Below are 560,603 nucleotides of genomic sequence, written 5' to 3' on the forward strand. Positions count from 1 at the left end.
CGTCGAGTTCCCACTGGTTGCTTTTCTTCTTCCGTGAGGGAAGCTAACAGAACGCGTGAGAGAGTACAGAAGAAAGAAGGTGTAAGAAGTCTATAATCTAATATTTTATTTGTATTGCGCTCATACACAAGTGTTTCAGAGCGCGGCAAGGGAGGGGAACAGGGGAGAACACAACAACGATCTTACTAAGCCCAGTGACATTGAGAACGTCTAGGTTCCTTCTACTCCAAGAGGGAAGGAAGGGTGGGCGCATGTGAATCCACGCAGATACAATCATCAGAAATACAATTACGGTGGGTAATGTAGGTCTTCTGATGCTTGTGAATCTGCGTAGAATCAGATGCTGTGCAGGGACTAGCGAGCAAGAGATGGTGTTGGGATGTGTGAAGGAACACTAGCAAAGATTGCAGCAGACAACAAAGCGTTTCCACTTATTAGAGTAACAATATTTGGTGTTGGGTTTTCGTACTTCCCCGAGTGTGTCCATGCACCTCAGAGGGAGTTGGAGGTGTCCAATCTATAACTTCAGGCTGCTAAGTTGAGTTTTTGGGGGCACAGATGCAGTGCTCCCCCCCGGGGCTGCAACAGTATGTTTTACGGGCATGGCAGTTTCCTGGGGAGACTAAAATTCCCATGAGATGAAAGAACCATGGATGTCAAGCCCACATTGGTGCCACTAGGATCATTGCGGCTGGTTCCTGGTGCATCTTGTGCACTATCCTGCTGAGAAGGGGAATCGAGGGGGGGCTGGGGTGGGGCATAGGCAAACCTCTCGGACCGTTTATCCAGAGACTGTTCCCTTTTGAGCGTTTTTGGGTACCCGGACGTGTAATCTGGGCATTGGGCATTCTCCAGAGTCGTGAAAAAGTCGATGTCCGGAAAACATCACTCTGCAAAGACGTTGAGTAGAATATGCTCTTGCAAGCGCCACTTGTGCTCACTGGGTAGATCAAAGTCTCTTCTGATTATCCAAAGTATATTAATACAAGTAGGACAACCTTGCTCCAGGAAGCAGCACAAGTCACCACCCCAGACTTGGACAGCAATGGTCTGAGGTGTGTGTGTTCTAGGGAACAACCACCTTTTAGGACCTGTTCCACACCATAATTGCCCAATGTTCAGTTAAGTAATCTATCCCAATGTTGCAATGCATTCAGAGAGTCTTTCCCCTATCTTCTCGGGGGGAAACCCCTTAAATCCCTCCTGTTTCTAACAATACAGTTGCACATGAATGCAGGGAACAGTACTTCTATTGCTATATCTCCTGTATTAACCTTCAACCTTCACCAGCATTCTGTCAGGGTGGACTGCTGCACCATCCACCATGTTTAGAATACGGACGTCCGGCACAGCTAGAATGTTCACGTCCTATTCATCACCTGCACCAATCACTTGGCCAAACTGGCTTTATTAGCTGAATATCTTCAGCAGCACTAATATAATTGTACTTTTACAAAATGCATTTGCAGTGGTGCAAATTTACAGTGAAGTGACTGAGTACTTCAGGCCTTAACTACTTCATATGAAGCCAAATTACTCAATAGAAAGGTATCCACATTCTGTTACAACATGTACTCACTAAAGACTCATTTTATAGTTCCCTTACCTGTATTTGCAGATTACATCTGTCATAATTATGACTATTAGTGCTGCTGGCAGTACAGAATGTGCATTTCCTCATGCCTCTGGGTAATTTTGCACACCACAACCTGCAAATAAGAGTTCTTGTGACAAAGTGCCATTGAGGAAAGCGCCTTTAGTGCTCAGAGGTGCTCTGAAGACCACAGAAGCCCACCCACCGTGTGAACTGCAACCCTTAGGAGTTATAGGTGTGGGGGGGAATTTCAGAGCCCCTCCTTGTGACCTAGATCATTATACCATTATACCTCCTAATAACTGTGCAGCCTGTACTTCACAAATGGAGTTCGGAAAAGTAATGAGAGCCCTGGCCATTCACCACACAGGCATTCCTCCCCAGATATGGCAACCCTTCACCTACCAAGCTTTCAGATTAGATATCGATGCCTCCCCAAGTATAATGCACAGCAGTAACAGTAAAAGGGATTGCAGCACGCAGAAGAGTTATTGCAACAGGGCTATATGGGCCATACCGACACTTGCAAGCCAGCATAACGTGCATCCTCTCCTGCCTCTTCACTAATGGGAGCTGTACTCAATGGTAACCTCCAAGAGCATTCCACGACCAGCTCACACACGCCGACAACCCCTGGCTCCCAACAGAGAGCCACGCACAAGCACCATTACTTCTGTCGGGCTTCAAAATGAAGGTAGCCGTTAACAGGGACAGTTATAACTAGGAGGACAGGAATTGGACACAAAGGAGATTGCTTAAGGCATATAGGGAAACACCCATTTGGGGGCGATTGGGAAGACGGAATAACCCATCATCTCAGGAGCTTCAGAGAGAAGGGAAATAACTCAATCTGATTACCCAAACTGATCTCTTAAAGAGCACTATGCTCTTGTTGGATTCTCACCAGTGTGCCTCATACTACACTTTTTATTTAGGCTTTGTAGAGGTGAGCAGCAAGAAAATTGCATGCTAAGACCTTGATGTGAAGATATCTTTGCTTCACAAAGTTGGTCAACCATCAACATTCACCTAGTCTTCCCAGTTTTGGCAAAGCGCTCCTCTTGTGGTCCTGCACACCACCCTGGCCTCATTCTTCCAACAGACCCTCTTGACTCGTTGAAGACAACCCACCCCAGAGCACTAAAACTGTCAGCAGCAAGATCGTTTTTTGGGGCTCAACTCTTGGTTGCTGGGACTGTGCCGTTTGTTCACTGCAGATTAATGACTTCGTCTCTCAGACTTCACAGGGATTTTTGACCTTCTGCAGAGCCTCAGATTGCATCTCAGGCCATCATGAGAAGAATCATGAACAGCAGCTTAATCGGGCAGCGTCTAATCAGATTCCATTGCTCATGAAGCAAAATGGCTGTGAAAAGCTAGGGTACATTATACATTAGATGCTGAAGAACTAACCACAGCATTTCGACACATCCATAAACAAGGCATTTCTAGATAAATGAACAAGTAGATAGAAACAGCATGACTTTAAAGTTTAATGTTAGACATTACAAATGAAGGAGGTGTGTTCTAACAGGTTAATGTGTATACATATATATCACTGTGCAAAATAAGGCTAATCGTAGAATAGATCAGTGACAATGGAAGCACAGACAGTTTAACTGTTGGTCATGTGATCTAGCCCTACTGTTTAAACATTTCACCAGGTAAATGCATCCAAACGTGAAGGACAAATATTAAAACACCAGTTATTTACAGTGCTTGGAAAATGAGATTTTTCGAATCCAAAAACGCTTGAGTGGGAAATAAAAGTACTTTTTGGTGTTCATGAAAGATCTAAACTGAAAGCTGTAGATGCAATTCGAAAATAAGCAAGGATATTTACCCAGAGGTTTCCCTGAATAAGCCACTGCTTGACACAGACCAGTTAGCGTTAGAATTTCACCAAATGCCATTATATTATTAAACATTGAAGATTAGTGCACTGTGTGATTTTGCTGCCTCACAAGCTATTTTCTTCGTTTGCATTCAGAGCTTATTGCAATAGTCTTATAATCGTCTTGTAAATGTTGCAGGTTAAACAGTATAAAGTAGACACACAAGTGCAATTTTCACTCGCAACGGTAATGCAAATAGCTAAGGAAAGTGCAAAATACTTTTGAGCCCGATGGCTGTAGCTTTAACAGAAAGTTTTCAACATAAAAAAAAAAGGCACGTAACGATAGCATAAAGAAGACCCAACAGAAAGTCAGTGGTCTTGTTAATATTTGGAGATCCTCTAAACAAGGTACGGGTGCAGGAGATAGATCGATGGGAGATAGATTGGCTACTCAAAGAATGTAGTGCAACTCAAAACTTTTTGCCTTTGTCAGTACAGAAATTATTTTCTAGTTCAGAGAAAACATTAAAACCAAATAATTTAGAAATATAAGTATTGTGCACAATTGAGAAGTGAGTGGTCCCAGGAATAATTTTCCTGCAACATCGCTTCATGTGCACAAACACTACCCAACTATTCTAGAGAAAACTTGAACAAAATGTCACTGCAAACCATATTTCCCCCTTAACATCAAGCAATCACTAACAATTGTTTAACTGTCAAAAAGCTGTGCTTTTTAAGAAGAACTGATAACTGTAACTGGGTTTGCACCTTTTAAGCATTTAAAGTTAAACAAGGTTTCCGTACTAGTGGAATCGAATGGCTGGTCCCAAAATACTCTCAACATGTCTAGAGGATCAATAGAGGCAGGTTAACCAGACCAAAAGGTCAACCAGATTCTAGAACACACTCTTATTTCCTGAAATCAATGCATCTAGAAAGATGCAGTTTGCTTCAAATGCTTTTACTTCTCAGCAGAGTTAGTATTGTATTGAAATGCTATTTTTTGCAGCATTGATAAACAACGTTCGAACCAATGAGTAAGACACAGATATATACAACAAAAGGAGGTGAAATAGAAAATGTTCCTTATCTGCCAGCCCAAGTTAATGCTGCCTAGCCTACGTGTACGCCTCATTAGGAAGCCAAATCCAAGCAATAGTACCTGGTAACCTACTCAGTATGCTGTAGTTGCCCTGAAGATCTCATCCAATTAAGTTGCCAAGGACAAAACGGTTCGTGCCTTGCCTCTTCCTTTCCTGGGTGTGTATTACACATTTCAGGCAGTGCCATATTTCTTAACTGGTATCACTTGCTAATCCACAAATGGACATCCCCATTTTCCAACAGCCTAATCCTGCAAAACGAGTCAAAAATCACTGTTGTTGCACACTTCAAATGTCTTTGGTACCTCAAGAATCATGCATTTGATTTATGCAAAGAACAATCTGCTGGTAGCCTGTGAAACAAAAAAGGATGATAGAGGGACTGATAAATTAATGTTAAATTCAGAAATTACTTTGGTCTGAAAGGTGTGATAAATGCATTACCATATTTCCGTGGAACAGTGAAGGCTCGCTCACACAAAGAGGACTATAATGAGTGCTCCTTGCTAGAGAAGAAACCTAATACTACACCTACCTTTGGCTCAAAAGCAGACAAATATGCTTAGGGATTGCAACATTTAGGCCACAAGGAGAGTGGGACTGTCAACATTCCATTATCAGAACAAGTTAGCAGAGCAGTACACCGAGGAGTTTGCTTTCAGTTAAAGCATGTGCATTAAGCCAGTACAGACAAGCATCTAATGTTGATAGGTTTTTTTTGTGCAACACTGACAAGATGTTGCAATCCTCATATGCAGTGTGAGGCACTGATCCAAAGTAGGATGGTGAACAGGTACAGGTCCTACTGTTTCATATTGATGATGCTGACCGCATCAACATGTGGCATGTTATGCCACAACTGTAGAAAACACACAGTCCTATAAAGCCATTTTTTCATGTTACGAATTACAAGAGTGGGCCTGTTCCCCTCAGCGCGTTGAAGTGTGTCTACCCTGACTAAGAAGTAATTCACTAAGAAGAGCTGATCACCAGGTTTACCTCACCAATGCGACGTTCATACTTGATTCCATCAAACATGCAGGGAAGATAGCTACTTGACTTAAAGTTGATCTTTAACAGCCACTTTTTGCTTTTCTTGAAGGCAGAACCTTAATTTCTAAAACCCCCAGTTTCGCGAGATCAGGCGAGGATATTCTTCAGGGTATGAAAACTGTACTGTGATGAATGCAGTTCCTTAACATGTGTCCTCAATGAAGGAGACCACAGATGCAAGTTACAACCTTTCCCATCTAGGCTTCGCTGGCAACCCGGGCATTGCTATGGACTTCAAGGTTTTCAGTTTGAATTGCTGACAAAATACTTGTCGAGTGCTCCCTTTCTGCCTGCCATCTTCATGCAACTAATACGGCTCTGAAGAGAATCTGGAGTGCTCCAATCCAAATCTGAGAGTTAAACAAGTAAAAAACCTGTACGATCAGCAAAGAAGGCAACAGTGCCAAAAAGAAGCCCAGAGCTAACTGCATTGCAATCCTGATAATGTTAAAATTCTTCATGAGTATGCCAAAATTACGACCTATACAAGGTTTGCAGATCAATTGTGATAGAGGAAATGGAGTGCCTATGATTCTGGAATTCTTGTCAATGTCACCAGGGTATATACCTAACTTTATACAGAAGCTCCCTTCTAAAGAATCACACAGGTTACAAAAATAATAATGCTCTAATTAAAAACGATCAGGAGCACATAACGCATTTGAATCTAAAGACAGGCATAATGCCAAAATAAGCATTTAAAAACAAGAGTACATGTCAAGTGGAAGAAAAAGCCAAATTTGTCTTTAACTTCATGTAACTATTATCTTTGCCAAGAAATACAAAACTGGCTTTGCAAAATATGATTTTACTTTATCGTCTACAGGGAACCTCCTGCTATTTGTACATAAAGAACTGCTGGAAATCTACATTGGATAACTACGAGTGTGTGCATTGTAATCCACATTACAATCCCCGTTTCAGAAAGAGCTGTATAAGACACTGATTTGATCAGTTTTTCACAAGCCAAATCCTATTACATGAAGCTACAATCGTGTTCAATTATCCATCAAGGAACGCATTAGAGCATCATTCATCATGGCATCTTCATCTGCTTCATAGTCCTAAAAAGAAAAAAAACATATTTAGAACAGTGTGCAATATTGGCATGCAATATGGAGTTCCACCCTTTGTACAGCCACAGAGGAGAAATAATACTTTAGACACGCTTTAGGTCTGGATATTTACCTTTAAATGACACAGTGAACCTAATATCAAATTATGGTAACTGCCACCATCAAGCAGTCTGCCATAAATCGGCTTTATATGCTGTAAACCATGATAACCAAAGGTGCACAGTCAAAAAGAACCCAAGTATATACTAATGCATGTAATGGATCCACCACAATTTCTCATTAATCAGTCAGTTGGACGTACACAGCCCATGATGAGATCAGCTGGAATGTGGGTACAGTTAACAAGAAAGAATGCACGGGGCTAAGAGTCCAGGAGATAAAATAAAAGGTAACCTTATACTGCAGCCAAACGTCTAGGAAACGAGAAAATAATTAGACATGCAGGCTTTGGGAAGTCATGTCCCAGAAGACAACCCAACCACACGTCGCATTGTTATAGCTAGTATAATTAAGACAGAAATTGTTACTCACCTGCAGAAATAGTTTGGCAGTTTCATATAGGTTGTAATAGATACTCGTGTATGCATAATTCTTTTGTGTATCTGGGTACAGAAATGGCATCTTGAATTTGTAAAAGTTATTTGTGGGAATTGACTAAGGGTTAATGATGGAATAAATGTTTTTGGTGCAATTAGTACACACTGCTCTATGTTTTGCACTGCACACCAGAGAATTCTTAACTCAATCATTTTTCTCCTAGGTGATGCAAGGGTGGTGGGCGAAGGAGCAGTTGGAAGGGATAGGTGGCAGGAATGAGGAAACTGATAATGCGCTGCATAATAGCCAGAGTGACTGAAAACGTCTAAAAAGCAAAGCATCCTAGCCAAGCAAGCTGCAGAGCCTGGTGGTGCATCAATTAGTCAAAATGGTTCTGTGCATTATAGTTTTCTGGAAAGCAATGATCTCTTTGATTGGGAGTAATGGTGAAAAATGGGATGGGTGTTTTGAATGTTTCACATCAACAAGGTTCCCTCAAAGACGCAGTCGACCACAGATTTTGTCAGTACCTCTTTGAATGAGATCACATGTCCATTACACATAAGAGGATGGGGAAATATGTTGCCCAAGGGGGGCACCTGCTCCTTGAGGGCTTGCTAGATCTCCTACATCCTTTCCTTATTGCTACCAGGGCTACAGGTATTGCCCAACCTGGTGAAGTATGCCCAAGAAAATAAATTCGAGGTTTGCTTCAGGGTGGGGCAGAATGATGCTGTTTCCACAACTGTAAGACCTAACCCTGGGCTCAAAGTTAGAAAAGCCAAGAGAATATGCCCCAGAGCAAGACTTTCTCGACTGCCCCATTTGCAAGCAATTTTACAAGGTCTGTGAGCCCTGATAGATGGTACATGGACAAAAGCAGGAGCGTGGAGTCAGCACACATTGGGTGCGTAAGCTCAGGTATCGGCTCTAGACTGTTACTCACTAGAAATCCTTTGTTTGCCGCTCGAATCCTATGACGAATACTCCCTCTCCACACATTGATTTTGGTGAGGAACAGAGGCTTACACAGACGGAGGTGGTCACATCGGGTCTATGGGCCGCCATAATTGTTTTGCCCAATTCCAACATGGCAGATTAGTTTTGTAACTTTGAGTCTTGGGAGCCTCACTAACACCTGTTTGGGATCACCATCACAGCCATATTAATATTGGAGGAGGGGGATCTATTAAGCCTAGGCCAATCCCGAGACATGAAACCAATAGGGAAGGAGACCCACGAGTGAGCACTATGCTGCTTCAAGCGCACAGCAGACCAACCTTAGTTGTGAGTGGAATCGGTTATCGGCTGTCCTACAGAAACTGAAGTGGAGGCTTATGGAAAAACTTCAGAAGTTCAGTGAAGTTGGTCATTTACTAGGAACCTGCATATTTGTGGGCTCTGCGGGACATTCAGATTCCAGCATCTGCGAATTTTGTCCTAAACAATGTGCACTTAGCAACTGCTGTGGTAGGTCAAAAGGAGACAGACCAATATTTTGAATTATTATGGATTTTTAAACAATAGAGGACATGCCTAACTTTGCCTATTCTAAGGGCTTCCCTACCTAACACAACTAAACTATGGTGTGCTCGCCTTCTGGTAATGTTCAAAGTAAGTCCACATCCAAAAACAAATCCTTATTGACCCTACCACTTAGACTAAATAACTAAAGACCAGGAGAATGAATCCCTTGTCTTGGGGTTGCTTTGCCACCAAGTACTTCTCAGTATAGAATTTTCAAATAGCTTCTTGTGATTTCCTGTACCAGTTTGTTCAGTTCTCTCAAGGGATTTCTCCACGTCTCTTGAGTTCAGTTTGAACTCTCAAGTTCCTCGCTCTAGGTGTGCAGGCCTCTCAATGCTTATTTACTCTGTTCCTCTCACTTATTGTTGGAAACTTATTTTCCTGACACCACTTCCTCCAATTTCGAGGCTCCTTGATTATTACTTGTTATCCCTTGTAATATCCCTGTCTTCACACTGGGATCTGTGTAATGTACCCAGTAACACGTTTAACTTCCTTTGTAGGCTTTTCATTCACTGGGACGAGTAGGCCAAGCCCCTTCATGATTCCCACTCTTAAAGTATTCAGATTCAGTGGGACGAGCAGGCCGAATCCCTTTGTGATTCTCACTCTTCTTAATGTATTTAGATTCACTGAGACGAGTAGGCTGACTCAATTCCTTACATTCACTCCCGTTATTAAGAGGGCTATTATTTTGCCTCTAATTATATGGGTCTACCTATAAGGTCTACTTATAAGGTGACCTGCACTGTAATAGGGCTGAATCACCGGGTCGGCACTCGCATTTGGTATTCCTCCGTAGTTCAGCAGAATGGCTGCTGCACTTGCGTCGTCTCCTCGTTCTGACATACTTTGGTGTCTTTCTCTCCCGTGTTGTCTCGGCATGGAAAGGTGCTGTCATTTCTTTTCATTCCCAGCCACCACCAGTTAAGTACTCTGTGCCCACTTGTGGCTCAGGCGCTTTCCAGCCATGGCTTTTCCCCTCCATCTTTGTTTCTGCAGTGTCCCTCCAGGTACCGTTACTTCTTTGGCAAGCATCTACAGAACTGCCCCTCGCACAATGCAGCTCGGGCACTGCTCGGTTCCAGCTACTTGCTCACATTGAGAACAGTGGTCTCTCCCGGTTACCAGCTTCCCCCCAGCGGATTTCAAACTCCCAGGTCTCTCTCTGGCTCCTCCCACTTATGCTTCCCCAGTTTCCAGAAGCAGTCCTTTTTTTGTGTTCCAATGAAGCTCTTAAATCCTTTGGGTTACTTTGCCCCAGTATCTGGAAATTCTATATTTTTGCTTACTCCTAAGTCTTTACTCGTCTCGGTGTCAGATGAATATTTTTCTTCTGCAGAGATGTTGCAATAATGGATATAGAAGGATTCTGGTTTTCGGGTGACTGATATAGCCTACTGTTATCAAGCGTAATGGAAAGGGAGTTCCTCATCGGAACAGGAGTCCTTGTCCCCAGAAGGGGTGTGTCTCTCTCTCTCTGTGAGGTCCCGCTTGCCGCCACCCCTAAGGGGAATGTTGCGCAGTGGGCTCACCTACCTAAACTCACAAAGAAAGGCTCCCTCCGGGGAAGAAGTGACTGAATCCCTCGATTCATCACACCACCCAATATATCTCTTTTTTAATTGACAATTCAGGTGTAGGTTCAATGTAAATAAAATGATCCCTGCAGATTGTAGTGAAGCATGTACGATCGAGGCTGCAATGTGTGGGCTTATAAAATATGGGCTTATGACAGAGCTTGACCTAGCCATCAAATCAATTGATTTAATGGCTAGGTCAAGCTCTGTCATAATCCCACATTTTATGAATAAGGGTGACTGGGTTAGCAGACGGAGTACATGGTAGCCAAGGAGACTGAGCCAGAACATCCAACTGCGGTTTGCGGACAGGAATGCATTATCGCAAAAAAAAAAAAAAAACTATACCTACACTAATTGAAGTATATGGAATACGTTTATCTGCTGAGTTTGCCAGATGTAACACAAAGGTATCCCATCACTCTGAACAATGTGAAGTAGGTGTTTTTGGTCAACTTGCAATTAACCAAACTATGTTAATTCCGACAGCCACCCACCCACCTACACATCATTGGAACCATTTTAGCAGTCCTGGAGCTAAATGGGTAGTGCGGGGTGAAAAGTTCACCCGGTACGAGATGAAAAGGTTAATTTTGGGATGTCAGTTTGTAAAAATTGGATTCAAAAGAAATGGCACCTGGCTAGGCCCTGATAAACCCAGGTAGGCGTATACTTTTAAGTAATCCAAAATAATCAGGGTGAGAGATCACATCCAAAATCCTCTGATGCACTCCTACATAGAAACAACATGCACATTTGACTTTCTTTTGGGTCAAAGTTTTTGACCATGATTTTTTTTTACCACGGCACACAACAGCTACCTAATTTACATATTGCGCCTTATGAAATTAGCCGATGCGGTTTTGCATTGGTGGATTTGCGAATATGGCACCGTTTAGTGTTAGCATACTGGTATGTGCTGCCTTGTGGCACATTCGTGTATAGCCTCACTACTGAAGTTGGGTTATAATTATAACTATGGCTCGTGCCCAGTGGCTATTTAAATGTTGCTTGCTTACATCCTTTAGGGACTTTGGTTTCTGCGCTCTGCAGCAGTGTGCGAATACACTCCAGTACGGTTCGATCTTCCTGAATAGCCTTTCTTGTGGACTGAAAGGTTGGTAGCATTCCCTTTACTTTTAGACACTTAGTGGAGTACCCACTCTGAGTTATTAGTAACTATTTTCCGTAATTCTTTAGGTCTTCACATTTTGAATATGTTCAACAGTTGGAACCAGTAGCAATCCTAGCCCTGAACATGGATGGATTTAGATGATGGGAAATAGAAAACACGATCATCTGCGAGAAGGAGATGACGAATAATGTAAACACTAGACTTTGCTTACAAATGCCGTAAATCCATCACGTGACCTTTTACGCACATACACCTGGAATCGGGTGACCTTTAAAAGGGTTAATGCCATTCACACACTGGTGAGCGTATGGAAGACTCCTCCGTTTGCCATTAGCAGTGAGCGGGAGTAAAGTATCAGCAACAGGTAAGCGTTTGTAAACAAATACTATGGAAATCTCGTGTTTTAAATTGCTGCTGCCACGGGCATACAACAAGCCACGCAGCATTTAAGTTAGAACAAGAATTGTCTCAAATGTATTGCTGCCTGCCGTTAGAAAATGAGGTGAAATACAAATGGTCACTTTATAAATCCAATCTGCATTAAATTGAAAAAGTTGGGGGCGTACCCTCTGCTAAAATAGAAACACTTGTGCCTGTGAACAATTGTTGGGGCCGTACCAACTGTTGCTGCCACGGGCATACAACAAGCCACGCAGCATTTAAGTTAGAATAAGAAATGTTTCAAATTTATAGCTGTCTGCCGTTAGAAAATGAGGTGAAATACAGTCTTTTCTAAAATCCAATTTGTATTAAATAAATGAATATGTTGGGGCCGTACCCTTTGCTAAAATAGAAAGGCAAACTGAATAATATTGCAACATGTTTATCTCATGTGTAGTAACCAAAATTCAGTGCGAGGTAACAACTAACTCTGTTCTTTTGAGATGAGCTAGACGAATTACGGCATTCAAACTCCTTTAACTGCAAAAGGAGCAGTGAACGCTATGTATTAGTGTATTTACAACTCCCAGCTAACAGGACTTCACCTGTCATTTGTTAATAGGCAGGAGAATAGCCACAAACAGTGGACCAAGCCTAAACCAGGGAAGCTGTCCATCACGCGCTGTCACTACAAACATTGTGTGACCGGGAAGATACATCTACAAAGAGGTGCCTTCCGTAAGTTCTACAGTTATCAGGAAACTTCCTTCTTTTTATATAAGTAATCAATAGGCAACTAAGTAGGTCCAAACATTTGTGTGTTCCCTCTAATGTAGGGTTCCGGACACTGGATAAATTACACACCCAGCAGTTCCAGCTCAGTGGTCCTAACTAGATGGTGCATATCATAGGTGTGTACAGTGACTTTGTCTAGAATAAAATAAACTAGCTATCACCTTCAAAAAATCAACCTGGGAAAACTTTATTCAGATTGTTATATATGTGTAATTTTTGTTTTAGATTTGGCACTTTATGTGAATGGGGAACGAAATTAATCTTCTAAGAAAATATGATTGTCCTGAAGATGACCCAACAGTTGTTTTTCTGACCACCGCAGACAACGGTGGTACTCCATCAAGGGCCGAAACATATGTCGACCTAAAAGGGAAACGAAATGTCTTTTCCTATGTCATGCATATCAAAAACAACCAATATGTTGGAAGAAAATTCAAATTGTAGAACCCCGTTTTTGTAAAAAGTATGAGTGGAATGAAAGGTATGATTGGTTCGAGTAGAAGTTAACGTGTTTTAAAATGTTTGGATAAATCAACATTAAAGAGATAAATGATTTTGCTAAATTGCATTCAGTCAAAATAGTTTTTTCCCTACAAGGTGTTTCAGCCTGTATAAAAAGTATGCAGTCTCTCTGTACCTAAACCTGTGTTTGCACAGGATCTCTAGAGAGGGGTAGTCAGTCTGTTATGCACTTTTTTTGTCTCAAGAGTGGAGGAGCCATGAAAGTGAATGTTGTTTTGTGAAGGAGGAGAGAGCGAGGGAAGGCAGGAAATGTCAATAAACCTAGAGCATACAATGTTTCGAATGTAGTCTGAAGTTTCATATGTTTGTTTTCCCAGGCTGGAAAGTTTTTTTATCCTCATTATTTTACTACAAGAAGAATTAATTACGATTACCCACTCGACCATGGCCCACAAAGGTCAGGATAAACAGCCCCTCACTCAGCGCTGCTCATTCAAAACCTTCCTGGTGAATGAACTACAAGCAAACTTCACAGACCTCCCCACTTCAGGGAATGCCTCGGTCCTCGTAGAATTGTCAACAGCTATGAATTTGGTTAAAACGCCTGCCTCCCTAAAAACCACCCGAGCTTAAACCAAACAATCTGCCCTTTGGTACACTCCAGAGCACACTTTGAACAAACGCACAATCAAAGCCCTAAAGAAACGGTGGCAAAAAAACAACCTGGAGATTTCACGAACCTTAAACTTCTCCGCGCCAAATTTAGGCGTCCGATTACCAAGGCAAAAGCTGCTTTCTACTCCACCTCCACTGAGGGCCTACAAAGCCCTTTTTGAAGTAGTAAAGCAGTGTACCAAATCCTCCACCGACCCTGAGGTGAAAGCAACTCAGGAAAAATAAAAATGAATCAAAAACTATTTTATTGAAACAAATAGACAAAATAAGACAGATAATTGAACCAACCTTCCACAGCACTAGCCTCTCCTGCATCCCAGCGCAGACACTACTGTCCCTCTGGAATGAATTTCTCTCCTCAGTCTGCCGCAGACGTCCTAAAAACGATTGTCTCCCTCAAACCTTCTTTCTATTCTGATGATATCAACCGATTCTCCTTCATTAAACCATTGATGGGCCTGGCGCTCAATGCACTAATGAGCCTCATTAATACTTCCATCACAGAAGGATCATTCCCAGAAGACTGGTCTCGTACAACCTCTTGGGAATAAAAACGATCATAGACCCAGACGACCTGGCCAAATACAGGTCCATTACGAAACTCCAGTTTATTGGCAAAATCTAGGAAAAAAGTCGCTACACAACTATTCGCCAGAATTGATCAACTACACCTCCTAAATGACCATCAGTTGGGCTTCTGTCCCAACTGATAGTCATTTAGGTGGATGATGCACTCCAAATCATGGAGAAGGGAGACGCGCGCTTCCTCGACCTCTCGGCGGCATTTGACACAGTAGACCACAGTATCCTCCTCACGGACAGAATGGGATTGTCTGGTACTGTCCGGAATTGGTTTACCCATTACCTCTCAGGCCGTCCAGATGAACACATTGCGTTCTAACTGACTTCGTTTCCTGTGGAGTCCCCCACCCAAGGCTCCATCCTCTCACCAATCCTTTTTAACCTTTACATGAAGTCTCGGGGTACACTGGGTACACTCCTCAAAGACCCAGATATATCCATCCACCAATACACACATGATACTCAGTTGTACATGGGAATAAAAAGCCCACAAGACATCAGTCACTGTGATCACCTAGCCATCATCCAGTCCTGGATGTCGGCTGCCTACTTAAAACTTAAGAAACAAGAATCAATACAGACTTTAATGTCACCTACATCAAAGAAAAACCGGTGGAAAACAATGTCCTGGCTATGCCTAGTCGAAGAACACCCTGACCCTGCCAGGATTGCCTTGCCCTAGGTTGTAGGTGGTGTGCCGCCTATCTAATAGGAATAGTTGGCGGTTTTAATAAGGATAGTTTTCACGCTCTGAAACACTTGTGTACGAGCGCAATATAAATAAAATATCAATTCAGTAGTGGGAGAGGAAACTTTCCCTGATCTCTACTAATTTGATAAGTTATGTCAAAACCTTATTGAGTATAAAAAAACAGAACCACCCATCAGCTACTATGTAGGAAGGACTGAGGTGCTCACCGGAACAAACGATAGCCAGGACATTGTTTTCCACCTGTTTTTCTTTGACGTATGTGACAGTAAAATCTGTATTGATTCTTTCTTCTAAAGAACCACTCTTCTTGTGTTAAGAGACTGTTTTGCGGCTAGGGAATGCAATTATATTCCCTTTAAGGTTTAAAACCTCACCCTGTTGTAATACTTGCCTCAAACTTAACCCATCCAAGATTGAATTATCCCTCATCGGCCCCCCCGCTAAACAACAACTTGTCCAACAATGGCTAAATGATATGCACCTAGAAGGATTTACACCACAACTCTCTGATTCAGTAAAATCCTTAGGCTTCACTATTGAGAGCAGCCTGCCCTTCCAGAAACACATAGCCAAAAAGGCCCAAACAGCTGGACTCTAAAGCTTCACTGTGCGCAAAATCAAGCCCTTCATCTTGCCGCTGGACTTCGGCCGTAGTGCAGGCCCTTGTGGTCTCGCACATTGATGGGAGAAATGCACTCTGGACAGGGCACTCAGCCGGTCACTTGGCTCCCCTGAAAGCAGTCCACACCGCCTTATTGCGGCTGAAAGAAAAAAGATCTAAAGGACCCAATGTGCTTAATCTTCAGGTATTGATTTAGAACAGAAACTTTTTAAATTCTGGTATTCAGTGATAGTAAAAAAAAAAGAAAGAAATAAACATTTTTACCGAAAATCACAGATTTTTTTTTTATAAAAAAAAAATATATGGGGCGTCGGGTAAGGGATTAAAAATGCTTGGGAGTCGGTTGCGGTGGGGTTATTGCGAAACCAGGGGATTAGGAGGACCCCACCAAGTGAAAATTGTTTTTAAAAATAGAGTATTTTTCTGTACTTTTTTTCAGTCCAACATTTTTCGTTATCACATGGAACCCAATTTCTTGGTACGTAGTCTTTTTACTGGTATACCTCCAACAGGTGTTTCAACCTACACATAAAGGTCTTCTTCAGGGAGTTTAGGATGTTCCAACAGCGGACCCAGATGGTGTCTCACTTCCAATTGTATTCAAGTACTCAAACTCCTTATGAGCTCATATAATTGTGGAAGCATACTGTTGCTCCGGATTAAGGAGCTGGATAGTTCACTAAGAAGTTCAACCATCATTTGCGATGAGCGCATAGTTTTAGAGATTCCTGTGATTTTCTGGATTTTTTGAGAAAAGGATATACATCCCTATGTCTAATTCATTGTTTAAAGAAGGTTAAGGAGTTTGGATTGAAGAGAATAAGGAATCCCAGCTCATGAGGAGTTGGAGTACATGAATACAATTTAGAAGCAAGGCGCCATCTTGGTCCACTGTTGGAACATGCTAAGCGCCCTGAAGACCTTCACGTGTAAGCGGCTGTTAGGACCGATTTTCTATACTCTGGCATGGTGGACAGATGTATAGAAGGCCAACTTATATTGTGACCAACCCATATTGTGACAGGGACAACTCTGGAGAACTGTAGCCAAACCAGTTCAAGGTAGCTAGGCGAGTGGTATAGGCCAAGTCTCAAGCGGTGGTGATCTTGTAACGGGTCCACAATGAGTACACAGTGCAGCAGTCAGTCAAAGACTACACTTTGACTATCGGGTATTAACATATTTCTTTACTTATGGCCAAAACACAGTGTAAAATGATTAGACAATACTAAAAATTAGATACAAATATTCAATTACTGGTGTAGGGCAAAATACATATCAACCCCCTGGAAAGAAAGGTACATGTAGGTATTTGCACTACAAGTCCACACAGAATCAACCCTAACTTCAGAAGTCCAACCCTAAGTTGCCTGCGGCCTTGTGCCCAAAGGTTCATCAAGGTGTCCACAGTTTTGAAGCTTGAAAAAATTAAGGTAGAGTCTCTGGTGTCCAGTGAACAGTTCCAAGTGTCAGGGGACAAATTAATCTAACTAATAAACGTGCTCCCAACAGTGAGAGTGCTAGTGTGAAAAAGCTATGGCAAAGCCAAAGTATTCGAAAAGTTTTGTAAAAGTTAGCAAACTTTAAAGGGGAGTTTAGGGGGCAGGTAAGTATCTCTATAGTTCACCCCTTGTACTCTGATTCTTCATGAGACTTGGCAAGTCGTTTGAAGAAGGTCTGATGTCGCTTTTCCCACCGTCAGCCTCAGCCCTTGATCCCCAGGGGTTGCAGGTTCAAGCAGCTCTCTGGTCGGTGTCCGATGCTGGTGCAAACACTCACAGTGGAAGAATGCAGTAAAACTTGATGCAGGGCCCCGATCAGAACAGGAATGGACGCAGTTAAGCAATTTCAGACGATGGCCACAAATGCACAGCGACACAAAGGGTCTCGCTTATCTCGTGTACCCTTGGCACTAGGACCACAAAATGTCGCAGAGGTAAGATTTGCAGCACAAGCAGAGGATCCCTCAAGTTCCAGGCCTCAACTCGGAACGGCAGCCCAAACTCAGAGCCGGTCAGCCACAGGGCGGTCCCGGGACACTTCCGAAAGGCTCTTTGCAGGATTCCGAGCGGACGTCGAGAATGGATGTTCCCTACACTCCAAGGGTCGCAGCACCTTCACAAGAATGTTGGAGATCTTTTACAGGACAGGGCTCTTTCACGGCAGCAGCAGAAGTTAATCGCCAAGCCTTCTTGCAAAGGATCCACAGTCTCCTTGCAAGTCTTGTAGATGGACAGGAATCTTGGTTTCTTCCAGGATCTCTCCAAAGTTGGTGCAGAGGTCCTCTTAGCCAAGAAGCCAGCTAAGAGCAGCAGCCCCCACTAGCCAATGACAGATCTGCCCCTCACACACACACCATCAGTGGTACAATCAGGACCACTGGCGGCAAAACTCATTCATTCCACCCAGACACACTGGCACCAGTATGTGGATTGGGACCAGACAGTCTTAGCTCACTTCCTGGCAGCAAATACACAGCCCTCCAGTAGCCCGCAAAAAGCCTCTGCTTTCCCAGGTACTGGAAGTCCATATAAGGATTTTTCTGGCCTCCCAAAAAGAAGGAAAAAGTAACTGCAGCCACCAACTTGTCCATTTAGCACACCTAAAGTAACCAAGAATCCACTGAGTGTTCGTCTAGGGCAAAAGAAAAAGTGCACCCCATTGTACTGAATTGTAAGATGAATTGTAAAATGATAAAAAGTTACAAGTGATTAAGTTACTAAAAGTAGTAACAAAGTAACTAGACTAAGAAAAACACAGTTTCCCAGTACAGGACATGCCAGTTTCCCCATAACATAAGCAAAAACCAGTGTAGTGAAGCTTAAGGCTTTATTGCACTGTAAAAAACACGGCAGATCCAAAAATAAAAGCAAAGAGTTTGAGGGTCCATAAAAAATGTAAGGAAAGGTGCAGTAAAGAAGATTCTTTCCTAACAGCAGCATACCAGTAAAACGACAACGTACCAAGACATTAGAGCTTCTGTGCTTTTTATTAAAGATTACATTAACTAATTGGTTTGCAACACCTGAGGGTTAAGCGCATTAGCTCCTTAGATCTTTTATTTTGGCTTATTTTGTGGCCCAGGGCTAGTGTAATTTTCTAGTGATCATTGCTTGCTGATTACCCAACTATTAGATATTTCATAAATGTATTACTAATATAGGTACATAGCTCGATGAGGGAATAGCTCAGTCTTCCTTCCTTATTACGGCTGTGCGGACATTTGACCTAATTGCCCTGTGCTACACAAACTACATTTGCTTCTTCTCCAGGCCAATATACTGTTCAAGACTGCATGTTTAATCTACAAAACAGACAAGCAGCACATCAGTGGCTAAGCTCCACATATCTGGTGGCACATGCTCCTTGCGCAGCAACATCGACCAACCGGCTAAAATCGCAACTAGTCTGCATAGGGACGACCCACAAATAATCCTCCTTTTGTCACACACCCATCTTCTGAAACTTTATCCCCGTTTAAACTCTGAATGCTCCTATAATTCTCCAATTTTGCAAATCTCTCAAATGTGACTTTTTCAACAGCACCGGACCATGGACTAATCCCAATGGACGCACAGAACACTACTGTTGAAAGATGCCAGCCAAACACTCGTTACCCAAACCTTGCACAGCGCTCTGATGCTCTCGAGCAAGGTCCGCACTTTAAACAAATTGGATGGTAATGCAGATTTTAGTATCATTGAATACATGCCAGTTCCAAAGCTAGGTAACAGAGTAAATGATGGAAGGAAGGCTCTTTTGGTATAGCCAGTTAAAATATTTGTTCAGTTTAGGATGGGTTTCAGCATTCCAATACTTATCAAAGAATAGAGCACACTGTTCTGTGAGACCTGAATATATGTTTTGATGTTACTTCACATTAACTGTGATATGCAAAGTGTTGACTATTTTCAAAATCAGCCCCTTGGATAAATCCCAAGAGGCCACTCTATTCAGATGAGCAGGGAAAACACCAATATCTAGCCAAACACTTCTCTGGGTAGTGTGACTGAAGAGCAAGGCTTCGACTAAGGAGGGAGTGGTGAAGTGTTTAGTTACACACAAACAAAGCACTCTTGAACAAAAATACAGTTATTTATGTAGGCTTTAGACAACTCAAGTAAAAACCACAAGTATTTAATACACACTCACTAATAATGTAAACTTTGACCTTTGGGTGGTCTGCTATGAGCACTAATACTTTACTTTTAACCACAGAAATACTTTTCAAGGTACTGTCGAGTAGTAAACTAAGAAATAAAACCAGGTAGGTAGTCAAGAGTTTTAGAAATAACAGGTGGTCAAGAAAGACATGACCAAACCTCAGTACAAAGGTTCCAACCTTAAACGTCCTTCCCTAGCTACAAAATAAGGGGCCTAGTGCTATAATACTCATAGGTCCCAATCAAGGTATTTTTCAGGAGGCTAGCAGCCTCTTACGAAGTTTAACAAGTGTCAAAAATGAGATCCAGGTCTTCAGCTGACTGCTCTCCTTCGAAGGGGGCTTGGCTCCAACAATTACCTGAAGTGTGGCTGCAGAAGTCCTTTAATCCAGGATCTAGACTGTAGTTGGCCCCAGGCCACCAATTACAAGAATCTGCAACATTGAAACTGGAAGGAGCTGTCCAATAATGCAAAGCTTCTGGTCACTGCATCTGCCCAGCAACAGAGACGTGGCAGTGTTGTGGCATTGGTGCAGACAGGCCCAGCGCCAAAAACCGACCACACACAGTCTCTTTGCCCACAAACACATTAGCTTTCCCCAGGAAAGGACTTCCAATAGATGGAAAATACAGCCTCTCCATGGCAGGTAGAAGGTCAAAAGACAAGATGACCAAAGGACAGGCAAATACCTTATGGCATGGCCATTTTAGGGTATATGGCACTCTATATCTCATTAAGTGGTAAAATGAAAAATTGCACGAGAGTTCAAAAAAGAAAACACTATACAAGTATCACATCAGTTCCGCCAGCCGGTCCTGGACACATTATGAACGCAACCAAAAGCTAAGCTAAAGCTAAGTTACAGGGACACAATGTGTCCCAATCGCACGTCACTGAAATTTACAATGGAGGATACAGCTATCCTGCGCTGATAGCTATAGGGACTGATCAGTGCCCCCAAAACAAAGGGTTTACCATGTTATGTGGAGCAGAAAGACTTCACTTGCCTCAAGTGAGGAAAGTTTCAAAACAATTGCAAAAAGAATAGAGTCCCAGATGTCTTACGGAAGGAAAGCAGCACTAAGTAAAACCTTTCCTAACATGAAGGTTGTCCTAGATCTTCATTATATTACTTTTCGGAATCCAATGGAACAAGTGGCCAACACTTCTTGTATATGCCATCTTGTACACTGCCACCATGAAACTTGAAAAGGAGTTAAACTCAGACATCTCCCACAACACAGTTTGGTTAACAGTACTATGTATATGCAGGTTAAATATTTAGCAGATCAAGCTTAGGTTGCTAATGATAAAGAATGATGAATAAACCTAAATGTGTCCTATAGCCAATTATAAGGAATAGTTCTACCAGTTAAAGAAACCAAGCTGAAAACTGGAGTTTTCATTTTAGAGTTACCCCTAAACAATCTATGCATGTATGGGTGATAGGCAGGCGATAACAGCAAAAGACAGACCTAGTCCATAGTGCTACATAATGTGCCAGTGCGTAGAGGCTCTAACATACCAATATGCATCAAATGTTCTACCTGACCAATCAACAACGCAAACTATGTTACTAGTGTCCCTCAAAGTAGAGTGAAATCAATAAATAAATAAACCCAAGAGCAGCAAAGTGAGACTTCAGATCCTTTCAAGAATCAATGAAATGAGAAACCATCTGGTAAAAAATTATTAGCTCAGCTCTTACAACAAATGAGTCCAAATTAAAATGTAACTATTGCACTTAGGCAGCAATACCACACAAAGATAGATGAGCATATAAGGTGATTCAGAATTCTCATTCAAATTAACCAAAGCACTTTTCTAAGAGGTTGTCTAGTATAGTACTTGAGTCGCTGTAGTTCTATGTGCGAAACGTCTGGTAGTTCTGAATGAATCAACTAGCTCTATGTGTTTTTGGCTGAACATAGAATGGTAAATGTACAGGCTCACTTAGATGTTTGAGGCCAAGACTAAGTTTTACAGCCAACAGGCACTTTATATGGTTTACTGGGTCAATAAGGGGAAGTTACAATTTGATGGCCTTTTTAAAGGCTAATGGCTCAGACAAATCTCATGTTACAGGAGTGAGTTCTGGGAGCAAGTGTAGAGTATGCTGCTCCCCCATGCCTCTAACAAAAAGCAGGTACTGAAAGGGTGGTATGCAAAGAGAATCCCAAGGTCCTTGTTGCAATATAAGCATTTTATTCTCCAAGAAGGCCCATGCGGATTCCATTGGAAGTGGTTATGGATGGAATCTCTGCAAGTTACCCATAGTGGCAACAGTAAAGACAGAAAAGTAATCACTCTTCAAGGGTGTTTATTGAACAATGTTTGCAGGGTGGAAAAACACCTAAACTAAACCTAAATCTATGATGGGAGCAAGCATCGACCATCAAACAAAAATAAGGCAGTCCTAGTGGCGTTGTGTCAAAATAAAAGGGCCTGTCCTAAGAAACCAATTGCCAAACCGCACAGCTAATACAAAAAGGGGTGCAGGATAGTTTAAGAAAAGAAAGAAGTGTTCTCAAATAATAGGTCAGGATGCGGCAGCTCAGGTCTCCCTTCCCCACATTTTAAGCACAGAGTAAGGTGGGACCTTGGAGCACAGCACACACTTGAGCTATCTCTGCACGAGTCAACGATTCTGTTTCAGCTTATCAGGCGCCTCGATGGCCAAGTCTCGTTTCCCTAGAAAGTCTCTTGCCTTCAAGGGTCTGACGTGTTCAACAAAACAAAAAGGTCCTTCATCGAAATGAAAAATTGTTTCTTGATTTCACTTAAGGTGAGGATTCTTCACCCTCCTGCGGGCATATATCAATTTTTCACAAATCTTAATGTCATTTTAAACAGTTCCAGTGGACATCCCTCAGCCGGGTTCACTCCTGTCAACACACTGTTTTTTGGGACTTTAGAGTTGCCCCCTTCTCGTCAGCATTTCTTGGTCGGGTTTACTCTTATCAACTTCACATTCACAAATGGTTACAGGATTCACTTCCCTTGCTTTCTTTATAGTTCGTAGATCCAAGACTTGACTGTATGGGGATTTTGCTTGACCTCCTGTATGACCACTTGGACCTATCTTGGCGGCTCTCCTACGGCCTTCTGGTTTCTGTAGTTTATTCACACGGGAGTCTCTCAAGGTAGCACCCATGTGGTGCCAATTTCCCTCTGCAGCTGGTCTCCCCTTAACACTTTTCACAGTTCATTAAACTTGGTTCAAACTTGCCACTTTGCGATTCTCATTCAACACAGCCCTGTTCTTATCAGCTCTCCCCTCGACTGACCAGCTGTGATGAACCACTTGGCTTTCTCCATAACTGGAGTCAAGGCTGGTACCACGGTAGCAGGAGTTTGCCCTTGCTCCCACTGATCAGCGTCAACATGCACTGTGTACCAATGACATCTGTTACAGCACACTTGGGCCATCTTCCCCGGTCTTACGATTCCCTCTGCTGAGGTTTTGTGGGTCTGCGTTGGAAAGGGCAAAGTCGTGTCTCTCCATGTCAGCCTCTCGATATTCGCTGCCCTTCTCCTCCTCTTGAACTGCCGGACCTGGATAGCTGTCTCGTCGTGCGGTCCGCCTTGCGCGTACTATGCTCTCTTGCTCCACCTTTTATCTCTTTGGGGAAGGGATAGGGCTGTCAGGTGTGTGTAATTCTGATCAATTGCCTGACTTTACCTGATTCTTGGATTGGGACAGGTCAGGTAAACGGCTCTGGTGTTACCACATTTTCTAGTGTGTCGTGCAAAAATGTTTGTGTCGGAAAAAGGGGTGCAGGGTAGTGGTTTTGAAGTGTCCTACATGGTAGGATGGGGAAAGGGTGTTAAAAGAAGGGGTATACCGCATCTCACCCGTCAGTGTCCCACTCCCCAAGTACCACCATCCAGGTGATCCTCCCTCACTGGTCCAGCCCCAGGAACTGGATCCAATAGCGATGGCTGAGTCCTGGCCACCTGGATGACAGATCCCAGGGGACTAGCCAGGGAGACACCTTCAGGTTTCTCACAGGTGAGATTGATGGCATTGGCGGTCTCTGAATTATGGCTCCTACAATATGAAAAGGGATGTTGAAGGGTTAATCCAATTAATTGCAGGTGTGCGCGTCAGGAACGCCATCCAAAATGCTGGTTGATCCTAGTGAATTGTGTTTGATGGAAGACCAATTGGAAAAACAAGTGCTGATTTGAGGAAAACTAGATGCATTAGTGGATCCAATGACGACATAGATCACCATATGCCCTAGCCTTGTGTTAGTGTGTAGTGGAATAAGGCTTGATTCACAAGTTCATGTAAAAATATAACAGCGTTATTCCAAGGAGGAACAACAATTTCCCTAAAAGTACTATTTTCTGTAAAAGAAGGAATGTTGTGTACGACATTAAAGACTCTTTTCTTGCATGACCCTGCTTTATGGCCTGACAATGGTTCTAGTGAAACAGTCAGTAATGCAGGGTAGGCACTGCCAGGGCATTCTCCTTGCTGATCCCTACGTTTGCATTTAATAAAACAAGTTTAAAATAAAGCACCTGTGAGGTGTTAACATACACTGTGCACATTTTTTCTTGCACAAGTTGGGAATTTCACAGAAATACTGAGTTTATTTACAGTACATTTGTATGGCACCTATACACTGGTGTTTCCAGGCGCCACAAGGGGTTAGAGGGAAAGACATGGGAATCAAAGAACAAAAACTGTTATATCAGTTAATTTCTGCTCTTTCCTCCCATAGACTTCAATGGCACACCCTTGCTTTTTGCCCATTTTGAATCCAGTCCTGACTTTTTGGAGTTCAGTAAAGGCTTCTGCTTTACTTCCCTTGCCGGTTTGCTCATTCTTATGCAGAAAATGATCAGTCCCTAGGTCTATCAGCACTGAGACACTATGAGCATCATAAGTTTGGTGGTATCCCAGCGATAAATCCACTGTGATACCACCAAATGTAATTACTGTTACCGCCACTTGGTCCAGCAGTATTACTGCCGGATTACAAGTGGCAGTGTTAGTCCATTTATTTGGAGTCGAGGGGTCATTTAGGTGGAATTACCACATCAGAAAATTTTGCCGAAATCGGTTGGAAAGTTGGTAGATCTACCACCAGCTCATAGCTGGCGGTGAATCCTAGAACTTTCCGCACAACTCATAGTTGGGTGGTGCAGTAATGCAGCAATATACAGTAATACTGCTGCATTTAACCTGCACCGTCCAACTCGTAATAAGGCACTATGTGTCTCCCTTTGTAAATTTCTTGTATTTTTACAATTACACTCAGCACCTTATGTGAAGTGCAGTTAGGATACGTTGTATCCACATAACTTTATGTAATGGCTTTTGGGTTACTTTTACAATGTTATGTTAAAAATTCTTATACCGTGCACTGTTGCCACCTGCGTGGTTTTGTGGCAATCCAGCGATCTGTTAATCAAGGGGGTAGGTTAGTAGAACTCAGCGGGAGAAAAGAGCAAGAGAGTTGTGATGTGCTGTTGGCAGCTTCAGTTTGGTTTAAATGGTTTGCTGAGCATAGGTGCGTTTTTAGGTTGGTAGCCACCATGTTCTGTTGGGCAAGGCTACGTGCAGTTTGTTCTGTCGCTGTGGTTTATTGGAGTGCGTTTTATTGTGCTGTAGAAGTATGGTTGTGTTTGGTTCAGAGTTTGAGAGGTGTATGCAGAAGGATGAGTGTTTAGTAGGGTTGGTTAGTGGCAGTACTCTATCCTACCCTCTCTGCTTTGACTGGCTGTGCCCTATATCCCTTCCCCTGTCGTACATTCTGGTGTGCTACAATTAACACTCTGTGTGCAGAAGTGTGGGTCCTCAATAGGGTTATTCAGTGGGAGTACCTTTTCTCTCCCCAAGTGTTCAGACTAAGTGGCACCCATGTCCTTTCCCCTTTAGTATAGTTGGTGTCCAGCAATTAAAGCACCCCACGGGTTCCTTCAGGGAGGAGGAGTTCCCTTTGTCTTTGTGCCATAGACAAACTGGTAGCAGCAGTGATATTCGTAAAGATTGTGAAACATTTTAGGAAAATATGGAGTGGGTGAATCAACATAGCAGCGCCAACTTACTTATGAAGTTTTAGTAATTATTTGAGTTTAGAGACCAATAGCTTTGATTCCTTGCTGCATGTACCTTATTGTGGTTACCTTCAACTGGTAACGTTCTTATTATCCTTTATTTGACCCTTAAGGCAACTATGCTCAGAGGAAATTCAAGAATTATCATATCTTATTTTGCTGGATTTAGATCGAAGTTCATCAAAAAATTGTATGCGAGATAGTGGCTCTTAGAATGTGTTTTTATTGTGCAGACATAATTCATGTACTAAACCAGCACCTTTGCACGTCGCCAATCATGTGGCTTTCTCAAGGTCAATATGCAACAAAAGTGGACCACAACTAATGATGTGTCCTGGCATTACAAATTAATACCTAAAAAGCCGTGCTAAGGCAATCAACTCATATGTGGAATCCATAGAGTAAATGTGAGCAAGTCCACTGACGAACTCAAAACTAATACAAATCAAAACAAATAGCTTCGAGCATTGCCAATTCATGCATTTGAAGAAATTAGATCTCAATCACATACAATTGGCAATAACATACAATACCATGTCAAAAGGTCAAGGAAGAGAGTAGCCAGGAAAAGAAACAACAAGAAAGACTAAAATCTGTATTAATTTATTTGAATGTCACACTGCTTGAGCATGGTAAAGGGAGTCAGCGTAAAAATAACTCCAAGAGAAAAGCAAGAGCTTTCAAATCATTACAGTTGCATCTTGTCTTGGACAGATTTTATTGCTAGTGTATTTTGTATCAATATGTATCATAAATGCAGCAGGGAGTGGCTATGTTAGAATACAAATCATTCTTATGTCAGCATGATGAGTTGTATAGATAACTTACTCATGTAAATTATGAAGTCCAAATGATGGCTGTAATTGATATCTATATTAGATTATTGGTTCTATATTAGATTATTGGATCTATAAATGTTAGGAGTTGAAAGTGATAAGAAGTTTTTTTTAAAAAAATGGATGTTAATATCAACATGAACGTAGCACATCCATGTAGGTCTCACTTGTCCATATTACTTGGGTGAATGTGATATGATGTTGGGCTCATGCGGATTAGAAAGGTGGGATTTCCTGTGCCAAAACTTGATGGCTGGACAGCCTGTATAAGAGGACATTTTGATAGATTGTTGAAAATGATCTCACAAGTAGACCTTGGGGAATGGGTTCTAATGCCATCTCATCTAGCTTACCCTACTTTTCCACAGATGGACTAGTCCATGCATTTCATTCTCTGCTGCCTTCCGCGTGTAAGCATGGGTGTCGCCATCTTGTACTACTAAAAACCTTTGTTTTGTTGAACTGATCTTTATTCAAAAGCTGGTTTGAATGCGCTAGCTAGATCTATAACTAATGTGCGTTATATATTATACAATACTAGCAGAGATTGGGGTAACCAATAAACAAGAGTGCGCAATCATATCTATTGTATATTGGAGTTGGATACCATTATGTTGTAAAGATCATAAATGAACCACGTTTATACACAACTCCTTCCATGCCCATTTATGGTGCATAATGAGACGTTCAGATGAAGACTACATCGGTTAACCGATAATAAATTGGTGATTGATGCGCATGGTATTTGCTTTGATCTCAAATGACTTGATGGTCTTTTCCACAGACATTTTAGATTGTGAATTGATTTGACGCTAAAAATAAATCCAAGTCTCACACAAATAATGCCTAAACTGTCATGTAAAACCTGTGAAGTTCAGTGTTTGCATTAACATCAGTTAGCAGATTGTTGTAGTTCTAACACAAATAATCCTTAATCTACGATAAGTACTATTGTTTCACAGAAACAAGTTCATCTCATGGTCATTGTTAAAACCAAATTTAATAGTTCAGCGTATGCAAATGGTTTGTTCTTCCATTTTCTTTTCAGTTTAAACTTCCCAATTGCCTCCCCTTGGATCTGCTTGAATGTACTTGATGCCCACAAATCGTATTTCAACATTGTAGTTTAGTTGATTATCTTCTTACCAGTATCAGGCCAAGGGAAGTCTGCAATCTTGTGCACCGATCGAGCAGATATATTCTCAAATCCTTGTACAAAGTTAATTTTACTTGTGCACTTTTTTGCCATTACCGCAAAGGGCTACTGAAGGTGGCTAGCGCCTTAAAATGGCTGTGCCACAAGGTTATCCGCTTGTTCTTTGGCATTCCTAGGTCAAAACATGCCTCATATGAAAGGCCCTTTCCTGAGAAAGCTGTGGCTTTCACAGGCTAAGGGTGGTTTGTGTGTGTGCAGTCAGACAAAGGGGCTGGGATGGTCTAGTCCAAATCCACATCCCTGGTGTCCGAATGTCTGTTGCTGGGCAGATGCGGCCAGTGGCTATCCATGATCGGATAACCACTGCCTGTTTGAATGGTGCAGCTCCTTTTCAATGGCGGGCTTGGGCACGGTCACAACCCAAATCCTGAATAAACAGGCTCTGGCAGCCATTCAAGAGATCATTGGAACCAGGGCCTCTTCAAAGTTGTCCCTGAAGCTGGCCAGTGCTCCACTGCTGTCCCGGTGAAGCCCTGCTCCTCTCACCCTGATCTTAAGAACCTCCTCATTGGTGGTTCGACACTTGGACTGGTGGGGACTAGTCTTGACCCATGCTTCAGGCTCCATGCCTTCTGCGCCTTCGGAAGATTCCCTGGAACAACCCAGTAGACTAACAAGCCCTCTCCTGGGCTACCTCGTTGCAGCCGTTGCAGTTTGAAGGTCATCTCTGGAACTTGGAGGATTGTGTGTGACAAGACGCCTGCGCCTGCATTTTCAGCCTTCTGGGCCTGCTCCTTTTTTCGTCCATTGAAGATTGCCTGTCGCCGCCTGACCATGGAGACTCCTGTTGCACCAATCCTTCTATCCCTGGAGGTGTCATGAGGTGGCCTGCTCAGCATAAATCGTCATATTTCTTTGTTTGGGTGTTCTACTGGAAGCTGTCTGAGATGGATTCCGAAGCACTGCAACTGACACAAACTAAATCGTGTATCCGAAAGGAAGCTCTGCACCACCCCAATGCCTGGGCCTTCCTCAACGGTATCAAGCACAGACGAGTGCGTGTCTCCAAATGGATTCTGCAACAGCAGCAGGGGTCAATGGAGAAAATCAGAGTCAGGGGGTAAGTGAACCTAACTTTCTGTCCACCCTGCTCCATGGGATTATAGGAGCGTAAAGTTGTGCCCCTAAATCACTCTTTCCTGATTTTTCTAGGCACAGGCCTACTAAAGGATCCCTTTCCTAGGACTATCCCAAGGACTGGGATTGAGGGAATTTACTTACCTGAACTTAATAATCATAACAGTAAATAGGGATATAGTGCCATAAAAATTAAAGCTGCGTAAAACAGTGAATATTTAACGAAAAACTTAAATATCAAAAAATAATTTCACAGACAATGTAATGCAATATGTATACAACATCCGATATTGTCCTTATACTAATTTATTTATTATTTAAATGTCTTGTAGTTCATTATTTTCACCACTGGATGCGGCTGTTCAAGTTCAATACAATGTAGTTCCCTTTTTGTCCCCTAGAGGCTTTCTCATTAGTTTGTGGTTTCCCGTGCCCACCACTTTCATTCTTCAGTGTTTCCAGCGATGGCTCCAGGTGAAGACGTTCCCGCCTTCATCGTGGCCTTTGATTTTTATTTTTTTTTTAAACTTTTTTTTCTCCACTTTTTGGATGCCTTTTTTTCCTGGAATCTTGACTTTTTTCAAATTTTTTTGGCTAATCCCTTTTTGGATCGATTATTTCTGGATTACTTTTTGGAATTTATTTTTTCACCTTTGACGTTTATTTTCTTGGTTACTTGGTTTTTTGATTTGATTTGTTTATCTGTACACTGTTTGGATCGTGGGATTAATTTTGGGAACTTGGATTTCTTCACATTTTTTTATGGATTTTTACTTGGAATCTTTGGCTTTTGGAATGCTTTCTTTGGACACTTTGGTTTGATTTCTTTTAGGAACTAGAATTTTTTCACGTTTTGGGGTGGCTTTTCTTGTAATCTTTGAATTTGCTTTCTTTGGACAATGTTTGGATCACTGGATTACTTTTGGGAAGTTGGATTACACTACGTTTTCGGATGTCCATTTATTCTAGATTTTGGATCGATTTTGCAGGATATGGTTCTTGGATTTGTGGATTTCTGCTCGGAAATGGGAAAAAAATGTAACTTTCTAAACGATGCACATTTGGACAGATATGTACAATGTGAGGTTTGTTAAGTTTAATATTTTAACTTTGTATTCCTTAACAACTGTGCATTTGTATACACAATCCAGGTTTCTGATGGCAACAGTATTTATTTTTTCAACAATGTAATTTCCCACTCCAGTGTTTGCATAGGGATGCACTGACAATTATACCTCTATTTCACCACTATTTTTTGTTTTCAGTATTTGAGGAACAATAAAATTACATATAACCATCATAAGCACTAGCATCACCAACCCACCTGCAAAGTATCAATTTTCAAAATGGTGACACTTGGTCACTAGGCCGCAAACAGATATGATTGAACTTCCTAAAAGCTAGGACAGCTGTTCTATGGTTATCCTGAAGAGTTTTGATTTGTAATGCATCAGAGTACTACATTTTGTTTCACTTGTCACTGAATCAAATGTTATTCTGTTTCTCATAGGGTGAATCTACATATCTGTTTTTATTAGTGTTGGAGTTACCACATTTGACTAAAAAGGTTATTTTCGTAGTCTGTATTTTAAAGGCCTAATAAACAATTGTATATTTGTATACTTACCTGTCTACACCTGTCTAACTAGAATTGTTGTGGTTGCTCTGTGTGAATTCATAGCCCTAGACCACTCTCGCACCCTTTCTAAGACTAAGTCTTGCCGCTCAGCTACCTACCTTGATTGGGTGCAGCTAAACTCTGTCTTCCCGTTCACCATAAGTGTGGCCTTCAAGGGCACATTTTGGAAACCCATCTCAACAGTCGTTTAAACACACATTCGTAAATCAGAAAAGTGGCAGATTTGTGAGAAACCCTGCAGTACCAGGTGCACTAATTGCCTCCACAACAATAGACTTTAGCAGCTTCGTTTCTTGCTAATGTTTACCCAACTGGTGTTCTTTTAAAGTGAAGAACCCATTGTACGGTTGTGTGAATTTTGGTTTCATCACATGGTTGTGCACTTGTGAGGTATGCAGTAAACTTACATTCTTTCTACACGTATTGGGAAAGGGTATTATTCTGCTGGAATAAGATGCAGAATTAGCTAGTGTGACAACACAGCTTTGGTGTTGATAATAATGGTCAAGTATGGTCAGGTGTTGAGGAAGCGAATGTTGGTAAGCGGGGGCGATCGTCTCAGACCCCCCCCCCCCCAATAGGTTTCAAATGCAACAGAGGCCTAACAACGCATTGAATGGGCTCAGGAAGTTTGCAGGGGGTGCCCATAGAAGTTATATTGTCTTACTTTACTAGGTAACTGGGAGTAGATTGGATTAGAAAATGAATTTTGAAATAGCAGCCTGGTGTGCGCTGAAGCCAGGACAGTAGACTCAAGCGCAAAACATAGAAATGTGTGTGTGAATACAGGAGTTGGTCGCAGTGTTGGTGAGGCCAAATTTGGGGGATTCATACTCATTATTCCATACCAACATGCAACTCAGAAGAAATGTGCCCTGCAAGGCCATGAGGGAGCCGAGAGCTAGTTGTGAGCAGCTATTGCCATGAGAAGGAAGGCACAAGCATCTGACCTACCCCAGCCCAAATTATTAGTGTCCATAGGCCCCTGTCCCAAGACCCTGACATTCCAAAGTACAGGACAGACCCAGACCACCGACCATAAAGCTGTTGGATTGTCAATCCATCTAAAAAGAACATAGCAGAAGACCCTAAGCCTCTGATTTGTGCTGCAAGGTGCCACAGTGGGAAAGTAACCCATTTAGATCTGGGGTGGGAAGATCTGGAATGGCACCGACGTGTCTGGAATCGAGCTGGGGTTTGTAAAATACTGTGACCTCGAAAGTAGCCTATGTCTGCAGCAACAGGTGCACATTAGGCCAACAGATGGGGCATGTTAGGATTTGTAGCTTTTAATTGCTCATTAAAAATGGTGGACCCGATGACGTACAACGAAGAACCCCACGTGGAAGACAACAGACAGGAGGAACTGGGACCAATGCCCTGGCATTCCTTATGGAGCAGGCCACCTTTGTATAGCGTCACACCAACCAGCTACACGGATTTGTACCTTATGCGATGTACGTCAATTGCGACACGTTTCACCTTCAAAAAGCCATGCATGTACTAATTTTGTCAGAGCGCTATGTGGCAGAAGAGTTCTTTGCTATCGCATATCTGTTTAAATGAGAATAAACCAGTTGAAGGAGTGTGCATGTCTCTTTTTCTATGAGTGTGCAGGGGGAGCACAAGGGATGGTCCTTGAATAGGTTTAGCCCATGGTTTAGGTAGGACCTCTCCCTAAAGGTGTAGGATGGGTGTTATTGTCGTTCTCTATATGTGTTAAAGGAATGTTTTGGTCAGAAATATTATTGTCCCTATGGTTCGGCCATGTGTTTTTAACCATAAATTGATCGATCGTACAAACATTTCCTATGGACCTTACCAGAGTTTTCGTCTTTTGAACACAAATGAAATCAGGCAGCAGAGCGCGGCCATCTTGTGATAATCTAATCAGTTGACGCATCGCTCTGGGTGAACTGCCTTTGCGGCACTAAATCATATCCCCCGCCCCTGAGCCGACAACAGTAGACGCGTACCACCTATTTCACAACGCCAAAGCACGTCTCCTGTCAACATTCTCTGCACTTCAGCTAATGACGTGTCGCCTGGAAATGGCAGGACGCCTCTTTCCTCAATAAGTATAAACAGACAGTTTCACAACACACAACAGCAGATTTTCTTTTCCATTCCTCTCACTGTATTTCTTTGACTATTCCGTGACTCGTTTCTGTGCTCTGTTCAGCTACCCTCGTTGCTTGTAGGCTGTGTGAACACATATGTACCATCGCTATAAATTATTTTCGTTTGTTTACCACACAATGACAACAATAATGCCCTACCAGTACGAGCCCGAGTAGTCTGAGGTGGAATTACTGGAAAGAAAAAGATGCGGAAACGATGGGGCTTCGGACGACAGTTGGGAGGACGATTCAACAGATGAAGAGCCTGGGCCTGGTCGCATGGACTGTGTTTCCACCTGGTGTACCTGCAATCGCTGCGCGCTAATGCCAACCAAGGAGGAGAACTGCTGCTGCCGAGAAAACTCTGAATGCTTGTCCTACATATCGCAAGGCGAGCCACGGCCGCAATGCGTTACTGAGCTGCCAGACTTCAGGGCAGCCTGCCTCACACGGTCTGTGTTGACGATTTTGATGGTGCTTATGCACGAACTTCACGCAACAGTTCGCCCTCGTAATCCGAGTAAGTATACTTTGGTTGTGATGTCAGTTAGGCCACTACTATTTCATGGTCGCCTCCTATATTCTCTTAACTTCAATATATAATGGTCATATCAATTTAGCCTTGCAATTCTCTAGTAATAGTCGTATAAAAGTAGTTCAATATTGAGCAGTGTCTAGTTAGCATTTTACCTGGCAAAAATGCCATTGGATACAAGATTTGTCATTGACAACTAAGGTTTAATACACCTATATTGGTCATTTAAAAACAGTTTGCATCTTTCTCTTTCACAGGTGGTACCGGCTGGTGGCCTATCGTTCTTTTACATGGTGGCTTCATGGGAGGCTTGGACACCGCATTCGACGAGTAATAACCGCCTGTGTCGTTGGTGCCATTAGAGAAACTTTCCCCAGTGACAACTGTCTGTACAGGGGATTTTCCCTCGCTGTGCTGCAACCAGACCTTTACAACGTGTAGTAGTTTTGTGCCATCAAAATACGAAATAAAATAAAACACCATATTTTTTATCAATGGTTGTTTCAGTTTGAGTGAATCAAGTGTGTCTACATTCAGCAGTGTTCCGGTGCCTTGTCTGCACGCCCCAAGCCCATCCATCCATCCATCCTCCCTCCACTATCAAAGGCAGTTTACACCAGTGGATGGCGCTGCCAAGGGGTGCTGTCAGGGGCGCAAATGGCCAAGGTGCCAAAGACCATGTACACTTCAAAGCTATTTTTCGCGCAGGGGTCATTGTTCACATGGCCCTCTCAGACCCCGTGTCTCCAGGTAGGCTCCCCTTGAAGCAGGCCGCGCCCCTGCACACCACATAAGTGGTGTCTCCATTCAGCAGTGTTCCGGTGCCTTGTCTGCACGCCCCAAGCCCATATATCCTCCCTCCACTATCAAAGGCAGTTTACACCAGTGGATGGCGCTGCCAGTGGGTGCTGTCAGGGGCGCGAATGGCCAAGGTGCCAAACACCATGTACACTTCAAAGCTCTCTTTCGCGCAGGGGTCATTGTTCACATGGCCCCCTCAGACCCGGTGTCTCCAGGCAGGCTCCCCTTGAAGCAGGCTGCGCCCCTGCAATCCACATAATACCACGACATATACAAGTCAATTCGTGAACGTGCTACCTGAGAACCCCGGTGACCGATGCTAATCTGCTCATTGTCGTGCTATCTGTGAAATTCTGTGACTGCTGCGAGTCAACTCGTCAGTGTGCTACCTGTGAACATCTCCCTGTTCTCCTGCCACTAACTACTCTGCTTGCTGAATCTAACTGTTTGTTGGTCAAGGTAAGGGCATGTATCCTAATCATATCTCCTTCATCTGTAAATTTCTATCTATTTCGAAGTAACGTACTCAGTAGTGCTATGTTCATTGGTCTCATTGCTATTGACTTGAGCTTCATTTGTTAGGTTATCGATATATCAATTTTCATCAGTGTCAATCGGCATCGAATTGCATCCTTCGCGGACCGTGTCTATAATATAAGCATGTTTCCTTTTCATGCACTATAGTACATTCAAGGGACGAGTAACATGTTCTGATTTTCGTCACATCAATGAATTGCTTATGAAAGAAATACAGCCGCCCACACTGCACTGGTTTTGCTGTGGTTTTCAAAACATAGCTTGCATTGAAGAATGTATGGTCCAATTCCTTATTTCTCACATTTTTATGCAAAGTAAAATTCGAATAATGCCTGCATGTTCGATTTTCGGTTGCCCTTCGAAGACCCAAGACAAATCTGAAGGCACTACAATGCATGTATTCCCTAAAACTGTAGATCGAATTAGAGAATGGGTCAGATACTGCGGATACGCACCAGCAGAGCTTGAAAGTCGAGGAAAAAAAAAAAACTCTTGGAGGACAAGAGGGGTGATCGATACTGCAAATCTAGCCTGCACTATACCGCGGATATGTAAGACACATCCTTGTACACATAGAAGAATCAACTGAGAGCGACTCGAAAATTGCTCCCAAACGCTATTCCGACTTTATTCGTTCACAAGCTTCCACAGGTGAGTCACGCTTCCGGATTTAGCTTTAGGCCTTGCGGTAGTGTGCAAGTAACCAAATGGATTGATTGGTATTTTAGGTGCAAGTGTCACTAATAACTATGCTATATTGTCCTTTGAAATAGCATAATGTTTTCGTAATCTGTCTACACATGCCAATTTTTAAGATTAGCATTTGTAAATCAAATAATATTTTCCCTTTACAACTCCATGACTATGCACTGAATATGAAGGAGCAAGCTTCAGCATCCATGTCTTGCCTGGAGTCAAAAACCACCACGGGCGCGTATCAGGCAGTCTTACTTAGCTATTCAGTTCCGGAATTGTTTTATGCATGGAATTTGAGATAATCTGATCATATTTACATACCGTGTCATTCGTTTACACATGATTTCATTCGTGGTTTGCTATTGATCTCTAACTTTGTCGTCGTCCAAATGTGTGTGTTCAATTTACAATATTTTCCTCCATACTAATGCAAGTACTCTGTTTCAGGGAGATGCTGGAGTATCCTCTACAATTACAACATCCCTTGTAGTTGTTCCAGATGTACGGTTACTGACAGTTCCATCAAATGAGATAATCTGATCATATTTACGTAATTGTCATTCGTTTACAGAATGTTTCATTCATAGTTTGCTATTGATGTGTACCTGTGTCGCCCCAATGTGTGTGTTCAATTTACAATATTTTCATCCTTACTAATGCAAGTACTGTGTTTCATGGAGATGCTGAAGCGTCCAATACAATTAGATCATCCCTTGTAGTTGATCCAGAGCCAGGAGGTATGCGTACTGACAGTACCCTCTAATGAAAGAAAGTCGGTCTACTTTTATGTGTAATGCAAATTACTTATTTTAAATGGATACTCTATTCTATGGATGTATACAAGATCCGTATATATTGAATGGGAGGCATGCGGATCCGAGTCGGTGCACCAGCTTGCTGATGGTGATGAGTAAAGAAGGTTTCAAAGAAAAAGAAAAATAAGGTTATTTATAAACAGTTAATATTTTTAGCAATTGTTTTGTGCTGAGGCCTTCATTATATGCTTTTATTTAATGTAAACTGTAAGATACTGTATGTTGGATTTACACTGAACATCTTTTTTCCCCCCATCTGTCCTGTAGTTGCCCGATGGAGTACGGACAATGCAGACACAGACAGCGATACAAATGAGAGCTGCTGCTTGCCAAACTGTTTCCACCATGGAGGAACTATTAATTGAGGCGCGGTGTGTTCAGACTCGATATGCTTTTGTCCAATGGCCAGAAAATGAATTTAATGTGACCAGCGAATCCAGCAAAGTGTTTTTGGACCATTGCTACAATACGACTGCTCCGCCAGATGAACATGAAACTGAATGTATAGAAGATAGTTTTATATTAGTCGCAGAGCACTTGATCCAATCGACACCCGCCAAATAAATGCCACCCAAAAAGCAGTCGACACTGATGTTTTCTCCTACCCACGGTGAACTAACAGATGTTGAAATGACAGACTGAAGCATCAACAATATTGACAGACGAACTAGACAAAGATCTCAACTTTAGTATGTCCAGTTTGGCTGATATGTCCACACCGGTTCAGTCCGAAACAACAGTGATGCAGGATGACAGTCGAATACAGGAGGCCAAATACATAGTATTCGACAGCAGCTTGATGGAGATTATAAAGATGCTGAAATGTGTGCATTCAGTGAGAGGGGAAGTATGTGGGCAGCCATTGGTGAATGTGACTCGTCTAATACAAGGCAGTAACCTCAAAATACATGCCACCTGTCAAAAGTTACATAAAACATTTTCATGATCCGCTCAACCGATGCTGGGGAAACTGCCAGCTGGCAAGCTGCTGTGTGCAGCAGCTTTACTTTTCAGTGGTTCTAGTTTCAGGAAGTTATCCAGTTTGTCAGTTTGTGGGACTCCATTTCATTTCTAAAACGCAGTACTACCAATATCAACATGATTATCTATTCCCTGCCATTAGTGAAGCTTGGAAAATTGAACAATTGTCTATTCAAAGTACATTCTCAGACAAACTGTTCAGGCTAGCCGGCGATGGACAGTGCGACAGCCCCGGATTTTCTGCTAAGTACTGTACATACCACTTTCAGGACATGGAAAGTAAGAAAATTGTAAGTTCGGTGGTCGTGCAGGTTTCCGAATGTAAATCCTCAGTGGCCATGGAGAAACTTGGTTTTATAAAATCACTGATAGATCTACAATCGAGGGGAAAACAAATCGACCTCATAGCCACGGACAGAAACGTTTCAATAGCCAGGACAATGAGAGAGCAGTTTCCAAATATTAAACATCAATTTGATGTATGGCATGTTGCCAAATCAATCAAATAAGTATCTGCTGCAGGGGGGAAAAAAAAGGTTTGGAAAGTATTTCACACTGGTCCCAGTCTTTCAGCAACCATCTTTGGTGGAACTCCAAAACATGTGACGGGTCTGTGGAAATTCTACTGGAAAAAAGGCGGTCACTAATGCACCACCTTTCACCACTGGACAGAAAACCAACATTTCCACCAATGTGAACATGGCCCATTGTCCCCGCAGCAGGCACGGAAGAAGTGGTCGATTCCATCTTCACCTCCACACAAAGCCCTTGAGAAGATTGTGTTTGATAAAACTATCAAGCGATCTGAAGGGACTCACAGAATTCTGTCACAGGAGATTTGGAGGTGTTCCACAATATGTGCCTAAAGTACAGGCCAAAGAGATTGCATTTCGGCATCGGAGGGATGAAATATAGGACATTACTAGCGGTATTAGCGCATAACGAGAATGTAGGCCGTGAACAATCTAGGACTGCAGGAAACTTAGGGATGCTTCGCTACACTATGGCCTTTACTAAAAGAAGCAAAAAATGGGTTGTCAAACCAGTATATGATGAAATGGAATTAGATTTTGTTAAATATCATATTAATGTCGTAGAGATTCATACTCATGGAATTGCACGCAAATCTGTTCAGGGCACACATTGCCAAAAAACATTGCCAACAGTTCAAATCCCAGTACAAATGATTACCATCTGTTTTTATTTTTGCCAAAAATGTTTTTATAAAGTGTCCAAATAAAGTATGCATTTTTTTATTTCAAATCTATCCTCTTATTTAAAAAATAGTACAATTATTAAGATTGACATATAATGTAACACTGCCTTCACATTTCACAGTTTAGTCGAGCTACTGTGGGACCTTTATTTATCGTGTTAGTGCCCGATGGATAACGGTGTGTAAGAATCTTTGGGTTTTGGCAGTTGCCTTGCCATACAGTTCCCCCAAACAGCTGAATATCTGCCCATCACACACAATGGATGAGACCTAGGCTACATAAGATACTAGGCACGCAAGAAGTACCAACCGTGAAAACATGCCATGGGGTAGGAGGCCGTGAGATAAGGAGAGGTGGGGCTATTACTAGACACACTGGCTCAGTTTTTGTGTTTCATCGACTACAATTTTGGAGTAGGGCGCATTCTGTCATTGGCAAGTTTCCCCTACCCCTCAGCAGTGCCACGGACAGCGAGCAGTGACAGCCCCCAATTTCTTTCCTCCAGTGCCCGTGCTTCAAAATTCCAGTTCTCATGGATGCGTGTACACGGGATGTTGCAAACTAAGAATGTATGTTCATTGTGAGTGAAGGTCACCAGCTTTGAATTTTTGCTTGGGAGCTGGGGAGGCCCACGTGTCGCACACAGAGCATAAGGTTCTATTGTTTTTTGACCTTGAGAGACAGGGACCATTCCGAAAGGGATTGAATTGAAGGAGGGGTGTAATAACGTAAGATATGATAAGGTTGTCCATTCAGAAACTGAACCTAGTTACATGTAAGTTTAGTTTATAAAATAATCGTTGACACAAACGAAGTCTGCGTTACGGTCTGCATTACGCCAAGAGAATGGAAATGCTGAATATAATGTAAGTTTCTATCTAAACAATTTTATACCAGAACTAGTCCAAATACGAATAGCTGACCGTTATTGCTGGGTTACATTGTACTCGTTCGTTCTGTGTGGCATATTGCAATGAAGTGCAAGTACAACCTTTGTGTGCTGGTCTTTCTACTGGGCACATGTGCAGTCCAGCATTGACATGCATGTAGACCACCACTCGTTTCCCCTTGTTTCAACGCTAATAAATCATTATATTGTACACCTCGATTTGTCGTCTCATTTTATGCATTACTTTTAGAGCTGAACATACTCCATTGCAATATCCTCGGAAGCAAATAGCGGAGTACTTTGATATTCCACGTTGTGTTCTCTCGGTTCACATTGCGTCAGCTCTGCGCTAATAAAATGATTAAGTGTAATAAAGATCGGCTACTGAGAGACATTTCTATTTTTATGTTTTGCGAACAGGTACATCCTGCCATTCTGCCATTGTCATTTATTCCAGATCCCAACCGACGTTTTCTTCAACCGCCAGCTGCAGCTACATGTCAATCACTGGATTTGACTATTTTTTGGGACGATCGCCAAGGTCCAATATGCCTTTACGCTGCACCATTGATTAGGAGCAACATAACCTTTACGGTGGTCTAGTGACAAGTTGATGCACCAGCCTTGCAATTCACTGTGCGACCAAAGTGCTCCATTTACCCAAAACGAACACCCAGTGTACCAAAAAGGAGCAGCGCGTGACTCACGATAAACATTTGCGGATCGAGAGCAAAGAAAAATAGTTCCATTTTGATTGAGTATGTCAATTGCCAAATGTTCTCGAAACATTTAATGTGAAATAAATGTACTTTACCAATTGTAGTGTCTTGCTGTTTACTTTTAAAGTACTGTTTCATATTCCGATTTGTGACGCGTTGTGTTGTGAGATGATGTGTTGTTTTCCGGGTTTTGCGTCAAGTTGCAGAGGTGACTGGGCACGTTTGGCTGCGCTACCCAATGACATCACGAAGAGGCGGAGAATATCAATGATTTGGTGATGTCAGGCTCAGGGGCGGGGGCTATGATTTAGTGCTGCAAAGGCAGTTCAACCAGGGCGATGCATCATCTGGTAAGATCATCACAAGATGGCCACCCCCTGCTGCCCGATTTCGCTTGTGTTCAAAAGACGAAAACTCTAGTAAGGTCCATAGGAAATGTTTGTACGATCGATCATTTTATGGTTAAAAAGACATGGCCGAACATATAGGGACAATAATATTTCTGACCGCATCATTCCTTTAAGTTTGATACTGCCTGTGCAGTTATTTTATTAGGTATCTTTGTCTAGAATCTTTATAAAGTGTAGTTGAAAAAGTGAGACTGTGTCTGATAATATCCAGTTTGTTGGAGAGCCAGTTATGCAGGTAGTAGTGAAAGCAGGAGTAGCTGATAGAGGCCCACATGTTTGTACGGTTTAGTAATCTTTAGGTAAATAAAAGTTGTTTGGTATGATTTCAGATCTGCCAGTCATGGGAAAGAGGATGCAGAGAGTGTGGCTAGCTGTGTGAAGCCAATGAAAATCTGAGGCAAAAGAAAATCTACATTGGTAATGTAACAATGCCAGTACCGTTGCCTTTGCCAAGAGGGGATGGATCCCACCCCAAACCCCTCAACTGGGGATGGGAGGCCTAACAGGGAGAAATCTAGAGCATGTCCAAACCTCAAGGATGACAGTAGAGCGGGCCCCAATTTCTGTCTCCCACCCTCTGCTTGTGCCAGTCTGTATCTGGGCAGAACCCGTGCCTCACACCATGCCTGCAAACCAAAATGCTTGCCAGTGTTTTTCCTTTTCTTCTAGAAGCAACTATTTAAACCTGGCCCTCCAGTGCCATCCGCAATGACAGATCAGAGACCAGATCACTTGAAAACAACCTTTCAGTGTCCCACGCTCCGCCGCTGGAGACGGACAACCAGCAGAGAAAGAGGGGACCAGAAACAAACCCTACACCTCTGCAAGAGAAGCCGCGCCAAACACCTGCAGCCAGCACCCTAGATCACCAGTGACTGAACAACTGGCAACTGACCACCACAAAAACTGCACTTAGCTTAGGGGAGCCCAGAACAAGGTCCCCCAACATGGATAGTCTGTTCCAAAAGCCCCCATCACTGCCCTGTGGCAAACCAGCGGAGAAAGGGAAGGGGGGGGGGCATAACACACTATTTGAGGAAGGCAGAATCAGATTGACCAGGGCAAGTAAACCAATCACAGGAGGGGGTAGGAAAGGAAAGGAAAGAAAAGGAAAGGAAAGGAAGAGCACAGTGTAGGAGTGATTTATGGAGGAGGAGAGGTATTGGTTAGTAAGTGAAAGTAAGGTTTTTGAGCAGGAGGCAGGGCAGTTGAAGTGGGGAAGGGGGATTTAGAGTACAGCGGTGGTGCAGAGGACGACGTAAGAGTATCAGGAAAGCACTAGTAACATTCAGGGGTGAAAGGGAGGTTTAGAGAGAAGGGGAGACATTGGAGGGACAGTGGAGTAGAATGCAGGGATAAGGAGACAAGGTGGGTGGAGTTGGGTGCAAAAGAGTACAGAGGAGAACACCAGGAGGAGAGAAGTGGGAGGAGCGTAAGACAGTGGCAGAAGAGCAAAATGAAACCGGCCAAGCATTTGCAAGGCACAATCCCATGTCCTATTCAAGCACTGTAGATACAGTTAGAAGTCCCTAAGGGAGTATAGATAGGGGCGTGGCCTGGCGCTCATGCTGTAAGGCTGCGTTTACATCAAGCTCCGGCATTCATCCTGTGTTGATCCTGTAAACGGCACTTATTAGCCTGTTTTCCTGCACCCAGCTTGTCTGGATAACTGTCCGGCAATCTCCACTGATCAGATAGAGTGAACTTGGACATACTTGAGGCAGTGGAGATGCTGCCAAGCCGATTGAGCCGGACGTGCGCCTAAAAAAATTGGAGGCAAGATGGCAACATACGAGCGAAGCACCACTCTGTTGAAGCAGTGCTGAAGAGGATCCGAGTAGCAAGTCAACGGTACCTGCGGTCGTTAAACACAACAGTGCACCGAAGCAACAAGAACACTCCCAGGTGCCGGTGGGGCGGTGCCTTGAACATGGACACACGCCTCAGTGCGCTGCCCAGTGACTCCCCCGAGAGGTTGCCTGATTTTTCTCCTTCGATCCTCTGCACGTCTGGAGCCCTCGTTTTTTGCTTTAGAAGACCTCCTGCTGCTTTACAAAGAACTCCAGCAAATGCAGCACCTCTCAATGGGTAAGCGCTCCATTTTTGGTGTGTTTTGCGTCTGATGCCGAACGCTCAGCATGTTGTGCTTTAAATTGGAAAAATACCATGCTGGCAAAGCACCAACTACCTGGAGAGCCCTCGCCTGGCTCATTTATTCAAAAAACCCTGTTTTCCACTCTATTTTTGCCTCTCGCCCATTGTTTCTTTCCTGCCTCCAAGATGGCTGCTCCTTTTCCCTTTGCCTAAGCTCCACTGGGCCTGCACTGGTCTCCCCCTCCCATTGGTTGCAGAGGTCGCCATAGACCAATAGCAGAAACCCAGAGGCGGGAGCCGGGCCAATACACCAAGGCCCACACAAAGGCTCCTGTCAGCTTCCCTGTCTGCTTTACAGGCTGCAACATGATTTTTCTGCCACAGCCAAACCTTCCCTGAGGCTGCTACCCCTGGACTATTGGACTACCATGACTCTTACAACACATTCTGCTGTGGTTGGTCCCTCCTTTCTGACTTCCGTTGTACTACCTACTCTGCTGGTACTTGTTGTGAAGTGCTTGTTGGTGAATGTCGTGTGGTTGTGCATCATTGGAAAGGAAGGACATGTGTTGTGAAGTGCTTCCTTGTGAAAGAGAGACCCTTTGATGTCATGTGGAATGTTGATGTGTGAATGCTGAATGAGTGTTCTACCTGAGGTCAGTTAAGCCTGGGTGATGGGACCCAGTGGTTATCCTTATATGTAGCTTAATGTAACTATGTAATAAAGTATATGTAAGAAGCCCAAGACGACCCATGAAGTCACATTATTACAATACTCCTTCAGCTCTCCTTGTTATGTTCTCAAATTGTAGTTGTGTCTGTACTCACCCTTACCATCTGACTCCCTCTTGTCTCCTTAACTACAGGACCTATATCTATCCTTAAAGTCAAACCTGGGTGTAATTCTGCATTTAACTTGAAAGTCAAACTTGGGTGTATTTTGCATTTAACTTGATAGTCAAACTTCGGTGTATTTTGCATTTAACTTGAGAGTCAAACCTGGGTGTAATTCTGCATTTAACTTGAAAGTCAAACTTGGGTGTATTTTGCATTTAACTTGATAGTCAAACTTCGGTGTATTTTGCATTTAACTTGAGAGTCAAACTTGGGTGTAATTCTGCATTTAACTTGAAAGTCAAACTTGGGTGTATTTTGCATTTAACTTGAAAGTCAAACTTGGGTGAATTTTGCATTTAACTTTGCCCATTGATTGTAATCCTGCTAGCCCAGTGACTGTTCCATACCGCTGCACCTGCTTTCTCCTCCCCCTGCCTCCTCTCTTCATACTCATGGCGCTGTCTGTTTCTCCCATCTTTTCCAACTGCTTCTCTATCAACTATCCTTCCCTTCTCACTAAATCTGGAAAGAAGAAGTTTAAAAAGGATATCTTGGCCTTCAACCCTGGTCTCCCTATTGCTGATAGCTATACCAGCGCCTCTTCAAGACAGACCGTCACAGACATCCTCTTTGTTGTTCCTTCGTCTGATCTATGGACCCCCCATATGATCTCTGTGCTCTGTCCTGTCTCCTCCTCTCCCATAAATGATGGCACTCCCTGGGAAATCCTCATGGCTTCTTTTGACTCCTCCAGAGTCATGCTTAACGTCTACCTAAATGGCACTGTCATGGTCCAAGGTCCCCAGGCAAATGTCCTCCTCTTCGATAGGCGTTTCCCTCGCCTCATCAACTTCCTTTCTTCTCCGGCTATCCCCTCCTCTCATTCCTTGGCTACCTTGCCCACTCTTCCCTCCTCTGCTCATCTTCTGGCTAACTCCACAACTCCGCAAGGCATACCTCCGATTTTTACCCCTCCCCGGAAGGTTTTTAAGGCCGGCAACCTTTTTCATCTTGGCACTCAACTCTCGCTTTGCTGACCTTGACGTTCTTGGTCTTAGAGACATGGTTCACGGCCAGCTCTGTCACGAGATTTGACACTCTCCTCCCTGATGGCTACAAGATCCTCTCCGCACCCAGATCCACCCCCCCTGGAGGGGGTGTAGCCTTGATCTTTCCTGAATGGATTCCTGCCACTATAATTCCCACTCAGATCTACTCCTCTTTCGAATGCCTCGTCTGCAGGCTCTCAATCTCTCCTAGCCACTCTCTTAATGTTGCCACTCTCGACCGGCCCCCTGGTCAAATCACCCCTTTTCTCTCTGAGTGGGCTGACCTCTCCTCCTCTCTCCTGGCCTCAACCACTCAACTCCTCCTCCTTGGTGACCTCAACATTCACCTTGATTCTCCCTGTCCCTCAACATTGCTCTTTCGCGACCTCTGCTATTCCCTCTCTATCCTCCCATCTGGGCCAACGCACTCTGCAGGGCACACACTTGATGTCTTGATCTCCTCGAGCCTCCCCCCATCTATCCCTCTGTCCACTCCCCTCTCCTGGAGTGACCCATAGGAATATATATATATATTCTTCCTCTTCCTCTTCCTCTTCCTCCTCCTTCTCTGAGTGGGCGGATCTCTGCTCTTCCCTCTTGGTCTCAACCACTCAACTCCTCCTTTGTGGAGACTTCAACATCCACCTGGATGCTTTCTGTCCTTCCACTGGACTCTTTTGTGACCTCTGCAACTCTATCACTCTCTATTCTCCCCTCTGGCCCGACTCACTATGCAGGGCACACTCTGGATGTTCTGATCTCTTCAGACCTTCCCCTTTACATCCTTCTCACCACTCCTCTCTTCTGGAGTGATCACTTTCTCCTTTCCTCCCATCTCACACTCTCTACCCCTCAGGCCAAGCCAACTCCAGCACTGCCACCTACCTTCTCGGTTATCCGACCCATGAAGCATGTGTCAGTTGAAGCTTTTGCCACCACTTTCTCACCCCCCTTCACCCTTGGCTGACTCACACCCTGACACAGCCCTTTCCATGCTCCACTCGGCTATATCTGATACTCTCGATGTTCTTGCCGCTGTCACGAGGATCCGCTTGAAGCACAAAGCCAAATGCAACACTTGGTACGACTCCGACCTCGTCACCCAAAAACTCAAGTGCTGGGTGGCTGAGAGGAAATGGCGTGCTTCCGGTACATCCTCTGACAAACTGGGCTGCCGCCTGCTCCAAAGTGAATACCAGCTGTCTCTGTCCTCACCAATAAAAGAGCCCACATCCAAGCCCGTGTCTGTGCGGCATATCTCTCTCTCTCTCTCTCTCTCCTCTGTCTCCTCCCCCCCAAGCCTACCCCAACACTGCCACCTACCTTCCTGGACATCCGGCCCATGAAGCGTGTGTCAGTCAAGGCTTTTGCTTCCACCTTCTCCCCACCCCCTCTTCCTCTGGCTGACCCACACCCTGACACAGCCCTGTCTTCTCTCTATTCTTCTATTTCTGATATTCTTGATGTTCTTGCCCCTGTCATGAGGATCCGCCTGAAGTTCAAAGCCAAGTGCAATTCCTGGTAGGACTCCAACCTAGCTAAACAAACGTAGATGTAGGGCGGCTGAGAGAAAATGGAGGGATTCCTGCTCATCCTCTGAATAACTGGCCTGTCGCCTTCTCCAAAGGCAATACCGTCTCTCTGTCTGTACCAAGAAGAGAGTCCACATTCAAGCCAGTGTCTCTGCGGCATCTAACAGCTCGGCCGAACTCTTTAAAATTTCTAAGGTGCTGGCCAACCATGCTGCAGTCTCTACCCATCCCCTTGCCTCTCAGGCTCCTTGCAATGCCCTGGCCTCACACTTTATCTCAAAAACCCAGGACATCCTGTTTGCTGACCCTCCTCCAGTCACCCCCCCACCCTCCTCCTCTTCCTTTCCTCTCTTCTCTTCTCCCCTTATGAGGTCGCTAGACAAGTCTGATCTATGAAAGCCTAGTCAAAACAGGTTCATTCCCTGTTCCTCTAAAACTCTCAAGGACCATATTGATACCCTCACTCTGGCCCTTGCCGACTTCTGCAACCACTCCTTTGCCTCAGGATCCTTCCCCCACCCCACTTAAGCACTCCCTTGTGCATCCTCTCCTCAAGAAACTCACAGAGAATCCCTCTTGTCCAGCCAACTATCGCCCAATTTCCATTACCCCCTTCTTAGGCAAACTCCTTGAAAAGCTGGCCATCTCTCAGCTAAACCTTCATTCTGATTCTGTTGGCTGTCTCCATGACCATCAGTCTGGCTTCAGAACTGGCAGAAGCACGGAAACTGCTCTCCTGAACATCCGTGAAGATCTGCTTTCCAACCTTGACTCTAGCATTCCCTCTGTTCTCATCTTACTTGATCTCTCCTCTGCCTTCGACACGGTCAACCATACCATCCTGCTCAACCGTCTCCGGGTTAACTTGGGCATCACCGATCAGGCTCTGGCCTGGCTGACCTCTTTCCTCTCTGATCGACCCTCCCAGGTCCAACTTGGGTCCTTCCTATCATCCGTCTTCCTCTCCACCGGTGGTGTTCCCCAGGGGTCTAACCTCTCGTCCTGGCTTTTCAAACAATGCCTGGCAACTCTTGATCGCTGTATTGCCATTTTCTGCTCAAACTTCCAGTGCTATGCAGACAACTCATTTTCAGGCTGCCCTCGGCCACCTCCTCCACCTCTCTCATCACTGATTGCCTAACTGCCATCCAAGATTGGTGTGCCGCCAACAATCTTTGTCTTAATGCCAGCAAGACAGAGATCCTCCTCATTGGCACACCATCACCTTCCTTTCCCCTCACTCTCTGGTCGGCCTCCCTTGGCCCTCCTCCTATCCCCACCTACTAGGCCAAAAACCTTGGTGTCACCTTTGATTCCACACTCTCCTTCTCTGCCCACATCGCTGATGTATCCAAAAAGTCAAACCTCCTACTGCACCTCCTCAGAGGTATTCTTCCTTTCCTCTCATTCCTCCAGAAGCTCACTGTCTCCCAAGCTCTGGTTCTCTCTAAACTGGACTACTGCAACAGCCTCTTTCTTAATCTACCTGCCTCTACTCTCCGCCCTTTACAATTTATCCAGAACAGGACTGCGAGTCTTGTCCTTGGCCTCAAGCCCTGGGATCGTATCTCTCCAGCTCTGAAATCTCTCCATTGGCTCCCAGTGGATGCAATGATTAAATTCAAAACCCTCTGCATTGTCCACAAGGCTTTCTGGGGCCTGGGTCCAACATACCTTCAGCTATCCCTCCGCAAATACCTGCCATCTACCTCCCATCTCGAGCACTTCACTCCTCTACCTCTAACTCCCTCAGGGTCAGTCGTTTCTCAAACAAACGAGCTGGGGGTAGATCTGTCTTCAGCTGAGGCCTCCCTCTGGAACAGCCTCTCTGCCACTCTAAAACTTAAGAACCATCTCCGGTTCCGGAAGCACCTCAAAACCTTCCTCTTTGCTTCTGCCTTCTCCTCCCCTCTCCCCTGTTGATTCTACTCTCCCTCAGCACCATGCACCTGGCCAACCTCTGTCCTCTGGGCCCAGGTACCTGCTCATCTTGCCCCCCTCATGCACTGCCTCCGGGCCACCCCCTGCACTGGGGTATCTGTACCCATACAGCCCTCTTTTCTTCCTGCACTTTTAGACCTACACGGCGTGCTGCCATAAACCCAGCACTTGCCACTTGCTGGCTGCACTCCCATTGTTTGTTGCCTTTTTATTTATTATTTTATTATTATTTTTGTTTTTTTTCCTTCTCGCTCCGCACTCTCCTTTTGTTCCCCCTTCCATGCACTTCTCCCCCTTCTCCCTCTACTCTGCACTTGCACGTTCTCAATGTCACTGGGCCTAGTAAGATCGTTTTTGTTCTCCCCTGTTCCCTTTCCTGCCTGGTCGTGCTCTGAAACACTGGTGTATGAGCGCGATAGAAATAAAATAATCAATCAATCAACCTGGGCGTTACAACAGAGCGTGGAGGACCCAATTACTTGGGGAGCATGCCAAGGACGCCATGGAGGCTGTAGATCAGCGACCATGCAGGTATGAAAAGATAGGAGGAGAGGGATCACGCCCAGCCCCCATAACAAAGTCCATAATTTAACAAGCTAAAGAGGGCGACAAACAGCAGGCACCTACCGTACAGCAGATAGCTGAATGCGCCAGGGCCCTACGAATACTTGAGCTGCCTCAAAGTCCAACTGGAGGATGCACACATGAGCAGCCAGACCCGCACCTTAGAGTTGGCAGGCGCATGCCAGAAGTGAAGGGGAACCCGCCAGGCGAACGGGCGACCTGAGCAACAGACCGAGCTCTACAGCAGGACTCGCCTGCTAGTTGCAGGTGCTGGGCCTGGGCGGCCTCTGTTGGAATTTGCAGCCCAACTGGAAAGCGGAAACAATAGATGGCAAACCCTCCACAGAACGCACCTGCAAAGGAAATAAAAGCAACCGCATCCGCAGTACCGAGCCCTCTCTCCCTCGCCCTACCGTGCAGACCCCAACACATAAGACAGACCTCTGAAGCCCCCACAGCTGGAAAATGCCTAACAAGTGATGCTTACAGACTACTGAAAGCAAAGGTGCTACGCTCCAGCTGGTCAGTGATCGTGCCAGCACCCCTTAAATAGACATTTGGTTGGAAGTGGGGTGCTACCGATAAGCATACCAGAATTTACTGCACTACAAAGTGAGCCTATTGCACAGGTAAGCAGTGTCCCCTGGCAGGACCAGACAAGTTTACTGCAGATCGCTGGCGCAAGCACTGCCTATATAAAAAGCCCAAGTACTGATAGAATTCTTTAGGCCACAGACCCCGAAATGCAACCCACTCTGGAGATATACCCCCATCTTAACGCACAGGGATTGTGAGAATTGCTCAAGCAATGGTATTGCAAGGCTACAGTTGAGGGACACAAGTACTGAGCAAATCGTTGTTGCGGACAACTAAGCCACGCCACGCTTGCACAGACCAGCGGTCTTAACAGAAAGCCAGGCGGCCATAAAGAAGTGATCCTCTGAGTGCACCACTGAGGCACACCAACGTTAAGACTAGCAGTAACGGCCCAGGCAGGCGATATGCCTGCTACAAAGAATAAACAGAAAGGCAGTATAATGGACTTGCCGGGCATGGGAAGATGCAGGTACCAACCACAACAGAAAGTGGTCCAGTAATAACGAACACAGAAGCCTGCTAAGATCCACAAGAAAACAAGGTCCTTGCGGAGATTGTAGCCCCAAGAACCTTGCTGGAACATAAAATAGATTAGGCTAAAATAGATGTGCAACTACTACGCCATGATGTGCGAACTCTGGCAGTGCGAGTCTCAAACACAGAGGAACAGCTAAAAGAAACTACTGCCACTACTACTGACCTAGCTGCCAGGCTGAAAATGCTAGAAACTAAAAATCGCTTCCTTGAGCAAACGGCTGAGGACGTGGAGGGCTGCTCCCACAGAAATAATGTCTGGGCTCTTGGCATACCAGAGGATAGAGAGGTCAGGGACCCCAAGACCTATATTGAAAGCCTGTTCCTACAAGAAGTTGGCCTGAGCAAACTGTCACAAGGAGTTGCAGTAGAGAGCGTGCACAGATCTCTCCACTGGGTCACACCCCTGCCAGATTATAGCCAAAATACGGAACTTTCGTGACAGAGAAGTACTGCTGCAGTTCTCCAGAGATGGTGGAGAGATTGAGCATGGTGGTTCAAAAGGTAGCCATATATCCGGATTACAACCCCCTAGTGCAGCAACAACAAAACCGATTCGTTACAGTGATAGCCAGGCTACGAAGGAAAGGAATAAGATGCATGCTCACGTATTCCGCAACACTCAAGGCGATATATGATGGCAGATCAAGGTTCTTCGAAACCCCCCGAGGCAGTAACAATGTGGCTAAAACACAACAACCTGGACACGTATGAAGATCCCACACAACAGGGGACAAAGGCCACAGCTATTTAGACACTATGGTCGACGAATACCACTACACCCCGATCACTATGAATATCCAGACATTGAGAACAGAACTATTATAACTGCATTCCAAACTGCAACAAGATAAGAACAAAGCCATTGCAGTAGCAGCTAACACGCCGAAGGCGTAGCGCACTGAGTTCGAAGGAGTGTCCCCTACACCCCCGATACATATGGACACTTGGCAGGTTACCCCTGTTGAACCTCCTGGCCGGTGCCTGCTCAGGAACGCAAGCACCGGAAGACCAGAGCAGACAGTCTCGCTTGGGCACAGTTGGAACCCCACGTTCTGGGGTTGGTTAATTAATTTAGTTTGAATTACCCAACCAAGGAGAAGTTTGATGCCTCTTGTTCTCTATACTGCATAAATGTGAGAGTAAGCAAAAAAGTTTGTTTGTATCATGTATTGCACCGCTTGCAATTCCACATTCAAGTATGCCATGGAATACAGAGCGGTAATGCCTGCCATTCAGTAAAACATGTACGGAAAGATGAGAGATTAAAATGATCACATGGAATGTGAGCGACCTTGGCACATACATACGCAGAAACAGGGTTAAGTCATATCTTCAACGCAAGAAGATTTCGATAGCCATCCTACAAGAGACCCACCCAACAGGCAATCAGCAAGAGAACGTAGTAAAATATTGGGGAGGCGCAGCATATGGGGCCCCATACTCCAGATATACAAATGCCGTCCTCACATGGGTTAATGGCTCGCTACCCTTTCAGTTTGAGTTGTGATAAAGACACCAAGAGCAGATACGTCATCCTTAAGAGGTATATAGGCAACCTGGAGGTAGTTATCTTATTTCCCAATCCATGCTATATCAGCATGCATACAAACACTGGCAGCCCATATAATCCCCCACAGGGAGGACTTCTTTATATGGGCCAGTGATTTTAATTGTGTGTGTGACATAACACAAGACCGGTCCATACCGCTCAGGTCTCAAACCTCCCCAGCGACAACGCCCCTCAATACTGCACTAACAGAATTTGCCTTAGCAGATTTATGGTGAGAGATACACCCAGACCTGAGAGAATACTCCTACTACTCCTCCCCACATGACCTTAATACGAGCTAGATTACATCTTTGGGAGCACTGAACATCTACAGAACTTAGCTAGCATAGAATAGATGGCCCTTGTAATATCATACCACTCTCCCCTTATTGTGATGTGGAACTGCGAGGCGCCACATATTCCGGTCCTGACATGGCGCACGCATACTGATGCACCGTTAGACCTGGCCTTTAGAGAACAACTTAGAGAAACACTGGAACTTTTACTCAAGGAAAACATTGGCAGCGTAGAATGATGGGGGACAGTCTGGGCAACCCTAAAAGTGGTTACTAGAGGAGAAGTTATAACGGGGGATGGAGGTGTTCGGAGACAACTGAAAGTGGAGCTCGAGGATATAGAAAGTAAAGTAAGAGAATTGGAAACAATACAATCTACTTGGGAGTGATTATCCAAGTTTGACTACACTGCCAGCACCAAGCGCACACATACTGAAGGGGACAAGTCAGGGAGGCTTCTTGCCTGGCTATGCCGCAGGGAACACCCCCAAAACAGTGATCACTATTGAAATATGAATGTGTTACTTTACTTAAGCCAACCACACCACAACCTCCTCCTGGTACTTGAAATATTAGACAACTTTGCAAAGTTCTCTGGGATCACATTCAATAAACAAAAATCATGTCTTTTCCAGCTAGCAAGGTTAAATGACACCAAACTAACCCCAACATTGGGATTGAAGTGGGACCACGAGCCTGGGCATAAGGGTTGCACATACTCCAGAACAAACGCACGCTCTAAACACAGAGCAGTGGAGGGAGTTAAAAATCAATGGTATTTTGGTCCAGACTACCTCTCTCACTTATGGGTAGGGTGAGCATTACAATGATGATCATATTACCACATTTGTTATAAAGATTTACAAATGTTAATTAGATTACAGCTCCCTTCTTTCGGGAATTGGAAACCACACAAAGAACCTTTTTTATGGAGCCCCAGGAGACAGACTGTCTACAACAATATTGATCCTCCCCTTTGAACTAGGTGTAATACAGCTACAAAAAGTAGAATACTATCTGCCGGCACAACTTAGCTTCACTGCCAAATGGTTAGATGAGCCCAACACAGAACATACTTTGCTAGAAGCCCTGATCCGTCCTGTGCGATTACGAGACGCTCTTTGGCCTCCTCTGAGCAAGCAGACACTCCACCCGCTACTACTGACATTAGGCAGACAAGTCTGGCGGTGGTCCATGAGAATTCTGAAGCTCTCACATCCATATTCCCCACACAGATCTATAGTGGTCAACACACAATGGGACCCTCAGAGGTTGAAAGTAGCACAGTTCTGGGAAGAAGTTGGCATTGTAATGTGAGGCGATCTGTATGAGAGTGGCTTTTATACAGAGTTCCCAGACCACACTCAAAGGGAAGGTCCCCCGAAAGGGCAGTTTCTAAGGTATATGCAGATAACTAAATTAGCTAAACGCGTTTGGCCTGATTGGCCAGCAGAACCATAACCAAATACACCCCTTACACTTATGTACGAATTAGAAGACAGATGGAGACCGGTGTCTTGAGTATACAAGGCCCTAGTTGACAGCACGATCACGACCAAGCAAAGCTTGGGGCCAAATGGGAGGCAGACCTGGGAGAAGATTTCACAGATAAACAGTTGCTGTGGGCGCTAAGCCATGGTAAACACGTCTCACGCAATGGAAGGTTCTGACTTCTTCAGGTCAATGTCCTTCATCGCACACATTTGACCCCAGCTAGGGTCGCCAAATTTAATAAGGATGCAGCTTCCACCTGTCCTAGATGCAGCCAGGCTGTTGCCCATATAATGCACATGTTCTGGGAATGTGACTCTGTACACAAGTTTTGGACCAGATTTAAAACGCACCTGCGAAAGTGCACGGACCACTAGATACAAATGGACACCACAAGAATGCATACTGGATATGTACACTAGAACTAGTAAACACAAACATCTCCAGGTTCATGGACTTAGCCTGTATACTGGGTAAGAGGTGCATAGCCATGACTTTGAAATCTAGCAGGGGTCCACAGTATGAAATATGGCTAAAAGAAATGCAGCACTGGAGCACGGCTGAGACATCAGCAAGGGGACACGCTATAAATGTGCATGGAGGGGGAGGTGGGGCTCCTTTTTGAAGCATGGAAGGCACTGGTTAACACTGTTCTCTACCCGTCAGATGACAAACCACCGTGAACTGCCTTAAAGGAGAATGGAACTTGTGCTAGCCCTTAATGTAAAGCTCATCAACCGTAAAGCATACCATCATCCTCCCTTCCCATGCAGACTGCAACATTTAAATATTGATGCCCTACATGTAATGAGAAGCAAAACTGATAGTATGGTGCTTATTTCTGCTGTTCTCTAACACAATTGGTTGGTTCACTTCCTTTAATTACCTTTCTCCCCTTCCTTAACATTGGTTACCACCCACCCCCCACTTGTTCTTTTCTTTTTCTTCTCTTTTTTACTGTTCAAGCTTATTGGCCTGTCGTACTATAACATATGAACATACAATTGGATGTATGAATGTCGTTTAATCTCTGTATCTGAAAAATACCAATCAACACATTTTTTTTAAAAAGTGAGTATAGATAGATAATGGGTTCTGCTTTAGGTCTTTACACATAGTGTTAAGAACTCAGATAGTAGGGTAAACTCTGCTCTATATGATAGCCTGGGAGGGTGGCTGGGTTAGGGAGGAAGTGCGATGCCAGATGAGAGATTAGGGATTGACACCCATAGGATCCATTGAAAAATTCTCCCTAAGCCGTCTGCAAGTTATGGAGTGTTTTTGTGGCATCTGTGACAGTATTTTCAGTCCACTGGTATGGCAGGTTTCCAAAGCTCAGTTTGGTCTTGTGGCAATGTGCCGATCCTTGAAGACCAGCGACTCGGGTTCATATACCAGTCAGTGCAGTTACATTTTTAAATAAATGCTAGGATTATGCAACCATTTGACTGGCACTGATTGATCCCTGCTCCCAACAGGGTGCACCAACAGGGGATCTGCACCAAAATGGACAGTGCCAAAGGAGCTGTGCCAAAATATCCTGCTTCGCATATTGACATTACCCCTGGTGCCTGGGGTCTTCGAGACTGGGAGCAGGCATTTACTTGGAAGATATTTTGTAGCCTTGCAGAAGGTCCTGGGTTTCTGTGTTTAACTCCTTAACAGGCCGTCTAGGAGCTCCATGGGTACTATTCTTTCCACCAGGTTTAGGTCCGGTCTAGCGACTAGGGCCTCAACCAGCCTTCTCTCGCCTTTCCTCTTTGGTCACCTCCTTCGCCCTCTGCTCTACCATCTGCTTCCTCATCTAACTTTCACCACCTCCTTCTCCTGTCTGCCCTGGTCTCAGTCTCCTCCTTTCATCGACTGTCCTCAACAATATTCTTTTCCTCAACATCATCTCTCTCTCTCTCTACACCTGGTTCCTCCTCCACGTTCTCTTTCATTCCCGACACTCAATTTCCACTTCCTCCACAACCCTTCTACTGTTGGCTCATTCCTCACCATCTTTCAGCTCCACTCCTCTCTACCAATGGTCTCCCCTCCTCCTATTGCTGACTGCTCTTCCCGGTCCCAACCACCATCAAACCCACAGCCGGCCATTCTTGCCCAGTTAACTATCACCGAATCTCCATCACTCCCTTTCTGGGAAAAATCCTAGAAACGCTGTCCTTCTCACACCTTAACCTTCACACTGATTCTGTTGGTTGTCACCACCATCAATCTGGCTATGGAGCTGCCAGGAGCAGAGAAACTGCTCTCCTGAACATCTGTGAAGATCTGCTCTCCAAACTTGACTCTATCCCCTCTCTCCTCATCTGACGATCTCTCTTCTGCCTTCAACACTGTCAACCATACCATCCTGCTCAACCGTCTCCGTGACAACCTGGGTATCACCGATAAGGCTCTGGCCTGAATTACCTCTTTCCTTTCTGATCGACCCTCCCAGGTCCAACTTGGGTCCTTCCTTTCTTCTATCTCCTTCTCTACCTGTGGTGTTCCCCAGGGGTCTAACCTCTCTCCCTGGCTTTTCAACCAATACCTGGCAACTCTTTCTCATCACATTGCCATTTTCTTCTCCCATTTTCAGTGCTATGCTGATGACAACTCATTTTCAGGCTTCCCTCGACCACCTCCTCTCCCATCTCCGATTGCCTATCGGCCATTAGATTGGTGTGCTGCCAACGATCTCTGCCTGAATGGCAGCAAGACAGAGATCCTCATTGGCACACCTTCACCCTCCTTTCCTCTCACTCTCTGGCCTGTCTCCCTTGGCCCTCCTCCTACCCCTACCTGCGAGTCTAAGAACCTCGGGTCATCTTTGACACCACGCATTCCTTCTCTGCCCACATCTCGACTGTTTCTAAAAAATCAAACTTCCTACTGCACCTCCTCAGAGGTATTCGGCCTTTCCACTCCTTACCCCAGAAGCTCAATGTCTCTCAAACCCTGGTTCTCTCTAGGTTGGACTATTGTAACAGCCTCTTCCTAAATCTATCCACTTCTACTCTGCACCCTTTGCAACTAATCCAGAACAGAACTGCGAGACTTGTTCTTGGCCTCAAGCCGTGGGATCATATCTCTCCAGCCCCGAAAACTCCAGTGGCAGCAAGGATTACATTAAAAATCCTTTGCATTGTCCACAAGGCTTCCTGGGTCCAATATACCTTCACCTGTCTCTTCATAAATACCTTCCCTCTCGAGCTCTTCGCTCCTCTACCTCTAACTCCCTCAGGGTCAGTCGTTTTTCAAAGAAACAAGCTGGGGGTAGATCTGTCTTCGGCTGTGGTCTCCCTCTGGAACAGCCTCTGTCACTCTGAAACTTGAGGAAACCATCTCCGGAAGCACCTCAAGACTTTCCTCTTTGCTTCTGCCTTTGCCTCTTCTCTCGCCTGCTGATCGCTCTTGACACCGTGCACCTGGCCTACCTTCTGACTGCTGGCCCAGGTACCTGCTCACCTTGCCACCCACCCGCACTGACTCCTGGCAATCCCCTGCACTGCAGCCTGTATCTGTAACCATACAGTCTCCCCCCCCTCTGCACTTACCAGACTCGCCCTGTTTGTTGCCCTAAACCTAGCACTTGCCCATTGCTGGCTGCACTTCCACTGTTTGTGGTGTATTTATTTATTATTATCCATCTGTTTTTCCTTTTTCTCTGCACTCTCCACTCCCCGCCCCCCCTCCAAGCACTTCTCCCCTTTTCCCTCTCCCATGCACTTGCGCATTCTCAAGGTCACTGGGCCTTGTAAGATCGTTGTTTTGTTCTCCCTCCCTTGCCTCGTCGCACTCTGAAACATGTGTATGAGCGCGATATAAATTATCTATTAAATTAAATTCTCCCGGTCTCGGATTAGCTCCTAACCTTCAGTTCTGCTCCTTTCCTTCACAGTAGGACTTTCCTCCACACCGCTGTGCCACACACTGCAGTTCACTTGCTGTCTTCAACTCTTGACTCCTACTTTATTTACCCTTTATGTACTCTTGTATCAGCCCACATAGAAACCTGGAGACTGCTCAAGTGAATAATGATGGTCATTTTGCTGAAGCTTGTGAGAAGGGGCTATGATTGGCAATCTTCCTGAGGGAGGGACTGCAAACCTTTCAGTTGGTCCGGATTGGACAACAGGGTCAGTGGAATTCTAAACAGGTCAGTTAGGACTGAAGTGGATAATAAAGGGGCAGGGAAAAAGGCTCATCAGGATCTCTCAGGGAGCACAGGAATCACAGGAGGGGTGGAATCAAAATGTATGGACTCACAGGAACTGAGTTATGACAGGAAGGGAGTTACCACCAGAAGAAGACAGGAGCTTCAGTTAGCACGCTAGAAAGGCAATTGAGAAGCATGGTTATGGAGGCAAGACATGCTTTTCTAGGAAGAAGGCATTAACCATGTGTGTGGTTCTGCACATCTGCACTTAAAAGCTGCACGTAGCTGAGAGGTGTAAGAAACAAGCAGGGTGGGAAGACTGTTCTCCAAGATCTGTGCCATTTGACATTATGGCTGTCATGTTGGGAAATGGGGAGAGGATGTCTATATCAGCAGTAATGACAGAAAAGACCAGATGGGGAAACTGGCAGGGGAACTACTTAAAGGGAAAGCCAGATCCCAAATGGGAGTGCCCAGAGGAGCCTGGCTTTGGGGTGGAAGCCCGGGGAAACCGTAGCACATGTATGGGTAATCTGTGATCATGGCTAGGCACGAGTCAGCTCGTCAAGGTTTCATTAAACCTGGGTGCCTTCTTGAACTCAGATGTCTTGCAGCTATGTCTGACAGCACTCTGCATTGCTCCACTTGACGTTAGTTTCTACATTGGTAAATGTCATTTCTCCAGTCTTCATCAGTTTCTACGTGGGTAAGCCCGGCTGTTAGAGTTCACGAGAGGGAGCGTGAAGGACAACTGCTGCTTTCTGGTTCAAACCATGTCTCTGTTACAGTCCAGAGCGCCACAAACACCTGCAGTAGCGAGTCTGCAGCCAGCCAAGGTCAAAACATTACATCTTTGCTGTGAATTGCAGTGTGAGCATCAGACAATTTCACATGATTTCTCTTGGAAATCCACAACATCCACTTTCATGAACTCCCTGGGGATCACTGGTCTATGGTGGAGTATAGAACCTGGGAGTTAAGCTAGAGGGATTTGTGGGTTTCCCTTCTCCCTGCAAGTTAGCCCCCTTTAGTCAAGAGTCCTGGTTTTTAGGAGAGTCATGTATCAAAGAATCCATCTTTAGCTTCTCAGGCATACCAGTCAAGAGATGTCAAAGTATGGAAAAGAAGAGGGGATAGTGATTGATTGGGGTGAACTATTGAATGATCTGGCCTCTTCCCCACATTCGAAGCCACATTTGAAGCCACCATGAAGGAGGGAGAACTCCAGTAGAGAACACTAAAGAGTCCTAGGCAGTCAACAGAGACATGGGGAGGTGGGAGCGGGTAAATTGAGGGGGTTAGATAGTTCATCTCTGAGAACAACAGGGGTGATGGCAGCATAGGGATTCAGAGTTTTAAGACTGCCCGATGTAAACATCGGTTTAATGAATTCTCCCAGTGTGGCACCAACATCAGGCATTGTTCTGTTGGATGGACTGCAGTCCGGATATTGCCATGATGGTTTTGTGGACATGAAGGTGGCAGTACTGGAGGACCCAGTTTAGAGGCTCCAACAGCCATCCCTGAACCTCGAATAACGAGCCTGGCGAGCTGCTTAGCAGTCTTAGTTACTTACCTGTAACCGTATTTCTCCAGCATTGGTATCTTTCATTGATTCACATGCTTGAATATACCCAGTCAGACTGGGAATCCATTGTAATTTTAAAAATAAATATACATTTTTCCCCTAGGAAAAAGCAATGCTGTTTGGCCGTTATGCCTTTACAGGCAATCACTTATGTAGTCCCTGTGCCTCATTTGGGTCCCTTTTGACCCTAACCAATAAGGTAGCAGGGCTTAAGCACCACTCAAGGCGTACATCTTCAGATTTTGAGCCCCGATTGTGACTGCTATGATGACTGTCTGCATAAGGAGCAGCCTCACCGGGGAGGTGGCTAGGCGCATGTGAATCCATGAAAGATACCTAATATCTTTATTTCTCCAGCATTGGTAAGTATCTAAGACTTCTCCAGCATTGTATCTTTCATTTATTTACATGTTTGAATAGAATACCAAGCAGTGGAAGCATGGCACGTACTTCACTGAAGCACACATAGGTCAGACATAGTACCCTGAACCTGCTATGCATGAAACTTGAAGGGAAGGAGGGCAAGAACAATAGCTGCTCCTACCCAACGCAACCAGATATCGTAGGACTGCTTGTCTTGCAGCTGGCTCCCCTTTCAGCATTTTCTTCAATATAGTGTACTTGGCACACGTATGGAGCGTGGTCCCGTTAGCTGCCCTGCATATGTCCTTCATGGCCACTCCCGCCTAGAAAGCCATTGCAGATGCCCTCCCTCTGGTGCAATACGCAGTAGCTCAACGGGTAAACTGTTTGCCTTTGATGTTTGGGCAATGGATAATTAAATCTACCACCCATTTGGCATGGCCCAATTCGGATGTGCGCTGAAAGAAACAATCTAGGAGATGCTATAAGAACACTAGTGCGCTGTAAGTAGAAGTTCAGTACTCGGGATAGACCTAGCGAGTGGAAGGCGTGCCCCGAAATTTAGGTAGGATAGACAAAGACCATTGGAAGTACAATGTGTTCATACCTAGTCCTTTAAGACTACTGTAAACTGAGGACTGTAGATAAAATTTGCAGTACTCCGATTCATCCGTTGACATGATGGCTTCTAAGACAGCAACCTTATCAGAGAGGAAAAAAGATTGCCTTTGTGGATGGGCTCATAGGGAGGAGCCCTTGATGTCGTGAAAACTGTTGAGACTCCAGCTTGGAGTCTGTGCTGGCACTGGTGGGAAGGCCGTCAGCAAACCCCTCCTGAAGATTTCAAATGCAGGATTGGAGGCAGAGGATTTAACTCCGGGACCTCTGGAGTAAGGCGTGATGTCCCAGAGTTGAACCATGAAAGAATCCTATGACCGGACCGCTGTAGCCAAGTGAACCAGGTCAGGCAACAATTTGCTTACTGTGGCCAACCATGGGTCGAGCTGTTGTGTGCCACCCCAGGTTATAAAACGTTTTAATTTTCTTTGCATGCAGGGGCCCCCTGGATGCTTGAATAATATCCCCATATTCAACTGGCAACATTAGGATGGTGTGTCTTTGTAGTTCAACAAGCAATCCCTGAGAGAGAGAACAATGCAGGGTGGGGCGAATGATTTGCTTATTCTGTTGGAAAAGTAACGCTTGGTGTGTTCCGATATGCATGGGCATGGAGCTTGTCACATGTAGGAGAATTGGATACCAGACAATGTGCCCATGACCATGTTATTAAAATTATCCTGCAGGGTTTTCTTATTCACCTCAGTATCCTGGCTAACCAGGAAGGCGCCTGGGGACTCGCTTGTCCATGCTAGGGAGAAGGAAACCCCCAGTGAGTCCTATTCCGGGACCTGGATCCGAAGCGGGCCATTCGCGGTTGTGTCTGGTGGCAAAGAGATCGATGTGGGGGCGACCCCATCCTTTGAAAATGAATTGGGCCTCGACCCTTACCAGTTCCCATTTGCGGGACATGGAGAAAGTCCCAGCTCCGTTGATCTGCCAGAATGTTGCAGTGTCTCTACAGACCACATTGAGGATCTGTTGCCTTCTTGCTGGTTGGTGTCATGCATAGAGGTGGTTTTGTCCATCTGTACAGTGACCACCTTCCCAATGAGAACTAGTTGAAAGGGTTTCAGCACCCATTGAATGATTCAGAGTTTGAGGATATTTATGTGCAATTCCGACTCTTGCGCGGCCCATGTGCCCTTGGCCCGCAAGTGTCCGAGATGAGCTCCCCATCCTGTCAGGGACCCATCCATCTTGGGAAGAAGTGTGGAAGTGGGGGCCTGAAAAAAGGCATGACTTACTCTAGGCTGTTTGTCCACCCACTACCAGGGTAGAGCTCGGTGGAAAGGATGTGATCAGTGCACAAAGTCTTCCCACAAGCCTGATGCTTAATTCCATTGTCGGTTGATTTCTTCCTGGATTGTTCCCATTCTCAACCTGCAATTAGGAACCAGCAATATATATGATAACCTGTAGTGATGTACCATGCTCATCTTATTACCACGATCGCGTCTCCCCCGTCTGGGTCCTGCATCTCGTTGTGCTCTGGGGAACTACAGGACTTTGTCCTGGGCCCCTGCCCTCCGCCAGCGCGAGACTGCCCATCTGTCTTCTGCTCGTCAATGCAGGGTGTCGGCCGCCATCTTGCCTATCACCACACAGCACTTTGCATCTTCCCCTGTTCACTGTATATTCGTTGTAAACCTCTGGTTCTCTTTTTTTTAGTTTTTATTTGCTTTTCAAGGTTAAATCACAAAAGGTTTCCCCCCCTCCCTTTACCCCATAACCCCCCCCTCCACGCTTCCCTCACCTGAATGCTGCAGAGTTCAATGTGGTGATAATTACATATTACAACATAAGACTGGTTTGGCATATCGAGCAATACCGAACAGGCACATTTTTTGAGGGCAATACTGAATGTTAGTCTGTATATAAAAATGTTAGCCCAACGTTCCAGTCTTCAGTAAACATAGAAAGGTTCCCCTGTGGAGAGTATGTCATCCATTCTAGTTATGAAAAATTCCATACCATGGCAAACTGTGCAGATGTTTGGGGTGGATCTTTACAGCTCCAATTCTGGGCAATTACAAGCAAAGCAGCAAGTTGCAAACTCACAAATGCTTTCTGGACAGCTTTCAGTCGACGTCTAAAATCATAGTCGATCATAAAAAACAAATATTTGTGAAATCTTCTCTATTCAAACTCCTCTCTCTTTACACAGCCGAGTTCACCTCTCCCCAATATTGTGCTAACCTCGGACAGCTCAGACAAATGTGTTCCCAGTTCCCAATATGATCACATTTCCTCCAGCATTTGGCAGATATGGAAGGTTTCATTTGAGCAAGGCGGGCTGGTGTGCAGTGCCATTGCGCCATGAGTTTGAGCCAGAATTATTTTATTTGAATCGATCTGGTTAGTTTGTTCACCGTAGTGTCCCAATCCTGATCAGATATCTCTTTCCCCCAATTGTGACATGCCAGTGTGTTTTGCAGCTTATTTTTGTTTTGGGCGACCCTTCCCCTAGTATTCTGTATTGGTTAGATAGCAGGGCCTTGTTCCCCGGGTTGGATGACAATATTCAAATGATGTCAATTCCCTGATGGCCGCCGCCTTAATCGGGGGAGCTAAAATCCAGTGCTGAAACTGTAAATATTGAAACCTGGCTTTTTCATGAAGTCCCGATTTCTGTTTGCATAGTTTAAATGGTTTTACTGTATCTTCCACAAACCTATCCCTCAACTTCACTCACCCAGCTACCTTAGAGTCCCTCAATGCATTTGGTTCCAGGCCAGGGGTAAATTGGGAGTTATAAAAGAGATGTGTGAAAGGTGAGGTGAAATTTGTTATGCCGTGTTTTTTAACAGCATCGTTCGAGGTGCTTTCAACTGTATGCATGATTTTGCTCAGGTGTATGTTGGTAACCATAGAGCTTCCCTTAGTCGAGAGCTCCCCACAGCTAATTCCTTCCGGACCCAGCGCTTTTCAGTTGTATCTGAAGACCATTCTTTAATAACCCTCATCTGCACTGCTCGAAAATATGCCAAGAAATTAGGAAGACACATCCCTCCTTTATCTGGTGGTAGCATCAGTGTGGTTCGAGCTATCCGCCGGGGTCTTGTTTTGCCACATAAAAGCAGAGTCTGCCTTATGTACTGCTACTATTTGTAGCAGGATCAGGCCAGCTTCCCTCATCAAAATTCTATGCTGCCTGCTATTCAAGGTGAATGCAAGGCCAAAAGGAAAGGTCCATCTGTATCTTATGCCCTTACTTTGAAGGGCGCGCACCATGTCCTGTAGCTCACATCGTTTTTGGAGGGTTATCCTAGATAGGTCTTGATATAATTGAATTTCGGTGCCGTTATGAGATTGTCACTGAGGCCCTTGCCTCTTTAAGTATGAGCTCTTTTTGAAGATCTGATGTGCCAGCGGTGAAGACATCACAGGGACGAATGCCGGGTTCAATTCTTTTTGGACCAACCCCATTTACCCTGTGAAGAGGTATAACGGGTTCTTCTCCTTGTAAGAGGTTTGCAAACATCTCAGTCGTGGCTTCTTTCAGATTGGAGTCCAAGATTGTCTCCGGAAGGTTCCTAATCTGGATGTTGGATCGGCGTGACCTATTTTCTAGATCTTCATATTGAAGCTCTAACTCATGGGTTATTGAAACTCTTAATTAATGGTAATTCTAGTTAGATCTTCTAATGCGACATCAGTTTGCTTACAGTCCGCATCCAGAGTTTGGACGGCCTGTTCATTCAAGTTGACACGTTCTGCTAAGGATGTTATTTCTTTGCTAACTTTGAAAAATGAGTTCCTTATAACAGCGTTAAAAGTGGTAAATTGCGAATGAAAGGTTGAAGTGAATAGCGTGAAAATTCCTCAAAGCACTTTGTAAAGTTTTTCCTAGGAGCCGCCATGTCTGGGGGTGTTTGTTGCTGTGTAGAAGAGGAAAAGTGTTTTGGCATACTGATGGATATAGAGGGGTTTTGTTACCAGCCCACAGTTTTTCTAGCATTTTTTGAGATTTTTGGTGGGGCTGAGGTTATCTAGTTTGGCTCAGTTTGTCTCTGCACCCGAAATGCGTCAGCCGATGTGCAATCTTCAAAGGATACATCCTTGTACTAACTTGTAGATACGTTGCTATGTGGTGCCCTCCGAACTTATGGTGATGGTGTGTGCTAGCAGAGCCGGGATCCTCTGTGGAACCCCCGATATCTGAGGTGTTTCGTTGACATGCACTTTTTTCACATATGTGTACGGCCTTGATTGGCTGTAAGCAGAGAATTGCACCCAGAAGGCACGTTTCTTGTGCCGTGACTAAAGCTGTGCAGACCACAGGTCCCACATGTCCAAACTGTGTCGCCGTACCGTTAGTAAACAGAAGCAGTCCGCAGTATATTTACCTCTTCTTACCTTTGATATTTCAATAAGAAACCTAAAGGAGAGGTCTGTTGGCACATCGAGTGGACTCTGATATTTTGTCAGTTGGGCTGTTCCCCTTCTGCTACTAGCCCCTGGTGTCCCAAGTTACCAAGGGAGCTTCAATGTTCAGTGGGGAAAAGCTATCATGCCTGAGGCTGCAGTTTTACAGGGCTCAGGAGGCCGTTATTGAATACTATCTGCGTTGCTGAAAAGTGCCGGCTCAGGAGTGTTGCAGATTTGTTGTCCACATTATATGAGGTGTGCCTCTCCTTGACAAAGCACGAGGTGCAGCCACCGCTATGCAATCTGAAAGTGTTGTAGTTTCCATGCGTGGGTGTGGTCTGACCACAATTCCACCATACAAGCGGTCCCAACGTAGTTTGACACCGTTCTGTCATCGTGTTGAGTGGGGGGATAAACGATCACTGCAATGTCTTGACAAAAGTTGGGGAATCCCTTGAGAGCGATCTCCGGATGGATGTATCAGTCTTACCTGGTGGCTGTTTGGAATCCAACATCATCCTGGTCCTCTCCTTTTAAGCCTCCTGCGGCACCGTAATCCTGGGCACCCAAACTGCTTCTTTACGCCTGAATGTTTACGTGGCCCAGCTCAAGCTGAGTCGGACGAATTTCTATAAAAGGCCACTATAAAGGTTGTTCTTCACAATGAAGGAGGGAAAGGATTCTGTTTACGTCTTATTTATAGTTCTAAAAAAGGACCGACAGCGGCACCCACTCCTATACATATGCATTTTCATCTTAAAAGGTAAGGCACATAAGGTTCAAAAGGAACGCACCCCAACAGGGCCTCCCTTGGCTCCAGAAGGGCCGTCTTCTAGCTACAATCCACCTAGAGGTGTATTTTTCACATACCTGCTTTATCATTTACCTGTTCTCCCAACTTACTAGCCCTACCTCGGGTTTACAGAAGGGGGCAAGCATTATCAGTTCCGGGTGCTTTCGCATATGATCAGGCACGAGGCTCTTCCACAAATGTCTTGCGCGGTCGCATCCCACCTAACAAGAGCAGGTGCACAAGTCTTTCCATACCTTCACAACTGGCTCGTCACAGCAAACTCGAAGGTACGGACAACCCGAGTGGTCCATCAGACGAAATAGACCATCACAAATCTATTTTTTCTCCACTAATCAAGAAAGGTCAGTAGTTATGCTGGCGTAGAAAGCCCTCATCCTAAGGGCAGAACCCACAATCTGGCAAAGTCAAACCTTCATCCAAGAGAATAACCGCTTTACCAACTGGTCAAGGGGATTGACGGGGGCGGCCTTTCAATAAACAGTGCCAGATCAGGAGCACCCAATCCGGAAAAGGAATCGAGGAGCCGAAGTTGGCATTCCCGATCCCTACACACCTCCACACCTCCCGCATGCGGGCAGTGGCTGGCTGAGGAAGAAGGTGCTTGGACAGGGATCGAGTGAGCACCAGAGGCATTGGAGCCCAGAGGGGGCAAGAAAGGAGGGATAAACCTCCTCCAAGCACCGCTAAGGCAAACAGGTCACCAGAGTGGAACCACCACCCTAGAAAAGACACTGGACAAGGGGGTGGGAAACACGTTGGAAACCAAAGGGGACAAATGAGAAAGAGAAAAAAGAGAAAGAAAGAGTGAGAGAAACAAAGAAAGAAAGAGCAGAACCCCAGAGAGCCTAACAGGGGGTAATAGACAGATCGGAGTGGGGACACAGGCGACTGCACCTAAAATAACAGGACATCAGATAAGACCAAGATAGCGAACGAAAAAGGAGAAGAAAGGACCCTGCAAGTGTAAGAGGTGGGGCTGACAGCTAACACTTCCTTGGATTGTGACAATACAAAATGGCCCAGGGGGATAGGATGGGGAATACAACCCTGAAGAACATATCCTGGAAGGTTAACGGGCTGCTAGACTGAATTAAGCGGGACTTGGTGGCAAAGCATCTGGCGCAATTACAGCCCGATGTGGTGATGCTACAGGAAATGCACTTCATAGGGACAGAATGCAGGTGGTGAGGTACCGGGGGGGTGGGGGATAATGGTTAGCGATCTCCTAAAGGGGGAGACTGTGTGTATGCCTCCCCCCAGGCCCCCAGCTCTACAGGGGGACACACTGCACCTGGTCCAGACTTGGCTAGCACAACATGAGGGAGACATCACAGTGGTAGGAGGGGATTTTAACAATATCACAGCCGGAGGTAGACCGGTTGCCGCACTGGGGAGGACAGGAGCCCCCGCACTAAACTTAGCACCTTTATGGAGGCAGCAGGACTGCGACCTCCACCCAGTGGAAAAGCAGTTCTCCGACTCAAACTCACATGCCACACTGTCACAGATTGACTATTGCTTCCTCCTGGGGGATATGATAAACAGGTTAGTTTCGGCATAGCACCTTCCGAGAGGGATATCTGACCATTTCCCCCTTGCTGGTGCGGTTTTGAGGCAAGGGTAACCAAACCGGTTGGGGGGGGGGGTCGATTCGATGCTTTCTACAAAAGAGGGTGGAGTGGTGGAGGAGCTAAGGCAGGCTACAGCAGAATATTTCAGGTTTAACCAGGGCATTGTGGAGAAGACCAGCACCTTATGGGAGACATACAAAACAGTGATTAGGGGGAAGGCAATGCAACTGGTCCGGGAACAACACTGTGGAAGAAAGGAGAAAGTGAGGCAACTGAAGGGGGAGGTGGGTGGAACAGGCAGAGGAGGAACATGCACGACTCCAGTTGGCAGAAAGTGGGAGGACACTGGCAAGGGTGATAGGGCAGCTGGGAATGGTGGAGCGCGATGGGGCTACAAACTTGTGGGAAAAGAGGGCACAGTTATTTGATGAGGAGGACAAATGTGGGCACCTTTTGGCATGGTTAGACAAGAGGGATGAGGAGGCGTGGTGGGTTCAAGAAATCAGTATACCGGATGGGGGTGGTGACGAAGGAGGAGGGAATAGCTGAGGCCTTTGAAAGTTCCTATCAAAACTATACGGGGAGATAATGCAGAGACAGGGGGTATATCAAGCAGTATGTAAGGGACACTCCCTTGCCCAAGTTAAACCAGATGCAGAAGGGAGTGCTGGAGGTAGACCCCACCCTGGAAGAAATCCAAGAGGCGGTGGTACAGCTGCAGACGGGAAAGGCTCTGGGGCCAAATTGATTCCCAGCAGAATTATGGAAGCTGATGGCACAGAAAACAGTAGCGGTAATGCGGAAAATGTTCTTAGTGTGTAGATGAGGGGAGATTACCAAAGGATCTGTGTCAAACTACGGTAGTGGTTATAAACAAAAAGGGAAACTTCTGAATGAATGTAGTGCGTACTGTCCAATATCACCGATTAATGGGGAAATAAAAGGTGTTGGCCAATGTTCTGGCCAACCAACTATTACCACTCATAAGTGAGTTGGTAAATCCCGATCAGTGCGTGTTTGTCCCGGGTAGGGCAACCAGGAGGAATTTACAAAGCTTTCTTTACGCTCTGGATGTGGCCACATTTCTGGGGGGACCTCACGCAGTGATGTCGATCTATGCAGAGAAAGCGTTCGATCGGTGGATTGGGAATATCGCAGTTCTAGAGGAATTTGGGTTTGGTCCTAGGTACATAGCCCTGGGTTAAACTGCTGTACAAAGACCCGGAAGCAAGAGTAAAAGTGAATGGCTGGACCTCTGGGAATTTTATGCTCCAGAGGGGGACAAGGCAGGGCTGTCCATTGTTGTTGCTGCTCTTCCTGTTAGAAATGGAACCAGTGTCGGTGCACATCCGGGCAGAACGGGAGATACAAGGGTTCGAGAGAGTTGGCAGGGAGGGGAAGGATCATATCTATACGCTGATGACGTCGTCCTCTATATGAGGGACCCAAAGCGGCCAGGGCTCAGGGCTTTTGAGATCATACGAGAGTTTGGGGAGGTCAGCAGCCGCAGAATAAATTGGTTCAAATCAGTCCTCATGCCCATTACAGGGGGCGACGAGTTGATTCCGGATGACTGTCCGCTGGTGGCAGAACGTGCTGCCATGAAATACCTGGGTGTAAAAGTGGGGACAGACACCACACAATACCTGAAGAAGAATTTGGACCCGGTTATAGACGGTCTGTGGCAGGATGCAACACAATGGAAATCCCTCCCATTGACCCTAGTGGGCAGAGCAAATCCGTTTAAGATGACGGCCCTGCCAAGACTATTGTACGTACTACAGAATGCTCCAAGATGGGTCCCTAATAGCACCTTTAGGACCATCGAGGGGCTCCAAAGAGATTATATGGTGAGGGAAGGTACCCAGAATAGCGTTGGCAACTCTGTGGGTCAGAACGGGAAAGAGGGCTGGGTTCTCACAACATGCAGCACTACTGCTGGGCATCTCAACTATTTGTGATTAACGAGTGGGTGCTCGGCAGAGAGAACAAGCCGCATATAGCGGGAGAACTGGCGGCGATGGGGGGCTCCGCTCTCATACAGCTACTTTACAGAGACATTAAGAAACTGGGGTCACTTAAAGCTGGGTCTAGCGTGTTAAGTTAGGAAAGCTGTGTTAAAGGCAATGGGTTTGAGGGGGTGGTAACGGCGGAAGCATCAGTTTGGGGTAATGAGGATCTGTCCAAAGTCAGAAAGCTGGGCCCGCAGAAAAGGTGGCGAGAGAAGCTCATTCATAGAGTGTCAGATATTATAGAGCAGAAACAGATCTCATTTCATCAACTGCAGGAGAGAGAGGGTCTGACGGATGCAGGAAGATGCACGTATTTACGGCTGCAGCATGTGGTAGCCCGGGAAGGGAGAGGGTCGTGGGACATACCGGAGGGGTCGCCACTGGAGGCGAACCTTCTGGTGGGGTAAATCAAGACGAACAGAATTACCATTTTATACCAGATGCTTAACAGTTTTACGGCCATTCCCTTGACAAAATTGAATACTGCATGGGAAGACTACTTGGGAAAGATGGGAGGAGGCAGCCTGAGTGGAGGCCTTGGGGTCGCCTAAAGAAGTGAGCATCGCAATCAAACTCAGACATTCAATTCAAGGTGCTGCATAGAGTATATTATAGTAGGGAGCCTCTATAGAATGGGGAGAGCAGAATCCTCCCCTCCATCCCCCAAGAGTGTTTGAAATGTGGGGGGGACAATGGGATCTTTGAAGAACCTAAGATATTGTTGCTGAATGTATGGGGGACACAGGGTTTGAATCAAGGAGAAAACTTTACTTGGGACAGCGTTTGTTCTGGGGAAGAAGCGACTGGCAATGGAATGGGGCACTCCCAATAGTCCCAGCCTCCCAAGATGGGTGGAGGAGATGGGTGCAGAACTGGAAAAGAGTGTACAAGGGAAGGGGATGCCCCCACAAATCGCATAAGATATGGTCAAAATTGCTGGAGCTGGAATGAACCAAGGAATGGTAGGGAGGTTTAGGAGAAAAAAAGGAAGGGGGAAGCACAAGGAGAAAGGTGGAGTCGGCCAAGGGGTTTTGGGGGAAGGGAGGACTGAGGGGAGTAAGGGCTGGGGAGGGGGATCATAGGGGAATGACAGTTTGGATATCCTGTTTATCGTTGAACAAATGGTTGTATCTGTAAAAAGAAATTCAATTTTTTTTTTAAAACAATACCTGCCATTGCTCTGAAATGGCAGAAGTTCTAAATGTTGAGGATACACCAATTCTTAGTTCTTTACCGTTGGTTGACCAAAGCTTTTTTTTATTGAACGGGTGATTCCCCACCCTACTACTACAAGTCAAAGTGTACTGCCGGTGGCCGAGGACCTGCTGACTGAGCGGGCAGAGGGAGTCGAAGTGGTCATAGATATAACTGGAGGGGGGAGTTGCCAATTTTCCAACAGAGAAAACACAAATAAGAAAAGAAGGGGAGGCAGCCTTTGAGAACAAAAAGTCAAAAACTAAAAATATAGTTATAATTCATGGGGCTCTCGTGCATTTTTTAGAACATTATTCCTCCCCCAGGCTCATTCCCCCTTCCTTTGGGATGCTCCATCTCCCCATCATGGCTCTACCCAAACAAATGAAGTGGGGGTGGAAGGTGGAGAGAACCAAACTTCCGGTTCAACCCTCCCTGACCTTGGTGTGAATGAGATGATATCATCAGTAACCTCACGAGAGGCCATGGAAGGTTTGGGGCGAAGGCAAAAGGTGGCAGTGGGAGCGGACAGTGTACCTCTTTATGCCGGCCCGCTGTTGTGTCCCAGAGTCCTGGCTGCTACTGACCCTACGGCAGTTCAATTTAGACCAGTATTCTCCTCACAGGTGGGGATAGGGATGAGAGCTTCCACGGTAAGGGTCATTCAGTAAGAGGGGGGGGGGGGGGGAGAAGTTTCAACTCCAGGTGAATTGGCCTTGTCCCAGCTCGGTCTAGGTGTGGCCCTGTGGCTTCAATCTTGTGCACATTGGAGGAGAGAAGCTGCATGCTAAGCAGTCAATTAACCAATTATTGCTGGAAAAACACATACCGGATCAAGAGACTATGGGTCCTCAATAGAGCCAATGTTCTTAGTTTGAGGAGTGTTCATCTAGTCTCACACATTAGTACTGGAGACATAATCCTAGTTGACTTCTGGAACGATCGACGACTAGATAAGGTTATACTCCATCTGCATTCATGTTTGGCCTTAAACCAAATTATTGCTGCCTCTGATTATATTAGAACATGGGGGCATGTTAGTCTTCTTGACTTTAAACCGCTACCCCAACCCAAACACCTGTTTCTATGGGTAGAAAGGGGGGCCAAAATTTAGCTATTCAGCCCGCCTTTCAAATTAAATGTTTTTTGGGTAATGTTAGGCAGAGGGAAGTATTTACTTCAGATGTTGGTTTGGCTAATGCAAGCAAAAATTAGCGGCTTCTTTGGTCCCAAGGCCAGGTCTTTAGGGGTTGCAGTCTCAGAATTTCCCTGGTATAGATTTTAAAGTGACATCTAGCAATATCAGGGGATTTACCCATATATTTCAAGATTGTAGACTAGACTTAACAGAGGCCAATGTCTTTTGTTTACAAGAAACATGGCTTCTGGAACCCTGCCCCCATTAGACAGGCATACACGTAGACTAAATCCTGCTTACAAGGGGAATCTTTAATGGAATTTAAAAAAAAATAAAAAATAAAAAGCTCAAGAAGAGTTGTTTGATGCAATCAAAGAGGTTTGGTTTGTAATTCTATTGTTATCTGTGGTGTTTTCAACATCTTGTGCATCCATTGGCCAACCAGTAATCATGATTGTAGGGCAGATTCTGTTGTTGGAAAATTAGGGGTGGCATTCTTGTCCCTGATTGATAAATGAGATCAAAGTATCATTAATAGTAATGTGTTGGGAGACAAGCCGTCACATTGTATCTCGGAAAGATTCTCAGAGAAATGTAGTAGACTACTTCTTGGTCTCCGAAGGCATATTTACATCCGTTACATCCTTCAACATTAAGCCCACTACTATGAGCGATCACTTTCCTCTGTATTTGAATTGGAGAGTACTGGATAGGGGCCTTGAACCATTCTGTTTCCCACTGGTCTTACAGGTAAATTCCAAGGTAAACTGCCTGGCGTGGAATGATTACAACATGAGGATTTTTAACAATATCCTAGTGAGTTTATTGGGTGACAAAGAGTTGTATGATCTATTAAGGAGTGTATCATATGTGGTACTGTTGAATTCTGTTAGTCAGATGCAGCCTCGTAGGAACGCTCTGGTAGTCCATAAGCACGTCTACGATCATGTGATACAAGAAAATAAAAAGGCTCTACGCAGAACTTTGATTTGTATTCATTTAACGGATTTAACCCAGCGCAGACGTCAAACTTGTTTACAGGAATTGGCTTCGAAATTATAGGCACACCCAGTTATTGAAGGATTCTCAAAGAATGCTCAGGGTAATGATCTCCAAGCACACACAAACCTTTTGGAGTATAATTAATTCTGATTTGCAAACTAAGTATCAGGTCAATCCTATCCCTGAATTTAAATGCTAGCATCACTGCAGTGAGTATAAGGGGGTTTGTGTGAAGATCGGTTCCCTACAGAGACCACCCTTGGTGTTTGAATATAGATCAGGAAGACCCGATTGGGTTTATCACCTGCAGTTCTAATTCTAGGGCACTGGGACTGGATGGCCTGTCCGTGACGATATTGAAATGAAATCTGTCATTTTGGGCTGATTTCCTAATAAAAATCTTTAGGAAGATCATGTTGAGAAATAAGCTACCAGTCTCATGGCGGACCTCTGTTCTGGTCCCTATTCATAAAAAATGCCCATGGGCCAACCCAGTTAACTATCGCCCGATTGCATTACTGGATGTGCCATCAAAAAGTTTTGCCTCTATTTTGCTATGTGATTTGCTTTCATGGGTAAAGGGGCCTGGGAGGTTAAATGCATCATCAAACAGGTTTCACAAACTGAACTGGGACGAATGCAAATGGTTTTGCCCTGAACCTTTTCAAATGCGAAGCTAGGGTAAAGTCGAAGCCTGTGTATTTAATTTCTAGATTTATCGATGGCTTTCGACAGTGTTGATCGGGAACTTTTGTGGCAGAAGCTTTCTAACTTGGGGTGCCCAAAAGGGCTTTCGAGTATGACCATCGCTCTACAAACTAATACATCTGTCAGGGTAAGATTGAATACCAATGCCTCGTTGACAAGCATGATTCAGAGTAGTCGCAGCCTTAAACAAGACTGTTTTATCTCTGACATTTCCGATGCTTTTAAAGATAACGTTGCTTCCCCCCTTATTTTGCAGCCAGCAGGACTTACCTTCTGTAGGCAGATTATCTTGCTCTGTTCTTTACTCTGCTTGATCTGCAAATTGTCTTTGCAGATCTGTTGCGGTATACAAGACGCAATAAATTGTCAAATATCAGTAAGTATAAGGTTTTCCAATTTAGAGTTGGTCACAAAAGACATTAAACATAGGTGGTCTTTGTAAAACTATCATAGAACAGGTGCCTAATTTTATGTACTTGGGATTGCATCTGTTTGAGTGTCACAGTCATAATGAATCCATTCTCCAACAAAAGACCAAGATTACATCTCTGGCTGTTAAGGCCTGCCTTCTCAACAAAAAATGTAGTCATTTTTCAAACGCCCCGGTGGTTGAGTTTTCTAACCAAAAAGTTCTCCCAGTTATTGTACACGGGGCGGAAACCCTACTTTTCTATCCGATAGTAAATTGGGGTAAACTTAAAGTCCAATTTTGGAGAAAGGTGTTGTCACTGCCTCCCAGGGCCCCAGCAGCTGAGCTACACTAGGAGTTGGGCCTTCTTTCTATGGCGACACATGTGGCATGGAAGCAACTTTGTTTCTTCCTTAAACTAAGACCAGCTGAAAAACGCACGCGATGGTGGGAATTGAAACAGGTTATGGAGGGGAAAGCTTGTGCTTCATTTAACAAATGGATCATAGACTGCAACGACATTATGGTGAAATATGAAGTGGATTTATCTTTATTGCAGGCTACCCCCCACCCCCGTCTTGCAAAAAAGAAAATATGAGAGTGGGTTTCAATTCTTACCATACAAGAAATACATAGGTTCAAGTTATTTTCTGTAGTGCTCCTTGATGTTAGATCTTAGGGTGTTTTAGCATCTTATATGTACAAGTTTCCATGCCCCCCCCCCCTGGTGATTTCTGTGCCTGTGGCTTAATCTGCTTCAGACTAGAGACAATTTAGGGGTACGTATTTTACATTTTGACCATCTTCGTGATTTTAAAACTCCATCTGCTGGTTTAGTATAGCAACACATCAGGGCATCTAGAAGTAATCGTTGGGGGATAGCAGCCCTATGTTTTTTTTTAAAGATTTGTTTAACGGATTAGTAGTGACAATTTGGGTCCACTATTTTATGATCTGTTTTTAACCAACCTTTGTAACTACTGTTAATTCTAATGTTTGTGTTTTTGATACTTTTTTTATACTTCTTTTCTTTATGTGGAAACATTATTTTATGAATGTATTTCACAATAAAGAACAAATGTAGCAGAACTGTGACTTTCATTATATGCAATACAGATGCTACGTTATGAGACGTTGCCTAAATGATGAAGTTGTTAGAAGCTCTCTGGATATACTTGTGATAGACTGTCAAGGCCCATCTAACATACAGACTGGGAAGTATCTCAAGCTGGATTGGGTTTAATTGCGGGGTAAGGTGCATCAATGTTCTTACAATGTTAGGAGTTTCTTTCTCTCTGAAGTTCATTGTAGTGATGTGCCCATGAGTTTAAACACACAGTGAGGCATGTGCAAAGTTATGATGGACCCCATCAAAAGCTGAGCTGCGTGACTAGTTTTAAAGGTTGCCTTTGTTCTGTAATAATATAAAGGCGAGGGCTGTATGGCATCTGCACCCGTCACCTGCTTGGGTGTTAATGGAATAAGCACTGTGAGGGAGTGTTCGATAAAGAAACACTGGCAGATTTCAAATGGCAGACGTGACTGACTATTGGGTGTGCTATATACAGCGTAAAACCATCTACTAGTAATTTAGAAGCATCATGAAATCTAGGTTTTATAATACTATGGCCTGGAGCACCCTTCTGCTTCAGTATTTTTATTATTACAAAAGATTTCTACTACCTAAACAAGTAGCTGTGAACACTGATGAATCTGGACAATTTGTCCCTTCTCCACAAAGGGGAGCCACCCCCATTGAGGCTAGGTAGGTGAGCATAAGCAAGAACACACTGGGAGAGACTCTCCTCTCGGAGACGAGGACTCCCATTCCAATAAGGACCTCCTAGTCCAAAGTACGTTATCTGCCTTTATGGGAACTGGATAGAATGTTACTTCTGCTTTGAAACCACCAAACAATGACATTGCTCCTATCTCTTTGGCTTCAGATAATGTTGGATCCCACCTGAACTCCACAGTCAAAGAAGGACACAACATTTTGGTTTGGGATGACGTGTATAAATGCCCGAAGAATTTTGAATCAGGTAGTCAGAGTAAATCCTACACAGTGAGGAGGAGAGAATCCTTCACAGGTAATCCAGTTACAAAAGACGTCCTGTATGGGCAGTGCAATGCTAGAACGCGGAGCCAGTAGTCGCTTCGAGATCGAGCAAAGCACACATAGGTCAGAAGGGGGACAGAAAAAAACCTTTTCTGGTGGCATGACCACAAGGAAGCCGTGGTGCGCCCTTGGCCCAACAACCAATGCTGATACCAGACCGCAGAGGGGAGCCCGAAAACCCAAGCTCTGAACAAGTGCATCTGCTGCTGAGACTAGGCACAGAAGGGAAGAAAACGCTTCCGAAGAGAGAACATAATTGATGGGTATGAACATTGATAATCAAGGCTGGGGAAACCAACAAGGTTACAGGAGCCTGATAAACCAGAGTAGAGACACAGTAAGTCTATCAGTGGGCAACAGGGCATTAGGAAGCCCTGAGAAGCCAAAGACGTTAATTGTCCTGGTTGCAGAAGCCACAGGAGTTACAGGAGCCTGGAAAACCCGAACAGGCAGACACCGACAAGGGCTTGCTCGGGTAAGCAGACAGAGGACTTGGAGAAGGCCAAGAAACAGTTTGGAGGAAAATAACCTGGAGGGTTTGAACCTGTAAGAGTAAGAGAAGGTTAGCCTCAGTCACCAAGGCGGAAATTGGGTAGTCAAGTTAAAGAAAACTTGTTGTGCGTGAGAAGAAGGAAACCTTACGTCAAGACTTGAGAGGCTGACATATAGAACCTATGGATAGACTTACTTTGTAGAGAGGACGTCACACCGAGACACCGACAAACCAATGCAATAGCGTCTTCATCTGCCTACACATTGAAGCTCATAACTGCTTGCCGTCCTTACCCGACTACAGCTAATTGTATCACTATAGCAAGAGCTTTGGTCCTCTCTAAACTAGACTACCGTAATGCGCTCTATCTTGGCACTTTTCAACAAAACCTCAGCAAAATGCAAGTCACGCAAAACAACGCCATCCGAGCAGCTCTTAACATCTCTAAGAAACAGCATATCACGAAACTAGACACAAAAAACTGGCTTAACATTAAGCAAAGGATATCCCTCAAGACACTGTCCCTCACACATAAGTGCTTATCTAACCAGACTCCCATCTACCAATCCAACACCATCACCAGACATATTTTAACAAGGCCCACCAGAACTGCCCAGACACACTGCGTTAACATCTCACAATACAAACTACAAAGAGCAGGAGGGGTCATTTTCCCAGTCCTCGCTGCAAAGAATTGGAATGCCCTCCCACTACCACTAAGAGGAACCGCCTTGCATCTTATTCCGGAAAAAGGTCAAAGTGTGGCTCCATGAACAAGACCTTATCTCGGTCGCTTAACCAAAACCAACCATGTAAATATGTATGTGAACACCTGCCTGTTGTACATCTGTAACTCTTAAGCATATTCCTTTGTATTATACAAACTTGTCAGATGTATATATGTAACTCGTATGTATATTCCTTTGCATTATACTGTTGAATTACAGGTTTTGTATGTACTTTAACCTGTAAGAAAAGTGCCAGATGCCTCCGGGCTTGGCGCGCTCTACAAATAAACTAAACCGAGAGTCCAATGGAGGTGGAAGATGGAGAATAGTACACCCCCAAACTGTCGATGGAAAGTCCAGCAAAAAAAAAAATGCCTAAATCACAAGTGACCTTCATAGATGAGAACTGGGTGAGGAATAGCTCAGAAGCTACAGAGATTCAAGCAGCGAATAATCCTTTCGGTGATGATGAATAGATTTACAGAGAAAATAGTGTTTTGTTGGGAACATGAAACAGAAGCCATTCCCAAAGTGTCCTAGATAATGAGAAGGTGATAGATACGGATAGTAAATGGACAAAAGTGGCAAACCATCGCTCAACAGGAATGTCCCGCAGAGCAGAACGACAAGGAGGCGGCGACAGGTAACCTCAGTGCAGAAGATCAAATGAAGAGGGCCAAGAGGACAGAATGTTGAGAACTGTAGATCTCACACAGTAGTAACATTGCATCAGCCTTGCCAGGTCGCTCAGGTGTCAGAGGCTGCTCCGAAATGGTGCTCTTGTTTCTTTAAATAAATAATCGGATTCATGTCAAACCTGAAGGCCACTACTCCGAAGCTCTTCCGGTACTACATGAAGTTCCACAGGGGTCATCACTATCACCAAAATTGTTTAATATCTATCTTAGGCCATTGATGGACATTTTTTCTACGTTCAAATTGAACTATTATTCATATGCAGACGACATGCAAATATGTTCGCTTAAAGTCTGCACAGGAAGTAAAGCATTTTTTGGCCTGTGCAAATGCTATTAAAAGCTGGATTTTGGAGAGTGATCTTCAGCTTAACCACTCCAAAACTGAGGTTATATTTGTTCCAAAAGCATCTCCTTAAATACCATGCATCTACTCCCTGTCTGGCCATTTTTGACTCTGTTACATCCTTCTCTTGTAAGGTAAAAAATGTATATTTGGCAAGCATCTTTGTGCGGTAATGCATATGTTTCAGAGGTTGTTAAATCTGTTTATTTCCAACTCCGACTTCTGAAACCCATTCTGCTTTTTGTCACTAAATCAGACCGTGTCGTGGTTGTGGGAAATATGGTCAACTCTAGATTGGATTACTGCGACACAGTGTTACTTAGGGCCCCAGATTGTCAACTGCAACAACTCCAGGTAGCACAGAACTCTGCCGTCAGATTGGTGTACAATCTACCAAAAAGAGCTCCCATCTCTAGGCTTCAACGAAAATTGCACTGGCTGCCAGTCCGGAAAATAATTGAATTCCGACTGTTCTGTCTGATTTACAGGTATATTCAAGGAACCACAACTAGGTACCCGAGTTCAAAAATTAAGGTCCATCAGCTAGCTCACACTCTGCGCTCCTCTGGCAAAAACCTGCTGGTTGTCACCCCATCCAATTTTCTTCCTCTGAGGGATCGATGTTTTTCCATCAGAGGTCATCCCCTTTGGAACATGCTCCAAAAAGATTTGTGGAATATGTCACCCATCGTCCTTTTTTGGCAAAAACTGAAAACATTTATTTCAGTGATTAACATGTTCTGTGGCTGCATCCTGATGTGAGCGAAGGATTTTAATACCTACGCCTAGATGCAGTTTACTGCTTTGTTCCGGAAGGATATGCGCGTTATAAGTCCCTAATCCAAGAGAGGCATGAAGAAATTAATTCTGAGAGTTGTGAATGTAACTCGCCAGGGAATCCCACAGTAGTGAAGAAAGGTAGGAAAGAATAGAAAGTAGTAACAGTTTGGGAGTTGTTGCCTCTAACCAGGGTGCAAAATGTGCACTAGAGATAAGAAATGGTGTACTGTGTCCATGTATAGAATTGAGTTGGCGAGTGACTTCCTGGCTGGCTACAAGCTTGCAATTTGAATGTGTTCCCACCTGCTCTCTCAATTATTAATCCTAGTGCATGGATGCTGATAAAGAAGAATCAGGAAGAGCTTCTTGTTCAGCGACTGGGACCATCAAGAGAGTGAGCATAGCACAGCAGCACTGATCAATGAAATATAACTACGATGGCTGTGTGTTCAGCATTTAGGTTCAAACCATACAGGATCCAGGTGGATATTTCACATGTTAACTGCTCCCCTCTTACAATAGGTCCAGCCGGCACTTTGCAAGTTTGAAAAGTGTGAAAGGCTGAAATTCTTTGTTTATGTGGGATATAACAATAGCTTATTAGAGCACTTGGAGGTCGTGTGGAGAGGGGATCCGTCATGAAGCTCTACACAAAAGCACAAATCATCAGCTGTGTGCAGTGACAGGGAGAACCATAAATACTGTATATTAGGAACTGGGATTCTGATGCTCCAAGGCCATTGCTCAGTGGGGCTGACAGAAGCATAAAAATCAGGCCAATTGCTTCCTAAAAGAATAAAGAACTGTATAAAACCACAGTTTGTATATTTTAATATTATGAATAACACTGTTGTAAATCACTAAATGGAACTGTGGCTCTGAACAACAGACACAGTCTCCGATCATCCTTAAAGAGCCAGTAGAAATGAAGATTGAGAATTGTGGTTCTGGACATTATAGAGATCTCAGAGAAAGGAGAACCTAATACTAGGAGTTGTGGTCCTAACGCAGGCTGGGGCGCAAGGGTGTGCATGGTTCAAGAGTTCTAAAGGCTAGCAAGAAAAGGACTATCAATTCTCAGTCAATGCAGGAAGCAAAAAGAAACCGACTATTCAGAACCTACCTTGGCAGCAAAGTTGGAGCCCGATATCCAATTGACAAATCACTCCACTCATTAATACTTTAAAGTACCTTGTACTGTTGTAATTGTAGTTCACCATCGTCAATGTTAGAAAAAATGACAATGGAAAGAGTAGTAATTTTTCCATATAGTATCACACAGACCTATCCAAAATCTAGTAGCGATGGAGTAACCAGTAACAGCTTACCATTTTTCAGATGCATTTAGGACTCCTAGCCAAACAGAACCACCTGAACTGCCTTAATCTGAAGAAAATACTTAGTCAAACCAGATACAGAAGGAAACAACTTTAAAATGTTTGAAATCGCTTAACACCAGCCTTATTGTGAATTGTATAATTATACTGCTTTTAATATGTACATTTCTTACCATATTTGAAGTGGGAAAAAGTGGTTTGTTTGCACATGGATCACTTTTCACAAGGCTCAGTTTATAGATGTATGCAGTCATGATCTCCCCATACTATAGTTCCCTACATAGAAAGCTCCTGCTCTACTTGCAGTTTGTGATTTCTTCAAATATGCTGATGAGGGCTCCTTTGTGCCCCATTACACTGCACCTATCTGCAGTATTCAATACAGTCGATTTCAATATACATTTTTCCAGTCTAGCATATATTGCAGGTGTGTCTGAGCAAGTTTTGACCTTATTTCACATTAGTTGGATAACCGCACTCAAAACACCTCCTTCTGTCAATTTTTTCAAATGGCAATCGTCAACACCACTCCTATTCAGACAATCCACAGATTTATGCCCACGCCATCAATCTGCAGACACATTGAAAAATGTTGTTCAGTGTACTAGTTAAGTGAGACACTGGATTATCTCCAATAAATTAAAACAATCCGATGAAAAGATGATCCTTTTTCAGTTCAATCATTTGCTTGCCGATCCACTACGAAGCTCACCTGCCCCTTCTCAGTTTGATCTTCCAACTTCTTTTGAACAAAAGATCAAATGTTTGAGCTGTATTTGGCAGTCTAATTTGGGCTACAAACAACAAATTGAAGATATAGTTAGAGCGATGTGAGGAATCGCGGTCCTGGGATCCGCACAAGTGTTACATATGACTGCCTGGTGGCGATAGCCGCAGAAGTGAGATAATGGGGTGGATTGTGGCGGTGTAGTAGTACAGCTAACGCCACGTGGAAGAAAAGCTAGACGTCCGCCTCACATCATGCCTGTGTTGTAGCACCGGGAGCCAAGATGGCAGCGTGCTCAACACTGCAGGATGTAAGAGGAGAGCTGCAGGTAGAGAGGCGCTGAAGGGCCCCAGAGGAAAGGCCTTCGCTTTTTCCTTCAGCAATGCCAGCACAAGTCCAGGATATTTGTAACGGCATAGCCTCTATGGCAGTACCCAGATTCAAATCCCCAGAGAGGAACTTGGGGAAATCAAGGGGGCACTTAAATTAATCAAATAAAATCCTGAGCGCCCCCCCGCCTCCCCACTCCCATGACAGGAAAAATATTTAAAAAGAACCCATGATAAAACAAGAATAAAAGAAAAGGAAAAGTGAAACCTTAATTGAACTAACATTCAAACTGGTCAATAGAAAGAGCATAGTGGAAACACCCTGCCACCCAATCCTGCAAACAGGGCTACTTCTCTCCAGACGCTGGTGCATGAAAAGGAGCTATATCCTGAAGGAGGAGAAGTGGACTACCCTGGAGCACTGCCTGCTTGGAAACTGCCCTATGAGCCTGGAGGAAACAGATCGACCCAGGGTAAAGGAGAGTACCCATGCAGCACCATCCAAGCCAAAAAGGTGGTAGAGCAGTCCTGACTGAGAAACCTGGGAAGGGGCTAAGGCAAAACCATGCAAGTCCCTGGTAGCACAACCAGGATAGAAGCAAGATCCCTGAAGAGAAGAGGGGCAAACCAAAACTCCTAGAGAAATAACAGGGGCAAAGTTCCCCCTGAAGAGGAGAGGTGCAGAAGTCCCCTAAAGACATGAGGGGCAAAGAAGGAGAAAGAAGGTAAACAAAATAGACTCCTGAAGTAAGAGGAGCAGCGGCAAGACGCCTGAAGAGCGAGGCAAAGCAAAAGGAAAGAAAATACCAGAGAAAAGGGCCACCAAGTAAGAAGTGTGAATACCCAACAAAGCGGGTAAGAGACAAAAGACAGACTAACCAGAACGCCTGGAGGAAGACCGGGGAAGTTCAAAACCCCTGAAAGGAAGACCTGGTTATTGTCAATTAGAGAAAGGACAGCATACCCCAACAGGAGATTTGGCACTCGCTGCTCAGACTTTCGTTACAGGGAGACAACGAATAGCGAGACCAGCCATCCGCATTGAGCAAAGAAAAAACACTGCAGCCGAAATCCATCCAAGCATACATTACGTATATCTTACACCAAGTCTGTGGTCACAGCCACCCACCGATGAACCATAGAATGCAGCTATGGCAATACCATTCCGGCCTAGCAGCGCACACTGCCATCTGCACTGAAACCCCCGACGTACCTCAATACCACTGCCACACGTATACAATGACAACCAACGAAAATAAAATGTGGCCATAGCACTCTACCCTAAACCACCAACAGCGCCCACAATGTGCCTGTCCTTTAGGCTGCTTACATGAACCATAGCCAGCAATTAAGTCCTAATCCTGCGAAAATGCACACAAGCATCTCTTGATCTAAACTCTTAGAACCTTGTACACGTGGACTGCAGTCACCAAGGGTGTTCCAACCACAAACCACATTGAGGCCATACAAATGGGGAAAGAGATACCTCCCCAGGAATTTGGTGGGATGCCTTCAAAGCAGTAATCAGAGGGGAACTGATAGCACGCAAAGCCCCAAGAGAAAAGATGAGGAAGACTTAGAGACTCAACTTAAGAATATAATGCCAACATGGTAAACTATCCCACGAGGGAAACAATCAAAACATATTGAGCTAGATTATTAATGGCATAAAAGGCAGTTAAGGACCCCAATTGTAACTAAACATTGTTACGTGGAACGGGATAGAGCGGGAAGGTTACTAGCATGACAATTAAGACAGAGGACAGCCACCCAAACGATAAAAAAATGAGGGAAGTGGAGGCAGCAACAGATACGGAGGGAATTATAAGATGTTTTAAAAAGTTCTATGGCACGTTATATTCTTAGGATAGGCTGCAGGATGGCCAGCTGAATACATATGTAGCGTAAGTTCCTCTTCTGAATCTTCCGAGATTAGAAAGGGAAGAACTGGAGGAGGCCATTACAGGAGGTGGAAGTTCTTACAGCTATCTGCCAAAAAAGGTCCTGGGACCTGATGGCTTCACAGCACAGTTTTATAAGAAATATAGGCAAATTCTGACAGCCCACTTAACGTGCTTGTAAAATTCTTTAAAAAAACTGGGCACATTACAGCAGCAATGGATGAGGCTGAATTAGTGGTATTACCGAAAATGGCAAAGACCCGACACGGTGTGGGTCATATCGCCCAATATCGCCGATTAACACTGATGCCAAAATATACACCAAAATATTAGCTCTACGGCCAGAGGATAGACTACAAACGCTAATTAGACCTGATCAAGCAGGATTTATAAAACACTGTCAAACCTTTCATAACTTAAGGAGGGTATGTCACCTAATCGAGAAAGTGGAACGGCGAGGATACCAGCGGTACTGCTTGCATTAGATGCTGAAAAGGGGTTTGATCGTGTAGAGTGGTCTTCTCTTTTTCAAACAATGAAGACTATGGGGTTTAGTGAGTGCTTCCACTGTAGGATACAAGTAAACTATCAATCCCCAACCCTCCATCTGTCTGTCAACGGACAGCTGTCGGGTCTGATCAGTTTACAGAGGGGAACCAAACGGGGATGCCCACTGTCCCCACTGCTCTATGCAATCTATCTGGGAGCTTTCTTGCAGCTTATATAGGAAGCACTGGGTGTGAAAGGGGTCTATTTTGGGGGGTGGCGCACAAAATTATGACATTTGATGGTGACATGTTGGCTGTATCGGACCCTGCAGAATCCTTGAAGGTGATTAATTCGGAATTGGCATTATTTAAGGACAATCTGGATTAAAGGTTAATACACTTAAATCAGAAACACTCAACATTACACTATCAAAATTATTCAATAGAGTAAATACAGGGATCTACCCAATTTTGTGGGTGGAAGAAAAAAACCTCAATATCTAGGGGTCTACATTACGAAATCAGTGTCACCGCTGTACGAGGCAAATTATCCTCTGTTGATCTAAGCTTTGTGAGGGGACCTGCAAAGGTGGAACCCTCTAAATACATCATGGCTGGGGCGTATGGCCTCGATGATAACGCGCAGTCTCTATCATTTTCAGGCTCTGCCGGTCTCGATCCCCAGAAGTCACTCAACCGCATCCCATCTGCCTTTATTTGGCATAATAAAAGACCACAGGTGGCTTTACAGACCTTAATGGCTCCAAGGAATAGGGGAGGCATGGCCTTCCCCGATTTTTTAAATTACTGTTGGGCTCCCCAGTTGCGAGTACTAAAACAATGGCCCTCAGGAGATGGGAAGCACTGGGTTAATATGGATAGAGCAGTGGTGGGCGGTCCACCAAATAAGGTGTTATGGTTGCCTAGGGCCGACCATCCTCCGAGCATAAAAGCATCATGAATAGCTGCACCCGTGGGCGAGGTGTGGGACGAGGCGTTGATGTAGAAGCACATATCAACTATTCCAGGGTCCTCTACACCTATATTTGGGAACCCCCAGTTTACTCCTGGGATGGAAGAGCGCTTTCAGGAAATGGAGGGAGGCAGTCTGTGTAAGGTTTAAATATTTAATGCTAGGTCAAGAAATTAAAACATTGGAACAATCTAAACAATCTTTTGCACTCATGGAAAGGGATAAGATCAGCTACTACCAGCTTCGGCACTGGGTGATGCACCCCCTCAAAAATATTTGAGCTGGTACACAACTCACTGCATTTGAGAAATATATCACGTTGCATACGGGGGGACACATCTTATCTCTACATTCTATGCTTTGTTCTCGGAAGGGGGCCCTCGGGAAAAGTGGCCATATATGGGTATGGGAAGGTACATTGGATTGTCAAATAGCTGACTAGGAATGGGAGATACTTGGCATAATATCCTAAAATTCACACAATCTAAGAATTGTGGTATAAAATTCTCACTGAATGGCATTATACACTGGAGAGACTTGGAGCGATGTTAAAGGGGTCAACGCCGGACTGCTGGCGTAAGTGCAAGGGGAGGGGGACTGGCTCCATATCTGGTGGACTTGCCCGGCATTGAAATCATTCTGGGACCAGGTCAGAAAGACACTATAGGAGGTAGCAGGGGCAAACATCTGTGGGGGCGGGGGAATGTCTTTTGGATAAAAGATGCAGCTCCATGAGATAGGGCACATAAAATGGCATATATGGTTAAGATTTTGACGGCCCAACTGGTGCTCGTGCAGAATTGGAAGAAGTAGGTGGCCCCAACCTATCAGGGACAGCTACACAAACCTCAGCATGTCTTGGCCATGGAATGGTCTACATATAACTTACAGGGGGAAGATCGAAAGTTTAAGAGAGATTGGGGTACATTGTTGGAATACTTGAAGCAAGACTATCGTAAACAATTGTGCCCACAAAACATTTGTGTCCTGGACATTGCCTAATGCCTCTCTAATGTGCTGCTGATCGGGGCTTGGGGGTGGTGAGGGTAGTGAGGGTGGTGCAGGGGACCCGGGTGTTTGCTATGTAAATTTGTGAAATGCCAATAAAAAATAAATTTAAAAAAAGACATTTTTTAAAAAGGCTGTGCATCTGGAAGGCAACTACAGGTCCCAGTTTCTTTGCATAGGCTGCCTCTTTACTTGTCTATCTGATGAAACCCCAAGAGAAGACCTCTTTGAAATTGTGGAATTTGTTCATTTAGGAAAGGACTTAAAGTTAGATATTTTAGGCTCAACACTTTTCATCCATGGGAAGAGACTAAGTTTATTTTCCTCATTGCACATTTGATTTGGCTACTCCGACAATCCACTTTTTGGGAACATTGGATTTAGGAAATTTCTTTCAAGCTAGGATTAGTTGCGACAGGAAAGTTTACTTTCGAGTTTTTAGTGTTTGACACCTTTGTATTTAATAGGTGAAGGGCACCTTAAGTTTGTGTTATTAATACAGAGATGGACTTTTAAATCATTTGTTTGAATACTTTGATGTATTCCTTAAACCCAGTTTTTGTTAAATAAGCGGTTTTCTTTCACCCCCCAAACCCCCAACCCCCTTGCCCATGGCCTACATGTTTTCTACCCTAGAAGATTAGAATCTTTCAGGCATATTTGCCAACAGACACTTTTTGACACCACATAAGGAGGTGTATTCACCAGAACCATTATTTCCACTGTGGACAGAAACAACCCCAATGATGGACCCAGAGTCCGAAATGCATTGGCAAAGGGTTCTGCCACCCAAGCAATAATGAAACGAACATCAATAAAAAGATACTTTTGTGAAAATTAAAGCATGCAGAACTAATTTGTTTGTTATTGAATAGCAGTAGTTCATACTACCAGAATGTGACTAATACTGGGGTTACACCTTCTGTTCGCCATGTCGTCACACCCATCTTCTGTAGCCTTTGGGTTCTTCACTATGCCTTCCATTTTATCTCTGCAGCCAACCATCTAGAAGTGGTTGGTGCTCGGGTGAACTCTAAACGTGACTATGCTAATGCTATACTAGGTGTCCCACAAAATCAACGCACTCTGCTGCAGGTTGCATAAAATGCTGTCAAGTGTCAAAGATTGCCTTCATATTTCCCTTTTGTAGGTCTCTATATTGGTTGAGTGTCAGGCAAAGAATGGAGTTCAAACTACTCTTCTGGTAAATATGAAGGAGCCAATCTGTTGAAAAACTTAAAAACAAAGCGAAGATCAAACATCATCCAACTCATGATTTTCAGTCTGTGAATGAACATCTGTTGGGGGTGTCGACAGCACACTAACTTCAAAGAGGACAGAGGCCCATGTCTGTGAAATGCTCTTACCCCTTCAGAAATTACCTTAGTGTCCCCATTTAAAAAACTCTCAAGACTCACCTTTGTAACTTAATCTTTGCTCATAATTTTCTTATCTGCGCCCAGATGCACATTTATTTGGCCTGTATGCATGATGTAAATCCAGAAATAAAATAATTCTGACATGCACTGAACATGCCTGTACCATACTATCAGTATGAAAAGAATTGACCAAAGACAACATCAAGTATTTGCTCATCTATTTACTAAACGCGGGGTTGGAATATTTGTATTTATTTTACATGCTTGTAAAGTGCACATCATAAGAAATGTTGCTCGGATGAACAGGAGGCCGCACAAGAATGATTAAACAGGGAGGTGAGCCATGATAGGGTTGTAAAGGAGGAGTTTCCCTTTTGTTTGAAAAGCCTGGTCTTCACATGTATCCTTAACATGAAAAAAGAGCTTGCTTGGTGGGTGTAGAAGGAGAGCATGCTCCTACCAAGAATCCTCCGTCACCTCTGCTTGAATTTCTGGAAGCTGGGATTCTCAGGAGGAGTCGTCAGATCACTGTAGGTTTTAGGATTAATAATAGGGAAGTATTCTAGTCCGAAAGCTAGGGAGGGAGCCAAGGAGTCAAGGCATTTGTAAAGAGGGAATGGTACAATAAATCTGATTTGTTTTTTGTAGGATGCCAGTGTAGATATCTCTGTAAAAGTGAGAGTGGTAAGGGTTTACAAATGCCAATAAGCAGTCAGCTTGCTGCACTTTGGGTTACTAGAAGCAGTTTGATTCAGTGGACTGGAAGGTTAGCATGGAGGGTGTTGGCATAATCAAGCAGGGCTTGAAATTGCTGGGAGCTATTTAGCTCATGCTGCTGCTCTAGGAGAGCCTTGTTAGTTTAAAACTAAGTTACAAGAAGCTACAGTTGGCGTCCCAGGCTGACAGGTGCCTTACTTGCAACTGTTGTTCTCCAGCATGGGTCTGGCGTGGATTCACATGCTCATGAATATTCCCAGTCAGGCTGGGAATCCTTGGTAAAAACAAAGCAGTCTTACTTTAAAAGCTTGAAAACTGCATTTCTCCCCTTTACCAATCGCTGGAGACTGGGTCATACTGCACCCATCCAAATACTACAGTCTCCATAAGCCCCACTCCCCGGTGGCCATCTTCTAATTTGAAAGCATATGAAGTGACAGTATGAATCCAGAAGAGCCACAGAGGTGAAGGAGGTAGGGTTTGCATGTGAATCCATGCCAGACCCATGCTGGAGAACAGTTACAACTAAGTAATTTGTTTGTTCTCCAGCATGAGGCCTGGCATGAATTCACAGGATCATCAATAAGAATACACAACACTACATAACCACAGGAGGCGACAAGGCTCAAGCGAAGTACAATCACTTACCCCTGAAACAGACTCACCTCAGAAAAACAGGTTGCGTAGCACCGCCAGGCCGACTCTAGACTCCTCCCTGGAATCCCTGTCGACACAGTAGAATTTCGTGAAGGTGTGCGTAGACCTCCACGTAGCAGCCGTGCAAATGTCCAACAGGGGAACACTAAAGAGAAACGCTGTCATTGATGCAAGTGCTCTGGTGGAATGGGCTCACAGCTGGCCTGGAAGAGTTCTGTTGGCCAGACGACAGTGGTTGATACAGACGGAGAGCCACCTGGATATGGAAGCCTCCGTGAGGGCCTTCCAGTGATTCACAGGACCAAAATTCACAGACTGGAGGTGCCTTCCGAAAATCCTTTGTGCGTGCCACAGAACTTTAAGGCACAAGCAACGTCCAGGGTATGCAGAGATCTTTCAGCAGCCGAAGGAGGATTTGGGAAGAAAACTGGAAGCACCAAGGGTTAGTTGAGATGAAATTCAGAAGGAACCTTCGGCATAAGGTTGGGTGGGTCTGTAGCACCACCCTCGTAGCATGAAAAGATAAGTAAGATTGCTTGCATGAAAGAGCCTGGAACGCCCTGACCTGTCTACCAAAGGTGGTGGCTATTAGGAAAGCCATCTTCAATGAGAGAAACCTCAGGAGCCTGATGCAAGGGGTTGAATGAAGGTCTCATGAGTTCAGTAAGAACGACATTGCACTCCCAAGCAGGGCAGGAGCCTTCACCGGTGGAAAAGTCTTGAAGAGGCCTTTCAGAAATTCTTTAACGAGCCTGTGAGACCACAGCGAAGGCCTTCCCAGTGACCGTGTGTACCGGGAAATGACCACCAGATGCACTTTGATGGAGGGGTGAGCCAGACCCGCCCTGGCTAAATACAACAGGTACAGCAGGAGCTGAGGGGCTCTGACGTGCAGAGGTGTAATCTTTTCCACCCTGCATTACACAGTGAAGCGCTTCCATTTGTGGCCATAGCACAATACTATACAGGACGCACTAGCCTTAGCCAGGACTTCCTGCATTCTAGAGGAATGTCATAATGTCCAAACTCTAGGGCTGCAGGAGCCAAGCCGTGAGGTTCAGTGACGCTGGGCCATCATGCAGAATCATTCCGGCTTCTCTGGAGAGGAGGTTTGGAAGAGCAGGCAGCCAGATGGCTGACACCAATCGCCATGCAGAGCAGCTCCGGGTACCAGATCTGAAGAGGCCACGCCAGGGCAATCAGTATCATCTTGCTGTGACAGCGTTCGGACGTGGTTGATCACATGTAACAGTAGAGGTATTGGTGGGAACGCGTACAGGAAGAGGCCCTCACATGTGAATGAAAAAGCATCTCCCAGGCTCCTCGACTGGGGAAACCTGCTGGCGAAAGCCTGGCACTTTGAGTTCGCTGCTGTCGCAAAGGGGTTAATCTGGGGTTGGACCCACATGCTGAAGAGATGAGACGTCTGTGCCTACTGTAATTCCCATTTGTGGCAGGACTGAGTCTCCCTGCTGAGGGAGTCCGCGATGGTGTTATTGATGCCCGCCAGATGAAATGGGACAAGAAACATGTCCTGAAGAATGGCCAAGGGCCACAGGGCCTGCACCTCCAGGGAAAGAGTGGGAGAGCAGGTTCCCCCTGCTTCTGGATGTAAAACAGAGGTGGTGGTGTCCGTTAAGATCCTTACCAACCGTCCCTGCAGAAGAGTAAGGAAAGAATTGAAGGCCCAAAACACAGCCTGCAGCACCAGAACATGTGCAGCACCTGTTCCTCCGGAAGCCAGAGGCCTCTGGCGTGGAACTGCCCAGTGTGAGACAACCATCCGTCCAGGGAGGCATCCGTGGTGACCGTAACCTGGACCAGGGGAACTTGAAACATAGCTCACTGCTTAAGGTGTTTGTGCATTCACCACCACTGAATGGCTTTTCTGAAGTCTCGGTTGAGTGCAATCTTGTCTGTCCACTTGCCCATGACATGGAGCCACCTGGTGTCCTCAGAGTGAGGCACGCGTCTAGAAACAGAGCGTTCTGCGATGGCACCAAGCAGGACTTCGGATAGTTGATGGAAAATCCGAGTTTCGTCAAAAGGTATATGGTCTCCCTTGTGTGCCGCGCCGCCAGCACCTGAGAGGGGAGAGGGGGGGGACGGGATGACCCAGTCCAGGTACGGATAGACGTGTATGCCCTTGTGATGCAGGTACGCTGCCACTGGTGCCAGGCATTCTGAATACTCTTGGCGCCGATTTCAGGCCAACGGGCAGCACCTGGCACTGATAGTGATGTTGCAGAACCACAAAGCTCTAGAACCTTTGATGCTTTGAATGTATGGTGACATGGAAGTAGGCATCCTCTTGGTTCAGCGGCGCTAGGAAATCCCCTTCTTCCAGGTGGCCGAGCACTTTCTGAAACACTTGTGTACAGGCGTGTTATAAATGCCATATTATGATATATGTATCAACGTGACCATCCTTAGGTTTTGGGCCTTCAGGTATTTGTTGAGGCGTTGCAAGTCTATATCAGATACCACTCCCCTGACTTCTTCTAGACTAGAAAGTATCTGGAGAACACTCCGGATCCCCGGAGGTGCAGCGCGACGGGTTCTATTGCCCCCCCTTTTTTTTTTTAACATGGCCTGCACCTCCTGCAGCAGCTGGGCCATGTGCAGCTCCTTTCTTGCCACTGGAGGGAGGGGGGGATACGAGGGCACCAGCATTTGAATTCCAGGGTGTGCCCCAGATGAAGTATGTCCAGCACCCACTCGTCAGTGGTGATGTTCTTCAACTCGGTGATTAAGTGTGACAGACAGACCCCCACCGGAGTGCGAAAGTGGGGCTCCGAGGCCCGAGCTGGGTCAGGCTTGATTGGGCATCTGTGTCTTGGTTTGCGGACAATGTTGACGCTGCACAACTCCGCCAAAGGCCTGTAACGGCCGCTGTATGTCTCCTGTGAGGTGGAGCCGGGGGGTTTGATGGTATGAGGTCGATGCGTACCCCTTAGATCTGTTGAATTTCCCGCTGGAGAGCAGAAGGACGACTGTCGCAAGCTCCCCAGCAATCTTTTAATAGCTTGCAGTGTTTCGTCCACAACCTTTCCGAAGAGGTTATCCCCATCAAAGAGCATATCCACCACCTTTGCCTGGACATCCAGTCTGAAATGTGTGACCTTTAGCCAGTCCTGGCGTCCGAGTGCCACCCCGTTCCCCATTTGATGAAAATTTGAGTCTGGGACATCCATCGCCTCACCTTCCTGAAATAGTGCAAAAGCCTGTGGTTTTGTCATCCGGCAAGAAAACCAGGATAGGGCCCAGCTTGAACCACAACTATGTCATTACGCGCTAGGATGGCCAGGGCATTGGCGGCCTTCACTGTTGAAGTAGCAGTATATATGATGCGCTTGCCCACTGCGTCAAACTTTTTTCCCTCCTGCTCAGGGGGGAACCACGGATTTGGAGGACGGGTTTGTGACCGCTTACTGGCGGCAGCTAATGCTACAGAGTCCCGAGACTGCTGTGATCTGAGGCATTTAGGGGCCGAGTCAGGTACCTTGTATTTCTTCTCAAGCCTGTCCCGTTTCGCAGGTGTAGAGCTTGGAGTCTTCATAAGAGCCAGGCCTTCATTCCAAACCTCATCCAGCAGAGGAATGGACGTCACAGTCAGCCTGGTAATGAAATCCCTCCTTTTTCCGCGGCACCAAGTTGAAGTGGGTAGACGCCCTTGATAGCATGGAGTGGAAGAAATCCACCTCATCAGGAGCAGATGCTGTGGCCGGGTGGGGGAGTAGGGCGGTAATCGACACCCTAAGGTTCTCCGTCCGGTGGCACAAAGTTAAACTCGTCTGTTTCCGTGGTGCCTGTATTTGTGTCCGTTCCAGTGTCTGTATGGAGTGGATCCACCACTGGCCCAGCTGGAGTGGGTGGTTGTGTAGGCCGCCTCGGTGTTGGATGGCACTTTCTGTGCCATGGTCTTGAAGGGTTGTGCCTGGGGGTGCTCCCCACCGGGGCCATTACGGGTGGGAGCCACGCTGTATTTCTGACACCAAAGTATGTAGCGTAGTCAGAATATCCAGGGGCATGTCTCTAGGGCCCTGTTGGGGAACCAGTAGGGCTGGCACTGATGGAGGGCTAGCGCAATGTGCTTGCACTGATGGCCGGGCCTGTTCCTCAAGGGGGTAGAGGGTCTCTTCACCCATTGGGCTGTCCATTCCCTGGTCCGAGCAGCAGCCTTCCTGCAAGGACTCAACCTCTGAGCTTGTATAGATTGCCATGAACGGATCCCTTGCTACCTTCCTAAAACTCAGCGTAGGCATGGAGAGAAAAATCGGTCAGTGGCAACAGTTCTTTTGATCTTCCTGCCTCCTTTGGGTACAAAGGAACAACCAGTGCCTTCACAGACTGGGTAGTCCTGGTCGAAGTGGTCGTAGTCATGGCCGGAGCAGTTGTGGGCCAGGGAGTTAGTTTAACCCTTGATGGCGATTACTCCGTTGACTTTGCCATGGTAGTCGACGGGACAGTAGTCGACGAGGCTGCAGTAACGGTCATCGAAAGGGCAGCGGTTGTCGAGGTCCTGGTCATTGTGGCCTTGGTAGACGTCGGTCTCGCTGACAGGGGCCTCTGCTTTTGTGGCTCCATTGGTGTCGCCACTGGTGAAGTCAAGGCCATAGGCATCAACGATGGCCTCGGAATGCCTTCCTTGGGAGAATGTTTCCTTGGTCTATCCTTCGACGCAGGGCCATGCTTGGAAGAGTGGGACAGTCTCCACGAAGATACACCACCCACAGGTAGGTTTGCTGTGTACAGGAAAGGCAAAGGAGCGCGTGTGCTCCGAACTGGGACCCACAACAGTGACGGTCCATGTCGGGTCTGCAGCATTGCACTTAGCCTTTCTGTGTACATCATGTGGAGGAACATCCTCAGCCGATCTCAACTCTTCCCCGCGGGAGATCACTCCAAAGGTCAACGGGACCTGGAGGGGGCCTGCGCGTGCCCAGAGGCCGTGCCTGGAGCCCTTTCTTCCCTCAGCCACGCCACGGTAACAGTCCTGCTTCATCTTGGCGGGGAAACCTCAGCAGATGTCGCATCGATCCTCGTCATCATCAGGATACAGACAACAGAGGCACCTCATGTCCTGGTCTTCCACATAGATGTTCCTCAAACCACATCTTGCCTTCTTCTGACATGGCGAGGCACAAAGTAGGCCTCAACTAAGCCTTCCGAACTGGAGGACTAATATGTAGCGGTCAATCTTCACCAGGAACAGATCGCTGCTGTCGGCACTGACCAACGGTCAGCGAATGAGAGGTCTGGACAAAGTTGGAACACTTCATCTGTAGAGAAATACACAAATAGGAAAAAATGGCTCGGAGAGCAATACGAGAGGACTCCCTGCACTGAAGCATGCAGTACAAATCTGAAGATGGCCACCGGGAGAGGGACTCGGGGAGATGGTCGTCATTGGATGGGTGCAGTAGGACCCAGTCTCCAGTAATTGGTTAAGGGGAGTTTTCAATCTTTTACATCAAAACTGCTTTCTTTTTATTCAGGATTTGTTGCCCGACGACAGGGAATATTCATGAGCATGTGAATCCACGCCAGACCCTATGCTGGAGAAGCAACATTACCTTTGATCGTTTTAGAATTTAAATAAAGATGCATTAGGACACATTTATATATAATGGCTCATACATAATGGGCAAAAAGTTCAAATGAGCATCTCATGTGGATGTTAGATTTACTATGTGCAGTGTACTCGCTCCTGGTTCCCCAGCTCCTGCCGCCTACTTTTTGTTGTCCGACATCACCCAGTGGTTGTACTGGCTTTAGTTCCTGCTCACAGAATCTTAATTTCAAACTCTGTCAAGTCAAAGAGTTTATCATGAAACCAGAGACTGCATGATTTTATTGGAGGATAAAGAAGAGGATTTTTACAAATGAATCTGAAATGCAAGAAGCATGATTTCACCACTGCACCATTTAAATTTAATGCTCGACAGCCATGGCCTGCAAATCCAAGGGGAACCGTTGTATTCTCGATGGTATAGGGACTGCGAGACTTGGGCTGAGGCCGAGACCAGAGTGTGTATCAAGACGGCACGAACCCTTGATGCGACCTCAGAGATATTCTTGGATTCCTGGAGGCTATTGATGTGGGATATGTTCCATCAATCAGATGACAAGCCGCCGTGAATAATATGCTGTCTCTTATGATGTTACACTGTTGGGACTCCCTCTTATGCCTGCCCTTAATTGGCTTCTCCACGCCCCTGGCCAGAGTCACAACATGAACAATATGGCCCCTATGAAACTTTGGGGTCCCCGGAAGATATTCTGTCCCAGACTTGCTTACCGAAATGCTGATACCTAGTTTACATGCGTGGACATTTTTCTGTTATAGTTTTTGTTGATTCATAATGCTTATTTGGTTCTCATGAAGGCCGATGGCCCTGATTGTAAGTTTGATACGCGAGGAACTTATGCTTAAATATACAACAAAAAGAGTTACAAATTGAGTTCATGCTTGACTCAGTGCCAGCAAAAGCATTCATTTCTTGATGGTGGCTTTGCAAAATGTTGACGTCGATATTATAATGGCGATTGGGTTATTACAGGAATGGGAGATAATGAGCCAAGATCATGAACCAAGAACAGTCACAAATATGCAATCAATCATAAATAGCTCGATGTTTCAGAGGCGACAAAATTCCAAACTTTCAACATACCACAAATGTGTCATAGGAAAATCGATGCCGTCTGCGAACATGTTCCATGAAGTTTCCACTCCTGTAATTGGGGTCCCCCCATGGCATTGAGGCACATATTGGACATACCTAACAAAAGAGCAGATATCTTTAAAGCATGGTAAGGCTGAAGTTACTGCATTCCTAAACACAAAGAAAACATATCAAAACAACCACTTAGGGCAGGGTATAGCTTTATCGACTGGATGGGAAAATTTAGGGCAAATCACATAACGGATTGATAAAGCAAAAAAAATAAAAAAAATAAACGGGATGTGGTTTCTGGAAATCCAATATAAGATATTCTAAACCTTTTTCATAACCAATATGCAGTAAATCAGTAAGATGCAGTGATGAAGAAATCAGAAAAGAAGGTTGCTTTTCAATTACTCAAATTACTCAGTAAATAATTTTAAAATTTAACATTTTAAATATTTAACACTTAACTAAAGAGTTTCACTGTTGATATGTTATCAGTGTACAAAGCATGGTAAATTACTGGTTATGTTGTATTAACCAATAAACCAGTCAAGTATGCCCCAATAACTACACACAGGTAGAATTATATTGTCAGAATTGTTTAAAAGTGGCTTTAAAAAGTAGGCACACAAACCATCTTGATTTGGTTATAGGAAAAGAGATGAAATAAAATGATATACACAAGGTAGACTCCTGCCGCCTGGTCGGGTGTAACCTTTTTCAGTTTAGGACCAACATTCACTTTCTTTTGGGCATAGGCACTTTTTTGCACAAGTCTTCAAAGAAACTTTGCTTTTAAAGGAATCGATATCAGTTCATAGGAGATTAGAAGTCCTAATTTAAAACAATATGTTTATTGTAAATGGGATTTAAATGTGTAAGTATGTGATATAAGCATCTAAAGAAATGGACAATACGTAAATCACATGAAGTGGCGTGATAAAAATGGATTCAGACGTAAAACCCATTATAAAATTAAGATTGGATTGCTGATTATACTCTTAACCTAATTGACGAAATTAATTTGCTGCAAAATTAAAAACTTCATACCCGTCACCCTTAAAGACTACGAACAAAATAGATGATTGGACAGTCTAGTCTAGAAAGTAACAATGCAGAGTGGGACCGCAAAATGTAAACGCATGCACCCTTCACTGACAGAATTAGCCTCATTTAACAATGATATTAAAAAAAAAAAAACAGGAGAGCTTAACTAAATGAAGCGAGGCTGTGACCCATAGAATGTACATATTTTACCACTGGTCTGTTATCCAAGCTGTGGTATCTTTTGCAGTGTTCCACTAGTCCATCCTGATCAAAGTTTTTTTCCATACAATAGGGACACGGAAAAGTGAATCGATTTGGAACATCTCTGGAGGAAAACAATGCATATATTAATCACAGTAATTCGAGTTCAATGTGCATTTTTATCACAAACTAGAGGCCTACGTGAAGATACATTGCTTTGCGATTGAACAGCTACAGAACATGAACAAATGGCATGTAGTGTTCACTTAACATCGTAAAATCAAGGTGCACAACCTCAAATTGAAAGCTATTAGCCAGGCATAAAAAGTTACTTGCCTCCTCAATTCTCCACACGCATTCAGTACACAATGGGCCTCATTATGAGTCACCCGGCCTGGAAATAACGGTGGCGGTAAACCCGCTGCCACTGTTATTTCCAGACCGGGTGATCGAGTTCTGCAGGCGGGAGGTGTCATTCCCGCCAGGTCTAACACCCTGCAGTCGTACGTGGAAACACTGCCACCATCACAAGATGCTTCCACTTCCCCATCGAGTCCTATGGGACTCAATGGGAATGGGGATTTACCGAATTCCACCTCCGGAATTCCTGGGTCACCGGGGTCGTAATGCCCCAGTAAATCTGGGAATCACGGAGGCGGAATGGTAATAGGAGTCCGGCGGTAACCTGCCGGAATTTCAGGCACAGTTACCGCCAGACTCGTAATGAGGCCAAATATCACTAACTAAAGGCAAGTGGCAAGTGCACATTTTGAGGCCTGGAAAAATAACTCAATGCATCTCGAAGGGCTAATAAAATAAATGATGGCCCATTTTCATCAAATGATATGTGAAAAGCATCAAAAGCACCAACTCTGCAAACAAAGGAGAAGAGCAGCTTCCAAGATGGCGGCCAGTATAATAGGACGTGCGTGTGCGTCTCCGTTCACACCGGGCCGCAAACGAAACAGCAAATAATGCAACGTGGTCAAGGAGGTGCCAACTCCTACCACAAAAGGGTTGATAAAAGAAACAAGGAGTGTGCCGGTTTGCTGCAAAAAGGGAATGGAAGCTGCTAACTAGGTGAGGGACAGGCCAGCACAGTGGCAAGGAAGACTAAGCTGCGACTCTGCAGACGTTTTTATGGGAGGGCAAAAGGGGCACTTGCTCAGGGCCCCCACCTTGGAGTGGGCCCCACAAGGCTGCCTGATCTAAACAAGTAAGACTCCTTTGTTCACCAGCAAGGCTGGCATTTGGGCCGACTCTCTCTGGATCCGAGATCCGGCACCAGATGTGTAGTAGGATCTCAGGATCCGGCCAGAGTCAGCCACCCCAAACCCCTGCTCTGAGAAGAAGAAAAAAAAAAGCTCACACGAATAAACTAACTTCTGATGACCCCATGCAAGAGGAAGTTACAGTCCTCAGCCACGCCCCGGTTTATTTATTTATGCAATGTTTGTCGGATACATGGTCCCGAATTATTTATTTATGCAATGTTTGTCCACAAACATAGCATAAATACATAAATATGCAGGTATCCGACAAACATTGCATACATAAATACCCCTAATAACCATCACACACGATGCAGCCACCTAACTGCTTTCAGAGGGGCACTGCAGAAGCTGTGCCGGGTGGGGTTCAAGTAAAGGAAAACGTTGCTTATGGCAGAAATCGCTGTGTATGAATAATACCCAAGGAGGAGTTTAAAATAAAATGTAATGCAAATTGTGCATTTTAAAGAATATGTACTCAGCAACACTGGTCAAAACTATTATCCGCATAGTGAAGTAACTCATCACCAGTGCCATGGAAGTGTTTTAAAGTGGAATTGATGTATAGTTTGGAAAAGAAGCAGCATGAAAGAAATAGTGCCGTTTTATTTGGACATTTCCTTTGATCGGAGGTCAACTGCCAGCTCCACCCCCTTAACCCTGCTTCCTCAGGCACCCCCCCCCAAACTCTGGCCATGGTGGGATTCCCCCACCAATTGTTTTCCATTTCCACCACTGTTCACCAGACTTAAATAGCACACATGATATTTGATGGCCTGGTGCTGAGGCTCTAAACCTATTGCCCGTCTGTTTTGGCAAGTACATTCTGCCTCAATCAATTCATCATTTAATGCTGTGTGTGTTCACTGTGGTATATATAGCTAGTGTGTTCCTTGTTGTACAACTCCTGTAGCATTCTTTCCTTCCTGTGGGGAAAAATGTTGATCATGTGCAATAGCCAAATTTTAAATGTATATTGGTAAATTGAGTGCCACAATGGTTCAGACGTTAGCTGTGTGTGTTAAGCACTCATTGCAGAGATATGTGTCCCTATACAAGAATAGAATAGCACCTTCCTCTAAGACTGGCTGAGCCTTTCCTATGTACGAAATTTATAAACCTGCCTGCATTTGTACTTGGTCTTGCAGCACAAAAGGTGAGATTATCTGCAATGTACCTGCACCAGATAGGGGTTGCAATAAAAACGAACATGTCATCCTTATGGTGAAGGTCTAGAAATAGGTTTCTTCAAATGGGGCGTTGTAAAACCTAGGGGATCACCTCCAACGATGGCATAAACTTAGTCCAAGAGATGAATAAATATCCAAATTTGGAACCAAAGCATTCATGCTTGTATCTTGGCTTTGCCAGCAGACAATACAGTGATCCTGGTTAAATCATCTAATATCTCGTACATTACTGTGCTGTCTTCTGTGAAGATTGCCTTCTCGCATGCTGGTGGCATCGTTTAGCCCAATACTTGATCTTTCCTCTTATGTTGGCCTGTTGAGTGGAAGGGGTGGTAGGCAGAAGGGGGCGGACCAGATGGTGCAGGACTTGGGTAAACATATTTTAAAGTCTGCTCGTTTGACACAAAAACACGCTTTGCAATTTTGTAAAAGTCAAAGGTTTTTCTGCACATTTATAAACGACAATTTCACAAGCAAGTGTTTTGGAAGTATGCAATGCTTTAAAATAGAAAAGACAAACCCAGATTAAATCTGTTAAATCACACTGAACGGTATTGTGGTACTTATATACTTCTCTTGATGATGGAGAGAATGAAGCTACAATCATTCTGTGTTACACCCTTCTAATATATATATATATATATATATATATATATATATATATATATATATATATATATATATATATATATATATATATGTTTTTTTTATTGTCATGTTTGGTAATGTGATCGGTGTACTTTTCAAGTCCGTTTTATAAAACTTCATTATTTTAGTTCATGGTAAGAACTGGTAATGAAAGTGTTCAAATGCAGAAATTGCAGAGCTGGCACAAATCCCAGATTCACCCCTTAACCAGTGTGTGTGTAATGCTGGACATCTAATTTAATCTTGTATTGCCTAGCCTCTCGAAATTGCCAGTCCCTAAACCTTTCAAAATTGTCAGCCCTTCAGAGTGATTTCCTTCTTAGGGTATGATCTTCAAAATAACCCCACTCATGGTTTCACTGGCTATATGTTGCTTCCACTATAGTAGTGAGCATTGATCTATTGCACACCATGTCCAAAACAAGGCGGAAGATGGTGCCGGCAGCTCAGAAGATTCTCCCCACTGCCCCAGGTGAGACAAGAGGCAAGCATTAAACAGTGGAGTTCAGAGTCATCCTCGCAGAACAGAAGCAGATGGGTTAGTCAAAGCCAGTCTACGCTGGTGTGTAGGGAGGAAGGGGCAAGAAATGCAGAGCTGGTTCAAGGAATCCCAGGACCAGTGTATGCCCTCTTTCCAAACCCAGTTTGAGACATTGAAAGAGGAAATTAAGCCATCGGTGGAGGAGCTAAAAACTGACGTGGCCAAGTTAGGGAGGAGAGGACAGATACTTTGGAAAAGGTCATCCAAAATATCGAGGAGTATATGCACAAAAACAACAAAACTTTGGAACACCTCATTTAGCACATAATTTGGAGAGGCCATGGACAACCACTCACGGAGATCAAATATTAGGATAAAGAATCTCTCGCAGTCAGTGGTGGACAAAGATTTGAAGGGTACAGTCCAGCAACTCTTTGCAGACATTTTGGCAGATGGCTCCAAGAATTGGTCTAGCTGGACCGCATACATCGAGTAGGACCATGGAGGGTAGTGGAACCTGGCTTCCGTCCTAGGGATGTCTTGCTGGCAGTAAAATTATATGTTCAGAAAAAACAGATCCTCAGGATGGCGAGGGCAGCGGGACAGGTGTCAATCAATGGAGAAGAAGTTCAGTTTACCAAGATCTGGCACAATCCACCCTTCAAAAACGGAGATTGATGAGCCCGGTGGTAACATTTTTGGTGCAGAAACAGGTTTGGTATAAATGGACATTCCCCTTTTGCCTTATATTTTCATGGTAAGGACGTCAACATAGGATTACGACCTGCGAGGAAGGGGAACAGATTCTGAACTTTCACGATGAAAGCACGGACCACCGAGGGGGGACAACCAAGAAGTGAAAGAGGGCACAAGAAGCTGTGGGAGTGGAAATCTATATCGAAGAAAGGCAAAGGGGGAAGCAAGTCTTGATATAAAAGCAGCAGACCCTAACCGATGGACAATATATTGGGCAGACTTTTGCAGGAGGAAAAGCAGACCTTCCGATTTCTCCGGGGACGGGCGTTAGACAAAAACACATTACTATGAAGCTTGCGGCAGTAGGAGCCAGAGGAGGGCAGTGCAGTTTGGAATCTTAAGTGGGGTTTACTATTCACCATAATGTTTCTCTGGGTAATATTGAGGGCCAAGTGCAGTGGACAACACGTCTGGGCAATCCTAGGAACCTGTGCCTTCCTCTGGGGTGGGGTTGGGGGGGCGGGGTGATTCAAGTTGAAGTTGTTACGGATAGGGAGAGGTGGAGGGGTGGGGGAGGAATCAGAGAGAGGAACGAGAGCTTCATGGTCAAGGGGTAGAGGGGAGAAACAGGGACCACAACAATGGGGAAAGCTATTAAGATTGTGTTTAATGTGAAGGGACTCAATGCCCCAGTCAAGAGGAAGAAACTAGAAGGCTGGGGGCAGAGGTGAAACAGATCTTATGTATCAAGAAAACCACATATGTGATGGAGGGAAATTCAGGAGCAGGGGTTTTTCTCAGTTATATCACGTTAACTCTGGGAAAGGAAGGCAGGGGTGCCCATAGCGTTGCAGGATAGGCTGGGAGTTTTGGAAACCCGGTATGAGGGGAGATCACGGTGTATGAACGTCACCTTGGAGCCGCACAACATAACGTTGGCCACGATATATGCCCCGAACACGGGTCAGGATGGCTTTTCAGAGGGGTGTTATCGCGACTGCAGGAGTTTATGAGAGGGTACACCCTCCTGGCAGGGGATTTCAATATGGTGTGGGAGCCTGGAATAGACAGGAACACCAGATCCACACAACACACTATGGCCCCTTCCAAAGCTCTTAAGCAAATAATGTCAACAATGACCCTTCATGATGTATGGCGGGCGGTAGAGGCAGGAACAGGGATTCACCTACTATTTGCATGTTTATTCATCTCTCTCCAGGCTAAATTACATGTGGGCTTCTACAGGTTTGGTGGGAAAAATAAACAAAGTGCGGGTGGTATCGATATTGTCGGACCATGCCCCTGTGTCAATGTTGATTACATTAGAGCACTCCTCGGGGGGAGGCTTATAGAAGTAGAAGTCCCAACAGAAATATTGCATGATCATGTACAGGTCGAGCTAATCAAGGAAAAGATGGAATAGTATTTTGTGGAAAATGAGACTGCAGATTCCACACCAGAGATATGGGAAGCATTCAAGGCGGTACTGAGGGGCCAGGTGATAGCAATTAAGGCAGCCAGGGAAAAACAGACGATGGGAGAAGGAGCTAGAAGGGAAACTAAAGGAGGCTCAAGCAGAAATAACTAAGGGCCGAAAATAAATTGGCGAGAACGATGCAGCATATTCGAGGTCAATTAGAGACAAAGCAGGTAGAGAAAAAGCGCCATTACGTACAAGGCAATGTTACTATATTATGGCCAATAAGGCGGACAAGGGTCTAGAGAGACAGTTGAGGGGTAAGGCCCGGTCTAGGACGATCATGAGACTTAGGGATGCAGCAGGGGTAGATACTACAAACGAGAAAAATTTAGAAATATTTTTGGAATACTACCAAACCCTTTATACATCTGATAACCCCTTGAGGTTCAAGCAGGAGGAATTTCTCTCTGGGGTCTTACTTCCGCAACTCTCTAAGGTAGAAAGAGTCACTAGATAAGGATATCAAATAAGTGGAGGTGAGAAAAGCGATCAGGTCCCTTCCAAAAAATAAGGCCCCAGGCCCAGATGGGTATACAGACAACTTCTATAAACAGTATCCGGATTTGTTAGTCCCCAGGCTTTACAAACCTAACAGCTTTAAAACAAGGGGACATCTCACTCAGACAATGAATGAAGCCAAGATGATAGAGCTTCTTCAGCAGGGCAAGGAACTGACCTCTGAGCTCTTATAGGCCAATAGCATTGATCAACATTGATGCAAAATTATATACCAAGATCCTGGCAAACAGGTTAACGGAACTGTTGCCTAAACCAAGACAAAACAAATCGGGGTTAATATCGCAAACACAGGATAATACTCGTAGGGTCTGTCATTTGATAGAGAAAACTTCCAAGACTCGGAATTCAGCGTTACTGGTGACATTGGATGCTGAAAAGGGGTTCGATAGAGTGGCTATTTGTATTTAGTACAATGAAGGCTATGGTGTTCTGTAGGGAGTATATCCAAGTGGTCAGATTATATTTCCCCTACAATTCGGCTAGCAGTTAATGGGCCTCTCTCAAATAAGGTGCATCTGGGACGGGGTACGAAACAAGGTTGCCCTTTATCACCATTATTATATGCCATATATTTAAGAACCCTTGCTGGCTAGGATCCGGGTTACTGCTCAGTTTAAGGGGATAGCTATGGCTGGAGAAGAGCATGAGGTAATGGCATTTGCCAACGACATGCTGGTAGCACTATCAAATCTGGAAATCTCATTACCGTCAATGCTAAAGGAACTGGAGGGATTTGGAGCAGTGTCAGTTAAAAATAAACCGACAGAAGTCAGAAATGCTTAACCTGTCAGTCAATCCAGACATACTGACGAGGTTGAGTTCCCAAACACAAGTGAGGATTGCAAATAAGGGAATGTTGTATTTGGGAAGAACCCTCACCTGAACGTTGGGACACGTTTATCAGGCGAATTACCCTCAGTTACCGGCCAAGATTAGAACCAGCCTTTTGAAATGGAGACCATTAACCATCCCCTGGTTGGGAAGACTGACTACAATAAAGATGGTAGTTCTTCCAAGATTACTGTACTATTTTTAAGTGTTGCCCATTAGGGTTCCGAAGGTCTTCTTTCGATCACTGACCAAAATGTTGACTTCTTACATATGGCGTAATAAACCACTGTCGGTGGCGATGTCTACCCTGACCGTGCCAAGGAACCTAGGGGGTTTGGGATTTCCTCATTTTAAAGATATTCGTATGCAGCTTAGTTCAGGGTTGTGCAAGAGTGGTTTCTGGACAGTCCACAGAAAATCCGGGCACGACATGATAGGGGAGTGGCAGCCTCATCCATATCGGGGCACACAGACATCCTAAAGTCCAGAGAGTGAAATAGTTGGTTTCGGGGTTCAGGCGTGGGATTCGGCAGTAAAGCGGGAGGCTCTCACACATGACCCTTCTTTTTTCCAATGTTTGAGAACCTGGAGTTCCCACCAGGAATGGTAAAAGGGGCGTTTAAAAAGTAGAAAAGGTCGGGATGCCTGAAAATACAGGATATGTTTCAGGGTCAGACCTTTCGTACATTCGAGGAGTGCATGCAGGATCTGGGGATAGGTGAAAAGGGATAGGCTTCAGCATAATCATTTGAAACATTGAATGACCCGTGGATAAGAGCTGCGGCCACAAGACAGCGGAACCCTTTTGAGGAATATGTTACGACACATGTTCAAAGAAACCGGTGTCCACACTTTACAGATCTCAATGACCATGAAGAGATATTTCAATGGAAATATATGAAAAAGTGGGGAAAAATCTTTGGGGGTGGAGGGACCATCCCGGAAGGGTATTGGGGGCACCTATGGGGAGCCATATTCAGATGAGGGAGATGTAGAATTAAGTCTTATTTCAGTGGCATTGCACACCAGACAAGCTGCATGCTATGTACCCATCAGGGAAATGCTGGAGGATATGTAAAACTGGGGGCCCTGGGTGGGACTGGCCGGTATTGCAACCCCTTTGGGGAGAGGTGAAACGGCAGATGCAGGGGATGTTTCAAGGGATAGGGCAAATGGGAAAGAGGGTGCGAATGTATGGTATTTGCGACCCAAAGGCAAAGACCTATACCAAATCCCAGAAACAAGGTATTATGACCCCAATAATAGCAGCTTGGTTGGTGATAGCTCAACGATTGAAACAGCAACAGTGCCCCACTAATCAGGAGTGGCTTCAGAAAGTTTGGTGTTTGGTGGCAATGGAATGGGTTACACAAACAAAGTGATTTAAGATGTTTTTAAACAAGATTGGGGTATGGTCCTGTCGTACTTACAAAGTGACTATGTTGCAATGATGTCCCCACCGAATCAGAATGTTTGCCATTTCATGAGCCCATGTGAATATCTGGAAAAGAAGAAGTGGCCTTTGACAAATAGGGGAAGGATGGGTGGGGCCTAGAGGGCAGGGAGGAGGGGAGTTTGTTTTGTAACTTGATGTTGATTGGAAAAGCAAACCAATTATTTAATTTCCCTTCTGGTTTATATTGGGCTACAGAGATCCAACAAGTGGCATAAGTGATTAATTAAAAGCCAACACAAAATGTCCGACTAGGAAGAGAAAAAAGGATTTAAAAAGAAATCTCAAGGGAGGCGTGGCTAGCATGCGAGAGCGGAGGACGTAAGCCTTGTGTGCTCCGCTAGCCGCCGAGGAAATCCTGATATAATATCCTGGCCGTTGGTACGATTTGAAGCGCAATTTGACATATGGTACCGTGACGGCTTCCTCGTGCCCTGACTGAAGGCACACAACTCCAATCTCACCCCTGCAGCAGTTACTTGCCAAAATAAATCCTACACGCCTGCAAGGCAAGATGGCCACCGCGGCGAGACGGAGGTGGGGATGATCTGGCTGAGAATGACCCACTGCGGGACGTGGGGGAATGGAAGCACCCGCAGTGAGACCCAGACCGGTGCAGCTGTGACAGCAGCTATCCGGCCCTGATCCGTGTTGCTGGGGGAAGAGAGACAGTCTCTTCGAACCGAGTCTCCTGAGGCGCACCTGGACCGAGCGAAGCGGAGACCCTGCCTCTCCGTCGAGCCGTGGGACCGGACGCAGCAAATCTGGTGCGCGAAGCGCGAAGCCTGGAATCGGGATCGTTGATCGGGAGTGACTGCAGGTGAGCCACCCAAAGGCAAGTCCACCCTGCATGCTGGGAAGACCCCCCTGGGACACGAGGCCCGCCTGCTGTCCCGGGTCCCCCTGGATATGAAGCCTGGATTGCCCACGGGCTGCTGAGTCACGCCGGGACCCGGGGAAGAGATGAGGAAGATCCCTGTCCGTGCTCCTGCTCTGCCGACTCCACGCGGATTGTGCCTGTGACTCCCATTGCCATCCAGCATTCGCCAGTCAGCCGGCAGTGTGGGACGGTGCTCCCTGCCGGCAAGGCCAACTGGACACCGGTGCGCAGATACGCGCCATGAGAGGATAAGCCCTGGATGGGCTTGTTACTGGCGGGGAGGCGCACAGAGAGGGCCCTGGAGGTGTGGGCCCCGAACAGTGGCTGAGGCCCCGTCCTGAGGGGACTCGAACTCGAAACACACCCCTCCCTTTAACAACGCTGACCCTATCCCAGTAATGGATCATTGGACATTTAAAAGACAGGCCGAAACTGAGTAATCAATGCCATGCTCCGGGACGGACCAAACCCTTTCCACAGCACTGGAGGGCGGGGACTGTGGGGGGGGGGGGTCCCACGGAGAGTGCCCCCATCCTCATTGACTCTGCGGCAGAGGCAAGCACGTGAATTAACCTTGCCACATCCAGTGTCCTTGCCGGGCACCAGACCCCCCTGGGGATGCCAACCGCAACCGCAGGTCTGGCGAGAACCCGGGAACAAACCAGCAAAAGTGAGACGCAAACCTCCCATGGTGCCAATCCGGGCCCCAGCAGGTCCATAGGAGAGCACTGCCTCGGCCTACTCCGGGAGGCCCCCGGATTGCTTAAAGGCGCTTGGGTGCCCCACCTCAACGCGGAATCATCGGTGGGCCACCCTGAACAATAACCACATCGCCTGAGGGGCGCATAGCTCAGCAGCTGTAACTATCCTTTACCACAGTGTTGGGCCCGCCAGAGTACACCAGCCTCCCTTCAAACACACCCAAAAGGCAGTCAAGGGGGAGAGTAACACTGCGACCACCCACCGACACCAGAAAGGAGATGAGGATACCCAGGATTGGAAGACGACACCCCAGGACTGCCGGAAGCAGAGGACAACCTGGTCCGGACTCACCTAGCGGGGAACCCCAGAACACTCCTGAGTCTCCCAGAGGCAAAGGGGCACTGCCGTTGTCCCATCAGGGGCAACATTTCGCAGGACCTTGTGACTGGACGGGGCCCACCATCACTTGGCGCCCTACAATAAAGGAAGCACCATTCCGTTGGATTCCCTCCTCCCTTCCACCACGGAAAGAAGAGGTTCCCTAACCCTGCCTGAGGGCCAACATTGACATACCGAACTGGGCAATAAGCCGGGGCAGACAACCCCTCGAATAACCGGACAAGGCTCTGAACACATAAGCACGCCCGCAGGGCCTAGCGGAAAGCATGGGGAAGGACAAAACGAGGAGGCCCACTGGGCAAAACAAGATGGACCAGTACATGAACCCCCCCATCACAACCCCCCCAACCTCAACCGTCACCTTCTGAGGAGGGGGACCTTGCGCCTCTGCTCTCCCTAAGAGACGTCATGGCAGCTATAGCAGACTCCTGCTCGTCGATGGAACAGAAGATGGACGGAATCAGCTTGGATGTATCCCTCCTCCAACACGACTTGCAGAAGCTATCAGCACGAACAGGAGTGGCGGGACAGCGAATCTCCAACACGGAAGAAAGGCTGCAGGCTGTGCAACAACAACTTCAAGGAGTGTTCGCCAAACTCAAAATCCTGGGCGCTAGAGTCGAAGAGGGAGAGGGCAGATCTAGGCGCAACATTTGTATCCTTGGCATTTCCGAGAAAGCCGAAGGCCCTTGCACGGAGCTCTTCCTGGAGCAGTGGCTTACAGACCTGTTCGACCAGCAATCCTTTTCTAAATTCTTCTCTTTAGAAAGGGTACACCGAATGCTCACTGGCAGACCCCTGCCTGGGGCTCCCCCACGAACGGTGATAGTGAAGCTGTTAAATTATCAGGACCGCGACGAATCTTGCACGAACCAAAGGGACAATCACATTCAACGGCTCCAAGATAGCCTTCTTTCCAGACTACACGAGGGAGGTGCAGAAGGCGAGGCAATCCTTTGAAAAGCAAAAAAGACAACTTCAAGCGCTAGTAGTCAAATATGGCCTGCTTTTCCCTGCTCAATTGAAAATTTATCATAAAGGTACAACAGTCCATTTTAACAATCCTAAGGAAGCCTGGGGATGGGCAGAGAAGCATATTGAAGGGGATTGGCCGTCACCTCGAAACAACAGGGGCAGAGTTCCCAGAGCACCAGCAGATCACCGTCTGGACCCGGACCACCACCCCCACCGAATCGGCCGGCGGAGGACGGGGACTGACCCCGGTTGGCTACCCACTGAAGAAACAGATCCCACGGACAGGTGCGGAACTGAACTGAAAACGTGGACTGGGCAGAGCTGTGCCACGGGAACTTAAGTAAGGCGTTTATACCTTTTACAATGCGGCTAGCGGTGGCGTACCGCCATCGCTTTTGGGGAAAAGCTACGACCCCCCCCAGGCCCTCCCCCAAGTTCCAAGTTCTTAGTTCTAACTTGATCAACGGTCTGTTAAGCTTACACCCTACCTCTTTTGAGCGTCAGCAATGTTGGGGCTACAGGTACTTCGTGTTGGGGTGGAGGAGGGAGAGGGAAGGGAAAGTTGGGTTGAGTTTTTTGTTACCCTGGGAGCAGCGCACCCTTGCAAGCTCCGGGGAATGTTATGGTCCATGGCAGGACGAGGCAGTAGTTTGACCAGGCAGCACACCAATCACCACTTCAGACACGCATTGCAATGCATCGCCAGAAACGGGGACACCTTCCCCGCAAGACACTCGCCCCAACCCTCTAGTTTATTAGATGGCACCCATACAACCCCAGTCGACTGCGACTGATCGCCTCAAATCCCTCAAGGTGCTCACCTGGAATGTAAATGGGATGGGCTCTGCGATTAAAAGGCGCCTGATCAAGCAAGTATCCAGTAGACACTCCCCCCGACATGGCCTTGCTATCCGAAACATATCTAGCGGGATCGAATTGCTCCCTCTTCCAACGCACTAATTATAGGGCTGCCTTCCATGCAGGATACACAATGGGATCTAGGGGTACTCTCCTCCTCATACATAAACGCATCCCTTTTTCCCTCCAATGCTTGGAACAGGACCCCGGGGCCGCTACGTGCTAATCCTGGGAACACTTTGGAATGAGAGGGTCGCTTTCCAATATACTCCCTGCCCGGATTGGGGCAGGAACTACTGGATGAATTAACTGCCCTCATAGGCAAACACCAACCTGATAAGTGGTTTCTGGGAGGGGATTTTAATGATGTCATGTGCAACGCCACTGACCGCACCCATCTCAGACAGCGCAACCCGGATGCTCCCACGAAGCTGTTTAACTTTGCGTCTGCCTTGGGTCTTGGTGACATGTGGCGAGAGCTGCACCCGGACACTAGGGGGTACTCCTTTCATTCCGGAGCCCATGGCTCCCTCTCCAAGATTGACTATCTCTTTCTCCCATGCATAGATCTTTTCAGGGTGCTGTCGGCTGACCTACTCCCCCCGGGGCATCTCAGACCACTCACCCCTACTTGTGGAAATCCGCATACAGAGCGCGCCTCCCCCTAGAACGTGGAGACTAAATCATTACTACCTGGGTTTCCACGAACTCGTTGACCACCTTGCTGAAGTCTCCACCGAGTACTTCGAGCTTAACGACAATGGAGAACAGGACCCGGTAGTGGTCTGGGAAGCCTATAAGGCCGTCTTGCGAGGCGCACTAATCTCCTGGGTAGCGTACAAACGAAAGGAGAGACTCCAAGACATGGCAAAAGCGGAGGGGGAAATGACCCAAAGGGAGAACGAACACATCCTTGATCCATCCCCTCAGACCCAGCTGTCCCTCAAACGGGCCACCGAGCACCTCCGAACCCTGCTACTAGATAATGCTAAGCAAGCCCATTGGGACTCCAGAGCTAGAATCTACGAACCTGGGGACAAAGCCCGCAGAATGCTAGCTTGGTTGGAAAGTAGGGATGAAGGATAACAATGTGTCCATGAGATCATCACCCCACTGGGTGAAAGGTGCCAGTCGGATGCTGCGATAGCGGAGGCCTTCGCCCAATTCTATGCAGCATTATACCAGGCCGCAACCTCGATGCTGGACCCAAACCTCTTAAATGACATACCACTCCCAACTTGTCAGCACAGCAGAGGGCGAGTCTGGCCGAAGTAGCAGATGCACTAGCACAATTGCAGACCGGGAAAACGCTGGGCCCCAACGGGTTCCCAGTCGAAACCTGGCAGAAGCTGGGCGGGGACAATATAACGCCTTCCCTCCATAGAATGCTATTGAGCGCCCGGGAACAAGGCACTCTCCCGTCGGACTTGTGCAAGGCTACCATCGTGGTGGAGCCAAGGTCCTCGCTAAGCTGCTGGCCAACAGGTTACAACCGGTTGCTGATACTCTGATACATCAGGACCAGTGCAGCTTCATGCCACACAAATCGACCCGAATGAATCTGCGCCGGCTCCATGTGGCATTAGAAAGGGCTCCCACCATTGGCAGCCCGCTTGCCCTTCTGGCAATCTATTTTGAGAAGGCCTTCGACTCAGACCGATGGGATAGCCTTTGGGAGATCATGGAACATATGGGTTTTGGGGAGGGATTCCTGGGATGGGTGAAGCTGCTGTATACAAACGTCCGGGCAGAGGTTAAGGTGAATGAGTGGACCTCTCGTTCCTTCCACTTGGGCAGGGGCACACGACAGGAGTTCCCCCTTTCCCCCCTTCTCTTCGCTCTCGCGATTGAGCCACTGGCCATTTGGCTCCGCCAGAGCACATCCTGGATGGTATTTAGATGGCCAGAGGGACACGAAGATCGGATCTCCCTACATGCGGATGACCTCCTTATATATTTGGGAGAGCCCGTCCGGACGTGCCCCATAGCGACTCAAATGCTCGTCCAATACGGGGAATTTAGTGGCCTAAGGATCAATTGGAAGAAATCAGTTTTCTTCCCGGTGAGGGGAGGACGACAGACTAACCCACGTGAATGCCCATACCGTGTGGAGCAGCTCAGCTTCCGATACCTTGGAATCTGGATAACAACAGATCTTACTAGCTATACCACGCACAATCTCCAACCAGTCATGGACCGGTTCTCCAATGACGTCCACCAGTGGAAGCTTCTCCCCCTGACCCTCATGGGTAGAGCCGCACTCTTTAAAATGATGGCCCTTCCGAGATTCCTCTACGTCCTTCAGAACGCCCCATTGCAGATCCAAAATCTGAATTTGACCGGGTGGAAACCCTCCTCAGAGCTTCTATGGGGTGGAGGTCAGTCGCGTATTGCCCTGACCACACTTCAGAGGTCGGTCTGGGAGGGTGGGATTGGTGTGCCCCACCTTCAGACCCATTACTGGGCCTCACAACTGGTGGTGGTCAATGACCTACTGCATGGGGACCGGGAACTACCCCATATCAGAGCCGACATGGGAGCCATGCACGACACTGATCCACTACACTTATTGAACCAAACCCCCACCTCCCCCCCCACCCCCCACGAGACCCTCCCCGCCAACAACGAGGGCACATATTACCCCCATTTGGAGAAATGTACACATGTTTGTGGGGTGGGAGAATAAAATGACGGCGGCGCAACCCCTATGGCAAAACGTCAACCTGAAGGAAATTGTGAAACTCGAGCCATGGCCATGCTGGGTGAGGGCCGGGATCCTGAAAGTGGGGGATGTCTTAAAAGATGGGAATCTAGCCCCGTTTGCGGACCTGCAGTGCAAATATCAAATCCCAGACACCGAGAGGTACCACCACATGCAAATGTCCCATGTCCTGAGAGTCCACATACCGACTGATGACAATATCCCGGATTACACACCTATAGAACGCAATATATTGCCTTAATATATCCCCACCAAATGCACATCCATCCTTTATGCTGCCATCACATCCTTTGCTACTCCTGAACTGACCAGTTTGAAGGCCAAATGGGAAAGAGATGTAGGGGAGATCGACCCCAAGGACTGGATCTGTGTACTAATGCACCCACGGGAGGCTGCCATCTCCTCTAGACTCAGACTGGTGCAACTCAAAATATTACACAGAGTGTATTACCCTAGGACCGCATTGTTTGGCTGGAATAGAGCAACGAGCCCGAACTGTCTCAGATGTGGGGAAGAGGAGGGGACCTTCTTTCACATACTGTGGTCATGCCCCCGCATCCGAATTTTTTGGGATGCCTGCTGCCGGGAACTGGCCAGGGTACTCTCTAATACGATAGAAATGGACCCGAAGGTCCTAATCCTGGGGGTACTGGGAGATAGCGATCTCAACAAATGGGAAGAACTGCTACTGCACACGGCGGCCGCCCTAATGAAGCGTAACATCGCACAAAAATGGGGAGTCCCGGAGCCTCCGACGATGGAGCAATGGGCACTGGACATGGACACATGTGCTATGATCGAATGACGGATCTACAATGCAAGAGGCTGTCCCAACAAAGCTTCTAAGATATGGGGGGCGTGGGAGGAGGGGGGTCCTGACATGTACAGACACGGGTGATGTAAATCTGAACATTTACACAGTGGGTTACAGTTGAGATCCACGTGAATGGCGATATAAGAACTACTACTATTGTAATGACTGGTCGAGCCGGCCTCAATTGACGTAGCTGCCTTTTTGTTTTTTGGTTGTTTTGTCTAAGTTATAACTATATAATAAATGTTTTATCAACAAAAAAAAAAGAAATCTCAAATGCGCGATTAAAATAATGGAATGGAGTTGTCGGGCAAAAGGTGTGAGAGGCGCATAAATCGTCCATCAGAAGAGTATGAGAGCCGGAGTGAGGTCAAAAACCAGGATCTCTCTCGCATATCCATTTAGGACAAGTTTCTTCTTTATACAGGCCTGCTTGAAAAACAGGCACTCGTGATTTGAATCTACTGCTCAAACCGAGCCCGGTAGGTACTTCAGGGTGCGAGCAACTCCGCTGGATCAACACACGTCAATAATGCAGAAATCGAATACATTTCAAAGTATCAGGTAACATTAACTAATGATTTCATCAGGGGCACTCCAGAGCAGTGCCAAGATGGCCACTCTAATGAGAGCGCTCGTGGACCTGCCGAAAATCCATTCATAATCCTGCTACTCCGAGGCAGATTAGCCCTGAAAATCCTTGTGCGCACAAGCAGGAGGTGCCAGACAGCGAAATTCGTGCTGCCTTGGGAGCGTGCAGGTACGACTGCCGATGGTTAACGTGCTGCACTGCTGAGGGCTGCAAATGTAGAAGCAGCTGAGCCCGGGTTGTGGTCTGTCAGAGGATCTCGCTGAGGCCGGGGGCTGGCAGCAGGGAGCTTCGCGGCCGGTAGTCTGATGGACCCCTGATAGTGAATGTGGCCGTGAAACCAGGAACAGCAGACAGACTGGTAGGTGAGCTCCTGGGCCCCAGCGACAAGTGTGGCAGAGAGGCTTTGGGGGCTGCGGGACTCGCTCTGTGGTGCATGTTCCTGAGCCACGCAGTAGGTACTGACAAGCCACCACAGCAAGACATGAAGCTGGAGGGGGCGCACTGGTCACAAAGACTGGAGATGAGGCCGACGCTGATCTGCAGAGTTTGCAGCTGCGGGCCTGCTGGCTGGAGTTCCTGGGGTGTGCGTCCCCGGTGTAGAGGTGTGCGCCTCGGAGGAGCAGCAGGCGCAGGTGTTCTACTGAAGTAGAGTTAAATCTGGGCACAGTACGAATGGGCCCCCACACACAGCTGAGTGATTATTTGGTGAGATCAGTGTGCTGGCGGTATCCCACGTAAAAGGTGTAGGCCTGCACCCTGGAAAGTTACTGGCGGTTTCATGCCCCCGATACACCTCTGGTGGGATTCGTGACTGCGTGTTACCAAGCCAACATGATTAAACACAGTCCAAGCTACCTTATGGTACCCAGTCGCAATCAAAGGTGGGGACTCGGGTGAACAGAGGAGGCAACTAACCAAATGATGGAGCGCTCTCCAAACAATGAGACATTAAATGTGTCTTGGCCCAGCTGCAAAGGGGTATTTCTCCTCTGGACAACAAGATGGATATGCTCACCTATAAGGTAGACTACATGCAGGTTTGCCACAATACGCACAGTGACAGGCTGGATGAGGCGGAGCAGCGTTTGTCGATGGTGGAGGACGAGTCCTCCGCAACGTCTAGGGAGATGGTCCAGCTGCAGAAGGCGGTCAAGGAATTGCAGGATGACCTGGAATCCAGATCCTGTTGAAAAAAATCTTTGAATAATTGGGGTCCCGAAGTTGGCGGATAGAGTACCCATGAAACAAATGGTGGAGGCACTGCTGTGGGAGGTACTTGAAGAGTCTGGATTTTCCACAGCCTTTGTGGTAGAGAAGGCCCATTGCATACCTGGAGGACGTCCCTCAGTGCCAGGCGCCCCAGGATCCATCATCCCCAGGATCCTTAATTACGGATATAAGGGCCACGCTTTGCGGCGATCTAGGGAGCTCAGCTCCCTTACCTACCATGGGACTAGGATACGGCTTTCCCACCCCCCCCCCCCCCCGGCTTTTTCAAAAAAGCTACACGCGTTGCAATAACATTTCCATGAAGTAAAGAAAAGACTCCAATAAAGGATTTATATATGCTATGTTGTTCCCAGCACATCTGCAAGTCGAACACTGGTAAAGCCCTGTTCTTTCAGACCACAGAGAAGGCGAGTAACTCTGACAAATGAAAAATTGATCATGCAAGGCAGGGGACAAGGTCGTGGAGGGTGGCGGTTAGGGTACCGGAGTGACACTACTGCCGCCTCTCAGCCCTATTGCTCTGTGCTGTTGTTCTGATGGGTGATCAGTTATTAGAGTTTAAAAAAAAAAAAAAGTTAACAGAGGTGGAGGCAGGTTGGGGTGGCTAAGCCTCGAGAAGTCACATGCTTCGGCTCAAGAGTTTTACAAGGGCAGAGCAGCGGAGGGTCTATATTGGCAAAATGGGGTGGTCGTTGGGGGTGAATGGGGTTTATGACTTTCTGTTTGCAAGTTGGTATGTATGGGGATGGGTTTGTGGACGGGGAAACTCAGACGACACAGATCTAGATTCCTTACTCGTCACAAAGTGGCCAAGAGGTGGGCGGCTCCTGATGAAAAAGGGAGTACTGTAGTGAAGTCCTGCTTGGTCTGGGGGAGGTGTGCAGGTGGTTTCACTGGATCCCAAAGGTGGTGGTAAACGATGAGAATTGGTTACATTAAGCTGGGCGTCAAAACAGGTGTTAATCACATACAATTGTGATATTGGCAGCTAAAGGGTTTACGTGCATGGGGTGGAATGTGCATGGCCCGAATTGTCCTTTGAAAGTGAGGGAGGTTCTATTTCACATGCAAAGACACTGTGTGGTCATCGCCTTTCTACAAGAGAGACCTATCTCAACAGGAAGATTGCATTCTCTACATCATGGGTTGCGACAGGTATTTTTCATCGTACTCTAGGTACTCTCGAAGGGTGGGTGTCCTCATTAGGAAAAAACTGGGATTCCGATGTACAGTGGTAGTGAAGGACACAGAGGGCAGAGCCTTGATCCTAACTAGTCAGATACAGGAGTGGATTTCACTTTTGTGAACTACTATCTACCCAACACTTAATTCATCGGACAGCTTCGGAATCTCCAAGTGGGCATGATATGTTGGGCAGGAGACTAACACTGTCATGAGAGATTCACTGGCTAGCTCAGGGGGTGACAGTAGAGGGGTGACCAAGTCTACCCAGAAATTGCACCACATATGTGCACATTTTGGTCTAGTTAATATATGGAGGGAACATAACAGCCCAGAAAGGGGGTACACATTCAGGTCTTCAGTGCACGGGACGGCATCCAGGTTGGATTTACCTCTATGTCCGCAGGGAACTCGACCTGGGTTCAAGGATGTAGGATTCTAGGGCACACCCTGTTGGATCACGCTGCAGTTGTGGTCGACCTTTAAATCCCTAGGAAGTGGCAGGGGAAGAAGCTGGCACTTTAAGAATGAGAGTCTGAGAGACCCGGTGTTTAAGGAAGAAATATCAGAGGGAATACTCTTATTTTCATGAAAACGGTTGCTCTGTGACGTCCGACTCCACTCTTTGGGAAACCTTCATTGGAGAGGTTTTGAGGGTGTGAAATATATCTAGTGTGTAATGTGTGGCTTAAAAATTGGTAATGATAGAGTTCAGAAAGAATGCTTCAGTTGGTAAAAGTGAAGGAAGATTTGCAAGATGTAATGGAAAGACAAGAGAATATATTTAACTTGTATCTGATATTTAGCTTAGACATTACTAAAGGATAGTTGGGTTCAGAAAAAAAAGATAGTAAAGATTTGCTGAAAAAGGCAAGGGGGGATTAATTAGTTTCACATACCTTGCAAGCGCTTACCTGAAAGTATGACAATTCACAGGATCTCGTCACTTCTCTCCAGAGGGTAGCCCTTCAGGGCTCGCAAAATCTACTAGCCTGCTCGCATTGGCGACCAGATTTAATTAAGGGCAAGTACCGTTCCAATGGTACTCAGCCTTGTTGGCGAGTATGAGATGTTTGAACCCTTTGACATTTACTGAAAACAAGCTTTGTTTACAGTAAATGGCAAATAAAAGATTCACTCTTCATGGCTGGCCTTTGAATGGCAAAATTGCACCAAACATGAATTGTGCTTATGCTGACATGTTCCATTTTACAGAAATACACCAGAAAGAGATCCTATTCATAATAATTCATACAAAACTTCATGCTAATGCCTTTTTGTAAATAGGATAATGGATTTATTTGAAACAAATTGAATGTATAGACAGGACATCTGAACAAAAATACAAAATTCAATTGTTGGCAATCCATAATTATCTTATAATGCAGAAAACACACATTTAAAGGTGCAAGTGCATATCCCCCAACAATAGTGACCTCTAGGCAATACAGTCAATCAAATTGATTATTAACACACACAACCCATTCATAGTTCAGCATCATGTTGTTCATGAGCATAAACCAAGAGTGAGTTTAATTAATAAACCTAAACGCCAATTGGATTCTATAAAGTGCAGGGATATATGTAGACCTGTGATACATATTTAACCGATTAGGCCGATGGAGTAATATAAAAAAAAACACCAATTTCAAAGAAAAAGAAAGGATAGAAAAACATTTGAGCATGCTGAAAGCACGGCCAACTTGAGTTTCGGCTGACAGGTCTCTGATTCAAAGTAGCCCAGCCTGCTTCAGGGCAGTTGATTCTGTCACCCAGGAGAATTGGTCTTTCACTGGGGCTTGTATCCACTTAAGGATTGTGGGACATGCAAATCCCCATCATATGTCTAACATCCCATTTCTGGTACACGCTGTCAACGGCCAAGCCCCTTTTACGCCAGCCATTGTTTGCATGCAGCATTTAGACTTCAGTAACCGCACCTTTAACCCAAAATATAATGAATGGCTGCACAAATCGAAATTCAAAAGTTCCACAGTGCTGTGCACTCCCGGATCACCTGCCATATGACCAGAGTGACAAAACGAACAGTTTTCCTTCTTGTAATAGAGCTCGGACATGGGTGGAACAGATTGATTTGTAACCCATTGCCCATTTTACAGAAAGCACTGGTCAAGAACGTGTCACCCATCACCATGGGGCATGTGCATTTCTCTTAGATCGAGTACCGCATATTCCGGCATATAAGACGACCCCCAACTTTTCCAGTTAAAATATAGAGTTTGGAATATACTCGCCGTATAAGACTACCTCCTCTTCCAACACACCAAATAAAAATTTTAAAAACAGATTTCATTTCAATATGGTAATTTAATTCAAATGCTTATGACATGCAGGTGCTTAGCAGGAAAACTGTCACTTATAAACATAAGGCTGTTTGTCAAACAAGTAAACATAAAACAGTGCAAGTGGATTAAACTTTTCCTAATTCACTCTAAAGCTGAAAGGAAGAATAAGACAATAAACCCATGGGAGCTGCCACGCTGTTTGTTTTCTAAGCTGTCAACCAAACTGGAACTGATGATAGGAGGAACCGTACTTGTACAGCGCCGACCTTGCTGCTTTCATACGGTCGCTGCATACAGCTGGGATGCGGCCTCGGCCGTTTTTGAGCTCCCCCACCATATGCGGCGACTGCAGATTCTCCAGTCTGGCTCGGAAGTTTCAGCACCCGGCGTATAAGACGTCCCCCGACTTTTGAGATGATTTTCCTGGGTTAAAAGGTCGTCTTATACGCCGGAATATACGGTATGTTAACCAAGGAACTCGTCCTGCAGGTCTAGTGGGATTTTAAGAATTTGCAAGGCCTGCCCTTCACTGTGAGGCTAGGGAGGTGAGCCTGCTACGCCATTCCTCCTAGGGGTGGTGCAGAGCGGGATCTCACAGGGAGAGACTCCCCTGTTGGGGACAAGGGCTCTGGTTCTGTCCAGGGACTCCCTATAACCTTTTCCAAGGAGATAACCAAAACATCAAAGAACCAAAACCTTCCCTCCAAACCAGTCACTATTTGCTACTGCAATAGTATCGATAACCAACCTTCCACTATCATTCCTACTGTGAAGTAGATGACTAGGAGAACCAAGAGTAATCAGTCGTTGGCAGCCAACCACACAAAGGCAATAGAACGAGGCATAAGGAACACACCCTGCAAAGAAATAAAGGATTGTGTGCCTATATGCTGTGGAGGACCCAACACTTACTATTATACATATACAAATGTATAAAAAGGACCAATGAAAGAAGTTCCCATCTTTGGAGCCTGTGAAATTCGGACCAGGGACCAAAAGCAGTCTGAAGACAGAGCAGTCGCAGAGCGGTCTGTTATCGGGCAGACGCTTGGTACCAGGAGAAAAAAGAAGCACTGCGGAGACAGGAGCTTGACTTGGTTGCGGAATAAGACCTCGAGGCAGTGGCATGTCCCAGAGAGGGAGGACCATGCAGTCCTCTAATGACGCTGAGACCGTACCAGGACAAGCACCACAGAAAGGCAAGCTGAAGGAGGCAGGAATCGAAGACCACGCAGGTTGTGTCAGTGGGACAAACGTAACCCTGAGAGAAGAACAATCAACGCCAGCCTGGTACACGAAAGGTAACAGGAGCGGCTGGAGACCTGGGCAGGGAAAGGGGTGAGAAGGTAATCAACAGTACCAAAGGACCACTAATACTCATCACAGTAAAGTGAAGGTCGGCAAGCTAGTGAAGATGACCAACAAACCCCTCACACTTGTCCCAGTATATGGCAAGATTGGAAAGAGGGAACACACTTCTAATTGGTTGACGCTAAAAGAAAGTTGGAGAGAAAGAAAGGAGTGGAAAGGGGCCAATAGTCCCTGTACTTCAAAGGACTAATTGTGAAACTACACAAACAATCCAAGGGAGTACCCCGGGCATACCAGAAATTAGGAAACACACATTGCTAGATTTTAAGGAAAGGAAAGCCCAGAATCTTTGGCCATTGAAACAAGGAACTATACCAATAGTAGAAAAGGAGAAAGCCCCAGAGGGACAAGAGCTCCTTTGAAGAACTAAAGGAACATATTCAGAATATCGCCAGAAGCCATCCCTAGAGAGACTTTGTTGAAGCTACAGAAGCTTGTCCAGGAGAAGGGAGTCATTCTCCTGGACCACTTTTACTTTTGAGCCTTTTTAAATAGTGGTAGGGACAGACTATTACTTTGAACAATTGCAATGACAAGCACTTTAGTTTTGTGTTGGGTACGGCAAACACCATACTATTAGGGATTCTGACTTTTATTTAAATAAATGTACTTGTGAAAATACCACAAGTTACTCAGTCTCTTGACCTACCACAAAAGAAACTGGTAAGTTCCATTGTTTGGTTGCCGTGTAGGACAGTTGTGTGTCCCAGTATTGTTTCAAACGTCACCATCATAACACGGCAATGTGTATGGTAAAGCCATTGTCTGAAGGTCGTGTTAGAAGAGATCCGTCATCACATGCAAGTGTTGTGGTATGGGAAAGAAAGTAGCACTGTGCATTAAGGAGCAATCTAGTTTACTTTTTTAATAAAGAGGTCTTCAATAATGATTTTTCTGAAATATACTGAAATTCATATTTATGCATTGAAAACCTTATGGCATCAGTCATAATGGATAAAATAAAAAAAATAGAAAAATATAATGGTAAAATAGGAGGCGTAGTTCAATTGATTCGTCAAGCATTTTTAACAGCCGTTTTCATATAGAAAATACATTGCACAAATGTATTGGAGGTCTTGTCTTAATCATGGTGACATTTAAGGTGCGCTAGAGTGAATATTAGTCTATCTTGGCGTCAAATATCTGTGGTGAATATATATTGGTAAGGCATGTGGCATAATCGGATTGATTCGTCCAGGAATTTGAACAGCTGAATTGTGGTAACATACAGAAAATAAATTGTATGCAAGTAAAAGAGGCATCATAGCATTAATCATAATCTTGCCATAACAATTTGATGAGATATGAGGTGTGCTCGAGTCAACGTTGATCCACCTTGCCGAAAAATACCTGTGATGAATGTATATTGTGAAAAGAATACCCCATCACTTCAAAGTGTGATGTTCTAGACAGTCCAACCAAGAGTTACATGCTGGTTTGGAAAATGAGTTGTGCCGATTTTTGTCAGAGTAAAAGATCAAGATTTCCTCCTTTTGGTTGTTGCTGGATTCGGAGTCGTCCAAGAAAGGGAATTTCTTGCAGTCTCTTGGATGATTTCCGTGCCCATGTCTAGTCTAACTAGTGGATACTTCACATCTGCATTTCTGATTGCTCATAGATGTTGAACGATTCTGATTCTTAGTTCTCCTCGAGATAGTGTAATCCACAGGTACATTTACTTTTGCAATTGATGAATTGTTCAATATTGATTTCAAAACCATTAATGCATACTTCGCATTATCCTTTATAATGCTTGGTGGAATACTTTGCAATTCCCACATTTGTGAAAGCCAAGTAGGTTTTAGCTCAGCCAATTGCCACTTTACTTGTTGCTAAATAGATGGCTCGTACTGACTTTGTTCTTGAGAATTGGAGCCTTCCTATAAATCAGTTTTTGGTACTTATTTATGTATTTAGAGATGATGGATTCTACTTTCAGAATGTGCCGGTGCTTTTTGATGAATCTTATGTCAAGTCAAATTCACCCCACAGTATTGTTCTGACAATTTCCCCAACTGTGATTCTTCGCTCTCTTTGTTAGAAGGATTAAGTAAATCCTCCTGTTTTTTCACATTTGCCTTTTCTAGAGACTTATGTTTGACATTTGGGGAATATCCCATTTCTAAATCTTTGCATTATTTCCATAGTAGCTGCATTGTATTTAGACGGTTTACTGCATATTGTGCTTGACCTGATGAATTAATCACTGGGAATTTATGACATTTATGTAACGCCAAGACCCAGGGGTATCACAGCATTCAGTACAGTGAACTGGTAGTAGAGGAAAATGTCACAAGGATGTTTAGTCATTTGTTAAACAGCCAAGTTCTTACCAGTTTTTTTAAGGTTGTGTAGGACTGCTCATTTCTAATGAGCGGCGGCAAAAGGTTCCAGCGTGGGCGCTGTGAAACAGAAGCCGACGCCTCCTGCCCCTTTTTCTGTTGCGACGAATGAGTAGTGAGGTACTGGTGACAGATCTTCATGGGCGCACAAGTTTTGCAGCAATAATGTTGTTGAGGTAGTAGGGGCTTCTTTGTAAATGCAACAAAACAGTGTGCAATAGTTAGTATTTTGAAGTCGATGCAGGCATTAATGGGTAGGCAGCTAACCTCTCGTGTGGTTGCAGAGATGTGGTCCGATATGTGTAAGCTCAGTGCAGCGTGCAGGGCTTTGTTCTCTAGAAGTTGGAGTTTGGCAAGGTCAGTTGCTGATGTACCCATGAAGAGTACATTGCTTTGTCCAGCTTGCTAATGAGAGCTCTGACAAGCGGAAGGCAATTGCTTTGGGAAAGAAATGGTCTGCTCAGGGAAAGGAGCGTGGAGGTGTGGGCCGAGGCGGATGCAAGCGCATTGATAAGTTTGGTCATGGACAACTCTACTTCTAGGTGACAACCTAGGGTTTTAGCATGCTTTAGGAACGTTATGTCGGAGCCATCAATGCAGAAAGTGGAGAAGGCCATATCGAGGCTCGAGCCAGAAAGGTGAACCTACAATGCGCAGCTCCGTTTTATCGTCATTGAACCAAAGATTGTGGGAGGCCATCCAGTTTTGTTTGATACTGTAGATTCTATTTATGATAACAGTCACAGGTCTGGTTACCCGAGAAAGGGATGAGGAGTTGTGTGTCATCTTCAAAATGTGTGTAGAGGATCCCAAGGGAGTCCAGCATATCGAACAGAGGCTTGTTGTAGAGGGTGGTGAGATACAGGAGTGTTGGGGACGCCGAGGGGCACCAAGATGGGATCAGCAGCCACCTCTACAATGAATACCCTTGAGGTATGGTCACTGAGGAAGGATTTTATCCATGTTATGGCCACGAAAAAAAAGTGGAAGTGTGAGCCGAGGTGCTGGCAGAGGGTGTCATGGTCAATGAGGTCAACCGCTGCAGAGAGATCTAAAAGGAGAATTATGGCTAGATTACCAGAGTTGCGAATGTTGTCCATCTGGATTTTTAAGTCAAGTATTGCTGTTTCAGTGCTATGTTTTGGGCGGAAGCCCGATTGTCTAGCTCTCAAGAGGTGGTGCTGTTCTAGCAACATTTGTATTTGGGAATAGGCTACTTTAACAGTTTGAGAGGCCACCCTCAACATGGGGAGTTCCTTCCCTCCCCATCAAGGTGTCACACAACAGACATTTAATGGATTCTTTGTTCAGCCCCATTTCAGATTCATATCATGCCCTTGGATCCCTCCCCCTGTGCGACTAATGAGCCAAGAACCAGGCCGGTGTACAATTTATATTTATTTGAATTACAGGTAATGGAGAACATACTAAATACACACAAGCCACAATTAAACTTTTTTACATAAATAAATGACCAGTTGGTTGAGAAAACCAAAATCACAATACTTTACTTTGTTTAGATTTCAAGTCAAGGAATAATCAACACTGGTCAATGAAAAAAATCAATGTACATATGCAGAGCTGTGCAATTTCGATTTGATTGGAATGCGGGCATTGCGGAACAGACGCAGACCGTTATGAGCGACCGAAGAAGTGCCTGCTCTCCGGGCGGGCTCGTCCTTTAAACCTTATCACAACACTTACCCATGCCTCGACGTGCTTCCTTCAAGTGGCGACGAGGATGGGATTAGAGTGACGAGCCTGCCGCGGGGAAGAGCCAACGTGGAGTCAGCGTCCCGGTCACAGCTGATTTCTGCAGATTGTTGCGCTGATCTCGGCCCCCTCTTTCCCTGCTCGCAGTCACCAGGCCCAGGGCAGGGAGAACAAGCAGCACTCTGGCCCAGACTGGCAGAGGCGGAGGATCCAACGGAATTGCCAAGTACCCTCCTTTCTTCCCAAGCAGCTGATTTCTGGCCGTGGCGAGGCCACAGAGGTGAGGAGACGGGGGAGGAAGACACGCAACGAGCACAGCCTCACGCTTGTTGCCTTCACTAAGGAGTATTAGACACAGGGGAGGAGCCGGGTGTCAGTTTATGTGAGGTATCCACTGACTGGATAACCAACTAGCTACGAATGCAAGCTCGTAAAGGATTGGTTGGTAGTAACGCTAAAGGTAACGGGAGCAACAGAAAGCCTGAAAACTTGCTTTTCCAACGTTAGAATTGCTAAATGGATGGATTGAAGAAAACAGGCACGGCAAAAGACCTGCAAATCCGTTTTTTTTTATTATTATTTTTTTTTTACATCTAGTGAATGAATCTGGACTTAAGACCTATGAACTCGTGAAATTTAGTAAGTGCTCATCTCTGACAGCACAAGAAGCATAAGTGGTGTGAAATTTAATCAGACATGGCAGCAGCAAGTATGTCCCCACCTCCACCTTTTTTTTTACCAGAACCAGGCACGCCAGCTATAAGATGGGATCGATGGAAGAAGCTATTTGACACATACCTAATTGCCATTGGGGGAGAAAAGTTTGCTCCTGCAAGCAAAGAGGCGATATTGTTGCACAATCTGGGAGCAGAAGGTCGTAGTGTCTACGATGGATTGCCAGAAACCCCGCAAGAAGGCCAAGGCGATACTGACTAATACAGCATGGCAGAGAAAAAATTGGAAATTCACTTCGAACCCAAAAGAAACACCACGTTTGAGAGACACAAATTCATCCGGAGGTCGCAAGAACCACAAGAGCCAGTAGAAAATGTTATTGCCGCATTGAGGACTCTGAGTCATACTTGCGATTTTGGGCCACTTACAGATTCGCTCATACGTGATCAATTGGGTCATTGTACCAATAGTGTTAAAGTGAGGAAGAGATTGCTATCAAAAGACCTTCCATTAGAATTAGAAGTGGAGATCGCCAGAAGCATGGAGCAGACACACAAATACATGTCAACCATGAGAGGAGATAAACAAGGAAATGAAGTGGCGGCAATAAAGGGAATGAAGAAGCTAAGCATTAGCAGAGAAATCAAATGTTTCAAGTGCGGCAGCAATCGCCACATCTCTACAAGCATGTTTTGCCCCGCCAAAAATGTAAATCGTTTGAAATGTAAGAAGAGGGGACATTTCGCAAGGGTTTGCCGTGAAACTGGACACAGAATGTAGAAGCTGAAGGAAGAGTGCCAGAACAAGAGGAAATCTCTGACGCCGCACAATTATCAAGGGAAACATGCGCTAGAAGTATCCGATCTTGTAAGTGATTTCAACCCGGCACTCCACCCAAGTCAATGCCTAGCGTGTGATGCACAGATAGAACCCTTCATTATATATTTGTGTCTATAAGTTCTTTTATTTCTGAATGATGTACCCTTATATCACGCCCCTCTCTTTGAATCCCCCCCCCGGTCTCACTGAACCAGGAAGCAGGCTGTTTTGCAAAGTTAAAAGATTATATATATATATATATATATAAATAATCACTATTTAATATTTATACAATGATCACCAAAGGGGTGATGTTACAATCAACAATCTCTTTAATCAGAAGGAGTATGGATAGGAAAAATAATGCAGCATAGAATAAAACTAGGTGTGGGTTCAGTCAAATGCAATGTCACTCTTTCCCCCTGCACACTACTCAATCCCCCAATATGCAATATAGAGATGGAAGGAGAGAAGGTTTCAGGAATACAAACTCAACAAATACAGTTTCAATTCCAACTTCCCCCAGCAACTCGGAGAGAAACAGGAATGATTGCAAACGGGTCAAATGCTTTTGAATGTGGCTTTGAATGGTCAAAACACTGAAAAATGGATTTAATTCACTCAACTGGATTCAAAACTAGTGGGAGTGGCTTTGTATGGTTTCAGATAAACACTAGCAATGATGATGAATAACTAGCAGATTGAAAACTGAATTCTGAAGTTGAATGCAAAGAACAGCTGTTTTGCACGTGATGAAATTGAGCCAAACGAAAAATTTGCGGCAAACCTTTCCGCGCAAGAGAAACGCGATCGCGGAATAACTAAGGAGTTGGAATGCGGTTTTGGATCTGTTGGAAAGCTGAGGATGTTAGCTTCAATTTGACACTTAAATTTCGTTTCTAGCATACACGGTGCAGAAGTTAAGAAGGTATTAATAAAGGTCGGTTTTTCTCAGAAAGAGTCAAGATTTACAAATGAAAGATGCTCTTTTGAATTTACAAACAAGAATTTCTTTACAATGGGGAGTCAATGAAGATACAAGATACCCAACGGTACAGCCACCAGATGAGTGACGCCTCCGTCTGACTTTTGCCCGCCGAGACACTTGTCTTTCTTCAGCAAATATATTAGCGCAAAGATATTATCATTACCATTACCAAAGGACTATATGGATGAGGGAAAGATTCAGGAAAGAAAAAAGAGGTTCTACAATGCAGTTCTGGATAGGATAGAATGGTTTGGATAGGATTACTTAATGATAAGATATTGGCTAGGGACAAATCTATGCTATAGATACTCACAACTACGGTTTGGAATAGGCCCGTCAGGGATCTGGTCAAAAGATTTCTGGACTGGAAGTCTGCTAGCCCACCGGACAGGATTCAAGGCGCTCGGTTCTGCACTCAGCACGGCACTCTAGACTGGATCTGACGGGTTGGTTCTGGGTTGCAGCCATCTGGTTACAGCTCTGCTATACTGGTTTGGATCTCTGGATTCTAACAAGAGTTCTTGGCGAGAAAGCAGAAACAGCACAGCCGGCTGTTCTTTTTGTTGTGCCCCTTGGAAGCCTGGGGGTAAAATCAGGTTTCAAGATTTTATAGGCCAAGCTGAGAAGGGTTCAGCTTTTGGAATGGGACTTCTGCTTTCAGAATTCTCGAGTCCTGGATATGGGTATCTGCTGCAGAGCGCTTCGCCAGTAATCAGTTGATGGGTGAATCTGTGGGTCTGTAGGTCCTAAGCTGTCTCTATTTATGTATTTCCCTAAGGGGTGGGTATGCTGAATTATACAAGCACACCCTCTTGGAATTCTATTGGTTAGGGTCTGTCCTCTCTCTCCTGATCTGAGAAGGAACTTTGGTGCCATGATGATGCTGTATTTTACAATCTACAGAGTACCTCCCCTTTGTTTCTGTGCAGTGAAACAATTTTTTACATAAAGCATATTTACAATATAACCAACTTGCTATTGATACATATTTACATCACCGATTTAGTAGAGCAAGTATCTGTCCGAGTCCCAGCTCAGTGAGAGCTTTAGTTCAGATTTGACAGTTTTACGCACTTTTGGTTGGGTGCCCAATGTCAGATTTGTCCACATTTTTCTACATATATGCGCATGACATCTGGGCGTAACCCTGTGAAGTTTCATATTTCTAGCATCATCACAATTGCTACAAAATCCCAATTTCTGTAGTCCTGTCTCTGAACATAGCACAGAGTTCAGAGTAGTTTCAAACTGTGAGCAGAATTTTCATGTCAGCCTATATTTTACAGATTTTTACAAATTTTTCACAGTTCTCCGAGTCTTTCAAAAAGATACTTTCTTGTGGTTTAAGATACACACATCTGTCTGGTCCCGCCCCCATGGTTTTGCTGGGCCAAGAGCAATCCAGGCCTCACTTCCTGCTGGCAGTAGTTTCTCTCGACACTTACATTTGCATTCCCTTTCCGTCCAGGAAGCCTATTGTCTCTTCCCAGAGAAGCAGAGCAAAATCTCCTCCTCCTTTCATTAGCATCTAACTGAGAGTTCCTGGGCAGAGAGCAAAAGGAAGGCACCTTTGTTTGGGGCACGCTGTGGAATTTGCCTTTGAAATTCTGTGGCTGGCATCAGAGGTTACTTTAACACACTTTGTTTAAAATTGTCTTTGATAAAATAAACTTACATTTCAAAATAGGCAAACAGATCTCTAATTCCAGTCTTTTTAAAACAGATTAAATAGTGGCAACCTATATTGCTTTTGATGGCAAGTCACTGCTTTTCAACAGTTTGATTTTAATGCACAAGTTTTAAACTGCCAGTGTAATTAAATGACAGCTTTGATACATGCAGGTGGCGGTACTGCCCCCATATCCTGACTGATTTTTTCCAGGCAACCACCTTTTTTAATGTGGATATTCTTGTGATGAAATCTGCTTCTCCCGACATTGTACTTATGGGGATTCCTTAGATGAGGTGATGGTTAACACCCAACAAGGATGTTGGATCTTTTCTGATGTTTGGGAAACATTATTTCGCAATTTCAACAGCCAAGGAAAAACAGATTTTGGAGCACTTCTGGGTTTTCCTGGCAATGAAGCACTGCCTTTTCAGTTAGTTCCATTTCACTCTGTGGGCAGCCCAATGACAGGTGTTGGCAGTCTTGTCTCCTGTTCTACCACTGACACGGGCAAAGTAGATTGGCAGCCTATATTTCCGGTTTCCCTGCGCACTTCTCGGAGGTTTTTAGCGCGCATAGGGCTTTTTGGCTGCCATTCTGTTTCTGGTGAAAGCAGCACACAGTGATGTCGTACGGCAGAGCCTAGTGGGTCAATGCATCCCACAAAGTGTCAAATAAGGGAAATGGACCTACTGATGTCTTCATGATTGATGGAAGAGTTGTCACAATGAAGATTGACAGATGCTCCCCTTGGACACTAATATCAAAAAGAACTTTCGAAGGATATGTGCAAGGAAGTATAGAACAATTGGAGGAACATAAAATAGAACCATATGCTTATGGTAACGTGAAGATTGAAGTTCTTGGGAAGTTTCATGCATCGATAAAATATAAGGGCAGGAGTTGTGAATCAGAGGTCTACGTCACACAAGAGGGATCATCTAGGTTGGAGCGAACAACAGAAGTTGGGAATTAGGATACACGCAAATGCTGAATATCCTGTTACAGTTGCAGAGGTGAAGGACAAATGGGAACAGGGATTTCCAAAGGTATTTACAGAAGAGTTGGCAATGTTAAAAGGATTTGAGCATGAGATCTGTTTGAAGACTGGAGCCTTCCCAAAAGTACACAAAGTGAGGTCGGTACCACAGAACTTAAGTGACAAGGTAAAGCAGGAAATTGAATGTCTATTTCAAAGAGGAATTATAGAGACAATCGAAAGTTCGGAGTGGTTGTCCCTGGTGGTGGTGGCTGCAAAGCCCAATGGAGAGACTTAAGAGACTTGAACAGGAACATTTTGATAGACACCCTCCACCCATCATTGGAGAAAAATTGTCAACATTGAATGATGCAAGTCTATTCTCCGTTATAGATCTATCTCAGGCATATCACCAAGTACAGCTGACTGAGAAGTGTCAACATCTAACAGCATTTGTGACCACATTGGGGACTTTCAAATATTGCAGAATGCCATTTGGCTTGGCGGCGGTGTTCCAAAGAGTAATGGAGACAATAATGGAAGGAGTACGAAACATTGTGATCTTCCAAGATGATATGTTGATCTATGCAAATTCAGAAAGTGAACATGACATGATTCTTAAACAGGTTTTAGGCAGATGGAGTGAGGCAGGATTGACGGTGCGTAATAGTATGTGCAAAATTGGGGTAGTGTGTGTGGAGTACCTGGGTCATGTAATTTGTAAAGAAGGTGTGAAACCAATGAGGTGTCTTGTAGAAGCAGTGACGAGTGCTCCTCCGCCAACTGATAAAGATCAAGTGAGATCGTTCCTGGGGTTGGCGGAATATTATCATAAGTTTGTGAGAGATTTCGCAAAGATATCTACATCCTTAAGAGAATTGCTTAAAAAGGGAACTAATTCCGGTGGAGTATGGAATGTAAAGAGGGATTTGGTAAAATTAAGGAAGGAATGAGTGAAGCACCTTCAATTGGCAAGTTTAACCCAGCACACAAAGTGTTTTGGTTGTAGAAGCTAGTGTGTTAGGTCTGGGTGCAACGTTAATTCAATATAAGAATAACTCAGAAAGGGTAATAGCTTTTGCTTCTCGAGCTCTAAGAGGAGCAGAAGGCAACTACTCAGTCATTGAGCGTGAAACTTTGGCAATACATGGTACAACTGTTTGAATGGTAGGTGGGCATCAGGATCCCCGAGGATAAGTAGGTGGGGTTTAGGGCTTCAAACATATAATTTTGACATAAGCTACTTATCGGGAAAAAGAATGTGGTGGCAGATTGCCTTTCTATATTACCTGTGGAAAAAGTAGAGGAAGTTGCAACAGAGGAGGTAGAAGAGGGTGTAATGGCAGAGGTGGAGAGTGCAGTGGGACGAGAGAGGTGGTTTCAAGAAGAATGTTCCGATGAAGATCTTAAGTTGATGAAAAGGTGGACGATGAGCGGGTGGCCAGATAATAATGTACTTGATAAAAAGTTCGAAGTATGGTGGGAAGTCAAGGAGGTTCTAAGTATCTGAGATGGGAGATTGAGAAGGGGACAATATTTGGTGCCTCTGGAGGCACTTAGGGTCACTTTAGTAGAACTAGCGCATCAGGGGCATCCAGGAGAAGGAGCCATGAAAAGAACATTTAAGACAAAGTTACTGGTGGCCAAGTGTGGATAAGATGGCAGAAAGGTATGTAAAGAATTGTATGTCATGTCAGTCGAGTGATAAAAGCAAAGTAATTCGAGAGACACCAGTGGTCCCCAACACGGTACCAAGTCAACCGTGGACAAAGTTAGCAATAGATATCATGGGCCTGATTGCAGGTTTGGATGAGGGTTTAAGATATTTGTTTGTGTTGGTAGATTATCATTCCAAGTGGCTAGAATGGGAGGCAGTCAGAGAGGCGACGGCCAAGGATTTGGTTTTATTTTTGGAAATAATTTTTCTCAAGGAAGGGGTCCCGACAGAATTTGTGTCTGATAATGGAGTGCAATTTCTATCGGAGGTCATGAAGACATTTTTAGTAAGTTATGGCATAATGCATACCAGGACAGCTTTGTAATATCCGAGGGCCAACGGGTTGGTAGAGAGAGTCAATAGGTATTTGAAAGGGGGGTTACAAATGGCAATGAGCATGAGACAGCCATGGAGAGAAGTGCTTAATCTTTTAACATGGATCTATGTGACCACACCACACTCAATTACGGGTGTGTCTCCTTTTGTTTCCCTCAAGTGAAGAGAACCTTGAACGAAACTTTGTCCAGGGTGGTTAGGTATGGCGACTGCAGTTCAAGTAGACAGGAAATAAATTATGAGATTGATCAGTCTAGGACAGGAAAGGAATACAGAACAATTTGACAGGAGAGAAGGAGTGAAGTTACGGGAGTGGAAGGTAGGGGAGTTGGTGTATGTCAAGAATCCCAGATCTGTAAACAAGTGTGTTGAAAGTAAGTTTCTTGGCCCTAAGAAAATCGCTGTAGTGAGGAAGAGTGTGGTTATCCTTGAGGGAGGGGAGGTGTGGTCCAAGGGAAGGATTGCCAAAGCTACTGAGGTGCGTGGTGTGTGTGGGGAAGATAAACAAATGCAAAATGAAGTTAGGAGTGAGGAGGATGTGGAGTGGAATGCGAGTCCGAGTGGAGGTGACACGCAGAGAAGTGGGGATACTGCGGGTGATTTGAAAGGTGGAATAGTTGCTCACAGAAAGATCTAAACCTGTGTGGTTAGAAGATTATGTATATTAGTTGTAATTTTTATTTTGCTTGTCCTGTTAATATGTTTAGAGTTAAAAACATTTTGGTGTGGGTTCAATATGTAAAGAGGGGAGATATGTAAAGATGTAGATGTTGTATCAGCTCGTGGTCTTGCGTCTATCCCGCGAGCCCTTGTTATGATTGGAATGCGGGCATCGCAGAACAGACACAGACCGTTATGAGCGAAACAAGAAGTGCCTGCTCTCCGGGCGGGCTCGTCCATTAAAGACTTATCAAAACACTTCCTCATGCCTCGACGTGCTTCCTTCAGTAGGCGTAAGTATCTTGTGTGTAAGTTTACGGATATTATGGACTTGAACAAGCCTCAATGGAAGTGTGGATGTGGTGGCAGGTTTGGCGAGTGAGAGTCCAAATGTTACCAATGGTAGCTTTTTGATGACAACTATTAGCATGGAGAATAGAATGAACTTCTGTTGGTTTGCGGAAGAGATTGGTTTTAATTTTCTTGTCTTTGGTGTACATTTCGAGATCCAGGAATAACAAGTTCATTTGACTGTACTGGCAGATTAAAGAGATGTCCACTTGGTTTTTATTCATGTATTCAACAAATCGTTTTAATGCATCGCCTGCTTGCCATATGGTTAGAATGTCATCGATTTATCTGTACCAAGATACAATCTGTGTTAAATAGAGAGTACGTGGGCAGGTGATAATCCTTTTCTAAATAACCCCCATGAACTGATTGGCTGCCAATGTTGCATATTTGGCTCCTACTGCCACCCCCTTAAGTAGTTTGTATGTTCTTAAGTAGAAAATGGTTATTATTCATAGCAAAATCTAACCTTTCTAGGTACATTGTTCCAAATACTGAACTAGTTTTTGGTTGAAATTGTGTTTGATCGGACAGTACTAGATGGTGATCTATCAATGCGTACAGTGAGCCGACATCTGATGTCACTACGATGCAATCATCCTTCCAAATCATATTCTGAAGTTTATGTATGCTATGGGTGGAATATCGAATATACGAGTCCAGATTTAAAACCAAAGGTTGTAAAAAATAATCAATGAATTCAGATAAGCGTTCATTTAGTAAGTTATTAGCACTTATGGGTTGGTGGCAGTTCTTGGATGATCTACAGTTAGAAATGGTTTAACAGTGTCATTTAAAACACATTTTTGATACAGTGTTAGGGTTAGTGTTCATAAGGTTCCTGAGTGCTTGTCCCTCATATGTTAAATTGCACTTTTTAATGTGAGATTATTCTTATTTAATGGTGACATTAATTTGGTTCTGATATCTTGTGTTACCAATTCAAAAAAGGTATCCCTATGATTTTCTGCAGGAAAATTGGGTAAAAAATGACATGGGTTTGAAAAGTGGGTCTGTAGGTTTGCCAAAATCGATTGCAAGATCCCGAGCTATTATGCTGGGTGATATATCTTCATCTAATTCTAATTGCATCAGTGTGCTACTAGTTTTGAAATCCTGCACAGTTAGCTCTGGTGTTATTAAGTATGGAGCTCCATAGGTAACATTTTTATCATGGAAGAATTTCTTAGTTTCAATTTGCGGAGAAATTTGAATAATTCTGTTTGTATTTAAGGAATTATATTGTGAACTTGGTGCAAAATACATTCCCTTATTTAATACAGCTAGGTCATGGTTGGATAATTCTAAGTCGGAGAGGTTGTAGCCAATGTTGGTTTCTAATGCTTTGCTGGGTGTTTGTCCCCTTTTGAGTTTGGGCGTCATGATTCCTTGTTCTCTTCCTCCCCTTTTTCCTAGCTTGCCTCTTTCGTCTATATTGAAACGAGTTGTTTTTGTATGTGGTTTTCTTTTTTTCTATGAAAGTGACTTGAGATTATTCTGATGCAGTTCTATCATCTGTGTGTCTTGATTTCAGCTAAACAAAATCTCATATATGGTTACTTGTTCGGATCTGGATGGGCTTACATCATTTTCAACTCTCCTATTGCCACTCTCAGGGTCTTGAGCTTACTGCAGAAACTGTTGATGTATGGTTTTTTGATGAGTTTGCAGGGACATCATATTTGGGATGAAAAGTGTAGACTCTTCCCTCTGCGTAATCTTTGTCTCTGAAAAACGGTTTAGCTTTTCTTAATTTGATTTCATTGTGTTTTTTTAAACTGTCTAAAATGTATTTATTGTTTGCTTCTCTGCCTATTTCAATGATTTCTTGTTTAAAAATAGAATCTTGTAGTGTATATTTTCAAAAACTTGCTCAGAGTGTCCAATGATCATCTTGTTCATGTTTATTGATGCTATGCTACGATTTTCTTCCCATTTAGATGATAATTTGCGAGTAACTTCATCTAAATTGTGAAATACAGAGTCGTAGGCCTCCTAGTACACTGTTTCTATGTATTGCCTCATTGTTGCCCGTTCCCAGTCCCAGTATTTATCAATTTCCTTGAAAGATAATTTATCTAGGGTCTCTTGATCCATGTGCATGTGTGAAGGCCTTGCTAGGGCTACCTTTCAGGGTAAATAATGCTATTATGTCTTCTCCTCTGCCCTCTCTGCTTCGCATTCAGGTACTGGTAGTTTGGATTTGCTTTTAGGTGGCTTCCGAGAGATCATGTGCTCTCAACCAGAGGAAAGACCTGACAAGACAGAGGTTGATGAGTACAGGGACAGTGCATATATTGATGCACTCTTGGGGGGCTTGGGGGTCCCTCCTCCTACCCACGGCCCTAAGGCTCCTCATATGCCAAAACGAGAAGTTCTGAGGCATTGTCTGAAGTTCAGTGGTGATCATAATGGAGCATCACTTTGTAGAATGTGGTTTCACAAACGTAATACTACTGACATAGGTTTAGACGTTCAACCAGGGAATGGTGTTCTAGCATTTAAGTGGGAGCTAATGACAATTTCTACCTTTTAGTAACTATGGTTGGGGCTTCAACATTCAATTATGAGAGTTCGGCATAGCTGGATTAGGCAGAGATTGTTGCAGACCCATCACAAATAGTTCTTCAGCTACAGTACCTAAGGCATGTATTGCAGCTGTTATTTAGCAGCAGGATATGCTGCCTGGCTAGAGATTAAAGATATGGTCCACACTTTGGTAGCTACAGCCACCCCTGGCTGCATGATCTTACTGTGTTTTTCAATAGACCAAAATGCTTTTTCTGCCAAAATCAAATAGGAAAAGGCACACAATCTTATTTAGGGTGTTACTTGGCATTGCCTCAGCACATGGACACGATCTGTACCAGTTGAACCCTATGAGGAACAAACTTTCTAATTGCATGCTTCGCAAAATTTAGAATATCTTGCTAGTCCTGCAGGTCGAGTAACAGATTACCCACTTACCCTAAGAGAAGTGGACTCCACACAATGTGACGGGTGACAAAATTCCTACCAGCACAGTCACCAAAAGCCTACTTCACGTTTGGCCAGCCACACCTAGAGAAACCTATTTGGCCATTACGTCAAACAAACGTTGTTTGCAGTGAATTTCAAATAAGAATTTCAAACATACCAGAATTTCAAGGTTGTTTAGCAAACACATGATACTCAAACTCTATAAAAACTACTAATCAGGAGGCACGAGAGGGTGGAGGCACTCTAGAGTCCGGGGGGCAGGGCGGAGTGGCCACCAACTAGAGGTCCTGGTGGGGAGATGGCCATGTTGCTTTACCAACGCTAGGCCCTGCACTGACGGGTAGCACCAAGCAGGATCATGCCACGGGTCCCTGGCACACAGTGATCTAAATGAAGATTGAAATGCTGCATGGGTTCTGTTGCCCCAGCAGGGAAACAGCAATGGCAGAGACTCTGTGGGAGGCCCACGGCTGGGACAGTGGCAAAGCATAAACAGCAGATTACCTGTATAGCCCACGCTCAGGCCAGGGGTGATGTACTGAGAAGTGTGCTGTAGCGATACCCCAGTGCAGGTGTGACACAGCACCACCTGCGGCTCCAGGTGTGGGTCGTTCTGGCAGCTGCCGTACCGAATGCACGTTGCAAATGAGACTCCTAGCGTGCGCCCTACACCAGCCACATGTAAGCAGCATCACCCGCACAACGAATGGCGTCCACGACCCTGGGACGGGGAAGGGTGACAGCATGCATACCCAGCCCACAGGTGAGCTGTAGAGAAGGTTATGAGTGACTAGAGAGGAGCGATCCCCACCCGCTTGCAGTCCCCAATGCCACACTGGCTATTCAAGCTGCTCTACCTTCCACGAGCTGGGGAGGTGGAGGAGGAATCATGCACCTCAACATGCATGACCAGGCCAGCAAAAGTAGAGGACGAGTTGGACCGAAAGGAGGAGGTTGGTGATGGAGACCAAGGGGACAGCAGGAGCGAACAGAGCGTGGTGCCTTTGCTCCCGGTCACAGCCCTGGCCTTTGACCTACTGGGCCCATGATTGCAGGGGGAATGATCTCCGTAATCATCTGACAACGCGAACCCGGACAACAGTTTATGCCAAACCGATCGGTCTGGGAACACAGGAAATTAAAGCACATTAAACTGTCTGGTTCCATGTGTGCCTACCTATCCGGCTGCAGCGCAGTATGATCTCAGAACTCCCTTGCGACTTGGGCGAAAAGCAGTGGGGCATTCTCACTGCATCAGCTGGTTCCACATCACATCTTCACGTCCAAAAGAGGGTATGCAGTTTGCTGCTGACCCGATTACACTACCCATGGCTGGTGAACGGCAGAGAGCCGCTGCTGAATGTGGCGCATGGCATTGGCAGTATTGGATCATTTTCAATGCTCTGGTTTCCTCACAGTTCCAGCTGATATTGGCTGCGATGAAGACCATTAGAAAAACACATGCAAGAAACTAACATCACAATCCAAGATATTATGAAAGGTACTAATGGCGCATTAACTAGAATCCTTGAATCCTTTCCGGGTAAGCTGAGTCTCCATATTTCCAGTCCCTCTGTGCTCACAGTGTCATCTACACTCCTCCAGTGTCCTCCCCTTCACCGTGCCCCACTCCTGCTTACCCCACCCCTGATTGGTCTGTGTCCCCAGAAAGCAGCTTACTTATCTACGCTACAGGGGAAGTGTTCTCTGTGCTTCTGAGCGCTCGGTGCGAACACCTTACCTGGATTCCCGCTCCTTCAAGCTCCATCGGCCTGAATCCTTGCCTGGTAAACTGACCCTCCGGATTTCCAGCCATCCGTGCTCCTTCGGCCTCTCCTTCCTCCTTATTTGAGTACAGACACTGTATTGAATTTCGGTGCATATTTGAGTATAACCAACGTATTGATTTTAGACGCATATTTGTGTATAGTGTGAGGAGTCCGGAATGAAACTCGCACATATTAGACACAGTTTGGCTAAAGACTTATTAAAACATAACATGGTTTGAGATAAAAGTGTAATGGATTGGAATCAGACTTCTCAGCCCTGCAAGTGCTGTTCTCCTCCACACTGCAGTTCCCCACGGAAAGTCTGGCAAATACCCATAGTTTACCGCAGTTGCACTGCACCCAACTAAGGATCCAAACTGATACCACAACTAGTAGCTTCTGGATCCCAATACTCCGAACTTCTAGTACCAATTCTGTAAACCTCATCCCCGGCCTCCAACACTAGCATTGTAATACTGGAGCTCACAAGCACTACACAGTCTGTTGACCACGCTACCACGTATCAGGGAGGCTTTCGCCACTTAAACAGATACCGCTACAAAACCCTAAAAGCTGTGAAATTCGGAGTAAGCTACAACACCACAGGGAGGCTTTGGCCACTGCAAGCCCAATACCACTACAAAGCCCTATAAAGCTGGGAACGCCCTCAATAAGCACCATGAACCAAGAGACCCAAATACACACATACCACAGAGGATTTTGCCATTGTGAACCCAATACTACTACGCAATCAGAGCTGCCGAAGCCCGATGAGACTCTGAGACCGACACAACAACCACCACCACCATAGAGAGGCCCACGCCACTCTGAAGCAGATAACTATACAGGACCCCACAATCGAAGATCAAACCATTAGGCAACGAAAACCAATCTAAGTCACTCATCAATAAAAGGGATCAGAATCCATGACACAGTAAGCACTCACTCAGTAATCCAGCTCTTGCAATTAATCCAGTCAGGGAACAATTCCACCCTGGAATAGCTACCCCCAGAAGCAGCCTTACTCCTGAAATAACTACTTGAAACATCAAAGGCCATTGGCCAGCTCAGAGCCCTGGGATAGAGCCCAGGACTCACAGGCGAACCCAAGGGTCAGTCCAGACTGCTGTGATAGCCCCCATTCCTGGGAAAGACCCGGCCCCACCCTCAGGCTAGTTACTCACTCTCTGGTAGATCCCAACCATAAAATGGCAGGGGCCGGGAAAGAAGGAATAACCAACACGGAATAAACCAATTGGACCAGTCTCATAACATCACACCCGGGGACCAATTCATATCAAGTAATGGCACACCAACACCTTCACTGCAAACATGTCCCTTCGCTGGAAGAAGAAATCACTACTGATAACACTACCTGTTTATTTATCACCTGCTCAGACAACCATCCAACCACATGAAACGTTAGCACATAAGAGGATAACTGGAAATCCAATGGAAAGATGGCAAACCCACAGAAACAAAAAAACTACATCAACACGCCATTCATCACAAAAAATTGGCATGAGACCAAATCAATGTGGCAGGTATGACTGAAGAAAACATCAATCCAAGACGCAACCTTGCTGAACTACTCAACGAAGAAACAGATTTGAATGCACAAGGCATTGAATATATGGACCAATATCAGCACAATCTCCCCAAATACAGCCAAAGATCAAACAAACCGCAGAAAAAAACTTCAGATCAATGTCAAAACACTCAGTATAATTATACAAACTGCTGAGCGATGGAATTACCGACATCCTATTCCTCACCAAAACCTGGCTATCTCAAAACTAAAAGGAAATAAATAGCACATAATTCTCTACCTAACAACTTCAAACTTAAACAAGCCAACCGAGAAGAGGGGGAAATAGCTGTAGCATAAAAGGACCAGTAAAAAATAACAGCACCACTACTAAACATCCCTAACTGCAAATCACTCCTCCTACACCTAGCCTTAGACCGCCAAGCCAACCAATCGTTTCTACTTATCTACAGACCACTGACATACAACCCTACCTTCATAAGACTCATTTGAGGACGCGGTTACCAACATCGCCATCAAACAAGATCACCAGATGATAGGAGACTTCAACATCAACTCACCCAAAACTAACAAAATCAACTAGTAACAATGCATCCACAACACTTGTTGAAAGGAGAAACACAGCAGGCCACATCCTAGATTCAAATCTTCTGCAACAAAAACTTGGTCGCTACTGCACCACCAATGCAAATCCTCTGAAGTAAGCAAGCACCTCATTATACCCTTCGTGAGCCACCCGCCAACACGGATACTTGCTAATCTTCCTAAAAATTCTTCGATACTGAAAAGAAACTGGAAATGCATTAACAGAGAGACTGGAAGCTACAAAAATATCAAGTACCATTCTAGACTCAGCCAGCATAGAAGAAAGAACTGACAATCCAAAACATTGGATGGCATTGCACCAGAAGAACCATTCATTCCAGTCTGTAAAGAAAACAATGGCAATATTGTTCACACCCCACCTAAGAGCACTGACTGAAAATAATCTAACAGAAAACTGGAACAAGAATGGAGGAAAAGCTACAACAATTGGAAAAAACAGCATAGCAAAGACAGATAAGACTATACAAAGCTAAAAATACCATCTACAACCAATGGATTACAAACTCAAGCAACACCCAGAAGAACAAGTTACTTCTTACCTTGTAACGTTCTTTCGATGGGATGTTCCTCCGACGTATTCCTTATCTTTGATAATTAGTCTCCAGCCTGCTGGCCTCGGAAATTTTTTCTCTGTAGAGGGCGCTGCGCGTCGACGTCCGCCGAGTCGATGTCCCTCGACAACCACCGTATCGGTGCTGACGTCACCATGCCCATAAATAGCCACGCGCAGCGTCCATTGCTCAGTTCCGTTTTGTAGCATAAGATAAGTCACGCCTGAATTGGTTATTGACCTTGAAGGAGCGTAAACTGCAACAAGGGAAGTATTACTGTGGGGATGGATGGGAGGGGCGATAAGGAATACGTCGGAGGAACATCCCATCGAAAGAATGTTACAAGGTAAGAAGTAACTTGTTTTTCAAAGGGATTGTGTCCTCCGACGTATTCCTCATCTTTGATAGACTCCCATAGCAGTGGCATGTAATTAGAGGTGGGAGTAATAATGTCATGTATCCCTTTTAGGAATGAACCGCATGTAATAAGGCTTTTCCAAATCTGGTCTCTTGACTAGCGGAGGAATCCAGGTTGTAAAATGTTGTGAACGTATGTGCGGACGACCATGTGGCAGCCGCACATATGTCTCGGACCGGTATCCCTCTTTGGAGGGCCGAAGAGGCTGCGATACCCCTGGTTGAATGAGCCCTAAGATTTTGGGGTGGCTCTTTCTCTGCCAGTTTGTAACATTCCAGAATGGCCAAAATAATCCACCTGGAAATTGTCTGTTTTGTTATGGGTAGTCCCAATTGATGACCTGAGTATCCTACAAACAGTTGGTCTGCTTGCCTAATCCTAGCCAGTCTGCTGATGTAAAAGCTCAGAGCTCCCCTTGGGTCCAGCCTATGTAGCCTTTCTTCCTCTTTACCCGGATGGGGAGGAGGGTAGAACGAAGGTAGGGTAATTTTCTGAGTAATATGAAATTCAGAAACCACCTTTTGGAGGAAATTAGGCTTCACCTGTAGGACAACTTTGTCCTTATGGAAAATTGTATTGGGGGGGTTTACAAGAGAGCTTGTAGCTCGCTCACCCTCCTAGCAGATGTTAATGCTACCAATAGGACAGTTTTAAGCGTGAGAAATCTCAGCGAACAAGAGTGGAGTGGTTCCAATGGAGTACCCATTAGGAAGTTTAAGACTACATTTAAGTCCCATAAGGGAGCTTGGAATGGTCTTGGTGGATAAACATTAGTTAATCCCTTGAGAAATTGTATTACTAGAGGTAGTTTGAAATACGATGGTTCCTCCGCAGTGCGCTTTGAAAGCGCTGCAAGATAGCCTTTTACAGTGCCAACTTGAAGGCCTGAGTTTGCCAAGTAGAGTAGAAACGATAACACCATTGGTGTACCACATGAAAAAGGGTCGATATTCCTTCTCTACACCAGCTGCAAAATGTGTTCCAACGGCAGCGGTATAAAGACTTTGTTGCTGGCCTTCTGGCCGAAAGCAACACCTTCATGACGTCATTAGGGAGGTCCCAATCCTTGTACCTCACCCTTTCAGAAGCCAAGCGTGAAGGTTGAGGGTTCGGATGTCTGGATGGAGAAGCTGACCTCCCTTCTGCGAGAGAAGATTCTCTTTGAGTGGAAGACAGATTGGAGGGCAGATGGACATATCTAGAAGGTCCGGGTACCACGTTCTCCTGGCCCAGTCCGGGGCAATTAGGGTCATGGTTTTCCGGAATCTTCTCAACTTCCTGATCATTTGAGGAATAACAGGGACTGGTGGAAACACGTAAAGGAGTGGGAACTCCCAGTCCACTACGAACGCGTCTCCTAGAGCTCCTCTCGGGGGAAATTCCCTTGAACAGAACAGATCGCACTTCCTGTTGGCGCTTGTGGCGAACAGATCCACCGGAGGGGTTCCCCAAAGGGCAAAGATCTCTTGAAGGACTTCCTGAGCTAGCTCCCACTCGTGGGAGACTGTGCTCTACCTGCTCAGAGCGTCCGCTGGCAAGTTCTTCTCTCCGGCTAGGTGGACTGTCGATAGAGAGATACCTTCCTGAATTGTCCAAAACCAGAGCTGCATTGCCTCTCTGCACAGTGGCAGTGACCCTACGCCTCCTCTTTTGTTGAGGTAGCGCATGGCCACCGCGTTGTCCGTCATCAGGACATTTCTCCCCTGTACTGATGGCAGGAAAGCTTTCAGCGCTAGTCTGATCGCTCTCAGTTCTAATAGGTTGATATGTAGTCTGGACTCCGATGGAGACCAACGACCGCTGATGGTCAAGTCGTTGGCATGGGCTCCCCCGTGAGTGAGGCGTCTGACTACTGTTATCTCCGGCCATGGTTGCCAGAACAGTTCTCCTTTCAAGATGTTCTCTGGATAGGCCCACCATTGAAGGTCGTGGGCTACCTTGTCCGGAATCCGGATGAGATCTGTCATTATCCCTGAGAATTGCGAACACTGAGTTCAGTGCCCACTGAAGAGATCTCATTCTCAGGCGAGCCTCTGGCACAAGGAAGATGCAGGATGCCATGAGGCCTAGCAACCTCAAAAAGTCGAAGGCTGGGAGACGTTGAGCATTTTGCAACTTGTTGACCATCTGCACAATATCTTGAGCCCTCACCTCTGGTGGCGCGGCTTTTCCCAGGGAAGTGTCCAGGACCGCTCCAATGAACTGGAGTCTCTGTGATGGTATCATCTGTGACTTCTTTAAATTGAGGGAGAAGCCCAGTTTGTAAAGGAAGTGGCAGACATAATCTAGCTGGATCTGAGCTTGTTCAGAAGATACAGCCCTGATCAGCCAATCATCCAGGTAGGGGTAGACGTGGATCCCTTCCCTCCTTAGACTCGCAGCCACTACCGACATTAGCTTGGTGAAGACCCTCGGGCGGAGGTCAGCCCAAATGGCAGAACTCGAAATTGATAATGAGAGTCGCCAATTGCGAACCTCAGGTATTTCCTGTGTTTGAGATGGTTTGGCACATGGAAATAAGCATCCTGATGGTCCAGAGATACCAGCCAGTCCTGGAGCTGGAGGGCCTGAAGGATCTGAGAGTTACCATCTTGAACTTGTCCTTCCTGAGGAACTTGTTCAATTCTCATAAGTCCAGGATGGGTCTCAGTCCTCCGTCCTTTGGTATGAGAAAGTAGGGGGGAGTACCAGCCCTTGTTCCTGTCCGCTACAGGTACCGGTTCTATGGCACCTTTCTCTAGCAGGTCTATAATTTCCTGCAAGAGGAGCGGATCTGGAACTTTTAGAGAGCTGTGCCCCGGTGGATGACTGAGGGATGTGTAGAAAGGGTAGGCAATAACCCTGGGCAACTGCCTCCAATGCCCAAGCATCTGAAGCTATAGCCTGCCATTCCGTCAGATGGTGAGTTAACCTGCCCCCTACAGGTGTTGCGTGGAAAGACCTCAGAGTGGTTTGGGGGCGGCTGATGCAGATGCCGAGGGTAAAGAGGCACCTGCTGCTGCTGCGGTTTTAGTACTTTTCACCAGTCCACCTCGGGTGGATCTCCTTTGGCCTCTTTGAGCCGGCTGTCCTCTGCCTTTCCCGAATGCGGAATAATAGCGTAAGGACTTTCCTCTTCCAGAGGTTCCTGAGGGCCGAAAAGGAGTTTGGCGGATTGGAGCTGCTAATGATTTTGCTGCTGCTTTAGATGTCTGCAACTTTTCCAGACTCATCAGCCTTTTTACCGAATAAAGAAGAGCCGTCAAAGGGGCATATTCAAAAGTCTGGCCTGTACATCTGGAGCAAAGCCAGACACCACGCATGCCTGCGGATTGTCCTACTTGCCGCCATGGCCCTGCTGATACTGTCAGCGGAATCGATGCCAGTTTGAAGTGACTTGTACATGGCATCTTTGCCATCTTTAATAATGTTAAGAAAGGCTTCCCTTTCCTCTCCTTCTGGTATGCAGTCAGCCGCTGATGAAGCACACTCCCACAGTGTGTGACTGAACCTGGCGAGCGTACAGGTGGCGTTGATGGACTTCAACGCCATACTACAAGCAGAAAATACTTTTTGCCATAGAATCGTACCTCTAGTCATCTCTATCCTGTGGGACAGTAGGGTAAGCGGACCTACCGCTTGATTAAGTTGCCGCTTGAACCACCAGGCTCTCTGGAGTCGGGTGTTTTGATAAGTATTTAGGGTCAGCCGCAGCTACCCTATACTTAGCTGACAATCTTTTATTGACTGCAGGGATAACTTCAGGAATTTCCCAATTAGATGAAATCTTTCTTTGTAACGCTGCATGGAAGGGAACCACAGGATCCTCCTGTGGACCTTTGTCTAATATGTCCGTCAGGTCATCCTGATGAAAAACAGGTGAAGGCGCAGACCAACCCATAAATTCAATAATCCTTGCCATCAGGGTTCTATAGGGTGTATCAGCATGTTCCCCTGGGTCTGGTTTAACAAATTCCACTTCTGAGGAAGTGTCCAGCCCACTTGCCTGATGTAATGACTCCTGTAGGTCTTTGAAACTTCCTTTCCTCAGAGGTGAAATCCTCTGAAACAGGTAGTGTGGTCCTCTGCAACCCGAAGGTTTCCTGGTCAGAATCCTCCCCCTTCTTCATAGATTGAAGATAATCTGGGGTACTCTGACCTCGGAAATGGTGTAAAACCCATTTCTAAGGCAGAAGGAGCCAAACTCGTCATTATTGGGCGAGAAAACTATGTCGTTGACGCCGATGTGACTGGCTTCGAAGGCGCCGAGAACGGTGTCGAGAAAACTGGAAGAGGCCTCGAAGAACTCGAGAGGATCGGGATCCTACTCGAGGATGTCGACGACGGTCTCAGCGTCGTGCCGGAGGCTATTGGTATCACCGTTGGCTGTGAAGTAGCTGTGGTTTTCTCTTATCGGCGTCGATGTCGAGTTGATCGACCGATGCGTCGAAGAACCCTTCGACAACGGCGTTGATGGCGCCGATCCATGCGTCGAAGGGATCTTCGACGACGGCGTCAAAGACGGTGCCTTCTTACCCGATGGCCCGTGGCGCTCTCGGGTGGAATCTTTCGTCGGGTGCAGCGACTCGAGGTGTTTTGATTTTTTGGGTTTTTCACCCGTGGCATCACCCTCAGCTGTCTTCGAGGGGGTCGAGGCCGCTTTCTCGAAGACACTTAGCATTTTCTTCCTGAATTCCTCCCACTCAGCCTGAGAGCTGTGTTTTGTGGGGCAGGAGACCCTTTCTGGGGAAACCGAAGATGACGAGGAAGGGGATCTTCGACGTCTCTTCTTTGAGTGTCTAGATCTCGACGAATGGTGGGAGCTACTTTGAGATCTAGAATGGGAATGCTTTCGACGGCGAGGAGACGAATGCCTCGACTCAGCCGAAAAAACTTTCGAGGAGGTTTTGACTAACTTACCTCTCTCGAGCTTCCCCTTGCGCTCCTTCAAGGCTTTCGCCGTCATGGACATGCAGTCCTCATACTCCGAACAATGGTGCTCGGCTCCCAAGCACCACAAGCAGATCCTGTGTGGATCCGTTATTGAAATGTTTTTACCTTTTACCGCAGTCTCGACATTTTTTGAAGCCGGATTGCGGCGTTGTCGGTTCCGATGAAGAAGCCATCGAGAACGAGTTGGTATATTCGAGTAAATCTAGAAGGTTTATCTGACTGAACAACGATATTCCAAGGCCCCACGAAGCGCGGACAAACGGAACAGAGCAACGTACGCCGCGCATGGCTATTTATGGGCATGGTGACATCGGCGCCGATACGGTGGCCGTCGAGGGACATCGACTGGGCGGACATCGACGCGCAGCACCCTCTACTGAGAAACAATTTCCGAGGCCAGCAAGCTGGAGACGAATTATCAAAGATAAGGAATACGTCGGAGGACACAATCCCTTCGAAAGAGATGTTCCAACTTCATAAACAAGCTTAGAAAGCCAGCGGCATGAAACACACCAACCGCATCACAAAAACTATGCAATGATCTTGCAGACGACTTCAGAAACAAAATCAAACATCCAACAAATCATTGAGAGCAAGCTGAAAATCACCAACAACCCCCTAGACCAGACAACAACAGAACCATCTAATAGACTAAACCACCTCCTACAGATCGAAAAAAATATTCAACAGCCTGGTGAGCAAGAGAAACAGCCGACTCTCCAGCAGACCACTGCCCACCTGACATATACAAGATCATCCTCACCCAGAAAACACCAGCAGAATATTTCCTCAACCAGTCACTAGCAATAGGAACCATGTCATAAGCCTTCAAATCGCCATACATCAATCAATCCACTCCATAAAGACCCATCAGGAAACGCAGAGGACTGAACCAACTACCAACCATTCTCAAACATCCCATACCCAGCAAAACAACTAGAAAGCTACATCTAGAAACAAATCCTGGAACGTGTAAAAAACAGTTGGATACTAGACCAGGCTCAAGTAGGTTTTAGTCCCATGAGAGGAGTGGAAACCGCTTTACTATCTAATATGGGACAACCTAAAAACTAATGCAGACTCCAACGTCAAATCGGGACTAATAGTACTCAACCGGTCAGCAGCCTTCGACAAAGTCTACCACAAAATGCTCATCAAAAGACTCAGAAGTATTGGAAATCGGCAGCACAGCACTCCTCTGGCTAAAATCAAGGAAACCACCTGGAAAGCACCATTCGAGTCAGCACCTTGTAAAAACAGCATTTGGAGGCCCACAAGGCTCATCGCTCTCACCAGTGCCTTCAAGGTCTACATGGCCCCCCCCTGATTTACCTCACCAAAAATCATGGCCTCACCCGCTACAACTACGAAGATGACACTCAAATCTACAAAATCAACACCAGCGAAGAACAAACCCCAACCCTTACCAACTGCCCGACTGAAATAAGCCAATGGATGAGCATCAAAAACTAAATCCAGACAAAACAGAAATCATGATTACATCCAACGACCCATCGAACAATCGCCACATTCCATCGCCCACCGAACTGGCAAACCCACCAGAAACATCCAAAGTTGTCAAACACTTTGGAATACTAATGGATAACAAACATACTAGAAGCACAAGTCAAACCAGTAGTTGAGAAAGGCTTCAACGTACACACAATCAATAGGATACTCCCCTTCACCTTCCCAGAAAGAACACGGACCATCATCTTAGACTATGCTAACAGCCCCTATCTTGGAATGCCAGAATACCTTAGGAGAAAACTACAACGAATACAGAACGCAGCAGCAAGACTAATCCTCAGACTCAATAAAAGAGAGAACACATCACACCAGCACTAAGAATACTACACTGGCTACTAATTAAAAAAACAAAACATTCTGGATAACACAGAGCAATACATGGCCAAGGAGCAGAATTCAGACAGGGAAAAATCTCCATATATAAACCAAGAGGAACACCAAGAGCCAACAACAACATTCACCTTAAACAAAGAAAGACGCAAAACACAAATTCAGGTGATCAGCATGTGCTGATCCTTTGGATCTTGCTCCCAAAAGGAAATACAAAGATCACCTACATTTCACAAAACTGTTAAAAACATGGCCCTTTGGGGCGTGGCCAGCCATGGATGGAGACACCTGCTTCCTCTGTGAGCTCTGTAGCCACAGCAGCCATTTGGGCCCCAAATCCCCCTAAATGCTGTCGACGAGCCCCAAATCACGGGTGCCGGAGGTCTTTAGGAGTGACCCACCAAACTTTGAGCTGGAAAGTCTCTCTAAAACGTAATGAAGCAGCCCGGCGAGAATCTGTGAGCGTTTTCAAAATGACGGGCGCATCTCCAATGCTGTGAGGGACTCCAAGAGTTGAGCGGACCTCCCTCTGCCATGGGTCCCCAAGTGTTGGAGCACCAACACTTGTGGAATCCGCTGAAGGGTTAGCAAGCCGAGCTCAGCCTTTGCATTGATTGCATTGGTGGGGGAACGATGAGTAACGGACCCGCGATTGGTTCAATGCAGTGCTATGGACTGCAGCATGGCGTGATTTCGCTGGGAGCGGATACTGTGGCGCGACCTGGCTCGGAGACGAGGTGGCAGAGAGCAGCCGACGGTGATGCCGAGCCGTAGCAAACATGTGTAATGGAGGCAGCTGCTGAAGTCGGAGTGGAGAGGACAACGTGCCAGCATGGTAGTAGCTGGATGTGCTTGAACCACAGCCTGTAACCAGCGAAAGGAGAAACGTGCTGCGCCTTGGTACAAGGCACGGCTTAAAGGGGCTGTAATCTGGGTATGCTCCCCCGGGGGTCAGATGCTGGAGAACCCAGTGACTAGCAGCAGACCAGTTCAACGCGCGTTATCAGGCTAATCAACATGAGAGGAAGTGAGGAACAGCGCTGTCTGGCTCTTTTCTTGGACTCTGGCTGTTTGTGGTGCATTTGGGAGGCCTCGACGTGGGACTCAGCAGATCATCATGCCTGATGCTCCCAGCTTGCCTAACTAAGCAACACATGGGGATGGGGGGGGGGGGTGTGGCTGAGCAGCCGTACAATGAAGACGTGAGAGCTCGGTGCTCCATAGGGCTGTCATTATCCTGATCTAAATCTTGGCTTTGGTGGCGTCTGTTCGAAACCAGCTTCACCCATCTGAGCAGTGAGGGTTTCGGCAGCACACTGCAGGCTTCCCAGTGTGAAACAAGGTCGGGAAGCAAGGATACGCAACACACCAGGGAGGCACTCCTGCATGACTGGGAGTTGTGGGCACCATCTTGCCTGGGTCCGGGCGTAGAGCTGGACCACCACGAAGACATCTGTTGCTCCCCGTAAGAGGCAGGGATGACTTGGAGTGACCAGGTCAGAGGAGCCGGCGAGAGCTGGCGTGGATAAGAGCCACAGATGGGGGACTGGGTCCACACGACGGCGCGGACGCACATTGTGGTGTGGCGAGTGCCCAGGTGAGGAGAGGATGCCAGACCACAGACGCTTTGTGGGCGGTAGACTAGGCTGTGTTGTACAGGACGGATGGAGGCAAAGATGTGGTGAGGGCTGGCAGCGGATAGCAGACAAGAGATTGGGCCGGCAGTTGGTGGGCGGGTTAAAGGCACACACAGCATACAGGTCCGGGGCAGCTCAGTGCATGCTTCCCTGGATCCACTGCAAATCCATGCAGCGGGCACAGGCCTACTAGTGGTCAAGAAAAACATTTGGAGAATTAACTGTCCTGGAGGGAGAGGAGCAGAGGATTGAGCCGCACTTGTCGCTGCTGGTGGACATAGAGTCACATTGCTCCATACACCGGGAGTGTGACCCCCTGCATCTGGGGCCCACTGAAGTGCCGGGCCAGAGGGAAGTTTGACACAGCTGATGGAATATAACGAGGGGAGCGAGGGTGAACATTTGAGGACGCATTAAGTCTGTGCCCAGCAGAAAGTGTGGATGACTGCTGAATTTAGGCATCTGAGAGGCCAGTGTGCTACGTGGAGTATAAATGATAGGTGGCAATACGCCAGGGAGCTACTCCTGGGACAGAATGGCAAAAGGGAAGGAAGGCGTTGCACCGAAGCAAAATGGACTAGTTTGCTGCTGCAGTGACCACCCAATCAGCGAGGACCTATCCCAAGATCCGGCTATTTCACTAAGGGATATAATGAGAGCCATCGAACCTCAATGCAGGGGAAGGTAGATGGGCTGTTTTCAGAGGTTTCCTTCCTAGGCCAGGACCTGCGGAAACTCTCTTCACGAGTGGGGGAGGCTGAACAATAGATTTTGAATGCGGAAGATGCAGTTGGCAGCAGTGACAAACTGGGAGTCCTCAGAATCGGGCCTCAAGACTGAAGTGAGGTCGAGATGGATTAACCTCTGCATGCTAGGGCTACCGGAGAGAACAGAGGGTCAGAGCATGGAACTCGTTTTGGAACAATGGCTTACAGACCTCATGGTGCCTAAAAAGCTGTCTAACTTCTTCTCAGGGGAAAGAGCCCATAGGGTTCCGACCAGCAGGCCTGTTCCGGGTGCTCATCCACGCACGATAATAGCAAGGTTATTGAACTACACAGACAGGGACGGCCTTCTGCAGATGGCACCGGCCACTGGTCACATCACACTCAATGGCTCTAGAACTGGTTTCTTCCCAGACTACACGAGGGAGGTGCAGCGGGCGAGAATAATTCGACTAAAAAAAGAAACCGATGGCTAGCGGTATCAGATATGCCCTCTTTTTCCCCCTCGCAACTAAAAGTATATTATAGGGCAAAGGCTCTCCTCTTTCATAGACGGCGTGCAGGTCCTATATGCCTGGGAGTGGTAGGAGATAAACACCCAGCAGGTACCAGGACCGATGGCATGAAAGGAGACGCAGCAACAGGTGCCGGAACAGGTGCCATCTTCGGCTGCGCTGTATTTCCAAGAATCTGGACAACATGGGCGACAAACCAGAGTGGGAAGCGGGCGGGTTGGAGCTAACGACACAAGAGACTGCTGTAAATTAAAAGGCAGACATTACCAGACGTGGCCTCAAAGAATTAGGCCCTTGAACGGCGAGCTGCCCGGGAGTAAACCCTGGTGGGTTTTTGCTATATCAGCGGGTACCCCACACATGGTTGGTTTAGTTAGTCCATGTGCATGGCCTGGGTGCGACAGGTACTTCAAGTGCGGGGTGGGGGGAATTTGTCTTCGATCTGTTTGTTTTACATTGCTTGACAAAGGTTATACCACCGCCAGGTGGATGCACGACAGTAGGTAGGATCCCTGCGGGGGTAGGGCCCCGGATATACATTCAGAAGACATTGGCTCAAGATAAAGGTGTAAAGTTGTTGGCATGGAATGTGAATGGGCGCTGCTCGGGTATTGAATGCAGGCTTGTGCTGCAACTTAACAGACACTCGCCAGATTTTGCCCTCCTGGCAGGGTCGCACTATGTTTTTTTTTTTATGCGCTCCAATTATAGAATGGGGAATGGGTTCATGCTGGCTTTGCCAGGGGGACACAGGGGACCATGGTCCTGGTGCGCAAAAGGGTGCCTTTCTCGGTCATCGAGCAGGGACCAAACCCACTGGAATGGTTGTGTTGGTCCGTGGGGAGCCATATAGGAGATTTGTACCAGTTTATGTGCCGCCCCCCAAACACGCAACTAACTCAACGACCTTCAGAAACTTGTAGTGCAAGTGGAGACGGAGGTGTGGATCCTGACGGGAGACTAACGATGTGATGGATATGGGCTTGGATAGGCAACATGTGGGTAGAAGGATTCCAGAGCTTCCCACCAGACTGTTCCTTCGCTCAAGCCATGGGTTGGTTGGATACCTGGAGATTCCTGCACGCAGGGAGAAGCAGGGTACTCTTTCTTTTCTGGGGCTCACTCTACTTTCTCTAGGTTGGACTATTTATTCATCCCCCCAGGCTGATGGTCACAGTGTGCACTCAGCGAAATTCTTGGCCTAAGGGATTTCAGATCATTCCCCGTTAGTCAGGCTCAAGAGTGGGCACGAGAAACAGGTGCCTGAACTCGTACTACTTGGGGTTCCCTGAGTTCACGGAGACAGAGTACACCACGCAGGAATACTTCTCAAGCAATGAGCTGTCTAGGTACCCGGGAAATCACGCTATACGCAGCAATCAATACTGCAGCCACTCCTCCGTCTTCTTCCACCTACTTACATATGTTACATTAACAACTTGTGCCTCCCTTGCTGCGGCCAACACATGGCGTACGGTACATTTTACAGACACGTCCGCCGGCACACTGTCCTCCGAGACACCATGGCTGTGTTTCGCAAACATTGTTGACGCACAGCACGCTTCCCTCGAGCCAACCACCGGCCACATCCAAAGTTCTGACAGCACGCCGCACAGCAGGCCAATGACACTTCGGTCGCTGGAGTGAACAGGGAAATGGGTCCGTGGAGCAGACTCAGATATCACAAATTTTTTTTAGATATACATTGCAGTTGTTTCCAACAAAACTACTGGTCGGATTCCGACCAAAGAGACAAAAGCATGCTTTCTGACCATAACCCCCGCTCCTGCTGCAAGTTTGGTGAAAATCCATCCAGACGCTCGGCGGTAGCCGTGCGCAAAGATTTTCGCCATTCAGTCTATGGAGAAAAAAAAATGTTGGGACCCCACCTATAAGTTTGCCCCCCTAAACAAAACCTCGCCGAACTTGGCGAAAAAATTCAGAGCTGACCATATACTTTTTTTGCAAAGTTTGGAAGTAGATTCGTCCACGGGGAGCGAACTTATAAGCTGCCGAAAAAGTGGTCTTCCTAGGAGTTTAGCAACTTAAGCATAACTTTAATTTTTTTATTTTTATTTATTGCTTCGATTCGTTTCCATAAAAAAACATAAATGCACAGAAGAAACACATTTAAAAAAAACAGAAAAAATGAAATAACTGTATGGGGAGGATTTATAAAACCACAAAATCAAAGCAGAGAAATATTTAAAATAAATGGCACTACGCCTCAATACACAAAGTAAAAAGCTTCTAGAATCCAAAAGAAACTAATTGTCCAAGATTTAAAAAACAATTCTCTCAGAAAATTCAGCAGTGCCAAGGACAAATATACTTTTCCTCCCCATCTTAAGATAGACCACCACTCATGAGGGAGTTTTGATTTAAAGTTCTCATAGTGTTTTCCCAGCCATTTCTCTCTGAGAACTGACAAAGGGGCACAACTCATTACTAAGTGATATAAGGTTTCAACCTCCAGACCACAACAACGACAGGACCGTATTCGATCTTCCCTGGTTTTTATCCTTCTTCCTGTAACTTCCCTTGTGGGATACAGGTTCAAGCAGAATCTCAAAGATTGTTACCTCTCTATTTCAGAAGGGAATTTATCTACGTATGGAAGCACTGTGCCTCTGCTGAAGTGTTCATCCAGGCCCAGGGAAATAGATTTGTATGATCTAAGCTTGTCCTGGGTCAAGATCCAATCCCAGTCGAGAAGTTTTTTCTTCACCCTGGTCGGGTTTTCTACTAACAGATTTTCTGTTTGTGCAATATTATCCAAGATTCACTTACATGTTTTCTGCCACATATTGAGAGCTGGGACATGTTTACTAGTTAGTGCTTCGTGAGTAGGCAAAAAAACACTTCTTTCAGGGGGAGCAAGGCATTTACTATAAAGGGCCAATGACTTCCAGACCATAGCAATGTAGAGTGATGTTAGGCCTAATTCTCTCCTTACACATTCAATAGGGAGGGATGTTGGAAGCCTCAGTACCCTTTTCCAAAATAGGCCCTCTAGTAAACGCCAAACCTCTGGAGCCACAAAAAAATTTGCCTCAGCAGCATAGGTCAAAATGGGTGATACTTTTAATTTGTAGAATTCGATGAGTGGTCGACATGAAAATGAGCAGTAGCGTTGATTAACTAGGAGAGCTTGTGATGCCAAGTTCTTGACTTTACTTCTTAACCTAGACACACCTGGTCCATCATTAATGCTGTCATTTAGGGTGATCCCGAGATAAACCATAGACGGACCACTGGGACAGCTTCCCCATTTAGGAACCACTTGAATTTCTTGGCATTGTTTATAGCTCCTAAGGCCAAGATTTTCCATTTTTTTGGGGTTAATTCTGAGACCATTTTCTTGGACATAAGATTCCAGTGCTTTTAATTGTCGCTGAAGACCTATCGCAGTCTGATCCAACAACAGAAGATCGGCAAACAACAACCTGCCCACTGGAATCCCCGCAATCTTTGGTGGAAAGCTTCTTATTGATCTGAAAACTTCATACATGTCAGATATAAATAGTCAAAATACTGCAGGTGCCAAACGGCTGTTTTAACCCATTTTGTGAGTCAATGTTGTTCGAAAGGGTTCAGTTTCTGTCCAGTCTGATCCTCAAAGTTGTTTCGCTGTGTAGTGCCTCCATGGGCTCTCTCAGGTCGTTGGGGCAGCTCCATTTTCTCAATTTGTTCCACAGTATTCTGTGGTCCACCGAATCGAATGCCTGTTCTAGGTCGATGGACGCAATGTAGATGGTTTTGTAGTTTTTTTTTGTTTCACCATACATTTTAATGTGTTGATTAACACATCCAGGACAGTTCCAATGCCCTTACGGAACCCCGAATGCCAGGGATCTTGATGATGTGACAACCAACTCCAATCGTTCAGGTGTCTCAGCAGTATTGCAGCAAATATTTTTCCCACAACGTCCAAGAGGGCGATAGGTCTGTAGTTACCTGGATCAGACCCATCGCCCCTCTTGAAAATGGGCACAATTATGGACGCAGTCCGAGAATAAGGTATCTGCTTGACCCTCTTTATGACATTGAACAAAATTTGTCATAAATCGTGCCCATTTCTCCGGGTCTCTCTTGAGAATGTCATTTGTGAGACCGCCCGGCCACCCTGGAGAATTTGAATTTTTTAATGAGATCCATTATGTCCTGTTCCTCAAATTTGAGGTCCCATGGTTCATTCGAAGTAGGGTTGATTTGTACAGGACAATTGTTCCCAGCAGAATAAAGTTTCTGGAAGTGTTCCTCCCAAGCCAAAGATGAGACTGGGTTTACAATTTTCAAATCTACAGGGGTACAAGTGTCATTGATTAGTTTCCAGATGCCAGAGATGTTTTTGCTTGTAACTAGATTTAGCATCTTTTCACTGTCCTGTTGTAGTATTTGATGTTTGTGTTAGCCAATTCTTGTAGCTGTTTCTAGATTTTTTAAGCAGGACTAAGTCACCTGGCGTGTCTGATGTTTTTGAAACGCCTCCTGGCCCTCACAACAACCTTTTTTTGGCAGCTATTTGTTCATCATAGAGATGCCTGTAGGTGGTTGAACTCCCCTTTCCTGTCTCCTTTGTGCGGAAGTCCATAAGTACGTCTGATATTAACACTTGTATCTCGTACATTTAATTTTAACCTTATTAGAGACTCCAGTAGAAGGCCCATATCCTTTCTCTTTATGAGTCTATTGACACATGAAGCCAATTCCAAGTGATGGTCCGGTAGATGTCGGTCGGGCGTAGAGACATTTCTATCCCCGTCCTTGTTTACAAGTTCTAAAATGTTATGATCGCTCTGCACAGTGGGAACCACTACCAAAGATTTTAGTTTCCCCATCAAACCTTCAGTGACAAAGATATAGTCCAACGTACTGTCTTGATTTACACGCTTCCATGTTTTGGCAGCTGGTCTGTCACCCACAGACTGCCATTTACCATAAAGATGTTTCTACCTAGTAGCTCTTTTTCCAAGTCCACTCCCCTTTTTATATTCTTCGTGAGACACAAAGGCATGACCTCCATTTTACTCCCCTTTTTATCAAAACATTCCATGTTAAGGTCCCCACAAAGGAAGACCTCCAAATTTGGTCGAAGGATCCTTGCATCGTCGATAGCTTTTAGGAGCACATGCTTAAATTTATCGTCCTGCCTTTCACCAGGGCTCCAATAAACATTACAAATGAGGAGCCTCCGTTCCAGTGAGTCATCCAAAGCATTGGACCATGATTTGACTGTTAATTGGATCCATGGATTTTGATTTATGGAAGAGAGCACCGTTAGACCATTAGATCGTTTAATACCTAGTAGAAGACCTGAGCTGGGTCTCCCTTTCGGGCCCTTTAGTGCTGGATTTATAGGGAGTTCAAAACCTTCTAGAAATGGTAAGTCGCGCAACCATGTTTCCTGGATGCAAATTAGGTCGTATTTGGACATATCCGGAGCCGATTTCCCAAACAAATGAGTACCCCCTCGGATTCCACCTCATGAATTTTTTCCTTATAGGCGAAAACGTTGGCTGAATACTTGGGGATTCCTGCTGATATTATGATTTAGCTGCTACCATAACTTTTTTTACCATGACCATTTATGCTTAACCATAACTACATGGCTGCTACCGCGGGCCGTGTGATATATACATATATACATACCCACACACACTAGTAAAACTAGAGGGGTTATGGCTGGAAGGTTTAGAATTAATCTTAACCTCCGACAATGCTCTGGCCAACCCTCCAGTTGGATTGCCCCTTTAAGCGTGGTACCAATCCTGATTTGCACATGGTCTTTCCCCTTTTGTAATGGTCTTGCAGGCAAAGAAAGATGGTCTGGAGGGTTGCCCAGAGCAATGCCAGAGGCTAAGATTAATACAGAACCTTCCAGCCATCACCTCTTGTTTTGCTGTGATTATACATGAGTGCAAGGGATCTAAAAGAAAGTTTAAAAAAAAAGAAAAAAAAAACAAACATGTGTGTTGGCAAACTAAAGTGATCCATTATGCCATGAGGAAAACATACATTGGGTAACCTTTTGCTATTTAGGTGTCACTCCGTCCCGAGACGTCAGTTGGCTAGAGCATAATAAAAATCAAACCTCCGTTGTGCAGGTCAACTGAGCTGTGCGAGATATTGAAAATAATTGGGAGGCTTGCCATTAGAATACATTTTTAATATCTAAAAGGAACTTATGTGTCAGGTGCCTGAAGGTATTTCAGACCTGGGCAAATTCAGGTTAAGGAAAACCAATTCTTCCAAGCATTAACGAGTTTGCCTCACCTATCCACTAATGTGGCCTGAATTACATTGAGGATCAAAAAGGCATCCAGCCATTAATCTATTAGGCCAGTTTATGGAAGAGTGAACACATCGCTTGACTCAATTGTCAGTTGAAGACATCACAAACTCAGACGTTAGTCATAGCTGTGGGATGCTTAGCACATCAAAAGAATTTACAAACTTGAGCCTTGAGAGGTTTATACTAAATCTGAAGAACTATAAAGACAGTTACAGGAAGAATGCTCAAGAATTATTTTCCGATAGAGAATTCCAAGAAAGAAGAAAGCAAAGCATACAATATTTTCTCATGCATAAAACATAATAGCCCTGTGATTTATCCGATATGGTTTGTCAATCTGAGGAAAAGAGAAATTTTTATGCGCCCATTGACTAACTTAGTATTCACAGCATAAAGCGTGGCTAGCAAGGCTATGGGCCTGCTAAAAAACAGGTTCTTTACAACGGGTTAATGTGAGGACTCATTTCATTTTCTCTTGTTCCTAGGTTAAAGGAAGAAATATCTTTTAATTTGTATGTTTTGAATAATATGTTTTATGTATTTATGTTAAGTGATAGAAATGCGATCTTGGAAGAACGGTCACTGGGATGTCTAATCTGCATTTTATTCTTTTGTGGGAACTAACTTCTTGCAAAAAAGAAATGGACTGAAAGAAAGGAAGGGATGGAAAAAGCACACAGAAAACGAAAAAGGAAAAGGAAAAAAAAAAAGGTTTGGGAAAGAAGCAAATGCCAAAGAAATAAAGCATTGTGAGAGATGTTTAGGTGAGGAACCAAATTCAGGATGAGGCTGGAGAGAGCTGGGACAAAGAAATAACTATAGAAGGCAGTTTGAGAATGAGAAGTAGAGTTGAAGCTGGCAGGTAGAGAAGATTTGATAACTGTCAGATGGAGGTCAGAGAACTAGCCGGTGAGCTGGTGGAGAATTGATGGGAGACTGAGGGCAGACTTCTATACGTTTGTACCTCACAGATGATCAAGAGAATGAGCAAGAAAAAGGAGAAGAGAAGAGACTGAGAATATCATAAAATAAATAAATACAAGGCTATCACAAGCGCTACATGTACTTGATCCCCTTCTAATCAGAGAGCTAGATCCAGAAACTCAAGTTGTCCATCAGCTATAAAAGGTGTTGAATGAGAGATGGAAAGGATGCTGTTAGGGGAGATCTATCCTCGGGGAAAATCTGCAGATTTGGAGATGGGTGAGATACTCTGAAAAACTGCTCTCCAAAGTCAATCACGTGTTGTGCATCCCCACCCAACAAAACAGCCCCTGCCCTAGTCCTTGCAGATTTTTTATCAGTCTGTTGTGGGATCTCAAAATATCCATATAAGCAAGTGTGCCTCTTGAGGCTCTCCCCAGGGCAAATTGTTCTCTCAAAGGCACATCACTGCATAGTAATGGTTTACATAAGACAGGTCAAACATTCACTGGCCAAATGTTGCCAGATTTTTGATGCTTGTGATTTACAATTTTTGGAAACATCCAATGACATCTCATTGTGCTATAAGTGAAATCTAGGATTTTATCAAAACAAATATTAGTCTATGACAATTTTGTTGTAATGCAAATTATATAAAATGAGGCAAAGCATAATACTGTTTAAATCAGCACTAATATCCGTCATACACAGTGTGTGAGATCTTGTGTCACCCACACAAGCAAAATGTCCAAGACCCGCCTCCACAAGATAATAGGTCAAATATGCAAGTTCAGTGGAGCCCGGCCCTGGGTTCGCCACATGTTAAAATTGCTGCGTGTCCATTTAGAGTCATGATTTACAGTGTTTCAGCAGGTGAAGATTCTATATTCTCAGGGATTCCAGGCAAGTGCAGCCAGATTTAGCTCACTGATCTGGCAATCACCTAGTGTGACTAAAAGAAATGCACAGCCCATCATGTGAATGCTTACAAAGGTAAAATACAGGTAACATCGAAACAAAAAAATACATTTAAAAAAAAACAGCAGATGTAGGAGATATCAAGATGAACCTAAAGAAACAGCAAATATTGACGGATTCAGGAGGGCCACTGCTTACTCGTAAAAAACGCAATCGGGACGCGCAACTCACTGATGAGCTAGTCAAAAGTCGAGGATGGCTGTCATGAAGGTTCACCCGTTGTCAAATTCTATGCAACACGAAGATGCATCAAGTGCATTCACAAGTCAGATGATGCACACGGACAATACTCCAGTGACTATGCAAATGTATTGCAGGTCTCATATACAAATACAATACTTCTAGCAACAACCAGCATAGACTACAGAACAGTATTCCAAAGGCACAGAAATGTACAGTGCAATTTTAACTTCTCCCCCCAAGCAACAATTCATGCAATTTTATAAGCTTCAAGAAAAATAGGCACTACGTTTTAGTTTTTTTTAAATGTCAGACCTCAACAGATCCTTCGAATTGAAACAAGAACACATCAAACAGTATAAGCTAACGTCAAAATGGCACTTTCAACTAAATAACCCAGATGGGAAAGGGCCTACACATTTACTATTAAAAATATAACTGGCTATATTAGACAATAAAAGGTGCTGGTAATAGCTTCTCACCTGGTATGATGAGGTTGATCTTTAGTTGCTGCTTTAATGCCTTCCATCATGTAGTTCTGATATTTGGAACATGCGGCAACATGGACCCTCATCTTGGACAGATATACCTGTACATATAAACCACAGTGGTGAATTAATATCATGTATGCTTTGTATGCAGTAAAGTGGGTGGATGAAGCAGAAGGGTCAAGCAAACTACCCAGCGTTAGCGTCAAAGATGAAGAGAAGGGATTCCCCTGGTCTGTACGTGCCTGCACTAGAATGACAAAGGCCATGTAACAACAAGTGCCAGAAAAGACCTAGAACTACCTAGATCGGCACTCCCTGGAATAGTGCTCCGATGTAATATATTCCCGAAGAGCCAATACGCCAGCTTGAAGCCACAAAACCACCTGTGCCTGCCCCTAACTGGATTCAAAGCGGAGGCAGGAAGACAGTCAGGGGAGAGGTTGGGCTGGGGGGTGGGGGGTCAGGTGGAGGGAGTAAGGGGGAGACAGGCAGGGGAGACCTTTCTGCTGCTGCAAACAAGAAAACAGGAATGTGCAAGGCCTGTTTGGCAGCACATGCCTCATACTTAAGATCTACTCACTTGTAGCTTCTACCTTCATCCTACGGTTACTGCATATCACTAGAGCAGTCATGATGGGGAAAACGCACCTCTGCAGCTCCTAAAAGGGCACAGAGCTGGCCTCGTAAATACTTTTGTCAATGTTTGAATGGCTCAGAGTGACCATTGTCTGATCATTGTTAGAAAAGATTACTCTTTTAGCAACTTTCCCTCCATAGTTCTACGGAACCCCAAACATTTAGCTTTTAAACCCGTCCTGACTTTTTACATCGAAGTTAAGTCTTCAGCTTCACTACCCTGACCTTTTGCTAATTTTGTTATGGGGAAAATGATCAGTCCTTCAGACTATCAGTACTGGGAATCTAGGGTTCCCCGTTTGTAACTTTTTAACATTGCATATAGCATCTTACAAAAGTAGCCCCATTGCACTACATTGTAACACCCTAGCTTGTTGCACTTGGCATTTTTGGTTAATTTTGTATAGGTACCTAAAGACAACCTGGTGGCAGCAGATATACTTTTGCAATTTTTGCATTATTTCTAGTGTGCACATTGCATTTACTGTGTAGTGTGCACATTGCGTTGACCTCGTATGGCTACTAAACATGGCTTGTGCCCTAAAATGGCCAAGCCGCGTGAGTTTTGCTTGTTCTTTGTATATATTGTTGTTTGGCCTTTTTCCTGCCTTACCAGGTCAAGGAATCCCATATAAGGTAACACACTTGCCAGGAAAGCTGCTGCTTTCACAGGCTAGTGACACTTGTGTGTGTGCATGGCTCAGGAAGTGGAAGGGACTGTCTAGTCACATTCTTGGAGCCAGAGAATCTAGGTGTGGGGTGGGTGAAACCAATAGTGGTCCCTGGTTGGACAACTACTGCCTCGATGGTGCATAAACTTACCATTGGTGGGATTGGAATAGCTTCCAGGCTAGAATTTGGATAAAGCGAGGCCTCCTGCAGCCATTTCTTCAGATCAGCATTGGAGCCAAGAATCCCTTGTATTAGAACAGCGGACTGAAGATCCAAAGACTCCTCCTGAAGAGGCTCAGCATCCCTTCCTGCATCTGGCTGGCCCTAGACTACCTGATCTGCGAAGGCCCTGTGCAATGCTTCAACCCCTGGACTGGTGAGACCAACCAATCCCGACATGTTAGAGGATCCAGCCATCCTGAGACTTAAGAAGAGTTCCTGGACCACCCAGTGGACTGACCAGCTCCCCAGTGGGCTGCCTCACTAGAACAGACATCGTTCTGCATTTGGAATCAGAACCTCTGCGGTCACCAGTTTATGGTGCAAGTTGTCTTCCTGCCAAATTTCAGCCTCCCAGCATCAAGAGACCCTGCTCTGGAAAGTCTTCTTCAGCCCTGCCTGGAAAAACGCTTTCTGTCTGTGTGCGGTGGCCATCGCTGAAACTCAACTTTCCCCGTCCTGTGAAGTGTCATAAAGGAGGTCTGCATCAGTGCTTTCTGCATTTCTCCGTCACCATGGGTTGCACTATGCTGCTGGACCAGACCAAAAGAATCCTTACAATTACAGCTCCTGGGCACCTCTCATTGGAACCAGTCGACCCGTCCAATCCTCTGGGAAAATATGGGTCGACGTAAATCGTTCGTCACCCTCTGTCCTCCAAAGGATAAGAGAGAACAGGTCTCTTTGCATCCTTCCATTCCACGGCTTTTGGTCATCACACCAGAGCAGTGTAACTTGAAATGTAAGACCATATAGTTGCTTACCTGCTTACCAGTAACTTTGTTCAAGAGAAGAGATGCAACTATCACCAACACAAGTAATTTACCTGCATCAGATACATTCGGGGAGAAGCATTGACACTTTTGAGCGCAAGGCACCACTCTTTATAGGGATTGGACTTCTGAAGCTACAGCATACTTCTTGTGACTTGCTTACATCTCAATGCATGACTTACCTTCTGTTATTGATTTAAATCATTGAATGCATTTTAAGAACCTGTGGTGACTGTATAGGACATACATTACACACCGTAGTCAGATTTCTGCTTCATGCATCTGCTTAGATTGACATGCTTTGCATAGAGCCCACATCTAGTGGTAGGTGCAAAGGAACGTCGACTGGACACGTTTATAATACTATCCCTAGTGAGACGTGTATTGTACCCATGGTCCTTCATGCGTCGAGGTCCCTCAGATAGGAAAGGTTACTCACTGTAGTGATTACTGTACTTCTAGCCCATAGTCACCTATACAACTTTGTCCCAATTTTCTAGTCACCTATACAACTTTGTCCCAATTTTCTGTCGCGGACCCGTAGCGCACGCTTGGCCACAGGCTCTGCATCTCCAAGCCCTGCCTCTGGGCCTCGCACTTCAGTCCTTTTTGACCAGCATAGGTCGGTACGACGTAACCGAGGGCCTTTTAGGAGGATATGGGGAGGCCGTATCGAGGAAAGGGGACTATGGACTTGGAGTACAGTAGTCACTACTGCGAGTAACTTTTCCTTACTCCCATATCCAACACCAGGGGGAATGACTCCCTTCCCCTGGTTTCCCTCTTATGTTTGCCCAATCTTGTAGGTGAGGGTCCCAGTCCCATACGCTTTTACTCTCCTTGTCGGGAAGACCTGGTCACTCGCCTGTCACATACTACAACAAAGAAGAGGACTTGAGGTATTCTTCTCCTGTACGTGCGAGTCCCTACCCCAGCATTATCACATCTATTTGTATCATGTCCAGGGCTTTCCTCTTTACCCCGGCTGCACGGGTCAATTGTTTTACTGGCCCCTCCTTTGGCATCTCCTATGGCTCCCCCCCAGCTGTCTCGTCAGCCCAGGTATCTCTAAGGGTTATGCCAGGGTTTGGCAGTTGTACTCTGGCTTTTCCAATGCCCTCTTCCAGGCTGCTCTTGGTCTCGTGTCTCTGCAGGGACTGCGGCACATCCATAGCATGTCCTGCTGTGCAGGCTTCATGTACTCAGGCACAGGGTCAGCCTGCTTCTGCTGGTTTGCCTGCTTCTGGGGTATTCCGCCGAGTCCTTCCACCGCGGATCGACTGGGGACGCTTCCAACTCCCGGACAACGTTCAGACAATCTTGTAGTTCCTCCATGGAGGGCTGCGCCAGTCGATCTTGCGATGTCATTCCTCCTTCGGACGATCTCCCCTGCATAGCGGGCTCCTATGCTGGCTACCTGCTCTGTAGCCCAAAAGCTAGCTCCACAGCAGCATTTGAATCTAACACAGGATATTCCCAGATTCTGCTACCTTCTCCAGTTGGACTCATCCAGACCCAATCTTTGCCTCCTGGACCACTTTCCGGGCTCCTTTCCTGGGCCAACATCTCTCCAAGACTGTTCTGTTTTCATAATTCCTTTGTTAATTTTTATGTTGTTCCATTGAACACTCCCCCGTGGAGCGCTAGAGCTGTCTTTCCAGTTCCATTGAGTAATCTATTTTTCCTTGGGGCACCCTTGTCCCAGTACTTTCATTGGGAGTAATCATCATGCCCCTATGTTCTTCCTCGCCTTAGTGTTTTCTATTAGAGAGACATAATATTGCATGGGGGTATTTTCGGTGAAGGGGTACAGTGATGGGCAACACTCGGTGGTCGTTAAGGGGTGGTTGTGATTATTAGATCGTGGTTCCGAGACCTGATCGACCTTATCCCTCGAGGGTATTTCTTCCATCCCAGTCTCAAGGTGGGGGCGGGGTGGGGAGATCCCTCCTCTTTGGGATGAGTGACGATACCCTGAGTGAGCTTCATCACAGCTCACATTAAATAGCATTCTCGTAGTCTTCCATCTATGCAATCTTTGAAGAGTCAGGAATGAAACTGACACAAGTTAGCCATGTTTTTGGTTAAAAGACTTACTGAAAAATAAAAAGGTTGGGAAAAGGCCTCCCTGACCCTGCTCCAAGAGGAATTTCCCTACCTAAACTAAAATTAAGGGTCTGTCTCTGTCAGGACATCAAAACCACACTGTTCTTGTGTCCAAAAGTTCTATTCTGACGGTCCCTAACACTAAATTATGAAGGTGAAAAGGGAAAGTTCTTGCAAAGTGTTCATAAAAGAATACTAAGTATTTTGAACACAAAGTTATATCGGAAGAATTCTTGTTCCACAATGGCGGTCCCTTACACTGGATTTTTCTTGCACAAGTACAGCACAAAAAGTTATTTATTTGGGCCACACTCGCACTGTTGCAGCCAAAGCTTTCTAGCTTTGCAATTATTTTTGTCAGGATTTGGCCTTTTCTTAATATGTTCGACGCAGTTCTGTTATTTCTGTACTTTAAAAGGTCTTGATCCCTAACCACTTGCAATTTTCTGGTGAAGTACCAAGTTTGTTCAGTGAATTTCTTTGGTCGAGTGGGTGACTAGTAAGGGGAATTAGGCTGCTGCTGTTTTGGACTGTGTTGAGGTTTGTCAAGGTCCCTATCTGGCATAGAACTTTGAAATGCCAATTTAGGGTTTGCAAGGTTATTCACAACCCACGTTGAACAAAGCTATTCTCTTACGCAGCGTTGACCAAGCAGCAATGCTGAATAAGGAGGAAGGGTGCACCGTTGTATAGTACAGTTAACACTTAACAGAAGTGATGAGAACGAGTTACACGCAAGTAAAAAAAAAAAAAGAAAAAAAAAAAGAACAATCCTTTATTACAATACTACCCCAAGGCAAACGTTCAAATATTTCAAGGTAAGTACAAATACTTTAGTACACAAACTCAGTTGGGAAACGCTATGGATTACAGAGCACTTTAGAATCACAAGAAGTTATTCACACAGTAAATGCATTCATTAAAGTAGAGAGAACAGATGTTAAAGGCCTTAGAAATGTGAGCCAGCATTATATATTTCAACTTCAGAAGTCCAGCCCTAGCCTGTACCAAGTCTCTGGTAGTCTTGGATGTACCAAAGAGGTTACTGAGTGGAGAGTCAGCTGGTGCAGGTAAAGCACTGATGTTCACTTAGAGCAGGACAAAAGCAACTATGTGAACTAGGAACTTAAATGCACTCAAGTCAAGTTTCAGCAAAAAGAGAAGCAGCTACCAAAAATGGGGTTTACAAGGATGACCCACAGATGTACTGCCCCAGACAACGTCACCCAGTGAAAGCTCTGGATAGGGCAATGGTAAGCTGCAATTGACGTACAATGCAAACCTAATGGGGAAGAGGGGCAGTACACGGGAAAAATGGGATCTCTGGTCTCAAACCCCTAGAATCTATCTATATTTGTTTTTATATAGCGCTGTTCGCCCACAGGCCTCAGATCGCTCACATGGACAGGCACGTAGTACACAAAACATTGGTACAGCAGAATTCTGGTATCCTAGTATCAGATGAAGTTAACGGGTAGTTAAACTGTGGGGCGTGGCTAGCAAACCATGTAGGAAGAAGAGCGGACCTGGAGCTCCCGACGATACGGAATACATACTGAAAAAGCCTGCCTTCTAATCTGCTAAAAACTGGACAAAAAACCAGGCAAATGCATGCGAAGTGATACTGCACATAACGGTAGGCTCGGCTGCCGCAACAGTGCGACTCCGGAGGAGCTGCAAACATTGAGACGAACGACCTGCAACGAAATAAGGAACAAAATGGCCGCCCAGGACAAAGGATTCAAAGGGCCGGAACTGGCAACTTGGTGCGGTCGCTAATGCACAGCAGAGCCGCCACGGACTATTCCCTGGGAGAAGGGGCGCAGGAAGCATAAGACAGGGCACGAGGGCAATCAGGAGGTGCCTGCCCTGTAATCGAGCGGTAGGGGGCCCCCACATGTGGATGCCCCGTCCCAGGGCTCCCGAACCCCAACACCAAGCGAGCCGTGGCGCCGGAACAAGGTCGCGCTGGGCGGTGACCCAGCACAAGGGGGTGGGACATTGACGGCCCCCCCAGACCAACACCGGGGCACACATCCCCTGACAATCCAGGAGGCGTCGGCCCTGTGAGGGAGTGGACCGGGCCCCACGCGAGGTGGCCCCGATGATGCACACTTACTCCCAGCCACCAGAAGAGAGGGGGCGCAGAGCGCGGTGACCATGTACGGGGGCTGGGACGCCCCCCCTCCCCCCCGACCGGAGGCAGGTAGCGGATTGCGGCACGCCAAGGAGCAGGTGACACAAAGCACAAGTGGCCCAGGAGCGTGGCCCCAAAAGACCCCTGGGGGCTGCCACAGCACCTTACAACCCATAGCCCACTATTCCAGGATTTAAGACCCTCTCAGAAATACAACCTAGACCCACCAATTAAGCACTGAAACAGGAAAGAGGGGCCGCAACAACAAAGGGCACGACACCTGGCGGGGCGCCTACATATGCAAATATAGCCCGGCCACAGATACATGAGCGCAAGGCCGCAGCCTGATCCCACAACAAGGCAAGCAATCTATACGAAAGCCCAGGGTTGGGGCACCAGAAAAAGGCACTGCGAGGGGAGCGGCGGGAGCAGACACACCCACAGACAAGACACCGCCTGGGGCCCTCGCAGACAGGGGCCCAGGCTGGGGTGGAACAGCAATTGAGAAATAAGTGGAACATCAGCGCCAGAACAACACATAAGATGGTATACAACGAAACGCCCTAACCAATCTGGGACCCACCACTCTTATGAGCAGGAAAGTCTGCGACCCCAAGGAAACAAGAGACACAAAGGGGAACAACCTCAAACTACCAAAGCTTGGGACACAGACAGCGTAGCTGGAACATCGGCAGGGATAGCAATAAGCCTACACATGCAAGGCTGAGTCTCCGATAGCGGCAACACACCTCAGCATCTGGAGCAGGGAGCCCGCTCACCTGACGCAGCCGAAGACATGGCAACCAGGCTCAACAAAACAAAAAGGAAACAACCGACGATGGAGGACCACACCAAGACCCCGGCAATCAACGTAAGGTGCCAGAAGCAAGGATAAAAGCACCCAGTTGGACGCATCCCCAACGCGACGAGACAGGCAAATCCTGGAAGCTTTTGCAGACCTGAAAGCGGCGTGGGAAACGAAACTGGAAGCCGACATGACCACATTGAAGGTGGCGCTGGAATCCAAAATAGACGCAGTACAAATAGACTTAAATCTCCTGAGACAAGATGCGAGGGCAATAGCAGACCACACGGGAGAACTAGAGAAAGAAGTGGGGGCCAAGACAACGGCATGCGCCTCGCACGCCTCAGAGATCCACACGCTGCGCTAGCAGGTGGGCAACCTGGAGAGCAGGGCTGAAGAAGCCGAGGGACGGGCACGAAGGAACAATATACACATTGTGGGGCTTCCCACGGGAGAAGAGGGATCAAACCCCACGGAGTACATTGAATCCATGTTGTTGCAAGAAATTGAAGGGGGAACACGTACTCCGGGATTTACAGTGGAAAGAGCGCATAGAGCCCTGGCAAGGAGGCCCCCCCCAGGGGGGCTCTCCCGAGACCAATTATAGCCAAAATATTAAATTACTGCGACAGGGAAAGAATCCTGGAACACCTCGCAAGGGAGGCACGATCCAAAGAGAGTGCGCCGCAATTACAGCGTACCCTGACTACACACTCCAGGTGCAACAGCGGCGACTCAATTTCGGAGCAGTAAAAGGAGACTACGGGAGTTGGGCCACAGATACATGCTGATGTACCCGGCGAGACTGAAGGTATTCCACAAGAACAGGCCACTGTTTTTTGACACCCCAGAGGAGGCATCGGTTTGGCAAGACGCACAGAACTGCCCGGAAGGGAAGAAAGACCAGAAGGGAAGCGGTGCAAAGAAATGATGCAGAGATAACGGAGAGCGAGGTGCTGTATAAGATGCAAAAATGGGACTTGATTATAGTCATGTTATATAATGGGAAGGCAGCGTAATGCGGCACATAACAGGGAGATGCAGAGCACCCGACCTCACACCCCATTGAATAGGTTAGTTGAGTTACCAGTAGAGTGGTAACCCCCTGCTGGGTTCTTGGTATCGGCTTAGCCGGACAGGACCAAATGCAGGAACGCCTGAGATCCAGGGATGGAGCTGGGCAACAGTTGGGGTTGGAATGGGAGAGGGTGGGGGGGAGGGGAGTTGGGGAGTTTGAAGTGATAGATGTTAGGAAACGAGCGAGCACCTGCACGCCTCTGCGCATAACCCACACTAAGGACTCTCGGGTTAAAGAACATGTAGGGAGGGACGGGAGTAGGGACCGGAAGGGTAATGGGTGACCTCAGAATAATAACCTGGAACATCAGGGGGCTTAACACCTACCTGAAGAGAAGAAATAAGGTGATGTACGAGGAGGCACAAAGTAGATATAGCTTTGCTGCAGGAAACTCACCTCACCAAGGAGAAACTGGATGTAATTAAAAAAAAAAAGTGGAGAGGCACTACCATAGGAACAACATATTCAGCATACGCTAGGGGGGTGATCATTTGGGTGGCACCACAGGTGCCTTTCCAGATATTACAGACCATGGTGGAACCAGATGGTAGGATGGTAGCGCTCCGAGGGCTCTTGGAAAACAGGGAACTAAGCATCATAAACACATATGCCCCCAATCAAGACGCAGTGACCTACTATAAAATGTTATACAGAAAGATCAGCCCTCTCACAGGCGGAGCGATAATATTGGTGGGGTGGGGGGGGGGGGGACTTCAATTGTACATTAGACCCTAAACTAGACAGATTACAGAGCCAGAATACTATCAGACCATTCCCCTTTTGTTTTGGAGTGGCGACACCAGCCCCCTAGAGCCAGAATTCCAACGTGAAGGCTTAGAGCCGAAGCACTGAGAGACACCACATTCCGAGAGGACCTACGAGAAGAGATTAGCTATTTCGAGAACAATACTGGAAGTGTGGAATCGGAGGGAACCCTATGGGAGGATTTTAAGGTGGTAATAAGGGGGGCGGCCATATCCAAATCTAAAGGGCTTCAGGGGGGTATAGAGCGAGAGCTACAGGATATAGAGAAGAGGTTAGAAATAATGAATGAAGATGGGACCTCATAGGAGCAGGAAGAATGTGCGAGCCAATTACAACTGGCTGGCGGGGAGCTATGGGAGAGGCTAAGCAACCTGAATTACAAGAGAAATATCAAACGACAACATGAAGGAGGGGACAAACCAGGGAGGCTGCTCGCATGGCTGAAAAAAAAAAAAAACGAGGCATCAAGGCCTGCAATTAGAGAGATAGTGGGAGAGGCGGACAAGTCTGGAACACTTAGGAAACGGTGAACAAGTGATTCCTTAGATTTTATAAACACCTCTATGCAGACATGGGGAGAATATGGAGAGGGAGACGCAGGAGATCCTGGAGGACGTAGGATTGCCCAAATTAAGCGTAGAAGACAGAGAGAACCTAGAAGCCCCAGTCACACTGGAAGAACTAGAAGCAGTGGTGATGCACCTACCCACGTGCAAAGCCCCAGGCACGGATGGGCTCCCCAGCAAACAGGAGCGATAATCTCAGAAAAGTGGCAACTAGGCAGAGGCACGAGATGCAGCGAGGTGGGGGTGCGTACTAAAGGGGACCGCACTTGATATCACTTTATGCAGACGATATGCTACTATACCACCGTTACCCGGAGGAGAACCTGCAATACATCCTAGAAGTGATAGAACGTTATGCGGTTCTATCTGGGATAGCGGTCAACCCTCCCCAAATAAAAAAATAAATCACGCATGTTTCCCTTGGGTAGATACAAAGGCATACCACAGAAAAACCTACCCACCCTGCAGATAGCTTGGCAGACCAAAACGTTCAGATACCTGGAGATCAATATTTACCATACGGTGGACGAGGATCACATGCACAACACAGAGAAAGCAGTGGAGGGTGTCAAGAATAGCATGGAGTTCTGGGCAAAGCTCCCCCTGGCCATAGTGGGGAGGGCGGCCTTGCTGAAAACGGTGGTTCTGCCCAGTTTACTGCATTTGTTCACAAACATCCCGCACATGGTGCCCAGGCGCTTTTTCACCAAATTACACAGCCTGTGCAGAGGTTTCTTGTGGCACAACACAAGAAACAGAGTGGCCCTGTGGAAACTACAGAATGCGTACGACAGAGGGGAGATAAATCTACCGAACTTTGAGATATACCACTTAGCAGCGCAACTGCAATATGTAGCCAGGTGGCTGGCGGAAGATGAGACAGCAGAATCCAGGCTGCTGAGGGATGAGAGTGCCCCATACTTCCTACGAGAACTAATATGGCTACCCAGGTCCGAGATGCAGGGTAGGCCGAGATTGCCAACACTGGGCTGGGAGGACCGACCCCGTGCTGTTCTGGGCATGCCCAGAGGTGGGGAAGTTCTGGAGGGAAATTAAACTCAAGCTATTTGAAAAGGGAATTAACTTAGACTTGGAATCAATATGGGCATGCATGTTGGGGGATTCACCAGGCCATATATCCTGGGCAAAAGGAGAATTGCCATGAGCTGGAAGGCCGCCCATAGACCCAGACTAAAGATATGGTGGAGTGACATCCTAAAATGGGCAGACGCCGAGACAGTGGCATGGTATGAGGCGGCTAACAGGGGAGGATAAAGTGGGACCACTGATAGAATGGAGACAAATGATCGCCTCGTTGCATGGGCACACACAAGGTGACCCCAGTGATGACGACACACCCGAGAACCAGGAAAAGAACTAAGCCTGAACAATGGGAGCCAGAGGCACGGAGGGGAGAGCTTGAGTTTAAGGCGAAGGGGGGAGCAGGGGGTAGACAAACAAGGAGAAAACATGTATTGTAAGTCATGATACTTGTAACTGAAAATGTCAGGAGTGTGAGTTATGTTTTGTTTGTTGGAAAATTAATAAAATGATTGAAAAAGAAAAAAAAAAAAAAACACACGTCGAACAGCCATGTCTTAAGTTGTTTAAGCATGGCGAGAGAGACAGTTCTTGTGGGTAGAAGGGAATTCCAGACCACAGGTGCCCAGAAATTAAAGTTAGTTCCACCAATTCTTTGAAGGATTTGTCAGGGTTGATACAAATAATGATTAATGTTGGAACAAAAATTGTCGGATTACCAACTAGGTTATTCGGTGCAGTACCTGCTAGGCATTTAAAAACCATAACTGCACCTTTAAATGCTCTCCTCTGTTCAAACGGGAGCCAGTGTAACTTCCTCCTTGCTGATGAAATCTTGGAGTGTCGGCTTAAACCAAAGGCAGCCCTGACTGCTCTATTCTGTATTGTTTGCAATTCTGTAATATTAGTCTTGGAAGTACCCATTAGTAGACTATTGCAATAGTTTAAAATGTATTATGGCACCAGCGATCGGAGCAAGATTTTGCTCAGTCAGATATGGGCGAATTTGCCACAATAAATTAGAGTAGAAGGCACAGGTTGATTTTAAATAGGACGTGTGTCTTTTAAAAGAAAGATGTGAGTCCATGAAACTCCTAGTGTTTTAACATGGTCTGATACCAAGATACTGTTATTAAGTTTAAAGCTTCGGTATTGATCATCAAATTTTTTCACTTTTTTTGTAACATTTTATTGGTTATCACGTTAAACATTACATAATACAACATTGGACTCTTAGGTAGTCGATCAATAACTTCAAACGTCTTTTGGATCCAAGAATACCACTCACAATGATCACAATATATTATCATCATCAGTATCACATTGTTTCCACGGGGTATGCATTAATCGATATTTAGCAGTTTATTGAGCATCTTCCCTTTACTGCCAGATCTTTCGGCCTTTTCCCAGACATCCTCTGGCCTTGGAAATGTTTTCACTTTTGTGAGGTTCAACTATTAATAATTCTGTTTTTTCTTCATTTAACGCCGAGTTTGTCGCCATCCATTTTTGAATAGCGCCGAACACCTCCCTGACTCTTCGAGCGTCCTTTTCGTATGTTCCTGACAGCTTGAAGACCAGTTGGGTTTCGTCAGCGTAGTTTGTAAACCGGACACCAAGTGTTTGCAGTATGTCACACAGTAGCTTAGAGAAAATATTGAAAAGCAGGGGGGACAGACATGACCCTTGAGGGCAGTGGCGGCTGCTTACATAGGGCGGGTGGCACCGCCCTCCTCCTCAGGGCACCTATAGTGTGTGTGCTGCAGAGTGCACACACTGAAAACATTAGTGATTTTTTTTCTTGTTGCAGCGCTGCATGGCAGAATACAAAAATATAAATAATGAATGACTGTCGCTCAGTCTGATAGGCCCAAAACCAAATCATCTGCAGAGTACGGTCTGACTCAGACCGTTCTGCAGTGGTGATGACTGGGCCTGGCTACAACACAGGGGCGCGTCCCCTTTTACGCATCTTTTTTTGTATTGTGTAGATGCGTGGAGCTTGTAGCTGCACGCACTCTACGTTGCACCACACAATGTAGGAGACTGACGCGGCGCTAGAGGGGTGGCCCCGCCACTATGTGATCTGTGCGCAAACAGCGCAACACCAGCCAGCCTCTTATTTTAGAATGGGGGCGGGCATAGGCTAGCAACAGGTATTTTGGGAATGTCATTGGCCGTTTGCCAGCCAATGACATTCAGGAGTGTGGGTGGGTGGGGTTGAGTGATGGGCACCAGCGTGTTAGTGACATAGGTGTTGCCACCAAGTGGTTCTGGCCCAACCAGGCAGGAGAACAGGACAATCGGTAAATAAAATGAGGTCAGCAATTTGATGGTGTCCAAAGGAAGTGGGGTAGAACATATGCTTATTTTTCATATTCAAAACAGCCATTTGGGAAGGCCAGTCCCACCCGTTTTAAGAACACTGCAGTATAGCGTTGTTTGGTTCAGCCAGGCACTACCACCGTGGGGCCGGATTTCAGTGACGCCTTTGCACTGCACTGAAGGGGGCTAGCGCTTGGAAGCACTCTCTTTCCATACTTGCTCTCTCAGCTGCTACACTTTTGTGTTGCCTTTGCCCCTTTGCGCGCTTTCTCTCCCTTTACCCCATGCCCATATATCTTCTCCCACTTGTATCTCCCTTCTTCTGTTTAGTCTGAATACAATATATTAATGTTAAAAACCCTCGCTCTCAGCCACCTACTATTCTGCCTCGTTCCCTCTATTTTAATGTGCTATATTTGCAAGCCCCGACCTCTATTGGCAATCTTGTTCCATGGCCCATTCTAGTTAACCCCCACTTACACCCATTAATATCCATGTGGACCCCCACCGGCATGGGGAAGTGCCACACTTTCTCCCCACCCGAAAGTCGCTGGCAATGGCTGGGCTAGAAGCTGCAGTTCATTTAAGACACCCCTGCTGTAAGGACCCCAGTGAAGCTGGGTATTGCTAGAGCAGGGGGCGTGCAGCGTCACTTGGCAGGGAGAAGTATATTCTGCATTGCACCCTCACCCATTATTCTACATGGGGCTGCTGTAGAACCTTCCCTAATAACGCAGTGCGGTTCCCAATCTAGACGTAGTAATGCACCAACGGGCCTCTCTCAGCCTGCAGTACTGCCTCACTATTATTCGAAGGGTCAGAGACACAGTTAAGTCACAGGTGAGGACGGCCATGGGTATATTGGGAGCCTATACGAGCCTATGCATAATTAGTACATTTGAAGGAAAAAGAAAAACTAAGTCTACGTTTTTTTACTTTTTCCTCCAAATAAATCTGAAGTTTAATCTAGGTGTCTCTTGAAGGCTTCAAGCACAGCAAGGGCCTTCTGCTGAATTGCATTCTGGTATTTGTTGTCTTCCATTCAAGGTGGGGTGATTAATGCCACAAATGCAAACTTTTTGCCTTGATTATTTCTCTAAGGATGTATATATTTGTATGACTACCTCACCATGGTTTGTGTACTTTTCAAATTTTCTTTGTAAAACAGACTATTGTTGAAAGCCAAACATGTGAGTTAGAAGGGTAGCATGAGAGGGCAAGTGAGTCTGGACTATATGCCCAGGATGCGGAAAGAGAGGATTCAGTAATGGAGAGGTTTTATTCTTTCAGGCCCTTTGCTGATTTTCAGGGCACAAGTCCAGAGGATACATATGGGTGGACAGTGTCCACCCACTTTTTTCAGGGAGCGAACGCATCCTCTTTTAGGTGTATCTGAGGCTAGCATTAAAAAAAATTTGATCACTCAAGTGTTCGGCTACTAGTATTTTTCACCCCAGGCTAGCATGTTTCCAGTGCAAAAGCTTACCTACAAGCCCACATGAAAGTGTCATCAAAGCACATGTCTACTGTTTGGATTTTGTTTTCCTTTAAATATTTAAATATAAAATTGTTGGGTTTAAAAGGTGTGTACTTTTTATTGTTTACCAGCCTAGTTATTGGAACTCCCTCAGGCAGTGCTCGAAGTGAGCGGGAGCGGTGCTCCTCTAGTTTTTTTTAGGTTTTACCGTTCCTATACTTTCATTTTAAAACAAAACCGTTCCGGAATGGTTTTGTTTTAAAATAAAACTATAGGAAGCAGTTGAAACTTGCACTTCAAGTGCACTGCAGTGACTGTTCTCTTAAACACCATGTGCATGTGTTTGTGGGTTTGTATTGTGCGTGGGGGTGTGTGGTAATGGGATTTTTGGAGAGCTGGGGCAGGTCAGTACGGAACATAGTTCCACTACTTCTTTTCGTACACTTAAACCACTGCTCTCAGGTTATTGTTCCAGTGATGGTTACTTTTTTTGAAGGGCAAATACTCATTTGTGTTGTGAGCTTTCTTCTAAAGGGAAAGATCAATTGAACTAAATGTGTATATTTCACTTTAAGATATGTTCACTTATAGTGCATATATTAATGGGTGGCAACTTTAGATTTTTGGTACGGGGCAGAGGTTACCACACAGAGTGATGCGAGGGAGCTGTACCCATCCCCTGTCAAAACACATTTTGCAGCAGGAATAGAGAAAAGCCATACGATTTATAGGCAGGTCTAAACATAATCTGAGCAACAGTCACCTAACCTGCTGAGTTGTCTTTACAGCATTCTCCTATAGGATCGCCTGCCACTCCCTCACCTGCAAAGCAGATTTAAATGATGCTCTTGAATTGTAACTGAACCTGGAGTATTCATTTGTACTCCTTTTCCTTTGAAAACGGTACTGTAAAATGCATACTTTTAACCCTTTTTTCTAAATGTTTAGGGGGGAAAAACCACAGCAAGCAGCCCTAAAGTTGGTTCAGCTCGCCTGCTACGCTCGCATGCACTTACAAATTCCAGGCCTAGCGCCCCAACACTTCAGAATATCTCCAGCCGCCACTGCTTGAGGGACACCACAAGTCAGCAAGGTTTTTAGTGAGGTGAAATTTCCCTTTGCCACTGCCGCCATTCTAGGTCCCAGAAAGGACTTGAAACAGTTGGCTACTGAAGGTGAGCATCTACCAACTGTTATTAGCCTCTCAGCTAGAAGATCATGGTCTATCAGATCGAACACAGAGGAAAGGTCCAACAGACGTAGGGCTGTACTCTCTTTTTCAACAATGGTGGTGATATTTGCCTAAAAATCTAGGAGGGCCGTCTCTGTGCCGTGTTTTGCACAAAATCCCAGATTGCTCTGCAGCGAGTATATTGTTATTTTCCACAAATTTCTGATATTGTAGATATGCTATCCTATCAATTATTTTTAGTAGGAATGGCACATTTGTGATGGGCTTGAAGTTTCCTGGGACTGATGGGTCTAGATTGTCCTTTTTGATGAGTGGAGTCATCCAGGCTTCTTTGATGTTTCCTGGAACATATGCTTCATCAAAAGACTGGTTCACAAACTGGGTGACCCATGGAGCTAGTGTGTCCGCAAAATCCTTAAAGAGCTTGGCAGGGAAAATGTCCCCTTTACATGAGGAGGGTTTTAGGTTATGAATAACCTCTAAGACCTCCACCTCTGATACCTTTTCAAAAGTAAGCGCGTTGAGATGGTTATACTCTGGGGGAACCACAGGCTTGGGTATTGTTTCAAAGTCAGAAAGTAGACCTTTCTGATTTCTAATGGCCTGTTGGTGTTTTTCAGTTTTTTTAATAAACCCATCTTGTATCCACAGACCATTATTTATGTCCGTGGATTTATTAGTCTTAGCGGGTTCAAGAGGGGCCACCATGTCAAATGCTTGATTGATGGCCTTTCTGAACAAAAGAGTAAAGTTATGAAGGGAGGTATGGTCCTGTAGTGATGGCAGGAGCGGTGTTACCGGTTCTTTAAATGCCTCACTAGTCAAATTTTTTTATAATTACGCCAGGTTGTAAGTGGCTTATTCCTGACACTTAGTGACACTTGTGGAGATGGTACAGAGCATTCAAAAATGTACAAGGCAATGATCGGACCAGGCACATTCTGTGATTGAAATAATTAGTCTCCTGGTTTTTTACCACTATCCAATCGAGGATATTACTGCCATTGTGTGCTTCTAAGACCAGTTGTTTAAAACCAATGGATTCCAGTGACAATTTCAAGTCCCATCTAGTGGGTTATTTTCCCATAGATTGAAATCACCCAGGACAACACGTGCAGCAGAGTCTTTAGAGGTATTGCTATGAGGGCCAGTAACTGTTCCTCAAACAAAGGAGTGGGTCTTGGTGGACGATATGTTAGCATTAAGCTAATAGACGAGACTGGATTGACATTAAGTTTCATTAAAATTGCTTCACAGTTTTCTATATCCAGGGTACTAGAGGTGTAAAGTTTCAAGATTTGCTTAAAAATAATAGCCACCCCTCCCCCCTCCACCCTCCACCCTCATCCCGATCAACATGAAGGGCCGAGTAACCATCAGGAGTAGCCTGTAGCATGGCATGATGAATTGTTTTGGTCATCCAGGTTTCAGTAACAAATAAGATTTCCAGGTTTTGCTCCAAGATCATATCTGAAATGTCTAGGGCATGTTTTATAAGAGTAGGAATTGAGGGTAGGGATGGTGATGCGCTTGTCCAGTAGTAAAGCAAGATGAATGTCAATCACTGAATTGTGAAAAATAAGCGTTTTTTTATTCAAATTGCGAAAGGCCGACAAGTGTTTCGACACACTGGTCGTTTTCAAGGCCAAAAATGCTTGTGATTACTTCAAACATAAGGTCCTGAATAACCGGATTAACTCTCACTGATTAGTTGTCGCCAAGTAAAGTTCTGATGAAATCTCAGTGAACCAATTCCAAAATACACCACATATCCTGAGAATCAATGAATGAGTAGAGATCGCAGCACGGCGATTGTGCCAGTGACAAAAGCCTCTAAATAACAAATGCGCTGGTTTGGCAGATGACAGTATATAGCCCGTACAATCAGGCAAACAAGTAATAAAAGGGACAAATTCCAACTTGCAATCAGGCAAGAATCAATTTTGGACATAATTTGTGGGTGATCAAGAGCGCACAGATGTCTAGCTTCAAATCCACCATTTATCATGTTTTATAAGAGATTGGGTATTTAACAAGCAACATTTGAGTTTCTTATTAGGGGATTGCGTGTTATTTACCACCTCTTCCTCTGTTATACAATCAGCTTTATCTTGCACCAGGGGCTTACCAATCCCATGGGCCTTGGAAGCTCTCATAGGACAGGAAAACACCAGTATTGTTAGAAGTCATAGGAGCTGTAATGATAGGGGGAGGTATAGTGTGTGTAGACACATGGGAATCTTTTCTACCATCAACCCCACCGGTTCCTTCTAAGCAGATTTCCATTGCCTTGTCCATTAATTGATCCGTTCCATGGGGTTTAGTGGCAGCCACAAGAATGTTAGTGGGCGTTCACCGACAGCCGTCTTTAGGTTTCTCTGGAAACCTCAGACTATAGTTGGGACACCCCGGTTGGGTTCGATGATGGAGCACCTCACAGAGATCCTCACGGATGCACTTATTGATTTGACCCTCGACAGAGTCAGGAGGCACTCGGCAACTCAGCGGCTGAAAGTCATTCTTCCTGCATGCTCGTCTCCTGCTGGAGGGCAGATTCTTAACAGATCCTGGAGGATGCCCACAAAGAGTTCAAGCTGTTTGTCGTTGCTAGAACTCTCAGCTATCCAAACAGCTGGCTCCGGGCCTTGCCAAGGAAATGCAAAAACACACACCTCGAGCAGGACAGGTGACCACTAGTCTTCTGGAGGAAGGCCCCTCACAGAGATCGATTTGAAAGTAGAGGTGGTATTGGCTGATCCAAATTATGGTTTCTACAGCGGTCCTCCAGTATCCCTTGGTTGTAGTCTTCTTCAGATCGGTTCAGCTCCATGGGTGACTTGGTTCCTAGTTCCAGAACGTCTCATGTCCAGAAGATGGTGTGGGGAAGAACCCAGCCATCCAATAAGGGCACTTTGCAACATTCAAACTTGGTGGTGGCTGTCCTATAGCAGACAGCCAGCATCTCAGAATCTGCCCAGAAACAATGAACTCACTGGAGGAATGTGGATTAGGGCATACAGTCCCCCTCACTTCCTGCCAGCACACACACAAAGGAGTGCCTGTGCAGGATATTTGCAAGAACCCTGCCAAGGTGTATAAAGAAAAGGAGCCCTCACACCTGGAAAGCTAGAAGGAAGACCAATAAAGGACAGTCAATCTTGAAAAGAACTTAAACCATGAATAGGGGGTATATTGAGTGTATAGGTCCCCCTTTGATGCATTACTGCAGCTGTGAAAGCAACAAAGAGTAACGTATTAAAAAAGAAAATAGGTTAAAAAAAGCAACGACTGCCACCAGCCTGTTCAGAAAATGGCTGGAAAGTAGCAACAATTCTAGGTAGAACAAGGAATAGAAATCAAGTGTCCCCACAGCACCACATGGAAGATGGCTTGTACTCCAAAGAGTAAAATACAATATTCACAAAAAGGAGATGACCACTCCAGCACTGGTGGGTCTAGGGACTCACCAGTGAACCTAAACAACATTGCAAAAGGCACCCTAGGGGTCCCAGGCAGCACACCACATAAGGTGGGGGGGTGCTGCCATAGGAAAGCATGGAGTCAAAAATAAGGGGAGAGGTTTCCCCCACAATGGAACCTTATAAGCATGCTCCAGTGGGGTCCAAGAACAAAGGTAAATGCAGCAGCGAGTGAGCAAGTCTCACCTTCAAAGTCGTGGAAAAAAAAACAAGAGTCCAGCAGTAGTGTTGGGAGGCTCAGGGCATTGGGCAAGATTTGAAAAAAGAAAATCGTCCATACAGACTGGCTTGAAGAAAGCTTTGCTCTCAGGTTTGGCTCCTGTAATTATTGTGAAGGTAATACTAGGATTTGGCTTTGGTCATGTGGTGAGGTTTTCCTAGATTGACTATTTGCACCACATTTCTTCACGTTTGCAAATATGCCTCTTTAGTGTCCAGGTCTTCTATATACCTTGGTGCTGGAAGTTCCATTTAGGCCTTTGGTGTAAAGAGGAGCATCAAGTCCTACGGTGCGCAATGACAAGTTCAGGAGTGCCTAGAATAATGTATGCATCACTTGCTGCAAGGGATAGGAGTGAAATAAATACTAGTTATGAGCCAACCGAGACCTTCTTGAAGACTCCATTGGTGATTTGTGATTTTTTTACCTGACCATTTCAGAGAGTGTTCTGAAAGGTTACATTGAATGACATAGCATCTACATCATTTTAGGGGGTTGGGGGAGTCTTGAATGACGGGTGAAGGGGTAGTACAGACAAAGTTAATTTTCTGAACATTGGCTTCCGTAGGAGAGGTTCTGTGAGAAGAAAGCTCACTTTTGGTGAGGGTCGCGGGGTAGGATGAATAGCACAAGGTAAGTGTAGCGGCAGAGGTGAAGAATTTGGCATGTTTGCCAGTCAATTCTTCATTGTAGTCTGGGTAAAGGAGCAGGGGGATAAGTGTGAGCCTAAGCAAGTAGGGTAGATGAAGTGCAAGGTGGTTGAGAAGGCATGCGCATGAAAAATATTTAACGAATGTCATTGCTGGAAAATAGGCTTAAAAGCAAGTCTGCTGTACTCCGGATGTCATGAATCAAAAGCATCTGCAAACATTTTAAACTACGCAAAATCCATGTAAGACATTAGGAAATCTTTCTCTAGAATCAACTTTTCAACTATAGTCCATGGACCCCCAAACTGTTTTGCATGTGTTTTTGTATCCTGACCTGACTTTACAGTGGAATGCAGCCTTCTGCTCCGCTCCACTCCACTGAGCTTTCACTCATTGTTATAGGGAAACCGACACGTCCTTCAGGCTGTCGGTACTGAGAAACTTGGTTTCTCTTAATCTTTTCACCTTGTTGCCACTTGTTGGTAACAATTTATTGCGCAACGTACCTTCCAGTACCGCTCGAAAAAGGCCTAAGTGTTTTATGGCCCTAGACTTCTGGTGATTGTACAATGTGCTTCAAGACAAACTAGTCTTTTCAAGAAACAGCTTTTTCTTTTATTTGTATATCTCTTTACTGAGCCTTACAGCATTTACCACGTGCGGTTCCTGACAGTGGCTAGTGTCCAACATGGCCGTGCCACAAGGTCTTTTGCTTGGTCCTTTAGACATTTTGTCCCTTTGCCTTCTCCCTGCCCTTCCAGGGCTGGTATTTCCAGGGCTGCTACTTTCGAGGGGCCTCTGCAGGTCACATATGTGGGCACCCAGAAAGTGGGCTGGGACGGTCTGGTCCCAATCTACATTACTGGGGCCAGGGTGTCTAGGGTGCATGCAAGCATGAAGACTCCAGTGGTCCCTGAATGAACCACTGCTGGTGTGCATGCATGGAGCAGATCTTGCCATTGGTGGGCTGGGTGTGGGCACTCGCCCGAGTCCAGATAGGAGGGGTCCTGCATTCATCCAGCAGATCTGATGGAGCCAAATATCCTGAGGAGCCTAGCAGAACAAAGGGTGATCCTGATATGCACGAGAGGTTCTGGCACCCGAATCCCACGGCTGTCCCGCTAAAGCCCTGCTTTGCCCCTGATCTCAGAAAACATACAAAGGAACTTTGAACCCTTGGAGTGGTGGGACCACTCGCTCTCTACACCTCTTGGTAACCCTGCAAGTGAGCCGGTTCGGAAGTGTCGCTGGGTCATCCAGTGGGCTGTCCTGCTCGAGCCTAGGTTACTGTGCAGGAGCGTAGCTGTTTCGAGTTGACCCGAAACTTTGGAGAATCCTAGCTTGTCCAACAAGGCACACTCCTGCGGAAATGTCATTCTCCCAGCACCTTTGGGCCACAAGATAGAAGGCTGTGTCATACCGAGAGAGCTGGATCCCCTTGCATCACTGTGCTGCGTTGATAGTCACTGAAGGTTGTGTTTCTGCCTTCATTCCAGTGCCCTGGGAATTGCTGTATCAGTCTTTTTTGTCAGAATTAAGTGTTGCAGCTCCTGTGCCACGCTGTGCTTACTTGTTTGGAATTTAAGATAAATCTGTATTTCATATACGCCTGTACTGTTTCCACTTGTGCAACAGATTGCAAAATAAACATGTTAAAAACATTTTTTTAAAGTACTTTACGTTTGTGTGTGTGTATATATATATTAGATAAGTGTGTTGTGCATGTAATATTTTACTAGTGCATTTCATTGTGTGATTATTGGGCCTATATAATAAATGGTACATTTTTGTATTCTCTCCAATTGCAATTCTTCGTGTTTCACAGTGTCTGCTCATGAGATACCCCCGATCACCCTCACTCCTCCTGAGATTTAGCCGTAACTGCTCTCTAAGCTACCGTGAATTGGTCTGGATATCTTCCCAGAGGTGCAACCTGTTCATCTAACAAAGGTGGCCTCCTAAACATCCGTCCTCCAGCCCAGTGTTTAGAAATCCATTCTAACACATTCTTTGCAAATTCCTAATAAAATAAACACTTACAACATTTACATTGCCACTAACAGGCATCATAATTCTGCAGACAATGTGTTCATCAGGGATTGGTTTGCAGTTAACATACTTTCTTATCACAGCCTTTGCATGTAGATTCTGTTGTTTCAATTAGTTTTTCAAGTTCTGTGGCCCTCGCGCCTGGCGATAAATTAGAGCGGCACACACCACAGACTGGCTTTCTTGGCTTCAGACATTCCTGGAGGCACATCATGCAAAAGCTGAAAATGATCAAAGAAAAATTACTTATATTCACGATTTTTTTATTAGAACAAATAAAAATCAAAAAATGGATACGAGAGCTCTGCTACATAACATCCTATACCAAACATGTTCTCTTTTCTAAAAAAGTCCTTCATCTCCTCGTCACATATCAAAATAAAATGGCATAAAAAGTACTACTGGTAAATTATGCAGATTAAAGCTACCATGTATTTTGTTAAATGACTAATTAACAAATAGCAGAAAGTTGACAATTAAGGAGACAGGTTGCCTATGGTGGTGAAAGTATAAATTGGAAAAATTGAGGCATGCGATGAACTCTGTGCAAAAACAGCATTAACAATAGGAAACTGCAACTGAAAAAAATCATACTTACTATAAAAACAAAAATAAGAAGTCTATCAACAAATGGATGGAGCATTTTATATTTCGATCAAAAGAAAAAAAAGCCTGCCAATTCAAGCTCACAACTAAATATCAAATACGTTGAAAGCTTTCCAACACTTGACCAAAATGTAGGGGATGAGCTGGAGAAATAAAATAAATAAAAAAAATGGGAAAATTACTATTAGGAGTTCTCTTAAGGATGGATTTATGTTTTCAAACCCCAATCATCACGCACAATTATAGATGCAGTGCTTCATGCCGGGTGTAAGCCTGTGCAGTGGTCATCCCATTTGATTCCTGTAATGCCTGGCAGATTCTACAGGTCTGATCAAAGAAGCCCCTTTGCAGGGTTGGCAGCAGCGCTTTGAGAGCCAAAGGTTGCAGATCCTTATTCTAGAGCAACGCCTCAAGAGGCATCGAGAGAAGATGTCCTGGGAGGCTGGAGCACCACACGCCTCAGAGATCCACTCTTTAAGGGTTGCTCTAGAACAAGGATCTGCAACCTTTGGCTCTGCAGATATTTTGGGATGAATCTCCAAACCAGCCCTTACCAGAATAGTCGATGGGAAAGGACTATGGGAACCATGGTCCAACACACCTGCTTGCTCCACTCACATTTAGCCTTTCCAGGGGGTCACAGTGTTGGAGTCCTGCAGGGCATCCATGTCTGATACGCCATCACAGCACAGGCCCACACAATGCCCCAAATGACCGACCCACGGTTTAGGTGAATACACTCTACACTTTTCTTCGGCATATCAAGTACAAGGAACAGTCTATTTCTAAACATGCTCCCCTTTGTTCTTCTAAATGCACAATGCAAAGAGGAAAGGTTATCCACCCCCCCCCCCATCTAAATGTGGTCAATACAGATCCCCCATATCCCAACTCGCTACAGCTTTATGTATTATGCATTAATTTGACACGTATTTGCTACCAATTATGATACATCTGTCCTTAGCAACCAGATATTATCTTGGGTTATTACAGACATGTCTCCCCTTCAGTTTTAAGTCACTTCAGCCCTTCCTGTGCCCTTCTCCATCCACTGACTTTGTTAGATTGGTCATCCAGATGTCAAAAATGCAATACAATAACCACCAGACCTACAGTAGTTACCCATAATCTGCCCCCAGCCATCAAGATGGATGGCACATCTGTCTGCAAGGACAGGAGTATCCCACGATTAGCATTTGACAATTGCCTATTTTATTAATAAAGTCATTATCCTGTTTCAGCAGTCAATTCATTTTTATTCAAATACAAAATGATAGCTTCATTTTCTTAAGACCCTTAAACAATAAATGGAATGTTTAGGACATATAGATTTTGATTAAAAAATCAAAAGGGGGGGAAAAGAGTATGACCAGCAGCCCGCAAGATGGCATCTTAACTTTGGCGCTTCGCTCACGTACCGACTTTTTCATCTTCAGGCACATAATAGTTATATGAACTTCAACCTCATGATGCAAACCGTTTCTTTCAGCAGCCTTCTCTCTGCTCACAGACTTTCTGGGAAGATGCAGAATGTAATGGCGCAGATGCACGCCTGAGGTTACGCGCTGATAACTGGGACGCACCGCAGTCGCATCTAATGAAGTGTTAACGTGCATTTATTTACATCAGTCTCTGCTTGGCTCTCACTTCTCAGAGTTAATACATTTCCTTATTTACAAAAGAGACGTGACATAATTACGGCTGGTGGAACTTCCGTGATCTACCCACCTACACCTTCACCGTTAATCTGCCATCTATGACTTAATGGCTGGGCTAGTTCTGTCAGCTTTTGCTTTTAAATACTATTTTAAAGGGGTACAATTGCCATTTACACATCCTTCAATACTATTTACATTGTGTTTACCATCTTCTGTGCATTCTTCAGCCTCACAGATGGATAAACTACAAGAGGATGCCTCTCTACAGATAAATCTTCTTTAGAACTAACTGTGGAAAGAATGCTGCAACAGTTGTCTATTATTAGCACCTCTACTAATACAGTAGATCATGCTATACTGGCCATACAAGAAGCGTTTTATCTTATTTAGAGAAGACTTCAAGCCCTTTTCTAACAGAATCGATTAAGCAGAAGACCGCATTTCATCTGTAGAAAACAGAATTGAAGGTCTGGAGAAATGCACATGCGTCCAAGACAACTAGTCATGTTTTACTGCGAATTGGATAATGCACACTTTTATGGTATGCCTGAAAAAATGTGGAATGACAATCCTATTACATTTATGGAAACCTGGATTCCTAGAGATATCTTTTGCCGCCTTTAGGATTGCAACACACATAGAATAAGACCTTGCTTCATTTCTAACAATGCTTTGCTGAGGTCTTTTAAGGTCTTTTGTTCACCATCAGTAGGCCAGAACAGTTCGCCAAAAGCTCAAAAGCAGCATCCCATTTTATTTGTATGACAAAATATACGTGGCTCCCGATTTCTCCAAAGAAATGCAAAATAAAGGAAGACATTTCTGGATCCCAGAGCAATGCTGAAAAAACTGTGTGTAAGGTACAGCCTTCTTGAACCTGTAAAAATCATCATTACTATTCCTAACATCCCCACCAAAGAATTTTTGGAACTGGATGATTTAACTTTGTTCAATCACTTGATCCTCATGCCACAGAAACACCTGAATGTATGTCTTCATCTTGAGCGAGTACTTTAGCCCCTGCAGATTATCAACACTCATCTTCAACATAGAAGAGACTGAGAAATACAATTGTGAAATTGATGTCCAAGAGGCAGAGCAGATCTAATTCTACAAGTTATTTATTGGACTCAAAAGGATAAATCCATCTCCAATTAAATCATCAGAAGTGGATTTAACCAATGTCTTAGATTCAAAATATCCATCTTTAGTGGATGACATCTCGAATATATCTGTATTCTTATCTTTGTGCTAAGTAGTCATCATGTTAAGCTACTCTTCACCTGCAATGTTACATTTCTATTTTCAACATTCTTGTTTCCTCTCCTCCTCTTTATCACACAGTGGTTCGGTACAGATCCATCAAGTTGGGTTGCATTTGTGTTTTCTGGCTCTCTCGTGATATGTTATGACTTTTACGAACTTGTACCGGTTATTTGTATCAATTTCTTTCAACTCATCTTGCTCAACAACTATACCATACCTTGTATGTACTTTACTTCTACATTTCATTTTCTGATGTAAAAATCAGAATTAACTTTAAAAAAATGGTATCTATTCCATTTGGGCAAAAATGGTATCTATTCCATTTAGCCGTTTATTGGATTTCTGCGCTATGGAGGCGTGGTCAATTTAATTTCCATCATATCTCTAAGTATTTTTTCGATGCCTCTCAAAGTCGTTTCCTGGAATGTTAAATGGGTTAGCCACCCATTTAAGCAAGATATTTTTGATACATCTTGCTAGATTGAAATTAGACATAGCTTGCCTGCAAGAGTCACATATTGATTCAGCGGATGAAAATAAACAAAATACATAATAATGGGTTAGTTATATTTTCTTTTCAGCAGTATACCAGAAAAAGAGTTGTGTGTATTTTTTTTGTCCAAAAATGTACCTTTCTATGTTTAAATGTAGAGACTGACTCATTTGGTTATTGGATTATGCTCTATTCAGTTATCAAGAGGTTACCTGTTACTATAGTTAACATGTACAGTCCTGGCTCACCGGATCATCTTTTTTGGGGAAGAATGAAACAACAATGTATCGTGTATAATTGCAACAGAATTATTGTATGTGGGGATTGTAACCAAGTTTATGATTTTGCATTGGATAGTAGACCAACAACTAAATGAGTTCACTCTAAAACATGTGAAAGCTTTTTGAACTTTGTGCACAAATTGAATCTTAATGATTCTTGGAAAATCTTCAATCCAGAAGCTAAAGAATATACTTTGTCTCCTACTCGTGCATCCTTTTCACGATTGGATTATATTTTTGTTAATGTCAAACGTATTGCCAATTACAAAATTCCTTCATCGGTCTATTAACTCTTTTATTGGTGCATTAATTCTATCAGATTATGCTCCTGTTGCATCCTCATTTGAGTGGATCTCAACCCAATCCTGCTCAAACAGATGGAGATGCAATTTTTCTTTGCAAAAAGATTCCAACTTCATACAAAGCATTAACAGTTTTACAGAAAAATTCTTGTGAATGAACCTATATACAGATAACAGTTAAAAAACAAAAAAAACAGGGATTTATATAAAACAGCATTTTTTGGCTATTATAAAATACGTTTCAAATACGAAAGAAAACTTCGCCACAAGGAACCATTCCATCTACTAACCTCAATCAAAACACTTGAAAATGCCAAACACCAAAATATGAACATTATGGGCCTCATCATGAGTTGGGTGGTAGCCCCTTGCAGCAGGAACGTTATTACTTTTGGAATTTAAGGGCTGGCCCGATCACGAGTTGGGCGCTAACTGGGCTGTTTTACCTTCAACTTTTTGCTGGAGGTGAAAAGCCCATTTAGCGCCCTGTTCTAGGTGAAATTACCGCCGGCTGTATCAGCGTGTGGTATTTGCACCGAAAATGTCCCATTGCGTCCAGTGCACCAAATGGGGAATGGGGATTTACCATTAACCAACCCTAAGCCTCTGCACGCTGCTTACTTGCACCTTTCCACCATCACAGGCAACAGGTAAGCGTGATTGCCCCTTTGAGCCCCCCCATCGTAGCATACCCCATTCTTGCGCATAACACAAGCCTGCCCCGACTCCCCCCTGCTTCCTGGCCCGTCCCTGCTCCATAGCCAGCGCCGAGACCCCAAATAGATACTCGCACTCCCATATCCCCGCATCCTGGTCCTACTGGCCAAGGGTCCCATAAATTACCATACTGCTAGGGCACGTTGCAGCCCTTGCGGCTAAGGGCCCCAAGGCAACGGGTGGCTCCTACAGTGGCGGCTCTAAACTGTCTGCAGGGAGGCCAGTGACTCTGGGGGGAAACAGATGAACATTGTAGATTGCCGCAAGGGTACTGTGAAAGCCCCAGCATCTTCAATAGAATTTTGCATGAAGACCTTGGTAATGTGGACGAAGAGTATGATAATTCAATATGTGGATGATCTCATCTGCAGCAAAAGTGAGGAGCAGTGCAGGGCAGACTATTACATTGCTAAATTTACTAGCTACAAAAGGGTACAAGGTAGACCAGGGCAAGCTTCAATACTGCCTAGCAGAAGTGTTGTACCTGGGACAGTTGATTTCAAAAGATGGGAAAAGAATTATACCTTACAGAGCAGCAGCAAAACGCCAAGCAATGATACCCAAAACAGTGAAAGACATGCAGAAATTTATCGGCATATGTAATTACTGCCGTGCATGGATTTTAGACTATGCAGCATATACACGCCCGTTATTACAAGCATTAAAAGAAGCACAGAAGAGTAACTCCCCAATAAAATGGACTCTGGAAATGATGACAATACTTCAAATTAAAAGATCTCATCACAAACGCCCCAGTATTAGCCAACCCTGATTATGACCGTGAGTGCCATCTCTTTTCACACTGTAATGGAATGCTGATGACAACAGGGTTAGCACAAAAAACAAACATCAATAGGCCACAAGCCACTGGCCTACTACAGCGGCACATTAGACTCAGTGATGCAGGGCCACTTCGCGTGCGAACAAGCTCTTGCAGCATCGGCCTTCGCGATAGAAAAAAGCACCACAATTGTAACGGGATGCTCGGTAACCTTGTATGCAGAGCACTCATTTTTTGCCATTCTAGAGAGATCAAATCGACACTCACCACACAAAGAGCAACAGCTTACAAGATCATAATATCCAGCCCAAACGTCCATGTAGTTAGATGTAAAAGTGTGAACCCTGCTACATTCATTACAGAGCCCTGTACTGTAGAAGATATGCAAGAACACGATTGTGCCACGTACAAGATATCCGAAAAGAAAGCGAAAACGCCCTTGAGGCAGGGGAAATATACTATACTTCGTGTATGGGTCAGCATCGATTGACAGTGAGACAGGAGAAAAACATGTAGGAGCAGCAGTGGTAAGAATAGATGGGGAGGAGTACGAAGTTAAAGTGCAGAAACGCCTCCCACCACACTACTCAGCACAAGCAGCAGAATTGATTGCGCTAATTGAAGCACTACATACAGCTAAAGGATGTGCAGACCCAATATATTCTTACTCGGCATACGTGACAACAGTACATTCGGGGCTGTCACGATGGCGAAGAAGAGGGCTCAGAAGAGCAGATGGCTCACCTGTACAATACGCAGCACTATTGAACGATTTAATTGAAGCATTAGCAGAACCGTCAGTGGTAGCGTTGGTAAAATGCCAGGCACACACCATCACCACGGACGCGATCTCACTCGGGAACGCAGCAGTGAATGCTGCCGCAAAAGAAGCAGCCTACTTTAATATCCCCCAACCACTAGAATGCATTCTAAAGACACAGAATCAAGAAGGGCAAGAGGAGGGTTATAACTGCACACCCATTCTACAAATAGAGTTGCAAAGATGTACAACCCCAGTAGAGCAAGAATTATGGGGAAAAAAGGGGATGTAAACAGTCACACACAGATTTAATATGGCGATAGAAGACAGGAAAGGTAGTGATGCCTGTGGAACTATTGCAAATTACATTTCAACAGCTGCATTTTCCAACACATGTAACAAAACACATTGCAGCAGACATTCACGAGGAGTGGTTTGTCCCAAATTTGCAGGAACATTTATCAAAATAAACACTAGAATGCACAACATGCCAGACATACAGTTCAGATATGACACTCAGGACATTACGGGGAACACTGCCACGCCCTGTAGGCTCTTTTAGAGAGCTCCATATCGATTATGCCGAAATGGGAGAAAAGATGCAACGGGGCAAGATATCTCATTGTGATAGTGTGCCCCTTCTCAAGATGGGTTGAGGCTGGGCCATGTGCACACCCCGACGCAGCAAAGTTTTTAGTGCGTGAAGTTTTCTCCAGGTGGGGCATTTGCAATGTGATCAGGTCAGATAACGGCACCCATTTTGTAAATGACCTCTACAAAGAAGTAACCACATTGTTAGGGGTAAAGCACAAATTATGTTTGATTTAGCACCCGCAGGCAAATGGGGTGGTAGAAAAAATAATCAACGGCCTGCTCAAAAGTAAATTGTCCCAATTATGAAACACACTTAAAAAGAACTGGGTGTATTGCTTGCCCCTAGCATTGTTCCAACTCGGAATGCAAGTAAGGACCATCATTTCAGCCCGCGCGAAATAGTGACGGGACAGCGCATACATACGCCATTATCCCCAGTAAGAAGAGCATCAGACACTCAGAGCTGCCACAGGGCTAGGGGATGAATTTAAGGAATACCTCACCCAACTGACACGTGCAGTATGAAGTATAGCAAGACAAATAGCACCTGTATACACACAGAATAATGAAACAGACAAACAATAGCACAAGACAGCCCAACAGGACAGCTAACGCCAGGAGAAAATGTATATGTTACGTTGTGTTATTTTGCACTTATATAGCGCCTTATATACCATTGGTATGGTCTGAAGGCGCTGCTAGGTTGAACGCCCTTGGGAACCGAAATTCAGGTCAGTAGAGAGAGAGTAGGGAGATTCAATGGCGCGTGTGCGCACCAGTTATGTGTGCAGCTGGTGTGGTATTCGTGTAATAGCTGCTTCTTAGCGGTAGGTGTGGTGGTTGAGATCAGGGGTATGTGTTCGTTCTGGCAGGATTTATCCAGACTGACTGTGGCTGCGTTAGTGCCTGGGGAGAACGCCTGGCTGGGGGGTGTGTAACCAGCAGTGTTTACTTAGAATGATGGGGAGTGAGCGAGAGGTGTTGGTATGAGAACAGTTATAACGAATGGTGTCATAGTATCTCTGTGTTCTAGTTGAGTGGTGGTGTAAAGAAGAGAGTAAGCCTGGGGTGTGATATGATGGGTTACATGCTCTTTCAAATGTTCCCTGCATTCCAGACCATACTATTTATGTCGCGCAGTTCCATGCGCTCCAGTCTGTTCTATGAACTTTTATTTATTCCATGCGTCCCCGTCTGCTACACACTCCGGTCTGCTCGACGCACTCATGCACTCCAGTCCGCCCGTGTGCTCACGTCTGCCCCGCGCATGCACTCCTGACTGCCCCTGTATTTCGCATTCACCCACCTTATGCAGTGACCTGTTCCCCGCACTCACCCGCTCCCTGTACACATCCGCTCTATGCATTCGCGCTTTCCACGCATTCAACATTAATATGCACTCATCAGGCCCTTAGAGTCATTCGCTAATACGCAGTAATCCTGTTCTATAAATTCATTTGCTCTCTACACTCATACTCATCTGCACTTCCATACTCATCTGCACTTCCATACTCATCCGTTTTACACGCTCATACATTCTGTGCATTCATCAGCTCTACACGCTCCTGCGTTCTATTCGCTTCTCTGTATTTATGCACTCATCTGCCATGCACGCTCGTCCGCTCTACACACTAAATCACTCTAAGCTCATCCGCATAACATGTTCATCCATTCTACACATTCATTCGATCTATGTAGTCATCTGTTCTTCCACTCATGCATTCTTCCACTCAGTGCATTCATCTGTTTACACTCAACCACTCTACACACTCAACCGCTTAACATGTTCATCCATTCTCTACACTTATCCGATGTACATACTCATTCGATTTACACACTCATTCAAACTATATAGTCATCTGTTCTTCCACTCATGCATCCTTTCAGTGCATTCATCTGTTCAACACGCTTCATCCATTCGAACTAATTCATCCACGCCATTCACTTTGTTTCCTCCTCATGCATTATGTGCCTTTCATCAGTTTACATCTCCTTACTGTTTCCCTATGATTTATTCTTATTATCCACTTCACTTTTTTGATCTACTTTACTCGTTTAATTCGATTTATCTTTCTAGTGTATATTCAGGGTTATTGGCTGTCAATTTCTCGCATCAGGTAGTTTGTTGGGTTGGTGTCGTTGAGATGCTGTTTGTCTGTTTGGGTTAGTTTGGTACCGGTTGGTTTTAGGGGAAGAGCCAGGTTTTCAGCAGTTTGCGGAAAGATGTTAAATCCTCAGTTTGTCGGATGTGGGGTGGGAGTGAGTTCCACAGGGTGGGGGCCAAGCCCGAGAATGATGATCCGCCTAATCTGACTGAGTTTGTCTTAGGTATGACTAGGAGGCCGGCTGAGCTTGATCTTAGGGTGCGATGGGGTGGTAGGGTTTTAGTTTGTCTTGAAGATATTGAGGTCCTGTTTTATGCAGTGCTCGATGGGAGATGCATATGGTTTTGAAAGTCACCCTTCGGGCTACTGGAAGCCAGTGAAGCGATGTGGTCTCTTGGGCCGAGTGCAAGTAGCATTTTGGCCGCTGCGTTTTGTGCCCTTTGGAGTTTATTCAGTTGGTACGCGTGGATTCCGAGGTATAGGGTGTTTGCATAGTCCAGTCTTGATATAACGATTGATTGGACCGCAGAGAATCTGTTAGGAGAGGAGAGATATGGAAAGATATGCCTAAGGGTTTTAAGGTGGTAGTGGCAGGATTTTGAGACGTTGATTTGGCACGAGAGTGTTAGGTCATAGTCAAGGGTGCATCCAAGATTTTTCACTGAGTTGCAGTGGGTTGGTGAGCTGCCCCATGGCGGATGGCCAGGGTAGTGGATGTGGAAGAAGCTCGGAGTTGCCACATACCATGATTTCCGTTTTGGAGGGGTTTAACAAGAGGTGGCTTTGGGTCATTCAGAGTTCTATGTCGAGGAGGCAGGAGGCCAGGTCAGGTCGGGAGTTGGGCTTTGAGTTCATTAGTTTTAGAACTAGTTGAGTGTCGTCGGCGTAGTTGTAACACAGGATGTTGTGTGAATGAATTATTGGGAGGGAGGGTGATCAGGTAGAGATTGAACAGGAGGGCAGATAGGCATGCTCCTTGTGGGACTCCCGTGTCGACTGATCGGGCTTGGGAGGTATAGGTGGAGAGTATTGTTATTTGGTACCTATCTTTGAGGAATTAAGCTATCCATTTAAGATCGGTTCCACGAATTCCTAGGGAGTGGAGGCGGTCTAGGAGGATTGAGTGATTGATTGTGTCAAAGGCGGCAGATAGGTCAAGAAGGATTAGTGCAGCGCATCCCGCGGAGTCTGCTGTCATTTTAAGGTCACCCCAGATTGAGGTTAGGGTGATTTCGGTTCTGTGACGGGCTCTGAAACCTGATTGTGCGGGGTCTAGGAGATTGTTGGCTTCGACAAAGGCATTTAGTTGGGAGGAGGTGGTTCGGTCAATGAGTTTGTGCATCAATGAGATGTGCATGAATGCCTTTAGGTGTTTTAAGTCCTTGAACCTTGTAGGCCTCGGAAACATGAAGCAACATAGCGGGAGATGGATGCCTTTGAGGCAGGTTTTCCCATTTGGATCACCAAATGTGACGAAAAGTTAAGAGCGTCTGAGTTTGCTAGTCCTATCGAGGTAGAACTTCAGAGCCCGTCTGACATCTAAGTTGCGCAGAGCCCTTTCAGCATCAAAGACTAGACTCCGGAAGAAGGCCGGCAGAGATATAGACTGGTTTAAATGGAATTCCGAATCCACTTTCAGAAGGAACAAAGGGTGGGTGTGAGGCACCACTGTATCCTTACGGAAAGTTAGGAACGGATGTTCCACAGAGAGCCTGAAGCTCACCAAGCGTCTTGCAGATGTTACCGCAATCAAAAATGGGTACGCAGTTTTGTGCAGAGATGGAACTCCCCACGATTTCATGGCCCATATTAAGTAATATACTGCACTCCCACAGCAGTAAAGGTAAAAGGGCTGAAGTACTGGGTACATCTCTCAGATGTGAGGAGAGCACACGATAGTACAACGCCCTCAAATGAACAACAAGAAAACACAAATGCTGCAGGACCCTAGATTAGAGAAGAAAGCAAAATAAAAAATAAAACTGGGAAGCAAAAAGGAGAAAATACATAAAGAGAAATAAGGTGAAAGAAATAAATGTATATAAAAGAGTTTGAGAAGTGTACAGTGTATTTCTCCCTTCCTGTCTCCTACTATTCTTCTATAAATCTTTCTATTTTTTTTTTTACTGATGTTTTGCTACGCTCTAATACAAGTTAATAGTATAAAAAATAGAGAAATGAATGTCAGAGAAAATTAAAATATGACGCATGAATAGTTTTGGATTAATTGAAGCGACTAGAAAAGTATCAATGATTATATGTGAATAGCAGTGTAAATGTGAATGAAAAATGAAAAAAAATGCTATGTATAAAAAATAAGGTATTTTACCCTTTTATATCGCCCCTTCAGGGGGAAATATGACAAAGGAGGGCTCTCACTAACAACGAATCAAATGTAGATAGTGATAGGGTAAACAATAGAGTGAATAAATACTGTAACTATGAGTGTGGTTTAGCGTTCGTAGCAATAGTATTTTCTGTGATGTTATTTTGTGTTGGCTTGTACTGGGCATTTACTTGAATAATTGGGGATATGAAAGAGGGGAGTGGGGTAAACCTAATACGAGAAGGATCAAGCATCATATGGGCTGGAGTTTAGACAATTTGGAAACATAATGGCTCTGTAAATGATAATCTCACTACGTTGTATAAAAAAAACGAACTGTCAAAACCCATGTTTTTTTCACTTGCTGCTATGGGTTTTGACAATGATAATGAGACTAACGAATATGATGGTGATTATTCCTGGTTCGGTGAGCCTGACCCGACATATACAAATGTACATGCAACCACAGAACCTACCTCACATGGCACTGTAATGCACTTTACCCCCGATGCCCCAATTACCCAAAACCCTCCAGTATCACAGTCCTGGCAAGCTGCTAGTGAACTAAGCGATGCAACGTGGGCAAACGTCTTTCGCATAAAGTACCAGAAAGTGAAAATGATAGATAACAGTTGGGGGGGGGGGAGGAGACAGAAAAGGGGGGCAGGAGGGAAGAACTATGATGCATACCAGGGCCTGGGATTAGATGAGATTGAAGACCACCACCACCTGGATCAATCAAACAAAATGGTACTCAGACATGAGTGCAACAGCCAAACAAGCAACAAATGAGAGCTGTTATGTCTGCTCTTATTCCTCATGCCTCCGGCACACCTAAAGTCCTTATACCTCAAGAAGTGCCCTTGTCGGATGCCCAATGTTTAGTTCATCTGGTATTGTGTAGGATTCAAAGCACCTTCCAGTCACACACAGTTACAATAGAAATGCTGCAGAATGAAAAAACCTGCACGAGTAAGCCGCAAGGAGTGATTTGCATCAAAGAACCATTTTTCGTTATCAGAGGGACACTGTTCACAGAAAACAAATAGCATGATGAGACAATCACGTGCAAGGCAGAGGCGTTGCGAGGACTCACTGAGGAGAACTTTCAATGGGTCAAAGAGACATGCACTCCGGTCTGGGCCCAACACATCGCACGTGGGTTGCAGCTCTCGAGAAACCCCATCAAAACACAGAAAGAAATTGAACATGAACTTTTTTTCCATGACAAACGGAAGGTACAAATTGGCTCGAACAGAAAATGCAACAAAACTATCATCATCATCCCAGACATGAAAAAGGGTACAGCAGCACTCATGGACAAGTATTGGGTATGTGGCAAACAAGCGTACATGCATCTCCCACCATCGTGGAGGGGTACCTGTGCCATGGCCATTCGGCACTAATGGTGATTCCAGAAAGTAATATCCAAGGGAAGGGTTCGGGGGGGAAGAGGTTCAGCTGGCACATCGGCAGCACCTCAGCCAGCAACAACAGAGCCCTTCACATACAACATTCTGTCTGAAAACTAGCTGCAAGAGAGTGCCCCGCAAAAGAAGGTCATCCAACTGTATATCCAGCCAATCAGAGCTCCTGGCCGAAATTCCAGATAAATATAAACTTTTCAACTCTGCTGAGACGTTTTGTTCTCTCCTAGCACCAGGACTTCAGACACGAGCAAACGCCAAATGGCTGCAGATGGTCTGCTAGGAACTGATCAAACTGGCCAACGACACTGAAGAAGGATTTAATGTGTAATCAAAGTGGAACTCTGTGCCCTGCAGTCGATGACAATGCAGAACCGGTACGTCCTGATCTCCTCATAGCAATGGACGGCGGTGTTTGCCGAAAAATCGGGAGTGCCTGCTGCACATTCATACCTTCTGAAGATGCAGACAATGGGACCCTCTCCCATGTCATGTCGGCTGTGCATAATTTAGAAGAAAGAATGCGTAAGGAACAAGAAATAGAGCCAAGCAACTGGTTCGACGTCATCTTCAGTTGGATATGGTCCTGGCTCAGTGTGATGAAGATTTTTGTCCCACTTATCGTTTTTGTGCTATTTTTCTGTGCGCGCCAGGTGGGCATTCCATGTTGTGCAAAATCAATGCCTCGGTCCACAATGATGGTAACAATGGGCAAACCGACAACAGTAGCGAATGTGAAAGATTCTCAAATACAAACCGGGGAGTCAAATCCCACTAAGTATCGCTTGACAGCCGTATATCACCGTGGGGACAGGGTGGATATCACATGACAATTCAGGAACCACAGGAACTACAATGATATAGAGATATCTGGGTAGATCTAGATGGGGAAAGGAGAATATATATGACCTGTACACCTGATGAATATGCTAGAAGATGGCAGAGCTTACGAAGTGTGTGTAGGGGTTGGATGCCAATTAAAGGAACACCCGCATGGGATGAAGCAGTACAGGAAGCAGAGTACTATCGGAATGAAAATAACCGTAAGAATTAGTTTGTTACTTTAGATGTAACGAAAGGGGGAAATGTGTGCGACTGAGGTGTCGTTTGGACCCCCCCAGCCGCTCGCACTTTCTGCACGATATGGACCACTTGCTCGCGCATTAGCAGGGGACGCCTCCATTGCCCTTATGCTAACATTAGCATTACTGGGGCTATTGCGGGATACACTTAGCGTCCATTTTGTGTGCCCTCGACTCCATCTTTGGACTAGGCCTCACTCCGATAGTACAAAGGGACTTCTCTCCCCTCTCCAGCGCCACACACAGTGCGCTCATGGCCCCCACCTTTTCTTCCGCTGTCTGAAAGCTTCACAAATCCCTTTCTCATGGATGTGCCGAGAATAAATGCAACAAATAGTACACTGTTAACATCTCACCCTTCCTCTGTGGTCACTGTCCTGTGTGTGAACCTGCTCGAACCATGCCCTGTAGCTCATCTATCTCCACAAACCTGCTCATACCCTTTGCCCCCGCTGTTGGAAAATTACTGCCAATGTAACCCTGTGCCCTTCTAAGGTATTCTCTTGATGTACCAGAAGTGTGACCCTGCTGTCCGGCCCATCGCAGAGTGCCCCCATTAAAACCCAGACCTCCCTCACAGTATATTGTGTCCTAAACCTAACACACGTCATTATACTCCCCACTTTGCCTTGAAGTATAAAGAACCACCCGTCACCCAGGTTATCACAGGGGCAAGACCCCTAAACTATGTACCTCATAAAAGTCCTTATGAAAGACGATGTAATATGTATGCAATTTATAGGTTTGCAAAATTTACTCAAAGGTATATCAATGATTGTTTATTATATGTATGGTGGTAGTTTCTCATGCCAGCTTAGTTACTGTCAACAAGAAGAACCCTACCATTCCTGTCCTTCACCCACAAAACAATGACAATCGTCGCCCTCATCATGTCAAGAATCTACTATGCCAACAGCCTCTACCTCGGAATGCCTGCTGAAGAAACTGCAACGCATCCAAAACACAGGGGCCAGACTTCTCCTCAAACCATCTAACAACGTATCACTTTCAAAACAATGTGAACAACACAGAGCAATCAGCGGCTAGGGAGCAGAATTCCTACAAAAGAAAATAACCATCTACAAGTCAATGAGACTCCTTACATCAAAACAGAAATCCGCCTGGAACCAAAGCCATATGCTAGAAAAAAAGCTGGGGGCTCCTTGTTCTCCCACCTACTGGCAAAAACCTGGAACAACCTCCCGAAAGAAATAAACACAAAAGACCACCTAAAATTCAGAAAGCAACTCAAAACCTGCCTTTTCAAGAACTCGTACCAAGCCGGAAACAACTGGAACAATAAAACCAAAAATGCAAATTAAGAGCCAGCTGACAAAAAAAACATGATGGTACAGATAACAGAACCAACAGAGAAGGGGAACACTTGCAAGAATAAAAGAACAATGCAAGGCTGAACCGACCACAAACATCAGGACAGAACAAGAACTAACAAGGCTGACGCAAACAGCTGACGCAAACAGGCACAACTATCAACCTTACCCACTACCAAGCATCCCCGAAAGACATGACAACATGAACCCATGTGTAAACCAGCAACCCAACTCAACTTTGCATCCACACTATTCAACTATTACCTCACGCTTACAAGACAACCATCGTCAAACCAAAGCCGCCAGTTAAGCTAAGATGCCAGACAAAGCGAGACCACTAACGCTACACCAAGAAACCCACACCCAAGCTAGTAGTTAGAAGATGGAATGCACTAGACTGACATACACAAAACCCTAGCAGAATTCCTGGAGATTGACCGACATCCAAAATGACTAACCTGACAACATAATCAACTGAGGCATAGGTAGGGGGATTCCCTTGCGTCAGTCTGGACATGGTGGTAAGGACTGAACTGAACCGCGTCGTACAGACAGAGCTACGAGTATGGGCATAGGTCTCAACTACCAGTCTTGCATCAGGCACAGATTGGGATATAAGGGCTGGCCTGAATAACAAAACATAAAATTGTAGAGACTGACTAGCACAATTTATGGACAGAGGTGAGAGACAACCTTGTGTCATGCTGAAACATGATCACTTCAAAGAAGAAATTCATCAAAACCTTGATACACAAAATGAGTGTGCGTCTCTTCAGACAACAATGCTAATAACCAACCCTACTAAAACCTGAACCCCCTTCATACACCTCTCAAACCCAAATTAAAACAACCATACCTCTTAAACCACAACAACCCGCACGTACTTCCCTACACACTGCAATAACAAACACCACACAGAGCCTTGCACAACAGCACACGACAGACACCAAACCAAAATGCTCAGCAAACTGAGTTAACCGAACTGAAGCTGCCAACAGCACATCGCAGCACCCTTGTTCTTTTTTTCAAACTTTGTCCCCTTAACCTACCCCCCTTTCGTTCAGATCCGCCAGACGTCATGGGACCACTACAGTGGTGACAGCACGCAGTATAAATATCCTTGAACATTAACGCACAACCCGTGATCTGGGGCTAATACTGTCAGAACGGCTGGTGCACCTTACTATTAGTAACTTAATTACTGTCACATTGGGTAATACAAACGTTGCCAAAATTACCTCTTTTTATTTGTTTTATTGGTTTTCACAAAAAATTGTAGGCATTACATGTACTACACACTGGAATTATTGGAGGTCTGCCACATAGTTTCCCACCCCCAACTCTCCCAACCATCCCAACCCATTAACTGACTATGCCACCTGCATTGCTTCTTATACCTTTCCCTGTATGGCTTGTACCGATTATACATGTTCATTATTCTACGATCGTCGTAGTCGATAGTGTAAGGGTTAGGGGCTGGGACAGACAAAGGATTGTGCACTGTGGTAAATAAACGGTGTCAAAGGAAAGCCTGTTTAAACTGAATCAGCCTTGGAAACTGAAATTCCCAGCAGCACTTGGGACCAGTCTGTAGCTGTGTGTGTTCATGCATGCTTCCAGATGACATGAATTGCAGATGGCTTATTAGCCGTCAACCGCCCGTGCCAGGTGCAAATTATTTTGTATGCACGGGCAGGGACTGCTAGGATGCAGAGGATCATTGGGAGCAGCACGCCAAAGGACTGGGAAGGCACAGAACAGCTCTGGGCCGTGCGGCAATGAACAAGCAGGGTGCCCGCTCATACGCTGAAGGTCTTCTGGTCCGGGAAGTCCTGTGTGTGGGCTCCCAGACAAAAAGCTAAGTACTGGGGGCTTGTTTCGTTTTGTGCCCTCTTTGTTTCAGTCGGCGAACCGGCTGGCTGAATATATGTTTCATTAGGACACCTCAGAAATTAGGGATAGGATTGTTTTATGTTTATTTATAAAGCGCACCGGACCCTGAGGTAATTGGGCGCATAGAAAGACAGCTTAAGTTACATATACAGAGACGATTTAGAGGCATACATAGAATGATACACAATCAGGTAAAAGAATGAAACAATATAGATGATACACAATCAGGTAAAAGAATGCGAACAGTGCAGCAGTAGGATATTTTGCAATCAGACAGTAATGCAATGAGCGCTCGAGGTAGCATGGCAGTAGAGGTCCGAGGAAGATCAGTTGTCAAGGGACGTAGTGGTGTCACTGGTGAGGAGCCACTTTTTGGTGTTCAGTCTGAAGAAGTGGAAGGTTTGGTCAGGAAGTGGGAGGGCATTCCATGCTAAGGCTGCTTGAACGGGAAGCTAGAACCCCCTGCTCTTTTTAGGTTGTAGCGAGGAGTGATAATGCAGCAGGAGTTGACTGATCTGGTAGGTCTGGAGGAAGTTCTCCTGGTAATTTTCTCTTTGAGATATAGGGGGGCAGCATTATTGAGGCATTTATAGGTAGGAGACAAATTTGAAGAATATTCTGTCTCGAATTGAGAGCCATTTGTGGCTCCGCCTTAATTCATAATTGTGTGCATTCCTGGGAATACTGAGAGCTGTTCTCAGCACATTGTTTTGTAGGGTTTGTAGTTTATTTAGAACTTGTTTATTAGCTCCTGCATATAGTGCGTTGCAATAATCAAGTTTGGATAGGATTAGAGCGCGAGCTAGTATGATGCAGCGGTTTACTGATAGGTAGGCTTTGCTTGCATTGATCAGCTTACAAGTGTAGGCTGTGGCTGAAGCAGCGGCGTTAACTTGTTTCCTCAGGCTCAGTGTAGAGTCGATATAGAAGCCTAGTGTCTTGGTTTCCTTGGATGTTTTGATTGAATAATAAATACGCTTCCTTCAACATAGACAGCAACACAGTTTGTTAAAGTAATGGGTGGCACCTAAAATAAGAATTTCAGTTTTCTCATCATTTAAATAGAGGCTATGGGTGGCCATCCATGCTTAAATGACAAGGTAGATTTGGTTAAGTCGGGTGTTGTCAGAGCCATAGTCACCACAGAGGGGAATCACTATCTGGGTGTCATCTGCATAATTTGTATAGATGACAACCAGACGGTCCAGAATGTCAAAAAGGGGTTTGGTGAAAATGTTGTATAGCGTGGGGGAGATGCAGGAGCCTTGTGGTACTCCGCATGTGATGTGGATAGGGTCAGCCAAGTCCGTGGGGGGAGAAAACCCTCATGGTTTGTTGTTGAGTAAATATTTCATCCAGTTGGAGGCTTCTTGGGAAAAGTTGGCAGCTGAGGTGAAGTGTTCGCAGAGAATGTTGTGGTCTACCAGGTCAAAGGCGGCAGAGAGGTCAAGCAGGAGGAGAAGGGTGCTTTGTCTGTTGTCATTCAGGAAGTCGATTTGTGTTTTCAAGTCAATTAAGGCTGTCTATGTACCATGCAGGGATCTGAAGCCTGACTGTCCAAGTCCTAGGAGGTTGTTTGTTTCAAGGCAAGTCTGTATTTGGAGATAGGCTGCCTTGTCAATTTTCAGGAGAAAGGGGACCGTCGTTATGGGTCTGTAGTTATTCGGAATGGTAGGGTCTAGAGAAGCTTTTTGAGTAAGGGGCAACACCCAGGCATTTTTCAGATTGGTAGGAACCTGACAAGTTTTGAAAGAGGCGTTTATGAGTCTTGTGATAAAAGGGGCAAGATCACTAGCCCCAACTTTTATGATTTGAGAAGGGCAAATGTCACCTTGGCATCACAAAGGTTTAAGGGAGGCTATAATCTTAGGACCTCAGGTAAGGTATGGTGACTTGGGCGAATTTGAATTCGTCCAGGCCATTACATGCTTTGTGTTTTTCGGGATTGTTGCGAGTGTCAGGGCCGTTGATATTTAGACGTTTAGTGACAATTTTATTTTGTAGTGTGGCAATTTTGTTGGCTAAAGCGTTTTGTATGCCGGTGCACCAATCCTTGTTTTTAGGGAGAGAATCGTCTAGAGTGGTGGGAGATTCTAGCTCTCTTAGAATTCCAAATAATTCTTTAATGCTAGAGGTTGCGTTTAAGATCCTGTCATTATACAATTCGTGTTTAGTTCTGATGATCTCGGCTTTGTAGATAGTGGAGATTTCAGTGATTTTGTTTTTATTCTCTTTGGTGGGTATATTTTTCCAGGTGGTCTCGTATTTCCTTTTTTCAGCTCTTAGAGTTTTTAAGTGTGGGGTAAGTGTGGGGTAAGTTAAGATGTGCTTTATGTTTGCCTTTACGGAGTTTCAGAGGGGCAATGATGTCGAGAGCGTTAGTCAATGTGTTGTTGAATAGGTTGATTAGCTCTTCTAGGTCTTCAGTAGTAGAAGAGTTCAAAATAGGGATCAGGGTGGGGGCCAAGTTCTCAGCTGTTATATTACGTTTGTTTCTGGTCAGTGATGGAGGAGCCATACTACTTACTACTTATTTTAGTGTTTGGACGGGTGGCCTTAGTATTGAATGTAATCAGGGAGTGGTCTGTCCAAGACATAGGTTCAATGGAGGCTATGGAAGTTTCACAGTTTCTTTCTGGTCACCACGCATCACCTTGAAAGTGTAATTCATTATTTTTGGGAACTCGTTATGCTCCACGTATGAACGTTTACTTCTGTTTTTTACAAAAGACGATGGTGTGAATGAACACCCTTACGCTCCGTGGAAAGAAGGAGCACGGACAGCAAGGAGTTCTGTGTGACAGAGTTTCGAGTTGCAGTGTGCCTAAATAACAAGTGTCAGTTCAGATGAAAACCATTCACACACTTATGTTATATTAGAGAAGCTGAACTCTGGGCTCGTCATGTTTTCCTTCGCCTACACTTGGGGCCATGTGTTTGTAGGATTATTGTGGGACAATCTCCCAGTACGCCTCATTCTGCTTGCTAAGTGTGTTTCATACGTTCAAGCTCATCATGTTGTATGTTTGTATGTACCAAAGTTTGCACAGGCCATAGGGAAATAGGAACATGTTAGGGTAAAGACATTGGGGTAAGAGAAAGGCTAAGGAGGGTTTAGGATCACATGAGTATGTCAAGTTATTTGATATGTGTATGTATTCTATCCTGGTGCTTCCCCTTACCTATCCCAACAAGTTTTTCCTAATCCTCTTTCCCCATCTTCACCCATCCCATCCACCTCTCCCTAATCCCTCTTCCGCCCCATTGGCTGCCACGTGGCTACCTGTGTTCTTAGTGTGACAATGACTATTGTGTGACAATAGGACGCCAGTGCCAACCACGGTAGGAGGGACGGATCCATTCGGCTTCTATGATTCGGGGGGGAAAGAGTGTCGATACTCTTCCCTTGTGGAATCTTGACAGATAGTGTTTCTGCTGCCGCCTGGTTGTGATGTGGTTGTGATGTGTGCCAAGGCCAGTAGGTCTTGTATTAATGGTCTCCATGAGTCCAAGTCTGCGTTTTGCTCTCCTTGGCCACGTCGGGCTGCTTCTTACCAAACTGCAGTTTCTGCCAGTGTCCATTTCTGGAGGTCTTTCCACCACAACTTTGCATCTGGGCCTTTATGTGCTTTCCAGTTCATCGCTATCCTGCGTTTTGTCAGGATGTATGCCAAGTCTTTTAGCTGGTTAACATGTTTCGTCCTTTTCGGACGTGCAAAAATCCCCAGCAAACAGGCTGTGGGGGGCCTCGTATCGAGTGTTTGGTCTGTCATCGCTAACATATGGGCTTTCTCCCCCCCAGTGCGGTTGTATCTTTCTGCGGGCTCAGAACATATGCACCATGTCCGCGTTGCCCAACCCACATTTCAACAACTTTGCTCTGTGGTCTTGCTAAATCTAGCCATTATCTTGGGTATTAAATACGCTCTGTGCATTATGTATAGCTGTATGAGCTGCAGTTTTGAGTTTCTAGACACATTTATGATAGGTTATTGCTCTCTTCCACTGTTTACCTGTTATTGGTTCATGTAGATCCACTTCCCAGCTATGTCGGGTCTTCGCCAGCCAGTTTTTCCACCCTGGAACATAATCAGTTCACATAGCCTAGATACTGTTTCCATCGCCTCTGCCGGTATTAGTTCTCTTGATATTTCAGGCCATGTTTGTTTTAGCTTCGTGAGGCAAGCAGCATGTAATGTATGCTGTCCTTTTGGCAATCCCATTTCTGTGGAGAGCGCACTAAAGTCTACTGGTTTCCCCTTCCAAAAGCATGTCGCCTATTGTCGCTATTTTCATGTTCATCTGCTAGCCACTTCGTGACAAACTGTAATTGCCCCCACCACGAAATATGCCTCAAAGTAGGGGGCCTTTATGCTCCCTTGGTCCTATGGTTTCTATAGTATCTATTATAGTACCTTCTGTAGTATAAATATCAGCAATGATCACTAATGTGAAATTGTGCATCAGTCCAGCCATCAAGGAGGCAACGAGGGTTGTCTTGATAACAATACATAGAGGTCCGATACTTCCTGTAAGAATTTGACTGAGCTACATTATCAGGACAAGTGAAACTGGAAGCACAATATCCGATGTGGTTACTATGTTATCTGGATAAGAGAATGATGGCTGGACCGATACTATGTATGCTGCATTGTTTTTTCATTTGTGAACTGTAATTCTCTTGATATTCCGCAGACTTGGTGCTTAACAGGTGACATGATATAATCCATTTGAATATGATCAGCCAAAATTTCCCATTAGTGATCATTGGTGATATTTATCTAGCATTAACGAACAGGATGGTTTTTGTGCTTGTCAAAAACGATTCACGAGATATGCTAGTTTTCAACAAATTACACTAGAGAACGTCCCACAAAGGAACCTTTGGATTCTTTTGTGGGACGTAAGGCAATGGTTCTTACATCTAAACTCTGTAGTTCTTGAGAACGATACACGCGTGATATGGACCGTAATGTGGCATTACGAATCAGCAACACGCGTGCGCGAGGGAACCGTGTTAAACGCTAAACGATTTTCACAGGGCTCTACTTCAATAACTACTGTTCCCTACTAGCACCGTCATACTTACTCATAAATGCATACACACCAAATGTACGAACACACACACCTAGTGGCTCAGCGACATTAATATAGAATACAGTGTTGACTAGGATCTCTAACCGCGTGAATGCAAGAGAAAATGACAGGCACAGAACGATTTCCAGCAGGTTTTTGTTCTATTAATTACTTACTCTTTTGCAGGAATATATATATATGAGAGAGACACACACACTTGTGTAATAACCAAGATACACTACAATCATGACTGAGCGCGCATGCGCACAAGGGTTGCTTAGTTACCATAAATAAAAGATAATCACCTCGGTTAGGACTTACAACGTAATCCACACATGGGTGGCAAAATGCATAATATACACTATACATGTGATTAAGAATTTGTAAACCTGCAAACAAAGAATTTTTGATCGCTACGTCCGAGCGGGCCGTGCACATGCGCGAGTCGCGAAGAGTAGAACAGTGGTATTTAAAGTTGGAACGGACTGAACGCTGGCTCCTATGCGCTGCGCACGTTCGTCCGAGCAGGAGGAGTACACAGGTAAGCAATAGGCATGGTATCACTATTACGCTCTAGTTTTTAAACTGATCAGAATGAAATCAGATATTATAGAACGTGTATTTTTGCAGAGCTTTGACTGGTACGAGTTTACGGCTAAACAAGCAGGCAGGCACATCTTTTAGCACATACAGATGCACTAAGAATTTAATTGATGATATGTTGAGATACATATGACTGTAGTTTTGGTTTATTAATTTAGGACGTTGATGGAACAGAGAAAAGTTATGGTAGTCATGTGTGGTGACAAGCCTCCGAGGTACTATATTCATTATTTTAATTACTTAGCAATTATTTAGTGAACTCTAAGAAATGATTACAGGCTTAATTTGCTAAAAAAAAAAAAATGTGTTTTATTTTCTTTATTTCCCGGTTTGGATTTCCACAATACCTCAATACCTATACATATCAACGATGGACAATGGGTATGCAATTGATTTCAAATATGGTTTCTCTGGTTGAAATCGAATTATGTCTTGTTTATTATTTATTGCACACTAGTTTTTGAACTTTTACACCATCATTGAATTCTTCACGAAATGCTTTATGCCATACTGGTTACTGGGTTACCTTGATTGAATATACTTTGACATGTGGTGAACTGATTTTTGATAACTGCTGAATAGTGCCTAAAAGCCCTCCGAAATGCATTGGCAAATTTGATTTGGGCACTGACAAGTCAGGCAAATATTAATAATGGAATAATTAAAGTGAAATGTGGGTTTACCACAATTTATGATGAATTGAAGTTTGTCTACCTATTAAGGTTCATTCACATAAAAATATTTCTAGAGATATAAGCACTCCAGATGGAGAGAAAAGAGTGAGCACACCCAGGAACACATTTATTTCCGTTTCTTCTTCTGGGAACTGCGAAGGATGTTGCCAAATAAGGAGTGGTAGTCGAGAGGAGAAAAGGTGGGGAAGTGGTTGACAGAAAGCGGGTTGGGGGTGGAAAGAGTGAAGGGCTGCAAGGCTCACATAGTTTAGAGATTTAAGAGGAAAAGCAGTGAGCAGAGTCATTACCAGAAAGGGAGGAGACGAAGGATATTGGCTTGGGGGCTGCGAGCAAAGAATGGAGGGTAGATGAAAGTTTGCAGGGGTGATTGAAAAGGGAGGAGATTTGGTTTGTTAAGTAGGAGAATTATGTAGAGGTTAAGACAGCAAGGGAACGTTTGTATGCTAGGAGTAGGGTAGGTGTTCATAATTTGCACCAGTGTCACAGGTCATGGCGTATGTTTGTTTTGAAGGACTGAATTTTAGGGGTGACCTAAGGGGGAGGATGACAATGTGTGAATGTCTGAGCAGGATAGTGTTGGTCCAATTGAGTCATAAGTGCTTAGTCAAAGTCAGAAAAGGCACGGTCAATGGAAGAGGCATGAATAGACGAAAGAGACGGGAGAGAGTTCTTCACATCTTCAAGGTAAAGAGCAAGGGAGTCCTACCTGAATTTCCGCTCAGTGATTTAAGCAGGGTGATTAGGAGTAGAAGGTGAAGGAACCGAGATGAGTGAACAACGGAGTGGTCAGGGGGAGAGGGGTCAATTAACAGGAGAAATTAAGAGTGAATTAGAGAGAAAAGACAGTCACAAGAGTCCGCACCAGAGCAGGTAAGCTGGTTGTATAGGGAGCGGTAAAAAAGGAGCAAGTTAAATTCAAGGCAGGTTGCAGCAGAGGGATTGGAGAAGTTAAAGTCCCCCAGCATGACAATGGAGTTGTCGGTAGGAAGGGACTCAAGGAGAAGGGAATAAGGAGTTGAGGGGAGCAGTTGGTCGATATTGAGTCAGAACAGTGAGGGCAGTAGAAGGGAGGAGTTGAATAGTGGCATAGTCAAAAAAGGAAGAGTTTATCTCAAACAGTGGCAGACGGCAATGTTGAGGGCCTCATTGATAAGAATTCCCACACTGCAACCCTTCCCAACAGGTAGGGGAGAGTAGGAAAATATAAGAGTCAGGGTGTAGAAAGGCCAGAGACCCAGGTTTTTGTGATGGCAAGAAGTGAAAGTTGAGGGTGATAGGCGTCGAAGTGTTCAACGATGTAGGAAGACTTGCTGCAGAGGGACTATGCATTTCAGAGGCCAAGTGAAAGAGTGATAGGACATGGGGGTAGAGGAGCAGGTGTTGTGCAGTAGGCAAGGAAGATCAATGTGGTTTGAGATCCTAGGAGCATGGCAACCTCTTATTTGAGGGGTGAGAAATGGAGGCCAGAGAGTGACTCAGAAGTCACAATAAGTTGCGGCTGAAGGCTATGAGGGAAGGGAATTAGTCGAAGGAAGAACGGAGCAAAGTCAAGATGCATGATGAAGGGTAAAAGAAATAAACAAGTGAAGACAATGAAGGAATTCTGCACCCCAAGAGGGAAGGTGGTAGATGGGTGAAAGGGAAGGGGTGGCTAGTTCGCTGAGAAGCAGCAGTAGAAGTTCCGAGTTAGGCTGGAATGGGGCTACAGGTAACCAAAAGAAAGGTCAAAGCATAAAACAGCAAGGTCCCCCGGTCCGGTGAGGCAAAGGAAGCACTGCAGTGAATTAATAGTCAACGAGTAGATGGATCCCCATGCGTGGAAGCAAAAGTCATGTAAAGGTTAAGATTGGCAAAGTTCTTGTTTGAGCAGGTGATCCGGTACTAGGCCCTTTCTGGACCGACCAGCCACAAACAATTAGATGCTTTTTGCTGCAGACATCCAGGCTGGGCGCCCAGGGATACTGAATAAGAGCGAATGTGTTATATGTCCCTCTAGGAGACAATCACAGTGCTCCAGTTGGCTTCTACAGTTGCAGGTAGAATACTATGTGTTCTAGGCCCAGGGAGCTTCGTTTTGTAGGAGGGACCTACAGATGGTGCACATGGTCCTCTGGCAAAGCAAGATGTGGCCAAGAATTTATTTTTTATGGATCAGTTCTTGCATTTTAAAAAAAAAAAAAAAGGGGGGGTTGATTACTTTTTTCTTCCATAATAAAGTTGGATTGCAATTGCGTGTTTGAATGAATGCACCCCTTCGATTGGGGCATGAGATTTCCATATCAACTTCAACACTCCCATCCACAATTAGTAAAGGGCTTTACGCAAGCATTTATTAAGGCGTCTTGGTGTTAAATCCTGCAAAAGATTGCCTAGGCACAAGCTACTGAGAAAAGAAGAAAGTTTGCTGAGCGTCCTACAAGAGGACTCTGGCAAGGAAAATCTGCAAGACACTTGGGGGACACTGGCAAGTACAATTCAAAGGGCAGGATCCCCGGTGTCGGGCTCATCCCCTTGCAAGTAGAGTGTCAAACTCGGTATAAGTCTACCAGTGGGGCAAAAAAAATGAGCAAATCACAAAAGGAATCGCACCGAGACTTCCACAGATGACTGAATCAGAGACCAGTAGCATCATCTATGTCTACAGTGAACAGTAGGTGCACATCCAAGTAATGTGTCCAATAATCATTGCATCAAGAATGTAAACATGAAATTACTTATGTGACCCACAACCTAACAAAGTGGTCCAACACTAGTGCCACAAGGACCTTGGTTGTCGCCTCCAAGAACATTAAACTGACATCATGGACACTGGTCTGCTGTGTTTACGTGCAGAGTGCATTGCAGAGAAAGAAAAGACCTGAAGAGGAAGACACACAGCATGTTATATGGAAAGGGAAAACTAAGCAATGCAGGGAAAGTGCTTTTTCCATTTGATTTGAGGTTATTTGGCACTGAACCATAAAAGATAAAAAAACAAAAGCAAAAACAGCACTGATAATACAGTAATTTACGAGAGATTCATGAAATGTTAACATTTTAAAAACATTACATTCATTAGGATTACAATAATTCTAAAAACATAATGTGGTGGTCAGATACTGGGAGGAGAGAATATTCGCAGCCCCTTGCATCAATGAATCACAACCCACGTTTCCCTTGTACTCCAACTGCTCCCTTGGTCTTAGAAGCCAAGCTCGGTGGATACATTTAACTACGTGATAAACAGTCTGCAGATAATCTGTTAGTTTGCAAAATGCTAATGCCCTTGCCCATAGTACTAATGCCAGCTGATGCTAACAGCGGTTACAAATAGAGCCCCCTCAGCGCTCCAAAACAAGGGCAAAAAATAGAAGTGTGTAATAGTCTCCTCCTCCAGAGCACAGAGAAAACAAATGCCCGTGCCAGAGACATCAAGACTTTGCAAAGCTGGCCAGCCCAAGTATACCTAGCCTGAAATAATTGAACAAGGAACAGGCAAAAGGAGGGCTAACGAGGTCTAGTTAACATTCGTAACCAAACACTTGTTTGCACCTTAGACAACCTGGGCCTGTCTTTAGCCCAAGGCAGGCCATCTCCATATCCTTCCTGACCTTTGCCAAGAACAGCCTCTTAACTCGGTAGGAAGTAGCCTTGGTGAGATCTTCAGGATGTTCCCAGATCTTAATTTCAGGGAAAGTAGCAAAGGCGGTGGAAGGAAAGCAGCAATACAACAGAGACCCGTTGTCACTCACGCAGACCTTGTAACGAGCGGAGCAATTTTGTCGCAGACCTTTGACCCAGTTGTGGTGCTCAAGCGCACAGTGCTGCTGGAGGTTCACGGTCCTGGGCCCTCTGCAGAGGTTTTCTCGTGCTGACCCCACCACCATTTACCACAGCCGTTGCGTCTCGCGGTACCCAGTCACTGTCCCCAGTGGCGGGTGAAGAGAGCTTTTTTTAAATCTCCCAGCCTCTCACTCGCCTGCGCTCTCAGAACATGAAGGACAAGAGGAAACGGCGAGAGAGCACGTGGGGTGAAGTGGCCAAGATGGTAAGACCCCCCCTGACGCCCGTGTCAAGACGAGGAGGGCGCAGGGTGATTTTATAGGGTGTAAATGGAATACGGGCTCTATGACGAGGGGAAGGGTGTTAATCAGACACAGCTGTGGGTTGTCCGATAGCTCACCATTGCACCCAACTTGTCCAAGTTGCAATTATGCTTTTCTTCTAAAGAAACGCGTGAGCATTTGGTTGATCTGCATTGGCGTAGATCTTTCTTTTCTTTGTCATCTCTGCAGGGGGAGTTGCAGTAGATGAAGGGGATACCTCAAGGGAAGTATACGGGCCGTGTACACAGGTGTTGAATGATGTGTATACAAATGTGGGTATTAAAAAGGTAGGAGGGCCATGTTTCGTGGGGAGGGGACTATGGCTCTGGTGCGACGGTGTACTGTGATATGTTAGGTGCTGGTAATCCACAGTCGTCACCATGGCTGGCCTTAGTGGCCACAGCAGCCTGGGAAGCAAAACAGAAATGTGGCGCCCTCCCCTCAAGTGCGCCCCTGGTGATGCACATGACGGGGGGAGAAGGGGGCAATGTTTTGAATAGGTGCTGATCAACTCCCTATTGTTATTAAATGCGCTACGCTCCCGAGAGCGAATTTGGTTTCAATAGGGCACCTGGCACACCTTCTCCACCATGCCAGCTCAGGGGAGACCATGAAAGACCACCAAACCCCCGATCTCCCCCCCCCCCCCGAGATGGCTTGGTGGGGGGCTAATGGCAGGGTGCCCCAGGCAGTCGCCCGGGCGGTCTTCCCTTAAGGCCAGCTCTGGATGGCACGTACACAAGTCTAATTATGCCTGCAGAATGGTGAGAGTATGGATTATACATGCGCACATGTAAATGGGTAGAGTATCTGGGGTCTACACGCATGTTTATTCTGTAGTCTGGCCACCTCCTTTAGATAACCACGGTGCAGCGTCCAACTTGTTTCACTGATTCAAATCAGAATCCTGTTCTTGAGATTTTTCGGCATGACAAACAATCTCAGTTCTAGGCTCACCTCTTCTTCCACAAGACTGGACACCCCATCAGCAGAAGAACCAATTGCCATGCAGAACCTGAAAGGATCTATTCAAGTAAATGTACCAGCAACTCGTTAAATTTCAACAACATAACCCTCTACTTTCCATCCAAAACCAAATTTCGTTTAGAAAGCCTGGGAGCCCAACGTTCTGCCAACAAATGTATGTGTGTGCTGAAACCGTTTCCCGGGAGCAGTAGAGATCACAGGGCTAAAGCTATGAACCTCATTTTATTGGGTTGCTTTGCTAAACATTGGTCTTAAGGTTAATTATTTTTTTTCATTTCACTCTACACAATAAAGAACCAAGGCACTTAATTTTCATGGCAATTTCTGTTTGCCTGCAGCTCGAGTTAAATAGTATGTTTACAGTAAGTCAATACTTTATTTGGATATAATTATCCATAAAGTAACAATAACAGAATATTAGACACAAATGGCTTCAAATCAGACACATAAAAACACTGAAACGTGGCCGACCCCCTAAAGTGGGGCCAGAACATAAAACTCAAACACTCTGGCCACCTCACTAGCGTTCTGCAACACATTAGTTCATTACTAGCTGGTATCTTTTTCCTGTAATATCCTCCGACCCATTTTCAAAGCCCTACATATGAAAGCCTAACTGGGGCAAAATAGCAAAAAGTGTGCCAGGTCCTCCAGACGATACGACATCCTTTCATTGTGCGATTTTTTTTGTGGGTTTTTTCTACAGCTAATTTTTTAACAAAAAAAACCATCAAATTTTTAGGGGGTTTAGACAATTATATATATGGGGTGTGGGTGTTCATGAATAAATAAACTATTCAATGGATTGGGGGGGAACCCCCCCAAAAATAATTTTAAAAAAAATGTGAACCCAGAGAAAAAACATCCCACGATGAAATGACATGGAACCCTCCAGACTTTCCCCACATACAGGACAACCAGCTTGTATATTCAGTCCCGTTCTTTTTGTAATTCCTTCCCCCACAAAGGTAAGCAATGTGCTTTCGTAATAGGACATCTTTGGGATGTCTTATGGGACCAGACCAAATACTATTTAATTTGTTGCAATAACATGAAGCGTCTATATGAAGGTTTTGCAATCTCTAGCGTTTCCCTTTCATCATAAATCAAAGCTGTCACTCTTTCAAAACATGGCTCATCGCCCTGCTCAATAAGCTTGGCTCATCAAAATGCCTACCCAAATGTATGTTCTGTAACGCTTGTTTTGTATAGGAAAGCCATTAATGTGCTTCGCCCAACACCTCATAATGTTTCTTGTTAAATGCTGAGATAAGGAAGCATTATGATTTGACCAAACCCTGAGCCATAGTAAAATTGGTTCTCTTGCTATCTCATCTGCAATATAAGTCAGACCAACCTCGTCATGGGCAGCAAAGTTGGGGACGATAATGGTAGGGCCAACAGCTTTTACAAAAAGGCATTTTCTTCATATTGAATAACCTTTTGGTTCTCATAGCCCCAAAAAGGAACCTCATATTTGACTATTCTTCTAGTCCTAGCCAGATACATGGTTATAATTATCTTTAATGGCTGCTCCCTGGCTGCCCCATGAAGCGAAAAATACCCCCTACAGACCGTTTTACAACATAGTGAATTCAAAAATGATTAGACGACTCAGGTTATTTCATTAACTAACTCTGTGAGGCTACATTCTTGGCATGTGCGGTCCTTGCTTGTTTTGCTGCCGAAGGAGCAAGGCGATGTACTTTTCTTCATTCGGCTTCCCTTACCTGTCTGGATTGAGAGACCACCAAGTATTTTTTTCCACTTTAATGAAATACCCTTTGTACGACAGCCCTTGAATGTTGAGCCAGAACAAATGGGACCTAATGTTGTACAGGTGGTCCTTGAGTGCAGCACGTTAGCCTGGTACATTCAGATGGAACGGCCTTGTGGCATTTTGTTTAAAAAATCTACCATGCTCTTATATAGAATCCCACAATTGATACATTAATTTTCCCCCGAACTTGGCTACTTTCTTGTGGGAAAGGACCTCGAGCCAGTGAAACCTGGGGATGGTCAATCTGTCTTTATAGTGTCAACCACTATTCTGACCACATAGGACCCCACCCCCAACGCCTTGAAAGCTCTTATCCCATGATGAACTAAAATCTTCTGGCGCCTTCAAGCAAAATTTACCATGTAATCTAATATAGTTTGTGTTACTGCCCTTCTTCGGTGGCATCAGTGCATGGTATAAAATCAACAGAACATAATCTAGGCTTTTCATACAAACTTTATAAATACGTGCCAGATTATCCCAAATATATTCACAATTTATTTGCTGTGAGGCAGCCCTACAGATACGGGGTGTATAGGCGACTTGTACTCCCTAGAAATAGGCAAATACTCTCAACAAATAGGAAACAAGACATGTAGGACCTTGTGCCTCTGCTTTCACTCACACAGCTATACATTTAGACCAATAGTGCACGTAGTACCACAGGAAGAAACTACCGTTATAGCTTGATCGTAAGAAGTAAACATGCTTCTTTTATTGTGTATGAATAACTAGGTACAAAGAATAATGATTACAAACAAAAAAAATCTTGCTTCTAAAATACTCCCATTGGGAATTGAACTTACATTTTTACCCCCTAAAAAATCATTTTACTCCCAGCTTTAAAAAATAAAAAAATAAAAAAGGGATTAAAAATACTCCCACTTCCAAATCTTAACTTGAGCACTACTGAGAGGTATGCAGATGGTACATTAGTTAAATACCACTAGTCCATTATGCCTTCACGTTTCTTGTAGCTGTAGGCATCCCATCTGATTACCTGCTACAGTTGTGGCGGCCCCTTAATAAACAAGCTGCCAAATGACGTTGGGCTGAGGCCACCACTTGCCAATGCTTCATTACTGCATTGAATTAATACCTGCTGATAGGGGACAGCCTTGGTGAACCAGTATAGGTAGATTCCATCGTAGGAGATCGAATTCGATTCCATCAAATTTTTACTCAGATGTTTGTGTGGAGTGGGTTAAGGTCATAATAAATGTGGGGATATGAGAGGGGTGCAGGCAGCAGGTGCCCTGCATACATTTGCAGCGAAACGTCTAAAAAGAAATTAGATGGAATCGAAGTTGAGGAAATGGGCATCCTGGGGATATGCACACGTTTTCAATGTACTTTAGTCGAACCCAACATCCTTGGCCTGCTTTGTCAGTTGAGGACCTTCTGATCTCACTCAGTTCTTTGTTCTCGAACAATGTGTTCTGCACCGGGCAAGCGTCTACACCTTCACTTTTAGTATTGCGAGTAATTACATGGCCAAACCAAGAAGTCTCAGAACGCCGAGAAAGTTGTTTTAAACAATAGCAGTTCACTCCAATTTACACCACTTGGAGTATGCTGTCTCTAAGCTTAGTAGAACAGATATAAGACTGACACTGAAGTGGAGTTGAAAGACACTTGTTTTTATTGGGCATTAAAGATAAAGGCTGGACAAAAATGCATTAAACTGAACCAGCAGCTGAATCTCTGTGTTTTTGATATTTGATTTTTTTATATAGCTTGAACCTAGCTAGGAAGCGAAGGAGCGCTGTGTATTTTGTAGAGGGTAATCTGAGGTAAAGATGTTTGTGGGATTAGATGTGCCATGGGATGTTCCAGCTTTGGGGGTAGGATGTGATGTGGACATGTAAGGAATCTCGGTGGCACATAGGTATTAATTGAACTGTACACTCTTGCTGTCTTTAACTGCAAGAGCATTGGCGCAGTCCGGACCGCTGCTACTGTTTTGCCCAAGCCATGGCACGATTCTTGGTGGAGTGCGTCCCACCTGAGCCACAAAACATTGCAGGTAGGTAAGCAGGTGTGCAAGCAGTGACTGATGCAAAGACTTGCAAGAGTGGGAGGCAAGGAGGACTGAGTTAACATCAGATACCTCACTTAACAAGCATGTTGGCTGTGTAGCCCAGCCTGTGTTTTTATTTATTTTTATTATTTTGGTAGCACAACTGAGCTATGTGGTTACTGTGCAGAGCTGTTGACTGTTTGGCGGGTGAAGCTGCTGACTTGCCCACACTGTTGTGGGACTAACCGAGGCCCGTTTGACGGCACATTCAAACTGAAGCGCTCACACCCTGCAGAGAAATTAAGCCCAGTGTGGGTAGCAACAGAAATATGCACAGTAGTTTGCGGAACAGGATAGTTCCCTCTCATAAGCAAGAGCATGTTTTAAAGGGAGAAGCATAACATGAACAGGGACTGTGGAGAAAACGGTGTAAAAGGACCTGGCGAGGAGAAGTTACCCTGGAAGACTTGAGGAGTTTATCGTGTGGAGATGAGGTCCTTGCTGGGTAGGCTCCTGTATCTGGTGCTTTAAAGGACTTTGTTGGAGGAAGAATGAACCGTTGATGGGGTGGGTGAATGGGCTGTAATGTTGCACTGCCCAAATAGGCAGTCAAAAAAGACTAACCTGGGCATAGAATGGGGCTCAGGGTAGAACACTATTGCTTGAGTTTGATGGAGGCTGATGTAGACGGTGCACTTCTGAGTAGAGTGTTCTAGCCAGGGTATGGTGGGATGCAGAACTATCAATGCACCTATTTTTCTGGGGTACAGAAACGTGTCTGGGCTTATGTACGTTAAAGGAGGTTTGGCTGTTTTCACGGCACATTCGTTTATAACACTGCTTCTGGTTGTAGAAGCCTACAGTGCATCTCTGTGCTGGCTCAAAGTCTTTCAGCATTCAATTGTGGATAATTAGTCTTGCTCCTCTCATGGCATGTGTATCTGTACCTCTACTTGTGCAATAGAGGTCTCTTCTATTGCATCGTTTTTCATAAAAATGGTCGTCAGTTATGATCCATTTTCGCATTTGTCATTCCTGGTTTATTCGAGCAGACCTGTACACTATGTTAATATTAACTAACTACATTTTTAAATCCGTTATAAGCGATGATGTGTTTAAGAGAATTTATAATTTTTAAGCATTAGCCAATTTCTTAAAAATAACTCAATAGTCTTCGCTCCACTCCACCAGATCTGTTACAGCATCCGAGGCGAACGGGCTTTCCTGCAGTTATGTGGGCAGAATTGCGTGACCTGTTGCATATAAGCGCTCACTGGTGACATGGGGACTACGGTTATAAGTGATTTGTTTTCACTAGCTAATTAAAGAGTTGAAACTTGAAAAAAGCCTCAAAAACTATTCATAGCCTACCTCGCCCCAGAGCGATGCAAAGCTTCACGCCATTCATTCTCCCTAAGCAATATTTAAGCTGGGCGCTATACAAAAATGCCAATTTGTCAAAAAGCATTTATTCACAAAAGATACCTACGATTCTAAAACTTTAGGGCATGCGTCGCCCTAGAGGAAAGATCACATTATTGGGCCCAAGTTACTAAGAAAAGTAACCCCTGAGGGAAATCACTAGATATGTAATGGATTCCCATGTCCTCCGATTCCATAGTTGCTGAATCAAAGAGCGGTAGGTTGGAAGGCCAGTCTATGTCCATCTGGAGGTAATGACCTTGGAGGGACTATCGATTCAAGAATCTCTACCATTCTCTAGTCATAAAAGGTCATGCATGACCTGTAACTTGTCTCTTCTGAGGCACAATACCAGGATTATCGTGTCATTTGGGATTGGACATCCCAGTATTTTCTTAATGATGCCTAGCACCTCTTTTCAGTACCCGGTTAACTTGGGGCAGATGTGTAAGGAATCTCCCCTCAGTTCACACCCCTTCCAACAGTTCTCCTGCATTGCAGGATACATTTTGTGAAACTTATCCGGCTTCTGTTGTATTATCTGTAAATGGCCTCTAGGTTAGAAATTGCTGGGAGCAATTGTCTCCCGATCCAACCCTAGTTTAGCTTAAAACCATTCGTTACCAGGAGCTACACTTGGCTCACCAGGCCAGCCAGTGCCACACAAACATGCATGTGAGACATCAACTTTAAGGATTTGAGAATATACATAAAGAAGAATTAAGACCCATCTAGGGCACATTTAAATATAATGGATCATGCATAATGGACAAAAGTGCGCTGTGTACTCGCGCCTGGTTTCCCAGCAGTAGATCCTGCCTACTGGGTGGTGCCCGACACCCAGGAGCTGGTGTTCGCTCCTCTTTTTTTAACCCTGCGTCCTTGTGATTGGTAGAGCAACAAAAATGCTGTTGATCTTTCCAAAGTTGTGTCCAAGTCTCAATTGGAATGGCCACCTTAATCTAGTCTTCCTCCCTGTAGACCATCTTATGTTAGATTCAGTATTTAAGTATTGCAAGGGGTCAGTAATGCGAGGCAAACAACCGCTTGTTTTTCTATCCAAATTAAACGTTTTAGTAAAAAGTAAAAATGTGCAAATTAATCTTCACTAAACCTACTGTAACAGGGAGCTCCCTACCTAGTCTAAAGTCTAAGGGGGTTACTCCTAGCATCAACAAAACTGGCCCTCGCCCTCACTCTAAACAAAACAGTCAAAGTAAAACAAACAATATGAATAAGAGAATAGCCAACAACCACCGATTTGGATGACCTTCACCTGTAACGTGGTAGATCCCTTCACCAGGATTGCTCAAAGTCAATTTCTCACAAATGTTCAAAAAGTAAAGTCTTGAATTAGTTCTTGTAAGTTCCAAATTAAATAAAAGTTCAAACAAAATTCCACTGGTCACAATTATTTAGCTTTCTGTTGAAAGGTTCCACTTCGAACTCCAACCAAGGTTCCACTTCGAACTCCAACCAGTATGGCACCACTTCAGCCAGCTTTAGGGTGAGCTGCAGTGACAGTTCTGGTAGTTCTACTTCATCTTGAATTGTTAGGTGTTTTAAAGACAAGAGACTGACATCCACAGGTAGGCAAGGCACAGTTCTTTTCTAGGCTATAAGAAAGGGGCCGCCGCTTTGCCTCTTCTGTCTGTCTTATTGCCACCAATACAACCTGCCTCTGCTTCCAGATGGCTCCTCTTTAAATGTCAAGTCTCAGCATTACAGATTGTGAACTTAATCTTCTTACAAGCACCCAGCTCCCTTCCCCAGCTTTATTCACACCTTCATGGTTCAAGTAGCTACACTGTGGGTGTATTGACACTTCCAACTTTCAATGGCACACTTGTATCAGAGGACACTAGACCAACAACTTTAACAAACTCAGAATACAGGTCAATAGATGTCAACATAGCTGGTTTCACTATAGAAAGGATTGGCCTACTAGCTTGGGCAATGCTTGCTCTCGTCAGTTCGACTTCTACATTTAAAAGACTTGTTCTGGAAGTTATAAGGATCAATCTTAAAAATAGAAACCGTTTTAGGTACACGCAACCATTCTTTGAGGAGGAGCCTTTAACATTAAAGACCCATAAAGAATTGTATTCCCCACTTTATTACTACAGGAGCTGGAATGGGTGAAACACTTTCTACCCTCTATGGACCATTGGATAACACACCAGCTATCAGTATAGACAAAGGTAGATGGGTCCTAAATATTACTTTGGACATGGTAAAGGAAGCTATAAAAAAAAATAAACTCCTCAGAATGTAGGGCTTCAGGGCCAAATGGACTCACAAATCAGATCTTTAAATCGGATAACTTCTAGTCCAATATCTTATATAATATCTTCCACAAGATATCACCTCAGGGGTCTTGCCAGAATCATGGAGGGAAGCTGTTGTGATACCCATCCACAAGAGGGTGGGGGCGGGGGGGGCTGGCAGATCAAATTAATTATCACCCAATCTCTCTTCTTGATGCAGACAGCAAAATATTTGCAGGGTTGGTTCTGAAAGACCTGGAATGCTGGGTAAAAAAGTATGCAATTCTCCCAAAGAATCAAATAGGGTTCCGTAAGGTCCCGTCTACCAACCTGAATGGCCTGATGCCAAGTACAGCATTGAGTAAATCCTTTCAGAAAGGAGGGCCATATCTGTTCATGGCCTGGATCGATTTATCCCAGGCCTTCGAGGCAGTTGATAGAGCAAGACTCTGGCAGAAACTGATACAGTGGGGATTCCCTAAACCACTTCTCGCTATAATAATTGAACTCCATAGGTGGCCCTTTCTGAGGATAAGGCTGGATGCTAGAGGTAGTTATCAACTCGCATTTGGACCCAAAAGGGAGTAAGACGGGGTGCTTAGTTGCGCCCTGTCTCTTCAATCTGTATATGGCAGATCTTGTCAAAAGTCTGCAGGCGTGGCCTCTCAAGCCCTATAGTGGGCTCAGAGAGGCTGAATTGGGTAGCATGCGCAGATGGCAATGTGATGCTAGACTATATTGTCCTAAGGCTGCTGAGTCTATTGGACACATTGGGCGAGTAAGTTTTGATTAACAACCTCAGTATAAATCCAGTAAAATCCAAAATAGTAGCCTTTAAAACACCCCTTGGAAAAAAAGAACCCAATTTTACCCGGAGGCTGTCTGACCAAGTCGTACCAATTGGCAAGGAGGTCCTATACTTGAGATTTAATGTTCGTTCCTTTCCTTCACAGGGATACGTATAGGGTATCAATCAGTCGACCCAGAAGGATCGTAAAAGTCACATACAGAAATGACATAACAGAACAGATTTGTTTCTATACGAAAGGAACAGTGCAATTTAAAATGTGTTAAACTATAAAAAGGTCCCATTAAAAGGTCCAAAACCAATGGATCTCTCACTGGTAAAGCTAAAAATGAAGATCTCTTCTTCCAAGCTTGCAACAAGAAGGTTCCAGTACAATAATGTGATAATTCACTTTCTCCCGCCAGGCAAAGACAAGGCCACTTCGACCATTTTCACATGCAATTATTTAAAAAGTCGTATCAACCAGTTTCTCCCGATGTTGGCATAGGCTGGACAGAACAGGATAAAGTGCACAGTGCTCTCTTCTTCCTTGGGACAAAACGGACAAACTGCTGGATTACTTGGGTTCCAGGGGTACTTTAGACTAGCCAATGGTAATACACCAATACACAATTTCATGTATAGGGCCTTCATTAACTTCACCTGCATACTATCCAGATCACTTTCAAAGCCAGGGAAGCCAGGGCAATTCTCCAGGATAGATAGGGGCCCAAACATGCTGAGCATATCACTTTCGCTCTGGACTCTCTCTCCCATCCGAACTACATTGACCTTTTTGAATACCACTTTGAAATTATTTGGGATCGAATCAGGCTGCAGCCAGTAGCCTTCCATCCCCATTGGGACCAGCTCTTTTCTTATGGCTCAAACCCAGGGCAGATCACGCCCTTCCGGGAGAGTCAAAACATCCCATTACAGCCCTTCTATAGTGATCCATAGGGACATTAGCCTGGTTCAACAAAGCCAATGCCCTGCAAGCCCAGTTCCCACAAAACAGGGATATTGGGCACATTGGCCGGCTGCCCCAATATGGACTTTAAAAAGGTCAACTCCGCCACCTGGAGCATGCCTAGATTACACATGCCCCAGAGCTATGCTCCATAAAGGGCAGCCTGCCCTATCCGTCTCAGATAAATCTGTATAATGACACCAACTGGACCTGTCCCATGGGCCTGCATAAATCGGAGTACAGCCGCACCACACTTAGTCAATTTTAGCCCTGCCCGCCTTACCTGGTTACTCAAGGGACAGTTGGCCATTTCTCTGCCCCCCCCCCCCCCCGATAGTCCTAGCTCATTACCTGCTCGATAATGCCACCTCTCAGACTTTCAGCCCAGGGATTTTCCAGGTTCCCTTTTTGCTGAAAATCATTGACTATTTTCTGCATGTTTATTGCAAGCCCATTTTCCTCACAAAAACATTCAAAGGTTGCCAGTTGTCTTTGAAGAAAACTAGGAGTCAGTGAGAGGAGACCTGCATCATGCGCAAATTGGAGGATAGGTATTGGCTTGCATGTAAGCAATGGGGCATCATTCTGGTCACACACCAAGCAAACAATAACCCCATTAACAAAGAGGTAAAACAGGATGGGCGCAAGGGCACAACCCTGAGGCCCACCTCTATTTTAATTCTTGAAGATGTCTGGCCATCTGGTGTGTACCTAATTATAGCCCCATTATTATAAAAAGTGACTGTATGCCTCTTAAAAGACCGATAGGAAGACCCTTGTTAATCAGCGCATTCCACAGTTTTGCTCTAGGTACACTGTTAATAGCAGTCTTCAAATCCACAAAAACTGTATATATGTTCATGGATTTTAATGCCACATACTTGTCCAAACTCAGTTGGATTTATAAACACAGGCTCCTGGAAAAAAAACTATTCTGCCCAGGAAGGCTTCATGATACACAGAAATGCAAGTGAACGGGTCTTTAAAACTGGCATGCCCCCTTACTGTTCAAACACCCTTCACACATAAAAATCAAGTACTACACCTAAATATTTTGAATACTAGTTTTTATAATTTGCAGCATCTATTTGTATATTGCTTTAGGTATAGTGCTGAACATCATGGGTTACAGGGTAAAGTAATACAGATTTACAAGACAACAGACATCAAGTCGAATTACTTATACAGTGAACAAAGTTCAGATTTCTACTGTCGCTGCATAACGACAGAGGTCAAAAACACAAACAATTGGAACAGGTATACAAAATATATTTCGGTACAATATAGTGAGAGCATTGGTAACCCTGATTGGAGAAAGGTTTGTCTACACCAAGGTGTTTCAGCCGTCTATAGGGGCTGAATATGGCGCATATTTGTCACGGCCTTCATCAGTACGGAGAGAACAGTATGGTCAGGATGTTCAGAAGGTACTGAAAAGAGGTGAATAAGATTCAGTAAGGGGAGTGCTGAGCAAACGATTGTAAAACTGAGAAAAATCACTCGGTGTCTCATATGACTAGTGGACACGGCTTACCTGTGGGGTATGATTTAGATCACAGATGAAACCATGGGAAAAGGAATATCTCATTGAGCGAGGTCGCTGTGGACTTCTGTTGGTAGAGAGGGAATGAAAGTAGGAGAGCTAAGTATTGTCTCCTAGTCCTTTATAAAATTGGGGCACATCTCAGTTGGGCAAAATTAGAAAGTCAGAGACACGCATAAGTGCGCTTACCTAAACGTAGGTAGCTGTTGACTTTCACACACAATATGTGTGTGGCTGAGCTGGATCCTAGGAAACCGTGCCCTAGGAAGAGACACACAGTCGGTAAGTAAGGTGGCTACTACTAAATAACCCAACGCATAGAAGCGATCTATTGAAGAAGATGGCAGCATCTGTATTACCTGTAGTGGCACTTGTCTAGATGTGGGCCAGGGAGAGATTAATGCGCCCGGACTCCTTTTGCCCGTCAGGATAAGCGGAGTGGTGGACTCCTTTTGCCCGTCAGGATAAGCGGAGTGGTAGTAGATGCAAGCTCCTTCTTCAGTAGCAGACACGGCACTGCAGCATTGCTGATGCGGTTGCTAGGTCACGCAGCAATATGTACAGGCGGCCATCTTGGAGCGGTATACTAGGCTGGTGCAAAAAAGACAGTCCTTATCTGCCTAATACGTGCGTGAAAAATCAAATTAAGCAATTGTAGTGGCCGTGGTAGAGGGGTACATAAATGTTGTAGAATTAAAACAAATGTGTACAGCCGTTGCCATAGTAACAGCACGGCGTGTACTCTACAATAAACCCACAATCGAGTGGCAGTCGAAAATTAAACATGCTACCATCAATCTCCGTTAAAAGGCTGGTGTGATCGTGTCCACTGCCGGTGGCGGGTCATGCTCACAAACGACAGTATGTGAGAGGGAGCTGTACTCTGTCTATAGAGCCATAGTCCACGCGTTAGCCAGAGTTGCATATCATGGCTCTGGAAAAAGACTGAGCGCATCTCTAAGGGGTAGTGTTAGCAGGAAGCACTAATTAGAAATCCAAAGTGACAGGTACATGAATGTAGGGAGTTCTAGATGAACCATCATTTGTTGAAGGCATAAAGGGATATCTCCTTTCAGTAAAACCGGGTATATTATACACCTCTGTGGGGTCTAGTTATGGATGTCTGATCTAGGGGCACACAGTACACAGCATAACGCAGTCTTACATTATCATTCGGATCTAGTAACATGCAAAAACTAGATGGAGAACACATGTATTACAGGAAAGATTTCCACTCAACAGACACATTGAGCCCCGACTGTACAGTATCCAGTTTGTGGACCCACCTCTGTTCTAATTGGGTTAGGGTCTTCTTGAGATCTCCCACCCTTATGGTGGGAGTCACTTTTTGAATGATAAACCATCTTAAATCTCTATATGATTCTTCTTAGTGAAGTGATGTACCAGAGGTTTATCAGGGATCTTATTCCTAATGCACGATCGGCGCTCTGATATGCACATTTTGATCGGGCAGATGGTTTTGCTACATACAGTAGGTTACATGGGCATTGTATGATGTAAATGACGCCTTTAGTATTGCAGTTAGTGTGTTCCTTCATTGTCCACTTGATGTTTCTGTGTTCAAAATTTTTTTTCTGTAGTGTCAGTCTACAAACAACGCACTTGCCACATTTGTAGTGTCCGACAACAGGAGTAAGGTTCCACAGGATGTTATTGACTCGTGGGGGTGGTTCTAGAAAGGTATATACAAGAGAGTCTTTTAAATTCTTATTCTTTTTGAAAGAGAAACATGGTAATTTGCTCAATGTCCCTGCTTGTTTGACTAGATGCCAATTCTTCTTGATAGTCTTCTGTAGCAAATTGCTTAATGGACTGAAAGTGGTGACACAAACTAGCCTTTCCAGTTCTTTTTTGGGCTTCTTCTCTAGGCAAACCTCTCTGGGGGTGTGTGTTGCCCTTTTTCTCGCTTCTCTGATCGCCTTTCGGGGGTAACCTCTTTCTGACAGCCTTGTCTGCAGGTCTTCTGCATGTTTTCTGACCCTATCCACTTCAGTACAATTCCTTTGAATCTGTAAAAATTGGCGATAGGGCAAATTATATTTGAGGCCAAGCGGATGATAACTCTGGAAATGTAATAAGCGGTTACGGTCCGTCGGTTTCCGGTATAATTCGGTCTTCAGGTATTCCCGTCCTGTATATGTGGAGATCCAGAAAATCGATCTGGTGGTAGTCCCATTGCATGTTAACTTTAATGTGTGGATTACGTTGGTTAATCCATTGGTGGAAATTATGTAATTCAATCAAAGATCCATTCCATATTAGTATTACGTCGTCTATGTAACGTTTCCATAAGCCGACGTTTGGTAGGAAAGGATTCTCATTTGAGAAGAATATGTTGGTTCTCTCATATTGGGCAATAAATAGGTTAGTGATGTCAGGGGCAAAAGTGGCCCCCATGCTCACCCCTTTGCTTTGTTTGTAGATCTGATCGTGAAAAAGGAAGACATTATCGGACATCGCAAGTCAGGTGCATTCCAGGATATACTCTGTTGGGGTCGAATTGACGTTACTTATCGGGTTGAGGACGTCTCGGATGGCCTCTAGACCTTCAGTCTGTAGGATAGACGTACACAAAGCTTCAACGTCCAAGGTGGCAAGCAGGCTATTAGGTCTTAAGTGGACTTTATCGAGTAAGTTGATGGTGCTGGTAGTGTCTTTGAGATAAGAAGGCATTTGAAATACAAAGGGTTTTAAGAAAAGAAAAGAAATTCGGTGTAGAGGGATAGTGGTTCAAGTAGTGATTCACATGCGGATACAATGGGTCTCCCTGGTGGTTTCTGGGCATCCTTATGTATTTTAGGTAGGATATATAAAAGGCTGGTATCCGTGGATGGGTTTTATTCAAAAGTTATTTTTCATCCTCAGATATCCAGCCTTGGTCAAAAGCATGTTGGGTAAGGCATTTGATCTCTTGTAGTTCTCTGGTGGGTTCCCAGCGACCAGAGGGACATCTAGTGAAGAGTAACCCATCAAACGGGATAACACCACTGGTCTGAAACAGAAATCTGCCTTCTTTCCGCCTCCTTATACTACCCCCATGTGAAATCTAAGCCTTTTTATAAGAATAGTAACAAGGACAGTCATGGCAGGTTTCTCTATGCAGAATTTCTACCAGGACAATTTGGACCGAGAAGAAAGAATGGCCCCAAGAACTCTACAAATGGATAAAACCATCACAATCAAACCGGCTGACAAAGGTAGTTGTTTGGGATACCGCCGACTATGATACTGAATGTTTGTGGCTCCTGGGCGACCGAGGAGCATATAGACCTCTAAACCATGATCCCACCAGAGAACTACAAGAGGAGATCAAAAACCTTACCCAACATGCTTTTGAACAAGGCTGGATATGTGAGGATGAACAACAATATTTTAATAAAACCCATCCACGGATAGCAGCCTTTTATATCCTACCTAAAATACATAAGGATGCCCCGAAACCACCAGGGAGACCCATTGTATCCGCATGTGAATCACTACTGGAACCACTATCCCTCTACACCAATTTTTTCTTAAAACCCTTTGTATTTCAAATGCCTTATTATCTCAAAGACACTACCAGCACCATCAATTTACTCGATAAACTCCACTTAAGACATAATAGCCTGCTTGCCACCATGGACGTTGAAGCTTTGTATACTTCTATCCCACAGGCTGAAGGCCTAGAGGCCACCGAGACGTCCTCAACCTGAGAAGTAACGTCAAAACAAACCCAACAGAGTTTATCCTGGAATGCACCAGACTTGCGATGTCCGAAAATGTCATGCTTTTTCACGATCAGATCTACAAACAAACCAAAGCGGTGAGCATGGGGGCCACTTTTGCCCGACATCACTAACCTATTTATGGCCCAAAATAAGAATCCTTTCCTACCAGACATCGACTTATGGAAAAGTTACATAGACGACGTAATACTAATATGGAATGGATCTTTGATTGAATTACATAATTTCCACCAATGGATTAACCAACGTAATCCACCCATTAAATTTACCATGCAATGGGACTACCACCAGATCGATTTTCTGGATCTCCACATATACAGGGGAACACCTGAAGACCGAATTATACCGGAAACCGATGGACCGTAACAGCTTCATTTCCAGAGCCATCCTCCGCTTGGCCTATAGCCAATTTTTACGGATTCGAAGGAATTGTACCAAAGTGGACAGGTTCAGAAAACATGCAGAAGACCTGCAGACAAGGCTGTCAGAAAAAAGTTACCTCCAAAAGGCGATCAGAGAAGCGAGAAAAAGGGCAACACACACCCCCAGAGAGGTTTGCCTAGAGAAGCCCAAAAAAGAACTGGAAAGGCTAGTTTGTGTCACCACTTTCAGTCCATTAAGCAATTTGCTACAGAAGACTATCAAGAAGAATTGGCATCTAGTCAAACAAGCAGGGACATTGAGCAAATTACCCTGTTTTGCTTTCAAAAAGAACAAGAATTTAAAAGACTCTTGTACATACCTTTGTAGAACCACCCCCACGAGCCAATAACACCCTGTGGAACCTTCCTCCTGTCTGACACTAAAAATGTGGCAAGTGTGTTGCTTGTACACCGACACTACAGAAGAAAAACTTTTGAACACCAAAACATCAAGTGGACAATTAAGGAACACACTAACTGCAATACTAAAGGCGTCATGTACATCATACAATGCCCGTGTGATCTACTGAATGCGGGCAAAACTATCCACCCGATCAAAATGTGCATATCAGAGCACGGATCGTGCATTAGGAATAAGATCCCTGATAAACCTCTGGTAGATCACTTCAGTAAGAAGAATCAAAGATACATATTTAAGATGGTTTATCATTCAAAAAGTGACATCCAGCATACGGGAGGGGTGTGGATAGATCTCAACAAGACCCTAACCCAATTAGAAGAGAGGTGGGTCCACAAACTGGATACTGTACAGTCGGGGCTCAATGTCTCTGTTGAGTGGAAATCTTTCCTCTAATGAATCATTTTGAGCATTCCAGCATACATGTGTTCTCCATCTAGCTTTTGCATGTTACTAGATCCGAATGATAATGTAAGACTATGCATTATGCTGTGTACTGTGTGCCCCTAGATCGGACATCCATAACTAGACCCCACAGAGGTGTATAACATTACTAACCTACCCGGTTTTACCGAAAGGAGATCTCCCTTTATGCCTTCAACAAATGATTGTTCATCTAGAACTCCCTACATTCATGTACCTGTCACTTTGGATTTCTAATTAGTGCTTCCTGCTAACACTACCCTTTAGACATGCGCTCAGTCTTTTTCCAGAGCCATGATATGTAACTCTGGCTAACGCGTGGACTGTGGCTCTATAGACAGAGTACAGCTCCCTCTCACATACTGTCGATGGGGAGCATGACCTGCCACCGGCAGTGGACACGATCACACCAGCCTTTTAATGGAGATTGATGGCAGCATGTTTAATTTTCGACCGCCACTCGATTGTGGGGTTTTTGTAGAGTACACGCCGTGCCGTTACTATGGCAACGGCTGTACACATTTGTTATAATTCTACAACATTTATGTACCCCTCTATCACATCCGCTACAATTGCTTCATTTGATTTTTCATGCACGTATTAGGCAGATATGGACCGTCTTTCTTGCACCAGCCAAGTATACTGCTCAAAGATGCGCGACCGGTACATATTGCTGCGTGACCTAGCAACCACGTTAGCAACGCTGCAGTGCCGTGTCTGCTACTGAAGAAGGAGCTTGCATCTACTACTGCTCCGCTTATCCTGACGGGCAAAAGGAGCCAGGGTGCATTAATCGCTCCCTTGCCCACATCTAGACAAGTGCCACTACTGGTAATACAGACGCTGCCATCTTCTTTAATAGATCGCTTCTATGCGTTGGGTTATTTAGTAGTAGCCACCTTACTTAGCGCCTGTGTCTTTTCCTAGGGCACAGTTTCCTAGGATCCAGCTCAGCCACACACATTGCGTGTGAAAGTCAACAGCTACCTATGTTAAGGTAAGCGCGCGTATGCGTGTCTGCCCGACTTTCTAATTTTGCACAACTGAGATGTGCACCACTTTTATAAAGGACTAGGAGACAATACTTGGCTCTCCTACTTTCATTCCCTCTCTACCAACAGGAGTCCACTGCGACCTTGATCGATGAGCTATTCCTTTTCCCATTGTTTCATCTGTGGTCTAAATCATACCCGATTTTTCTCACTTTTACAATTATGTTTGCTCAGCACTCTCCTTACTGAATCTCATTCACCTCTTTTCAACACCTTCTGAACATCCCGACCATACTGTTCTCTCCGTCCTGATGAAGGCTGTGACAGATATGCAGCATATTCAGCCCCTATAGACGGCCGAAACACCTTGGTGTAGACAAACCTTTCTCCAATCACAGTGTTACCAATGCTCTCACTATACTGTACCGAAATATATTTTGTATACCTGTTCCAATTGTTTGTGTTTTTGACCCCTGTCGTTATGCATCGACAGTACAAATCTGCACTTTGTTCACTGTAGAAGTAATTCGACTTGATGTCTGTTGTCTTGTGTAAATCTGTATTACTTTACCCTGTAACCCATGATGTTCAGCACTCTACCTAGCATAGATGCTGCAAAATATAAAACCAGTATTCAAAATATTTAGGTGTAGTACTTGATTTTTATGTGTCAAGGGTGTTTGAACAGCAAGGGGGCATGCCAGTTTCACAAACTCAGTTGGAGCCTCTGATCTACTGTGCTGATAACGCACTGGAAGCCCGCCTGCAGATGAGGCAGAACCCCCACCTCCATGCTCTATGCCATTAAATGCCCAAGGACCACCTTGGCAAACACTTTGGCCTCTGCATCCAGGAGGGGAATTAATTGGTACTTAGCTAAACATCCCCCCTCTCCCATCCCCTGCTTGAAAGTGGGGGACCAAGCTAGCTTGGGTACATGAGTAGGGTATTGGCCGTCAGCAAAACATTAAAGTGCTTGTGCAAATTCGGAATCCATATTGCCAGCTCCTGCCTGTACCACTCTGTCGGGAGACTATCGTGGAGGGCAAACTGATCCAACTTGGGAGTCAAATGAATTCCAGTTTTTGTAAGTTCTCTCTACTACCATCACTCGGTATCTGGAAACGATGACATTCTCACAAAGAAAAGGATGTAGCCGTGTAGAAAGCATACAAATATATTTCAGTGGCCGTTCTTTATTCAAATGTATCCATGTACCCTTAAGCACCGGGTGAAACCCAATAATGAACACAAACCAGAAACAATGGAAACGCAGAGAAAACATGGTGGAAAGTTGGAGTCTAGGATGTGCTTGAGCGGTTAGTGCTGTGGAGTATGTTTAGCTCACCATGGGATGGGGATGCATACCTCTCAACTCGCACGCTTTTGGCGGATGTCACCCACCACTTTGGCAGCTCTCTCACCCGCCAAGCTCCCTACCAATGGGCGTTCACCCGCCAAATACAAAATAGTCTTTTTTTCACCCGCCCAGGGGCCAGGAAAGTTTGAGCGCTATGCCATACGTGGGCTCTATGCATTTCGGTGCTGGACTGCCCATGTGCCCGGGACAACGACAAATAAATACAGGTTGTGTTTGTGTGTCGTCACAATATGCCCCAACCAATATGACCCAACTTCAGTAACACTTATATTACATTTGGTATTTCCATTCTCTTGGCGTAACGCAGTGTCTGTTCAGTTCAACGGTTTTCATGAATTGAAATTACATGTTCCTTTGTCCATTTTTAAAATGGTGAACCTTTGCGGGTATTACACACATCCCGTACCTCAATCCATAGAGAATCATCCCTTTCTTCTAAGGACGAACAACAATTGAGCCTTCTTAGGAAAGTGTATGCCAAGTTTAATTTTGGTAAATGAAAGCCACAAACCAAAAACATACCGTACAGGAAGCCTTGGTGCGAACAGCCAACAAGCAACATCAAAAGCAGTGAGTGACCTTCATTCCATAGGAGCGATTAGCCCGGCCGTCCAACGTGGCATTCTAAATGTTCGAAAAATAAAAATTGTTTGCTGGCATCCAGCAATGCCACACTATCGTGAATACTTTTCGCTCATCGACATTGATAGTGATTTAGTTATTTTAGGGCAACAGTTCCAGTTAGAGTCCTCCCCAATGTCACGTCTGCGTGCGCCCTGTTTTCGCTGAGGAATGTCCTCTGTGAATAACGTGAGACACTGACAAGTCATAAATCCGAGTGCCCTTCCATCTCCACTGAACTTCCCGTGAACTAACAAATGTTGGGGGAGAGTTGGTATAACCAGCATCCCTGCACCATTCTCGTACCGCGCAAATGGCGTATAAGCTAAGGTGGGAGACATCTCCACCCCTCCTGTATCTATTTGCATCACCCATGTTTCATATAAGTGTATTAACTTTGTGCTAATGTGTATACTTTGAATTCCATTTTGTGTCCTTCCAAACGCCATCTTTTTCTAGGCCCTCTGCCCATCTTGCGAAATGTTCACTCTCCCTCTCCTAGCGCAGCACACAGCCAGCCCCCACCACCTCTGTCAGCTCAGCATGTCTCCTGTTCCCACGGAAATGCAGCTAGTATTTTTGTAAGTAGCAAGTATCGAGCCCTGACAAAATGACACCAACAGCCCCCTTTCATGCGCGTGTTTTGCTTACAGTCATTAGTTCTTCCATGTCAAGTTTGTTATTTAGCTTCCGTCTCATTCCCTAGTGGGACGCGCATTTATTCTGTCTATTTGGACACGTGCATGCCAAGGCAACTGCAGACCCCACAGTTGCCTTCATGCTGATATCCATCTGACCCTGCCCTGTCCTGATCAGTGAAGGACCCACAAGAGCTGGGCGAAAGCGGGAAGGGGGAAAACAGTTACCCTGTATGGCATCCTCCAAAAGGCACCTCTTGCAAAAAACAAAACAAAATAATTGACAGAGGATACATTTGGAAAGACAATTTGGATGCTTAATACTTTTAAATAGCTTTGAAATTCAAGTTAAATAGATTTCCATTGGTCATGTACAGACATTGTGGAACATACACACCGCTGTTAATCATTTATACCGGAAAGTCAACTGTTCAACAAATTCCACTTTTGATGGACAGGGCTCGTTTGCAATGTGTTGTGGCAATGTACGTGTCCTAGGAACAAAATCAGGATCGATTCCATGAGTATGCATGTCCAACACACTCAAAGTGAGATCTTTCACAAAATCGAATTCCATTTCCTGGTATATCGGCTTGGCAACACATTTTTTGCTTCTTTTGGAAAAGGCCATTGTGTAACGAAGCATCCCAAAGTTTCCTGCAGTTCTCGATTGTGCTCTGCCTAGATTCTCGTGATGCGGTAATACGGCTTGTAATGTTCGATACTGCATATCGTCTATGCCAAAATGCAACCTCTTGGGCCTGTACTTTAGGCACATATTGTGGAACACCTCCAAATCTCCAGTGTGACAGAATTCTGGGAGTCCCTTCAGGTCTCTTGAAAGTTTTATCAAACAATCTTAAGAGCTTTGTGTGGAGGTGAAGATAGAACCAATCACTTCTTGTGTTCCTGTTCCTCCGATAAAGGTCCATATGCACATTGGTGAAAATGTTGGTTTTCTGTTCATGTGTGGAAGTTGGAACAGTGGTGCATCAATGAGCGCCATTTTTCAAGTAGAATTTCCACAGACCCATCACAAGATTTGGCGCTCCACCAAAGATGGTTGCTGAAAGACTGGTACCACTAAAATATTTTCAGAACCTTTTTTGTTTTTTTTTTACCAGCAGCTGTGTTTATTTTATTGATTAATGGCAACGTGCCATACATCAAATTGATGGCGAATGTTTGGAAACTGCTCTCGCATGACCTTGGCTATTGAAACATGTCTGTCAGTGGCTATGAGGTCTATTTGCATTCCCTTCAATTGAAGATGCGAGGGATTTGATGAGACCAAGTTTCTCCATGGCCACTGAGGATTTACTTTGGGACACCTGCACGACCTCCGAACTCACAATATTTTTAGTTTCCATGTCCTGAAAGTGATATGTGCAGTACTTTGCTGAAAATCCGGGGCTGTCACATGGTCCATCGCCAGCTAGCCTGAACCGTTTGCCAGAGAATGTCCTTTCAATTGTCATTGTTAAATTTTCCAGGCTTGACTAATAGCAGGAAATAAGAATTCTCTTTGATATTTATAGCACTGCGTTTTAGTAAGGAACTAAGTCCCACAAATTGACAGAAACTGGACAACTTACTAAAAGTCGAACCACTGAAAAGTAAAGCTGCTGAACACAGTAGATTTCCAGCTGGCACTTTGCCCAGCATCGGTTGAGCGACCATGAAAATGTATCATGGAGGTGGGCACAGGTGGGTTGTATGTTCAGGTTAGTGCCTTGTAATACACGAGTCACAATCACAAATGGCTCCCTGCATGTTTTCCCCCTCACTGGATGGACATTTCAGCATCAGTATAATCTCTTCGAGGCAGCTGTCTAATACAATGTATTTATGCTCCTTTATTAGCCAATTGTCCTGCATGATTGTGGTTTGTGACTCAACTGTGGTGGACTTCATCTTGTCGAGTTCTCACATTGTAGCAATGGCCCAACATGCTTTTCTTGCTTCGCCGGTCACATTCAATTCATTTTCTGGCCATTGGGCATCAGCATCTCGAGTATGCTTATTGACTGGACCACGCTGCGCCTCAAATAGTAGTTGCTCCATGGTGAAATCTGTTTGGCAAGCAGCATCTTTGGTTTCATTTGTCTGAGTCTTAATACTTCTTTTCCTTCTGGGCCTCTAGGAGATGGGCTGTAAAAACATGTTTGTAAATCACACATACAATAGATAGCACTTTAGATTAAAAAAAAAAAAATGTTATGAAGAAAACACCAGCTCAAAACACTTCTAAACGAGATTGTTAGTTACCCTTGTTTTCTTGATTTTCTGTGAAACCGTGTTCTACTCTGTAACGAGCGCACCAGCAAGCTGGTCCACCACCTCTAATCCATGCGCCTCCTCTTCTAATTCCCGACCTTGTATAGATTCCTTGAATAGAATTATTATTTTTTAGTTATGAATAGTCGAACATATTTGAAATCAAAATCTTTCATCGCACACATAGCTTACATATATACCCTCGTACACAGTGTACGTCATTTAGTCAAAATAGACATTTCAAATTTCACCCAATTGATGGCATGTTTACTCGATCAGAGATCACTATGCAAAACATACTGATTGTAATGTTGCACTCAAAACATTTTGCAATGTATTCTGCATTAGGGTAGAAATTGTAACGTTAGAACTGGAATGATAAAAGTTTGAAACACTGCACGTTTATATGAAGGTCACTGTCTAATAGTATCCGATGTCGGATTTACTTTCTTTTATTCAAGGGAACCGTCAGTACACATACCTCATACTCTGGACCAGCTAATTGTAGTCGAAGTACCAACATCCCACTGTAACACATTACTTGTTTTAGTATGGATGAAAACAGCAAAATGGAACAGAGACAATAGGATGCAGACAATTGTACATATAAAGAGAAACCCATGGCACATAATGTAAACAAATTACAGGATACATAAATAATTTCATATTTTAAAATCCAAGCATAATACATTCTCGTAATAGAAAAGTGAAATAATATTACCTGATAAGCAGTGGAATTTGTTGTTGTCGACTCTGGAAAAGACATGGATGCAGAATCTTGCTCCTTCATTTTCAGTGCATTGTCACAAAGTGGTAAAAGGGAAAATTACATTTGCATTAGATATGTGGGAAGATCCAACTCTCAATAATATGAACTTCTGCAAGTCTTTAGGGCTCACTATTGGTATACTGGATGTGTCGGAGGCGTCGTCACTTGCGAGGGTCTGTGCTTCCGTCAGTATGCTTTCCTAAAGAAATGGACATGTGAAGCAACCGATTACGAAAAGATTATGCTTATTTCAAAGGGCACTATGGCATAGTTTTCTATGGTCATAATTACTTTCTATGACGCTCCTAAAACCAGGGACAGATGTCTAGCAAAATGTGGTGTAGTTATAAATACAATCTAGTAAATATGCAAAGTTTTGTAAGAAACATTTACATGAAAGCACCAATCTGTTGATGTAGTGACCTGTTCAGTACCCCAAGGCCTACAGCCAATTCATCATCCAGGACTCTCCTGGTCCAGCGTGTGCAATAAAATAAGAATTGCATTTGGAAGCAATGTACGAGACGTTCTGAGTCGATGCTTTTTTGTGTCATGCGAATGGTCGTACATATCTGGGGTAAAGTGCAGGCTGCAGATGCAGAATCAATTGGCCCTCAAGTCTCCCAAGACATCCTGGGATCTACTTTCAAGCTGGTCTACCGGAAATCCACAATATTGAACCCAGGCTCTTATTAGATCAATATTCCTTGGGAATGTATGCATGATAGTGCCCTTACTTTTGTCATGGCTCTTAGAACGGCAACAGAAAACCATACAAGCAGGAATTCTTTAAAAATCTGTATAAAAATAAGTACACATTATAAAACAAATTCTACTGAATGCATGAGATTGACAGAATTATATCAAAGTTTTCTATGCAATGTTTGTTTTGGTCAAAGAAGCAAAACATGTGTAGCATAGTCAAATATACACTGGGATAACTTTCATACAGAATTGATTGATGCAACGGAAATCATAACGTTTCACCCAGTGAATGTACTTTCATGCATCAAAAGGAAACATGCTTATAGACATGGTCCTAGAAAGATGCAATTCTATCACAACTGACACTGATGAAATTTGCTATATATCGAGATCTGAACACTTTAAACACTAGACCATGGTAAAGTCATTGAGATGAATGAACACTACTCTACTGGTACATTCGTTCGAATTAGGTACAATTTTGAGATCAGAAAGAGAGGATTAGGTGGCTTGCCCTTACCTTGACCAACAAACAGTTCGATTCAGCAAGCAGGATAGTTAGTAGCTGGAGAACAGGTAGCACGATAGCAAGTTGACTTCCAGTGCTCACAGATGTTCTCAGGATAAATATCAAGGGGTTTATAAAGAATTAGAAAAGTGGGTGTGTATGTGAATGAGTGACATGTTTCTGGGGCAGTCTGAATCGGAGGAGCCTGGCTGGAGATACTGGGTCTGTGGAGCCCATGTGAAAAATGGCCCCTGTGCAGAAGATACCTTTGAAGAGTACATGGTGTTCGGCACCTTGCCCGTTCCCATCCTGCCAGCCCCCTCGGGAGGGCAGGGCCACAGATATGAACTGCCATGGATAGTGGAGGGGGGATAGATGGCCAAGAGGCATGCAGAAAAGGGCCCGGGAACACTGCTGAATGGAGACAACACACATGTGGATTGCAGGGGCGCAGTCTGCTTCAGGGGAGCCTGCCTGGATACACTGGGTCTGGGGAGGTCATGTGAACAATGGCCCCTGCGCGGAAGAGACCTCTGAAGTGGTGTTTGGCACCTTGGCCGTTCCCATCCTGCCAGGACAAGAGAGCGTGTCCTTGAGTCACTGAAAAATTGAAACAACTATTCATAAAAGTTGATTAGTATTTTATTTTGGATGTGATGGCACAAATGTACTACAAATTGCATACTTTGGGTTGTAGCACACCGTGTGGGAAAATCCCCTGTACTGACCACGGTCAGTGGGGAATTTGTCACGAATGGCTCCAACGACACAGGCGGGTATTACTCCAACACTGAATCCAAGCCTCCCATGTAGCCACCATGTAAACGCACAATAGGCCACCAGCCTGTACCACCTGTGGAAGAGAAACATACAAACTGTATTTAATGCATAATGCATAGTAGCCGTGTCTCGTCTTCCGATATGTAGGCCAAGCATCCAGAGTTTTCTTTGCAGCAGCAGTTCCCCTCCTCCGTTGGTATTGCCTCACACCGATTGCAGGTACCCCAGGTGGACACTCCTACCATGCGACTAGGCTCCGGCTCATGATCCGGTGATTCGTCCTCCCAACTGTCATCAGATGTCCCACTGTTTCCGCATCTTTCTGTTTCAACTAATTCCACCTCTGAATACTCCGGCTCGTACTGGTAGAGCTGCATTGCTGCCATTATACAACAAAATTAAAATGGATAGTAATGCTAGTACTAATATCGGTTTACTCGGGCTACGAGCAACGAAGATAGCTCAACAGATCAGAAACGAGTCACAGGATACACACAAAAAAACAGTGAATCGACTGAAAAAGCAACTGTCTGATGAGAAGTGTACTTCTTGAGGAAAAAGACATCTTGCCATTTCCATGGAAACATGTCATTCGCTGCAGCACATTAGCTAGAGACTTTGACACGAGACGTACATTCGCATTGTGAAATGGGCCGTACGCATCTAGTGATGTCAGCTTCAGGGGCGAGGGATATGATTTAGTGCCGCCAGGGCAGTTCACCTTAGGGCGATGCGGCAATGGATAAGATTAGCAAAAGATGGCCACGCCCCGCTGTCTGATTTTGCATGTGTAAGTGTGAGGAAAATGAAGGTCACATGCATAGGATTTTTTTTTATTTTTTTATAAGATCGATCAATGTATGCTTATAACGACTTGCCTGATCCATCGGGACAATAACATTTTTGAGCGCACTATTCCTTTAACCCAGGAATAAAACAATAAATAAACAATAAACTGGGATAAGTTAGAGGGGTTATTCTGGAAAAACTATCTCTCCTTCCGTCCCTCCCGGTATCATCGGTTAGGTATGAATTGGGCCTTCTAGCTCTCCGCTCACATATACAGTGGAGAAAACTGTAAACAGATTAATCTGGGTACCACAAGTAAAACACACTGTATGAAGATGTGAAAATAGAACTTGCTAAGAACGGGAACCTCTTTCTGTGGCGTCTGGCTCAATATGCTCTCGAAATCCCGAGTTCCTGTGAATGCGATGTAAGTGACCTCACCAATAAGCCAATGTATGTTAAAAAGCTCTTAAAGAGAAAGGAGAAATCTAAAAAATGGTCACAGTCCCTCTCATTGCATGGCAAACCACAGGCATACTTACCTGGTTATTTGAGGCATTTCCCAAGTGCCATAGGTCGATCGGACTTCTTAAGTCAGCTCAACTTATTACCCACAAGGGAAATCTTTTTCAAGACACAAGGATCTATATAGTGACAATCTGTGCCAACGTTGCAACCATTCATGTGCAGAGACAGTGAGACATGTCCTGATTGATTGCGCAGGCACACGCGCTGAGAGGGTGAAAAGGTTCGTGAAATTTGGGGACAAGGACTGGAGGCTGGCGACTCAATCATTTTGTTCAAGCCACGAAAGCCTCTTGACTTGGGAAGGGCATTTCTCAGTGAATTGGGTCTTCTAAAATGACGATTGACTGAAGTGTTTTATTCTCTCATTTGCTCTTTGCTTTCACGCCCTCCCTTTCTTTTAACATATATGCATTGTAATGTCTGTTTTAATATTGTAATTTTTGAAAAGTCTTTTTTTTACTATAACCCAATAAATAAAAATATAAAATTACTACAGAGTTCTACTCTGGCTCAGGTCGGAATCAGAATTGTTTACACGCAACCTTTCTTTGATAGATCTACCTTGTAATACTGTGAAAGTCAGCTTTCAGTTTCCGAGTGATTTGGAAAGCGTTCCCCTTCATAGTTGGAAGACATGCGACCACTCCAGTGACATTTAAACAGTTCAACAATGGTAAATTAAAGCTCTCTTTTAAAAACGTAAACACGCCGACTTGCATTAGAAGTGCAAATGATAGATTTTCATTGGTCACATGAGTACACTGAAACAACTTCTACTCACTCTGACTCTTTCGCAAGTTATTATAGAGTTGGTAACAGTTACTGGCATTGTTGTTACAGTGAACCTGCACACAGAGCTTCACTCGCTGTCTCCAGGAACACTGCTTGCGGGCTGCTTCCACTTCCCTGACTTCTTTTGCTTAGGATACTACTTTAGGCACTCGTGGGACCCACACCCCTCAGCAGCATTAAGTGCCTTTGGTCCGGCCTTAACGAGGTAGAGCCTCCTGCACTCCTGTCCCTCGGCTTGCTTCTGTACACGGGCCTCGGGTTGCAGCACAGTCACAGCTTGGAGTCGCAGCCCCTAGGCGCAACTAGGAAACTTTCCACCTCAGCAAGTCTCTCTCAGCGGAGCCATGACAAAGTAGGGTTTGTGAGCACAGGACACTCGGGTGAAATCTGCTTTCCTCTTGCCCCGGCGTCCCTCAAGTGAACACTTCCTCATGAACTGCCAGCCTCCGTGCTCTGCCTCTGCTACCACCACCACCACCACCACCACCACCACCACCACCCTTCCAGCTTCATTCTACTTTCCCCTTCTGCTGCAGCCTTTTATGCTTCTTGGGTGGGGCCATTGATTTCAGGTGCAGGCCCTTATTGTTAATTGCCTAACCCTGGCAAAGACTGTTAGGTCTAATTGCCCGTCCTTCCTTTCTACATGAATATTCTTCATCTTCGTCCCAGTGGGATTCTGGGACATGTAGATCACTTTAGTGAAAATAGTTTTTTCCACTTCTTTAAGTTAGCAAAAAGCCATCAAAAGGGAGGGTTTACAGGAAAAGTTAAAAAGAGGTTCATCCCAGTCTTCCTGGTCTGATTTTCTCCTCTCCTGCATATGATCCTCCCGCATTACACCACCCCAGGGTCTGGATTCGAATGCGCCTGCCTTTCCCTGGCCACATGAGGAGGGTCCCAGACCAGGTTTCTGGGGAGAACCCCTTCAGATTCTTCACAGTATTCTATAGAGAACGTAGATCAGCCGCAAAGTCCCGGCATGTGAGCAAAAAACGTTTTCAAAGGGTGTAAAGCCTCTACATGGTGAGAGACTCTCATGTGGTTGGAGCACTCGTGTCTGATATGGTTCAATTCACTGATATGATGGGTTATTTATAACGCGCTTAATACCCAGAGGTTTCTAAGCGCGGGCCCAGGGAAATCGAACTTGTGGTGTTGTGTAATCTTGGTTCCAAGGCAAGCACGTTGTCCCTGAGCTATCCTCCCAAGACTGAGAAGAACAAGGCATTTGCCCCTGGTAACATTCTTTCCACTGGATGTTGCTCCCACGTATTCCTTATCTTTAATATGTCCAATATCCAAGTTTGCTGCTTTTTTCAGCAGGGGTTGCTGTGCGTCTATGCCCGTCAACTCTATGTCCCTCGGAGGCCTCCATCTCGATGTCGACGGCACCGCAGGTATATGTAGCACACGCAGTGCCCGTTGACCTCAGTTCTGTTTTTACAAGTAAAGCATTCATCTCGTGTTCAACTGTTACTTCCCCCGAGGGAGCGTAGACTGCAACCGCAAGAGAAAATTTGACTGCAGGGTTGGTTGGGAGGGATGAGGAATACGTGTGAGGAACATCCGGTCGAAAGAACGTTACCTGGGTGAAGTAAATTGTTCTTCGAATGGATTGTGCCCTACCACATTTTCCTCATCTTTGATACACTCCCAAAGCAGTTTACGTAATTTGGAGGTGGAAGGAAGATTTAGTATGACATGAATATTTTATGGTGGTCTATGCACTGAATGCCACACTCCTTTTCCAAAAGGCAGATTCTTGACACGAGGAAGAATCTAAACTGTAATGTTTAGTGAAGGTGTGCACAGACAACCATGTGGCAGCTGCACACATTATTCCCTTATCGGACATGTCCAGAAGGTCTGTGTACCACGTCCTCCTGGCACAATCCAGGGCAACTAGGATCATGCATTTCCTGACCTTTCTCAACCTCCTGATTACGTGAGGAATCACGAGGACTGGAGGAAATACGTACAGGAGTGGAAAATCCCAGTCCACCACAAACACGTCTCCTAGAGCTCGGGGGAAAGTGCCTTGAGCAGTTCAGCTTGCACTTCCGGTTGGCACTAGTCGCGAACAGATCCACTTAAGGGGTTCCCCAAAGGGTGAAGATCTCTTGAAGGACTTCCTGAGCTAGTTCTCACTCGTGGGAGACTTTGCTCTGCCTGCTCAGAGCGACGGCCGTCGTGTTACTCTCTCCAGCTAGGTGAACTGCCTGCAGAGAGATTCCTTCTTGTACTGCCCAGAACCAGAGCTGCATTGCCTCTCGGCACAGTGGTAGTGACCCTAAACCACTTCTCTTGTTGAGGTAGTACATGGGCACTGTGTTGTCCGTCATTATCAGAACATTCTTTCCCCGTACAGATGGCAGGAAAACCTTCAACGCTAGCTAGTCTGATTGCCCTCAGCTCCAAAAGGTGGTTATGTAGTTTGGACTCCGATGTAGACCAACGACCGCTGGTTGTCAAATCGTTGGTATGGGCTCCCCACCCCGTGAGTGAGGCGTCCGTCACTACCGTTATCTCCGGCCATGGTTGCCAAAAAGGTTCTCCTTTCAAGATGTTCTCTTGACAGGCCCCCCCACTGAAGATCCATTGAGTCTCTGCTCGGGATTGTATGAGGTCCGACATCCCTCCTGAGAATTGTGACCTCTCCAATGGGTTCTCAGGACCCAGTGATCTCATGCTCAGGCGAGCCTCTGGCACCAGAAGAATGCAGGGTGCCATGAGGCCAATTAACCTTAGAAAAGTGAAGGCCGGTAGATGCTGGGCCTCTGAAATTTGGTCACCATCTGCAGAATGACTTGCGCCTTCACCTCTGGTGAAGAGACTTTTCCCCAAGGATGCATCCAGGACTGCTCCGATGAATTTGAGTCTTTGTGATGGTATCGTGTGGAACTTCTTGAAGTTGAGGGAGAAGCCCACTCTATGGAGGGAGTGGCAGGTATAGCTGAGATGTTCCAGGGCTTGTTCTGGAGAACTGGCCCTGATCAGCCAATCGTCTAGGTAGGGATAATTGTGAAATCCTGAGACTTGCTGCCACAACCGCCATCAGTTTGGTGAATACCCTCGGCTGAGGTCAGCCCAGATGGCAGAACTCGAAACTGATAATGAGAACCACCAACGGCGAACCTCAGGCAGTGTCTGTGCTTGTGATGGATAGGCACATGAAGGTAAGCATCCTGAATGTACAATGATACCATCCAATCCTGGAGCTGGAGGGCCTGAAGGATCCGAGAAAGGGTTACCATCTTGAACTTGTCCTTCCTGAGGAACTTGTTGAAGTCCAAGATGGGTCTCAATCCTCCATCCTTTTTGGGGGATTAGAAAATACAGGGAGTACCAACCCTTGTTCCTCTCCGCTACAGGTACTGATTCTATAGCACCTTTCTCTAGCAGGGTTAAAATCTCCTGCATAGTAAAACTTGGGTAACTGTTTCCAATGCCCAAGCATCTGAAGTAATAGCCTGCCATTCTGTCAGATGATGTGATAATCTGCCTCCTACTGCAGTCTTGTGTATCAAGTCCTCAAAGAGGTTTTGGAGCGGCTGACGCAGTGGCTGAAGGTAAGGCCACCTCGGGGGAATCTTCTTTGTCCTCTTTGAGCTGGCTGTCCTCTGCCCCTTCCAAATTTGGGGTAGTGACAAAAGGACCTACCCCTCCAGGGTGTACCCATGGGGTGATTTGGAGTTTGTCTTATAGCAGCCCCAAGGGATTTGGATGCAGCCATGGAAGTTTGCAGCTTGTCCAAACTCTCAGCTTTGTTTCCAAATAAATGTGTGCCGTCAAAGGGCATGTTGAGATGCCTGGATTGTACGTCTGGGGCAAATCCTGACTTTCTCAACCAGGCAAACCTGTGCATCACTGTACTAGCCGCCATAGTTCTGCTGATACTGCCAAAGTCGAGACTAGTCTGGAGTGATTCGCACATTGCAACTTCCCCATCCTTGACAATTTTTAGGAATCCGTCTCACTCTTCCCCTTCGGGGATATGGTCAGCCGCCATAGAAATGCACTCCCAAAGGGTGTGTGTGTGTGAACCTTGCTTGCGTGCACATAGCATTGGTCGACTTCAAGGCCATACTCTCAGCCGAAAAAACCTTTTTGGCCATGGTGTTGTAACTCTGGTTTTCCCTATCCTGAGGTATCTTAGGATAGGCATTTTGCCTACTGATGGAGGTGGCCGTCTGAACCACCAGACTTTCTGGTGGTGGGTGCTTGGACAGGTAAAAAGGGTCAGGGCTTGAAACTCTGTACTTTGCCAACAGCTTTTTATTTACAGCTGAAATGACCACTGGTGCTTCCCAATTAGTAGCCCCACGCCTTTGTAAGGCTTGATGAAAAGGAACAATTGGGTCCTCTTGTGGCCCTCTGAGATATCAGCAAGATCATCTTGTTCAAAGACTGGTGTAGGTATTGACCACCCCATGTATTCCATAACCCTCGACATCTGTTGCCTCAGCATGGTCACCAGGGCCTGCTCTGCCAAAATAAACCTCTGGAGAGGTGTCTATTCCACTAGCCTCATGAAGGCATTCTTGAAAGTTTTTCTTGCGTAAATCCTCTGGTATCAATGCCTCAGGCACAGATGGTGTTCCATACTGTAACCCAAAGGCTCTTCCTTCATCAGAGGATTCCTCTGCATCTTCATAAATAGAAGAGAGGGATTTGAAGAAATCCGAGAGTGGCAAAGGAGTACAAGTCTTTTCACCTGATATTGACATTACATTTGTTCTCTCAGGAGCCGAAAATGTCGATGGTTTCGGCAGTTGCATCAATGGCTTGGATGGTTGAGTCAAGGGGGGTCAATGCGTCGATGACTTCTCCACTGTTATCGGCGCTGATGATGAACTTTTTGTTCCTGTTGGAATAAAGTCCTTCGGCATCGATGATTTAGTCCTCGGGGGACCTTTGTCTCGACTCAAGCGATTGGATCGCTCTCGAGGAGACTTGGTCACCGGGTCCAAAGACGCACAGCTCTTGTGCTTCCGAGGTCTTTTGACCGCAGCATGGCCTTTAGGTGTAGTCACGAGGGGCAAAGCAGAGTTCTCGAAAACCCTTAACATTCGGAGCCTAAACTCTTCCCATTGGGCAGGGGAACTAGATTTAGTTGGGCAAACAACCCGTTCCGGTGAACTTGAAGACGAGGAAGATGGCGATCTATGGCAGTTTCTTTCCATGTCTCGTGGTCAACGAATGGTGTGAACCAGTTCGTGACTGGGAACATTTGGTCTTTTCTCGACGAGGAAAAACTGTTTGACTCATCTGAGGTTTTTTCTTTTGATGGAGTCGAGGCGGATTTTTGGGACTTACCTGCTGCAACCTTCCCTCTATGCTCTCTCAGGGATTTGGCCATCATACAGATAGCCGGTCCTCGCACTCAAAAGACGGATGAGTCGACCACAGGCAGATCATGTGAGGGTCTATCACATACATCTTTGCACCGCAGTGACAGCATTTTTTTTTTAAGCTGGATCGAGGAATGGACAACGCCAAAGACAAAGCCATTTCAAGTTGGAACTTGAGAATTAAAGTATCGAAGATTCAAAGATATTCCTGTCAAGGAACGAGGCGTACCGCATCCGAAGCGTAAGCGCAGAAAAAGGGAACTGAGGCCAACGGGTGTGTTAAGTGCTACATATACCTGCGGTAATGGCGACATCGAGACGGAGGAGTCAGAGGGCCATCGAGTCGACAGGCATCGACACACCGCCGCGTCCCCTGCTGAAAAAAAAAAATTCTGAAGCAGCAAAGCTGGATATTAGAAATATCAAAGGTAAAAGGAATACGTGGGAGGACAATCCATTCGAAATATTTTTTACATTTCTGAAATGATTTCACCTGGCCCTTCAAAGACATATTTCTTTTTATGGCAACCATATCCCCATCACTCAAAACCCTGCTCACAGAAAGCTGGAGTAAAATTAGAAGAGTAAAAGGGAAAGGAAAAGCTTTAAAGTTCAATTTTTTTCGCCAATTAGTACCAGATCCTAGCAGTGAAGCCAGGATCTTGGCTTAAATATTTTAGCAGAGCTTTCCAGCTAAGGGACTCCGAGATGTGAAAAAATCACCATGACATTGTACCCCCATTTTTAGTCTCCCTTACTCCCACTCTATTGGACGCATTCCTGATGCGTTGCCTAAGGCCATCTCCAAGAAACTCCAACTCCCCCCGCACCCCAAACCATCACCTCCCCACCACCCCTGCCCCAACTTGTCCATGGCACTTTTTAACAGTATGGTAGAACGGTGCACTCCTCTCCCCCAAGCCTTAACGTGTACCCATTTTATCCAATCGGAAAATGGGATGGTTCACAGGGAGGACTTAAAATAGAGTAAATGTGGTAATATGTCCAGGGTACTCTATCTTAAAAGATTGGTTTTAAAAGCAGGAGAAAGTTGGTTTTATGTAGAGACTCAACCCTGCTAGTTTAATTCCCCCCAAGTATTTGATACCATCCCGTGCCGAGTGAAATGGAACTGGGACCTGGCAGAATATAGGATGGGGACTTCTAGCGCAAAGCTTAAACTTTCAGATGTAAATTAATTTTCAATACCACCACTTGATAGTAGAATTCAAATTAATTCCGGTTGAGAAGTGAGGCCTTTGGATTGGTTCATTATATGTGGTATGCAAAGAGTTTCAGACATCCTTCTGAAGGGAAGCCCCTTTATGCCATCATGTTCACTTATTCTGGCTGCTTGAGGTTTCAATACTCTGTAAAAGGAAAGTGGCAGTGGAGACCCCTTCTTGGTGCCCCGATTGACAGTGAACAGGAAAAACTCAGAGATTCACTCAATTCACTCAATCAGTAGGTTTTGCATAAGAGGCCTCTGCCATTGCTATGAACGTTTACCCAAAATCCATAGCCTGCATAGATACATACAAGAAGCTCCACTCTACATTTTCAAAAGCCTTCTGGGAGACACCAAGATGGCAGGAGCAGGTTCAACTTATTTTTAGACTAGATTGGCAACTCTGCAAATATTTTCAAGTCTACTTCATAATTCCTCACTAATGGGCAGGGATCAGATGTGGTACAGTTTCCTTCCTGTCAGGCCACCATGATCTTGGTATATATTTTTTTTATCATCCACATTGATCGAGGCAATCGACTTGAGGCAATCGACTTGAGGCCTTTACCGGCTTGGATATTAGGGGGATTTTGGATTGAGGCCATCTGTGATGAAAAGCCCTGGTGCCAGAAGAACTTCAAGGTTAGTTTGGGTGCCAGCATTGGGGCATATGTTTTATACAGGGTACATGAAAAGCCGCCAGGATCAATAGCCTTGTTGGGTTTGAACAGATTTAAATCGCTGCCAAGACATCTGAAGGTCCAAGCTATCTTTTTTGTTAAAGTGATAGTTGTAGGAGATCGCGCTGAAGATATTTCCATTGGAGGTCACTTAGGGTGATGCTGTAGAATAAAATTCGATAGAATTGAACCAGTTCTTTAATTTTTTGATGGTGCCTGTTACAATACATTATTTAAATTTGTTTTGTATTGTTGTTTAGTGCCAGAGGAGGCCCAATATATGTGGTGTTACATTTTGTGGCTGAAATGTGATCTAAATCTCTCTTGAGAATGTGTCTCTTGTGTGCCAAAAACCACTGGATGTTCAGATCGGAGACAATTCTTTCCATTTTGAAGGCGAGTGCCCCTTAATATTAAGGGAAATAGCTTAGCTATGGGAAAGGAAAAACAAGTATCTTCAACAGGAGGCATGTATGTAAAACTGAACTCTCCCCCAGGGGTTCGCCTGAAGAAGGCATCTTGTCATACCAACCATCGCCCATTTCTGGGGTCAAATGTTCAAGTCGCAAGGTAGCCTGCATTAAAATTCCCACCTCAATTCTACACATACACACAGCACACCATTTCTTACTTGCCAACAGTCCAATGGTGGTTATTGGTAAGATCACATTTTTGACAATGTCCCATATTATTGAACATAAAGCACTGGAAAGACCCACATCTGGAAGAAATCTAGGTTGTCTTGACCAGATGAACCTCCTTAACCACTCTTCCCAAAGGAGAAGAATAGACAAAGAAAAACATAAAAGGCAATTGGATACTGGACTAAAGTCGTTTTCCCGTAGAGCAGAAATAGCCAAAGAACTAAATCCACTCTGCATAATTACTGCCTACTGGGTGAAACTCATGTACCAGTGTGCTGAAAATGCCACCAAAAGGAAAAGGAGGAAAGTAGACCAGCAACCCACCCCTCACACCCCCAGCCCTTCTAATGAACATTTCAATTAAAAGATACATTTATCCATGTGGGAGAATTTTGAAGTGGAAGAGCCAATCCATCTCAGTCAGAATAAATGGCACTTCCTGAGTATTAACCATGTCACTGCAAACATAAAAAAGCTCAAACTGTAGTTCTACCCACAATCCCTCAATTTGCTCCACACACATCCATTAAAAAAGAGCAAGAGTTTCAAGTGATCATTTTGCTTTTTTTTTATATAAACGTTGTTTATTAGTTTAACAAACTTTTACAACATCTTAAAAAAGATAAGTCATTAAAATTTCATTATACAAAACATACATTTTTAGTTACTCTTCACAATTCGATGTAAATATACATAATAAAAAAGCAATAAGTGGATAATTTTGTGCATTATTTCATCTTAGTATGCTTTTATCCTTATTATATAAGAGAACATAACACATTTAGTATTGTCATTCCTTCCTGTCCAATGCCACAACCAACTTGTCAAGGAACATGCATAATGAAACAATTACTTTAAATGAATATCCCCATATAAACTTCTTCCAACACCATTCCCTAGCTTCTTGAGTCATCCCCAACACTTTCGGACCAATAAGAGAATATCTTAGAGCTTCAAAGTGAGCACAATACATGGTTAGATGTTTTAAATTATCTATACAAATATTTCCCTCACAAAATCTGCACCAAGGAATCTGTCCCACTGAACAGTGCTATTCCAATTCAATGTTTTTTCAAACGTATGCAATTGATTGAGCTTAAATCTCAAATACAAATCTCGCTATTTGTTTAGCCGAGAATTTTAACAAATAAGCTTTCCGAGGTGTTCTGGCTGTGGCAAATTTTACTGCTTCAGTGTATAATTTTTTTTTGTATACATAACTGTCAATGTGATTACCCAGTAATACTCAGACGTTTCTTTACATGAGCAGAGCGATATTCAAGATCTATTGGTTTTAGACCACATTCGTCCAGTTTCTTAAATCATGAGATTTGAGAAAATAAGCAATGAACTAGGTGCTCGATTTTTGATCATAATTGAAAAATTCCTCATAAAGCGATTGTTGGGGTGGGAATAACATCTTTCCATAATTCGTTAGTTGTCGCCAATGGAATCTGGCCGATAAGGCTGAGATGCCTAGCTCCCGTCTTAAGATACAATTTGGTAATGCGTTTGGTAACCTTAAGGCGGCTTTACATATTTGACCTTGAATTTGGTCTAGAATTGCATCTATATTGCACAGGCATAGGTCAAGACCATATAATATAATAGCTTCCACTTTCAGCATATAAAATTGCAAGAGTGGTGCTATTGAAAATGTGCAGTGCTTCATAAATACAATCCGCATTCTGTGTAATCAAAACAGCTTTTTATGCGCTTAGGTTTAATGACCATGTTTTTTTTGTGGGAGAGTCTATCACATCATAGCCCAAGTATCTCATATTCACATTAATGGGCATAGGTATTGAGTTAATAGACCATTGCATTGTAGATATTTTCTTTTTCATATTTTTTAATATGAAAATGTTTGATTTCTCCACGTTACAGGTTAAGTTGTGTTTATATAGGTATTCTGCAAATATTGCAAGTTTTTTTGTAGGCCATAAGGAGTTCGATCGAATATTAGCACATCATCCACAAAAGGGATCCATTGAATAATGCGCAAGTGCCCCAGTTTAGCTGGATACGTTATTTCAGATTTCCATATTTGTTCAATGTCCGAGCGGTAGAGGTTAAACAGGGTCGCCGCCAGGTTGCAACCCTGCTTAACCCCCACCTCAGTTGGAATTGGGACAGTTGTTGAGCCAGACTCGTTAATGCGGACCAAATATGATGTGCCTTGGTGCAATTTGGCCAACAATGCAATTAGGTGATGTGGAATACCTTTTTCCTCCAGTTTTTCCCCAGAGTAAATTCCTTATCACACAGTCAAATGCTGCTGATAAATCAACAGATGCCATGTATAGGGCACCCGAGTTTGGAATTTTCGTTTGGGCAATTAAATGGGCCAAAATGGTTGCATTCAGAGCCGTTCCCATCGTGGCACAAAAACCTATCTGAAATGGAGAGAGGATAGCTTGATGTTTATAATCTCTTTTAGCTGCTGTAGTAGTAAGATAGCGAAGATCTTAGCACTCGCATCAATCAAGGCGATGGGACGAACATTTCCCGGGTTTGTTCGAACGCCTTTCTTGTGAATAGGAACTATAATTGATTGTAGCCATGAAGATGGACCACAGGATGAGCGTATGATCTCATCAAATTGGAGTTTTAACATCGGGGCCCATAGTTGCATGTTTTCTTTTAATACACAGGGCGGAATACAATCGAGGCCAGGAGCTCTTGATTTGTTAAGCTTTGTGAGTGCCCATATGATATCCTCTAGGGACCAGCCCTCCAGTTTTTCACTGAACATTGATTGAACTTAGACACTAATGTTGAGAATCTTTCTGGTAATGCAAATGTATCCTTATAATATTGAGTCCATGATTATGCACTTATGCTAGTAGGTTGCTCAATCATTCTTGAGTGCTCATTACCCCTTAGGAGAGCCCAAGTAGATCGCCTATCATTAGAACACAATGCTCCTATCATTGTTTGATTCATTGAATGAAGATATGTTCTATAATTTTTTACGTTATGATATTTGTTAAGAACCTTCCGTTTTGGATTTTGATGTTCAAGATCAGATAGTCCCATTTTGATTAGGTGAGCGATCTCATAATTCTTTCGTTTTTTTAAAATTCCAATTCTTGCATCCAGTAAATCAACCACTGGAGGCTTTACTTTTTCTTTTGAATTGAGTATTACAAGGTATATAAGGGCTGTTGTGATGATAGTTAAGTTTTGTGCTGTTGAGCTTGTCCCTTTTATAGTTAGGTGATTAGCATTCATGCAGTTATCTGCAAAGCTCTTAATAATTGCATTTAATTTTCTGCATGTTTTCAGGTTCCATCGTAAAGAGGCCCCTGGCCTATCCTCCAAAATGAATGTACTAAGTGGATCTTGTAGCAGATTGAGTAGTTAGTTGAATTTCAGTGTATAAAATACAATGATCACTCAAATCCATCATGGCGGTTTCTACTCCCGTACAACTTGAGGCTAGTTCCACAGATACCGCAATATAATCAATGAATGATTTCCTGTTTCGACACCATGTGAATACCTTCTCTTTTAAAAGAAAGGGTAACAAGATGATATTCCATCGCCGAAAAAATAATTGAAAAGATATTCCTCTTTTCTTATTTGTCAGAGGTTGATTTTTTAAGACAGTTTTTATTTATAAGAGTTGAGGGGAATAATTTCTTCATCCATTGAAGTATTTGTCAATTTCTTAAGTCATGAACTCATTGTTGAAAAGTTGCTTACCAGTCATCACCTCACATTTTTTCCTTTTCTTTTAATTAAATCTATTTTGTTCAAAACGATTACTCTTGTTATGTCGTATATTTGTGATTCAAAATCCAGTGTAACTATTACTACTTATCACACAGCGATCTGAGAGAGCAACACGGAAGCTTGATCCAAATACAGATAAAGCTAACCAAGGCTCACAACAAGATCAATGGGCTAATACAACTACCTTTAGTCAAATTACTTTAAAGCAACAATAACATTTGCCTACCAACTAGCAGGAATCATTCCTTACATACACCTATTTCTTTGGAAATATTTAAAGCTCTATGTGAGGCTTTTTTCCCTCCTGAAGAACTGTCAGCCAATATATGACAGAGAAACACGTGTTGAAGAATTCAATTTATGTTGCACTACTAGCAAAGACTACAATTTTTAATTTTGACGAACAAATTTGAAATTAAAGGTTTTTTTCAAAAAAGATAAAGTTTGAGAGATTGCCTTTTCTTCACAAATACTAAATACCAAACCTATTCATTACTCCAACTAAGTGACAATTTGAGATGGGCGCAATGTAATCTGTATTCCGCTTCTTCTTTCCAATCCTATTACTACTTATGCCGCTATAATTGCTGTATTTTAAACTTGGTTCTAAAAATCGAAATAGTTCGCCAATTAGATAACCATAGGATTAAAAAATGTTTTGTAATATTTTTCAAGCGTTTGCAAAAAGGTGTTTTGTACATATGGCAATTGGAAAACCCTGAGGGTTCCGATTTCCAATGCTTGCCCCTTTCCCTGATTATTGTGGCTACGTGTTAGTAAATCAACGTCTTTTGTTCAGTAGTCCACTTTCCTGTGCAGGACACATTTAAATGGATTGGTGAGTGCGGGGGGCTTTACGAATCGGCTTGTAGCTTCAGCGATACTTGTTGGCATAACGGACATAAATGGATTTGTGGTTTTGACTTTTCTTTCACTTAAGATTAACACTTTTGGAGTCCTCCAATATGTGCCGAACTCCTTATTCTAACTTGTTGGAAACCGCATATCAAATGTTTTAAAGATAGATTTGCTGCAAAATATGTTTGCTACCAGATCATTGTTCCACAGATATTTCTTCTACACAGCGGCTGATGTTCTGTAGACTGGAGTTAATTTTACCTCTTGCTTATCCATTCCTATAATCCCTGCATACTCTAGAAGAACTCCCTTGAACTAAACAAGTGCCGGAAATCTGCATTCCTGAAGAGACATGGTTCAAGTATATCCTTCTGAAAAAAAGTCTAACGCTTTGTTGCAAATCCAAGGAAAACATGACTTTTTGGTGATGTTCTTTATCAATAATCTCACAAATGCGAATAACATTTTTAATTTCTTTAAAAGTGATATACTCTATTGCCGGTATTCTTTTATTTATCTTGGCCTTCCTCTCTCAACCCCCATACATCAGCCTCCTAAAAAGATGCTGACTGAGGTATAATGAAAATTGCTTTGGTGGTTTGTACAATTTGCTTTTTTTTTTTTTATGATGGGGCTCGTTTTACTTTTTTCCAAAAATGCAAAAAAAAGGCCTTGAGGTTTGGTAAAAAGATTAAACCGGACTACAAATGCTGCCACATCCCTTGCCCTCACCACTTCTGAACATTGTTTGTCTTGAAAGCATCATGTGTTGTCAATAATGGAGGTTCAGTTGCTTTTGTGCGGGGGTTGTTAGCTGCCACAGAGCAGACATTTGAGAGGTGCAATGATAAAGCAAGAATGTAATGCTTGTTCTATAGTGCTTAATAAAACATTCTGGCTCCTTCCGAGTGGAAGGAAGGGAGAATGATTGAGAGGGATGGATAGGTGAGGTTGAAGGAGAAATTCAGGGGTGGATTGAAAATAAAACCGGCTAGACTGTAAATGGGTACCAATACAGGTGTGTCCAGCATGTATTTCTCTCCCACCAGAGTTTGCTGAATGGCTAGCCTGGTTCATAGGGTATCTCTCGTATAGATGATTCTGCCTAGAGATTGTATTGAATGGAGACAGCAGTGGCTGCTGCCAGGTGCATATGTAATTTCGCTAGGTCAATGGGGATTTTCGTAGGACAAGGTCCTCCGATTTTGGGGGGGGGGTGTGTCGATTAGGATGAGAATCTGCTGACCTTAAGCTTGGCTGGATGCACCATAAAGCCTCCATTGGACTGAGGATGGGTTCTCATGTGGAAGTACTGGGGACGCATAGAGACATTGGTGCAGAATTCTACAAGTTTCCCTGCAAAATTAGACCCCGACTCTGCATATGATAGGGTTATGGGGAGGCATGAAGTTCTACTTTAGTATAGCTCTTAATGTCCACAAAGTTGTGAACCTATGCATTTTGGGGTATTTATAGTGATGATAGCTGTCTGGAAGTGGATTGGTTAGACACCTGGGTGGGTGTTTTACTTTAGTTGAGCAGAGCTGAGCAAAGCACAACAACCCTGTACTGGCATGACAGAAGCAACTAAGCTCAGCCAAACGCTTTCAAGAGATCATATATAACCTCGAAGCACTCACCAACCCAGCCTAAAATTGTATAAAAGGAACCAGAAATAGGCCCCCCGGAGGCCAACTTCAGAGTGAAATACATTACCACGAACCCCAGTGCAGACTCCACTGACACACTGAGCTCCGTAACCATCCCATAGAATGATGCCACCCACCGGTAACTGCACACACTCATTCCTACCATTACGCTCACCAACAACAGAATGCAGCTACACCCCTCGATCAATTCGGCCTAGATGCACACATCTACATTGCTTATATAACAACCTTGTAGAACGCACGCAGCAATACCCCACAAAGAAAACTAAAATGAGCCTAGCAGTACACAATCTCTTGCACAAGCCCCATGGCAGCCAGAATGCAGGCTCTGAGATCAACCTCCAAGCTGCACACTAACACCCTCACATCCATTGCACCACACTTCGCACCAGAACATAGCCAACACACGAAATTCACACCAGCTGCACACATACCAAGTGCACCCAAGCACTATATGCTACATTACTCTCTCAACTGATACGGACCACAGTCCCCGAGGGCGTTCAACCCACAGCACTTTCAGATCGTACCAATGGCACATAAGGCGCTATACCAATGCACTTTAACATAACACGAACAACCCAGGGCATCTCCACAGGTTAACCAGCACATTGCAATAATCACACAAGTCTGGAATGCACTATAGCCTCAGCCAAAATAAGACTGGTTTCATAGTAACCATATGGCTTATCAGGCATACATCTACTTCCAAATGTATCAATGCATTAGGTACCCCCCCCTGGAGAGCAAATGAATGCTCTTCAAAAATGTATTTTCTATTATCCTCGTAGCAGAACAATTCACATATCACCAGAGTTCGGACACAAAAAGGGCCACAGTAGCAGCTTGTTTTCTTCATGATTCAACTGCTGGCCTAGTCGCTCCCCTACCATGGAGACTAATAAATACCATTGCAACCTCACTATCTTTTTCCAGGGTTAAGCAGGCCGTATCCATCTGCGCCAACCATCATCCATTCTCGTGCAAACTAGTCCTCAGTGTAAGAAAGGTACGGTATCAAAGTAAGACAGACACAAGTGAACACAGTTCAGGGGTGTGAAAAATGCCTAAGATGGGAGCAAGCTACGACCATCAAATAATACAGTTCTAATTTAGTCTAGTGAAATAAAAAGGCCCTATATTTAAAAAGTTGCCAATCCTTACCGCTATGCTACAAAATAGTGTGGAATAATGTTCACAAAAATAAAGAAATGTTCACAAAATGATTAAGTCAGGATGTTTAGGCCGTTGGCCTCCCTTCCCCATGTTTTTAGCACGGAACAAGGTGGGTCACTCGAGCACAGCAGCCTCTTGGGCTTCTTCAGCACAAGTTCACAGTTCCTTTTACCAACATCAGGGTCTTCTGTGCCCAAGTCTCTTTCATTCAAAGTCTCTTGCTTCAGAGGGCCTGATGTATCAGAAAAAAAGAAATGTTCCTTTCCAAATATTCAAGTCCAGCGATTTACTCTTCGCTGGGATCCCCCCCTCGACTGGGCAAAGATCCTTCTTTCACAATTAACCTCCCTCAGTTGGGTTCGGACCAACTTTAATTCGCAGGCATCCTTGAGTTGGGTTCACATTTGCCAAACGGAGACCTTCGAGTGAGCACCCACGTGGCGCCGCACCACTCTGTATCTGGTACCTATTTTGGTTTCGTAAAGTTCAATCGCACACAAGTTCTTTGTTCATAAAATGTTGCCGCTTGCAACCATGAGCATAACAGTCCGGTCTGCTATCAGTTTCTCCCGACTCACCGGCCTTGCTCAACTCGTTGGCCTTGCTTTGCTGTTGGAGTCAAAGACAGTACCACAGCGGCAATCGCTTCTCCCTGCCTCGGCTATCAATGCAGGAGGCCAGCTGTAATTGTTGGTCTTATGTTTCTTTTCCTTGAGGCTTCTTGAAAGTCGCCATCCTTTCTTGAAAAGGGCATGGGTAACTCCCTCGTCGTCCTCTCTGGTCTCGCCACCTTTCTCCTCGGTTTAAACTGCCATGCCCGTTTAGCTGCTTCCTCCACTGTTTGGCCTTGCTCAGAGTGTGCTTTCGTGCCCCACTTTTTAACCGTGTGGGGAAGTGTGATGGAGGTCAGGTGTGTGTAGTTATCAATAATCGCCTGACTCTTCCAGACCCTTGTGTTAGGACATATCAGGTATACAGCTCGGTGTTAGCCCATGGTCACTCACGATTAACTGCCAGTGAGAAAGTGTTTGTGTCAGAAAGGGGTGGTAAGGAGGGATCCGGGGGGTAGGGGGGAGGCAGGTCGAGTTTCTCGGTATGCCACCTGGTAGGATGGGGAAATCGCATCTCACCCTTCAGTGTACCACTTTTACTCCCTGAAGAGTCACCCAAAGGTGATCCTCCTGCACTGGTCCACCACCAGGAACTTGATCTGATCGACATGGCTGTGTCCTGGCCACCATCGAGATTGCTGTGTCCTGGCCACCTGGCTGACAGATCCCCAAGGACTAGCGGGTGAGACACTTCAGGTTTTTCACACCAGGTAGTCGTAAGACTTGTTCCAGTCTACGGTTGGCCACCCTGATGTCAATAAGCTGCTGTTTAGCATGCTTGGGTAAGAAAACAATAGGCTTGGTCTTATCAACATTTAGCAACAGTTTTACCTCCCCACATTTCTAAATGAAAACTTCCAGGGTGGCTCTAAGCCCCGGAGACGAGGTGTACAATATAACTGCGTCATCTGCAACAACAAAATAAATAAATAAATAAAAAAGAAGCACAACAGGGTACTTTACTAAACCCAGCTTTGGCCGTTGCATGCCGTCCACACAAAGAGCAGAAATGATTTCTTCAATGTAGATAAAGAACAGAAGAGAGGCAAGGACACACCTCGGCCTAACTCCTCTTGTGAGATTAAAGTGGGTGTGACCTCTCCCGCCAGTCCGTGGCTAACCACCGCCCTATGGTTGCTAAATAACGGGTTATTTGGTAAAATCAGAGAATGCAGCATGTTCCTCCTGGTCAAGACCTGCCAGAAAAGATCGAAGCACAGCATCAAATAAGTCTTAAAGTCTACAAAGACAGCCTATAATTTGGTCTTTCTTAAAATGGTACACTTCTGGACAATCACATACAGACGAAAACTCTCATCAACCGTTCCCTTTCCCTTTTTAAATCCTCCCTGAAGGGTACTGATGATGGAGTTTTCAATAACCCAGGACTGAACACCCTCAAGGATAACCTTAGCAAATATTTCTCCAGATCCATCCAATAAAGAGACAGGTAATTAGCGAGTTTGTCTTTTTCCCCCTTTTTAAAAAATATGGCAGGATTTCGGCATGACTCCAGAACCCTGTTAATTTAATACAGGCAATGAAGAGTCTCCACAGAATAGGTGCCCAGACTTTCATCACAGAAAATATCCGTTGGTTACCGGTCTGAACCCGAGTCTCCCCCCTACCCCCCCACTTCTGTGATTTACTAGATTTCACAACCACGTCCAATACTATTGTAAGCCTCTCTGTTACCTGGACAGAGTGGGCACAGCTAGAGATTAGTACTCCATAGTCTTATAGCAGTACCTTGGGGAGGATAGGTTTGAAAATCAACGGTCAGAAGGCCTTCCACCAACTGCCCATTAGCAAGGAAAACCCAAATGAAGTCAAACGGGATGTCAGGAGACCTTATACGCACACATCTTACAATCTCCTCTCTGATCACTGAAATGCACCCCTTGAAATATCTAATCCAGTGGGTGCATTTGTTAATCAGAGAGGTTTGAGACACAAATGCACCAGGGGCCAACCTGGGGACACCATGCATATCAACCAAAGGGGGTCATCCCTTGTTGAACCCCAGTTCCCAATTTGCTGGACCCACACATCCCCTTCTTCCCCCCCCCCCCCCACCAGACCAACAATGAGACAGCTGGCGTCTACCTATTCCCTTGTTATTTTTACTCATACAAGTATTTATAACCATCAATAATAGGACCCATTTTATCTTCAGGGGGTATCTGCCCCTTAGAGGAGACAGGATTAAATACAACTGGGCCACAGGGTTAGCCAGAGCATCTGGCAGTTACCAGCTTATTCTGCTGGCCAACACTCACTTTACCATTCATAGCAAACCACTGGAGCCCCCCTACTTGAGGGACCATATGGCCAGCCTAGATTTCTCCCAGAGTCCAATTTGAATACCAAGGTTTGCATGGTGCCCTTCAATGATCGGACCTCACTTGTCAGTTCCGGATAAGCACCGGCAGATTACTGATCCCTAAGGATGTCATTTAATACCTTAAGCTCACAAAAGAGAATTTCAAGCCGGCCATTCGTTACAGAGCTTTGGCAAGCCGGTTCCACTGTACCCCCGGCTCCCTTTGTCAAACCCCTTCCCCACCCGTTTCAAAGCATATTATAACTATTCTTAGTACACTTCATAACAGCTCATTCCTTTTCCGGACACCACATGTCACTCAGCTCTGGCCCTCACCCTGTTCAGACCTTTGGCCCTCTTACCTAGGGGGTGGGGGTATGCTCCCAGTGGGTACAGAGGGGTTAACCACCACTCTCACCTGTCTCTTAATCCGAGGAAACTGTCAACTCTCCATCTCCATGGCATCCTACATTTCTGGCACAAAATCGTGCCTCCAATTGGCCTTTGTGGTTCAAAAACATCCAGAGGTATTTGGGCAGCAAGGGCTCTGGGACTCCCCCCATTCCTCAACAGGGTAGACTTCCATAATACAACCAGCGTTAAGGGCATTAGTACCAGAACAGAGTAGTCGGACCCACCATGCGTTTTTCAAATTAAACATTTCTCCCTTTCTCTTGGCCCTTACGCTTACCCACATACACATCAAGAGGGTCCTTGGTTTGCTTTAAACAGCCCTGAAAGCCACCTACACTAGCACAACCCGTTTTGCCCTGCACATCCACCTCATGTGCGATAAGACCACAAACCCCTCCCCCAACCACAGTTAGCCACAGCACCAGCACTATACATGTTCTTATGCGTAGCCAAAAGTTTTTGTTTGTTACTCCCTTACCAGCCCCAGCCCCTCCCCCGCAAGGATTTTATCCTCACGGTCATGAATGTCTTGAATCAAATGTCTAATTTATGATATGAGAAAATGTTCAATCGGCCTAAATTCTTTTTAAAAAGTTTCTTAGGCCATTCTTTAGGTGAAATAGAAGTTACAGCTTTCCTTTTGGCCATTTTTTAAAGAGACAACAATTAGCCAGAGGAAAGACTCAAAGCTCTTACAGGGATTTAATTCCAGAAGCAGAATATGTATTAGAGGAGTAACAGAAGCACCAGGATGTTAACCAAACCACAGCACGGAGCGATGAATGCCGGATGACTTTGAGGGCTCCCATAGTCAGACTTCCTCCCCTTGCTCCCAAGCTAGGTTGACAAGTTTACTGCTAACTTGCTACAAACAGCGCTACTTCATTATATAAAAAGCACCAAAACGGCACTCGGGTGCACTTACACACAGGAATTGATGTAGGCAAACAGCCAGGAAACTACAAACGCACGCCAGTTAATCAGTAATGTCATGTGTGAGAAATCTGAAGGCACTCTCACCTATTCCCCGGGGATCTTCAATTCAGGTGGTCAGGGAAGGGCCATCGCTTTTGTATCCCGACGCTTCGGGTGGACAAGCGAGGGAGGATCACCTGGGTAGTGGGTCCTTGGGGACTGCGGGAAGAACACCCAAGGGCGAGACATGGTATTCACCTGTCCCCGACACACACCCATTCTAACCGCCAACTACTTCATGGGATATTGCCACAAAGTCCCATCTTACCTCAGCATTTTTCCTCAAGAAAGAGAAAGAATCACAGGCGATCAAACCCTTGCAACACTCGACACTAACCTGGTCTATTTTTCTTGTAATCCCAGAAGATATTCTATAAACCCACCTTTTCCCACTCGGTCCTCGCTCTAGATGTAATGTCCCAAAACCAAGGGAATTAGAATCAGCACCCCGATACTATCACCATAACCTGAATGGACTGGCCCATCCAGAGGGGTACCAGACAGGGATGCCCACTGTCTCCAATGCTGTACATTCTAGGCCTGGAGCCGGTGGCAATATACTTCAGGAAGCAGTTCTTTGACGCTGGCATTAGCATTGGAGGATCAGACAACATCATCTCGTTATATGCCGACGACGTCCTCCTATACCTGCGCGACCCCTTGGAGAATGCCCCGATTGTATTGGATGTTCTGGACAACTTTGCAAGATACTCGGGGATAAGATTTAGCAGGCAGAAGTCTTGCGCGTTCCCACTAGCAAGACTGAAAAATAAACCTGAGGAGGAGCTTCCTGAGATCGGGATCCGTTGGCAGGTGGACACCTTTCGATACCTAGGCCTCAACATCACACATTCACCAATATCCACCCACAAAGCCAACACGGAGGCCGCAATGGGCGGAGTGCGGAGATCGATACAGTTCTGGTCAAAGCTCCCGCTCTCCATGATGGGGAGGGCGGCGATAGCTAAAATGATAATCCTCCCCAGGTTCCTCTACTATTTCACCAACGTGGTGTATTACATTCCCCCACCCTTCTTCAGGACACTCGACTCTCTGATCAGGGACTTCCTCTGGGGACGAGCCCGGCACCGACTCACACTGAATACCCTCACACTCCCTTACGCAGAGGGCGGCATTCAGCTCCCCGACTTCCAGAGATACTTTCTGGCGGCTCAGTCGACACACCTGGCAAAATGGCTCTCAGATGAACCTTCAGCTGAGCTAGAACTTCTATCCCACTCCTCTTCACCGCTGTATCCCAAGGAGCTACTCTGGAACCCCCGACTTGGACCCCCCAACCCACCCACTATACTAGAGGTTGGAAGGCGGGTATGGAACAAGGTGAGATCCATGGCGGGCCTGCAACGCTCTTATACACCCGACACCCCCATGATGACGGATGTCTGCAAAACCTCCACCGACCTGGCAACTATGAGGAGATGGGAGAACCATGGTCTCTACACATGGGGGGACATGTTTCATGATGGCCTCTTCAGGGACTTCGAGTCGCTTCGAGAAGGAGAGGGACTGCCACTGGGCCATTTCCTCTGGTACCAAAGGGTGAGACATGTGGCCAGAAAGAACTGGGTCGCATGGCCTGAGGAACCAGAAACTCACCCCCTCCTGAGAGAAATGTACGACGTTGGTGACGGATGGAGACCGACGTCCAGGTTGTACACTCAATTGAACAATCGACCCAATCCAAAGAGCGCCCGGCTGAAGGTAAAATGGGAGGCAGACCTCCGGACTGAAATCACAGAGGCCGAATGGGCGAGAGCCCTGATATATCCAAAGGAGGTATCCAGAAACGCCAGGTTTAGACTGATCCAACTGAACGTACTCTACAGAACGTATATGACCCCTCACCGGATATCCACGTTCAACAACAAAGCGGACTCAAGGTGCCCCTGGTGCTCCTCAGACCTGGCGGACATGATTCACATGTTTTGGACCTGTTCCAAATCTCAGAAACTCTGGCAGGCCGCTGAACGGACCTGCAGGAATGCTGGCCTAGAAACTTACGAGTGGACACCCAAGGAGTGCCTACTGGGCACCTACCCGAGACTTGGCAAAATCAAACACTTGACGAAGCTTATGGATATGGCCTGCCTTCTAGTTAAGAGAACAATTGCCATGGCCTGGAAGGCCCCAGCGGGCCCCAGGTATGACCCCTGGATCAGGGAAATGGAAAGATGGACTACGGCTGAGACTGTAGCCTGGGAGGAGGGAAACAGATGTGGCGGCGACGATGTGAGCAATGTGCTGGAGGCCTGGAAAGCCCTCCTTAGAGACATGGTCTTTGCAACGAGCTACAAACCTCCTTGAACCCATCCCCCTTGCATCCTAGAAAGCAACAGACACTACAGATTAGCCCACCACACCCAAGGGCTCCACCCACCAACTGTACTGAGGGAGCAAAGCTGATACCCGCCTCCGGACCCACTCCCCGAACCTGGCGACATTGATTAAGAAACCACACCGAGAGTTGGGACAGTCACTGTTACTGTTATTGTTTTTCTTTTCTCTTCTTTTCCCTTTCTTCCTTAGTTTGTTTTGCTCTTTATTAATAGTTTTGTTGTTGGTTATAAGCTGATCATCATATCACATTTACGCCAGTTATTGCATTTTAAATGTAACTGCTTTCAGAATCTTATCCTTGTACAAGTTTATTCACAAATGCCAATAAAGACATTTAAAAATAAAATAACCTGAATGGAGGAAGTCGGAACACATCACCCATTACCGTATTAGACCCAAAGATATTTATTCCTCAAAATACCATCCAAGTACTGAGACAAAGAAGGGGGAACTAGAGAGAACACAAACCTCCCATGGAGACCACCATCCAAGTGCTGGGAAGAAGATACGAGCAGAGGCAAGCATGTACTCTCAGTACATATGTGCAAGGTCAGGCAAAGTCAGGCACTTAAAGCCGACTAAAAATCACCTGCAACCTATCAACCTTTAATGAAAGTATAAAATGGACACCACTAGACAACCAAGAGAGCGAGCTGGATGGCAGATTGCAGGTGCAACAAGCCTGGACTGCCTAGAACCAGGCCAACGAGAACGAGATGCCGAAACGCTACAGGGCTGCAAGTTGAGGCAGGAGAAAGCATGGTGAAGGAGCTGGAGGAGTTCATAAAAAGGACACGAGGGACATGTTAATCCCTTACATCCAAGAAGGTGCTTGTTCCCCTGGGCAGAGCAGGAAGCCCAGAAGTGTCTGAGGGTCAGGTGGTGAAACCCTGACCTCAGATGCGTGGGCCATTAATGAGGGAAGTTGAAAGAAGCTGTTAAATTCCTAACCAGTGAGTTTGAGTGTGAGAAACCTGGTAGCAAGAAAGAGGAAGAGTATACCATTGTATCAGGTTCCCATTGAATATCTCGGCTAGAAGGAGGTTAAGAGCTTGGGACAAGGGTAGTGGTTCAATGAAGATGTGAGTTTATAGTCTACTCTCTTGTGGGTTTGTGTTGGTTTTGCCAGTTCAATTCCTTAACTATACCGTCAGCCAAATTGTCCCAATACAAGATAGTGGTTCTGCTGAACAGCAATGATTGGCCCAGCAAGTATTATGTGGTAAATTGGAGCCCCTAGAAAGGTTCTAAACTGCCTTTCATTCAAGCCAAGTTCCAGGAACTCTAGAGAAAGTATCTTATAACAAAAGAAAAAAAAGCTGGAGAAAGGAACAAGCAAAGGAATCAAACGCTGAGAAACCTAGAGAATTAAGACTCCGATAAGTGACGGTAACATTTTACAAAAGAAAAAGCAATGTCTTGGAAATAACATGTTAAGGACGTAAAGTAAAATTGCCTTGTGAATCTCATAAGGAATGAACTTCTGCTAAAAACGTTCTTAAAATTCCAATGACATTAAGTAAAATAAATGTGTTGTAGTTATGTTTTTAAAGGTTAATTCCATTACAAATTTTCATTGCACAACATAATGCTGATCTGGTGCATGACTTGCTCCAGAGAAATTGAGATGGAGGCCTGCGCGTGTGAAAATTCATGCGCAATTATCAACAGTCTTGTGCAAATACAAAAGTCAGCTTGCACGTGTGAAGCCGTTAATGCTCTATCGTAAACTGGCTTGTGTAAATGGCAAAAGCAATTGTTTAATGAGTGCTCAAGAGCTTTTGCAAGATCCTGCATTAAAGAAAAAAGGACCCTAGCACGTGTCTCTGCATCGTAGGAGGCTAAGAGGTTGCGGTGTGGCAGACTAATATCCGTAACTAATTGCGCTGTACCTTGCAGCTGAGAGAGAGTAGAGGCTTTGAAATCTCCGAATGTCTGGAGCACACAGTGAATATGAACCTCAGAATTCCATTAACATGACGAAACTGAAAGGCACACTTATTTCTGTGAAGGAAAAAATACAGTAAGTTAAGAAGGTCAGTTTAAAGAGAAAATGAGGATTATATTGATGAGGAACTCGGGCAATAAACGGTTGAGGCATTAACCCTTTTTTCAGTGGTCAAAAGACACTGACAGCAGTAAATTGGACACACGTTAAAATAGAAAAAGTGAAATGTGCCAGAGAAAATGTATTTTTACAGTATCTTGCACTCTTTAAAAACCAATGAGGTGTGAATGACTTCGGCAAGTGAACTAGAGTTACCTCCAAATTTTTGGCAGAGGTAGTCAGGTAACCTAGGGTAGAAGAGAGGTAATGGAGGGAGTTTCCATTGAGGTTCAAAACGGTCTAACAATTAGATTTATTTATTGCAGGTTTCCTGAAGTGAGAGGTCCCAAGATTGGAGATTTTCAGAGGAGACCTGATCTTTTGTTATTTTGTCCACTGCCCCCTCCCCCTCCCGGCCTGGTCAGCTTAGTAGTTGTAACTAAAAGACTGCGGAGTGGACCTGACTAAGGGGTCTGGAGGATTCTCGTCTGCTCCTGCAGGATTCAGCGCTGGGACCCGATAGAAAGTCTCAGGTAACAGTTTAATGAGAGAACAATGCAAAAGGAATTCCGTTAACAAGTAACCAATGTGAATGGAGGATACAATGTCACAGAGCGGTCGAGTATGGAGGTATACACAATCAAAAGTCTCTGAACTGGAAAAAGCATTGCGACGGCAGAGGAGTTGTGTGCGACAGAAAGGAGCAAAAAAAATAAAAAAATAAAAATTTGAATGAGCCCCACAAGTGAGCCGAGTGAAAACGAAGTATGAGCAAAATTGAAAACTAACACAGAGGTCATACGAAAGGGAGAAGGTGATAAAAGCATCAAGAAGGTATGTTAAAGTGAACTTTGAACTAAAAGACATGATGTTGAGCTTGGCAAGAATATGAGAGGGAAAGTAAAGAGGAAAGATGTTCCATATGGCAAACATGGGGAAGGGAAGTCTGAGAAAAGTATTTAAATTTTTTTGTGAAACACTATTGAGGTGAGCTTGGGCGAGGGAAGCCTACGATGTGTGGTGAATTTTGGGGGCTGAATTATTTTGAAATCCTGGAGAACCTTTGTGGACTCTGAGAACTTTGCAAACTGTTTGAACTTCGATGCATCTGCACACTTTGAAGCCTGGATGACAGAAGGCTTGCAAAGTCTATGGAATTTAAGTGTACCCAAGTACTGTGAACCTTGTAGAAGCTCCCGTGACAGACTCTGAACACTTTTCCTTTTTTCTGGGATTCCCTGCATCCCGTTATTCTATAGATGTGAGAGCAAGCACAAGTTTTGGCACAGACAGCATTTTGTTTATACTGGCAACGCCAGGACGTCCCTTATTATTTAGGTAGGGATTCACATTTTAGCGTTAGGGCTAGGTAGGAAGAGTTCTACCATCCCCATTACTAAATAAAGGTTTTTGAAACTTGCACTTCTGTTGTCTGTGTATCTCTTGATACCATGCCGTTGTCTCACGTGGCAGAGGGTAAGTGCTACAAAAAAAAGTCTAGTCCCATCCAACGAGGAGAAAAAAAACAGTAGAAGCTATCGCAAGAAACCACACAGGAGGATCACAGGGTGTCCAGTGTCTCACTCACTCAGAGGGGGCACCGGGCCAAATGTATTTTCAGGAGCACTTGATACAATAAGCTTCGTTTCATAGAAAGGCCACTCCCCACATCTGCTGCGAACAGCCTGCAGCAAACAGACACTGTGCGCCCTTGAACAGAGTGAGCTTTCGCCTGCAAGGGGACGCCGGTCAGACTTTATAGGAGGGACCGTGCCCGATCGCAGAACAGTGTTGTGAAGGTTCCTGCACCTCACAGCAGCCTGCAGCAAACAGCCACATATGCCCTTGAACAGAGGGCATTTTGTTGAGAGTAATTTAACACATCTGTTGTCATGATTCTGTGACTACAAAATAAGCAGTTATAAACTTCTGTTGAAATGTTCAAGCCATTGAGCTCTATTGTATGGTTGAAAGTACAAAGACTCTGGGTGATGCATAGTCTACTCCCTCGTACAGACTTGTAACAAACTTTGCCAGGGTAGGTCTTTGCATTGTGAGGAACCCAAGGGCATCCTCCCTTCTTTATCCCCCGGTATCCCTGGCAATCAAGCGGGCCATAATACATTTGAAATATTACTTGTTGGGATGCAAAGTCACTGATCATTCCTCGTTTGTGTGGATCAGCCAAAGGAAGGAAACAAACCCAAGGTTTATGTAGTGGTTCTTAGACCTCCAATCATACTGTTTCACAGTGGAACACCAGAAGGGTCGAGACCAGGGGAACGTCGACTTTCTCTCCCAATTTCCTTGTGAAACATCAAGGTCCAACCCGCATAGGAAAAGGGTATGTGAGGAACCTGGGGGCATCATCACTTCTTTTCCATCCAGTATACTCTTCTCAGGTGGCCAGGGAAAGGCCATTGCTTTTGGATCCCGACCCTATGGGTGGATATGCGAGGGAGGATCACCTGGGTGGAGGAGACTTGGGGAGAGGACATAGGCGAGATTTGGTATCCCCTCCCCATTTCCCATTCACCAAGAACCCTCCATCCCCTCAAGCATTCATAGTCTTGTGTCTTCCCTTTCTCTGCGATTCCCCTAAAGCATGCCCCCAAATTGCATCAATAGGATACTGGGACGAAGAGGAGGACAACTACACCAACACATCCTCATTTTGTGCAAGCAAACAATTATCAGCCCCAGCTAAGTACTGGGACGAGGACAAGAGCAAAGCAGGACTACCGATTTGCTGGTGAGCAGTCTAATCAGTCTAATCCCTTTTGTAATGAAAATGAATGCAGGAGCTTTAAAAGCTGGAAGCCCGAAACAAAATGCGTCAGCTGTGAGAGCACAGTTAGCTGGGTACAGGGATACCTCTCCTGACCTTTGAGGGCAACCAGAAAGGGGTAGTTGGAGGGGAAGGACACTGGACTGGCAGGCGGTGATAGAAATGAAGTGAAAGCAAGGCATTTTGAATATCGAACGAAAAGAAAGCAACGCATATTGAAAAGTTGGAAACACTATGGCATCTTGAGAGGAGTGAAAGAAAGATGCTGAACGTTTCTGAAAAGAACGTTTTGAACTTCATTGAAATAATAAACTGCATTGACTGAAACCAGCGTTAGCCAAGCTAGCAGAGCACAAAGCTTTGTATGCAGGATATGAGAAATCCAACACTGGTCACAGTCAAGAAAGTGCAAAGAACTGTAAATTATAAAGAGACAAGCATTGGCCAAGGAAACATAAGGGGTAACAAGCGCAAGGTGGTTAACCAAGCTACAATACATTGTCAGGAGAGTGCAACACGTGACTGAGGCAGAAATCACTGCGCAGGAGAAGCAGTGGACTAGTGTCAAAGGAAAATCAGTGAAGGAAGGGTACCAGTTGTGTGAAATGTAATGGGTGGACCGTGTGGTCCGACAACTGCACCTAGACCGGGTGCCCCTGAATGGAAAAGCCACTGAGAACACCAATAGAGAAGCTGGTCTTATACAAAGGCCTTGTTGCGATATTGAAGTCAAGTGTAGTTTTGAACGCTGTAAGATTTGAACTCTTGGGGAAGAGAACCCCTATACTTGATTAACTACTTTGAACTTGCCTTTTAAGTTAAATAAAGCCGTTGAGGAAACCTGAATGGACGGCTACGCAGCACCTTATTATAGTCACAAGGACGCTGTTACCACACTATATAAAACACTTGTTCAGACCACACTCCTTGCGTCTGAACTTTTCTTGTTGCGTTGCTTGTTCCGTTTCTTTTTTTCTCCGTCCTCGAACCTGGAGGTTCTGCCTAGTGCCGACCTTGCCTCGTGCCAGCCATACATTTCCTCTTATCTTGCTTGGTCCCGTTTTGCTCCTCTACTCCCTTCACTGGTCCTTGCTCTCCGTGTCAGCGGTCAGAAATGAGAGACAGACACAAAGTTGTAGTTTTCTCAACGTTTGCCATATTTATTCAAATTAAATGGGGATGGGATAAACTCCCATCTATACCTATCCTAACTAGAATGTTCCTACCTAGCAAACTAAAAACTAAAGAAAAGTGAACTTGTGTCCAAATGTATCTGACCCTCACAATAACATATATAATCAAAGTGCATAAGGTAAATGTTTTCAGTTCAAACAAAATATGTAAACGTTCCAAATTATAATTCCCACAAAGCACTCCTTGCATCCAAGGTTTGATTCCTTTCAGATGAATCAATTCAGGAAGGCTTGTTTCAACAGTGTTCTATTCAGTTCAATGGAAAATGTCGTTTTCATCCAACACGTCTTTCAAATTGGTAAAGTAAACGTGTTGTTCACAAAAACACTTGTTCAAAACTAAAGCAACTGTTTGTCCACAAAGTATTCTTCCCAAGATGTACAATGATTATTTATAAGGATGTAACAACCATCCTTTCCATAGAATACTTTTGTCAGGACAGTACAGCAAATGTCTCTTGTACAATAGTTTGTCAGGATGATAAATTAATTTTCTTTCCACGGCAGTCTTTACCACAGCCAAATTTCCTTCTTTTAAAGCAACTATTCCTTTCCTGGTTTACTCGCCTTCCAGGAATGGTTTCAACTTCACACAACTATCAATGTTTTCTCTGCTTGTGGCAATGTTTGTTCCACGTTTCTCCACACCAATATCTCATGAAGAAAAATGTACAATATTTACCTATTTATTTGCTTATGGCAGTGTGGGGTCCAAAATGAAATGTCACAGGAGGAGAATTGTACCTGCTTTGCCCTTATCTATCTACTTTATAGTCTCTTGGCAATGTAGGATACATTCTCCAAACTGATAGCCAATAGGAGGAGAAATGCGCTCTCCCCTCCCCCTCCTTCTTTTCTACTTGGTCGATATTCAAAACTGTCTTTTGACTTTAATTGTTCTTTTTCGGAACGCCCCAGGGTTACTTCTCTCTTTATACAACTCACTGGCTTCTTTCGGTGTCTGAGTCATCCATCGGTGCTGCAGTGCTGTATCGATGCAGGAAGGACCTCTGTAATCTGTCAGACCCGTTTTGGTCCAACAACACCGTTGATGCCTCTTCCTGCAGCTGCTGTTGTCTGAACAGCACTTCCAGGGAGTACACCAGGCCATGGTGCATCTCCCGATAAACTGGCACACCGGAACAATTCTCTAAGGCTCGGGAGCACCTCCCCCTTTCAGCTGGGCGTCTTCCCCCACTTCTGCTGTCCTACATGATTCCGTTTCACATACTACGAAGCACCACACAACCTCTCATCCAGCTTCAGCGTTCAGCCACTGCGTCGTCTTCTGCCTCTCCAGCATCTGCCTCTGCTTTTTCCCTCACATGTGGGTGATTTACAGATTTAAGATGTCCCGACTGGGGGATTGGAATAGCAACTAGACTGCATGGTCTTGTTGGCAGCAATATTTTTCTTTTATGTAACCATTTTTATTGATTTTGATAAACGAACATAAAGGGCAAAGATATAGCATTGCTTGGTTTTCAACAGTTCACAACATACATGGCACATCAGTTAAAGTGTAAGCTTAATGCAGATAAATCAGTCCAAATAGGGGCAGGCCTTACCAAGGTGTTTTTCTTTTTTTGCATTCCTGATCTCAGGGGTTAGCACTAGGCTTAGCATATGGCCGGCCCCCATAGGGTCATTACGGGATCAAACACAAATGTCATGACGGTTGATTAAACAAGGCAGGTGCAAATATGCCTAAACAGGACAATCGGCCTGGTTGTTGGCAGCACTATTGATCATCATTAACTCTCTGTTCCTCTTCATCATCCCAGTAGCATAGGCATTGTGGGTCTTGAAGTCCATAATGGTTTTAGACTTTCCAATGCTATTTTGTTTCAACTGTTTGTTGAACTGAAGGTTATCAGAAATACCCAAGCGATTCTTTGTCAAACTTCAGAGCATATGTAGAGGGTTCATATGGGACAATACCAGGAATAGAATAGCCCTGAGTAAACTGCAGAACATGTATGATAAAGGGGGCATAACACTGCCCAACTTTGAGGTCTATTATCTGGCCAGCCAATTACAATATGTGGCTAAGTGGCTAACAGAAGACTCAACATCAGAATCCAGATTGTTGAGGTCTGAATGTGTTCTGTTCTTTTTGAAAGAATGGATATGGCTGCCAAAACCAAACATAAAAGGGTGTACGAGGATGTTAGAACTGGGATGGGAGATGTGGCACAAGGCTTGCCAGGGCATGGAGAACCCAACCCCCATGCTCTCCGCAAGTGCCGCTAGTGGCACTACCGGAGGGGACGAGCAACTGAGGAAGACGATTCGTATGCACTGAGAAGCGGTGGGCATTGCAACGCAGGGAGATTTTGGCGAGATGGGAAGGTAACGGAATTTAACGAACTGGTAGAAGAAATGGGTCTACAATTAGGGCAGCATAACACCTACACCAGACTGGTACAGTGGGTTAAAGGGACATGGTCCGAAATAGTGCTGGAAGACCAACCCGACATGGCCATAGAAACAATTTATGATATCTCATAGGAGGGGCACGAGGTCTCTCGAATCCATGAACTGCTGATGTCCAGGGTGGGAAAGGAACTGACCCAGCTGAGACGGGACTGGGAGGAGGAAGCCGGGGAACCCATGAATGATGGGTTGTGGGAGAGGGTTCAGAGATACCATAAAAAAGTGTCTAGGAATGCGATGCTGCAACAGATCCAGCTATATGTTACCCACAGAGTGTACATGACCCCCCCAGAGTATTGCTCGATTCAAGAGCGCAGAAATACAAACATGTCCCAAATGTGGGGAAGTGAACACAGGGATGATACATATGTTTTGGGCAATATGTTTTGGGCATGCCCGGAAATTGGAAAATTCTGGGGAGAAGTATCCCACCGTTTAACTGAGAAGGGGATCACGCTAGATGTGGAATCTGTGTGGGCATGCATGGTAGGGGTTTTTTCTAGACCGCACATGCAAGTAAACTGCAACATGCAAGTAAACTCAAGGACTTGGCCTATATACTTGCCAAGCGCAGAATTGTGCTGGAAAGCAAACAATAGGCCAAGGGTAGAGGTCTGGTGGCATGATCTCCAGAAATGGGCAGAAGCAGAAACGGTGTTATGGAATGAAGCGGCCAATAATGGGGGGCGGGGGAATGAGGAAGCAGAAACTGTGATGGCCTGGTGACACTTAGTGGCCACACGGTCTGGGTCCACCCAGACCTGCCTAATTGAACATGATTCATCTGGAAATACAGTGGGGGAGGTATCCCAAGAGGAAACAACGACAGAGGGAGAAGTGGAGTAGGCTCGAGTTAAAGAGAGGGGTTATGGGGAGGCAGTGGACATGGCACGATTCTGTATATGATGCTTGAGTTACATGACCTGCACTGTTGGGTTTGTTTTTGTTGATTGGTTGTTGTAAAAGTGAATAAAAATTGTTTAAAAAAAATAAAAAGGTTAATAAAAAGGTTATCAGAAACATGAGATGTTATGTGAATAGTATGTGCAGTGAATTTTTGGTTTAGGACTTTTATCCAAGACATAACCATTAAAATCACAGTATATCACATGTGACCCATAGATTTCTAAGGTGGGAAACATTCGGTTTAGGTGGTTTCTCTTCTATGGTTCTTTGGGTTTTAACCTGGGAGGGATTTACAAAGTGACAGCATGCCATCAGGTAGTTGGGGATTTTAGGATCTTGGTCCTCACAAAAAGAGGAACACTGCGACTCTCCTTAAGGAGTCCCCACTTCTCCCTGATAGCCATCAGGTCCCATGTGATCCTCTCATAATGCCACCCCCAGGGTCAGGATCAGGTAGCGGCTGCCTTTCGCTAACCACATGGAAGGAGACTCTCAGCTGGGGCGGCAGAGAGGACTCTGTAGGATTCATCACATCAGTGACTGTCTATGGACTTTATTCATTACTCCCTGTTCTCATTGCTGCCGAGCATGGACCTTGCACCACCCACTTATCAGGGAACATCTTGATGGTGCAGGGAGAGCTGCGCATGGTGTCATTAATGTGAGAGGGTCTTGGGTAGCCTTCCTGGCCACTAAAGCATTGCATCTTGGATCACTGGAAACCTGGCACAGCCACAGCTCGCTACGGCCAGATTGCAGGTACGAGACGCCAGCGTACAGCTGTACATGACAGTATGAAACAGGAAAGATAACATGCAAACAGGTATATGAACAAGCTGAACTGGAACAAAGTGTGCAAACTAAGGTTGCAGAAAACAAGCATGGTAGACAAAGCAGAAGATCTTGAGAACCTTCTCAACATTTCATTAGGAATTTGCAGAATGGCATCCAAAAATCACAGACTAATCTACACTGTTATTTCCAGGCCTTCAGGAACATTTTGGGACAGACTAATCATCTTCCATTCAAACAGTCATTTCTGACTTTCAAATTAAGGAAACAATGTATGCACAATATCTTTTCCAGAATTCACTTCTTTCGCCAAAAGGAACTTCTGACCAAGAAGAGACGACAACTCAACATCACATTCAGAAACATCAAGCTAACGTTGTCAGAATTTGGCCACAATCAATATTCAAACCGGACATCGAAAAAATGTTAGTGGTTGAAGAACATAACCGCACATAAATGGGGACACATGTTTAGAGAGCTTTTTGTATTCAATGGTAATCAGATTCTAGTTTCATCAACAATCCTTGGTGTTCACAACGATTGTAAGGATGGAGACAAGATACAGTCTGCATTTAAAGGGAAACACTGGTAGTTTGTTCCTAAAAGGATGGAGAAAAGCAATGTAGACTTTCAAGAGACAGCTGGAAAAGAATTGTCAATTCGGGCCACTTGAAATTGTTTGCAGACCAAGGTTTATTTTCTAGCCTAAGAAGTGGATTACATTTTTTTCTAGAAAGGCTCCAAAAATAAGCGGCTCAATTATGTATTACTCAATGGATGGAGCGCCAGGGTTATAATGGATTATTCTCCAAAATGTTACTTGTTCTAGATTCTCATTCATGAATACTTTCAATGTTCGCTTGTGTCGCCCAGTCTGTGCATGTGGCTACCTAGCCCAATTCCATTCTCAGTTAACTCCATGTTTGATGAGAGGAAGAGAGGGTGGCCATTCTTATAGCTGATAAACAAATGTTATAGAGCACAAAATATTGAGGGATTAACACGCTGTTCTCTAGGTTGCAACCTCTGACATGGTGTTCGAGGCGCACTAGATTCTCCAAATATGGCCACAGTGTCAAACCAAAATAGCTTCTTTGGTGGTCTTTCCTCAAGACAGCAGTCTGCTGTTGGAGATCTCATGGTAGAGGGAATTTCAATGTGCTTCCAGATACAGCTACAAATAGGACTAGGCTGGATGCTACAGCAGAAAAGCGATCTCAGAATACGCAAGAATTATTGACTCAGATTTGGTGGATGTTTGGAGACATTTTAATCTCATGGGTAGATGGGTTTTATTTTCTCGAGTCAATAGTGTGTATTCACAGATGGAGACCTAGAGGCTAAGAACAGGTCTAATTCAGCACATTCATTCCACTGACTCAGATTTGCATTGGTCTTAGATCATGCTCAGATAGTGTTAACATTCAGCTCTTTATCAATCAAACCAGGATAAGGCAAGATTAACGAAGATTAATAAGAATGCTTACAGATCAGGTCCTAGATTAAACTAGCCAATAAAATGACAAGACCTTGACCTCTAAGCCAGATTCCTTGGCTTGGTTGAAATAGGATGTGTGTAACACTTTGGGACAAAAATAACACGGCACATCACACATTATCACTGCAACATTCACTTAGCTATAAAGTCTTTGACTAAAGATAAGGAATGACGGCAAAAACAAAAATGTCCTACTTGTCAGGATTATGGCAATCAAATCTGTCCCCACACCTCGTTCATTTGTTTAAAGTGCTTCCTATCATATCAGTCAGATGATGAGGGTACAATGCAAGATCTCAATGCGAGGAGCGTCGCGCGAAGCAAATGGATGACACAGGTTACCATTGAAATCGTGGTACAGCGGAGTGACACAGGACGGAATGCAAATAGTGCCACTTTATAAACAGTGCCTAGAGCCCTGATGACGGACAATGTCCGAAATGCCTTCGCATAATACACTAACAGGCGCTATATCAATAAAGCACGCCTAAGCCTCAGTAATAAAAAGATAAGCTTCTTCATAATTTTACCATTGAGTACTGAGTGACGATAACAAAATAAACATTACTATACCGATTCAGAACTCCATTCGGAGAGCGGGGGAGAGCACACCTAGGGCCAGATTGAGTCTGATCCCTTTCTATTTTACAATGCAAGATCTCCCCATTTTTAAAGGTGAAGAAGACCCAAGAGGGACAGCCAAAACCAGGAGTGTGCTGGCATTTTCGCACCTAAAAACACTCGTGTACAGGTGTGTTATAAATCCCACATATCATATCCGCTTCTCAGTCCACCTGGCCTCCATCCTATGAGTCCAGTCCAAACCTTGTAAGTAGGCCCGATTAGAGAATTGGGTGCAGGTTGCCCGAACAGCAAACAGACAACCATTTTCAGCAAATGCTAACGGTTAACCAAGAGGGGGCCAGAAAAGATATAGTACAGACTCCGCAGCATTTAGATGGTCACTTTGAGCAGCATCTTAAGAATGCGTTGAGCAGCCTACAAGTGAGGTATGGGGTACACACTCAAACCATACGGCTCAATTGGAGAGTAAGGAGGGAAGTGCAGTGGGGGACGGGGGGGGGGGTGGAGGTCATTTACTTACTACATTTATTTTTGCTAAAATCGGATATTTATTGCTTTTAGTTATAAAGTAGTGTACCATCCAGATCTGATCTAGATATATAGAGAAAGCCCCATCAAGCCCTGCATGTTTGGAGGAGGGTGGGGGCGTTCATGCTGCAGGTAGCCCAAGCGAAATCTGACACCATGCCGCCTTGCTGATCGGCTTCAATGCTGTTCGAGATTACTGATGACGTGGGCCTTATGGCTATGTATGAATTCAAGCCAAGGACGAGGTTGGTGGGTTGTGTGCCAGTAGTAGCCGATTTGTTTTTCTTTCTTCCCTACAGCATTTCTTACTCGCCAATGGGTAGTGGTGAGGGATCATTTTTTAGCCCTGCTCCAAGGTATTGACAATGCCCATTAAGCAGGGGACTATGGAGCTAGTAAAAGTGCTGTAAATCTACAAAATGAGACATGAACTAGAACATTTTGGCAATTATATATGACCCAATATGCTTTTCATCTCTTTGATATATCATACTACACAAATATACACACAGAGTCAATGTTACTTATATATGTTTGCACCTGGGACCTGCAAGGAAGTTCCAGGTAGCTGTTGGCATCAAGATAACCAAGCTCTTCTTGCCGTTAACCAGGAGTTGAATAACTCCTAGCTTTTTCAAACACTGATGCATCACAGATGTGTCAGTAGACCACGAAATCAGGCGCCTGAACGTTGCACACACTACATTGACTAGCATCTGCCATGGTCCAGAAGAGGATGGGTTGGGTTTCCTTCTAATCCTCGATGGAGCATTTCTTATGCTAATCTAGTATGATGCAAAAACTTGGGGGCATGGCCAGAAGCCATGGAGAAGAGGTGTGTGCTATATGAGCCCCTGTCAGATCCTTGGTTTGATTTGCACCCTCAACGATTCAACAACTGAATTCTTGTGCTGCTGCGGATTCTAAGCACCAGAAAGTATTGGCACTGACAAAAGTGAGCCTTGAGCCAGAGAGGGAAAAGTCCTGGGGCATGTGGCAAGATGGCGATGGGGTAACGGTGAAGGACGGCTGCTCCGATACCACATACCCTACCAATATTCGTGCAGATCACCAACCAACCTGGGATTGCCTTGGTGGGGGCAAGAGTCAGCTGTATCTACTTGACTCCCAGCCATGATCTCCCGGGAGCACGATACAAGCAGAAAGGGATCACCTGATACGCCAGTGTCAGCTCTGCTCCTCAGCCGTCTACCCGCGATAGCCTCATCTTGAGTGGCGTGGTACGCGATGTCAGTTTGGCTTCGGCTGCTGCCTCAGTGTGCCCAGGAGCAGGGCACGGACCTGCTGGGGGCATCGCGCCAGAGACTGCCTTCTTCCTGGGCTGCGTGAATGGAGAGTTCCCTGGAGCGCACAGGGCTGCATTGTGCCACCGGCTCGGTCCTCAAGAGAGAAACTGCAGAGTGAGCCGTTTATTTGCACAGGGCTATAGTTGAGCGCCGCAACATGTATGCTGCTCTGCTAAGATTGGGGCAGGGAAGCCCAGGCCCGCACTGCAGCCCGGCGGCATTGTATACCACTGTAAACACTTCATCAGGCCCAGCTGCCGGGACAAAGCCAATGTCCATTTAGCTGCAGAAGTACAATAAAACTTAAAAAGAAGACTATGTGGTTAAAACAGCTGCTATCTTTCAGGATGTGCGAGCACACGCAGTTTGGTAACTAACACCTTCAGCCAAACTGGCACGCTCTTCTAACTTCTAGAGATGTGATGTGCTACAGAAGCCAGGATGCAATTTAGCAAGCGGTCCATTACCAAATTTAAAAAAAAAAAAAAAAGGCATATTATGAGCTCCTGTGGAGACTAGAGGCGTGTGAGAACCCATCAGGTGAGGACCATACTGAGAAGGCAGAAAGCAGATGAAGACAAAGTGATTGGCAAAATGAAGTGCAGATGGTAGCACTGGCTCCTCTGGTTGTTAAGCAGGCTCCAAGTGTGGTGAGAAGCATTGGAACGCTATCTGGACTTACAGATCGGAACGGTATCTCTGCCCTAAAAGATCTCAGCGCTACAAGAATAGGTACAGCTGATAAAGAAATAATCCCGACCCGGGGCTGTTAGCCGGCAGCACTTGACAAGGCACGAGCTACGCAGCATCCAGGAACCACCCATGCCAGACAAGCGAACCAAGGGGAGAGCCAAAAAAACCATGATGGAGTAATACACTTTTAGAGGTAATGGAAAGGCTGCAATGGCAGCGACTGGCAGAGTAGGGACAAAGATAGACCATCTACATCACAAGAAGGCGAAGGTCGGATCCTGATGGCAATAGCAGCCTTGAGAAACTCATTGGAATTGAAAATGGATGAAGTGAAATAGATGTCGCTCGCTGTTGGATACAATGGGGCTCGCCAAGGTACAAGTTGAGGAAAAAAGGAACACCACCAAGGATTTACAGACTATGGTGAAAGATCTAACGGTGAAGGTGAATATCTTGGAACAAAGAGCGAAAGACACAGGGGCTCAGAAGATTAGCATTAGGATACTGGGACTCCCTGAAGGTGAAGCAGGAACTGAACCAACCACATACATAGAAAACCTGCTGCTCAACAAAGATGTCCCAGGCACACACACGCAGGGATTTACTGTGGAAAGATCATTGTCCAGGAAGCCCCTGCTGGGAGCGCCTACAAGACCAATGATTGCAAAATTCCTGCATTTCAAAGACAAGGAGCGGTCTGTGGTATTCTGTAGGAGCAGCAGGATAATCAGAAGAGCATCAGAAACGCTTGCAGTCTATCCAGATTACACAGTGTAGGTTCAAAAAAGGAAATCCATGTTTGGCCCAACGAAGGAATGGCTGGGGCAGTCAGGATCATACTTCTTTGAAACTCCATAAGAGGCTAACCAATGGATGGACGTTAACAGAATATCCTTAGGCTAAGACAGACCTGACAGAAACACAATTAAAGATGCAAGAGGAGGTTAAGATAGGGGTGTTTGGTGAGCACAAAGCTGCTGAGCGTCAGAGGGGACTTGCAAGATACGTAATGGAAGAACTTGTGAAAGAAATGAGTCTAAGCAACTAATTTGAATACTGGATGGGCCTTAGGGCTGGCACACACACCAAATAGGGCAGTAAACAAGAGTGCCTGCTTGCAGGTACCCGGATGCTACTCGCCACCCGGGTAGGAAGATGGAACAGGGTGCGCAGGGAGATTCCCAGTGGGACGCAGTTTAGAAATGCTAGTTTAATGGTTAGCCTGGGTTGCTTGCGACATCGCTGTTGTACTCTCATTAAAGCTATGAATCTGGAAATGACTGTTTAGTATCACCTGCCTCGCAGGAATAGGGGACACTCCACAAACGCTGGGTTTCGACTTACACTGACGGAATCTCAGGCAGGACAGCGAAGCCAGCGTCGCAATCCGATGGAAGCAGGGCCGTTGAGTGAAAGGAAGAGGGATACCTACAAGGGATTAGGGTGGACGCAGGAGGGCAAGACATGGCTGAAGTCACAAAGGTTTTCACATGGAATGTTTGTGGGCAGAGTAATTTTGTCAGTCGAAACAGTGTGCAAGTATTTGCATAGTAAGAAGGTAGACATATTACTGCTGCAGGAAACCCACCTCACGGAAGACAAACCACTGTAGTACGAAAATGAGGGATTTGGATACACAGCCATCTACACCACATATGCTAGGAGCGTTCTAATATGGACTGTCCGCTCAGTCCCCTTTGATCTCCTGGAGACACAAAGAGGCGAAGAAGGGAGGATTGTCATTATTCATGATTAGTTTAGGGAAGGGGGGTGTGTATTAACATCTATGCATCTAATCATGATGCCACTGGAATTGTTTAGATCATTATATCCTAAATTAGCACACTACAGAAGAGACACATAGATCGGGGGCAGAGCAGGGCTTGAACTACACACTGGGCCACAGACTGCACAGGTCAAATAAGTATAGGAAGCTGCACTGCCAGCAAAATCGCTTGCGAACCTGCTAGCGAACTTGGAGCTTGCAGACATATGGAGGCAGATGCATGGAAAACACAGAACTTACTCACATTTCTCTAGCCCACATAAGGTGTACACACGCATTGATTACCTCTTCACAGTGAGAAAAGAGTAGGAGTTCCTCGATGCCACATATAATGGGAAGGGTCCTCTCTGATCACTCCCCACTTTTGTTAACCTGGCAAAAGGGTGCAAATAAGCACCCGATCCCAACATGGAAACTTAGAGCGGAGGCCTTGTTGGTTGGATCATTTTGAGGTCACATTGCAGAAAGGATTGAGGAGGTCTTTGAGGTGAATACACGGAGCATTGAGAGCTTGGTGGTCCTGTGGGAAACATTTAAGGTGGCGATAAAATGGGAGGTCATTGCCAGAATGGGAGGCCTCAGGAAGGAATTATGGCTTGTTTTGCTAGAACCGAATCTGAGATAGAAAGGATGGAAGGCTCCGGCTCCAAGCTCACGCTGGAGAGACTGAAGAGGAGCTCCTGCCATTAAGTCTGAAATACAGAGAAGACTGAGACAGATTGGGCGAACAGGATTAAGGGGCATACAGATTGCACAAACACGGGGATAAGCCGGGCAGGACACTAGCTTGGCTGTGCCGTAAGGAGACACCACGAGAGAGGATATGCGCAGTGGCCGACTAATGCAGAAAGATATAGAGAGCTCAAAGCAAGATAAAGAGCATATGTCAGATTTTCAGGGACACTGTATGGGACCGTAAAGGAGGGTAACTGACGGGATAGCAAAGACACTGCCCCAGATGAAACTACCCCATCTAGAGCAGGCACAGGTGGAAATGCTATACGGTCCTCTCACAGACAAAGAAGAGCAGTGATCCTGTCTTTGCCATCTGGCAAAAGACCAGAAGGCGACAGTTTACCAGCAGAATTCTATAAGTAATACATAACCGAGATCACTTCCAGGCTTCTACAGGCGTTTGAATTAACATATGAACAGGGCATAATTCCAGGGCATAATTCCAACAAGAGTTGGAGAGGATGGAATTTGCAGAGGCTTGGATGACAGTAGACAACACTATGCATGTTTTGTTATGTACAGACAACACGCTATATGTACCAAATTCTGAAAGTAATCCTGTGATGGAACTCCCTAACCCCCTTTATCCTTAACCACACTGCAATATTCCCTCCTCCCTCAATTAGGACGTAATACTACCAAGACGAGGAGGAGCATACAGAGTGATAAGTCATCTCCCGAAAGTACTGAGTGATACGAACTACTCCTTTTCCAAGTCTAGACAGTACTGAGAAGAGGTAGCCCCAAGGAGGCATGAAGAATACTCAATTGATACAAATGACTGGCACTGTGCTGGGGAGGACCCAGTTACAGGGCATAAAACCAAGAAGGGACTCAATGAAGAATCCGGCGTGAAGCCCGTCAGCCCCAGGAGAGTCAAACCTGGGAATGAGGAAGTGAGCAGGAGGAGCTGGTCCTCACTCGTGAGGACACCTTGGAGGGGTCAGCAGAGCACTACGTAGTCAGACAGAGAACCGACCTACACAGAAGCTAGGGAGAAGCAGACGGTGGTGTGACCTCAGAGAGGTGGGCCATACGGTCCTCCAGCTACCCCAACACCGAAATGGCAAGAATCCCATGGTGTAGCAGGAAGCAGAGGGACGCGCGAAGAGCGTTCAACAAGAGCGAGTGAGACCAACATCCCAGGAAAAGCCAGTGACGTGCCACCATCAGAAAGAAGGTAATGGGAGCTACGGGAGACCTGGTAGGGGTTTGGGCAAAACATTACGTGCTTTGGGAGTAATATCCCTCATCACAGTAATTGCAAGTAAGATACCAAGATTGAAGTGTGCTTCGGGATTAATCTCCCTTGTCACAGTAATCATGAGGAAGATACCAAGAGTAATAATTATCTCGGGAGTAATCTCGCTTCTCACATTAAATGAAAGAGATTATCCAGGATAAAGATTACTACTGGAGTAGTTGCCCTCATCAGGGGGTTTGCGGAAAAAGCCAAGGACATTCTGATCTCAATTGTTACAATAGACAAGACTATGAGAAGGAAAGTCCAGGAACATATAGAACGCTGTGAAAGAATAATTGTTGGGTCTTTAACCAAGCCCAAAGAAGTCCCTAGGAGGAATTATAAGGATTTATCAGAACTGTTGCAAGAGACTATAGGAAGTCATCCATTAAGGCTGAACCAGGAGAAGGGAGGCATTCTCCTGGCTTCATTTGTTTTTGGTGAATGGCTTTGGTTAGTAGTAGGGTACGAGTAGGATAGTTTTGGACACAGTACTGATTCTTTAGTTTGACAACCACAACTGACGACGAGAACCAGAGTTAGAATTCAGTTAGGTAGGGCAATCCTTCTGGTTATAGGGATAGATGGGCCCTTTTCTTATTTTAATAAAACCTTGGGTTTGACTTGGCACCCATTTGTCTGACTAAACTCCTTCTGACAAACCAAATACGAGTTGTTCAATTTACATGAATGGGAGTTCTCTCTGGGCACATATGCATAACTCCTACGGGCCGGCCTGATGGCGGAACAGAGTCCCAGGAGCAGGCACTGAGGGTTGAGCGGTATGCAGCGATTTTAATGAACAACATTTTGATCTAAACATTTTCAACAAATAAAAGACAAATTAATTTTTTAAAACTGTAAATGGGGTGGGGTGAGGAGTTAAAACAGGTGGGGAGGGGTTTGGTGTGGAATTGTAAACAAATGGAAGCTGGAGTTGGGGGGGGGCCCACAATTTAAAAATAGAAAGAAAAAAAAATGTGTAATATATTGAGAGATCAAAATGGTATTCCTGGTTATCTAGTCATTAAAATCACATGTAACCGGGTTGAGCCTGCCGCTGCTCCAGACAAGAAACTGAGGATGATGCTGCCAGCAGCAATCCCGGGGAGAATCAAATCCTGGAGGTAATAGCATCCCTGCGGTCATCGGTGGAGTCAAAGATCGAAGAGGTGAAGATTGATGTGAACTTGCTTCAGCAGGACATCCGTTCCCTTGCAGAGAGTGGGGATGGCTGAGGCTGATATAGCAGGTACGAAGGAGCTCCAGACATACGTGTTGGATTTGACTGCAAATACCTTGGAATATAGGGAGGAGGATGCTGAAGGGAGGGCCCGCAGGAATAAGATCAGGACACTGGGCATCCTGGAAGGAGAAGAAGGACGAGATTCGACAAATTATGTGTGCGAAGATCCTGAACATTAAAAAGACGGGGAACACATTTTGGAATTCTCTAGAGAAGGTGGCTTCATAAATGCTGACCATATATTCTGAGTACACTGTGCATGTACAGCGAAGAAACATGTATGGACCAACCAAGGATTGGCTCTGTGATCGGGGCTTAAAAGTAACGTTGCTCTATCCAGCTAAATTGTAGGTGCTATACAATAGGAAATCTGAAATAAGCACACCTGGTGAGTATATATCAAGTGCTTTATTTTCCTGAACCCCGAAGCAGCCGTCTCCGGGTAAAGCCTCCAATCAACTGACCCGTGTGGAATGTTGATCCCTGAAGCTGGAACAACATTCCACATGCGCCAGCAATACGTCACATTCACATTACAACATATCCTCTTCCGTTATTATAATGAAAACATCACACACACAAATGCAAAACATTTCTTAAAAAATACACAAAATAAAACCTGAAATAGGTAGAATATAACACCAACTGGCGAAACCGTGTCTTAAAATGCTAAAAACAAACTGTCAGAACATTTCATGAACCAAACTGAACGCACTGTACCACTATAAAACAGTCTCTAAATTTTGCAGGAAGTCCACAACGTCCCGATGGACGTCCCACCCCCACACTTCCTTCATCACTCAACCTACCAATCTCCTCACCTGCCTGGTCAACCACCACCTGCTGCATACCACTCTCATTCACATCACCTCCTTATCACTCGACCTACAACCAGTTTCCATTGACCTCTCACTCCCATTGGCAGGCACAAAATCCAGCACATCACTAGTTTCATCAGATGCACTATCATTGACACTGTTCCTATCCGAAACAACCACCCTCCTCTTACTCCAAGTGGAGCCATCCTCCAACCGCACATGCCCCAAACCACTTTTCACTACTCTCCTGGCAGGCAGAAATGCAGATCTCCCTTTCTGAACAAACCTGGGGTTTTTAATGTGCACCCAATCCCCTACCTGCAATTCCTTTCTACCACTCTGGGAAAGTCGTACACCCTCCTGGTGAGCAACCACTCTCCGATGAACGCTCTCCAAATCTAGCCCACACGGAACACCCTCCCTCCCCCCCCCAAACACCATGGGCCTGAGGGTGGTGCCTGGCTTTCTACCTCTCATGAGCTCGAAAGGCGATCTCCCCGTACTAACAGACGGAGTTCTGCAGTATGCAGCCAAATAATCCGAAACCGTCTCTTTCCAGTCCATACCATTCGCCAAAGCCAACTGTATGGCACTCTTAATTGTGCCATTCGCCCTCTCCACCAGACCATTGGCACTTGGATTATACAAAGCTGTTCGATGTTGCTCAACCCCACACCGCCCCAGGAACTCTCTCATGGCCCTCGAGGTGAATTGCACGCCATTATCAGTAACAGGACTAGACGGTATACCCTCCCTGTCAAACACCTTGGTGAGAAATGCAATGACACAATCAGTGGTAACACTGCCAAACGCCGCCACCTCTATCCACCTGGACGTATAATCAATGAGCACTAGTAAGAATCGATACTCCTGTTCCAAACATTCAAAAGGGCCCATAATGTCCAGCGCAAGCTTGGACCACACCTCCTTAGGCACTTCAACCGGGTGCACAGGTTGGGGACACATCACCTTGCTTTTGTCACTAGAAGCACATGCAAAGCAATCTTTCACACGAGCCTCCACGTCTCGATCCATAGAGGGCCACCAGTACTCCTCCCGTAGCCTCCTCTTGGTCAAGGAACGACCAATATGCCCAGCGTGGGCCAAATCCACAATTTTGCCCCTCAAATTCACCGGTGGTAGCAATCTGTCACCTCTGGACATACCCCAGGGTCCTTCAGCCAACTCATTGAGAACCTGAGCATACCCCTTCCCTTCCGGCCTGTACCTGACCGACTCCCAGCCCTTGCTAAGGCCCTCTCTTATCCACTTCAATTCAGTATCCTTTTCACTCTCCACCTCCCACACGGCCTTATCCACCGCTGGAACAATACAAGCAATCTGACACTCGCGTAAATCCTCCCCTTTGCCAGAATCATCACAAGAACTCGCCTGCCCCCAGACAGGCAGCCGCGACAATCAGCAACCACAGTTTGCTTCCCTGGTACGTACTGAACAACAAAATTGTATTCTTGCAATTCAACCGACCGCTTGGCAATCCTCGGCGACACTGCAACCACACCCCGGGTGGAAAACACTTGCGCTAGGGGTTTAAGATCCGTCCTCAACATACGGAATGCCCCAAAGAAATGTCCTAAAATGTTTGGATGCCCACACCACCGCCAATGGCTCCCTCTCTATAACTGAGTATCTACACTCGGCATCCCTCAATGTCCTCGATGCAAACGCCACTGGTGTGCGCTCCCCTCCACACCATTGCTCTAAAACTGCTCCCAAGCCCACCTCGCTGGCATCCACCGTGAGAGTAGTCCTGAGCTTAGGATCAAAGGACCGTAAACAAGGGGGCCCGCTCCACCTCATTCTTCACCACCACAAACTCCTCCCCAAACTCATACGACCATACGAATCTTGCCGATTTCTTCATTAGTGCCCTCATGGCAACCGTCTTATCAGAGTAACAAGGTATGAATTTTGCCTAATACTCCACCAAACCCAGAAATGCTCTCAATTGGTCCTTACTGGTGGGCACAGGGGTATCCATCATCAGAATCAACTCCGCCTTAGGACTGACACCTGGAGCGCTCAAAGTATGCCCCAGATACGTCACCTCATCCACACCAATTTTGCATTTAGACAATTTCACAGTTAGACCTTTCTCCTTCAACACCTCCAGCACATGCCGCAATCTCTCATCATGCTCTCTCCTACATCCACCCCACACCAGGATGTCGTCTTGAAAGTAACATACCCCAGGCAAACCACCAAACATTTCTTGCATTAACCTTTGGAAAACTGCTGACGCCGATGCCAATCCAAAAGGCATGCGACAAAACCTGTAAGCACCAAATGGCGTCACAAAAGAAGTAAGATGTCTTGAGTCAACATGCAAATCAATTTGGTGGTATGCCGCTGACAAATCCAGTGTGGAGAAAGACGTTGCTCTGCCCAGTGTCAACAAAAGTTTGTTAATGTTCGGCAAGGGATGGCGATCCACCCAGATGTTTGAATTCAGGCCACGTAAAGCCACACACATCCCAACACTGCCATCCCCCTTTTTAACTAAAACCACCAGAAACAGCCACTCCGATGCCTCAATAGGTTCAATAACCCCTGCAGCCATCATTTTTTTCAATTCAACCTTCAAACCCTCCCTTGCCATGACCGGAACTCCCCTCACCTTATGAACCATAGGTATGGCACCCCTCTTCAACACAATCCGGTGAGAAAAACCCTCAAGCTTACCGAAGGCATCAGAAAATACTTCAGGAAACTCCGCCTTGACCGACTCTGATGTCCATTGCCTGTTAACCTCACCCCCTTCCAAAACACTGAGCACCGGATCCTCCCTTCACGGGTGTATCTCCATGCCCAAAGACGCCTGTTCCTCCCAACCCAGAATGCTATACCTTTGTGTGCCACATACAACTTTCCAATGGCGTGCCGACCCTCAAACCCAAAAGTGGACAGGTTATAACCCAAGACTTCAATCGGGTTTTGACCATAAGCACTGGGGTTAATGTCAGTTCCTTGCAGTGTAGATATATCCTTCCCCAATTTATCCATATACACCTCAAGAGATACCAAGGTATAGGGTGACCCAGAGTCAACCAACATTTCCAAAGGGCAGTCATCCACCAACATTTAGACCCAAGGACCCTTGCGAGCCATCCCATCAACATGAAGAATTACCCCATGTTCAGGGCCACCAACAGCCCCAGCCTCCTGATTGGAAGCACCAGCTTACGGCATTACACTTGCCACCCCATTGAATTTACACACCCGGGCAAAGTGACCAACATGCTTACACTTCCTACATTCCATGTTGCTAGCAGGGCAAACCTTAGAATCAGTTGAATGGCTTGACCACCCACACTTCTGGCAACACCCCTTCCCTTTGAATCCTTTGCCACTCTGAGTGCTATTCCTCTGAACCCCTTTTTTGTTTTCCATACAACCACCCCTATTCCAAGGCAAAACGGCTTGAACTCCTTCCCTGGAGTTATCCTTCTCGGTGACAATCTGTACACTTCCCCTGGAAGTCTCAATCGCCCTGGCAATTTCCAAGACCTTGCCAAGACGGATCATTCTCAATCCAGAGTCTTTCCCTTATTTTCTGGTTACAGGTCTTCATCATCACCTGGTCCCTGATGTGCTCATCCAAATTCCCTGGAAATTTACATGTGGCAATTAATGCCCGCAATGCAGTCACATAGGTATCCATGTTCTCACAAGAAGCCTGTGCCCTGGAGACAAATTTATAACGTTCCAGCACCACATTAATCCTCTTCCCAAAGCGAGTTTCCAACCTTTTCAGCGCTGTTTCATAGGCACTTACAACGACCTCCCCTTCACCACCTCCCGACACTGTCATATCCTCACCAGGCAAATGTCGAAAGACTCTCAATCATTCAGTGCCAATACAGTTCAATAGGGCAGCCTCCTTCTCATCATCTGAAAATTTAGAGCCACCAGCTGCCCTCAAGTAAACTTTAAAAGAATCCACCCATTGATCCCAAGGAGCAACAGGTTCACCTGGTGTGGGCAGAAATGCTGGCGGGGTCTAGCAGCAGAATGCAACTTGTCAAAACAAGCAACTGTACCTGAATGCAGCAATAACAGGTTCCAACCCTTTATGAACTGTCAGATTGGTCCTCCTTGTGGACTAATGCAAGCCACTATGCTTGCGCCCAATCCACGCCAACTGCAACAGAAATGCGTACATAGCTCACCTCAAAGGACCCACAATGTCACCAGCAAGAGCGTTATTGCAACTCCCAAAGCCAGTAATACGCAGGTCCTCCCTGCAGCTCCTCCAACATACAGCCACACGTTTGGCTAGTCCTCGCAATCACGAAGCCAGCGTGCAGGAAGCACACGTATGCGGGGAGTGTCACCCACAGCCAATCCCGGCGGGGAGAAGACCAAAACACTTCCTGGGAGGCGGGGCAAGGAGCGCCTTCCGCCCGCGTCCGTCCAATGCTGCGTATCGCAGGCAGGCACACACGGCGGTCCTTCACCTTCAGCCGCGCAGAACGCGACGGGGCAAAGGCCAATGGCCTTGATATATACTCACACCTGGTGAGATTATATATATATATATATATATATATATTAGTGCTTTATTTTCCTGAACCCCCGAAGCAGCCGCCTCCGGGTAAAGCCTCCAATCAACTGACCCGTGTGGAATGTTGATCCCTGAAGCTGGAACAACACTCCACACGCACCAGCAATACGTCACATTCACATTACAACAAAATCCCACTTCTTTGAAAACCTGAAAGAGGTGCACCATTGGATGGATGTTATAGGATGGGGCCTCTATGAGATAAACAGAACTCTATCCGCTGAAGGCCGGGAAGACTGCTACTATTCTCTATGGATCTCAGAGAGGTGGCCCGACTGTTGTACAAGGGGTCCGTTTCTGGGCAAAAGGATGGTGGCTCGTTTGAGCGGCGCAGACTCTATGCCACTGTTCCTTTGGTTATATATTTGGTTTGGTTACACCCTGACGTGTTATGCCGTTTTGGGAGTACTAGAAGTTAGGTACCCCACTGCTTATATTCGGGGAGGGAAGGGACGGGCAGGTAGGCTGAAATAGGAGGGTATTATTGAGTTGGTCTCATGTTAACCTGGTTTGGAAGTTCTGTTGCTTGCCGATAACCCCTTGTCAGTATTCATTGGAATTTGGGGCTGAGAGGGCTTCTTCGTAACAGAGGGATGAGGTGTATCTGAGGTGGGCTGATGTTGGGTTCACACAGGGATCCAGGGTAAAGCGTTACTACTACCTGAACTGTGGGTCTGTATACCTGGGCGGCAGGGTGGGATGCCTGGGAGAATGGATGTGGCTGCGGATTTGGAAGACTCATGGCGAATTACCTAAATGCAGTGCCGTGGAAAGTACGGGTGCTGAACAAATACCTGAAACGCAATAGAGTGGGATTGGATTTGCAGTAAGGATAGCTCTATTGCAAGAGACTCATCTCACAGCTGATAGAGGGGGGTGGGCAGGGGCAGTTGGGTATGGGGCTGCCTATTCTACATATGCTGGGGGGGCGTTCATGTGGGTGGCTGCATCGGTGCCATTTAAAATCCTGGATGTGCATACTGATGGGGGTAGAATGGGTATGTGGAACACAAGGAAGTGTCCATCATTAACACTTATGCACCCAATCATGACGCCTCTCGTACTTGCTCCTGGCGACTTAGAGATGGCTCCAGTGTACACGGTTTTGCCTGATAAGCAAAAGCTAAAACCAGCTCTTGGTTATCAAATATCGATTTTGAAACTTGCATGAACGCCATTATCTTCAATTGCAATAAATGTCCTGTTGGTGATTCAGTGAATGGAGCCAAACAAGAATATGCAGGAGAAATGTAGACATGGAGTCAGGGATTTGTTGTCGAGAAGACAACTCTAATGCATACATGTAAACATGTTCTTGTCAGGGGCAGAATATATTGATAGAAAAAAAAGTAAAATTCAACAGCATTAAAATTGGTTAAGATACCATAGACATAACACTATTAGGGGGGAAACGGGTTCAGTATGGTTAATGGGATACTAGATTTTGAGGTGCGAGCATTTTACTATTTTTATATGTTATGAGCAATTGCAATTCCAAGGGAAGTGTTCTCCCTATGGAAGGGAGGAAAACTTGCGACATCCAGCAAACCCGTGAAAAAAAACTGTATGAAAATCATCATGCAGCAGGAGTCCACATTGCAACAAAAAAGTAGGGTTTTTTACGATTAATAAAGCATGCAATGCAGTAGCATATGATTTGTAATGCTCCACTCACAAAAAACAGGTTAGCTTGATAAGAAGCTATGCAAGCTTCTCTAACACTAACAGAAATGCAAATCAGTGCAAGCTTTAACCAAATAGAACAGGCAGAGCGGATTGGTGCAACGTAAAGCAAGGGTAAAAGATTTCCAAATTGAGAACCTATAAGAAACAAACCTGGCCAACTACAACAGAAATCAAACATGACTTGCATTATGTGTTTTGAGGTTTGATTACAGAATTATCTTCGATGATTAATGAACTTCCTAATTTCACAGAGCAAGTACTACTTAATAGTACACTAATATTGTGACACAATAGTGCAAAAGTGCTCAATACTAAAATCTATATCTAATCACATAATCAAACACTGGCTGGACCATGTTAGCCTTGCATCTTTCAAATGCCGTTAATGCGACTAGCGGCCAAAGTAATAATCAAAGCGAAAAGAAGTTACATAATTTCGGCATAAAGTTAAATACCCATCTCGATTACCACTACAGTAAAATGTTTTGCTGAGTTTGTTTCATATGCAAATGCAACCGTTTCATGTTTTGTTTGCTTTGTACTAGCAGGTTTTAAAAAAATTTAATTGTAGTCTTGAAGATTTAAAAGCGGCTCGGACCCCAATAATTTTGTATAATGAAAGCCACTCACACTTGAGCAAGGGCCCTGCTGGCTCTGACTTCTTACAGTACCATTTAACAAATTGACTCCAAGTTATGGTTGAATGGATGTTTAAACTAGACATTGCCTGCCCAAGATTAAGTTTTGAGGTGGAATTTTATCCACTTTTTATGTAATTTGAGTTTATATAAAATTGTAAAAAGGTATAAATGATTTGCCTCTGAAAGAGGCAACCAAAACATGACTAAACTTGAAAATGAATAAAACACAAACCGCATAGAGTTATGAAGCAAAGATCTTTGGCTTAAACAAAAATTCTAATTGAGTCCTTACATAGCGCTTCATACCAGAGTACAGCCTCCATGCGCGGGAACAGGTTTTGAACCTGTACTGCTCCGCATTGTCTTGAGACAAAAAACAATCCCGTTGCCCCAGAGCTGTCCTCCCAGTCCCCACTTCAACAACTGATTACATTTGTGGAAAATGTTCTAATACAAGTTAATGTGTATGAACACACCAGTTCTTACTGATACGAGCCTAATACACTAGGAAAATAAATATACATGCACAATGCTGCTCTCCAAGAGCATCTACATCCACAAAACGCAACAGAAGTTTAAAAAATAGAAACCATTCATTATCTCTCTGTGAAACGTTTCTCTCCAACAGGCTCAATGCACACTGCTCTGAGAACAAATATCTATATTTAGACTGCTCATCCATGGCCTGCAATTTCATCCATGCAGATAAAAATCAAAAGCAGCATTCTGGTTTATGTCAAGTCACCTGCCTTTTGCAATGCCCTCTGCTCTCCACTGGTGGCAAATTATAGACGTGAAAAACTAAAGGTTTTGAATTTACGAAATTTTAGTCTTTAAAAAGGACCGGTATGACACTTGTATGGAGCCCTGCTAATGAGGATTCCTGCCCATGTTGGACTCAAGTGAACAATAAATGGTATAGGCACGTCTAGAAAGATTATGCCCATATATCAAGAATCATTGATTTACATTAAGAAGAACTTCCAATCCCCTGAACGCAAATAAAAACGTTTCAATGAATGCCATTACATTGAAACATATGCCATCCCTTTTGAATGCAGAGAAATTTTGGAACTCTTAAGAGAAAAAATAAATAATAATCTAGAGCCCTGGGGCCTGCTGTCCTGGTTAATATTACAGTGGGCATAGCCCGAGTGAGATCTGGGTCAAAAATTGTTGTCCCTCTTTTTAATCAAATAGCCTGGACTGGAATTAACCTGCTATCTTGGAAAGGGGCCCTTTACAATACCAATCATTAAAAACGGTGCCAAATCTGAGCCCTCTGCTTACCGTTTATTTGTATTTTTAGATTCTTTGAGCAAGGCCTTTTCACGTTTGAACCAGCGAAGAGCAAGGAAGTGTGGGTTGTTACAAACTGTATCCTAAGTGAGGCACAGCACCGCTTTTGCAAAAACAGTTCTACAATCCACAATCTGGTGATACTGCATGCACTCCCTAAAGATGCACAAACTGCCCTTGTATGTGATATTGTGGCATTCTGGAGTGAGGAGTCTCGAGACAGAAGTGGCATTTCAGTATCTGTTTTTTTTTTAAAGAAAAGAAACAACCACCTACCGTTCACTAGTTCTAGAGGGTTGTCCCCAACTAACCAAGGAATAACTGGGGTGTTTGTCGTCAGGGTGGAAGTACAAATGAATGTGTCCTCTATACAAAAATCTCCTCTACTCTAGTCCCACCACTAAACAGAAAGAAATCTAGATGGTACCACGAGAATGACTCCCTTCTCATGATTTAGCAAGGATCAGCCCAATGGGCATTTCAGTTCAATTCTTCTTCTGAAAGAGAAATTGCAAGGAGAATGACTCCCTTCTCCTGGCTCCACAAGTCAAACCTTCTCTTGACAGTTATTTACAACCTTTAACTTCCGATTCACAACCTAGGAGAATGACTCCTTCTCTTCTGTTTTTCACAGTAGTTACTATGAACCCTTCTAGTTCCCTCCTGGCTTCTCTGGGGGCTCTCTTCAATGTATCACACTCCATCTCTGATATTAACACTCTTCTCCCCCTTAATGAGGCTAGGGAAACTGCTCCCAAGGCTCTGTTCCCTTTGGTTACTGTTGGAACAGTTATTGAGATTAAGTAGATTGCTTCCCAGGCATTTCACCCCCAACTGTTCTTATTCTTAGTGCAATTACTGGGACGAGGGAGATCACTCCCAAGGCTTTCTTCACAGTTTTTATTTGCAATGCAATTACTAAGACGAGAGAGATCACTCCTGAGACTTGCTTCACAGTTTTTATTCTGAATACAATTACTGAGACAAGGGAGATCACTCCCGAGGCTTGCTTCACATGCCCGCACCCACTCCACTACAGGGTCTCCCGTAGCTCCAGTTGCCTTTACTTGGTCAGAGCACCTTACTGATTCTTCCTGGGCTGTCTGGATTCTGCATTCCCAGTGAACGCTTGTTCGGCTTCACCCCTCTCTCTCTCTGCGGTCCCCCTGTGTCTTTGCGGGCAGGGGGTATCGGCATAGTTGTGGGACCGCTGAGTCCACATCCCCTAGTCACTGCACCATCTCCCAGATCAGCTTAATCTTGCTCTGCCATAGAAGGGCTCTTCTGGTCTGTGGCCAGCGTGCTCCCAGTGTCTGGGTTGCACTTTCGACTTCCAGTCTTCTCTCCTGGTTCAAATCTCCTGGGCTCACCAGGCTTTGCACCCATTGCTCCCTTTACCAAGTTGTCCTTTGCTTTTTATCTTGTTGACCTGCCCAGTGGAGTTTCATAGTCCGTTGTCGGGCTCAGCTGTGTACTCCTCTTGCCTCCTCTGGACCATCTCATCCCAGTATCTTTCACATGAGTGTTCTGCATGATGCTGAATGTTGTTCTTCTCAGTACCTTCATAGTACAAATCCTGATTAGACTGAAGGTTCATATTGATGTGATGTAATCTAATCTTGTAAGAAGAAGAGCAGGAGTATCACAATAGCAAAGTCAGCCTGATCCTCGACTGATGTAAAGGGTTTCAGTTTTCAGAGCAGGAGGGCTAGCGAGTTCCATTATAGAATGGGGAGGGGGAGGTCAGTAGGGGTGTCTCTCCATGCAAGTTTTTTTTTTTTTTTTTTTACAACCAATGTGGGCGGGGGCGGGAACTACCGGGTAGTGGCCTCACCTCCATAGCCGGGAAGGGCTCCCCCTTGGGGAGAAGTGGCATGATCCCATGCATCGTCACAGGCATTTGTTACTTTTTCTGAAGCATTTGACTTGTGTCGTCACTGCCTTCTTAGGAAATTAACCAAATAGAAAGCTTGCCTACAGGTACAGTTAAAATTAGACAAGCTCAAAAAAGGAAGGTTTCGCTAAAAAAATAAAAAAATGTAGGCAAATATAGGTCTGAAACAAGGCTGTGTGCTGGACCCCCTGCTATTTAACATCCATTTGTCATACTCACAAGGTTGCCTGTATTTACAGCTAAAAAAGGATGGTTTCATTTTAAATTTTCTTTATACACATGGTATTGTCATATTTGATGAGACACCAATTGGCCTTCAGCATGGCCTAAACGCACAGATTCCTTAGGCTGTGGAAATTTTAAAAATGTTTTTAAAAATTATGATTCTCAGCAAAAGAAATCTGCAGCAATCATCCAAATTTGTTATGGCCAAGTGAAAAGTCGTTGAGCTCAATGTGTATTGGACTCCCTAGTAAAATACCACTTCCCCCTGGAAAAAGTTTGAATATGGTGCAAAACTTCAAGAAGAAGGTAACTTCTTTTTACACAAGGTATGCCCACACATTGCAGACGATTCCAAGATTCGGCCAATGTTTGTTTATTTTCCAAAAGTGGACATTACTTGCTAAAGAAATTGGGTATACAGCTATTTTTCGAGTATTATTACAACGGATGAAAGTAAGATTTCATAAGAAGGAGCTAAAACTAGCTTCTGGATAGTGAGCATCACCTAGTAGGTAGGAGTTACCCTAGAGAACCAGGAGCTAGTACACAGCGTGTTGAAAATCTAATAAGTGATATGCAAACGTGAACTTTTTGTACATTATATACAATCCGGGATGTTTATTTTCTTCTAGATGTTGCTAATGTTCATTTCAAGACACTACCAAACACAGAATGTTAACATCACATAGGTATATTTGTATGGGCCAAAGGTAGTGCCTGGTAGCTGTTGGTGTCCGCAGGGTAAAACACAGGAACTAAATAGCTCAGTTCAATTTCAAACCCTATTACCCACATGCAATTCTCCTTGTAACGAGAAGTCAGCTATCACCTCATAGGCTTCAATCCCATGACCTGCTCCTTGGGGGAACACTCAGCGGCTCCGACCTCTCTCACAGGTAATGCTTACCTGAGGTATGACTGATGAGTGGTGTGAAGAAGCTTTGAACTGGATTCCTACTGAGCCTCCAAGACTTGGCCCTTTTTCCTTAAAATCAAATAAATTCCTGCTTGGCAGTCACTGCATAATTGGTGGTTGGACAGCAAAAGGTGCATGCAATTACATCTAAAATGGGTTAATGCGACGGCCTTCGATAGGACTGCATTCTTTGGGAAATGTGTACATGTTAATTGAGGCTCTGTGCCCATTTTAAATGAAAGAGTTGAAAGTCCAGGACAAAATCCCGGTATGCATGTGTTTGGAATTTACATAACAATTATGCATACTTTCAGATGAGGTTATTTGTGGAGAGTCTCCCATTTCGGCTAATCCTTATCACCAGCATACAACATGGAACATAAGAGCCTTTCCAGAAATAGGGTAGATACTCCAAACAGTTTTTGGTGCAAGTGAGGAGATGCGCAAATCCATCTCCTCACTTGCACCAAAAATAGTAGCAGCCCAATTCAAAAGGGCATCTGAATGAGCATATCTTAAAGGCACTCATTCAGATGCCCTTTTTCCCCACTCTGCGCAAACAAGGGGGCATTTCAAAGCGCATTATGAATTCACAAACGGGATGCATTTTAAAATGCCCAGACATTAAACATGAGCCTTTTGAAACCGGTGCAAATCATCGTAGGGTAATTCCTGACCCTGCCATGATTTTCTTTTGAAGTAGAAAGCCACGAATTAAACCGCGGCCGTCACACTAGCATTTCCATCTCCCAAACGCATATTGAAAGGCTTTTGTTTTTCCCGCGGTAATTTCACTGCGACAGGTGCTTTAACAGCCAGCCTCAGTGAAATACGCTCACAGCAACCATGCGGTTTCTGGGAACCCGTCACACATTAGTGTTGTAAGCGCACGCCCGACACTAATGTATGCAAGGGCACCGGACAGAGCATCTTTGCGCTGTAGTCCAGTCGCTCCAGAAATGCTTAGGTCGCCTTGGCAATTAGGTGATCGTAAAAATAGCCACTCAGTTGCTTCCAACCCTGCAGAGAGATCCCCGACCGAACAGATCCAAACAGTTATTCAACATGTCCTTGATGAGGCTCTTAACAGAGATGTAATCTCCGAAAAAACATGCAGGTTCTTGGAGAACAAATACCCAATTACTCCGGTACTATACATCCTACCCAAGATACACAAGAGACTTGACAAACTCCCTGGGAGACTTACAATAGCTGCCACTGACAACATCCTGGAACCCCTTGCTAGATATCTCGATAAAGTACTACAGCCACTGATCCAGACTATAGAAACCTACGTACGGGATACAATGCACTTTCTCAAACTCAGGAACATCGAATTTGTGGAAAGGAGGGACACCCTCTTTACAACCGACGTCACGTCCCTCTATGCTAACATCGCGCATGAAGCAGGGTTGGAAGCAATCGAGTGGCTATTATTAGGATCACCCAATTGTCAAGGGGACAGACTTTCATCCTCACTCTCCTTAAACTAGTCCCGATGAATATTTTTTTTCAAATTCAGGAACAAGTACATTCTCCAGCTACCAGGCACAAGCATGGGAGCAGCTATGTCACCAACCTACGCCAATGTGTATATGTATTATCTAGAACATGAGCATGTCCTAAGCTCACACAGATGGGCACAACATCTCTTGATTTTCGTCCGATACATCAGCGCTGTCTTTGGAATCTGGTCAGGTCCAGAGGAAGAGATGATGGACAACATGCACCCACGCATCAAATTTACGACCTGCACTATCAAGACAAGCATCCATTTTCTAGATGTGGAAATTTACACCAATAACAGCTCCCCAGAGACAAGAATTTACACAAAGACAACTGATCGGAACAGCCTATTATTGGCGACGAGTTTCCACCCTAAATGCACGATCGAAAGTGTGCCCTTAAGTCAATTCCTTCGATACAGGAGAAATATCTCAGAGATGGATGAATATAGGAGACAATCGGATACTCTGCGGACGAAATTTCACAAAAGGGTTTACGGCCACACACTCATTTCAAATATAGCAACAAGAGTGGACACCATAGAAAGGTATACACTCCTGACACCCAAGCCACCAAAACAACAGGAGACTCTGGTCTATGTCACCACACATTCCCTACAAAGTCGCAAGATAAAAAGGGATCAGAACTGGCCTATGCTACCGATGGATCCCACTCTACAACCCCTGCTCAGAGAACCACCAACCTTTGCATATCGTAATAGCAAAGCCCTACGGAACAGCCTGATAAATGCAGAAATACGTACATCTAAATCCAACAGCAGGGAATTGAAAGGGACACAACCATGCCTCAATTGTCAACACTGTTGAAATATAATAACAGGGAACACCATTACGCATCTACACTCTGGCAAACCCATGTTGAGACACTCCTCCACATGCGACTCTAAAAACGTAGTCCACGCATTGAAGTGCCCATGTGGATACTGCTACATTGGAATCCCCACAAGAAAAGCAAAAATCCGGTGCACGGAACACAAATCCAACATAATGACGAGAATCCCAAAATCACTGGTAGAGATGCATTTTTCTGAAGCCCACCATACGATTGCACAACTAAAATGCATGATCCTGTAAAAAGTCACACTGGGGAGCAGGGTGACCTTAATAGGAAATTGCTCCAACGAGAGGTACTATGGTTAGATCTTTTAGACTGCATCCAACCGAGAGGAATGAACTGCTGTGAATCAGGCCTTATGTGTTGTCTAAACCAGGCCCTTTTCTTTCCCTTAGTGGCCCACAACATGTAGCATGGCCGACCATGCATGAACAGTGGAGATTCTGGGACCTATGCTAAGGGGTGGTCCCCTTTACAGGTTAGGTACTTACCTCCCATCATGAATATTGTCTTATCAGTGCTTTCATAAACCTCTGTAGAGAGGGACAGATTATTACGCATGGTGAACTATCAATGTGGATTCCCACTTAAGAGATGTGTTCCAATTGTGTCTGAACATTGCTCATGTACAGTGCCTAATTTAAATTCTCATGAACCCTTCGGTATAGGGACTGACCATTGTGTATTAATAACTGTCAAGTGTATCGCTAAAAAGATGTAGTCTGATTGTGTAACTACATAAAGAATGCTCAACCACAATCTATGTAACCATTTTATATTGACAACTGTGCATGTGTGGCATCGGTGCCTCCATAAGTGTGATTTAACAGCATATTCACGATGTACTATTAATGTGGAGTCACACCTACGAGATGCGTTCTAATTTTGTGTGAAGATTGCCTATGTACAATGTCATATTCGTGCCCTCATGAATCGTTTTGGATAAGAACTGACCATTGTGATTTATAACTGTCAAAAGCAGAGTTTTGCCAAGAGATGTGTTCTGAATGCGGTTGAACACTGCTTATGCGACACACCTGATCTGGGTAACAATTGCACATTGATAACTGCACATGTGTGGCATGGGTGCCTCCATGAATGTGGTTCAATAAAATACTCCTTGTATTAATAACCATGCCTAGGACATGTTCAAGATTGTTTGAAAATGATTGGCCCATTTTTATGCCCAGGGTTAAGTCTTTTATTGAACAAATTTCTAGCCCATGTAGCTTTGGTGTCAGATTCACCAGGTACTGACTATTCACCTGCTGGCCATATCATGTCTTGGTTCCCATAAGTCTTTTTAGGACGGCCCATTCGCCTGCTTTCAAGGTTTTGAATGGTTTCCATGTATACATGGATTGTTGCCATGAACACATTGAGTGTGACTGACCCGGGTGCTTACGTAGTCTACGCTCCATGGACTAGGGACACTTGAACAAACACAGCCGATTGAATTTTGTCCTCAACAGAACAGGGATGTGGCACCCGACCGACTTTGTTCAGATATGTGCTCCTCGCCCCATCTTTACATTCTATATGGATCGTTCTAATCAATTGATTAATACAACATAAGAATCACCATCACTATAGATTTCTACACCAGGTAAACATAGGATTACTGATCTTTTCCACTTTATGTAATGTACATACTATGCACAAGCAGGCTTAGTGTGTCACTATTGCGACACTCCCACACCAAGATGGCCACTTTACAACTCGTTTGCACAAGCGGATTTTAGCAACCGTATTAATCATGGCATCCCGCGAGCGCCCTTGCAGCGATTTCTAGCGGTCGGAGGACGCCGTACACGTAGGTAAGCGCCTTCTTGTTGCTCTCTCGATCTTCCATACATTCAGCCAGATTAATAGTCTCACCACTCCACTAATCCGTGTCATATATACGGCCACCATGTAGCATATTTGTACTTAACATCAGCTATAACTATAGACAATCACGCCGCTCAAGTGTTTTTTTTGTAAATTATCTGTTCGCCCAGCAGCACGTTTGTACCGATAACATCAGCTCGGCACATACACATACTGGTACCGATCATATGCAGAATAGGCATATCGAGAATAGATGAGATATATCTATTTTGGCCGCACTACACTGAGACACAGCGCCGTGCCCCATTACGCACATCGCTGACAATATCCTTTCGCTTTATGTCTCCGACAGATAGATTCGATCACTCTATTACAGACACAGCAGACAGCAGATGCCTGCAGTGATTTATACGTGCTCGTTACGAACGGCATCAAGATTTTGTTGATACTATCAATACCACTACTGTATGAAGACAGAATACAGTCTCTATTAATGTTCCCACTGACTGATGAGGCCCTGAGGTCAGTTACTCTACTGAACATTATGGTCCTTAGTAGACAAATATATTTAAAGTTTCTCCCCGACACCAAGTTTATTATTTTTAGGTCCTCCACCTGGGCCACATTAAGGACACAAGGAACTAATTGTATAAGGAATAATAGGCACCAAAGCCCTGAAGACTGATTCTTTGAAAATCCGAAAAGCGTCTGCAATTACTTTACCTCCTAGGGAGCCTATTAGATGCAAATGGAGATATTCATAAAAATGTTCTGAATTATGTTATGTATCAGGAAGATGGTGGTGTGTGATGTGTAAACACAACCACAGATCCTATTGTATAAGAACAAATACGAACAGCAGAACTATACACCAGTTTTTGATTGAACTTGATTTTCCTTTTATGAACTCAATATTTCTACGATTAAAATTCTTGAAAAATTACATTATTGTGGTGTCAATTTGTTTGATGACCTTCTGATGCCTTTAAAGTGGTGTATGAATGAACATTTGTCATGTTTTAGCTGAATTTATTGAGCAAATAACGACAGTAACAGTATCACTTAACTCCAACATGTGTTCTGGGCCGGCTGCCCCTCCCGAGGCTCGCCCCTGAACACCTGCTGTTGAATTACCGTAGGAATGGTCACATCCCCATAGGAGTGCATCATTGGGTCTCCTGTTAGCGAATGGTTTAGCTTGCCCTGTCAATCTTGCCCACAGGCAGGACAGGCACTGTGGCAGATGCATTACATCTGCCACAGTTTGCAGGCACATCATTTTTATGTATTTATCTCTTTGACAGATTGTATTATACTATGATTTATTGAAATCTAGTATGCAATTGATTTTAATGTATAGCGTATATTTTTAATGTATGTTTTTCAAGTGTAGAAGGTTTAATTTTAACCCAAACTAGACTTAATAAAAATTACAATAAGCTAATATTTTTAAATTGGTTTGGTAACTACAATTGATTTTATCAACAAACAAAAAAAAGAAATGTTCTGTATTGTAGTAACTAAGTTTTAGGAATTCTTCTATGTAACCAACTCAATTATTCTCCAATTATTTGTAATGTTTAGAAATAATAAAAATTATTTAACCAAAAAAAAAAAAAATATATATATATATATATATACACACACATACACAATAACATGCATCGTATACTTACATTGCAGCACCGCCCACCCCCCTCCGAATCCCCCCTTTCTTAAGGTCATTATAATCATGCTGGTGGCACTGCAAAGACTCTACCCCTCTTCCTCCTCGCGAATAGTTACACAGCGCTGGAAGGGAAAGCTGGCTATTGCTCCACAGCTTGCGCGCTGCATATATAGTGCCATTTCGGTCAGCAAAACACACCCCTCTACTCCGTTCCAGTGTTCTCTAGCCTCCATTCTGGGAACACAACTTATGCCAGGCAACTTCCTCCCTGCTGTGCTGTCAGTGAAGGCTTCCCTACGCCACTTAATCTGCTACGGTTCAAATTCCGCTTTTCTACCAATAAGGCCACCATAGGACACCGGTCAGAGACCGCCACACTCACACATGTCCGCACTTCACTTTCACCGGGTTTTCGAACACCTCCAAGCAAACGGGACAGGTGAAACGAGCCAGGGGATCTACAGGTAGCTGTCCAAAGCCTCCCTCTTGCAGCTGCTGCGGTCTGCCCAAATCCATGTTAGAGAGAAACTAGTTCCCATTAGAGGAATGGACAAGCCACCACTTCCCCATCACGTGACTTACACGTTACGTTCCATGAAACCTACGTCCTACGTTTCGGGGACTTTCCAAAGAAGTATGTATTCGGGAACCAACCGAAATTCGTTCTACAGTGTGTTGCCCATTGCGCTTATAATACTTGGAGTACGATTGTTGAGGTTTTACTCCGCTTGTTTGCATACGTATGAGCCTGTAATTGTGCTTGTTTACACAGCAACAAAGCCCAATAACTAAACGAATGGGCCCTTTAACGATCTGCAATTACTGCTCTGATTACTTACCGACAATCTTCATTACTCCTAGTCCTACTCTTCCTCGTCACAGTACTTCCCTTATGAGGCCCCTGCCTCCGACACAGGACCTTCTTCTATTTCTTTAAATTCCTATAACTCCCCCCCCCACATCCACGTCGCTCAGTTTCATATTACCAAGCCGGAGCATGGGACCTTCCCCACAGGGAGGGTGAGGAGGGAAGCCAGTACTGCGACGAGGAAGAGTAGGACTAGGAGTAATGAAGATTACCAGTAAGTAATCAGAGGCATTACCTCCACGTCCACTCTTCCTCGTCCCAGTACTTACCTCATGAGGTATACCAAAGCAGCAACGGGGAAAAGGTCCCAATGAGACACAAAGCCAAAAACAGTGCAGCAAAACACACCCACAATAACTCTTAATTCACATCCCCACAGACAAAACTCCAACCACGAAGGAACCAATCCCCGAGTGGGACAAACTCAACCCATAGCGGTTGATGAAAATGCCTAGACCAGCCAAGGTGGCAGCCATACACATCTCTTGCAGAGAAAACCCTCCTTGCATCGGCCCAGGAAGCCGCCAAACCCCTGGCAGACCGCCCCTGATCGTGCGCAGGCACAGGCCAGACTGAAGCCACATAGGCCCTGGAGATCAAAACCCAGAACCACCAGAAAATGGAAACCACAGATGCGTTATACCTAGCCCCAGCCGGACCACAAGCAATCAGAAGACTATGGTGGAAAAAAGAAAACCTAGCCAAATACTCCAACACATCCCGCCGGACATAATATTAAGCCAAGCCACCTCTTCAGGCATTCTCGGATCATGAAAGAAGTCAGGGAGAACCAGATCCTGAGAGGTGTGAAAACCGAGATACAACTTAAGGGAGGAACTTCGGACCACCGAGTCTGGCAGCACCCTCAGGAAAGGAGGGTGACATAAGAGAGCTCCAATCTCCCCAAGCCTATGGGCAGAAGCGAGGGCAATAGGAAAAGCAGATTTCAGTGTAAGATGTTTGATATCAATCTCGGAAATGGGCTTAAAAGGAGGCCCTTGAAGGAACCGTAATACAAGAGGGAGATCCCAAGGGGGAAGGCCTTTATCAGCACAAGGACGGGAAGAAGAAAAACCCTGGAGCAACTTCCCTACCAACAGCTCCCCATCCAAGTGGCCATCAGAGTCCCCCAAAGGAATTACATGGAGGCCCACTGAGAGCGAAGCCTGGAAAAAAACTGCCAGGCCCCTGTCAAAACCCCTCCTGGAGGAATCGAATGATAGCAGAGAGGCCAGAACGCAGGGGAGGGATCCCAGACCGCCCATACCAGTCTCGGAAATGGCCCCAATGCCTGCCGAACACCTTCAGAGTGGAGGGTCTAAGAGCATCCATTATGGACTCAACTACAGGATCTGAGAACCCCTGAGATATCAACCTAGACTGAGCAATAGCCACACTGCCCATTGCATCCGGTGGACTTCCAACCGCAGATCCCCTTGAAGGGGACACGGCCACCCCGGAACCAGCCAAGGTTCCTAGGACCGAAGCTCCAACAGAGAGGGGAGCCAACTCCGGCGGGACCAGAATGGAGCTAACAACAACAGAGTCACCCTGAACACTCTGATGTGCCAAACCACCTGGGGCAGAACGGGAATAGGCGGAAAGGCATAAAGGAAAACCCCAAGGCCACTGTACAGAGAGGGCGTCCATCCCCCAATCCCCTCGGCCTGAAACCAAGAGCAGAAGAGGGGAACATTTGCTGAGGCCGGGGATGTAAACAGGTCTAGAACCGGGGACCCTAATCTGACACAGGTCACCGCAAAGACCTGGGCGGACATGACCAGTTCCGCAGAGGAGTGAAACCGGCGACTGAGAAGATCTGCTTGAACATTGTCCACCCCTCTGATACGTGAGGCCACCAGAGACACCAGATGAGATTCCTCCGAGGTGCCTATCAGCGCTGCCAGAGCATTCAAGGAGCGGCCGGAACCCCTTTTGCAGTTGACATATGCCAAGGCCGTCGTATTGTTCGATCGGACCAAAACCGTCGACCGTCCAGCAACTCATCGAAGTACACCGGAGCTTGGATAATGGCACAACTCTTGCCAATTGGATGATCGCCGGCTCTGCCCAGATCTCACAACCCTTGAGCTGAGAGGACCCCCAATGTAGACCCCCCCAACCCATTCTGCTGGCGTCGTTAGTAAGAGAGGCCACAGGCGGAAGGACCATGCACACCTCAGCCTGTAGACCTGAAACCCCCCGCCACCATAGCAGGGATATTCGCAGCGCTGGGGACACTAAAAACAAAACTACGAAATCCGAGACGTCGGGAGCCAGTGGGAGAGAGTATAAGACACCAGGGGACGTAACTGAAGACGGGCTCAAGGAACTGGAAAGCACGCAAGATGCCACGTGCCCCGTAACTTCAGCAACAGGTGAGCCGAGACATACTGCCTTCTGAGAACCCAGCCCAGAACAGCCAGCAAGCGCCCCCCCTGCACAACATCCAGAGTACGTTCCGCAAAGCCCCCACGTTGAAGCATTCCGACCGGACAAGCAGTGCAGGGCCTTTGACCCATAAGCAGGTGACACATCCTAGAAGGCATAGGGACCAGGAACACCCGCAAGAAGAAAACTTGACCCTGAACAGGGAGAGGAACGGGCAAGACGGTAACCCAAAACCACCATTCGGAGAGAACGGATCCCATGGCCAACTACTTGGACCGTGAGCTGGGTACCAAAGTCCTAACCATGCAAACCTGGACAGGAGGAGACAGGAACAGCAACTGATACCCCCCTTCCGGAAGGAGCCCATTACCCAGGAAGCCGAACCCCACCGGTCCCATACACCTCTGAAAAGATAGAGACGAGGAGCCAGGGAAAACCGCCAGTCACTGCACTTGCACTAGAGGAAAATCACAGGACGTTGAGCAGGCCTGCGCCACAATATGACAGCATGCTTGTCAGCCCACAAAAAGATCTGACCTATCAAAAGGAAGATACAGGACAGCCCAGAAGTCCAGCAGACCATGGCCCCCTCAGCTGACAGAGGAGCCACCAGTCTGGCGTCAAAAGGGCACAGTACTGTCACGAAGCGGGGCAAATCAATCCATCCTGGATAGCAGACATCAAAGGCAACCCCCCACCTGGGGTATGCCTACACTGGAAAAACCCACTGAAGTGACATCCCCCTCCACCGGCACCAGGGGCTCTGAGAACCCCTCTAAGCACAGATATGTGCCACCATGTGCCATATCACTTCCCATAAGTCTAAGAGGAGGCGTGAAAGCAACACGTCGGCACCGGAGGACCTAGGCCCTAAAAGAAGAGACACTGGGAACCCTCTGCATGTCCATTACTTCCATGATGCATTTTCTATAATTCCATGCCGGACAAGGGAAAAGAAAATCATCTCCTTTGACCTTCCCTCGTGCAGTTCAGAGGAAGAGGACAGGACAAGGAGTCTGCGTCCATAGCTAGCACAGACATAGACACACCACTAACTCGCCACATGACTGAGAGGTGGCTTGAGCCCTGTATCCAATAGCTGGTAGCCCCATGCTCTAAATCGTTCCAATGCGTTGGTCTAGGAAGGATGAAGGGGCGGGTCAGCACCGCTGAGACTCGAACCCGAAGTGTAGACTATGCCAGGCCGGTACTCTTCCGGCCGCTTGCAGACGTGTCCAAATCCACGCCGTTTTCACAGACTGCACGCAAAGAATGCAGCCAACATCCGGTGCATCCTGAGCTGTGTGTGTCTGAGGAGCGGGTGGTATGTGAGATGCCTATGACAGAACAGAGCCCCTGCACTTTCAAAGACTCTCTGCCACTGTCACCCCACGACAAGAAGCAGAGAGGCCTCACAACAAAAAGGGAAGGCTAGCCAATACTGCCAAGTGCTTGCCATCATTTCCAATAAAGATGTGTACACAGAGCACGAGGAAACGGCCTGTCGAAGGAGTCAAGATGGCCATACCAGCAAGAGAGGGGAAAACATCAAGCACAGTCCTCCCCTCTCCTTACCTTACCGCAGAGAATGCAGCTAACATCCGGTGCATCCTGGGCTGTGTGTGTCTGAGGAGCGGGTATTATATGACATGCCTGCGACAGAACAGAGCCCCCGCACTTTATTTATTTATTTATTCGTATTTATATAGCGCTCTTTATGTGTGGTATGTGTAGTTGGTTGGTGTACTGAGCTCTGGTGGGACGTGTGGATGTGGTCCCGGATAGTGCTTCAGATAGGTATGTTGGGGCAGTTTTGTGTATACATCTGTGAGTGATGGTAAGGATTTTCAGAGTGATACGGTCTTTGACCTGGAACCAACGTGCTTCACGTCTGGCGTGGGATATATGATCTCTTCTAGGGATGCTCATAGCGGCTCTGATTGCATTGTTTTGTGTAGTTTGCAGTCTTTGAATGTTCTTGGCGGAGGTGCCAGCTAAGAGAGTGTTGCAATAGTCCAGCTTGGCTCCTATAGTTGCTCTAGCTATGGAAAGGCGGTTGGGTATGGATAGGTAGGGTTTAATGGCATTGATGAGTTTGGTGCTGAAGGCAGATGCAGAGGCTATGGCGCTCACTTGTTTGTTCATTGATGGATTAGAGTCAATGTGAACACCTAGAGTCTTGACAGAGGATGATACATGGATGGTAGTGTTGTCTATGTCAAAGTTAGCGTAGTGGGGGTTTAGCTTCATTATTGTGTTAGGGAGGCCAAGGATGAGGATTTCGGTCTTCTCCCCGTTAAGACACAGGCCATTGATTGCCATCCAAGCTTGGATAGTGGCATAGATGTTTTGAAGGGCTGTGGCATCTTGGTGATAGAGTCCCGATAGGGGTATAAGTACTGAGTGTCGTCTGCATAGTTGGTATATGCTACACCCATGGAGTCCAGTAAGTCGAAGAGGGGTTTTATAAAGGGGTTATAGAGTGTGGGGGCCGTGCAGGATCCTTGGGGAACACCGCAGTTGATGGTGGTAGGGTCTGCGTTTGCTGTATCCGAGTAGACCTTCATGCCTCTACCTTCAAGGAAGGATGTGATCCAGGATGCTGCTTGTTTAGAGAAATGAGCTGCATGGGTGAGGTGAATGGTAAGTGTTTGGTGATCCACCAGGTCAAATGCAGCTGATAGATCGAGTAGGAGGAGTCTTTCAAAGACTCTCTGCCACTGTCACCCCACGACAAGAAGCAGACAGGCCTCACAACAAAAGGGAAGGCTAGCCCATACTGCCAAGTGCTTGCCATCATTTCCAATAAAGATCTGTACACAGAGCACGAGGAAACGACCTGTCAAATCAAGATGGCCAAAACAGGAGGAGAGGGGAAAAACATCAAGCCCATTCCTCCCCTCTCCTTACCTTCCCCCGGGCCGTGCAGGGCCCGGGACACAATGCTCATGCTGCGGTCCGGAGCCCAGCAAAGAACCGAGCAAGGCAATCCGGCTCAACTGTGACCCCAAGACCCGCAGGTGGCCGAGGGCCCCGCCACACAGCCCCCCCCAGGGGGCCAACAATCGGTGCTTCCCAGTGCCCCGCACCGGGAAGAAAAAGTCCAACCTGCCGGAGGCATGAAAAATTAAACTGAGTGATGTGTATGTGGGTGAGGAGTTATAGGAATTTAAAGAAATAGAAGAAGGTCCTGTGTCGGAGGCAGGGGCCTCATTAGGTAAGTACTGGGACGAGGAAGAGTGGACGTGGAGGTAATGCTTTGTTATTTGCCATGTTTTATGCGTTTGGCATTGATAGGACTTTCAATCTCACTGGGTCTGTTTATTCCACCACGATCCAGACAGAAGTCATAAATTCCCTGTTATCCCCTTGGCGGTTTTTAGGGAAAAAAATGTATTTGGGGACTTCATTTGTAGTCCTGTACAACAGACATACCAACCTTAGGGAGCCCCTGAGAGGGAGATTTCACCACAGCAATCGGGAAAATATGTTTTTCCCACAGGAGTGCATTGGGGTTATCATTATTTTAGACGGGAGACAGTACAAAATAGCCTGATTTTTCAATTAAAAATAGGGCGTCTCCCGCCTAAATCGGGAGGGTTGGCATGTATGGTACAAGGGTGGTCTCTGCTCTGGGGCAATGAGGAACGTAATGGTGTGTGAGACTATTGTGGTGATGTCCCCTTTAAGGTTGTGAGTCATGACGTGCTTCTAATAAAAGGAGCCTCATGCCAGCACGTGCAAGTGTATGGCTGCAAACTCCATGTATGCAACACCCCCGCTCCAGGGGCGAAGAAGTCAACGGGCGACGAAGGTGGCTCAAATCAGCAGAGGGACAGGAAAGAAAAAGGCCAAAGGGAAAAAGGGCAAACAAAAGGAGGAAGGGAGAGGAGGAAGCTCAGAGGCAGCCCAGAGTACAGGCCCCCAGCTAAGCCACCAGCTGAAGAACGTGGAATGGAAGAAGGGGGGTGGCCTACCCGGTCGGCAAGGAAGAGAATGTTGTGTTCCTCCCTGTCGGTGCAGCCGGCGGATGGTCGGATGATCAGGGCCTGCGTCGGGGTCCGCGTAACATTCCTCCTTTTTTCCAACCAAACGCAATGACACACAAACACATAACCCCATCGAACAACATCACTAATTGTCCTGTGCACATCTAGTCCGGCACAGTTCCACACTCTCCACCTTGTCATTTCACCACTCATAGTCTCTTAGCCTTTCCACAGCCTTCAGAGCTTCCCTTAGGTCATACCGGCTCAGCCTTTGCCGGGGAGCTGTCTCAGGGCGAGGTCCCCCCTCTGGCTCACCTTCATCTTTTGGATACGCCCCCTCAGATCCTTCTGGTTGCTCCTCCGGCTCTCAACTCAGGGCCACTTCTCCCTCGCCCGGTGACTCGAAACGTCTGGTGGCAGCTCTGCCTCAGCCTGGGACTGTCTGTCTCCATCAGTCCACATTTGTCGGGGCACCCTCTTCAACCACAAAGCATTCCTGGCAATCATCTGTTGCCCTCGTGCCGCTGTCACCATCGTTCCTTCTGTTCGGGTCACTGTCCACAGTGCGCAGTCATACCGTGTTTCAAGCTTGGACTTTGTGGGGTTTCGCAGCACCAATACGTGATCACCGACATTGTGTCTCGACCTTCTTGCATGCCCCCTGACGCTCGTGTGTTAGTTTGCGGCCACTCTCCTTCGTTGAGTGCGGTCGCTGTCGAAGGTATCTACTCCTCTGCTCGGGTGGTGTGGTATGGTTGAGTTTATCAATGTCTTACGTACATGAGGTCCACCGGGGGTAAACCGGTGGAGCAGTGGGGCATTACCCGGTAATTCCATAGGAATCTGTGTAGATCCACTCTCCATGGGCTGTTTTGAGCCCTGCACAGCACTTTGCTGATTGTTTGCATGAATCTCGCCACATCGCCATTTCCCTTTGGCCACCAGGACGTGATGTTTGATGTGCAAATCGTCCAGGTATTTCCTGAGCTCCGTCCCCTGGAATGGTGGTCCATTGTCACTCCTGAAGCGTCTTTGCAGGCCATGTGTTGCGAACATGTGTGCAGGTATCACGGTCTCTGCTGCTGTCAAGGATATGATCTCCAGTTCTGGGTATCGTGAGTGGTTGTCAATGGCCACCAGCAGGTATGTTCCTTCCTGTACTGTGCAGAAGTCGACGCTGATGGCATCCCACCTTGATGAACCAGGGTTTGGAGGTGCTCCTGTGATCTTGCAAGTGAGGACGGATGTAATGACTTGCTCTACTTTGGTGTCAATGTGAGGAAACCACACCCGGTGTCGAATTCTGGCCTTTGTCCTGTTAATTCCCTGGTGGCCTTCGTGTGCCAGCGCGACGATCCTGTCTTGCAGGCTGCTGGGGATCACAATGCGGGTTCCCCTCAGGATCAACCCTTCGCTGGTGATGGACAATTCCTGTCGTACAGGGAACATGCCAGTAAGGAAGTCTCTGGCCTCTGGTGTGCGGTTGTGTACATGGCGGAGGAAAAGATTTCCAATCACCCGATATGATAGTGGTCTTGACTATGTGTTAAGCTGATCGGCCCGAGAGGACCGCGTACCTGTAATCCTGGTGGTTGGTCTTGCTGAGGTCGCCAGTCTGGAGTCCAGGAACTGATGAATTAGCGGCACGAGGAATCAGCCCCTCCGCCACCCAAAAGAGGAACTGGGTGAAGGGTGGACCGACCCCCAATGTCACGAGAAGTACTGTCCAGATGAGCGTGACTCGAGGATTGATGGCTCAGGTTGGTGACACTGTAGATATCATGAATCTTCCGGAACCAATGTAACAGTGAGGAATTACAGCTGATAGAAAGTCCGGTTGGTGCTGATAGTTCCAGAGGTTTGCAGGATTAGGTTCGGAGGTAGGCAAAACAGGAAGAGAGAGAACAGCTGGAGACTAGCTGGTACTGGGCAAGTCCCGGGTAAGTCTGAAGATGGGCAGACCCAGTGCCGACAACAAGTCAGGGCTGGAGGCAGGCAGGCTCAGGACAGGCCCCAGGTAAGGCTGGAGGTAGGTTGGCTCAAGACAAGCCACAGGTATGGGCTGGAGACTGGCGGACCCAGGACAGGCCACAGGTAAGGCTGGAGGCAGGCTGGCTCAAGACAAGCCACAGGTATGGGCTGGAGACTGGCTGACCCAGGACAGGCCACAGGTAAGGCTGGAGGCAGGCTGGCTCAAGACAAGCCACAGGTATGGGCTGGAGACTGGCTGACCCAGGACAGGCCACAGGTAAGGCTGGAGGCAGGCTGGCTCAAGACAAGCCACAGGTATGGGCTGGAGACTGGCTGACCCAGGACAGGCCACAGGTAAGGGCAGGAGGTAGGCTGACCCAGGACAGGCCACAGGTAAGGGCAGGAGATAGGCTGACCCAGGACAGGCCACAGGTAAGTGCAGGAGGCAAGCTGGCCCAGAACAGGCCACAGGTAAGTGCAGGAGGTAAGCTGGCCCAGGACAGGCCGCTGGTAAATAAGAGGCAGGAACAACGAGGCAAGCGAAGCGAACCGCGTTGAGACGCGACTCGCTGAGAATTGCGGCCTCTTTTATGGGCCGCCGGCGCCCGAAAGGCCTGGGACGCAAGCCGTTCCGTTTCCGGACGCCGACGGACCCATAACGAGGCTTGAGAAGCAAGCCCCGCTAGGGAGATGAGTTCGGCCCACGGCGCATGCGCGGAGCCGAGAGAGAGGCCTTCCGCGCATGCGCCGAAGGCCGCCAGCCCTGTAGCCCGCCACTCCCCTCCCGGCGAGCCCCCGGAAGCAGATGCGCGGGTAGACTCGCCAGGAGGGGAAGAGAGCGGCAGACCCCCGTTTCCCGTGTGACATAACACTATGCCCCCTCCCAGGAAGGCCCGGAGCTCCGGGTTTCCAGGGAAACCGTACATAGAATTCACGCATCAACCGGGGTGCATGTACATGTTGGCGTGGCTCCCATGTACGGTCACAGGCCGGGTACCCCTTCCAGTCAACTAAATAGTGGAGCACCCCTCTACGGAAACGGGCATCACAGATCTCGTGTACCTCAAACTCCGGGACACCCTGCACTAGGACAGAGGCCGGACGGGGAGGAGTGCGGCCATAAGCATCGACCACATAGGGCTTTAACAGGGACACGTGAAAAACGGGATGTACATGCCAGGAAGAGGGTAGGCGTAGGCGAAAGGATACGGAGGACAACCGTTTGGTAATAACAAAGGGACCCAAGTAACGAGGAGCCAGTTTGACGGGCAAATTGCGGAGTGGCAAATTCTTTGAGGACAACCACACCTTGTCACCCTCCTGAAAGTCGGGTTCTACACTCCTCTTCCTGTCTGCCTGTCTCTTCATCCGATCTTTGGCCTCACTTAGGATCTTGCTTGCCAGTTCTTGTTGATTCCGAATGTGTTTGACCAGATCATCAGCAGAAGGAACAGTACTAGAAGGAATGGGTTGAAAGGGCATCAATCGAGGATGTAAACCAGTGGAACAGAAGAATGGACTGACTCGGGTGGAAGCATGGACGGTGTTATTATATGAAACCTCGGCCAGATCTAGTCCATCTTTCCAGTTAGATTGTGTGGCATTAGCAAAACAACGGAGGTACCCCTCCAAAGTCTGATTGGTCCTTTCGGTCAGCCCGTTGGTCTGTGGGTGGTAGCCTGAGCTTAGAGCTCTATGTATTCCTAAATGACCGCATACCTGTTTCCAGAATGAAGAAAGGAATTGGGTTCCTCTATCCGATATGATTTTCTCTGGTAGGCCGTGCAGCCGGTAGATGTCATGCAGAAACGCCGAAGCCATTTGGGTAGCTGTAGGGATCTTCCGAAATGGGATGAAATGAGCCAGTTTAGTGAAGCAGTCTACGACCACCATTATACAGGTGTAACCTTCAGATGGGGGCAAATCCACAATGAAATCAGTAGCGATTGTATGCCATGGATAGAGAGCTGTTTCAGTGGGCATTAATAAACCCAATGGCCGTTTTCTGGGAACCTTGCACTGTGCACATATTGGACAGCTGTTGATGTACTTCTGGACCTCAGTCGCCCAACCTGGCCACCAGAACTGTCGTGAAATCAACTCTCGAGTGGCTCTGACTCCACGGTGTCCTCCTCTGGGTGAATCATGGAATCCATGTAAAATGCCCCTCCTAATGGCTCCTTTAGGTATGTAAAGTCTCTTCTGAAAAAACAAGAGTCCCTCTCGTTCAGAAACTGAGTGACGACTAAGAAGGGAGGTTCTTTCGGGGTCCAACCGAGTGGCTTCTGCGATGGACTTAAGGTGAGAGGACAAAGCCAGCAGGAAATGGCGAGGAGAAATCAATGGCTGTTCAGGACCTTGCGTCCCATCAACATTTTCCAAGGACCTGGAGAGAGCATCTGCTTTTATATTGGAAGTTCCCGGGATATAAGTGACATGGAACTCGAATGGAGAGAAGAAGAAGGCCCACCGGGCTTGACGAGGAGTCCGACATTGCAGAGAGCGAAGATATTGCAGATTGCGATGGTCGGTTCGCACTTCTACAGAAAAACGGGCTCCGAGGAGAAAATGTCTCCATTCCTCGAATGCGGTCTTGATGGCCAACAATTCCCTTTCTATCACCGCGTAGTTTCGTTCGCTGGGACTCAATTTGCGAGAAAAATAGGCAACCGGATGTTCCACTAGCGTGGCTGGATCTTTCTGGAGAAGGACTGCTCCGACCGCGAAGCTGGAAGCATCGGCCTCTACAATGTAGGGCAAGTCCTCCTGGGGATGGCGCAGGATGGGAGCAGCCATAAAAGCCGACTTTAATACTCCAAAAGCCTGGGAAGCCACAGGACTCCATTCGAAAGCGATCTTGCTGCTGGTAAGACTGGTGAGGGGAGCCGAGATCCGCGAGTAATGTGGAATAAAGCGCCTGTAGAAGTTTGCGAACCCCAAAAATCGTTGGAGAGCCTTGACATCGTGTGGGTGTTTCCATTCTTGTATGGCTAGAACTTTCTTGGGATCCATCCCAACTCCTTCTTGATTGATAATGAATCCCAAAAATTCGATACTGGTCTGGTGAAAGCTACATTTCTCTGCCTTGGCGAACAAATTGTTGATGGATAGGCGATGAAGGACCTCACGAACGTGTTCCACATGCTCGTCCAAGGACTTAGAGAATATCAGTATGTCATCCAGATAAACCCAAACGGATAATCCTAACAGGTCACCAAAGATGTGGTCCATAAATCGCTGAAAAACAGCGGGGGCATTACATAAGCCGAAGGGCATAACCCGATATTCAAAGTGCCCAAAAGAAGTTTTGAAAGCTGTCTTCCACTCGTCCCCATTCCTGATGCGTATCAAATGATAAGCTCCACGGAGGTCCAATTTGGAGAAAATTCGTGCAGTATGCAGGGTTTCAAGGATACTACGTATCAAAGGTAACGGGTACCGGTCCTTGGCTGTAATGTCATTCAACTGTCGGTAGTCGACACAGGGTCTCAACGTGCCTTCTTTCTTCTTTACAAAGAACAGGGGAAACCCTGCAGGTGACTTTGACGGTACAATGTACCCCTTTTCTAGACTTTCAGATAAATATGCCTGAAGAACTTGCTTCTCGTCACGGGTCAACGCGTACAACTTCCCATGAGGTATGACATGGTTCGGCAATAGGTCAATGGAGCAATCAAAGGAGAGTTCCTCGTAATGATCAGTAATCTGAAGAGCCAATCCGACCGTGAACTGGTTAATAGGCCCCGAAGACAAGGGGGTACCATCAATAAGCTCCACCGACAAGGGAGTAGGCCTGGAAACGAGTGGTATTTTATGTCGGGCGACGAATGTTTCGTCGATGTAGTTGCCGGAAGCCCCACAATCCAGCAGACCAGATATCTCCAGGTCTCTGTCTGGTAATTTAATCCTGACCTTTAGGGTCTGTAGCACCACTGGTTGCATGGGTCGACGAATGGAACAAATAACCGAAGGGTCTGAGGAGGAGATGGGACCTGTCGTTGCCCTTCCTATAAACGACAGGTCTCCTAGTTTCCCGACTTCTTCTTTTGTGGACGTAAAGGACATATACTCAGATAATGCCCAGCTGCTCCACAGTAAAGACACAGACGCAAAGACCTCCTTCGTTTCTTCTCTTCTTCCGACAAAGGCCCTCTCATGGCTCCTACTTGCATGGGCTCAGATCCGGACTCGGTTGATCCAAATGAACCAGCAGGCGAGTTGGTTGTCCGGGAACCGCTTCTGTCAAACCGACGTCTCTCAGCCTTTCGTTCGGTTAGCCTTTGGTCAATACGAAGTACTTGATCTATCAAGAGTTGAAGACTCTCCGGCTCGGGGATGTGGAGTAATTCGTCTTTGTACTCCTCTCTCAGGCCTCGACGAAACAGCGTTTTCTGTGTAATTTCGGGCCACTGAGAGTCGGTAGCCAAAAGTCGGAAGCGACTGATGTAGGTGATGACGTCATTGCTTCCCTGTTTGTAGTCCATCAACTGATTCTGTGCGACGGAGGCCAGGTTCGGCGTCTGGAATACTTCCAGAAAGGCTTTTTCGAAGGCAGCAAAGTCATTCAAAATAGGACTGTTCGTGACCACAAACGGGGTTGCCCAAGCTAATGCGTTCCCAGTTAGATTCCCCAGGATATAGCCAATCTTGGCCCTATCGTTGTTAAAGTGCGTGGACCTGAAGAGGAAATGGATCCTACAGTGGTTACAAAACTCTGCCACCCGTCTGGGATCGCCGTCGAATTTGATGGGTGTTGTGTGAGCCAATGGTCCCTCTATCTGAGAAGAACTGGGTGCTCCTTGTGTTATCATTTGGCGTAATGTTTGATTCTCTTGATGCAGGGCGGTCATCTCAGCTCTGAGTGCCAGCAATTCGTTCCTCATTTCTTGCGATTCATCCATCTCCGAATCTGAAGGCAGGCGTCTCAATCTGTTAAGCTGATCGGCCCGAGAGGACCGCGTACCTGTAATCCTGGTGGTTGGTCTTGCTGAGGTCGCCAGTCTGGAGTCCAGGAACTGATGAATTAGCGGCACGAGGAATCAGCCCCTCCGCCACCCAAAAGAGGAACTGGGTGAAGGGTGGACCGACCCCCAATGTCACGAGAAGTACTGTCCAGATGAGCGTGACTCGAGGATTGATGGCTCAGGTTGGTGACACTGTAGATATCATGAATCTTCCGGAACCAATGTAACAGTGAGGAATTACAGCTGATAGAAAGTCCGGTTGGTGCTGATAGTTCCAGAGGTTTGCAGGATTAGTTTCGGAGGTAGGCAAAACAGGAAGAGAGAGAACAGCTGGAGACTAGCTGGTACTGGGCAAGTCCCGGGTAAGTCTGAAGATGGGCAGACCCAGTGCCGACAACAAGTCAGGGCTGGAGGCAGGCAGGCTCAGGACAGGCCCCAGGTAAGGCTGGAGGTAGGTTGGCTCAAGACAAGCCACAGGTATGGGCTGGAGACTGGCGGACCCAGGACAGGCCACAGGTAAGGCTGGAGGCAGGCTGGCTCAAGACAAGCCACAGGTATGGGCTGGAGACTGGCTGACCCAGGACAGGCCACAGGTAAGGCTGGAGGCAGGCTGGCTCAAGACAAGCCACAGGTATGGGCTGGAGACTGGCTGACCCAGGACAGGCCACAGGTAAGGCTGGAGGCAGGCTGGCTCAAGACAAGCCACAGGTATGGGCTGGAGACTGGCTGACCCAGGACAGGCCACAGGTAAGGGCAGGAGGTAGGCTGACCCAGGACAGGCCACAGGTAAGGGCAGGAGATAGGCTGACCCAGGACAGGCCACAGGTAAGTGCAGGAGGCAAGCTGGCCCAGAACAGGCCACAGGTAAGTGCAGGAGGTAAGCTGGCCCAGGACAGGCCGCTGGTAAATAAGAGGCAGGAACAACGAGGCAAGCGAAGCGAACCGCGTTGAGACGCGACTCGCTGAGAATTGCGGCCTCTTTTATGGGCCGCCGGCGCCCGAAAGGCCTGGGACGCAAGCCGTTCCGTTTCCGGACGCCGGCGGACCCATAACGAGGCTTGAGAAGCAAGCCCCGCTAGGGAGATGAGTTCGGCCCACGGCGCATGCGCGGAGCCGAGAGAGAGGCCTTCCGCGCATGCGCCGAAGGCCGCCAGCCCTGTAGCCCGCCACTCCCCTCCCGGCGAGCCCCCGGAAGCAGATGCGCGGGTAGACTCGCCAGGAGGGGAAGAGAGCGGCAGACCCCCGTTTCCCGTGTGACATAACACTATGTCACAGGAAGGGTCAGTGTGCGTGGCCTCCACGATGTCTTCGATGCCAACCGCCTTGGCCTTCATGGTATGAATTATTTGGCATGTGTACTCCTCCGTTTCCTCTGCTTCACTCACTTCCTACAAGGTTGCAGCCCTCGGGTGCCTGGATAGGAAATCTGCCGGATTGTCCGTGCCCGCTTGGTAGGCCAACTCAAACTCATACTGCTGAAGGTTAAGCAGCCACTTCCCAATTCTGGCCAGAGGGTGTGCTGACGACCCTGTGAAGATCGGGATGAGTAGCTTGTAATCTGTGTAGGCCGTGAATTTTTTGTCCATAGAGGTAGATGTGGAAATGGCGGCAGCCCCAGAACACCGCTTTGGCCTCCTTCTCGATGTGTGAGTATTGCTGTTCAGTGGGTGTGAGGGCACGGGAGGCATATGTGATGTGCTTTGTTTTGCCTGTCCGTAATATTTGAATGAGGATAGCCCAGAGGCCAACGGGGCTAGGATCGACGTATAGCTCAGTCGTCAACGTTGGGTCATAATATGCCATTGTTGTTTCCGATGACTGGGACGTCTTGATTTGCTCGAACGCCTCCTGGCATTCAGAGCTCCAGTTCCATTTGGTGTTCGACCTGGTGAGCTCCCTGAGCTGCTGTTACGCTCACCTGGTATCCACAGGGACGCCACCCAGCTGGGTTACTCGCTGGTATGTTTCTCAGCTTTGCCCTGATGTGGTCTGCGGGGAAGGTTCTGCCTGAAAATACAGGAGGACTGTGTTCAAGACTGACCGACTGGGGTAAGTATCCTCCCTCCACCCCTGTAAGCTTTCAGTCCCTCTGGCGCCCTCTCCTTACCTTGTGGGTAGAATTAGGCGTGGTCTCCGTCCTGCCTTCTTTGCAGGGGCGCGTTGTCTTTCATGGGCGAGTGCGGTCCAGTTACTTCACTGGCGCCGGCCCGTTTGATATTGTTCAGGTAGGTCTTATTGCTGTTCCTTAGTTTTGTTGCTATCCTGCATGCCTTTCTTTGTTTCAATTGTCTCTTTTTTCTCCCATAGGTATGCAGAGATTCAGCACGGCGAACTGGCTTGGTTGAACCCCGCTGGTAAATGATGGTGCATTAAGTGCGCTATGATGCGGTAAGTAAGCGCTATGCGCAGCGCTGCAAAGTCTTGCCTTTGCTAACCTGTGTTTTCCTTCCTTGTAGGTCGCAGTGTTCTTCAGCGCGAGCGGAATGTCCAGAGTGGTGCCAGCCGAGAGGCGACCAGCCAGGTAAGCCTTTTGAGCAGTTCGTAATTTGTAAATGTCTCCACAGCTTTCTTTAATGTTGCCTCTATCTTCCTCTTTCAGGTCGTTCTGTCCGGGAGGCGTGCAGATTTGAGGAAGCTGTTCTCAGTAGCTGCGAGTGATTAAAGATGAAGACTGCAGATAAGACGCTGCTGCTAATGATGTTCCTTTTGTCTCCTGGCAGGTTCTGCTTCTCCGAGGTTCGAGGGAATAGCTGGACACGGTGAGCGTCACGTTGCAAGCTGCAAAGTAACGCGAAGCATGTTGTCTTGCTCGGGTGTGGTTTAAATAGCCCCAACAAAATAGTCCAGGTAAAGTAGTCCCTAGGCTGCCACACCCAAAAGACTAGACCGCATAGCTTGGTTCCTGGGAACCAAGCTATGTGGATGCCTCTATGTTGGCTGACAACACAATAAGTAGTTCCCAAGCACATGTTTCTCATGGTGTATGAGCCTGGCGCCATAGGCGCCAGGAGTGGCCCCAAGAGGGATTTGGAAAAGGATGCCAGGCTCTAGAGGCCCGAGTCCTGACTCCACCTTGCCAATGGGTTTGCCAGAGAGGCTTTTGGGCGAGGGTCGTGGCAACCTAAGGGTAATTGAGGGGAAAGCGCAGGGGGCCATCGTTTGCCCATCCAGAGCCCCTGCACCTCCACGTAAAGATAAGTGGGCATAACTTTGGCGCCATAGTGCGCGGGCAGCATATTTTGGGGGAATAAACCCATACAGGGGTCCGCATCCTTGTTGGTGAGGCAAAAACACCAGAGTCATCTAACTAAGTTTTAAACGCACAAGCGTTTACGAGGGTCTGCGGAAAGACCGCTCGTACAAATCCACTCCAGTTACGCCCGCAAGTGTCTGCAGGAAGACCGCTTGTTACTTGTCATACACCCTGGTGTGCATCACTTGTTTTTCGGTGCAGTTATTTTGTGCAATCTGTGTCTTGAGAAGGCAACACTGTGTGTGTGACTGAGGCATGGTGTGAATGCTTGCAAACTCAGAGGGCACATTTTAATGCTTGTCATTTCTTTTAGCTTGGACCATTGGAGAGAACGTTTCACAGCCGTGCCAAAGAACCCTACTGCCCTTCATGGACAGCACTCTAAAGACCAGAGCTAAGTCTGCATGCAAATTGTATTGTCTTAAAAACTGTGTACTGGTCTGTTGACATAGGGCTAGATAGCTGAGGGGCGAGCCTATGTGCAAATTTGGTGCTTATGTAAAGAATTGCTAGTAAGGGCTGAGGAAACCTGAACAAAAGTGCACAGCAATCAACCTTACCCTATATTCCCCCTGCCCTGTCCAAAACATCTACCTTACCCTCAACCCGGTTTACCTAACTTCCCCCTACCAATCCAACCATCGAGACCCTAACCCTCCTTCCCTGCTCTGGTCAAGGAAACCCGTGTAAGCCTTGACCTGCAGGCTCCGCGACCATAGTGGGGGTGGTTGGTATAATGTCGCTCCTGCGCCTTGGATCTGGATATCGTGACATTAGATATGCCCTTTGAGTTACGCATAGCTGTATTAACTGGAGCTTCGCGTTTCTAGACACCTTTTTATGATAAGCTAGTGCTCTACCCCAGACTGCATCTGTTAATTGCTCTTGCAGGTCTGCCTCCCAACTGTGCCTGGTCTGCACCAGTATATACCCCCTCCGTGTCATTAGTAACTCATATATTCTAGATACCACGTGTCCACCCTCCGAAAGATCGTAAAGTGTTTCTATTGTATCATCTTCCTGTAGTGCCCCATCTGTACCCAGCCACTTCTGCTTTAATGGAGTGAGGAGTGAAGCGTGTATTATGTGTTGTCCTTAGTGTATGCCTATTTCTGAGGTGAGTATGCTGAAGTCCATTGGTCTGCCTTCACGTAGTAAGTCTCTCACCATCACCACCCCCATGGGTTCCCAATACTTCCTCACTTTTAGCCTGAGTTGTGGATCCTCCACCTTGCGTCCTTACTTAAGGAAAGGATGCAAAGAGTAGTGCTGGAAGGTTTCACCTCTGAGATGGATTGCCTTGATTGTGGGGTGCCACAGGGTTCATCCCTGTCCCCTTTAATCTACAATTTGTACTTCTGTCTAGTATTTAATATATTTAAAAGGGATGGTGTGCAGTTCCACTCATACGCTGACGATACTCAGACTTATATTGAGATAAAGAATATTGACGATGCATTCGAGAAAATAAATCTGTGTATGGACAAGCTTAATAACTGGATATCATACAACCAGTTGCAGCTGAATGCAACTAAGACAGAGATTATATGGTTTGGCCCTAAGAGTAAAATGTCTGCAGAGAGACAGAGATTACCCCCGCTGATTTTGGGGGAAAAACTTCACTGTGCCAAAAAATGTTTAAACTTGGGCTGTATATGGCACGAGAATGTTGGCAGTGAATCACAGGTGGGAGCCAAGGTGAAGGCAGTATTCCATGCACTGTGGTTACTGAGGAATGCGCTCCCTTTTATTCCAATGGAGGATCAGGCAGTGGTGGTGGGGGCAATGACCTACCCCCCACCTGGACTACTGCTACAGCATTTTAGCAGGAATCCCAGCCAAACAAGTCACCATATTGCAGAAGACTCCGAATGCTGCAGTTAGAGTGATTGCACACCTTAGGAAGTGGGACCATGTCTCCATGCTATGGAGATCCCTCCACTGGCTTATGGTGGAGGACAGGATTACATTTAAAGTGGCTTGCCTGATCGATAAATGCTTGAGGGGTCTTGCCCCAAACTATCTTGCAGAGAATATTGTCTGATATTGCCCAAGTAGAGAGCTCCGTTCCAGAGATAAACTCTTGATTTATGTCCCATGGTCCAATCTGGTCTGCAGGGGAGACAGACGATTCGGAGTGTTTGGGCCAAAAACTTTGAATCAACTTCCTTTTGAGACCAGAACATGTGAATCGCTGGCCTTGTTCAGAAAAAGGTTGCAAATGTTTCGGTTTCGATAGACCTATCACAGTTCTATAATTGAATTAATGCACTGCGTATGCTCTGTTTCAATAGTTACCATCTGCGCTCGAATATAGTTGAATCTGTCTGGTGCGAAATTTTCTAAATAAAAAAAAATCCAATTAAGTGTCACTAATGGGACCTGGGGGGAGTAAGGTGACTGTTTCTCCAGAAAGCGACAGGCCCTGTGCCAAATCATCCTACCCAGTGTCAGCAGCAGCAGGGATTTCGGGGCGCGCAGTGCTATGGTCCATATCACCTCCTTCAAATAAAATTGGGCGCATGATGGCTGCAACATTAAGGTGTCCTGGGTCTGTTCATCTGAAAGATGAAAACTGAATGTTGTACTGAATATTGAATTATATATTTTAGGTGAAGAACAAAAGGAGGAATAGAAAGAGGGCAAACAACTCTTGAAGAAGGGGACAAAACCAACCCCGAAACGCGCCTAGTTATATATGTTAACGCTCTCTATGATTAATAGAAAATGTGTTAAACATATTGTGTGCCCACGAGGAATATTGCGCCTAAATTGAGTGTGACAGATAAATGTGTATGTCCACGCTTAATAAGTAAAGTTGAAATTGCATCAGTATAGATGATAAACATCTAATGAATCAATATGCAAATGTGTAGCTTGTATTTGATAGCAACATTAAACTGATGGTTATTTCTTAACATAATCATTGTCTTAAATTGTTATTCACAAACATTTTTTTTTAAAATAGTTACAATTGTTAAATTATTGATTGTTTTCATAATTGGTTGGGTGTGCAGGGGACGGGAGAGTTCCACAAGAGTGTGGACATCTGTTATTTTCACATAGGGTAACACAACCCAGTGTCAAGGTTGTTTTTCTCCCCGGCACCCCACTAATTTATCCCCAACGTCTTGAAATTACTTAACTAAGAGGTGTGCGCTAGGCCATAGATATATTGGATTTCTGTTCATCTGACAGCCAATTTGTGACAAATTGAAGCTGGCTCGCCACAAAATATGCTTCAGAATTGAGCACCTTTATACCTCCTTGATCGTACGGCCTCTGCAATTTCGTTAGTGCCACCCAGCACCTTCAGTTGTGCCATAAGAACCCACGACATATAGTACCGAGCCTATTAAAAAAGCCTTTAGGAATGTTGTACAGGACATTGGTAAAGAAATGGAGAAGCCTCGGGAGCACCATCATTTCTAACAGCACAGCTCTCCCCATCAGTGAGAGCGTCAATCTGGCCCAGAAAACCATGGACATTTCTACTTTCTCCAACGCTTTTAGTGTGTTCTGTAAGTGTTCTGTCTTGGGGCTGTGGAAGATATCCACTCCCAGGTATCTGCATGTGTTCAGCTCCCACTTGATCGGTAGCACAGATAATGTGCTAAGTTATTTCCCCCTCTACCCTGCTAAAGGGAGCAAACATGATTTCTGTGCATTAATCATAATGCCAGATAGGTCTGCATAATGCCTGAACACGTCCACAATATACTGTTAGTTGGTTTCTGGGTGTTGTAGGTATAAAGGCATATCATCAGCATATAGGGAGATCAAGTTACTACTGCCCTGTATAATTATGCCTGCTTCTTGATATTCCTTCCGAAGATACATTGCTAATGGCTCCAAGGCCGGTATAAATAGCACAGGAGACCATAGGCAGCCGTGTCTGGTGCCCTTCCCAAACTGCCATTGATCCGAAATGTGGGCACCTCTCTTGACTCTCGCTTATGGGCTGCTGTACAGTAGCCGTACCCATTTTATGTGTGTTTGCCCCATGCTGAAACTCTGCACCACCGCTAGTAGCCATGGCCATCTGACCGAGTCGAATGCTTTGACCGTGTCGAGCAAGGCCACAGCATATCGATGTGCACTGGTGTGGTTATGATCAATGACATGGTGTAGGTTCCTCAGGTTACACATGATATTTCTGTCTGGAACATATCCCGACTGGTCCGGGTGTATACGTTTGGATATTACCGGCTTACATCTGTTGATCATTAAGGCTGTAAGAATGTTCCCGTCCTGATTAAGCAAGAACAGGTGTCTGTAAGATCGGCAATCGGTGTCAGGCTTGTTGGGCTTCAATAATGGGGCTATAATAGGCTCTCTCAGTGACATTGGTAGTGTGCCTGTGTCCAGTGCTTCATTCAGAATAGCTAGCAATGGGGGCGCCACGTTTGTTATGAATTCCTTGTAAAATTCACAGGGTAATCCATCCGCCTCTGGGGCTTTTCCGGTCGGCAACTCTCTTATAGTGGCTTCTATGGTTATGGGGGCCTCCAGCCTATCTGCTGCCTCTGCATCTAACTTGGGGAGATCTATCTGTGTTAGGGCCTCATCTATTTCTGACGATTGTGTTACTGATGTTTCTGTATATAACTCCTTATAACAATCATAAAAGCACTTATTTGCATTTTTGCATTTTATTTTTAAAGCGCTCACACAGCCCGGGGGCATCGAGGCGCTGTTACAGGAATATGTCTCTTAGTTGCGCATTTATAACTCGCTTAATACCCAGAGGTTTCTAAGCGCGGACCCGGGCATCGAACCTGTGTTGCATCGTGGCATCTTGTTTCCAAGGCGAGCACGTTCCCGCTGAGCTATCCCCCTGGGACAATTTTAATGCTTTCTTGCGTCACACAAGCCTCCCCATTTCTTTCTACGATCTCTCGTATCAAATCTCGCTTAGACTCACTTTTGTATAGCCAGGCCAACAAGCACCCCGGCTTATCCCCTTCAGCATGTTGTCTTTCTACATATTTCTTATCGTTTAGCTTGCCTAGTCTTTCCCAGTGTGCCAAACATTCCTGCAGCAGTCGGACGACGTCTTGGGCCCTATCACTGGGCAAGTCCCCAGAGCAAACTATGGCCTCTAGTTTGATTTCCTTCTTACATAAATCATTTTCTATCACAGCTTGCATACCCTTTGCCTTAGCTAGCGCAGTCCTCCAAATCACTAACTTGAAGGCTTCCCACAGTGTGCCCGCTGAGTTTACACTCCCTGTGTTGTTTTTGAAGTAGTCTTTTATCCCCTCTCTCACATGTTCCCGGAACACTGCATCTCTCAGGGACTCGCTTCTAAGCTTCCAGGTCGGGATGCATGCCCTAGAAGGGCAGGTCTGCCATGTGACCACAAGGGGAGCATGATCAGACAGCACCCGTGCTCTATATTCCGCCGCCTTAAATTCAACTAGTGTCTCTTCCCCTGTGAATACATTCTCCAGTCTAGTGTATAGATGTTGGGGGGCGGTGTATGATATGATATATGATATGGCATTTAGAACACGCCTATACACAAGTGTTTCAAGGAGCGTGTAATGAGAATATCCCCAGGCATGCGGGTGTAGAGCTCTCTATATGTCGGACAATTTGAATGCTCGCAATAACGTATTCAAGGTTTTGTCTGAAGGACCTGGATGTACAGATTTATCATCTGCCATGTCTAGGTCTGGGTTCAGCATGCAGTTAAAGTCTCCTCCCCATAATATTGTACCATCCCTATATGTGCCAATTTGGGGGTATAACAAACAGAAATAGGCTGCTGTATCGTGGTTCGGTGTATATGTATTAATAATACAGAGCTCTCTCTGTTCCACAAGTCCCTGAATTATATTCATCCTACCATCATCATCATCCCCAAAAGTCTTAAGGACTTTAAATGGTAAAGATGGTGCCACACATGTCAAAACCCCTCTTGCAACCGCTGAGTATGGTGAGCCCAGAGTTGTGCCACTCCATTTTCTAGCTAGGGCGGTTTGTCTTTCCCTTGTGAGGTGCGTCTCTTGAAGGAGTGCTACGTCAATTTTCTGACGCCTCAAATATGACATTATTCTATTACTTTGAATATAACTGGTGAGCCCCCTGACGTTCAAGAAGGCTATTCTAAAGTCCTCCATTCGACCACTCTAGTTACACGACCACACTATGCCCTATGCCTACCTTGATACGCAAATCTTCAGTGTATGGGACCAGTAGGACAGCCCCATAAAATTCCTGCATGTTGTGAGAAACCTGAAGGTGTCTCACTTGCTACTCCCTGGGGACCTGTCATCCAGGTGGCCAGGACACAGCCATCGCTATTGGATTCAGTTCCTGGGGGTGGACCAGTACGGGAGGATCACCTCGGGGGAGGGGTCTTTGGGCAGTGGAAGTGGGACACCGAAGGGAGAAGTGCGGTACCCCCTTCCTAATGATACATTTTTCCCATCCTACTGTCATGGTGCCTACCCCCGGGGACCCAGACCAAGTCCAGCAACCCCGGAAGCAGGCATCAAGTTATACTAAGCAAACCCAACAACCCCTGCTAGGGGCTATTTGGGTGCAGTACTGGCGCCTATGGCGCCAGGCTCATATGGAGAGTCAGTCCTGGCGCCGCAGGCACCAGGCTCATAGATTAAAACTTACCTGATGCAGACCATGCTGCAAAACCTCCAAGCCAAAGGAGGCTTGGAAGGGACTACTTTACCTAAAGGAATATTTAGGTAAAGTAAGAAGTACTTTACAAAGTAGTCCTAGGTAAGAATACTTACCTAGGACTACTTTGGAGGCTATTTAAACCACACCCGAAGAGCAGCACACGCTTTGCGTTATACTGCATCCAGCAGCGTAACGCTCACCGTGCCTGCAAGTCTGCATCCAGTCTTCTGCCACGCCCGCCTTGAGTCCGGAGCTCCTAGAAAAAGGGGAGAGAAGGAGAAAAGGTTAGAACAAGAGCAATACCTTTTATCCTTACCTGAATTCCCGATCCATCGCGCCTTCGAGCTGGAAGAAATAAGTTATTTTATGAGCGTCGCCTCGCCTGCAGCAGCACCGCGCCTAACTCACCGGCCTTTGCAGCATCTTCACATTCCACCGCATCCTTCTGCATGCTCCCGCCGCACTCCGGCACCTAAGGGGAAGACAAGAACAGCAGGGTGAGCCAAGGGAATACACAGAGGCAATATTAGTTACCCCCCATAGACTTACCTGATTTTACCACTGGGGGTACTATTCCTCTTCACGGGTCGGCGCAGCTTCCACTGCATCCTCGCCGAACCCCGGCCCCTAAGGGGAAACAAAAGGACAGAAAGGTGAAACAAAGGGACAAACAAGGGGAAACCTCCTCACCACAATTGACTTACCTGATTTTACTGCCGGAGGCATTATTCCCCAAGACTTCATATTTTCTCTCAGCGCCTGAATAAGGGAGAAAGCAACAGGTTACATATTGACATTATTTTATCGAACTGTGTTGGATAATACAAATCCTTACCTAAATATTACCGGTTGCCACGAGGAACTCTTCGCTAGGGTCAAGCTGCAACCTGCAAGGAATCGGACAAGAGTGAAAGTCAGACATTTGAACTCTTACGAACGACATACTTACGGCATCTTGCCGGGAATCTCAGAGACAATATTGTTCTGGAACTCACCAATTCCTTCGAGCCAGTGAAGCAACTGGTCATCAACGCGCCTCTACGCTCAATGCAGTATGGAGAGCTCATCTTTCCAAACCATCAGGTGAGACTATAAGAGGGGACATCAAAGGTGATCAGTGGGGAGAACAGCGGGAGTGGGGGAGGGTTAACGCTCAACTCCACGGGTGGTTAATTCCCTTTCTCCATTTGCAGAAGAATATTCCAACGGGCCAAGCAAATGAAGCTAGGTGGGCCAGTCCAGTCCGTCATCTCGGCACTACGCATCACATTGGTGGAGGCCGCAGCTGTCCAGTTCAGATAGACGCCCCTGTTGGAGCCAGGTGAGCGTAACACCTACCCCGTGAATATCTAGAAACTCACCCCCCTCTTTCTTGACACGAAAACCTTCTCACAGACCGATTACCAGGAAATACGATGGACTAACACCAGAGATATATACCTGAAATGTCCCAACACAAGGGTCATGCAGAGTCAATTACGAAGAATTACACACACCTGACTTCCCTTCCCTTTCCCCATAGGGATAAAAGGCGGAGCTCAAAAGCACACTTTGAGCAAGGCCAAACACATGAGGAAGCAGCCATTCCAGGATGGCAGTTCAAACGGAGGAGAAAGGCGGTGAGACCTGAAAGGATGACGAGGAGGGAATGGCTCTTTCACTTTTCAACCCAGACCCGCAGTGCTTCCGAGAAGGGAAACATAAGACTGGGAATTGCAGCTGGCAAATAGTGCGAAGAATGTCAGTGGTACATGGAACCCTCCCGCACTGATAGCACGGGCGGGGAGAAGCAGTTGCTATTGTGGTACCGTCCTTGACTCCAGAGGCAGGAGACGCCAACGGAATTCGGCACAGCTGCTGAGTCGGAAAGAGCTGATAATAGATCGGACTGTGTTGAGCTCAAGGTTGCAAAGAGCAACATTGTATGAAGAAAGAAGACTAAAGCACAAATGTCTTTTGTAAGCAAAATAGGTATCAGTTAGAGTGGTCCGGCGCCACGTGGGCGCTCAATCGAAGGACTATGACGGATGTCCCGCTCATGAACAAGGAGAATGTGTTGAACTTTGAAATCTAAGTGGTCATACAAGGGTTAAGCCAAACCACTTGTACAATTGAAAGTCCTTGGCACATTGCAGAAGTTATGAGGAATATATAAGTGTGAACCCGACTAATGGAAGTGTGAAACTGGTGTTTGAGCCCAGATGAGGGGAACGCCATGTGAACTGTGATATTTTGAAGTACGCACTTGCCAGAGAATAACCGAGTAACCCAGCGAGATGTAATCACCCCTCAGAAGTCTTTGTTTGAACTAGCAAGTACTTTAGGAGGCTGGTGAAGGAAGGTCTGTACCCGGATGAGGGGGAGCGGAATAAACCAGATGGTTGTTTAAAAACACATTGAGACTTTTGAATACTACAAATGAAGAGATTGTGATAGAAGGGTGTTAGTGGACCCAACTGAGGGTCGTCAAGCGAAAAGCTAAGGGAAGTGAATCCCATATTGTAGTAAAGCTAAATGAATTACATTGTGGTGACAAACGTGAACCCGACTCAGGGAAGTCCACAGTGAGTGGTTGTCTGAGCACGACTGAGGGAGGCTAACGTTGAGAGAAGGGTCGGAACCCGGATGAGCGCAATCCAAGGCTGAAGAGTAATCGCCCGACGTGAAGACCAATAGAAGGAACTTTTGTTTTGTTGTTAATGATAAATCAGGCCCTCTGAAGCAAGAGACTTTGCATGAAAGAGACTTGGACACAGAAGGTCCTGATATCGAGAAAAGGAACTGTAACCTCATGCTGGAGAAGCCCAGGAGTGTTCTGTGCTCAAGAGTCCCGTCTTGTCCCGTGCTAGAAACCTGGGGAAGGGAGATCCCGGCCGTACCTTCCTGACTTTCTTTTCTTGTGAACATTTTCCTACACTCTTTTGTAGCATAGCAGTAAGGATTGGTAATAGTTTCTTTTTTAGTATAGGCCCTGTTTATTTGACTAGACTCCACTAGGACTGTATTATTATTATTAGTTGATGGTCGTATCTTGCAGCCATCTTAGATTTAGGTTTAGATTAGGCATTTATCTCACCGATTTTACAGTTTAATAAACACCCTTGAATTGTGATCACTTGTGTCTGTCTTACTTACGGATCTGTAGTAACCGATAGAATTGGACACGTCAGATATACCTGTGGGCTGGCCTATTCCTGATACATTTGAGCACCAGGATGTGAAAAAGGGCATCCTCCAAGTACACTTGCTCTAGTTTAATGGGTAACTGTCCCATTCGGTAGAGGATTCTTCTCCCAACCCTGTACTGGCGCTTGGGCTGACAAGATCGGGGCATGAGTCTGTGTCATTCCAGTTCTGATCATCCTGGAATTGCTGAAATATCACAGAGTTCGGGGCATAGGGCGATATTTGGGTATTCATCTGGAGGGGCATGCGTTAAAATACTCTGGTTCGACTTGGACAAACCCATGACACATGCCCATTCTTCCACACATCTAACACTGCACTACATATAATCCTCCATACCCCCCTCCCATAGGCCCATTGAACCAGGGCCCCATTCCTCCAAATCTGCCGAATGACCTGATGCTTTGCGAAAATCCTTCCCTACTCTGTGGAAATCCTCTCATCGGTCTTGATCCAGATACATACCCGTCCGTCCATGCTTGTCTCATTCCAGAGCCTATTTGTCCTTGTTGCCCCAACTGTCCCTGCTGTCCGTCCATGGGGCTGGTTATCATTGCCCCCTCTAACAAATCGTCGCTAATTGCTTCTGGACCAGCTTGGCCTCAGCCTGTCGCCTCTTACAAAAATGCACAATGTGCGCCGGTATTGTCCTGCCAACTCTTCGCCGAAAGAGGAACCCGCGTAGAAGAAGATGGACAGAAGGGTCTGGAACCAATGGCCTGGCACCCCTTATGGAGCAGGTAGCCTATGTCAAGGATCTCAATCAACCAGCCATGCAGGTTTGCAAATTATGTAATTTACATCACTGATGACGCTGTTTGCCATTATATAGTGTTGCTTGTGCTAATTTGCCCAGAACGTTCTGTGGCAGCAGAATTCTTTGCTGGTACACTTCTATTTTTGTAGAAATAAAACTTTGTTTTCCTTGTGAGAGGTGTGCTGGGCTTTTCTCCCTAGTGGGTTGTATTTTTTTCTGGTGTGAGAGTTGAGGAGTCTCTCTGCATTTTTGGTAACCCCAGCGTGATCCCAGCGACCCCCGTGAAGACGCAGGCTTCCGGACCGCATCTCTAGAGGGCCCATGCCCACCTACAGTGACCAGTTTCAAGCGCGCTACCCACAGTGGTGTACTGAAGCCGTTTTCACAGAATTCCTGTCTGGTCTTTGAAGTGGGGCGCTGCTACTAGGAGAGTGCAGGCCGTTGTTGGGACCATGTGACGGAGGAGCTCGGGTGAACACAGAAACGTAAGTGTGAGTAGGTAAGTGAAGTGTGTGTGTGTGTGTGTGCGGGTGATGGGAGAGTGTGAAAAGGCCACGTGATGGGTTGTGTATTTTTACATTATTATTATTATTGAAGAGATTTCAAGGAGAGAAAAGGAGTGTTGAATCCTCTCCGAGTAAGGAGAGAAGTTGACGCCATTTATTATTGTGACAGGGAGGATACAAGGGTAGGAGCTCCATATATTCCGAGGCGGGCGGAAGAAAAGTAGTGGTTGTTGTTTTAGCTTATTATTTTAGTTGATTGTTTTAGTGTATTGAATTGTTATTGTGAACTTGGTGGAGGCCAAGGGAGGGCCAGTTGAAATAGTGTGAGTGCGCGGTGTGCAAAGGGTAGGAGTGAGTGAAGAAGGGGGGCGGAGGGTGTGAACAGAGGGCGACCTGGGTGTGGGAATGGAGGACTGCTAGAGATGGTTACTATAATACTGTGCATGACGTACGACTAAAAGTTCTCTTTTGTTGAATATACCATTGTTAATATGGGGGAAATGACTCTGCTGGAGTATATGTATAGTGCCTTGCCATTGTACAAAGATAAAATAGAGAAATACCACAAGCAGTGGTTGGTAGAGACCCAAGGGGGAATGCCCCACCCCTGACCAAAGCACAGTTGTAATAATAGAAAGATATTAGAGCACATGAGCACCTTTCTAACAGCTAAGTATAAGGGTAAACAATTGCAAAAGCAAAAAGATATTTTAGACCTTTGGAAACTGGTAGAGGATGTAGAGGATACCGCCCAGTGCATGCTCCGATGCGAAGGTAGTGCCCTCCTAAATGTAGTAACCAAAATAGCACCACAGGAAGTGCTGCAGTTGGCCCCTAGAGAGGTGATTTATCCACTCACTGCCCGCCCCACCACAGGATGTACCAATCCAGCATATGTGACCCTGCCAGCCACCGCCCCACCTCCATATCGACCAACCCCAAATAGCCTTACACAGCGGGAGACCAAAACACATAAGGAGCTAGATGTCAGAAATGTACCAGAGTATCAACTGAAAAGGATACAATACTCAAAAGGATACAGGAGGTAGGGTCTTCCGGATCCCTGTTCACCCGACTTGATAGTCGTGAAGTCAACAAAGACCTTCCAAATGATACAACCCTCTGGCTGATAAAACAGGCAAAGCGATGGATCACTGGAAAGGGCGTGGGTAAGGTATAGTAATCCAGCCTAGGACAAATTAAAGTATCATGAATAACTGCTCCAATCTGAGTATGATGAATTAGATAATGACAGGAATGATCACACTGACCTGTATCTCTGGGTAGAACAATCCAGAAGTCTCTTGATGGATTTGAAATGAAGAACAAAACGACAGGGAAGGGAAAATTAGTAAGGGAGACTTATCCCGAACGGAACGAGGCTCACGCTAGATACGGGTTGAATTCACCACAGGATAGCGTCCAAAGTTCAGTTCAAAGTCACTTCCAATGATCCTTGAAAGGCTTCCTTCCCACTTTAGGGATCAATCCTTCTGTTAATTCCACAGATGCAGGAGTTAGAAGAAAATAGCGTTTGAAGACAACGTGAGCGTGTGGATTTACACGCGGGCAGGATTCGCGCAGCCTGGGCCAGCCGCGTGTGAAGACAACGTGCGCGTGTGGATTTACACGCGGGCAGGATTCGCTCAGCCTTGGCCAGCCGCACTTGAAGACGAAGAGCGCGTGTGGATTCTACACGCGGGCAGGATTCACGCAGCCTTGGCCAGCCGCGTGTGAAGACAACGTACGCGTGTGGATTTACATGCGGGCAGGATTCGCGCAGCCTTGGCCAGCCGCACTTGAAGACGAAGAGCGCGTGTGGATTTTACACGCGGGCAGGATTCGCGCAGCCTGGGCCAGCCGCGTGTGAAGACAACGTGCGCGTGTGGATTTACACGCGGGCAGGATTCGCGCAGCCTTGGCCAGCCGCACTTGAAGACGAAGAGCGCGTGTGGATTCTACACGCGGGCAGGATTCACGCAGCCGTGGCCAGCCGCACTTGAAGACAGAAGAGCGCGTGTGGATTTTACACGCGAGCAGGATTCACGCAGCCTTGGCCAGCCGCGTGTGAAGACAAAGAGCGCGTGTGGATTTTACACGCGGGCCGGATTCACGCAGCCTTGGCCAGCCGCAATTGAAGACAGAGAACGCGTGTGCATTATCACGCGAAGGGATAGCTCCAGGAATCAGCGTGTGGCGGAACACACGCTATCGAAGGCCCAAAAGTAGCTGTAGGATTATGCCAGGATGTAGATCAGAGGTTCAGCTACACAACGCCAATAGAGACGATCAGAAGCAGCGAGTGAAGTTTCTACGCTGCTTAAATACGTAATACCGTAGTTCACGTGACGAAGCAAAAGTCACGTGAAGTTAGCGACGTGAAAAGTGTAAACGTCGTTTTCCCGGTAACGTATCGAATAGCCTCCATTTGGAGTAGAACGGTCTCGCTGTCCTACGAGCGTAGCGTCCAGCATGCATGACACTAGAGGAGGCCTTGGAGGCAACAGAAACACTAGAAACGCACCTAGTGTACAGGCGCCGTAAAAATGCCATATCATATCAACACCGGCAGGGTTGACCCGGATGAGGGCAGTAAACGAGGGGGAGAGTAAACAAGAGTGTGGGTTGGACGAGTGGAGGGCTGGGGAAATTTTGTCAAGATTATACAGCACCGCAATTAAGGATGTGTGTGTCGGGAAGCACAGGAGTAAAGATAGAGCGCGGAAAGGGCAAGTTATGGGACAGTGAGGTCAGACAGGGAGGGGCATGGAGAGGGATAGGAAGGAGATTGAGACAGTGTAGAAGAGTTTGAGGATGAGGTGTTAGGTTTAGTGGTTCACAGACCTTAAGTATCAGGCGAAGTCTGTGAGAGGAGAGTAGGTCAATACTGGTTTCTGTCAGACCCCTTGTTAAAAACAGAGGGTCTTGCAGAAATGGGGAAAAAAAACCAATTGAAGGGAAAAACCCTGAAGATGGTGTAGTTTCTATTTGGTCAGAAGAGTAGTCCGGGTGTTCTTCTTTAGACTGAGAGGTTGAAGATTTGAAGATCTGTTGTCCAGAAGATCCGTTGTTCAGATAAGTGATATGGAGGATGAACAGCGGATTATTCCAAGGATGAAAACAAAGGTCTACCACGTCAGTGCCCTGTTGCAGAGCTAACGTGGGCATGGAATTACGCCTGTGAGAAAGTAAAGGCGAGGAGCGCTAGACAACTGGTGTCAGGAAAGTAACAAGGAAGAGACACTACATGCCGAAATGCAGGATACGCATTCGAGCTGACAAGGCGTCGTCATAAGCGCTGTCATAAGCAGCACAAAATACAAATAATGCTTGGTGGAGCCGAGGGTTGTAATACAAGTAAGCACTGACAAGGTGCAGTCAAGAAGACAACACTGATTTAAAGTTGACGAAGCCGAGGAGTAGAATGTAAGTCGCACGGACAATGTGCTGCGTCTCGAAAGCAGTAATGAAAGCAAACAAAGTTCAGTAAGGTCATACGGCTGGAAAAGTGTTCGCGCTGACAGGCACGTTCAAAGGAAGAAATTAATCAAGGCAATGTTCGGCAGAGCCAAAGAACAGAGAGCAAAGAAGCGGAAGGGCAGAGCGTGAAGGCACAAGGGGTGCAAGAGATACAAGCCGGTAGGAACCGGCAAGTAGAGCAGAAAGCGGGAAAGAGGCTGGGATGGGATTTACATGATTAAACAGCATGTGGGGGTTTCAGGAAGCACCCTTGAAAAGTAGCAATGGGGCAAGCAATATGCACGCTGCGTTTTTATGATGCTGCTCCTCCTGCTGGATGAAAGTGGAATTAAACTAGTCAGGTACTGTCAGTTGGAGTATATCGCTCCGGGCGGTGGCCATCTTGGAAGAGGTGAATAGTATTCAACGTAGCTTCCGAGTGTGCCAGAGCTTCCAGGTTCTGTAATTCCTGACACGAGGGAGGTGAGGCGCAAGAGGCTCCAGAAATTACGCCAAGGTTAGAAAGTTTGTGGATTGAGCGATTGAGGAGCAGGTTTGGGCAGCTAGCAGGAAAAAGGGAAGTGGCGAGCGGATAGTGGGGTGAGGACTAGGCAAGCAAATGCCGTTAATACAAGGCACCTGGAAGGGCGAATTTTGCAGCCATGGGCGCAAATAGATAAAAATAATTTGATCAAGGTGCTCCCAGCCCTTACTGGTGGTGCTGGGAAGTGGATATACACCTTTGAGAAACAAACAGTGGGGGTTCCTTTGGCAGTAGTGTTGTGTTCCGACAGGAGTCGCATGCCGTACTAAATCAATACAACAGATCAAATGACGCAGATACAATAATACACGGGAGCCATTCAGATAGCTTCTTACCTCTTTAATCATTGGCGCGAAACTGGCGCCTGAGGCGGTGACCCCGCCTCTTCCTGCCTACCGTGGGGCGCGGCCCACAACAAAAGAACAACAATAGAAATGGGACTTAGCTCCCATTCAAAAGGGTCATTAACATGGATGAGGACACATCTCCCCTTCACTTAAGAGAGAACTTAGTTCATTTCTTCTATCCACCTGGTTGGTCTGCGTACTGTTCATTTTGAGGGGCTTTGCCTCGGTGTCACTGAGCTGTCCATCTGGATGTCGCTGTCGCTGTCGTCGGCATCCTGATGTTCCACTCTATATTCGGATTCTGGATCTGAGGATTCGTCTGTGACCGTGGTGGTTGAGGTTTCACAAGGTGAGTTTCCTTCGAATACTTTGAAGAATGAGGAATTCCTCGTGAAGGTTCTGTGAGGGCTTGCTGCCGTTATCATGGACCCGCTGGTGTGGGTTACCGTCAGGGGTTCTGGTCTGAATGCAGGAGTGCTCTTGGTGTTTTGGTCCTGTCGTACCAGTACCACATCGCCTACTTGAATCTGGCATGGTTTGGCTTGTCTCTTCTGGTCGAAGTAGGTTTTCATTTTGTCCTTGCTCACCTTGTCACTGGCTCATGCATCTTCGACGATGGTGGTGGGTGGACGAGCATGGGGGTAGTGCGGAAGTCTTGTCCGTATGATTCAACCAAACATTAAGGTGGACGGGCACTCGCCGATGGCGCTGTTTGGCGTGTTTCGATATTCTCTTAACAATGTGCAGATGGCTTGCATAAATGATTCGTTGGTGATGGAACAAACTTGTAAAGTCCTTTTGAGATTGCTCATGAATTTCTCGGCCATTCCATTGGCTTGGGGATGTAAAGGTGTTATCTTTCTGTGCTGGAATCCTAGATGTTCTGCGAACATTGCAAAATCATGACCGCTAAAGGGCGGCCCATTGTCTGATTTTACGGTCATGGGAATACCATAGTCTGCAAATGTCTTGTCCAGGGCAGGGATGATGGCCTGGGCGCTGGTTGAGTGTACCAAGTGTACCTCTGGGAAACGCGACATTTCATCCACAATGACTAGCACATATTTTCCATTCACTAGGGGTCCAAACATGTCGACGACCACCTCCTCCCATACCTGTAGGGGCATGTCAGACGGCCTTAATGGTGCGGGGAATGTTCTTGGAGCCACCGCTTGACAGGCGAGGCACTTGCTGAGAAGACTCTCCACCCTCTCATCCATTTTCGGGAACCAAACTTTCGTCCTGAGCTGTCTTTTCGTGGATACTTCTCTGCGGTGCCCCGCATGTGCTATGTCTAGAACCTGATTTTGCAAGCTGGATGGGATCACAAGTCTGTTTTCCTTGAGAATCAAACCCTCCGGGGATTGGGACAGGGTGTGGTGTATGAGTTTGAATGTGCGCAGTTGAGATTCCTCTTGGGAGGATAGGCCCGCCTTGTCTCGGTCTTTTATGTGCCATCGGCCTGATTGTATGCACTGCTTCACGATTTGTAGGAGTTTGTCTTCGCTGGTGGCTTACAGTAGTTGGGTTGTAGAAATGTGTTTCGGGAGAGCGTTGTCAACAGGATAGTTGACATATTGATTTGCTTTGATGGATTGACGTTCTTCTTGAGCAGGCAGAGGGTATCTGGACAGGAAATCTGCTGGATTATTGTCTTTGCCTGGCCTGTGAACGATTGTGAATGAGTACTCCTGTAATCGTAATCCCCATCGGGCTTTGCGAGGTGGCATTGTAGCCGTGGGTTTGCCGTAGATCGTGGTGAGCGCCTGATGGTCTGTGATGACGGTGAAAGGGCGTCCGTATAGAAAGAGATGGTAATGTTCGCATGCCCACACGACTGCCAGGCTTTCCTTTTCAGGTTGCGAATATGCGCACTCGGCGGGTGATAGGCTCCGGCTTGCATATGCCACTATGCGTTTTGGTGACGTTGGTGAGGCTCCGGGTCTGGACTGGGCCGGGATGGCTCCAAGACCGACCGGGCTGGCATCCACGATCAGTTCAGTGTCATACGCGGGATCGTAGTAGGCCATGCACGAGGCTGATGCAATGCGACGCTTGATCTCTTGAAATGCTTATTTGCATTCTGGGGTCCACTGGTAGTCTCGATCTTTTCCTGTGAGGAGCCTTAGTGGTGTGCTCACCGATGCAAAATCTTGAATGTACCGGGTGCAGTAGCTGGCCATCCCTAGGAATGAGCGTATGGCTGATGGAGATGTGGGAGTAGGGGCGTCTACCAGTGCTTGCACCTTCTCAGGGTCGGGGTGCATGCCTATGTTTGAAAATATATTTCCAAAGAATTTCAACGTTGTTTTGCTGATTTCGCATTTTTCAGGGTTGAGAATGAGGTGGCTGTTTTCAAGTGCCATGCAGACTCTTCTCAGAGTGTCATCGTGACTTTCTTGTGATGTGCCAAAAATAAGAATGTTGTTGCTATAATTTAGGCAGTGGGGAATATGCTTGATTACTTGATGAATCTCGTTCTGGAAAATTTCAGAGGCAGAAGATACTCCAAAACTTAATCTTTTATACCTGAACAGCCCTAGGTGTGTTGAGAAAGTTGTGATGTATCTTGATGAGGGGTGAAGTTCAAGTTGATGGTAACCTTTGTTTAGATCAAGCTTTGAGAACACGGTCGCCCCATGTAATAGATGCATCATGTCAGTCATGCGCGGGGCTAAGTGTCGTTCCCTTTCAATGGCCACATTTGGGGCACGCATGTCTACACAGATGCGTATGCTTGATTTACTGTCTCTTTTGGGTACCGGTACTATTGGAGAGACCCACGGTGTTGGACCGGATGCTGGCTCTATAATGTCCTGCTGTAGCAATGACTGTATCTCATCTTCAACCTGTCGCTGTATGTTAAGCGGGATGCCTCTATAGTGTTGAGCAATAGGTGGTACCTGCGGGTTAATGTGTAGCTTGATCTGTCAGTCTTTTAAACGTCCCAAGCCTTTGAAAAGAGAGGGAAACATCTTTTGAATCATGTCTTTTGCGCTAGACGTGAATGTGGACATGATTTGGTACATGATGCTGATTAGCCCCATTTGTATGGCTGTGCGGAAACTCAGTATGCTTCCAACCGGGACTTCCCCTTTAATCACGTAGATATATACCTTTTGGCTTTGATTTTTGTATTGGCATTTTGCAGTGAACATGCCTTTGCAATCTAGCGGTTTGTTGGAGCCATACGGATATATTAATGTGTCAGCTTTCCGTAGCTCTTTCTTCACCTCAAGTGTCTTGTATACTATGTTGCTTATGACATTTACAGTGGCCCCCGTATCGATTAAGAATTCTAAATTTTGTCCATTGAGTTGCAGCAGCAGTGATGGACTATATTCAGCAGCCGTGTTGTTTCCTATGGCATGGACATATGCACGTTTCCTCTCTCCACTAGAAGATGAAGACCAGGCCGTTCTCCTTTCTTGCGGCGATTCATCCAGGTACCTGATTCTTTGTCTTGGCTGGCGGTGCTGAGAGTGATGTCTACTTTTGCGATGGCTGGATGTGTCCCTTCTTTCTTCACGCCACCGGGTGGATGGCACATGCTCCCTTGACGAGCTGGGTGAGCGCCTCCTGATGGTCGCAGACGGCTGGCTTGCGTGTTTGCGCGGGCTTTCTCGCCTTGGCCTTCTGCCATCTTGTCTCCAGGACTCTCTGTGAGGCTCAGCACTCTGATAGAATTTAATGTTTTTGCACACCGACTGAAAGTGGTTCTCACCCCCACATTTGTCGCATTGGTGACCTATTGCAGGACATGGTCCTGTGTGGGGAAACCGAAAACCGCATCTGTAGCATTTCTTTTGTTCTAATGAGTCGGCTTGAGTGCGAATGGGACATACTTGGGCTGCATTGGCTGTTTGCGTGATGGTGATGTTTCCTAAAGATTCAGTTTTTAGTGTTAATGCAGCGTCAGCCCTTGCTATTTGCAGGATTTCCTCCAGTGTCCTACTTTTCTGCAATAGTTTCTTGCGAAATTCAGGGGATCCACACCCAGCAATGGCTTGCGATTTGAGGGCCTCCTCTGTAGAGTATCTGTCAAAGTTGCAATATTTGGCTCTTTTCCTCAATCACATGACGAAATTATCCATGCTTTCACTTTTATCTTGTATGGTCGTATGAAATATGTGTCACTCATAATCAACATTTCTTAACTGTGCAAAATATGTATTCAATGAGTCGATGATGCCTTGGAACGAGTCAGTGCTAGAGTCAGGCATTTCAAATACTATGTCACGTACCGTAGGGCCCAATGAATGCAGCAGGATGGCTCTTAGACGACGTTCCTCCCTCACTCCAGAGGCGTTGATTTAGATCTGCAGTTCTTTTAGCAATCTAGCCCATCTGGGAGCCAGGCTGTTCATGTCAGACATGTCAAAGTGTGGCACGGCTTGCAATTGAAGTGATTCGGAGGTACCTTCCTCTTTGTTCCCGGTAGGCCTTGGGGTGGAGCTGGTCTGGGGGCTTTGAGTGCCGCTGTCTGTGGTACCTTCCGACATGGTTGTAGCCACGTGTGGATGGCTGTGTCGTGATGTTGTCTGGGTAGGCCTCTCCTTGGAGATCAGCGTAGCCTGTGTCGTCTATGGGGAGTGGATTCTCTGGCAGCGTTTGCGTAACAATGAGCGTTTTCTCCGTGGCGGAAGTCCTTGAAGTTCACCGTGCAGTGGTTGCGGATGCGGCCCTCGCACCTCGCTGTGGCATGGTCTAGTGGGTTCGGCTGAGCGTGATAACTCAGTTGAAGATCCTCGTCGCCATTTGTTGTGTTCCGACAGGAGTCGCATGCAGTAATAAATCAAAACAACAGATCAAATGATGCAGATACAATAATACACGGGAGCCGTTCAGGTAGCTTCTTATCTCTTTAATCATCGACGGAAAACTGGCGCCTGAGGCGGTGACCCCGCCTCTTCCTGCCTACTGTGGGGCGCAGCCCACAACAAAAGAACAACAATAGAAATGGGACTTAGCTCCCATTCAAAAGGGTCATTAACATGGATGAGGACACAACAAGTAGGAGACAGGAAAAGCCTACTTTTTGCAATTGTGGGGCACCAGGCTGAGCGCATGTGGGTCAAAGGCAGGATACCTTGGAGTAAAACTAGATGATGATGCGCACAACAGAGTACCTTTAAAAAATATCAGGGCACAAGTGTGGGACGCACTGTGACGGGCGTACCCCGACACCCTGACACCCCTGACTTATAGTACATAATGCAGTATACCATGGGGGACAATGAAGCTGCTGCTCAATGCATTTGAAAAGTGCAGGAGATGTGTCGAGCGGAGACGGGTGACCAGTGGGACCGATCAGTTCCTCTTTTCTATTTCGTTATTAACAGGGGATTGCCCAAGGAAGTTCAGAAGGTGCTTGACAAGATAGTGGGCATAGAGGCAAATGAATGGGCCCAAGATTCAGACTATATTAATACATCATAGCAAAAGGATTAAAGAACGAGAAAAGGAATAGTCTCAGAGGTTGCAGGCTGAGGAAGCAAAACTTGTACAGCTAAAACAGCATTGGAAGGGGCAGTGACGACAAACACTGAGACAAATTCATCGGAGAAGGCTGCAGCTCATGCATACAAAACAGTAGCAGCGTTTTGGCCAGGTGGAGGACAGGGGCAGTGTGGCGGCAGAGCTCTGCATCAATTTCCTGAGTGGTATCAAGGAGGTCAGCAGTGGGGAAGAGGAGGGTTCGAAGGGAACAGAGGGAGCCAAGAGGGGTTCAATGGGCTGTGTGAGAGACCAGAAAGTGTCTCACCCACTAGTACCTGGGGATCTGTCATTCAGGTGGCCAGGATCACCTGGGTGAGGAGTCCTCTGGGAGCTGGGAGTGGGACACCGGATGTTGAGACACGGTATCCCTCTCTTCCCTATAACACCTTTACCCCATCCTACCCCATGGAATATTTAGAAATTCAAACCCCCACCACCCCTTTTCCTGCATGAACACTTTTACACGGACAGCCCGCTCTGGAAGAAAACAGACTCACACCGAGCTGTGGACCTGACATGTCCCAGTACTATGGTCAGGCAAGTACAAGCAATTATCGACAATCACTCACACCTGACTGTCATTACACTTCCCCACACAGATAAAAGGAAGAGCATGAGAGCACACTCTGAGCGAGGTAAAAAACACAAAAAGGAACGGCAGTTTCAAGTCGATAGCTGAACGAGGGGAGAAAGCCGAACAGACATGAGAGTTTCGTGAGAGGGGCAACACCCTTGACCTCTTTGACAGGTAGCCGTTACTTTCAAGGCAGAAAACGTAAGACCAGTAAACCAGGCTGAATCATCCTGCATTGTCTGTCGGAGATACAGAGGGTCGTCTTGCATAACTGACCAAGGCGGGGAGGCGCAGCAGACGCCATGGTATGGTCTTTGGCTCCAAGAACAAAGAAGCGATACAGAACAAAACAGCCGGTGAGTTGGAGAGACCGATGCCAGACCGGTGTCAGGAACTCATGGTGGCAACAGTAAAGAAAGACACAAGTGATCACAGTTCAAGGGTGTTTATTGAACTTTATAATGTGTGTGGAAAAAGCCTAAACTAAACCTAAAGCTAAGATGGGAGCAAGCTACAACCATCAAGCAGGAATAAGGCAGTCCTAGTAGCTTCTTGTCACATAAAAAGGGCCTTTACCAAAAAACCTATTGACAATCCTTACCACTAACTTACGAAAAGAGTGTGGGATAATGTTCACCAGAAAAGAAAGAAGTGTTCACAAAATGATAAATCAGGATGGAATGGCTGGGTCTCCCTTCCCCACGTTTCAAGCACAGGACAAAGCAGAACTACTGAGTACAGCAAGCACACTCCTGGGCCTCTCCAGCACGAGGCTCACAGTTCCAGTTCCACAATATCAGACCCTTCAAGGGCCAAGACTCTTCTCTGCAAAAGTCTCTTGGATTAGAAGGCCTGATGGATCAAAACAACAAACACAAGTTCCTTCAGTAATCTTGTACCTTTAGGTGATTGCTCTTCGCCCCTAGAACCTCCCACTGCTGGGCTCAGATTCTCTTTTCCAAATGGGCTTCCCTCCATCGGGTTCACTACGGCCTCTCAGATATCGCTCATAATCTCCAGGAGCTTTAATGTCGATTTAAACAAACAACAATGTGGACAACCCTCTGCCGGGTTCACCCACGTCAACACACTGTTCTATGGTGTATTATTCTTCACCCCTCCTCGTAAAATGGCAAACAAACAAACAAGTTTTTTGGGCAATTGCTCTTCACCCCCGGAATCTCCCTCTGCCGGGTTCGAATCCTTCTTGCAACTTCGGCCTCCCTCTGTCGGGTTCACTACGGCCTTCTTCAACACAGTTCATGTAATTTCAACACAGTTCGTGATTTGCTTATTTACATCAGAAAGCGCACGTTCCCTTCTCCTAGTTTTCTTACGGCATCCCTCTGCTTGGTTCACACTTGCCTCATTTCACAGTTCACAATTTTCTCATAAAGCGGGGTTCGCTTCCCCTAGCTTTCTCTCAACCATGAGTCAGAGACTATCGATTGCCCAAAGGATTTGATGTGACCTTTGTAGGACCACTCTGACATCTCATGTCGCCCTTTTGTATGGCCTTCTGGTAATTGCAGTTTTCAACACTCAAGGGACAGCGAGAGTCCTTTGACTGAGCACTCCCATGGCGCCTGAACACTCTCCAGCTGGCCTTTCTCTGGGCTTTCACAAAAGTTTGCATACACACAAGTTCTTTGTTTCAGGTTCCTGCGTTCATCTAATGTTGTCACTTGCAACCTGGGGCTCAACACACGTTGGTTTGCTCACGGCTTCCTCCGGCTCACCGGCTATGTTGAACCGGCTGACTGGTCATGCTCTGGAGTCAAGGATGGAACCACGGTAGCAAGCACGCCTCCCTGCCTGCGCTATCAATGCGGGAGGCCTCGTGTACCGTTGACATCTGGTCCTCCACACGCCGGCTCTCACAGTCTTATGATTTCCCGTTTGGAGGATTCACAGGTCTGAGTTGAAAAGGGCAATGGTATTTCCTCCTTCGTCGTCCTTCCAGGTCTCGCTGCCTTTCTCCTCCATTTGAACTGCTAGTTTGGTCTAGCTGTGTCCTCGTGCGTTCAGCCTTGCTCGTTGTGTGCTTTCGTTATCTGCCTTTTATCCCTGTGGGGAAAGGAAAGGGCACACAAACAGGTGTGTGTGGTTACTGTCAATTGCCCGACTCTGGCTGACCCTTGTGTTGGGACATGTCAGGAAAAATCCAGTGGTATTTCTTTTAGCTTTGTCACTATGTTTTATATCGGGGTAATGGAATGAATAGGGGGGGTTATGGGAACTGTATTGGTTTATAAACTAAGGGGGCATTGGGAGAGGAAATGACCAGAGAGGTGGGAATACCCTCTCTCGCCTAATAGTGTTGTTCTCTCTTGGCATTCTTCCCCAATCTTTCCACTCAGCTCACGGCAGAGAGCAGGTAGACCCTTGGGTTTTCTACACCTGTCTGTGTTGAAGTCAAGGTTGCAAGTGGCAACATTGTAAAATGAGCGCTGGAACAAATATTGTTACACGCGTGTGATGAAAGACATGAAGGGAACTAAATTGCTGGTGAATATTTGAACATTAGAAGGAAAGATACAATGCCATTGACAGAGTGGTCCGACACTGTGAATGTGCTCAGTCGAAAGTCTCTGTACGGTATCCTGCCACGAGAAATCAAAGTGGAAGATTGATGTGAAGTGTAAACTGTGTGAAGTGAATCGAAGTGGTCCTGCCACAGTTTAAGCAAAACCCATCATACATTCGAAAGTCTTCGATTCTGGTATCAAAATGGATCTGAGCCCGGACGAGGGGGATCCATGGTCTGAGCCTGAACAAGGGAGACCAAAATGTGAATATTGTAGAAAAGGGGTCTGAGTCCGGACAAGGGGGACCTGTGGTCCGAGCTCGAAGGAGGGAGATCAGTCTTGAACTTGTGAAAGTTAAAACCCTGACAAAGGAAAGGAACTTTTGTGTTTTGTTTGTTACATCAGGCACTCTGCAATAAGAGACTGCCAATGCGAGAGAGACTTTGACGGAAGGCCCTGATGCCTATGTGTTGAACTGTTATCTCGTGGCCAAGAAGCCAGAGTGTGTACGAAGCCGGCACGTGCCACCTTGCCCTGTGCTGAAAACGTGGGGAAGGGAATCCAACTGCTCAACTATCCTTACCTATCTCATTTCTTGAACACTTTTCTTTTGCATACATTGTTATCCTGCATCATTTTATATTTCGAAGCAAGGATTGGCAATAGGTTTATTAGTGTAGGCCTTTTTTATTTTGGCATATTCCAATAGGACTGCGTTATTAGTATATGGTGTCAGGAGTGGGATATGCTTCAACCGGCAAAAATTGAAATCGTGCTGATAATCGCTATACCACCAGAAGGAGAAAATGGGATTATTGAACTCCCTGAGTCTGATAGAGTATACCGGGTCACACAGCCGCTTTCACAGGAACCCAATCTGGGTGTGTAAGTAGTCAAAATTACTCCAAATTCAATTCATCGCCGACGACAATTTCTTCCTCACTAAGAGTGTGTTAGTGACTTCTCATTCAAGAGACTCATTTTTTTGATAAAATAATGTTGACTAATTTTTTTGATAAAATAATGTTGAAACACAACTGAACCACAACGTTGTCGTTTTTCAATCAAAAACATATCTTCCTACTTACGAATTGAATTTGGAATAATTTTGACTACTTACACACCCAGATTGGGTTCCTGTGAGAGCGGCTGTATGACCCGGTATTTCACTTGGTCTTCTGCTGCACATGTATTTTGGATTTGGGTGTCTCCGAATTCATCACAGCCAGCTCCTTTTTGAATATTTGTATAAGAAATATTTGAACAAATCAACTTTGTTGTCTACAATTTTTGATAGTTGATATACGCCGATTTATTATCAAGTGGTGCCCACTCATTTCCCTTCTTGCTCTGATAGAGTATACACCATACAAGAAACCTTGTCTTCCCAGCTTCTAGTCCCAATTGTCCAAAAAGATTTGTTTTTGAAAACCCAGGTATGGATATATGTGATTGGCCGTGTATGTTTTGTTCATGGGCAGACTGCCCGCAGTAAAACTGCTCAGGAGCCGTTATTGACCAATCATTGAAAGCAGGGGCTCAAGCAATTTTTGTCCCCACCTCCAAGGATGCGGGGGACACACACGCAACCCCCGAGTCTGCAGATACCTGAACATGAGGAGCGGGGAACACCCCCAAAACCCCTGCTTCCCATGTTCAGGTAAGTAGGTCAAAAGGGAAGAAGGTAAAAACCTATACCTATGATTCGGTCAAAAAGACATAATGAACAAAAGTAAACAAAGACATTGTGTAATACCCCAGGTATTGTTAGATACCCCTCCGTTCTCCCACTATAATATCCAACAATGTGACTGAATAATCTTAATAATTAGACCTGCGCACATGTTCATTAGACCTAGCGCCCTGAATCCACCTTTCCCCAAACCTTTGCTTTTTGATACCAGACTAGTTTCAGTTCCTGGCCCATCGGGTGTAGAGATCAACTCACCCAGATCTTCATCTCCATCGGGATCAAGTATAGAGGGGTCAGATGACTTCAAAACCCTTTCGGAGGTTGAAACCCTTGTTTTCTGATTCAGAAAGTGTCACAGAGGGAACCCTTACTCCCCCAAAAGATATAGCTGACCTTGAATATGTCATGAGCCTGCTGGCTTCTCATCAGATGCAGGCAGAAATCTGTCTTCAAGAGAATTTAACAAAATTAGTTGAGTTACGGATTAGACCCATACTACCCCAAGGTATACTACAACCTTATCAGGAGTGTGAGGATCTAGGGAACTTCTTTTTGAATTTTGAACGGTTAGCTGAGCAATTGGAGTGGGAAGAAAATCGAAATGTTTTTTTATTTGGGCCACCTATTGAAAGGCGAGCTACAAACCACCTACCAGCTACTTAACCTTGCCCAGGGAGCTACCTTTATGTCTATAAAAGAGGGAATTCTTACAAGAGTAGGTCAAACCTGTGACTTCCATCGACAGAAACTAAGGGCTATTAAATGAAACCCCGGGGGAAAGTCTCCTCGAATTAGGTGAACAAATTAAAACAACGGTAGCTCTCTGGATTAACAAGACCATAGAAGAATTGGTCAAAATTATAATTTTAGAGCAATTCATCAATTCGCTATGTCCTTTTTTTTACAAAAAGCGTTATACAGCTAAACCGACCTACCCTAGTTATGGCTATTGAACCTGCCCAAAATCACTCAGACGCAGCAAAACATTTTCACTCTATACATAGAGGTGAAGAACGGAAAGATCACACACCAACATACCGTTCCTAAACCCAGGTACTAGATAGAGGGCTCCCTAAAACCGAAGAATGCACCATGAAAGAAAGAATAGAAATCAGAAGACCAGACCCGAAGAGTAGAGTGGAAAGCAGGACAGAAGAATTCAAAATGATTAAACCATCACCCCTATTTGTTTCTTTTAGAATCTGCAGTGATAGGTAAGCGCAGAGGCGATATGGGGAAATAATATTTATCTAAGAATACATGGGGATCAACATGGTGTGTAATACGAGCCATGCTGGTGTTATCCCTCTCTCGCCCAGCTCCAACCGTCTCGTCTTAAAGAGGGATGGGGAAGCTTACCACTCCCTCCTATGAAATTCATGACAAGGAAGAAGGCCAGGAAATACTGCAATCACCCATTCTATTTCGGACCGATTCTCAGTGGTCCTATGATTGACAAGTATGTTGAGAGATAACCCCTCAGACAACCATATTCCCTCAACCAGCCCTACATACCAGGTGTGGTACGGATTTACCGCAGCGTGGATGAAGAGCCACAGGCCATGATGAAAAACACCTCTATTGACAGCCTGGACTAAGCACCAAGATGCCATGTGTCACGGCTCGCTCCCTTCGCTCCCGTTCCCGCCACTTGGGGGCATGTTTTGGGGTTTCTTCCCTACTGGACATTTCCTCCGAACCTTATGCTACAGTGTCCTGATGAATTGGGAGCGCTAAAACCCTATTTCCCAAATTACTTCCCTTCCGGATCCATTCCAGGTTTTTGGCAGCCAGCATGCTACTGCTACTTTAATCAAATGACTATGCTTCCCAGAATGCCTGGCTCACTGCCTCACCTCCTCCCTTGCAGGACAAGGCTGGGTGGAGGATAGGCAACACCTGTGGCTGCAGGTGCAGCAGGCGACACGCCTGAGGGGTGTGCTCGTTAAGCAGCTTTAAAAGCCTCAGTTTGCTTCAGTCCAGCGCTGGTCATTGTTGCAGCGTTCCTGTCGTGACCGGTCCCTTGTTCCTGGTTCCTAGTTTTTGTGCCCAGTTTCTAGTTAGTGTTTCTTGTTCCTTGTCCTGGAATTCGTATTTGTATGCCTAATTGATTTCTGCCTTTTGGAAATCCCTTTCTCTGTCTGCAGGCAGCCTTTCTCTGAGCTTTCCTTTTGCTGTAGCCCCATTGCCTGTGTTCACTGTTTCCTAGAAATTGTCCTTTGCTACTGAAAGACTTGTTGCATTAATCTTTCCTTTACAGGTTTAGTTTCCTGCCTTCTCACCTTGGTTGGGTGGGAAAGTTTCCCTTTTGATATCGTTTTCACTGCTCCTGATCCTTGCCTTCTATTGGGATCCATGCCATGTTTTCCTTTACACTTTTACATTTATTTCCTATTTTATTATTAGGTGTGGGAAGCTGTTGTAACTAGCTCCTGAGTGACTATCTTTTGTTTTCCACACTGTACTATTCCTTCTTGCCTCTTGACTTGGGTTTAGGTATTTAGTCATCCTCACTCTTTGCCTTTACTGCCTTCTGGGTTCTTGTTTGATTTACAGGGTTGTGGGTTAGTACTGACTTTTTGAGTGGTCTTTCCGGTCCTCGTGAATACGGACATCCAAGTGGTCTTTCCGGTCTTCGTGAGTACTGGCATTCATGTGGTCATTCCGGTCCTTGTGAGTACTGTTTCCAAATTCTTTATACAGTACCGTCTAGAGTGTCAGCTTACAGATTCTGTCCCTGCTTGCCCTCTACGTGGGCTTAGCGCTGTCAGTATCTGTAATAACATAGGGGGTAAGGAGTTGCCGACTTTCCTTTCAGTCATAAGGAGGTTCTAAGTGCTTACCCTACATTCCTTTTCATATAGTGGTATACACGAGTCTTAGGTATTGAATGCACGTTGTTATATTCAAGGTTTACTGTGTATTTTGTGCACATTTCCCCTGCCATATCCATCGCCTTCTTCCTTTCCTAACAGAATGACCAGCCATTGTTCCCGTTTGAACATGGCCAGATTACGAAGGAAAGGCAGCAAGGCCTCTAACAAGCTTATACAGAAAGCTTCCCTTACAATTACCCGTGAAAATCGAATCTCTACTCCGGACTTAAATGAACTCCTTGACACGAATGGGTATTTACGTGCAAAGTATTTTACCCACTGGGTGGCCCATCCTACATTGCCTGATCCTAGCTCTGTCTTTAATTTTGATCCAGAGTCTATGTCCGCACAAGCCTTAGCAGTGGAAAACAACACACTGCCAGAATTTATACACACAAGTACCTCTGTTATTGAACCCCATGACTCCGGTTGTGCTTTACCTCAGATTGAACAGTTTCATGATTCAAGCATGAAGGATGGAGGTGTTCCTTGCATATCTTCTGTTTTCTGCCCTCAGTCTACAGCTTACTCCTCTGCACAGGTTCTTACTGTGGTCTCTAATGCCAAGGGGTCTGATGCCAATAGTCTGCTTAAAAGAAACACAGACCACGTCGGTAAGAGAGAGTATAGATCACAAGACCTGCAAGCAGTAGATGACAATATACAATCAGTGCACTTCCAGATGGCTAGGGCAGGATCCAGCCCTGATGCCACCATGCTTTCCCCTGTGCCTACAGATAGGGATGTACAGTTAATGCGGGACATGCTAAAAGCAGAATTTGAGGAGTTAAAACAAGAATACATTTCCTTAAAAGAGGATAATAAGATGTTACAGTCTTTTCTGAATACACCTCCAACTTTATCCGTTGATGAAGTGAATACTATTCAGTCCCTGAGTGCGGAGACTTTTGTAAATCATGATACTTGTCAATATGTAAGATCTATTGGGAGTGAAAGTCTTTTTTCAAGCACAGCGCTTATTCAGGGCACAGGTTCTGACAACTGTCCTACCGTTTGTCAGGAATTGCTGTTAGCTGAAGATTCACAAGCCACTCCTTTACCTGAGGCTTCCTGTGTAGCAGTTTGTCATAACTCTGAGCTTGAACACATACATGCTTCTGATTTCCAAACACAATCCACAATGGTGGCATACACAGAATCAGTCACAACTGTAGGCTTAGGTTCTGCCCTTGATCTAGCTGCTGAGACTGAAGTAGACATTCAAGCTGATGTGGAAAACGATGCTACCTCTGTGTTCGCTCTTCCTTCTGCCAATTTCGGTCACTACGAGCAGTCAAAGACAGTGCAGAATTCATGTTTTGATGGACTCATTCCACAGATTACTGAACCAAAAACCCGGCAGGCGATCCCTGAACTGTTGAGTGTTAATCAGCCACTTTCAGAAGCTAAGACAGAGGAATGGTCAATTGATGAAATCCTGATTAACAGAGACTTTACTATGGTGATTCCTCTGGTTGATTTTGACTTCTACAAAGGAAGAGACTCTGTGTCATCCACTAAGGAGAGGGACGGCAGGGGTACAGCTCAGACTTTGGTTACTGGTGCCAAGGGGTCAACTGCCTTAAAGGGGCTTTCCATTCCTGAACCACAAGTGTGTCTGTCGACTTCTGGGACTTCAGACTGTCCTCCTACTACCATTGACTCTTCAATAATCCTGTCCACAGCTCTGCAGTCATCGTTGGCACACGTATCTTCGATCAATAAAAGAGTGCTATGTTTGCCAGTCACCCAAGAGCCTTCACCATGTACGCAGTCAGAGCCAAAGACCTTGACAAGTTTGTCTTCGGCTAACAAGACGGCTCCAGCTTGCATGCCCTCAGCCTCAGAATTTCCTCTGGCATGTCTGTCTTCGGCTACAGTGACTCATCCAGCAGATTATCCTTCAGCCATGGGGCCTCCGGTAGTACATTCTAAGTGCATGTCTTCGGTCCCAGAGCCTACTGCTGGTTTGGCTTCAGTTCATGAGAGACCTGTATCCTGCTCAGCCTCACTGCCAATATCGGAGGTGTACCTGTCCACACTGTCAGATCCTGCTGCATATTCTTCTGCTCCAGAGATTCCTCCTGAATCCCAACCATTTACTGATGAACGTCCATCTTGCCCTTCTTATGCTTCAGGGGGATCACCAGAATGTCTGCCTTGTACACAAAACAATTATCCCAACTACTTGACTGTAGCATCAGCGCCTCCTGAATATGCAACATCTGAGCCTGAGACTTCTGCCAGCTCTCTCTTCAAAAACATCAAGCGGGCTCACGACTCGGGAGGGCCTTACATGCGAGGCCGCTGGACTTGCCTGGAGTATTACGAGAGAGAAGCGGATGCCATCCGCCACGGCCCAGTCACCGAACGAGTAGCCGACCAGGTTAGCGGGCTGGACGGTCCGCGTTTGGACTCCGGTTTGGATGAACCGCTTGACAACCCTTTTGTTGCCGGATCCCACATGAACCTGAGGGAAGGGACGGGCACGGCCTTCCAGCTGCAGCGCCAGTTGGGTGCTAGTAGCCAAAGGAGGGGAATGTCTGCTGCAGTTCAAGATGTGCCTGTTTTTGCTCCCGCTGCTAGTATGCCTGATGTTCCGAGTACTGTGTCTAACACTCCTATCAGTATGCCAAACGTTCCTGCGGTTGTATCCTACGTGCAACAAGGTGGCTACTTGACTGGCTACATGACTGTCAACGGGAGTGCCAGCCTCGTACAACCCATTGGATCTCCAGACCTCCAAGGCATGGAACTTATGCAGGCGAATCTTTGTCACTTTCAACCACAAACCTTTACCCAGATGGATGACACAGTATCCGAACCTCTACCTCAGCCGCCACCTTCCTCTTCCGAACATAAACATTTCCTGAAACCTGCTGTTTCCTCACCTCCTGTGTGTCCACTCTCGGCAGTGAGGTTAACAGAACTTCTACCGTTGTCTAAGGCATGTAGCACCAGCCTGCCTCTCTCCTCAAAGATGTATGCATATCCTCTTCCAGTGACTAAGCTTCCCGGACCTTCCAACTCTGCTTCGGGTCCTGCAAGTCCTTCATGCCTTTCTTCGACCCATGAGTCTCCTTCATGCCTTTCTTCGACCCATGAGTCTCTTCCTCACCGAAAACCCGCCTATGGCTCTTATAGACTACGGCCTGATTCTATTCATTCCAGTCCTTCTGCTTCTGCCCGTGGGTCATCGTTTCCGTCAGTGCCACTTCTGAAGACAAAGCGCTCCGGTCATGGAAAGAAGATGTTTTGTGCGAGTAACGGCCGCCTGGAGCCGGCCGTGGGAGGGGGTATAGTGTCACGGCTCGCTCCCTTCGCTCCCGTTCCCGCCACTTGGGGGCATGTTTTGGGGTTTCTTCCCTACTGGACATTTCCTCCGAACCTTATGCTACAGTGTCCTGATGAATTGGGAGCGCTAAAACCCTATTTCCCAAATTACTTCCCTTCCGGATCCATTCCAGGTTTTTGGCAGCCAGCATGCTACTGCTACTTTAATCAAATGACTATGCTTCCCAGAATGCCTGGCTCACTGCCTCACCTCCTCCCTTGCAGGACAAGGCTGGGTGGAGGATAGGCAACACCTGTGGCTGCAGGTGCAGCAGGCGACACGCCTGAGGGGTGTGCTCGTTAAGCAGCTTTAAAAGCCTCAGTTTGCTTCAGTCCAGCGCTGGTCATGGTTGCAGCGTTCCTGTCGTGACTGGCCCCTTGTTCCTGGTTCCTAGTTTTTGTGCCCAGTTTCTAGTTAGTGTTTCTTGTTCCTTGTCCTGGAATTCGTATTTGTATGCCTAATTGATTTCTGCCTTTTGGAAATCCCTTTCTCTGTCTGCAGACAGCCTTTCTCTGAGCTTTCCTTTTGCTGTAGCCCAATTGCCTGTGTTCACTGTTTCCTAGAAATTGTCCTTTGCTACTGAAAGACTTGTTGCATTAATCTTTCCTTTACAGGTTTAGTTTCCTGCCTTCTCACCTTGGTTGGGTGGGAAAGTTTCCCTTTTGATATCGTTTTCACTGCTCCTGATCCTTGCCTTCTATTGGGATCCATGCCATGTTTTCCTTTACACTTTTACATTTATTTCCTATTTTATTATTAGGTGTGGGAAGCTGTTGTAACTAGCTCCTGAGTGATTATCTTTTGTTTTCCACACTGTACTATTCCTTCTTGCCTCTTGACTTGGGTTTAGGTATTTAGTCATCCTCACTCTTTGCCTTTACTGCCTTCTGGGTTCTTGTTTGATTTACAGGGTTGTGGGTTAGTACTGACTTTTTGAGTGGTCTTTCCGGTCCTCGTGAATACGGACATCCAAGTGGTCTTTCCGGTCTTCGTGAGTACTGGCATTCATGTGGTCATTCCGGTCCTTGTGAGTACTGTTTCCAAATTCTTTATACAGTACCGTCTAGAGTGTCAGTTTACAGATTCTGTCCCTGCTTGCCCTCTACGTGGGCTTAGCGCTGTCAGTATCTGTAATAGCATAGGGGGTAAGGAGTTGCCGACTTTCCTTTCAGTCATAAGGAGGTTCTAAGTGCTTACCCTACATTCCTTTTCATATAGTGGTATACACGAGTCTTAGGTATTGAATGCACGTTGTTATATTCAAGGTTGTTTACTGTGTATTTTGTGCACATTTCCCCTGCCATATCCATCGCCTTCTTCCTTTCCTAACACCATGTTGCTGACGTTGTTAGAGACACCACGGCATAGCAGCGTTAGCCATAAAGTACACGTGCCATCCGCACTTCGGGACACACACTCGAATACATGAAGAACACAAGCGTACAGTTCTATAGTTAGTGGACAGATACATATACATACACATACTGTCATTGCTTTTATTATTTTCGCCATTAGCCAAATGTAGCAATGCAGAAACACAAGGCACAAGAGATCCTGAGCAGAGCTTGCAGATGCTTACATGTGAATATCTCTATGGAACTGCAGGAGCACTTATGGGACCTGATAGAACCAAGTGTGACTAACCTAAGGAAATGTAGTATAGTATGGACACTGCAGAAACTGCATTATTAGGTTAAGGAAAATTACCGAAGGCCTCGGGCCTCTGAGAAAGGGACGAGCTGAGCTGATTCAAGCTGGACAGGGAGCAAGACGTGTGAGACAGGAACCACTGCCAAGGCCAAGAGATATGGATGACATTCCAATCCACAGATGACAAGGTGACCAGCTGCAGAAAATATGAATAATTCAACATAATTCAGAGCTGCACAGCTCAAATCTGTGGTCTCTGACCACGTGACATGGCCGAAGCAGACAATGGACAGCGAGCAGGCCGACAATTCCCAGCGGTGGGAAAGGAGCACTGGTCCCAGGCCGCTAGACACAGACAGCGACAAGTCTGCAACAATATGCTACAAGTGTTGTGCTAATCAAGAGAGCACTCTCATAAGCTAAGGTGGTGTACACAAGTTACAATGCAGACACATAGGCCCTCATTACAACACTGGCGTTAAACCATGGCGCTATTAGCACCATGGTTGGTGCCGGTGTTGTAATGAGTCTGCCATGGTGAAATGGGGAAATACCGCCCCATTCCAAGGTTGGCAGGGTGGTATTTCCCCATTTCCCCATGGCCCTTCCCCATTCCCATTTTTGCCCCATAGGGCTCAATGGGAATGGGGAAGGTGGCAATTACGGTACCGCAAATTGTGGTACCGTAATTGCCTGCGAGGTCCCTTTGCGGGTCCCTACTTTAACGGCTGGTCCAGGCCAGCCGTTCAGGTCGGGTCCCGCAAAGGGACCTCGTGGTAAGGCGCTAAGTGGTTAACGGCGCTGCAGCCTTTTACGGCGCCGTTCACCACTTAGCGCCTCGGTCGTAATGAGGCCCATAGTCATTCTTGTTACCTTGAAGAGGTACACAGAGAGCTAAGAACCCTTGCGGGTCCCAGGTCTGGGGAGTGTCAGCTCCAGCCAATCACAGTTTAGTATAGTAGGGGTGGGTAGCAACGGGCAAGAACCAATGGTAAGCCCACGACACTGCTACATGGTTATAGATAGCAATGTGGGGATGGACCAGGCCAGCCACCTGACATGCAAGGGCCAGTAGAGTAAGATCTATATAGTCCACCATAGGTGGTAGAATGCTCAATACCCAATCGCGTTGTCCGATAGGTTTTCTGGATAAGGGCCCAGGTTGTGACGTCATGCTGATGACTTATCGCATTAAAACTGGCATGCGAGCCGAGGAAGAGCGTGATGTGCATGGATTTATTTCTCTTCCTGGGCTGATCCCTGTTAGTTTTGCCTGTAATAAACCGCAGTTTGAACTCGCCTTCTGTGGGTGAGTGGTGGGCTCTCCAAAGTCTGTGGACTTCCAGTGACCCTCCGGCATACCTGGGAGTTTTGTCCTAACAAATTGTTAGCAGAGGTGATGGTTGGCTACGCCAGCCCAACATCAGGTCATCTCCTTTGCCGCCGAACCTGAGAGGCTGTAGGACCCTCACATATTTTGAGGAGATGGGAAAAGGCATGCCTATGTAAAGGCCGCGAGGAGCCCCTTGGAAATCATCCTGGCAGAAGTCAATGAGTTGTCCAGGAGACCAGGACGGGGAGGTGAGTACCTTGAGGAGGAGTCGGAAGCCGAGCAGCGCCAGCAGAGCACGCGGTGTAAGTATTGACCAAGTCTAATGACAAATGTGGGTGTGGGAGGTTATTGAGTATTGTGCAGTATTGTTTAGTAGTGTCGAGTATTGTCAAAGTATTGTCTAGCATTGTCAGAATAGTAGGGACAGGAGCAGGGGTAGAAGTCCCTTTTCTATGTTTAGGGCACATTCGGTCTTAGAGGTCAAAGGTTCTGGTGAATAACCTAGACTATTGACTTGAGGGCTTGGATGACGAAGATATGTAAATATTGGAATTCCTGTGATTTGGGCGTTTGAGCTCGGGTCATAGATGACGGTATCGCCGTAAGGGTTAGCAAGGGAGTTGGCCTAGATTGCGGAAGGTGAGTTGACTGGTTGTCTCCTGGAGTGAGACGTTTTTCACGCTAGCCAATGCAGCGGATGCAGTTCGACCACATGAGAATATTGGTATACTCTGCCTAGAGGCGGTAAGACAGCTGTGGGGTTTTGTGTGGTTTGGGAGTAATAGGCTATTACAGTGTGCGCGTGGTAGTAGATCTTGTTGTGTTACCTAGGTTAATAGTTTGGTGACATCACCCTTAGGTTTGTCCATAGGAGACAGAGAGCATGAGATGGTGAGGACCAAGCATTGGAAACTTGTGATTGGCAGACGAGGTGAACCAGCGGCGGTGCGCGGAAGGCGCATGCGCAAGATTGTGGGTGTGCCTGAGGAGGCAGCGGTGGTTGTGAAGGAGGGGCGGGGTGCAGAGCACACTTGCTATGTTGTGGAGCACAAGAGGCTCATAGAAACTGGAAAGTATTGTCATTATATTGTGCCTTGTTCCCTAAAGTGCGGACTGTTGAAACCCTTGACTTGAGGTCAGGTAAAGGTAGTGAACATGTATCAGGGGAAGTGCGGTGGGGACACACACCTCCAGTACTTGTGTAAGACACTTCCACCTTATTGAGAGACAATTTTCAAATATAGCATAGAAGGATCCAAAGGTACTGAGGGAAAGTTTACTAAACCATGGCCACCTTGTGGAAGTTTCTCCAAAGATGTGCAGCAATCACTGCTGACACACATACAGAGTTCATATAAGGGGAAGCAGTTGGCCAAGCGCGTGGCTATATTCGAGCTGTGAAGCATGTTTCAAGAGCGCAAGGGGGATACCGCGAGGCGTCAGCAGATGCTCAGCCAGCAGGAGGTGAAGGACCCAGGTACTCATCCCTTCACACCTCCCCATGTTCCTCCAAGCGTAGCATCCGATGACACAGATGATGAGCAGGGGATGTACCCGATGTGAGAATTAAGGGCGGCAGAAGGGTACTCAAATCCGACAAATAAGCCACCACCATATACTAAAGAGGAGAAGCTGTAAGGTGCAGGGCAGCCAGCTATTGATCCAGAGGTGAGCAGTTAGGCGCAGCAGGGTGCGAAGGAGGGGCTTGAGGTGATAGCCACGAACAAGTGGATAGGAGGACAGATACTCCTGAAGTTACATGGGAAGACAGATGGAAAGGCGGAAGGGGCAACTAAGGCAATGGAGGGCCGGAAGAGAAGCACCAAAGCAATAAACTGGGCAGAAGTAATGGACGAGAAGGACAAGAGGGAAAAGGACAGGGAGGACAGATTGGCACGGGAGGACAGAGAAAGAAGGAGAGAAGAGAAACTGGAAAGGGAGGATAGGGAACGAAGGAAGGAAGAGGAGAAGGAGCACATAGAGAGGGAACAGGAAGACAGGATCGAGAGAGATCTTAAGGAAAGAAGGAAAGAGGAAAGGGAGATGAGGGAGAGAAGGGAAATGGAGCTGGAAAAGATCTAAAGACGAAGAGAGGTAGCAGAGCAGGAAAAGCGCAAGTTAGCTGAGTGAGAGAAGAGGTTGTGGCAGATGTATAGACTAGCAAGGGAAAGAGTGCACAGTGAAGAGGACGAGCAAGCAATAAGGGCGGTAAAGACACAAGTAGCGCCCGACAGTGGAGACGACAAACTCGAGGAGGACAGAAACAGAACCAGACAGCACCAGCATACCAGGTAGGAGCACTGTAGACAGGGAAGGAGCAGGCCTTAGGGCATGGGCAGGAGGAAGCAGGTACGATCTGAGGGACATCGACCTAAGTATAAAATCTAACACCGACTTGACATCGAGGAGCTACGTTTTGCAGATGACTTACTGTAGAAATGAGGACACAGGTTCTGACAATGAGGACAAGTACAGTGGGGAGGGGAGGGAGCAGTTCCAATCACAGTCAACAGGGACAGGGTCAGACAAACGGGTGTCATGGGAGTTTAGGACGCACACAGGGGGAGGATGGGGCAGCCCGAATGAGCACACTCGACTGACAGCCGACTTTCACACCCAACAGGACACCACAATGTATATTGATAGGCTCAGAGACTTCCCAGGATGAAGGAAAGGGGAGACAGCAATGGCCTGTTCAAGGGGACGGTTGATGAGAAGGTATGACAACTGCAGGAGAGTACCCATACTATAACCAATAGATGTGTCTGCAGGCATCGAGAGTGAGAGGGGGGCCTGACAGGTCAGATTGACTAGAAGAGGCAGCATACACACAGATGCCCTTATTAGAGAGAGGAGGGGTGCAACCTCAGTATGTACCATGGAAGCACACAGACAAGGGGAATGCAAAGTGTAGATTGCCATCGTTGAGTGCAGGGTTTGGGAAATGGATATATGAGATGGAGAAAATGACAGCTTACATAGGTTAGCTGTGGGCGACGTAAAGGGACGTAAAGGGACTTTTGGTATCGATTTTAGGAGATGCAGCTGATGATGTATGGAAAAGGGCAGGGTTCCCGGGGGTGACAACACAAAACACAGCACATGATGACTCACCATTCGCAAACTGCAGGGCAGCAGCATGGCAAGTACTGAGGACACAATACGCAGACACATCAGACATTGGGGCAATTACATCATGAAAGATGAGGGAAGACAAGTATCCTGTGCAGTACATTCAGGCGATTCAAGAGCTTTTTTTGCCTTGAAACTCGAGAGCCTTGGGACAAAACAGCAGCAATATTTTACCACAAACTAGTAAAGGGGCTACCAGAGCCCATACAGAAGAGGTTAAGGAAGCTAGTAGGGATGGAGGCGAAAGGATGGCCAGAAATACAGCTGACAATAGTTCACCACAGTAGGCTTTGGTAGGAGAAGGTTAAGAAAAAGGCAGAAGACAGGAAGGCAGATGAAGCAAACCTAGTACAGAAATAACTATCGAAGTATGCAATGGAGGGGGCGGTCATAACCAGTCCCTCCCCACAGCCACAGCAGCCGCAATAACAGCCACAACCGCAGAAGTTTGCTCCGCCCATTGGAGCATTGGAGGAGAGAACATGGGGTGGAAGGGCCCACAGCAAGGGTTTCGAGGAAGCGGTGGCCAACAGCGAGGGCGTGGGTTTGGATCACAGATGCATCACAACCAACCAAGAGGGTTTCCCAGGAGGTTAATAGGGATATGGGCAACAGATGCAGCAGACCCCACAGGATTTTTCAGGAGGTTTCCAGGGGCAAGGGAGGGAGCCACCACAGTGTTGGACCTGTGAGCAGACAGGACACATTTCAAGAGTGTGCAGATATAGGGGGATGCAGCAGAATTGGGGAGGGCAAGGCCACCTAAATCTGTACCCCATACTGAACGATCATCAATCCTGGTTCAGGCGGGGTTTTGGTACAGAAACCTCACTTTTAGAATTAAAATCCAATGCGGAACTAATGATCTTTGGATCCACACACGGCAGGAAAAAACAAACTCCTTCATACTCCGCATTCAGTTTAAAAAATGCCCTAATTCCAATATCCGAGAAAGTAAAGACACTGGGAGTCTACTTACAAGCCTCACTAGGAGCAGAGGCCCATACAGCATATTTAAAAAGGAACTGTCAATACCACCAAAAACTCCTGAGAAAAATTAGACCCTTGCTCAACCAAAAAAACAGCATTACCATAGCCAGAGCAACTATACTGTCAAGACTGGACTACGGCAACTCCTTGCTTCCGGGAGCTAATATGAAATGCCTGAAGCAATGCCAGGTAATTCAGAATAATGCCATTAGGACAATCACGGGTAGGCCAAGGAGGGAACACATCACAGGAGATAGGAAAGATCTACACTGGCTGGCCATGGAGGAGAGAATTACTTTTAAATACCTCACAATGGTCCACCGATGCTTATATGGCAAATCCCCAGCATACTTGAAAAAACACTTCAAGTGGCATGAACCATCTAGAAATTTAAGATCCTCCAACAAAGGTCTTCTCCAGACAACCCCAGCTAAAAAGCAAAACGGCCTGGGCAAGGCCTTTCCAAACAGAAGCATCCATAAATGGAATGAACTGCCCGTATCCTTGAAATTAGAAACCAACTACATACTCTTCAGAAAGAAGTTAAAGATCCAACTCTTTAAATAAACTGGACTAGCGACCTCTCTCAGCTCCCCATGATACGATCTTCTGTGTGTCTATTCTTGTCCCGTTTTTGTAATCACTATCCTGTCTTTTTGGAATGCGCTCTGATGCCTGCGGGCTTTAGCGCTATATAAATAAATAAATAAATAAATAAAAATCTGCTTAAGCGACTAGATAATGGGTCCCTTTCCCTGCTGGTTTTGCTGGATCAGTCTGCAGTGTTCAACCTGGTCGGCCACTCTATTTTGAAGCATAGAAGCATAGAGGTGGCCAACTTCTCATCCCAGGCAGGAGCTGTGCCCATCCCAGTCCTCTTTGGGGTACCGCAGGGGTCCAGCACGTCACCATGTATCTACTACCTATTTATGACGCCGTTCTTCTCTGAGCTAGAAGCGGGGGGCAAAATGTTTTGTAATTATGCGGATGACACACACTGTGTCGTCCCACTCTCAGGTAGCCATGCTCAGGACGAACTCAGGACGAACTGGAGCTGAATAGAATTTTTACCATCATAGAGAATTGGATGCTCAATAATAACTTGGCTCTCAACAAAAGTAAAACAGAGCTCATGATAGTAGGGAGTTCTGCAGCACTAAAATAACTAGATAGTAGCTTTGGCACGTTTAGACTAGGAACTGACCTTATAGTTCCTGTAGCTAAACTAAAAATGTTGGGGTAACGATCGATCAAACTTTATCTATGGAACATCATGTCGCTAGTGTGGTAATGGCCTCTGCATACTACATTAAATTACTTCACCATTTTAAACCGCTTATTACCCAAGCGAGTGCTTGGATCATCGCAAGAGCCATCATTGGCGCTAAAATGGATTATTGCGGGAGCTTACTAGTAGGTATCAGCAAACGCGACTTGCTTAGGCTGCAGACTATGCAAAACAGTGCAGTCAGAGTAGTGCTTGGTCTCCCTAGAAGATCCCACTTAACGGAGGCTTGGCGTTCTCTCCACTGGTTACCAATTGAAGCACAAGTCTCACTCAGGCTCCTTACCATCACTTTCAAGTGTTGGTTATGTACTATGCCATCCTACTTGCAGGACTCCATCACCGATAAACTGATTGGTAGGGGTCTGCGATCCAATGGGCAGAAACAGCTAAAAAAGCCCAGATGCAGAACCGTCAAAGCTGAGAAGGGCGCTTTTTACTCATCGGCCCCTAAGCTCTGAAACAAGCTGCCACATTTCCTAAGGTTCCAGAGTTCACTACCTGCATTTAAAAGGGGGTTAAAAACCCATCTGTTTGGATAACATCACAATACTTGACCTATTTCACCCGTACTCAAGCCCTATTCATTAATTGTTATGTTTGTACCTTGTTCAGCGCCTTAATGCCCGAGGGTCCACAGTGCGCTATACAAATGCCGTAATGTAATGTAATGTAAGCAGCCCTATCAAGGAGATTATGATGATTATTATGCACAGGAACTGCAATAACAAGGACAGATGCATGGCACATATCAACAAAATCCACAAGCACAGGGACACGCACCACCAGCACAAGTGCAGGTACCACAGATGACAGCACCAGTACCACAGTATTTGCAAGCAACACAAACCTAAGGGAACACACAGCAATTAGCACAGATACAAAGCAATGACGCACAGCACACGTGGACACAGTGGCGACAGTTCCCGTCAGACAACTGGGGGGAGTGACCATGGTAGAGAACAACCACTTTACAGGGAATGGGATGTCCCTGTACCCTCAATAGGACAGCCCACAGACGAACAATATGGCAGTCTATCCAGTATGCAAGGCAACGGGGGGCCATGGGATTTCATACAAGATTTAAGACCTCTTAACCACATTTTAGAAGCAGAGTGTCCTTTGGTTGCAAATCCAGAGACAATTCTATGCAGCATTCCGGCGGAAGCTACCTGTTTCACCGCCATGGATTTGAAGAATGCATTCTTCCCAGTGCCATTAGATCCAGACTCACAAGACTTGACCAGCTTTATGTACAGAAACCAGAAGTTGAAACACACTTGTTTACCACAAGGGTACTGCGAGTCACCATCTCACTCTCACAGAGTGATACAGATGGACATAAGCAACATACAGATGGAGAGCACAGTTTTGCAATATGTGGATGACATTTTGATTTGCAGAACGACAGAAGATAAGGAATCAGTACACATGCTGACTGTGTTAGCTGACAAGGGGTACAAGGTGGACAAAGCCAAGTTACAGTACTGTCAGAAAGAGGTGCTATACATTGGACAGACGATATCCCAAAATGGCCGACAGATCACCCCAGAGAGACCAGAGACAGTACGCAAGACACCTAAGCCCAGGACAGTGAAGAAAATTCAACAGTTCCTAGGGTTGTGCAACTATTGCAGAGCATGGGTCTTTGACTACAGCACATACACAGGTCATTATTGGGCACTGTGAGGGAAGCACAGAAAGGGAACAAGACACTGACATGGGCTTCTGAGATGTCTGAGGCATTCAAGGAACTGAAGGAAGTAATAAGCACAGCACCAGTGCTAGGGATCATAGACTACAAAAGAGAATTCTTCCTATTTTCTCACACTGACGATACAGTGATGAAGGCAGTACTGACGCAAAAGACAAGCATGGGCCACAAGTCAATAGCTTACTACAATGGGCAACTGGACCCAGTTACGAGAGGACACTATCCCTGTTAACAAGCTTTGGCAGCTGGCGCATTTGCACTGGAGAAATCAGCCGCAGTGACCATGGGGTGCACCACCACTCTTTACGTGGCGCACGCCCTCTTTGCAATAATGCAGAAGCCAGATAGCACCCTGACTACACAAAGAGCATCAGGGTATGAGGTGATACTATCAAATGTAGGACTGAAGATAGTGAGATGCAGGACTGTTAATCCAGCAACATTTTTGGCAGGTGTCCTACAGGTAGGAGACTATGCACATGACTGCACAGTGAACATAGAGATGTTCAATGGCACTCATAAGGTAGAGGAAGATGAACTTGAGGGGGAAGATGTGCTTTACATTGACGGTTCTTCAACAATTGATTAGCCAGATGGGGTCAGACATACTGGGCCTCATTACACGGATGGCGGTAAGGATTTACCGGTATCGGTAAAATACCGGTACCGGTAAATCCTTACCGCCTTACTATGAGGTCCCTTTGCGGGTTGGGGGATTTAACGCCTGCTTTTTGCAGGCGTTAAAATCCAACCCGCTAAGGGACCTCGGAGCTAATTACGGCACCGCACAATTGCAGTGCCGTAATTAGCGCCTTCCCCATTCCCATAGAGCTCTATGGGACAGAAATGGGAATGGGGAAGGGCAATGGTGGAAGGGGGATTTACCGCCGCTCCAACCTTGGAATGGGGCGGTAAATCCCGTTTCCGCCAAGGCGGTGCCGGTATTTTACCGGCATGAGCCATGGCGCTAATAGCGCCATGGCTCACCGCCTACCGTGTAATGAGGCCCACTGGGACTGCAGTGGTAAGACTGAAGGAAGAGGGGACAAGAGAAGTGGTATTGAGTGCGCAGCTGCCATCCCATTTTTCAGCACAAGCAGCAGAACTAGTGGCCCTAATACTAGCACTGGAAAATAGCAGAAAACGAAATGACGATCTATTCTGACTCCGCCTATGTGATGTCGACAGTATACTCTGGACTGTCACAATGGCTCAGGAGAGGGTTCAGAAGGGCAGATGGGACTCCAATAAAACATGCTCTGTTATTGGGCAGACTGATTGAAGTAATTGCTGTTCCAAAACAGGTAACAATAGTGAAGTGCCAAGCCCACATGAAAGGGGAAGATCCTATATCAAGGGTAAACAAAGCAGCAGACTTTGAGGTCAAGTGCGCAGCATATTTTGGGAAGCCGTGGGAACTAGGAGGAGCTTCAAATGCAAAAGAGTGCACCAGAAATATGGTTCTTAAGGAGGGATACAACGTGTTGCCAGAGGCAGAGATCATGGAGTTGCAGGGAGCTGCACCCAAAGAAGAGACGGAACTGTGGGTAAGGAGGGGATGCTCATTGTCTCCGACAGATGTCTTATGGCGACAAGATAACACGGGCAAAGTAGTGATGCGACTAGCATTATGAACACTGCATTGACACAATTGCCCTATCCAACACACACAGGGAAGGAGGTCATAGCTACATGCATTGGAGAAACATGGTTCTGTCCTAATGTGACGGAACACGTGGCAGAATTTGTGAGCAACTGTTTAGTTTGCCAGCAGTTTACAGCAGGACATACTCTCAAGACCAGTTGGCCCATTCCACACCACATGTGAAGGTAATTACAGTTTTTAGGACTTCAAATAGATAGTGACCCATATTGATCATCCATTTTTTTCAGACCTTTTTACTAGTCTCATTGAGGACGCATTAAGAACGCAGTATGAATTTGTTTGTTAGTCTGCATAACACGCAACACCAGCACGGACTGTGCAGGTAAGTGTTTTCCTTAGGCGCATTAATTTATACACTCACTTTTTAAGATTCCACAGGGTATTTATGTACACATAATTGTTTTATTTTTAGAAAGTTAAAACACAGGAGTATCCAACATTTCTCACAAAATGTCACCAGTATTGACCGGCTGGTCACAAAATTGAGGTAATTTCCTGACGTTTAACAAATAGGTATCTGGTGCATAATAACACACGTTGTTATATTACTACATGATTTTGTTCTTGTTTCTTTTTTCCTTACCTTACAACCGTTTACATTTGGCTGCATATTGGAACTGGGGTATGTATATGTCTTTATTGGATTTCCATTATTGATTGATTTTCCATAACTACATGAACTCGTTATACCACTGCTTGATGATTTACTGTTATAATTTATTGTGATTACATAGGGGGCTCAGCCCTGATGTAGAAGTACATAACTCTGAAATGCATTGGCACAGGAGCTCTTGATATATTGTGGCTACAGCTAGCCTCCTCTACTGTTCAAGAATTAAATTACTTATTTGATTGAGCACGTTTAAGAGTTTGACTTTATTTTAAACAACAACTGAGCGAGAGTACACTGGAACTTTTGTCATAGTTTTCTGAACTTCTTTAAAGATTACAGCAACCCAGAACGGGGTACAGTATGTGAGCGACTGATTAGCTGAGTGGATACTCATTCAGTTTTTTTTCCTGTAGGAGCCAAACCAAGACCAGTTGACCCATTCCAGCATTTACATGTGGATTATGTAAACATGATCCAAGTCTGCCAAGGGTACCGCTACATGATAGTGGTTGTATGTCCATTCTCCAGATGGATTGAAGCTGGGCCCTGTTCACATGCTGATGCCCTTAGAGCGGCCAGATTTCTAGTGAGGGAGGTGTTCCCAAGATGGGGTGTGTGTGAGGTCCTGCGGACTGACAATGGACCTCACTTTGCCAACTAAATATTTCAGCATATCACAGCACTGTTGGGCATCCAACACAAATGTGCCTGTGCGTACCACCCGCAGTCGAATGGGATGTGTGAATGCCTGAACGGCCTTCTCAAGGAGTGCATAGCCAAGAGGCAGCAGAGTACACAAAATAATTGGCTGCACTGTTTACCTCTTGCACTGTTTGCATTGCGCAATAAGCCTGGGTCCAACCACCTTTTAATGCCCCATGAGGTGGTGACGGGATGGTGCATGCATCTTCCCCTGGCTCCTCCCACAAGAGCACTGAAAGATTGTGAGAATAGTGCAGATGTGTTAGGTCAGGAAATTGATTAATACATTACTTCTCTTGTGGCTAGTGCTTCTTTTATCTCTCACCAGATACGACGACACCGGGGACGCCCGGTGAAGAGAGAAACGACGACAACGCACCACAAGACTCTGAACCCAAAATCTCTGTGAAAGTGGGGGAGATTGTCTTCTTACACAACTTTATGAAGCACTGCAATGGGCCTAGGTTCACCGGCCCGTATATCGTGGAGAAAGTGGCCTACCAGGCTGTCAAACTAGAGGGTAAGACAGTCTTGAACCATTTGACAGACATCAAACCCTACAAAGCAGTGGCCTCACCTGGTAATAAAGTCTTTGTGACCGACAGGGCTAACGTTCAGCACCTAGGAGAGCTACAAGCACGTTCTGAACTTACACGACTAGGGAGACCGGGACATCCAATGGTCAAGCGCTCCTGAGCAGCAGAAGTAGAGACTGGAACACTTGTGTACATAGATTAGGATACACTGTCTATTTGTTATTTTTCTCTTCCGCACACAGAGAGTCTACGTGAAAGCGATTTAACTGTTGATGCTTGTGAATTCATATTGCCCTCCACCCGTCACCCAGATACTTTCTCCAACCAATTTGTCCACCCTGTGAGGAGACCTAGCAGGTTCTGAGCTCGATCCTGTGGAGAATACTATCTTGCTTTCATAGAATATTTGGACCAAACATACCCACAGCTTGAGCATGGTGATCCCTCAGTACCTGCCACCCTAAGAAACCCATCAGTAAGAAATGTGTGGGAAGAAGTGTTTTCCTTTGCCATCATGGATTATTTGGTCCGCAGGGTTTAAGGGCATTTACAATATTAAAAAATTAATGCATTTCTTTGTGCATTTCAGGTGGTCAACTATATCTTCAAGCTTCAAGGATCAAGCAGCATAAGTAAAAATAAGGGAAAAAATAAAGAACATTATTATTATGTTGTGTCTAGTATTTCCAAGTGGGTTGGCGGTATTTATATTCTGGCAATTATAAATTGTTGTTACTGCTACCACTGTACCCTCTACTAACATTCCCCCAACCCAAGCAGATGGAACAACCATGTCAGGTGGACAGGAGTACACTGCTAATAAGGTAAGGAGAGGTAAGCGCAGTGTTGAAACAGACATGAAGGGGATTGACATGTATCTCACTGACACTGCTCGAGTGTCTAATAACATGTGGTACAAACACATGACAAAAGTATGTAAGGAAACCACTGGGGAGAGCTGTTATGTCTGCTCTTTAATCCCCTGCGCAATGAGTGCCTCCAGAATGTTCATAGTAACTGAAATTCCCACAGCAAGAGCCCAATGCCTAATGTATCTCTCAATGGTGCAATCTCGAGGAAGATTTCAAGGGAAGACAGCCACACTGAGATGGATGTCCAAAGGAACATTCCCGTAAGAAGATAATTATATAAAAACATTAGACATGATGAACAATTATTGGCAGCTAGATGAAGCTATACAGTACATAACTGATGGACCTGAGCATAGGGAAACAAAGACTATCACCTTGAAGAAACTGCCATGTCCCTGGACAAGAGTGAGGTTGACAGGAGGAGAGCCCGGGTGTTCGGAAAGACCACAGATACTAGTGTATGGCCAAGTATACACGAACCATGGATGGCAAGATGGAGTTGTGGGAAGCAAAGCACTAACGCTGGCACAGTCACCGGTGAACAAGGTACAGGAAGACAATGACAAATGCCAGAAGGAATGGGAAGCAAGTGCAAAGCTATTGACATGGGTGGAAAATGAAGCTGGTCCGATACCAATAATTCCCCTGAAGACACCAGCACTGTGCTATCAGAACATTGGCGAAGTTGAAGTTGGCGTGAATGTGGAGTGCGAAACCATTGAACAACTCGCTGCTAGGAAGGCAGGAACAGCCGTGCTGATGGATCCCTATTGGGCTTGCGGATCGAAAGCATACGAGAAGCTGCCACCTAATTGGAGAGGAGTTTGATCATTGTTACACATCAACATGCCTTTGTTGGTCGTGCCAAGAAAGGATGTGAAGCTCGATGAGTTCCCAAAAATGCACAACAACAAAAGGAGGAGGAGACCGATTGAAGTGGCACTAACTGCCAAGACTGAGAAGGCAGAGAAGCAAGCAGGATTGATCAGAGTAAAGAGAGAAAGTAATGCATTCTCAGGAGCATCAGAAACAGCAATAGATGAGGTTACAGCAGAGCACAGGCTGTTCAGCCGGACACAAATGTTTTTTGCATTAATAATACAATCTGAACAGACGTACCCAAATACAAAGTGTTTACAAATCACTCACTGGGAGCTGATGGTAACGATTAATTCTACTGTGAATGGATTCAACGCTATAGAAGAAAGAGCTCAGAGCGATAAGGTTGGTGGTGCTCCCGAATAGATACGTTCTGGACCTCCTTACAGCCATGGAAGGAGGAGTTTGGCAAAGATAGGGAGTTCCTGTTGCACATTCATACCGGCCAACAACGAAGATAAGGGGACTCTATCAGATGCAGTGGCACAACTAGCACAGATGCATGCCAAGATGGAAGATGGAACAAGAGGGACAGGAAAGGACAAGAGCCGATTAGCGTACATATGGTCATGGATGCCATCATCGCTGTCAGATGGACTAAAGGTGATAATGGGAGCACTCGTGCTGGCAGAAACATCAATATGTGGGATTTAAATATGCATGGCCAAATGCAGCAAAACAGCAGAAGCAGATTTTGATGGATGTAAACATAGGAGGAGCAAAGGACAAGATTGTTGCAGAAAGGAACAAGCACAGAGAAAGAATTGCACGATGCCATCTATTCCCAACCGAATCAATGAAGCTAGACAACCCATTTTATGCCAAGTGCTACGAAGGGAAGTGGGTTTAGTGCCACCCTGACGGAGTGTGCTGTTACATGAGCTGGTCTTTCGATGATCACACAAATTACTGTGGGCACCTCAGAGAAATAATGAAGATATGGCAGCCAAGAGCAAAAGGACTGTCGTCGACAGGTCGACCAAAGGGGGGACTGAAGAGGGATGGGGAAGCCTACCACCCCCTCTGCCTCCTACGAAATTAATGACAAGGAAGAAGGCTAGGAAACACTGCAATCACCCATTCTATTTCGGACTGATTCCCATTGGTCCTATGATTGACAAGTATGTCGAGAGATACCCCCTCGGTCAACCATACCCCCTCAACCAGCCCTACAGACCAGGTGTGGTTCGGATTTACACCAGCATGGATGAAGAGCCACAGGCCATGATCAAAGACACCTCTATTGACAGCCTGGACTAAGCACCAAGACGCCATGTTGCTTACGTCTTTAGAGACACCACGACATAGCAGCGTTAGACATGAATCACACATGCCATCCACACTTTGAGACACGCTCAAATACATGAAGAACACTAGCGTACAGTTCTATAGTTAGTTGACAGATACATATACATACTGTCATTACTTTTTTTATTTTTGCCATTAGCTAAATGCAGCAATGCAGAAACGCAAGGCACAAGAGTTCCTGAGCACAGCTTGCAGATGCTTACGTGCAAATAACCCGATGGAACTGCAGGAGCACCTATGGGACCTGATAGAAACAAGTTGTCAAGGAGTTCCCCCCTTTCTCACCTGGGTCCTTCTTTGCTGGAGTACTTGGTCGCTGCCTTCTTGCGGACGGACCTGGTTTTGAACAAGGCTGCCCAAGTCTCTTCCGACTCCAGAGTGCGTTCAGTTTCCGGGACGCGGATCCAGGAATCCGGGGAACTAGGAAAGGTGCAACTAGCACACGAGTCCAGGAAATAGGAGGAAATGAAGGGGCAAGGTACGGGTAGATAGACGGGTACAAGGAAACAATACTGCGAGCTACGGGACACACGTCGGATCGCTACTTTGCAATAGCATTGAGACACGCGGTGCCGTGGAAGGCATGGTCTATTAATAGAATACATTACGTCCAGCGCGTGGAGCAAGAAAGGGGTTTCACGCTTGACGACATGTTGGGAGTATTATGGAGTGCACACCCCGTTGTGACAGGGACCAGGACGTCCAAAAGGGACGTGTTCTGTAGTTCATGACAGCATGCCTCCTGCGAAGACCCTTTCCTCCAGGTTTGTCCGGGTGTATGAGGTGAAATCTTCTGAGCAACCGAGGGGCCTTGATATTAGAAATAGGTTCCCAGGTTCTTTCACTAAGAGGGTATTCTTTCCATTCAACCAGGTATTGAAGCTGGCCCTGTTTCTACCTGGAATCGCAAATCCGGGATACCTCATATTCCAGTTGGTTGTCGACCAACAGAGGAGGAGGTCTACAGGATTTCCGGGCGGATGAAATGTAGGATTTCAATAAGGAGGTATGAAAAACTGGATGAATTTTCTTTCAGGAGTCTGGTAGTTTGATCCGGTATGAGACGGGGTTAATAATTTCCTTGATGGGAAATGGACCATAGTACCGGGGAGCCAATTTGTTTGGTCGTAGATGTCGGGGTAGTAATTTTGATGACAACCATACTTGGTCACCGACTGCATAAGAGGGGCCTGGTCTTCTTTTGGAATCTGCATATCTCTTGGTCTGCGTTCTGGACTTCTCTAAATGTGCCTTGGCCTCCTGGTGTACGTTGATGAGGGTTTCGATCCAGGAGTCAACAGTAGGTACCGGTGTAGAATAAGGCGGAACAGAGGGTAAAACCGATGGATGGAACCCTTGACTACAATAAAAAGGACTGGCTTTGAGCGCTGAATGTTCGGAGTTGTTGTAGGCAAATTCAGCAACGGGTATCAGGAGTGACCAGACATCCTGGACCTTGGTGGCGAAACATCGAAGATACTGTTCCAGGGTCTGATTCGCACGTTCTGTGGCTCCGTTGGTTTGGGGGTGATACCCTGAAGAGAGGCCACGTTGAATTCCCAGAATTTGACAGAGATGTTTCCAGAATTGTGAGACGTATTGAGGTCCTCTATCAGATATGATCTTGGAAGGAAGTCCATGCAGGCGGAATATGTGTTCCAGAAAGATTCCAGCTAGTTCAGAGGAGGATGGTAGTTTACTGAGGGGTGTATAATGAGCCATATGAGTGAACAAGTCTATGGTAACCATGATAGTAGTGTATCCTCGAGATGGTGGTAGTTCCACAATGAAGTCTGTAGCAATGAATTCCCATGGCCTAGTTGGCAGTTTTGGTTGCAGTAGAAGACCCGCCGGTCTCTTGTTATCATGCTTATTTTGAGCACAGACAACACAAGCTTGGATGTACCGCTGTACGTCAGTCTTCATCTTAGGCCACCAGAACTGTCTCTGTATAAGACGGAGGGTATTTGTGATGCCACGATGCCCAGAGTGAAGTGTGTCATGACAGAGGTTTATTATTTTCTGTTGTAATTTCTTTGTAGGAATGAGCAGTGCATTGTCCTTGAATAAACATCCTTCCTTGGCTCTTAGATTCCATTGATTTTTCCTTGACATATCCTTCCATAACTCAGAGGATTGGGTTTGCGCTCAGATTTCTTCCAGGAGGTTGACTGCTTGAGCTACGAAGATCGTAGGGGGAAAACATCTTAGGATATGCCTTATCTTCAGTGGTTACGTAGTCAGGACGTCGAGACAAAGCGTCAGCAATCAGGTTATGTGATCCAGGAACATGAGTGATGTGGAACTGGTACTGGGCAAAAAAGTAAAGTAGGCACAACGCGCCTGATGACTATTTCTACATTCAAATGACTGTAGAACCTGAAGATTCCAATGGTCCGTACGGACTTGGACTGGATGTCTAGCTCCCAGAAGTAGATGCCGCCATTCAGTGAAGGCTTGGCGGATGGCTAACAATTCCTTTTCCAGGACGGAGTAGTGTGTTTCACTCTGAGTCAGGGTTCGTGAAAGATAAGCAATGGGGTGTTCCAGTTTATCGTCTAATTTCTGTTTCAACACTGCTCCTATTTTGTAGTTAGAGGCATCCGCTTACACTAGAAATGGTCGGCTTATGTCGGGTTGGGCTAAGATAGGAGCTTGTGTAAACTCGGTCTTCAAACATTGGAACGCTGTGTCTTGCTGTGTGGACCAGATAAAAGGGGTGTCCTTCTTTAAGAGAGCAACGATTGGTTGAACAATCTCGGAAAAGGTGGATATGAACTTTCGGTAGAAATTGGCAAGCCCCAGGAAGGATTGAACTTGTTTCACGGACGTGGGAGCAGGCCATGCCAGAATAGCCTTTACCTTTGAAGGGTCCATACCAATTCCCTCTGGGCTAAGGATAAATCCTAGGTAGTGAACAGAGGTAACGTGAAACAAGCATTTTTTGGGTTTGGCTAAGAGTTGGTGTTCACATAGTCTTTGTAGTACTGCCTTTACGTGTTCTTCATGCTTTTGAGGGTCCTTGGAAAAGATCAATATGTCATCCAGATATACAATGATGAAGAGGAACAACATGTCAGAGAACACCCTATCCATAAAACGTTGGAAGACTGCCGGGGCATTAGCTAGTCCAAAGGGCATGACCAGGTATTCGTAATGGCCAAAGGGTCTTCGAAAGGCGGGTTTCCACTCGTCTCCTTCCCAGATACGGATCAAATGATAGGCACCCCGGAGATCCAACTTGGTGAATATTACCGCGCCTCTTACGGTTTACGGGATATCCGAAATCAAGGGTAGTGGGTATCGGTCTTTGAGGGTGCATTGATTTAGGCCACGGTAATTGAGGCAGGGTCTGAGTTCCTGGATATCCTTTTTGGGAACAAAGAATAACAAAGCACCTGCTGGAGATTTTGAAGGTCTTATGGTGTATGGTGCCATTTTCAAGGTTGGTATCCAGGTATTCTTTGAGGGCCTTTTTCTCGGGTTCAGAAAGGATGAACATCCTGCCGAAGGGAATCACTGCTGAGCGTTCCGTTTCTATTGCGCAGTCTTCAGGCCTGTGTGGGGGTAAGGCCTGGACTATGGCAGTCGAAAACACATCAGCGTAACCTTGGTAGGCCTCAGGGACTTGTATGCTATTGGAAACCATGAGTGGTGTTTCTTGGTCTTTATGCAGTTCTTTAGGGGGTGTTAATGAAGTTTGCAGGACTAGACAGTGAGACATACAAAACTCTGAGCCTAGGAATAGTGATCCTGCTGTCCAGTTAATATACGGATTGTGTTTTTGCAACCAGGGCATACCCAATACCATGGGGTAGTGGGCTGACTTAATGATGTTGAACCTAATGAGCTCTTGATGATGATTTATTGAGAGCTGGATCTCCTTGGTCTGCAGGCTTATGGGCCCTGAAGTGCTGAAATGAGGTGTCTTCCGTCGATGGCTTCCACATGCTGCAAGGTACTTCGTGTCTCGTACGGAATCTGGTGACTAGCAACCCAATCATGATCAATGAAGATCCCCATAGCTCCGCAGTCTACCAAGGCCAAAATGGTATAGGTCTTGCTCTTGCAGGGTGATAGAAATGCCTGTAGTATGACCAATTTGTTTTGTCCAGGAGAGTTCAAGGATGGAATTGATGTGGAGCAAACATCTCTCTCCCAAAGCTCTGCTCCATCTAGGATCGGGAGCTGGCATTTCCCGAACGCCGAGGGGGGCTAGAGGACATTCCCTAACCAAATGTTTGTCCGAAGCACAATACATACACAACCTCGTGTGAATCCTTCTCATCCTTTTTTGTGGGGATATGGGTCCACGGAAGACTCCTATCTGCATGGGTTCTGGTTCTGTGACTGAGCATGGGTTTGTGTCCGTTCTGACGGTGCTCCCAAAGGACAACTTGGAAGAATTTCCCTTGGATTTCTTCTTTTCAGCCTTTCTTTCCTGGATACGGAAGTCTATTTGCATGGCAAAGTCCATTAGTGCCTGGAATGAGTTTGGTCGAGCCACTCTGGCCAACTCATCCTTAATCTCATCATTCAGTCCTCTCCTGAACAGGGTGAAACTCGCCTCAGAGGACCAATCAGCTTCCTTGGCCAATTGTTTGAATGGGGTCCCATAAGTGAGCATATCCTGGGAACCCTGCTGAAAGTCTAACAGACGTTCCTGGGCCTTATAGACCTGCTCGGGGCGATGAAACATGTTTTTAAGGGCCTGTATGAACCCATCATATTCATCTAGGAGGGCATCGCCTGAGTTAACGAGGGGTGTAGCCCAGGTTAAGGCATTCCCGGAAAGGTGGGAAATTATGAAACCCCCCTTAGCCCTGGGAGTTGAAAAGTAATAAGGCTTAAATGTAAAGTGGACCAAACATGAATCCAGGAATCCACGAAGGGTTTTTGCTGAACCATCGTATTTGTCAACAATGCCACCCAACAAGACGCTTTCTTTTGTGGCCGAATCCCGGGATAGGACCAATTGTTTGAATGCAGCGTTTTCCACCTTTAGATTTTGGACCTCGGTTGATAGTTCTTGCATGCGACGCATCAGGTCCTGAACGGCGGCTTCCATGTCGCTATCGAATTCGGTCAGGTGGCGTCTCAAACTGTCAAGGAGTTCCCCCGTTCTTTGCTGGAGTCCTTGGTTGCTGCCTTCTTGCCTTCTTGCGGACGGACCTGGTTTTGAACAAGGGTGCCCGAGTATCTTCCGACTCCGGAGTGCGTTCAGTTTCCGGGACGCGGATCCAGGAATCCGGGGAGCTAGGAAAGGTGCAACTAGCGCACGAGTCCAGGAAATAGGAGGAAAGGAAGGGGCAAGGAACGGGTAGATAGACAGGTATAAGGAAACAATACCGCGAGCTACGGGAAACACATGTCAGATGGCTACTTTGCAATAGCATTGAGACGCGCGGAGCCGCGGTCTATTAATAAAATACGTTACGTCCAGCGCGTGGAGCGAGAAAGGGGTTTCACGCTGGATGACATGTTGGGAGTATTATGGAGTGCACGCCCCGTTGTGACAGGGACCAGGAAGTCCAAAAGGGAAGTGGTCTGTAGTTCATGACACAAGTATGACAACCTATGGAACTATAGTATAATATGGACACTGGAGCAACCGCATTAAAAGGTTCAGGAAAATTACAGCAGGCCTCGGGCCTCTGAGCAAGAGATGAGGTGATTCAAGCTGGACAGAGAGCAAGAAGTCGGAGACAGGATCTGCTGCCAAGGCCAAGAGATACGGATGACATTCCAATACACAGATGACAAGGGGACCAGCTGCAGACAATACAAATAAATCATCATAATTCAGAGCTGCACAGTTCAAATCCGTTGTCTCTGAACATGTGACACGGCCGAAGCAGACAATGGACAGCGAGCAGCGGTGGGAAAGGAGCACTGGTCCCAGGCTGCTAGACACAGACAGCAACAAGTCTGCAACAATATACTACAGTGTTGCACCGATCAGGAGAGCACTCTCATAAGCTAAGGTGGTGTACACAAGTTACAATGCAGACACATAGGCCCTCATTACGACCCTGGCGGAAATCGAAAAACGATGGCGGAAATGCAATACCGCCATCGAATACCGCCGTTGCGATTATGACCCGTCACCGTAAAGTACAATGCCATTAGCGACACCGTAGTGAACGCCAACGCTAACTGCACCAAGTACGCGCACGCGCGCACTGCAACACCGTAATTACCACCATGGCGCAACGGTACGGGAATTCTGACCCTAGCGGACATGTACCTAACGCCATCAAGAATGGCAGAAAGTACCATTCCACCATGGTGATAAGTACGGCATCGCAAACCAACCGTAAAAGGCCTTACTGAGTGCCTGTACACCACTCCCTGGCCACATTGCACAACTCCTCGGAGGTGCAATGAAGTCAAACAATGCAACCAGTGAAATGTACAAGTCACCCATGCATGCCAACGAACAAATGAATGTAGGGGCTCCAAGTGCCTTGTGAGTGGCCATCCATATTAGCCATGGCACCATTGCCGTACTGATGCAGCACAGGCATGTGAAGCTCCAAGTACAGCAACATGAACTGAAAACTGAGACAAACAAAAACAGGCCCCCCATCGCTTGACACCAGTGCAAGGCAACATACAAAGCAGTATCCTGAGTGAGACTGCACCAGCCCTGTACTCCTGCCAGTAAACAAACCAACCAGCAGCATAAGCATGGACCACACAAGTTGGCAGAGTGACTGAGCAGCCAGGCACATCTCAAGAGGGGCCAATGGGAGCAGCAGGGCACAGATGGCACGAATACAGAAGCCATTCCAATGGACATGACCTCAGTCTCCCTCCAAGAAACGCACGCAAACACAGGCACCTGTGACCAGCCATATTCTGAAAATCACATCATTCCACCAATCCACCTGGCTGACCGGCATCTGTTACACAAAAGCCAATCCCCCTCCCATGACCATGACATCATTAAAACAGTCATAATGGCAGCCCCTATCCCTGACCTTACTGGCCTTCGTAGGCAAACGCGCCCAGTACAGTACCACGCAACTATGCTCAGACGGCCGAACCCAAAGCAGATCTCCGCACAATACATCGCTCCACAAATAGGAATATGCTACATTACTTGCAAAGAATAACGCTACAAGGTCAATATCATAATCAAAATTTAATGCACAACAAAATCACCCGGGCCATACAGCTATTAGGTCATGAACTCCAAATCATATCTCATAATTGTGGGCTGCATCCGCAATAAATGACCAGCTTCTTCTTGTGTGACGCCCTGTCCCTCCATGGTACACAGGGGCTACATCCACGTTCAAAAAGGCAACATGGAAGCGCCTAGAACCGCAGGGCCGTCCCATTAGGTAGGCACTAGTCCAGCTGAAAGCTCGAAATGTTGCTCCTAGCCACTAGTACTGCGTAAGGGCATGTGGGCCATTGGCGATCGTCCCATAAGATCGTAATGGTGCTCCACTGATTAACACGAAGCAGCAGGTGTCGGGAGTAAAAGCCATCTGCAGGAGTGGCATACAGATGGCAGCGGCAAAAGGGGAGGAGATACCTGTCACCCAAATGAAACGAAAAAGAATAGTATGGGCATCTGAACTCCATTTGCATTACTCACTTCAAAGATCACACTAAATCCACAGCCATATGAATGCTAGCCCACTCAAAAGGATTATTCGCACCCAATAATCACTTGCAAATCATAACCATATAAATCGAGTTGAAAACACTATTACAAACGAGTGTTTGTGTGCATGTGTCTGTTAAAACAGAATCCATTAGATGGGATTAGTAACGTGCATAGACACAAGTGTTTGAAGGCGCATCGAGACAGGGAGGGTTCAACAAGGGCAGATAGACGATGGCCCCACTATGGCAGCCCTGCATCACATAGCGCAGAGGAAGTTGATAGAGTCCAAAAAGCCATGTACATGGCAGACTCTCCATGAAATCATCTGTCCATGCATCCATACATCATTCCCTCATCCCGGTATAAAAACGCCTGATTATTTACTCACATAACATTAGAAATTTCCATTGAATCTGTGCTTAATGCAGTCTGCTAAATCCACTGTGCTCCAGGCCGGAATTCTAGTGTTGTGAAGTAACATGTATTTGGGAACGTCCTGCCTTATCCTCCACTACGCTATTGCGCATCCCATACTATTCATATCAATCATTGCATTCACGGCATGGCCCCTGTCCCAAGGACATTAAACAATAGAACTTTCTATCTGCAGTCAGACCTGTGGGCGTCTCCTCGCCGCTAGCTGGAAACCGAAAGCGCTGTCCTTCGAATTCCTCATTTGCAACATCACGTCGAAAAGGCATCTGTGACCGCTTGAAATCACAAATCCATCCATTTAGTGCGGCAGTGTGTGAAAATGGCAACTGGCTACACTCACAAATGGGACGCCCCGCCCGTCGGTGAACCGCGGTACAGCGCTGCATGAGGGTCCACCGTTAATCGAGTACTACATTCCACGGACCCTTCACAAGTATGTTCCCGACTGCAAAGATAGTATGTGAAACAATGGGAGCATAGCAGAATTAACATATGAAGCAAAATCTCACTGCCATCGGGATGAAATACATGATTGTAATAGCAAGATGCCATGCGTCGATTTGCAGCGTTGTGTGCGGGACGTGCTCGCCCAAAGGGGATTGCAGCTTGCACAGGTGGAATGAATCACCACAGGTGGAGGCTATATAGCTTGGATACACATAAATTGCACACCCAACCCCCTCCCACAACCACACCCACTCCAAAATGCTACCGGCAGGACTTGCGATGTTGGCCCTGGGGGACCTGATAGCACTGCAAGTACTCCAACTTCAAGAAGAAGACGAACACCAACTACTACAACAACCGGCCGCACAGAGGAGACGCAGGAGGAGGAGGGCAAGGCAGGGCCAGCAAGGCCCACCAGCACAGCCACTACCACCACGCAGGCAGCCCGCAATCCCACGCCTCCGAGCACATCCGTTCAACCTCACTGATGAGCAGATCCACACCCTCTACCGTTTGGACCGGGACACCATAACCGCCATTGTGGACATGACACACGCTGACCTTGTCAGCATGATAGATAGCCCAACCGCCATCCCACCCCTACTGAAGGTGGTGTCTGTACTCAACTTCCTGGCCACAGGCACCTACCAGCACACAGTCGGACAGTTGCATGGCATTTCACAGCCACTGTTGTCACGGACACTATTGCAAGTGCTCGATGCCCTCCTGAAGCACGCAGACGACTACATCTCTCTACCACGCTCGGAGCAGGAAATTACGAACACAAAAGTGGGATTCCATGCACTTGCCGGCATACCGGGTTGCATTGGTGCCATCGACTGCACCGATGTGGAATTGGTTGTCCCACATGCCATGGAGGCCCAGTACCGCAACCGAAAACAATATCATTCTCTTAATGTACAAATGGTGTGTGACTCAAACAGGATCATTACACATTGTTGTGCCCGATTTCCTGGATCAACCCATGATTCCATGGTCTTACGGAACTCAACAATACCACGCTACATGGAGCGACATGCAGGGAACAGATCCTGGCTACTCGGTGAGTCTCATTTCATGCATGATAATGTGGGGTATGTGATGCGGCAATGACCTGCCAGGAAGGGGGGGGGTGCTTACGTAGCAATGTCATTCCTCAAACATCCTTTATTGTCCACATACAGGTGATGCCGGGTATCCACTGAAGAGATGGCTCCTCACACCACTCCGGAACCCACAGGACCAGCATGAGGAGGACTACAACCATGCCCACTCACGTACCCGTGTAGTCATAGAACAGGCATTCGGCCTACTGAAGGGTCGTTTCCGCTGCCTCAGCAGGTCTGGCGGGGCACTCCTCTACCGCCATGAGAATGTTGCTAAGATGGTCATGGCATGTGTCATGCTACACAACATGTGCATACGTAGAAATGTGCCCATGCCCCCTGACGCAGAACTGCAAGCACCAGAATATGGTCATGATGTGGGTGGGGATGTGGCAGAACCTCAAGGAGTCCGCGAGGCACAGGAGGGCCGTGAAATTCATCAGAATATCATAGATTCATGCTTCTAGCACTCACGCCTGGTGGTTGATACATGGACACGGGAGTTGTGGCACTGTGTGTGTCTGGAACATGCACAATATGAACTGTACGCCTATGATGGCCTCGTACACAAAGATCAATGTCCACACATCTCATTGGATGATTGTGAAATGTTTATAGCAAATGTGAAATTGTGTTTCACACCCCATCGACCCGCCACCCAAGTAAGCCCAACACACCCCCTCCACCCTCCTACCTCCCCCCGAACACCAGTGTCCAAGGATGCTCATTGTCAGTGGGCAGACGCTATTGCAAGCCCCCTCTCCGGGTATCAGGGGCACCCCTGCCTGCGGAGCGCAGGTTCCTCCCAGATCTACGTTGGGGGCTGCCCTGGACGGAACTTGCAACGGATGATGTCTCTGCCTGCTCACGTCCATGCATGTCCCTAAGGGTTTGTGAGAGCTCAGTGAGCACACGGCGCACGGCTGCAAGTTCAGCACATACGTCTTTGGACGTCGCATGCAGTTCCCCCCTCAGGCTCTCGGTGCTTCTCTCCATTTGTACTCTCAGGCTCTCGGTGCTTCTCTCCATTTGTACTCTCAGGCTCTCGGTGCTTCTCTCCATTTCTGCCCTTAGTGTCTCTGTACATGTTTCTATGGCTGCCTTGGTACCCCCACATTCATCAGCATGGTCCTTGAGGAGCGTGGCCAGTTGCTGCTGTTGCACGATCACCTGGTCGAGGGACTTTTGCCTCTGCTGGGCCATGGCCATTTGCGGTGGTGTCACAGAGGGGCTGATCACCTCATGTTGCCTTGACACAGGGCTTGTGGGGGATGGCCAGTCGTCGTCTTGTGAGTGCCCCTGCGTGGTATCCTCATGTTGTACGGGATGAAACAAACAGGGGGATTGAGACAGGTCATGGATGGATCGTACATCGACATCACCGTTTTCTGTGTCGGAGCATGCTGCCATTAATGCAGTGTCACCTATGGTGCTGCTGCCACCAGAAGCAGTGCCTTCTGTGGCATCCATTGGGGGGGCCTGTGGTGGTGGTGGTGTTGTGGCCATGCTGGCTGCTGGGGTGCCTGTTGAAGTCCCCTCCTGTGTGCTGCCACTTGATTTGTGCTGCTGCCGTGTCTTGATGCGTGCAGCTGAGGTGGAGGGTCTTTGGCCGTTGGTCTTGGCCCTCTTTGCAGGTGTCCTGGTAGGGGTGTCCTGGAGCTCGTCGTTAGAATCGGACCCTGTGGTGGAGTAAAGGAGGGCGAGCGTTATTAATGGGTCTGTGGAAATTGGAATGGCAATGTATCACATGCATTGGGGTGGTACCTGAGGGTGATTTGGGTCAGGGCCTTGGAGGTGGTTTCATTTTTGTGTGGATTGAGGGTGCAGTTGTATTGCAGCCTGCAGTTAGGGGGTACCTGCTGCACGTGTAGAGGGTGTTTTTAGGAATTTTAATTATTTATTTATTTAATGTGACTTTTAATGTCCGCTATCAGGCCAATGTAAGTGGACGTTCTCCTGGACATGTGTTTCTGTTGCACTATGTGGACACATGGTACTTCACATGATTGGACATTGTGGTTTTCGCATGGTTTTATTTGGGCCACCTACCTGATTCTTCGGATGTCTGCACTCCTTTCTCCATCCCTCCGACTCCCTCTATGGTCTCCATTCCAATGGTGGAGGCACAGATTTCTTCCCAGGGGGTCAGCTTGATGGGTGATTCCGATCCTCCCCCGGTAGCTGTGGCAATGTTACGGTTGGCGGATAGTATGCTCCGTACGCGTATCCGCAAGTCGTCCCATCGCTTTCTGCATTGCTGTGGGTTGCGGGGTGCGGTCCCCACGCACTTACCCGCTGTGCCACCAGGGCCCATATGGCCTTCTTGTTCGCAAGTGCCGTCCTGGTCATTTGCGTCGAGAAGACGATGGCAGCATTCTCCTGGAGGGTCTCTGTGAGCACCGTGAGTTCCTCACGTGAGAAGTGGACCTGCCGCTTGCGGTCGCACGCTTTTTTCGCTACTTTTCCCATTGTTTTGGTTTCACTAGGGTGGATGACGGGTTGGGATGTCTCTCAGGGTAGTGTTTTTAATGGTTGTGTTAATGTTCTGATTTTATAGGTGTACGGCGTGCTGTTTCCCGTTCCGGGACCATGTTTTTGCTTCCGTTTCCGTATATTTACGGTCACCGTATTTTCCGATTGCCGCTCTTTACGGTGACCGCTATGTACGGTGGCGGAATTGCACCTAGGTCGCCGTACGACGGCGGTGAGGGGCGTTTTGGGGACATTTCCGCCATCGCGGACTTTGCACTTCCGCCAAGGCGTAGTGCTCGTGCCCGATGGGTCAGAATTAGCCGCACTTTACTCTGTCGTGCCATGGCGGAAACGCTATTTACGCTATGGCGGTCAGGTCAGTTGCTTTCCGCCAGGGTCGTAATGAGGGCCATAGTCATTTTTGTTACCTTGAAGAGGTACATAGAAAGCTGAGAACCCTTGCGGGTCCCAGGCCTGGGGAGCATCAGCTATAGCCAATCACAGTTTTGTATTGTAGGGGTGGGTACCAACGGCCAAGAACCAATGGTAAACCCACCACACTGCAACATTGTTATAGATAGCAATGTGGGGATGGACCAGGCCAGCCACCTGATAAGCGAGGGCCAGTAGAGTAACATCTATATGATCCACCATAGGTGGTAGAATACTCAATACCCAATCGTGTGGCCCGATAGGTTTTCTGGAGAAGGGCCCAGGTTGTGACGTCATGCTGATGACATATAGCATTAAAACCGGCCTGCGAGCTGAGGAAGAGTGTGATGTGCGTGGATTTCTCCTGTTCCTGTGCTGATCCCTCCGTGCCTTCTGGGGTGGGCTCTCCAAAGTGCACGGATTTACAGTGACCCTCTGGCATACCTGGGAGCTCGTACCAACAGTCTTGCGCTCCCCTTCCAGACGTCGGGCTCCTTGCTCACTCAGTTTGATGCACTGAAGAAACTAAGTACATTGTGAAGGACTGTGTGCAGACCAACTCCTAAACATATCCTGTCAGGTGTTTGGATCTCTTATAGATTCTCCCCGACCTTGACTGGCCAGAAACCCCAGCTATTTGACCAAACAAGGAAAATTCACTTTTGTGTTTTCCTAGTGCTCTCGCATTCACTTCTTTGGAAAATTCTTTGACACTTTTGAATTTTCTTACAACTTTCTCTTTCTCTCATCGGTATGTATAATTCTACTCTCCCCTCTTCTTACTAAAGACACTCTCTCCGTGTTCCATACTCTACCATCATCCACTCTGACAGCATGTTTGAACATTTTCATCACCACACTTGGTCTGGACCACTTACAAAATCCATCTCTGTGAGCAGGAGGAAATTTGATTCTCACTGTATCTCCTATAGTAGGGAGAGCGATGTATCTCCTAATTCCAGTACGATCATGTGTCTCTTTGTTTCTCCACTGACTACGCCTGATGTTATTACCAACACTCTCCAACTTTGTCCCGATTGCAGTGTCTTGCCCAACCATGCTGGTACTAGTTTAGTATTGGCTTTCCTTCCCCTGCTAAGCTCAAAAGGAGAGACTCCCATAGTTCAATGAGGAGTAAATCTGTGAGCAACAATCACATCTCTCACTGCCTTATCCCAAGCTCTACCATTGCCCCAAGGCCACCTTATAGCTTCTTTGAGAATTATATTGAAGTGTTCTACAACTCCATTGGTTTGGGGATGCTATATGGCACTTTTCCTATGCTCAATGGAGTTCTCTTGACAATATTTTACCATCTCCTTTGACCTAAATTGTGACCCATAATGACTAAGAATTCAATTACTGACTTTGTTGTGATGTTGGGTATGATCAGAATTTCAAACCACCTTGTTAATAAATCAATAACCACCAGGCAAAAGGATTGCACTCCATTACTCCACACAGGACCCAAAACATCCATTCCCAATCTGTCCCATGGTGTCACGATGCCTGCCCCCGGAAAGCCAGACCAGGCCCAGCAACCCCGGAAGCAGGCATCATGCCACTTGAAGCATGCCCAAAAACCCCAGTTAGGGGCTCTTTGGCTACAGTCCTAGCGCCTATGGCGCCAGGCTCATAAGAATAAAGTCAGTCCTGGCGCCATGGGCGCCAGGCTCATTACAGAAATCTTACCTGTTGCAGACCATGCTGCATACCTACCTGATGCAGACCATGCTGCACGAAGCCACAAGCCAAATGAGGCTTAAAGGGACTACTTTACCTCAGTGACTCCTTTCCTCTCGGGTGGGGCTGTGGAAGAATACTTACCTGGGACTTCTTCCAAGGCTATTTAAGCCACACCCGGACAGCCACACGTGCTTCGCGTTATTCTGCTTGCTGCAGCGTAACGCTCACCATGTCTTCAGCAGCTCCAGTCTTCAGCCACGCCTGCTTCAGCCCTGGAACACCTGGAACAAGAAAAGGAGAAGGAGAAGAGGTCAGAACAAAACCCTTACCTGAATCCTTGATCCAGCACATCGTCGATCTGGAAGAGAGAAGCCTTCTCAGGTGCATTGCCACGCACCTCGCAGAGCCGCGCTGAACTCACCAACCGGGGCTGCATTCCTTTACTCCATCGCGAATCCAGCATCTCCAGGCCATTCTTCAACGCCTGGGGGAGACAAGAACAGATAGGTGAGCAAGGGCAATACAAACTACCCCCAAAGACTTACCTGATTTACCACAGGGGGGTACTCACCTCATCTCGGGTCGGCGTAGTCAATTCTGCATCACTGCCGCACCCCGGCCCCTAAGGGGAAAACAAGGACAATACAAATCACCCCCAAAGACTTACCTGATTACCTCAGGGGGGTACTCACCTCATCTCGGGTCGGCGCAGTCAATTCCGCATCACCGCCGCACCCCGGCCCCTAAGGGGAAAAAACAAGGACAATACAACCTAACCCCAAAGACTTACCTGATTATCTCACGGGGGTACTCACCTCATCTCGGGTCGGCGCAGTCAATTCCGCATCACCGCGGCACCCCGGCCCCTAAGGGGAAAAAACAAGGACAATACAACCTAACCCCAAAGACTAACCTGATTACCTCAGGGGGGTACTCACCTCATCTCGGGTGGGCGCAGTTAATTCTGCATCATCGCTGTACCCCGGCCCCAAAGGGGAGAACCACAATAGACTTACCAGGATCTTACCCATTGCCACTTGGAACTCTTCTGGTGGTTTAAATCCGCAACCTGCAAGGAATCTGGCAGAGTGAAGATCAGACTTTTGAACTCTTACGAACAATTGGACTTAGAGTCAATACTGGAACTAACCAATTCCTCCACGCCAGTGAAGTAACTGGTCGTCTACGCGCCCCTGCGCTCGACGCAGGATGGAGAGCTCATCTTTCCAAATCTTCAGGTGAGATTAAGAGGGAACTTCAGGAGTGGTCTGTGGGCAGACAAGGGGAGTGGGAAGGCGGGTTAACGCTCAGATTACGGGAGGTTAATTCCCTTTCTCCATTGCAGAAAGATATTCGCACGAGTCCAACAAACGAAGCTAAGTGGGTCTGTCCAGTCTGTCATCTCGGCTCTAAGTGTTACTCTGGTGGAAGCAACAGCAGGCCAGTCCAGATCGACGCCCCCGTGGGAATCAGGTGAGCGTAACACATGGCCGTTCTGCAATGTTTGTGATGACCATGGGGTATTTAGAACTCTCACACACTCTGTCACTTTTATTGTAAAGAATATATTCTCTGACAGATCTCTCGATTTGTAGATTGTATCCTGGTCATCAGTAGTCATTTCTTATTCTCTGTTTTGTTTTGGCAATTCCTTGATGACCTTTGTTGGCAAGATTTATAAATTGTTCATGAATTTTAAATGGTGGGATCTTGCCTCCTCGCATAATCATGTCACGCTGGATACATAGGTAATCTATTACGTTCCAGAAAGGTAAAAGACCTAATTCTTCAAATTATGTCCCCTTTCCGCAACAATTATTCCCCTCTAGTTCCAGTTTAAGTCTGTTCAAATTTGAATCTTGTTTCATTGCTTCTTTCCACTCCTCTCATGGTACTGGCAGAGATGTTATGGACAAAACAACTTCCTGATCCTTCTCTTCATCATTTAGCTCTACCACTGTTATCAGTCTTGACAAACAGTCTGCTGCAAAATTCTTTACCCCAGGCAAATACTTCACTGTGCAATTGTATTCTTGCAGTTGAGACACCCACCTTCTGATGCGACCTGATACTCTATCCAGGGCCTTAGACAGAATTATTTCTACTAGAGGTTTGTGATCAGTTGCGGAATTCCAAATTCCTGCCCCAGATGAAATTCCTCAAATTTTCTGCAGCCCATATGATTGCTAATGCATCTTTTTCAATGGTAGCATACGACCCCTCTGCTCCCTTCAGCAGTCTGGAGGCAAAGGCTATGAAAAACGTATTCCCATCTTCTTGCGTTACCACTGCGCCTAAACCAACATTACTGGCATCAGTAGTTATAACTGTCTTCCTGTTGCTCCTAAAATTCTGTAATGCAGGAGCTCTCAGCAGAGCTTCTTTGATGAATTCAAATTCTTCCTCACAATCCCGATTCCACATGAATACACTCTTCCCCTTGGTAAGTTCATGCATGGATGTGGTATGTTTCGCAAGATTTCGAATGAACTTGGAGTAATACTCCGCCATTCCTAGGAATATCAGAACCTCTTTGTGAAACATTGGTATAGGCATATTTTCAATTGCTTCTGCAAGCTGTCTTTTAGGATGTATGCCCTTTGAGAATAAGACGTGTCCTAGATATTCAATTTCTTGTCTATTGATTTTGCATTTTTCCTGACTTTAAGTCATTCCTGCAGCGTGTAATTTCCTGAAAACACTGTCTAGTCTTCCATTGTGAACTGCTAAATTATCTCCATAAACTAAAATGGCATCTTGGAAGCACAGAATTCCTTCGTCTCCACTGAACAGTGTGTGCATGACTTTCTGAAATACTGAGGCAGCGGATACTAAACTGAATGGCATTTGCCTGTATTGAAACACTCATTCAGGTGTTATAAACGCTGTCAGACACTTAGAGTCATCATGTAACTTCACTTGATGATAAGCAGATGCGAGTTCCAGAGTTGAGAAGAACTTTGCTGGGCCTATTGTCGATATAATCTCCCGTATGTTGGGTAGTGGATGTCTCTCCGGAAGTACACACTTATTGGGTTTTCTCGTGTCGACACAAATTCTGAGTTTCCCAGTTTTCTTCCTCAAAACTACTAGATGTGAATCCCATTCTGCTGCATCTATGCTCTCAATGATTCCTTGACTTTCCAGCTTCTTTAATTCTAATTTAACTTCTTCTCTCATTGACAGAGGGATGTTGCGTAGTTTCTGTGTTATTGGTCTGCAGTTATCTTTCATTTTTATTTTGTGTACAAGTCCCCGTAGACAGTCTATTTCATCTCAAAATATTTCATTCATTACTGTCTCTCCACTGTTGACCCCTCCTACAGAGAGTACTGTTTCCTCAGGATTGGGATCCAATTTTACTTTAAGCTTCCGTTGGTGTGTCCAGCTCATTAAAGGAGTGTTCCCCTTCTTGATCATCCATAATTTGCCCTTGGCTTCTCTGTCCTTGAATTTCAGAATAGCCCATAACCAGTCAATTCATTCAATTTTCACACCTCCATACACTCTGGGATTGATATCAACTTCATTGATAAATTTGTGTCCCAGTTTTTTCTCCTCGCTTTGGGGTAATACTGTGTACTTGGCACCGGAGTCAATCATCATGAACATAGCTGTGTTATCTACAGATATTAGGGCCTTGGGCTGTCTATCTCTTCTTTATCTTCATATATTACCATGTATATGCATTCTTCACTCTCTTCTTCACTATGGTCACTTCCAATCCAATCCTGCAGCATCTCGAGAGGTGTCTTTTTCCTTTGCATATTCTACAAATTATTTTTAAGGCTTGGCATTCTGGGTTGTTGCCCAATAATTCACGCTATAACGCCTAAAACATCTCCTAGGGCTGCTCCTCCTTGGACTACTTCTTCTCCTCATGCAAAAAGACATTCTACATCTCCTGTCATCTCTCCATGGGGATTTTTGCATTCTGTCTACGACTTTCCGTTTGACAGTATTATCGTTGAGGGTAGATATTGCATCATTCACTTTTGGCAGGTTCACAGGTTGTGGTGCAATTTCTGTCTTTAAGTATGTGTCCTTTATTCTGTTTTCTAATATTCAGAAACATTTCTCTGTGTGCTCTACTTCTTTAGCTACTCTTAGAACAATATCCAATGGAGGGTCATCTTCTGACCCCAATTTTTCGCTCACTTTTGCACTCTAAAATGAATTAATCTCTTAGCCGCTCATCCAATTGATTGTTGAAGTTGCATGTTCTGGCCAATTTCCTCAGGCTTGTGATGTACTGCTCTATGTTTTCACCCTCTTCCTCTACTCACTTCCCAAATTCGGAGCACTCTAGTATAGTGCTAATTCTTTTCTCATAATGTTTACTGATCTTCTTTACAGCTCTTTCATATTCGTTCAGGTTGTCCTCTTCACTTTCTGGAAGGTCTGGTAAATCTTCAAATTTTTCTTCAACAGCAGTGCCTAAACAATGTAATAAGAGAGATTTTCTCCTCTCTATGCTGTCATTGGTCCCAAAAATCACACTGGCATAGTGTTCAAATTATGTTATCCACCTGTTCTGGTGTATTGTGGGTTCTCCTACTTCAGGTAGAAAAAATATAGGTCGTGCTACACTGCTAAACGCATTATCAAAATTGATGTGCATGAATTGGTCGAATATTGATGTGCATGAACTGGCTTGCTTCCCCTTTCTTTTTTGTTTGTTCCTGCTTTGTTGTTAGACCTAATGGACTTGTTTGGGTGAAAAGTTGGGAATACCTAGTTTGTTAGCACCTTTGAAATGTTCTCCCTTATTATTTTTATGCAGTCTCTGCTATGGTGTAGTAATGCGAGTTCAAGTATTTCTTTGCAAGCAGGGGATCAGTGCTGTATTTTATGTGGACACGAAATCACAGGTGTATATTTTTCATTGAAACTGGATTTGATGCTCTCATTTATTGTGTAACATGGTAGAACAGGAAACCAGTGAACAGAAGGCTCTATGCCTTGCTATTCAGTGAGGTGGCACTGGTGGGTTGGTTTTGTTTTGCAGTGTGCAGGAGCAGCTGCGCATGTATTTGCTGGGACCGTAGTGACGGATTGGCTAGTGCTTTAAGGAAGTTGCTCTGCAGTGGGGAAAGAAACGCTGCAGTTTGCTTACCGTTGTCAGCTGGTACAGCATGCTGAGCTGACGGTGTGGCAGTCACAGGGCTCGTCTTCGAGGGCATCCCATCTCTGTTGCCACTGTAGAATCTGCAATGACAGGTTAGCGCGTAGGTGATAAAGGGAAATAATATATTTATTTAAGAATAGATGGGGATAAACATGCTGCGTACTACGAGCCCCCTGGTCTTATCCCTCTCTCGCCCGGCTCCAACCGCCACGTCTCGCGCTCCCCTTCCGGACGTCGGGCTCCTCGCTCACTCAGTTTGGTGCGTGACGAGGTACCGGTGACGCTGTCGTCAACACACTACATTTCTCATAGAAAGAAACTAGCCATTTGGCTCGACATTGCCCTAAAAATCTAAAAGAAGAACCAATGGAAATAGGGTGCCCCAGAGGGGACGAGTGGGAAGAAACAGATTCTGATCTAGAAGCCTTCAGCATATTTCTATGCCAGCCTTCAACTGACTTCACCTATGAAAAAGCCCTAGTAAATGGGTGGCTAGTAAAGGTGCTAATTGATTCACGCAGCAAACAGACCTTCATAAGGGCTGATTTGGTAATACTGGCAGACCTAGAAAATGCAAGCCTAGTCAGAGTCACATGTGTACACGGAGATAATGAAATCTACGCCAAGGTACCGATGTACATTAACATCAGGGGAGAATCATGGCTGGTGTCATCCACCATTATTCCTGTTCTTCCCAAAGACGTCATTGTGAGAAGAGACTTTCCTGCATTTTCTACTCTCTTGCAAGATATCCCAAATTCCTCTAGAGTGTTTGTAGCTAAGGATTATTGGCACCCTACTGTTGCTCCCAAACCTCTCTGGTGTGGGAGTGGATGGAAACCAAATCCCAGGAACCTACCATTTGCCAAGAGGTACCTTTCAAACCTCAGCAATACCTAATAACACAATCACCACCTTGATCCCAGTTTGTAGGATACATTCAAGAGACAAACACGAACACTCTTCCCCTTCTGGAATGGAGGAAACAAAACATATAGAACATGCAAAAATCCCTGGATACCTTTTCCCTTGTTCTGTCCAAGTCTCTAAAAAAGGAAGACCTTGAAAGGGACCAAGTGTATCCATATTGCATAGGGGAAGGGTATCTGAGAAACCAGAAGGTGTCTCACCCACTACTCCACGTGGATCTGTCATTCAAGTGGCCAGGACACAGCCATCGCTTTTCGATCCAGTTCCTGGGGGTGGACCAGTTAGGGAGGATCACCTAGTCCTCGGGAGTGGGCATGGACACCGGATGGTGAGACGTGGTATCCCTCTCTTCCCTGTAACACATTTACCCCATCCTACTCGATGGGATATTTAGAAATGCAACCCCCAACCCCGCCTTTTCCTGCAAGAACACTTTTACACAGACAGCTCAATCTGGGAGAAAACAGACTCACACCCGAGCCGTGAACCTGACATGTCCCAATACTATGGTCAGGTGAGGTCGGGCAACCATTCATACCAGACTTCCATTACACTTCCCCACACGGAAAAAGGTGCAGCATGAGAGCACATTCTGAGTGAGGTAAAACATACGAAGGAACAGCAGTTTTGAGTCGGCATCTGAACGAGGGCGAGGGGAGAAAGACGGCCAGAAACAAGAGGATTGTGAGAGGGGCAACACCCTTGACCTTTTTGGCAGGATGCCATTACTTTTAACAACACCCTTGACCTTTTTGGCAGGAAGCTGTTACTTTCAAGAAACCTTCAAGGCAGAAAACTTAAGACCAGGAAACCAGGCTGAAGAACCCTCCATAGTGTGTCGGAGATACTGAGAGTCGTCCCGCATAACTGACCAAAGCGGGGAGGAGCAGCAGACGCTGTGGTATCACCCTTAGCTCCAAGAACAAAGAAGCGATAGAGAACAACACAGCCGGTGAGTTGGGAAGACCGATGCCAGACCGGTCTGTGTTGAAGTCAAGGTTGCAAGTGACAACATTGTAAAATGAGCTCTAGAACGAACATTGTTAAACGCATATGATGAAAGCCGTGAGGAGAGCTAAATTGCTGGTGAATATTTGAACATTGGAAAGAAAGATACGATACTGTTGACAGAGTTGTCCAGCACTGTGAATGTGCTCAGCAGAGGCGTAGACAAGGTAGGGCCTGTGCGTGCGACGCCCACCCAAAATCTGTAAATGCCCACTCAGCAGCAGTGTGTGGGCATTTACATATGTTAATGTAACTGTAATGGGCCCAACTACATTAGCTTCATGCCCCACTTTTAAGACAATCCTGGCTACGCCTCTGGTGCTCAGTCGAAGGTCTCTGTACGGTATCCTGCCAAGAGAAACGAAAGTAGAACATTGATGTGAAGTGTAAACTGTGTGAAGTGAATTGAAGTGGTCCTGCGACGGTTTAAGCAAAACCCATCACACATTCAAAAGTCTTCAATTCTGGTATAAAAAGGGATCTGAGCCCGGACATGGGGGTTCAATGGTCCGAGCCCGAATGGGGGAAACCAAGTTGCGAACATTGTGGTAAAGAGGATCTGTGCCCGGATGAGGGGGATCCATGATCCAAGCCCGAACGAGGGAGACCAAATTGTGAATATTGTAGAAAAGAGGTCTGCACCTATACACGGGGGACCCGTGGTCTGAGCCCGAAGGAGTGAGACCAGTCTTGAACTTGTGAAAGTGAAAATCCTGACAAAGGAAAGTAACTTTTGTATTTTGTTTGTTACATCAGGCACTCTGCAATAAGAGACTGTCATTGCGAGAGAGACTGTGGCAGAAGGCCCTGATGCCTATGTGTTGAACTGTTAGCTCGTGGCCAAGAAGCCAGAGTGTGTGCGAAACCTGCATGTGCCCTCTTGCCCCATGCTGAAAACATGGGCAAGGGAAGCCAACTGCTGAACTATCCTGACATATGATTTCTTGAACACTTTTCTTTTGCATACATTGTTATCCTGCACCATTTTGTATTTAGAAGTAAGGATTGGCAATATGTTTATTATTATAGGCCCCTTTATTTTGACAGACTCCACTAGGACTGCTTTATTATAATTTGATGGTCGTAGTTTGCTCCCATCTTTAGATTTAGGTTTAGATAGGCATTCTGCCAACCCATTGAATTTCAATGTTAACTGTGATCACTTGTGTCTGTATTCACTGATTGTTACCATGCCTTCCTCACAGATGGGACCTAGAGGTGGTATGGTACTGTCTCAATGTTGGAGTTGTGGGAAATGGGACATTCTGCAAGAGAATGCAGAAGTATGCAGGGGTTGGGGTATACGACATACAGTCACCCTACCCCAACACTACCGCACCCACCCAGGTTCACCTCCATACCTTACGAAATACATCAGGCCTACACCCAATTGCCCCCAAACCCCCACACATGAAGGCGCAAGCACCACCTAGTGCACAGCCTCAAGCTGCTCAGCAGAACTCCTTGTACATAGGCCAGATGCCCACACTCAATGCAGTGCCGAATGGAACGGTAGCGCCTTACTGAGGGGTTAGTGTCATGGGAGGAAATCCCTTCACGTTCCCGGGTACTAATACGTATCCGGATTAGGACAGCCCACAGAAAGCTCTTGCATGCCCAATCCTGTCCATGATTACCCACCCTGATGAGGAACCCTTGATGGGTGCTGAGATAGGTAATAAGCAATTCATCTTCATGGCTCATACAGGTGCCACTAAATCATGCATCAGTGAAGGAAACTTTCTGCTACCAGGTGAAACTCTCAACATGCAAGGAATCTCTGGGGCTGTGGCCATGGTTCCCTACGCAGAAGAGGTAGCTATCAAAGCACCCTTACTATACTCAGAGGCCTCCCCCATAAATATGTTGGGATGGGATTTGTTGAGCAAGCTGAACATGGCCATTCCATTTACGGACCATGGGATGGTATGCGCCACCCCAGATATGTGTGCCTTACAGGCATTGGTCATAATTCAGGCTCGAGGTGGAGAGGTGGTAGTCCGCGGCATCCCTGTAGACCCGGACATGTTTGTCAATGGAATAACAGTGTCACTTGATGCAGTGCCCCAGATGAGTAAGGCATACTGGTGGGTACCGTCAGATTTTATTTTCTGACCGGTGGTAACCCCAGAGCTTGTTGCAGGCACGATATTGTCCCTAGATTTAGAGGGCCTGATTGTGGCGACCAAAAGGATTGTTGTGGTTGAAACAGACACCCATGGGTGCGAGTGGCAGACAGTGCTGTATATTCACCCAACTGTGCTCCTCAAGGAAGTGACAGGTGCAGAGTTGTTTGAGGACAGGGATCATGATGGAGAAATTGTGTTGGCAATTTGTATCCCTAGCGACATTATGGTACAATGCCGGAAGGTACAATGTTCTTTGATGGCCCTTGTCACCTCGCCCCCATTTACTGAGAGCGATTTAGAGCAAGTACCAGAAAGGTTATGGACAACCAGCGCCCACGATGTAGGGCTCTTGTAGGGAGTAGCGCCAGTTAGAATATCATTGAAGCCAGGTGCAGTGCTGCCCTGAGTTAAACAGTATCCACTGTCCAAAGAAGCAGAGGAGGCCATACAGGATACCATTGTGGCACTCCTGAATCAGGCGATAATAGTGCCATCTACCTCCCTATGTAACATGGGGATCTATATGATAAAAAAGGCTAAAGGGGGGAGTTGAAGGATGATCCAGGGCCATCATCCTCTAAACGACATTGTCCAGGCAGAATTTCCTGTAGTTCCAAACTTTGTAATGATACTATGCAGCATCCCTAAGGAGGTGACCCACTTCACTGTAGTAGATCTTAAAAATGCCTTGTTTTCCATACCCCTGCACCCTGATTTACAGTACCTCACTATGTTTACGCATGGGGAAATGTGTTTTGAGCACACAGGATTGCTTCAGGGAAACTGTGAGTCCCCTAGCATCTTCAACAGGGGTCTACACGCAGACTTAGGGAACATTCAAGTGCTCAGTACTATCATTCAGTATATTAACAATTTGCTGGTGTGCAGCGACAGTGAACAGCAGTGCAGGAAGGATTCCATCACCCTCCTGCAGCTACTGGCTTACAAGGTCGATAAGGCATAGTTGCAATATTGTCTCCAAGAAGAGATCTCTTTGGGGCAGTTAATATCTGTACACGCAAAGAGAATTATACCTGATCGCACTGCATCAGTGCGCCGTAGTACGCACCCCAGAATTGTCAAAGAGATGCAAAAATGTTTAGGGTTGTGTAATTACTGTAGGGCATGGATCGTAGACTATGTAGCGTACACCAGACCCCTGCTACAGGGCCTCAAAGAGAGCTAAAAGAATGAACATAAAATAGCATGGACAGAAGACATGCTCACCAATTTTAACGCTGTGAAAGAAGTGATCTCCACGGCCCCAGTGATGGACACTCCCGCTTACAGGCAAGAGTTTTATCTGTTCTCTCATTCAAATGGCCATTTAATGACTTCAGTACTGACCCAAAAGAGCAAGATGGGCCACAAGTCATTGGCCTACTACAGCATACTGTGGATTCTGTAGTGTAGGGCCAGTTCACGTGCAAGCAGGCACTTGCTGCAGCTACATTTGCGATCGAGAAATTCTCAACAATTGTTTTGGGGGGTTCTGTGACACTTTATGTGGAGCATGTAGTGTTCGCCTGACCACGCGGCTGGCATCTGCATATGAAATTATCCTGTGCAGCCCCAACATTCATATTGTGAGCTGTAAAACTGTAAATCCTGCTTCCTTTTTAACAGAGAAATGTACTGAGGAAGATTTGGTAGCACATGATTGTGCGTCATTTGAGGGGGAGGAAGATGATATCCCGAAGGCAAGAGATAGTGCTCTTGGGGGTGGGAGGTGCTTTTCATTGATGGGTCAGCAACTAGCAACCAGAGTTCAGGTTAGAGGCATAATGGGGTGGCAGTAGTACTCCCGGTGGACGGGGTACACAAGGTAATGGTGCAGAAGAGAATACCTATGCACTATTCGACACAAGCAGCAGAACCTATGGCACTCCTTGAGGCACTTTTAGTGCCTCAAGAGTGCTGTGTTACCATCTACTCTGATTCGGCTTACGTCACCACCAGAGAGCATGCAGGCCTGGCACGGTGGAAGAGGAGGGGGTTTAGGAGAGGTCCCCAGTATAACATGCAGTGCTGCTAGACAAGCTAATTGATGCTCTGTCCCTACCATCCTTGACAGCGGTGGTAAAATGTACCACACATACTAACAACACTGATGAGGTCTCACTCAGCAACGCTGTTGCGGACTCGCCGATCAAACACGCAGCCTATTTGCCAGTGCCGAGTCTCCCTGAGGATCCAATGGTAGCTCAGAGCAGAGAGCAAATGCCAGACTCCCACAATTCCCTACTGCTTACCCAACTAATTGAATTGCAGGGACGAGCCCCATAGGAAGAGAAAGAATTGTGGTTAAAAAGAGGATGTAAGCAGTCCCCAACAGATTTATTGTGGCATCAAAAAACATCGGGCAACGCAGTTATGCCGTACGAGTTGCTGGTGGTCACATTTGACCAACTGCATCACCCCTCCCATGTATCCAAACAATACATTGCCGCAGATATACAGGAGGACTGGCTTGTCCCCAATCTGCAGGAGGCATTCACTAAAATGGTCATCAACTGTACCACGTGTCAGAGTTATAGTGCAGGTCTCACTTTACGAACTATCTGAGGTACACTGCCCTGCCCTACTGGGCCATTCCGCGAGTTGCACATCGACAACACAGACATGGGTGAAATGTGTAATGGATCCTGCTACCTATTGGTTGTGTGTCCCTTTTGATGGTGGGTGGAGGTTGGTCCTTGTGCACACTCTGATGCGAAAATGTGCGCCCACATTTTTATGAGAGCGGTCTTTCCTTGATGTGGCGTGTGTGAAGTTTTAATGTCCGCTAACGGCACACATTTCTTCAATGAATGTTTTTCAATAAGGAGTTGGCTTTGCTAGGGACCACAAGGACAACTGCTTCCTTGTGTTCCCAGATACTAACGAAACCCTATACTTAAAAAGAAATATCTCTTAAAGGTTAACCTACTCTTGATCAATCACAACACAGTATACATGTAAAAACATTAGTCAGACAATACCTACTGATGACCCACTAGAAGGATAGTGGAGAAACACGTGTTGAGGTTAGGTAATAATTCTGAGGCCATGGAAACTATTGTGCCTCACCTTTTTTTTATGACATAATCAATTGATGATATACCCAAGTGGATTCAATTACATTTTCTTTTCATCACCCAACTGTTTCAAACTTGCATTCTTAAATGATGATAGTTGGTGCAATCCTTATATGCCCCACCTTTGCTTTACCAGATTGATGATCAATATTGGGCAGACACAATACAGGGACATGATTGCTGACAACTATATTGGCTAAACATTTTTCTACCAAGAGATTTGCCTAAAGGTTGATTTTTGTCTGCAGTTTTTCTTCTTATCAAATAATAATAATACAGTCCTAGTGGAGTCTCATCAAATAAAAAAGGGCCTATCTAAAAAACTCCTATTGACAATCCTTACCGCTGTGCTACAAATAGTGTGGGGTAATGTACACGAAAAAGAAAAACGTGTTCACTAAATCAGGATGTTCAGGCCGTTGACCTCACTTTGATAGAACAAACCACGTTGTAAAAAAAACAGCCACCATAAGAATGAGTCACCTCCTTCAGTCCAATCTGCTTCCAGGGAGGCGACATTTCAGCCTGACCTATCCGATTTAGAGGTATGTCTAGCTTAGTTCAGCCCCATAGTAAAATCCTCTGATGTCATGCCCGTTATAAAAGGGGGAGGCAGAGGGAGCTCTAGGCTCTCTTCTGACTTTTCCAGCTCCTGCATATCCAGAGATCCAGACATTCCATATTCACCCTGCAAGATTCCAGATTCCAGACGCCAGGCCAGAGGTAGCTGATCTTACCCAGGCTGAACCTCTGACCCAGAATTAAAACCCTACTAAAATCCCAATAATTCAGAGAGAAAGGGGAAAGGCTGTGGTTCCCTTTTCGGGAGTATCCAGTTACCAGACCAGTTTTTCCCTGCTACGTGCTTGCCCAGCTGATGTACCTCGCTGTCTCCAGTGACTAGGCCCAGCTGTCCCTTCTACTGTTATATAAATATATTAATAAAGAAAGAACACACTCCATAATGACCACAGTGGAGATAAACATGGCTAGGCGGCACCTTCTGCACAAATTATTTGCCAGACGGGAATGGGCACAGCAAGATGAGGAGGTCTGGCTAGGAGACATTATGCAACAGGTCACCGCCATGAACCTGCATGTGTGGCAAGACGGTGGCCTATTACATCAAGCCTTAAGCGAGTTGTATATGACTCCAAAAATTAAAGAGGAGCAGATTAAAATGGTCAGAATCACAGCCTACATATATCTCCATATTGGAGTTATTGAGGCAAACTATGAACAACATAGAACCCTTGCACAAAACCAGTCTGAGCTCTTGACCCAAATCCAGACTGAACTAAAACTAGTAGGAGAGAAATTTCAAAACAGCCAAGATTCTGAGGTAGGATTTGAAAATTACATTAAACAGCTAAAAGAGGACTTGCTCTACAACAACAAAATAATTCAGACCAAGAGGCCCAATTAGATGCATTAAAAGAGGAGTGTCAGGAAAAGGTTGAAGAAGCTGAATCAACAAATAAAATATAACAGAGCCTGTTCAGAGCAGGTAACCACTTATTAAACAGGTGGACAAATTGGAAGAGGAGAATAATCAATTATCAGAATTTAGCCAAGAATGCCAGACATTGTGTACCATCAAACAACAGTGGGATGCCCTGGCTGAATAAAGGGGCACCCTCTATCAAGAAAAAGATGCCCTAAATCAGGAAGTGAGCAACCTAAAAACAGATCTACAGGAAGGAGGGTTAGACCTCCAGAAACTAAATGAACTACAACTAGAATATGAAAAGTTATTGGGGCACACCAGGCAAGTGGAGGGTGCTCTAGAAGAGAACACCCAAGCTAAAGATGCGCAAACTTAGGAGAAGAATCTCCTGCAATAAAAATTGTCTCCATATTCCCAGACCATACAGGCAGCACAAAAAGACAATGAGACCCTCTGTGAGGAGATCAGTGGGCTCCAGAGTCAGGTAGCAGCTCAAGAAAATGTCATAGAAGTAAGCCAATCCCTGATAGCAGAGCAAAAGGCTCAGGCCCTTGCCTACTGTCAGGAAACAGGGGCTGAAAAGGAGAACCTGGAGCTGTTAGAGAAAGAGTATGCTAGGCTGAAACTAAACTTGAGGGACCCTGAACAAGTAGAGAGGGACAGGGCAACCCCTGATCACAGTGTGATGCCCTCTGTACTAAGGGCCTCAAACCCATTTACCAATTTGTATGCACAAGGCACTGATGAACTTCATGTCCACTGGTTCACAAGAACAGGGAGTCATTAGGCAGCCAGACTTAAATAGGCCACCGCCCATCAAAGATTGATGGATGGGTATCCCTGCACAGATTCCGAAATGTTATGGCTGAAATATCTGAAGACTCCTATGAGAATAAACTCAGGGAGCTAGACCTACAGAAGCATCACTTACAAAGGAACCATTTGGTTCACTCTGCAGAAAAACAGCATGAAATGAGGCCCCAAAAGAGCATTCTAAAAACCTAAATCCAAATAGGGCAGTGGGGTGGGACCCTCCACTAACCCTGGAAGCAGAGAGGAGTCAGAAGACCACTCTCCTGTTCGAAAGTGGGAGTCCAAGGGGAGTGACCCAGAGAGCCCAAGGTACAACAAGGGAGAAGAAACGAGGCCCCACCATTCTGAGAGCAAATAACAAGCACAAAGAATCAGGGAGCACATAGAAGATAAAGAGGGGACCTCAACAGTAGCAGCTCTCAGTCTGAGGGCGAGTGGACTCAGGTAATGCGGCAAAGGAAGGCCAATAAACAAAAGAGAGCTCCGGTGAAAGACCCCACTAGGCAGATTAAAGCTATTAGGAATTTTATAACAAAAATGCAAAATATTCTGTCTGGGTGCATCTGGAACTATATGAACAAATGATGGACTCTTTTCACATCAAAAATAGCCAGAACTGCATATATTATGCCAAATGTACGTACTCCAGCTTCTTTTCGGGGCTGGAAGACCAGAACCATTCAAGGTGGTCTACTTATAAGGCGGCCATCTTGAAGCACTTTTCCGCCCACAGAAACCCCAAGGAGGCTCGCAAAGCGCCCTACAATCTGCAATGCGGAGAGGATCAGGCCCCAAGAGAATTTGTGCAGGAGCTAAAACACGCCTTTGCACAAACCTCCAGGCGGGTGCGCAAGAATAGTAGAGAATTTATAACCACCTATTTTCATGGGCTCCCAAAATATATAATGACCCAGTTGTTAAAGGATCTTCATGATGCCAGGACCCTGGACTGGGTAATAGAGCAGGCTACCCAGATCTATAAGGTCCAAAAACCTGAAGAAAACAAAAACCAGACAAGAAAAACCAAACCAACAACACCCCCTCTGCTGATTAGGTGGCAGAGGTGAAGGTTGCCCCCATTTTGGATTTAGAAATGGGGGGCCTAAAAATATATCTTCCCAAAACCAGCCAAATCAGAGGCAAAGAAGGCCTTCTGGTCAATCAGCAGCAGGTGGTACCAATGTGACCCTAACTCAGCTGCTTACATCAGTCCCAGATATAAGGGCAACAGACCTATCTTGGGCTACGTATGGACTCCCCCTGCCTAAGGGGGGGAATCCAACTAGGTGAGTACTGCCCCAGGAAACTTCCCTCCCAACTTCCCTCAAGAGGGCAGTAATCCTTCCAATCCTGGATTAAGTTTCTTCCCCGGTACCTTCCAACCCCCAACCTGCAGGACAACCCTTGTTTCTTTCCCCGCTTTCAGGAGTCCAGACCACCCAATCCGGGAGAGGGGAGGTAAGAGTTGAGGGTTACCCAGGGAATGCCCAATATCGAGGGTTCTGCAGCAGAAGGGATATTTGCCCTTACTGAGAACCACCTAGGTTTGAGCAAAGACCCCCGTACCAGCCGGAACGGGTGTCCCAACTGGAGCGTCAGGTCCACAATCTCACGCATGATCTGAGTTGCATGTTGTTGGCTCAGCAGAACCCTCAGATGAACATGATGGCTCAGAACCCCTCAAACCAAGGATCTGGCACCCCAGAACAATGATGGGAAGAGAACCCTGACAACTCACCGGTTCCAGAGGAGGAGGCACGGAGGAAGGGGGGTGTAAAGCTCTAGAGGAAGCTTCCTTCCTCACCCATGAAAAGCCACTGGACACCCCGGAACCGGAACTAAAATCTCTTGCCCCCAAAAATCTGCAACCCAGGGAACAGAGGGTGGGTAGGAGAAACAAAGAAATCAAAAAGACCCATTGTGGTGAGGAAGTCAGTGTACTCCAGTTTGAAGGGGAAGAATCCTTAGAGGATTCTGGGAATAAAATCTTCAGGGACGGGGAGATTAAAACAAAGTGTCAACCATGTTAGTTTGAATGGCACATGCTACATGGTTGAACAAAAATCTGATCATATTGCGTTTCATTTCCAAAATAATCAAACACCTGACATTACAGTAATTGCTGTAGGACTACAAACTGGTAATGGGAACCCCTCTCCATTCCTGAAAATCAACCTTCCTTCCAGTTTCAAGTGGCATTCCACACTGGAAGGAAATACTTAAAAATGTTATACCAATTCCCAATCTGAATATCCAAATTCTACAGTCAAAAGTGATGAAAAACCAGCTCAGAGTTTAGCTGACATTCAGAAATGTAGAGAACAGCTGTTGCTCCCTATTCAGTTAAATGAGGGGAAGGAGTCTGTTCTCGCCAGAATGTACCTGAACAACGGAAAGAGCTTCATCAGCGAAAAAACTCTCAAAAGATCCAACCATTCCCACATTTAAATTGATTGATAAGTGGGAAATGGGCCTGGAAACTCCCAATTCCAAACATCTGCTGCCTAGCAGGTGTATGCTCAAAATTTCTATAGGTGACAAAAGCATAGAGCATAATTGTTGGATCGGGCAAGATGTTCCTTCTGCATTCTATTTAGGCAGTGACATTCTCAATCGGTTTGCAATTAATTTGGACCTTATAAATTACAAGGCCTGGTCCCGACTAGGGGGCAATCCCATGGGCTTTGATGATTCTGAAAAGGCATTTTAGTCAGCCCAATTGCTGCCGTATGGGGTTGAAGTTCCAATTGGAGAGGAGATTACCATCCCGGACGGACCCGACAATACCCACTTGACTTAAAAATTAAAAGAGGACAGAAACTACTAAATCCTGATGCCTATGTACACCTCAACGCCCATCTCCAACAACAGGGGTTGGAGTTAAACCCAACACCAGTAGTCAATGTAGAACACAATACCATTCCAAAAGTGGTGGATAACAGCAACCTCAGGAGTATCACTCTGGGCGCAGGCACCAATATTGGAATGGTGGTTGATGACCAGTATTTTCCCATGGATTTAGGAAATGAACTCATAGGACCAGTCCCCAATGACTGCTATGACAATGACAATGACGATGACATACTGCCAGAAAGGATCTTCACCCGGCAAGGGGGAATTCCCTGGTGTACTCTTCCTGCCCTTACGGGGAGGAAGAGGTGACCTGTGACATCAGGCAGGATGAGGCGATATTCCAGGTCCACAATGACTGCCTCTCCTACCTGAAACCCTCTATCCAGGTCAACACTTTAACCAGAGACCATTCCAACCAGCTGGAGGAGGCCACTGAGATGGCGAAACCCGAAGTCTTTCCAGGCTTCAGGCAAATGGTTGAAGAGCAGGTCAACCTCGCTGATGCCTATTAGACTGAGGAGCAAAAGCAAAAGTTGAAACAGGTGTTCTTAGATTTCCAAGATACCTTTGCTGTGGACTCATACAACTGTGGTCGCATCGAGATACATACTTCCACAATTCCCACAGACACTTCGATGACTCCTGTGTTTGTGGAGCAATATCGCTTGCCTCTCGCATCTATGGAGTCCCTGACGGAAATAATCAAAAATCTAGAGTCCAGTGGGATAATTCGTCCAGTCCACACCACCTTTAATAATGCGGTGCTGGGGATTCTAAAACCAAATGGTGAATGGAGACTTTGTGCAGACGTTAGGGAGCTGAACAAACGGGTCCCATTGGCCTCTTCCCTACATTGACCAAGGGCTGGCCCAGATCCAGGGGTCAAAGGTATACACTGCTATTGACCTTACAAATGGTACTGAACCGTGCCGGTCAGTAGAGAGGACCAATACAAGCTGTCCTTTACCTTCGGGGGCAGCAGTACACATGGACCCGGACTCTATTCGGATACATAAACTCCGGGAACAAATTCAACATCTTCCTAAACAAGGCCATGCCTGACTTGGGTGAAAGGGGTAACCTGGCCTATGCGGATGATGTCTTGATTAAAAGCTCAACTGTGGAGGAACACATAGCGGAAATCTGTTATGTTCTGACCCAGTTGAGGGTTGCCAGAGCGAAACTGTCCTTCCAGAAGGCACAGTGGTGCAGGACCCGTGTCGACTTCTTGGAACATGAAATAACTCCTGAGGGTCTCTGTCCCCAGGAGAAGAAAGTGGAAGCACTACTAAAACTGAAAGACCCCACAACTCTACGTGAGCTCAGAAGCCTCCTTGGACTGACTAATTACAGCAGAAAGTTCATTGAGGATTACACAGAGGTCACAAGACCCCTGGTCCATCTGTTGAAGGGGGGGATCAAGTCGGAGTGGGGTCCAGAACAAGCTGAGGCAGTAAAACAACTCAAAGGAAGTCTCTCACAAACGCCTTGTCTAGCTTACCCTGTCAAAAACAAGGAGTTATTCTTGGGAACAGGGTTCTCGAATACATGCTTGACAGCAGTGTTATATCAAAAGCATGACAAGGTCAATAAAGTAATCTCCTATGCAAGCACACTTTATCCTCTGTGGAGGAAAAATTCAACGATTGTGAGAAGGCACTCCTGGCAATGGTGTGGGCGTTGAAAAATTACCACCCGTTCATCCAGGGAGAGCACATCATTGTAGAGACTCCACACCAGCCTTTGCAATAACTCCAAAGTGTCAGAATCCAGGCAGGAAATGTAAGTAATTCCAGAATTACCTCCTGGATTCTGTCCATGCAAAGCTTTCCTATCGAGGTCAGATATGGCCAAAACAAGAAGAGTCCCCTTGCGCAAGGTCTGGCTGACTTACATGATTGAGCCAGAGAAAACTGTCTTGAGGACGAAAGTCTCACAACCCAGGACAACATGGAGCCGTACCTGAACTCCCCGCACAAAGTCTATGAAGAAGACAAGTGTGAGGGGATTCCCAAGGTCTATGTGGACGGGTCCTCCTACCATTTTGACAACAACGGGGAAAAGGAACTGGTGGCTGGCATTGGGAATACCTGGCTGAATGATGCCCCAGAACCCTCCCTGGGTACAAAATCAGTCCCCGAAGTAGTCAGGTGGCGGAGTTGATGGCAGTTCACCAGGCTATCCGCACTGCCGTCCAACACCAACTCGACGAACTGGTCATAATCACTGATTCAGATTTTTTCCGGAACCGGTGCGTGAAGTACTTGGTCATTTGGAAAACCAGTGGCATGCTGTGTGCTAATAACAAACCACTGAAACATGGCAAGCTAATACAGAATATTGATGATCTGGTCACCTTTAATAGGATGACAATCTATTGGAAAAAGATTAAGGGTCATTCCTGAATAGAGGGGCCAGATAAAACTGGAAACAACCTGGCTGATCAGCTGGCCAAAACCGGAGCCATCCAGGGGGGTCTCCTTGAGATCGAGTCTCTGTTGGCGGAAATCCAGGTCACTGCTGTCACTAGGTCCCAGACAAATTCTCACAATGAACTTTCAACTGTCTAGTGGAGTAAGGAGACCCCAGATGCTGATTTAGTCACGGCACAAAAAGGGGAACCGATTATTGGGAAATTTTACCAACACATTGAGGACCCTGAGAACTTTCCTCTGACGGAAATCAATTACATTGGGAAAGAGGACCTCAGGGTGTTGATGAAGTGTACCAAAATGTTCTGAATCCATGACTGTTTGTTGGTAGGGAGATCCATCTCTGGATGTGACCAGTGGGTGGTTACTACCTCATTCCGAAGCCTGATGCTAAGTCACGCCCATGACGCGGCCACAGCCGGTCATCAGGGGTTTCATACTACTCTAGAAATCTTGCGGAAGCTAGTATACTGGCCACACATGGGGCAGGACCTTGACCAATATTTGAAGGGGTGTCTTGTGTGTGCACAATTATAGCCAAGTTTACTCACACACCGAGCTCCCCTCCAGAAGAGTGGGATGACACTGCCTTGGTCAGATTTACAAGTAGATTTCATCGGGCCTGTGATTCGCTCCTCTAGGGGGAACAAGTACATGTTAACAGTAACATGCTTGTTTACCAAATGGGTGGAATGTCTCCCAGCCCCAAATTGCAAGGCAGAAACAGCAGCTGCCCTGATGATCAACCACATCTTCTTGGGTTTTGGCCTACACCAAAGGATTGAGTCAGACCGAGGTAGTCACTTCACCAGTGAAGTGATGACAAAGATGTGGGAGATACTAGGGGTAAAAAGTAAACTTCATATTGCATACTGCTGTCCTCTAGTGGGGGAGTTGAGAGGTACAATAAAACAATTGTGAGCATTCTAAAAAGGTTTGTGGCAGATTCTGGGTCAAGTTGGGAAATCAGATTACTGCTTGTCCTGATGGCCATCAGATCTACACCATCTTCTGCAACCAAAATGTCTCCATTTGAGCTAATGACTGGTCGGAAAATGGTGTTACCTCCGCATCTGCTCTTTAGAACACAAGAGCAGACACTGATAAACGCCTCCACAACTCATGAATATATTGAGAATCTAAGAAAACACCTTCAGCATGCTTTTGGTTACGCTCAGCGGAATTTGGAAAAATCAGCAGAGGGGATGAAAACTCAATATGATTTAAAAACAACCAAAAAGGAATACCAAGTAGGGGATAGGGTCTACTTGTTCAATCTTAAAAGGAACCAGACTAAGGAGCGGATATTTCTCCTTTCCTGGCGCGGTCCTTTTGAAATTGTATATAAAATTTTACCTGTCGCCTACAGAATCTGCATCTCCAAAGGAGAGCTGTCAGAAGTGAAATTGGTCCACATTAACCAGTTAAAGAGTTGTCACCCCAGACACACTTTGCAGCTGATAGAGGAGCCCAAGGAAAGTCAAATAGAGGAGACCTCTGGAGAATAAGAAGCAAGAAAAAGAAAAAGCAGAAGGGAATAGGTAGGTCCATAGGTATATCTGTTTAACAGGGAGTACTTTTCTTCAGTGTTATTGAAAAAAATATGTAATGAAAATGTGGTGTAAAAATGTCTTGTCTTTCTATGGTTAAGTACATTGTTTGCTGATGTTATTCAAGTACCCTCATGAATGAAAAATGTATGTTTTGTTTCGCTCTTCAAACCTTCCGGGAAAACTGTCAGTGCAAGATTCTAAAACATGCTTTTATATATCTCCTATTAGATTACTAATTCCATTCCCTCGTAGACCGATGAGGACCTCCCCGGGGACCCGGAAAGGGAAGGAAGGAAAGGGAGTGTCACTCCACACGCTCCAACCAAAGACAAAGGGAGTGTAGCTCCACACTCTCCAACAAAAGACGAAGCGAGGATTGTGGCGTACCGCTCCCTGACGGAAGAACTCTGCCCGATGAACCCCACTTTGCCCGACTCTCCTTCAACAAGAAGTCTCAAGAAAGCAGGCAGGGGGTCTGTGGGGTACATTTACCAGCCCAGCACAACTCCCCTAAATCACCAAACTGCTTTTTGCAGTTGCAAAAATAATGGCTGCGCTGTCTTTGCCAAGCACATATGGGGTGAGATGGAACAGGCAACACCCAGAGAATGGCTGCCAGTGTTTTCTTCATGTGCACCAAAGAAAATAATTCAAAGGCTACGCTGCTGTGCTGCCAGCTCAAAACTTCCCACTGAAAAAGAAAATGTTCTGCATTTAAAATGACTGCGCACTGATGCCCTTTCCATCTTTTCAACATTACACAGTTTGGTTCCATTAAGACACATCCATGTTCATCCATATTCAGGGTGTACACCAGCAAATGGGGGCATTCCTCACTGAATGGCATGTTGTGTCAGGCAAAATCTGTGAAAGTGCAGAGAACTTCACTCCAGGCCATACGGCAAATGCTTTACTTTTTGCAACAAAATAACACAGGCAAACTCTTCACAAGAAGCCCTCTCTCTCTTTGCTTATGTCAGTTTCAAAGGACACTTGCATTGAACAGATTCCTGTGTAGTAGAAATTGTCTAGGGCCATGGAAATGCTCAGAATACAGATGCGAGGAAAATATCTGCATCTGTAAAGGAACATTCAAGGAATATTGACCGAGTGTAAAATGGTGCCTTTGCCAAACAATAAAATGCCTTTTTAAAAGTGAAATGTTAAACTAAGGCTTTGTGCTTGCATAGAAAATTGATGGGGGTTTGCTTTAAAATATATATAGGATATTTACTTCTAAAAGTCTTGCTTTCTGGTTAAAGAAGGATAAATAAATAAATAACATTTCTGTGAGGCCAGCAGAACAGGTTTGGCAGGCCCTGGCTTCAAAGGGCCCTGACTTTCCTGGGAACAGAATCACCTTCCCCAAGTGGACCAGCTCCCTGGAAACTATGAATGGGCCAAGGGCGAGAATCTAGCACCCTTGTCAGATGAAGCGCAACTGCTCCAGCCTGAGACAATGAACTGCCAGGGCACATAGGTGTGAATTCCTGCTGACACCTCCACTCAACTCAAACTGAAGGACTTGGCAACACTGGGCTAAACTGACCCAAGCCTGACGTTTGGCTGTGGGCTGGAAAGGAATGCCCATATTTGGAAAACAAAGCCAGCCCAGTTGATTTCAGAGACTATTCAGTGTATGTCATTTATTTCAGTAACCAAAAGACATATTAATGTGAAATTATGAAATGTAATGTTTGTGCCATTAAAATAAGATGTTGCAGGTTTTTCTGCTGTACTCATGTTTGCCTTATCCACTCAATCGCACATGTAAAACAAATATTGAGTAATTGCGAGTGCTATTTTGCTCAATTTCAAAGGTTTTCAATCCGATGTTGCCTCCAATTCAGAGGGGGAAGGTCAAATTTGTATTCTGTTTGTTGCTTACTATACCTGACTGTTTGCTACTCCTTTCTACCCACACAAAATTTGAGGGAGTGTTACCAGGGGAAATACTCACTGTGGTGCTATCCACAAATAATCCCCGAAAAGTAATTTTACCTTTATTCAATTGTGCATTGTATGTCTTATGTAACAAGGTCAAACTAAGTGTATTCTATCAATTTGCAGTGTAATTATCACCACACTGGTGATTTCTGCCCTGGATTAAATTTGTGTGATTTTCATTGGAATTTAAGAATAAATAAATATTGTATTATTACACATCGGCCGGTTCATGTTACATTACGACCCAGGGTGTTTGTAAAGGGGGGTGTGGGACGGGTTGGGTGCCTTCTCAAATTGAATTCGTAATAAATAAAATAAAAGTGTTTTAATTGTGCGCTGCATCCCGGCCAGTAGAAAGAGTCCTGGTCTGGAGTGTGAAATCCTTAACAGTACCTTTTCTTTGTAGATTCTTTGGGCCTCTCTGGGTCCCTTCTCCTTGAACCCAAACGCCTTTTGGTTCACACTTCTTCAATGGGTCTCTTTGGCTTCCCTCGCCCAGTAGATCCTCTTGGTTACTTTCCAAATCACCAATGTTCAACTTCCTTTAACACCAAAGGTTCAACTCATGACAGTTCACTTGGCTTCTTTCAGGACTCCCTTCCCCATTCTTAACCAAGTCCTCTTAGGGTTTTTAATTTGATTAGCGTATGTAGCTTCTTTCTTTCAATGGGGATCCCCTGGTTGTGGCGCAGTTGTCAGACCGCATGGTCCACCCATTACAGGTCACGCAACCAAGTTCCTTATACTTTAGTTCTGTCCTCTTTCCCTTATAGTGGGGTCTCTACAGCTATCCTGGATCCTTCTCCTGCCTGGTGGTCACCCCAATGCTTTTTCACCACTCTTCACTTTGTTTAAACACTCCTCAATACACTTTGGAAATTTCGCTAGCACTTCGTTTCTCACGCAGCTTCCCTTTTGTTGGATTTCTATGCAGCTTCCACTTCCGGTCTGTGCACAGCTGCCCTCCTTGCAGAAGCTTCCTTCTTGTACACAGAGGGCCTCATTATGAGGTAGGCGTAAAGGGTTTAACAGCGCTGGTAATGGTGCTGTGCCGGTAAACCCATACCGCCCTATTACGAGGTTCCCTATTGGGCTCAAATGGGAATGGGGAACATTATTTTTTCTGGCACCCGCGAATGGTCAATTACCGGGTCTGGCGGGGTCGTAATGACCCGGTAATTGCCCATTCGCGGGCGCAGGAAAATAAAATGATACCAGTGGCAGCCGTGCCTGTTATACCGGCACGGCTACCGCCAGTATTGTAATGAGCACCAAAGTCTGTTTCAAGATGTTATAACAAACTTCATATCCATCATTCCATTAAGCCTTTGGGGCTCTACATTTCTTAACTTTTCAGTTATCTGGGATGTTTTACCAGAGATGTTGGGAATAAAGTGACGGTAATAACCGATTAGCCCCAGAAAGGCCCTTAAATCCTTCTTGGTCTTGGGCGTAGGTGTTTCAAGGACAGCTTGTACTTTTTCCTGTTGAGGTTGAACACCACCATTGCCCACAAAGAATCCCAAGTATTTGGCCGACTGGGCCAGTTTACACTTTTTGGGGTTGGCAGTTAGTCCTTCTTTTCGTAAGACACTCATAATGGTATACAGATGGTAAAGGTGGTTTTCCCAGGTCTTACTATGTAGTATGATGTATCAATGTATGCTCGGCAAAGTTCTGAGTAAGGTTTTAAACTTGATCCATTAATCTTTGGAACCTGGCAGGAGCACCATGTAAGCCAAAGGGTATGACTTTGAAATGGAACAGCCCAATGGGAGTTGCAAAAGCAGTCTTCTCCTTATCAGGTCCATGTAGGGGAACCTGCCAGTATCCTTTTGTAAAATCTAGGGTTGACAAATAGACAACATTACCCAGTCTATCGACGACATTGTCAATGCATGGCATTGGCTAAGCGTCAAAGGCAGAGCTGGGGTTTAGCTTCCTAAAATCTATACAAAAGCATCAGCTCTGGTCAGGGTTTACCACCAACATGATGGGGGAGGACCATGGGCTAGTTGAAGGCTCAATGATGTTGGCTTTGAGCATTTGTTCCACCTCTTTAACTAACAGTTCCTTACAGGCTTCAGGTAGTATATAAGGTCTTAAATGTATTACTTTGCCCGCTGGTGAACAAATGTGGTGATATGTGCCTTTCTGTCCAGTTCCTGCTGGTCCTCCCGGACCTGCTACCTTCAACTCCCTCCTCACCTGAGGTACTTGACTCCGAGCTGTCCTGCAGCAGGCGTCTCTTGGAAAGGTAGTCCTTTTCTTTCTTGCAAGGAATATGCCTGCCACGAGTAGAAGACACAGTGGCCACCTGTAGGCTGCAGCCCTGTGACTCCTATCCCGGGAAAGGTGTGAATCGGGGAAAAAGCCTGGAATGCTGAAAAAACGCAGTCAATTTGAATTGGAAGGCTGATTGAAGTGCTGTGCAATTGAGATTAAATAAACCTCGGTTCCGGGTAAGTCTCAGAGCTCCAACAGGGATGTGGCCATGGAGAACTTGTAATAGCGACGAACGGTGGTCGAACAGAGATGCAGCATGAGATGAAGGGAATCAGAGAGCAGCAAGGAAGGAAGCGGGCTCATGAGCGGAATAGCGGGCGTACGTCCTTCCATCGGAAGAGCCACAAAGTAAAGGGGAAGCCGTAGTGAACAGCAAACAGCTCTAAGCCAGATCAAGGTAGGTGCCGGAAAGCCGGCAGGAGAAACAAAGCCAAAGAAAGGCAAGCAGAATGAGAGGTTACGAAAAGGAAAACACCCTGGTATGCAGAAGACACGAATCAGGAAGAAGAGAGACAGGAGAGGGCGGGGCGAGGACCCGCAAGAGCACAAAGAAAGGCGGCTGTAGCCGACAGCGTTAAGCAAAGTAGGAACACTCCGGTGTGGAACGCAAAAGAGGAAAATTTGAGAGCGTGTAAACCGAGTTAGGAGAAACTAGCCTAGTGGTTGCAACGCGCCGTCCGCTGGGAGTACCTGGGCTAAGTACCTCCCAGCGGCAGCCATGATGGGTGAACACTAAAGTGCTACCTCCAATTTGTGTGAGAACATGGAGGTGAAATCAATGGCAGGGCAACCGCCACCATTGCCACAAGTGCCAATGACCTGGGCACATGACAATTTCACTCTTCCGGGTGCTACACAGAGTACATCAGGTAACTGGTTTATAAGGTCCATAAGATCCTGTTTTTTGTTATTCGTGAGTTCAGGGGGGACTAATGGTATTTCTTTGTCTTTTGGTACCAAACAAGATAATATAGTTGCCTTGGATTCTGAAGGTTCCCCTTCCATTTTTTCAGGAGATTAACATGGTAAATGTGTGTCTTTTGGTGGCGATCGGGGTGAGATATTCTATAATTACAGGGACCCATCTGCTCCACCACTTCATATCGGTGGTCAGTCAAAAGGCCGAAAAAATAATACCGAATGACAAAAATCTCAAAAAAAAATCTCGAAAAAAAAAATATCGAATTATTTATTTATTTATGTGTTTTTGGGGTCAGGTAAGTAAAAAAAAGGGTTAAAATAAAAAAATAGAAAAAAGAGGGGTTGGGGGAACCCCCCCATTTCGAAAAAAAAACGTCATAAAAAAAATTCGATATTTTTTTTTCTGCCTTTTTTTTCGAGATTTTTTTTTTTCGAGATTTCGAACTTCGGTTTTATGACTATAAACCCTTCATATCGCCCATGCCATTTTGAAACTAACTTATTGTCTGAGGTTGGCAATAATACCAGGACTTTCTGTCTGATAGAAGAAAATCTTAAGGACACGTTTTTTATCAAAAGAGTGTTTCTGCTGTTGTTGGGCTTTTTCCATGTGGGTTTGTACCAGAGTCCCAATCAAAGCCATACGTTCTTTGAGTGTTGTGGCTGTTTGGGAGAGTAGTATTGGGGCCTCTTCTCTCTCCTCTCATTTTCCCTAAGCATGTCTAAGACATCACGGGGCTCTCGCCCATATAATAATTCAAAAGGTGAAACCACAGTAGAGGCTTGGGGTATTTTTTGAATGGCAAAGAGCGCCCAGTGAACCATCTGGTCACATTTCTTCTAGCCTTCGTCTACCACCTTTCTTAGAACGGTCTTAAGAGTTTTATTAAATCATTCCACAGGACCATGTGTCTGAGGATGGTACACGCTGGTCTGGAGTGTGGTAATGTGCATTAACTCTTTTACCTCCCCCATGAGTTTACTCATGAAATTGGTACTTTGATCTGTCAATATTTCTTGTGGAAATCCTACCTGAGAGAAAAAAGGGAATAATGTTTTAATATTTACTGTGTGGTGTTAGTTCTTAACAGGAAGGCTTCTGGGTATCTTGTGGCATAGTCGACTATCACCAACACATATTTGTTGCCCAATTCGGAGGTTTCAGAAGGAACAATAATATCCATTCCAATTCTGGAAAAAGGGATCTCAATAATGGGCAAGGGATTCAAATGAGCTGGTGGTGGAATATGTGTGCTGGTCCATTGACAAATGTCACATGTTTGTACAAACGATTTGATGTCTGGATGTATCCCTGGCCAACAGAACTTGGTACTTATGTGGGCATGTGTGTTTGTTTGACCCAAATGGCCTCACGTTAAATGTTAGTGGGCTATTTTGGGTACTATTCATTTATGGCTTCGGGAAACTACCAGCTGGTTTTTTGTTACACCCTCTCCTGTTGTTTTTCCTCTTTATAAGAGTCCCTACTTAAAAAAAGGGCTTCCTTTTCCCCTTCCTTCAGGTTCACGTAATATCTGTAAGAAGGCCTCTGCTAATAAAGAGTCGTTCCTCTGGGCAAAGGACAAATCGGGAAGGGTGTCAGGTTCTTCTTCACCAACTCTAGGGGTTACAGGTAGATTGGGCCTTTCATCTGCTTCTCCAAAACCTAGGTTACCCCGTTCCGTCTCCCCTTTTTGAGATCCTTCCTTAAGTATGGGCATCATGGCTCCTTCACATATCACTTGGGCCATCTGGTATTGGATTTTAAATGCCTTTTCAATGTAGATTTATAATCTCCTCTGAAGTCTGGATTAATAACCCCGGCCACAACATCTAGTCCGAATTTCCAGGCAAGTCCTGACTTTGGAGCCAGTCTGATATAACACTCAGGGAGTGGTTTTAGGATTAGATCAGTGGGTATCAACCTTCTTTCCCCTGGAGGGACTGTTTCTTCTCGACTGCTGCAGATGCCAAACCCGATTAAACCTTTTGTGGCTACAGTCGGGTTTGAGGCTCTGTTACTCAATTTCTCATATTATAGGATCCCGCAACCTGTTTCAGTTGAGCTGCATCCCACTTCTGACACAAACAGATAAAGTAGATTTTCAAAACCTTTATTTTCAATAGTCAGGATGGTATAGCGCCTAACTTGCCCTAACTCTAAAGTCGTAATGTTCCCTAACGGAAAGCAATCTAATGCAACTCTGAGTCTGTCAGTCCAAAACAAAACACTGACCCTCATTCTAAGTATGGCGGTCCGGAAATAAAAGTGCCGGTAGCAAGGTACCAGCACCCCTTCCGGACTGCCATACTACGAGAATGCTGGTAGGGGCCACGGAGCCCCTGGCAGGCATGACCTGCCGGGTTTTCAGGCCCCTACCGGCATGTCTCTCACTGAAGCACCAGCACTGTAAGCAACAGTGACCACATTTCCATGGAGTTCTGGAAATGGGTATTAACCGTTACTGCTGCTGCTTGTGATATCCCAGTGCCACCAGGATATCATGTGGCGGTAAGGGTGTTACGGGGTTGCCGGTAACCTTTACTGGCACCCCCTAATGAGCCCCACTGTCTGTGTCACAACCTATGCTTGCCCTCACTTCTACAGAATAACAGAGTGTATGGGATGTGGCCAACTCAATAGTGTTCAAAGTAAAGTTAATGTGACAGTGGAGCTCTTGGAGAGCTCCCTTCCCCAAGTTCAAGGCACTCAGGATTATAAAGTTCCACAGGTTTCTCAGGATTCACTTGGCAGAACGTTCACAGTACCTTTTCTTTGTAAATTCTTTGGGCTTCTCTGTGATCCCCACTGCTTGGACCCAAACGCCCTTTGATTCACACTTCTTCAATACCTTAGTCTTCCCTCGCCCAAGCTTTGAGCCTCTTGGTTACTTTCCAAATCTTCAATGTTCAACTTCCTTTAACACCAAAAGTTCAACTCACAAAGGTTCCATTTGTAACACATCATAGTTCACTTGGCTTCTTTCGGGACTACGTTCCCCAATCTTAATCAAGCCCTCTTATGGTTTTTAACTTGAGTAGCATATGCAACTTTTTCCTGTCAACGGGGCTCCCCTGGTCGTGGCAGAGTTGTCAGGCCGCACGGCCCACCCATTACAGGTCGCGCCATCAGGTGCCTTATACTTTAGTTGTGTCCTCTTTCCCTTATAGTGGGTTCTCTGCGGCCATCCTGGATCATACCCTCACCTGGTGGCCACCCCAATGCTTTTTACACCATTCTTGACTTTATTTAAACACTCTTCCATATACTTGGGAATTTTGCTTAACTTCTCACGCAGCTCCCCCTTTGTTGGATTTCTATTCAGCTCCCTCTTCGGGTCTGCGCACAGCTCCTCTCCTTGCAGAAGCTTCCTTCTTGTACACAGAATCTTTCGAGAACGTGTAGTTATACACGTGACCACTCTGCCACTATGTATCCTTGCATTACCTTTTGTCAATTTCACCTAACGCGTCTTTAGCCTTATGCGATCGAGCGGCAACGCTGTATCTCACTCGTTTGCTTAACACACATCGGGCTTTCACTGTGCTTGACTTACTGGTTCTGTTTTCTTTGTTCTGAGCTCAATGTCCTTGCTGTCTGAGGTCAGGGTCTCACCACCTGCCCCTCAGACACTCCTGGGCTCCTGTCCTGGCCCAGGGGAACAAGCATTTCGTTACACCAAATTCAAAAGGGATCAGCATGCCTCCTGGCTCCCTTTCTATGGACCTCTCCGATTCGCTCAGGATACAGACCTCTAGCCACACTTTTTCAGGGTATCTCCTCCTGCAGACCATCAGCGTCTCGGCATCCCTGTTTCTTCCAGCAGGTCCTTGGCAGCTACGGCTCCTTAGCTCTCCTCCCAACTTGTTCGTCTTGTTGAATGCCTCTGTACTTTTTATATGCTCCTGAGTGCTTAACAGGCTGCAGGTGGACATGGTTGATTCCAATTGCCTAACCCTTCCTGGCATTGTTACTGGGACATGTCCAATGAGTATGTGGGTGTGCCTCGATCTGCATCTTCTTTGTCCCAGTACCATAATGGTGTTTCCCATAGGAAGTCTGTTTTCTTTCTGACTCCATCTCCTTCATCGCAGTACTTGAATGGTATGCAGGGAAAGGAAGGTTGTGTGCCTTAATACATCATATGAAGGCTGAGAGGGGCGGTGGGGGTTGGGAAGGTCACTGTCAAGGAAGGGGTATACCATGTCTCACCTTGGAGTATTCCCTCCACAATCCCTAAGGTCCCTCTACCCAGGTGATCCTCCCTCACTTGTCTGCCCCCAGAGTCAGGACCCAAAAGCGATGGCCCTCTCCTGGCCACCTGTGTAGCAGTTCCCCGAGTAGGTTGGGAAAGACCCTTAGGTTTTTCACATATCTCTACACATTGCATAACTTAAGTAGTGAGGGCAAGTATAGGTTTTGGACACAGACAGACTTTTGAGTTGGACTTAATAACACAGTCTGTCCTTAGTTTGTTTAGGTATGAAAATCCTACTTTAGCATAGGGCTAGGTAGGCCTTACTCCATCCTGACATTTAAGAAGAATGCATATTTTTGTAGAAAAGTGAATCTGTTGTCTGTGTCTTGCTTCATGATGCCTTCACAGAAAGAAAAGCTCCCTCCGACAGCAAGCCATTATATATTCTGGCATCATTGACATTTCTTCCACTGAGGAAAACAAATTCCAGGTCTCTCCCAAATGGGGTCCTCCTGTTCCCTTGGGGGCCTTTTCCTCCCAGATGACCTTCTGGTGGCAATACCACCCCCAGGGCCAGGATCAGGTAGCATCTGCTTTTCCCTGGCCACCTGGGAGGAGACTTTAGATAAGGTCTTTGTGAGGACTCATCACATATCCCAGATTTTATTTTTTACAATACTATGGCAAAGGAAGCCAGATATCAACTTAAAAAGGAGCCTACTCTAGGAAAAGAAAACAAACACCTTAACCTAACAACCCACCTTGAAGAGGCTTCCCAAAAATCCTTAAAATCTGACAAACCCTTTGGTATGACAACCCCCTTAGAAAAAGCTTGTGAAAGATATTTAACATCTGAAACCTAAAGACTGGAAGCTACATATTTTGAGGAATTAGATTCCTCTTGGGAAGGTTTCAAATCTATTTGGATGTTTTATATGTGGGAGTTTTCAACATTCTGCCCATCAATGCCCATTGCATTACCCAAGAATCTTTAAAACACCAGAAGAACAACAAGTGAATGTTGAGCCCTCCTCTGAAAGCACTATATCTTTTCATTCCAAAGAAGCAGTATCTTCAGAAAAACGTTATATGTTGCTCCATTGTTCTGGAGATAAAGTCCTGTATCACGTATCAGTGATATTACCAGGGAAAACTCTCTGGGCCCAATTGGACATAAGAAGTAAGGGATGTGCTATAAAAGCAAATCTACTTCATCATGGCTGGAAACCTATAGGACAAAGGACTTTAGGTTGTGTGGATGGTCAAGGTCTCACAACCTCAACTCAACTTAATGTTTCCATATTGGGAAGAGAAGTGCAGCTGTTAGTGTCAGTAATACCTGAACTTCCCACTTAATTAATTTTGGGAAACAAACTACCCCTCTTTGATCAATGGGTTTTCCGAATTGCCCAGATGGACATCAAATCTCCCCATCAAACCAAAAAGGAAAGTAGGAAAACATCTCTTCCTTATTCTCCAGTTAAATCATGGGACAAAGGAGAATTTCCATCAACAGATCCTGTTTGGAAATGGGAAACCCAAACTAAGAAACCTCTTCCTTATAAGGGGAAGGCAATTGGTTCTTTCAAAGCCAATGACCCTAGAGTGGGAGGGCAATGACATTAGGGGAAGGGTATGTGATGACTACTACGGAGTCATCATTGATCCCCAGCCTAAAGTCTCCTCCAATGTCGTATGGGGAAAGCAGCCACTACCTGATCTTGATTCTGAGGTGGTATTCTGAGGGTATTCTGAGGGTGGATCACATGGGAGGAGGTGGCTATCAGGGTAGAGTGACAATTCCACAGGAACGGAAGTGGTATAATTCTCTTTGTTGTGAAGAAAATACATTACACAAAACCATCTGATTGTAAAACTCTAACAACTACTTTTAACAAGAACCCTATTCAATCTCCATATGTGCATAACTCTCACGATGAACACAAAGATCCCAGTGGTCAAAGTGGGCAGGAGCGGTTGGGAGCGCTGCTGCTCTACTTTTTTTTATTGGGTTTTACTGTTCCTATTTTAAAAAGAAAACATTCCATTATGGCTTTGTTTTAAAATAAAAGTGTAGGAAGAAGTTGAAACTTGCACTTCCAGTGCATTGCACTGAACGTTGCCTTAAACAGCAGGCACGTGTGCTTGGGGGTTTGGATTGTGTGTGAGAGGGGGCGTAGCGATGGAGCTGTCGGGTGGGGGGTGTTTGGGGGCAGGCTAGTAGGGAATATGGTTCCACTTCTTCTTTTCGTACACTTCGATCACTGACAGGTCAATTTCACTCTCACCTGGGGAGGAGGAGACAGATGGTTCAGAATGGCTTGACTTGGCATCCTCTGGTCGTGGCCTTGATGTCCCCTTCTTGTCGAAGAGATAGGGTCTGTTATGGGAGGTCGCCACTATGCACTAAGGATGGTAACACATGGGTTTAGAGGCTGGCCTCCCGGACACACTCCAGTTGTTGGAAAAAAGCTGTGGGGCATGAAAAACCCAGCTGATGTAAACATCGGGCCGGTGAGGTAAGCAGGAAGTAATGGTCCGTATGGCAACAAACGAACTTCAGGAAAGCGATGAGAGAGAGCAGCAGAGCGAGGAGACAATGCAAAGTGAGAGTAAGCAGTGAAGGAGAGCAGCTGGAGACCAAGAAGGCAGCGTAGGGCAGAGGCAGACAAGAGAAGTTCCAGCAGGGAAAGGGAGCCAAGAAAGCAAAACAGTAGCAGGAGAAAACAATGTATTCACCCAAAGCGGAACGGCAAAAGTTGCAACGCAAGGAAGGGGGTGGAGCAAGTCATAGATATGGAGCCACATGAAATGCGGAAAGGAAGACTGGGGCTCCGAAGCACGTTAGGGATCTAACGTGACGGCGGAATCAATGTTGGCACCACCTAGTGCACAATTTCCATGAATGGGAATTCATGAGAGTATGCCCCTTTTTATGGGTAGGGGATCCGGGTTTTTCGTGGATGCATGTGATGAAACCGACAAATCATCCTTGAGGCCTTGATGTGTGTAACAGGTTCCTGTGAGTCCCCTTCTGTAGAATATCCCTTCCACTGGACCCTGGCTCTGCGGTACCTTGAATCACGTATACCTGTGACCTCATACTCCACAGATGAGGAATCTTTGCTTTGTACCTTTAGATCTCTGTTTCTTAAGAAGGGATTCAGAATATAAGATTGTAACAGAGAGGAATGGAACATGGGATGGACTTGTTAAAGGCTTATAGGCAATCCCAATTTGAAAGCTATAGGATTGATCCGTTCCGTGATGGTAAAGGGACCCGCGTATCTCAGAGATACCTTTGACGGATTAACCCATCGTGGAAGGTGTTTGGTGGATAACCAAACTTAAGAACCCACCTTCCAACTAGGAACCCCTCTACGATGAACATTGGCTTGGCTCTTATAGCTTTGTTTGCTATGGGTTTTTTTGGGCATCATTGTGTGCCATAGCGATGGAATCCAAAGTCGAATCAACAGACGGCACATTGGACGATGGGAAACAGTTAGGGTTGGGGAGACTGATACAAGCTTGGCTTCAACACAGGCCGGTCTTGTAAGTGGCAACATTGTATGGTGAGCGTTGGAACGAACATTGTATGAAGTACGTGTGATAACCAATACGAGTAAAGGTGAACTGCAGATGAGTGATTGAACTTTGAAACCAAGATACAATACCTTTGGCAGAGTGGTCCAGCACCGCCTGCATGCTCAATCGAAGGTCTCTGTAAGGTATCCGGCTGAGAGTTGACAAAAGTGAAAGAGTGTCAAAGGATTGTGAATCAAAGTGGTCCTGCAACGGGTCAAGCTAAATTCTGTGCACAATGGAAGGTCTTTGATGTTGATACAGTAAAGAAAGTTGACAAAAGTAGATTAAGGTAGTCCGAGCCCGGCAGAGGGAGATCCATTGAAAAAGCTTTGTGTTAAAGCAAGTTTGTGTTACAATAGACAAATTGGTCTGAGCCCGGTATAGGGAGACTGATTGAAGATTTTGTGTTAGAATGGATCTGAGCCCGACTGAGGGCGGGGGGAAGGCAGGGTGAACCATGAAGCCCCTGAGAATTTGGATGCTTGGACATCCTGAGAACTTTGTGTTAAAGTGGATCTGAGACCGGCGGAGGGGGATCCGAAGTGAATAGTAAATCACCTAAAAGTGTGCTTAGTGTATGGAACTCATGGTGGTAACAGTAAAAACAGACACAAGTGATCACAGTTCAAGGGTGTTTATTAAACTGTAAATGTAGGGTGGAAAAACACCTAACCTAACCCTAAATCTAAGATGAGAGCAAGTCTCGACCATCTAATGAAAATAAGGCAGTCCTTGTGGTGTTGTGTCAAAAATAAAAAGGCCTATACTAGGAAAAACCTATTGCCAATCCTTACTCTAAATACAAAAAGAAGTGTGGGATTTCTCAATAAAGAAAGAAGTGTTCACAAAGAATAATTCAAGATGTGATTGCCAGGGGTCTCCCTTCCCATGTTTTGAGCACAGGACAAGGTGGATCTCCTGAGCACAGCACACACTCGCTCCTTTCCAGCACGAGTCGACAGGTCTGTATCAGCTATCAGGTTCTTTGATGGTTAAGTCTTTTTTCAATAAAAGTCTCTTGCCTTCGAGGGCCTGATGCATTCAACAAACAAACAAACATGAGGTTCTGTTCCATATATACTTTGAGTGACAGCTTCACCCATGTGCCCCCATCTTCCGGGCACAGACCACTCCCCAGTCGTATTCAACAAAACAACAAAACAGTACCTTTTCTCAATTAACCTCGGGTGATGACTTTTCACCACTGGATCTCCCCCGGCCAGGCTCGTACCCAACTGACAAGGTGGACCATTCACTTACCCTGATCTTCAAATGCTTCTTGCATTCACGATTCTTAATGTCTTTTTAAACAGTTCTTTAGGCTTTTTCCCTGGTTGTCGGCTTCCCTCTGCCGGGTTCACTCGCACCAACTTTTATAGACAGTTCACTGTATTTCGGGACTTTAGACTTTGCCCCCTTTTGTTAGCATCCATCCACCGGGTTCACTCCTGCCAACTTTTACACTGTACTGTTCTTGTACTACTTTTCACCTTGCAGGATTCATTTCCCTTAGCTTTCAAAATCACCTGTCGGTCAAAGACTTTCGACGGTACAGAGGATTTTACAAGACCAGTGTATGACCACTTGGGCTTCTCTTCGCGTCCTCCCAAGACTTTCTGGTTACGGTAGTCTCTACCATTGGGTAATCATCCAGCAGAGTTTCCTGTGTGAGCACCCACTTGGTGCTGGACGCCTCTGTTGCGGACTTTCCCCCTCTTACATCAATAGTTTCTTTAAACCTTTCAAAGTTCAAATCAGCCGTTCGCCGCTTTTCGTTCAATACAGTTCGTTTTCTTATCGACTCTCCCCTCGACTCACTGGCTGTGATGAACCATTGGTCTTCCTTCTCTTTGGAGTCAAGGTTGGTACCACCTAGACAAGCGTCTCTCCCCGGCTTGGTAATAAGCGGAGAAGGGTCTTGTGTACCATGCGGATATGCAGCAAAACACGCTGGCTCTTTGCTGCCTTATGTTTCCATCTGCAGAGGTTTCACGGACCTTGATCAGAGAGGACAAGGTTGCTTCTCTCCTTGTCATGTTCTTGGTATTCGTCGTCTTTCACCTCCTCATGAACTGAGTTAGATCTCACGTCGTGCGGTTTGCCTTGCTCGTCCTGTGCTCTCGTACTCCACCTTTTATCCCTTTGGGAAAGGGAAAGGTCTGTCACGTGTGTATGATTCTGGTCAATTGCCTGACCATGCCTGACCCTTGGGTTAGGACATGTCAGGTAAACAGTTTTATCATTAGTCCATTGTCTTTTACGGGGTACAAACGTTTTTGTGTCAAAAGAGGGAGAGGGATTGTCCTAAGAAATGATATTCTTCATCCTAGGGGAGTTGGTAAATTCAGAAAGGTGAGATCGGTAGGGTTTGTGAAGCAAATGGGAGTGACCAGGATTGTTATCATGAAATAAACAAGGGGGATTGTGGGGACAGTAGTGTTTTAAATGAACAGGTTGGGAGTGCAGGAAATAATAATCAGAGGGACGGGAAAAGGAATGACTGTGATTATTTGGGTAGGCAACAGAACACCAAGGATTCTGGGAATTGTGGTTTTTGATGGTAACAGGGTTTAGGCTCCTAGTTGGTTTACCATAGGTGTAGGGATGGTTTGTTTTTATTAAGGGAGTTTCTTTGAGCGGAAGGGACGTAGCTGTGGAATACTCAAAGAAAATCTCAGAGACTTCATCCTCCTCTCCTTCTTCCACGATGTAGTACTGTGTCTCACCGGGGGCATTTCCCTGAGCGTAACCCTGGGTTCCCCTACCCATGTGATCCTCCCTCACTCGTCCACCCCCAGGATTGGGATCTTAGAGCAAAAGCCCTCCCCTGGCCACATGAATAAGGGATCCTCCATGTTTACTTCAGAGAATACCCTCAGGTTTCTCACAGTAGTAGACTCCTGAAAAGGAAAGGAACTTTATTATTTGTTTGTTGCATTAGACCCTTTGAAAAAAGAGACTTTGAATGGCAAAGAGACTTTGGCACAGAAGGCCATGATGTTGAAGTTTTGAACTGCGCCTTTGTGCTAGAGAAGCCAGAGACTGTGCTAAGCTCGAATGTACCTCCTTATCCCATGAATAAAACATGGGTAAGGGAAGCCAATGGCTTGATTATTCTGAAATATCATTTCTTGAACACTTTTCCTTTGCATAACATTGTTTCCCTTACTATTTGTATTTAGAGGTAAGGATTGGCAATAGTTTTATCAGTATAGGCCCTTTGATTTCTACAAGACACCACTAGGACTGTGTTATTATTATTTGATGGCTGTAGCTTGCTCCCATTTTTAGATTTAGGTTTAGATCAGTGTTTTTCAAACCCAGTTGAAGTTCAATAAACACCCTTGACCTGTGGTCACATGTGTCTGTTTTACTGTTGATACCATCCATTCCTTACAACATTGATTTCGCATATGCCAGTGCGCGCTATCATTCTGCATCTGTGAACTTTCGCCCAACATCTGCCTCCCATCTCTCCCTCAGTTTGTGCCCCCGGGTGTCATGTGCAGACAGCAGTAGTTCATATAATCTGGATACTGCGTGTCCCCCCCCAGCTATGTCATACAGCAAGCCCAATACTCGGTCTTCTTCAATGCCCCCTGTGAGAAACCTGAAGGTATTCTCCCAGGTAGAATCCCTTATCCAGTTGGCCAGGACATGGCCATCGCTGTTGGATCCAGTTCCTAGGGGTTGACCAGTGGGGAAGGATCACCTGGGTAGGTGAGCCCAGGGTTATACTCTGGGATATGCCCCAGGTGGGATGCAGTATTATACCGGAGAAAGGGACGAGGAGGACAAGGTCCCTGAGGCTTTTATGGGTTGTAGTAAATCGTCCTCCCTTCCACCCGATAAACTTCCCTTTCCAAAATCCACCATCCCCTCTGCCTCTGCTGAATCTTTTGCACACCCCATCATATTCATAAACCATCTTTCTCAGAATCCTTGTTTTCCTATTCCTTATTCAAATACTACCAATTATTCTCCTTCTCATTTCTCTAATTATTCTTTTCCGAGACCCCAGTATACTGCATTGACCGAACACTATGATTCCCACAATCCCCTCTGTTCATTCCATGATCCCAGTTACCCCCGTTTGCTTCATATACCCTACCAAACCCGTCCCTCTGATGGTCATTGTCTGAAATACCAATCTACTGTGACAGAGTACTACCATTCCCACAATCCCCTATGTTCTCTATGTTCTGTCTCCATACCGGTCATTCTCGTCCATTTCGCAAACCTTCCCCATCATACCCCGTAGGAGATTCAAATTTTCTGACTTCCCCCTTTTCCGACACAAACACTTTTGCACAACAGACTTGTAATAAAACTGTTTTCCTGACATGTCCTGACACAAGGATCAGGCAAAGTGAGGCAATTGACTTAAATCCGACACACCTGACGGCCCTTCCTTCTCCCTACAGGAATAAAAGCTGGAGCAAGAGAGTACAGTATGAGCAAGGTGAGCACGGCAGACAGCACGATGAGACAGCTAAACAGGCGCGCAGTTCAAGCAAAGAAGAAAGGCGTTGCAGGAATCGAGAGGGTGGCGAAGAGAGAGGTGACCTTGCCCTTTTCGTCCCAGACCCGCCGAACCTTTGTAGAGGAGAGCTTAAGACTGCAAACAGTAGCACAAGTGTCTTGCAGCAGATGTCAACGGTACATGGGGCAAGCTTACGCTGATAAGCAGGAGCGAGGGAAGCTCCCGTGACCTTTACACCGGCCTTAACTCCAATGAACAAGAAAGGCCAAGCGGTTCAACACAGCCGGTGAGTCGAAGGGGAAATGATAAGAACCGGGCAGTGTTGATTGAGAATCGCAAAGTTGCAAATCTGAACCAAGTTTAATGAACTTGATAAAGAACTGCAACAGGTATGGAAGGGGAGACCAGCTGCAGAGGGAAGCCGGCACCACGTGGGTGCTAACTCGAGAGACTCTGTTCGAGCCCCATATGAGAGAAACTACAGATACCAGAAGGCCATTGGAGAGCTAGCGGAATAGGTCAAAGTGGTCATACTGAGGGTCAAGTAAAATCCCTGTTCAATTGAAAAGACTTTGATCTATAAACTGTATGAAAGCAAGGGAAGTGAATCCTGCAGTTAGAGGAAACAAGCAAAGTGAATCCCGCAATATGAAAAAGCAAGGGAAGTGAGTCTTGCAAATATATGCAAATGTGAAGTTGGTAAGGGTCCAAGCCTGACAAAGGGAGATCCAGGGGTGAATCCATCAGCCAAATATTGGCAGTCAAGAGGGGTCCGAGCTTGACGGAGGGAGATCCGGAGGGGAAGCTTTCATGCGAAGGTTCATTGAAAAAGAACTGTCATATAATTTTCGGAATGAGATACATAAGAAGGGTCAGCGCCCAGAAGAGGGGAACCCATGGGTGAAGCCATCACCCTATGTGAAACTGTGATAAACAATTAAGAAGGGTCAGCGCCAGGAAGAGGGGGACCCAGGGGTGAAACTATCACCCTACATGAAAATGTGATAAACAATTAAGAAGGGTCAACGCCGAGAAGAGGGGGACCCAGGGATGAACCCATCACCCAGCGAACATTGGAAAAGAACTTTCATTTCTTAAAGAAAAATCTGTTTTGTTATTTAAACACATCAGGTCCTCGAAGGCAAGAGACTTTCAAGTGAAACGAGACTTGGTCATCAACGGCCATGATAGCTGAAAGTTCGAGAGTGCGTCCTGAGTGCTGACATTAGAACTATTGTCTCATGCTGGAAAAGCCAGATACTGTACTGTGCTCCAAGCTCCCATCTTACCCTGTGTCCAAAATGTGGGGAAGGGAGAACCAGGCTACTGCATCCTGACATATTATTTGAGAACACTTCTTGCTTTTCTGGAGAACTAGCCCATGCCCCTTTTGTATTAGTTGTAAGGTTTGGCAATAGGTTTCTTAGAATAGGCCCTTTTTATTATTGACACAACGCCACTAGGACTGCCTTATTTTTCATTTGATGGTCGACGCTTGCTCCCATCTTAGATGTAGGTTCAGATTAGGCATTTTTCCAACCTGCATAAAGCATTCATTGTTCAATAAACACTCTTGAACTGTGATCACTTGTGTCTGTCTTACTTGTTGCCACCATGCGTTCCTCACATATGGTGTTAGGCGTGGGATATGATCCAATTGATAATAGTTGGAGAACCCTGTTGCATGAATAAAATCCAAATAGAGATGTCCATGCCCTATCCTCAGAAGTCTTAGAATCAAAAGACAAACCCTATCAAACCTCTTTTCCCCTCAATGGTGAGAAATTGATGGAGAGCACAGTCTCTCCTTTCTAGCCCTTAGAACATAAAATGGGAGTCCAATTCTTCCCCTTGACCTCTCAAGCTATTTGTCCTGACCGAAAAATGACAGAGGAAAATAGCTATTATCTCTGATGGCCCTACAACTACCACCTCCCAGAAAGAGATAGATAAAATTGTGATATCCCTGGGCTTACAGATGGGTTATTCTACCACCTCTGCCATCTATGTGGTCCCGTCAAAAAGCAGGGTATAGAGATCTTTTTCCTTATATCGGGTGGAAATTCGATGAAATTGGCTGTATTCAACTTTTATTCCCTTCCAAAAACTATTCACTGGGGTGAAGTACTAGGAACTCTTACATATGAGAACCTATGGAACTACTCACCTGAGAGAAACCCTAAAAACTCAGGTGAGTTTTATAAGCCTCCAATAGACTACCCCTTCCTCTCCCCCAAAGACCCAAATCCTGTAACATTAAAAGTAGAACCCTTGATAGATCGTCATATCTCTTGGCAACGGAAGTACAAAATCCCATCACTAGAAAACTTACTCTTGGCCTCATTCCAGAAGAGAGGGAAAGATGTACAGGAAGCACCCCATTTTCCCAGTTTGAGCACAGAAGAAGAGGGCAGTTTGGGGGAGGAAACACTGAGCAAATCCGAGTTGAGGGAGATGACCAAAGAAAACCCAGTGTATAAGATCTTGGAGGATATACCATCTTGTGAAACAACAGAAAGAGATATTAAAAACTCTTCTACTGAAAATAAAGCCCCAGAACCCTATCTTTACTATTCAATGGGAGCAGAAAAGGCTGAGCATGGGAGAGAGAAGGAGAGATCCCCAAGCGAGGAGACACAAAGAAAACTCTATATTTAGCAGGTGGGTCAAAGTCCTGAGAATTATAACACCCTAGACATTTCTTTAGCCCCCTGAATAAAACAGAAGAGGGTCAATATCTAAGGTTTCACTCGATGAATTAGAAACCTCTCAATTTGAACAGTATCTTCTCTGTGGAGAGTGGGGCCACATTATGAAAGTCTGCCCTGACAATCTGGAAGAAGAGTTGATGGACGCTCGCGAAAGGGTTAACAGTGGTGAAAATCCAGATAATGTGCTAGAAGACTTGGCCCAACAGTCTAGGTGTTCCCTGGTAGAATTTCCCCATAAAACCACCCTGTCCAACTAGCATAGGGGAAGGGCATGTGAGAAACCTGAAGGTATTCTCCCAGGTAGAGCCCAGGAATCCCTTATCAAGGTGGTCCGGACACAGCCATTGCTGTTGGAACCAGTTCCTGGGGGTGGACCAGTGGGGGAGGATCACCTGCGTAGGGGAACCCAGGGGTATACTCTGGGAAATGCCCCAAGTGAAACGCCTCTCCATCGCTTTCCCGGGCCGATCCTGCACCCTTCTCCACATCCCTCTTAACGAACCCCTCCATGTTAGTTTGCTTTGCCTTGCTACGTTGATGTTTATCCGGCATTTGTGCTGGCCTATTGTTAAGATGGATTTCGGAACTCTGACCTGGTGGGCAGAGGTTCAGAAGGCAGGCCTCATTTCTTGGTACAGGGTAAACTTCTGGACAAGACAGACCAGGTAGCATTGGCGGCAGTCAAGACTGGTTCTCAGGAGGGGTGAGGGTGGCTGAAAAACCTCAATGAGCACAAACAGTAAAGGACACTACAAATCACTCCCAGTCAGGTGCATATATATTATAAATACAAATACATTTATTCAAGAGCTTTGAGTTTCAACACACAGTAATTATCAACAGTAATAACTTTAAACCAATAGAATTCTAATACAATACATATATACAATACCAAATGGCGTAAAGGGTTAAAAAGCACAGAATGGGTCCACAACCTAAAAGGGGAGGAAACAAGCAGTGCAAATAGTCTTTAGGCAGTTCATTACCAATCAATCCCTAACTGAGGGGCAGTCCAGTCCCTACGAAGAGTGGAGCCTAGTGCTAAAAAGTACTGTTCAACGCTGGTCCATGCGATAATGCAGAAGGGTGAAAAACGGGGTCTCTTGCAGGGTCTGAAGCAGCTCAGGAGGATGGGTGAGGCGATGAAGAACGAGTTCCCGCTATTCGTGGAGGGTCTCCCAAAAAGGGCAGAACAGGTTCCAGGAGTTCGGAAAGGAACAGTAGCACAGGCTACCTGTGGAAAGGTGAGTGGCCCTCAGGAGACACTCGTGTGTAAAAGTGGGTGGATGTGCTTGGGACCTCCGGTAAGGGTTGCAAGTACTCACCGACCCCCGGCGCACTCCAGACCAAACTTCGCCAGTCGAGTCCACTTCGGTTCCAGGTTCAAATGCGGCAGTTGTGAGGCTCTGCGGCTTTCAGCTGCGAAGTTACAGCAATAATTCCCAAATGGGACAGAGGTGATTTCTCTGCTCCTGGTGGATGTATCAGGCCAGTTTCACTGCAGCAGGCTTCAGAGCACAGAAGGGCAAGGCACCTGCGAAGTTCATCACCACAGAGGGGCGGTCACAGTAACTGCGTGTACTCTGGTTCGGGCTCTCTCTCTTTATTCCAGACCTTGGAATACCAAGTGTACAAAATACGATGTGCGACTGCCGTCAACACAGAGCTTGTGATGTACCAAGTTTCAAGGATCTCCTTGAAACGGCAGCAGTGTCAGAGCAAAGGTCCTGCGCTAGCTCGTCAGCCCACTGGTTGGCCCAGGGATACTTTCAAGAAGGTTTACTTGCAGGGTTTGATGAAGGTGGCAAGAATAGTTGGTCCCTCTATTCCAATGTGTTGAAGTGTCTTTGAGGGCCTTCTAGTTCAATCAGATTCAGAGGGGTCCAGCGGGATAACAGCAGGCTCAGGTTTCCAAACCTTCCAGCGGGTCACCAGCGGTTCCTCAACTCAGCTTCTTAGTTTCAGGATACTTGTATCCTATCCTAGGTTCAGTGAGAAATCAAGAAATCGATCTGGTGTGGGTGTTTGGGGCCTTCTCTTATCCAGCATCTCCTTTGCGCCAAAAAAAAGAGGACCCAATGGGAGATCTGCTTACATACAGGCACACCAGACGTGGACCAATCACGGACCATGGTGGTCCCAGTCATTCACAGCACACCAGACTCTCTGGCCCCCTGGATGTGTATTGGAACTAGACAGTCCAGCCCACATCCTGCAAGCGCACACACAAGGCATGCAGAAGCCAGTTAAAGCTTGGCGTTTTGCGGGACAATGCATGCCCAAATAAGGAATGACCCGGGTCGGCTCGATCTGGGGAAGGCAAAAGGGCAAGATGACCAAAGGACAGGACCATGCCATTCCGTAGGTATCCAGGCACAGAGAGATAGAGGAGTAGAGAGGATGAATTTAGACAGTTTGCTAATTCAAGAGTATCGTTTTCAGTTGTTTACAGAAAGTAAGATGATTCTCCATTTTCCGTAGTTGTAGGGGCAATGCATTCCATGCTTTGGCCTCTTGAACATAGAAAGCGCGACCAAGGCCACGGGTTCTAATTACCCAATGTGATTCCAATAGGAAGCCTTCAGCTGATCGTAGGTTTTTTTTAGGTTGATAAAGTTTAACCTTATTCTTCAGGTATGCTGGGGCAGTACCAAAAATACACTTATGGCATGTGGCTAACAATTTAAACTGAATTCTAGCTGGCAATGGAAGCCAGTGTAACTTTTTCCTAGCTATGGTCGTTGGCTCTGATCTTTTCATCTGAAAGATGATGGATATGGCTGTATTTTGAATTTTTTGCAGCTGTTGGATTTCAGCCAAAGAACCTCGTGGCATGGCCATTTTGGAGCCAGGCCACATTCCTGTTCCAATCACGGTAGACGTGGTTTGTATGGCAAGCAAAAGTTAAAAATATGCTAAAAGATAAGGGGCCACCAGCCCAGTACAAGGCATAGCTGCACTTCTCCTGAAAAATCCTTTGAGGGAGTGTAGGGCCTTTGGAAATGAAAGGAAGACCCAAGTGCACTGTATTGTAAGGTACATTGTGCACTTGTAACATGTTGCAGAAAGGTTGCCACACTGGAAAGGGCGAAGGGAAACAAAGTCTCTCATTACTGACTGTCTTTAAGGGCATGTCAGTTTCCCCATGAAAAGTGAGCAAAACAGCTGGAGTACAGCTGAAGGCTGTCCTTCACTAGGCAAAGTCAGACCATGGTGTTTAAACAGCAGCAAAAAGTTGGGGGGGGTACAAAACTGGAGGGAAAACTTCACATAAATGGGAATCTTTCCTAACACTCGCCCCTCCCAGACCAAGGACTGGGGGAATTAATCCACCCCTGGATGGCTCTCATTTTTTGGTCGGTTTAACATTCTGGACAACCCATCAGCATTGCTATGTTGGACACCTGGCCTATGCTTAATGGTGAAGTCAAACCTTTGCAGGCTTATGGACCACCTGAGTAATTTGGATTTGCTCCCTTCATGTTCATTAGCCACTTTAAGGGCTTATGGTCAGTTTTCACAGTGAAGTGGGTCCCATAGAGTTGGGCCTCAGCTTCCTTAGGGCCCACACAACAGCGAAACATTCTTTCTCTACTGTGGACCATCTGAGCTTTCTGTCCTTAAGCAAAGGTCTTTGGTAACCAGGGGCACTGAGAATGGGGGCATGGCACAAGGAGTCTTTTAAGCCCTTAAAGGCCTTCCCACACTCTTCAGACCAAGATACCTTCTTGAGTTTCTTAGGAGTTGTGAGAGCAGTCAGAGGGGCAGCTATGGTGCCATAGTCTGCCATGAAATTTCGGTTGAACCCTGTGAGTCCTAAAATGGCCCTGCCTGGGTTTGTGCAGTGGGGTAGGCCAGTCTTGTAATGTTTGTACTTTAATGGGTAGAGACTGTATCCTCCCTCCACCTACTTCATGCCCAAGGTAGACCACTGAACCTTGTTCAATCTGACACTTACTGGCCTTTATGGTCAAGTGGGCCTTGTGAAGAGCCTGCAACACTATTCTAAGGTGTTTCACATAATCCTCTCAGGTGGCACTGCAAACTGCTATATCATCCAGATATGCAAGACAGAATTCATCCAGCCCATTAAGGACATGATTCACAAGCCTCTGAAAAGTGGCAGGTGCATTCTTCAATCCAAAAGGCATTACCCTGAACTGGTAAAGACCCTCTGGTGTTGGGAACTCTGTCTTCTCCTTGGCATGTTCTGCAAGCGCTATTTGCAAATAGCCTGCAGTGAGGTCAAATGTGCTGAGGTATTTGGAGGCACCCAAACTATCAACCAGCTCATCTGTTCTAGGCAAGGGGTGTGCATCGGTCTTGGTGACAGCGTTCAGCGCCCGGTAATCCACATGGAACCTCAGTTCAGAGGTACCTGCCTTTGGAACCAAAACCAGAGGGCTGGGCCAAGGACTACTGGAGGGTTCAATCAACCCAAGATCCAACATTTTGTTGACCTCTGTCTTAATGTAAGACTTTACTTTGTCTGACATTCTGTATCTCCTACCTTTAGTAGGTACACTATCTCCTGTGTCAATATCATGTTTGCACCAAGGTGTCAAACCAGGAGCTTGTGCAAACAAGGGGGCGAACTGCCTCAGCAAACTTCTCACCGCCTCTTGTTGATCAGAAAGTCAAATGAGGGGCCACTTTGACACCCTCAATGAAGCTATCTGAAGGACTGCCCTGGAACAGGTCAGGGAGAGGTTCTGACCCCCACCTCCTCAACATCTGAAGCCGACAGCAGAGCATCAATTTTAACTCTTGGGAGGAAAGCCTTCAGAATATTTATATGGAACTCTCTTGGAGTCTGTCCAGCCCTTGCAAGGTCCACTAAATAGTTGACCTCACCCAGTGACTCCACCACTGTGTAAGGGCCTGACCATTTGTCCTGCAGAGCTCTAGGCCTTATAGGATTCATGATCAGGACTTGCTGACCTGGTGTGAAGTTGATGAGGGCATCTTTCTGGTCATACCAATGTTTCAACAGAGCCTGTCCAGCCTTCAGCTTCTCACTAGCCAGACCCATCGGGAGTACCATTCTTTTTCTGAGTCCTAGCACATAGTCTACTACGTTGGAAGTGATGGAGGGAGTGGGCATCTAGACCATTGGTTTGTGGGTGCTATGCAGATGAAAACATATAGGTACCTTCACATTCCTTCCACATGGCCTACATATACTTTGACATAAAGTTACTGCCCCTATTAGACACAACTTCTTTAGGGAAGCCAACCCTGGTAAATATGCCAAGTAAAGCTTTTGCAACTGACTTGGCAGTCACATTCGTAAAAAAAACAGCTTTTCGTTTCAGTGGCAGCTGGCAGTGAAGGGGATTCTGTCTCTAAATCAGCAATTTCAAAGTGATTGTAAACCGCATCACACTGTGCTACACTCTTGCCAAGAGAGATCTGCACTTCAAGCCTCGATCGAGGCATTGTGGCTTCCATAGCATTCATTGAAAATGTTCCTCTTGTTTCCATTTGTAAAGCAGCAACCTGGAGTTCTGTACACACATTTACACAGCACTACTGCCTAGATACACACTCTAGGTATGATTCTCAGGTGGGACAAGCGGTGCTAAAACCTCTCTTTGGTACTGTGCCTTCACACATCCCACCACCATCTCTGGGTACTGCTCGCTAGTCAGATTTTAAGTTCTAGCTCCTTCCATGGATATCGCAATTTTCAGGACCTGAAGTCCCAACAGCCAGACTGTTATCCTAGCGGTCCCTCCCACAAACAGCAAGGTCTGTGAAGGCATTTTGTATCTTTTTTCCTCACTCCATTTCTTCCTCATGAGCAGCCGCACCCTCTTCCATGGACAACCATGATGCTCCGGAATGGTCCCACGATGCTCCAGTTGGGCAACATTTTTCTACATCTGGGGGCTTTTTAAACCATAGCTAAAGACTGGCTACTGCCTACCTTTTTTTGCCAGTTTGTCTATCAAGCCCCCTCTGGCTCAGACAGGAGATCCCTCGCTCCACTTGGAGATTCAAAAACTAATTTCTATGAATGCAATAGAGTTTTTCTGGGAGAAGTGGGAGGGCTTTTCTATTCCCATCTATTCAGTGCCCAAACTGAACCAAGCTGGCCTACGCACTATCCTAGATGAGTCTGATTTCCACCTCCCCAACACATCCCAGGAGATCCTAAAGATGATCACCACTTCACAGATCAGCTCTTCTCTGCAGATGGAGGATTGGCTCTGTGTATGTCATGGCCAATGTGAGGAGGCACAAGTTGTGCCACAATCAGGCTCCCACCAGAACCCTGAGGGCCTTGAAATCACTGTAAAAGGGCTCCTGGAGCCGGTCCTGGCACCTTTGGCACCAGGATCACATGTAGGAAGGAAGGGCTGTTCAAACTAGGTCCCATTTATGTACATGGGCCTTTAAATCCAACATGGAAGCACCCACACAGTCTAGCCAAGCCATGAGGTCTAGTGTTTTGGGTGTGGCAGGCCTGGAACTACTTTTCCGGGTACTACTTTACCTGGGCTATATAAACCACACCCTGACTGCAGAACATGCTTCGTGTTATTCTGCAACCAACAGCTCACCGTGTCCAGCTCCTGGTCTTCAGCATCTTCCTGTAATCCTGCAAGAACAAGATTATTCTGTTTTACCTGAGAAAACACCATCCAGCACTCAGCATCTCAACTGGGCTGCAATCTGTGGAAACCTAGAGAAGAAGAAACATCACTCACCTATGAGTACTAGCTTAAGGACTTCCGGCAAACCGCTACCACAGCTGCTGTTTGAACATTGCAACCTGCAATAACGAGAAAAGGAAAAACAATATTAGAACGCGCACTTCCAAAACATCGAATTCCATCAGTCTTACCTGAATTCCATCGTGCTATGCCACGCTTCCATCCGGAGCACCACAGAAACATCTGCAAATGAAAAGAGACATATTCAGGTTCGCTTTCAATATTAAACAACCACACAGCGCTGTACTACCTTAATGGATTCCAGGGGCCTGTTTTTCATCGCGCTCTCATCCACTCGCAGCACCACAGCGGCCTGTGAGGAGAAGAAGAAGAAAACACATGTTAGCTTCAAAAGACAATAAAGGCGCTACGCTTCGCGCTTTCTCTTACCTAGAAACGTGCATCTCCATCTGGCACGCCAGGATCAAGACCTTCGCACCCGAATAGAAGAAGGAGATAAAGACATTAACAAATTCTCACCATAAACAGAACAAAGATTTACAATTAACAAACCTGCCTGCCTACCAGCAGATTCAGGGTCACAGCAGGCCTGGGCCCAAGGAAGGCATACTGCACCAGTGAAGCAACTCAGGCAGCTCGCCAGCAAACATCAAGCGCCCCTGCACAAGAAACGCAGGACGGATAGCTCACCCTACAAATAACTAAGGTGAGAGAAGAACCCAGTGGGAAGGGAATTGGTCAGAGGGAGGTGGGAGATTCACCCATTAGAGACAGTTATCACAAATCCTCCCTTCTGTAATTGCAGATTCATTAGTCAGCACTGGGCAACTACGCATCCAGGGTTCCAGATCTCAGAGCCCTCCAGACGCCCCCGGGGACATCAGGTGAGCATAATACTAACAAACTCTGTAGCTCAGGATGGTCATGGGGATTGAGGATTTCAGGCAACATCTCCTCCTCATCAGGTTCAGGTGTTTGACCAACTACCCCCACCTCAATGGTAGGTGCGTTAGGGGGCATTTTCTCTTTCCCTCTTTTGTCTTTTATTTACTCCTTTTGCCTTGGGTGTCCACTTTGGCTTGGGCTGGGCATTGGACTTGGTCCGGGTAGCCCTTGTTTGTGACCTTGTGCATGGTCGCTCTTCTGTGTCACCCCAAGCCCTAATATTTTGAGATAATTTCCCAGCACAACCTTTCCTGGGACTTGCCTCTGAATGCTCATTGGAATCCTGACCAGTGTACCATTTATAGTAAGATTTACAGGCCTTTCTGGGAACTTGTGAGGGGGACCATCAGCTAACTTAGTGGGTACCAAAGGAGCTCTGGCATCTTCCTCTGGGTCTACCAAGGTAGAATCCACTATGGTTCTGCTGGCCCCACTATCCCTAAGGGCAGAAGTGTCAACTCCACTGATCAGCACGCTGTCATTAAAATAGTGCTTGGTGTTATCTGGAATTCTAGCATAAGCCTCTGAGACTTTAGGCTCCCAGGAACCCAGGGAAACTAGGACTACCTCAGACTCTATCCCACTGGGGAATGAGTCTGAGGAGAAGGATGCCCCTGTGATCTCTTCTTCCCCATAGGAGGGGAAGGCCAGACTCACAGAGTGGACTCCCAAGGTGTTGGCCTTCCATCTGGGGTCCCCCTTCACATGGTCACTTGCTCCACAAGCCACACAAGATCCACTGGGTCTTGGGGCATAGAGAGGCTTACTATAACCAGAGTTCTGCTTGGAAGGATAGCTTGCACTACCCTGTGCCTTCTCCTGTGACTTACCCTTAAATTTCTTTTTCTTGCTCTTCTGGGAGGAGGTTTTATCAGATCCCCACCGTCTTAATCTGTAGGCTTTTCCCCCTCCCCCTGCTTTCCAGGATGAGTCTTGTCCTTATGGGACACTGTGTGACACCCACAAATCTGATTCTATGGCCAGATTCTTAGGATCTAACTCCTTTGAATCTGCCAAGTGCTGCTTAAGCCCAGGGGAACAAGATGCAAAAATATGTTCAAGCATGACAAGACATATCATACCCTCAAAGGTGGAGACCTTATAGCCTTCAACCCAACCAGTCAAGTTATTTAAAGAATCAGTCACATAAGACACCCAAGTGCTACCATCTTTCCTTTTGTACTCTCTAAACTTCTTCAAGTATTGGGCAGGAATCTTCCCAAACTTTAAGATGAGAGTTTGCTTCAGTTTTGTAAAATCTACTCTTTCAGCTTTTGACATCTCCGTTATAGCACTGCAGCCAGAATGGGGTAGTCTGCTGAGCAACCATGCAATTTTATCAGCATTTACAACCTCTTGAACTTCACATGCATACTCAAATGCATTCAGCCAGTCCAAAATGTCATTCCTCTCAAGATACACACAGAGCAGATCTTTAGGAAACCTTGGATGAGAGGAGGACCCAGACCCATGTCCAGATCCCTTGGGCCCATTTGAAGCCTGAGGTTTGGCCAGTTCCATCTGGTGATCCATGTCCTTTTGTTTTTCTGCCTGCTCTATCTTCAGCTTAGCCATGTGAAAATCAAGCTCCTTCTGCTTAAACAGCAGCTCTTGCTTCTTGAATTCCAACATGGCATCGGCATCAGAGCTGGTAGAGGAAACTTGGGAAATTACATCATCCTTGTCATCATGGGCACCATGGATGAGGGCAGTGACAGAACTGTCAGTTCTGTCCGTGGGAGCAGCCCAGCCTCCTTCTACACACTCATCTGACAAAATGGCTTCGACTTGAGACTCTTGCCAGTCCATGATCTTTTGGATCATTTCAATCTTTGTACCTTGAGCAGGCAAGCCTCTCTCAGTACACATTATTCTCAATGTTGCAGAATTTGAAGCATGTAAGGTTATATTGATAATTGTTTCCATTATTCTAGATAGGTCTATGGCCTTTACAGTTACTTACTACTAAGGTCACTACATGTCCTGGGTAGGGGTAATCTGACATGCCTTCACTAGTGTGCAACACTGGATACCTTTAGTCCGATCCCACCGCTGTACACCAATTTGTTAAGATGGATTTCTGAACTCTAACATGGTGGGCAGAGGTTCAGAAGGCCAGCCTAGTTTCTCGTAACAGGGTTACCTTCTGGACAAGCCAGACCAATCAAGGAAGCATTGGCGGCGGTCAAGACTAGGTCCCAGGAGGGGTGAGGGTGACTGAAAGACCTCAATGAGCACACAGAGTAAAGGACACAACAAATCACTCCCAGTCAGATGTATATATATATTAAAAATACAAATACATTTATTCAAGGCCTTTAAGTTTCAACACACAGTAATTATCAACAGTAATACATTTAAACCAATACAATCCTACTACAATACATATATACAATACCAAACGGCCTAAAGGGTTAAAAAGCACAGAATGGGTCCACAACCTAAAACGGGAGGAAGCAAGCAGTGCAAATAGTCTTTAGACAGTTCTTTACCAATCAATCCCTAACTGAGTGGCAGTCCAGTCCCTACGAAGAGTGGAGTCTAGTGCTCAAAAGTAGTGTTAAACGCTGGTGGACGTGATAGTGCAGAAGGGCGAAAAATGGGGTCTCTTGCAGGGGCTGTAGCAGCTAAGGAAGGTGGGTGAGGCGATGAACAAAGAGTTCCCACTATTCGTGTAGGGTCTCCCCAAGAGGGCAGAACAGGTTCCAGGAGTCGGGAATGGGAAAGTAGCACTGGCTACCTGTGGATAGGTGAGTGGCCCTCAGGGGACACTCATGCGTAAAAGTGGGTGGATACGCTTGGGGCCACTGGTAAGGGTTGCAAGTACTCATTGACCCCTGGCGCAATACAGACCAAAACTTCACCAGTCAAGTCCACTTAGGTTGCAGGTTCAAATGCAGCAGTTGGGCGGCTCTGCGGCTTTCAACAGCAAAGTTACAGCGATGATTCCCAAACGGGACAGAGGCGATTTCTCCACTCCTGGTGGATGGATCAGGCCAGTTTCACTGCAACAGGCTTCTGGGCACAGAGGGGCACAGCAGCAATGCACCTGCGGAGTTTGTCACCATGGCGGTGTCGGGTTGATTATCCCGGGAGGCCCCAACTCCTCCCTCGTCCCAGAAAGAGTATGACACACGCAAACAAGGAGCAAGGCTATGCCTGCTGTTTATTAGAGTAATGGCAGGGATACGCTTAGTCTGTATGCATCCGGAGAAGCTCTCATCGTTAGTGGGGCTTGCAGGCCCTTTTTACAGCAGTATGACGCGCTACTTGCGTCACCTGGGAAAAATCATCACAAAACCTATCACCACTTCGAATTGGTTCCCCGAGTGGCAGGGTTAGTATATGTCCCCTGTAGGGAGAGATGTTAGTGGTGGAGGACAGGTCAGGTGGTATACTTGGGCTGCCCCTAACAGTTGCTACTTTGGAATTGTTACAAGGGGACCCTTGGTGATTGGCTAGGAGTAATGGTGTCAGTATGAAGCCCCCTGTATTCTGATTGGTTCTCCCGTGAGCCCCCAAGCCTGGGACCATTGCTGTTCCCAGCCCGCGGTGTACCTGACATTAGCAACAATGTGCAACTATGTGTTAATGCGGACAATGGACAGGTCTGCTTATGGGCTGGTGAGCAGGTCTTTCCCATCGCTCTAGGTGTCCATCTTTGCCGCTTCGTTGTTGCAACCTGTGTCCCAGACGTGAGACCCTGGCGGCTTCTCGTCTCGTAAGCTTGGCATCTTGTCAGTTCGGCTTGGTCACGTGTGGGGAGACCGTAGCTGGAGCAGAATTATGAGCATTAGATTTTGTATTCTGGCTCTGAGGGCTTGGCACCTGGTTAGGGGCTCGTTCTGCATGGTTAGCACTTGTATTTCTCTCTGGGAGGGTTTTCGTTTGCGAGGCTAGTGCCTGGGGACTGTTGCTTGCGGCCTACTTGGGCCTAGTTTCTGGGTGGCGGTACATAATCCATAGTATGGAGGTCGCGGGGTGACAGAGTGTCACAGGCAGCGTTATATATACATGGTGGTGTCCTCATAGGGATGGGTGGTGAGAAAAGCATCAGCAAGCATGTCTGTGGGTGTGACGGTCCGCTGTGTCGTAGCACTGAGTATGTTCTTCGTGTGGGTTGGTGTGTGAGTGACCAGTGTGCATGGTGGCACGTGTGTTCTTGTCTGTTGGCTATGTCGTCATGGCATCTGTAACAATGTGAATACTCATGGCTGTTGTTTTAGTCGAGCTGATCCATGTCGCAGGTGTTGGTTTGAGCATGGCGTGCTGGTGGGCATAGTCCTCGTATGTGTAGGTTTTTGAACCAGGTACTTTGTCATCTGGTAAGTAGATGAACTCCCCTTGTGGGGGGTGTCTAGGCCGTGATCCTCTAGGCCATGGTCTGGATGAGATTGGGGGGAGGGTGTTATCCCATTCTCCCATTCTCCCAATTCAGTCCCCCCTCTGGTCGACTTGTTGACCACTGTCACGCACTCTGTCACGCACTCCACTCACTCTCCCTTCAGTTCCTCTAGGGTTCCCGTTTCCCGCCCCCGTACCTCCATTTCCCCCCTCCTCTTGCCCGGTTCCGGGACTCACATGTGCTTTCCTTGAATCCCTAGGTGCCACGGCGGCAGGTGCCACGGCGGCAAGTGCCACAGCGCATGGTTCAGCATGCTGCTTGCCCACGGAGACGCCCGCTCCATTGGAGTCTTCCCTGGCGGTTGCGAGACCGGCTTCTTCCGCGTCACATGACCACCGCCTCCCGCTCGCGTGTTTCTCAGCTACGCTCACGTGATGCGGTCGCGGCTCATGTGACCGGGAGGAAATAGCAGCGCTAGTATTTAAACGGCTGCATCGTAGTGCTTCGGTGCTTCACAGCTGTTCTCTTGGACTCCTGTACGGCGCTATACTTATCTTTTGTCACCTCTGTATTTTGGACTTGGATTTCACTACGGACTGTTAACGGATTACCCCTGGCTCTGGTTTCTGCTTCTTGGATTCATTGCTACGATCACGGAATACCTCTCGGACTTCTATCCACTACGTTCCGCCTTCATTGTGCGGATTCTGGCACCCGGTGGGCCCGGCTCTTGCAACACTGCTGGGATCGCTACACTGCTGAAGGAACAGCCTTGTTGGGTCTCGGAACCTCCCCTATAGGTACAACTGATACGCCACGGACACCTCTTGGTAAGACCGTTCCACTTACTTGTTGATTGATTGTTGGTGCTGTTTTGGCTTGATACTTAACCGGTGTTTCCCTTACAGTGGTTCGGGGTTCCACAAGTTCCGCAGTTCCGGAAGAACATCTCTCACCTGTGGCCTCTAAGGTTGTACAGAGAGTGACTTTGATTCTCTCTGTGCGGCACTTGTGGACAGAGGACTCTTCGACTACACGACAGTCAAGACACAACAACCACAAAATCATCCTTTTCCTTATCTCCTTTCACTCTCCATACTTTAGATATTCCGGCCAGGTGCCCATAGTGGTTGACATGATCTTCAAATGACCAATACATGTAAACGCAGCCGCCGCCAGGTTTGCAGTATACCCATCTTCCAACATAGCTCCTTGGGTTCTCCACCTTCACAGATGGCGGATCCATGTGATTATCAAGTATCTGTTTGCGCAACCTTTCCCTTTCCTGTATGATCATGTCTGTGTGCTTGTCAACATCAGCTGGCAGTAAGGCGTGCATGCCGACCATCTCCATCATTTCGTCCGTTGTACGAGCTCTTCTTCCTTTCCATAATCTCATTCCAATCAATATTGCCACTGCCAATATAATGCATCCTGCTATTAACTTCAGGCCATCTGATAGCCATGAAGGCATCCATGACCACAGAAAGGAAAACCAGCTGTCGTCTCCTTTTAATCCTTTACTTTCGTCAACCATTTTCGAGTGCATCAGGGCAAGTTGTGAAACTGCTTCTGTAAGTGTTCCATTGTCAGCGTCATTGGCAGGGGTAAATGTGCAACATGATTGTCCAATTTACGCACAACCTCCTCCTTCCATCGCCGTGAGAAGGTCCAGCACATACCTGTTTTGCAGTGCCACCATTCTTACTGCCCTCAATTCTTCTTTTATTGCATTGAATCCATTGATGGTTGAATTAATGGTCATCATTAGCTCCCATCGGGTGATTTGGAGCCATTTTGCATTTGCATATGCCTGTAGTTCTGGATGTATGATTGATGAGAAGAACATTGTTGCTCTGCTAAATAGTCTGTGTTCCGGTATGATGGAAGTGAGAGCTGTTTCCGATCTTCCCCACAGGTAGTTTCCCGTCAGAGGTTCTCCTTGTCTTTTCACTCTCGACAAAATGTTAGTGTCGTCGTTCTCGTCACCTTCTTCAAATGACACAGATCTTTTCCTCCTTCCTTCTCCTTTGTCCATCTTGGGGAAGTTGGCCAAGTTGACATGTTTCTGAGGCACAACCAGAGATGGTACGTTGACATGTACCATAGTGCATATTCCATTCCATGACGGAGGTAGGCTGTGGTATGCTTTATCGCCGCAGGCCAAATAGTGGTCCATTAGAACTGCAGTCCTGGCACCCCCCTCAGGTATCAGTATTGTTATATTACAGTTATTGTTACTTCCAACATCCACATCGTCGTTGTGTTGATAGCACAGTGTGGGTGCAGTTAGCGGTAGTATAGTTATTGGGTCTTCGTCCTTCTCCAGCCATGTCAACAGTGGTACATGTTTTACCCACATCATCCAGCATTTGTCATTGTGGTCTTTTATTGAGTTAATATTCTCTCTTGATACCATATTGCTCCCAGCCACTCCTATTTCCCATCCTTCATTCGTATATATTTTCCCAGTTATTGTTAGTAGAGGTCTTTCCCAACACCCTTGTTCACCAGCAATTTTGCCTGCATACCAATCACACGTCAGGTATTTTAACGTTACTTTCTTTGTTTCTCCTTTTTCAGGACAATCCGTCATGTATCTGAAACCTTCAGTATGTAGGCGTTTGCTATGGTACATCATATATGTCTTGAGGAAGTTATTTTCGTATGGGTATGAGTCCCTTGTTACCCATTGAAGTGATACCACTGTCCCTTGAAATTGTCCTTTTGTTTGGAATAATGCCAAATATATCAGCCATTGCACTGTCTTTGCTGGTACTTCAGTAGCTACAAATGTCCTCGATGCACTCATGTCTGCTTACCAATTTTGGACATGTGCTGATACCACATGTTATTTGAGACGTATGCTGAATCTGTGATATATGTGCCAATCCCATCATTATCTCCATATGTACTATGTTTCACCCTATTCCCATCACCTCTTGTGTTACTTGTACCACCTGACACAGTACCTGTTGCAGCAGAGGGAGGGGGTATGTTAATTTTGGGTGCAGCCACAATTCGAGAAGCATAGCGTGACTGCCAGACAGAGGCAGCAATTACACCAGTGATGACCAACACTCCTACTATCTTTATAACAATACCTAATATCACTGGCATTTTGTTCTTACCTTATTCTTTATGAAGTTAAAGATGTCCGCCTGAAAATTCTGAAAACATGCGTTAATTTGTTAGTTTTCTTTAATCAAGCTCTCCCTATCAGATAGTCATTTAGTGCCCAGGCGAAAAGCTGTTGCCACGCTAATCTCAGTGACCTATCTCTCAGGTAAGTGCTCGTGGAGATGTGGGAATGATTGTTCTGTGGCCAAAATGAGCGTCTTGTAATATGCACGTACCCTTCTCCTTTTTAAATATTTTGGTCTCTTTATATGGTATACAAATTGGTGTGACAGCGTATTGTCATCTGTGAGTAGCATTGACCCCTGGGCAAAACACAACGTTAGTAACTTCACTTCCTTTACAACACAGTAATATGCGGTACCTGCATGTGCGAGACAAAAAAGAGAAAGAGAACATGCATGTGTTTACATGTTTAGTGCAGTATTCATTTTTGTTAGACAATGTCCTTTATTGGGTAGTGGCAGGGATGGGGCTGGGCGGGGTATCTGTTTGTTTGCTCTGGGATCTCGTGACCATGGGGTGGGCTATGGGCGATTGTCCAAAGTCTATGGGTGTGCCTGTGGCTGGGAATAGGTCAGGGGCAGTGTCACAGTTGTCTTTTGTTGTAGTTGCTGTGTCTTTTTCTGTTGTTGGTGTTGCTGATGCTGTTGTCGTTGCGGTGGCCCTGTCGTCAACGCGAGGGCGGGTCTGACCTTTGTAGGGCTTGACGTTGTGCAGGTGATTCCACACCCTTTTGTCGGATAGTTTAATGGCTCTAGGAGCCACGGCTTCCACCAGGTGGGGCCCTGTGAATCGGGGGCTGTTCCACCTCCTGTTGAAATTGCGAAGGAGAACGTGGTCTCCTTCCGCGATTGTCCACTGTTTTTGCTGCTCTTTTTCCTAGTTTGTTTCTTCTGGTTGGGTGATCTTCGACCCGCCCCGCGTGAGCTCGTACTGTTGAGAGATAAGGGTGACACTAGTAATCAAGGAAGACACATATTCATACATTTCGTCACCAAAAACATTTGCAGAACTTTCATAATCAGTCAGGGCCCTTGAGGGTGGAGTTAGTGGAAGATGTAACTGACGTTCAGTCACCACCTCGTGGGGAGTGAGGTGGTGATCCGACCCTGGCCTATTTCTCAGCTCAAACAGGGCCAAGGGGAGGCAGTACAACTAGCATTTTTTAGTTGGCTGCTGTATTTTGGCAATCTCTTCTTTTAGCAGGCCGTTCAGGCGTCCACAGATACCGTTAGCCTGTGGGTGGTATGCTCATGCGAACTTGTGTTTGATGCCGAGCATTGCAGTTATGTGCTCGAACATCTCATTAGCAAAGTGTGGGCCATTGTCCGACCGCAGCACTTCGCAAACTCCCCACCTTGGGAAAACTTCCCTCACTAGGAATTTTGCGGCTCTGAATGTGTCCGCATGAGAGCAGGGCCCAGCCTCAATCCACCTTGAAAATGGGCACACCACTACAATCATGTATCTTTGTCCTTGGCATACGTTGATCATGTCAATGTAGTCAATGTGCAGGTGTATGAAGGGTCCTTCCGGCCGGGGCGTGTGACCGGCTGTGAACTGTTGACAAGTTAGGCATCTGCTGATAAAGTTTGCAACATGTGAATTTAGCTTGGGACAGAACTAGGCCTCCTTTATTCGTGCTGCAATCACTTCCTTGCCTGTGTGCGTGGGGTGGTGTAGTTGCTCCAGAGCTGTTTTCATTAGGGCCAGGGGCATCACTACCTTCCCTGTGTTGTTCTGATGCCACAATGCATCTGTGGGTGACATTGTGCATCCTCTTTTCACCCATACCTCCTTTTCTGCCATAGGTGCTGCTGCCTGTAGCTCCATTATCTGTGTGTCAGGGATGTGTGTGTACCCATCCTTCATCAACATTTGCCTTGCTCCCACCCTCCCCTTATCTTTTCCTTTTCCGGAGGGGGTCCAAACTTCTCCAAAATATGCAGCATGCTTGGCATGTGCGTCTGCTGTTTTGTTACCTTTTGAGATAGGGTCATCCCCGTTCGTGTGGGCCTGACACTTTACCAGGGCTATTTCTCTGGGGGTCTCAATTACTTCAATTAGTTCTGCAAGTAGTAGGGCATGTTGTACTGACGTATCATCTGCTCTTCTGAACCCTCTCCTTTGCCATTTTATTAATCCTGAGTGGACTGTTGACGTGACATATGCCCTATCGGAATATATCGTTACTCTTTTATCATAGCTCTCTTTTAAGGCCAAGATTAGGGCCACTAGCTCTGCTGCTTGGGCCGAGTAATGTTGTGGTAGTTGAACACACTTTACTGGCACATACATCCAGTCTTCCGTCAACTTAACCACTGCTGCTCCTGTCCGTCTAACACCATCGCTTTGGTCAATTGTTGATGACCCATCAATGTACATTATTTCTCCCCTGCTAGGGCATTTTCCTCAACTTTTCTTGTGCTGGAGTAAATTTCAATGGCCTGGGTGCAGTCACGAGCGTAGTCACCATCTTCAACTACCTCAGCTATAAATCTCGCTGGGTTTACATTGCTGCACCTTACAATTGTTAGCTCTGGTCTTGATAGTAGTATTTCGTAGCCTGATGCCCTCTGTGTCGTCAACGTTGATTTGGGCTTGCTCAATATTGCAAAGAGGGTGTGTTCCACGAACAGTGTAGTGGGACATCCCATTGTTATTGAGGATGATTTCTCCACTGCAAAAGCTGCGGCTGCGAAGCTCTGTTCGCAAGGGAAGTGACCTAACATTACAGGGTCCAAGTGTCCGCTGTAAAAAGCCACGGGTTTGTGTCCCATGCTTGTTTTTGTGTCAGCACTGCCTTCATTACTGCTGAGTCGCAATGTGAAGAAATGAAAAATTGGTGTTCGTAGTTAGGGGTAGCTAGCTCTGGTGCTGTTGAGATGGCGTTTTTTTGTTCATCAAAAGCCTCTTTCATTTCTCTTGTCCATCCCAACTTTTTATCCCCCTTCTGTGCTTCTCTGAGGGCCTCAAGCAGGGGTCCTATGCATGAACTGTAGTCAAAAACCCATGCCTGCAGTAGTTGCATAGGCCCAGAAATTGCTGATGTTCTCTCCCTGTCTGTGGTTGCGGTATGTTGATTATGGCCTGTGCTCTTTGTGGTGCAATGTTCCTTCCATGCTGAGAGATAAGCTGACCAATGTAGAGCACCTGTACCTGGCAGTACTGTACTTTTTCCTTGTCCACCTTGTACCCCTTCTCAGCTAACACTGTGAGCATCTTTACTGAGTGCTTTCTACACCTTTCTTCAGAGGTGCTGCAAATGATGATGTCATCAACGTACTGCAGCACCGTGCGCTCCATCTCAATGTTTCCCAAATCCATTTGTATCACTCTGTTGAAGATGGATGGTGACTCACAGTACCCTTGGGACAACCTTGTGTGCTTCCATTTTGTGTTGCGGTATGTGAAGTTAGTTAGATCTTGTGAGTCAGGGTGCAGAGGTATTGAGAAAAATGTGTTTTTGAGGTCAATCACAGTGAACTGTGATGCTTCTGTTGGTATTCCACATTGTATGGTGGCTGGGTTAGCTGCTATGGGGTACTCTGCCTCTACAATGTAATTTAAGGGCCTAAGGTCCTGGATGAAACGCCAAGATCCTCCTTTTGCTTTGCGTACAGGGTACACAGCAGTGTTGCAAGGTGATTCTGATGGAACTATTATACCCTTGTTTATCAGGGCCATTATTGTTTCAGATATGCCCTCATCCGCCTCTTTTGATAGCGGGTATTGTTTCACCCTCGGCAGTATGGCTCCTTTTTTCAATTTTATTTTCACTCCACCAATGCTTTTGATGCAGCCAACGTCATATGGACTGGTGGTCCACAGGGATGCTGGTACTGCTGCCATGTCTTCCTCATTAAATGGTACTGGTGTAGGGGCAGTTGCCTCTAGTGCCATTGCCATTTTTAGTGCCACTTGCTTTATGTTACCTTCAACCATATGTTAATGCTCATTCCAAACACCATCTCTCCCTCTCCATTATCATCTGAGAAAAGCTCCTCATCAGATACCTGTGTAAGCCTGCACCCCTCTGCCAGAGCTATTACAGCTCTCCATGCCCTCCCCTCCCTGTCCTGGGCATGTACTTTGATGTAGTCTGCAGTTGCCATAATGCTCTCAATGCTTACTGAAATCATTTTCCCTTCTTTTTCACCTGCTGGTGTTTCAGGTCTGAATAGGTAAGCTGCTGGCCTTCTCCAAATGTTGCCCTCAATTCTAGGGAACCATGCTATTGTCATGTCTGTCCCATATTGGAAGAGGTTCATGTCAATTGGCTCAGCCAGGGCCACTGTTTGGCCGCAGTAAGCCTGCAGTATTTGTCGTGCTGTGAGCATGTTGATGCCTGGTGTGGAGCAAATTTGCCCTTCTCCGTGAAGGAGATGGTCATATTCAGTCTGCTCATTATATCCCTTCCAAGTATGTTTACTGGTGACTGCTTCGAGTACAGAAGTGGAAGAGACATGTCGTGATCTCCTATAGCTAAGGAGATGTTATCAGTAAAGGGAACCAACCCTCGAGCCCCAGAGAATCCTTGAGTGTACATAGCTTTGCCTGACAATTTAAACTTCCCCTCTCTTATGCAAGACCTAGTAGCCCCGGTGTCAACTAGGAAGGAAACATTTTTGTCACCCATCGCCACCTGTATGCGTGGTTCCTCCACAGTGTTAGGTGTTACCAATAGGATGGGACACATCAAAGACATCCTATTGTGGGTATAGTGACTGACCGCTTCCTGTGTAAGGGTTGTGACCCAATATCGTCACCTTCCCCAGCTGTGTATGCTGCAGTTGTTCATTAGTTGTTGATACTGCATTGTCCTGTACTTGTGTGAGCTGTTGTACCGGTTGCACTAGATGGTGTAGTGTTGCTATCGCCTGTTGCTGTTGTGGTGTGTTTGTTTGTACATGTTGCTGTGGTGGTGTGTATGTTTGTATCTGTTGCTGTGGTGGTGGTTGTTGTAGTGGCGCTTGTTGTTGTGGTAGGCATTATTGTATTCCCTGTTGTTGCTGAATCTGTTGTTCTCCAGTATGGCCTTGTTCCCCCCAGGCTGGTTGGGTGGGCCTCATCCTACATGTGCGTGACATACGTCCTACCATCCCACAGATCCAACATATTGGTGGTTCTCTGGCCTGCCATGGGAAACCCCCCGCGTTGTCTTGGTATCCTTGCTATCCATTTTGGTAGTAGCCCCTGAACCCTCCTTGTTGTTGTGCCTGTTGGTCATAGCCCCTCCTTCTCATCATGCCACCCCTCCCCCTGTAGTTGTTAGAGTATCCATTTCCCATTTGCATGTATCCTCCTCCTGTGTATGCGGTGTATGGTGGGGGCGGGGCATCTGCTGTGTTATTACTTGTGCTGGCTGTTGTAGTTGTGCTACCTGTTGTTGTGTTGTGTCTTGTGCAACCGTGACCTGTGTGGGGGCGGGTGTTGTTATTAGTGCTCCTTCCATGGCATATTTGGATAGCTTCTTTTGTACCGGTTTTGCCTCTTCGGCCTTCCTATCTTCCTCCTTTTGTTTCATCTTTTCCTGCCACAGCCTGCAGCGGTGTACTATAGTCAGTTGGATTTCCGGCCAGTCATTAACTTCCATACCCACTATTTTCTTCAGCTGCCTTTGTACTTGCTCCGGGAGTCCGTGTATTTGTATATGGTAGAAAATTGCTAGTGTTTTATCCCAGGGTTCCTGCGTTTCCAAGCGCCACTTCTCCTGAATCTCCTGGATGTAATCAACAGGATCCTCATTCTCACGGATCTTGCGTGACGTTATTGCTCCTATGTCTGACATGTCTGGGTACTGGACCCTTAAAGCCTGCCACAGCGCATGTCTGCAATTTGCAAATGGCGCTCCATCATGTGACGTGTCTGTTACTGTGAACCCTGGGAAGCCCGCCCTTTTCCAGATGTCATCAGCAGCATCCCCCAGTATTGATATTAAGAGACGCTTCACGTCCCCCACCGCTAGTTTTTGCCCCGCGGTGTGTTTTTCCATCTCATATATCCACTTCCCTGCTCCTCCACTTAGTGATGGGAGTCTGCATTTAATATTCTCTTTATCAACATGCTTCCAGGGGACATATTGTGGTCTGGCCCCTCCCCTTTCCAGAAGTGGCATTAAATTGTACCCCCTCATTTTCCCCCGTGCCCATGGGGTTATGTTGGTGTATTCATCCTCCTCCTCTGTGTCAGGTAATTCTTCAATCATATCAATAGGACAGTGGTCTGTTCTTCCACCCCCTTCATCCTTCCACCCACTCCTGTTACCCTCTTGTCTCACCATGGCGTGCTTGCCTGTTCTTCCTGCCTGCGTCCTGGGAGGTCTCTCAGTCTGTCGACATTTGGGGTGTGTGCAGGGTTGGGTGTCAGTGGGCGTGGTGCTAGAGGTTGTGTTGTTAGAGTGCGTAGCGTTTGTACCGGTGTCGGTGGTAATAGTTGTGACGCTCTACTTGCTACTTCTTTTACCTTCTCTTCACCTTTCGTTTCTTCTTCCCTTCTTTCGCACGACCATGGTGACTCGTGTTGGTGCGTGTAATATACAGTTTCTCTAAACTTTCCCCATTGCCATCTCCTCCTCTTTTTCCTAAACATTCTTCCTCCTCACTGCAAAATCCATCAGGAAAAGATAATCCCCACTCCGTGCGTTTTCCACCCGCTGTCACCGTCTTTAGATCTATTAAGTCTGCTTCCTTGTGCTCTCCTCCTTTAACAACTGCCCCTTGTGTTGACGTTGTAGCCACCTCCAAATCCTGGCTTGTGTATTTTCTTACACAGTGCTCCACCCTCCTACTCCACTTTCCTCATCCTTTTCCCCTATTATTTCACCGCCTATTTCCGCTCTTTTCCTTTTTAGTTCTTCCAACACCTCGGCGCTTACCTTCACTATTATCCTCTCTTCCTCTTCCTTCCTTTCCCATTTTGCCCATTCCCTTTTTAATATGCTCTCTATTACTTTACCTTCTTCATATTTTCGGGTGCTTTCAGATAGTATTTTCTTTTTCCACAGTGCCATTTCCCTTTCCTTCTCTTCCTCCCTCCTTTTCATTTCTCATTGCTCCGCTTGTGACACCCTCTCTGCTATTGCCTTCCTCCGCTCTGCTTCCTTCTTCCTTTCTTCCATTCGTTCCTTCATCCTCTCCTGCTCGTCCCTATTCTTCTTTCTCTCCTTCTTCCTTCCTCATGTTTCTTGCTCGAACTGTCTGATCACTGCACTTCGTGCGTCTCTTAATTCAGCCAACCTGTCCTCCAACATTCCTTCCCCTGCCTGTGACAGTTGACCTTCTCTTGTCTTACTCACCTCTGTCCCTGTCTGTGTGTCATCCATTTCATCCTTTGCCATCCTCCTCACTACGTCCTGTTCTTCCCCTGTTAATGTCCCTCAGAGCTTTAGGAGCACCTGTGCTGCTACCCATTCGTCTGGTCCTATGGTTGCGATGTGTTCCCCACTTTCCCCCCCTTCGTACCTGCCTGTATGGAGTTTAAGTTCATCGTGCTGGTCACCTCCTCCCCCCTCTGGTAGCTATCTGTAGGGGCATATGGTGGAGGGCTGTATGCGGGGTTGGAGTACCCCTCGGTGGCTTCTCGTCTCGTAAGCTTGGCATCTTGTCAGTTCGGCTTGGTCACGTGTGGGGAGACCGTAGCTGGAGCAGAATTATGAGCATTAGATTTTGTATTCTGTCTCTGAGGGCTTGGCACCTGCAAGTGTAACCTTGGCGCTGGACGCGCGGCGTGCGGGTTGCAACATCCTGGCCTTGGCTGTGGGTTCTCGTTAGAGGCTCGTTCTGCATGGTCAGCACTTGTATTTCGCTCTGGGAGGGTTTTCATTTGCGAGGCTCCTGCCTGGGGACTCTTGCTTGCGGCCTACTTGGGCCTAGTTTCTGGGTGACGGTACATAATCCACAGTATGGAGGTCACAGGGCGACAGAGTGTCACAAGCAGCGTTAGATATACATGGTGGTGTCCTCATAGGGATGGGTGGCGAGAAAAGCATCAGCAAGCATGTACATGAGCTCTTCAGGCATCTTGTGTTTCTACGGTGCTGTAGAAGGCCTATGTGAAAAATAACAACGATGCATGTCTGTGGGTGTGACGGTCTGCTGCGTCTTAGCACTGAGTATGTTCTTCGTGTGGGTTGGTGTGTGAGTGACCAGTGTACATGGTGGCACGTGTGTTCTTGTCTGTTGGCTATGTCGTCATGGCATCTCTAACGATGTGAATACTCATGGCTGTTATTTTAGTCGAGCTGATCCATGTCGCAGGCGTTGGTTTGAGCATGGCGTGCTGGTGGGCATAGTCCTCGTATGTGTAGGTTTTTGAACCAGGGTACTTTGTCATCTGGTAAGTAGATGAACTCCCCTCATGGGGGGTGTCTGGGCCGTGATCCCCTAGACCATGGTCTGGATGAGATTGGGGGGAGGGTGTTATCCCATTCTCCCACTTCAGCGGGGCTACACAGTAACCACTTTTACTACTGTTCGGGAGCTCTCTCTTTATTGCAGACCTGGGAATGCCAAGTGTACGAAATTCGGTGTGCGAGTGTCGTGATCACAGTGCTTGCGATGTACCAAGTTTGGAGAGTCTCCTTGAAACAGCGGCGGTGTCAGAGCAAAGGTCCAGCTCAAGCTTGTCAGTTCACTGGTTGGCCCAGGGACACTTCCGAGTAGGCTTAGTTGCAGGGTTTGATGAGGGTGCAGAGAATAGTTGGTCCCACTATTCCAATGGGTCGAAGCGTCTTCGCAGACATTCTAGTTTGATCAGATACAACAGGGGTCTAACGGAACAACAGCAGGCTCAGGGTGCCAAACCTTCCACCGGGTCACCAGCGGTTCTTTGACTCGGCTTCTTAGTTTCAGGATACTTGGGTCCTATCCTAGGTTCAGTGAGGACTCAAGAGATCGACCTGGTGTCAGTGTTTGGGGTCTTTCTCTTATCCAGATTCTCCTTTGCGCCAAAACGAAGAGGACTTAATGGGAGATTTGCTCACATACAGGCACACCAGACGTGGACCAATCACGGACCACAGTGGTCCCAGTCATTCACAGCACACCAGACTCTCTGGCACCCAAGATGTGTATTGGAATCAGACTGTCCAGCCCACATCCTGGAAGCACACACACAAGGCATGCAGAAGCCCGCGAAAGCTTGGCGTTTCGCAAGAGAATGCATGCCCAAATAAGGACTGGCCTGGGTCAGCTCGACCTGGGGAAGGCAAAGGGGCAAGATGGCCAAAGGACAGGACAAGGAACCTCGTGGCATGGTCATTTTGGAGCCAGGCCACCTTCCTGTGCCAACCGCTGTAAACAGGGTTTGCATGGAAAGAAAGAGTTAAAAATACACGAAAATATAAGCTGCCACCATTAAGGGAGTCCTTTGGAAATGAAAGGAAGAACCAAGAGCACTGTACTGTATGGTACATTGTACACTTATAACATGTTGCAGAAATGTTGCAACATTGGAAAGGACTAAGGGAAACAAAGACTCCCAGTACTGACTGTCTTTAAGGGCATGTCAGTTTCCCCATAATAATGTGAGCAAAGGCCTAGTTGAGTATAGCTGAAGGCTGTGCTTCACTGGCAAAGTCAGACCATGGTGTTTAAATGCAGTAAAAGGTTGGGGGTACACAACTGGAGGGAAAACTTCACATAAATGGGAATCTTTCCTAACACCTATTCTCCCTCAGCTGGTCTTTCAACCGTGCACCGTCGCAACAGTGCTTGCTGGGCTCTGGTCTGCCCCAACTGCCAGGCAAGATCGCTGGCAATTCTAACTGTGCCTCACCCTGGGCCAAGAATATCTAACAGTCTTTCTGCCAGGTGGACGCCTGTCTCCCTCTCCCGTGTTCGCTCAGCACTAATGCACTCCCATCTATCCTCTCTATGCACCAGTTCTCTAGCCCTGCCAACGGTGCAGCAGGTGTGGCGTGCCATATGCTGCTATGTTCCAGGCCACCACCCGCCCACAGCCCGCAGGCAAGTGTGGTCCAGCCCATGCCCCAGTATGGGCTTACCTCCGTTCCCTACCAGGCCCCGCCTATGCTGCTGCTTTAGGCATGAATGTTCTGTGATGCTGCTGCCCAATCTACTCCTTCACCGGGGCCCCACAGCCCTATGATGATGTATTTTTCCCCAGCCCGCTGGTTCCCAGGCAGCAATGTCGGGGCTCCGCTCCTCCAACCCACTTATGCAAAGGCTCCTCTTACACAGGTGTTCCCTGCAGGCACACTGCACGGCATCTTTGCTGGACGGTCACCGCCCACTTCAGCAGTTTCCGGCACACCAGGGTCAGGCCGCATGAATTCCCGAGGCACTCCACCCGCCACATTGCGGGAGACACCTGTTGGCTCCCTCTGCTGACAGCGTTACAGATGCATACAGCAGAGGAGCCACTCCAGGCCACAGCACCGCTCCGGACCACCGCCATTCCCTCCAAGCATCACCCAAACCCCATGTGGCATGGACCGCAGGGGAACCAAAGTCCTCAGGTCTGTGCAGGGTGAGCAACCACCACCTTGTGTCCCGCCGCCAAGCTTAATTCGCCTGGCTCCCAGCAGCCTCTTGTGTATGCAACATCTCTGGCTCTCCCAGGCACCTCTCGTTGTTCTCGTCCGGCCGCCTGGCTCTCCCCCTTTCAGTTTTCTCGGGACTCTCAGTCGCCATCTTGGGAGCTCCGCTGCTCACACTGCCAGATTGAATTCACCGTACCTACAGCCTCCGCTCGCCTTCTCGCTCCTCCAGCCAAGTCCTTCTCACTGCTCCCACGTTCTGTCGCACTCTAGGAGGCAATTTGCTTTGATTTACTGGCTGATATAGCAATCACTTATAGGATCCTGTGGGATCTCTGAAAGAAGGCAGCTTCACTGAATGGCTGCTGCAGACTCCACCGACTTGGTAGTATTAAGTTCTTGTTTCAATTGAACATTTTGTCAGCCAGAAGTTTGAAAAGCCATTCCTTTTACCATACTTGAATCACTATTCTAAAAAGACATTTGCTTTGCCATTATGAAAAGTAGTAAAGACTTTTCATTGCTTTATCTGAATCAGCATTTTGAAAAGAATATTTGTTTAGTCATCCCGAAGAAAGTATTAGGTGAAATGAAAGAGACATTTGCAATTTATTTATTTAAAATTTTTGAAATGCGCTACACGCCCGTAGGCCTCAGAGCACACACAGGACACAGAATAAAACAGACAACAAACAAAATGATAGGTACAGAAAGTTATATAGAACAAACACATTAGTCTGGGTTAAGGTTAAACAAGAAGGCCTTGGTGAGTTTCTTAAACTCTACCAGGGAGTTTGCCTGTTTGAAATCCGACGGAAGCTTGTTCCAGGCAGTGGGGGCTTGAACATCAAACGGTTCCACCAAAGCTCATAAGCTTGAACATCAGTTGAACCAGTTTGAGTGGTTCAACGGATCATAAACAACGGTCTGGTGGAAGAGAATTCAGGCGATCTGCCAGATATTGCCGGGCATCACCTTTACAACACTTGGAGGTAAGAGATAGTAGTTTGTGTGTGACACAATGTTTTATCGGAAGCCAGTGGAGTTCCCTCCTGGCTTCCGTGACATGATCTCTCCTAGACGGGCCATGAACGGCACAAACAGTACCATTCTGTGTAACTTGAAGTGCCCCAATATTAACTTTCAAGTTACCTAGTAGGAGACTACTACAATAGTCTATTGGTAACAGTAGGGACAGCCCAGGGTCGGGCAGGGCTAGAGAAACATTGTATACAAGCGGTTTGTCCTGTCCTCAAAACATTGTTAATGCAATAAATTCTTGCAATGATTATTTAAACCTTCAAAAGCATCAGCAAAACAACTAACAGGTTTGTGTCACTGGCAAAAGAACAATCCAACCACTGAGATTTAGTTACAGCTGCCTTTTTTAATTTGGCTAAACATGTAGATTTCATGTATTTTTAGGTAAAGCAGGATAGCTTTTTGTGACAAAGTGCTCAGACAGTATGTGAAAACAAATCTGTAGAGAATACATACAACCAATGGCAAAATATGTACCCACAAAAGCACGATTTGGCTCATTATTTCTTCATATTAGTCCATTCATGTGCAATCATTGCAAGATCATTGGGTACTGTTTGCATAATACAGCCATTCCAACTGGTGTTATTAAATGCAACATTTTGTACAAGAATGAGTAAAACATTGTGTATAAAGAATGCATATGTTACACGTTGATACACAGAAGACCCCTGATATGTTTTGCGTGGAGGTGTCACCACAGTCACTAAGACCAAGCTGAGTGAGTTTGGATTTGTTAGTCTAGAGGTAGGGTGACAAGTTTGCAGGAGTCTAGTGTATTGGTCCACTATGTGTGGAGATAAGACCTTAAAAGATTGGGTCTACTAAAGCCTGGCGTTGGAGGGATGACCAAGAAACTAGTCTAGGCACACGTTTATCAAAGACATGGCTTATAGGGATATGTTTTTTTGTGAAATATAGGGGCGCATGTAGTTCAACAGTTTAGTGACATAACCACATGAAGTCCGAACATGGGCAACGTGAGGCTTCATATAAAGTTCACAGTTCTAAATGACACCCAAGGTCTTAACCTTCTTGGCAACTTTAATTGTATTCCCTGCAATAAAAAAACAGTTATAATCTGGCCCAGGTATTTTGATTTTTTGTCCTGACGCAGTAATCAGAAGCTTGGTTTTCTCAGCATTCAAAACCTGGAAATTTGTAGTCATCCTTTCATGAATGGACTCATACATTGAATTGATCGCATCCACATCCTGCCTATAACATGCAGATAGATCCAACATGACATGGTGTCATCTGCATAATTAGTGTCCTGGACTCCCAGGCCGTCTAGAAGGGCAAGGAGGGGCATAATATAGATATTGAACAATGTGGGGGATAGTCAAGATCCCTGAGGAACCTCACAGGTAACCAATGTAGGATCTGAACTCGCATTGTCCAAAGCTACCCTAGCATTCCTAGGTTTGAGGAAAGACGAAATCCATTGGGAATCTGACCTGAACAATATGTCTGCTTGCCTTACCTAGCCACTTGCATGTAATGGTCAATTAATTTGAAGGCGGCAGAAAGGTTGAGCGGCATAAGGAGGGCAGGCTGGCCTTTATCTATGATGCTGGCAAGAATGGATTTCAATTCCAATATCGCAGTCTCCGTACCATGCCTGGATCTGAAACCCGACTATCAGGAATTAAGTATATTCTATAAATTCCTGAAGCTGTTCATAAGTGACACGGTCCTGAATCTTAAGTAAAACAGGGATTGTAAGTGACATCGAAAGTGTTTGGTCTGTTAGGCTGCCGTGCTGCCCATTCTTCCTTTACTCATTTAGCCTGCCCATTTTGCACTACTAGTCGGAAAGAAGTTGTTTTTCTGCTTCGTAACATGGACTCTGCCGGAACGTTACAAAGTCAATGGTATTGGTGCCTATTACCGTCACTCACTCGCTCCCCCGCTCAGCCACACCCATCTTGCACCCGGAACTAGCTTCAAATAAGCGGTGAACGCACATCGCGCAGCATCCTAAGTGACATCGAAAGTATTTGGGCTGTCTTGCTGCCCGTTCTTCCTTTCCTCATTTCACCTGCCCATTTTGCACTACTAGTCGGCAAGAAGAAGTTTTTCTGCTTTGTAACGTGGACTCTGCCGGGATGTTACAAAATCAATGGTATTGGTGCCCCCGTCACTCACTCGCTCCCCCTCTCAGCCACGCCCATCTTGCACCCGGAACTAGCTTCAAATAACCGATGAATGCGCCTCGCGTGCGCATCGTAAGTGGCATCGAAAGTGTTTGGGCTGCCGTGCTGCCTGTTCTTCCTTCCCTTATTTTGCCTGCTCATTTTGCACTACTAGTCGGCAAGAAGAAGTTTTTCTGCTTCGTAACGTGGACTCTGCCGGAATGTTACAAAATCAATGGTATTGGTGCCTATTACCGTCACTCGCTCGCTCCCCCGCTCAGCCACGCCCATCTTGCACCCGGAACTAGCTTCAAATAACCGATGAATGCGCATCGCAAGTGTCATTGAAAGTGTATGGGCTGTTGGGCTGTTTGGGTGAGGGGTGAGCAGTGAGTCAATTTCTATTCTCTTTTATTTTTTTGTATGCTTTTCTAATTGAACTCTGGTTAAATTCGCTTAGTAAGGAAGCCAAGAACTTAAATCACCAACTTTCTCTTTGTAGAAATGTGTGTTTATCCACAAAGTCATGGCTTCAGGGCTACATACAGCCATCTCACTGAAATGACGGCTTCCAATATATTACATGTTGACGCCCTAATTTGCTCCGGAAATGCAGCATACCCTGAATTTATTGCCAGGGTTACTGCCCCCAACCCAAATAGAGATTTGTGTAGTGGTCCTTCTGCTGACCAAAATCTATCACCTAAATTTCATAAATAATTCTGTTAATCTGTGCCAATAGGAACCCCCGTGAACACAGAAAAACGGTCTGAGATTGAGACGATGTTTAATCTTAATCACCCTGAAAAGGAGGTGTTACTCTCGGTGGTGCTTACAGCATCTATCCAAACCATAATTCACAACAAGGGTGAGAATTATTCACCAGAAGTAGATTCTGCAGCAATTATGGAACTAAATGAGCAAATCAGTGACTCTATTAGTGTATTAACTCCTTTAGTTCATCGCAATGTCCATTATGAACCCCCATCTTTTACACCATTCAAGGGGGCCGCTTTGCAGAATGAGTTTCTATACAATAATATGGACCCCAAACTCATATGTCCGACAAATAAGACTCAGGATATGAGGTGGGATATCTCTCAAGTTCCTCTTGAAGAAAGTGTGAGCAATCTCTCACCTACAAGGAACCTACATCTGGATATGCAGCAAGTAAATGGGGAAGGAGACACAACTCAAAATTCTAATCCACCTAGTCCTTATTCCTTCCCAGTGATAATTAGAATCCTGGATCTACTTGATAAAGGACATGACTTTACGCATTTAAAGTTAAGGGAATTAAAAGCAATGTCCAATGATTTACTCCAAAAATTCAACCGGCTGGAAGGCTTTGTGATGGCAAAAGAAGCCCCAACCCTAGCTACTTGTCACCATGATTGTATGATTAATCCATCTGGGACAATTAATGAAAAAAAAACCTTCAGATAACACAGACGAAATGCACTCAAACGCTGCTACTAGAGGGTGAGATGGTGGGGAATAGCGCAACTCCTAATATCATGCCACTTGAAAGTTTGCAAAAGGATATTGATGCCATAAGAAGTGACATCAGAGAAATTAAAATCAGTCTGATCCCAGGATTAGTTGTTACTGTAGCACCTACGCAAAATATGGAGTAGGTGACTCCCGATAGTCCCTCTGCGTTGGTAAAAATAATAGAACAAACCAACCTCGAAGATCTCAAATTTGAATTAAAAGAAAATAAAGGCTTTCCATCCCATAGGTAAAAAAAAAACTACATCTTAAAGCTGTTAAATGAGCTGAGAAAGGTAGGAGAGAGGCAAAGTCCCTAGGAAAGGAGCTGATTCCACAAGAAGGAGAAGAGAAGCCTCTGAATCCAAGGACAATCAACAGGGATCATGGACAGATTAATCCTCCAATACCTTTACATGACGACAATATAATTGATGTCGCGCAGCTATCGGAAGAAAGCTGTGCGCTTCTCCTACCCTGATGTCCTGTATTGATACTGGAAACTGCTCCCCTCTTTGTTAACAACAAGGGGAAGAAATGCAAACAAAGTGTAGCATTAAAGCCAACAATTCACCCTGATAATATGGGGAATGGGATACCCAAAGAGGTTTTGATTGGGCCCATTCTTCCATACTCAAATGTGAATTGTAAACCCCAAAACAGAATGTTGAATTACTTTCCCAGGGTGGGTGAGAAGTATAAGAGCATACAGAATACTACTGAGAATCTGACATCCAGTAAGGTGACTTTATTGGGAGATAAATTAAAGGCCCCCTCGTTGGAGATCAAGACAAAGGTAAAGGCCACTCAAATATTCAACCAGGCAAATGGAAATTCCAATATTGGTGTTTCTTATGCTGAAATTTGCAATCTTCCACAGGGAAAGCAATCTCAAATACATCCATCCATTAAAAATGATTATGTCATAAATAGTGGTTCGGGTAAATGTAGACATATACCTGTAGCAGATGAACTCAAGTCTATTTTAGATATGAAGAGTCCTCCAACAGATCTCAGTGCTATTAATGAGTCTAGATCATGCCCCTCAATCGCATCAGTAATGTTTCAGACTTCATTCGTGCAAGATCTGCTTAGAATACCCTTAGGTCCCACTGCGAATTCCAACCCTTTATCGATCTTAAAGACTGATCATGTAAGCTTTGAGCAACCCCCTAATATTGAGGTGGGAGGTTTTTTATCCCAAGTACAACCATTTAGAAATGAAGTAAATGTATGTGGTGGGAAATGGTGTACATTGGAACAAAATGTTATCCCAACTACAAATAGTTGTTGTCCCCCTTTTATTAAACTGAATGGGGTAGGGAAATCTGTTGAATTATCTGCTGCAATGCCACGGGTGGAACTGTTGGTTTATCCCAAAGGCCTTGTTGGGGGTTCATCTACGAACGTTATGGCTCCTCTGGTTACCACTAAGGACCCAAACCAACAGGCGGCACTTGCTCCAAATACTCAAGTGGAATCACAGAATACACTCCAGGAGTTTGATATAATTGGTCTTGAGGGCATTCCGAGGTCTTACGAGGTCAAATGAATAATCAGAGATATTTTATGGACTTAATTGCTCACATTCCTACATTGCGAATTCTTAAGAGTAACGACTTTGATAGGATTGCCTTAGCACAAGAAAATAATTATTGTATGTTATGTAACTAATGCGAATGTTCTAAAACATATCTGGAGCTTTAGAGCTGACCTAAACGAGATGGGCTTTTCCCTCCATACCTTTAAAGGTGAAACTGAAGCACATGAGTTTCTCTATAAACCTTTAAAAAAGGTCAAACATTCCTTAAATCGTCCAATAGGTGGTTCAGGTGAAGAAGAAAAATGTATAACTGATCTATTAGCCATCGCAGCGGGTAACCAGGAATTGGCTTGGGTGGAACGGCTACTGCGTTCAATTTCCAATATGAAATCTGTAAAAACCTCAGCCTAGCATGAGATCAAATTGGGCTTATTTCATGGAACTCTTTTGGGCATCTGATGCTTCATAGGTGGTGGGCAGCTAACTCTTCCAATTTGAAATGTGATATCATTTTATTACAGGAAACTATGAGTGTACAGATGGTAACGCTTGAAGGATTTAATACTTATTGTTGTCCTGCAAGTAGGGGCTCAGAAGGTCGTCCAATGGGTGGACTTGTAATAGCTATCGTCAATCATGTGAAATGCAAATCTAACATTGTATATATATCATCAAATGTGTTGGCAGTTTCAATTAAGATGGTGTCAGAATCGGAAACTACTACCCCTGAAAGCTCCTCACCTGACTCCTTAGAGGAATCCTCCTGGGTAGATGTCTTTGGTCTTCTTCTCCCCTCCTTCTTGATCTCCTGCGGGTCTTCGTCCGTCTTGGTGCTCTTCCTTCCCTTTTTGTCCTTCTTGCGCTCGTAGAGATAGGGACGAGCTCTGCTTGAGGCCATCCTGACAGTGGTAGGAACAAGCTGTCAGGTGGACCCAAGGGAGCCAGTCCTGTAACGCCAGGGAAAAAGCCAGTGACGGCAGAAAAAACCCTGTTAGATGGCGAGTCTTTGCTGGCAGGGAGTGTGTCGGAAGTGGAGGCGGCCGGTGAATGGTATACAGTAACAGTACTTGAATCCAAGTATTACCGGACGAGGTAGGCTGATGTCGAAAAGGATTGGAAGAGAGTCCACTGCGATCCAAGGAAGGCAAAAGCGGAGGCTGCACACGAGCAGTCAGGAGGAAAGGTAAGGCTATAATGCAGGTAAGAGTGAGAGAGGGAGAGAGAGAGAGCTGGTACAGGAGAGCGGGAGAGAGTGGAGAATGAGAGAGCGAACAGAAGTGGGAGCGAGCAAGGAGGGGAGAGAGAGAGAGATAGTAAGGTAGAGCGAGCGGGAGCAAAAGCGGGTGAACAAGAGTAAAGAATCTAGCGAAAGCGAGAGAGAGAGCAAGCGGGAGCGAAAGCGGATGAACAAGAGTAAGGAATCAAGCGCCAGGGAGAGAGAGAGCAAGCGGGAGCGAAAGCGGATGAACAGGAGTAAGGAATCAAGCGCCAGGGAGAGAGAGAGAGCAAGCCGGAGAGAAACAGCGAAGGGGCGCGAAGGATAGCTTTACAGTACGGAACCCCGTACAAAAGGAAAGAGCCGAGAAACAGGGAAAGCCGAAGCGGGCTGAGTAATAGGTAGAAAAGTATCAAAGGACCAAGCTCAAGGAGCGGCACTGCAGGCGAAGTTAGCAAAAGGCTGACAATGCGTGTTGCAACGCATGGCGTTGTGGGCGTGGCTACCTTTTAAAGGAAAAGGACCAAAAAGACTAGAACGGTAAGGACAGCAAGGTGCCTAAGTAAGCCTCTATCTTTTCCACAGTGTCCAGGGTCGCGTTGTGACAGTATGCCCCCTTCTGATCTGGGGTTCCCCGGGCTTACCCGAATGAAGGCGGTGAAAAAGACGTAACAAGCGAAGGGCATGGATGTGGCTTCTGGATTCCCAGGTACGCTCTGCAGTGGAGTACCCCTTCCAATGTACCAGGTACTGAACTGTACCATGTCTGTAGCGAGAATCCACCAACCTCTCCACCTCATATTCCTCAGGATCTGGATTATCGGGAATTGATGAGCGTGGCACTGTCCGACCATGCGGATCTGATAGATAGGCCTTGAGAAGGGACGAGTGGAACACAGGATGGATGCGCTTCATACTGTGAGGAAGTTTCAGGCGAAAGGCCACCGGATTGATCTGTGCGGAAATGGGGAAAGGCCCAATGAATCTGGCAGAAAACTTCCCTGGGTGTAACCAGCGTGGCAATAATTTAGTGGACAACCAAACTTTAGTGCCAACAGTCCATTTGGGGTTTTGAGATCTCTTCCTGTCAGTGTACTTCTTTTGGAGCTCCCTGCTAGTCTCCAAGTTCTTCTTAGCCTCCCCTTGTATACGTCTTAGTTCACTAAGCCTTTGGTCAACCGCAGGGACAGCAGTCGATGGTATTCCGACCAAGGGGATATGCATGGGATGAAAGCCATAGGAGAAAAAGAATGGACTGGTTCCTAGGGAAGAGTGTACTGTATTATTGTAGGCGAATTCCGCCGTGGAGAGAAAAGACTTCCAACTCTCCTGTTCTTGACCACAGAAACAACAAAGGTACTGTTCTAAAGTGGAGTTCAGACGCTCAGTTTTCCGTTGCTTTGGGGGTGATAACCAGAAGAGAGAGCTCTAATGATTCCGAGAGTCTTGCACAGTGTAGACCAGAAACGAGAAGCGAATTGAGAGCCTCTGTCGGAAACAATAGTTTGGGGTAGACCGTGAAGCCTAACCACATCTCTCAGAAAAACCTCAGCTAATTCTGGAGCCGATGGTAGGCCAGGTAGAGGAGAAAAGTGTGCCATTTTACTCAGGGAATCTACGGTAACCATGATGGCGGTAGAACCCATAGAGAGAGGAAGATCCACAATAAAATCAGTAGAAATGTGTTCCCAAGGACGTGCTGGCAAAGGTCCTTGTTGAAGGAGACCCAAAGGGCGATGCGTAGAGGGCTTACTGGAGGTGCAAATAGGACATGCGGCTACATAAGCCTTTACATCCTTGGCTAAAGTGGGCCACCAGAAATACCTTGATACCAAATTGGTCGTGGCTCTTTGCCCCTTGTGGCCAGCAGAAGGTAGATCGTGACACCAAGACATTGCTTGAATTTGAAGCTCTTTAGACAGAAGGAACAGGGTGTCCTTGTAGAAATACACTGTCCCTCTTTTCTCCAATGAAGACAGACGGTCGTTGGGTATCTGGGTAGAACTAGTTGTACGTTCAACCTCTTGTAGAAATGAATTGACCGCCCCTAATATCCTTTTCCCCGAAAGAATCTCTTCAGGTTTGTGTCCATCAACTGGGCATTCTTCTCCTAGGCTCCGGGATAAGGCATCAGCCAACACGTTCTCCTTCCCTGGAAGATACGTGATGTCAAAGTCAAATTGGGAGAAGAAATAGGCCCACCGGGCATGTCTGGAATTGCGACACTCCATTTGTTGGAGTACCTTAAGGTTTCTATGATCCGTTCTCACCAGAAATGGATGGGCAGCCCCCTGTAACAGATGTCTCCACTCGACACAAGCCTGGCGGATGGCCAACAATTCCCGTTCTAATACCGAGTAGTTTCTTTCACTCGGGGTGAGTGTCCGATACCATCCTTACCAGACTGTAATAAGGCTACTCCTATGGCACCTCCAGAGGCGTCCGTTTCAACCACAAAAGGAAGGGACTGATTGGGTTGAATGAGGATGGGCGCAGTGGTGAAGGCTTCTTTGAGTACCTGGAAAGCTTGTTCTGCCTTCGAGTCCCATACAAATTCTTGACCCTTCTTTAGTAGATTGGTAATGGGTAGCACGATCTCCAAAAAAGTTGGGATAAAGCGTCTGTAAAAATTCGAGAGACCCAAGAACCTTTGTATATCCTTAGGGCTGCTGGGAGTGGGCCATAGAAGTACCGCCTTCACCTTCTCGGGATCCATCTGAACTCCTTCTTTGGAGAGAATAAAGCCTAGGTAGGGAACAGATGAGGATTCGAAGATGCACTTTTCTGGCTTTAACAATAGATGATTCTCTTGTAGTCTTCTTAACACCTGCTCAACCTGCTCTGCTTCGGCCGGAGAAGAAGAGAAGACAAGAATGTCGTCAAGATAGACTACTACAAAAGAGTATAGCAGGTCTGAGAATATCTTGTCCACAAACCGTTGGAAAACCGCCGGGGCGTTTACCAGTCCGAAGGGCATCACTCGATATTCAGTGTCCCAGAGGAGTTCTGAAGGCGGTTTTCCACTCATCTCCCTCCTTGATTCTCAACAAATGATAGGCACCTCGAAGGTCGAGTTTGGTGAAAACGTTAGCCCCTTCAACTGCTTCCAGTATTTCCTTTATAAGAGGTATGGGATATCTGTCTCTTATAGTCATACAGTTAAAACCTCGATAATCAATACACGGTCTCAATTCGGAGGTCCCTTTCTTGGGTACAAAGAACATAGATGCTCCGGCAGAGGAGCGTGACTCTCTGATGAGACCGTTCTGAAGGTTTGCGTCCAGATATTCCTTAAGGGCCCTTCTTTCTGGGAGAGACATGGGATACATTCGGCCGAAAGGAACGAAAGCACCTGGTTTTAACTCAATGGAGCAGTCTTCAGGCCGATGAGGAGGTAAAGAGCGTGGTAGTTCGTCTTCAAAAAGTTCGGCGTATTGTTGGTAGCAGAGCGGCACCATCTGCACCACTGAGGCGGACTTAGGAGTAGGGATTCCCTTACCAGGAACCGGATTGGTCTGGAGAAGGCTATAGAAGATGATAACAGATTGTTGGTGTTCGCCATTCATCTCACTTTCGAGCCCAATCCCACCGTTGAGGTCTTGGCTATGTTGGACTGTGGTGCTGCGGGTAATTTCATCGATGTCCAGTGGGCTCAAGATCAGGGGGTGCCTTTTCTACAAAAGAGCTGTTCCTTACCCATAGAAGGAGCGGATGGAACTCCACTCTCCTCTGGGCCCATTGTACAAGAAACCATACCCGCTACTATGCTTCTTTTTCAACACCAAGAACAGATTGTTTTTGATGTGATAAGAGCCGCACACTTCCCAATAATACTGGGTATACCATGGCTACGTAAGCATAATCCTACTATAGACTGGTCAGCCAACACTATATGCTTTTCATCTTCTATAGCCTTCTGACAAGTAAGGTTGCAGGGATTGATCGTCTCTGCCCGGTTCTTATCCCTGCTCAAGACCGAGGAGAAGCGTTTCCCGAACGTCTTGGAGGTACTTCGGGTCAGTTCCGGAGCAAATGCTTAGAAGATCCACAGTACATGCAGAGACCCAGATCTCTACGTCTCTTTCTCTCCTCTGGAGTCAGGGGGCCTCTAGTAGTTCCGATCTGCATCGGTTCTTCAGTCTGGCTCCGATTAGGAAGAGGAACAGGAGTAGTACTGGCAGAAGGAAGGTTTCGGAACCTCCTCCTTTCTTGTCTTCGCTCTTGAAGTCGGTATTCCAGCTGAAGAGTCAGTCACTAGTTCTTGGAAGAAGGTCGGACGAGCCACTCTGGCTAGCTCGTCTTCGAGATCGTCATGGAGTCCCCGGCGAAAGAGGGTTTGTTGAGCAGAGTCAGGCCATCCTGCATCCTTTGCCAGTCTGATGAAAGCAGAAGCAAAAGTTTGAACATCTTGATTCCCTTGACGAATGTCCAAGAGGGCTTCATAAGAGGAAAATTGAACCTCAGGTCTGTCGAATCTGGCTCTCATCTGTTGGGTAAACAGGGAATAATCGTTGACTGCTGGATCGGATTGGGATATCAACGGGGTGGCCCAAGCCAAGGCGTTTCCGACGAGATTAGCAACAAGGAAACCAACCTTGGACCTGTCTAGTTCGTAGGCCTTCGGTCTAAAAGTGAAATAGACCATGCAAGCATCCAGGAATTCCTTCAAATGCTTTGGATTGCCATCATATTTTCCAAAAGAGAATGACTGTGGAGGCAAGTCGCCCCGAGTATCATCTCGTACTGCGATCTGTTGTCGTAGACTGACATTTTCGGTTCGGAGATTCTGTACTTCAGTCTGAAGGCCTTGGATAGCAGCTACCATCTCCTGGATCTGTTCTAGGGAGGCCATGTTGACTTGTGGGCTTTGCAAACTGTCAGAATCGGAAACTACCACCCCAAAAGCTCCTCACCTGACTCCTTAGAGAAATCCTCCTGGGTAGATGTCTTTGGTCTTCTTCTCCCCTCCTTCTTGATCTCCTGCGGGTCTTCGTCCGTCTTGGTGCTCTTCCTTCCCTTTTTGTCCTTCTTGCGCTCGTAGAGATAGGGATGAGCTCCGCTTGAGGCCACCCTGACAGTGGTAGGAACAAGCTGTCAGGTGGACCCAGGGGAGCCAGTCCTGTAAAGCCAGGGAAAAAGCCAGTGACGGCAGAAAAAACCCTGTTAGATGGCGAGTCCTTGCTGGCAGGAAGTGTGTCGGAAGTGGAGGAGGCCGGTGAATGGTATACAGTAACAGTACTTGAATCCAAGTATTACTGGACGAGGTAGGCTGATGTCGAAAAGGATTGGAAGAGAGTCCACTGCGATCCAAGGAAGGCAAAAGCGGAGGCTGCACACGAGCAGTCAGGAGGGAAGGTAAGGCTATAATGCAGGTAAGAGTGAGAGAGGGAGAGAGAGAGAGAGCTGGTACAGGAGAGCGAGAGAGAGTGGAGAATGAGAGAGCGAACAGAAGCGGGAGCGAGCAAGGAGGGAGAGAGAGAGAGAGATAGTAAGGGAGAGTGAGTGGGAGCAAAAGCGGGTGAACAAGAGTAAGGAATCAAGCGCCAGGGAGAGAGAGAGCAAGTGGGAGCGAAAGCGGATGAACAGGAGTAAGGAATCAAGTGCCAGGGAGAGAGAGAGAGCAAGCCAGAGAGAAACAGCGAAGGGGCGCGAAGGATAGCTTTACAGTACGGAACCCCGTACAAAAGGAAAGAGCCGAGAAACGGGGAAAGCCGAAGCGGGCTGAGTACTAGGTAGAAAAGTATCAAAGGACCAAGCTCAAGGAGCGGCACTGCAGGCGAAGTTAGCGAAAGGCTGATAATGCGAGTTGCAACGCACAGCGTTGTGGGCGTGGCTACCTTTTAAAGGAAAAGGACCAAAAAGACTAGAACGGTAAGGACCGTAAGGTGCCTAAGTAAGCCTCCATCTTTTCCACAGTGTCCAGGGTCGCGTTGTGACAGATGGCCAATTATTTGGAAGAGACGATTATAGTCATCACAATATATTGGAACCCATTGAAAGTTTTTTTGGAGGCCATGTTTGATGACTTAGATCAATATCTAGAGAATATCTTGATCCTAATGCCTATGTGTAAAATTCTTATTGGCGGTGATTTCAATGCAATGTGTTTAGTAGGGTCTGGAGAATTGAGTTGTAATTTAGCAGGAAGTAAGAGAACAGCTTCGAATAGAGGAAAAAAGTGGATTTCATATTTTGAAAGTTGGGATATCTCTTTTGTAACATGGGCAGAAGTCTCACCTAAATTTACATGGAGTCATGGGGATTGAAGATCAATGATTGATTTTTTTGCAGTGTTGAAAACCCCGATGCATGCACTTGACCCTGTTCTAATTCATCCGATAACGATTGGTAACCACACCCCTATTCAGCTACAATTGGATATCTCTTTTGCCTGCCATAAAGTTAACACATTACTCCCATTGATTGAAACTGAGCGACCTTTCATATCGATAAGATGGAACCCATTTTTATGCTTATAAATAACGGAGTTAGTGAGAAATGATTTAATTAAATTCTTAAAAATGGCTTCTATCTATGAAGACGAAAATAAGATCAATGAGATTGTCGCTCATGGAATAAAAAACAACCGAGAACAATGGACCCTCAAACCAACTGCTCTAGCTCTGCACTTTGATCCTGAGATACATCTGTTAAAACATAATAAAAACAAAGATCTTCGTCTCATTCAAAAGCACACTAGCGATTCTGGGCAGTATGCTAGCTTAAAAAAACATATCCTTCAGAGATATAAAAATAAATTGGTTTTCTTGCGCATTACTAAAGAGAATAATCTCAATTACGAGCTCATAGCAAACATGATACGAAGTCAGTATGGACCATAATACGTAGAACTTCAGATATTAAGTTAACAAATAGTGACAATATTATATCTGCACAAACTTGGAACAAATTTATATCTGAAAAATGTGCTCTTCCGCTCTGATTTTGAACTTGTGGAACAGTGTCTCAACGTAAATTGGGAGTGGGAATGCTTCCCTTGCTCTGAATTTGACATCTCCTGGGTTATAAAGAAGCTAGAAGCTTTCCCACTCTAAAGCACCTGGTCCGGACGAGATTCCCCCGTGTGTACATAAGGCAGATCCTGGCTTATGGGCTCGCATTCTGCAGATTGGGATAGAGAACACCCCCGAGCAATGGGAAACATCAATAATTGTCCCCATATTTAAAAAAGGTAACCGTAGCAATCCTAGGAATTATCGGCCAATATCATTAATCGATACTAGTGCAAAAATATTTGCGTCCCTAGTGTTGCATGAACTTGAAAATTATATATCACAGAAGAACATCTTATCCAAAGCACAGATTGGTTTTAGTGAAAATATGGGGACAACATTGAATGCAACTTTGATGTCACACATTCTGGCAAATACAAAAAAAAGGGGGGCGTCTCCTGTCTATATCGCAAGTATCGATTTGACTGCAGCGTTTGATAACATGGTGAGGGAGCTACTTTGGAAAAAAATGGTTAAACTTGGCATCCAAGCAGGACTAATATACTGGATCATGAGATTATACTCTTCCACAGCCTACAGGGTGAGAATTAATAAAGAGGGAGCAACGACTGAGCCTTTTAAAACATTGCTAGGTTTAAAACAAGGATGTAACCTAGCGGCTACTCTTTTAATTTAAACCTGTGTGATGTGGAGAGCATCTGGAGTGCGATGGGTAGGTAGCCTGTAAGAATGGGCAGTCTCACAATCCAGTGGCTGGCCTTCGCTGATGATCTAATCATCATTGATTCTACGCCAGCGGGCCTGCAAGCCAAGTTGCATGTCTTTGAGAACTATGCCCATGAGATCAATCTTGCGCCTAACGCAGCAAAAACAAGTATATTGGTCCTCCATGCAGGAAAGAAGTTAAAGACATTTAAATGGAAATTGGGTGACTTGGAAGTGCAGCAGCCATCAGAGATATGCTATCTAGGGTATCAACTTAGTAGCAACTCTTCAGTTAGTCTTTGGAAAGAAAGATTGAATCAAAAAGCATGGCCTCTTGCAAGCTAAATGAAAATCATCTTTGTTGTTTCTCCCTAAAGAAAATAATTTAAAAAACAGGGACATTTGTTATGGGACAATAGTGTTTTGCTATGGTGGGATCCAGGCTACTCTTTTTCAAGAGAGGAGCGATCCAGGCCTTCATGAGAACCATCGGTACATCTGCTTCAGTAAAAGAAAGATTAACAAGTTTGGTCACCTGTGGAGTAAGAGTATCCATACAGGCCTTAGAAATATAGCTGTCCCTGTGGCATATGGTAAGTTTTACTTTCACAAATCTGAGCCTCTGAACAAGTTTTAAACACAAATAAGAAATGTACACATTCCTTTTTAGAAAAAGATAAACAATAATTAATGGAACTTGGTGAATTTTCTATGACCTTAGGGCGTTGATTTTGCAGAGTCGTTATGGCTTGTTGATGGCAGGACATTTTGCGATTGAACTCCTCATGAATTGCCTGACACCAAGCATAGTCTTTGGGGAATGTTGTTTTGGGGGAAAATGTACCCTCAAACTCTTCAAGAATTAGAAAAATCTCACGCATGTTGGATTTTGCCGAAGAAATCCGATGGTTAAAGCAATGTGATTTTACTTCAACAAGGGCCTGTTTCAAGTTTTTTACAGTTTATTTATAGTGGGAGATGTGAGAAACCAAAGGGTGTCTCACGTACTAGTCCCCAGGGATCTCTCTCTCTCTCGGGTAGCCAAGGCACGCCCATCGCCTTTCGATCCAGACCCTGGAGGTGGACCAGTGTGGGAGGATAATCTGGGTCAGGGGACTTCGGGGATTGGGGGTGAGGCGACCGATGGTGAGACGCAGTATTCCCCCCTTTCCCATACCCTTGACCCCTCGTATTTCATAGGATTCTCTAATGTCCCAACTCCCCCCCCCTTTTCTACACAAGAGAGTAACAAGACTGACCCGTACATATCTCATTGGACATGGACCGCGAATCAGGTCAGGCAAAGTCAGGCACTTGACATTAATCACATAATCTGATACCCACTAGCTGGAACATAGAGACACACTCTGGGCAAGGTGAAACACGAGAAGCAGCACAACTTCCGGCGGCGAAAGTGAACCTCCTGGAGCAGAGCGACGGATTGAGGGATGAGAACAAAGGGTAAAGGAACCTAGGAGTTCCCTGCAGGAGGTCATTGCTTTCAAAACCCATAAGAGATACGTGGAGAAGGCCAAAACCCAGACAAGAAGACTGCATTGTGTTTCAAAGGCAGCGGTGACCCTACCGGGTGAACGGCAGAGTTGGAGAGGTGAGGCCAAGCCTGTGATATTAACTTTGACTCATGAATTAAAACGGCAAAGACAAGAAAGAGATGCACACAGGCGGTGAGTTGGCGAGTAAAATGAAAGACCGGTGTGTGCTAAGGAAATACAGAAGTGGCAACAATATATCTTATAATTGAAGGCTGGTACGCCAAGAGGAAGTAGCCCACACAAAAGTCTCTGCTAAAGGTGAAATATTTTGTTCTATAGCCACAAAGTGAATTAACTTCAAGAAGCGTGATGGTCAAGATTGACCCCGGCAAAGGGTGAAGTGGAAAGTGAACATTGAACTCTTGTGCTTATGTCATTGAACTACATAGACCAAGAAACACTGGGGCAAATAACACAAGAGTGTGAGTTGAAGGGAAAGTCGAAGTGGTCCTGCCGCGGTCTATAGTAAAAGCCTTGCACATTTGAAAGTCTTCGACAACAAGAAAAGGTCTGAGCCCAACTGAGTGCGACCGGAAGTGTGATTAGTTAGGGAAAGGGAACCCCTAACGAATGTGAATAAAGCTTGGGGAAGGGAACCCCTACAAGTGCTGTGTTTAAGAGGTCCGAGACCGAGAGAGGGAGACCTACGTGAACTTTTTGTTTATACTTTTAGAGGGCTGAGCCCTATTGAGGGAGACCTGCGTGAAGTTTTGGTTGAACTGTGAACCCTTTTGTTGAACTGTAAAGGAACATTTGGAACACTGGAAAAGTGACTTTAACATGGAAGACCAGGCGAGCTCCAATGAAAATTTTGAACGGCTTTATTTTGAGAACCTGAGTGTGTCATCCTGTTTAGGGGTGACCTCCTTACTCCGTGATGTCCAACGTGGGGAGGAGAGCTGACTCAGCCACTTCGATTCTTTATATTCTAACACTGACTTTCCTTTGCATACATATTCCCCTTTGCACACTTTTTGTATAAGAGATAGGGCAGGCATTAGGTTTTTGTTAGCATAGGCCATTTTGATTTGACGCAGATGTCAAGGGTATCGTGAATCTCCTCTTGATCCTGTAGGATCTCGGCCTCCCTTACTTCCCTTTCCTCCTCACCTCGTATTCCCCGGCGTAGATTCAGGGTCCGGTTCTCCTTAGGCTTGGCCTTCCCTTTTTTTTGTAGATGAGAACGGCCGAAGGAGGCCGCCACCGTGACACCCCAAGGGTGATCGGTGGTGACCCTCCGCGGCCGCGGAGTGAGGGGAAAAAGCCAGAGGCTGAAAAAACCCCAGAGGTCTGTAGAAGATGCGTCGGTAGTAGGAAGCACTTGACACTTGCAGGGCTGAGTAAACTGCTGGAGAAGGCACACTCCTTTCCAAAATTTGACAAACAAGTCTCCAAGGAGGAAACGCTGAGACCGGTAGGAATACGGAAGTCCAAAGTGTCAGCAACAAGGTAAGCGGGCTAGGCAAGGCAAACCCGTAGTGTATTCCTGGGGGCTGTACACAGAAGGAGCCGATAACAAGAGAGGGCGAGTGGAGGAAGGTAAGTAAGAAAGGTGGAAGGGTAGACAAGGCGGAAAAGGCAATAATAGTAAACAAAGGCGGGCGGAAGGGGAGGTAAGGAACACGGGAAAGAAGCAATAGGAGGACGTAGTAAAGGTGGTAGGACGGGAAGGGAATGGAGAACGGGAGCGAGGAAAGGGGGAGAGGGAGGAAACCAGAATCGGAGCGAGCTCCGGAAGGTAACTGTAACAAACAATACGGTAGCAGGGACACTAGCACGGAGAAAACAAGCAGCAGCCAAAACTGGAGCGTTGCAACGCACCCGAACACAGGAAGGGGCGGGCTATATCCTGTGTCGGGATACGTTGCAGAAAAGACTAGACCGCTGCACTGGGTAGAGGAAGCGTGATCGGAACACCCGTACGCCGCTTCCACCTATTCCAGAGCTTCCAGGCTCCCCGAGCCGTGACAGTATGCCCCCTCCTAAGGTCCACCCCTCCTGGCTTGCCAGGGTGACTACGATGGTATTTGCGTAGCAAGAGGGGCGAGTCCAGATGTCCTTTAGGTTCCCAGGAGTCTTCTGATCGTGGGTATCCTTTCCAGTGGACCAGATACTCTAGACGACCCTTATGGTAACGTGAATCGCATATCTGAGAGACTTCGAAGATGTCGGTCTTTGGACCTTTTGGCACAGGAGCGGCAGTCTTCCTACGAGACCATTTGTCCTCATGAAAGTCTTTAAGCTGAGAAGAGTGAAAAACGGGATGTATACGTTGTAATTGAGAGGGTAATTGCAAGCGGAAGGCCACTGGATTAATTTTCTGGGTTATCTTATAGGGCCCTATGTATCTGGGAGACAACTTGGAAGGGCGCACCCACCTTGGTAAATACTTGGTCGATAGCAGGACCTTGGAATCCACGTTCCATTCAGGAACTGATCTCCGATGTTTGTTCGCCTGGTAACGGTGTCTGTTTTGAGCTTCTTGGAGCCCTAGTTTGGCCTTACGATGAGCTTCTTGGAGGCTTTCCGCAATAGATTCTACAGAAGGGACTGTGGATTCAATGCCGGTCAAAGGATATAAGGCACGGGGATGGTAACCGTAGGTGCAGTAAAAGGGACTCATACCGAGGGCTGAATGACAAGAGTTGTTGTACGAGAATTCGGCCGTCGGCAACAGTTGAACCCAGTTATCTTGGCGTTGATTGACGAAACACCTTAGGTATTGCTCAAGTGTACCATTTAGACGTTCAGTCTGGCCGTTCGATTGGGGATGGTACCCGGATGTTAAAGCCCTCTCGATGCCTAGTCTTTCGCAGAGAGAGGACCAAAATCGGGAAGTATACTGGCTGCCACGATCAGAGATGATCTTAGTAGGAATCCCGTGCAGTTTGAAGATGTCTCTTAGGAACACCTCGGCCATACTTGACGCGGTTGGTATGCCTGGTAAGGGGGAAAAATGGGCCATTTTGGTGAATGAGTCAACGACAACCATGATACAGGTACAACCACTGGATTCAGGTAACTCTACGATGAAATCGGTAGAGACAGTGGTCCATGGACCGGTAGGGATAGAATCCGGTTCAAGCAGACCTAAAGGTCTTTGAGTGGAGGCTTTATTGCGGAGGCAGGTAATACATGACTGGACGTATAACCTGGCTTCTTCCCTTATTCGAGGCCAGAAGAAATAGCGTAATAGGAGTTCCTGAGTGTTATAGATGCCACGATGACCTGCCACCTTGGCGTCGTGGCACCAGGATAGAGCCTTTTCCCGGAGAGAAGGGGTTGGTAGATACAATCTCTTGTCCACAATGTATAGACCGTCTTGGATAACATAATCCATTTTCTTCTTTAGACCGGTCTCGGCCTCAAACCTTCCGGTAGAGTCTTCCTTGACTTGTTGTAGGAACGCGGACAACGTTCCTATGGTACGGGACTCAGGAAACATCAGCTCAGGCTTGGTCTCCAGTTCCATAAAATAATCACTCCGTCGTGATAGGGCATCGGCTACTACATTCTGGTTGCCCGGAATGTATGTGATGTTAAAGTCAAACTGCGCGAAGAAGTGCGCCCATCTTGCTTGTCTGGTGTTGTAGCATTCAAACTGTCGTAACACCTGGAGATTCTTATGGTCCGTTCGGAGTGTGAACGGATGCATTCCCCCTTGGAGTAGATGACGCCACTCTACACAGGCCAGTTTCATTGCCAGCAGTTCTTTCTCAATAACAGAGTAGTTACGTTGACTGGGATTCAAAGTCTTGGAATAGTATGATACCGGGTGTTCCTTTCCTTGGTACTCCTGAAGTAGGACGGCTCCTACAGCGGCTGAAGAGGCATCAGTTTCCACCACAAAGGGAAGGTTTTGATTGGGTTGACGTAATATAGGAGTCACACAGAAGGATCGTTTTAGCAGCTGGAAGTTCTTTTCTGCTTCGGTAGTCCACCGGAATGGCGAAGAGGTCTTTTTGAGGAGAGAGGTCATCGGAAGCACCAATTGGGAGAAGTTCGGAACGAACTTCCGATAAAAGTTCGAGAGTCCTAAGAATCTCTGAATGTCCTTCACAGAAGCAGGAGATGGCCACTCCAAAATAGAACTGACTTTGCGAGGATCAACGGCTATCCCTGCCGAAGAAAGAATGTAACCCAAATAGGGTATAGTTGATGCTGAGAAAACACATTTCTCCAGCTTAACTGAGAGTTGATGGTCCTGTAGTCTGTGAAAAACTTCCACTACGTGTAGACAGTGTTCTTCTTGGGTGCGAGAGTAAACCAATATATCATCGAGATAGACGATGACCGAGTTGCCTAGGAGATCCGAGAAGAGTCTATCCATAAAGCGCTGGAAGATAGATGGAGCGTTGACTAACCCAAACGGCATCACCTGGTACTCGTACAACCCAAAAGGTGTCCGAAAAGCCGTTTTCCACTCGTCTCCTGTTTGTACCCTGAGCAAGTGATACGCATTGCGCAGGTCCAGTTTAGTAAAGACGGTGGCAGAATGTACGGCCTGAATGATCTCGGAAATGAGGGGCATAGGATAGCGATCTTTGATGGTGACCTTGTTAAGACCCCTGTAGTCAATACAAGGACGTAGTTCTTTGGTGTCCTTCTTGGGGATGAAAAACAATGATGCACCGGCAGGGGATTTAGAAGGTCTAATGAGTTCGTTGGCTAAGTTCTTGTCCAGGTATTCCTTCAAATGATGTCTTTCCTGGAGGGTTAGCGGGTACAGGCGACCGAACGGAACCAAGGACCCTGGATGAAGGTCAATGGCACAGTCTTCTGGCCTATGCGGAGGAAGATCCAGGGGGATCTTCTCGGTAACTACATCGGTGTACTCAGCGAGATAAGCAGGCAAACAATGGATTGTTTTGGGATCTTCACCACAAAAGGTGTGTACTGTAGAGAATTCTGTTTGGGGTAGACAATTGGTCTTGCAAAAGGAGGATTGGAAACTCAGAACGTTCTCGGACCAGAGAATGGTAGGATTGTGTCTTCTTAACCACCCAATCCCGAGGATTAATGGGAAGTGCGCAGCCCTGATCAAGTCGAAAGACAAACGTTCAGAGTGTTGCATGATGTGTAAGACAAGGGCTTCGGTAGTGTGCGTAATGAGACCAGAGCTCAAAGGCCTTCCGTCAACACCTTCTACCTTTTGATCTTCGGCCTTGGCAATACGGGAAATGCCTTGCCTTTCGGCCCAGAGAATGTCCATGAAGTTGCCTGCGGCTCCGCAGTCCAACAGGGCTTGTGTCTGAATGGTAGTCTTGTTGATGATCAAGGTGACCGCCATAACCATAAGACGGTGGTCTTCGGTGCACTCTGGAGAAGTAACAGAAAGGGTGACAAAGGGACTAGCTTCGCTCCCTCGGTAGTGCGTCCCCAGCTTTACCGAGGGTGTTCGTTTCCCGAACGCCTGGGTGGAACGTCGGGGCAATCTCTGAGTAGGTGAAGCGGCGATCCGCAATACATGCACAGGTTCCCTTCTCGTCTTCTTCTACGTTCCTCTGCGGTGAGAGGGGAACGTGTGCTTCCGATCTGCATAGGCTCTTCTCTTGTGAGACGAGTGGCGGTAGGGGGGAAGGAAAGAGAAGGGCCAGGGGGTATATGTACTGCTCTTAGTCTTGCGGCGTTCTGCTCGACGTTCTGCCAGTCGGAAATCTATCCGGAGAGTAGCCGAGATCAGGTCAGCAAAGGTAAGGGGACGTTCTATCCTGGCTAGTTCATCCTTCAACTCCTCACGCAGTCCCCTTCTAAAGATGGCATACTGTGCTTGTTCTTGCCATCCTGCTTCTGCAGCGATTTGCCTAAAGGAGGTGATATATGACATAACATCATTGTTTCCTTGTCTGATGTCTAGCAGATCTTCGGATGCCAAGTAGGTACTCTCGGTACGTAGAAACGTCTGTTTCATCAAAGTCTTGAAGGCCTCGTAATCTAGGAGGACGGGATCAGATCTGTTCACTAGAGGAGTGGCCCAGGCCAAGGCGTTACTGCACATATGGGTAATCATGAACCCCACCTTAGCATGGCCAGAGGCGAAAGTATGTGTACGGAATGTAAAATGCAGATGACATGCATCCAAAAATTCCTGGAGTTTCTTGGGGGTTCCATCAAACTTTCCCGACACAAGAGGTAAGGGAGGCAGGTCGGTGGACGGAAGATCCCGTTCTGCGATCCGTTGTTGTAGAGTAGCATTGGCCCCTTTTAGATTTTGCACCTCTAGGTTGAGGTTTTGAACTGCTGCTATCAGTTCTTGGATCTGTTGAGGAGAGGCCATGGCGGTATCGGGGCGTTGCAAACTGTCAAGGGTATCGTGAATCTCCTCTTGATCCTGTAGGATCTCGGCCTCCCTTACTTCCCTTTCCTCCTCACCTCGTATTCCCCGGCGTAGATTCAGGGTCCGGTTCTCCTTAGGCTTGGCCTTCCCTTTTTTTTGTAGATGAGAACGGCCGAAGGAGGCCGCCACCGTGACACCCCAAGGGTGATCGGTGGTGACCCTCCGCGGCCGCGGAGTGAGGGGAAAAAGCCAGAGGCTGAAAAAACCCCAGAGGTCTGTAGAAGATGCGTCGGTAGTAGGAAGCACTTGACACTTGCAGGGCTGAGTAAACTGCTGGAGAAGGCACACTCCTTTCCAAAATTTGACAAACAAGTCTCCAAGGAGGAAACGCTGAGACCGGTAGGAATACGGAAGTCCAAAGTGTCAGCAACAAGGTAAGCGGGCTAGGCAAGGCAAACCCGTAGTGTATTCCTGGGGGCTGTACACAGAAGGAGCCGATAACAAGAGAGGGCGAGTGGAGGAAGGTAAGTAAGAAAGGTGGAAGGGTAGACAAGGCGGAAAAGGCAATAATAGTAAACAAAGGCGGGCGGAAGGGGAGGTAAGGAACACGGGAAAGAAGCAATAGGAGGACGTAGTAAAGGTGGTAGGACGGGAAGGGAATGGAGAACGGGAGCGAGGAAAGGGGGAGAGGGAGGAAACCAGAATCGGAGCGAGCTCCGGAAGGTAACTGTAACAAACAATACGGTAGCAGGGACACTAGCACGGAGAAAACAAGCAGCAGCCAAAACTGGAGCGTTGCAACGCACCCGAACACAGGAAGGGGCGGGCTATATCCTGTGTCGGGATACGTTGCAGAAAAGACTAGACCGCTGCACTGGGTAGAGGAAGCGTGATCGGAACACCCGTACGCCGCTTCCACCTATTCCAGAGCTTCCAGGCTCCCCGAGCCGTGACAGCAGACTGATTAGGGCTGTGTTTTCTTTATTATTTGATGGTAGAGACTACTCCCATCTTAGCTATAGGGTAAAATTGGAGTTTTTCCAAACCCTGAGAAGTGAATAAAGGTTTTCTTGTGATACCTGTGCCTCCCTTATAGAGAGCAAGAGAGGAGAGGGGTGCTTGCGCCAATCCACCTCAGCTTTCCGTTTTATACAATGAAGGGTGGCGATAGTGCCGTCAAACCAGGAGTTCTTGCAAGATTTAACTTTTACTAATGTACATTTTTTTGGTGCAAGATCCTCCAAAATATCATTAATGACTAAGATGTAGAGCAAGACTATTGGGGTCATTAAAGGAGTCCATCCGAGACATCCGAGACGTCACACTGCTGCTTCAACGATCTTGGCAGCTGAATGCACTGACAATAGACGTGACCGCGTCTGTTGACAAGATGACGACTGCATCCTAAAGAAGTGGATCCTTCCACCTCTTAATCTGAGCCACTAAGTTCCTCGGATTCGACCACATAGGACCCTCCACTCGTAAAGAGACTCCTGTCCTGATGAAGGCCTACACCATTAGAGCTCACCTAGCTCCATGCAAAATGGCCGAAACACTGTCATGTTGACATGTATTATATGTTGTTGTTCAACTCCTGATTGTGCCCACACTCTATGGGCCCCCCACCTGTTTATGAGTCCACTGAATTCTCTAAGCTTCCTTCCCAAGGAACCTATAGAGAATGAACAAACTGTACAAAATAAAACCCTTTTGTGCAGAAGAACAGTTTCATGAGAATTCTGTGACCACCCACACAAGGGGTCACCCACTCAGGGTGTAGCAGTGGTTACTCTTCAGCAAAGATTGACCTGACCTTGCTCATTTGTTTTTTGATATTGTCCACCGGAATAAGCCTGTCTAAACGTTTGGCTGACAACTTCTGTGGAGTGACAGTCTTCAGGTTTCTTGACATTTTTAATTGTTTCAGACCAGAGCTGGATTGCATGGGGGTAACCACCTGTGGAAGGGTGCAGTTCAGAAAAAATAATCGGACCACAGACATTGGCTAATACCAATGTCAAGTGCAGGTATAGGATGTATCAGGATTGTGAGAAATCAGAAGGTGTCTCACCCCCTAATACCCAGGGATCTGTCATCCAGGTGGCCAGGACATGGCCATCTCTTTTGGATCCAGTTCCTGGGGGTGGACCCGTGCGGGAGAATCACCTGGGTGAGGGGTCATCAGGGAGTGGGTGTGGGACACTGGATGGTGAGACACAGTATCCTCTTCCCTGTAACATCTTTACCCCATCTTACCGGGTAGGATATTTAGGAACTCTACCACCACCACAGCTCCCCCACACCCCCTTTACAACACAAACACTTTCTCACGGACAGCCTGCTAGGAGAGAAAACAGACTAAACCCTGAGCAGTGTACCTGACGTGTCCTAATACAATGGTCAGGCGAGGTCAGGAAATTACTAATCATCACACACACCTGACTTCCATTAAGCTTCCACACATGGATAAAAGGCGGAGCACGAGAGCACACTCTGAGTGAGGCAAAGCACATGAGGAAACAACAGTTTCGAGACGGCAGCTGAACCAGAGCAGAAAGACGGTAAAACAGGAGGTGATCGCAAGGAGGGAAGTTCCTTTGACCTTTTCAGCAAGGAACGGTTACTTTCAAGAAACCTCGAGATTAGAAAGCGTAAGGAAACCAGGCTGAAGAATCCTGTATTGTGTGTCAGAGATACCCAGGTCCCCCAGGCAGTGAGAAGAGCCAGTCGCTGTGGAACCGTCCCTGGCTCCAAGAACAAGGCAACGTCAGTGAAATCAACACAGTCAGTCAGTTGGGCAGACTGATACAAGACCGGGCTGTGTTGAAGCCAAGGTTGTAAGCAGCAACATTGCATAGCGAGCACTAGAACGAACATTGTCAAAACTCGTATGATAAAAGATGCAAATAAAGTTGTTGATGAGTGATTGAACTTTGAAACCCTAGTTACGATACCTTTGACAGAGTGGTCCTGCACCGTGTGTGTGCTCAATTGGAGGTCTCTGTAAGGTATCCAGCTGAGAAGTGGCAGGAATTGTGAATCAAAGTGTTTCTGCGACAGGTCAAGCTAAATCTTGCGCACAGTCGAAAGTCGTTGATGTTGATTCAGTAAAGAAAGTTCTTGTTAAAGTAGATAAATTGGTCCGAGCCCGGAGGAGGGAGACTAATTGAAGATTTTGTTTTAAAGTGGGTCTGAGCCCAGTGGAGGGATGCCCAGGGTGAACAGTGAACCACCAGAGAAATTGGATACGTGAAAATCCTGAGAACATTGTTTCAAAGTGGGTCTGAGCCCGGCGGAGGGGGACCTGAGGTGAATAGTGAATCACCTGAGAAATTGTGTACAAGTTTGTATTTCGCATCAGGCCCTATGAAATAAGAGACTTTGGGCCTCATTAGAAGTTTGGCGGTAGCCTTGCCAGTAAAACCGGAAGGCTGCTGCCATACTTCTGAAAATTTCTGGCGCCAGCGAATGTGCAACTATCGGGCCATTACAGCCCTGCCGGACCCAGTAATTGTCTATTTGCGGGCGCCGGAAAACAGATGCTCCCCATTCCCATTCGGCCCATGGGGCCGAATGGGAATGGGGAGGTCGGATGCACCGACACTGTTATAAACAGTGCCGGTGCATCCGACATGCTGTGCTCGTGTCAGGCTTCGCCCTGGGAAATTATGGTATGCTTGGAAACACTAAGGGATACCAATTGGAACTGGAGGAGCAGTCTAGTCCTCTACCAAGCTGGCCGCCATAGATATATCCCTGTGCCACGCCCCCTTTACAGCACGTTGTTTCCATCCTTTGACTAGCCAACGCTGCTGTGTTTTGGACAGTTCTCGTCTTGCCCTCGTTTGGATTCTGCTCCGTTTTTGCCTGTTGTATTCCCCCTTTCTCTCCGTTCCTGTTTTGGAGTCCAGCAGCCTGTCTCCACTTGCTTCCTCCGTGTCGCTCCCTCTTCTTTAGAGCTCTCTGCCTTTTTCTCTGATTACTCTCAACTCTACCTGGCGGACTCTTACTGCTGCCTTTTGCTTTCCTTCATCTGCTTCCTGTCTCTGTTTCTTTCTGCACCCTTGCACCTCACTTTGTCGCTGCTACTAGTGCAGCTTTTTCTACTTTCTTATTTCCGGTGCTGCTAGCTTGTTCTTCAGGAGCGGCATTATTTCCTTACTCGCACTCCTTCGGGTGCAGGCATACAAACGTACCTTTCACTTCTGCCCTCCTGATACTTTCTCTTTGTTGTGGACCTTCGGAAGCAGTATCCAGTAGCCGCAGTAGGAACACTCTAAAGACTCTCTGTGTTATACAAGATACCATAGCACCTACCTTTCCAAGGACTACAGCTCCCAGCATCCAGTGGGCTATTCTCACTTTGCATCTACTTCTCTTCTGTGGAAGCAGTTACCGCCCACACTACACAAGATCTTAGCCAACCAAGAGGACACCGGAACTGGAAGGAAATTCAGACTACCAGGGTTTTTTGCTGCCAACCGGCTTTTTCCCTGGTCTGGGGTTTTGGCTCCTCGGGGTCCTCTGAGAGCAGGTACCAAATCCTGCCAAGGTGGCCTGTGAGGGAGCCAGACCTTACTTGCACGACAAGAAGGGCAATAGATCTAAGGACAAGAAGAATCCAGACACCAGGAAGCCACGCCAGAAGAAGACTTCCGAATTCAAGGACAGCTCATCTGAAGGTCAAGGTGAGGAGAAGGTTCGGGAGGGTAGGCAACAGTCTGAAAGCTCGCGGGTGCCTTTCTGCCCGCCAGGTCCCACCTGGCAGGCAGAAAGGCACCTGCGAGCACAACTCATAGTTTGCCGGTCCGGGCACTATGGTACCGGCATGCTTACCGGTACCGTAGTTCCCAGACCGGCAAACTTATAATGAGGCCCTTTGAATGGCAAAGAGACTTTGGCACCAATGGCTCTGATGCTTAGGTTTCAAAGTGCGTACTGGTGCTAGAGAAGCCAGAGAGTGTGCTAAGCTTGTGTGTGACGCCTTGTCCCATGCTGAAAACGTGGAGAAGGGAAGCCAACGGCTTGAATATCCTGACATATCATTTCTGAACACTTTTCTTTTGCATAAAATTGTTTCCCACACTATTTGTATTTAGAAATAAGGTTTGGCAATAGGTTTATTAGTATAGGTCCTTTTATTTTGACAAGACAGCATTATTATTATTTGATGGTCGTAGCTTGCTCCCATTTGTAAATTTAGGATTAGATAGGTGTTTTTCAAACCCAGTTAAAGATCAATAAACACTGTTGAACTGTGATCACGTGTGTCTGTCTTACTGTTTGATACCATGTCTTCCTTACAAAGAACACAGAATAGCAGCAGCTAAGGGAGCAGGCAGACGAGGTCTCCTTAAGTACCGGCGCCTGGGGACTATCGAAATGCATCTTAACAACTACAAAACCAAAGGGACTTGTATTTCAGATAAAAGCGTAGCGTTTGAAATTGTAAAAACACATGGAAGGGGGAGAATACACTAGTAAAGTAATTAATGAGCAGGGCAAGCTAAAGTACAATGTGAGTAATAAAATATAGCTACTAACTAAAATCCATCAACACAAATTAATAGTCAAATTAAAATTGATTAAAAGCAGGGAACTAAAAAGCCCAATATGCAAGGGCACAGAATAGCAGCAGCTATGCCTTTAAGAGACTAGTCTTGATTCAAGAACATTGTGAATAACTTACCTGAAGTAATCCAGGGAAAGGGGGTTAACCCTGGATACAAGAAGTGTTTTTGTTGGAGTTATATGTTTGACTTGTACATTTCTATTAAGTTGAACTTTGGGGAAGAAACCCCGATAGAACCAGAAAATAACCCGTTGGTACATCACATTCTACACATCTCAAACACCCGAGGCATGATATCCACTCTTTACCGACAGATTATAGATGGGAAGAAACTCTCGGAACTCGCTGTGAAAGCAAAATGGGAGAAAGATATTGGGAGGGAGATACCTGTCGAACAGTGGCCAAAAATATGGGAACAGACCTGCAAAGTGTCCAGAAATGCCAGGTTCAGGCTGGTACAATATAATTTCACCCATAGGGTGTATATGACACCATCTAGGTTACAGATGATTAACCCACAACACCCCTATACATGCCCGAGATGCAAGGAAGCCACGGCAGGGTTTTGGCACATTACCTTGGATGCTCGATAATTAAAGCCTTCTGGGAAGAGGTGGTAGATAAGGTCAATACTTGGACCAACATTAACAGTGTGTTTGTCCAGAATATGTTTGTGGGGGCTGTTACTGGGGGGAAACAAATGAAGTCTAAAAGGAAGAGAGCAGCTTTTATACTAACATTGGTCAAGCACAGAAACGCAATCTCATGCAAAGTTCCGAGGGGCCCATCGGTCCAACCGTGGCTCAAAGATGTGCACCGGTGGGGGACGGCAGAGATGGAACTACTTAGGGAACAGAAGCTGACGGACGGTGGGACGGATAGTAGTATGGATTGTGGTCAAATGCTGAATGAGCTAATGAACACCCCCGATTGGGTCCCCCGTGAAAAGAAAGAACAGTAAAACTAATCTGTCATGGAGTACAGAATAACTGGAAAAAAGAAACCTTGTGAAATAAAGAGACGTTGATCCGCATCACCTTAGCAGCGACAACTATCCGCCTCTGTGAAGTGAACAGGAGCGAAAGATATGGATCATGAACTTTGGAAAGGCTCAATATAGACACCTGTTTGATAAGTATTGATTTAAATACCCACTTACCAATAAACAAATTTAAATAAAAATAAAAAAGTTGAACTTTGAAACATTTACCTTGTAATGTTTGCTTGTATATGTTAGTGTGAGTGATTGGGCTTGGACACAAGGTCATCCTACTTTAGTTTTTTTTATTTTAAAGGAAGGGGCATTTATATTAGGATAGGGAAAGTTAGGCCTTCATCGTTAGCCCCATTTCTGTTAATAAAATGACTAATGTTGAGAAAAGTATCTCTTTGTGTCTGCCTCTCATTGCTGACCCCTCCCACATGCTACTGGGACTTCCTGAGCCTGCGGTTCTTCTCTTCGCTGCACCGGTCTTATCGCTTTGGTTTTCACACTACTGTGCTGGACCCACGCTCCGGTCTGCTGCTCAGCTCTTCGCTGCTGCTTTGCGTTCGGGTCTGTGCCAGCTGAACCTGCGGAGAAGTTCGTCCTTGCCTTGCCAGCACCCTTCACTCTTCTCCAACTCTGGTTTGCCCACAGCTTTTGACTGGTTTCCATGTTTGTTGCCTCTCCTGGCTGGTTTTGACAGCTTGATTAGTCTGTCATCCATACTTATAAAATCCTTTGTTCTTGTTGATAACTTAATCTTCATGCCTCCTTGGTGCAACCTCGTACCAGTACTAGCACAGTCAATGACCATGTCTCCTGTGCTCTTCTTTGTCCCAGTTTTTTTGGCTTTAGCTTTATCCTCTGTGTTACAGCAGTATTTTGGTTTACTTTCAACAAAATGTTTCTGAACAGTGGGGCAGACTGGGGAATGTTGGAGATTGACAATATTCAATGGGCTGCACCCCATGTGATCGTCCTGGTCCCCAGAGGGGGAATCCCTCTCCATGAGGTTCTCGCACATTAAACCACCCCTAATGGGACTATTGGGTAGTGGCCGCACCTCCCAACACTCATGGAAAAGGGCGTCCCCTTGGGGAGAAGTGACAACACCTTGTGAATCGTCACAGGAGATAGAGCAAGGCAGATCCAGTTGCTGAACAGAGTGTTTTGGGCACCTGTTCGTGTGGCAAATTAAGGAATGTGCGACTCTCATGTGTGTTGGGTTTGTGGCCACAGGAGGGGAACGCTTGAACATATATTCTGGCAGTGTAGTCGTGTAAGTAATTTCTGGAGGGAGGTTACTGTCAGAAGTGCACCGTACAGAGGGTCAAACGTGAAGTTCGCTCAGGGTAGAGAAAGGGTCTGTCCTTTCGGGCAGCCACCTTGACCTCTAATGGTACAAGGAAAGAGAGAGGCTTTTCCTAAGGACAGATCCCAATACAGGGGAAACCCCAATAAAGGGTAAAAAAAACCTGAAGATGATCAGCAGGATCAAAATGAAGCAAGGAGCGGACTACTCCGGAAAACCAGCAAGAAGTTGAAGATGATAAAAACAGAAGCAGCAGCGGCACAGCCAGGATACTCCAATGACAAAGGCAGGATAAGGAGAGAGAAAACGATAGGAGGCGAGGACCAGGGGAGCCAAGGTGAGCAGGAACAAGGAGGTGAAATAGGAAGAACCACGAGAAAGCATAGAGTGTCAGTACAACAGAAAACAAAGTTGCGACGCAAGGCTTACCGGTCTGCTATGTTCTTGTAGTTGTTGCAAGAGCAGGAACACTTCTGAGTGGCTGCGATGTTCCTCCATGAATGGTGTGCAGCGACAGCCATCTTGGGAAGGTCAACACAGTTCGGCTCAGCAGCCGTATTGGAGTGGGAGCCATCTTTCTCCAGCAGAGCTAGAGAGATTGCTGTGAGTGCAATCTGACAGCAACAGTGCAAATGAATGAAATCTTAAGAACAAATACATTTGAAATTCTGATTTTGGGGGGCACTCTCAGATTGAAGACTTTTCATTTTCCCAAAGATATTGGGCATTTAGGGAGGCAATGACTTGGGAAAAGCTGATAACTAGGGGATGGAAGAAGAAAAGACCCCCCCTTAAAATATGAATGGGTGCAGGAAATTGAAAGGATATCATAGGTGGAGAGGCTGTTTTGGAAAAGGAGGAAAAAGCAAACCTAGTTGATGAGATTTGGACACGCGTCATAGCTATTGTATTGTATATTACATGTAAAGGGGATTGAAGGAATTAATTCCTGGATTTTACTCTGTATGAACACAGGTTGTATGTCTATGTTTTTGTCTTTGTTTCTCTTACTTAATAATAAAATCAATATTTTGTAAATAAAAAAGACTAGTTTATACCTGTATTGTTCACTAATTTTGCATGGAAAAAAAGGTTTCTTGTTATGTGGATATTAACGGTTCCAAACAAGTTTCTTTTACCATCAGTAAACCCTTCTTTATACATGATGGCTGGGACATTTCCAACTCGCAAACAGCACCTTTTAACCAGACAAAATTGGGCAATTTCTAAATCAGTTAAGGTTAATAGAATAAAGCCCCCCTCTCAAGATTTTGTAGATGGTGTCTTCTAGCTTGACATGGGGAAGGTTTGCTTTGTTCGTCTAGTGGCCTAGCACCTGGCAGGATGAGATTTGTGTGTGTGAGTGGAGTGGAGCTTGGAATGTGGTGAGGGGTCTGGAACTAGGTCACACCTAGGTTTCAGGGATGATGATTGGGGAAAGAGGAGATAGAGAGCCAGAGGGAGTAGAAACTTGTTACCTGCTTTCCTTACTTACCTTCCTCCCTGTAACTGAAACAATAAAGCAAGCTTACCTTTTGGACATGTCTGGCTCTGGAGTGGTTCCTGCTTACAGCCTGATGATTTCTGCCACCCAAGATACTACAGTTCCAACGGTCAAATGTTCTTTCAGGATGAGAACAATAAAGCTATAATAATATTCCTGTAGCTCAACATGTTTCTACAAAGACTCACATGTCCTAAGACAGAATCATTGTAGGCTTTGAAATCCAAACCATACACATTTTTATGGAAGCAAAGGCGGAATGTGTGTATCCAAGTATTCAAATTGCATAGTGGGATGAAACCCCTGCTCCACCCAAAACTGCACCATTGTTGCGCTGACCTTAACCCAGTCCCACACCACCCGACCTGACAGGCAGGTATACAAACCCACTCGCCACCCAGTGCACCAGAGACTAATGTACAGTGGGGGTGGGGAAGGTGGATGACTGCGGCACAACATACAACAACCACGTCCCCTGCTGCCAGTCACCAAAATCACCTGGCCCAATCCAGAGCTGTGACCCTAAGTAGAATAAGTGAAACCCTTTCCTATGCCCTGTGACAATTTTTTTTGGGTTCTTGTACAAGAGTCCTCCGACAATCCTCACGCTTCCAGGAGTTTCAGGAACTGTAAAAGTAGAGCAGGGGGCCAATCCAGGAGCAGGGCAAGGCTGCCCTGACACAATGCTGACGTGTGCAGTCCCGAAAAAGAAGGGTTCTCTGCAGGGTGCAAGCCCTAGTTATGCCAATTTTTCTAACACGCCACTTTCACTGAATCCTGTTTTGCTGCAATTTTTCTACTGCATTTTACTGCAAAAACGTAGATTGGGGATTGAGATTAGGTATTTAGAAAGGTGGGGGGGCGTGGCTTGGCAGCCATGGAATAGGCTGGAAACCCTGCGAGCTCCGTGATCCGACAACTTGATCTGACCAAGAAACGCATATTTTCTTGATCAGCGGCGGCCCAAAAAGTATGTGCAGGCGTGGGAAGGCACAGAGCAGAGCATGAGCAGGCTGACTGCAAATTTACAGCGGAGGAACGGTCGTATTTTTACTTTGTACTGAGAGGCTGGCCGTGGAAGGGACATCAAAATGGCCGTGGACGAGAACAAAGAGATCCTGAGGGGCGCACCCCTGAGACGGAGGAGCTGTCTCCGTTTGACAACAGCAGAGGAGGATTGCTAGGGATACGAAATAATCATCACATTGCCCAGTCCAGGTGGCCGCAGTGAAAGTAAAGCAAGGGGAGAGACACTGGTGGAGTACCCGGAGCGGAGCGTGGACGATCGAAGGAACCAGCAGATACCATCGGCCCTTTGAGGATAGCAAGAAACCACTCTTGCTGGGACTGAAGACCACGGGTGAAGGGGCTGACCCACGACTCATAGACACAGCGCTATGTCTAATAAAGCCCCAAGTTTGAAGAGTAAGCAACCCACATTAGAGGAATACACTAAGACGCCGCCCGGCCCGGAAGGAGCCAGGAACAAAGACAAAGCCCAAGTTGGGAGCAGTGCCACCATTGGTGCGAATCAGGAGGTCCTTGAGGCGATCGTCGATCTGAAGGCGGCTTGGGAGACCAAGCTCGAACTGGCGGTGATAGAACTAAAAACAGCGCTGGAGCTCCAGGTTGGGGCAGTGCAAGGGATGTGAATCTGCTATGGCAAGACGTTAGGGCTCTGGCGGAGCGCATGGAGAACCTCGAGAAGGAGATGGGCCCTAACACGGCGGACTGTGCTTCCCACCGGTCGGAGATTCACGCCTTGGTACAACGAGTGGGTAATCTAGAGAGCAGAGCGGAGGAGGCGGAAGGACGAGCCCGGAGAAATAATATCCGTATTGTTTGGCTACCAGAAGGAGCAGAAGGCCATAACCCCACGGAATTCCTTGAAACAATGTTGCTACAAGAAAACACTGGAGGAGAGCTGTCTCAGGGGTTCGCGGTGGAAAGGGCGCACAGGGCCCTAATGAGGAGACCACCGCCAGGAGGCCCACCTATGCCGGTGATCGCCAAGATACTTAACTACAGGGATCGAGAAAGGATCCTGGAACACTTCCGCAAAGGTGGGACAATACAAAGAGGGTCGGCAAACATAACGGCTTACCCGGATTATACCCTGATGGTGCAGCGGAGCAAAATTAACTTTGGGGCAGTCAAGAGAAGATTGCGAGAGGCGGGTCATAAGTACATGCTGCTTTACCCGGCTAAACTGAAGGTTTTTCACAAGCACAGAACTTTGTTTTTTGAAACTCCGGAAGAAGCTATGGGATGGCTCGACACGCAGGGTTGCCCCCAGGAGTCGGACGTTCGGACAGGAGAAGGAGGTGATGCGGATAAGTAATGAACGAGAGGGGCACCGGGGGGTGTCAGAATTTAAGACTATGGGACTTGAATATAGTCACTGAAGTAGCTTGCTGAATGGTGTGATCAGGCTGGGAGAAACACATGATCCGCGAATATTGCGATCAAGACTTTGACTAGGAGCCTTGCAGGACCAACCATTAGATCCCCCATTTAGAGTTTAGTTAGGTCGGTGATAGTGCGGTGACGCCCTGCTGGGGTCTTGCCCAGGGTATCAGGGTAGGCCCAAACGCGGGGGAGCCTGAGATCCAGGGATGGAGCTGGGCAACTGTTGGGGTTGGGCTAGGGTGGGGAGGAGGGAGGGAAGGGGTTGTGTGCTGTGGTTTGTTATAGTTGAGGAAGAGTTATGGGGTGAGCCTACACCTCACAGAAAACTAGATGAACCATGGGAGACCTTAAGATAGTAACTTGGAACGTTAGGGGGCTCAATAATTATCTGAAGCAGAACAAGTAATGATGTACCTACGCAGACAGAAAGTGGACATAGCCCTGCTACAAGAAACTCATTTAACGAAAGACAAACTAGAAGTGGTACAGAAAAAATGGAGAGGGACAGTGGTGGGGGCAACATACTCTGCCTATGCACGAGGGGTAATCACATGGGTGGCCCCACATGTTCCGTTTCAGTTTCTGAGCTCGCAGGTAGAGGCGGATGGTAGGATGGTGATCATCAGAGGGATGGTGGAAAATAGAGAGATCTGCATCGTAAATACTTATGCCCCGAACCAAGATACAGCTGCGTATTTTAGGACCCTGTATAGTAAACTCAGTGGCAGCGCGGGGGAGGTATATTGTGGGGGGGAGACTTCAATTGTGTGTTGAACCCCACCATAGATAGATCAGACACTAAAATAGTCAGACCCACCCTGGCTGCAAAGGCACTACATGCACTATTGGCGGATTTTGGGCTGACAGGTGCATGGAGAACACGTCATCCGCAGGATGGACAATATTCACTTTATGCAGCCCCACAGGGCCTATATACAAGACTGGACTATGTATTTGTCACGCAGGAGTTACTGACCGAAATACCGCAGGCGGAATACAAATCTAGAGTCCTCTCAGACCACTCGCCACTGCTGCTAACATGGCAATACCGACCCCCCCAGGGGAAGGATACCCACATGGCGATTGCGTGCAGAAGCGCTTAAAGATAGCGTATTCTGGGAAATTAGTTATTTCGAGATAAATACTGTCAGTGTCAAGACAGCGGGCACACTCTGGGAAGCCTTTAAAGTGGTAGTTAGAGGAATTGCCATAGCCAAGTCTAAAGGACTGCTGGATGGGTTTCTGACCGAATAACAGGACTCTGAAAAGGAATTGGAGAGGGTATTGGAACGGGGCAGCAACACTAAGGCAGATACAGAAATGGCACTGGGCCTGCAGCAGAAATGTGCATGATATTGGGAGAGATTATGTAATCTTAAATATAAAAAGTACATAGAAAGACTACATGCTGTAGGCGACAAACCAGGAAGACTCCTTGCGTGGCTCTACAAAAACGAGACGCCCAGGCCCCCAATCAGAACAATAGTGAAAGACAATGGCGATGTAGTGGATACGCAAGAGGGGGTTTGCAAACTATTATAGACGCTTGTACGGAGATGAGACGGGAAGCAAAAGGGGGGAAATAGGAGACATACTGGAAGACATTGGGCTACCCCAAATTAGTGCGGAAGAAAGGGAGGAGCTAGATGCCCCGATCACTCTAGAAGAGCTAGAAGAAGTGGTGAGGCAGCTGCCCCTGTGTAAAACCCCGGGAACTGATGGACTCCCAAGAAAATTTTATAAGGCATATAAAGCAGAGATTCTCCCCCCACTGATGGAAATTCTTAATGAAGCATACGAAGTTGGGAGACTACCGGAATCACTGCGCGAAGCGGTTATTATACCACTCCCCAAGCCCAACAGGCCTGGTAGTGACTGAGGTTCCTATAGGCCCCTATCGATGTTAAACCAAGATAGTAAGATTTTAACAGCGGTTCTAGCAAACAGATTAAAGAAGGTCATAAACAAACTAATTCATCCTGATCAAACGGGATATGTCCCAAATAGGAATATCTCAAATAATTTGAGGCGACTCCATTGAGTGATCGAACATACTGAAGGAGACACTAGCGAAATGGCGATAGTGTCGCTGGATGTGATCAAGGCATTTGACTTGGTCAAGTGGCCCTGGCTGAAGGCGGCCCTAGCCAACTATGGTATGGGACCAGGATATCTTCGCTGGGTAGAACTCCTATATAGTGAGCCATTAGCGAGAGTGAAGACAGGAACTGTGATCTCTGAAAGGTGGCAACTTGGTAGAGGGACCAGACAGGGATGCCCTTGGTCCCCCATGTTGTACATTCTGGCTTTGGAGCCTCTGGTGATTTATTTAAGGCAGCAATATGACGCAATAGGCATTGTCATTGGGGAAACATCACATTTAATTTCACTATACGCAGACGATATGTTATTGTATTTGCGCTACCCAGAAGAGAATCTGCAGTATGTGTTAGAAGTGGTGGAGAGGTTTGCTGAATTCTCAGGTATAGCCGTGAACCCAAGTAAATCCTGTGTGTTCCCGCTGCGCAGATATAGAGGGCTGTGGGCGGAGAATTTGCCGGTACTCCAGATACCGTGGGAGGCCACAACCTTTAGGTATCTTGGGATAAACATATATCATACAGTAGAAGCCTAACATAGCCATAATACAGAAAGAACGGTTCAGAAACTGGAAAACAGCATGAAGTTCTGGGCGAAACTCCCCTTGGCAATGGTGGGACGTGGGGCGATGCTCAAGATGGTGGCATTGCCCAGACTGTTGCATTGCTTCGTGAACATCCCATACTTCATACCCCGGCAATTCTTTATTAAGCTGGACAGCATATGCAGGGAATTCCTATGGTACAGGATGAGGAACAGGGTAGCCCTGTGGAAACTCCAAAACCCCGCATGAGAAAGGAGGCATTAAATTACCTAACTGGGAAGTATATTATGTAGCGAGTCAGTTGCAACATGTAGTCAAATGGCTCTCTGCGGAGCCTACCTTAGAGAATAGGCTGCATCAAGGAGATTGCATCCCATATTTTTTGAGAGAAATTATATGGTTACCCAAGCGGGAGCTAAGAGGTCGTCCGGGGATGTTGGGTCTTGGGTGGGGGATGTGGCAGAGGGCGTGCCGGTTGATGGACAAGCCGGCCCTGTGCTCTCCGTAAATCCCACTGGTCACAATGATGGGAACAGAAAAGCAACTAAGGTCAATGATTAGGAAGTATTGGGAACCGTTAGGAATAGCAACATTGGGGGATGTGTGGCAAGAGGGGAAAATATTGGAATTTGAGGAGCTGGTGGAACAAACGGGGTTGAGCGCTGGGCAATATATTACGTATCATGGGATGGTGCAACGAATTAAAGATACCTGGTCCGAGGTAAAACTTGCCGAGGAACCGGACACCACACTAGATGTGATATATGATATAGCAGAAGGAGGGCATGAAACGTCTAGAGTGTACGAGATGATGATGACTCAAGTGGGCAAGGAAGTGGTGCAACTTAGACTGGACTGGGAGGGGGAAGTAGGGGATATGATGAGTGACGGGATCTGGGAAAGGGCTCAGGGGTATCATAAAAAAGTATCGAGAAATGCTAGGCTGCAACAAATACAGAGTTATATAACTCACAGAGCATATCTGACGCCACTAAAGATAGCCAAATTTAAGAACGCCGGAAGCCAAGTGTGCCCCAAATGCAATGAGGAAAACGCAGGAGTGGTGCATATGTTCTGGGCATGATAGCAAACTATTGGAGAGATATAGCACAGAAAATGAAAGACAAGGGAATCTGCATGAAGGTGGATACGGTGTGGGCTTGCTTGTTGGGAGGGTTCCCCAGACCGTGGAAGCTTAAACATGTGAGTAAATTGAAAGATCTGGCATATGTACTGGCGAAGAGAAGGATTGCAATGGGATGGAAAGTGTGCCACAAGCCCAAAGTGGAGACGTGGTGGAGGGACTTGCAGAAGTGGGCGGAGGCAGAAACAGTGGCATGGCAGGAAGCGTGTAAAGGGGACATAGAGGGTGAAGCCAGAGCCCTAGCGGGTTGGAGACAACTAATAGCAGAGCTATTTGGGCCCTCGTATGATGGACCAACTGACGATGATTCAATAAGTGTGGAGGGAGAGGTCTCCCCACCACAAGAGGTGGAGACTAACAATGGGAGAAAGTAGGCTTGGAAGGGGGTTGCGACGGGAAATACAGTGGGCGAAAAAGTAACAATGTATGTGAATTTATGAGCAAGATATGTAACCACTGTAAGTTGAGTTGGGTTTGTTATTTGTCGTTTGAATAAAATTAATTAAATTGTTTTTAAAATTAATAAAAAAAAGGTATTTAGAAAGGTGTGGGGGTTGAGGGTGGCAAGTGGACTCCTCTGCCTTTTTTCCCAGTAAAAAGCAGTACAAAAATGTTGAAACGGGATTTGGTGAAATTCCTGCGACTAAATAACATAGAACCGTTATCCTCTGGGGGCCTGATTCAGAGGTTCATGTAAAAATAGTGACATGAAAACCTCGGCTTTTGAATGAGCCTGGTTTACGGCTTGACAACAGCCCTAGCAACCATGAGGAATACAGGGCAGTTACATGCAGGGTACTCTCCTCTCAGCAGCACTGGTTTACTGACCTTGCGAGACGCGATACAGCATCATTTCGCGTGACTTCCTGCGCGACCCGGAGAGAGCTGGCAAAATGCGCCAGGAACGATTTATTAAGGCGCCAACGCTCCGGAGCAGGTCGGTGCGCTCCTCCTAAGGAGAGACTAAAGACTGCCATAGGACTGCAGCGCAACTCAGGACACCCCTGTCCTGCATTACTTAACTCCATTGTTCATGGACATATAAGGAACCCTTGTCTGTGTTACTTGCTGATTGTTACCACAGCAAATAAAGTTGTTTAATCCAGCTGGCTGATCCCCTTTTATTATACTACATATTTGGCAACGAGGATCGAATTGGAACAAGCACATTATCATGCAAGGAGCAACACCACCCCTGCCATTTCCGCAAACACCAGATAGGCCTGCGGTTCCATTGGCACAATGGCATCGCCTGCTCACGACTTACCTGGAAGCACTAGGAGGTGCGGGGTACACAGCAGCAAGGTGCACAGCTATGTTATTAAACATGCTGGGGGTGGAAGGTCAAAGAGTGTTTGCAGGCCTTACGCCCGAAACAGGGGTGGATGAAAAAGACAATGGGCCTCATTACGACCCAGGCGGTAAGGGGTTTACGGCAGCGTTAACAGCGCCGACCCTTACCGCCTGAGTACGAGGTCCCTTAGCGCCATGGCGGACTTAACACCTGCTTTTAGCAGGTGTTAAAATCCATGGCGCTAAGGGACCATGGAGTTAATTACGCCACCGTAATTTACGGTGGCGTAATTAACGCCTTCCCCACTCCCATTATGCCCTATGGGGCAAAAATGGGAATGGGGAAGGGTAAATGGGGATTGGGGACTTACCGCCCCGCCAAGGTCGGAATGGGGCGGTAAGTCCGCCAACCACCATGGCGTAAACATAGTTTACGCCATGGTGGTAAAGTCACGGCCCAGGCGGTAACTTACCGCCTGGGTCGTAATGAGGCCCAATGTACACAAAGAAGCCATCAGAAGAATTATCAAACGCTTTGCCAGCATTGAAAATACGGTGCTGCACATGATAAGTTTCTACAATCGCAAACAAGAAGCATAAGAACCTGTAGACAACTACGTTACCAAGCTGCGTGAACTAGCTGCACTGTGCAACTTTGGGAGTAATACAGAAGGATTGATCTGCAACATGTTCACAGTCCACACCAACAGCAGAAAGGTGCAGGACAAGTTTATTTTGGAGAAGTAACTGCAACTGGAGAAGGCCATAGAGATCGATAGAGCAGTGGAAGAAACTGCAGGGCAAGGGAAAGAGTATGCAGGAAGCGTCGGCCCAGGAGAGGTGCAAGCAATCACCTTTAGAAATAAGAAGGAGAAGCAGGTGACTGTTGCAAGAGAAGGAAAGTGGGGAAGGAAGGAACCGCTGAAGTGTCACAGATGCACCAGCACCAAATACTTAGCCAACGACAGAGAATGTCCAGCAAGAGACAAGGAATGCTGTGTGTGCAATAAAATGTGACACTTTTCACTGGTATGCAGGAATAATAGAAAAGTCACAAAAATGAATGCAGAACACAACAGGGGGAATCCTCATCTGAAGAAGAAGGGCGACCATAGTATTAATGGTAAACAGCTCACAAGCCAGGAGGGAAAAGCCCCACTGCGCAATCAGAGTGAATGGCATGGAAATGAGAGTTATGGCGGATTCAGGCTCCGATCTGACCATACTGCCCCTACGTACATACAAAGAAATAATGGTCAGTGAAACGGTTGAAGTTCTCAGCACACGCCACAAACCCACAGTATTTGGAGGTGCGTCAGTACACCTACTGGGGGAAAATCAAAAGAAAGGTGATGTTCAAGGGAAGAGAGACCACCGCGAGAGTATACTTCACACAAGATGGGATGATCAAGCCAAACTCAAGCTTAAATCAGATCCCAGCACGGACGATCGAGTGTTAACAGTCAATACAAGAGGAGTGCCGGTGGTTAAAGAACAGTTTCCCAAACTGTTTTCAGAAGCGCCAGGAAAAATCAAGAACTTTGTACACAAGAAAATGCTCAAGGCAAATGCAGTCCCCGTAAAGCACAAAGTTCGGCCGGTGCCAGCGACAGCCAGATACATACTAGAACCATGCTCAACAAAATGGTGAAGGAGGGCACCATTGAGGAGGTAGAAGCCTCAGAGTGGCTGAGCCCCATCGTCCTAATCAAGAAGCAAAGCTCACAAGACTTGAGGGTGTGTATAAGCCTCTGCAGCCTTACCGTAGAAGTCATTTCAGATAGCTACCCCCTCCCCAGCATATATGAACTCATCCTCATGATGGAGGAAGCCAGAGTGTTCGCCAAGCTGGATATGAGGGATGCATATCATCAAATTCATCTTCACAAAGAATCCACGCCACTCACAGCGTTTATCATCCCATTTGGCAAATATCAGTTCACTAAGATGCCCTTCGGTTTGTCTTCCGCAGCTTTGGCATTTCAGCGCATGATGGACTTACTACTGCGTGACATAGGAAACATGTTCTATTTCCAGGACGATATACTGGTCTATGCCGCGATGAACACACGCATGATGTCACTCTCAAAAGAGTCAAATTACAGGAAGCTGGAGTCAAGTTGAGATGCAAAAAGTGCGTCCTAAGGGCACAAAAGGTTGAATATTTGGGATACAAGATTTCTTCACGGTGCATAAGCCCCAAACAAAACCTGGTGCAAGCCATTGTTAAGCTCAGGAGCCAGCCAACAAGGAAGAAGTGAGGTTGTTTCTTTTTTTTTTAAATGATATAGCTGAACTTAATCAGCTTCACAATAATTTCAGTATAAACATTATTATCAAGATAAAACATAACACATGTTATGTTATGTTATGGTATGTTACTTGGCATTTATATAGTGCCTTATATATCATTGGGATGACCTCAAAGCGCTGGTAGGTTGAACACCCTCGGGAACCGCAGTTCAGGTCAGTAGAGATAAATAGTTTCATATGGTGGGAGGGTGCACCGGATATTTGTGCAGCTGGTGTAGTTGTCGGATGATAGCTGCTTCCTAGCGATAGGTGTGGTGCTGAAGATATCAGTTTGATGTGTGCAGTCTGGTGGGTGGACACCCAGACTGGGTTCTGGCTAAGTTAGGCCTGAGGAACGCCTATGTGAGCAGCTAGGTCGGAATTTGCTCAGCTAGCTGCGTTTTATTTGGTGATGGGTGTACATGGGGTCGTATTCGTATGTGAACAGCTAGGCATAATTATCATGGGTTTAGCTGTGTTCTAGTTGAGTGATGGTGTATAGTAGAGAATAAGCATAGTGGTGGGATATGGTGGTTATCTGTAAGGCTCCTGAGACTAGGCACGTGAACAGGAAGGTGGGAACATACATAGGGACATACGGTTACATAGAGACAGGGGTCGATACAGGTATAAATGAGGATACAGATGTGACGCAGGCTAAAGTTCGCAATTCTATCCACTATGGTGCAGGCTAAAGTTCACGGTTCCATCTAAGTGTGGTACATGCTATCATTCACATTTCTATCCAGATGGGATTGTCATGCAGGCTGTCCCATATGTAGATTCCCATCACTCCAGTGCCAGTTCCAGTGCCCTTCCAGGTTCACGTCATTCCAATTCCCCTTCTGCACACTTACCCCCGCTCACCCAATCAGGGCGACAGCAGCGTGGTATCCGTTGGCAGCGCGTATGGAGGCAGACGGGCATTGATGGTCGCCCGAGGTCCCTGCGTCCATTTCTCCATTGGCAGTTGCCTTGGCGTCTCGCCGCAGTTCGGCGTAGCCACCGGCTTGGTTCAGTTCCGCATCACGTGACCCAGACGGGTCGGCCAGTGTTATTTCCATGGAACACGTGGTGCGGTAAACGCATGGGGACCATGCATCACGTGACGCCAAAGCGCTTGATCATCTGACTACTCGGCAACAGCTAAAAGCGGCGATTACGCACTTGTACAGTGCTTCACAGCTGATTCATTCGGCACTGTTTGGCGTACTCGTAACTTCTTGAATCACGGTTTTTTGGACTACGGATTGCTTCACGGATTCCTCTTGCCTTCCCCCTGAATTGTTTGTCTGCTTCCCGACGCCTCTAGTTTCTTGACTCCTGGACTGCTATAACTGTTTTTTCCTCGGCTAATCCCTCAGACTTTGTTGTACTCGTTTGGAACCTGACCTCGGAACACTTCTGGATTGTTTTCGGATTGCCCCGCTCCATTACTACGCTCGAGTCTGCAATCACGACTCACACAGGTATTCCAATGTGTGACCAACTTCCAACAGAGTGCTGCTCATTTTTACTATCGCTTGCTGCTGCCATCCACACACTGAAGGTGCGCGGAACGCCTCTTACACTGCCTGTCCCAATACAGTTTTTTTTTTTTAAAGATTTTATTGATTTTATTAAACAACAAAATAACCGCCCAAACCAAACTTACAGTGAATGCATCATTTGCTCACATATACACATACATTATTATGTTCTCACCCACTGTATTCCCCATCCCTCCCCCCTCCCGAGCCTACTTCCCCACATTGCTAGTTTCCACCTCTTGCGGTAGGGAGTCCTCTCCCGCCGCGCTCATTGAGTCACCATCACTTGGTCCATCCTACGAGGGCCCAAATAGTTCTGCTATCAGTTGCCTCCAACCCGTTAGGGCTCCCGCTTCTCCCTCTATGTCCCCTTTACACGCTTCCTGCCATGCCACTGTTTCTGCCTCCGCCCACTTCTGCAAGTCCCTCCACCATGTTTCCACTTTGGGCCTGTGACATGCTTTCCATCCCATTGTAATCCTTCTCTTTGTCAGGACATATGCTATATCTTTTAATATACTCACATGTTTAAGTTTACACGGTCTGGGGAACCCTCCCAGCAAACAAGCCCATGCGGTATCCACCTTCATACAGATCCCCTTGTCTTCCATTTTCTGTGCTATGTCCCCCCAATATCTCGCTATCAGTGGGCATGCCCAGAACATATGCACCATCCCTGCATTTTCCTCATTACATTTTGGGCACGATTGGCTTTCGGCGTTTTTAAATTTTGCTATCTTTAGTGGCGTCAGGTATGCCCTATGAGTTATGTACAACTGTATCTGCTGCAGCCTGGCATTTCTCAACACTTTTTTATGATATCCTTGTGCCCTCTCCCACATCCCATCGCTCATCGGGTCCCCCACTTCTTCATCCCAGTCCAGTCTAAGTTGCACCACCTCCTTGCTCACTTGGGTCATTATCATCTCATACACTCTAGATGTTTCGTGCCCCCCTTCCGCAATGTCATATATCATATCCAGTGTGGTGTCCGGCTCCTCTGCCAGTTCCACCTCGGACTGCACCATCCCATTCTACGTAATATATTGCCCGGCACTCAACCCCATTTGTTCCACCAGCTCCTCAAGTTCTAGTATCTTCCCCTCCTGCCACACATCCCCCCATAGTTGCTATTCCCACCGTTTTCCAGTGCTTCCTAATCATTAACCTTAGTTGCTTTTCTGTTCCCACCACTGTGACCAGTGGGATCTGCGAGGTGCACGGGGATGGCTTGTCCATCAACCAGCATGCCCTTTGCCACATCCCCCACCCAAGTCCCAACTTCCTTGGACGACCTCCCAACTCCCGTTTGGGCAACCATATCATCTCTTTCAGGAAATATGGGGCACAGTCCCCCTGATGCAGCCTATGTTCTAAGGTAGGCTCCTCAGAGAGCCATTTGGCTACATATTGTAATTGGCTCACTATATAATAAACTTCCCAGTTTGGTAATTTAATGCCTCCTTTCTCATACAGATTTTGTAGTTTCCACAGGGCTACCCTGTTCCTCATCCCGTGCCATAGAAATTCCCCACATATGCTGTCCAACCTGGTAAAGAATTTCCGAGGTATGGAGTATGGGATGTTCGCGAAGCAATGCAACAATCTAGGTAATGCCACCATCTTGAGCATCACCCCTCGCCCCACCATTGCCAAGGGGATTTTCGCCCAGAACTTCATGCTATTCTCCAGTTTCTTAACCGTTCTTTCCGTGTTATGCTTGTGTTCGGCTTCTACCGTATGGTATATGTCTACCCCAAGATATCTGAAGGTTGTGACCTCCCACGGTATCTGCAAAACCGGCAGCTTCTCCACCGAGAGCCCTCTATACCTCCCCAGCGGAAACACACAGGATTTACTGGGGTTCACAGCTATACCTGATAGTTCTGCAAATCTCTTCATCACTTCCAGTATATATTGAAGGTTCTCTTCTGGGTACCGCAAATACAATAACATGTCGTCTGCATATAATTAAATTAAATGAAATGTCTCCCCATCGACAATGCCTATTGCATCATATTGCTGCCTTAAATAAATTGCCAGGGGTTCCAACGCTAAGATATACAGCATGAGAGGGCGCTAGAGGGCCATCCAAGATGGCCACCTTGGACTAAGCTCCCACTTAGCCCCTCATCAATCCTGCAAAATCCTGCGGTTTCGGGCGTCTCCGCAAATCGAGCTCCTGGTGCCTGAAACGTTGGCCTCTCCAGCATCATCCACAAGAAATCTGGAGGAAAAATGGCCCCCCATCCTGAAAATCGGCCCATGCGGCCCTGTTGGCGAGCGTAACACTCCCGACCTGCGTAGGCCCAGCCGCCCCTCCGAAGGAATCCCTGTGCCGGGCCCGAAGTGGGCGCCCTAGATGTCGGCGGCGAGGCGTCTGTGAGGCGAGGAGCGAGCGCCGACCATCTGCACGCGGGAGGGAGGTTAAGACTCCTTTCCTTCCCCCCAGCCGGAGCCGACAGCAGGGGAGGAACAGCAACCTAGCGGAGGAGGCGGTGGTGTGTGGGACGAGCTGTATCGCAGGCCCCCTGCCATTCCCCCGCTCCGGCCCGCGTCCTTCCTACCTGCTCCGGCAGCCAGCCCTCCCCGGCTGTGAGCCGTCGAGCGCGAGACGCCCTGCGGTCATCAGCGGGGAGACGGTCTCGCTCCCCCTCCTCCACGCAGAGCCGGCGATTGAATGGGAGCCACAGCGACGTGGCGTCCGGGTGGCTGGCTCCGCTGCCTGCGCCTACGCACGCCGAGCCAGCCCGGACTGCCCGCGCCAGCATGAACCCGGTGCAGCCCTCGCCTGAAGGATCTGGCATAGTGGTGCAGGGGCACGAATGTAAGGAGAGGGGGGGAAGCCGCGATAGACACCAGACAGAGCGGAACCTGCCTGCGGCCGGCCCTCCTCCCCCCCTTCCTCCCTGCGCTAACACACCTTAGCAGGGACTCGACGCGGCGGCTGAGTCTTGCTGGCACACGGACTGCACGGTGCCCCCCTCGCAGAACGGCAACCGCGTGCACAGAGCAGTTAGCAACTCCCAGCACCTCAACGAACTGCACCTTCCGCATTTCGGCGAACTCTGCCACTTACAGCTGGGAAGCCGCCCTTATTTGGATGATCATCTGTCCCCACACCGCGGCACACAAACCCCTACTGCAGACCCGCAGTCTTCCTCCTCACAAATATATACCAGCGAAGACACCCCCCCTCGTATCAAAGAGGGCCGCGAGGCCGACAGCTATCTACATACGCCACTCCTGCACCGAAACAAACGGCAGGGGCTGGGTTTGGCAGGAACGCACCTTACACACGAGGGACTGCTTCTCCGCCCTTCATGGCTGCAGGCCACTTGTCACATCCAGCAACATCCAGCCAAGTCCACAACTCGGCTCTTGAGGAGCCCAAGAAGTAGTCGAACCACCCTCAATCCGAATAACTCATGCCCATCCTCGCAGCCATGATGGGAGAAAACGACAAATCCCAGAGGAAGCTGAACTTCGAAGGTGGCTCGACCCCTAAAGCACCTCTCCAGCAAGAGGACCAAGCTCCTTCGTCTATTGGGCTTCACCAGGACGCTGCCTCCGATAACCCCTTTGAAATTAAAGAAATCCTCCTAGATCTGAAGGCGGGCATTGGCAGTTTGAGCAATTAAATGGACGGCCTTGCGTTCAAAGTCGACCTCCTGCAACACTGCATGGACTCTCTTACCGAACGCATGAACGAAATGGAGCAGAGAGTGTCGAACCTCGATGACAGTTCAACAACTCTAACCAATAAAGTATCCCAGCTAGAATCACAGATCAAAATAACCGCAGCCAAGTGTGAAGACTTAGAAGGCAGGTTGAGAAGGAACAACCTAAGGATAGTCAGAGTAAGAGAGCAGCAAACGCAGGAGAAAATGGAAGACTTCGTGGAATCTCTGTGCATCAATCTATTTGGCAGTGATGCTCTGTCCCTTCTTTTCATAGTGGAGAGAGCTCACAGAATCCCAGCGTCGAGACCAGCGCCAGGTGCTCCTCCCAGACCAATAATAGCGAGGCTATTGAATTACAGGGACCAAGATTCCTTACTCCGGCTCGCCAGAGAGAAAGGCGACTTAAACTACGAGGGGGACAAAATCCATTTCTACCCCGAATTCTCCCCAGCAGTGCAGACACAGCGAAAAACATTTGCCGGCGTCAAGCAGAGACTCCGTAATAGTCAACTGGCGTACTCGATGCTATACCCGGCGCGACTCAGAGTCCAGCACGAAGGAAAGGTTCAGTTCTTCCAAACCCCAGATGAAGCAAACTTATTTCTGGACCGATTAGGATGCCCGGATCAGAACCATGCTCGCTCCATACCCCAAAGAGACAGAAACCCCAGGAACCCTCCATAAACGACAAAATCAGGACAGCGTCCAAGAAGCTGTCTGGCAACTCAGAGTAAGCCGAAACATCCACAAGCAGCATCAGTCGAGGCGGGGAGACTTGGGAGGCCCCGTGCGCCCCTAGCACAGCTACTGTTAAATTGTTTATTGCCTACGTTGAGTTCTTCCGCCAGGGTGATGGTCCTGACCCCTGGTGGGGCGACTCCATGGGCCACGTTGTTTAGTTGTTGGTTAACGAGGCTCCTCTCGGTGGGCCAGTTTGTGGTTGCCCACCCGATGCAGAGTAACGTCTCGGGCCTGTTGTAGTTAGCCCGTAGTTCGAGTCCTCAGAAGTTACTAGGAAAGTTCAGCCCCACTGGTTTGTGTCTGCCTGGCTCCCCGCCTACTCCCTGCCCGCCATCAGAACCGTCACTGCACCCAGTCTTCCGCTCTCGGAGCACCGACCCAGACACTGGGTTAAGCATAGCCAGACAACCACCGTCTAATACACCAATGAAGCTGTCCTTTATAAAATGTAAACCGCCCCATTCAATGTCTTAACATGGAATATAAGAGGTGGCAACATCCCAGCTAAAACCAGGAAAATCCTGCATTACCTCAGACGCCACGAAGTGGATGTGGCCCTGATCCAAGAGACTCATCTCACTCCAGGGAAAGATCACCTGTGGGCCAAGAGCTGGGGTTGCCACAGATACTTCTCATCCTATTCTACTTATTCGAGGGGAGTCGCTATCCTGATACACAGATGTCTCAGTTTTCAGCTACTACATACAGCAAAAGACGCTGAGGGAAGAGCACTCCTGGTGAGCAGCATCATCGCCGGTCAGAAAGTGACCTTCGTTAATTCATACGCACCGAATGTGGATGGCCCTGACAACTTTGGTTGGGTACTGACTCAGCTTTCCACCCGCGACCCTGCAACAATTATCTGGGGCGGAGACATGAACACAGTCATGGACCCTATGCGAGACAGATCATCGGCTACACAACAGCCACCATCTAAGGCGGGTCTCCAAATAAAGGAAATCTGCAAAGCGTTCGATCTACAAGACATATGGAGAGTCTCTAGTGGGGATCAGCGTGATTTCACTTTTCACTCTGCAGTTCACAACACAAACTCCCGGATTGACTATTTCTTTACCTCAATAAATGGCCCCTTAACATGCGACTGGTGCTGCATCCAGCCACGAACACTCTCAGACCACTCACCACTCTTCCTAAGGCTCAAACCAGCTAATCCCACCCAGCCACTACAGCGCTGGCATTTCAAGGTGGGCGCGCTTCGGGACGAAGTCATTGCCTCTGAACTAAGGGAGGAGATAGAAGTATTTCTGAAGGCCAACATGGGATCGGTCGTCTCAGCGGGATCAATATGGGAAGCTCTAAAATGTTTTATCAGAGGAGTCTGCCACGCCAAGGAAAATGGCATTCTCAAACTCATTAGGAGTGAATTTACAACAAGCGAAAACAAATTAAAGCAGCTTGAGATCCAGATTACGAACAACTCCGATCCGGAAGCAGCAGCTGCTCTAAAAACAGAACTACAGAAATTCAATGCTGCAGCGGAGCGTGAGGTCAAATTTCTACACGGTACCAGCCAGGTCCGTCAATACGGGGAGGGCCAAAAACCAGGTGCTCTGCTGGCAAACCTTATCAGAGCCTATAACAAACAGTCACAAATCGAAAGGATCCGATCCAGGCATGGCAAGGAAGTCCACACCGACAATGAGATAGCTGAGGAATTCAGTCTGTTCTACCAAGACCTCTACAGTGCCAGGCTCCCGAAAGACTCAAACGTCCCTCTGGAATACCTCAAAGACACTGAACTCTATTGGGTCGAACATCACCTACTTGAACCCTTGAACGAGTTGATCTCACAATAAGAGATCAGAATAGCTATAAAGTCCCTGCCTTCATCCAAGGCGCCTGGGCCTGACGGCCTCACAGGCGAATTCTACAAGGCCTTCGCAGAAACCCTGGCCCCGCTCCTGGCAGCTGTGTATGAGGAAGCGTTGGGGCTGGGGACCCTCCCTCACTCATCCCGGGAAGCCAATGTCATTCTTCTACACAAACCAGGCAAACCACCAGAAGAATGTGCTTCGTACCGCCCAATCTCATTGCTTAATCTCGACAATAAAATACTCGCCAAGGTCCTGGCAAACAGATTATTGCCCCTGATGCCTGCCCTTGTGTTGGCAGATCAAGCAGGTTTTATACCAGGCCGCAATACAACCTTCGGCATTCGGAGAATGTTCGGAATCATCGAGGCGCTTGACCCAACAACCCAGGCAATAGCGGTCCTGCTAGACGCCGAAAAGGAGTTTGATTCGGTGGAGTGGCCGTTTATGTTCATGGTTCTCACCAGGATGGGGTTGGGGGCCCGTTTCATAAAGCTAGTCTCCCTCCTGTACACTAAGCCACAGGCTAACATCATAGTGGGCACGGCAAAATCAGCATCAATAAATTTACAGCGTGGTACGAGACAAGGATGCCCGCTGTCAGCACTAATCTTTGCCCTGGTAATGGAGCCACTAGCCTCCAATTTACGAGAACTCCGACAACAGAGGGGACTCATTGGCCTGCACAAACTTATCGTCTCACTATACGCTGACGACGTGGCTCTCTTCTTACGTGACCCTGAAGTTAACCTGAATCCAGACATGCGGGAAGTCATCAAATTCGGGGCAGCCTCCGGATTAAAAATCAATCACTCTAAATCCTTCGTCTTCCCACTGACTCAAGCCACTAAACAGTTTGCAGACGATTTTGGTCTCACGTGGAGGACCGCCAAAGTTCGTTACCTGGGAATTCAACTGTCACTGGACCAGCATGAGGTGTTCCGAGATAACTACAAGGAAGTACTGAAGTCCCTACAAGACCAAGTCTCACGCTGGAAAACGCTCCCTCTAACGCTCTGGGGTAGAACCTCATTGGTTAAGATGGTAGTGCTACCAAAACTTCTGTATCTCTTCAACAATATTCCACTCCTGCTACAGCAAACTTTCTTGAGGAAGCTGAAAAGCCTGGTCCTTGAACTGCTTTGTGCCGGCAAACCAGCCAGAGTCGCCCACTCAATATTAACGCTTCCTGTGTCCAAAGGCGGACTAGCCCTCCCGGACCTAGAGAAATATTTCTGGGCAGCCCAGGCACAATACCTCAGCTACTGGTACGCAACGCAATCCATTTGTCCACATGTGCAAGTGGAACGAGCCCTAGCGACTCTTAATTTCCTGACGGCAGTGGTATTCGGGCAGCTCCCCGTGCCCTGCCCCATGATGAATGTGATGCTCACGACGTACAAGGTCTGGAAGACTCTTGCCAACAAACTCGGGGTGCAAACAAGATACTCTCCCCTCTTGCCAGTCAAATTTATTCCTGGAATTCCCCCTAACATCAGAAAATGTCTTTCACCAATGGGTCGATAAGCTTCACATAAAAACCCTGGGGGACCTATTCACAGAGGAAGGCTTCCTAACTCCAGATCAAGCCAAACAGAAAGGGGGCAACACTGCTCTGGACGTGTTTCTCTATTTCCGGACCCGGTACACTCTACACCTGACTTCCCGCGACAACCACCTACATGGCAATTGCTTCACGATGTCATTCAAGCACAGGGAGGCGGCAGGCTGGTGTCACAAATATACAAAGCTTTAACCTCGGGTATGACACCCGCTAACACTGGCGCAAAAACCTGATGGGAAAGAGCACTAAACACAGTCATATCAGATGAGGACTGGAGCTACGCCCTGAATCAGACCCAGAAAATCGCTCTTAACTCACGTCTCAAGCTTATTCACTTTAATTTCCTCCATCAGACCTACTATACTCCTGAAAAAATCAACAAACATCATCCCGACACCCAGGCGGAGTGTAAGAGATGCGGAACCTTATCTGCGAACTTTCTACACCTGTCATGGGAATGCCCGGAAATCGCCCCCTTCTGGAACCGAGTACTGGACACAACAACGGCGATTGTGGGAGAAGAAATACCCCCGAGTCATACAGCAGCACTACTGGGAATGACAAGGCTACTTTCCGCTCCATCAAGGAGGTTGGCCGGGGTCCTGTTGACACTAGCTCGTAGGAGAGTTGCCATAGCATGGGGCCGAGGTCCCCCCCTTCCTACGCAGCCTGGCGTAAAGACTTACTGTACTACCAGGATATAGAGGCCGACTTCATAAAACTTCTCCCTCACCACGCTCGTCCGCCTGACATATGGGGCCCGCTGGTAACCTTCTTGATGAGCGAAGCGGAGACCTCCTCGGTGGATGCATCGGAGCTTGACGACACGCCTCGACGCAGTCCCAGCCCAGGCCAGATTTCCCTGGCATAAAGGCCACAGAGGGGCGTGATCTCCATCAGTGACACTGGTTGGCAGTGGTGGGGGCTGGGGGTTTGGAGGTGGTGGGGAGGGGCGGGTACGGGTTGATGGCGCAAAGTTTTAATCCACCCTAATGTGGGTGTGTATTTGTGTGGTGTGTTAAATACCAAAAATAAAGTTTAAAAAAAAAAGATATACAGCATGGGGGACCAATGGCATCTGTGTCTGGTACTTCTACCAAGTTGCCACCTTTCAGAGATCACTGTTCCTGTCTTCACTCTCGCTAGTGGCGCACTATATATTAGTTCTACTCAATGAAGATATCCTGGCCCCATACCGTAATTGGCTAGGGCCGCTTTTAACCAAGGCCACTTGACCGAGTCGAATGCATTGATCGCGTCCAGTGATACTATCACCATCTCGCCTGTGTCCCCGTACGTGTGTTCGACCACTCGATGGAGTCGCCTCAAATTATTCGAGATGTTTCTGTTCGGGACATATCCTGTCTGGTCAGGATGTATTAACTTATTGATAACCTTCTGTAGTCTATTTGCTAGGACCGCTGTTAGAATCTTACTATCTTAGTTCAACATCGACAGGGGCCTGTAGGATCCGCCGTCACTACCAGGCTTATTGGGCTTGGGACTGGTATGATAACCGCCTCGCGTAAAGATTTCGGTAATTTCCCAGCTTCATATGCTTCGTTAAACATCTCCAGCAGCGGGGGAAGTACCTCTGATTTGTATGCCTTATAAAATTCACTTGGGAGTCCTGGGCAGATGCCTCACTACTTCCTCTAGTTCATCTAGGATGATCGGGGCATCTAGCTCCTCCCTCTCCTCTGCACTAATCTGGGGTAATCCAATATCTTCCAGTATGTCCCCTATCTCCCCTCTGTTACTCCCTGACACATCCTCATACAGGCGTCTGTAATTGTAACGCTCACCTGACTCCCACGGGGGCGCTGGCCTGGTTCGCGCTGCTGTGTCCTCGTCTAAGGTGATGTGCAGGGTTCGGAAAACGGACTGGACCGGGCCCCAGATCTGGCTTGTCTGACTCGCAGAAGTATCCTTCTTAGGGTCTGGAAGGACGAGCTCTCCATCCTGCTTCTGATGCAGGGGCGCGTTGGTATCCAGTTACGTCACTGGATTTTCGGATGGGTGAGAACCAAACTTGCTTGGCTTCCAGGTAAGTTTTCTATAAGTGGTTCCTCTTGTGTCCATGCATTAATGTTCTAATGCTAGTGTCTTTTTCCCCATAGGGGCCGGGGTACGGAATGCCGGGGAACAGGCACCGACCCGAGGTGAGCGGTGAAATCCTTGTGGAAATCAGGTAAGTCTTTAATGAGTGTTTTGGTAATGTCTTTTCATTCACTCATTAACGCTGATGTCTTTTTCCCCTTAGGGGCCGGGGTCCGAAAATGCCTGGATGCGGATCGGACCCGAAATGAAAAGGGAATGACCCAACAGGTAAGTCTTGACATGGAGTTTTAGCTTCCCTTTTCCCTTCTTTCTCTCACCTTTGTTCTTGTCTTTTTCTCCCTAGGCGCGGGGGCGCGACTGCGAATCCGGATGGTCGCTGCAGAACATGGAGGCGCCCTGTAAAGGTGAGTAGAATGCGGCGCTGCAGCGATTGATGCGATGTGCTTTTAAAAATAAATGTCTTCCTTTTCAGGATTGTCGGCGAAATTTCTCTGGGATGCAGATTTAGCAGGTGAGGCCTTTTCCTTCTTCTGTTCTCTTGTTCCCTTCCTTTGCAGGTGATTCAGGATGCTGGCAGGTGTGGCAGAAGTCAAGATGCAGGAGCAGACACGGTGAGCGTCCAGCTGCTAGATGCAGAATAACGCGAAGCACGTGTGGCAGATCGGGTGTGGTTTAAATAGCCTTGGAAGAAGTTCCTAGAATGTGTCCTTCCTCCAATCAGGTATGTATCCTTCCCCGACCACGCCCGGGTGGTAAATGAGTCCCACAGGTAAAGTAGTTCCTTTCAGGCCTCAAGGAGGCCGGGGTTCTGCAGCATGGTCTGCATCAGGTAAGTGCACCCAAACACTTTCATAATGAGCCTGGCGCCTATGGCGCCAGGACTGACGTTTTCTATGAGCCTGGCGCCATAGGCGCCAGGACGCTGTCCAAAGGGTCCCTATAAGGGGTTGCTGGGACCTTCCCCGGGGACTTGATGTCCGCTTTCGGGGACGCAGGGCCTGAGCCTGCTCCCCGGGAGCGGGCATCGTGATAGCACTCCCCCACAAGGCCCCTCCCAAGGTTGTTCCCTCCGGGGGTTTTGGTTTGTTTGTGAAGAGTCGGTGGAATTTCCCGACTAATCGAGGTGCATGCACATGGTCACTGGGTTCCCACGACCTCTCCTGAGGTCCGTACCCCTTCCAATCGATTAGGTAGAAAAGCTTTGACCTAAACATTTTTGAATCTAAAATGTTCTTCACTTCGAATTCGGGTTCCCCATCTATTTGAATAGGTTCTGGAGGTTTGAGTAGTCGGGTTCCGGGGACCACTGGTTTCAGAAGTGACACATGAAAAACAGGGTGAATTCGCATATTAGCTGGTAAATCAAGTTTAACCGCTACTGGGTTAATTATTGCCATAATAGAATAAGGTCCCAGATATTTTGGGTTAAAGGTTCGAGGCCCTTTGAGCGGTAAATGTCTGGTAGCTAACCACACTTGATCCCCAATCTGATACGAAGGTGCTTCACTCCGATGTAGGTCAGCATTCTCCTTGTATTTTCTCTTGGCTTGTTGTAAATGCGTGGTTGCCTCTTTGAAGGCTCGGGTAATGGTAGAATGCAGATGTTCTACTGCGTGCACTCCGAGGTTCTGAGGTGAGTCGAGGTTTGAGGTTTGAGGGTGATGTCCAAACAAGGTATAAAAAGGACTATGGCCAGTTCCAGAGTGTACCGAATTATTATATGCGTATTCGGCTATCCAAAGAATGTCTTTCCAGTTGCTTTCAGATTGCTGTAACATACACCGTAAGTACTGCTCAAGGGTCTGATTTGTCCTCTCGGTCTAACCATCGGTCTGAGGGTGGTGACTGGTCGATTATCTTACATCGATTTGTGCCATTTGACAACATTTGGGCCAGAAGTGGGAAATGAATTGGCTTCCCCGGTCAGAGATTAGTATAGATGGGAATCCATGTAGCCGAACAATATTTTCAAGGAATTCTTTGGCTAGGACAGAAGCTGAAGGTAAACCTTTCAAAGGAATGAAGTGGGCCATTTTGGAAAACAAATCCACAATTACCAGAATGGTATTGTATCCCGAACAAGGAGGCAAGTCCGTAATAAAATCCATTGATAGGGTGTGCCAGGGTGATGGCGGTATGTCTAGAGGTTGAAGGAGACCGGCTGGTCTTTTCTTTTGACCTTTATTTTGGGCGCAAACACCACAGGACATCACAAAGATTTAACATCTTTTCCCCAAGAGGGCCACCAGAATTGTCGTTTCACCTTTTCCATTGTCTTGGCAATACCGGGATGTCCCTCTATTAATTTATCATGATAACCGGAAATAACTAGTTCGTGTAAATCCTTGTGCGGCAGGAATAAGCGTCCTTGGTAATAAGGTAAACCATTATTTATGGTAAAGTCTGATCCCTTTTGTATCCAATCCTGTAGGACTGTAGGGTCCAGGAGTTGTGTCACTCTGACTTGAATGTCTTCAAGCGTTTGTAACAAAGTCATGCCTAGAATTCTCTGTTCGGGAATTATTGGTACTGGTTCTGAGTTTGTATCAGATTCTCCCATTCCAATTCGGGATAAGGCGTCTGCTTTGCCGTTCTTGCAGCCAGGCCGATAGGTAATCACGAAATCAAATTCAGCGAAAAACAAAGCCCATCGGAGCTGCCGTGATGACTGAGCCTTGGCGGTTTTCAAATACTGTAAATTCCGGTGATCAGTGATCACCGTGATGGTATATCGAGCGCCAAGCAGGTAATGCCGCCAGGCTTTAAAAGCGGACTTTATGGCTAACAGTTCTTTGTCAGTGATTGCGTAATTAATCTCTGGTGCCGAGAATTTTCTGGACCAAAACGCTACGGGATGCAGTTGGTTGGTTTCAGGATCTCTTGGAGACAGAACTGCTCCCATGGCTAGGCTGGATGCGTCAGTTTCAACGACATACGGGAGATCTGGACGTGGGTGTTTCAATATAGGTGCAGAGGTAAACTTAGCTTTTAAATCCTGGAAGGCCTGCTCGGCTTCTTCAGACCATTCAAAACGTTTATTTTTCCTCAAGAGTGCAATAATGGGTTGTACTATGCGTGAACATTCCGGGATAAACCTGCGATAGAAATTGGCAAAGCCGAGCATGCTTTGAACCCCTTTTACAGAGCTAGGTGATGGCCATTTGAGGATGGCATCCACTTTTCTTGAGTCCATTCGGACTCCTTTGGGTGTCAGGATGAAACAGAGAAACTCAACTTCTGTGGTATGGAAAACACATTTCTCCAGTTTAGCAAATAGTTTGTGTTGGCGCAGTTTTTCCAGAACTGCCCTAACGTGTTTTCTGTGATCAGATTCCGAAGAGGAGTACACTAGAATGTCATCTATATAGACGACAACACAAACATTGATGAGTTCCCGAAGGACATCATTCATGAAGAATTGGAAGGCAGCAGGCGCATTGCACAACCCGAAAGGCATTACCTGGTATTCGAATAATCCATATTTTGTACGGAAGGCTGTTTTCCATTCGTCGCCTTCTTTTACTCGCACCAGATGATATGCCCCCCGGAGATCTAACTTGGTGTATATGCAAGCGTCCTTCACCTGGTCAAGGAGTTCAGGGATCAGAGGCAGAGGATAACGGTTTTTAACCGTTATCTGGTTCAATGCACGGTAATCGATACAAGTTCTAAGGTCGCCTTCTTTTTTAGGCACGAAGAACAAAGCCGAGGATGCCGGGGCCTTTGACGGGCGAATAAAACCATTGGCGAGGTATTGATCCAAATATTGTCTCAAATGCAGGTTCTCAGGTTCGGTAAGGGCATAAATCCTGCTACAAGGGGGTTGTGCACCGGGCACCAGATCAATTTGGCAATCGTACGATCGGTGAGGAGGTAACGTGTTGGCCTGTTCCTTTTGGAAGACGTCCTGAAAGTCCTGGTATTCCGGAGGTAATTGCATGGAGGCAGAGGTTACAGATGCTAGATTAATCTTCAGGTTTTCTGGGTAGCATGTTTGTGCACAATCCGGGAAGGTTATTCTCTTAGCTCGCCAATCAATTCGAGGATTATGTATCTCTAACCAAGGAATTCCAAGAATAACCTGAAACTGTGGAGCCTTGATTACATCAAACACAACTGCCTCCCGATGGCCGTCAGGACCAATAAGAGTCACCCCAGTAGTGGGATGTGTTACCGGTCCAGAGGCAATTTCAGTTCCATCGACTGTGGTGATGACATCTTTGCTGGTTTTAGGACGGAGAGGGAGGTTAATCCTAGAGGCCAATTCACGATCCACATAGTTTCCAATAGCCCCACTATCGATGTATGCCTTTATTGCATGCAACCGCTTAGGCTTTTCTGGATCTACGAGAACCATTGGCACAATGAAATGCGAGGTCTGAGAGTTAGTTTTCAAGCTCGGCAAGCGGACCCCTACGCTTGTCGGGCTGAGTCGTTTCCCGAAACAGAGTCCTCATGGTTTTTATCAGCAGCTCCTACCGCTTTTCGGGGCGGTTTTGCCGGGCAATCTCGTAGAAAGTGTCCAGAGTTCCCACAATAAAGACATAATTTTAACTGCCGCCTCCTTTCACGTTCCTTTTGAGTTAAGGGTTCTTTAACCCCTCCAATTTGCATAGGCTCAGAGACATCAACTCCCTTGGGGTTAGCATGGGTCTTGACCAACACCCGGGTCTCAAACCTGGACCGATCTGTTTTTCTGTTTTGAAGTCTGTGATCCAATTGGACCACTAAGTCTATATATTCTGTGCATTCTTGGGGCGGATTTACAACTTGGGCCAAGACATCTTTAAGTTCTCCGCGTAGACCTCGATAAAATAACGTGACTCTTTTATCCTCTGGCCATCCCGTTTCCACAATTAGTCTATTAAAGGTTGCAATATAGGATAGGAGGTCCTGATTGCCCTGTCGCAGGGATAGAAGTTCGTCATCCAGAGCCTGCCCCTGAGAGTGTCGAGCAAATAACCTTTCCATGCTTGCTTGAAATCCTTGAAAATCACGGAGAATCGGGTCATCTTGAGTAACCAGTGGAACTGACCAATCGGCAGCGCAGCCGCTGAGATATGACAATACAAAGGCTACTTTGGTCTGATCATTAGGGAAGGCCCCAGGTCTGCATAGGAAGTGCAAACAACATTGATTCATGAATACGGCGAATCGTTTGGGGTCCCCAGCAAAGCGTTCAGGTGGGGCCAGCGGCATGTTTCCAGGTAGATTAATCTGCACAGGGTTACTGGGAACCACAGGAGCGGGGTTCCCTCCGGAACAGGGTAGAGGAGTTTGTCCAGCTTGACCTTGCAAAAGCTGTCTGGCCAGGTCATCAGTTCTTTCCTTTGATATTATTAATTCCCTTTTGAGGGCATTAGTCTCTTGACGAGCGGCATGTACTTCGGCCCGTAATACCCCCGTAATTGGGCCAACTGATCAGTCTCAGAAGTTTCCATAGCGCCTGGGTGGGAATTTGTAGGAAGGCTTTGCGTTCTGTAACGCTCACCTGACTCCCACGGGGGCGCTGGCCTGGTTCGCGCTGCTGTGTCCTCGTCTAAGGTGATGCGCAGGGTTCGGAAGACGGACTGGACCGGGCCCCAGATCTGGCTTGTCTGACTCGCAAAAGTATCCTTCTTAGGGTCTGGAAGGACGAGCTCTCCATCCTGCTTCTGATGCAGGGGCGCGTTGGTATCCAGTTACGTCACTGGATTTTCGGATGGGTGAGAACCAAACTTGCTTGGCTTCCAGGTAAGTTTTCTATAAGTGGTTCCTCTTGTGTCCATGCATTAATGTTCTAATGCTAGTGTCTTTTTCCCCATAGGGGCCGGGGTACGGAATGCCGGGGAACAGGCACTGACCCGAGGTGAGCGGTGAAATCCTTGTGGAAATCAGGTAAGTCTTTAATGAGTGTTTTGGTAATGTCTTTTCATTCACTCATTAACGCTGATGTCTTTTTCCCCTTAGGGGCCAGGGTCCGAAAATGCCTGGATGCGGATCGGACCCGAAATGAAAAGGGAATGACCCAACAGGTAAGTCTTGACATGGAGTTTTAGCTTCCCTTTTCCCTTCTTTCTCTCACCTTTGTTCTTGTCTTTTTCTCCCTAGGCGCGGGGGCGCGACTGCGAATCCGGATGGTCGCTGCAGAACATGGAGGCGCCCTGTAAAGGTGAGTAGAATGCGGCGCTGCAGCGATTGATGCGATGTGCTTTTAAAAATAAATGTCTTCCTTTTCAGGATTGTCGGCGAAATTTCTCTGGGATGCAGATTTAGCAGGTGAGGCCTTTTCCTTCTTCTGTTCTCTTGTTCCCTTCCTTTGCAGGTGATTCAGGATGCTGGCAGGTGTGGCAGAAGTCAAGATGCAGGAGCAGACACGGTGAGCGTCCAGCTGCTAGATGCAGAATAACGCGAAGCACGTGTGGCAGATCGGGTGTGGTTTAAATAGCCTTGGAAGAAGTTCCTAGAATGTGTCCTTCCTCCAATCAGGTATGTATCCTTCCCCGACCACGCCCGGGTGGTAAATGAGTCCCACAGGTAAAGTAGTTCCTTTCAGGCCTCAAGGAGGCCAGGGTTCTGCAGCATGGTCTGCATCAGGTAAGTGCACCCAAACACTTTCATAATGAGCCTGGCGCCTATGGCGCCAGGACTGACGTTTTCTATGAGCCTGGCGCCATAGGCGCCAGGACGCTGTCCAAAGGGCCCCTATAAGGGGTTGCTGGGACCTTCCCCGGGGACTTGATGTCCGCTTTCGGGGACGCAGGGCCTGAGCCGGGTCTCCGGGAGCGGGCATCGTGACAGTAATATTCTGCAAATTCCTGATTAACTCCCTCTTGCGTATCCTCTATGTCGCCATTGTCTTTCACTATTGTTCTGATTGGGGGCCTAGGGGTCTCGTTTTTGTAGAGCCATGCCAGGACTCTCCCTGGTTTGTCTCCTTCAGCATGTTGTCTTTCTATGTACTTTTTATAGTTGAGATTGCATAACCTCTCCCAATGTCCTGCACATTTCTGCTGCATACCCAATGCCGTTTCTGTATCTTCCTTCGTGTTACTACCCCGTTCCAGTACTTTTTCTAGCTCCTTTTCAGAGTCCCGTAATTCGGCCAGGACCCCATTCTGCAGCCCTTTCGACTTGGCTATGGCAATTCCCCTCACTACTACTTTAAAGGCTTCTCAAAGCATGCCTGCTGTCTTGACACTGCCAGTATTTATCTCAAAGTAACTTATTATTTCCTCCTGCAAATCCTCCCTAAATACACTATCTTTAAGCGCCTCTGCACACAATCGCCATGTGGGTATCCTTCCCCGCGGGGGTCGGTATTGCCACACTAGCATCAGTGGCGAGTGGTCTGAGAGGACTCTGGCTTTATATTCCGCCTGCAGTATGTCGGTTATTAGTTCCCGTGTGACAAACACATAGGGCCTCATCACGACTTGGGCATTACCGCCGGTGGTATTACTGCCGGCGGTATTAGCCCTACCGCCGAACTCCCCGGCGCTAATAGCGCCGGATCACGAGTTTGGCGGTAATGTTAATCTCCATTCCCCATTGAGCCCATTCGGGAATGCCCCATTCCCCATTGGGCTCAATGGGGAATTTTCGCGCTCTTACCGCCGGCGGATTTCCCGCCGGTGGTAATAGCGCAAATTTTTGGCGGATTTCCCCCCAGCTCAGAGCTGGGGCGAAATACGCCGAAGCCCTGATTTGATGGACCCTTAAATCCGGCCGTAATAGCGTGACCTCCGGATTTAAGGGTTACCGCCAAAGTCGTGATGAGACCCATAGTCTAGTCTAGTGTATAGGCCCTGTGGGGCTGCATAGTGCGAATATTGTCTGTCCTGCGGGTGACATGACCTCCAAACATCTATCAGCCCAAAATCCGCCAACAACACATTCAGTGCCTTTGGGGCCGGGGTGGGCCTATCTACTTTAGTGTCTGATCTATCCAGGTTGGGATTTAGTACACAATTGAAGTCTCCCCCCCCACAATACCGCCCCCCCCCCTACGTTACCACTGAGTGTACCATACAGGGTCCTAAAGTACGCAGCCGTGTCCTGGTTCGGAGCATAAGTGTTTACTATGCAGATCTCTCTGTTTTCCACCATCCCCTTCATAACCACCATCCTGCCATCTGCCTCTGCCACAGAGCTCAGCAGCTGGAACGGGACATGTGGGGCCACCCATGTGATTACCCCTCTTGCATAGGCAGAATATACTTTTTTTTTTTAAAAAAAATATTTTTATTGATTTTATATTTTAGAAAAACAAACGCACAACACAATACAACTGTTAATTATTTACAGAAACCACGAAAGAAAATACAAGCAAGGAAAAAACAGAAAAAAGGAAAAAAAACTCCCCCCACCCCCCATCAAGCCAGAGCCGGCTCCCTTATATCCTCAGTCGGGGCACCGTCAGATGAAAAATTGTCCGTAGGCACATCTTCAGAATTCTCAGATTCGTCCAAGCCCTGTTGTGGGTTGGTCATAAAGGCCACCAATTGTCGCCAGGCCAGCAAGGGCCCTATCTCCTCCTCGCCCCCTCTAGTGACTGCTTCAAACCAGACCACGGATTCCGCCTCCGCCCACCTCATAAGGTCCGCCCACCATAGTTCCACTCTCGGCCTGCTAGCCGATTTCCAGTTCATGGCAATCCTGCGTTTGGCAAGAACATATGCCAGGTCCCTCAGCTTGCTCAGGTGCCTAAAGTGACTGGGCCTGGGGAAGATCCCAAGCATACATGACCTGGCAGATCCCACGTCCAACACCACTCCCCCACTTGCGAGCTTCATCTTGACCTCCTCCCAAAATCTATACACTTCCGGGCAGGCCCAAAACATATGTAGCAACCCAGCTTCCACCTCCCCACACCTGGGGCATTTTTGAGTGATCGAGCCTCCGAACCGTGCGATCTTCTGGGGAGTCAGGTAGGCCCTGTGAGTAATGTAGAACTGGAGTTGTTGGAGCCGTGCATTTCGGGACACCTTTTTATGATATCCCAGGACCCTCTTCCACTGACCCTCCGTCATGAGTTCACCCATCTCCTCCTCCCATTCATGCCTCAATTGGGGCAACTCTTTCCCAACCTTCGTTCTGAGGAGTTCGTATATCCGTGATATTTCATGCCCACCCTCTGAGACATCATACATAGTTTCAAGGGTGGCATCAGGATCATCTGCCAGTGCCGTCTCCGGCCATCTCTTTCTTACTCGTTTTACTAGCCTGGCATGGGTGATGTACTGACCTCTGTGCACCCCCGTCTCATCCTGCAACTTTTGAAAGTCCAGCGCCTCCCCCTCTCTCCATATGTCCCCAAGCGTGGCCAGGCCCACCGGCTCCCAGTACCTACGGACAGAGTGAAACAGTTGGGTGTCGTTTTCGCACAGGGCCACCAGCGGGACCTGCCAAGATAGTGGTTCTGGCTCCCCCATCAATTTCCATGTTCTGTGCCAGACCTCCCATCCCAACCTCAACAGCCACCCTCTTCCCTTCAGTTTATTCCTTTGTAGCCACACCACCTCTCTCAGGAAGTATGGGGCCGCATCCTCACGCAGCAACCTAGATTCCGCCGAATCTTCATCAGACAACCACCTGGCCACGTACAACAGTTGTCCCGCCAAATAATATAGTTCAAAGTTGGGCAAGCCTATACCCCCCTTCTCACACGGGTTCTGGAGCTTCCACAGGGCCACCCTATTCCTGGAGTTACCCCACACGAAGCCCCTACACATACTATGAAGTCGTATAAATAGGCTCTTAGGGATCAAATACGGGACGTTCACGAAAAAATGCAGGAGTCTTGGAAGGACTACCATTTTCAACAACGCCGCCCTCCCCATCATGGACAGGGGCAATCTGGACCAGAATGTCATGCTGTTCTTGACCCCCTCTATGGCTCTCTCTGTGTTATGCTTGTGTACCGCCTCGGGCCGGTGGTAAATATTTACCCCCAGGTACCTAAACGTGTCGGTCCGCCATGGTATTGGCAACACCGGCAGTCTCTCCAACGGGACGTCCCTGTACCCGCCCAACGGGAACAGGCTAGACTTCCCGGGGTTCACTGATATGCCCGAGAGGACGGCGTAATTATCCAGTACTTCCAGTACGTATTGCAGGTTCTCCTCCGGGTAGCGGAGGTACAGCAGCATATCGTCCGCATAGAGAGATGTTAAGTGGCTGCCGCTGGCAGTATCAATGCCCACCTCTCCGTATTGTTGTCGCAGGCATATTGCCAGTGGTTCCAGCGCAAGTATATATAACATGGGTGACCAAGGGCATCCCTGCCTGGTCCCCCTGCTAAGCTGCCAGGCATCCGAGACTGTGGCCCCAGTCCTGACCCTAGCCACCGGGCTGCTATAGAACAACTGGACCCATCTGATATAACCAGCGCCCACGCCATATCCCTGCAGGGCCGCTTTCAGCCAAGGCCATCTCACTGAATCGAAGGCCTTGACCGCATCCAGCGATACCACCGCCATCTCGCCCGTGTCATCCTTAGTATGGTCGATGACATGGTGCAGCCTCCTATGGTTATCACTGATATTCCTGCCTGGGACATATCCCGTTTGATCCGGGTGGATCAGCTTGCCAATCACCTTCTTCAACCTGTTGGCCAGCACCGCCGTGAGTATTTTGCTGTCCTGGTTTAGCAAAGACAGAGGTCTATAAGATCCACACTCAACAGCCGCCTTGCCTGGTTTCAGTAATGGGACAATCATGGCCTCGCGGAGGGACAACGGGAGTTCACCCTGTTCGTATGCCTCGTTAAACAAGGCCAGCAGTGGCTGCAGCAGCTCCTGCACGTACGCCTTGTAAAACTCGCCAGGCAGGCCATCCACCCCAGGTGCCTTACACGTGGGGAGGCCCCGGATCACCACCTCCAGCTCATCAGAAGTGATAGGGGCGTCCAGTTCCTCCCGCTCCAGGTCGTCTAGGGTGGGGAGACCAATGTCTTCCAGTGTGTTCAGGATGTCCTGGCTCCTGTCCTCCCCAGTGTCCTCATACAAACGTTTGTAGAACTTGAGGAATTCCTCGTTCACCCCATCCTGAGTGTTGCGGAGGCCACCGTCCTCACCACGGATCTCATGGATAACCGCTCGGGGGGATTCACTCTTATACAGCCAGGCCAACAGTCTGCCTGGCTTGTCGCCCCCCGCGTGCAGCCTCTCAGTGTATTTCCTATGGTTCAGTCTACATAGTCTGTCCCAAAGAGCGCTGCACGCCACCTGAAGGTCTCTCATCCTTGTCTTGTCTACCTGAGTGGCATTCTCAAGACGAGCCAGGCTCTCCAGTTCCCTTTCGGTGTCCTGAAGCTCCCTCTCGATACCCCCCTGAAGACCCTTGGATTTAGAGATGGCCACACCGCGCACCACTACCTTAAAGGCCTCCCACAGAGTTCCCGTAGAACGCACACTGCCCGTGTTTATCTCGAAATATTCCCCGATGGCAACCCTCAGGTCCTCCCGGAAACCCTCATCCTGCAGTGCTTCCGCCCGGAGTCTCCATGTGGGGACCCGAGGCCTAGGGGGTTGGTGTCGCCACTCTACCACCAGGGGCGAATGGTCCGACAATACTCGAGCTTTGTATTCCGCCTCCACTATTTCGCCCGTTACCTCGGCGGTTCCAAACACATAATCCAATCTCGTGTATGAGTCGTATGGCGCCGCATAATGCGAATACTGCCTCTCCGTGGGGTGGAGTCTCCTCCACACATCCACCATTCCCAAGTCTCCTAGCAATGTCCCGAGCGCTTTGGCCGCCGGCGACACTTTCCTTTTGGTGTCTGCAGACCGGTCAATTTTGGGATCTAAGACACAATTGAAGTCCCCACCCCACACCATCGCGCCCCCTATCAAGGGGCCAAGTTTGCCATAGAGGGATCTAAAGTAGGCTGCAGTATCATGATTGGGGGCATACAGGTTGAGGATGTGTACTTCCCTGTTCTCTAGGAGTCCTGTTATCGCCACCATTCTACCCTCCGGGTCCACTATCGAGTCGAGCACCCGGAACGGCACATGCGGCGCCACCCAGGTGATGACCCCTCTAGCATACGCCGAGTACGTGGCACCCACTACCTTGCCCTTCCACTTCCTTGTAACCACCTCCAATTTCTCCCTAGTGAGGTGGGTCTCTTGTAGCAGGGCTATGTCTATCCGCATCCTCTTCAGGTATAACATGACTTTGTTTCGCTTGAGGTAACTATTAAGGCCTCGGACGTTCCAGGTAACTATGCGAAGACTATCCGATGCCATCGGTTTGGTCTGTATTCAGCCCCGCCCTCCCCACAATACCCCCTTGGTCTAACACTCCGCCGGCTCTTCCGCCCTTGATCCCCATCCCCCCTCCCTGTTTACCAACTACACACCACAGCAAACAACCCCTCCCATCCCAACAAAGGCCCAGCTCCATCCCTGGATCTCAGGCCCACCCGCGTCTGGTCTTATCCCGTTTGCAAGGGATAGGACCCCGCGGGGCGTCGCCGATCTACCAGCGACCTAACTAACTAGATATATTACTATTGGGGACAAAGGAAGCCTCTTGGAGCTCGCAATCAAGTGACCACGGGTAGGCACGCCCTACGGGCCAGCCAGTCAGTACCACATCATCCGCATCACATATCGTACCAATGACTAAATTCAAGTCCCAATGTCTTGGCCCCGTTGGCCCCGTTGCCCCAGGCAGCCCAGCCACAAGCTACTTATCTTCCGTAGTCTCTGCCTGGATGTCCGATTCTTGAGGACTGCCCAGCGTGTCTAGCCAGTCCATCGCCTCAGTTGGTGTTTCGAAAAACAGGGATCTGCTTCTGTAGAAGACTTTCAATTTGGCCGGGTAGAGTAGCATATAGCGATGGCCAGCTTCACGAAGTCTCCTTTTCACCGCTCCGAAGTGCATCCGACTCCGCTGTACTTGTAGCGTGTAGTCAGGGTAGGCCGTAATCTTGGCCGATCCTCTGTCAATCGTTCCCCCCTTTCGAAAGAATTCAAGAATCTTTTCGCGATCACGGTAGTTCAGGATTTTCGCGATCACCGGTCGCGGGGGGGCCCCGGGAGGCGGCCTCCTGGTTAGGGCCCTATGAGCTCTCTCAACTGCAAACCCCTGGGTCAGTACCCCGCCTGTAATCTCCTGCAAAAGCATGGATTCCACAAATTCCGTAGGGTCAGGCCCTTCGGTTCCTTCAGGTAGGCCCACGATACGGATATTGTTGCGTCTGGCACGTCCCTCCGCCTGCTCCGCTCTGTCCTCCAGGTTACCCACCCGTTGCACAAGGGCGTGTAGCTCCTTTTTATGAGCAGCGCAATCTGCCGTGTTCGTGGCCGTCTCCTTCTCGATGGTCCCCGCTCGTTCCGAGACCGCCCTCACATCCAGCCTAAGCAGATTTACCTCCTCCTGGACGGCACCGATCTTGAGGTTTAAGCCTTCCTGTAGTTCCTTCATGGCGAGGCCCAGCTTGGCCTCCCATGACACTTTTAAGTCCGCAATCGGCGCCAGCACCTCCTGTATCGTGCCAGGTGTCTCCGCGGTCGTCACGGGGGTCTCTTTGATCTTGCCTCCTTCCGCCCCTGGGGGGGACTTGGCGTAGGCCTCCATCGTGGGCTGTTTAGCCTTGGGTTTAACACCTCTCGTGGTCATAATGTTGTATAAGTCGGGCGGGGGTCCGTCCCGCCAGTCACCGAGGGGGAGTCACGCCACCGAACGTCCAAAGCCTGACCCACCACACCATGGGGCATCCAACACGCCCGGAGCACTCCGACCACCAGGCCCACGGTCCTGTCGTTACAGCCACATCTGTTTGACACCCCCGCTCGCTGGGCCACCGTGCGTCCTAAGCGGTACTCATATGTTTTAGTCTCCGAGCAGAGGGACGCAAAGGTCCAGCACTCGTGATCGCGACACTGACTTCATGATCCTCGGTGTTCGCAGCGTGTCGCCGCCATTTTGTCTTGTCTCCCTGCCCAGGGCCCGTCCCAGTCAATCACAAATATTTCGGTTTCTGAGCCCTCTGGACGTCCCAAACTTTCACAGGATGCAGTGGTGGCATTCATACACCTGGACATCGATTTCCAACGTCGGCCGGCCCCCGTGGACGTGCCCCTCCATCAGGATCAAAACAGGATCAGCGGAGCTCCTCCAGAGTGCGACCTCTTACATGGCCGTCCAAGCCACGCCCCGGCAGAATATACTTCTCCTATAACTGTCCGTCTCCACTTCTTTTGTATCACTTCTAGTTTGTCTTGCGTTAAATGAGTTTCTTGTAACAAAGCTGTGTCCACTTTCTGTCTGCGTAGGTACATCATGACCTTGTTCCGTTTCAAATAGCTATTGAGCCCCCTAACGTTCCAAGTGACTATCTTAAGGTCTCCCATGGTTCATCTCGTTTTCCCGGAGGTGTAGGCTCACCCCATCACCCCATAAGGCCTCCCCAACTACAACCAACCACTGCACACAACCCATTCCCACCCCCCTCGCCCCCTTCCCAACACCCCATTTCCCAACTTCAAACCACTGCACATCCCCCTCACACTCCCCCCTTCTCCGACCCCAACCCAAACAAAAGCCCAGCTCCATCCCTGGATCTTAGGCCCCCCGCGTTTGGTTCTGCCCCAGAAGGCCCGGCCCAGAACCCAGCATGGTGTCACCAAACTACCAGTGACCTAACTTACTATATGTTATGGGGGTATGAGGTCATGCTCCGTGTAGCTCCTATATTTATATCAAGTTTCTAATGCCACTATAGCTGTAGCTCTCAACCCACTCCTCCGCCTATTGTATACAATACTATATTCAAGTCCCATTGTCATTAGCTGCGGCACCTAGAGCGCTACAGACACATGTTACATATCTCCTCCGTCAGTTCCCTGGATATCTGATTCCTGGGGGCAGCTCTGCGTGTCCAACCATCCCATGGTATCCTCCGGGGCGTCGAAAAACCAGGTTCTGCCCTTGTGGAATACCTTCAGTTTAGCTGGGTAGAGCAGCATGTACCTATGGCCCGCTTCCCGCAATCTTCTTTTCACAGACCTGAAGTTCATGCGACTGCGCTGTACTTGCAAGGTATAGTCCGGATATGCCGTTATGTTCGCTGCCCCTCTCTGTATCGTGCCACCCTTCCGAAAGTGTTCAAGGATTTTTTCCCGGTCTCGGTAGTTCAAGATCTTGGCTATTACCGGCCTAGGGGGGTTCCCCGGTGGCAGTTTCCTCGTCAGGGCCCTGTGCGCCCTCTCAACAGCGAACGCCTGGGACAGGGCTCCTCCAGTTATCTCCTGCAGTAACATTGACTCGATGTATTCCGTAGGGTTGGTTCCCTCAGCTCCTTCTGGCAATCCGATGATACGGATGTTGTTTCTTTGGGCGCGTCCCTCCGCCTCCTCCGCCCTGCTCTCCAGGTTGCCCACTCGTTGTACCAAGGCGTGAAGTTCAGATTTGTGGGCCATGCAGGCCGCCGTGTTCGGGGCCACCTCTTTTTCCAGGTCCTCAGTGCGCTCCGCGAGCAGTCTAACGTCTCGCCGGAGAAGATTTACGTCCTTCTGCACCGTTCCGGCTTTGAGCTCAAGTGCAGCTTTCAGTTGGTCTCCAAGGTCACTTTCAGGTCTGCAATTGCCGCCAGTACCTCCTGGTTGCCCATAACGTCCAGGCCTCCAACAGGAGTCTTATCTTTCCTGGCCCTTTCAGCGCCTGGTGGTGTTTTGGCAAATTCGTCCAGTGTGGGCTGCTTGCCTTTCAATCTGATGGGCTTGTTAGACATCTTGATGTGTCAGGGTTAGGTTTAGGTGGGCCGGCCCCCGCACGTGCTGTCCTTTTTTCGAGCATGCCATGTTGCCCAGGGGTGCCCTTCGGCAACTGCTTTTATTTCCGGAATGGACTGTGTCCTCCCACGTAACCTAGTGGGTTAGTTCCTTCCTCACAGGACTCAGGTTCCTGCCCCAGTCAACCCAGATCCCAGGGCTTCCGCCTAGCACTGGTGTGGCTCTGCGAGCTCTGATAGCCTCCCTTGCCAGTCTCCACTTTGAAGAGGTGACCCATGCGCCTTCATCTGCAGTTATCATTCACGGCCACCTCGGGCCTGCTGTGCGCTCCTTCATACCCACTCCCAGCGACTGCCAGTCACTGTATGTCTGTGTAAGCCTATCTATGCCCCATGGGTGGCTGGATCACCACTTATGAAGTAAAGCCTTACGTTCATTATGCCATTGTGCTGTCTAGCCTGCTCAGAATGATGTAGTGGGGCTTGTTGCAAATAGGATTGCAAGTGTGAGCTTACACCTTTCAGCCTCTCATTGCGGCGCTGTGATATATGTGTTCTGGGCTTTTCAGCATATTTCCAACTGTCTGTTGTCAGCTACGGTGCTCCTTAAAAGAGGCAGGCACTCCCAGCGGTGTCCCACTCGGAATGATCCGTTCAATGCGCTGCACACAGGGCAGCTCCCCCGCCTCTGTGTTCGCGTGTCTCCCCAGGCGTTCGATCCAAGCAGTCGATATAATGCCGGAGGATCTCATGCGCCCGAGGCCGAGCGTTTGTGCTCATCTCGGTGCGCTCTGGGCAGACAGTCCATCGGCACCCCCCCTCGCTGTTCCGGGCTCCTCAGCAGTCACCCCCTGTGCCGCGGGCTTCCCTGCTGTGTCCCCCGCCGCCAGGTAGCTGACTGTATGCACCCAGCTAGCGGTGCCAGTTCTCTCAGGACCTCGGGTGCAAGTCAGCCCGCGCCCCCTTTCCGCCCGCCGTGTGCAGTGTACACGCGACTCCCATCAGAGTTCCAGCGTTCCAAATCTTCTAGCGCTCGCTCGACTTGCCCGCACGCCGCCACCCCTGCACGGATTCCGAACGTCAGATCAAACCCTTTGTCTTCCACGGGCCACCATCTTGGTTCGTTCGCCTCCGAGCTGCTGCACTTTTCGCTCGGCTGGGTGCGGGTGAATCGCTGTGGCAATCCGTCTAAATTACAGCTCCAATCATGCCCTGATTATTCATAGCTGTGCACACGCAATTCCGGCCGTCGTAGGCAAGTTCTGCATGGCTATTTTCACCGGATCAATTTAGGATCAGTAGGAGCCCCCGGCAAACACGTCCTCTTACATGGCCTTGTAGCCACGCCCCCCGTCCCAATACAGTTATTGGTTGAAAATCACACTCTTCTTCCACCTAGGTAAACCCATTAGAGACTCCCAGCTTACATTTTGGTCATTGTCTGTTTTTGCCATTGTTCTTAACCCTTTCTTGCCCTGCAGCGGTTGGGGGTTTCCGGCGTTCCTGGTTCCTGGTACTTCATCACTCAATACCTGTGGCCTCAAGGATCGCACAGGGAGATTTTAAGTATCTCCCTGTGTGGTACTTGGGGAGAGAGGCTTTCATAATCTTCACGACCATCAAGACACAACAGACTGTGAAGCCTGATTTGTCGTCCGGATTATGGAGGCCTCGGCAGGAGACCATGTGGCCGTTTTAGTGCAAGCTGTCACCGTCCTAAGGGCAGACATGGCTGCAGCCACTACAGCCATCCATCATCGGCTTGACTCCCTACAGAGTGCACACCACCCCCTGCCAGCTGATCCTAAATTTGGGGATGCAACCCCACAGGCATCGCCCCCACTGGCACACCATCCGCCCCGTCCCAGTGGTGGTTCCTACTCCTTTCCCGCTAGCAGTCCCTGAAAGATACCATGGTGACCCTAGGAAGTTCTGCACGTTTATGAACCAATGCAAACTCCACTTCCTTTGTAGACCTTTGGCATTCTGTGACTCTACCACCAAGGCCGCCTTTATGTTGTCCCATTTGACCGGCATTGCAGCTACTTGGGCGAATCCGCTGTTAGAAAATGACCACCCAGCCCTCTATGACTTTGACCTATTTGTGAGCGAAATGTCCAAGGTGTTTGATACTAGGCATAAGGCCCAGTCACGGGATCTAGAGTTGCTCGATCTTGCCCAGGGTAAACATCCCCTCATAGAATACATAACCCGCTTTAACCAACTATTAGTGGAGACCTCATAACCTGAGAGCAAAAAGGCTGTGGTGTTCTACAGGGGGTTAAGTAGCTCCATGAAAGACGCCCTTTCGGTTGTACCGTCATTACCGGTGTTGTATCCCGATCTGGTCGACCTGGCTTTGCAGGTAGACACTTGAAGAACCGAACGGAGGGTGGAAGCCGGATTTTCTGGTGCACAAACCCTCCTTCTACCTTCCGAACCCCCTAGTGAACCCATGCAGGTTGGTGGGATACGTAGCCCCATAACCACCTTGGAACAGGAACGTAGGAGAGCGGACAATGCCTGCTTTTACTGTGGCCTAAACGGACACTATGTCAAAGACTGCCCGCGCCGCCCAAAACACAGGAATCAGGGTTTTCAGAAAGCTCGCCCCTGAATCAGGGGGCTAGGGCGAGCACTCACCAGTCCCCCTCCGACTCAGCTCCAGCATTTGGGTCCATAAGACCTGTCATAGTCCATGCTCTTCTGAAACCCAACACGGACATCACATACTCTGTTCACATAGTTATTGACTCAGGGGCCACAGGTAACTTTATTGACATAACATTGGCTAACACCCTCAACTTACCTCTAGTGACCAAGAAGTGTCCTGAACCAGTACAAACCGTGGATGGGACGTCCCTTACTTCCGGCTCTATCAGGCAACAGACCGCCCCTCTTGAAGTGGTCATTCAGACTACACACAGGGAAACACTTACGTTCGATCTCATCTCCACTCCTCAGTTCGGAGTCATTCTAGGTATTCCCTGGTTACGCCAGCACAACCCGCTTACCAACTGGGGAACCGGTGAAGTCCTTTTTGAATCTGAGATTTGCCAACACTACTGTCTCATAGAAGCAGAGTGGGTGCCTACCCCATCACGAGCAGTGGGAGCCATTGCTCTCCTTGCTGTAACAGAAGCCAACAAACCACTTGAATCAGTCCCACATACGATTGGTGCAGTCATAGCTAGTATCCCCACAGCCTATCATGATTATCAGGCGGTGTTTGATGAAGGTTCGGCAGAGAGTCTACCCCCGCACAGACCATATGACTGTCCCATAGATCTGATCCCTGACGCCACGATACCCAAGGGTCGGGTTTACTCCCTTTCTCCCTCCGTAGACCTGGTTTTAAAGGACTACATACAAAAGGCTCTGCGTTTGGGCCACATACGGCCTTCTACCTCACCCGCAGCGAGCCCGATCTTTTTTGTCCCAAAGAAGGAGGGCGATCTTTGCCCTGGTGTGGATTACAGACGTCTAAACGCCATCACGGTTAAAAAACGTTACCCGATTCCCCTCATAACCCTGCTGCTGGATCGGTTGACTCACGCTTCTATCTACACTAAACTTGACCTCCGAGGGGCATACAACTTGATCCGTATCTGTGAGGAAGACGAGTGGAAGACGGCATTTTGCACCCGATATGGTCTGTACGAATACACAATTATGCCCTTCAGGCTGTGTAATGCCCTGGCCACATTCCAACGGTTTATGGACGATGTGTTCAGTGACATATACTTATGTCGTTGTCTACCTGGACGACATCCTTGTGTTTTCCTCGTCTCTAGGGGAACATGTTTCCCATGTAAGAGAAGTCCTGTCCCGATTACGCAAGAACGCTCTATTCGCTAAGCCAGAAAAATGCATGTTCCATACCAAGGAGGTAGAGTTCTTGGGCTTTCATATCTCACCAGGAGGGTTAACCATGAATCAGTCCAAGATTCGTTCTGTCTTGGACTGGCCTGTTTCGGCGAATCTCAAAACCCTGCAATCGTTCCTTGGATTCGCCAACTTTTATCGGCGGGTCATCCCGGGCTTTTCCTCTATTGGGGCGCCTCTTACGGCCCTGACCAGCCCTCATGTTCCCTTCACGTGGTCCTCAGAACAGCAAGCGGCCTTCGAGTCGCTCAAATCCTCCTTCACCACAGCTGCGGTTCTCCAACACCCGGACCCAAAATTACCCTTTGTGGTGGAGGCAGATGCTTCATCATTCGCATTAGGGGCCATACTTTCTCAACCATGCTCGTCATTTGGCCGCCTACACCCTGTGGCATATCACTCACGCAAATTCACCTCCACTGAGTCAAACTATACGCTCACCGAGAAGGAACTCCTAGCTATCAAAGACGCATTCCAGGTATGGAGGCACCGCCTTTTAGGGGCTAAGCACCAAACAACTGTGTACACAGACCATCGGAACTTGCAGGATCTGGCTTCACTCAAGTGTGTCAATAGCAGGCAAGTGCGATGGCACCTGTTTTTTGCGGGATATGACTTCCAAATCAAGCACAGGCTGGGTGTCTCCCACGGTAAAGCAGATGCATTGTCCCGCTCTCCTGGCGGGGTGTCCCTTCCGATCTTTCCAGAAACTGTTCTCAATCAGGGCCACGTAGTTTGCATTTGTACACCCTCACAGCCCCTGTTGTCTGCCATACATCTCTGGGTTTCCCAACACCCACACCAGTTATCAGAGTGGGATCCCGTATATCGCGACGGATTGCCTTTTGTACAGGAGAGGTTAGTGTTGCCCACCAGTGATACCCGAAATCTGGCACTGGAGTGGTCTCACAACACCATCATCAATGGGCACCCTAGTCAACGGCGCACTCTAGCCTTGCTTAAACGTTGGTGCTGGTGGCCATCGATGAGACGTGATGTAGAAAACAACGTTAACACGTGTTCAGTGTGCGCCCAATGTAAAACCCGTAGGGGTCACCCTTTGGGTCTGCTTCAACCACTACCTGTGCCTCCGACGCCATGGCATACCCTCACGATGGATTTTGTTACTGATTTACCCCAGGTGCAAGGGTACGACACAGTGTGGGTGGTGGTCGATTCTTTCACTAAGATGGCTCGCTGTATTCCCTGTCCAGGTATCCTTTCCACTCCCGCTTTGGCAAACCTGTTTTTCAAGTCCGTTTTTTGTCTATTCGGGCTACCTTCGGTCCTGGTTTCTGATAGGGGTTCGCAGTTCACGTCTCGGTTCTGGCAGGCTCTTACCAAGTTGCTTGGAATAGATGCCCGTTTTTCCTCCACATACCACCCGGAGACCGACGGACAGGCGAAGAGGGTGAACCAGGCCGTGGAGCAATACTTGCGCTGTTTGTCATTGCAGCACCAGAAGTCCTGGCTCGGTTTGTTACACCTCGCTGAGTTCGCCTACAACAACGCTTTGCATTCCTCCACTGGCTTCTCCCCGTTTTATTCTCTCTATGGCCAACATCCCCGGACCCTTCCTTTCCCTGACCTTTCCTTGTCATGTACTCCTGCTGCTTCTGCTTGTGTTCGCGATCTTGCCACTGTCCATGCCCACATTGTTGCCCATGTACGGGAGGCCCAGTCATCCATGAAAGCAGCGGCAGACAAGAAGCGGGTTAAGGCTCCCGAGTACTGTCTGGGGGACCGCGTATGGTTGTCCAATCGTCACCTACAAATACCTGGTTGCTGCAAACTCCTCCCTCCATTTGTTGGTCCCTATCAGGTGTCCAGAGTCCTGAATCCAGTTGCCTATCGTCTCTCGGTCCCTGCTCCTTGGCGCATACACCCGGTGTTTCACACCTCTCTGCACAAGCCCTGCCCTGCCCCTACCCGTGTTGTCTTGCCTCCTGCTCCTGTCTGTTGTCACCCCCGACGAGTTCGAGGTTAGTGCCATTCTGGGTTCCCGTATTTGTAGGGGGCGGTTGCAGTATCTGGTGGACTGGTTGGGTTATGGTCCTGAGGACCGCTTATGGGTTCCTGCCCCGGACGTCCATGCCCCACGTCTTGTTGCCCAGTTCCATCGGGATTGTCCGTCCAGCCCACAGGGTCGTGGGCGTTTGGGGGGGGCTCTGTCATGCAGGCTGTCCCATGTGTAGATTCCCATCACTCCAGTGCCAGTTCCAGTGCCCTTTCAGTTTCCTGTCATTCCAATTCCCCTTCTGCACACTTACCCCCGCTCACCCAATCAGGGCGGCATCAGCGTGGTATCCGTTGGCAGTGCATATGGAGGCAGACGGGCATTGATGGTCACCCGAGGTCCCTGCGTCCATTTCTCCATTGGCAGTTGCCTTGGTATCTCGCCGCAGTTCGGCATAGCCACCGGCTCGGTTCAGTTCCGCATCACGTGACCCAGAAGGGTCGGCCAGTTGTTATTTCCATGGAACACGTGATGCGGAAACGCATGGGGCCATGCATCACGTGACGCCAAAAACACTTGATCACCTGACTACTCGGCAACAGCTAAAAGCGGCGATTACACGCTTGTACAGTGCTTCACAGCTGACTCATTCGGCACTGTTTGGTGTACTCGTAACTTCTTGAATCACGGTTTTTTGTACTACGGATTGCTTCACAGATTCCTCTTGCCTTCCCCCTGGAATGTTTGCCTGCTTCCCGTCGCCTCTGGTTTCTTAACTCCTAACCTCGGAATTTGCATTTCTATCTGGATGCGGCGTAGGCCAAAGTTCACAATTTCATCTATGTCTGGTACATGCTATTATTCCCATTTCTATCTAGATGTGACGCTGGCTGGGGTTCACAGTTTTATCTAAGCGTGGCACATGCTATCATCCACATTTCTATCCAGATGCAACGCAGGCCAAAGTTCACAATTTCATCTAAGTGTGGCACAATTCTATCTGGATGCGACGTAGGCCGAAATTCACAATTTCATCTAAGTGTGGTACATGCTATCATTCACATTTCTATCTAGATGCAACGCAGGCCAAAGTTCACAATTTCATCTAAGTGTGGTACATGCTATCATTCCCATTTCTATCTAGGTGTGACGCAGGCTGGAGTCCACAGTTTCATCAAGTGTGGCACATGCTATCATTCACATTTCTATCTAGATGTGACTCTGGCTAAAGGTCATAATTTCATCTAACTGTGGAGCAGGCTAAACTTCACGATTCCATCTAAGTGTGGGACAAGTCTATCTTGATGCGACGTAGGCCAAAGTTCACAATTTCATCTAAGTGTGGTACATGCTATCGTTCACATTTCTATCTAGATGCGATGCAGGACAAAGTTCACGATTTCATCTAAGTGTGGCACAATTCTATCTGGATGCGATGTAGGCCAAAGTTCACAATGTCATCGAAGTGTGGTACATGCTATCGTTCACATTTCTATCTAGATGCGACGCAAAGTTAAGAATTCTGTCTAAGTGTGGGTAATATTTGCTATTCTATCTAGAAGCTACAGAGGCCAAACTTCACAGTTCTCTCTAGTTAGTATTGGCCATTATGTAAATATGTAATGCGTGGCATCTTTTATAGTCCAGTCATTAATAGATTTAGGCTGGTGGTTACAAATCTCTCTAAGTATGCATGGACAAGTCAATGCCAGTCTACTTTCTGGAAAGGTAAGGTAGAGTGGCAGGGGCTTTCTGGAGTAGAGTAATTGCTCTGCACCTCACCCATGCCACACTTGCAGTTTTTGGTGGTGTCTGTTAGCTGCTGGCTTCATTGGCTTCCCCTGCGGACACCTGCAGACACTATCTGAAGCAGTCTCTGTTGGAGCCGCCCTTTGCCTTGGGGCCCTTAGCCGGAGGGCTGCACGGGCAGAGGGCTGCCCTGGGAAGGTCAGTTATGGCTTGGGTAACACGGTCCTCAGGACCAATCAGGGCAGGGTGGGCGGGTCGGGAGGTGGGAGAGAAGCGAACCAGGATGATTGTGCGCGGTGGGAGAAAGGGACTGCTTGAGGGGTTTCACGAGCCTGGGGGCCGACAGGAAATTCGAATGGGGCACACTCACGGTGCTTCCACGAACCAAAAGTGGTTCAGCGTTCGGGTCAGTGGTTCAAATGGTGCAGCGTTCGGGTCGCTAGACCTAGGGACACGGACTGAGAAGGCCAATCAGGGAAGGGGGGCGGGGCGGGAGGCAGGAGGGAAGCGAACCAGGAAGAGGGTGCAGGGTGGGAGAAAGGGACTGCTTGAGGGATTTCACAGGCCTGGGGGCCGACAGGAAATTTGAATGAGAGCATAAAATGGGGCACACTCACCATGCTTCCACGAACCAAAAGTGGAGCTGCTGCAGCGTTCGGGTCATTAGAACTAGGGACACGGGCTGAGAAGGCCAATCAAGGCAGGGTGGTGGGTCGGGAGGCAGGAGGGAAGCGAACCAGGAAGAGGGTGTGGGGTGGGAGAAAGGGACTGCTTGAGGGATTTCAGGGGCCTCGGGCCGCCAGGAAATTCGAATGAGAGCATAAAATGGGGCCCAAAATGGGGCACACTCACCGTGCTTCCACGAACCAAAAATAACGTATTCATATCATTAGTTAAATAAAGTAATAAAATTCATCAATTACACATATTGCACCAAATAAAACAAATTCAAATCATGAATTTCCAAAGGAAAAAAAGAATCATTAAATCGTAACATCACTAATCATACAGTTATTTAAAAGGTAATTATCACAAAACTTTTCCCGTGAGTTTTTATACAAGTCTAAATTAGTGACTTTCATATTGCCAATGTCTTATGTTCCACTTTAGTACTGGTATGGACATTTCTTAACGACAAAGGCTATAGTTGATGTCACTGCTTATGTTTGCTCATCATACAGCTTTAAATCATTTAAAAATGCAATTACAGCAATTCTTAACACTGTTGTTTTACCACAATAGATCATCCACCACATGGTATCTGGTGTCAGATTTTTAAAGTCCCGTAATGCGGCTTTCAAATGTTGTTCGCGTTTTTGTCTAAGCATCGTACTTTCTGTCACCAGATGTCGAATGGTCTCTGGTTGATTCATGACCTTACAAAAACGACATATGTTATCGTGTACTGATATAATTTTGCACATGGCTTGTAAGTCTTTAGTTGTCCATAGGTTAAATCTTAACCATAAGAATTGTTCTCTATGTCTATGTGATTACACAAATAAGGCTCTGTGTGACTAACTTTTTTAGGCAAGAACAGATTGTCCGGGAAATCACGATATGTAAGGCATTTTTCCCTGGTCTTACTACAATCGTATTGGAATAACTTAGTTTTAACTCTGGTGGGGTTTGTAAGTAGATCATTCATAGACACATCGGCATCTGCTAAAACGTTTATTACCGCTCCATGCTATTTGCATATAAACATGTCCTGTGTATTAAAGACGAAGTTAGATAGCGCACTTATTAGCTTTTTTGAGTCCAGGGCCATAATACACTTCCTGAACATAGCAGTCACTTGCCACAGATATCGCGCATAGAGTGATATTAACCCCAGTTCATTCCTGATCCATGCAATTGGGATACATCCAGGTAAGCCTAAAATTTGTTTCCAATATTTGCTTCTGAATATTGACCATATGTTTTCAGCAATAACAAGTTTGGTTTCAGACCCATACAGCAAAACCGGGGTAACCTTTTGTGGAAAGTAGGTAATCGCCGGCATGATCGAATATTTGCCGTATTTGGCCTGGATGATGATTGCTTGAGACATCATCATATTCAACTTATTATTTAGACTCAGCAAATATGCTGTATCATTTGCTCCAGAGATAACTACACCTAAACATGCATATTGATGCACTGTTTCAAGGACCTCATCTTGTACGTGCCACTTAAGGTGTTTCTTATTTTTCTTATTTTTAGCTCCCACATTTGTATCACACACCATGACCTTGGTTATTTTCAAATTAATAGTGAACAGATTCTTGGTCACATATGTTGCAAGAGCATCAAGCAGATTTTGTAAGCCACAGGGTGTCTTAGAAAATAAAACTAAGTCGTCAGCGTATAAGAGGGCAGCAATCGTCTTGCCTGCTAGTTTTGGTGCATCTGCAACTACTGTTACACCTTTGCACCGGTGGTCGCTTTGGCGACAGCATCGGGTGTACAACACAATGCATTCCTACTCACCCAAGATGGCGGACGCCTCTGAATCTGATTGTGAAGCTCCCGCTGCAGAGGTTGCACGTTGTTTTCCTTCACGCCGCGACGATCATGTGACTCCATATAACCCGACCAGGAAGTTAAGCAAATGCGTCGCTACTCTCCAGATCGGCGCTTCGTAAGTTCGTTCCTAGGGAATCTGTTTCATGTTCCGTCCTCCTATCTATAGTTTTCTGTATCTAACTAACTGTGCTCTCTGCCCTTTCCTCCATTAGGCCATTTTCCGGACTCCGTCTGCTCACCTCCTCTCCCCTAAGGTCCGCTTCCAACCTAAAGAGTGAGTCTTGAGGGTTTATAGTTCCCTTCAATCCTCTCCCCATTCTTAGCTCAAATACTAACATCCGCTTCGGGTTTCCGGAAACTCTCTCTCTTTCCTCGTAGGACTCACCCCCTTCCCGAAGACTTTACACAGACTTCTCGAATCTCTCAACTCCATACCCGGAGTAAGTTAACATAGCTATTCGTATCAACAACAGACGATCGAAAGTGGAGAAAACTTACCTCTCCTTTCTTCCGTCCAGGACCAGCTTCGTCTGCACCGGATCTTTTGAAGGGAAGCTGGCTGATTCATCCTGAAGGTCTACAGTATCCTGTCATTACAACACAGGGTTTTTCTTCCCCGGAGGGTTTTCCCTGGGGACTGTGGTTCCTCCTCAGCTGAAGCTAACGGCTGGGAGGGAGCAGGGTTTCCCGGGAAGCCTTCACTATCTGCCTTGTTGCTGGTACGGAGTCCGCCCGCTGCCCAGGTTAGTGAACTGCATAATTGTTCTGTCTCATATTGGACGCATTGTAATAGTTAGCGACGCCTAAATATAGGAAATATCCTATCACAGGCTCTTGTGCAGACGGTGGACTCCGATGGAGCAACAAATGCAACAATTGATGGCTGCTATGCAGTCTATGTCTCTGGAGATGCAATCTCTAAAACAAGACAATGCTCAGTTAAGACAACAGGTCGCTCGAGCGTTTTCAGAAACTCCTCCTTATGCCTTGCATACCGATAAGTATGACGGAAACCCGCACAAACTCAAGGAGTTCCTGGATAGTTGCCTGGTTCAGTTTACCTTCAAAGCACGTTTTTTCCCTTCTGATAAGGACAAAGTAGGTTATCTGATATCCCACTTGGCAGGCCCTGCATTGGCCTGGGCGACACCCTTAGTCACCTCAGAAAATGCCATTCTAGACTCATACCCAGCCTTTACTAACAGTTTGCGGTCTATGTTTAGTAGGCAGGAAATTTCAGTCTCTACTCAGGAGAAACTGCTAGATTTAAAACAGGGAAATAAAGATCTTATGAGTTACGTGACTCAATTTAAACAGCTATCAGCTGAAACAGGGTGGCCGGATGACGGTCTCCTCACGCTGTTTCGCAGAGGTCTTTCCGAGGAACTGAAAGATGAAGTCTCGAAGGTTCCTCGTCCCGCCAATTTAGCCGAGATGATTGCGCTCACCATGCAGATTGATTACCGTCTCCATGAACGCTTCCATGAGAAGAAGAGAGGGAAACCCTCTCAACTATTCTCTAGTTCTCCTTCCCCGGTTTCTCGATCCCAGAAACCCGACGAACCCATGCAAATAGGAGTGGCCAGAGGCCCTTTGTCAGAGGGCGAAAGAGAAAGACGGATGAGTCAGGGCCTATGTATGTACTGTGGGGCTTCATCTCACATGCTGAAGGATTGTCCCGTCGTCCCTCCTCGTCGGACAAGGAATCCGATGCGGGGAAACGCCAAGACCCTGTCGTAAGGGGAACCACGGCAGGAGGTCCTGAAAGGAGTTCCCCAAAGAGACTTGGTACTTCTCTTAAAGAGGACATTACGGAACACACTATGTTAGTACTTCCCCTGATCTTGAAATTACCAGACTTAGAGCTACGTGGGGTTCCGGCATTGATCGATTGCGGAGCAGCTGGCAACTTTATTGATGACCAATGGGCTGCGAAGCATGGAATCATTAGATCCACCAAGACGTGTATAACACCCATTCAGGGGGTGGATGGTTGTCCCCTTAGTTCTGGACCCATTCGAGAACAGACTACTCCTCTTACATGCCTAATTTCAACCCACCAGGAGACGTTAGTTTTTGACCTGATAAAAACTGCTCATTTTCCCATTATTTTGGGCTTACCGTGGCTGCGAACCCATAATCCTTTTATAAACTGGAAGGCAGGAACTTTGTTTCTAGGTTCCGAATATTGTGTTTCCCATTGTCTTACTCAATCATCTGTTGGCATTCAAGCACCTTCCATGATGGTAGTACCAACCGAAGGCTCCTCGATTGGGATGGTCAGTCAGATCCCGAGGTGTCATCAACAATTTCAGTCCATATTTTCTCAGCCAGAATACCCTACATTACCTCCTCACCGTCGGGATGACTGTCATTTAGATTTGTTCCCTGATCAACCGATACCTTTTGGCCGAATGTACATCTTATCCCAACCGGAGAAAAAGGCTCTCAAAGACTACCTTCAGACTAATCTTCAAAACGGTCTTATAACTGAGTCCAAATCACCCGCCGGTGCTTCGTTATTCTTCATTCCCAAAAGGGATACAGAGGAACTACGGCCATGCATAGACTACCGAGGGCTCAATAAGGTCACCATCCCGGATAAGTATCCAATGCCGCTTATCCCAGACATTCTGGAAGCCGTTCAAGGGGCTTCGCTCTATACCAAGTTGGATTTACGAGGGGCATATCACTTGATTCGCATCGCCCCTGGCGACGAGTGGAAGACTGCCTTTCGGACCCCATTCGGTCACTACGAATATAGGGTGATGCCGTTTGGGTTGGCTAATGCTCCCGCTGTTTTTCAGCGCTTCATGGACCATCTATTCGCCGATGTACTCCTTCACTATGTAATCGTCTATTTGGATGATATTCTAGTCTTTTCACAGAAAATAGAGGAACACATCCGACATGTCAATTTGGTATTAGACCGACTTAAGGCCAACCAGCTGTATTGCAAACTGGCAAAATGCGAGTTCCACAGGAACCAAGTGACGTATCTTGGGTTCGTGCTGTCTGCCCAGGGGATTTCTATGGACCCTCGGAAGATCTCGGCTATATTAGATTGGCCTTCCCCTTCGAACGTCAAAGAGATCCAACGATTTTTGGGGTTCGCTAATTTTTATAGAAAATTCATCCCAGGATTCTCCGAGACCGTGCTTCCCATTACCAGTCTTCTGAAGAAGGGGAAGACTTTCGTTTGGGATGACCCTGCGCAGAAAGCCTTTTCGGAACTAAAGAATCTTTTCACGTCTGCTTCCGTTTTGCTCACCCCAGACCAGTCTCGACCATTCATTGTCGAGACTGATGCGTCTCACCATGCTCTAGGAGCAATTCTTTTGCAAAAGGACGAGTCAGGAGTAGAAGGACCAGTTGCTTATCTCTCCAAGACCTTCTCCTCCTCGGAAATAAATTATTCAGTCCTTGATAAAGAATTGCTGGCAATCAAGCGAGCCTTTGAGGAGTGGAGACATCTATTGCTGGGCTCGGCCTACCCGGTCGAGGTTCGAACCGACCATCACAACCTCAAAGTATTGCAACAAGCCCATACCACTAACAGTCGACAAGCTCGCTGGGCTCATTTTTTTCTACCGTTTCGGATAGAATTTACTTTCCTTCCCGGGAATCAAAACCTCCGAGCAGATGCGCTTTCAAGAAAGGATCCTCCTATCAAAAAGTTCCATTCTGAGCCTTTCTTTCCTAAAGCTACATTTCTGGCAACAGTGACTGATTTTCTACATATTGTCAGACAGGAAACGGCACGTCTAGATCCAATCTGCAGGAACTTACAAGAGACTCATTCGCTGACTCAGGAGAAGGGATACTACTTTTTTAAGGATCAGGTATTTATTCCGACCCCGACACTTCAGAAAGAAGTCCTGTTCATGTGTCATGACTCCAAGGCAGCCGGGCATCGAGGATATCAAAACACCCTTGAGCTGACTACTCGTCATTTTTGGTGGCCAGGGATAACCAAGGATGTCCAAGATTATGTATCAGCATGCACGGTTTGTCTACAGTCTAAGACTCCCAGGTATCCACCTTTTGGTTTACTCACCTGTATGCCAATTCCGGACAAGCCCTGGCAAGTCATTTCCACTGACTTCATTGTCGACCTTCCGTTGTCCTCGGGTTACACCACCGTTATGGTGACTATTGACTATTTCACGAAGATGGCCCATTTCATTCCTCTGCAAAAACTCCCTGGGGCTGCTCTTATGTCAAAGATATTTATTTCAGAAATATTCTCTAGACACGGTCTTCCTAACACTATTGTGTCTGATCGGGGTCCCCAATATATCTCGCAATTTTGGAAGGGTATTTGTCAATCATTGGGAATCAATAGAGCCCTTAGCTCAGGATATCATCCCCAAACAAATGGGCAGACTGAGCGCCTAAACCAAACACTAGAGACATATCTACGCTGTTTTGTTTCTGCGGCACAGGATGATTGGGGAGATCTCCTACCCTTGGCTGAATATGCATACAATAATGCCAGTCATTCGGCACTAAAGACCAGTCCTTTTTACTGTTCCTATGGATTTCATCCATCCTTTGAACCGTCCATCTCTAAGTCCTCTGCCAATTGTCCTGGAATAGACAGTCTAGTCGATGGTATTCAGAAGGGTCAACAGCTCGCTCGAATAGCTCTGCAGGCCGCCCAAGATCGAGCCAAGAGGGCAGCTAATCGCCGTCGACTAGATCTGCCATCCCTTCAAGTCGGGGATGCGGTCTGGTTATCAGCCCGATTCCTCCCGAGACATCTGGTGCCGTCCAAGCTGTCGCCCAGATATTTTGGACCGTTTAAAGTGAAATCTTTTGTCGGTCCGGTGGCAGTCCGACTAGCGCTGCCTCCTTCCTGGGCCCGTCTTCATCCGGTCTTTCACGTCTCCCAGATCAAACTATCCGTGAAGGATAGATTTCAACGCACCCCTGCAGTTCGTCCTCCTCCGATGATGACTGATACGGGACCAGAGTATGAAGTGGCAGAAATTTGCGATTCCAGATATCACAGAGGCCGGTTGCAATTTCTTGTGGACTGGAAGGGCTATTCTCCTGCCGAACGGACTTGGGAATTGGCATCGGGGGTTCATGCTCCCTCGTTGGTTCGACGGTTTTTCAGGCGGCACCCTGGGAAGCCGGGTTGTGCGCCTCGTAGGAGGGGGCATACTGTTACACCTTTGCACCGGTGGTCGCTTTGGCGACAGCATCGGGTGTACAACACAATGCATTCCTACTCACCCAAGATGGCGGACGCCTCTGAATCTGATTGTGAAGCTCCCGCTGCAGAGGTTGCACGTTGTTTTCCTTCACGCCGCGACGATCATGTGACTCCATATAACCCGACCAGGAAGTTAAGCAAATGCGTCGCTACTCTCCAGATCGGCGCTTCGTAAGTTCGTTCCTAGGGAATCTGTTTCATGTTCCGTCCTCCTATCTATAGTTTTCTGTATCTAACTAACTGTGCTCTCTGCCCTTTCCTCCATTAGGCCATTTTCCGGACTCCGTCTGCTCACCTCCTCTCCCCTAAGGTCCGCTTCCAACCTAAAGAGTGAGTCTTGAGGGTTTATAGTTCCCTTCAATCCTCTCCCCATTCTTAGCTCAAATACTAACATCCGCTTCGGGTTTCCGGAAACTCTCTCTCTTTCCTCGTAGGACTCACCCCCTTCCCGAAGACTTTACACAGACTTCTCGAATCTCTCAACTCCATACCCGGAGTAAGTTAACATAGCTATTCGTATCAACAACAGACGATCGAAAGTGGAGAAAACTTACCTCTCCTTTCTTCCGTCCAGGACCAGCTTCGTCTGCACCGGATCTTTTGAAGGGAAGCTGGCTGATTCATCCTGAAGGTCTACAGTATCCTGTCATTACAACACAGGGTTTTTCTTCCCCGGAGGGTTTTCCCTGGGGACTGTGGTTCCTCCTCAGCTGAAGCTAACGGCTGGGAGGGAGCAGGGTTTCCCGGGAAGCCTTCACTATCTGCCTTGTTGCTGGTACGGAGTCCGCCCGCTGCCCAGGTTAGTGAACTGCATAATTGTTCTGTCTCATATTGGACGCATTGTAATAACTACATCCTCAAAGCCCTGCCAATGTTGGATATAAAACAATTACAAAAGGCAGATGCAAGTATGAACCCTTGCCTCAAACCTCAAAAGATCTTGATAATAGAGGATAAGGATCCTTGGAGATTAAGCCTCACTTGTAAGTTGGTATCAGTGTGCAATGCTTCAATTAAAGTCATGAGATAAGTAGGGCACCCTTCTCGGGCTAATTTAGCAAACAACAAAGTGCGAGAAACAGAATCGAATGCGCCCCAAAGTCAACAAAAACAAAATATAAAGGTTGCTTAGGTTGATGGTGATGTTGAATAATGGATGTTAATGTTAGTAAATTAATAGAGGTCCCCATGCTTGGTATAAAGCATGTTTGGTAAGGATCTCATTTTTAAGAATGTCTGGCCCAGTTGTTAAAATCCTTCAGGATAAAGCGTGAGAAAATGTTCCCAGGAATATCTAAGAGGGCAATCGGCCTGTAGTTACCAGGACAGGACCGATCGCCTCTCTTAAAAATGGGTACAATGACGGAAGATCGCAAGGATGTTGGAATGATGTTAGTCTTTAAGATATAAGAAAAGATGTTAAACAATATCCGCGCCCATGATTAAGGATGTTGTTTCATCATCACACTAGTGAGCCCGTCGAGCCCCGGCGCTCTCGAGTTGGTAGATTTGTATATATATTCCAACACATCCTCCTCCTGTATTTCCATGTGCTGATTGCTCACATTTCTCATCGCACAGATATATGAACATGTAGCGGGAGCAGCATACAATTCAGTATAATAAATCATCCACATGCTCTCCAGTACTCCATTTATCTGCATTGGTAATTGTTTGGCATGACTTGCTACATTGAGAAGGGAGTATATAAAGGGCGCCTGACAAAGTCCTGATATGCCCAGGAGGGTACTTGTAGGTAAATAGATAGAAATCAGGGTGAGAGATCCGAGAGCAGCTGTCGAATTTTTGAAGCTATTTTATTTTGCCTTCAAAAAGATTTTGCACAGATTAGTATTTTTAAACATTTACACAGCTTTCGATAAGCACGAAAGGTTGGGTGGACAGATATTTCTTTTTTTGAGAAATACAAATGAGTATCGTCCTCTTTTCTTGCGGAGGAACAATTTTCACAGTGGTGCACAAGTACACAGTACAAGTGATTGACGACAGAAGGTGTCAACGGTGTGCAGCCCAGGACTGTGGTAGGTCCAGGGGTACTAGAACAACAATAGTGAACACAACACTATTCTACAAACACATATAGACAGGGGTTGTGCCACAGAAAATCGACACGACAGTGTTTCGGCCAAGCTGGGCTGGGATTACGCCCGGGGTGGTAGTGGCCTTCATCAGGATGCTTTCTTGCTACAGGTTCTGTCCGTAAAAGAAATCGTCTGCTGTGGTGCACCGGTGACGCTGTGCTGGAGTCCTGTTATGGTTGCCGGACTCTTGGAGACATGGGAAGACTCGTATGACTAGGGTCACTCAGGCTACTACTTAGTGCCTATGGTCTCTGGGAGCGGAGCCTGTGTTGGCTGTGTCTGCGCTCCTCGCGGTAATGGATAATGGATCCATTAAAGTCCTGATATGCCCAGGAGGGTACTTGTAGGTAAATAGATAGAAATCAGGGTGAGAGATCCGAGAGCAGCTGTCGAATTTTTGAAGCTATTTTATTTTGCCTTCAAAAAGATTTTGCACAGATTAGTATTTTTAAACATTTACACAGCTTTCGATAAGCACGAAAGGTTGGGTGGACAGATATTTCTTTTTTTGCGAAATACTGGATCCATTACCGCGAGGAGCGCAGACACAGCCAACACAGGCTCCGCTCCCAGAGACCATAGGCACTAAGTAGTAGCCTGAGTGACCCTAGTCATACGAGTCTTCCCATGTCTCCAAGAGTCCGGCAACCATAACAGGACTCCAGCACAGCGTCACCGCTGCACCACAGCAGACGATTTCTTTTACGGACAGAACCTGTAGCAAGAAAGCATCCTGATGAAGGCCACTACCACCCCGGGCGTAATCCCAGCCCAGCTTGGCCGAAACACTGTCGTGTCGATTTTCTGTGGCACAACCCCTGTCTATAGGTGTTTGTAGAATAGTGTTGTGTTCACTATTGTTGTTCTAGTACCCCTGGACCTACCACAGTCCTGGGCTGCACACCGTTGACACCTTCTGTCGTCAATCACTTGTACTGTATACTTGTGCACCACTGTGAAAATTGTTCCTCCGCAAGAAAAGAGGACGATACTCATTTGTATTTCGCAAAAAAAGAAATATCTGTCCACCCAACCTTTCGTGCTTATCGAAAGCTGTGTAAATGTTTAAAAATACTAATCTGTGCAAAATCTTTTTGAAGGCAAAATAAAATAGCTTCAAAAATTCGACAGCTGCTCTCGGATCTCTCACCCTGATTTCTATCTATTTACCTACATTGAGAAGGGGCCAGATTTCCACTGCATTCTTAGAAACGATTGCCTTAAGCATCGCCTCCCCATCAGCTTGGTATAGTAGGCTCTTTTGGGATCTAATCCAATTCGTATATGCCCTTTGTAATGAATTAATAGTTTGAGCTCTTATAACAATCGGTAATAGTTGAGCTATTTTCTTTTGTCTTCGCATCAAGGCCTTATGTTTTTGAATTTCAGAATTAAAATTATGCTTTGGTATAAAGTGCGTATGTGTTCTTGAGCTAGAATGTAATTTATAAATATGGAGAGTAACATTGTATGGTTCCCCAATCCAATGTGTATAAGACTAGTTGTTTAAAATATTATCATTCAAATGATTTAGGGAAGTCTCACTCCAACGGAACCAAATTCTTGAGTTATTGGCAGTAAGGTGTGTTGTATATCTTTTCTGGTTGTCATTGTAAGGTACTTGATCATAATTCCATTTTACAGTCAGCATCTCATGGTCACTAAATACTTGTGGCATGATTTCAAATTGAGTGACATTCTGAAACGTATGCCTATCAGTATAGATATAATCAATAATTGATCTGCTCTGCCTTCTGCAACAGGTATATCGGGCAGGGACATCTCCCGAAATTGATCCATTGGGCATCATCATATCACGATGAGTCATTAACGAGAACCATCTTTCACGTGCTGGGTTTTTAGCTGATTTAATAGAGTTCAAACACTGGAGATTTAGGTCTCCCAAAAGGATGGTATTGTTTATCTCTGGTTTTTGGGAGATTGTATTAAATAGCAATTCAAGTTCATAAAAGAACATATGGTCTGTTATAGCCAAAGGATTGCGGTTGATGTTAATTAGGGCTATAGCACCAGTTGAGTGCTTGATTTTAACCATCTGTAAAAATATATTTGGCGTAGCCCAAGGATAAATGTGTGGGCCTTTACCTGATTTAATAGCAACCATCAGACCTGATGAAGGTCACCCTTTGGAGTTGGCTTTAGCTGGTTGAAGAATAATATCATGACCATCCCATATGGCAAGGTCAACCAACCACCTTTCTTGGAGGGAAACTATGTTGAAATTGACCAAACTGTCAGCACTTGGACCATTTAAGTGTGCATGGCCGTAAGTGTTCCAGCTGGCCAACGTGAAAGTCCCTTGTTGACTTGTCTTACATTGTTATGAGGTTGTGTTAGGTAACATAGAACCATCAGACAGTAGTTGATAGGCATTGTTATGCTTAGATACTGAGTTCTGCGGTTGGTATATTTTCTTCGATCTTATCGCGGCAGAGCCACCTTTCTCATTTGCGCTTTCAATTTCCGCAGTAAGACCCAAGGTCGTCGGGTCTACTGCTAAAAGAAAGCCTATTTTATTTTAAAATTTGTTTATTGGCATTTTCAATAACATCTGTTACATATTTCCATGTTGTGCCTTATTCTCGTAAAATCCAAAATTTGTTTTAATTTTAACTTTAACAAACAATAACAACCGTCTCCTTACATTGTTCACGTGAGTCCGCTCGTCTCTTCCTTGGGGTATGGGGGTGTTCGAGAGGGGACAATCATGTCGTTTGCAGGGTGTGGGGGGGATGTTTCACAGAGGTCCATAGTGTCGCTCGTTGGCTCTCATCCAGTCTTCCTTTATGTCTTGTAGGCATGTCTGTGCTAGCCGTTGGCTCAGGGGGGCTTGTCGTCAGAGGGGAGAAACATATGTCCAGTGAGTTCCTTCCATGCTTCCAAGGCTCTACTAGACTCTTCGGTTGATCTGGCCACGCTTTCTTCCCAGGCCTTAGTCTCAGCCGGGAGCCATCGCATCATTTCTCCGTGCCATGCTTTGTATTGTGGTCCGGCTGTTTTTTTCCAGGACATGGCTATAGTTCGTTTGGTTAATATGCACGTTATGTCCATAAGCCTGACTAAGTGTTTTATCTTGGCCAATCTGGGGTAGGTTCCCAGCAAGCACTCCTCCGGCGTCCATTTGTATTTGGTCATGCCTGCTTTCGCGCATGCTTGTTTCGCCTTTCCCCAAAGTGTGTTCGTTTTGGGGCATTCCCACATCATGTGGATTAGGTCTGCTTCCTCCTTGCTGCACCAGGTGCAGTTTGACTGCGTTTGCTTGCTAAATTTGGCTATCCGCTTCGGTGTTAGGTAGGTTCGGTATAGCACATTCAACTGTATTTGCCTGAACCGGTGGTTTCTCGACACCTCCTTGGGAAATGTGAGCGCCCGGGTCCACTCCTCCTCTGTCATCTCCCTGCCTATATCCATATCCCATTTCCTTTTCATGTCCGTGCTTCGGGGGTTAGGTGTGTCGCTCAGTTGCCTATAGATTTGGGATATTGGTCTACAACCCGCCCCCATGTTGTATAACAGTGTTAATAGTGGGTCTGTGTCCGGTTCCTCGGGCCATGTCTCCCACTTGCTTCGCGCTATGGCGCGGGTCCTATGGTACCAGAGAAACTGTCCCGATTGTATACCCTCCCTGTCCCGCAGCGTGATAAAATCCTTGAATGTGCCTTCATCGTATAGGTCCCCCCAGGTGTAAACCCCTTCCCTTTCCCATGATCTGATTTGTTTCAGGTCTGTGGCTGTTGTGTATAAGTCTGCGATCAGTGGGATCTCTGGTGAGTAGGCCCTCTGTGCATGGGCAAGTGTCCTCGTTCTGCGCCAGACCTCCCTCCCCAGGGTGACTATGTGCGGTGTTTCTCCCATCAGTTTCGGTGGTATCCATACCAGTTCTTTCAGGTGGTGAGGGAGGCTCATAGTCTGCAGTAGGGGGTTTTCCTCAGTTGGTTCGTCTGAAAGCCATTTAGTTATAAAGCTGAGTTGTGCTGCTAGGTAGTATTTTTCTAAGTTAGGGAGCTGGATGCCACCCCTGGCATATGGCAGGGTTAGTGTTGACAGTGCTATTTTATGTCTATTTTCTCCCCATATGAACTCCTTTATCAGTGTCTCCAATAGTCTGAAGAAGGGTTTTTTGATGTAGTAGTGTACATTTTGGAATCTATACAGGAAGCGCGGTAAAACAATCATCTTAACTATGGAGGCCCTTCCCATCATTGACAGGGGGAGTCGCGACCAAAAGTTCATAGATTTGCGTAGGGTCCGGAGCGCCGCCTTCGTGTTATGTTCGTGCATCAGCGAGGGAGTGTGCATTATCTGAATTCCTAGGTATCTGAATTTGGTGGTTTGCCATTTTAACCCTACCTTCGGGAGTGCCTCCGTCTCGACATGTTGCAAAGCCGCCAGGGGGAACAGACAGGACTTAGACTTATTGAATTGGATCCCAGATACTCTGGAGTAGTTGTCCAGGACCTCCAGCATGACTGGTACGTTGAGATGTGGGTCTCTAACATATATGAGGACATCGTCCGCATAGAGCGAAATGATGTGGTCTACCCCTCCTAATCTTATGCCAGCGTCAAAAAACTGTTTCCTAAAATAGATCGCTATGGGCTCTAGCCCAAGTATGTATAGCATTGGGGATAGTGGACAGCCCTGCCTGGTCCCTCTCTGTATGTCCCATGCTTCTGATATGTGTTTCCCGGATTTCACTCTAGCTCTTGGTCCTGTGTACAATATCTGAACCCATCTGATGAACCCGGGTCCAAAACCAAATTCTCTAAGTACTGCCACCAGCCACTCCCAATAGATGGAGTCAAACGCCTTTATGGCGTCTAAGGACATTAGCGCGTAAAGGCTCCTGTCCTCATTGGTTTGGGCCATAATGTGTTGTAGTCTACGCAGGTTTATTGATGTATTTCGGCCCGGTATAAAGCCGCATTGATCGCTGTGTATTATGTCCCCTATAATTCTGGACAGCCGCTTGGCTAGTATTGCTGTTAGAATTTTCGCATCATAATTTAGCATTGCTAGCGGGCGGTAGGAATCACACAGGTCCGCCGGTTTGTCCGGTTTAAGGACCGGAACCACCAGTGTTTCCCTCATGTTTTCTGGCAGCACTCCCCTCTCATAGGCTTCCTGGAATACCTCATGTAGCAAGGGTGTGAGGGAGGGTTCATATGCTTTATAGAACTCTGGGGGCAGGCCATCCGTGCCAGGTGTCTTGCACGTTGCCAGAGACCGGATAGCTTCTGTTATGTCGTCAAGCGTGATTTCAGCATCTAACATCTGGGCCTGCTCGGGTGGTATCCTATGGAGTCCTATCTCTTCAAGGGTGTCTGAAATCTGTTCTGGAGGGACCTGTTCCTCATGCGAATAAAGTTTTGTGTAGTAGTGTTTGAAGGTGTCGTTTATGTCTTGCTGTGTGTGGTGTGTGTTCCCTTCCTCATCTTGTAGTGCGGTGGTGGGGTGTCTAGGGTGTTCCCTTCTGCATAACCAGGCCAGCAGCCTGCCTGGCCTGTCCGCCTCTATATGTGCCCTGTTCGTTTTGGCCGCGTGATCGAGCTTTTCCAACCTATTCCACGCCGAGTCGTTTTCTCCCCTGAGTTCCCGAAGTTCCGTTTCCCTGTTGTGGTTGCCTATAGGGGCTGCCTCTAGCCTTTCTATCTTCCTTTCCATTTGGTCCAATTCTTTCCTGAGCTGTCTCCTGATTCCCCCAGCCTTTGCAATGATTTCCCCCCTTATCACTGATTTCAGGGCATCCCATGCCGTGCTGCTGTGTTCCACACTTCCCACATTGTTGTCTATGTAGCTATCTATGGATTCTTGTAGCTCCTCCCTGAAGCCTGGATCTTTAAGTGCTTCTGTTGGCATTTTCCACATGGGGATTGGGGGTCTGGGGCCATTGTGGTTCCATGTCACCATGAGTGGGGAGTGATCAGATATGGTTCTTCCTAAATACTGCGCCCCTTCCACCTGGGTTAGGTGTTCTCTACCTATGAGGATGTGATCTATTCTCGTGTATATTTTGTGGGGGGATGAATAGTATGAGTAGCCTCTCTGCGTTGGGTGCGTTTCACGCCACACGTCTGCTAGGTCCAGCCTATCTATCATTGCAGTCAGTGCCGTTGTCGCTGCCGATGGGCCTTTCGGGTGGGGGATGGATCTGTCAATTGCCGGGTCGCATACACAGTTAAGGTCGCCTCCCCAGAGGAGTAGGCTATCTCTGTGTTGCACGATTTTGGGATATAGTGAGTCCAGGTGGGCCGGTATATTGCTGTTGGGAAAATAGGAGTTGATTATGCATATTTCTGTCTGCTCTATGTGGCCCCATAATATCACAAATCTAGCCTCCGGATCAACCTCTGATTTTCTCAGGCGGAAAGGGAGCTGTGGGTGTATCCAGGTATATACTCCCCTGGCGTATTTGGAGTATGCGGTGCCAAAACCCTGCCCCCCCCAGTGCGTTTGAAGTTTGGCCAGTGAGTCTGCCATGCAGTGAGTCTCCTGTAGTAGCGCTATCATCACCCCTTTTCTGTTCAAGTAGGTCTTAATTCTGTTTCTGCGAATGTATGTCCCCAAACCTCGCACATTCCATGTCAGTATTTTAACTGCTGTTGTGGTCATGATGATTCAAAATGGGCGTAGTGTCCGTTCTGCTCCCCTCTCACTGGCGTTCGTGTGTCAGATGTAGGCATTATTGGCCCCTTCCCTGGGTATGACAGGAAGCAAGTTTCCTCCTCCCTCAATTCTGCTCCCTTCCCCCTTCTGATCATTCTTGGAGACTTACCAACAATAGTAACTTCCATTCTTCTGAATGGGAACAGCAAACCGTGTAACTTTGAACTGTCCCCAGCAGTTGCTTCCAACTTGCAACGCTCGGGGGGTCCCGAGCCTTCCAGGCCGCTCCTGGCCTTCCGGATCAGGGTGCGTGTAGGTGAATTGCCCACACAGTTTCCGTGGGGGTGGGTCAACTTTCCGTGTTCGTGTGGTCCTTCGAGTTTCCGTCCGGTTCAGCAATCTGCTTAGTGTTGTGTCGCTGGGGTTTCATTGTCTGCTTTGTTGGCTCTGTGTGCGGGGGTCTCCCCTCGCTCATTATGGCAGTGGGTGCCATATTATCCCATGTCCGATTTCGGTGGATCATCTTTGCCTTCAGCCAGGTTGTTATGTTCCAGCCATAGGCTTGCTGCAGCTGGTGTCTCCAGGAATGTTGCTCTTCCTTTGTAGAGGACCTTGAGGCGTGACGGATAGAGCAGCATATACTTTAGGTTGTGGTTCCGTAACTGCGCTTTTATTGGGATGAAAGAGTTCCTTGCTCGTTGCACAGTGGGTGTGTAGTCCGGATATATGACTATCTTGGAGCCGTTTCGTTTGATTTCTCCTCCTTCTCTTGAGTATCGCAGTATGGTTTCACGGTCACGGAAATTTAAAATTTTAGCTATGATTGGTCGCGGGTGTGAGCCCGGCGGTGGGCGTCTTTGAAGGGATCTGTGGGCTCTTTCCACTGAGAACCCTTGGGAGAGCTTCCCTGGGCCTATCTCCTGCAGCAGAAGTGTCTCGATGAAGTCGGTCGGGTCCGGGCCCTCCATGTCTTCGGGAACCCCTAATATGCGGACATTATTTCGGCGGGCTCGACCCTCGGCCTCCTCGGACCGTGCCTCCAGCCTCACCACCTTTTGCTCTAGCTCCTGGACTTTCGATTGCAGTTCTTGGGTGTCCTCTACTGTGTCCTGTAGTGTGTTCTCCGCCGCCGTGACCCTTTCCGTGAGGTTCCGAGCATCCTGACGCATGAGCTGTATGTCCGATTTCACCTCCTCTATCTTCCCCTCCACCGATGTGCGGAGGGCTGATATTGCCTGTAGTATCTGCGCGTGTTTGGGGTCCTCTTCCTTCTGGGAGGGTTCCCCCGCAGTTTCCTGGTCCTGTTGAGGTTGTCTCTGGGGTCTAGCCGTCGTAAATGAGTCCATTGTGACCAGTTTCAGTTTGCTCTTAGGGGGTGACATCCCCTTCCCAGGGTCCCCCCTGTTCCTACTTCTGACCCGCAGGTTGTGTGGGTCTGAATTGCTGCCTCTGGGTGGTGTTGCGGTCCCAGCGTTACTTAGTGGGGCTCTTGAGCGGGGCTCCGTGGCCCGCCAGTGGCTATCAGCCCCAGTGGTTATGTTGTGGGCCCCTCGCGTTGTCCAGCCTAGGTTGGGTTGGCCTTCCCGTGTGTTAGAAGGTCGTGTGGGGCAAGGCCTGGCGCAGGGGGCGTCCCGGGGTCCTCTCCCCGTGTGCTACGTCGTGCTGGGGCCCGTCGCCTCCCGCTGTGTGTCCCTCAGTTTTGGTCTCCCCCGGCTTCACCTACGTTCAAGCGAGCCAGCGTCGCAGGCACGACTCTGTGTCCTTCGCTTCGCCGGGTGATTCCCCTGCAGGCCGCATACGCGTTCCTCTTCTTCAGGATGCAGTCGGTGAAGCAGCCGGGCTGCTTGATGATTGCAGCCTCTTCAGTTATTGCGGTCTGCGGTACGGCCCGGTGTCCCGTCGTGGGCCTGAATCAGGAAGGTCGGCACACCGTCGCTTCCGCTGGGGGTGTATCCGGGTGGCTGAGCGTTCGCTCTCAGCCTCTGCTGCTTCCCCCTGGATTTGGAGCCTGGGCGAGACTGTGGGTTGCAGGGCCCGTCGCGCCCGCGAGAGTGCATAGGGGTACGTTCGTTTGCGGGGCCGATGGGTCTCCGCTCTCGCCTTGCAGGGTCCGTGACTTCTTCCGCGCCCACCGCACCGGGCTCGCAGCGCTCTGTCCGCTCACCCGCTGGCGCCGAGAGGGGCCAGGGATCAGTTGGTCTGATCGGTCGATCGTTGTTGTGGGTTCCACGGGGCCTCGAGTCGGCTGCCGCGTCAGTCACGGCTCGCAGCGAACGGCGCCATCTTGCCGTCCCCAGGGGCTCGACTTTGGGCTCCGCGTTTTCTGTGTTCTCCTTTACGATTCGGCTCGGGAGTCAGGTCAAGTGGTGGGGGTTGGTTCCCCTGCAGAATTATGCAGTTAGTTCGAGTGTAGCAGAGCTAGTTAGGCATTAATATTTCTTCTTAGCAGGATCTCGGACGGAGCTCCACGGGAACTTGACCTTACGGCATGCGTGCAGACCACGCCCAAAAGAAAGCCTATAGAGAGCTACTCCATTATGGCCTGCCAGATAGTGTTTCGGACCAGGTTTGAGGCTATCCAAAGTCTAACTACTCCCAAGTTCTCATCATTTGAAACTCTACCTGATTGATGTCTGTAGAGGTAATGTCTCATAGGCTTTCAATCTCATCAAATATCACCAACACACTTGTCCTGCTTAAATAAAATAAACACTTTAACATAAAGTGATGGTAATTGCATGGGGATAATATATGTTTCGATTTTTGAGGTAAAGAATTTTGTACTGAATTTGTAGCAAGACAGTGCATTTTATCAAAAGTTTCACCATTTGAGGCTAAACTACAAAAATTATCCGGGTTCATTGGACCCGTCGTTCGAGAGCGATTATCACCATTCAACCCCGGATTTGTGGGTATCTGCTCAGTAATGGTCCTGTTGTATAAACTTCAAGATCTCATCAACTGATCTTTGGATCTCTGCCCTGATGTCGATAAGAATATCTTTGGGGTGATTAGCAGAGGGTACCATACTCTGCTGCATATTTGTATGTTGTGTGAGGCTTCATGTAGAGTTTGTCACTACCACAGGCGGAGCGATACTAGTTCTAACTTCTGATCTAGTTATCTCATGTGCTATCGTGTTCACGCCACTCGCTGTCTGTGAATGTTCTGGTCGGGTGACATTACTTGTTTTTTCCTTCGCTGAGTCATCAATTAATGACATCAACTCACTTAGGGGTGGGTAGTCAGTAGGTAATTCAGACACTGAAACCATGCGAGATTCTGGCCTGGCGCCTTAGGTTGTTATATTTAGAATGTAACAAACCACTTATTTTAGTACCATGCTTCTGCGCCATTTGAATGCGTTTCACAAATTGCTTAGTACTCTTTCTTGTCATGTGCGATCTGTTTTTCTGATTCTTTGTTTTTTTATTTTTTTTTTTATTTTAATAATTTTGTTTTTATTAAGGTATGTAATATACATCTTTGTTTTTTTCTTATGTAAATCAGTCTCTCGATTGTCCCCTGAGTTTGTTTTTGAACCAAACATATTGTATACCGCTATGTTACTTGTTTTCAAACTCTCTATTGTTTTTGGAGGCAAATCATCAGAGCCCGCAGTCATAATTGAAAGAGAGTTATTCTCCATAATGTGTTCGTTTGCACGTATTATTACAGGAAATAGAGGAAGGGACGATTTACTTCCAATCACCATTATATGTTCTCCCATGGTCTGATTGCAATGTGTAGGGTCTTTAGTTACCGGAGCATTTGTTTGCATCTCCTACGGCTTCTCATGAGGCATTCCATTATTCATACACATATTGAGTTCATCTAGTTGTTTGACAATGTGCTCTTATTTGTTCAGCCTGACGCATGATTTTCGTGTCCAGGGATTCAAATAGCTTAAATAAGGACGTGTTCATAGCATTTAGGGTGATTTCCAAAAGTAGTGCATTGTGCATAGGTCTTAGTTGAATTAGAGATCTCAAATGGCACCTTCAAGTGAGGAGGCCCTTGTAATCTGTGTGGAGGTGGCTGTGCAAATGAAGATGTTAAGGCTTCGGATATGTGCGTGGGGTGTTCAAACAAGCTCGGAGAACAATAAAGACTAGCATTATGTTGGCTTGTTCTATCATTTGTTATTGGAGATGGGCATGTTAAAGACTCATTAACTGCCACTGATACACACATCTCGTTCTGAGTTGACACACATGAGTCCACTACATTAGGTCCAACTATTACGTATTTCTCACCTTTATCATTCACTTAATTTAGCACCAATGGCGCTATGTCATGAATGTTAGAGACACAGGTGTTTCCTTGTGTGGTTAGATCAATGAGCGGGGCTGTCTCTACCTCTTGTTGCATCAGACACACCTCACTTACTATAATTGTGTCCAAAATAGACATATTATTATCAACTGCATGTGGCCTCTCACCAGTAGCCATAATGTTTGTACCTTCAGACCTCACTATATTGTTCTCAATATTCATAACTGGTAAGATGTCAGACTCACATCTAGGCAAAAAAAAGGCACAGATGTCGCCCGCTAAATTCCTTCTATCGGGCGTTAAGAGCAATAGTTGGTGAGGGTTTGTGAGTCGCAGCTTTCAGCAATACTGAAACGCGGGTCACGACTACATTCGCCGGCATTCCCGACTTTAACGTATATGAAATCCCTCACATTCACAGTCAGTGAATCACTTTACACACTGCAACGTAATCATACTCACGTCACAGTAATTAGTAACGAGCTGACTGGGTTATGGCCACAGTTCGCCACCACAAAGCTATAGTCTTAAACAAGAAACACAAGCAACAACCAACATCTATAAATACCAGAATAGAGTTGAAAGTTCCTACAGGAAAGTCGAGTTGCGCTACGCCACAACGCTGTAACAGCTTAACAGCCGTAACAGCAGACTTAGAAAGCGGACTTGCAGAAGCGTGCGTGCATGAAGCAAGTGCTTTGTGTACAAAGTGTGTTCTGGGTAAAGTAAGCGGATTATCCAACTCCAATACCTACAACAACAAAAGGTATCAGTTGTAGCAACAATCCACTTCCAATCTACTTCCAACGTCAGCCGGTAAGAGCCAAATGTGACCGAAGTCTGTAGTTCATACCAAAGTCTCTGCAGGACTGTTCGCAGCCGTAATATCAAAGAGTCCAAGGCAAGCAGATCAGAGCGTTCCAGCCGTAACAGCGGACTTGCAGAAGCGTGCGTGCATGAAGCGCGTGCTTTGTGTATAAATAATGTTCTGGGTAAAGTTGGGGGGATTATCCAACTCCAATACCAAAGTCTCTGCAGGACTGCTGGACGGCTCACAGCCATACTATCAAAGCGTCCGAGGCAAGCAGATCAGAGCGTTCCAGCCGTAACAGCAGACTTAGAAAGCAGAGGCCGTTTCTGGGACTTGCAGAATATTACGCCAAGGTCATCCCCAATTTTTCAGATATCACGACACCGCTGAGAAACCTACTAAAAAAGGCACAGAGTTCTTATGGCAGGAGGCTGTAGAGAATATAAAAGGATGTATAGTGGAAGCACTGTGCCTACAGCCATTCAATCCAGTGTGGGATACAGTCATCACCACAGATGCCAGTGCATTTGGGTTAGGTGCCGTACTCACCCAGAAGAAAGGAGATACTGAACACGTAGTGGCATTCGCCTCCAAAGCCCTGTCCACGGCCGAGAATAATTACTCCACAGTGGAGAAAGAGATGTTGGCCTGCACATGGGCTGTTGAGCATTTCAAGTCTTACGTATGGGGCGTCAAGTTTAAACTTGTCACCGACCATAAGCCTCTCATTCATATGTTCAGTCCAGGTGGGATAAAGTTGTCAACACCCCGGTTGGCACGCATCGCAGCCAAACTTCAAGAATACACATTTGAAATAACCCACATAGCCGGGTGGAGAAATGCTCAGGCAGACTGCATGTCAAGGTTACCTGGAAAGAAAGACAAAGCTACCACGTTTCTGCAACAGGAATGCATTGTAGCATCTATCCAAGACCTCAGAGGGCCAGAATTCCTAGAGTTAAGTGAAGGGCACTGGAACGAGGAGGACAGTAAAAACCCCACCATGGTGAGACTTAGAGAGTGGGTTAGGAACGGGTGGCCAGAAGAAATTGCCATACCTAAAGGCATTAGGCCGTATTGGAAAGTGGCGGAAGAAATTTCAGAGGTGGAAGGTTTTCTCATTAAGGGAGATCAAGTAATATCGCCAGTGGGAATGAGAAGAGTCATCCTCTGCAGGGCCCACTCATGGCATTTAAGGAACACCATGACACGGTGAAGGGTGAGAGAGGCATACTGGTGGTCTGTCATGGATCAGGATATACGCTCCATGATTGAGAGATGTCACAAGTGTCTCAACAGTGACAAACACTTGAAGACCAGACAAGTTCCCAGAAGCGGTGTGGCACAAAGTGGGGTTGGATTTCATAGGACCATTGGAGGCAATGGCTCCCAAGCATTGGTATGGGATAGTGATGGTAGACTACCTGTCGAAATGAGTAGAAGCAGAATTTGTCCCCAACATTACTACAGCTACCGTCATAGAAGTCCTCACATCCATTTTTCAGAGGGAAGGTCTCTCCTAAGATTTAGTCACGAACAATGGAGTACAGCTCGTGTCACAGGACATGGAATCATTCCTGCACAAACACAACATAAAACAGAGGAAGGCCGTGCTGTACCATCCCCAAGCAAATGGACTATTGGAGAGGGCAAATACGTTCATCAAAGGATCCATTCAGTTAGCAACCACTTCTGGCATGGATCCCCTCAAAACAGTCAAGGAGGCTGTTTTGGCCCATAAATTAACCCCCAACGGCATCACTCAAGAGTCGCTTGTTCGAGTGCTGAGGGGGTGGAGAGCAGCATCCACACTGGTACCACCATGGTTGACCAGAGTAAAAGAAGATGAAATAGACATGGCAGAAGTAGTCTGAAGGTTGGAAAACAGCAAAACATGCATGAAGAGATGGAGTGATCAGAGAAGAATGACCCACGGCCGCGAAGTCAAGGAAGGCGACTGGATCAGAATACGACTACCACGCAAAGATGAAACGACAGGTTAAAAGTTCAGTCAACCAATAAAAGTCATCCACAGAGGGACAAATCACATTCGCACAGAGGATGGGCACACGTGGAACATGGAGCGTGTGGCAATGTTTGAGAAACATCACACAGCAGAAAGAACCCAATAGGAATTCACCCCTTGTAAGAGCCCCAACAGAGATGCCACAAGAGAGCGAGAACTAGAAACTTCTACGGGAGAAATCATGGAGGGAGAGACTGAAAGAGAGGTGTTGGAAACATCCCAAGAAGCGAGTTAAGCACAGGTCACAGGTGGTTGGAAGGAAGATCGTCCGAGAGTAGAGCACAGAAGACCGGTGGAGTATGATGACTTTGTAATGGAATAGACTTTGCTTGGTTATCAAAGGGAGGTGTGTAGGGACCTCACGAGACGTGCTATGGCGTAATCTTGCGAGACATCCTGTGCAACCCGGCAAAGCGCAGCAGGAAAGATTTATGAAGGTGCCAACGCTCCGGAGAAGGTCAGTGCTCACGCTGCTACTCCTAAGGAGAGACTAAAGACTGCCGGTGTTGTGCACTGGCAGGCCAAACAATGTTTGACCCAGTCATCTACTAGTGAGTCTAGGAAGGGGAACCACACGTGGCATCACAATTGTTTCTTTGTGTTTTCTGCTCCCCGGTGACCTTTGTGCGCTGTTCGAATCACTTCGGCTCTCAGAGCTGCAGGGATTACAACCCGGCACCCTCTAAGAAGGATGTTGTGGTCCTTGAAGCCAAGTTCTGTCTGTACTGTGGCCAGCCTTTCTATTTCTTCCTTAGACACCCCCGGGTGAGCCAATATCGCTCGCCTGTAGTCCTTCCATTTGTTGGCTGTGGTCATACTGATGGCTAATGCAGTTGTGGGGTCGGCCGCGGACGCCCTCGCAACTGTCTCCAAAGATAGGGCTGGCGGGAGTGAGTTGGTAACAATGTAGTCGATGTAGGCGACGTCCCCTTTCTGAGTAACCGGGAGACCTGCCGGATGTCGGTACAGGTAGTCTGCTGGGTTCAAATCACCCCCAGGGCAATGCACGATGTCGTAATCGTACTCTTGTAGACGGATGCCCCAGCGTTCTATCCTCGGGGGGATTGCCGAACAACGACAGGAGGGCTTGGTGATCGCTTATTAGGGTTAACTTCTTTCCTATTATGAAATGGTGAAAATGTTCGCAGGCCCATACGGCTGCTAAACTCTCCTTCTCAGCCTGTGAGTAGGCCATTTCTGCGGTAGACAGGGCTCTGCTTGCGTATGCCACAATATGTCTGGGGTTGACGTCGGCTCCACTTGTCTGTGCTAGGATGGCTCCTAGCCCTACCTGGCTGGCATCAACCACTATCTCCGTGTGCCATGAGGGGTTGAAGTAGGCTAGTTGATGGGCTTCCGTCAGGGCTCTTTTGATCGCGTCAAATGCCTGCTGGCAGGCTGGTGTCCACACAAAGCTGGCCTCTTTCTGTAGCAGTTTCCTGAGTGGCTCAGTGATTGAGGCATAATGGGGGATATACCTGGCGCTTTATCCCGCTATGCCAAGGAACGACCAGACGTCCACTACCTGGCGTGGTTCCTTGAGTTTTGTGATGGTCTCCATCTTCTCGGAGTCAGGTTCCATCCCTTTGCTCGAGAAGACATGGCCAAAGAATTTTAACTTAGATTTACTGAATCTGCATTTGTCGATGTTCAGGGTGAGGCCAGCAGCTTGGATGGCTTTGCATGTGGCAAAGAGGGCGGCATCATGGGCTTCTTTGGACGATCCAAAGACAAGAATGTCGTCGTTGTAGTTTAGAGCGCCTGTTATGGGTCTTATAATCTGCAGTAATGTCTCCTGAAAAATCTCCGCTGCAGAAGAGATGCCAAAATGTAGTCTCTGGTAGCGGAATAGTCCTTCATGTGTGGCAAAAGTAGTTATTACCCTGGAGTCTGGGTGCAATTCCAGCTGGTGGTAGCATTGTATCAGATCTAATTTGGAGAACATGCGTGCGTTGTTTAGCTGTACAATCATGTCTTCGATGGATGGGCCCGGGTGTCTCTCCTTCTGGATGGCGGTATTGGCCACTCTCATGTCGACAAAAATTCTTAGTCTTCAGCCTTCCTGCAGGACGATGACCAATTGGGACACCCACGGGGTGGGTCGGGTTGCGGGTTCAATTATGCCATCAGCCAGGAGTTGGTCAAATTCCCTGGATACTGCTTCCTGGAGGTGGAACCCCACTCTTCTCGGGTGTGCGGTACTGGCCGTACCGTGTGGTCTATGTGTAGCTTGATCGGGGCCCAATTAGCTTTCCCAATCCTCTGCACAATTGAGGGAACTTCTGTTTGATGTCAAGTACAGAGATGAGGCATTGGGCGTTGGTAAAGGCCATGGTCCGTACGGATTCTTCCCGGCCTCGGTGTACTGCGGAAGACGTTATCACGTCCACTGTACCCACCTGGATTTCAATCAGGCCTAGGCAAGAGGCTGTGTAGTAGCTGAGAAGACAATGACCCTTGGTGTGGCATCTGATGACATGAAGGGTAGTGTCGGTGTGTCTATTTCGGAGGAACAGGCGGCGTCTGAAATGTCCAATGATCTGTAGTGGGGTGGCTGCGCCCCATTGAAAAATCTTGGACTGTGTCATCTCCAACACTGGTGAATGGGGGATTTTTAGGTATTCTTGTTCGCCCATAATGTTTACGGTGGCCCCTAAGTCCACCAGGAAGTGAAATAGGGAGTTGTCCAGTTTTATCAGAATTTTCGGGGCTTCCTTTGCTTTTTCACTATCTAATACAAGGTTGACATACTCGTCCCATGACATTGGATCATAGTATGAGGTGTCCGAAAGGGTCATGGGTTGGTAGTAGTGGTCGTCTTTCATCTACCCTTCTGGGGGACCGTCGTACTCGTCCGTCAGAAAAGGTGATTGTTCCTGGTAGTTGTAGGTTTGTGGGTAGTCCTGGATCTGATATTCATCAACGGCACGGACGTACCTGCGTTGGTTTTGCTGGGGGGGGGGTCTCTGTTGGCCATACTGGGGTTGCTGTGGGCGGTATGGTGTCCTGGTAAGTGCCTGGAGTCTCATCGTGTGGAATGGTCTCCCTTCCCTGCAGACCGACTGGAAATGCCCCTCTCTCCCACAGTTCGCGCATCTTTGGGATAGTGCTGGGCAGGCGGTAGCAATGGCGCTGCAGTCTCTGTACTTGTAGATTGGATTGTCTGTATGGATACGGATACATGCTTCTTTTCCCTTGTCTCTGTGTGGGTGGCTGGATTGTCTCTATGAGCTCTATGGTGTCTGGTTTCAGTGTCGTAGTGCCCCCTACGGATGCAGCCTGTGCGTCCACCCTTTCAAAAATTCAGGCGAGTTCGCTGACTTCGGGATCGTGAGGGCTTCTTTAGGAGCTGTTTTTTCAATGTCTGCGATAAACACCCTTCTACAACGCGCAGACGTATGGCTTCATCTAGCGAGAAGACGACAAACTGGCAGTGGGCTCCTTTCACCCTCAGGCGTGTTATGTATTCATCAACGGTTTCTTGTGGTTTCTGGGTACATTGATTGAAGAGGTACCTTTCATAATCCCTATTGGGTTCAATCTTGAGTAGCTTGTCCAGCACTGTGATGAGGGCAGCAGAAGTGTTCTGGTCGGTTGTGGGGATGATTTTGACAATTGTTTTCACCTCACCCCCCACCAAATTAAGGAAGATGTCCCGCAAATGGGGCAAGTCTTCATCTCCAGAGCCTCTAACGGAGTGATAAAAGTCTTCCATCCATTCTGTCCATCGGGGCCTTTGTTGGCCTGGGGCGTCATGGAGAACGGCAGGGGCATGCGCAGCTGGATGGACTTGGTGCTGCGGGTGGGTTGGGGTAAGGCTGGGTTGCTCATGGTGGTGGGTGCGCTAGCAGCGAGCTGCTGGGAGGGGGAGGGTCTTAACAGTTCTTACGTCGCTGTAGAAGGCACGCTCTTACCGGGATAATAAGTCGAGTGTACTTGGACCTTGCCGTTGGCTGGTGTGGTTGGTCTTGACTGTACCTGCCGTGTTTCCTTGGTGGTGTGCCTGTAGGTAATATATATATTTTTTTGATGGTTGCGAGTACTGTCCTGAATGTCTCACTGACAGGTCACCTTTCTGGGCCAGGGCCCACCACATGTGATAGCTTGTGGATTCGGAAGGGCCTTGCTGGCTCTGCTGGGGCGGGCGAATGGCAGGTGGCCACTCCTGTGGCAGTGCACCTCCCTGGCTGGATGTTTGCTGCAGCTCCGTGGTGCAGGCGGCTCTGCTGGAGGATCTGCAGGTAGCCGCATGTGTGCAGTGGGAGGGGCTGGTGGATCCTCACACGACTCTGCTGTGCTGCGAGGGGTTCGCTGTTGTGTAGTTCAAGGCGGCCGTCAGCCGCGTGGTGCACGTCATCGGTGGGCCGCGGGTGATGGGCTGGAAAAGGCTCACGGGGCGTGGTGGGATCACCGGCCTGGATCACGTTCTGCGTATGTCAGAGCGCAAGAGGACACGTGCAGCGGGATCGCCTGCTACGTGGGAGGAGAACGCATGCGGCGGACCGCCTGCCACGCATAAGGAGGATGTGACGGTGAGATCGCCGGACGCATAGCTTCGGTGCTCGATGAGGGGCTCACCAGCAAGGAGGACTCCGGCTGGCGGGAGAAGACCTCGTCGCCAGTTGTTTCCCAGGCTGGGTCTGAGGTATCTAACATGAAGGATGCTCAGCCAGAGGTAACGGGAACACAACTTCTTTATCAGCTACAATATTTTACTGACGCAACCGCGCCGGAACATCTCCCTCCCCCCAACATCATTACTCTCCACCCCTATGGGCGGAGATGCCTCTCTTAAAGAGGCAGTGGCAGGTAACAGTGAGATTTATGCAATCGTTGAACCTGACAGAAGAAATTTCAGAAGTTTAAATATTAGCATGACTCTATATTGTTCATCTCAGAGTGATGGAGACTTGATTTGATTTTTGATTAGGCATATGACTGTTATGTGGACTAATGATATTGGAATGACTTTTACGTTAATATTGTATTTTAAACAGAAATGATGAGAAGAATGTTAAATGTAAAGACATTACGTTGTATACATCTGATCTTCTTTTTATGGAAAACGTTTCATTTTAATATCAAAGTTGTTATTAATGATTTCTTTATGTAATATCTATGAAGGGGACCGCCTCACGCTGCGTTCATGCTCGGCCTCTCTACTTTCACACAGAGAGGAGGCCGACACGGAGCTGGGGTGCAACACTTCTTTATTCTTCCAGTGGGCGCCAAAAACTGGTGCCTTTCCCCTCCCTGGCTCCTCCCCTTCCCTCTATCCCCTGGTACTCCTCACGTGACATGAGTGCAGTGGCGACACCACACCTCCCCGCTGCTAAATACAAAGTTCTTCTTTAGTTTATTTCTTCAATGAGGCGGTGAGGTTTCTTGCGGGCTCTCTGGGGTCGAGTGTCCATTCTTGCAGAATAACTTCGGGTGTCCTCCGGTGACCTGTCGTTCTCTGAATCTTCTATGTCTCCTTCACAAGGAGCGTCCCGGGTGGGGTGGGTATCTTCTGGACTCCTGTTGGCAGGGGTTATCATTCCCGGCATCCGTCTGAAGTGGGACGAGTTTCTCGTGGTAGTTCTGCGTTCTCCTTCTGCTGTGATGAGTGATCCTCTTGTCTCAATGATGGTGAGGGGCTCCTTGTTGAATGGAGACATGTTCTTGCGGTTTTGTGGTTGTCTTACTACCACAATGTCTCCTGGTGAAAGGTCATTTTCTTTGGCCTTTCGAGATGCATCGGCAGACCTTTTCATGCCTTCTTTCATAATGGTGTCCTTTCTTCTCATTTCCTGGTCGTTTTCATACTGGTCTTCCCCAGCGGTCACCTGTGGCAAACGTGTTCTGACGTTGCGCCCAAACATTACTTCTGACAGCATTTTCCCAGTGGTACTATGTGGTGTGTTGCGGTAGTCTCGCATGAGCTGGTTTAGGAGCTTTTCTACCGGCTCTCCTGTGAGTCGCGCAATTTGCGTTGTGCGCTTTACATTGCTCATAAATCTTTCAACTGTGCCATTGGCCTGCGGCCACAACAGTGTTATTTTCCTGTGACGGAAACCCATATATTCTGCAAATGTTTTGAAGTCTTGCCCGGTGAAGGGGGGTCCGTTATCTGATTTCACCGCCTTTGGAATGCTGTAGGTGGCAAACATCCTGTCTAGTGCTGGAATGATGTGATGCGCCGATGTGGATGGTACTATCTGTAGGTCTGGGTATCTTGAGTATTCGTCCACTACCACTAGGATGTGTTCCCCTCCTTCTATTTGTCCAAAGTGGTCGACGGCTATTTCCTCCCATGTGCCTTCAGGCAGGGCTGTCATGCACAGTGGTTCTGGTGCATTGTGTGGTCTTATGACTGTGCATGTCGGGCAGTTCTTCAGTAGTTCTTCCACTAGTGTGTCAAGCTGTGGGAACCACAGTTTTTGTCGTAACATTCTTTTTGTGCACACCATGCCCCTGTGTCCTTTATGAGCCAGTTCCAGGACTTTCTGTCGCAGTGTGCATGGTATCACGAGCTTGGTACCTTTTAGCAGTAAACCCCCGTCTGACTTTGCGAGTTCCTCTTTTACTGCTAAGAAGCAGGCGATGTCTTGTTTTGTGTCCTCATTTGCTGTTTCTTTCATTTGTTTTGCTTGTTTCCATCGCTCTGTTTCTAGGCACCTTAGTATTATTTGTATTCCTGGATCAGTGTTGGATTCCCGAGTTATCTGCTCCAGGTCTAAACCCTGGGGTGTGCTGTTCTGGATGACATATCTATGTACTGATCCGCAATGGATTTCTCTTGTTCGCATTTTTCTCGTGGGTGGCGTGAAAGATAGTCAGCTGGGTTCTGTTCTTTGCCTGGTCTGTGTGTGATCGTGAATTGGTAGTCCTGGAGGCAAAGTGCCCATCTTGCTATTCTAGGGGGCATCTTGGCTTGTGAGTTGCCATATATGAAGATTAGTGCCTGGTGTCATGATGCCCGCTCCCGGGGAACCGGTTCAAGCCCTGCGTCCCCGAAAGCGGACATCCAGTCCCAAGGAAGGACCCAGCAACCCCATATAGGGGCCCTTTGGACAGTGTCCTGGCGCCTATGGCGCCAGGCTCATAAAAGACATCAGTCCTGGCGCCATAGGCGCCAGGCTCATTATGGGAGTGCTTGGGTGCACTTACCTGATGCAGACCATGCTGCAGGATCCCGGCCTCCTTGAGGCCTGAAAGGAACTACTTTACCTGTGGGACTAATTTACCACCTGGGCGTGGTCAGGAAAGGATACATACCTGATTGGAGGAAGGATACATACCTGGAACTTCTTCCAAGGCTATTTAAACCCCACCCGAACAGCCACACGTGCTTCGCGTTGTTCTGCATCTAGCAGCTGGACGCTCACTGTGTCTGCTCCTGCATCCTGACTTCTGCCACGCCTGCCAGCATCCTGGATCACCTGCAAAGGAAGAGAAGAAGAGAACAGAAGAAGGAAAAGTCCTTACCTGCTAAATCCGCATCCCGGAGACATCTCGCCGACAATCCTGAAAAGGAAAACTTTTATTTAAAAGCTCATCGCGTTGATCGCTGCAGCACCGCATTCCACTCACCTTTACAGGGCACCTCCATGTTCAGCAGCGATCATCTGGATTCGCAGTCACGCCCCAGCGCCTAGGGAGAAAAAGACCAGAACAAAAGGTGAGAGAAAGAAGGGAATAAGGAAAGCTAAATCTCCATGTTAAGACTTACCTGTTGATTCATTCCCTCTTCATTTCGGGTCTGCGCCGCATCCTGGCATTTCCGGACCCCGGCCCCTAAGGGGAAAAAGAGACATCAACGTTAATGAGCGAATGAAAAGTCATTACCAAAAAACGCTCATTAAAGACTTACCTGATTTCTACAAGGATTTCACCTCTCATCTCGGGTCGGTGCCTGTTCCCCGGCATTCCGTACCCCGGCCCCTATGGGGAAAAAGACACTAGCATTAGTACATTAATGCATGGATACAAGGGGAACCTCTTATCAAAAAACTTACCTGGAAGCCAAGCAAGTTTGGTTCTCACCAATCCGAAAATCCAGTGAAGTAACTGGATACCAACGCGCCCCTGCATCAGAAGCAGGATGGAGAGCTCGTCCTTCCAGACCCTAAGGTGAGACGCTACGAGGAATCACAGAAGGGTTTCGAGGAGGGTGAGAGGGGAAGTGGGAGGCCGATTGCATTACCCCGCAGACCGTTAATCCCCTATTTTCGCCTACAGAAGGATACTTCTGCGAGCCAGACAAGTCAGATTTGGGGGCCCGGTCGAGTCCGTCTTCCGAACCCTGCGCATCACCTTAGAAGAGGTCACAGCAGCGCGAACCAGGCCAGCGCCTCCGTGGGAGTCAGGTGAGCGTAACACCTGGTGATCTGTGACTACGACGAAAGGTTTCCCGTATAGGAATAAATGGAAATGTTTGCAGGCCCAGACCACCACTAGCCCTTCCTTCTCGGCCTGAGAATATGCCTGTTCGATCTTAGAGAGGTTTTGGCTGGCGTATGACACGACATGCTTTTCTTGTCCTTCTTTTCCGTCCAGTTGTGTGAGGATGGCTTCAAGTCCTACCGGGCTCGCATCTGCTATGAGCTCTCTGGTTTTCCGAGGATCGAAGTAGGCCGTGCTTTTGGCGTCCAAGATGCGGTCCTTGATGGATTAGAAGGCTTCCTGACACCGTTGTGACCAGGCGAATTCGGTGTTCTTTGATATACCTCGTGCAGTAGCTTGCAAGTACTAAAAAGGATCTGAGGTTGGTTGTCGTGGTGGGCGGCTCAGCGTCTCTGAGTGCGCTAACCTTCTCTGGGTCTGGTGTCATGCCCTTCTCTGAGAATATGTGTCCAAAGAAGCAAAGTGTTTTCCTCCAAAACTCACATTTCTCCTTGTTCAGGGTCAGTTGGGCTTCTTCTAGTGCCATGCATACTCTCATCAATGTGTCGTCGTGTTGTTCCTGTGTTTGCCCGAAGACTAAAATGTTGTCGCTGTAGTTCAGGCAGTTGGGCACGTGCTTGATGACGTTATGGATTTCTGCCTGAAAAATGTCTGCTGCCAAAGATACGCAGAAGCTTAATCTCTTGTATCGAAATAGCCCGAGGTGTGTGACGAAGGTCGTTATGTAGCGAGAGTTCTTGCTAAGCTCGAGCTGGTGATACCCCTTGTTCAGGTCTAGTTTGGAGAAAACAGTCGCTCCATTTAGCAGATGTACCATATCTGTTATCCGAGGGGCTTGATGGTGTTCTCTCATGATGGCTTCGTTTGGCCTCCTCATATCTACGCATATTAGTATGTCAGGCGAGTCTCTTTTAGGTACTGGTATTATGGGGGAGTCCCATGGCGTGGGACCTTCCGCGGGCTCTATGATGTCTGCCTCTAGTAGTTTGGTCAGTTCGTTTTCAACTTGTTTTTGAATGTTGATGGGGATTCCCCTATAGTGTTGAGCTACTGGTGCAACCTTGGTATTGATGTGAAGTTCGATTTGTTTGTTTTTTTAGTTTTCCCAGCCCTTTGAATAGTGAGGGGAAAACCTGCTCAATGCTGGCAGTAGGGTCAAGATATTTATGTACCATGAGCCGATATAGTATGTGTATTAGTCCCATTTCTATGGCTGCTTGGTAGCTTAAGATGCATCCGCTGTCCGTGGCTGCTTCTAGGACGTGCATGGGGATGTTCTTTGCATGGTCCATGTACCTGCATGACGCCATGAAGAATCCTTTGCAGGCTAGGGGTACTTTTGAGCCGTAGCGGAAAATGAGGGCTCTTGCGGGTTGTAGTCGGGGAGCGTTTGGTATGTGTTTGTATACTTCTTCGCTGATGACATTTACGGTCGGCCCAGTGTCTATGAGGAATTCTGCTGCTGTTTGGTTGACTTGTATCATGAGCGTGGGAATGTGTTCTTTTGCAGTGTTGTTTCCTAGTGTGTATAGGTAGCCCTTTTTCCTTGGTTCTTCGTGGTGTCTCTCCTGCCTGCGGGCATTCTCTTCTGAGGATGCACTTGACACACTGTCAGATAGCGATTGTTCTATGAGGCACCTGACATACCTCCTGGGTCTCCTATGTTTGGATGGCGTGGTTTTGTTGTCTCTCCATTCCCTTCTTTCTTGTTTCTTTCGGGTTGTTCTTCATGGTGTCTGTGGCGTGCTGTATCATGGTGTTTGTGCGTTGCTCGGTGTGGGGTCGGCTGACTTTCCTCCTGTTCTACTGGGAATTTTTAATTTCTCCCCATGCCTTTTATCTTGCTGCGGAAGATAAGACATAACGATTTGTAATGGTTTTCTCCTCCGCAAGCTGAACATGTTTGGCCCATGGCAGGGCATTGTCCTTCATGCGGGTATTCATGGCCACACCTGTAGCAGAAAGGGTCCCTGTTGTTTCTGGTGGCGCTGTCTAGCTTGTTGAGGTTCTCATGCTTGCCATGTGTGATTTTTATGTTCTCTAAACCCTCCACTTGTGTAGCAAGCGTGGCATCAGAGCGAGCTAGGCACAGTATTTCTTCCAGGGTTCGCGGTTGTTGCAGCAGCCTCTTTCGGAAATCGGTGCTTTCACATCCAGCTATGATTTGCGATCTGAGAGCTTCTTCATTCGAGTAGTTGTTAAAGTTGCAATGTTTCATTCTCTTTTTTTTATTTCTTTATTGTTTTCAATTAACAACATATATATAACATACAAGCATACAAAATAAACTGTCATTTTGGCATTCCCACGGATTCTGCTATGGGTTTGTTATCCCGGACCTGTCCGACGACCTTGCCTTTAGCTACTTATATGGGCTGCATCGCGTCTGTACTCGTATTGTCTATTATTCGGTTACTTGTGTACCACTGTCCTGGGTCCTCTGGTATCCCCGTACCTCTTTCGGGTCCTCTTCTTCGGTTTCTTCCCCCTCTTGTCCAAATAGGTCCTGCACTAGGGAGTTCCATGCCGCTATTTTTTGAGCCGTTTCCCCTTCCCCTCTCTGCACTGCTCTTATCCACTCTGCAGTTTCCGCTAATATCCACTTCCGGAGGTCTGACCACCATGCTTCTGTGGTAGGGCCTTCTCTAGATTTCCAGGATATTGCTCTCCTTCTTTTGGCTAATATGCATATCAAGTCTTTCATCTTTGCTAGATGCACTTTGTCTCTGCCCCCTCGTGGGTACCCCTCCGGGTGCTCTGCCTGTATCTGAAGGCCACTCTCTGCTATTTTGGTCCTAATTCCATCCCAGAAAGTCTGTACCACCGGGCATGTCCAAAACATGTGCACCATATCTGCTTTGTCACCTGAGCATCGGGGTAACCCCTACGCATCATGTTCATCCTCTTAGGTGTGAGGTACGCTCCATGTGTTACGTACAGCTGTGCCCATTTGAACCTTGCGTTCCTATACACTGTCTTTGGGTATCTTAGCACCCTGCTCCATTCTTGGTCACTGAATGGTTTGTGGAGTTCCTCTTCCCAACGTTGTTTTATATGCAACTTTTGTTCGATGTGGGGTCTTAGCATTTGTTCGTATAGCCTGGAGGTAGTATGTGTCCCCTTCGATATGTCGTACCACATGTCCAATGCTCCTGTTACGTCCTCTTGGTCTTCCCATTCCGGCCATCTACTTTTAATTCTGAGGATTAATCTGTTATACAGGATGAATTGGCCTTCGTGTATGTCATGTTCTTCCACCATCTCTTGGAAGTCTGCCCATCTTCCTTCTTTTCTCAAGTCCCCAATTTGTGCTACGCCTTTGGCTTCCCACTGAGTTTGGTACGTTGCCAACACATTTGTGTCCATGCCCATTAGGCCCGCCAGGGGGATTTGTGCTGAATAGGGATCTTCAGTCCCTTGTAGTTTCCATGCTCTGTTCCACAACCTCACTGCAAGGTTAAGCAGGTACGGTAGAGTTCTGAGCAGGGGTTCGTCCAGCCACAGTATTTCCCTTAGATAATGTGTTTTCAGTGCTGGCTGGAAATTGGTTGTGTCAATTGTTTCTTCCTCCCCCAGCCATTTGACCATGAATTGCAACTGCCCAGCTAGATAGTATTTTTCTAAGTCCGGCAGCCTAATGCCTCCTTCTTCATAATCTTTCTGCAGGGTCTTCATTTCAATTCTATTTCTCCCCCCTGCCCACAGGAAGTTTCTTGCTACTGTGTTTAATTTAGGGAAGAAGGCCCTAGGGATACTATGCAGAATATTTGTGAAGTAATATATCAGTTGTGGGAGTACTACCATTTTCAAGAGGGCCGCCTTAGCCATCATTCCTAGTGGCAGTGTTTTCCAAAAGGTCATGCACTTTTGTGTTTTTTCTAGGACTGCCTGCGTGTTGTATCGGTGAGAGTCTGCAGTGTCATGGTGGACCTCTATTCCCACATATCTAAAGGATTGAGTTGCCCAGGTTAGGCCTAGGTCTGGGAGTTCTGCCGGGGGGACCCACCTCAGGTTCGTCAGGGGGAAGATCAGAGATTTCTCCTTATTTATTGCTATACCTGAGTGTCTGGTGTATGCTCCTATTGCTTCCAGGAGGCAGGGCAGACTAGTGCGTGGGTTTCCTACAAACAACAACATGTCGTCTGCGTATAATGAAATTTGATGGAGTATTCCGTCTACCTCTATCCCCGTGTCTCCATATTCTGCTCTAAAGAAGACCGCTAACGGTTCGAGGGCCAAGATATATAACATTGGTGATAGTGGGCACCCTTGTTTTGTTCCTCTATAGATCCTCTAGATTTTTGAGATATATCGTCCTGTCTTCACTCTGGCCCTAGGCTCCCTATACAGTAGCCTGATCCATCTAAGGAACCCCTCCCCAATGCCAAAGTGGACGAGAACCCTCATCAACCACCCCCAATTCACTGAATCAAATGCTTTGACTGCGTCGAGGGACACTATCACACATTCTCTTCGTCCCTGGTTTGTTCTATCTATCACGTGGTGTAGTCTACGGAGGTTCCATGATGTATTCCGTCCTGAAACGTAACCTGTTTGATCTGGATGTATTAATGTGGCGATCACTTGTTTCAGGCGGTTAGCTAAAACCGCCGTTAGTATTTTGGCATCCTGGTTAATGAGGCAAATCGGCCTATATGCGGTGCACTTTGTGGGTGGTTTCCCTGGCTTAAGGATCGGTACACTCATTGATTCTGACATGCAGGTTGGTAATCGTGCACTTTCATATGCGTCTTGATATGTCGCCAATAACCTTGGGGTGATGGTGCCTTTAAATGTTTTATAGAACTCTTCAGGGAGTCCGTCCGGGCCCGGGGATTTACCTGTGGGGAGTTCTGCTATTACACTCACTATCTCTTCCTTTGTGAGTGGGGCGTCAAGCATTTGGGCTTGCTCTTCTGTTAGTTTTGGCAGTCTTATCTCTGCTAGCGCGTCAGTTATGTCCTCTGAGTCGACTTCCGGATTAGGGGCATACCATTTTTTATAGAAGGCCGCAAATGAGAGGTTAATGTGTTCTTGGCTCCTAATCTCTGTCTCTGTCTCGTCTTCTAGCACTGTAATGGATTCTCTTTTATTTTCTTGCTTAGTGAGCAATGACAGGAGTCTACTAGGTTTATCCCCTTCCGGATGCAATCTTTGCGATACCTCCCATAATTCAACCGACCCAGTTTCTCCCAGAGTTCTATGCATCTTGTTCTCAACTCCATCAATTCCTTAGGCTCCTCCCCCACTGCTTGCACCCAGTGTTCCTTTATTTCTATCTGCCTTTCCAGTTTATTAAATTCCTCTATGGCCGCCCCCTTTAAACCTCCCATTTTGCCGATTGCTGCCCCCTTATTACGACCTTGAACGCATCCCAGAGTGTGGCGTTACTCTCTACACTCCCTTCATTATGTTCAAAGTAATCATCTATTGCTTCCTGAAGATATTCTTGAAACTCTCCCTCTTCCAGAGCCTCTGCCCGGAGTCGCCACGTTGGTATTGGGGCTTTCCCATGTGCCCATGTTGCCAATATTGGAGCGTGGTCTGAAAGTGTTTGGGCTCTAATATTGATCCCTGTAAAGTCGTGCAAAGATTCAGTGCCCGTAAGTATGTAATCTATCTGTGTAAATATTCTGTGAGGTGCGCTATAGTGTGTGTACCCTCTCCTCGCCCCATGTACCTGTCTCCAGACGTCCACCAGCTTCAGATGATCTAGGGCTCTCTGCAGTTCCTTGGCAGGTGGTGCTGGGATCTTGTGCTGACCGCTCAAGGAGCGAATTCAGGGTGCAATTGAAATCTCCGGCCCAGATGAACGTTGTTTCTCTGTATTGGGCCAATTTAGGTGTTAATATTTTGAAGAATTCTGTCGTGTCATGGTTCGGAGCATAAGTATTGACTAGGCACACCTCCTTGTTTTCTAGCATGCCGTGCACTATCACCATCCTCCCTTCTGGGTCGATCTCCTTTTTAATTAGTTGGAATGGCACACCTGGGGTGATCCATATCAATACTCATTTTGCATAATTTGAGTATGTGGCACTATATACCTGCCCTCCCCATTTTTGATCGACATTGGACTGTTTCTCTCATGTCAGGTGCGTCTCCTGGAGCATTGCTATCTTGACCTTCATCTTGTTCAGCCAGGCGTAGACTCGCAGTCTCTTAACGTATGCGTTAAGGCCCCTCACGTTCCATGTTGCTATTGTTAGCTCATCCCGGCTCATGGATGTTTGTTATTCTGGCCTTGTCATCCCATGGCCTTATACTTTTCCTCTCTTCCCTGCTGTCATTCTCCCTGCTGCTGCCCAAGGTCACCTCCATAGGGCTCACTTTCTCTATGCCTCAACGGTCGTGTCTCCAGGATCTTTTCTGCGTTCTGTTCCAGTCACTGTGTGCTGGTGTTTCCCCATTATAGTCTTTGTTGTTTCTTCTGCTGCCAATGCCATCTTCTAACCATTCATACAAGTCAATAACCCAAACTACAACTAAAGAACTAACGCAGAGCCACCATCCCCCAGCTCGGGCCTCGCCGCTTCTCTCGCAGTGCTCCTCTGGATGAAGCAGACTCGCCGCAGCATCATGCCTTAAAACTGGCATCTGAACTGTCTTACGCTCTTCCTGGGGTTGTGTTCTACTCGGCTAATCCGGTTTAGTGGGGCTTGTCGCTCCTTCATATTTCCTTTTCTTTTCCTGACTTTTTGTTTGTTAAGTACTTGGCGTCATTATTTCTGGCTATCTGCGGACCTCTTGCCCAGGCTGGTCCCTACCTCTGTTAACGTTTCTCTGCTCTAGTTGGGGGATTCCTTGGGCATCCATCCACGCGTACGCCTCCTCCGTGGATTCGAAGAAGTGTGTTTTCCCCTGGAATATCACCTTCAGTTTAGCCGGGAATAGAAGCATATATCGTATCCCCGCTTTTCTGAGGTGTTCTTTTGTGGGGCCGAACTGTGCTCTTTGTTTTTGGACCGTGGCTGTATAGTCCGGGTATATGGTGATCTTGGAGGAATTCCTAGTAATCGCCCCCCTCAAGAATGCCAGTATCCTTTCTCTATCTTTGAAATTCATGCTCTTGGCAATCAAGGCTCTTGGGGGGGCGCCTGGCTGAGGTCTCCTCATTAGTGCTCTGTGTGCCCGCTCCACCATGAAGCCCTCGGACAGCGTTCCAGCTCCGACCTACTGTAGGAGCATGTTCTCGATATATTCTGTGGGGTTGTTTCCTTCCTCTCCTTCCGCAACCCCGATTATGCGGAAGTTATTTCTCCTTGCCCTTCCCTCTGCATCTTCTACTCTCCATTCCAGGATCTTGACTTTCTGGAGCACCTCCGTCATTTGAGTCCGTGTGACGGCAAAGTCTGCTGTGTTCAGTTGTACCTGCTGCTTCGTTGTTGTTACTCTATTCGTCAGGTTTCTTGCATCCTGGCGAAGGAGGCCTACGTCCACCATGACCTTGTCCAGTTTTTGTTCTAAGGACGCTTTCAGGGCCCCTATAGCTGTGTCCATCTTATTCTCAAGATACGTCTTTAGGGAGGCGATTGCCTCTAGGATCTGTCCATCCTTTCCTTTGTCTGGTTGGTGTGGGGTATTCGCCTCCATCATTAATGTATCCGGTGGATTCAGCTGCTTGTTATCCGATGTCTTGGCAAAGGTGTCCATACTAACTTGTTTAGTTTTCCCTTCTGCTTTCTTGTTGGACATTGTCACTATGCGGGCCCTGGGCACAGTGCTGTTGTCTTGCCTTTTGCCCGTGGCCTGTAAAAAGGATCTGTGTGGGGTCGGGTTTTGCTTGGGTGTAGGCTGCTGGTAACTGGTTTCTCTTGACTTGCTGTGGTCTCTTGGTTCACTTCCTGTCCCTCTTCCCCAGGCTTATAATCTAAGGATATGTTGTCTCAGCTTTTATCCCCACCTGGTGTTGTTCCTCGATGGGTTCTGCTCAGTCTGTGGTTCCAGCTGTGTGTTTGTGTGCTCGGGGCCCGTCTCCCCTATATTGTCAGTGAAGCGTTGCAGCCTGGTCCGCCGTGTTGTTATAATGATTCTCCCTCTATCTGCACTTTCCTTCCCTGTTCTGCAATGCCCTTTTTGTTGCTTGGTATCTCTGCATGTGGGGCAGAATGGGCACTTCCTAACCGCCCCTTATCTCCGTTCCACTGGGCTATGGTCTTTTCCCAGAGGCAGAGGGCTCCGGCCCAGCCCACCGCTTGTTGTAAGAGGTGCTGCTTGCTTTTATGTCTGCCCTACTCCTCCGATCCTCAGCACTCTCTTATGGTTCTTTCGGTACTTAAATGTGTCTGTATGCCTTTGGATGGAATGGGCTCTTCCCAGCTCCTCCTCACCTCCTTTACCAGTGGGTTATGGTTATTGTCCTTCCTCTCCGGGGGGCCTGGGCTGCTATGTTTTGAACAATCCTTATGCACTAACAATCCCCTCCATCAGTCCGTTATGCTCTCTTGGGGATTTCCCTTTGTTCTCAGGTGCTCCTGCGCACCCTCATGGTATCATGTGGGCCTCCCGCTCTCTCCTCTCCTTCTTACTGCTGGGCTGTGTTAATGCCCTTGGAGCGATCCCGAGGCAGCAGCCTCCCGCTGTGTCTCCTTCTCCATGCCCCCCTACTCCTTTATGGGTCCTCGCTGTGTGCCGGCCCTCCGTCACCTTCTGGGTCTTCCCGCCGTGTCTATGGGGCTCGGTGGGGGCCGGAGAGGGTGCAGTCCTCCGCACGGAACCCTGGCGCCCACTCCTTGAGTGCTGGATCCACGCTGGCGTTCGGGGCTTATTTAGCTCCCTCAGCGCTGCCTCCTCTGCAGCCGCTCCGCTTTCGCTGCCACGCTCCCTTCTCTGTACGCCTACTGCTGATGTTCCGCGGAACCCTGGCGCCCGCTCCTTGCGTGCTGGGTCCTCGCTGGCATACGGGGCTTATTCAGCTCCCTCGGCGCCGTTCCTCCGCAGCCGCTCCACTTTCACTGTCGCAGCCACTCTCCCTCCTTCGTACGCCTACCGCTAATGCTCTCCTCCTCTCTGCGGGCCCACGGCTCTGTCCAGCGGCTTCTCGCTGTGTCCCGTCTTGGGTCGCCGCACTGCTGGGTTTTCCTCAGCGGGCCGCCATCTTGCCTTCAGTGCTCTGTGAGTTTGCTGCACTTTTTATCACGTTCCACGGTCCGATTCTGCGCCGGATTTGGATCGAGTGGTTGATGGATCTTCCGACGCTTGCCTGTCAAATTTGGAGTCACTTAAGTCAATTCTGATCGGATTATCCACAGGATCTTACAGGAGCTTCCCTGTTGTGTGTCTCACCGCATGGCCGCTTAGCCACGCCCCCGCAATGTTTCATTCTCATCCTCAGCCTCATGAGGAATGCATCGATGGTTTCGCCTCTGATTTGTTTTGTGGTGTGGAAAATGTGCCTTTCGTTGTCCACATTCGTGTGGGGGGTGAAATAGTCTGTGAGGCCTGACTTTAGGTTAGTATAGGTGTCTATGGTGCTTTCTGGTATCTCGTCTAGGATGTCCCTCACGTTTGACTCCACTGCATGGTGCATCAGGCTATGTTTCTGTTCATCTTCCAATGGCCGTGCCGCTTTAAGGCACACCTCAAAGTCCCTTAGCCACCTTTTCCATCTTGACCCAAGGGTACTAGTGTCTGTGAGGTCGAAGCTGGATGGCAGCTGTGATAGCAGGCTGTCCGTCATTCTTTTCTGTGTAGGTCTGTTGGGGGTCACTGGGACTGTTGGTGACTCCGCTTCAGAGATGCTCATGAAGCTTTAGCTTTATATTTGGTTCTTTTGCAGTTTTTATTGCGTTAGCTGGTTCCTATTGAGACCTCAGATGCCTGGTGGGGGCGCTGTGCTGCGTGTTGGGGCCTTCTGTGGCCTTCTCCTGCGGCGCTGTCTGGGGCCTAAGCACGTGTGTGCTTTTATGATTGTTGGCCCGGCGTGGTATGACCCAGATGCCTGGTGGGGGTGCTGTGCTGCGTGTTGGTGGTGGGCCTGTGCTCTGGGCTGTGGACAAGATGTTTATGGGCAAACGGTGCAGGCGAGTATCAGATGCGCTGCACTCTTACCCGTGGTTGAGTTTGAAGCGGAAGGGACACGCCTCCACCGCTCTCGGAGATTCTCCTGCTGACTTTGTTGCCGTCGGCGGGAAGCTCGAGTGCCTCGACCGCCCGGAGTGGCGTAGGCGGGGAGTCGTTACTCCACCCGCTGACATAGCTCTCA

At 46.4% G+C, this 560,603-nt stretch overlaps 1 protein-coding gene across 1 annotated transcript; it reads right to left on the reverse strand.

Moving 5' to 3' along the window:
* Positions 1 to 3,067: 3,067 nt before the first annotated feature.
* RNF114 (ring finger protein 114) lies at positions 3,068 to 294,801 on the reverse strand. Its single transcript, XM_069651182.1, has 6 exons — positions 294,629 to 294,801; positions 178,935 to 179,085; positions 156,666 to 156,772; positions 95,426 to 95,540; positions 94,172 to 94,279; positions 3,068 to 6,654 (listed from the first exon to the last, which is right to left on the reverse strand). Exons 1-6 carry the CDS (start codon positions 294,760 to 294,762, stop codon positions 6,589 to 6,591), a joined length of 681 nt encoding a protein of 226 aa, XP_069507283.1. The 5' UTR covers positions 294,763 to 294,801; the 3' UTR covers positions 3,068 to 6,588.
* Between the last annotated feature and the right edge of the window lie 265,802 nt (positions 294,802 to 560,603).

This window comes from Ambystoma mexicanum, chromosome 3p (genome assembly GCF_040938575.1).
Source record: "Ambystoma mexicanum isolate Mex_15411 chromosome 3p, UKY_AmexF1_1, whole genome shotgun sequence".
Taxonomy (NCBI): domain Eukaryota; kingdom Metazoa; phylum Chordata; class Amphibia; order Caudata; family Ambystomatidae; genus Ambystoma; species Ambystoma mexicanum.

Excerpts from the sequence above, each read along its gene's own strand:
- RNF114 (XM_069651182.1), bottom strand. The coding sequence starts at position 294,762 with ATGGATTTGGGCAGACCGCAGCAGCTGCAAGAGGGAGGCTTTGGACAG. Across the intron at positions 156,773-178,934 it reads GCAAAGGCTGTGATAAGAAA|GTATATCTGTCCAAGATGAG; the intron begins GTATGTTAACTG and ends TTATATGTACAG. Across the intron at positions 6,655-94,171 it reads TTTCCTATGACACATTTGTG|GACTATGAAGCAGATGAAGA; the intron begins GTATGTTGAAAG and ends TTTTCTTTTTAG.